At 44.9% G+C, this 497,073-nt stretch overlaps 6 protein-coding genes across 13 annotated transcripts; 1 reads left to right on the top strand and 5 right to left on the bottom strand.

Moving 5' to 3' along the window:
* Positions 1–4,922: 4,922 nt before the first annotated feature.
* DPM2 (dolichyl-phosphate mannosyltransferase subunit 2, regulatory) lies at positions 4,923–11,295 on the bottom strand. Of its 2 annotated transcripts, XM_073314143.2 has the most exons (5): positions 11,168–11,295; positions 10,074–10,194; positions 8,040–8,129; positions 6,514–6,616; positions 4,923–6,218 (listed from the first exon to the last, which is right to left on the bottom strand). In XM_073314143.2, the coding sequence occupies exons 3-5, from the start codon at positions 8,118–8,120 to the stop codon at positions 6,160–6,162; spliced, it is 243 nt and encodes an 80-aa protein (XP_073170244.1). In that variant the 5' UTR covers positions 8,121–8,129; positions 10,074–10,194; positions 11,168–11,295; the 3' UTR covers positions 4,923–6,159. The 2 variants fall into 2 exon arrangements, with proteins under 2 accessions (XP_073170244.1, XP_073170243.1); XM_073314142.2 differs by lacking the exon at positions 10,074–10,194 and having other exon boundaries at positions 11,168–11,293.
* Positions 11,296–22,443: 11,148 nt separating this feature from the next.
* On the bottom strand, positions 22,444–67,700 carry EEIG1 (estrogen-induced osteoclastogenesis regulator 1). 2 transcript variants are annotated; one of them, XM_073314712.2, is made up of 12 exons: positions 67,646–67,700; positions 66,028–66,718; positions 40,715–40,835; positions 40,324–40,353; positions 35,492–35,608; positions 34,877–34,923; positions 32,492–32,646; positions 30,847–30,951; positions 30,329–30,518; positions 30,006–30,127; positions 28,692–28,761; positions 22,444–27,548 (listed from the first exon to the last, which is right to left on the bottom strand). In XM_073314712.2, the coding sequence occupies exons 2-12, from the start codon at positions 66,171–66,173 to the stop codon at positions 27,503–27,505; spliced, it is 1,149 nt and encodes a 382-aa protein (XP_073170813.1). In that variant the 5' UTR covers positions 66,174–66,718; positions 67,646–67,700; the 3' UTR covers positions 22,444–27,502. The 2 variants fall into 2 exon arrangements, with proteins under 2 accessions (XP_073170813.1, XP_073170814.1); XM_073314713.2 differs by lacking the exons at positions 66,028–66,718; positions 67,646–67,700 and adding an exon at positions 46,331–46,350.
* Positions 67,701–75,790: 8,090 nt separating this feature from the next.
* On the bottom strand, positions 75,791–82,518 carry NAIF1 (nuclear apoptosis inducing factor 1). Of its 2 annotated transcripts, none has more exons than XM_073314716.2 (3): positions 81,660–82,518; positions 80,573–81,128; positions 75,791–78,273 (listed from the first exon to the last, which is right to left on the bottom strand). In XM_073314716.2, exons 2-3 carry the CDS (start codon positions 81,081–81,083, stop codon positions 77,801–77,803), a joined length of 984 nt encoding a protein of 327 aa, XP_073170817.1. In that variant the 5' UTR covers positions 81,084–81,128; positions 81,660–82,518; the 3' UTR covers positions 75,791–77,800. The 2 variants fall into 2 exon arrangements, 1 of the variants encoding a protein (XP_073170817.1); XR_013634762.1 differs by having other exon boundaries at positions 75,793–76,546; positions 77,564–78,273; positions 80,573–82,518.
* SLC25A25 (solute carrier family 25 member 25) lies at positions 82,224–117,390 on the top strand. Of its 3 annotated transcripts, none has more exons than XM_073314709.2 (10): positions 82,224–82,535; positions 108,838–108,964; positions 109,071–109,158; positions 110,285–110,396; positions 111,659–111,817; positions 112,611–112,763; positions 113,221–113,328; positions 113,607–113,774; positions 114,221–114,371; positions 114,843–117,390. In XM_073314709.2, the coding sequence occupies exons 1-10, from the start codon at positions 82,290–82,292 to the stop codon at positions 115,025–115,027; spliced, it is 1,497 nt and encodes a 498-aa protein (XP_073170810.1). In that variant the 5' UTR covers positions 82,224–82,289; the 3' UTR covers positions 115,028–117,390. The 3 variants fall into 3 exon arrangements, with proteins under 3 accessions (XP_073170810.1, XP_073170811.1, XP_073170812.1); XM_073314710.2 differs by lacking the exon at positions 82,224–82,535 and adding an exon at positions 96,872–97,566; XM_073314711.2 differs by lacking the exon at positions 82,224–82,535 and adding an exon at positions 104,767–105,098.
* Positions 117,391–134,181: 16,791 nt separating this feature from the next.
* Positions 134,182–140,805, bottom strand: LOC140899218 (alpha-1-acid glycoprotein 1). The gene is made up of 6 exons (XM_073314285.1): positions 140,692–140,805; positions 138,539–138,681; positions 137,810–137,883; positions 137,126–137,227; positions 136,237–136,337; positions 134,182–134,211 (listed from the first exon to the last, which is right to left on the bottom strand). Exons 1-6 carry the CDS (start codon positions 140,803–140,805, stop codon positions 134,182–134,184), a joined length of 564 nt encoding a protein of 187 aa, XP_073170386.1.
* A 5,954-nt stretch (positions 140,806–146,759) lies between these two features.
* On the bottom strand, positions 146,760–387,410 carry COL27A1 (collagen type XXVII alpha 1 chain). 3 transcript variants are annotated; one of them, XM_073314249.2, is made up of 62 exons: positions 387,328–387,410; positions 385,592–385,891; positions 371,924–371,994; positions 363,366–364,801; positions 349,803–349,856; positions 336,325–336,378; positions 328,083–328,136; positions 325,978–326,031; positions 316,532–316,576; positions 315,631–315,684; positions 310,840–310,884; positions 307,774–307,827; positions 306,458–306,502; positions 282,955–283,008; positions 276,128–276,172; positions 267,905–267,958; positions 267,418–267,462; positions 259,983–260,036; positions 258,186–258,239; positions 257,980–258,033; positions 255,771–255,824; positions 255,404–255,457; positions 253,480–253,524; positions 251,506–251,559; positions 250,203–250,247; positions 239,559–239,612; positions 236,398–236,451; positions 235,607–235,660; positions 232,474–232,527; positions 218,633–218,686; positions 216,674–216,718; positions 216,447–216,491; positions 216,163–216,216; positions 212,274–212,327; positions 209,112–209,165; positions 206,403–206,456; positions 204,942–204,995; positions 201,281–201,388; positions 183,617–183,670; positions 183,404–183,511; positions 179,770–179,823; positions 179,356–179,409; positions 170,326–170,382; positions 170,085–170,138; positions 168,421–168,474; positions 165,660–165,713; positions 164,069–164,122; positions 163,882–163,989; positions 163,337–163,444; positions 162,067–162,174; positions 159,029–159,082; positions 158,231–158,293; positions 157,219–157,272; positions 156,093–156,128; positions 155,397–155,414; positions 154,958–154,993; positions 154,620–154,646; positions 154,229–154,297; positions 153,058–153,226; positions 152,711–152,820; positions 149,628–149,846; positions 146,760–148,869 (listed from the first exon to the last, which is right to left on the bottom strand). In XM_073314249.2, the coding sequence occupies exons 2-62, from the start codon at positions 385,645–385,647 to the stop codon at positions 148,723–148,725; spliced, it is 5,241 nt and encodes a 1,746-aa protein (XP_073170350.2). In that variant the 5' UTR covers positions 385,648–385,891; positions 387,328–387,410; the 3' UTR covers positions 146,760–148,722. The 3 variants fall into 3 exon arrangements, with proteins under 3 accessions (XP_073170350.2, XP_073170354.2, XP_073170352.2); XM_073314253.2 differs by lacking the exon at positions 165,660–165,713; XM_073314251.2 differs by lacking the exon at positions 387,328–387,410 and having other exon boundaries at positions 385,592–386,115.
* Positions 387,411–497,073: the final 109,663 nt, after the last annotated feature.

The following is a 497,073-nucleotide window of genomic DNA, read 5'->3' as shown; positions in this document are numbered from 1 at the left end:
GGGGAGGGACCGTGCGATGCCCTGCAGGATCCTGCCAAGAATCCCAGGCAGCACACCTGGAGCAGAACACATACCATATTCACCCTAATAGCCCCTTTCTTCCAGGCTGCCAGATACCTTTGTACTGTATGAATAAGAATAGCATCTGCAGCAACATGGGCCAGGACAAAGCTCCATGGGCTCTGGCCCCTTATGCGTTTGGACGAAGCGGGTGTCAGGGGTGCATTCCCTGCAGTAAGATGCATTGTGGAGGGAATGATGCTATCCACCGACTCCCCTGCTCAGGGCAGATCTATGTGACATACAGCCAGGACACCACGACCTCCCTCAGCCGTTACCACAGGTCAGCTCCAAACAGTGGGAAATCGGGGGGAAAACAAGCAGAGAGGAGACAAGGCCCTGGTGGGCAGCACCACAAAAAGGGCACTGTGGGAGCCAGCCAGGCAGCTGCCTCAGCCCGGCTTTGTCAGCACATTTCAGTGACAGCCCGTGTCTTCCTGTGTGTGGCAAGGAGCCAGGAATCCAGGCAAAACCACAGCCCTTTCCAAGAAGCAGCTTAGCTGAGACATGGGCCCTAGGGCCTCTAGTGTGGGGTGGGGAAAGGACTTGAGGCCTCACTCCTGGATGGTACTCGCCCTTCCTGGGATTTACTCCTGGCCATCCCCTGACAGAGTGTCAGGGGAGCCCTGTCCCCTAACTCTCATGGGAGAAGCTCCCACCATCCTCCTGCCTTCGCCCTTGAAGCAAGTGCAGGTTCCGCAACCAACCTGTCCCCTTTGGGGTTTTCCTCCCGGCTTCTCCAGTTTAATGGTCCAGTTTCCTTCCTTTCCCTTTGGTCTTTAGGAGGAAGAGGCCGGGGTTGCTTCTTTTGTTGGCATCTTTCCAGGAGTGAGACAGGACTTTCCACCCCTTGCACGGGACTCCCTCCCTTGCTCTGGGGGGGCCACTGAAGGAGCTGTTGTAATAATTGGGGTGTAGCAAGCCTCCCTCAATTGTGAGCTCAGCTGGCAGGCAGTGGGTGAAAGGTCACACACATCTGACAATCATCTAGAACAATAAGTGCTGACAGAGAAAGGTACAAAAGGGCCACAAAGACTGGCTTAATCTGCTGACACCAACCGAGGTCTGTTAAGATTGTGACTGGTAAACTAGAGGAGAATGGAATCGGAGATTAATGGACCAAAACTGGCATGTCGGATATTATGTCTAACTGGTGGTCACCCATCGCCCCCCTTTGGGATCCTTTAAAGAGATTTTGGGGGGACTGAATAGGGGGATTCCCTCAAGCAAAAGTCAATAGAGCTCTGCTTTGCTCTAGAGACTCTGCCTTCGTTGGTGAGCCTTGAGCATTGGGACCTCCAGCCTAGCGCACTGTGAGGCTGCCTGGACCAATGAAGACCTCTGCCTGATAGAGCAGGATCTCGTGTGTAGCTTCCCTTTCTTCGAGTATTCCCTTCCATTGCCGCTATCTTCCTCCTGTCCTCATTCTCGGCTTTTCACCTGATCCTGGAATCTGCCAGCCCAAAGCATCTGTCCGTGACTGACTAACTACCATGTATCCTGAGAACATCAACAAAAAGCTGCATTTCCCCATGCTTGCTATCCTTTCTCCCCTCCATTTCTGTATCTTGGCTGTCAAAAGCAGAAAAAGTAACCATCATTAACAGGGGCCAACTCAACATTGAGCAACAGAACTAACCCTTTCTTCCCCGTTAAGAAAGATTGCTTGAAAAAATAAGAGACTAAGCAATCTTCTTATGTGGCCTCTCCATTACTGCAAGTGTGCAACCAACGTAGCCCAGTCAATATGATCTTCAGCTAATCTCTTGATGGATGAATAGTCCTTTTAATCCATCCAGGATACCACATTATCCATCCAATATCTTCTTTTTCTGTCTCATGTTCTTCTGCCATCAACTTTCCCTTCAAGTGCCTGTAAACATGCATCGCCCACGGAACCCCATAAAATGTGCCCTGCAAATCAAATCTTTCTTTTCGTAAAATCTCTAACTAGGGTTTGCTGAGTTCCAATCATCTCCAGTACCTTTTTGTTGGTTACATGGTCTAGCCATGAGATTTTCAGAATTCTTCTGACCCATTATTTGGAGGATTGTAGTTTATAATCAACTGTTTGAATGTCCGGATTTCACAGCTGTAATTTAACACAGACCAAATGTAAGCTTTTAAGAGTCGGAATTTAGTCTTCAGATTTATGTCCCTTCTCACCAGATGTTTATTGCTCCACAATGTCTCTTCCGCTCTTGCTAGTTTGGTGCTGACATCCCATCTTCCATCTTCAGTAATGATCCTTCCAAAGTAGCAATCATTTCTCATTTGCTGTAAAGTAATACCATTTCAGTGATACCCACTCTGAAAAAGAGACTTTGGTAAGTTTGGATTGTTTGTTTTGCAGAACCCCTCCTTTAGTCCCAGAAGATGATATTAAACTGAACAGCTGGGCCAGAGCCTAGCAGGAAGGGTGAGAAAGCTGAGGGTAAGCAAGAAAGCAACGGGCAACAAGGAATCCAGAATCTCATCTTCTGTTCAACACATGCTGCACACAGAGAGCATATAGCTGGGAGAGAGCGCAGTGGGCTTGCTCAATAGACATGGGAGTTCATTTTTTCTGCCACTCTTCTAAAGCAATAAGGGTGTTAACATTGTTATGACTAAAGCTCAACTGACTGGCCCTGGTGAGCTGTTTCAGGCTTTGCTCCAAAGGCATCTGCAACGCCCAGGGTAGCTGGTGGCCCCAAGCATGGCAGGGCTCCTTCCTGCTTGAGGAAAGAGCAGACACCTCATCCATGGTGAGCCTTCATCCCTGCAGCTTCTAGAACATCTCAGGAGGTAAAAACTGCCTTCCCTTTTGGCGAGAGACAGAGGTTTCTCTTTTAAACACATTGTGCCAGAGTAACCTGCGAAGACCCTGGCAGAAGCATTCGAGGGGGAGCAGAAGGCAGCAGGCTCCTGGGAGAAGAGCGGGGAATCAGCTACATTTCACACTAAACCGGACCACTCGCTGGCCATCTCTGGCTCTGGGCCCTGTGCTCCACCAGGACAGGCTGCCTCCCGCAGTCCCTCCCCCTCCTCACCAGACCCACTGGACAGCTGAACCATTCTCTTGACAGACAGGCCATCCTGCCACTGCCACCCACACTCACACTCTCATTTCAGACTCCACACTGGGTTCATACTTGCCCTTATCTGTGAGCCTCTCCCGTGAAAATGCTTGGGAGAGTGAGTCCCTGGGCTTGTTCCAGTGACGCAAGCAGAATCCTGGGGATTATTCCAGCGGCACCCTAGGGTAGCTGGGGTTAGAAGACACAGGGAGTAGAAGCTGGAAGCAGCAGATTCCTGAAGGTGGGCGGGAAGAAATGGAGCAGCAGCAGCTCCAGGGCGGGCAGGCTAGGAAAGATGCCTGGAGTTGCTAAGAGATGAGGCTTTTGCTTCCTTTTTTCCCGAAAGCATCCAGGGGTGGAGTAACCTCATACTCATGGGAGCTGCTGCCGTTTCTCCTCTTTCCAAGCACTGAAGAAAGCAGACTGAGAAGTGCACCGGGAGAGCTCTTGAGTGGGAAGCAAGAGAGCTGGAGCAATAGGTAGTATAGAAAGGAAACGGAGGGATTTAGGACTAGCCCAACCCCCACCACCTCTGACACAGGGCCCATTCTGCCCAGGGAAGATATCAGTCCCAGCAGACTGGCCCACTGCAGGGAAGGCATTGGCAGCAGAGCGGGTACACAGTGCAGCGAGGGTGCCTTTGCCTAAGGGCTCTAAATAGAAAAGTCTGGCTGGTATCTTGCCGTTCTCACCCTATAGCCCAACTCCTGTGGCAAAGCTCCAGAGCAGCAGCTGCAAGTGGGGCCGCAGGAGAGGTGAAAGAGCCACCCCTCGGCTTCCCAGAGCAGAAGGGCTGACGCACATGGGAAGCTAGGAGCGATCTTCTATCAAACCTGAATATTCTAGAGCCTCCAGCGCAGAGCACGTGGGCAGCCCCGGTCTTTGCTGATAGCAGCCTTCTGCACTGTCCCTGTCCACCGGGGAGAAGGTAAAGCGGAGCCACTAAAAATCATTGTTATACCACAGGGGACTTTCACAGTACCTCAGAGCCCCCTCCTTTTGCACAGTTCAATGGAGTCACAGCAGTATGTGCAAACCAGTCCTGTCTAAGGCAAGTTAGTGAGCTGGTTCACAACCCTTTGGGTTTGGCAACTGGCAGACGTTCTCCTTGGAGTTCTGTGCCCTGGGCCCCACTCTATTATTTAACTATTTGTCTCATAAGATGCTGTTACCAAGTTTGCTTCTTGGCTGGTTAATTCTTTGACAGGCTCTGGCAAGGTGCTGCAGAAAGGCTCCCTGGAGTTGTCCTAGCATCTGCGCCTGTCAACAGGCCCCTCAGAGGCAGAGGAAATGGCCCCAGGCAGTTCTTACCCCTGCTGCTGGAACAAGAACCCAGCTCTGAGAGCATTCCAGTGCTGACATCTCAAGAGTGTTAGCAGACTGGTCAGGAAAATCAGAGATGCCATGAAGCATCTGAACCCCTGAACCCGAGCCTTGGTTATTGTATCTCTGCACTTTAACTGACCAACCCATGATTTATTCTAGAGAAACTACAAATCTGCACCCTCATCCTCCACTCCCAACATGCCACCCCTTGGCATCATGCCTGATCACCCTGCTCCAGAGGGGTCTCCATGTCACGTTCCCAGCTCTCTAGCATGCAGCAGATCATGGTATAACACAGGACTCAACAGCAGAATGAGGACAGGAACAAGAACCGGTCGCATCCCAGCAAGGCTTTCATAGAAGCTGCACAGTGCTCCTAAGGTTACATGCAGGCTGCATTTTCTGATTCATTGATCCGGTGGCTCCACTTCCCCGACCCTGCACCCGTCTGGGGCAGTGGAAGATCACAGACAGAGATACCGCATAATATTTATTGAGACTCCAGTTCTTCACATTCAAACAGAGCTGCCAGAACTCTACCTGCAGGGTTTGAAGCAAGTCAGCGTGCTAAGGCTTGAAAACACCCTGCTGCTTCAGCCCTGCCTGGCTCAGAAAAAGCACGGCTTCCGGCAGCTTGCATGCTCTTCCCCCTCACAGGCCTATGCCAACCATGAACGTAGAAAGTTGTTCATAAGTATAAAGCAGAGCCAGTGGCTTCACTGGACAAGTATTAATACCACATTTATCAGGACAGTATCTGAGCCCCTCTCCCCTTCTTCTTCAGTTGCTGTTCAGCAGAGCAGAACTTTCTTCTCCATCCCCATTCAATGCACGCACCCTGCGGAGAATAGAACAGCATGGAGAACAGTGATGCACCTTGTGCACAACAACAGAGGACCTCACCTCTCCATTACCTCCTCTGCACAGTGGGCCGGGAAGGAGGCTATAAAGCTTGTGGCTTCCCTGTAACATGCCATGCATGGTGGAGAGGCCACCTTTCTCCTGACTAAGATAGGACAGACAGCCTGTGTGTGCATAAGAGCAGGTGGACTGGGGTGGAATGTGACCTCTCGGCAGTAACTCTATTTGTACAAGATGTTGATGGTTCACCACTCCTCCAGTAGGTAAGTGGGGAGGGGGATCTCTCCCCTACCTGCCCTTTGAGCTTTAGAGAGGAGCACTTTTTTATCCATGATCTTGTTTTTTCACATACTGGATCCACTATAAAAAACCTAAAGTAGCCAGTTAAAAAATGAAAGAAACAAACCAAGTAAAGGAGGTGTCTGCAGCAGAGAGGAGGAAAGTCTCTGAAGTCTGAGCCTTTCACTCACTAGCACTGCCTGGTGCCAGAACAGCATCACCTTAGTACAGGATTACGGTCCTTGCACTGTGTGAGTCCAAAGCCATCAGCATGCCAGGATTATCCCAACCTAGGTACAGATTCAGTAGGGCTGCTGTTCTGGTCCCTCACTAGAGGAGTCCTGTGGGTCAGACAGTTTCATTTCCCTTTGGGCAGTAAATTGTAAACTATAGCTAGATACAAGTCTCAGGGTAGGGGTCATGGAAAGAGGGCACAGCAAAGTCCAATGTCCATTCAAGCATGTGACAGAGTCTTAGAGTGGAGTGTCCTCTTGTTTCTGCACGTGGAAGTCTTGTCCCTGTTGACGCATTCCAGGCCAGGCACCTTCTGCCTGCCTCTCCCATCCTGCTGTCTTCAGTCTGATTTCTTTGCAGGTTTTCTGTTCTTCCACATCACAATCATTACAAAAACCCCTAACACAGGAAAGAGAGAGAGACTGAGTAAAACATAACCGCTGCCAGCTGCTGTGGCTTTTTAAACACGCTGCTACGAAAAATGGAACCTCATCACAGAAGGAGAGAGAGGCAATTCCACTGTGCAGAAGCTCACATTCAATTCCACTGTGCAGAGTCACAGACAGGGCACTGCTGTGTGGAAGCTCACACCACATGAGCCTTAGATACTGGCAGTTCACTGCTGTCAGCAATCAGATGAAACATTAGTGACCAACTTTTAAAGAGATCAGAATAAGACAGAAATGTGACTCACCTACAAACAGCACCAGAAGGAGCCCTGCGATCACAGGAATGGTAACCGAATACTCCCTGGGCAAGAAGAACTTATGAATCCCGTGATCACTGTCAATGAAGGGCTGCAGGAAACAAAAGTGAAGGGCACAACTAAGTTGGGCAATACAAAGACAACTCTCCAGCACCCGGAGCTTTATGGTTGCAACACTGGGACAGTTAACCTCAAGAGCCACAATTACCCCTCGGCTTGAAAATTAAACCCAAGTAACGAGATAACATGCCTGTTCAATAACCTAGACTAGCGTGCAGTAGGTACTTTAGCTACTGCTGTAGACAGAGAATGTAATAAGCGAAGGGCAGCTGAACAAGTGGAATATATCCATGGTACTGTAGTAAGCATGTGACACCAGGGATGTCAAAAGTGCTGCTGTCTAATGGCTTGAGCATAGGAGCAAAAAACTCAGGGGTTCTAATTCAGATTTCCTCACTGCCTGGGACTGAATAAATCACTTATCCCCAGGAGGGTCTCAGCTTCCCTCTCTTGGAAAGTCACAATACTATTTACTCCACTTCACAGAGGTGTTGCAGGTTTAGTTAAATGCTGCAGAACTTTGCACCTATACCCATTGCTACCAGATAACCCTTATACAGCATAGGGATGTAAAAGGTTAATCAGTAAGCACTAGACTTACCAGTTAACTAACCTTAACCGTTAACCTCAGTGGCCCTGCACCAGGCCGACCAGCGCCCAGCCACGGCTGGACCACGCCCACTGGAGCTACCTTGGATAACGGTTAACCGGTTAAACAATATAATTTTAATCGTTTAACCGGTTAACTTTCTTAACCAATATTTATACCCCTAATACAGCACTCTAACGTTCAGAGAGTGTACAAACAATACAGGGTTTGTAACAGCAAAACAATAAACTTTTGAATTCAGAGGGGGAACCCAAAAATGTTCAGATCTTGGACTGGAAGCTGCCAGGGATTTAGATGCCAATCCAAAGCTTTAACAAACCTCGAGTCTAAAAACTGGCCCGGAAAGCTCAAAAAAAAAAAAAAAAAGCTTCCTTATATGATTTCCCATACGTCCTGCTTCGTACTGGGCTGGAGATCCCACATGAATGGACTCTCGTATTTCAGTTCTGCCACTTCCCATGAGAACCAGGAAACAGATGGGGCGTGGAAGTGAAAAATAATGGGAGAACAACCCTTTTTTGAAAACCCCAGAACTATTTTGGGGTTGAGTTTTGGGTGAAGGTTCAAATGTGTGGAACTTTATCCAAACCAGTGCATCTACCCAACAAGGCACACTGCTACGGATAACCCTATAGTTATCCTTTGTGGTTGACCTTTGGGTGAAGGTTCAAATGATCAAGGTTTTAAATGGCAGACTGGGCAAGAAGGAGTTTTTAGTAATTGCTTTTCAGCTTGCACATACTTAGACAAACAGAGTAACACCTCTAAAGAAAGTCTAAACAAACAAACACAACAGTGAAGCCATTGAGACTGGAGTAACCAGAGTGTGTGTGGGGATCCATACCAGTATAATAATCCAGATGGTGTAGTAAACAAAAAGAAGGAGGCTAAAGGCTACCAAGCCAAATCCAACCAGTTGGTCCATTGCTGTGGCCTGGAATATAAGAGAGTCAAAAGTCAAAACAATTCAGATCCTCCAACTGAATTACAGTCAGTATAAATGGCACAATGACATTTAAAGTACAAGTGTATATTACAGCCCCTAGTATGGTGGGGACCTGGTCCGTAACGTTGACCTGAATTTCATGGGTTAGTTGTCATGGCTCGCCACTGATGGCATCTGACCAAAAGATTTATAGGTTCTTGTCCAATTCAGACTACGGGGTCCAAGAACTCAGAGAGTTCTATACTAGGAGAGGACTTTTGGGGTGCTTGGCAAAAACACTTACACTGAGGACAATACCAAATTGATAAAAACTTTATTGAGATTAACAAAAGAATAATAAATGCTATAAAATTTAAGACTGCAAAACAGTAAAAGAATTCCAAAACTCCTGGTGGTAACATTCCTATTATAAGTACCTTAACTTAACATACTCACACCCTTCCTCGAGGACCCGATAATAGGAGGTGAAGGACCAGCCTTACTCCTGGCATGTCCAATAACACGATGATGCTGGCTTCCCCAAAAGTTAGGAATGTTGAGTAGTTATACTACACTACACAAGCTGAACTGAAAGCGTGATAGAACATAGACTGATAGATTGATAAAAGGATAGTCTACAGAATATAGAAGGACAAAGAAAGGAAAGAGCTAAAAGCCCCCTATGATATCCTTACAAGGTATTTTATAGGATCCTGATGCTATGCAATTCAGGCCCAACCTACTATACCCAAATCTTATTTCTGTACCCTAAGAAATTTACGGGTACTCTTATCCTATAGGTTAGTGGATTATGACACTTACTCTCTACATATTATCTCACTCCAAAAACTGCCAATCTAGGCTCTCTTGGCAACTTCCAGGTTTGTGGTGTACCCTGTGGTTACCAACCGGTTGCAGACGCCGGATAAATCCATTCAGTGTTGTGAGTAGTTCCTCCCTTTGGTTCCCCAAAGGTCAGGGACCATTCCTATCTGTGCCAAAGGTTGCCAGTTTTTATGATGACTTACTCTTAACTGATTATACTTTTAGCTATTTAGTGGATCTTACCGGATACAGGCTGGTAGGCTTCTTGCATTTCAGCAAAACTTATTCTATGTATAATTATTAGGAAACACATTTCATAGGAATTAATACTGATAAAATATAAGAATGAAATGGATTAATTCAGAAAGAGAAACATATTATTTGATACGGCTGGCTGAATTAGGAGGATATAATAGCTAGCAAAATAATCCTATGGGCTACAATAACTAGCACTCCTACCTGCGATGGTAGTACAAATAAATAAAAATGCAGTTATATGTATCCCTTCTAGGTTGCAGCTCCTGGCCATGAAGATACACCACTGTAGTTTTGGAACAAAAGCCAAAAAAGGAAAAATACTTGGCAAAAATATTGCCATAAATGCCTCAGTAATAAAACCCATCCCCTCTTGCTCTGAAATAGTGACAGGTTTCTTATCATGCTTCTGTGAGATGCTCATCAACTTGTGGTTCACTCAGTCCCTTGTAACTGAAGCAGTTACTCTTACTCAGAGGCTGCAGCAATGTCCCCTGTGCTATGATCCTAGAAATCTCAAGCTGAGCAGATCAGTAAGTAGATGGGAGATCTTCTAGGAAAACCCAGGAAGCTGTCAGAAGTGGTGGTGGTGATTCACTGCAGTCAGCGCAGACTTTGATCCAGAAGGGTGTTAAGAGGCACTGTGCTACTGGGGTGTCTTTTTTTTTTTTAATGATATGGAAAACCAAGGTCGAGCACATGAGATTATTAATGAGCCCAAATCACTTTCTGAAAGACCAGGGATGTGAACTTCCCTATCCTGGTCAAATTCTAATTCACATAATTACAACCTGGCTACCCAATCAACTCCTGAGTTCAATTTATTTTGATAATCTTAACACCTTGCATTTCATGAATGCTCAAATTCCTCACCTCAACACAACATTAACACAGCTTCATTGTGAGGCCAATATAATCATATGAGTCAAGCTCCACCATGTTCACCTATGAAACTCCTAAGGTGCTGATCTTCATCGCTGAAAGGCAGCCACGTCTGGGGTGGAACAGGGACACCATTCTGCATGACTAAACTATGCTTTTAAAGACAAGTGAAGGGGGAATCCCTCAACCAGGAGCAACTGGGTGACTGGGGTGGGGTGGGGTGGGGATTGGATCCATGGTGGGGAAACAGAAGGTCATTAATGGGGTTGGAACCTGGCCTGGACACTTAGGCTAACCCTGCGTGGGGGGGCCTCTGGACCTCCAGCGCCAGGGTCCTGGGGTTTATATCATCCCATGAGTGCTGCAGCTCCAGCAGCACAGCACCGCCTAGCAATGGGGAAAGCCCCAAAGGATTAACCCCTTCGCTCCTCCTCCCCCCTCCCATCTGATGAGGGGGATTAACCCCTTCGCTCCTCCTCCCCCCTCCCATCTGACCAGGGGGATTAACCCCTTCGCTCCTCCTCCCCCCTCCCATCTGACGAGGGGGATTAACCCCTTCGCTCCTCCTCCCCCCCCATCTGACCAGGGGGATTAACCCCTTCGCTCCTCCTCCCCCCTCCCATCTGACGAGGGGGATTAACCCCTTCGCTCCTCCTCCCCCCTCCCATCTGACCAGGGGGATTAACCCCTTCGCTCCTCCTCCCCCCTCCCATCTGACGAGGGGGATTAACCCCTTCGCTCCTCCTCCCCCCTCCCATCTGACGAGGGGGATTAACCCCTTCGCTCCTCCTCCCCCCTCCCATCTGACGAGGGGGATTAACCCCTTCGCTCCTCCTCCCCCCTCCCATCTGACCAGGGGGATTAACCCCTTCGCTCCTCCTCCCCCCTCCCATCTGACGAGGGGGATTAACCCCTTCGCTCCTCCTCCCCCCTCCCATCTGACGAGGGGGATTAACCCCTTCGCTCCTCCTCCCCCCTCCCATCTGACGAGGGGGATTAACCCCTTCAAGTCCTTCCCCCCGTGCCCGCCCGAAGGGAAACCAGCCCACACCAATTTCCTCCCCCAAGGGGCTGCCGGGACCCACCATGGTCCCCGCCGAGCGCCGCCGCAGACTCCGCCGCAGCCCGCTCACCAGGCTCAGACACTTCCGGGGGCACCAGGCCAATCAGCAATCGGCATTTTGGGTCCGCAGCATCACCGGAGTTGTCCTGGCACAATTGCATCATGGGGGATGTAGGCTCTACGTGGCCCTTCCCGCGGGGCATCATGGGGGATGTAGGCTCTACGTGGCCCTTCCCCCGGGGCATCATGGGGGATGTAGGCTCTACGTGGCCCTTCCCCGGGGCATCATGGGGGATGCAGCCTCTAAGTGACTACTTCCCCCCAGGGCATCATGGGAGATGTAGGCTCTACGTGGCTCCGTCCCCCCCGGCCACGATGGGGGTTGTAGGCTGCGCTGCAGGCCTGTCTCCTGCCAAGCCTCTGGGGACTGTGGTGTGGGTGGGGTGTGTGACTGTAACAGACCTAGGCATCATTCACCATGTGACAGCAATCCGTGTAAACCCCTACTTCCTTTGAAATGGGGAACTGAAAGGGGGCATGGGCTGCTCAAAGTGGGCCCCAACTTTCCTTTTTGTAAAACCAAGATTTTATCAAACGTAAAGCCAACGCTGTGCTTCCAGCAGGGGTTTTCTTTTCAATGCCAAGAGCCCACCTTCTCCTTTCCACCAAACAAACCTTCCTCTGCAGCCTTCGTACGACCAAAGAGTAGAACTAACTGTAAATAAAAGCCAACGTTAGGCTGTCTCCAAGCAAGGAAGTGCACAAAGGAAAACAGACCAGGAAAACACACGTGCTGTTTAAAATTATTTCCAACAATCATGAGCTAGAAAATTCCTTCCCACCTCCCAGCAGGAGATTTTACAAAATCAACGTTCAGTTTAAAGAAAAGAAGTACTCGTTCCGTTTGTATCCCACAGGGAAAGGCTGCATCCAGCTCCACATCTCAGTCTAGCTGGGTTTTAATATGCCAGGAGGATCCGTCCTCTGGCCCCCTTCCGATCTCTTCCCTCAAATGGAAGGCTGGGTAGGTTTGCTCTGGCTGGTATTTCTCACCTAAGTTCCAGTGTGATCAGGTCCCGGACATGTTCTCCACATAGGATGGGACGATCAAACATTCTGCTTCTCAGCTGCTTTTGGTTCAATTTGGGGGACTCCTCCCAACAGACAGGATGCATAAAGGTGAGCCCCTGTAAGTGCCTGATGAAGGGTGGGACAAGCTTGATCAACCTAGCTGCAGTGATGCATCTGGGAAAGTTTCTTGAGCTCAGTGGTAAGCTGGCTCAGGAAGAACAGGGAAGAGGGCTGGAGGTCTCAGCCTTGTTCAGTCACAGTCACTCTTTCAGCGAGCCAGCAGACTTCACTGCCACAGGCTGCCTAGACGCAGAACATGTTTAATAGTCAGGTAAGGAAGAAGGCTGGTTGGTTGTGAACCAAACAGTAACATTCCTTTACCAAGCATGGCTGCAGCGCTTAGGCTAACATTAAAGGGCCAGCTAGAACAGGGACAGTAAGCAAGGCTAGACGGTTGTATAAAACACAGCAGGAGATTACATTTCCATTCGGGAGGTTCTTAAGTAAAGCCTGAATGATTTGTTGTACGGGGTAACATTTTCAAAAGCACCGTAGTGGCTTAGTAGCCAGCCAGTAGCCTAAGTCCCACTTTCAAAGGTGACAAGCACTTTTAGGAGAAAATCAGCGAGACTTTAGGCTAAGTCGCTTGGGTGCTTTTGAAATGTTTGCCCTAGATCTAGTCACAGACAACATGGGAAATATTCATGTGCGACTGGTGGGAAGCATGCAGAAAACTTCAGAAAGAATTTGTGCCCGTCAGAAATAGAATCGTTCTGGAAAAATTCAGGATCTGCCCAGCCCAGCCCTTTGTGTTCTCTCTCTTAGGGACCCCAGCTCCAGGGATAAAACCACCTGCTACATTGGCTACAGAGAACACAACAATAATGAATTTAATTACAGCAACACTACGGACATCCTCATTGTTACTTATCACAGTAATGAGACTAAGTGCAAGAAGTGGAGGACTTCAACTTAAGAGTTTGTCTACACAGGGAAATTTACTGACATCATTATACCGTATAGTTATACCTTAAATAATTGGCACAGACGCTAAAGGATCCCAGAACTCAGAGGGAGAGGGCAACAGCGCAAGATTAGCAGGCTCCAACAGGAAGATTGCAAGCCCTGGGAAATGATGGGCCCCCATTCCCTAGAAAGAGGACTGCAGCAAAACACGGTGTCACTTCTCCTGGGGGTAGAGCTGAGCTGTAGCTCTCCCCTAGTCACCCACCAAGCCTTTCCCCCAGCAGTGAATCAGACCTTTTAAATACTCCTACTACATGGGGAAACCTACCAGTGTCATTATACCAGTATAAGTAGTCTCACAGTAGAGCCATGGTCACTGCAGACACTGACTGATTCCTGTGTGGAATTCAGCTGTTGATTCAGGGTGCCCCAGAAAACCAGCTCTGGCCTTTGGGGCCCAAGGGATGGGGTGGGGATGGTTGAGACCAGTTCATAGATATGGGAGAGGCATTGGGCCTCCAGTGAGAGGGGGAGGGTTACTCTGGGCTCCTCCTAGATGCCACTCCAGGCTGTATCGGGGGGCAGGTTGTCCTGGGGGTCTGGGCACCAGCTGCCTTCACACAGTAGTGCTAATGCTTGCTCTGCCTGTCTCCAGCCCTATCCAACAGCCTCTTGAAGACTCTGGCTCATTCCAGATGCAGCTCCCTGCACTCTGCCTCTTATGCCTTGGGAGATTTTTTTTCCAGCAGAGCCCCTGCCCCAGTAGCTGCCAACCTGAGGATGCGGGGCCTGGCTGCATCAGACTCCTCCTGTTTGCAGTGGCTGTAGCTGAGGCCCTTTACTGCATGTTCGGTAAGTAGATCTCTCAGCCCTCAACTTCTCCCACGTCCTGCAAAAAGCAGCAGCAAGGTGGGGTGGGGATGGGGAAGCACCTTTGCTTTGCCTCAAAAGTTCTGCTTTCATCCAGCCTGGTTGGAGATTCAGCTGTGGTGTCTAGTTACTACTGGGCAAGGAGCAGGAAACCATATGAAAAGTGGCCTGTGACAGACAGGTGACTTTGGAGAAGGTTTTCTGTGTCACAGGAGGGCTGGATTCAGAGTAACAGCCGTGTTAGTCTGTATTCGCAAAAAGAAAAGGAATACTTGTGGCACCTTAGAGACTAACCAATTTATTTGAGCATAAGCTTTCGTGAGCTACAGCTCACTTCATCGGACTGACTCTGGAGATTTCCCCCTGGAGAACTGGGCCTTAACCAACCCAGATTAGTTGTGTGATTCCTACTCAGCCCCAAGACAGAGGGCTTGTCTATGGGTGCAGCTGCGCCACCGTAGCGCTTAGTGAAGACGCTAGCTACACTGCGGGGAGAGCTCCTCCCATCAGCATAGGTCCCCACCTCGGTCGAGGGGAGAAGCCCTGCTGTTGACACACATCGGGGGTTCAGTCTGTATAACTACATCCCTCAGGGGTGTGGATTTTTCAGTAGCAAGTGACGTTGTTGTACTGACATAGGTTTGTAGTGTAGACCGAGCCTCAGGCTAGGTCTATACTTAAAAGGTCCACATAGCTACATCGGTCAGGGGTGTGAAAAAGCCATCCCGGCCTGACAGAGCCCTGCCCACCTCCCTTCAGTGTAGACACCGCTACGTTGACAGAAGAATGCTTTTGTCGACACGGCTACACTCACACAGTCGCTGCAGCGTCGAGGCATACCCTCAGGCAAAGCCCCATTCTAGCTGTGTAATGTTATGGGTGGGGGGATGAGGCAGAAGGGTGGGGAATCAAAAATGGTTTGAGGGACTGAGCTGGATTTTTGTCCCGACTGTGGCTGGTTACACAGATCGCCCGGCACTAGGGGGAGCAGCTGCCCAGGGAAGCCAGGCGCATTCCTGTATTCAGGGCTGGCCCTGGTCAGTTTTACACACACAGCCACCTCTGATCAAATGAAAGTGACAATGGAACTGACAGCGGCCCCACTAATAGGCCAGGTCCCATATTCTTACTCCCCAAGAAACACCTGTCCACCCTACCCCCATACCTGCAGCAATCCTTGAGCTGCCTTTTACCCTCACCTAGATCCACCTGGAGCAGAGGCCAGTGGTGATAGAAGGAAGTTATAAAATAGGAATCAAGGGGGTTAGTTGGTATGACAGAACTGCTGGGAAAACAAAGGGCCTGAAGGAAATGTGGCCCAGTAGGCAGAGCACTGGTCTGGCCTCGGAAGAGCTGGGTTCTGTTCCTGGCTCTGCCTCTGGCCTGCTGCGTGACCTCGGGTAAGTCACTTCACTGCTCTGTAACTCAGTTTCCCCAGCTGTCCAATAGGGATGGTACTGACCTCTTTTGTACAGTGCTGTGAGATCTACTGCTGAAGAGGGAGGTACTGTTGTTATTCTCCACTGCTTGCATCCCAGGAATTGTTCAAATCTGTGTGAAAAGGGTGCAACCCACAAGCACCCAGGAGAATGCAGACAACTGGTGCGGTGACTACACAGAAGTGACTACACCAGGTGCCAGGCAGGGGAGAAAAGGCCCATGGTATTTGCCAAGATGGATGAGCCACTGCAGGCATTGAAAATCCAAGACAGTGCACAGTTACAGACAGGGCACCGTGCCACGAAAGCCCCAATCAAGGAGTTCAGCAAAAAAGGGGGGCCCCACCAGAGAACAGGTAGACGGGAGTAACCACCATCCTACATGGCCCCCAGAGGTTGATCTTCTAGCTGTGTAGGTGTGGTGGTCACTGGGGGGGGAAAGGCAGTGACAGAGGTCAATATGGTCATTTTCCCCTTGTACTCCCTTGTCTGTCTGCCTCTAGCTGTCTTATGCTCTGGAGCAGGGACTGTCTCTCTTCTGTGTTTGCATCTAGCACAATGGGGGCATGGTCCAGGGCTGGTACTCCTAGGTGCTACTGAAATACAAGTTACAGCAAACAAAGATGCAATACATCCCCACACGGTAATAGCCTTCAGATCACCCTGGTGTTGAAGAGAATCATTTCGGATTCCCATTATCGGTCTGTACTAGAACCATCTGCCTCTGCAAGTGACGATGCAGGATGGAGAGGTAGGAAGGGATGCCTACACCTTCCACTAGATTAGGTAGCACAGACCTCCTACCCTATCCCATGATTTGGGAGACGGGGATGAGTTTTCGTCCACTGAAGAGAGACACGCCCCAGGTCTGAACTCTCAGGGGACCTACGGGTTGTTTTGCTTAATCTCCCCCGGAAAGGCACATCGAAGTGGAAGAATCAGCCTCCCACTCTCCCGGATTAACTGTTGTTTCCCAACAAGCTGCAAACAGTAACAGGAGGAAGGCCCAAAGCTGGGTAACAGGTTGGAGAATGCAGAAGGCATTAATTACAGAAGAGCTAACAGACCCAAGGAATTATTCCAGGGATTTCCACAATTCTGAGAAGAACCAGAGAGGACTGAATCAGATGCGAAAAGCATCATCATTTCCAGATTGTTTGCTGACGTACAGCAATGTGCAAGAGGCAAGGAACCTTGAAGGTTAGGAATTACTCACTGCCACACAGGACTTCATTTCAATGCTACGCCAGGCCTTGCAAACTGGATATTAATTTAACGTGTTTGAAAAGCCTGAACAAAATATTTACTTCCAAAGGAAACCAAATTGTGCTGTTGGCTGGAACACAAGATCACTCTGTGCACTGTTACATACAAGCCGAATATTTCATCCTGGGCTGTCTCCCATTAGGGCCATGAGTTTCTTAAATATAGAATAGTCTTGAAATGAAAACCCAGCTGGAGATATAGTTAGAGAGTTCCAAAAAAGCCCATGTTGAAACAGCAGATCAGCAGCTAGATAACATTCACTGAACTCTCTGTGGCCATGAAGGATGCATTTATATTTAACCCACAATCTAATTCTTTAACGTTGTTTGTTAACTCATTAAGTGACCTATGCAGAATCTGAGTTTACAGCCAATGCTGATTTAAGAGTTTGCTCTATTTAGCACAGAGGTGTGTTGAGATTTAATTCATCTCCCTGACTAAGTTATCATGAGTGATCAGACAGTACGTCACAAGTCTGTCTAGATTCTAGGACCAGTAACTTATCATTGGTAAGGTGCCATCAGCTTAGTGGATATGAACTGACTGCTTTTCAAACATCCTGCCAACTTGAGAAAAGAACTTCATTCAAATCCAGAAACCTCTCTTATTAACAGTGAACTCTGCTTCATTTTCTTCCGAAGTCTGTTTTATGACTTCAGAACAGCTCGTGGCCAGGAGACCAAATCCAGCAAGGACACTGGTTGGGCTATAACCCTGCTTATTTTATTTAGCCAAGGTGAGACATCTGCACCTCACAAAAAAGGAGGTGAGGGTGGAGGCAATTGACAATGGTTAGTGGGGTTTAAAGTAATGTTTGTAAAGGGCTTTGAGGATAAATCTCTACCTGTTGTTGCAAGAAAACAGATTAAATGCTCTTATGTGTAGATAAGAATCAAGGGAGCCACCTCCCTCCCTAAAAATGTTAAATGCTGAAAGCCCTTCCTTCCTGAAACTGGAAAGTCACAAATGCCATGGAATTTGGCTGGATTGCAATTTGGCTCAGAAGCCTTGAGGAAGGAATCTGAGTGGAAGTTAAGTTTGCACATTCCAGTTTCTAATTGGACTCCATTCCTGATTCCTTCTTGCCGGCTCTTGCTGCGCCTTAGGGCTTGTCTTGATGGTGGAAACTTCCTGGTGCAGCTAGAACAGAATAACTGTTCCTCAGTAGCTATTCTGGTATAACTGCCCTGGTGGATACTATTGCAAAATAAGTTATTTTATTCCAGACTAATTACTTCATTTTCAAATGGCTCTGCTCTGGAACAGTGGCTCCAGCCCGGGCAGTTGTTCTGGAATAGCTAGAGCAGGTTATTCCACTATACCTGTGCCAGGTAGTTTCTCCCATGTAGGCAAGGAATATTCACAGCAGAACCAGGGCCTGGCTTCCTAAAAAGAAGCTAAAATGAAGGGAGCTAGAAAAGACTTGCTTCTTGTGGTTTTTACCTCCCTCCAGATTGTGCCTCTGATTGACCAGGGGAAGCGGGGAACCCTGTCCCAAGAGATGGGCATTTGTAAACACAGCAAAGAGAAGGAGAACAGGCTATTGGAGGCTGTGGAGCTGGAAGCCAGAAATGCCTCAGCTCGATAGTCAGCTCTGGCAGGCACAGTGAGCTACAAACAGCCTCTCAGTTAATCCCCCCGGCCCTGCGATGCAGAGCATACTCAGACTGAAAACACCTGCTGTACATCCATTTGCTTCATTCATAGATTTGAAAAGTCAACAAAGAGTAAGGGCTTGTCTACACTGGCACTTTACAGTGCTGCAACTTCCTCGCTCAGGAGTGTGAAAAAACCCCTCGTGGAGGTGGGTTTTTTAGAGCCGTGGCAGTGCTTTAACATTGCCGGTGTAGACGAGCCCTAAGATACAGCAATCCTTCCGCAATGTCCCAGCAGCAAGAGAGGGGCAGGCTGGGACAGCGACAATAACACAGACCCAAGTCTGTGGCCAGCCTCCTAGGAGGAAGGTCAGCCTTGTGGTTAAGGCAAGGCACTTAGATATACAATGCTGAGGGACGTGGCACCTAGAAAAAAAAATCACAGGAATGCCTCTGCAATCTATAAAGCCTGAGCTCGGTGCCTAGGTGCCCTATACAATGAATGCGGGGAGAGGCACCCTTCTAGTCTGACCTCCTGTGTAGCACAGGCCATAGAGCTTCCATAAAATAACTCCTGGAACAGATCTTTTAGAAACAAATGCCCAGTCTGCATTTAATTACGGTCAGTGATTAGGAATCCACCATGACCCTTGATACATTTTCCAGTGGTTAATTACTCTGTTAAAAATTTACATCGTATTTCCAGTCTGAATTTGTCTGGCTTCAACTTCGAGCCATTGGATCATGTTAGACCTTTCTCTACTAGATTGAAGAGCCTATTAAATAGTTGTTCCCCGTATAGGTTCTTCTAGACGGCAACTAAGTCATCCCATAACCTTCTCTTTGTTAAGCTAAATAGGTCGAGCTACTTGACTCTATCACTGTAAGGCAGGCTTTCTAATCCTTTCACCATTCTCCTGGCTCTTCTCTGAAATCTCTCGGATTTACCAACATCCTTGAATCATGGGCTCCAGAACTAGACATCGGATTCCAGCAGCAGTGCAGCAAATGGAGAAGTAAAAGAACCTCTACTCCTACCCGAGATTCCTCTTTATGGATCTCAGGATCCCATTAGCTCATTGGGCCAGAGTCAGAGAGAATGACAAAAGAGGGAAATAATCCTTCCTCTCCTCCACTCCTTAAATGTCTCGTCTATTTGGACTACCCTCCTTTGTGCAGACACTTAGGAAGCGTATGTGCATTGCTGCACTTTGCCCTACCCTGCTGTGCCTAGCACAATGGTATTCTTATCTTGAGGCCGCTATGTACTTCTGCACTACAAATAATCATGTGCTAAATTAAACAGGCACCTAAAACACAAATCTACAGATTACAGGATCCATCAAAGGGGTGGGGATACATTAGTGCATGTTTGCACAGTGCTCTAGGGACTAGATTAAGAACACTGGTGCTGCTGTTGAAATGTGGGCAAATGCCTGACCTAGAAAGCAAATGGAGCAGAATTTGCCTTGCTCCCACCAAGTGCCGGTGGTGAATTTCCTTTTGTTAAACAGTTCTCAAAATGCAGCACTCAGGGTCTAAAAAAGGGCCAAGGCTTCTTCCAGCACTGGCCTTTATTTGCTTAGGGTTAACAGGTTGATCTGGTTTCAATTCCCATGAACACCTGGTCTTTGTGAGCCTTTTGACATCTTGAAACGGATTGACTGTGTGGATTAAAATCAGCTCATTCGGCCAACACTAAGTATTCTATGTAGCCAGAAGAATGCATCCTAAATCACATTAATGCAGTTTTCGCATGCAATCCCCTACTCCACAGGGTGGATAAAAAATGATTTTTAAAAAATATTTTATTTAAATTGGATTTTTAAATATTATTTAAATTATAATACTTAAAAAAACTAATTTAAAATGAATTTGAATGTAATACAGAATATATTAAGGCCTAAATTTATTATAATCTCTTTAAACATTTAAATAAAAATTAAGTAGCCTGAATTCACGAGTCTATAAAAATTTTTTGAGTTCAAGGCCGCTTTTCTATGTAAAGAAAGAACCTAGGGAAAAACATTAACTTTGGAGGTCAAGTTTCATAGAGAATAGGTCATGTGCAGTATTAAGGGCTTGATCCTGGGTAGGTGAGGAGGGTGCTCAGGGGGTGCTCTACTGGTTGCAAGAGACTGGCAAAGTCATCACAGGCACTGGGACCCAGCCGCTGACACCATGGTGTATCCCATAAGTCTCCCTGGGTGGTCTCATACCCCTATTTTATAGCTCCTCCCTACCTGAGCTCTGATTGGCTTAGTTCTCAAATTATGAATTTTTATGACTCCACTCAGTCACCATTTTCTAACATACTAAAAATGCCTAATTAATAAAAATCTGAAAATATGAAGCGACATAATTGCTTAAGTAAATGGATGTCGTTACAGTGTACTCTCCTGGGAAGCAAAAAGATGTACCAAATCAAGTGTAAAGGTTCCATGTAGCTATAAATCAACATATTTTAATGAAAAAAGAAAAGGAGGACTTGTGGCACCTTAGAGACTAACCAATTTATTAGAGCATAAGCTTTCTTCAGAAGAAGTGAGCTGTAGCTCACGAAAGCTTATGCTCTAATAAATTGGTTAGTCTCTAAGGTGCCACAAGTCCTCCTTTTCTTTTTGCGAATACAGACTAACACGGCTGTTACTCTGAAACCTGTCATATTTTAATGGTTATATCATCCAATGAGAATGCACCATTTTCTAGGAAATAACAGAAGTACAAATGGAAAAGTTGTTTAGAATCAGTGATTTAAATCGAGGCTTTCCACTTGGTGGTTTAAATCACCTTGATTTAAAATCAGTCCACCCCTGCCAGGAAGAAAGAGAAAAGAATGAGCTGTCTTGCATTGCTCCCAACCAGCCAGTTGAAAGGTATTAATGGTGCTAGAAGGGAGCCCATGGGGCAAGTGAGGAAGTATATGGGGTGGGATTTAAAAGATTTGGGCATTTGATAACAGAGAGAAACTTTTTGGGGGAGGATGAAGCAAAACCCAGGATGCCAAGTTTAACCAGTGTGCAGCTCCAAGCAAGTATCTTGGAAAGGGTGCAGGTTGAGTCTGTCTACAGGAAGGGTTCTCATTTCTCCCTGGCTGGCACTTCCCCTTCCATGTGCAATCTCACAACCACCCTGTAGTGGCGACAGCCATAACCTTCATGGAAGGGGAATACTGGGGCCAGGTCTATGCTACAAAGTTTTGTCAGTATAGCTGTGTCTGTCACTCTCCCCTCCCGCCAGCTGACATATGTATGCTGGCAAATCCAGGCGAGCACTTCCGTGGGCCCAGCTATTGTCGTCAGGGAGGTGGTGTTACCACGCAGCAGAAAAACTCCTTTTCTAGGTATAGGCAGCTTTACATGAGGTGGCTCTGCCCGTATAGCTGTATCACCAAAACCTGGGTAGTGTGTAGACTAGCCTAGCCCTCTGAAGCTGTTTAATAGATTCCCGGCTTCTCCACAGTTCAAATGAGGGACCAGAACCATGTGTTCAGCCAGATCGCTGCAGATGGCCAACAGATGCTCCACGGACCAGTCTGGGAACCTCTGCCTTTTGTCTTTCCGGACAAAAGCAGTAGTCAATGCAGGCACACAGGGTGGATCTGGTCTGCCCAGGATCAAACACTATCTTTTCCTGTACTGGGCAAGATGGTGGTAATTGCATCAACGCAGACCAAACTCCCTTTCCATGTATTGCTCAGGCATTTCAGCTAGATCTACTTTGCATCTTTCTTGTATTCCTCTTTGAGACTGGAAACCCCCCACCCCCATTTCAGGGGATCCACTACACGTTGGGTGTGGGGCTTGTGCTATTTGCAACCCTCTTGATTTCCCTTCCGACCCACCTCCAGTAATTAAGTCAAGGGAGGGAGAGTCCTGCTAAATAAGCCCTTCATAGCTTAGCTGCTATCCCAGAATTCCTGGAGCGATTCCATGGGTCAATTATTTGTATTGCAGGGACATGTAGGAGCCCACTGTGCAAGGTACTGCATATACACAGCTTCACTTTCATCAGCAAGGAGATTAAGAAAACCCAAGATGCAACTGGGGGGGGGAGGGATGGGGGAGAGAAACAAACCAAGGATCAATAAGTGAAGTACCAAAAAACCTTTATTTTCCCCAAAACCATAACAACATTTGACATTATAGTGATTTCCTCTTATATTTGTTATTTCTCTACATTAGGAACCAGATACAGAAAATACAGACGCGATCTGCTGAATCAAAGATGGCACAGCATTCCATTAGAAAAGAAACAAAACTAGAGGAGCAAGATAACAATGGTGAAAAATACTCATTCCCTCCAGCCCATAAACTTTCCGAGAATCAACATCAAAATAGAGCCGTGGAAGTAGCTTCTTTCTCCACGCACTTCTGCTTTGTGAAAAAAGTTAGATTTTCTCTTCTTTAGATTTCAAAGTAAAAAAAAAAAAAAGTTAAATTCTCTTTCAAGCCATTTTGGAAATTTGCATAGACCCATTCCCTTTCCAAAAATATCTGTAATCTCTCTCGCTATAGCATCTGAATATAAATCGAGTGCGCTTCTCTTCTGAAGATCACTGAGTTCAATTCACGTTCAAGAGAATAAAACATGATCTCCCCTTTCCCCCCCCACATGAAAAAATATGGGCTTTAACAAACATTTTCTTATTCTCTCAAGGCAAGTAAGAGGATCAGCTGCACCTCCAGCTCAAACCTTCTTCCAAGTTCCTGTGATTTCCCAGGTTTTCTATGCTTACTCCTTCCCAGTGGGGTAGAAGCAACAGCTCCATGGAGCTGTGGAGGAGACTGGGTTAGGACTGCAAAGGAGGGCTGATGGAAAATGCAGCTTGGGGGGTGGGGACTGGACTTTGCAGGATCAGCCCATTAGGTAGAGGTGGCGGCTTGTAAGTACCACAAACACTCGCTACCGGGCGCAGTGTTTGTGGGAACAGTCCCAGAGAGACCAGCCCTGTCTACAGGACTGAGTCACTGGAGCAGCAACTCCCTCAGCTTGGGATTGGGGGAGAGGAGAGGAGCAATGAATTAGTTAGCAGCTCCTGAGGTAAGGCAGCAAGGGAACAGGGTGGGGAAGATTTGCTCAGCTCCCTCTCCCCAGGAGGGGAGCCTCTCTCACCTGGGCACTCTAGTCTCAAGCGTACCTGGAGCGAGATTTCCCAGAGGGTGGTGAGTGCAGAGTCCAGCTGCACAACCATGACTTTAAAACAACAACGCAATAAAATAAAATCAATCCCTCCTATTAAATTTTAATGCAACAACTTTCTTCAGATCTCAGCCCAGTTCGAAACACTCTAAAAACCAAAAACAAACACTTAAAAGGGCTAAACTTTCCTTCCAGAGGGTGATGGTGGGGGAGACACTAAGAAACTGACTGTCCTTAAATCATCAGGACAGCATGAAAGCTCCCATTTAAAGTGCCAGTCACAGAGAAACTGGAGGCATTAGGTCATCCTTTCCCCATTCCCATCCAGAGCAGAGCCGAACCAGTCTCCTTCCCTGACTCATTTGGGGGCTATGCCAAGTCATGACCTTTACATCTGCCCTTCCCAGATAATTCTTCAGTTTATAGTTTCTTTAAAAAAGTTAATAAAAAAAGATAGGCTGAAGACCCACGCTTTGCGGTGGGCTTCCAAATAGAAAGGTCTTGAAATGTTAATCTGTTGTAATGGGGAGTGTGGAATCCAGTCCATTCCATCTTGGCCCTGGGGGCTGAGGGCAAGGGGGCAGGGAATCCAGCTCTGCTCCCCGGGGTCAGCCCAGCTTAACCATCCTGCTCTCCTGCACTAGAGACCAGGGCCTACACCATTGATCAGGGATGCAAAATCTTGCCAGAGGGCCCTTCCCTTGCCTAGTTCACTTCTGGATCCCCTGAGAAGGGGACAATTGGGGGAGGAAAAGTTACCTCCCTTAGCCCCCCTGAAATAAAATACCAATGAAACAACGACAACACCACAATGCAGTCAAAGAACACCAGCCTGCTGGGTTTATAAAAATTCAATAAACTTCAAGGAAAAAAGACTTGGAAACTAACCAGTGGTTTAAGTTTGACAAACTCGCAAAATATTCTTCAGCATCCCAACTAGCAACAAATACCAGCAATGCCATAAGGAAAAAAGTGCTTGCAAGATACAAAGCTTCCAGCCAGGCAGCAGGGCTGCTGTCCAGATGATCCCAATGCCTGCTCAGCCTCCCTCTGTGCTCCAAAGTACACATGCAGCACCAGGCTGCGGGACTGTTGGGCATCACTTGTGAGGAAGGATGCAAAGCTGGAATTTGGTGTGGTATGTGGAAAGACAACTCCTCCTCCCTCCCTCCCTGGCCCTGTTCTGAACAATCCAAGATTAGCTGTACTCACTTGTTCCAGATGACTAGGGCTGCTCTTAGTCAAAACAGGAGGGGTCTGAGCTAAAAGCTGCTAACAGATCAACATCTACAAACTCATCAACAACTGCCAGGAAACAAAACCAAGAGGCACAAAAACTGCCAAGAATTTAAACAGCAGAGCACCGAACTGCTGCAAAGCCAGAGACAGCAATCTACAGAAAGGCCGCAGCTCTCCAACGTCTCGGGATCAGAGGTTAGGGTTGCTTGCCAGCCTGGTGACAGGGGAGGACATAGGTTTTGAAAGCTAGCCTGCTCCTCCTGTTGTCTCTCTGGAAGGAGCTATTTCTCCCTTTGTCTCAAAGGGTGTTTTGTGACATGTCTAACAGCAAACATCCCCTCCCAGACCAGTTACCTCTCTTGCCAGCTGGAGCCCAGAACAAAGGCTCTTGGTTCCTAGCCATTGCTGTAGTAACAAGCAAGATGGACACCGGAAGGAAGCAGCTAAGCTGACCTGGCTTTGGACTCATTCCTGGGTTACTCATCTCCTCCCAAGTCCTTGAACTGCTGCTGGAAGGCGGAGGACATTTAGGAGCCGGTTTCCAGGAGTGCTGCATACCCACAGTTCACCCACCGCTCCCACTGACTTCAGGGGGCTCCGCACCATAGAGCGCCTTTGCCCACAGGGAAAGCAGTGGGGAGCGCTGCTGGATGGGCGCTGTGCCAGCCAACCCAGCTTCTCTGGCAGCAGCTCTGGAGGGAGAGGCAAGTAACTAATTCTCCCCCTTCTCCAAACCTTTGGGATCCTCAACAGTGTAGAGCCAGCCCTACCTAAGCCAGCTGGGCATCTCACCAACCCGCTACCCGGTGCCAACCCGAGCGGAGAGGAGATGATGATTAAAATGTAGGCAAGAGTGAAAGGGCCTTGGCTTTGGACAGACTTGGTCTAACCAGGAGCTCTTTCCCATGTTCAAACAGAAGGTTTGACGGGCCTAGACCAAGATTCGTCAATTCCTTCTGAGGGGAAGGTAGGTGGCCGAGAGAAAAAGTGCCCACCCAAAATGCTGTCTGCACAGCTATAGTACAAATGGAGAGGGACTGGTGGGTCTGTCGCAGAAACAGCTAGAGCCAGCCTTGCTGTTCTGCTCACAGAATCCTCCCCATCCAAGCCACCGGTGCTAGTCAGACTAGAAATCCAGGCCCCTTCAGTCTTGCAATCATCTGTGGAATTGCCTTTCCCAGCAGCTCATCTGTGTGTGTTTTAGTTACCCAGGGACACAACCGTTAGTCCTGAAAAAAGCTTGGCCATAATTAAGAATTTGAAAAACCAAAAAGATCAAAAATGACTTCTTCCTGCTAAATGGGACAGCGTGTGTGAGAAAAACAGGATGTGTGTGCACGCACATGTGTTGCCAGTGACCTGGAGTGTGCTGTTAGTCAAAGCGCATGGCTGCCGAGTGCTACTACGGGACAACAGCAAAAAACGAACGAGCACCACACAGAAATAGCTTATAGGCTGAAAGCGCCTGTACAGAAAGGGCTGCGAACACAGCCTGCAGCCGACCCAAGGCAGAAGCCTGCCTAGATCCTCACCTGTAATTCAGCAGCCGGGAGAAATCTACAAGTGGGAGCTGAAAAAGGCTCACCTCTTCTCTGCCACATCGCACCAGGAAAAAAAGGGCAGTTAATGTTTCAGGCAACTGCAGAAACCAAATGAGAAAAAGCTCAACCGTGAAAAGATCAACCAAGACGACAGGTTTAAGCCTGTCCGATGCAGAGTTCGCACCTCCGGAGTGGAGGAGAATGGCTGCTGTGGCTAGTGCAGCAGGAAGGCTCCACTCCACCAAAGTAGCGGAGATTTAGCCATTTCTTTCTGCATTAGTCAAAGCTGCTCCCCAGCATAGGAGGGGACTGACTTGACAATGGCTCCCTTCTCGCACAGCACGAAGGGCCAACCAGAAACCAGTTCCCTCACTGGCTCTGGTTGGGAAAGACAACCGTTTAGCCACTCTTGCCATGATGGGAGAGATCATCACAACCAAATCACACCCCCTGTTCTGGGCACATATGGAATTTCTAAAGTGCTCCTGCTAATACCAACCGATGAAAACAGCCTCCCATGCCCAGCAGTGAAAGGCAGTACAGCAGTTAGCGAAGCTAACAAGCGATAGCATTTAACCTTTAACATTGACTTCCATCTCTGTCTGTTTCATTCGTTTTCTGAAATGCACTTTTGGGAAATGTTTCCTATGAGCAGATGATTGGGGGGTTTGGTTTTTTGGATTCGTTGCTCAGTAAAATGTTGCCATAGGAGGTGAAGTTTCCTTGCAATCCACAATGCAGAATCAGTGGAATCAAGTATCCTGCAAGTGGCCAGCTCATTGTTTCAACAAGGAACTGCTCTCATGGTTTGTCAGTTCTGGTTTTCCCCTTCAGTGGTTTGAAAAATTCACAGTGGTACAACCCAAAGGTTTGCAGATACAGGAGTGAAGAAATCCCTAGTAAGGAAGCAATGCATGGAATGAGGGACTGGGGAAGGGAGGAACATCCTCCAACAAAGAGAAGACTTCCAGACAGACCCCTTGGATCTGCAGGGAATTCAAGGGTGTTTGGAAGCACGGGGATGAGTGGGGAGTTAATGCCAAGTCAGGAAAAGTGCATGTTCTGGAGTGGTATGGTCTCAGAGGAGTTCTGCAGTGCAAACATAAGGGGAGGGGTCTGGAGAAATCCCTTCTGGAATGTTGCATGTAGAGAGGTAAAGATTGGCATCCGTGTGGCAGAGGACGGGGTAGGGGGTCTGTTGCCAGCAGGTCTACCCTGTTCTTCACATTTAACGGGTTTCAATCACCACTGGCTCATAAATTCCAGATGAGACCCTGCAGGAGGAGGGGGAGAACAAGTTCTTGTATTTACACCTTTAGATTAATACAGAAGCATCTATGCAGAGCTCAGAATTCAGGAATTTTTTCCAAACAAAAAATATACTGAAAATAGCTAAACCAGCCTGCATAACAAAAGCGAGGCAGCCAAATGGCAATCAACACCCCAAAGCTGGAAAGAGAACTGACTGTCACACACTTTTCCTTCCTGCGAGAGACAGATGAAAGAGGCTAGGCAGAGGACATTTGGAAAGGCTCCAGAGGAGAAGCTGTCTATTGGAGCAGTGAAAGCCTTAGCACTCCAGGGCTCTAGTCACAGCTTCGCCACTGACTTGGTGTGTGACTTTGTATTAGACACTTCACCCCAAACTCCACTTATCCTGGAGCTTGTGAGGTTTAGTGAACGTAAATGGCTTTGAGATCCTGTGATAAAAGGCGCTATGGCAGCGCAAAGCATTATGGGAACACTATTTAATAGCATCTCTCCTCACAGAGAAACGAGCTCTGAATGGTTTCAGAGTAACAGCCGTGTTAGTCTGTATTCGCAAAAAGAAAAGGAGTACTTGTGGCACCTTAGAGACTAACCAATTTATTTGAGCATAAGCTTTCGTGAGCTACAGCTCACTTCATCCGATGACATGAGCTGTAGCTCACGAAAGCTTATGCTCAAATAAATTGGTTAGTCTCTAAGGTGCCACAAGTACTCCTTTTCTTTTTGCGCTCTGAATGGACACAGGAAAGCATGCAGCTGAGAATGGAGAATGAATTAGGCTTTGCATTTTTGCTACAATCCAGTAGGGGACAACAAAGTTGCCTGCCTTGACCAGGCTTTGAAAGCAGAGAAAGATAGACTAACCCTGGACTGTTCTGTACTTTTGCACACCTTCCCTCTGTCCCCATTCTAGCAGCCAAGATCAAATACCCTAGTCAAGCTTCTGCTGAGCTCTGAATACACACAAGCACAGCTGCATCCTGTGACTAAAGGGATCCCAAGAGTATTAATGTGGGAACAAAGCCATCATGTATCACACAATCTTCAGAAATCTCTACTGAGGTGAGGTGAAAGTCTCCTAAACACAAAGAACAAGCTTACCTATCTTTACCGAGCCCCAGTGTCCACCAACCTTTCAGGAGTCATACCTGTTTCCCAGCTGAATCCCACTCAGTGTAGTTGTGCCATCTCTGCTCACAAACAACCTCAGGTTACTGTCTGCGGATAGGAGAAGAGGAAGACAAGACAGTAAAATCCACAGTCCTTCCTGACCATCCCCAGATGTTCCCTCTGGTCCATGTTACACAATGCTCAACAAGGGAAAAAAAATCCATTTTCTTTCCATTTCTGTGAGCGTGGGTGAGTTTACACTCTTGCTCTGATGGTTGTGAAGCTTCGTGGAACTCCCTCTCCTCGTTGCTTTATGAAAGACCCCTGGGGCAAATCAGACTTTGGAAGAGTAAACTTTTAAAAACAAATTTTAATGAATATGGTTTTGATGGCTAGGTTGGGTTTTTATAAACTTCTAAACCACGTCATGAATTAAGGAGTCCTTAATATGATTTTAAAAACTCAAACAAAGACAAAAACATTCCCCTGCAGCATTTGCAATATCATTACACCACTATGGAGGTACCCTGTTCTGTCTAGTTTTCCCACAGAGAGTGAAGTGCAAATTCATTAATGAAGCACGATAACTCCTTTTTAATCATCCAAGCTGACAAACGCACACCGTGAACTGTGTGAGTAATGAACACCAAATTAGATTAAAGTTTTGAGTTCTAGTAAATCTAAGCTGTGGTTTGTATAACAGGTAAGAAAATTAGTTTAAAAAAAGCATTTATTTTAAAAGAGGACTATTTGAAATTTTCCCTAAACTGACCAATTTTTAAAAACATTGGTTTCAATTCCTTTAAAAAGATTGATAAGGCTTTTTTCCTCCTCTGCAGTATTCTTAAGGGTCTTCTGGTCAGGCCCGAGTGCCAGTATGTTTAAACCCCTCCTTCCCCTCTCTGTGCACACACCTACCCTGCTTCCGCTGCTGCTACTGGCAAACACCCTCTTGCACAGCATGGGAAAAAGCATGCCCAGGAGCTGCCCCCAGACCTATGCAGGAGGGTGATCCAACTGAGCAGCAGAGCAGAGAAACTGACTACACATGAAGTGCTGTCAAAAGTAAACATGGAAAAGAGAAGGACTGTTTGCCTCCAGCCTCACCGCTGCAGTTACTTGTAACAGTAGCGGGTACATACTGTTTTCAGAAGGAAATGCAGTTTTCACATCAGTGGGGTCCCTTTAAGGTATCTGCCACTGAAACTTCAAGCAAGTACTAACAGCAAATTACAGGGGCGTGGGAGGCAATATCGGGTGATGCCAGAGCTGGGATTAGAGAGGTTGATGAATGTCGCTAAGGCTGGAAGAGGAGCAGCAAGTCTCCCCTCTGCGCCTCGTATTAATCTCACCTTCAGTATTGCTGACGTCTGAGAAATCCTGACTCTGCATAATTTTCTCCACTATGTCGTCAGCATCAATCCTAGTATCAACCACCCACGTTGGGTGACTCTCCACTGAATCCTTTTTCCTTCTGGGAGGGGAAAAAAACAAAACAGATTCAGCCCCTAGGGTCACAGGCTGCAGTGATGTCTGTGTCCTTTAGCTATAGCCTCTTCCTTTCAGATTATAGCAACAGCAAATCTGAGGCCATAAAGGTAAAGGAAGAGTGAAGGATCCTTTGTTTCTAGGCCTTCCCCCATCCACAGAGATATCATCTTTACACTGTACCTACCGGGATGATCTATCCAAAAGGATGTTTGGTCTTGGGGGGCGAGGTGGCTTGTCTAGTTTGTGGTCCCGTTCTCCTTCAGGACACTCCACTGTCATACTGAGCCCCCCAGAGGCGCTGCTGCTGCTGGACGTATTCCGGCGGTGGGTCAAATCAGACATACTGGAGGAGCGAGAGTGCTCCGTACTATAACCTGTGGATAGAGACTCATTACAAACCAAACCTACCATCCCACAGCAACACAGTGCAAATAGCCAAGTCTCCAGTCAGGGCAGGGACATTTCACTGAGGAGGAAAGGAACCTTAGTCCACAAAGGCAGAGGATTACACAGATCAGATCAGATCTGCAGTCATCACAAAACTGGGAGTTCAGAAGGCAGGCTCAGGAGCAGCTGGAGGTCAGAGGCGTGGCTGTGAATCACTCTCAAAGGAGGAGAGTGCCACAGAAAAACAGATTTGGAGATCTGAAGACCTGCGCCTTCCTGGGCACTGATGCCAAAGTTCAGCAGGTCAACAATTACCGGAGATTTTGGACTGCTGGCTGGCATAGCTGGAGTTCCGTGAATGCCCTGAGTGGAATACTTCCTCTGGACTAGACAGATTCTGGTCTGGTTCCTCTGGAACACCTGTCAAACAACGGAGCACTCATTATCTCTCAGCCAGCCAGCTCACCACTTCCCACAGAAAGACTGGATGGGGACGTTGTTGCACTAGGGCCAGGGAAGGCTGGAAGGGTGCACACTTGTTGCTCTGCACTGACTTGCACGGAGCTAGAAGCTGCCAGGGACCATTGATGACAGAAGCAGTGAGAGGCTGTGTCAGTAGTCACCCATTCCAGTGGCTGATGGGGTGCCCAACTCTGGAGTTACCAGGGATCTCCAATCCCTCAAGCCCACGGAGATGACAGGTCACGTCTGAAGCTATTTCATAAGTAAAAGACAGCTTTGAAAAATATTAAGCCAGCTTGGTGCACACCATGCAAGAGATCAGGTGCTATTTATAGGCTCTTCACTACTCAGACCAACAGCAGCGTGTGGAGTACGGTGAAGGCCATAATACAGGACTTTTCAAGTGAAGAGTGACAGAGGGTGGTACAAAAACCAAAAGGGGCAGGATTCTCAAAGCTCCAACACAGATGCGGGAGGATCCTCAACAGGTAGGGAAATGTACCGAGTTTGTGACAGGCTGACAAGAGCGAGGTGGATTGCCAGTTAAGGCTCTGAATCCATCCTTCCCTCATATACACAGGTACAAGTCGGATGTGGGGTCTGAGTCAGATGATGGTAAAGCTCAGACTGGAACTCAGCCCAAGGGGGAGGCTAATGGAGGACAGATGTAAGATATAAAACAAGGAAGGGGAAGGACTCCTTCCTGTTAGCTGCTTTTCTTACTACTATAACCCCCCGCTCTTCTACCCTCATAAGGGTGAGTTTCACCATCATTACATCACCTCTGAATGTGGCCTGAAGAGTCGGCGTCCCCTCTGAATTTCCCGATTTCCCCATCTCCGCCTGCGTGTGAAAGGGCTATAAGGAGCCTTTTTGGTCTCCTGGGTAAACACGTATGCCAGGTTTTATAAAGACCCTCATTTACCCTTTTCTCACCCACGGAGGTGAACTGGGTAGCTCCAGATTTTGGTGCACTATGTGATCGGCCATGGTATATTTGGAGCCCAATCACTTTAAAGAGGGGAGCCAGGGGAGGCTGCAATGTCCTTGAAAAATGGAAGTCTAGGAACTCTGCTTCAGCAGGCGGAATGAGGCCATTAGATCTCAGACCCTGAAGCACTAAAAGCTGCGCAGGAAATTTTCTAAACATCAGCCTAAGCAAACCTAAAAGCGGAGGGGTGAACAGTGTCACTGAATACAGGAGGAATCACAGTGATGGGCACCTTAGAGAGGACTGCAAGATAAAGCCATTGCAGGGACTGCCTGAATGTGTATCTCCTCTGTTAACAGAAATACACGTGCTGCACTTTCATGTTCCCGCTGCTCAGCTACATTTAAGAGAGAGTCTTACAGGTTTCTTAGTTAGCGAAGACACTAGGACGGGTGAGGGAGAGCGTGCAATGCACAGATCCGTTAACCTTCCAAGCGCTGCAGTAAGCTTAATGGAATCCTGGAACAACAAAGTGCTGTATCAGTCCTGAGCACAGAGGGCCTGTACCTGGATTGAGAATGGTGGGTCTCGACTTGGCCGGGCGCACTGCTCCAAAAGTGGCTGAGCTGCTGATGCTACTGGTCGTCCCCTCGCCCTTACAGGTCAACTGCAGGGAGGAGTCCTGTCCCGGGATGGTGATAGATTTGGCTGTGGAAGGAGGCCTGCAATAGCCAAAAGACAGGACGTGACACAAATTACCTAAGCAGAACTGGCAGCTTGAGGAGGTGACCGACAAAGGGGGCCACTCCCTTCTTGCTTCTTTGTGGGGAAGGATGCAAGCCTGTAAGGAGTTCTGCAAGTAGGGAACACAGCAAAACCTTTGCTTTTCTGCTATTTTTTTACATTAGAAATTCAGGTCTTTGTCTAGTTTAGAAGACTACAGTGGCCAGAGAACTAGCAAAATTACTACTTGACAAGTGATTAAAAAAAAAAAAAAGTCTTTTGTCCTCTCAACTGGTCACTTAAAAAAAAGCCAACTCAGGACTATTTTATAGATTTTAAGGCCAAAAGGAACCATAAAATTCATTCAGTCCGACCTCTGGCATAACGGAAGCCAGAGAATTTCACTCAGTTATTCCTGGATTAAGTCCAATAACTTGTGACTGACTCAGGCATATCTTCCAAAAGGCATCTTGATTTGAAGAGATCCAGACAGAGAATCCATCACTTCCCTTGATAAGTTTGTTCCAGTGGCTAATCACCCTCACTACTAAAAGTGTGAGCCTAATCTGAATTTGGCTTTAACTTCGAGCCACTGGTTCTTGTTATGCCTTTCTGAACTAGCCCTTCGGTAGTCAGCATTTTTTCCCTACAAGGTCACTTATACTCTATAATCAATTCAGCTCCACAATGTTTTAGATAAACTGAACAGATTGCACTTCTTTATTCTCTCACTGTAAGGGGTTTTTTTTGGTTCTCCCATGTCCTCTCCAATTTTTCAACATCCTTTTTAAAACACAGGACACGAGAACTGTCCACTAAAATCTTTGGAATCCCCTCCCCCCATCAAAAAAGCGCATTTGGGAAAGGGGGTGAATCCTCTTAGTCTAGATACAGCTTATATCAGTAGAAAAGCGCTTTTACAGGTACAGTTTATACCAGTTCCCCTAACAAAATAAGCTATACCAGCAAATGTTTGCAAGCATAAATCCAACTACACTAGGGCTTTTGCCCATATAAATATGTTGTTAAAGTCACATCTGTAACGGACATTACTATAGAGGCAAAAGTTATGTGTAAACTCCAAGAAACATTCAGCAGAAGTAAAAAAATAGTTATTTTGTTGAACAGTCGCCAAGAGATGCACATATAGCCCAGTCAGGAGTTTTCAACATTATAGTGTAATATATTTGTGGTGGTTTTGATTCACTGTCTTCAGGCATTATCATGACGTCACTATGCAAATACTGCAAAACAATGTCAGGATCTCATACCACAATTATTTTGCGGCTCTCAGAGACCTTGTTTTCTATAGTGAAATCTCTCTCCAATGCCTCAAGATTGGTTACTACTGCTCACAAAACGACAGAACGGTACAGCTCATATCGAGAGCTGGGGTTTGTTGCTAACAGTCTCCAATGCCTAGCACGGGCGGAAAGGGTATCTTCAGTTAAGGTGTACAAACAGATCACAGCACAGACCTGGGACCACTTCCCATCACCACCTGCCTTAAAAAAAAAAGTCCTTCAACAAAGCCGGTCGGGGAGGGGGGTGGACAGAAATCAAGACTACATTCTTGATATTTTTTAAGGTTAAAAACCAAATTTTTTAAAAAAAATTATGCTTCTTTTCTCCATCACAAAGCATCAAAGAAGCCAAAATGGGAGCACACTTCGGAAAGTCTCTCACAGGTCTCCTTTCATGGCTCATCTCACCTGTTCATTTATAGCTGTTACCATTAATCCCTTAATCCAATCAGAATTTTTTAAATGTAAGTAGTAGATACCACTAACTGGCAGTTCTAAGAAGTCAAAAAGTGACCTTGTACTTGTATAACACCTTCTATCTGTATATCTAAAAATGCTTTACAAACACCTCTGTAAGACAAATGTTTTCTCCACTTTACAGATGGGTAAACAAGCACAAAGAAAATACGTGAACTGCCTGTCACACAGAGTCTTTGGCAGAGCTGGGGATGGGAATCTGGACTTCTGCATTCTAATTATAAGCTTTTTCTCTACTGTACTTTTGGGGAAGTTTACTGGTTTATAAAATTGCCTAGGTGATCTATGGAGAAGATGCACATGATCATGTTTGTACGTCACTGGGCTCTACCAGGGATCTAGGCCAGCTCAGGGTAGATAGCCCCACCCTTCAGGGAACAGCTGTGTGTCCAAAACCCCATCAAATGTAACAGGTTCCGTAGTAGTGGAAGACGATGCAGCAACTCACGTCTTGAAGCAGGGGTCCCCAGAGAGCAGGGACATTCCAATTGTGACCTATGGGAGATAGAAATGATACAGGTCATTAGGAACTGCCAGTTCCACCCAACTAGTCAGTGATCAATGGGGATATCAGCATTGGGTCCTGTGATACTGGGGGAGGGGGATCTAGGAATCAGGAGCCTGCACAGTACTTTGGATCAGCTGGACTGCCTTTCCATCCAGCACAAAAGTAAGTTTGAGGGACACAGCGGAGTATTATTTTAAGCCACTCGTATCACTATATCCAAGATGTATCAGCACCTCCTGCTCAGAAAGATGTTGCTAATGGTGCACTCAAGACTTTCGGCCTGCTCATGTTTTATCCGCAGATACAGGATGTTATGGGAATGCTGTTGTTTAACTGTATCTCTGTACATATCAGTGACTGCTCTCTATGGAAGTGAGCAACTGCTTGTCTGTCTCCAGTCTAGCTTTGGTAAGGGGCTTGTCTGCTAAAGATCCCTGCCCATGAGGACGCAAGTGGGAGGGCTGGGAACAAAATCCTGTACTACAAATTCAGGCGGGATTTCTGAAGAATGCACCAAACTCTAGGATCCCTCCCACGCGGACACTGACTATGCACCTTTAGGATGGAGTTATCCTGCCGGGTGTTCTTGGTATCATATCCTTCCAGCAAGCAGCATCGGACAGTGAATCCAGAGCCAGCAAATTCTGCCAGATTCAGATCAGCAAAACCCAGCTGTGGCCAAGAGAAAACAGGGAAAAAAAAGCTCAATAAAGAGATTGTTCTGCATGTGATGCACTAAGGAAGAGAATGGGTTTGTGGTACACGGCAGATGCCTATGCAGACCACGGTGTAGCTGTGGTTACATGTCAGCATCTACTCTAGTCACGATCTTAGGTGAACATTTCTGAGCCGCAGGAAGCCCGTGTATGGAGCAAGGAAACACAACGGTATTTCTGGTGAGGACAGCGTTAACCAGCCTGTGGTTGCTGCATAACCAAGGACGTGGAAGGCTCTGGGTCAATGATGTGGAAAAAACAATCACGTACACAAACATAAGAAGGTACTCTTTGTACTAGGACATCCCAGAATGCACTGGAGCCTGCAAGCCAAGAGATGAAAGGGTATTGTTGTAGATGAAACTGACACATTGTTTCTGAGAAACAAGAATGAGACCATCAGAAAAGCAAGCCAGAAGTCACTTTAGTTGTAGATATCCAGTTATAATCCCTTTGGCAATGCAGTAAACCCCAGACACCCTCTGGTGTATGCCCTAGAGCTTAGCCATTTTGATGGGGTGCACCTGGAACAGCGTTTCCCTCACACCCCTAGTAGTTAGCCAGCCAACAGAAAGTTTGAGAGACAGGAAGGAAAGGGAATGTTTCAGGAGATTTTTAATTAGTGTCTCTCTAAATCTTAGTTCTTTTAATAAACTAGAGAAGAAAAGGACACAGGTGAGTGAGAATGCAAAACAAACTACAAGCAGAGCAGATAGGAAGCAAAATCAGATACATGTTACAACATACAAGAACCTGAATCAAAAAGCAGCAGTCATGTTACTCTGCACTCCTAGTCCTTTAAAGATTTATGATGAACACTGACTCCCCTACCTAGACGATCAATCAAAGAAGCCAACAGGACTGTTCATGTTCTCTGCACTTTCTGGTGATAAGTTTTCTCCTTGACCCATTCAGCCTAATCAATCAGAACCAGCTGCCGTTTCTACCCTTTCCCCGCGTTTGAGCAAGTTAACCAGCCCCACAGCGAGGAGAGAAAAGCTTGGCGCTCTTCAGTAGGTAGGCCCCACTCTCTCACAGGGAATGCAGGATAAGTTGTTACAACATACACTGCAATACAGGTCTGGTGTCATTGAGGTTCTCTTAGGAGGGAGCACAGACCTTAATTACAAAGAAAGCTATCTGGCAGCATTGAAGGTAACATTTTCTGATCTTGTGGGTTTTTTCTGAAACTGAAAACAGTTGAGTAGGGCTCAGTTTAGAATTCCCCTGTTTTTATCTGACTCTTACCTCTTGGCAAGCAAAAACTCCAACCTCCCATGCTGGCCAGCAGTTCAACACTCGAAAGGAACAATGCTATTCCTTCTGCTGTTTGAATCACAAGGATGACTCAAGTTCATCAGTATTTTTTCCCCTGACAATTTTTTAAACCAATGTTCCATTTGCAACCCAGGATAGGGCAGCAAAATTCAGGTCTGCCCTACTAGAACGTCTTGGATCAGTGAATTATGGGCCTGGGTCAGCACCATGCTAATGGCGTTTGGGATTTCATCCTGTCACTCTTGGAAGCCGACAGGGGATTAGAGAGTGCCACTGTAAATCAGTTAATGGCTACTGTATGAATTTTGTATTTGAAACAGAGGAAGCCAAGTTCTAAACAGCTGGGATGTGCCTGCATAAGAATGAGCAAGGGACCAGAAGGGAGATTGGGACTTAACTGATGGTCAAGAGACTAAGGAGAAGGCAAGAGGACCGTGACACTTCCTTTTTCCCCACCAACCCCTCCAAGGGGGCTGCAGGGGCAGAGAGAAAAGAGAAAGTGGGGTAAAGTGTATTCTCCCAGTGCTCTCACTACACGAGGCTACGAATCAACGCCCAGCTGAACAGGTAATAGTTTCAGGGCCGAGAGAACAACAAGGCTCCAATGCTAAGTAGCTCCAAGACCAAGGCCTTGTCTTTGCTAACACATGGCCAGCTCCTACCACCACTTCCTAGCGAATAACCTGGTAAAATCTTAGTGTGGACAAGGCAGGTGTAGTTTTGACACATGTCAGTAGGTTAGAGTAAACCCCAGGCTCCCTGCTGGTCAAAGTAAACACTAGTGGGGACCATAAGGTTGAGAGGAGCAGCTAGCAGTATTGTTTAAAATACTGATGTACCCCAGAATGGGGGATTTGGGCTCACAATCATGAATACACCAATAAGATACCATTACACACCACCCTCCTCCAGGGGCGGACCAACTGCAACCCCCCCTACCATCCGATGCACAAACCCCAGGCCCCCTCCCTCAGAAGACAGCTGACTGGTCCCCATGACTGCAGGGGTATAAACTGATGCAAAGCTTTACACAGCACACTGGGGCCAGGAATTTTTTTTTCCAGGAAGCAGACTCCCAGTGCAGGGAGGTGTCTGCTGGAAGGCAGAAGCTGCAGGAGGAAGGATCCCTTAATGAAAGGATGTTCTCAGCTATAACCTTTCAGAGCAGTTTCCCTCATTTTTCCAGCCAGCTGACGGCATTTCCATCCGGTTCAGGGACAACAGGAGGGGGAGGGAAAAAGAGTTTCCACTTCAACAGCACATCCTGCTGGCCCCGATCCGTAACAGCTCCGGTCCCCACACCCTCCCACAGAGACATTAATATGAAGCCCAAAGGTCTACGGACACCCAACTTCTGCCCTGTGCACAAAGCCACTCGGAAGCATCAGCAAGTGAGTCTCAGTATCTCATAGCCACTTTGGCAGCATAACTGGGGGGGGGGGGGAGGGAGGGGAATGGTGGCAAGGGTCTGGCGTCCTCGTTAGCAGCCGGAGATCCCTGCGATATCTTCGTTGTTTGGGGCCACTCCTATCTCCTCACAGCTCAAGGAGATTTTGTTCCACTGAGCAAAGTTACGAGTTTGTAAAGAGATGAAAAGCCCTGAAGTTTAGGAAGGATGTTCATCTGCATGCAACCTGCTCACGCATAGAACGTGTGCGCCCACAACCCCCTTCTAGTGCACCTCACAAGACCACTGCTTATCTTGGGGTAGGTTTTCACTGCAGAGTTAGCTTGGGTGATCGGCGTGTGGGTGAGCCTAGCCCCGCGGGAGTAGCCACATTGCAAAGCTCTAGCAGAGCTCCTGTGTTCAGTGGTGCTGCACTCACATCTGCACTGCTACGACTTCTGGGGCAGAGCCTATGGATCTTGTGTGTTGTAGTAAGGTGCTCTGATTTTCCCAGTAAATTGCGGGGGGACTTGTTTGTCCTTCTGGGAAGGCTTTGGAGGATTATCAACACTTGAGTGGTTTACCTTATGCCCTCACTGCTAAGTGGGCAGGTTCTCAGCCCAAATAAAAACAGCACTTGGACTTTAGCTTGTGTCCTAGGGTGGGCCAGATACCCCAGAACTAAAGCACCACTAAACTCAGATCAGAGGGGTTTCTGTGTGCATGGGGAAGTGTTAGGGCAACACCCAAGTAAAAGCATGGGATAACTCTGAAATGACATACCCTCTGAGGCTCTTCCAACCCAACACCTCCAAGTGGTAGGGAAAAATTCAGGACATAGATTAACAAGGGAACAGACATGTATGTATTCAGTTAACCAGGTGTTGCATGCACGTCCCTCCCTCCAGCTGCGTGGCTCTCTTGCTGGGTAAGCAGCTCTATAGAATGGAAGAACAGCTTTTTAAAAAATGTGAAGTTAGTGAGTGAGAAACAGATGGTCAGCCCTGGAGATTGAGGTCATAATTAGCCACAGAACAGGAACAGCGTGGGCAGCAACAGCTTCCTCCACCCACAGGCCTGAATCCACATGTAAGGGTGAGAGCCTTGTTGAGCCTCCAAAGCGGATTCCATCCTTGGTCTCAGACCCTGCCAATAAAGGTGCCAATTGATGCAAACTGTGATGGGGCTTTATGTAACCAGAACACCTGCCCACGGGGCACAGACACTATCAGCTCATTTCACATAGGCCAAAGACGAGCTTTCACATGCAAGCAGCTGGCTTTGGGCCCCGTGCAGATTCGCAACTCTTAAACCAACCCAATCTCTCCTTCCTGCAGTAGGACCCAGTCTGAAGAGGGAAGAGACTCATAGCCCTTTGCCTCTATTGCAGCGCATGGGGTTTCATGCATACCATGCCTGATAGAAGGAGAAAAGGAATGAGTCCCACAATAAAACCCCTCTGTTGATCAATCTGTTCATCCCTTCCAAGATGATAGTGCTCTCCATGAACATGCCTTGTTGCACTACGAGCTTCAGCTAAGCTCCAGACTGCAGTTCTAAGAGTCAGCTAACACAGCTAGCTGCTGTCCAAGCTGGTTATTGCATTCTGTGGAACGCAGGGTAACAGAGTCTACATTTTCTGAGTTCGTGTTCATTAGGGATGACCCCGAGCGGCAGAGTTCACATCTGTCTCAGAACTTCCCCAAAGTTTAAAGGATGTGCGGGTCAGTGGTTTTGGTCAGTCCCATCTCTAGAATTCGCACGTTCAATGGGATCTGGATTCTGTCCCAGCAAGTCACAGTCCTGCCCTTTTAGGGGAAATAAATTAGTTTCATCCCCAACTACAACCAACGGCTCTTTCCTCAGGCTGCTTTACACAAACATAGCCCTGCTTCCTGAGAAATTCCACCGCTGGCCGTTTGTCAGAGCGCTGAAAGGCCAGAGGCACTGAGTGAACACAGGACAGCTCAGCATTCTAGTCCTTTTGCATGCTCTTTTGCTCTTACCTTTGAGTAGGTTTTTCCGCCCTTCAGTTCCTATAATGTGAAACAAGAAGAAAAACAGGAAAAGGAGCCATCAGCTTTACTGTGGGAACAAAGGGAAACTCATCATACTGTCAATGCTGGAAGAGGCCTCCAGGATTTCACCCCTCCCTGGCACCCAGGGTGCCACCTCCCTAGTCTCCCCTACAAACAACATTGCAGGAGGGTGGGGGTAGACGTGTGAGGGAAGGGCTCTGACTATTTCCATTCAACTAGCCCAAGCATAAAGCTTCCGATTACCAGTCAATATCCATGCATCCTCTCACACCTCCAAGACAAGGCAGCCACGGAGCTATACCAATACATCCAGCTGCTGGGGATGCTTCCGCATCAGAGGTGGAGGCTGGGTACTCACCTTACGCACAGACACTCGGCAGATGCAGGGATCCAGGAGGCCAGTGGCAGGATTGGCACTCATTTTACACACAAAGGTGAATTTCTTCTTCCAGTGGACACAGTTCTCCTGCACCTCCTCTCTATGGAGGGAAAAACAAGAAGAAAAAAAAAAATCAAGAAAAAGCAGCCTGAAAGGAAGGTACAAAGCAGATCAAGCCAATCCCAACTGCAAAACCTCTATTGTGAAGAGATGCCTGGTCTGCAAAGCTACATCTGCATGACATTTCAATCAATGTCAGCCAGAAATCACACACAGTTCTGGTTATTTAGGTGCCAAAGACAATTCCCCTGACCAGCAGACAGGGTCCAATCCAAATTGCACACCATACTACACAGCTCCTCTACACTGAGCTTTAAACAGAATTTGGGAACAGTGTTTTAAGCATTTCCAGCTAAACCTGTTCAGTTGATTGGCTGTCCCTTGTGAATGGGGCTAAACTCTGTTAGAATCAAGTTTAAGAACTGGTTTCTAGACCATCCTGCTGGCTAGGCCAGTGCACGGCCCTGGACTCAAAATTTAACCACATATCTTACAAGGCAAGCACACGACCTACACAGGGTTCTCTGCGTGGCAACTCTGCTCTCACGCTGGGTTCCAGTGAACACAGCAGCCTTAGATCAGGGATTCTCAAACCAGGGGTATACACACCCCTGGGGGTATACACAGGTCTTCCAAGGGGTACATCAACTCATCTAGATACTTGCCTAGTTTTACAACAAGCTACATAAAAAGCACTAGTGAAGTCAGCACAAACTAAAATTTCATAACAATGGCTTGTTTATACTGCTTTATACTCTATACACTGAAAGGTAAGTACAATATTTATATTCCAATTGATTTTATAATTATATGGTAAAAATGAGAAAGTCAGTCATGTTTCAGTAGTAGTGTGGCTGTGACACTTTTGTATTTCTAGGTCTGATTTTGTAAGCAAGTAGTTTTTAAGGGAGCTGAAACTTGGGGGTACGCAAGACAAATCAGACTCCTGAAAGGGGTACAGGAGTCTGGAAAAGTTGAGAGCCATTTAGAGGACCGAAGCACTGCAAGCAGACCACCACCATACGCACAGAAAGCAGGGAAACAACAGACTGGGACCATGCCAGCTAAAGATCCTGTGCTCCTGGTTTGCACTGCAGCTGCAACAGAGGCTGGCCCCGTCCAAGAGAAAGATGGTGCTAGGGAGGGGAGAACCTGTACCCGGGAGAGTCTGGGAATGGGGGAAACCAGCCATCCAAGCCCTCTACCTAATCCAAGCACTGCAAGACACGGTAAAAGGTGTTTAAATCGAGTTACTGTAGCCTGAGCCACAGAAAGAAATGGAAGGGAGAGAAATGGAGGCAACAAGAGAATTGCCTCTATTTTAACTTACAGGGACTTCGGATTGAGATTCCTGCCTCTGCAAAGCCTGAAAGGAAGCAGGCGAGGGGAAGGGGAGGTTTGGAACAAATCCTCTTTTTGGGGGGTGGTGCGCGTGAGCACGGTGGTCGGGTTTGAATATCCGTGCAGAGAGGGCGCCTGGGGCTACGCGCGATGCTCACATTACCAACTGTCCCTCTGCACACCGGGAAGCCTGGCCTGATCTATTTCCAGCTCAGGCCTCCGCCTTGAGCCAATTAAATTCTCAGGGTATTTGGGGTGGGGGACAATGAATCTTTGACAAGGGATTTTGCCATTAGTAGGCACTCTTAATATAGGGATTATCTCCTCCCTCTCCTAGCACAGCGCAAGAGAGAAAGGAATGAGGGAACCAGATATACTCTGTACTTTAGTTATTAAAAGCAATCCCTGTCCCCAACCATAGCACCCAGGCATAATACAAGATAATGAGATCAGAGGTGTGAGGAAGAAATACCTTCAACATCAGCCTGAAAACCTCTCCAATACTGTTTTTATCTCCGGATTGCCTGGCCCACACTTCAAAGTGAAGTCAACAAGCCTCTCGTTCCTGTGGCTTGTATAAACGGGTTCAGGTGAATCCAGCAGCGAGCTAGAATAGGGTGGTTACTACTAGCTCAAAAATACTGAATCCTCCCTTATCATCCCCTTTTACAGATGGGAAAACAGACAGGCTGTGATTTTCTCAAAGTCACAGAGGGATCCTAGCGTCTTACGTAAGATTAGATCTCAGGAGTTCCTGGCTCCTACTCTGTGCTCAAACCACTGCTCCACGCCTTGGGACCAAAAGTGATACTGCTCTCGGAGGAGACTGCAAGGTTTTTTTCCCCCACAATAAAGCATTCCTTAGCACCAGCCAAGTTGAGAGAACTGCTGTTTTTTTAAAAAAGGGAGAGGAGGGAAGAATGAGTCAAAGAACTCAGATGTGATGCCATAAACCTGATCTAATGGCAGGTAGCACACATGCCGAGAGCTCAGGAGGAAAATTCTCTGGACATGGGATCAGAAAGGAGTCCAGGCAGGCCAAAAATACACCTAAAATGTCACACATGCTTCAGCGATCCAAGGCAGGCATTTGGGATTGGTAGAAGCCTTGGAAACATCAAGGCAAGGAGGCGCCCATGTTCAAAGCAGTGAATGAAAGGCCATGAGAATTTGGGGAATTAAGATATAGAACAAAAGAAGAGAATCCTGTCTGCCTCAGGAGAGTCACATACAGAACTGGCACAGATGAGACAATCTGAGAAAAATGTCATACAATGTACCCTCACACTTCATCCAAGGAAGTCAAAGTGCTTTAAACATTAATCCTCATGCCCCACTGTTAAGTAGGCGGGCATTATCCCATTTTACAGATGGGCAAATTAAGCATCCTTGCATTCAAATTAAGTGCTTTACGGACAGTATGCAGAGCAATCACTTCACCCACCTGGAATTGGGGCAGACGTTTTGCCGCAGCAACACTACAGGGTTTCCTCACTTCTTTTCAAAGGGCAGAATGTTAGGCAGCATGTAACTAACACAATTTGTGCAGAAGACAAAGCCTGAACTTGGGCCCTAAAAGCAGGTAAAAGGAGGAATGGATTTTCATACTATTTAGGCTTAATAATTTCTTGGTACCAATAAATCTGTATCGTGTAAGTAGTTGCACACGTAAAAGCTCACCAGCCCAAACATTTTGAATGACTACGCTTTCATGTGTCAACATTCACAGATTTGTAAGGCGCCTCAGACATTTTCCTTTGGCAAGATTTGCTGTTGGAATGTACAGATTAGTTTTCTTACCTGTAATTTGTATTTGTCACATAGCAGTGGAATGATCAAGTCGAACCAACCCCATCACTAACGTTCGACCAGGAGATGCTGACATACAAGAAACACGTCTTGAGGGGACTTACGTCAAAAAGTGATGCCCGTACTGACTGGGCCACAAGGAATGTTGTGCAATACTAAATAGTTGTTAGCAGTATTATCTGTGTTGGGGATTGATCCAGCCATTGGCTGAAGTCATTCTATTTATTATGAACCCTATGTATTCTGTAGTTTCAAATGTTTTACACCTTGTGCTCAGTTCCCATCATTGATTAGTGTAGAAGAGATTAGAAGGTTTTTGGTTTTGGAAAAAAGTGTTGTGTGTAATGGTGGAAAAGGCCAATGCTGGCAGATTAGAAAGTCCTTAAAAATCATTACACAGGAGACAGTAAGGGGCACAGTGAATGGTTAAAGCTGACTTCTTCTAGGAAAAAAGAATAATTTTAAACAGCTCAGATAGGCTGGTGTTTGCTGAAGTGGCAGACCTTGTCTGCCCGTTTGCTGGGATCAAGTTATCATTGGGCAGATAATTACAGGGGAGCATGTTTTAAAGGTGGCCTTGAATGAAGCCCAGAGTTTCGTATTTAGCTCTGGGACACTCCCAGGTGTACAATTAGAAAACATCACACACAAAAACCAGTGAGATGGCAGAAGTGTGGCTAGGAGATGAGGAGGGAGATGTCTCTCACAACCCTAATCACAGAGTCATGCAAAATTAAGAGCCTAAAACAGATGTGTCCAATTTTAAACCTTACTCTATACTTGAGGAGCCAGAAATAGATCAGACCAACGCCTGGACAAAGGTGTAGACTCACCACTGGGTCTTCAGAGGTTTTATATTAGTAACTGTCTATTGCAGTCTGCTCCGTTCTACATCCCCAGAAACCTGAGCCCTTGCCAGCTAAGCTCTGACCCTGAACAGAGTAAGTTTTATAAAAACTGTATATACTTAGCCTGGAAAGAGTAATTATACCATTCTCACAATGGAAACCCAACCAAGCCCATAGAATAAATGCCAGTTCTTTGCAGAAGGTGTGGAAGACCTGAGTCTAAAGAAAGGGCTTCTTTAGGGACTTCAAATTCCCAACTTGTCCATTTAACATATCCCTGACTCCCTGGATAGTCAATGGGATAGACCTCTGCATCCTTTCAGCCAGTGGTCTGCCCCACCAAGAGCCATAGTGCAATGTGACCAAGGGGTGCCATAATGCACTAGAGCACTACGTGGCTGGAAGGACTGACAGGGACATCCCATCAGCCTACCAGCAAGTCAGGATATACAAGAAGGCAAGGTGATCCTGAGACCTCAAAGGTTCTCTTCAGGCCAGGTCTTGTACAGATTTGCCTACCTAGGGGCTTAGAGTTGGAAGGTGGAAAGCGTTTCAGATTCAGCAGTAGAGATAGTTACCAAGCATGATTTACTTGCACATCTGCCAAGCACAGAACAGCACTATTATAGCAAGCCACAAAACCAGCCATGACTGCAAGATGGCTAAAAAGGACATTCAGAAAAGGCCGTGTGTGGAATAAATGCTGTCTTTGAATCAGTGAAGTTTCTTGTCCTGCATATGAGTAACAGCTAACCAGAAAAATACCTAAACTCCCAAACAGATCATAGACAGACTTTGGTCTCTCCAAAGCGTGCCCAGCCACACATCTCAACATGCGCACCAATGGAGAAGAATTTTCACCCTGTCAGACCTTTGATTATTAAAGAAAAATTGAGTTTCACATTGACTTGAATCCTGAAGTAGTAACTACATTGCTAGTGAAAACAGTTGTCTTTGATTTTCCCCAATTATTATTCTGTGGTCTTTTTGGGAAGTGTTATATTATTTTCCTTGCACAAACACTTAAGAAAAAGATAGCTTTCTTATGACAGACATTTCAATAGTACAACATGTTTTGCACTAAAGGGCGAGAAGCTTTACACTCAAAAGCAGAAATGGCAGATAGCCAACTATCACACTGTTATGTTACATACTGTGTGCCAGTATTTCCCCTATGAGTCGGGTTCCTTATTTAGCTCTCTCACCTTTCAAATTTAGGAGCAGAGCTTTATTATCCGTGATGCTCATAGTCATTAGCGTCCTCTTGCAACTGCTCCCAGTTTGAAACCCTTTCTAAGATGTGGATCTGTGTCAGCAACTCTGAGCAGCATTAATCCGCCTGCATGCCCACAGCAGATGGTACTCTGTGCCCTGTTTACTGGTTCACCACTTCATTCAGTTATTGCACTGCAAACATTACCCTTCCAGCCCCAAGTCAGATCAAGCTAGTGACACTGTTTTAAAGAGGTCAGCCAGCCAATTCCCGGCTTGGATTCCTATGATAAAAGTGACGGATTGGTTGGAGCAGCCATTGTACCATTTGCCATCTTCCAGGTTTCTCCTCCCATCTCTCTTCCTCTGGAGTGAAGATGGTTGGTACAACAAGACCAAGAGAGCTAGGGCAAAGGCATTCCCCAGAGCTGAAAGGAAAAATTTTATGAGTTTCAGGAGCTATTCCTGGAGGCTGATGCCTACATTTAAATCCTTCACAATCTCACGAAGGCTAAAAGCGGAACCAGAAGACCCTGCTACAGACACCGTCAAAAGCTGTACTGTAGATGGGATCCAACTGCATCCCAGTAACCAGGCTAAAGCATGAGACAGTCCAGGGTTTTAATCGGTTTCAGGAATACTGTTAGGTCTCATTTATGCTCTAACATAGGACTACATAACTTGGTCAGGTGATCACTTTTGTTCCCTGACTCAGTTATAGCTGTAGTGTAACCCATTAGCAGCTCTGGAAAAAAAAATTTTAGGTGCTAACGAGGTCTCATGATGCTATGGTGTCTGCAATGGCTTAATGCACAGGCAGGCTATTGACTAGACATCCAAATTTACACCTGTCCCACAGCTATCAAACCCTAGACCTCATTACAAACTTAGTGAAAGTTTTGTAAAATAGATGTGACCCCAGATGATTTCACACTTATCTTGACTATTGAATTCTTTAAAAAGTGTCTCTGAACATGTAAAAGAAGGCCAGTGTCCTACATCTGGCCCTAGGCAAGTTGAGTGTTATGGTCCAAAGGGTGTCCAGACAGTGACAACAGGGGATGTCTTTACTACAGTGCAGCCATTACGAGAGGAAACCCTGCAGCTCTGACACTTGCTATCGGGTTTCTGTGCAAGGAAATGGCAAGAAGTCAGCAGCAAACAAGCTACACCATCAGTAGCTGGTGCACTAAGAGGCAGCCTCTGAGCAGGAAGCTGAGGTTGGCACTCCTTTGCCCACTGCAGAGCAGCCTGCACGCACCTGAATCAGCTGCAATGTACTCAGATCACGGTTCAGAGTAGCAGCCATGTTAGTCTGTATCCACAAAAAGAAAAGGAGGACTTGTGGCACCTTAGAGACTAACAGATTTATTTGAGCATAAGCTTTCGTGAGCTACAGCTCACTTCATCGGCTGTAGCTCACGAAAGCTTATGCTCAAATAAATCTGTTAGTCTCTAAGGTGCCACAAGTACTCCTTTTCTTTTTTCAGTCCAGGGTGAGTTAGAACTATTTAAAAATGTACAAAAAAATCCCAACCACCTTGTTTGTCAGAAACTAAACTTGCTAGACCTGCTACTGTACCAAATGGAGAAAGTGGCCATTAACATTCCAGAGTAATCAGACTCTCTCTCCATCCCAGACTCTCTCATGTCCCAGCTTTTAACTCCTCAGGTGTGTCCCTAAACTCGCCAAAGGATTGAGAGGGAGGTAGGCACAGAGGTATTTCTTAGGGAACACCAATTAATACTGATTAGCCTGTCTTTCTCTTGCCCCATCCATTCTAAGATTTTAGGGAAAAGGTAGAAACAAGCCAATAAATGGTCTTTGCACGTGTTCCAAAACTGGGAATACCTGCGTAGGTGTTCAGCTCTCAGGAAGCAGGGATAGCAGCTGGATTACACACTTTTGAAGAGCAGCCATGTACTACAGGAAGAAGAAAAGGAGTACTTGTGGCACCTTAGAGACTAACCAATTTATTTGAGCTCACGAAAGCTTATGCTCAAATAAATTGGTTAGTCTCTAAGGTGCCACAAGTACTCCTTTTCTTTTTGCGAATATAGACTAACACGGCTGTTACTCTGAAACCTACAGGAAGAAGGGATGCTGATGACTCAGTATGCAACAGTATTTGAGCACAGTGTTAGGAGGAGATACAAAGAGGTCCTCACCACCTGTGGCCATTAATGAGGACACAGCACTTCTTGGATGCATTCTGGGAGTTAACCCCAGCGATCTGACAAAGACTGGGTGGTTACATTCTGCCTACTTACATTTCCTCATAGTTTCAGCTAAAGTTGTTACTCACACAGGTCACACCTTACACTACATAGTTTTTCGGTGTAAAATGGCTGCTGTGTTAAGCCCCAGATGCAGCTGCACAGCAGACCATGGCAGTGGTGAGTGAATAGATTCCTAGACACCGGTTGTACAGCACCAAGATTTTTCTTCTGATGTTGATTAAAAAGAAACAGTCCAAGCTGTACTGTATATCATTAGACCTAGGGTTCTCAAAACTTTTCAAAATCACTGGACTAGTGACTGCAGCCTCACATGGCCACCTCCCCAAACCTGATACCATCCTCTTCATACAGCAGCTATGGTAACACCAGGACAAGATTAATTTTAATTGAATAGCTGCACCCATCACATCGGTTTCTCATGACGGACCCCAATTCTGCTGTTCTGTCTGTGCAATTTGCTTCCTCTCCCTGCACGTAGGGCATTTATGCTTTTCAGTGCAGAACCTTCCAAGTGCATGTATTGAATTCTCACTGCTCTACCTCCAGATCACTTTGCCACATGCTTGTTTCCTGTGGATTTATTATGCCTCCAACTTCTGGATAAAATTCAATCAATCAAGTTTGTAGGGACAGACACTCATTAAACAGATTGATATCTGTGCAGCAAGCCATGGGACAGCCATATAAAGGACCTACGAGTGAAAACGAACATGTCCACCTGGAGCAGTACAAGATGGCAGGAATTCCCTCCTTTCACTTGCACGTGTTTCTCAATTGGGAAGGAAACTGTTCTGGGGATCGTGGTTTGAAGAGGACTACTTTGTGGGGCCGTCTTCTTCCACGAGAATAGATATGTCCGTGTTTGGGAAGAGGAGATGAGTGAAAGAAAGCAAGTTGTGGCCAACAAATTTTTAAGTGCTTTGTGATAAAGTTTTGTTGAACTTTCCAGGAGTCTGAGAGATGCCACTGACTAGAGAAAAACACTGGATACATGATGTGGTAAGAAATCTAAGGTGATGAAGCCCGGAATACAGCAACGTGTAAGTGTCTAAATGGTAAAAGCCATTTATATCCAGAGCTTGTCTTTCTTGAACAGAAAGGACACTAGCTACTCAATGACTCACACTGATATCATTCAGTTACGACCGAGCTTATGTCACTCATTAAAACAATAGCCAAACTAAATAGCTGAATGTCAGCTGTTCACATCTACATGCTTCTTTCCCTGAAAACCCCAGTATTCTCAGACTAACAAGAGCTGGCTGTTATGGGCTAGATGTTAACAGATATGGTAGAAAAAGAATGGTTCAGAGACAGATGATGTAAATAAACCCTTGTTACTCAGAGAAGACTCAGTAAGCAAATGTTTATTGTTTGAGAAAAACAGTATTTGGGTGTTCCATGAAAAAATGTTTCAAGTAAATAGTTCACTCATATGGGTCACCACATCCACCTACTCACAAAACTCACTCTCTCCTGAATTCCCAAACCCATTTACTCCTGCTGCATACATACATTAACTGCAGTCACATACGTACATTAACATGCCTACTCACATCCCCTAAAAACCCACCACTGTCCATTCAGTCATTCATATTAATGCCAGGCTACAAATGTCTTGTCTTTAAGGCAACTCACCCACAGACAACACAAATGCTAAACCTGATTGCTCAACAAGCTACAATAGCCCTTTCGGGATCAAGGCAAATTATACAGTATGACAAATACATTTTCAAAGTGCTTTACGAAAGTTACTTACTTAATTCTCCCCCATCCCTGGGATGGTTCTATTTCTTCTGCTGTTCAGTGGGATTTAAAAGGAAATTGAAGCAGAAAACGAGCTTTGATTTACCGCAGTTTAAATAAGCAGAACAGTCTGGGTGATATTCATTTAACTGGAGAAGGGATGAATGCAGGAATAAGGTTTAGTGGAAGCTGAATACGAAAGGAGTTACCCAAGAGAACTGAAGTGACAGCTGAGAAAGTGAGATGGACAACAGTTAGGATCAAACTTCTCTATGGAACCAGACGAAGTAAGTAGTGCCAGGGTTGGGAAAGGCAGGTGAAGGAAAAGAACTAGAGCAGAAACCAACAGAACCAGAGAGAAGGTGACAGAACATAGCACAATAAGAACAGACCGAGAAATCCCCTGGAAAGGTAATGAAGCACCTACTTCTGCCATTGCTCTGTGTAGGAAGGGGGTCCTTTGCTGCCTCAATTTTATTTAAATGAGGAAAGTCAATCTTAAGTATAGGAGTACTTGTGGCACCTTAGAGACTAACCAATTTATTTGAGCATGAGCTTGAGCTGTAGCTCACGAAAGCTCATGCTCAAATAAATTGGTTAGTCTCTAAGGTGCCACAAGTCCTCCTTTTCTTTTTGCGAATACAGACTAACACGGCTGTTACTCTGAAACCAATCTTAAGTATGGCATTTTACTGAAAAATTACTACTCTCTAAAACGGTCATTAGTATTGAGGAATGATAGATTGTTTCAAGTCAGGGGAGTGATATTTCTAATATGGGATTTGGGATTTCAGCTACACTTAATAGTAAAGCGAACTCCAGGGCATTCACCCCTAGTTACAAATGTATACATACGGAGTTTCTAACTGTAGGTTAGCACCTTATTTGGTGGAAAATAATTTAATTTTGCTTGTCCAAACTGAGAAAAAAATCCTACTGTCAGGAAGCCAAACTGAAAGGCATATTAACACAACCCTGCACCCCACACAAAACACCCCTTTCTTAAGTAAATGGCCTCCAGTACACTCCATAGGATATCGCACGGTCATTCTACAAGCTCCAAACACCCTTAACACACCCTGCAGTACATTCTCTGCCCCTGAAATCAGAGGTACAAACCGTAAGAAAATATCCTCAACTGCTCATAGCATCTAGGAACTACAACTGCTGAAAGAAAATCAGCTTAGAACAGCGGTTGGCAAACTGTGGGTCGGGACCCCAAAGTGGATGGTGACACTGTTTTAAAGGGGTCACCAAGGCTGGCTTGGACTTGCTGGGGTCTGGGGCCAAAGCCCGAGCCCCACTGCCCAGGGCCGAAGCCAAAGGATTTCAACCTTGGGCAACAGGGCTCAGGTTACAGGCCCCCTGCCTGGGACTGAATCCCTTAGGCTTTGGCTCCCCACCTGGGAAGACAGGTTTCAGTTGTGTCCCCACCCCCGGGGTCATGTAGTAATTTTTGTTGTCAGAAGGGGGTCGCAGTGCAATGCAGTTTGAGAACCCCTGGCTTAGAAGTGAAATATGCTAAGATGCCAGCACTTTCAATATGATGTTTGCTATAAGTCAAAAAACCTTACAGCCGATAGTTAAACCCTATAGAAAAAGGTGTTTATAGGCCTTCCTATAGGCACAAAACATCTATTAGGATTTAAGGGAAGAGACAGTAGAAAGAGATCTTAAGGATTCAGACAAATTCTCTAATTTGTCAAGGTCATTTGTAATGCTAATCCTGTTTTCCATAGTGCTTGCAACTCCTCTCAGGCTGGTGTCATGCACAAGTTTTATAAGCCTAGTCTCCACTCCAGTATCCAAGTCATTAATGAAAATATCAGATAACACAGGAAGGAAAGACAAAGGCTATGGGGGGAGGAGGGAGGGTAAAGACCGACATATAAAAGAACCACCAAAGACCAACATGAAGTAAAAATGCAAACCCAAGGTCTTATTGCCACATCTACAGAAACAACGAGAACTGCTTTTGGCCAGAGGCCAGGAATACGTGCCAGAAGCAGAAATATCACAAGAATAGAAGAGTCAGTCAAACTGAGCTTACGCTGCAGTCCCAGAGAAGATATGACTAATGAGAGCTGCTGGGCGGGTGACACTCAGTTACTGAGATACAAGTCTATGAAAGATGTGTATCTTAAACACAGGTAAATACACCTTTTTGAATTCTGATCACCGTCTACTGAAACACTACCCCCTTCTCCCACTCCCATTGTTCTGATAGCTACTGCAACAGCTCCAACCAGCCTAAGAAGAATTTGCCTACTGTGCTCCCAAACCAAGTTACTACTCTCCTATAAGCAAATTCAGATGGACTATGCTGGTGAGAGCAAGGAATTAGGGTCTTTGCTGCACCGTTAACTCCAGTGACTGGCACACAGGTCAGATCATTCAGATTAGTTTAGCCTCGGTGGGCACAGCCACACGGCTAAGCCACACTTGATTTACTGTGTCCTCACTGGTGCTGCACACACCTGTGTGTTGCTAGGACTTCTGGGGAGCATATTCCATGTTCTTGTGTGCTGCGGTAAGCTGAACTGCTCTACACTACCTTCCTAGTGAACTGTGGTTAAATTGGTCTGTCCTTCTGGGCACATGGGGGGGAATTGTGGGAAGGCGCTGGAGGACTATTTGCACTTGCGTGACTTAGCCTGTGTCCTCACTGAAAAGTTGGGGGCGGGGTTACCAGCCTCAGTGAAAGGGGCACACAAGATCTAGCCTATACACTCACCAGGCCAGCTAACCAGAGTTTAAAGCACCAAACTTGGGTGAAAGGGTTTGGGGCATGGACAGAAGGGTTTGGGGCAACACCCAAGTAAAAGCCCAAATTATTCTGCAGTGAAGACACACTCTAGGGGTCAGAACTCCTGGATTCTCATCTCCCCTCTGTCACCAACTTATCTTATCTTTCTTATCATGATCTAAGTAGGATAAGACCAGGGGAAAGGGTTTGAAGCTGTTCATCTGGGGCTCTATAACAGGGGTGACCAAACTGTGGCTTGCGAGCCACATGCAGCTCTTTTACCATTAAAGTGCAGCTCACGGAGCCTACCATGGGTCCCCTCCCCACATTCCCCACCCACTAGATGGCGGGAGTGGGGGAAGCTCAGGACCTGTTCCTTGCAGTGGGGTGGTGCGGTAGAGGCTTATGCCCAGTGGGGAGCGGGGGTCTCAGGGCTTAGGCCTTGTAGGGCACACCAGCCGGGGCTCCAGCAGGACCGAAGCCCCAACCCCTGGCTCCCAGCAGGTGTGACCCAGCTCTTGAACTTCTGAAGACTGTCGTATGTGGCTCAGACAGACAGTAAGTTTGGCTACCCCGGCTTTACAAGATGACCCTGTATATGTGCTTAATATGGACAAAGTGGATTAAATCTCCGTTTTCAGAGCAGATCTTCTATTAGCAATTTTTTGCTAGTAGCAAAGAGGGGATCCAAAAATAAAGATGTGCTGATTTCCCAGTTCCGCAAGCTGTACAGATTATTTAGTAAGCATTAGCTATGAACAGCCTGGACAAAGTTTGTGGGATGAATAAAAAGTTTCATAAATACAGCGATCACTTGGAGATGCTCTAGGGGTCAATTTCTTGCTGACTAAACTCAGTTCCTGCTGAAGAAACGCTGCAAGGGAGAGTCCCACAGGGAAAAATCTGATCGTATTCCTATTACGCAGCATACAAGATGTTGCTGTTACGTCACCAGATATACAAGAAAAAGCTCTCTGTGCATAAACAGAGCTCAGAAATTAAGAAAAACCAAGAAGCACACACAAAAAGGCCAAGCTCACCTCTGGTGTAATTCCACCAACACAATGGGTTTCAACAGCCACTGATTTGGCTCAAGTCTTTAATGCAGGACGTATCAGCATTATGAGCCTGAAATCAAACCCAGGGTTATTAAAAGCAGTCCGGAGGGAATGCCCTGATATTCCTGGGCATGTTCCATCCTGAGTCACTCTCAAGTGGTGCCCAAGTGCACGGCCAGAGTCCACACCACAGTTCAAATGAGAACAGTCTCCAATCAGCAGCACCTTTCTACCCCATCCGCAGGACGCTTGTTCACACTGCACGCCAACACCCATTTACAGCCCTGCAACAGTCACTGGTGTTCCTGGCTGGTATCAGATCTCAAGCTGCAGAAATCTATTTCTAGACTTAACACTTTTCTGAAGGTTTCCTAGTACCAGGTGATCTTCAGGCATCCTTATTAATGCTGCTAGCTGTGGGAGTTTACCCGCACAAAGGCTTCTCCTGTTCACTCATAGGGGAAGTCATTTGCAAGATGTAAAGGGTTCTAGGGCAGCAGGCTTGCACAGTGTCCTTGTCACTTCGGCATACTCAAACAGAAGCTACACACAGCAAGCATATTTAGCATCCCCTGCAGCTCACGCCAATAACAGTCTTATTCTACACAATCTAGGAGGCAGGACGCTGTCGTTTCACAGGTATGGTTCTCAGGCCATACCCGGAACAACGATCAGGGTAGCCTCACATGAGCCACAGCTTAGGCAGAAACAGAAGGCTGGATTCTCAAGTTTGCTAAGACCACTTAGCGATGCCTACTTTGTTACAGCGCTTATGCCAGTGGCAGATGTTAGAATAGCCTCCTACTGCTCTAACTTCCACTGGGACCAAGTGACTGAGGATCAGGGACCCACCACCCTGCTCTGTCTCTGAGCTATGCTCAGATGTAGTAGAGAATCAGGGCCAGAATGTTCCTTGTTTACAGTGGACTTGGGTATTATTTGTATTACTGTAGTGCCTAGGAAACTTTGTAATAGACCAAGATTTTTTCCCCCTGCTGTCCATGTAAACTTGACAACTCCACAAACACATAAGGCAGAACTGTCACTCCCAATGTTGCTGTCTTAGAGGCTGATCTGTGGAGAGAACAGCATAGACAAGGTGTATCGGGCACAGCTAGTCACTCACTCTTTGAATACAAGAGCAAGGGGACATTCAATGAAATTGGCTTTAGATTTGCAGCCTTCCAATAAGCAGAAATAGGTTTTCCACACAAATGTATAATTAGCCTGTGGAACCCACTACCACACAGGGTAGCACTGAGGTTGTGACTAAAGTAGTGATGGATTGGACATTTACACACATGAAGCCACCCAATGTTACTGGAGTACGAATGAAAACATAAAAGCCCACATGCTTCAGGGCATAAACCAATCTGACCGATGGGGATTAGGAATAATCTTTGCCTACGGACAGGTGATTCCATAACTGTCTACAGTAAAGTTCTATTTCTTGCAACCTTCCTTTGAAGCATTTGGTAGAGGCCACTGCTGGAATCAGGATACCTGATCAAACTGGCCCCGGTCTGATCCAGTACATGCAATTTCTACATTCCTAAGCCTAGCTATTGCCTGTTTCTAGTACTGAGGGACACTAGGAATGACCCTGGAAAGATCAATGCACTACGAGCACCTTAAATTCTGCCCTTGAATTTAGCAGGACACAAAGATGGATCAGGAGAAGTACAAAGAAAACACAGAGGAGGAGGAGAGCAAGAAGACAGCCAGAATAAGGAGAAGAATGTCTGCAGGGATGAAGAAAAGACACCAAAGGGAAGCAGTGTGGATAAAAATAAAAATGTCTTGATTTCAGTCAGATTTTAAAAATTTAATTTAAACACTATTTTTTAAAAATAAACCTAGTTAAAATTATATTTGAAATTATGACAATTTATATTAAAAATTAATCTATTAAAATTCTTAAATTACTACATTAACATTTTAATGTATTAAAATAATTTTAAGTTAAATAAAAAATATTCAAACAAATGAAACTTGAACAGCAAACTTGTAAAGAATCAAACCACTGAACTGGTGGAAGTCACTGGTTAAGCATCAGCTACCACAGTTTGCTGAAGTGCTAAACCAGGTTTTGACAGCAGTAGACTTTTCTGCAGCTGCAGAAGAGGCTATTTTTCTTCATTTCAGTTTTTCAGCTAGTTTAGTTCAATGACTAGTTCATTCGAAGTTCAGAAATGGACTGGGAGCTGAAAGAGCAGGAAGTCTCATTTTCCCTCTTCCAATTTTTTGAAGAAAAATGAAGTCTGAGAAAATGAGATCTACTAGTTCTAAAATCTCAAAGAACACGGTCACCAGAACCAATCAGTTCAATTCACTAACTACAGATACTTCCTTTGTTTAATAAATCAGTTTTAAACACAAGACGTATTTTGATACATACTTTTTTCCCTTATGTACCCAGCACATTTTAGGTAGATTTATTTAACTAATAAAAACCATTTTGTGTGTGAATTTAATTGAATTCCAGTTTCCATCCAAATGCAGCTTGACACAAGTCACAAGTAAATTAAAAAAAAAAAAGATTATCCAGTAAATAAGAAACCCATCATTCACCATAAGTCTGCCCTCAGTTAGTCTACCATAATACAAAGGATTAAAGTTAAGAATTGGAATACATGTATGTTAAGCTATAGAAACACTCAAATAAGTGTGTAAATAGTGAATTCTGATTAGCAAAAACTAACACCAAATTTAGTGCAAAGGCTCTATTTAGTTGCAAATCAACATTTTAATGGTTACCAAGCAATGAGAAGCAACAGCTCTAAGAAAATAACTGAAAAGTACAAATGCAAAACAAGACTAAAGTTGATTTAAATCCATCCATTCTGAAGTGAACCCACTGAAAATCCTGGACACCCAGCTCTTCCATTCTTCTGCCCACCCTCCAAGCCCAAAGACACAAACACCCTTTTTTGTTGTAATGTGGCTGTAGCCATTACCCAAGTCCTGGAAAGTTCAGCCCAAGTGCTAAAAAGCTAAGGGAAAAACAAGCTAGTTGAAAAGCAATTCTAGAAGGCTTGTCAAGCTTCATTTTAGCCTCTGAACCCTGTAGCAGTCTTACCCATAAAGTACACTCCAGCTACAGAACTGAAATGAGGGGGTGTGTCACACATCAAGCCTCTTCCTACTACAGAGTAAGTACACACCTAAGCATACACTAGAGAGAATCTTTCATCCCAGCATGTGGGCTAGGGGGGGGTCTCTACTGATTAAAGCAGAAATAGTCACTTATCAGATTCCCATTAGAGAAATGCTACTGAAATATTTGTTTCAGAGTAACAGCCGTGTTAGTCTGTATTCGCAAAAAGAAAAGGAGTACTTGTGGCACCTTAGAGACTAACCAATTTATTTGAGCATGAGCTTTCATGAGCTACAGCTCACTTCATCCGATGTAGCTCACAAAAGCTCATGCTCAAATAAATTGGTTAGTCTCTAAGGTGCCACAAGTACTCCTTTTCTTTTTGAAATATTTGTGTTTTGTTTCTTCTGTAGTTTTATTCTTAAAGTGAAAGTGATATGTTTAATCTTCCCACAACACAAACCCACTTCCACTCTATTTTGAGAGAGGACTTCCTGTTGATTAACAGCTACAGACAAGCTACCAACAATCCTAGCCTCTCTCTTAGGCTGCAGACTAGAGCCAGATTATTTTAGAGCAGGTCCAGTGTGCACCTACCCTCAGCACAGCCAACATCCTTTCAATTAGCTTCAGGGCCAGGAGACAAGGCCCAAGGCAGTCTCTGCTTCCTGGCACATGGAGGATCTGACTTCAGCCCCTTGCCTCTCAGCCCACTAGGGCAGTGGGAGTGTGATACAGAGGGAGGTGCTATGGTGGCAGGACCCTAACGCAGCTTTCCCTTCATCACCACCTCTCCCCATATGGACTGGTAGCTGGCAAGACAGACACAGGGCTGAGGTAGTCAGTCCCAGAGCTGCAATGGTCCCACAGACACTGAGGGCAAGGAATCACTCACTAATAAGACACTATCTCCGAGAAGCACAAAATGCAGGCAGCTGAGTTTCTAAAGGAGGGAAGGGCAAGAGAGGCAAAATGTTTCTTAATGTGGATCTTTACCAAAAGGTACCTCAAGTCTCCTTGTGCTTCCTTTTCATTCCCTCTCCTCACTTCCATATCCCATCTCATTTCCCTCATTTTTTCCTCAGCTCAGCCACATCAACACATCTAGAAGGGGTGACCCCACAAGAAGCATAGGAAAACAAAGACTTTCACGGAAATCAGCAAATTTAGCTCCAGCAGAACAATTCCTTGCTCATCAACAGGCTACAGATAAAGAACAACAACGTTGTTCCTCCTCTGAACACAAGTGCAACTGTTTGTCTAGTGGGAAGTGCCTTTCAAACCAAACCACTAAAATGAGATTCAAAGCCCAGCTGTATAGTACCGAAGACATTAACTCCTGACTCAGTGATAACAGTGATATACACTGTGCCTTCCAGCAGGTGCACAGAGTAAGACATGGGCAAAGAGCAAAAGTCAGCAGGAAAAGAAAGGGAGTTTCTCTAAATCAGATGTGCTAGGGTGGGACAAGGCACTGACACCTCTCACAGTAACAGTTAAATTACTGGTCTGAGGTCCTAGGCCCATACCAAATAAAAACAGCATTACCAGATTAAGGGTCCAGGATAGACCCAATAAGATCATGGGCCAGTATGCGATGAGCCATCAAAGCTACAATTTTTATCCACCTCAAAGGAGCTTAAAAACCCAATTTTCTAATGCCATACAGCAATGCAGCCACAAGGAAGCACGCTGAATGAATCCTGTTAGATACAGGAGATTGTATATCCAGACATAGCCATCTTCATCCTCCCACAAACATGATCCTCTCCAGTCAAGCAGGCAGGGAGCCTGGATGCCTGAGGTGCTCCAAACACACATGCCAATGTTTAGACTTGCCGGGAAGGGAGAGTGGTTTCTGATTTCGAAGAGCAGAAGTGGGTGTTCTTCCCCAGAATACTCTGAAAGAGCAGATGCAATTTCCTGCAATAAAATATAAGCCTCCCTGGTATACATCTAGAAACCGGTACTAGAACAGTTTGATGGGCAACTATTAGCCTCTTAAAAATACCAACAGATGCGCCCCAAAACCACAGGGTCCCAAATTGCTCAAACAGATTACAACTCACAAAGAGGGATGAGCCAAAAGCTGGTTATTCCTTCCCCTCTATTTAGGAGGGTAGTTACAAACCTTCAGAGGATTTATCTCCCAGGCTCTGTGCCCCCCTCTCACCTCCTGCATTGGGCCTAAATCCACAATGGAGTGGACAGAGGATACCGCAACTTTTTAAACAGGGCCACAGGTTCCCTCCCCCCTAGTGTAGAGCATTTATTCCTAGTGGGCAATTTTTGAAATATGGGCTGCTCAAAGTCATATGGGAAAGGCTGTGAGTATTAGCTGGCAGAGCAACGGTTGGTGCAGGATCAGTGATCAGAAAAGGGGGGGGGTAATGTGATCCCTGTCCCGGCACGTCAGTTACAGAGAATAAAGTCACACTCCATCTTCTGCCACAGAACCCTATTTCCGAGGCACTAGGCAGGACAGGAAGTCAGAGCTATGGCGTCTACAGGACTATCGTTAGATAACAGGATACAGCCCCCAGAGCAGGAAAGTTTTAACATCGTTCTGCAAAAGGTTAACAGAATTCTGCAACTGTGACCTACAACAGGAACAGACTGGACAGACTGGCTCAGCATTAGGCAACAGCTCCGAATGAAGTTTCTCTAGGTCAGATGTCGCAGGTGTACGAGCCACAGGCATACAAACCACAGGCTAAGGAAGTATGAAGAAAATGTAATGTAAACACACAGCAGCTCCAAGGTAGCTTGGAGAACGGCACCACACCTGACTGTTTGTTGTTAGCTCACAACAGTTTGCCATTGTGTCTTACTCTATTTCTCCCTCCTGGTTTCTCCAGCACTGGTTTCCTCTGTCACTCCCATCTCACCTCTGTCAGTGAGAAAGACTTCTCTATAGGTCTTGCTATCTGGATTTTCCCTACCTCATTGACTCCACTGGGTTTCAAACCTCAGATGAAGACAGTTGTTCTCTATTGTCTATACAACCTAGTTTCTCTCTATATTGTTCTCTAACTCTTAGAGCAGAGGCTCCCAAACTGTGGGGCCTTTGGGGTGTGTGTGGCAGAACCGGGGCCAGCCCCTACAGGGAGTGGGGAAGGCGCGCCACCCAGCCCCTCCCTGCCCCCATCTCTGCTCCAGTCCCACCCACAGCCACATCCCCAGCTCTCTGCCCCATGGCTGGCCCTGTCCCCAACCCCACCAGCAGCCTTGCCCCCTGGCCTCGGCTCTGTTCCCAGCCAGAGCCGAGGCTGGGAGCAGGTCCTCATCTGGCCGTGGGCTCAGCAGCCCCCACTGCAGTCTGGCTGCGGCTCTGCTCCCGTCCCCAGCCTTGACCCCTGGCCACAGCTCCACCCACAGCTGTCCTAAACTCCTGTATCTGGTGATGTTGTTCGGTGGTATAAAGAGCTTTTTGTCTCTACACAGGGAAGGCCTTTACTTCCAGCTATGCCTGCAGCAAGAGCCCTTCAGAAATGACCCTGCTGTATGCTCCTGCAGATGCTGGGATGAAGCAAGCTCTACTACACAAGCAGCTACTCCTACAACTAGAACCAAATTCTGCCCTCAGTTAGACCCCTGCACCTCAGAAATCAGTGGGATCTCAAGAGAATAACCTACGGCAGAATTTAGCCCCCATCCTTTCCCATCATTATAGACAATTATTTTGCTCATGCTGGCAGGGACTAACTATGGAAGGTGATTGTGTAATTCTCTAAACTTAATGTCTGACATACCTAGACTATGTGGAAACAGGTTTAAATCCCAGCAGGATTGAGACAGCCCTTCATCCACTGAAGAACTGTAAGCAATGTACCACATTTTGCTCTTTCAGACAAGACCTTGATAAAAAAAGTGTCTTGGCTACTCTGCGTGGACATGGAAGATCTCATGGCACATTTTATACAAGCAGAGGTTTCCCTGACGTTCTTGCCCAAACTTCAGCATCTCCCTCTGCTGTGTACTGTATTCCCTTTGACCCCAGAGACAGCTGCATTTCAGTGGTGCCATATAAGGATATCTGTAAAGTGCTTCAAGTATACTTTGGGAGAAGGAGTTCTGATGTGGGGGACCTGCAATTTTTTCCCCCCAATGTGCATGCAGACCAGCAGCCGATGGCTCACGGACCGGCACCGGTATACTTTGAGTAGCACTGATCTAAAGCAAAACACATTCTTCATCCAAAAGAGCAAAGAAAGTCACAGCAACACTGAGAGCCAGATCCTAACTCACATGGGACCATCAGCTGCACCAAGTGCATCTCCAAAGGCCAGCTACTTTGCCTTCATTTTCTCTGGGGTAAAGTTTGTGAACACTGCAGTCAGCAAAGGAAGTGGCCTCACATTCTTATAGCACTTAGCTGAAAGTCATAAGACTCCACATCAGCAACTTCCTTAGCCCAACCTACAGCACTGAAAAGCCTCCTAATGAGCCAGACCACCCTAACGGGGTCAGCTCTTCCCGGATCACAACTCCACCACTTCAGCTTGCCAATAAGCAGCTGTTAAGTTGTGGAAGAAAGAAAGAGGAAAAAAAACTAGTTCCCTGGCCTAAGCTAGAGTTCAAGCGCTAGAGCAGTGGTCCCCAAACTTTTTAGGTCACATCCTACCTTACCCGTAATGGACTCTGATCATGCCCCACCCCTCAGAGCCATGGGCAGGTGCTGTGGCCAGGAGCCGGGCCATGGCTGGAGCCCAGAGCAGAAGCTGGAGCCATGTCCAAAGCCGGGGCTGTGTCCAGCAGCAGAGCTGCAGATGGGCCAGAGCTGTGGCTGGAGCTGTGTCCAGAGCCAGGGGCTGAGGCTGGAGCAAAGCTGGGGCAGAGTAGGGCTAGGGGCACTCCCTCCCCACCCCCCCATAGGGGTTGGCCTGGGCCCCACTACGCCCCCGAATGTTCCTTCATTCCCTGCTAGGGGGGCGTGCCCCACAGTTTGGGGACCACTTTGCTGGAGGCACAGAGGAAACCAAACTAATATGCTACACCAGCCAAAACTATGATCATCATCAACTGAACTTAACAGAACAGATAAATGGTTAAGTGCATGAGATTTTCCACCTCCAGGGACGAATGGAAACGCCCTGAAATGGCTCAGTTCTTGCAGAACCCAGATAATTATGGACAAGCATTCCACCTCAAGAGTTATCAGCGGCAGATTCCCTAAAAGCTCAATCCTCTCCCTTATAATATTCAACACCAGTATGACGCTACTGGAGAGCCAGTGAAACCACATGGGCTAAAGTGTCAGCCATAGGTGGGTGACACCTGGTACTGCAGCTCCTTTACATCAGAGGCAGACAGCACTGTCCCCCAGCCTTCTGAACGGATAGCCAACATCAGCACCTGGATAAGGGGCATTTGGCTATCACACAACTCAGACAACGCTGTGGTGATGTTGTCTGTATTTTGACTAACTCATTAGCCCTCAACTTCTCAGGTCATTGTGCAGCCTTCCTGTCCCTTTTGGGTTTCTTGGTGCTACTGGCTGATCATGTAGCCTCGGGGAGGTCCACTTCCACCTGCAAGTGGCTAGAAGATTGAGCTGATCCTATCGAAGAGAGAGTGGGCTGTGGTGATCTATGCATTTGAGATCTCTAGATTAGGCCATTGCAACACTGAAGATGGAAGGTACACACCCTGGAAAAGCTGGCGGGGGGAGAATGCAGCAGCTGACCTGCTTAGAAAGACCAGTGGCCATGAATACATCATGTTGGTGCCCTGCTCCTCATTTCTATTTTGAATACTTGGGAGGCAGTCTGATACAATGGTGATAGGCGATTTTTAAATACCTTGATTAGAAGTATATACCTGAGCGGTATATTGGTAGAGCTGTGTGGGAAAACTTGCAGACCACCTGTTTGCCCTACGCCTGGCTCTAAAAAACAGCGCTTTCATGAACACCAGGTTCTGTACTCCAACTAAACAGCACTCAACCAACACAGAACAATAGCCGGTCATTCTGCCAGAGCACTGTAAATGGACATTGATAAGATAAGTCTTATCCTCACAGGACTCTTCCAGGCTGTATTAGGAGAGGACTTGATTACGGGGGAAATGTGAAAAGGAATTTACAGCTTGCAAGTTCATACTGTAAGATCACCAAGGCCTAATGTGGACCGCCAAGCCAGCTCGTGTGCGTAAGAGGGCACACTTCTGAAAATGAGAACTCCAAACCAGCTGGAAGCGCTCACGGGACTTGGAGCTTTTCCAGGATATTCTGAATTCCTAAACGCGTTAAGTCACAATGCATTTTGGACTGTTTCCCCTCTTAGATAGGCTGGTTTGTTTCTGCCTCAGCCAGTGGAGCTACTGGCTACAGTTTCAGTTAAAGGAGGGGGTTCCGGCCTCAGGGCGTTAACATTCTCTGGCTGGAATCTGCATGCCCCACAACCCGGAGAGGCCTCCATCCAACTCTACTGTATGGAACAGTAACATGTATATGCAGTTCAGGTTGGAACAAAGATATCCTGCTAGGATATGGGAATAAAGCTTCCTAACTTCTCCTTTACTCAGTTTGGGTAATTAAACTGCTTGGTCATATCAATCTGACCCAGTTAATGCTACTGAGTGACTGATCATATATGCTTCCTCCCTGAACTCTCACCAAAACTTTCACCCTTGTGTCCATGGGTTTCTTAACTAAAAGTCCATGGCAAATACCAGGAGAGAGTCTCTGTTGCAGATCATGTTCCAAAAGAAGGAATTCTTCCACTGAAACCCCAAGAGGGCTCCTTCTACATCAAAGATTGGCCTAATCTGGGAAATTTCCTTACAGGTTTTAAAATTGGTTCAGCTAAACCAATTTTAAAATCCATTATAAGTCTTCCCTATGGTACACACGCTTCCTTACCCAGATGATGTTTCCACCTCTCTCCTTTTGGAAAAGTCATGGTTGGAGAGCAGTGGCAGCTGTTCTACTTGTCCAATCATGAAAAATTTCTGTAGAAGGGAGTACCTGACATTCTATTGCCAATGACAGTCAGCATTTAGAAATTGTACGTGGGCGTGTACCACACCATAATCAACACAGCAAGAATCTCCGTTACACCAGATGGTTTGCCCCAGCAAGCACCTTGCATTCCAGTCTCTTTTGGAAATGTTCTGGCGCCAAAAAACCAATCACAGACTCTAGCTAAATTCTTAGTCACATACAAAACTTCCAATTCAACATGGATACAATCTCTCTTAATTCCCCCAGTCTTTCTCCAAATCTTTAGAATTTTAAAAGGGTCACAGTAACTGGAAAAGGCAGTAAACTAAGTAAAGGCAAGTCTGGGGATCCTCAGTACATGGTAACCCTGTTTCTGGAAATTCCTAGATCACCATTTCTTACCATTAGAGAGACTGTAAGAGACTAAGTCTTGGAAGAGGTCAAATGAATTAATACCACTGAGCCTAGAAACTTTTCTAATAGGAACAGGTTTCCCACATGCTTTCAGTTAGACCAAAGACAGCCTAGCGGAAAGAAGGCAAACCCAACATCCAGCTTCCCCTTTTGCTCGTTTATTAGCAATCAAGCAGAGTCACAGTAACGTATGCATTTGGTTTAAATTACAGAGGATTTCTCTGCAGGCACCTGAACGTGCTGAGAAAACTCCTGAACCTCAAACAGCTTAAAAAACCACCCAAAATGCCAACCCACAAGGCTGACAGTAGCACCAAACCTGCACTCCTGAAACCTGCTTTCTAGGACAACAGGAAGAAGCTTGAAACCCAGTCTGGGAGACCAAGTTCACCTGGAATAGTTTCCTAATGAATGAGCTGATCTAGGAAGTAAAGGGGTTAATTCCTTCCTGAGCTCACATACAGCTAAAATTCCTGCGATAAGCTACTTCTACCAAACCCAGGGATCTAACAGGGGAGAAAATTGCAAGGAAGAGTTATTTTGATAGACTTTTTCCTGGGAGGAACTCACTTAGGGTGTGCTTTTCCAGAGGTGCAGCAGCTCGCATGACCTGGAGTTAGGGTGCTCAGCACTTCTGCAAAATCAGGCCTTGGTGCTCTGCTGCAGGGTTGCTCAAACACACATATACATATTTGCAAGGCAGAAAAGGATTACAGTTGGCCAGTAAAAACCCTCTCTCCTAGAATGGAACAGCTCCCACCGTTCAGTATACAGTGCCATAAGAGCCTTTGTAGACCAAGCGGCACTAACAGTTACCTTTAAATAAGATTAATTACTCTTGGGTTAATATAAAAACAGATTCTGAAAACAACTGAAAGCTGTCCTAACCATACTGAGGCAGTAAGACAGCAAGTCCAGGGCTGCTTTGGAATTTGTGTTTGCATAGCAGGAGGTGATAATCAATGTGCATAGTTGGCAACAAAACAGATTTTGATTAGCAGTTTGTAGTGAGAGTGGGGACAAAGAGCCCCCAAGCAGGCAGAGAGAATCCAAGCCAACCCACAATGGGAAAGGGGGAAATCCTTATAAAAGAATTCTACAGAAGTGGTCCAAATGTTACAGATTACATTATTGCTGGAGTGTTTCGCTCCATTAAAAAGGTTACAGCAAACAGGAGGTTCAACAGCACTCATTCGAGAAGATAAACCATGGTTTTAAAACTAACAACATTAACTTCCAGGCAGCCGTTTTCCTTTGCATGGCAATTTGCAATGCAAAGCAAGCTATTTCAACCCTTACCAAGGACAGTAATTCAGAAGCAAACGGGGAGGGAAAAGTTGAGCAGGGTTCACGCAATCAGTTTAGATGCAATTTTCTACTGAGTTAAGTTTCTCATTAGGCAAAAGTACTGTTTGGCTATTTCTTTCATATGTAGTGTGTGTAAGCTTTTTCTCTTTTTTGGGAGGGTGGGGGGAGACTTGTAATCCAAAGTTATCATCAGACCCCAATATCTTTCAGAAATGTCACCTCCAAATAGCTGAAGAATTCAATTCAGTTCTGGTCAGAGGCCACACACATAGAGCTGGCCAACGAAGACCAGACTCATGGCTATGTCCCGATGGGAGAAGAGAAATTGCACGCACCAGGATTATTAAAATCACGTGGAAGAGGCAGGCAAGTGTTAGCAACATACTAAACAACTCAGTCCAACACAGTTTAACCAGGAAAGGAGAAGTCTGAGGGTGGTGAGAAGAGAGAATTACACAGAGCCTCTTACCTGGAAGACAAACTAGCAAAGTCCCCTCCATCCAGCAGCCTGATTTTGCAGAACAGAACACCATTCACAAAGGGAACAGCAGTCAGCTCCTCCAGGGTGAAACTGGTCTGAAATTTAAACTTCTTTTTCTTCATCAGGAAAGCCATGGGCAGGCTCAGTGAGAAAAGTCCAGGAATGCAGAACAACAAAATCAGAGTCAGAAAGGAGCTTCTCAAAATGCACACAGATAAACAGAGGAACAGGCAGCTATTTCAGGAGTGGAAGAAGGAGAGCGTAAATTTCAGTTCAATTGCAATGACGGCCCAGCTTTAAATGCACAATCCTCTTCTCTCTTTGGTGGTCGGATCTGGCTGTGGGATCATTGCCCTGGCAGGCTTCAGGTGAGGAGGAAGAGGACAGAGTAAACCTCTGGAACATCTCCAAGGAGGAAAAGGAGGGAGAAAAATTCAAGCTCCGGACCAGCAGGAGCTCCCCTGCCTGCAGTTCTCCTGTTTAGAGGCTGTGGTGCTCTGTGTCCATCAGGCCCCCTTCAGAAACCATCTCTGATAGGAAGTCATCCTGAACTAGTCTGTCTGAAGAAATCCTAGGTCTGCAGACTGCACATTCAAGGCTTCTCGGTTTCAGTCTCCTCCCCTTGTGCGACTACTTTACACAGGTCTCTGCTGTCTGTTGCTACTGCTCCAACAGGTCTCTAATGTCAAGTAGGGAGGGAAACGAGTAAATTAGTCCCAGCCAGTCCTGGGCTCCTCCTCTGAAACCTGTTTAGGTGGATAAGATTCTGTTCAACCTCACTGCAATCTAAGGAGGAGGAATCCAGTTAGCCCGCTTCAGAGATCCCTTTCCCCCTTTTCTGCCTACTGCCCCTGGGTTGCTCTCTATTTTGGAAGAAGTGTTTAATACTCATCTGTTCTAGAACCATTTTTATCCATAAATCTCAAAGCACTGTACAAAGGAAGGCAAGTCTAACAGCTGATCTGATGAAAAACCGGGAAGAAATATTGGTGAAATGCGGAGGGGGGGGGGTAAGTCAGAGCTCTTCGGGAAGTTTCAGTATTTTGACCCTCTCCACACACACACACGAAACTTGCAATTTTTCTTCTCCGTTTTTTCCCAACTAGCGCGAATAATAAAGCGTGTCCCCCCCCCCGGGTCAGGGGCACCAGAGCGAGTCCTCACGACAGCCAAGTTCATGCGGCCGGACCCATTTTCACCACGGTGCCCACTTCAACCCGCCGAAAGCCCAGGGACTAAACACGGCGGCAAGGGGAGCCGGCTGCAAGCGCCTTGTCCACACGAGGGGGTCGGGCCACGCTGGGGCTGGGCTTCTCTGATACATGCGATGAGCCGAGTCCGGTCTCTGCCCGCCTCCGCCTCCCCGCGCAACCAGCCCAGCCCAGCCCGCTGCCGGCCGCCCACGGCGGCCTCGCCAGGGGCCACCGCGGCAGGAGCAGCCCGAACCCTGCCGCGGCCCCCGCCCGCCACGGCCCGGTTCGAGCTCCCGGCCCGGTTCCGCTCGGCCGGCCGCGCCTCTGCACCGTGAGCGGAGCGGAGCGCCCTCCCCCGCCCCGCGGCATGTGGACGGCGCGGCCACGGGACCCGCCACCGGCCCCGCTCTCACCTTCTGCCCGCGCCCCGCAGAGCCGCCGCCGCCGCCCGCCCGCCCCGCAACCCCGGCTAGCGCGCCTACGCCAAGTGCGCCCGCCACGCCAATGGCGTAGAGAGTGGCAGGCCCCCGCGGGCCCGCCAAGCTTTGAGAATACGAAAGCCCAGACAACACCCCCCCCCCCGCCCTTCCTTCTCACGGGGGCTGGGGGGGGGGGGAGAGTGGCGCCATCGGATTGGGCAGAGGCAAAGGCACAAACTCCTAGCCCTGGGTTCGGATTGGCTGCTACAGCACGGTTAGGGGGAGGAAGGAAAGAGCTTAGGGGCTTAGTGATTGGAGGAGGTAACTGTCAATCTTCTTAAAAACCATCCCCTTTCGTCTTGATTCAGGTGAAAGAGAAAGGGGAGGGGGAAAAAGGAGACAGACAAGAGAGGGAGAGGGAGAGGGGGAGGGGGAGGGGGAGGGGGAAAGGGAAAGGTGGGTGGGGAGAGAAAAAGAGGAAGAGGGGAAGAAAGGTAGAGGGAAATCTGACTGGCAGATAAAGGGTAGAAGAGAGGGGGCTGGAATCAGGAGAAGAGGGGGAGAAAAGTTAGATGGGGAATAAAAAGATCTAAAATGGAGAGCAAGTCAGGGAAACTGAGGGGGACAGGACCATGCAGGAAACGGACACGGCAGCACCACCACACCTTCAGTAATCATTAGGCAGGCTGCCCCCAAAATCGCGTGATGGGATTAGGAAGCACAAGATTTTTAAAGCAATTAGACACTTGTGGGGCTTTATTTGCGTTTTGGGGTTGGAGACTCGGGGGGTGCATTCATGTCATGTTTTCTAGCTTTTCTCTGCAGCCACGAAGGCTAGAAAGTTACTTTTATTTCTAAATGAAAGCTGGGAGTCTTGCCTTGTCACATGACTTCAGGAGATGGTGCCTAACTCCCACTGATTTCACCTAAATACTTGAGAGGACGTGGGCCTAGGTCTTTAAAGAAAACCATCAAATATCACGAGGCTTGTGATAACTTATTGGTGATGACAATAACACTTATATTTAGCCCTTCCATAGCACTCTACGTCTGCCCCGAGCCCTTAATTCACACAGCTCTCTGATCCCATTGACTACTATTGGCCTGGATTCAGGAAGGTCCTTCAGCACATTCCTAACTTCAAGCATGTAAATCATTTATATTACTATTTATTTATCTGTTTGTATTATGGTAATGCCTAGGCGGTCCAGTCATGGCCCAAGTCCCAATTTTGCTAGGACCAGTACAAACAGAACAAAAAGATGGTCCCGGTCCCAAAGGGCTTACAATCATCATTGGGACTTATGGACTTGATGTTAGGGATGTGCTTAAGGGCCTTCTAGAATCAGGACCATTACCCACATAGCGATAGAGAAACTGAGGCCTAGAGAAGGGAGGTGACTTGCCCAGTGTCATACAGCAAGTCTGGCAGAGACAGGATGAAAACCCAGGAGTCCTGGCTCCCATTGCCAGTCTCCCATTGCTCCTATTAAACATCTAGAATCACTGCCTTTAATCACTAATGCTGACAATACCAAGAACTATTAAATTATTTCCCCTCCAGTATGAAATATTTTTTCAGTGACAGAAAAAGCACATGGAAACGTACTTGGACCCAGTGATATCTTCAGGTCTGATTAGGGTGAACACTTTGCCATGCTGATTCTTGCTCACACACACAGGGTTAAACTGATTGTCAAATTCAGGGTCAGGAATTAATTGTTTTCCTCCCGGCCTCTTGGCAGGCGCCTATGAGGTGAGCGTGATGGAGGGGGTTAACTTTTCAGCACAGCCTTGAGCAGGGGGGAACCCTTTTTAAGATTAAGGGGTTGTATCCCATACCCTGTAAATTGATGTCTTGTGCTTACAAGGGCAACCAGGCGTTGGTGGATATTAACTCTTTCCACCTCCTATTCCTTGATTTAATAGAAATGCCATGGTGAAGAGTCAAATCTGCTGGACATTTTAAATCTGCCAAGCTGTGAAAGGTGTGGAGGTCCTTGTAGAATTTTGGAAGTGTTTCAAGGTCACCTCTCCTTTTGCATGCTTTCTGTAAGATCCACTGTCAGAAGTATGGTGTATCCACTTTCATCACTAGAGAAAGGATTAATTGTCCCTTTAGTAGGCCACTAGGGATATCTATTGTGATTCACTCATCAATAACTCCCCTAAGGACTTATCTCCTTTGTTTATAGCAATCAGGACTGGATGTTAAAATTTACAGAGATTTTAAGCCCTGCTGTTCTCACGCATATTTACTCTACAGCTTTGTCAGAAACATCTCTTGAAAACCTCAATGTTTGCTTTATAATTAATTGAATAATGTGCCTGACGTTGAAAATAAATTAACTTGGAAAAATGCCCAGAGAATTGCTGAACAGTCTGCAATATAACAACTGTAGTTCGATTCTCAGAGATATATGTCTCTCTAACAAAGGAAGTGTCATGAAACTGGGATTAAACTCTTGGGACACAGATTCTTCATTATTCTGAAACTCTCCATGTTGGTATTTCTGTATTTTTACTGCACATTTGTGTCTTGATAAATTAGAATCTTCAAAGGGCCAGTAATTAGGGAAGCATGATTTAGGGTGTACTGATGAGTAAAGATGTAATTAACTAGTGAGTTCCATGAAGATATCATAGGGATTATAATGAAAGCGTATAGCATCTCCAAGTCCTTAGCTCTTTAGACTCAAGCAGGTGCAAAATCCTGCTCCCCACGTTCCCGGAAGTCAGGAGCAGCATGGCTAGACCACCCCATGCTCAGCTCCACAGACAGCACATTACTTTCAGGGTGCAGGTCAAAATCGCTCACTTTGGATCAAATTTATATGTAGGGTAAACCCATATAAATTAAGGGAGTGATCTCAGAGATTAAGATGAACCAGATCTTCAGGTCTGTCTATGCATTGTTCAGCTAAGGACCCAAGAAAGGGTAGGCCAGGGGTAAAGGTGACCTTTCCCTCCTCCCAGGCCTGAGGAAAGCCAGGGTTTGATTTGGTCCAACACACAAGATAGAGCAGCCTCCAGGCTGCCCAAAATTGAGTTTGTTTTTAACCACCCTATAGGGCATACTACGTTTTGGACACGATCCTCTTCCTGAGATACCCCTTATTCAGAGGGGAGGGGTTTGTATAGCTGGCTTTGGTATTTCTACACACCACTCCTTGATTTCATCACACTGAAGGAATCCCTAGCTGTTCAGGCTCTGGCCCATAGTTTTTACGTCCCTGATTGCCTGGCTCCATCCTTTTTAAAAACCTGAGCTCCTCTTTCTTCCTCAAAAACGATTATATATCAGAGGAATTAGATTGGTTTTGTACAGAACCCTGGTTACACCTAATCCAGTGAACAGTATCTAGCTCTGATCCCTTTTGGAAAATATGATTGCTCTGAAGAATATGCTACATCAGCTTGTTCTGGTCAGACAGGAAGTTTGGAGGTGACTTAATGGACGTGTTCATAATTATGGAGGTGTATAATAGAGTGCACTGGGTAGCAGGATATAAAAATGAGGAAATGGAGAGTGAATTCAAGCAGAACAAGTAGCTGTGAAGTTGCCAAGTAACGGCTACCAATGATTACAGGTACAGGTAGGAAATAATTTTAAGAGACAGAAATATATTTTGGGGGAGGGGGAGAAGAGGGAAAAGAATTGAGGGAGATAGTGAAAAAGCAAGGATAAAGTGAGGTGAGATAAATTTTAACGGGGGCTGGGCTGGGTGAAATGAGATTAGATAGATAGATATGGTCAGTAAAGCGTGCAAAGCCTTTGGGGATCCATTTAGTCCTATTACTTAGACTGGGAGTCTCCAATCAGTATATCACCAAGCCTTGTAAAATAGATAGTTTCCTCCTCTGGAAAACACTTTCAGCCAAACACTGAAGACTTGGAAACCAAATTATATACAGTCATTGTTACAATATAAGCATAGTAATGGACCTGTTCCAGTACAGCTTATAACTACAGTTATAATAGTTTTAATGAGTTTTCCATGTTATCGTACAAAGAATATAACTGTTACCACTAAATTAATTATGCTGTATAAATGTATTCTTCATACTGCTGCCAAATATTGATTATGCCTACAATGCACCTGCTTTAGGTAGCCATACCAGATACTGTGGGATAGGTACCTGCACTGCTTCTCCAATGCTTGCAGAGAGCTCCGTGTGGGACAGTAGTGACCCCACACTAGGATGGCTAGTGGGAATACACTGCATTGTTGCACCTTGCATCACCAGTGCAAGCTGCAACAGCATAGTGCAGAGGACGCCTCAGTGTCAAGTTACTGCAGAGAGATGCACCCCATTTATAGAGCTCAGGAGTTGGAGAGCTACTGGGAGTGGTGCAAAGGAAAATGTATGCCAAGCCTCATTAGGTAGGATTATCCTGTGTTACTGAGTTACTTTAAGCTTGTATCTTCTCAGCTTAACTTAATAGCAGACTGTGAGCTCCTCTTTGATCTGCTTGTATTTTTGATTAGCTCTGTATGTTAATAGTATTTATGATAATAAAGGGCCATGAATTGATTTCACGCTTACCTTACCAGCCAAGTTCATAAAAGCTACACACTGGGAATGCAGCTAAGCCTGAGTGGTATGCTCCTGGTTCGAAGGGACTTGGGACACTAGTTATGGGTAAAAGGGATCATAACAATCTGGAATCAGTGTATTCCTTTCTCTGAGCCCATGGACAATCCCAAATCTCCAGCTGCCTGACCTTTCTTATTTACTGGTCTCAATATCTTCCCTTAGTGTCTTTGGTATGTTAAGTAGCTCATAGGAATCGCCCTTTGTTTCTGGGATGCACATCAACAGAAAAGAATGGCCTTAGTTTTCTCCTTCTGACATATTCCAACTTGTATCTGCCGTGCCTGAAGCCTCTGTCTTGTTTATAAAATACAGTCTTATGTTTATAGCACACTGCAATTGTGTGGGGCATTCACACTAGCTGTGGAGTTTTGCATCCATCCTACAGTTCCTGGCACTGCTCCTGGGAGTCTCACAAGCAGGTGCATGACAACCATGGCACAAAACATCTATTTACACCTATTCACATTTTTATTTGTTCCAGGGGTGCTGCAAATGGTTCTGTCTTGCACAAGGAGCTGTGCATGTGCTGCAAGGGGTAGGAGCTATACCCATCACACTCACCTGCTGATGCTATCATAGCAGTCACCAGATCCCCTCTTCCTCTTCTTCTCTACCTTTCCTCCAGCCACTATCAGATCAACTCTGGGTCTGTCTGTCCACTGTCTGTTACGGAGAGCACTGCCACCTTTGGATGGTGCCTGAGAGGGCAAGGAGCTTGTGTTTTTAATTACTGTTATTCTTTTGATGATTTAATATGCGGTTGTATAGTTTTTCTCTCTTCTTTTGTTGATTGTGTACTTGTTTTGCTTCTCTAGTGGTTGTCTTCTCTTTTTTGTGTCCCTTTAGGATGCTGAGAAGGGGTGCCTCATGGCTGAGATGTGTGCTTTACAGCATCAGTTACAAGTACTCTGAAAAGAGCAAGAAATGTATATAAAAATATTCCAGGTGGAGATAGACAATGCTTAACTCCTAACTACTTAAGCCTTGGTCCTGTCTTTACCTTCTTTCTCATTTGCCGCCTTTCTTTAACTGACCTGCCTCAGACCTGGTCTGCAGTCCCCTGGTATCCCAGCTAATGTTAAGCCTTGCCATCTCGCTTATAATACATGGAGTTTAAGAAAATAACACTTTAGAAGCTAATCACCAGACATTGCTGTGAGGAAGAAGGCAACAGCCTTGTCTATTAAAAGGGAGCTCAGGGAAGAAAGAGATTTACCTGAGAGGGGAAAGCAACCCAGACCTTCCTGTCCTAACCCACATCCTGATCCTGATCCATATGGGCAGATCCTTATGCCCATATGGAGTCTCACTGTTGTTAATGAAGTTCTGCACAGGCACGGGGTCTGCCTGTGTGGATCACCTTTCAGGACTGGGACTCAAGTGGCCATGTGTCTCAGAGGTTATAGGCGAGGGAAACCTTTACTGAACTTGTTTTATTGGCAGCCATAAAGTGCAATTGATCATTTATTTACCAGTCTCCTGCCAGTTATTTTCAAGAGTGTCATGCAAAAATGGAAGGGCCTGAAATACTTAGACTTTCATACCTAGCTCAACACAACAGGCCAAATTCAGCCTTGATCTCACTTCTTGTGCAGTTACATCACAGATTAATTTGGCCAAAATAGGCTTGACAGTAAAGCTTTAAAAAATATACTGCAGGGAAAAAAATTAGACAAAGATTCAAATCATGATCATTTTGAACCTTTCTTATCACTTTGCCAGTTACTAGCTACCAAACCTATAAAGTAACTTACATGCACACCGGATATACAGGAGATACAGACATATCATGTGCTATGCTTATCAAAAACTTTGATTTCCATCCCTTTGCTTGTAAATGCATAACTGATCTGTCTTTATATCTTGTCTGTCCCTTTTATTCTGTAGTAAACTTGTTTACTAGAAATACTGTTCATTAGCAAGCACATCAAAAAAGGGAGTTCCAAATGTTCAAGTTCTTTGTCTGTTTTTGGTGGAAGGGTATGTTGTTTTGCATTCTCAGCCAACCTGTCTTTTGTTTGGACACAGGGCTTTTTTCCCCCCTCTGCTATGCTGCATTTCTTTTCAGCTTGTCAGTCAGCCTCAAAAAGGAGAGAGAGAATTGTGAGAGGAGCAAATAGAATCATAGGAGATAGAGATTGGGGAGACTTTTTAGATCAGTCTGGTATGTCTCCCTGCCAGTGCAACTGTAGGGCTTTCCAGCTGTAGGATTTAAAACATATATGTTAATAATTGATTGCTCATGGCTGAACTAAGATCTCAGTGGAATGCCTGGCCATGTTATCAGCTGCAGCAATTTCTCCATTCTGTTATATGGTGCCATCTGCAGGAGAGAATTGAAATGAATTCTGAATGTACATCACCAGCCAGCTGAACACCTTTAAAACTATATATTTGCTCCAGGGGTAGACTGGCACACGTAAAGCAACCTGGCCAATCTGGAATGGCCTCTGATGGACCAGAGACCACTTCAAGGTTTATCTCCCAAACCTCCAACACTTGAAATGTGTGCTATATACCACTGACAAACCAGAATTCCCAGTAGTGTTTACTCTATAGCATTGTTTCCTAGCTTTGGTGATTTACGCTACAGATCCTCAAATCACATTTGTAGGATACTCTTTCACATCTGCTGTGTCCTGTTGGAGAAGAACATCCTTGCTTGGTACATTCCTGAATGGCTGTCCTCAGTCCAGGCAGCTTGCTACTGAACTCTCCAGTTCCAACGAAGAGCAGCAGGCTTGGGGCATAGATCAGCATCCTGGATACTTTGCTTCTTCTTTTCTGTCCCTATTGGGCACTATTTTTGTGTTCAATCAGTATAACACCCTCTTCTCCCCTAAACCACAGTTGGGATACCTTCTTGTGATGTTTCCCTTTACTATCTAGTTTTCAGCCTGAGTGCACTATTTTTTTCTTTATTCCTCATAGGGCTCCACTAAACCAATCAATGATCAATGGTTGCGCTCTAGACAGGCAGCTTGTACTATATTTAAAATATTGCTGCAGTTTTTTCATGAGTGAGAATTTATGTACACAATTTACATTTGAATGCTATTGATTTGTGTTAGCACAATATTTCTCCCTGACATACAAATTGGTGTTTCCAAGTGCCAGGCATTCAACTACCTGTAGTAACTATTTGCAGTAAGATGCATTACAGAAACCACTTCTTGGGCTGCAGTCATTGAAAAAGTTAATGTAAGTCAATTCTAAAGCCTTATAAATGCCAGCACTTTGTCCTTTATTATTCTAGGATGTTACACTGCATCCAGCTCATGGCAGATGAATACAATGTGATTTTCATGAGTCATCGTTGTCTGTCATAAACAGAAAGAAAAGGAGTACTTGTGGCACCTTAGAGACTAACCAATTTATTTGAGCATGAGCTTTCGTGAGCTACAGCTCACTTCATCGGATGCAATGTAGCATCCGTGAGCTGTAGCTCACGAAAGCTCATGCTCAAATAAATTGGTTAGTCTCTAAGGTGCCACAAGTACTCCTTTTCTTTTTGCTTAACTTTGGTATTTCCCGACTTTTGAGTCCTTTTCTGCCTTGTGTCATATTTTTTTCCCTATGGAAAATACGGATATACTGAGAGCGATTTACCAAAAAAAATCATTTTTATTAAAAATTCATATTGGTATTCATATTCACAAGTGATGTAAAACCAAACAGATATGATGCAGTGTCTGTTTTAAAAATAAACTGCAACTGAGTCATTGATTTGATTCCACAGGGTTTGAGAGAAACAAGCCAAGAAAATTGTACTGATGTGGTTAGATGGTGAACAAGGTGGGAAAGCCAGTGATGGTGCTTTTCTGACTCAGGAGTGGAAGACTGAATGAATGGGTGAAGGATCTTCCATGGGCCAAAGCTTTCAAACAACACTGTTCATTATCCCTTCCTCCTCCTTCCAAGAGACAGTTGAACTACCAATAAAATAAAGGTTATTAAATATAGCAATATCCCATGTACTGGTCGGTTAAGGGCCCCATCAATATTTCCATCATAGAAAGATATATTCAGGGGTTTATAATTTAATTGTGCACATTCATTCCATCATGAATTTCAGCTCACTGCTTCTCAGCCCTACAGAGAGTTCAACAGCAAACTTAACTCAGCTTTATAAAGTTCAATTTTAACAGTAATATTTGGCAAGTATTAATCCGTAATTTTGACTCATTGGTTCTGCAAGTGGGGGGGGGGGGGCAGAAGGAAGACATTAACAATAAAATTATTATTTTTTTAAACAAATCAATAATCTTCTACACATGTTGAGGTGAAGCTTTTCATCTGAAATAAAAAAAATTCATTTATGAAGTTGGTGCATATCTATAACAACCACATTCACACTATCAAGTCAACTGCCTAACTGCTCTTACTTAGTTCCGGGCCCCAAAAGCCAGAACAGCTCAAAAAGGAGGAAGGGTAGTAGGTGTGAAGGATCATTTTTTTCCCAATATAATCTTAAGAAAAAGGTTTGGGGCAAAATCCCATAGTCCTTAGGCAGTCAAAATGCCTACTGAAGTCAACTGTATATTGACTAAAGACAACAGAATTTGTTTCTAATGCCTTAAAAATACAAAATAAATGACAAACTGTAAACAAAAACCAACCTCCCTCCCACACTGTTGAAATAGCAAATAGTTGACAAACTCACACAAGCAAAGACTTTTAGATTTATGGCTCTGCTGAAAACTCCATATTTTCCCCACCTTGTTGTGGTAACATACTGCACAGATTTCAAACTATACTGCAGTACCTAGTCCACTGGTTTCATCTGTATGTAAACCTACCCGAATGAAATTCATATTTATTCATTCTCTTAAGTACTAAGAGACATTTAATACACATGTAAAAACACCTCTGCTAGGTTTGGATGAAATTCACCACGGTGCAGAAGGCCAGCAGAGGCCTTTGAGAGCTAAAGTGGGACTTCCGTGGGATTTAGGTTGTCGACAGGCCTTGTGCAGGTCCTCTGTACAGGGCTGACTTTCACCCTTAGAGAGCAGCATCCACAAACCTCCAGCACAGAGATGTGGCTGCACCACCTCAGGTACCATATTATTACTCTACAAATGTCCAGCAAGAGACTGGACTGCATTAGCTCCTCTGTACTATCTGGGCACCTTCAAAGATGAGCCATGCCTGCAAGACACTCCGTGTGTTAGAAGCCAGTTAAAGGCTGTATGCCTTGGGAAGAGGTGTCGTTTTTTAAGATAGAAATAAAAATAATTGTCTTTTTAGAAATCTATATGGAAAAAATATTTTTCTTTAAAAACAAAACAAAACAAATCCAACAACACTAACTTCCAAGTTTAATCACATATCCTGGCTCCCATCCTGGATGTTGAGTCCACAGAAGCAGATAGTGCAGGATCATCACAGAAAAAGATGCTGTCCAGGAACAGCTTTTGACCCCAGAGGACGGGAACTCAACCAATCCACAATGACAAGAGAAGATCTTGTCCCTCCTACCTCTGACCCAGTGTGTCCAACAGCAGCAAATGTAGCTCTTTTGAGAGAAGAGTCCAGTCGGTCCCTATTTCATTGGATGATGCCATCTTGTTGCCCATTCTGGGCCACATGGCTGGGGTCAGCAGTTACCGAAGGATTGGGTGTATTACTTTGCAGGAATCGACGGAAGTCCTTGATCATGGGGCGTAAGATCTGGATGAGGGCACTCAGAGCAGCCTGGGTCCCTTCCATAGCCTGCGCCTGACGCTCTTGTGCGCATGCCTGCACCTCCTGAGAGCGACGGATCATCTGCAGCAGGTCATTTTGCTGTTCCAAGTGCTGGGCGATCTCCTTCACATGTAGGTTGGTCACTCGCTGCTCCTGCAGGAGCTTGGCTGAATTTAGGGCAATTCGGCTCTTCAGCTCCTGGGGTTTCATGGATGCCTCAGCTTGATGTGCCATCATCTCCAAGGGTGCTTCAGCAGTAACAGTTGTGGGAGCCTCTGTCGTGCAGTACTCCACCACTCCATCCTCCAGACTATGGTAAGTTGTCTCTGCAGGAACTAGGCACAAATGAAAAGAAAAGTCAGAGGCTGCAGCTCTTTGGGTGAATGTCTACAGCAGGGGTTCTCAACCTTTTTCTTTGTGAGGCCCCCGCAATATGCTATAAAAACTCCATGGCCCCACATGTGTCACAATAACAGGGTAGCAACAGGGCAACTGCCTGGGGCCCCAAGCCACAGGAGCCTCCACAAAACTACATTGCTCAGGCTTTGGCTTTCTGCCCAGGGCCCTGGTGAGTCTAATGCTGGCCCCACTTGGCAGCCCCCCGAAACCTGCTTGTGGCCTCCCAGGGGGCCTTGGACCCCTGGTTGAGAACCACTGGTCTATAGAACACCACTAACAAATGTAAGTGCCAGGGGTTTAGTGCAGGGGTGGGCAAACTACGGCTCGCAGGCCATGTCAGATTAAAACTGATTAAAACGTCTGTCCCTTTAGCTCCTGCTGGGGAGCAGGGTCTGGGGCTTGCCCTGATCCATGCTGCTCCCAGAAGCAAAGGCATGTCCCCACTCCACCTCCTACACGTAGGAGCAGCCAAACGGCTCCGTGTGCTGCCCCCGACCCAAGCGCCGCCCCCACAGCTCCCATTGGCTGGGAACCATGGCCAATGGGAGCTGCAGGGGCGGCGCCTGCGGACGGGGCAGCACGCAAAGCTGCCTGGCTGCGCTTCTGCGTAGGAGCTGAAGGAGGGACATACTGCTGCTTCCAGGAGCTGCTTGAGGTAAGCACCGCCCAGAGCCTGCACCCCTGACCTCCTTCCGCACCCCAACCCTCTGCTCCAGCCGTGATCCCCCCTCGCGCCCTCTGAGCCCCTCGGTCCCAGCCTGGAGCACCCTCCTGCACCCCAAACCCTTCATTCCCAGCCCCACCCCAGAGCCGGAGCCCTCACTCTCCCCCGCACCCTAAACCCCTGCCCCAGCCCAGAGCCTCCTCCCACGCCCTGAACTCCTCATTTCTGGCCCCACCCCAGAGCCTGCACCCCCAGCCAGAGCCCTCACCCCCTCCCACACCCCAACCTCAATTTCGTGAGCATTCATGGCCTGCCATACAATTTCCATACCCAGATGTGGCTCTCAGGCCAAAAAGTTTGCCCACCCCTGCTTTAGTGCCTGCCTAAGGAGAAAACAGAGAAGTATGTGCATGCAGAACACTAAAGAAGAAAGCTAGTCCTACAGAAGACTGATCTTTCCTGATCTGGATCTGTCCCCAGGCCTGGACAGTGCAGGGTCAAAAAGCGTAGGGAATACTCCAGTATATACCTAGATACACCACTTCTCAACCCCCAGTTCAAGAGGAGCTGTCCAAGCAACATTAATAAATAGACACAAAGGACAAGTAAGAGATGAAATGGCATTGGTCAGAATGCCTTCGACTGCTCAAGTATCCATTAGAACATCTCCACAGACCCAGAAATAGGTTTCTAAAGACAGAAGGAATAGAAATGTACTTCCATCTTCCGTAACTCACAAGGGGGTGGGGGATGGAGGAAGCGCTGGGAGTAGCCACAGAAGACAAATCTATTAATCTCAGCCGTTGCACGACAAAATAGGTTTCACTTATTCATCACAGTGTCAAAACAGCTAGGTGCTGCTGTTTCAACCTGCAGATCTCTGAACATCTAAACATCAAAAAAGCTCTGTATAAACTAGCTTAACAAATATATATAGCCAGAGGTCTCTGTAGTTTCCTATTTTGCTCCATCCTGACTGAACAGCATGAGGATCCATTCAATGGGAAGGAAAGCATAAGAAAGATATCTGTGCAGATAACCATGTTCTGTGAGCTTTTATTCTGGTCTAGAAAGCTCAGTTTTCAAGTTTTTCCTTTCTCTACTAAGCCCCCTTAATCCATCTTTGCTCCCTTTTATAATTTGTTACCCCACTCATAAGCCTGAATCAGCTTTAATCACATACAACTATGCATAGCTACTAACCATCCTATGATACAGCCTTATAGTTATCCTCCAGAGGGAGGCTGGGGCAGCCTGTTTGTTGCAAAGGTGCATTGGGATGCCAAGTCCCCAAAAGGCTGTTTGGTTTCCTTGCTCTTAAGACTGACCTTGCTGTCAAACAGGGGTGGCTTTCAGTACCTGCATATCCTGTGCCTCTATAGCACCAGGGCTTATAGGGGTGCCATTTTCACTATATTGTAAAAGATGCCACGGTTTCATTTTGCTGCCCTTTTGAGGAATGGGGGCTGCTCCGCATGGGTAGCAGGGCCCCTTCTCACTATTCATGGGATAATTGCAGGGACCCCTGTATGGCCTTCTGATCCAGCACCTTCATCAGGGGCAGCACTCACTCTGGGTCAGGGTGACAGTGGTGGTGGAGGCTGCGATGGGTATCTCAGCACCATCCCCGGCAGTGCAGTCCCCAGTAGGCAGACTGATGATGGTGGCTTCTCCCAGCAGGTTGCAGATGCGCTGTTGCATGGGGGTGAGTATGACAGGGGTGGCTGTGGCACCAGTAGGGTCCTCGCCGTCCTGTCCCTCGCTGGCTCCATCCTGCCCTATACCGCCTCCTTCCATAGCGGCCCGGACCTGCGCCACCTTGCGCCGCACCTCAGTCTTGAGGTCTGACCACTTCTTCTTGACCTCCGGCAGCTCGCGGCGGCAGGTGGCCACGGCGTTGACGCGGCGCAAGATGTCGTGCCAGGCGGCGGCCTTGGTGGCCAGCGGGACCCCCGCGTTGAAGTGGTTGATGAGCAGGTGCTTGCCCCGCTCCAGCTCCTCCACGATGATCTCCACCTCCCGCTCCGAGAAGTTCATCTTACGCTTCTTCGCTGGGGGGGGCAGGGGCGATGCCATTGCCATGGGGTCACGGGGCTGAGGGTGAGATGGGGCTGGGGGGAGCCACTCCTGCGGGGGAGATGGGAGCTCAGAAGGTCTGACAGGGGGTGGGGGGAGGGGGGCAAAGTGCCCTAGAGGGGGTTGGAAGGGCAGGAGGCCTGAGAGGAATGGGGGCTGGGGGCCTGACAGGGAGCTGGGGGCCCAAAAGGGCCCTAGAGGAGCCTGGAAGGGCAGGAGACCTTAGAGGACCGGGGGGGGGGGGGACCAGAGAGGGGTGGAGGAGGGCTACTAGGGGCCCTGAGAGGGACGTGGGGCCTAACGGAGGCAGAGGAGGGGTGGGACCCAGGGGCCCCGAAGACCTAACAGAGTCTGGTGATCTATAGGGCCAGGAAAAATAGGGGGGCCCCAAGGGGCCTCACGGGCCCTGGGGCGCTACCCCCTTCAATAGCGAAGGATACGCAAATTGCGTACCGCGGCCACCCAGCAGGCCCCGCTAAACGGCCTCCACCCTGCGGCAGTGGCGTAATGGCTTCCAGAATCAGCCCCTTTCCTGCCTCGGCCCATTGGGCCCCCTGCTTGCCTGTCAGACATGGGTCTCACCTCCCGCCGCCAGTGCCATAATCCTATTGGTCAAAGGTGCTGCTTGTCAGGAGTAGGCACCGCCTTCCCTCAGCACCATTCCAAGCTGCAGGCCGGCATGCTGCCTGTCAAAAGGTGTTCCCGCCTCCAGGGGCCGCCGCCATAGTGTATTGGGTGCCGTTCCTGCCAGTCATAGTTAAGTACCCTCTGTTCTACCAGACTATTGGATACATCCTCTGTCTGTCAAGATATAATACGGGCTCAGGCAGTCAGCGTCTCAGCCCATTGGGCCTGTTGTCACCTTACTCCACCTTCCGCCGCGGCTTTACCAATGGGAATCCTCCATCAATTTGAATACCGTCCCAAATCCCAGTTCCGGCGTGGGTGCCTCTGTATTCTGATTGGCTGAGGCGAAGGCGTGCGTGTGACGAAATGCAAACGCCCGTGATTTGATTGGCTCAGACGGTGGGGGTGCGTGGTGCGTCCGCAGTGCCGTCCTCGCGCCCCCTGCGACTATGCCTTTCCGAATGGCTACAAAAGGGTCACGTGGGCCATTAGCCTGGCGGCGCGAACCGGAAGCACGTTGTCACTTCCTTTCTGTGGGGGCGGGGGAGTCCCGCCATTTGCCGGCGTTTCGCGAGCCGCGGGAGGATGCCGGGTCCGCGGCGCTCTCTGGCGGTGAGCGGCGTGTTGTGCCCGTGCGGCTCCCCTCGGGCAGGAGCCGCGACCCCCGCCTCCGAGGCGGGCGGCCGGTCCCTGTGCGGGGGGCCCGAGCACCGGCGTCTTCACACCCTCTTCCAGAAGCTCGACGTGAACCGGGACGGCGCGCTCTGTGTGCACGACCTGGCGGTGGGGCTGGGGCAGCTGGGGCTGCACCGCACCGAGCGGGATCTGTGGGTGAGTGTGGGGGGCGGGCTGGGCTCGGGAGCTGCGGGGCCCCGGAGGGGAACGCACCAATGTTGGGCGGGGGGAGGGGCCGCCCCGGGGGAATGAAGGGCGGGGGGGAGGGGTGGCGGTGGGCGGGGGGGGGCGGAGGATGACGTCGTCGTACCCCATGGTGACGGAGTGGGGAAGTGTGGGGGAGGGAGCCTGCCCCATGGTGAGTGGCTAGGGAAGGGCAGGGGCATTGCCTCACGCTGAGGGGGGCGGTCTAGGGAGTGACGGGGAAGGAGGGAGTGATGATTGCCTCACGCTGAGGGGGGCGGTCTAGGGAGTGACGGGGAAGGAGGGAGTGATGATTGCCTCACGCTGAGGGGGGCGGTCTGTTGAGGGTATGCGCTCAGGTGAGTGACCGAGGAATAGGGATGATTGCATCATGCCGGCGGGTGGGGGAGGGGGGAGCGTGCCCCTGAGTGACTGGGGAAGGGGGGGATTGCATCATGTGGAGGCGGTGCATGCCTTGGGTTGAGTGATGGGCGGGGGGGATTGCATCATGGTAAAGGGGGAGGTTTGGGGGGACGTGCCCCCAAGTGCGTGACTGGGGAAGGGGGTGTGTGCATTGCATCACACTGCGGGGGGGGGAAAGCTCTGGGTGTGTAAGTGGAGGAAGTAGACGGCAAAGGGGTTGGCACCACACTGAAGGGGAGCTCTGGGTGGGTGGCCTGCACCGAGAGGGCAGTACCACACCTAAAGAACGCAAGGTCTTTGCGGAGAAGTTGCATTCTGAGGCAGAGCCTAGGCTAGTTTGGGGACTGCAGAGGGAGACAGTTGGGGTCTAATTGAAAACAGTCCATATGTGTATTTGGGGGGGACTATAGGGACTGATGGATGCAGGGCCTAGAGATGAGTAGGGTTTGGGGTTGTGTGGGAGGCCCTCTGGCACATAAGATGGTGTGGGGTGCATACAGACGGTGGTGGTAATGCTCTTTTCACGCTCAAACCCTTTTGTTTCTAAGGGGACCCTTTCTCCATGGAGAGTACATCCTGGTCTGACTCTTGAGATTTTACATCCTTAGACAAATGGGAAAGTGTCTGGCTGTAATCCTGACAGAAAGTATTTTTCTAAAATAACTGGCTTACCTGTGTATCTACCCTGCAGCTGCCATTCAATGTCTGCCTACCCCATGCTGATGTGGGGGCACAGCTGTGGCATCTGGTGGATGTTCTAGATACACTGTTACTTGGGAGCAGTGCATGCTGATCCTGTTGTGGAAGTTGCTCCTCCATAAATGTGCCTCTCCAAGCAGCTTTGGTTTTGGGGAGTGGAACCTCCCTGCAAGGTTAGTCTTGGGACAGAAGCCCCACAGTTGTATGGCAACACTTAAGCAATATTATCCAATTGTGCTCCTGCCTCTTAGGGATGGCTTCTAGGGAATGCAGGATTGTGTATATGTGAGGAGACACACCTGCACTGCTTTGCTAAGGAGGTTTTCTTGTTTCCTAAAGGCAGCCCCATTCACTCTTGACACTGAAACTACAGGAATCTATTTGTCTTACTGTCTGTGAATCTGAATATTTGTAAACTGAACAGAAATTAAGGTTGAAAACATCACTTCAGAAAAAATATTTTTTTTCTCAACATAAGTATTCAGAAATTCAATCAAGGAGGATCCACTTAGGAAACAATAATAAAGGCATTGTAAAGTATGGCTAGACTCAGATCAGGTCATCTGAACAGCCTTAATTCTGTTCCCTTGTTGATGTTAGCCTTCCTGATGTAAACTCTATACTTAGTTTGTAAGATTTTTACATTAAATAGTTTCCAAAGCACTAAATCAGTTTTTGTAATAACTTTAAGGAGTTTGCAGCTTATGACGGAGGGTATATTACATTCAGCAGAGCTGGTGTATTTGTATAGCTAACATGTGGCATATATCAGATACATATTGCAGCACGTTGACTTTTACATGAGTCTCTGATATTGTGATATTTCACTCTCATGCCTCCATCTGTTGTTCATGTAAAACCCATAACTGAGGATACTAGGCTTACAAGATCTGGTCCTGTAGGTACTGTAGCTGTATCTGATTGTCGCTGGAAGCATTTACCTTTGTGGATCAGTGTAGAGCCCTTGTACTTATTAGTGCTTTTTAGTTTTAAGTGTCCTGCACTGTGTGTGTGTGTCCATGTCCCTAAAGAACCCAGACTTCCTGAATTAGTAGTCTATAAATATGATCGGGCAGTGTAAAATTTCTGAAAGAGTGAAAGAAATAGTCTAGTAAAATGTATTTAACTTTTGGAGTCTCTTATAAAATGAACACTTGTGTTCTTAAAGTCCTCATGATCCTCAAACTCTTGCTGTGCTCAGGGTAGCGTTATGGAGATTGTTTGGGTGACTTTCATCCTTTCGTTCCTCTAGAATTAGACTTTCTAATGTTTGTGTATGAAAACAATATTCTCACAGGTGTTTTTTTTTTCCTAAGTGATATTTTCTTCAACATAACTTTTTGCCTGAGAATTACACTTTTTTGAAGTAAAGGGAAAGAATTCTTCAGTTACATGAAGATCTTGCCAGCTGCACAGATCCTGTGATGAAACTAACAAGCTGTGCAGGTATTTTGTTTTTGACTGTATCTGTGGGATTCTGTGTCTAATCCGTGATTCTCCGCACTGAGAAGCGTTTAGGTTGTGAAATCTAAGCTTAACATCAAACTATAAACCATCTGCATTTGCCCTCATAAAATGCCTGTCTAGCTGTTCTTCATGGGCACTGAGCTTCTTACTCTCGGGGAGAATTGTGTTGGTTCGAGCAACAGAACATTCTGTGCTCACATCTACATGCCTGGGCAGTTCAGCATGCAGGCCCTTTTCTTCCCTGGCAGCGTCGTTCTATCTGGCATCACATTTTCTAAGGTAGGGGTGTGTGTGTATGCATCTCATGTGAGATGAAAACCACCATATTGCAGGAAGCCCAGTGAGGAAATGCTCACAGGGGCAGGAATATATGCTTCTAATTGGGAAACAGGCTGTATGAACTCACTTTATCCAGCCTGTTCTTCAGTGAAGGCTCTTTCCTCTGTCAACACTATCCCTTCACTGGGCTCACTTTCTCTCTCTCCCTATTCTCCTGTCATTGCCATGGTTATCCCTATTCACTTTTTCCCCCACTAAAGAGAGTAGCCAAGTCTCTTCTCTCTAAAGCTGGGGCTTTTGGACATTCAGAGTTTATAAAGCGTATGCTAGGGTGTTGCACATTTCATAATTTATCCATTGGGGCAATATGTGCTTAATAAATGCATTAGCTAGGATGCAGAGTTTAAAATGTTGCAAAGCTTTGAGTATGTGAAAACAACCCTTTGGTAGGTCTGGTTGGAATATTTCCATCAAAATATAATTTTAATGAAAAATTGGATAAACTTCTGAGAGAAATGTTTCCTGTTTCCCAGATAGTTTATTAACTAGTCCCCCTCCTTTTCTCATTCTTAAAACTAGCCAGAAGCACCAGTATTAGTCAGGGTCAACTAATTTGGAGTCATGTTAAGGGACTATGTTAAGTGAAAATATTGTAATCCCCATGTCTCCAGACCCATTACCTGATGTCTCAAACTGCTCAAGAAAATTCTACTTGAGCACAAATTCACATTTGTGAAACTTCAGGTGGGTTAGCTGTGGTTCAGGCCTTGTCTGCACTATGGGGGGAGATCGATCTAAGTTAAGCAACTTCAGCTACTTGAATAATGTAGCTGAAGTCGATGTACTTGGATGGGGTCCACGCTACACTATGTCTCTGATGCTTGCGCTTCTCGTTCAGGTGGGGTACAGGAGTTGACGGGAGAGCAATCCGCAGTCGATTTAGCGGGTCTTCATTATCCCCTGTAAGTGTAGACAAGCACTCGGGCACCTAGCGTTCTTCTTTCCTACCATTTGTAATGAGTTGCAGGATTGGAGTACCACTTCAGTTTTTGTGGAGTGGGGGAGAGAATTACTCTTATGAAGAAAGGCTAGCTTCAACCTTAAATGTGGATTGGACTGATGTGTGTCTAATGTTAGTGAGTTTACAAACCCACTTGCCTTAATAAATGAGCTGGATTCTTGTAGTAACAACACTGATCTTTCAGAGTAGCAGCCATGTATCTGCAAAAAGAAAAGGAGGACTTGTGGCACCTTAGAGACTAACAAATTTATTTGAGCACAAGCTTTCGTGAAGTGAGCTGTAGCTCATGAAAGTTTATGCTCAAATTTTAGTCTCTAAGGTGCCACAAGTCCTCCTTTTCTTAACACTGATCTTGTGCTGAGTGTGTGCTGCAAACATTAAATCAGTGTAGGTTCCTGGGCAATACTCCAATTACCTCAGTTTTCTTTTGATGAAAACTTTCAGGTGTAGAAATTATTGTTGCTGCATAGTATTTTTGGTACAGAATAACTACTGCTTTCTATTTCAGAGGTGGCTGCATTTCAGTATATGGGGGGGATGGAGTTGCATTACTATGGCATCTTTCTAGATCAAAGTTGCTATGTAAATAATGTGGCCTTATCCCTATGATTACTTTAAAACTATTCAGCCTATATTTCACCAAACCACTATCAATGACAGTATCACTAACCGTGTAGGATGATCAAAATACTGGTTTCAGTTATGTTCTGCTTTTCTAAATAATAGTTCATTCTCATTGGTTGGTATAAGACAAACCATATACTGTACTTACTTCAAAAACTAAGGTGTGAATTTAGCAACTAGATGTATATCTACACACACCTATATTTTCACTCACTCATGAAGGATCTCTGAGCTATTAACTGTATAGGGACCACTCCTCTATCACTTGATGGCAGCTACCTCTGGCATAAAGAGCCAGTCATTGTCTGAGCAACACTACAAAAGCTTTATAGGAGGGTAGGTGAAAAGTAACTTCTCCAATTGAACTACAGAGTGCTCAGATGGGAAACTAGTTTGACTTGCCTGGGTATTATTTTGGCTATTGCACTGGGGTTAAGCTCCCCATATTTAAAAAACAAAACAAAAAACTCTCTATTTAAAAAGGCATGTTTTTATTGCTCATTCATTCATACTGCTAACAGTCATTTCTCCTACCAATCATAATCAATTGCAGGGCTGGAGTCTCCTTCCAAAAGTGCGCCTTTGCTGCTGAAATTAAAGCCAATTGAACTAGTGAACTGATGGGATTTGTTGGCCAGCCACTTACATGCAGAGTTTGAAGTAATAAATCAGCTTGGTCTGCAGTAGTCTCTTCTGCGATGGTGGAAAACCTCTTCACTTGGACTAAAGGATATTTAAGAAACTGAGTCAAGCACGGCTCCTTCTCTTCTCAGCCATGACCATCTGTTTGCCTCTGCTCTCTGTAACTATGATGTCCTCCTTGAGCCTGAGCTTTTTTTCTCTTCCCACATCTATATCAGCAAATCTGCCTGTCTTCACCGCAGTGGCATGTTCCCTTTGTGATACTGCTTTAGTTCCACCTGTGTTGAAATCTTCATCTATTTTCATCTCCACTTTCCTTGACTATGGCAGCTCTCTTCTCTGATCTCGTCAAGTACCAGCTCTCCCGATTCAAGCATGTGAGTTCTGCTCACCTTCTCATGTGCACAAAGAAATGTGACTGAATTGCTCCAGCCACAAACTCCACTGGTTGCAGCTTGCTTCATGCTCCAGTTTAAAATTGTCTTTGTTTTATAACCCACCATGGACTTTTCCCCAAATGTTCTCAAATAACTTGTCTGTCTCTACTATTGTCTGTGTTAGTCTTTATCATTTGCCTTCTTGACTGTAGCTGCTACCATCCGGAGTAGTCACCTTTAATTTTCTGCCTAATCAGTCCTCCCTCTCCTTTCAGATCTTGTTACTAACTTTTAAATTTCTCTGTAATTGTTTAACCTTGCAAAATGTTTTGGGCTACAGTTTGTATTGATACCATAGAAAGCATGAGTATATTGTAAGTAATTTAGAGGTAGAGAAAGCAGGAAAAATTGTATTCTGTTCCAAGTAATAAAACAAAAAAACCCCACACAAATAAACAAAATCTGCCATCAGATGAAGATACCTGTAATAATAAATTTGGTGGGTCCAGTGAATGACAAAGGTCTGTTCAGTCATTCCACTGTTCAAACTGAAAGTATTAAGCACGGGATGATACCAGTAGGTGTTCTTTAACAGGCTACACTGTCTCTAAAATCCTGTGTATGTTTGATAAAATATATTTTACTATACATGTTATGAATCTTTCTGTGGCACTTATTACTCATGGGAGAATGCTGTGCCAAAAAGTTCTGTACACAATATTTTAAAATTTTGCATATTTTGTCAAAATAATACAATATAATCACACCTGTTTCAATTATTTTGGCAATTTATTTCAAAACACGTGTCTCTACTCCGGAGGGAAACTTTTTTGTTGTCTCTAACAATAGAGACAATAAAAAAGTTACCCCCAGGAGTAGAGTGTTCAAGAACCCAGATTGTGTTTTGCTGTTACGCTTTTGTTGGGCACCTCAGTCTTGGTGTGTCACACATGCTAGCCAGGCACATCTTGAGGGGGGAAAATTTTGCCCCTCCAGTCTCTCACCCACACCCCCTCTCTCCCTGAGCCCAACCCAGTTTCTAATTTAATTAATTCTGTGCAAATTCTGCCTTCCATAGTGGGGCAGAATTTCCACAGGAGTAACTGAGTGAGTTTTGAGGCATGTGTAACCTATTCATTCAACATTAACTTGACTAAGGGTTTTGCAATATGCATGAATTCAAACAAATTACAAATTGTTTCCTTTTAAAATGGCGGACTATAGTCTTTTGCTTGTTTTGAGATATTTACCAACAGTTTACTAACCATCCTGGGGGAGTATTGTGGATGTTCTGTATCAGTTCTGAGAGCAGTTCTTCATGTCCATGAAATTGTTCTCAAGCCAAGCTTAGCTTAGTACCTTTGACAGAGGTGGGCAAATTACGGCCCGGGAGGCTAGTCCCTGGCCCCTCCCCTGCTGTTCTCCCTCCCATGCTGTCGCACGGGCAGTGGGGCTGCGAGCTCCTGCCGCTCTGAGCGGCAGGGTAAGGGGGTGGCGCATGTGTGCAACGGTGGCGGGGTTAGGTAGGGGGCAGGGGCTAGGCTGTTTGGGGGGCACAGCCTTCCCTATCTGGCCTTCCATAGAGTTTCGCACCCTGATGTGGCCCTCGGGCCAAAAAGTTTGCCCACCCCTGACTTTTGAGTATAACCTTCCTTGACCTGATAAGCAAATAGGAATACATTAGACGATCACTAGGGAGTGGAGTATCTCTTCTTGTGTTGGTGGGTGGCTTGATGAAATCTCTGCTCTTTTCTCATGTACCAGGACATCATGGCACCAGTTCTGTAGGCAGGTGGGCAGGAGTTGTTCTAGCTGTAAAAGGTATTCAGAAGCTTTGTTGGGAGTAGATGAAATACAAAACTCATACCGTGTTCCTCAGTTTAGGACCAAAATGAACACTTGATAATCAGTCCAGAGTTCCTCACTGCCACAGCAAAACCTCCGTGCAGATGAGAAATGTGCTGATTGGCCTTGGGACAGGCAAATCTTCCAGTTTTGGGGTCATTCTATTTAAAAGATTTGGCCAGTAGCCATGCAAGACAGGAACTGTGCTAGAGGGTTGGATTGTGAGAGTGCCTGTATCTGGGGAACTGCTTGGCATGTTCACTGTCTGCCTAGGTCACTCTGCCCTGACCCACAGAGCGAATGAGAAATTCAGTTGGGATGTAATGGGGATCGTCAATACTTAGGGTTCACTTAATATTGGTGAAAAACTTGAGCTGCACTTCTTGAGCTCAGTGCTGGCCACCCACAGGTTCATCTTTGTTGCTAGAGGTATAAAATACTACAACATATGGCAAGCTATGCATTGTTGCTGAGAGTAGCCGGGGGAGAACTTTTAAATGCATAGATAGGAATTCCCCACCCCTCCTTGCCTAGTTAAATAAGCAGAGCACTTGGCACTCCAAGCAACATATGCAATACCTGGTGTCTTATGCTGGGATATCAAGGGGGGTCAGATGTCCTGTCTTATTTGGACATGTGATCCTGGAACATTCTTTCAGTTAAATAGATTGCTTGGTAGTCTGCACTTCCAGCAAACTGGAGAAGGCAGATGATGCTTATCAGGTGTCTTAAGCTGGAAGAAGCCTCTGCATTAGGTCCGGCCTGACCTTTGTGGGATGCAGAAGTAGCAATGACTCTTACATATGTGTGTGGTTTTTTTTTTAAATGTAAATAGCATGAAGTGAGGGAATGTAATTTGTAGAGATGTATTCTGCGTGTTACTGAGATGTTTTATTCCTGGTGGATAAAGCACGTTCTGGCTTCTCTACCAAATGGGACAACTACAGAGACTTGCTGCAAGTACAACCTACAAAAGGAAGTGATAGATCACAAGCAGCTACAGAATCAAAAACACGTGGCCTTATTCTATAGCCAATGGCAATGACCATGCCATGTGGGCATTGTTGGGTTTTTAGGACCTACTCCATGGAATAATGAATAATGGGTGAGGAGAACTGGGCAAACTAGCCCCAATGTCTGCTTTTGGGAAACTGCCTCTCCTAGTCCTGGCTGCAAGTGAGGACTGATACAGGGAGTGGTGGTAGGAAACAAAATACTTATCAGAAATAAAGGTAGGCAAGAGCCCAAGATACAGGGCCACCCATTGGTACTCTTTCAATTAGGAAAAATAAATGAAAATAAAAAGTCAAGAACCTGCTTAAAAGTAAAACAGACTCCTAAATGGTTGAAATAGCTCTAAAACCATTTCAGTAAGGATTCAGAGTAAGTTTCACAAAATGGTGAGAGTTGGAGATCCATGCTGCCTATTTAGTATATTATAGCATCCAGGGTCAGCCTCACATGTTGCAGGTTAATATTTTACTGATGTCACCATTCACTGATTGTGCAGTCTCACTACAGTTGATGTCCACTGGCATGAACACAGCTGGAAGTTTGGGAAGTGTAACATCTTTTTCCCCACATTGAAGCTCAGAAGTAGATAAGGTAACTGCAGTCTACCCCCAGATCAGCAGGAATGTAAATGATGATGAAGTTTTTTCAAAGTTATCCATGAGCTAAAGCAAGTCATATGACCGCTTCTGACCACTATAGTGGGTTTCAGAAAAGGGTTCTGCAGTAGGAGCTCTAATCTGTTAGATTATGAGACACATGGGATGGCAGGATCCTTTGGTATCTGCATTGGACTAAATACATTTCCCTAAATGCATTATTGCACCTCAGGAGCTGTGCGGGAATAAGCTTGTGGCTCAGGACTAGAGGGAGAAAATAACTTGATAGCTATGTTCCTGGGATTTAACCCACTACAGTTTGTAACTGGGAGTAGTCTGGGGTTTTAAGTTATTTGTTACTGGAGCAGGGGAGAGAACACAATTTTAATCTTGCATTGTTTAGTCTGCCCAGTCTCCTATCCACACTCATACTCCTCACGTGATTTGTATGACCTTATTGAGTACTCACTGTTCAGTGACCCTGACGGGCTCTATGTACCAACCCCCCTCATCTGCATTCTTCATACCCTTGTGTTTGGCACAGGCTCCCAGTTGATGATTTGCAATTATTTATCACCTGGAATGATTCATTTGAAATTGTAAAAAGAATTTATACCACAGAGTACCTTTCTGTACCTTTCTTTACAGGTATGTAGCAAGGGGACCAGTGTAGCATTTACGACACTGTGCCTTATATCAGCTTAATGCATTACTACAGCTGACTGTTAGAAGGTGTTTTTTGTACCACCCAGTTTAATTGCCCAAGAAGTAATGGCCAGAATGTCTGGTTTTAACTGCCTGATACAAGAAGCACTGCAGGCTGCATTTCAGCTCTGTCTCTGAAAAGTTCACATATTCAATCCTGTTAATTTTGCCAACAATTTCAATTCTAAAAGGTTGAGGATGACAAACACTGTAACTTCTCCTACGCTGAGACCCACAGGGCTAATGCAGTATCACGGGGTTGCTTATTTGCAGCCAGTGCTTGTCCTCAGCTGAGTGTTTCGAATGGAGCTTTGAAATAAGATGGGTCACTGTTCATTCCTGCAGGGTCACTTGGGGAACTGGAGATGGGGGCTACTGTGGCTTCTAGCTCCTTGTGACTGCAGGAGGATGAAAGATGCCATAACAAGCAATCCAGTCTGCAGCTCCCTTTTTTCCACCCCTCACATTCTTGCAATATTAGCTAGCTGGGTCAATGAGTTCTCACTGAAACATCCTGCAAACTTCCTCAGTGAGGAAGTTGTTTTAAAAAACAGCGTGAAAAGGCAAATTCTCTGAGACTGAAGTTAACTCTCTATGGTTATGTGGGTGGAAAGGGAAGGTGATTCATCTGGCACCCATCTGTGCGGGAAACAATAGGTCAAAGGGTTTCAAACTTTCATAGTGTGGGCCCAGTCTTAATAAATGGCTTACAAGTCACCTCTTTTTCTCCACCCTCATCACTTTCTTGTTGCAGAACATTCCTGTGGCAACTACAGTGATCACTCCCATGGCAAAGTAATATTGAGGAAACTATTGTATTTTTAACTTTTGTGTCCTAATTTAAAAATAACCTAACCCTGCTCTTCCTTTCATCTTCCCCCTCCTGTCTGTACTGCTTTCTGTCCCCTGGGCAGAGTGCCTGGCTGCCTTGTTACCTTCTGCCCTGGACATTCCAGTCCCACTGGTGGCTCTGGTTCCTGAGGCTGCTCCTGTAGCAGTGACCCCCTAATAGAGGCAGCTAGGTTGGCTGCTTTTCATTTCCAGTTGCTTAAAGAGGCCCCTCCAGCTGCTTCTCTCCATGAGGAGCCTGGACTGCGGACCTGTAGAAGCAGCTGGAAACAAGGAGCGCCAACATATGTCCAGGCCACTTTCAGGGGACCATCAGCCTGGACTTCAGTTTGGGCATAGGTATAGCTAATGGATAAACATGGACCTCTGGCCAGTCTTGTCTTCAATATGTACTGCCATGGTCAATTTCAGTATGTGGCTCTTGGTTCTCTTCTGAGATGCACACATCAGGTTGGTGTCAATATTTGTTGCATATCTGAGTGGATTATAGAGAGTGTCTGTCACTTTTTGGCGCCTTGGGTAGAGCGGTGTTTTTGCTGAAGTCCCCAGTGCTATATGCAAATATCTTGGTGCTAGCTGAACCCCCCTGTAAACATCCTGCCCTTAACTGGCTTTATTTTTGTAACCCTAATATGAGGTTTTCTTCACTTGATATGAACAAAACTTTCTTCTGTTAAATATAGATTAGAAAAATCTACCTATGCATACAGCAGTCGATAGATTAGTACAGTGAAAGAATTCCAACAAGGCCTGATTTACTAAAAGGATGAAACCCAAAGGGGTTTGGCTAGATTTCTACCCCAGAGCAATAATGTCATCCCTTGCACAAGACCAGCAGTGTGCCTAGTTCTGCACTAACATAGGAAGATACAGTCCCTGCCAAGACTTTTACAGCCTATCTTCAGCAGGAAACAATGGAAATACTGGTGTTTAACTTTGTTGTCTGTATGAATGGGCCTTGCTGAACAGCAAATCAGAACTAGAAGCCCACTGTCCTCGCATCTTCTCTTGCAGGCTTAGACATTAACAGGAAGGTTGGTTTGCAAGAACTGTTACTCAGTTACTCCAGCCAGGTTTGTCCACCTTAAACACCCCCCCCTTCCCCCCCCCCCCCCCCCGAATAGTTCATTGCTTGGGCTGAGAGAGCGTGAAGAACTTTGACCTAAAAGGAAAATTTAAGGAATTTAAAACTGGTCTGATATAGAATGATTCTTTCAATTTATGTTTATAAATTGTCATTGCTGTATTACTCTGTCAAGGAAACCTGCAGCTCGGATTTTTACAACGTCTGAGGCCTAAAGAGTGGTCTAACTTTTGTGGCAGTACGATGCTAATATTTTAAATGGCTGTATATAATCTCCCTGCTTTCTTTTAACTTGTGGAACAGTTATTGGGTACCTTTCCCAGCTGTGAGGAAGAGGTCTGTGTAAGCCTGAAGGCTCATCTCGTGCTCTCTCCTTCCCTCCCCCGCCCCCAAACAGAAGTTGGTTCACTAAAAGACGTTACATTATCCACCTTGTCTCTCTAAAGTCCTGGGACCATCATGGCTACAACCAGACTGCTTAGTCAAGGCATTACCAAAAAAAGTATTCTTCCTGCTCCCACTTTTTTCCTGTAGACTGTTCTGAGTAGATTAAATCCAAACCACAATTTTCTTGTGCCATTCTTTGACTGTGGTAGGTGTGTAGTTTGCCCAGCAAATTCATACTCTGTATCACTTCCTCTTTACTTCCTAACCTCTCTCTCCTGGTCTCCTTTAATGCAGAGCCAGTAAAAAAAAAAAAAAAAAAAAAAAATCACTTAGCAAGGGGATGCTGTGGAGTCACAAGGCCTGTACATTGCACTTGAGACTCGGCAGATATGCTTGTAATGTGAAGTCTCCTGTACACTTGGAGAAGACCAGCTTCAGACTTGAGCTTTTTTTCCACTTTGCTGCATGATCGTACATGACTTGAATTATTACATAAGTGATTAAGTCGACTTGTAATGTTCATAAATACATAGATGCATGCACATCCTTACAAGCTCATCTGCAAAATAGCTTGCCATTTCTTACAGCTTATAACTGCTTTGCAAACTTTTGCTGCTAGTTTCACACAGAGCATCTGCAGAATTGTATAACTTCCTGGGCTGTAAATGACTCTAGTCCTAATAAGGTAAAACACTGAAGATAGATCACCACAAAGGAAAATCAACTATATACAATAAGCAACTTTCCCTCCTCCCTAGGAGGTTTCCAGGATTATTATTCCCAAATCCATTCTTCCTTTGTCCGGCATTATCTTTGGCTATGCTAACAATTTTCCAGGATCCAGAGGATAACACTTTAATTTGCATTAAATAAAGAGCTGCAACAACTCATCTTTAATACAGCCAGGCCACTTAAATCAAGATGAAGCATAGCATGCTGGGACCTATAATCTGAGTCACATTCCCATATTAATACTTTTGTAGTGGCTTTCATCTGAAGATATCAGACCATTTTACAGTTCAGAATAGAAACCAGAAATCTCTTCCCAATCCCCTGCTGTATCCACTAGACCAGGGATAGTAAATAGGCGGACTGTGGGCCAAATCCAGACCACCACATGCTTTTGAACAGACCTCGAAACCTTTTTATTTTACTTTATTATAATCATTCTTGGTGTTTTGTTGTTTTTCTCTGGAATCTGGACCTTGACCAAAAAAAAATAGACTATCCTCACACTAGACCATGCATCCTCTCATAGGACCATTTAAAGGCCACATCGTAGAACTCTGGCTGAATTTGACTAGCAGGCTGCACTTTAACCCACATGTTAAAGCCTGTGGAAAGAGAAGTAGCCATGAAGGCTTAGTAAATATGTCATGGTATCCTAGTTAAAGCCACATGCCTGAAAAGTAATGCAGCACCAAGTAGCTAGTGTACTACGGATGAGACTATTATAGTCTAGCTGCATGCCCCCCTTCCTTTAGAACAGTGGCTCTCAACCTCAGACACAAGAGTCTGATTTGTCTTGTGTACCCCAAGTTTTACTTCACTTCAAAACGTACAAAATTAGTCATAAAAATAAGTGTCACAGCACACTATTACTGAAATACTGCTTTCTTTCTCATTTTTACCATATTTGGAATATAAATATTTTACTTACCTTTCAGAGTATAGAATTACAGAGCAATAAAAACAAATCATTGTCTATGAAATCTTAGTTTGTGCTGACTTTGCTTTTTATGTAGCCTGTTGTAAAACTAGGCAAATCTAGATGACTTTATGTCCCCGTCCCCCCGGAAGACCTCTGACTACTTCCAGGGGTACACGTACCCCTGGTTGAGAACCGCTGCTTCACAGGTCAATTCAGTTGTGGCTAAGGACCACAGGTCTCTAAGCTTATAAAGAGCCGTCTGCTCTACTAACAAAGGATATAGATTCAGCCACAGCTGCTGAGTCATCATCAGGTATGTGTGATTCCTGTCCTCCTTTTCCGGTTTCTGTATGATAAAGTAACCACGTCAAGGTTGTGGTTTAGATGCCCAGAACTGGCGTGTGGTTTTTGTTTGTTTGTTTGTTTTGTTTTTGTTTTTTGAATATAGTCCTCTCCAACCCTGTTGGTACCTGGCTAATCCAGCCTCATTCTGCGGGCCGCAGTTAGCACTTCTTTGCAGGACTATCTGGCTGCATGCAAAGAAATCGTCTGGTTGCGCACACGTCTATTGGGCTAAGATTGCTGGTTTGAATAATGCACACGTTAGTGTCGGGAGAGGTGATTGGCTGGGCACTGCTGCAGTGAGAATGCAGGCTGGATACTCAGGGTTTCGGCTCACTTGATGCGCGTTAGATGAGCCAGGGAGAGCCTAGGTTAATTGGTAGCTTTGAGCAGCTTCCCAGAGTGAAAGGGTCCATTTTAGCTTTTATATTAAGCTCAGCATCTTGGCTTTTCTGTCCAGGCTTCCTCTAAAGCTCAATATCTTGGGTTCTCCGTGCCAGCGCTCTTGAGCTTTGTCTGTTGCCACCAGCTCTGAAGCTCTTGTGCAGTGAACTGCTTATCAGGCCAGGCACGACAGCAGTAACAGCAATTTCAAAAGGCAGGAATCGGCGGCAGGAATAGTCTGTAAAGCAACCGAACCTCTGGAGTTGCCGGCTTGAATCTCTTTCTGGCTGCTGTGTGGAACGGATTCCCAGTTTGGAGGGCTTGGTATTGCAGTCACATCCTTGGCAGCAGGCATTCACTGATTGCAGGGTTTCTTTGACTGGGACTTTGACTGGAGTAGCAATGCTGCAGACCCTCTGGCGTTTTCTGTCCAACCTGTTTACCAGGGCCATGTGCCAAGGTCCTGCAGAAGGAAAAGAGAATGAGGCCAGAGAGACGACCCCAGGGGACCAGGGGCCAAACCTGTTGGGGAAGCCACAGGACAGAGGGGCTGATCCCACTGAAAGGAGACCAAGTATCTTACTGGTGGTTGGACCCGCAGAGCATTTTCCAAAGGTAACGGCACTTCTGAGGTTCCTGAATGGGGGCTGGCTTGCACTGGGTTGCACGTGCCTGGCCTACTGGAACAAAGGGTGTTGGGGGAGATGAGGGAGTGTGAAAATGGGGTTCCCTGAAGGGAGGGATGATGTGGGAGGGGGGCTGGCAAGGAGGGAGAGTGATTCTGGGTGTGGGCTTGCTAAAAGTGTAAGTGTATGGCAGGAGAAAGGAGACGGGGAAGTGTCTATCAGGGAAGAGGTGTAATGAACTGCCAGTAGTTCCTGCTCGCTCGCTCGCCCGCCCGCTTCCCCCCCCCCCCCCCCAAATCACAAAATATTTTGAGGGCTGACCTCTCCAGGGAAACTGTTTTGGGAGCAAGATGAAATATTGGAGCCCAAAGGTTCCTTGGCAACTGAAAGAGGAGGCTTAGTTCGAGAAGGCAAGGAAAAGTAATATGGGCTAATAGTGGTGTTTATGTACCTCCACACCTGCACTGGGGACTGGTTAAGGGTTAAGAAATAGTCTAGTAATTTGGCGAGGTGGGGCGATGCCTCGGGAGATGCAAGAGAAACCAGGGTATTTTGAGCAAGCAAGAGCCTGACAGCATTAGCTAAATGGCGCACAGAGCTGGAGTCTGTCAGAGGCAGGAGGATTTACACCTTGGAAACGAAGAATAGTTTCCCAGGAGAGGAGAGAGAAGGGACACTGGAACTGGAATGAAGACTGAAACTTCTGAGGAGGGGGAGAGTGGGCATGGGGGGCAAGTACAAATACAATAGATACAAGGAATCTCCTTTTGTTCTCCATCTGGGGCAGCTAGACAAAGGCGGTTGAGCAGTATGTTAATGTACAGTAGCCTGGGATCATGTGACAGAATGGGCTGGGTCCGATTTTACTTGTAGAAGTTAATGTGGCGGTGGGGAGAGAAGAGCAATGATTACATATGGTTTGTTACAAAGGGAGTGGCTGGGGAAAAAGGGGGCAGCCAGGTACAATCTCTCCAAGTGATGGGAGCAGGGGAAGGGAAGAATGTTGAGACAGATGGGGGGGGGGGGGCAGCAGGGATAATGATAGGTGGCTTTCATGGTCCAGTTTACCAGGCAGGGAACTAGGTATAGATGCTGTTGTAAAAGCTCTCCAGTTACAAGAACACGGGGTGAACAGGCTGGGATTATGTAGTGGAGGCGATTGTAATCTTTTCTGCCTTGGATTGAAGCAAGCAGGGCTGAATTTGTGGCTCTGGTTCCACTGGATGGGGACCGTCCCTGCTTGGGCCTGACTGAGAGAGCTGCAGGGACTTATTCCTCTTTGCTGGTTGTCCGGTGATGGGACCTGGGTACCCTTCTGAAAGGATGAATGGAGAGAAGATAGGAAGGGGATGGACAGAGAAGCCAATGATGAGTTAAAGCAGGCTGTGAGGGGAAGCCTGGAATGAGTGGGGTTAAAGATCTCTAGTGTATCTTCTAAGGGAATAATGGGTCCTCTGCCTATGAGAGGATCAGTCTGCCTCTCCAGATCAATGTACCCTTTTTGAGAGTGGGGGTGAAGCTGAGGTCTGTTTAATTCCTTCCCTGTCTGACACATTCCCATGACCTTGGGAGGCTGCTTCCTGACAGTGGGGAGAGAATTAACTCAATCTTGAAATCTGTGGGAGGGTGGGGATGGGGAGAGCCTAGCTCAGCACTAAGGGGCTTCTCATTTTCCTTTGCTGTCATGTAGGGGGAACTTTTGTCTGGTGGTTAGAGGCTGAGATATGGGAGGCAGAGGCGGGTTCTATTCCTAACTCTGCCACTGAATGTCTGTGACCTTGGGTGAGTCATCTAATTCCTCTGTGTTCCCTTTGTAAAAGTGCCTTGAGCTCCTCAGCTGCTATATAAGTATGAAATATTTAGTATGCCTGAGAGCTAGATGCTGTGATGGCTTCATTTGTACGACCAAACCTGATGTTAAGAAGCAGATTCCATAGTCCAGTGTGAACTGCTTCTGTTTATCCCCGTGGTCCTTGCCTTACAGCTGGACAGGCTTTGCTGATTTGTTGGCTACATGGAGGTGCTTATTGAAGCATCAGGCTGTTTTTCACCCACATGTATGTAAAATGTTGATGGGCATGTGATGTGCTGGCATGCTTACCGGGTGTGCACAGCAAATTTCTGCCAATCACACCAGGATCTGTCACTCTTGACCTGGTTGTCATGAGTGGAAGAGGTCAGCTCTCCTGGAGTTTAGTTACCTTCATGTGAAATATTTATCTTTTACTTCCCCCCCACCCTGTAGCCTTGGCTCGCTGCTATTGTTCTTTAGTTTGCTGTGGACTGTATTGAATTAACAAATGATTAACTGCCCTCTTCCCCCATTTTGTATCCCTGTCCATTCCTTGACGTTTGTGTCCTGTTAGGACTTTCTGTCCTGTACAATTAATTATATTCCACCTTCCAGGAGTGAAAATACAAAATCAAAAGAAATTACCAATCAGGACCTATTTATTCCTTTGCTGAGCGATAGTCAGACACAGTGGATCTCAGACTGGTCCGGGGACCAGCAGTGGTCCACCAAGCTGCTTGTGCCACAATGGGAAAACACATTAGCCTTCAAGCTGATATTTCCAGTGAGTTGTGGCCCAGTCCAGCACTTAGGGCTAGTCTACACTAGAAGCGCTACATAGGCGCAACTGTGCCAGAGCAGCTGCGCTGCTGTAGCGCGTCTAGTGAAGACGCCCTATGCCGCTGGGAGAGAACTCTCCTGTCAGCAGAATTATTCTACCTCCAGAAGAGGCGGTAGTTATGTGTGGACGCCGCATACGTCAGTGAAACTTGTATAGCTCGGGGGTGGCTTTTTCACACTCCTGAGCAACGTAAGTGATATCGACATAAGTGGTAGTGTAGACCTACCCGTAGTATTTCCAGAGGCTTTTTTAACCTGTTAAATTAAAAACAAAACCCTCTGTCCTAGTGTAGCTGTCTCATGTCTCTGGGCAGATGTGTTTTTGTGTAAATTCAACCATGGTCTGATTAGTGGAGGGCGCTAAACTTGGAAGTGACACAAATGCACGGGAGATGGACATACCCTCAGGTTCTGTACTGCAATAAAAGACCTGCAGCAGGACTGCGGTTGGCCAGGTCAGCTGTCTTGGGCTGTGGGGCTAAAAATAGCAGTGTAGACATTTGGGTTGGAGCCTAGGCTCTGAAACCTGGCAAGTGGGGAGGGTCTCAGGGACCAGGCTCCAGGCCATGCCCGAACATCTACACTGCTATTTTTAACTCTGCAGCCTGAGCCCCGTGAGTCTGAGTTAATTGACCTGGCCTCAGAGACTCCCTGCCGCAGGGTTTTTATTGCTGTGTAGACATATTCTAAGTAACCAGGAAAGATTTACACTAAGGGGACTTCAGATAGTTCAAGGGCTTGCTCCCTAATGCCAAGCTTCTGCCCAGGGAGAGGAAATAAATAGCATGGATATCAAATAGGGCTATGCCCACATGCTCAGGGTTTAGCTGATCGCCATATTTGGGGTCGGAAAGGAGTTTTCTCTCAGGGCAGACTGGCAGAGGCCCTGGGAGTTTTTCGCCTTCCTCTGCAGCGTGGGGCACAGGTCACTTACTGGAGGATTCTCTGCACCTTGAACTCTTTAGACCACAATTTGAGGACTTCAGTAGCTCAGACATAAGTTAGGGGTTTGTTACAGGAGTTGGTGGGTGAGATTCCGTGGCCTGCGTTGTGCAGGAGGTCAAACTAGACTATAATAATGGTCCCTTCTGACCTTAAAGTCTATGATTCTGATACGTTCATCTTGTCACCTTAATACTGTCCTATATCCTTTTCAGGTAATCAAGATCTTGTGTTTCACCTGGGAATGCTTGGGATGAGGCATTCACAAGCGGCTCTCTATCTTAAGAGGCGCACAAGAGGGGGAAGTCATGAGAATTGCTGGGATGAGGATACTCCTGCAAGTCACAACATTAATGAATGCAAACTTGGTCGTGCGTTCTTTTGTGGTGGTCTTCCAAAAAATATGTCCCCTGTACACAGGAATGCACAGACCAACAGTTAACATTCAAATAAGATGTTGCAACTGGTAACTGACTGGAGGATTTGTTTTATTATGCCAAGTGCTGTTTATGAATGATTTGAAAGTAAGCAAATTAAGGTCAGTCCTTTGTAGCCAAAGAAAGCTGATCTAGGCAGTGCTTTTTCCAGGGCAGGGCTGGTCTCGGTGGGAGACAGCTGCGGGGAGTTCACTGCAAGAAAGGAGTAGGTATGGATCTGTCACATGACTGTTACCTCCCCGTCTCCTCCATCCTGCTATCTGGAAGGGAAATTGGTGGAAGGGATAGTTTACGTAGGAGTAAGACAAGGATACTTCAGAGTTTCACAGTGAAGCAGTAGTAGAGCCCGTTGGCCTGAGGTAGGTGTCTTGTGTAGCTTTCACTGTATTTCTAGAGTCCAAGTAGTTGAGTCATTGCAGCTCAGCCTCACATATTGCAGATGTATGGAGAGTGGGCTGGACAGTGGCACTGCCGAAGTTTCCAAAAGGCACTCGCTATCCTTGGCTTCATTGTTCAAAGGATGTAGAAATCAGTTCTCAGTACCACAGTAACCCAGGTCTCTGATGCTTTACAGAACAATTTGTTTTGATACTTCTAACCTTCCAGCTTCTTGAAATGGAATCTAGACACTTGATATCTGCACACACTCCTGCTTTGCATTCATCTCTGTAAATGCAGTTGCTGGTGTAAACTCAAGGTGCACTCCATCTCCTCCTCTTAGTTCATTGTGCGGTAACTAATATCTTGCTTAAAAATGGCTTTCTTGCCTGCCCTCCTCTTCTCTTGTCTACTTTGACGTAGGATGGTGGGCGTTTCTTCCCTGGAACGCACGGTTTTGTCCATTTGTCTCCCACTGCCAAGTGTAGGTGGATTTCATTGGGAAAAGCTGCATTGTGCTGTCATAGCAACTGTGGTGTCAAGCGGCTGTAACAAAGAATGACGTCTGGGAACCCAGGAAAGCGTGCGTGTATGGTGATGGTGGGGGCTTCTCAATCACTGTGTAGTGGAGTAGGTCTCAGATGGGAAAAGCCAGTTCAGTGGGCCTTGTAGGAGGCATTTGCCTTTGACTCTGTTGGGCTGACGATTGTAGCAAAGATTGGTCTTTGGGAAAGAGGGGTGCGCTATTGGCTTGTAAATCACACAAGCTTCTGCAGCTGATCTCTAAGAGGATCTGGATTTGGTGAGAGGATCCTGTTCTGTGTGCAGACAGACGTCAGAGGGGAGTAGGTTAAGCCTGATTAGGTAATAGGGAAATAAAGGGGCACAGTGGGGTGAGATGCTGGGGGAGGGGTTAAGAAAGCTGTAGTATGGCCAAGCTTTTGGGAGCTGAAGTTGGGGAGAATACTAAACGTTGCTTAATAGATCATGACTTGCTTTTGTAAATTCCTCACATTAAAGCCCCAGATTAAATAATCCCAGTCCATGTAACTGGTTTGCTACTCTATGATCAGCTTGTAAAGACACATTTTAAAATTTCACCCTAATGAACAAAATTCTGTTGAAAGGTCTTAATTGATTTTTGGACACTAGGATGTGGGGGAGAGAATGTTTGAACTAGTTTTTAAACTGGTTCTGGCATATAGTTTGTGTGGCCAGAGCATAATCATTTGCAAACTATTGCTCTAGCAAGGTAAACTGTTTGCTAAACTGGTTTAAACTAGTCCAGCAAATGAGCTTCCTTTCCCGTAGAACAGACAGATCATAGTGCTTTGGAAAGCTGGAAATTGAATATTCTTGCTCTCATCTCTCATCTGGTAGCCTTTCTATGGCAGATTTTAGGGACAGGGACTCTAGTTTAACAGGGAGGTAAAGTCAACTATGTTCTAATAATGCAGAGGATTATGGGAAGCAATTAATAGCCCTGTAACTGATTACAGAACGCTCAGCCTGGTGTGTGGGTTTTTTTGTTGCTTTTTTGTTGTATACAGCAATGCCAGGGAATATTTAGTGCCCACACACCAAAGTGCTAAGTGTTTAGAAGCCTGTAGTCATATCTGTGCTCAGTAAGGGGTCCTCACCGCACACCCCATTTGTCAGCCTGACCAACCCTATACTGTTCCATGCACCAGTGATGAAAGCATTAAGTGGCTTAATAATAGCTGGGAGAACCAGGAGAAAACACTGTGTCCACCCAGACCATTTTGTAGTGTAAGCTGTACCTGGACAAAATGTTTTTTTCATGTTTTCCCATCTATAATTAACCACTTACTATGTAAGTATGTGAGCGTACATTTACTGCTCCATAGATGGCTAGTTAGATTTTAATTTGTCTCAAAATTAGACACGGAAGTTTTCCAAGACTGAGTCTGAAGTGTATATTCCACCTTAGCCTGCTTTTGACTGGCTTCCTGCAAGTCTGTCACAGTGGCATACGTCTCTCACCCACTTTTTCTCTGTCCCTCAGAACAGAGCTGCAGCATTGATCTGTTTGGGCATACTGGCAATACTCCCTCATGGCTGACATCACCCAAGCTCTAATTATTTCTCAAGATTGTTTATAACTAGAGAGCTAATTATCCTCTGTTATGCCACAGCCTTCTTTAAACATGGGACTTTTGGGGTCTTGTAGCTGGAGATCTTGAATGAGGGGTGAAGGCAGTGGGTGTATGGAGTATACTGTGTCCCACGCATCTTTTAGAGGAAGTAAGAAAATCATAGGAATATTGTTTGTGGAGTGAGGGGAAATCCAGTCCCTTCAATCCTAGCATTAGTGTCTGTGGCCTTTGGTCAATACCATAATCGGGATTGGATGACATTGTGCTGTGTGCTGGGAAGAGATGATTCCTGCCCCAAAGAGTCCAGTCTAATCTAAGCTTCTCCCTTCTCCAGTGAGCATTACAAATGGGGAAGGGAGAAGCTTCTCCTGGATTTCTTGCAGCTCTCCCTCTACACACTTAAGCATTTATTGCAGCCTCTCCCAGCCCCCGTGCTTTGAGTGCTGCATGTGACTGTGCTGTCTGCATCTCGGTTTGGTTGAGGAGGGAGAAGGGATTAAGTGAGGGGGACAGAGAAGAGTTAACTCTGCTAAGAGTGTGACGTGGGCCTCTTGGGCTTTACAGAGAGCCTGGAGTTGAGTAATTGGAGGCAGCTCACATGCCTTGTCACAAAGCCAATGTCTGGCTGGCTAGCTGGGAGGTATTGCACAAAAAAGGCTTCCCCTTTAAGCAGAAGGGCAGGGCTTGCTCAGCCAATGGCAGCTGAGCACGGACAGCTCATAGCCATGTGTCATGAGACTTGCCGGCATTTCCTTTCCCCCACGCACTGAAACTAGCTCCAGCAGGGGATCGCTCAGGTCACTTCCCATCCTTGTTTGGCTGTGTAGGTCAGCACCTAAGTTGCTGGTACAGAAACATGCTCTGCTTGTGTCTGTATGTGCCAGTGTTTGGGGAGTCCCAGACGGAGTTCCAATACTTTGAGTCAAAGGGGCTCCCTGCCCAGCTCAAATCTATCTTCCGCCTGAGCCTCTTCATTCCTTCCCAGGAATTCTCTACCTACCGTCAGTGGAAACAGGTATGGCTTTGGGAGTAGGGTGGCAGAAAGGAGGGTGGGGATGCGGTGGGGAAAATGGTGTATCAAGATCTTCTGGACTAAATGGCTTGGCTAGTGGATGGGAAACAAGGTTGCTTGTGGCCTCTGCTGCTCATCCCTATAGCCAGAGGCATGGGCTGCCATCATCTTTTCCACTTCCCCTTTGCAGGGGCTGCTGGCAGCAAGCCATAGGGCAGTCGTCTTTCCTCCTAGGCTCCCTCCCTCCCTCCCCTTAAAGGGGAGTCAACTGTGTGTGTGTGTGTGTGTGTGTGTGTGTGTGTGTGTGGACAGGTGGGACATGGGAGCCAAATATCCTTTCCCCTTAAATGCTGTTTTAGGTATCTGCCCCTATATTTCATTCTTCCTGAATTTAGTAGTAAACCAGCCGATTAACTGCATGATATCCTACGGAGTTCTGGGGGGGAAGAGTTTCCTTTCTTAACATTGCCTTATCGGCTCTTAGACAATTGTAGTGCTAGCTCCTTCCTCATTATTACTTGTCCTCCACCCTTTTTTGTGTACTAGCATCCAGCAGCATGTGCACCTACGTCTTGTGTCTACTCTGCAGTTTGAACCATGGGGGAGCTGAACCCATGTTGAGCACTGTTTAGCAGCAAGTGTAGACAAACACAAACCGTGTTCACCATGGCTTCAGTAACCATGTCTAAACCCTACATGGACGACTTCATCATTTAGGCAAGGCTAGAGCATCACCCACAAATGTTTCATGTAAAGCCCTCTGCTACAGAAGGGCAACTTACTAGATTCTACAGGGGTGGCCAACCTGTGGTTCCGGAGCCACATGCGGCTCTTCAGAAGTTAATATGTGGCTCCTTGTAGAGGCACTGACTCTGGGGCCAGAGCTACAGGTGCCAATTTTCCAATGTGCCGGGGGGTGCTCGCTGCTCAACCCCTGGCTCTTCCACAGGCCTTGCCCCCACTCCATCCTTTGCCGCCGCCTGCCATGCCCTCGCTCCCCCTCCATACACAGCCTCCTGCACCCCACGAAACAGCTGATCGGGAGGTGTGGGGAGGGAGGGAGAGGTGCTGATCAGCTGGGCTGCCGGTGGGTGGGAGGTGCTGGGAGTGAGGGTGGGGGAGCTGAAGGGGGGGCTGCTGACGTATTACTGGGGCTCTTTGGCAATGTACATTGGTAAATTCTGGCTCCTCGGGCTCAGGTTGGCCACCCCTGTACTAGAATTATACACTCACCCTCTCGCCACTCCACTGCAGTCCCTTCTGTTCCAGCACACACTGCTGCAGGTGCTAGCTGCTTGTCAGATGACTATGCTGTTAAGGGCACTGGTGGCTTCTTATGCTTCTCAGGAGGCTGCGTGCATGGCAGATTTGTGCATAAGAACTGAGGCGGGGCAGGGGAACAGCTGGAGAGGCACTTTATGCAGGTGATCATGGAAAAACATGAGCAGCTTAACAAATACCCAAAGTTGCAAAAGCACAGCTGTGCTAGTGTTGAATTCTGCTTACAGAATACAAAATAGATATCGCTGCAGTGATTCCTGTTCGCCTCTGAAGGCAAGGAGGCGGGTGTGGGTGCTCACCCATATCCCTGAAGAGGATGCTGAAGGTATAACGTGTACTCCCCTTGCTAGGTTGACCAGACAGCAAGTGTGAAAAATCGAGACACTTTTTTTTGGAGGGGGGGTGGGGGGGAGAGAGGATAGTTGTGTATGTGTATAAGACAAAAGCCCTCAATATCGGGACGGTCCCGATAATACTGGGACATCTGGTCACCCTACTTCCTGCACAAGTAGGAAAGAATCCCAGCAATGCCCTTGATGCAAGCCCAGTGCTGTGACTTTGGAAACAGTTTGCATCCTTCATTGCTTAGTGAAGCTTGGAGTGATTAATTTAGCAAGCCTGATCAGGTAGAAGCTGCCTAACTATGATTGTTCCTGTTATCCCCATCTCCTCTGTGATAACTGTCAGGAAGTATCATAGGAAAGAGAGCCTTTCAGCTCTCCTAATTGTTTTATGGAGTCTGTGAATCTCACTGGCCATGAACTGGTCAGGGATTATCTGCTAGAGGGAAGCCTGGTCAGCTATTTGACACTGATCTGCTGACATGCCAGAGGTGTTTGTCTATCTTTAGCCTACAAATTGAATATGGGGCCCCATCTGTGTCTTTTACAGCTGTCATATGACTGTCTGCAGACTAGGAACATGGTGGGCATATCTCTAAGGTCACTGCGGTTCAGGTTTGCATTTTATTTTATTTCGGAGTAGCAGCCGTGTTAGTCTGTATCCGCACAAAGAAAAGGAATACTTGTTTTTTAGTCTCTAAGGTGCCACAAGTACTCCTTTTTATTTTTTTAACACTCTCAGAAATGATAGCAATAATCCTGGGTTGCCCTGGGGCCAAAATTGACCAGTTAGGTGTTTGTCTGACTTTAACTTTAAATGTAGTGGCCAAGTGTGTATAGCTACATATGGGATTTAAAACTAAATGGGTGTATCTTGATTTAAAAGCATCTGAGCGGGGCTAGCTTCCATAGGTTTAAGAAATATTGGAATAAACTTGGCTTAACATGTTCCCTTTGAAATACTTTCATTGTGAACCTGCCTTACAAATTAATGAGTTAGGTTGGTAAGTACAAGACTCATTAAAGGGTCTGACATCTGGGAGTCCAGAACTGAGGTCTTTTACAATAATAGCCATCCACTGTTTGCAGAGTGAATAACTAGCATCATAATCCAAAAGGGAGCTGAACGTGACTGGACTGAGTTACTTGGTGCTGGTCGCTGTTGGCTCTTGTAATCTGTGCAAGGCAACTAGCAAATGTGGTGTGGAGCAGGAACCGATTGTCCTAAATTATTGCTCTGTGCAGGTTGGCTTTCCCCTGCCTGGTTAACAAGTAGCTATGTGCCCTTGTGCAGGCCAGGCCATGTGCTATTTCCTCATGCTGGAATTAGTCGAGGCGTGAGAGCTCTGTATGCCAAAGTTCCCTATCTTTTCCCAGTTGCTTGGGCTAGGTTCCCATCTTTAATGTAAGTGCTCTGTCCTGTCTGTGTCTCTGGCGACCTTGTGCAATTCAGGTCTACATAAGTGTATAGCTGCAGGGTGGCTAAACCAGTTCATGCTGGCATCCTAGGAGCTTTTATCACTAACACTGTCCATGAGAGATGGACTTCAGTTTGGCCACAGGCTCTTGCTGGCTGGGATTGGTTATTCCCAGTGTTGGTTTTCCTTTTCATGCACCGTGGGGAGGAAGAAAACTCTTCTTTAACTAAAAGCTTGGATTGGGAGGGGGAAAATCTGCCTGAGGTTCTATGATCCAAGCCTCCTGCAGTCCTAGTGCTTCTATTTGAATCTCAGACAGAGGCCTGAACAATTCTAATCTACGGCATAGGGGGCTGTATATTACTACAGGTCTGACACTTACCTATGCAACAGATATTTAGCTAGTTATGAGTAATCCAGTCTGTATGCTGACTTGTGAAGATATGTGCCTGGAATCAATTTGTCCTTGCCTTCCTGCCCTCAATTTGCTGCACACATGATTGGCACAGTTCCATGCTGATCACTTCCTGGGTAAAGCGGAGCCCAGTTTGGAGGGGAACTTTTCTCGATGCTGCATGTGCGTCCTACTGTCTGTCTAGTTAACTGATTAGTGTTACGTGGGGGAGGGGTCTTAAAGAAGAAGGATGGGGTAAACCTATCTGAATGAGCAAGGAACTGATTGTTTTGATGTCCCCAAAACAGAAAATTGTGAAAGCTGGAGACAAGGACCTGGATGGGCAGCTGGACTTCGAGGAGTTTGTTCACTATCTCCAAGATCATGAGAAGAAACTGAGGCTGGTCTTCAAGAGCTTGGATAAAAAGAATGATGGTGAGGCTCTTCCTAATAGTCCTAGACGATCACTGGCCTCCACAGGCCAACCTGACAGCCTCTTCGGGTGAATGGTCTCTGGGCTCACTGGCTTCTATCTTTGCAGGCCGTATTGATGCCCAGGAGATCGTGCAGTCCCTCCGGGACCTGGGAGTCAAGATCTCCGAACAGCAGGCCGAGAAGATCCTCAAGAGGTGAGTGTTCAGCTGGCTCCTACTCCTCAGTTTGCACATACGAGAAGGAAATGTAAAGAATGACCTTATCTCCACTTTCCTCCCGGTATACTCTCCCTAATGACGGCAGCTCTCCCTCCTCGGACCTGTCCCTTCTCACTGCATTTTTTCAATCTTCTGTGTATTGAAAACTGTAGCGCACTATGGAGGCTGAAGAACAACCACCCATTTGGTCAGTAGGCTTGAATAAAAGGTGGGGGGAATAAAGAGCAAGAACATTGGTCAAATAGAATGAATAAGAATAGTGACTTGTGATGCTAGATCAGACCCCTGGGCTATAAAGATGGTATTCTGTCTCCAGCATGGCTACCATCTGATACTTCTGGGGAGGTGGGAATTACATCTATGCACAGTCCTCTTCTAGGTTCTGAGGCGTTCATAGAATGAATGGAGAAGAATGCTTGTAGTCCCTCACCCCCAGATCTTAGAGCCTTGCAGTTAAAGATCCTTCGCTAGCCTGTTGTGGAGAAGGGCATGTACTTGATCATACCAGCATCCCGTGTGCCTCTACCCTGTCATCCACAGCTTGCTGCTCTGGAGAGGGACTGTTTACTTGCTATACTGAAATGCTTAGCACTATGCTGCTAACACTGTAACAATCACTTATTTGTCCTGTTTTTCCTCTTTCCTTTGCCATCCTTCCCTCTGTCTGTTTGCCTGTCTGTCAGAATAAGGACAGGCCATTTCTGGGGTCCTGTCACCTAGTAAGTACCTGTGTAACTTTAGTCTCTGCCAGTTCCTTATCTTCTCTGCAGTGCCGGAGGGATTTTTTGTTTTGTGTTTTTTTTGTTTTGTTTTCTAACCATGGTGGGAGGGGGCACAACAAATCCTTTGGTGTGGCTAGTGGGGAGGGAGAAAATGAGCCATATTCCCCGACTCTGTGTGGCTTGGGAGGAGAGGATTCCCTAGCAGCGTCTTGTACCTTTCAACCCTTGTAACACTTTCCAGTAGTTGCCCTGTGAAGGTTTTACTTTGGGGCGAGGGGAGGGGCCCTGAATAACCCAGGGGGAGGTGAGGAGGAGTTTCTCCCTCAGTGAGGCCATGCACCCATCTCCTGTTCATTTGCTTGTAATACACTTTTTTGCAGCATGGATAAAAATGGAACTATGACAATTGACTGGAACGAGTGGCGAGACTATCACCTGCTGCACCCAGTGGAGAACATTCCTGAGATCATCCTATACTGGAAGCACTCCACGGTAAAAGAAATAAAAATTCCTCCACCAAAGCAGGCCTGATCCTTCTCCAATTTCTTGATAAGAGTGACACTTCCCAGCAGCACTTACCAAGTCCCCATCATTCTCTTCTTGGTTCAGTAGCTGCCTTCTAGCTCTAGAAGCCTGGTCGCTTTCTGCTTCTCCGTTATCTTTTTTATATATCTCCTTGGCATGGCTTCTGCAGTCCCTGGCACAGGTGACAACTGGACCTTCTGAGGGAGGGAAAAGTGAGCAGGTTGACTTGGATCACAGCTCTGAGAGCTCAGACCAGTTCCTGCTAGTTCAGGACCTGCCAATACCAGAAATTAATACGACAGGCACCAGCCCTTCCTTGATATATTTATTCAGTGCTTTTTATAATGTGTAATGAGAGCAGACTGGCTGAGTGCCAGAAGGTTCAAAAAGCTTCAGATCTTTTTCCACGCCCCACTGCCCTTGGTTGGTCACTTCGATCATTAAAGTTAGGCATTCTGTACTGGGGCAGCCCAAAGGGTTGGCAAGTCCCTAGCCTCCTGAACTGGAGTCATTAAAATGTGAAGGGTCCCCATGTCCTATTAGATCATGAATGGTATGGAGGAAGTGTCCTTTACCTCTCCCATAACCCCCAGTTCTTGTGTTAGCTGATGAAATTAGTAGGCAGCAGATTTAAAACAAACAAAAGGAAATGCTACTGCATGCAACACACAGTCAACCTGTGAAATTCGTTGCCATGGGATGCTGTGAAGGCCAAAAGTATAAGTGAGTTAAAAAAAGAATTAGATAAGTTCATGAAGGATAGGTCTGTCAATGGCTGTTAGCCAGGATGGTCAAGGACTCAATCCTGTACTCTGGGTGTCCTTAAACCTCCAAATGCCAGAAGCTGGGGGTGGATGACAGGGGTGGATCTTTTGAAATTGGCCAATTCGTTCATTCCCTTTGCAGCATCTGGCACCAACCCCTGTCAGATATGATCAGACTGGACTGACCCAGTATGGCTATTCTTATGTGGTGGTGATTTGCATATTCTCTGTCACTGGCAGTTCCTTTATTGTTTGTGGTCAAACACATCAGCTACGCTTTGCAAACAGACTGGGAATTTGAATATTAAGCTCATGTTCAGTGCTTTACAGCTATTTATTTAAGTATTCAAGCTATGGGAAGTTGTAAGTGACTGACTGCGGGACCTCTGAGGATGTGACAAGAAGCTACCTACCTAACTCTATCCTTCCAAGCACTTCTCAACACCTCTGTTCTTTCCTTTGCAGATCTTTGATGTGGGAGAGAATCTGACAGTCCCAGATGAGTTCACAGTGGAAGAGAGGCAGACGGGTATGTGGTGGAGACATCTGGTCGCGGGTGGAGGTGCAGGTGCAGTGTCCAGAACCTGCACGGCTCCATTGGACCGGCTAAAAGTACTCATGCAGGTAGGGCAAAAACCAAGGACAACTTTGTTTTATCAAGGTGCACATGCTGCTTCCCTTAGGGCACTGGTCCAATTAAATGGATCCTAGCAGCAGACCTGAAACTGTCTGTCCAGACAAGTGACTGATTCTGGTTGGACTCAGTCTCATTACTTCCACATTGGAGTGTGGCAGCCTTTTGGTCTGTACCAAATATCATTTCTAGCTGTGTAAAAGCCATTCTTGACCTGTTAGTTGTCACAATGTTATGAAAACTTTAGGAGCTGAGCAGATGAGAGCGCCATCGCTGGTCCTAGCTAAACCATCTTGTACCTTACAGCCTTGGGAACTCTTAGTTCCATGGAACTGGTTCAAGAGGAGTCGCTGATTTGAGAACCGGCCCCTGGAAATGACTGAGTTGACTTGTAGGGCAGAGATAAATGTAATCAACCTTACGCAGCAGGGATTTGGACTTTGCTTAGGCATGCAGTCATTAGTGACTGTCCTTGTCTCTTAACTGAGAAGCCTCTTCTCCCTGTACCAGAGCTCATGGCTGTGAGGGTGTCTGTGCAAGAATGTTTCCCTCCCCTTCCTGCTGTGATGGGCTGGGGGCTCAGGTGGATTAATCAATTAACTGATCACAAACTTAAAACCCAAAAATCCCCCCCCCCTTTTTTTAAAATAAATGTTGTCTGGGAAGGGTTAAAGCTTGCTAAATCTCTGGGTAGATAAGAAATGCCCTTTGTCCTTGGATTACAGGCAGCTGTGGCAATCAGGACTAGCACTAATCAGAATTCTCCCTCTTCCTCCCTGCCAGGTCCATGCCTCCCGCAGTAACAACATGTGCATCGTTGGTGGCTTTACCCATATGATCCGAGAGGGCGGGCCCAAGTCGCTGTGGCGGGGAAATGGCATCAATGTCCTGAAGATTGCGCCAGAGTCTGCCATCAAATTCATGGCTTATGAGCAGGTAAGGGAAAGGTCATATTGAAGCTTAGACCCAAGGCCACGTGGGAGCTGGAGGAGCCTTTTCATCCGAGTGATTGCCCAAAGTAGAGCCATGTAACGGATGGTAACCCACCAGTCAGGATATAAATGTATGGTGCCTCTAGGAAGACTGAGGGCAGGCAGAGGGCATGAGCTCTATGCCCAGGCCTGGCTATCTCCTCTCTCCAGTGGTGGGAACAGTGCCTTTCACACCTCACCCCCTGGCAGAGCTGGAGAAATGGGCAGCATTAAGTCACAGAGAAGTGATGGAGTGCATGGCTGGAACAGAGTTGGTGTTCACACTTCCCTCTCCAGCTTGTGACAGACCCAGCAAGTGAAAAGGGAGGTAGCTTGTGGCCCATGCTGAGGAGGGAAGGTGTTATGTGGTCCAGCCAGTCAGAGAAGCCCCCCTCTATTATAATCTTTCTTCGCTTCTACAGATCAAGCGGTTCATTGGCACTGACCAGGAAATGCTGGGAATTCACGAGCGGCTAGTGGCTGGTTCTCTGGCAGGGGTCATTGCCCAGAGCAGCATCTACCCAATGGAGGTGAGGCTGGCGGCTGGCATCCTGCTCCATGACATGGGGGACGGGATGGGGAGTCATTAAATGGAGAAATTGATGTGTGGTAATGTGAGCTGAATGCCACATTGTGAGGCTAATTGTGTTGGGTGTTAAAGGCAGTAACAGGGCTCTAGCAATGCATGAAATGGAGTTGCTGGCACTCCCTGTGGTGGTGTGCTCCCTTCATGACATTACTGTGACCTGTTCCTGCTCCCAGTGTGGTTGTAGGCATTCACAGTGTGCGTGTTCTTGTGCTGTGTTAGGTTCTGAAGACCCGAATGGCCTTGCGGAAGACAGGACAGTATTCAGGCATGCTGGACTGCGCCAAGAACATCCTCTCCAAGGAGGGAATGGCTGCCTTCTACAAAGGCTACATCCCCAACATGCTAGGAATCATTCCATATGCTGGTATTGACCTGGCAGTCTATGAGGTATGGCGCCTGCCTGGCTTCTCTGGGGCTGGGACATCTCACTTTTGGGACAAGCAGGGAGATGTAGTGCCTGTCGCTAACGTAGGAGTATAAAACCCTCCTGGTTAAATTCTGCACATGCCCCTCGAGATTAACACACATGGCCTAGGGGAAAAAAAGGTAATGCCAGCACAAGCCTTGTGGCAATCTATGGCCCTGCCCTTTGGATGAGGGAGTCGCTGCAGCAAAGCTGCTAACTAGTGTCTTTCACAGATGGTGGTGCAGTGGCAGCAGCAGCTGCTCAAGAAAATCTGACAAGCTAGGATCTTCTCTTCTGCAGTTATTTCTAGTTGACGTTGCATAGATCTCCACAAGCCTCCAATCCCAGCTTCTCTCCTCATGTGGGCCAGTCTCTTGATGCTCTACGCCCTGTCCTTCTCAGCTAACACCTGACTTACTTCTTCCAGACATTAAAAAATACCTGGTTACAACGCTATGCTGTGAACAGTGCTGACCCTGGAGTGTTTGTTCTCCTGGCTTGTGGCACCATCTCCAGCACCTGTGGGCAGCTAGCCAGTTATCCCCTGGCTCTCGTGAGAACACGCATGCAGGCTCAAGGTAAGAACTGTTCTGGAATTCCAGAGAGTCTGGACTGCCACTATGTTCGCATCAGTGGAGTTCTGGAAGGACTTGTAAAATTAAGGCATATTTTAATGTTTCTGTGCAGCTGAACTCTGGGATATCTGTTGGCCAAGGATCAAGAAGGATGTGAACTTTGTGCCATTCTTGGCACTGGGACCCAGAGCCCCTATAACAAAGCCATTTTTTCATTCTTTTTACCTGTGTGCTCTAGTCAGCCCATGAGAGTATGTGGGGGTGGGTGTGTAAGTAAATGGCAGGCATATGTGGCATGGCCTCATTCTGCTGCCTAATCACACACGGTCATGTAACTATATGGCCAGTGTACCTCAAGAATCTGTCCTCATGTGAGTGCAATAAACAAATCTAACACATCCCTTTTGAGATGGGCATTTTCTTACAACATGCCTTAATCCATGCTCTATTTATTTCTTGTGGTTTCTGTTGTAGCTTCAGTGGAGGGAGCTCCAGAGGTGACAATGAGGGGACTCTTCAAACACATTCTAAAGACAGAGGGAGCATTTGGCCTCTATCGGGGTCTGGCCCCGAACTTCATGAAGGTGATCCCAGCCGTAAGCATCAGCTACGTGGTTTATGAGAACTTGAAGATGACTCTGGGGGTGCAGTCACGGTGACCAGGAGACGACAAGGATTCTGAACTCTGAAATCTTGGGCTGTAATCCTGGGGTGTATAGCCATCTCTCATTCTGTGAATGTGTCGACACTAAGCTGACTAAGCAAAGCTGTGAAAACCCAGTTGTGTGTGAGTTGGGATGGAGAGGATTTGGTGTCCTCTGCCATCTTGCTACTCAAGAGCTCTGCTTAAACCATCAAGTGGTCCTTCAAACATACAAGGGACCAATTGGGAGACCAGGGGATCGACTCCTTGTTGTGTCTAAAGCTGCGAGTTTGAGGTCAGTTTCCAGCAGCCTAGTAGAGTGGGGATCTTGCATGTAGGAACAGAGCTGCTGGCTTAGAGATTTGTAGCAGCTTTTGACATGCTGAAGGAGTTTCTTTTTCCATTGTTTAGCCTCCTACCTGTTTAAAATTGTACAAACTTTGTGTTGGTGCTGCCACCACACAGACTTATTTATTAAGTTTACATGTATTTCTTTGGGTAGGAGACATTCGTGTTCTGCTTCCAAGACACTGACATGGAAATGTAACTTTTAAACTGTACCAGTTTTGAGGGCTGGTGAGCAGTAATTCCTCCGCTCAGGCTGAAGGTTACTTAGGCCAGCCTGGTGGCAAATTAGGATTATTTATTTTTATAGGGCAGATCAAGTCTCTCTCATAAACCTGCTAACAAGATGCACTTACTAACAGAAGCAGCAGACTAGCGCCTGCACGCCTGCATTGCTGCATGCTAGATGGGTTTGTCATTCATGCCCAGCAGAGTTTTGGAAAGGGAAGGACTGTTGCCTTGATGCATGGCTTCACTGAATAACTGACTGCACTCTGCTGCTCTTGTCCATCTCTGTAGCTGGGCTCCTGGTACAGCATGGGAGAAGGCTCTTCAGCCTGCGTGGCACTCTGAACAAGGTTCTGCCTGGTCCCAAGGGGGGGTCGACTGACCCTTTCCAAACCCTGCAGCTAAGCTGCTATTTATCCCTCTTTAGATCTCTTTGTAGACTGGAGTTAGGGTTTGCATTTGAGGGACAGGGATTTCCCAGGCTAGGAGTAATTCTGTTGTGGGAAGGGATGTTAGCTGACATTGGGAGGAGGTTGGGTTCGTCAGGGGTTTGAAGACGACGGCTTGCGTTTTCTCCCAGAGGGTGCTTTTTGTAGGCGGAAGGGAAAGGAATGGCTTTAAAATTTTCTCTGACTGTATTATGGACTACTTCAGTCTATAGGATCAGGCTTCTGGGGCCCAGGAGATCCTCATCCAACTTTTGATTTTGGGGCAAAATGGACCAGCGTCACATTCCACTGATGTCATACTGCTTAAATCATATTTATTTTGTATTTATTTAAACAGAGTTATGTCAAACTATTTTTATAGACTTGTTTAAACATTGTTACTATCCTTGTATTTCTCCTATTTAAAGTTGTGTAGTATTTTTCTTACCCATTTGCACCTTTACCATCACACAGCTCAGCAGCAGGGGAAGACACTGAGGTCACTAGTGTTCTCTTCCCCTAAAGCCTGAGCTGTTCTTTTTATATCTGGGGTGGTTATTGAAGGGCCTCAGTCAGTCAAGAGAAATTCCCTGTAGCAGTAAGCCATAGAAGAGAGGGGAACTGATTAGCTAGAAAACAGTGCACTGTGACAAGGGACACGGATTTTGAGGCTTGCCTTACTCTGGAATTGCCTCGCATGTGTGTGAGTGAGAGGATTTCCTGTGGATGGCTGTGGATCCTGTGGATGGCTCAAGCTGGGGAAATGGAAGGTCTGTGTATGTTGATGTCTCAACGGCTAATTGAGAGAGGGTTGATTGGAATTTTTGTGGGGGAGGTAAAAAATCTCAGGGATTTAAAATAAAAAGACAAAAGTTGCCAGTTTTCAGAAACATGGAAGGAAACTTGCACTTGGATACAAGCTGCTGCAGTTCTGTTTGAGGGCGAGTGGGCAGGCCTGCTGCTGAGTCCCAGTGGTCCTCACACACACAGGCACTAATGGAGAAGTTTGGGTGTGGGAGCGGGAAGGGCTTCATTAGGCACTCCTGACAGCTGCTCCTGGTGTGACAGGCTTTGGCGGTATGGAGAACCTTCAGTCCTTAGGTACTCTCCTTGCTGTCTGTTCTTGCCGGATGGAAATCTAACTTCGTACCTGGATTAGTGACATGATTTTTTTTCCACCTCCCTCTTCGAGACCAACTGTTAATTCTGCAGTGGCTCCTTCCTACCAGTGTGGCCTAATGGGAATATTCTGAATACAAAAATCAATGCAAAATGTGACTGTCTTTGTAGTTGTAACTGGAAGTTGTCAGAACACAAATCTAACCAATGAGATTCCTCACGGAGGGAACAGTCTGCTAATAAAGGTCTATCAAAGCTACCATGTGCCTGCCTTTCTCTGAGTGTGCACCACAGGTGCTGTGCGAGTGTCTGTGGGGCCAGTTTTTTCCTAAAAACCCCTTTCCTTCACTGAGGGTAATTGACAGCAAGGCTGTCAGAGCAGAATCCCCTTTGAATCCTAAGTCAAGGGAACACCTGGGTATAACCAGAACTAAATGTTTACTGTGGCAATGAGAATGAGTCAGGCATATCCTATTACCAACCTATTGTCTGTGCAGTGGGCGCTGGTGAATCCCGGTTCTCATTATGTTCAAGAGCTGGATCTTTTTTCTGCATAGAGGATCTGTAGTTCATTTTATTTAGTCTGACTGCACCGTCAAGGTATCAGCACTCGGGTTTTAAAGGGCATTGTCCTGATGTGCTTTTTACAGTGTCCATTAACAATGAAGTGCTCTATGTGGAGCACTGGAAGACCATTCAAGTACAGTAGCTGGTGAAGAACATGGCCACCCACCTGCTTAGCAAAATTAACCACGGGGACCATTTTACACTAGCCTTCCAAGGACTGTGCTGGCTCCCTATGTACTTCCAGATGTTTGAGGAGTTTTATTCATTTGTAAAACCTTAGCAAGGTTGTATCCTAAGTATCTGAGAAACTGCCTTTTGGAGTTGAAATCAGCTGAGGCATTTGAGTTAGCATTCCTTAGATTGGATCCTCTAGTCTAAAGGCTAGTGGCAATTATCAGTGGAGAGTGTTACTGAGTTAATGGCCTCCTGTTGAGCACTCAGCTAGACTCTGTCCTTTGGGGCATAGTGCTAAGCCAGCCTGTCAGTCTGGTAGAGGTGTTTTTAATTGTGGGGCTGGCCCTGTACCTGGTCCCTGAGATCATGAGGGGCACATCTGAGAGATTAAAAACCTCTACAATTCCATTTTCATTAAAGGAACCACTAGTGACACCTATTCTCCCTCTCCCCTATTTAGAGAAATGAAGGAACAAAACTGATTAGTGAGCACTGCAATTTCAAATACCTACCACCCTAGAACTAGGAGGGATTAGCTCTGTGGAGAAAGGATTTACTTTCTACTCCACCTTTTCCTTGCATTTCTTATGATCTGTTTCATCCCAAAGGAGGAGGAAAGTTAGTTTAGGGGCTTAAGCACTGGACTGGAACTAAGGCAAACTGAGTTCCATTCCTGGTTTTGTCACAGGTGAGCCAAGCCATGGTGAGTCACTTAATCTGTACATTTTAGTTGGCTCAAGAACAATAAAACTTCCCCACCTCACAGGGCTGTGACATTACATTAATGAACTGATGTGAGGTGCTCATGTAAGGCCACCCAGGCTTTCTCTGGGAAAGCCTGTAATAAAATGCTCTGCTATTTGATTGTCTCTGGTTTTGATATGCTGGAGTTAGTGGGAATTAGGCTGTTCATGACATCCCTCTTATTGAAACAATTCCATTTTTGAATGATGGAACCCCCACTGGTGTAGGCTCCTAGAGATCTGACATGGTCATCGTTTTTGCTAACCTAGTGGTCAGCCAGTTTCCCTTGCCCATTCTACTAGGACCTTGAAATGGGCAAACATCCTTTGGACCTGGGATTCTAATTCACGTCTACAAGTTTTAGAAAGGAATTTCCTCATAGGAACAGATAACTAATTCTGGTGGCCAAGTTTGTGACCAAGTAAGCTTCAATTTTACGCTTTGGCCTGCTGTACACTATCCAGCTGTTTGAAAGGAAAATAGAAATGAGGCTTTCCCCTGTGTATGACATTCACTGTGCCTTCAAGCTCCCCACAGACAAGGTACCGTAACTTTTAGAGCAGTAGCAGTACAGGAGTGCCCTCTTCTGGTGATCACAACACTGCGTGGCATCAATGCCTTTCCACAGTGGAAATATTTTCCCATTTGGTGCTGTTGAACCATCAGTGTAAACTCAGCGCTCTGAGCCAGCAGTGAAGAAATGTCCAAGTTTCACGCTGGTTTGCAACCATGGTTACAGCCATTTGTCCAGCATGTGGAAAGTTGGCCTATTAACTGTCTATTTGCAAATAACTAGGAAAATCAAAACTAGCTGTGATCTCTCTTCACTAACCCTGATCTATCTATCTAGTAGAACAACTCCCCTGATGTTGCATCAACAATACACAGCAGAAATAATTAGGAAAACTTTTATTTGCTGCAGAGGTTAAGTGGTCAGTTGCTGATGTCCAGCTCCGCTAGCTTCAGAGTTATCCTTGGACTGCATCTGGGGTCTCCTTGCCTGGGGAATCGTTTGTCTGGTTTCTTTCATTTGGCACAGCTCCTTCTGAGAAAAATATGCAGCGAATACAATTGATGTCAGTATGGCACCAACAAGAGAGAGTTCTCCAGAGCAACAGGATCACTTTTTTTTCTTTGAGTTTTTGCTCAGCAATAAATTAGCCCCCAAAGGAACTGGGTCACCCTGTTGGGAGAAACTGGGCCTGTGTTAATTGTGTGCTTTACCCATGGTTAACATTGTTACAGTAGCTGTAACCTCTCCTACGCCATTCCCTGGATTCTGCTGATCTGTGATCACAGAACTTTTTTCTTTTTCTGGGTGGGATTAGAACTGCAGCTAACAGTTCTTCTAAGTCTGTAATATAAAGTAGGAACTATACGTAACAACAGTAATGCTACTTTGTGACCTCTACATTAAGCATGCCCTAAAGTGAATATGGGAAAACAACTATATGAATTAAAAAGGGTGAAATCCTTTTTTTAGAAGCTCGAGGAATTAGGTAAAAAATTGTACTCTTAAAAGACGTACTGAAGTTAAATCCCCCGTCAACATATTTCTTTAACTATATTAATATTGATGTCCTAGATTGAAAATGTAACATTTTAAAACCTGTTATGCTTGTTACTACTTCTGCTCTGTTCACTTGCATTTCTTTCAGCCTGGCTAAGGAAAATCAAAGTCAGTCCTAGTTTTGGTATAGTCACTTTCACTTTTAAATTTTTAGGGCTGCAGAGGTTTTGGGTCTCAGACTCTGCAGGGGAATCTTTCTTTATTTGAAAGCACCTGTGTTCATCAGAACTTTGAAAAAACAAGACTGATCTGCACTATTCCTATTGGTTTTTCTGAAACTTATGATTTTTACCAGAACTTAAATTTGGTCCAAATGTAGGGTTGTCCCTTTAAGTTTACAACAACCCATAATTAGCTTGTTGGGAACAAGTCGCTACCTCCACAGGTGATTACAAATTGGCTTACCAGGAGAGCTGGCTGCTCAAAGGGGAAAGAAGGAGCAAATCGAGACACAGGCTTCAGGTTGTCTGACTATTCTTTCTAGAATTCTGTTCAATTTAGTAGTGGCAACTGTTTCAAAGCTTTCCTTTCAGTAATTTGTTTCCCCTTGACCTTAATTGTCATATGAAAGTGTGGGAGATTCCCCATGAGAAATTCCTCTATTACTCTGGTGTGGAAGTACTCAAATTCTCTCTGGGACTAGGCTTTCTCTACTAACCTTTAAGTGGTGGGCTGCCTAATGAGACCACCTGAAGCTGGATTCAGGTACAAATTAGGAACAGACATTCCTGAAGAAGCAGAGGAGATGGCACTGGATCACATATGGTAAGAGTTATCCCTGCACCACCATTTTGTCTGGAAAAGAATGTATGCCTGCCAGGACTATAAAGTTACCTAGAGATCTTAGTAGTTTGTTTGGACATAAGCCTCTGAACCAGGTGTGTATATTAACTGGAACAGGGAAAGGGTCTGGCTCTACTGTCTTGAGCTATGTTCTTATTAAATCTTTCAAATTCCAGCACCCTTGGGCTATTTCTTGGGTGGGAGACCTCCTAGAAAACCCCAAACTTCTATAGGAAGTGGGGCTGGTTGTTCAGTGGGGACAGGGAGTGCTCCTCCTTTGGAATCAGTACTGAAGGAATGCTTTGGAATGGAAATGGGGGCAGGAGGGTGGATGATGTGCTGTTGAAGAGTTTTGTCTTTCAGCTGACACTTTCTGCCAGATCCAGACTGAGATCTGTAGCTTTAAATTCCGGTCTGAGTAACTTTTTCTGGCTAAATTAGCTCCTGCAGGGTCAGCTAGTTTTAGCATTCTTCATTTCCTGCTATGTCCTAAACCAGGGTTCTCAAATTTTTGGGGGCTCAGCACCCATTTGTAAATGTTTATGGCCTGTTGCGACCCAATAAATAACCTGGGGGTGGAGGCCCTGGGACCAAGCTATAACTAGGCATTATAGGACCCAGGGTGAGCAAGCACCCTGATTTTTTTTTTTTTTTTCCTTTTTGGTTGTGTTCCCCCCGAACCCAGACAAGCTGGGTGGCCAGCTGAGGAGTTGGGCGGAGGTGGCGCTCCCTCCGAGCCCAGCCACGCGGGGCTGGCCTGACCAAGCCTCACTGACCCAAGCTGCCCCCGTAGCTTTGTACCTTGGGTGGCTGCCCCACTTGCCCCACCCTGGTTACGGCCCTGCCCTGGGGTGGTTTTGGTTAGATCCTGCCCTGGGGGGTGTCCTGCCTGGGCACTCACCCCACAGTGGCAGCTCCTGTGCTGTGGGGCTGGCTGGGCTCGGCTCTCCACTTCAGGTATTGCGACCCCTGGGCTTACAGTGCCACTTAAATTGGATCCCTCCCGCCCCCCTGACTGGATCATATTTGTGTGAGTGGACTTGTGACCTGCCTCTTGGGGTTGCAGTGCCACTCACTGAAATTTGGCCTACCCAAATTCCTGGGCCAAACCTGAGTGGTGCTGGGACCCCAGAGATGGCAGTGCCTGGAGCAGGGAGGCGAGCCCAGCCAGCCCCATAGGACAGGAGCTGCCACATGAGACTCTAACACATTCTGGTGATCCAATTTTAGGTTTTGACCCATGGGTTGAGAAACCCTGTTCTAAATTGTTGTGCAGTGTGGTGTTAGCAGTTGCCATGTTCCTTCCCACAGATGGCTCCATTTTAGTGATAAGTGAGTTGTTCCTTGAATGTGTGGCTTATAAATTACTCTGATATGAATGATACTATAGAAATGTAAGATATTATAGATAGTGGAAGGTTGTGTCTGTGGGTATATTCTTTTTGTATTTAAATTCTGTACTTAATTCCTGTTCTGAGGGGGGGAGGTGGTGGTTGGGTTTATGATCTTTACAAACTACACATTTTTAGTGCATTGTTCTGTGAATATGTGTGTCCATCACATGAAGATTTGCTTTCTGGGAGTAAAACTTTCAGAAGCACCCAAGTCCCATTTTCAAAAGTGATTTAGACACTTAAGTGTCTAAATCCAATTGATTTTACAAGGACATTTAGGGTCTTAAGTGCCTAGGTCACTTTTGAAAATGGGACTTGAGTGCTTTTGAAATTTTCCCCTGGACTATACATTGCGGTGATCTAAGGCTATTTATTCATTTTTTATGAAACTCCTTGTAGCTGAGGCTGGCCCCTTTTCCCTCCTGGCTCCTGAGGGTTACAATATTGTTGCATCTGAAGAAGTGGGTTATGCATCTGATGAAGTGAGCTGTAGCTCACGAAAGCTCATGCTCAAATAAATTGGTTAGTCTCTAAGGTGCCACAAGTACTCCTTTTCTTTTTGCGAATACAGACTAACACGGCTGTTACTCTGAAAACTGGACTCCTTGTTGTTTTTGTGGATACAGACTAACATGGCTACCCCTCTGAATATTGCTGTGTGGCACTGAAGATGGGGAGAGGATGTTTACTGATCCATAATGAGAACTTTACCTTCTGCCATGGTGCATAAATTATTTCCTCTTCACGAAGGCCCAGACATTTAGCGTGGTCTCTGAATTCCTCCAACTGGGTTTTACTCATGTTTTGGTTCCGGGCTGTTTTAAAAAGGGAGGAATTGCAGCATTAAATATTAGAGAGCAGTTTAGTAGGCGCTCGATGAATATAATTAGTTTAGGCATATAATTTCCATGTTCCTTACCTATCCTCCCTGTTTCTTCATTTCCTCTGTTTGTCACACTTAACCAGGTTGTCCTAGTAAGAGATTCTCTCTCTTCTCCATTCATGTCACTTTATCTGTACTGTGAGTGTTAACCCCCACAGGGTATGTATTTATAACACACTTGTAAAGTTGCACCTCTCTAGCGGCTGGTTCATATAGAGCAGCGGTGTCCAATATGTTCACTACTATCCACATGTGGCAAATAGGCTATTGAATTGTGGCTAATGCATGTGGCTTTTTTATAATGTGGCGAATAAGAAAAATTCAAAACTACAAATGTGGCTAGCATTGAATTTCTATTGGACACCGCTGATATAGAGGATAACAGTATACTATTGCTACTAGCTAATGGTGCTCCTTTAGCTTGTGTAGTAGAGGTCAGTGCTGTGGTGCAGAACATCTGAAGTCCAAATCATGCTGATGATGACTCTTGGTGTGTATGGAAGGCTGTCATATGTTAATCAGTACATGCTCACCTTCCTGATTAACAGGGCATACTGCTTAATACATAATTGCTTCAATGCACCAGAGCTGAGTGGTATATATTTACTGAAAAATTAGTCCTCTGATGTTTTGTGCTAATAAAATGCATTTTCAATTAAGATGGTTTTATAGAAATCAATTTTTCAAGGCACCTAATAATCCCTTTGCTAAAATGTGTGCTTCCCACATTTAGCCTAGAACTCTCTATCTGCAGCTCTTCTGTCACCGGTGCTCTACTTGCTGAGAAGTGAACTTCCAAAGCTACTTAAACCCACCATCAGAGCCTCATTTGGGCTAATATGGCTGGAGAGCCTGAATGCAGCTCAGAGAGGCATGAATCTTACTGGCTTGGTGGGTGTAATCCCATTCTTGAAGACTCAAGTGAGGGAGAGCGGGAAGGAGAACAATTCCCACTTCTCTCCTCAGCTTGGGCATCTGGCTCTCCCGCTCCAGCGTGGCTGGTGTAGTGGGGGATTTGTCTGTTGTGAAATACTTTAACTGCTGCCCATTCTTCATGGTGCTGAGGGACACAGAACCATAACAATGGGCACTTCAGCCTGCTTGCCATGTGACCTGACCCAGACCTACCAGCTGGGGAAGCCCTATCCTCTGTGGTCCCTGGTGATTCCATTCCCCCGCCATGGAGGCAGGCAGGCAGCTCATCTGCCCCTTCCTACTACAGAGCTTTTATGAGGGGAAAGGCCAACACACACTCTCCCAGATTTCTGATAGCTTGGCTTAGTAAATGGCTGGACTGAATCCCAGCCATGTCCCGGGGCTGCATAGGCTCTGGGTGAGTTTTTCCCCTCAGCACTGCTTCTCCTTCTGAGGTACCTCGCTCCCCTGCCGGCTACAGAGAGAAGGCGAGGGGAGAAGGGCCTGTCCCTCCTGTTCCGTCCCTCCTGTTCCATCCCTCCCCCCCCCCAGTCAGGGTGCTTGGAGATCTCTGCGGGCACTAGATTGCGGTTTCCCTCTCCCAGCTCAGTCAGCCCCACTTCCTCAAGCAGGATTGAGAACACAGGCACCATCTCAGCAGCTGACTGTAGGCAGTGGTTCTTCAGCCTGTCCCTCCATCCCCCCGAACCACCTCAGCAGAAAAGGAGCCAGGCAGGACTGGAGAGGCTGGCTTCAGTGGCTAGTGATGCCCCCTCTGTTAGGGGAGCACAGAGTTTCCAACTCTCACGATATTTGGTATTTGTGTTTCTTGTGAATATTGCCCTTGTGGTGATTTGGCTGCCATCTTCCATTACTCTCAATGGGATGGAGGCCATAGGCTTCTCTCAGTCAAGATGGCTGCCATTCCCCTTTAGTTTCTGTATGTGGAATTGAGGCTACCCTGAGTCATGATTGTTACCATATCTTATTATTTTCACTGAGATTGAAGCCAGGCTGCACTCTAGGAAGATGGCCACTCTAAGGGCTCTAGGGTTGGGCAAGTGGGCAGGAGTTTGAAGGGGTTGGAGAGGGCCAAGAGGCAGCAAGAGACTGGGGGGTGTGGGAGGGACACAGGTGGGGGAGCCAGAAAGAGGGAAACAGAGAGAGGGGAGGTCAATATAAGGATGAGCATGGGACAGACGATGGAGACAGCATGAAGGGAGAATGTGGGTGGGACAGGAAGGGAAGTGGGAGGGGACGGAGAGGGATAGCATGGCATCACTTGCGATGACAGGAGATAGGATTTGGGGTAAGTGGAGTCCACTTCTAAACAGCTTTGGGTGTACACAATGTGGTGGGAGAAAATGGCATCTTAGCTGCACATTTTTGCTCTAGGATCGGTACCCCAAATCAGTATTTGTAGCCCAAGAAAACCCACTGTACACTAAAAAGCCCCAGGCTGTGGGTTCCATCTGTTCACCCCGTGGGCTGACAGGACGTCTCCTAACGTAAACATTCTAGGTCGCTGGCACCCAGCAGAGGCCATCTTGTGCCAGCACTGCTGAGGAGCCCAGAACGTTCCGCAGTGCTCGGCTGATCCCTTCCCTTCCTGAACCCAGTCACAGTCAGCTAAGGAGCTAAGGACAGCCCCCGTGCTGGTCCAAGCACCACACTATGCTTGGGCATTGCTCTCTAATGCCCCGTATCCTTCACTTGTTCTCCAGTGTCACTTCTGTTCGTCATAAAGGCACCCGCTATAAGCGGCGGGTGGGACTGCCATTATTGTCTGTGCTCGTGCGTTCCCTGTGACCTGCTGAGGGATAGATGTTACAGAAAGTGCTGGGGGTCCTTAGGCAGGTCTCTGACTGCTCTGGAGGGGTGAGGCACTCTGTGGAAAGTGCTGGGACTTTCTTCCTTATGTAGTGGTTTCTGAGCTGGAAGGAGTAAAGAGAAGTTGTACCTTGTGGAGTAGCAGAGTGATCTGGTTGGTGAGGGGGCTTTATAAGTTCCAGTATTGCCAAGCCCAAGTGTGGAAAAAATAATGAATTAGGCCACTTAAAATCATGAGATTGGCTTACAATCATGTGCTTTTACAAAACCAATACATTTTGAGTTTTTTATTGGCATTCTGGTTTTTGAACCTACAGGGTGCACTTGGGTCATATTTTCAAGCTTTTGTTTGTGACTACAATGGCTACAAACTTTTTAAAATGGAGGCTCCAATTTTTATGTATTTCTGTAACTCCAGCAGCTGGGGCTCCAAGAAAACCACCAAATATCATGAGAGCTGGCAACACTGAAAATTCTGACGTAGTTTTATTATATGAGGGTGAAGCTTCTTCATATCCTCAGATCACAGCTTCAAGTTATATTATAATGGGTTTGCATACCATAAAGATACAATCCTGTGTAGTTCTTCTCCTTATGCATCTGGTATTGAATGAGGAAAATCTCTTTGGAACTGCTGTTCATAAGCTTCCCCATGATGCGCTGGTTCTTGGCTTCGCGAAAACACAGTCAGGGGTTGGGAAGGGGAGCAGTAAGAATATATAATTTGACACAATTCTGTATAACAAGACCTGGTATAAACCTACAAGAATTGCTAACACTGGACAGAGTTTATTGGTCTGATTGCAGATGAATACATGTTTTGCTACCATCTGCTCAGGGATCTGATCATGTGCAGAAAAGTCCTTTCCTGGTGTAGCTTCTTCTATAGGGCCCAGTCCAACTCCCAGCAGTCAGTGGGAGAAAATCTCCCATTGATTTCAATGCAAGGCCTTTAGTTTTTTGGTCTTCTTTTAGATAATGACCTGGGATTTTAAGGAGCCAAAGATGCCTGGCCCTCATCCTAACATGGATGTATGCAGCTGGCTCATGATTCCTTGGTGTGTTCAGCCATAAATGGTTGTGCATGGCTCTCTGACTGCTATCTTATCTCTCTCAGAATGGTGCAAAGAACTGCCCCAATGAGGAGGGGATCATTCCAAGGGTGAATCTGTCCCTCAAGTTCTCAGTGGATTCGGTTACCTGATTCCTCCCTGTACTGAGGCTTCAAATGTGCAATGGAAAATGAGATGCACCCAAGAAACTAATTTATAAACTCCTGACCCCCTCCCCTGTCCACTTGCCCTCCTCTATGTTTAGATAATGATGCCTCTGTGTGCTCCGCTTCCCTCTTGTCATCAGATTCTTACCATACTTGATCAGTGTGGCATTATTGATAGAGACTTCAAGGTAAGTTGAGTTGCTTGAGAAACATTTGTCCCTGCTAAAAAGAGAGGGGGGGTGGGGTGAACATGCTATAACTACAGAGGTGAGGGTAAAGATTCTACTGTCTTGAGACACTTGGAGGCAAATTCTACCATTAGAGTTGAGAGAGAGAGAGAGAGAGTGATTTTTAAGGTCAGAAGGCACCATTATTAGATCATCTAGCTTCTAGCCTTACCTCCTGTATAAGACAAGTCATAGAATTTCACCCAGTTTACCCCTGCATTGAGCCCAATAACTTGTTTGACAAAAGTATATATTTTAGATAGGTGTCCAGTCTTGACATGAAGACATCAAGATATGAGGAGTCCACCACTTCCCTTAGTGTTTGTTCCAGTGGTTAATCACCCCCACTTTGTTTAAAAAGAAAAAGGGGGGGGGGAGCTTATCACTAATTTGAATTTCCTGGCTTTGATGGCCAGCCACTGATGCTTGTTATGCCCTTCTCTGGTAGATTAAAGATTCCTTTAGTGCCCAGTATTTTCTCCACAGGAAAATGCATCCGATGAAGTGAGCTGTAGCCCACGAAAGCTTATGCTCAAATAAATTGGTTAGTCTCTAAGGTGCCACAAGTCCTCCTGTTCTTTTTCCCCAGGAAGGTATTTATATAAACTGATGGGAGCTACATGCCTTCATATAGTGCCTAGTGTCTGTGTGTATTACACACACACTGGTGTATTGTGTGGTACATTGGTACACTTATACAAAGTATTTATACTGCAGGGCACTCAGGATATGCCCAGCTTCTTCCACCTGTTTCACATATGCAAGACTGAGGGGAAGAGAGTTTAGTGCCAGACTGATGGCCTCTATCTATCCACAGGTCAGAGTGAGCACAAGCAACTGAGGAGGGCTGGGCAAACATGAAGAGGTCCTGCCAGGACCATGATAGAACCTGTTGCTTGGATAGGAGGGATTCAATCTACGGAGGCCAGGGACAGAGCGAGGCAGAGATGGGGCTGCAATGCCTGGCTCATGGTACAGCCCAATGCTGTTTTTACCGTGCATGAACATCCATGGTCTGGCAGATACAGCATAAGCAGGCAGTCTTTGTGTTGCAGGGGACAGTCTAGTACATTAATATGGATGCAGGGTACCTAGCCAGAGATTGATTAGGAGAACAAGAAAGAATCTAACCTGACTGCAAGGACCATGAAAGAGGTCAGAAAAACCAACGGAAAGAAAAAAAAAACAAATACGAAACCAATAGATTCCAAGGCTATAAGGGACCATTGTGATCATCTAGTTTGACTTGCTGTGTAACACAGGCCATAGAACTTCCCCAAAATAATAATAAGATGGCAGGATAAATTAAACTTTTGTAGTGCTGTTAGTAGGAGGCTTAGTCAGACGTGAACTAGTGAGGGAGGAGAGAGAGACATACAGATCACTAGGAAAAAATTACATAGAGAAACTTTTAACAAACGTTCCCTTGTTCCCTCTTTGTTCAGGTGATGCTAATTTATGGTATAAACAAATAAGATAGGTGAGCAGATGGACAAAGGGAAGAAAAGGAGGCATTGAAGAATGAACAGTCTTACACTGTGACATGCTGGTTGATGAGTAACTCCTGCTCCTGCTCAGTAGGGTTCACATCAAGATAACCGTTATCTATCAGCACCATTTCCAGCAGGTGAAAGGGGAACTGAGAGGCACCAGCTATGTAGAACCATTTCCCCAGCAGCTGTGAAGATAAAGGGGGAGGTGGGGGAAGGAGAATAGAATAAGGGACTCTTATGGAGTTCCAAGAGGGAAAATGAATGACTTGTCTTTACATAAGCTTTCCTGAGCAACAGTTCACAAGTACTCCTTTTCTTTTTGCGAATACAGACTAACACTGCTCCTACTCTGAAACTTGTCTTTACAGTGACAAGTCTTGCTCTCATATTCTGCTGTAGTACTGCGTTTTGCCCCGGCAAGTTCTCTCATTAAAACTAGCAAGAGTAGCCAAAAGAGAGAAACAGCATTCTTTAAGGTGGATAAAAATATTGAGTGTGTTGGTTTTTCTAAGGTAGCTTTTCGGGTTTTTTTTTTTCCCCCTTTCATCCTTGTGTCACTTTTAAATGGTCAGTGAAGTCACATTGTGGGATTTGTTTTGCATTAAAACTTTAATTTATTTTGGAAACTTTTCGAGTTTGAAATTCTGATTTTGAAATATAATCCCAGGGGAATTTGGTGGGGGGGAAAAGAGAACGGGGCTATTACAAAATCCAATGGGACTGAAAATATTTATGAATATGTCAAAACATATATGGATTCTTTCCCATTTTCCATCAGTTCTACTACCGGCTAATGACAGGTTTCAGAGTAGCAGCTGCGTTAGTCTGTATTTGCAAAAAGAAAAGGAGGACGTGTGGCACCTTAGAGACTAACCAATTTATTTGAGCATAAGCTTTCGTGAGCTACAGCTTAGGGTTATGGTCATGAAAACTTATGCTCAAATAAATTTACCAGCTAATATTCACTGTTTATATTGTGACATAATATAGTACTTAAGTGCTTACAGTCGTGGGATATTTTGGTGACAAATGTACTTGAAATCAGTGTTTGCTACATAGGGAAGTATTGTCCACGTTTTACGAATGGGGAAACCGAGGCATAGAAGATGCATAGATAGTTTGCTGCAGAGACAAAAAGAGAATCCAGGTTTCCTGATTCCTAATCCTGTACTTTAACCTTTTTATCTTGGGTTTTATATTTGAGAGAGGAGTATATTGTGATGTAAACTTTGGGTGCTTCACCCTGTAACATAAGACCCAAATATCTTAGTGGATGGTCCCCACTGCCCAGTTCCTGCCTGGTCATTGCATGGAATTGGAGTGTAATCACCAGAAGAAGCAAGACCCTCTGCAAGGCTTTTCTTACCTTGGATGCTGTAGTGTTGTCTGGGATTTGTGGAAGCAGGAGTTCACAGTGCAGGCGCATAGCACTGAGGATATGTGCCAAGCTGAGAAACGTAACAATGCAGGCTAGTGCCATGGCGTCTCTTCAAGGGAGATGAGAGAGTGTGGGAGTAATCCCTCTGACTGAAACGTCTCAGTTTAGGAATCTGTGTATAGAGATTTCTATGCAACTGTTCAACTGTCCAGTTGTGTCAGGGCGAATCTGCTAGGTGCATGTCTCCGAGACAGCCTGTGTAGCATTTGTGTGGAGATGAAGCAATGATGTGCCTTTCCAGGAAATCTCCCAGATAAAAGCTGCATCATTTGCACTGCAGTCTGAGCTTTAATTTGGCCTAAACACTGGCTTTGAGCTAATGCATGTGACATGCTACTTTAAGGTGGTTCTCTGAAAGATATCTGTGAGGGTCTTTGGTTCCACTGCAAAAAGGACTTTGATATCATACGTTGCAAAAGTGAGTGGGCCCAATTACGTGCACACAGGCTGAGATAGGTTGAACCCTGGCAGGGCTGGAACTGCAGTTCTGTGTCATTGTCCTCACATGTGGCTGATTGGGATTTCCTCCAAAGGGCAGTGACTCAGCACCTGGTTTGCATTTTCTACCCCTTGCATATTCCATTCCTGCAGGGTTCTTTTAATCTGTAACCTTCCGGATCCTGCAGTCCTTCCTCACACTGCTCATGGATTTCAGTGGGAGTGAAACACACACACACTGCAGGATGAGGCCATTGGATTTTACCAGCCCAACCAGTTCAAAGATACAGTATGTAGAAATTAAAAACCTTATTAATGGAGAGATTCTATAATGGCTCATCCTCCATTTTATCCCTTCTGTGAAATCCAGGGGGTCAGTCTGTAGTGGCTCTGGTGATGAGTGGGGCAGCGATGCAATATAAACACAGGATGCATCTCTGGCTGTGCGTATTGGAAGGAATGTGTAATGAAATCAAAGCTCTGCAACAACCATTTTTGCAACTGGAAGTCTATTGGCTATTTGACACTGATTTCCCATCCTGCTGCTCCCCTTTCTTCCCATTGCTGAGTCGCTACCTGGATGTAGGGCAAGGTGAAACCTTCAAAGCAAAAGAGAACTCTGCTATCCGTAATGAAGTCCTGGTTAGAAGTTGTGGGGTTTGTGAAATTTCTGGTGACAAAGTATTGAATTCTCAGTTCTCTGTGTGGTAGGGAAATATTCACTGGGAAACTGAGGCACACAGGGACTGACATTTACCGAAAGTCACACAGCAAGTCTGTAGAAGAGGCAGGAATAGTCATAGGCACCAGTCTCCTGATGTCTTGCCTGGTGCCTTAGTATTTTATCTAGGGTTTTATATTTGAGAGATTTTTGTGATGTAAATTCTGGGTGCTGTGCACTCTGTACAACAGATATGAAGACATTAGTGAACTGTCTTCTCCGTACAGTTGTTGTCCAGCCTTTGCTTGGAACTGGGGTGTAACTGCCAGAAGAAGCATGACCCTACCTAGGGCTTTTCCTACCTTTAATGCTGTGGTGTTATCGGGTATTTGTGGAAGTAGTTTAAAATCCAAAGGTTGAGCAGTGAGGAGATGTGCTAAGCTGAGAACAACAGCAATGTAGACCAACATAGTGCCAGGGCTTCACATGAAGGGAGGTGGAATAAAATGCACTGGCTGAAGTTGCTCATCTGGGCACAGGAATCTATTTTATTCACCCTCATCTCTATAAAAATCAGCCTGCCACTTTCGGGGGAGTAAATCTACTGTACAAATATACATGTAATAAACTCGTGCCACATTGTATTTGATTAAGTAATGAGGCGTTTTTCTGCGAAATTTCCATGATTTTAAAAAAGTATCTTTTGCATTGAATTCTGCACTTTAATGTGGCGTGAAATAGGCAGCTCTGAGCTTTTTCATGTTTGCAGATGAAACAAAACTCCATGTCATACTGCATTTTTCTGTTGAAAGTTCCTATCACTGACTCCAGGCTTTCAAACCTTATAATGATCCCCAAACATTAAAAAGAGATGAAATAATAAGGTTATAATACTGCAAAAATTTAAAAGAAAGGAAAATTCACAGTTAAAGTCACACAAGCAATCTTGACTGTGCCTTGGTAATGATTCCCTAAGGAACTGTGCGGGGTGTTGGTTACATTGTGGTTAGACAGTGTGACTCCCCCAGCAAGGGTAGCTCATGTGTGTGCAGGCTGTGATGGGCATAGTCCAAATGGAACTCCAGTACTGTGTCATTGTCTTCAAAAGGGTGAGGTGTGAATTCTCATCAGAGCCCTGGAGCATGTGTCCTACGGAATATTTTCATTTTCTCCTCACTGTGTGTTCCCCACCCTGCAGGGTGCCTTTCATCTTTAATGTACTCTGATCCTCCTGGCCTTTTGCGTGAGAAGGTTCCACTGAAGTTAATGAAACCTCTATGCATGGGAGACTGCGAGATCAGGCCCTAAAACAATATCAACATTTAGTTTTGAAGCTATAGTTTGTAAAATTTCAGAACAAGTTGAAAGGTTTCCTCTGCATCCATCGCTCAGTTCATCAATCAGTCAGTCACACACAGTCTACTGAGGACTGTTGCACCAGCCAGAGTGATCACAGTTGATGGCGTTGCACCAGATATCGTGTAGTGACATTCTCAGATCTGGCTCATTCCTGTGAATTCATGAATCTCTGGGGCAGTCCTGTGATGGTGCTAGATAAGGTCAGGGGGTGCACCCCTTTGTGCATTGATGGCAGATTTAAGAGCACAGTGTGCTGGATTGTTTTTGGCTTTCCTGGCAACATGGCCAGAGACCATGAACGCTGCTTTTGGATATAGTGAGTGAGTGGGTAGGAGTATTGTGACACCTCGTACTGAAGCAGGGCGGGAATCTTTTAAGTCAGCTGTGCCCTTCCCCAGCTTACCTCTTAGCTGATACCTGAGAGACAGGGATTTTAGGGCCTGTTCCAACTCTCACTGAAGTAAAATGGAATCTTTCCCTTGACTTCTAATGGGAGCTGGATCAGTTCCTTACTGCCAACTAACACTGCTGCTGTTCCTAGTTCCCATGTAGGGGAGCTAAGCTGTACAGCAGGGAAACCAAACAGGGGACAGGAGAGAAAAGACAAAAGGAAATCTTTCTTTTTATCTGGTCTGCAATTTTGATTCATACCCAAGTCTCTTCCATCTCCTTTGCCTCTATCACAGAAGAAAATGACAGCTTTCTCATGGCCCATTACTATGGCACTGCTGGCTTGGTAGTGAACAGCCAATAACTCAGGATTTGTCCCTAAGTGTTATGATGCCACTCGGGGGGGAAAAAAAGGGTGATGTTATCATTCAGCCATGTTACAGTTGTTTTATAGAAAATTTAAAGGTGTGTGCATTTGTATATTATTTTGGGGCATAGTAAGTGCTGCTTGAAGGGGCAGATGTCAGTACAAGACCTTTACTGTAGGGAAAAAAAAGCTGGTATTTGTTTTTGCCATACTCAGATAGCAAACATTTACTGTCAGTCAGATTTATCTTTATTTTTAAATCAACAAGAAAGAATGAAAGTAAAGTCTTCAGGAGAGAGCATAGTGTGTGGGTCTCCTTTGTGAAAGTCTGCACTAAGAGCTGAGAACAAATGGTTGCTGAGCTCTGCATGCGTGAAGAGTGCTTAGAAATGTAAAGGTGCAGAACACAGAAAATGAAAATGTCAGTAGTTTGTGCCAAAGAAACCACATGGTCAGATGCAACAAGGGGAGATCCTTCAGTGGCTAAACAGGTGGAAGAGAATTAACAACTGCTGATATCCAGTGTGGAGAGCAACGTTGCTGTGGAAATGTGTGTTACCCCAGTGATGGTTCTACCAGTTCAACTGAGTGCTTTTTGTCATCTTTCTTCTTCCATAGGACACAGATCCTACAGAGATGAACAAGAGTGAGAGTCAGTATCGCGTGTGTAAAATGTGCTCTTAGTAGTACAGGATTTTCTTACAGCAAAACTAGCAGTATTTCTTGTGCATTTTCAAATTCCTCCTGCCTAACACACTAGAATCCCCAAAAGGCTAAAATAGTGTCAACTTCAGCAGCCTCTAGGGCAAGAAGTTGTGTCGCAGGAACGTTTCTCTCTATTTAAAGATTTACATTGCTTCAGCTAGGCTGTGGACTTGCTCATTGCTGCTTCGGGAATATGAACAATATGCTTGCTCAGCAGCGAAGATTTTTGTCAAGCAAGCAAATTGAGGTGAATATTAAAGGCGAAACCCCTTCGCTGGGAGAAGAGAGAGAAGCTGTTAAAATGCAGTATTCCTTGTGTGGGTTTGCATTGCCTATTGTTAGCTCATTAAGGGCTAGCAGCTGCCCCAGCCAGCTACTGGGGAGAGCTGGCTGCTCAGAGGGAAGGAAGAAGCATTTATTAAATGGGCCTGAGTATGTCTGGCCTTGATCATGGCGTGCTGGCTCAATGTTTTTGGAGGCCCTGGGTTTGGCAATCTCAGTTTTCACTATGGTGGTGTTTAAACCTGACAGGATTCCAAAAGACTTGAGAGGTTTAAGGAATGGACTGGTGAATGTGGAGTCTGGTGGCACTTCCCCAAGGAAGCCAAGGATTAGGCAGTTTGGAAGGGAAGGACTCTGATCTAACACCAGCCCAGTACATGGTCAGTACCTATTGGTTTTACAATAACTGTGAGGTTTATGTCTCTTTTGGGGAAGGGGTCTGTGCAGCTAAAGTTCTCTCTGTTTAATTCCTATCAAGGCATGGGGGTAGACGGTTTGCTCCTGTATTCTTTCTGGTTTATATTATACTTGCTGTGAATACGTTTGTGGCCATTAGGGAACGTCATGGTTGTCCCTATGGTGCACACTTGACATTTCATGAGGACAGCTAGCTTAGACCCTCCTTCTAACTCGGAGCTACAGGAGAGTCTCCACTGGGGTTACCAGTATAAGTTCTACAGTACAGAGGTGGGCAAACTACGGCCCGTGGGCCCGTTCTGCCCAGCCCCTGAGCTCCTGGCCCGGGAGGCTTGCCCCTGGTCCCTCCTCCCCCGCACCTTCTGCTCCTGAAGCTGCTGGAGCAATGCTCTGGGAGGCGGGGCTGCAAGCTCCTGGGGCAGTGCAGCTGCAGAGCCCGGCCTGACCCGGTGCTCTGCGCTGCGTGGTGCGTGGCTTCCTGTCCTGGAGCAGCTGCGCCGCCAGCCAGCGGTGCTCCAGGCAGCGTGGTAAGGGGGCAGGGAGGGGGGTTGGATAGAGGGCAGGGGCTGGGGTTGTGGATGGGGTCAGGCCGGTCAGAGGGCGGGAAATGGGGGCAGGAATTCCGGGGGCAGTCAGGGAGAAGGGGTGGTTGGATGGGGTGGGGGTCCCGGGGGGGCAGTCAGGCAGGAGAGGGGGTGTTGGATGGGGGGGCGTGGGGGGTCTGGGGGCGGTTGGGGGACAGAGAGCGGGGGGTGGGGGTTGATGGGGCAGGGGTCCTGGGGGGATTGGATGGGGCAGGGGTCCTGGGGGAGCCGTCAGGGGGGCGAGAAGCAGGGGGGTTGTATAGGGGGTGGGGGGCCAGGCCACACCTGGCTGTTTGGGAAGACAGCACCTCCCCTAATCGGCCCTCCATACAATTTCTGAAACCTGATGTGGCCCTCAGGCCAAAAAGTTTGCCTGCCCACCCCTGCTATAGCAGATGGTTGAGCAGTTTTGATTCCATTAATTAAAGGGCAGTGGATGGCTCACTAGCCCATTCATTATATCATATCATCGTGGTGCAGTGCATACTCTTGAATATGTTACGTGTTGGGGTTTGCTTTGGGTTACTAAACTTCTTCTTTCTTTTTTTTAAGCCTCTTTTCAGGGAGGAGGCTGGAGCATTTAATTTTGATTCCAATTTCAGTGTGATTCTGAAGCTCTAAAGATGGCTTGATAACTCTCATAGGAACCCCATGTTGATCTTTACCTTATCTAGAGAATAGAATGTTTCCTCTTCCTTCAATCCAAGGCATGCCACTTGAGTTTTGAATTCTTCCAGCTGCTCTGTGCTCATGTTTTGGGCCCGGGCTGTTTTGAAAGATGCAATACTAAATTGCAGAAAATCATTTGGCAGAGTTGGTTTTAGGAGGTATAGTAGCTGCATTGTACCTACGGTTTGTTTGAAGCTTTCACAGCAACAAAGAGTAGTACTCAGATCTCCTACTCAAAAGCATGTACCTCTCCCCCTTGAGCTAAGGGAGCTGCATCCCCTCTTTATTCTTCTTTGTTGGGACCCTCTATTTCCCCTATTATTATTATTATTGGGTGGGGGAGGGGATAGAAGAGATTTGTCTGGTCAGCCCATCTCCAGTGGGAGATGGAAAGAGTTATGGGGTGTCCCTAAAATCAAAACTGATTCCGAGGTTTTAATATTTACCCTCCTGGCCATAATCTTTTTATCCTAGGACCTAGATAATTGTTGTTAAGCATATACACAGTGCTTTAAAAGATCTAGAATCAGCCACAGTTCCTGCCCAGGCCAGACTAGTCAGCTACTTAATTTTCATGCTCTGTCCCTGCCTTTCTCTTTCTTGGGTCCTGCAGCCACTTTTCTAGGAGCAGAACAGAAGGAAGGATGCTCTTTCAGTTTAGGGCACTGGTCCTTGAGAGACCTGCATTCAGTTCCAGGATCTTCTTGTGTGCCTTTGGGCAAGGTACTTAATTTACTCTGTCCCTCAGTTCCTTCCCTGTAAAATGGGGATAACTGAACAGCTCTACTTTGCAGGGGGTTTGTGAGATGCTGTCGTAACAGGGGCTACATAGAGCATCTCTGGCTATCTAGGTCCTTTTCTGGTGCGGGGATGTGCTTTACTTACCCGAGATCGATAACCCTTTGTGGGTCCCATCAATGTGGTATAGTGTCATAGTGTCTTCGGAGCGGCTCTTGATAAGTTGTGCTATGCCAGTTTCGTTTGGCCCTTCAGGAGAACAGGCACAAGGGGTGGTTAGAGTATTCGGTCCAAAATCTCAGGAGAAGTGTAATATAAACCTACAAGGACATTTGACTGTATTCTGTGATTTGGTGGTACTGTGTATAGGTATAAAAAACTCATCTCATACGGACCTAGATGTGGCTTGGCAGACCTATGTCTCTGTGCTGACCCCTTCACGCCTGCAGGCTAAACCCTTTTGGAAACTAGTGTTAGCTGTAGCAGAATGATCAGCTTTGGCAGTTCTGTGTGTTTGTTGCATATGGAGGCCACTACTGGCTACAGAAATGACCTGATACAGACAAATCCTTCTATCACTGTAATGAGAATGTTGCAAAGAATTGCCCACGAGGAGAGGAAATTATTCCTTGCCAAGTGGGGGAAGCTGACCTCTGGATTCAGATTAGTTATGCAACTCTGCTGTGGGACCAGATAAATGTGTGGTAGAAATGAGAAAGTGAAATGTAGGACAAAAACCTTCCTACCTCTCCAACCACAACTCAATCCACCCTTCCCAATAGGATGCACTGGACATTTGTGCTTTTCTCCTTAGCATCTCTGGATTCTTACCGTGCAGGATCATTGTAAAATTGTCCCAGATGACTGAAATGTAACTGGAGTTGTCCACCACACACTTGTCCTTCCTAAAGGGGAAGAGATTAATCAGTGGACTAACCACAGGGGGTGATGCTCTATGGCTCTCTGGGTTAAATTCTGTTAGCCAATGTGAATTACATGCCTCTATCAAACACAGAACTGCACACAAACTTTCTGTATGTATATTACATTAGCACCCCCAGTCAACTGAGGGAAATCTGAAGGGATTGTCAGGGTAGCTAAATCCACCCTTCTGTTCCAGAGTAGCACTTTGTGTGTATGAGAATAGGATTTGATGCAGGATTGACAGCCCTGGATTTTAATGGCCCTTGCCCAGATATAGAACACGTTCAATGCAGGCCAAAGGTGCTCCGTGAGACAATAGTGGAGCCTGCTGTCCAGGAGATCAGGGATGACTATGAATGAGAAGGCCTAAGAGGAAGAGATGGAGTTAGGGAAGGCTGCACGGTGGCTCCTGGTAGTGGTCTGGATAAGCATGGAATAGCCATATGCAACCTCAGCGTGAGTCAGGGATCTTCAAGCATAGGTAAGAGTCACACTGCAAGAAAGACTTTGCACATTGTTTCATTAATGGTAGTTCCTGGTAGCCTGGTCCTACTGAGGAAAATGTTTGTGTAAATGTTTTCCCTGAGTAAGGGAGCATGTCACTGTCAGTAAGGTCTGTGTTGTAAATGCTCTTACAGTTTCATGACTTGTGTGACGGGGAAGTTGTCTTGATGGCTGCTAGGGTATATGAAGTAATAAGCATTCTTTATCAATTCCATCTCCTTTAGGGTGCGTGGGTGCTGAGAGGCCCCAACAATGTAGAACCATTTGCCCAGCAGCTGTGAAGATGAGGAGGGAAGAAAAAGAAACAAATTGTTAGGAGACCCTATAAGCCTCAGCATGTGTGTATGTGTAATTATTTATTTGGATTGTGTATTGGTCCCAGTCAGGATCAGGGCCCCTCTTGTACAAGTCACTGTACGGACACAGAGGAGAATGGTCTCTCTCCTGAACTTACAACTTAAATAGACCTATTTTTTTGTGGCAGTAAGTTTTATGGCAGATTGCCAGTTACCCAAGCTTTTCTCACAGCTGGTGGTGATAGCCTCTTCTTACCTGGTGGAACTAAAGCTTCCCTTGAAAGAGGATCAAGGTGCTGAAAAACCACAACAACCTTCTTACGCCATCAAAGCACTCTGTGCAATGCTCTAGCCTACGTATGTGACCCTAGGCCAGTACCATGCTACCCATTTGTCCCAAAGTCGTGGTGAGTATTCTAGGTGGGGTAACAGTAATACACTGTTTTCAAACTTGGGGGGAGAGGTTGTGCTAGACCACATGCCCAGGAGAAGGGAAAGATGCCAGATACCACCCCCCATGGAATAAACATGCTGCCTCGTCCACCAGCAAAGAGGATGGTAGCTCCTTGAAAGTCCTCCACCTTCCCTCCCTACTGCCTTGTGTAATGCAGCTGGCTGTGGGAACAGCTCATGTGTACAGGGGTTCAGGCTCAGCTGGCAGCTCACTCTGCTAAACTCCTCTCCTTTGCTCCCATGGCACTTAGCTCTGGATTGGATGGCAACTATGCCCCACTCCCATTAGCAAGGTGTGTTGTCTGCTGGCTGATGAAGTAGGGAGGGGGAATCAGAGCTATGGGTTGGGGGGTAGGGAGAAGAGTTGGCAAAAACAGGCAAACGAACAAAAAAGAATAAGAAATCAAAAGGAAGAGGGGACACAAAAAAGACCAAATGGCAGAGAAGAGATGGGAAAGGAGACATGTAATGTAGGAGGTTGCTGGGGATCAAGCAATTTTTTTACTTTCATAACTGACATGGGATGCCCAGTGGTGCCGGGGCTCAGCCCTGGGACAAATTAAGCAGTGGAGAAATGTAAAGAAAGTGGACAGTAAAAAGAAGACATAGTGACAGCTGTGGCAGCACATGGTACAAGAGGAGAGGGGGGCATTCATGTTCCCTGGTAAGGAGCTGATGCCAACAAAATATGGCTGGAACTGCTGGCATCATTTTAGAAAACTGGAAGCATCTGTAAGCTCCTCTTGTGGAGCCCCTTCATGAACTCTGTAAAGACAGGAGCCAGCTGCCCTGCAGGCATCCTTCATCTGCAAGAGCTAACCTGTTAGGGCTGTGAGTGGCTCACAGAATGGGGAAGGAGGTCGATTGGTTTTATGCTGGCTTTTTTTCCCTATATCTGCAGAGGGCAGCGTTCCACCTGAGTTTCCAGACTGTAAGCGTTGACTTTAGCTGCCATTGTCGCACTCTCTTCACATTGATTCCACAGTCACTGGCATCACTTCAGAGAGAGATTTATTAAGAATCCCCAGTAAAATAAGTGGCATGAACATTAGGATGCTGAGGGCTCTAAGGTTTCAAGGATACTTTTTTGGGAAGAGGCCCAGGCTCCTGGAATCCCCATCGCTTGGTATGTTTAAAAGTAGGTGGGGAAGGCACTTAGTAAATGTTCCTCAGGGACCAATCCAATGGATTGAGGTGCTCTGTCAAATGGTCTTCCTCTAATTTCTAAGGGTTCCCTCCTGGGTCTATCACTTGGAATCCAGACATCTCCAGGTCTTGGATTAAAACCTGCGGTGCACACCATGCTGTTGCCCAGTTTCCATTCAGTAATTTATATTTCAGCGGGTACTGATGAGGTATAAATACTACTCAGCTTGTAAGATTAAAGCCTGACTATATGGTTAATTTTACTAAATGGTTCCCTTGCCTGCATGCCTGGCCTGTGCCTTAGTCTAGGACAGGTCCTTAATGAACCTCTGAGTGCCCCATCTAGAATATAAGCATCAAAGTTGAGGCCCTTCTAAGGGCACTTCTTACCTTGGTCATTGTTGCATTGTCAAGGGTTTCTGGAACTAGAGGCTCACAATCCAGGGGTTTAGCAGTAAGGAGATGTGCTAAACCAAGAATAATTGCAATGCAGGTCAGTGCCATGATTTCTTTTTGAAGGGAAGTGAGAAGCAGTGGAATCAAACTCACCAGCTGAAGCTTCTCATCTCAACACAGGTATCTGTATTTATAGACATTCATGACTCCAAATCTCAGATTTCCCAAATGTACCTCAGAATCCAGGAATTTGCTGGCGACGTGTACCTGACTTGGCCAATGTTCTGTTTGCTTAGTGATGAAGCAATGAGAGGTGCTGTTCTGTTAAACTTCTAACATAAGGCTAAATTCATTTTTGGTTTATGGGGTGTGTTGACAGAATGTAAAAAGCCCTTTAAACAGATCTATAGACAAAATCATTTTCTAATAATTGGTTTCTGTTTGCATCAACTGAAATTAATTTCCCTTGAACATTCATACGGACAGAATGCTGGTTGCACAAATATTCACAAAAAGTATTTTATAAAAGGGGGAGCAAATGGGGTGAATTGGAGTTCAGCAACTTGCTACATCATTAATGGAAAACTTTCCCTGCTGCTCCCCTTCCCCACCCCAATTGTACTCATCAGTGGATGGGATGTGCCTGCTTGCTAATGCGGTGTAATGGCTTCAACTTCCTTTATACTGTTGCTTCCTTATTCCTTGCTGATGAGACTATTGTTACTGCTTAAGGCCTTATCTATTTTGCACCATTAACTGTCCATAGTTCTTTAATTAATTAACCCCTCAATATTAAATAAATCAATTTGTAATAATGTCAAAGCTTTTAACTACTCATCCTTCTTTCCTTATGCTTCCTTTCAGCTTCTTACTTTTACTGTCTGCTTTTCTACCTAGATTGATGGGTATTTTTGCATTTCCTTTCTGAGATGCTGCCTTGAATGTATCTGCCAGATGTGGCCTCCATCACTGCCTAAGTGGGATCTTCAGGAGTTTGAGGTGAGCCAAGCTAGGCTTTGTTGGCCTCCTCCTATACTAGCTTCTGCTAAGTCAGATAAGAAATGGTCATTTATTTTTATTACACAACGGTCAGGGGCCCTGAATGAAATTGGGGCTCTGTTGTGCTAGACACTACATAAATGGAGTAGGCTGGTTTCTACTCTGAAGCACTTAGTCTAGTAGACAAGACAGATCAGGGAGGTAGAAAGGGAGAATTAAGCAGAGGCAAGTAACTTAATTTCTCTAAGGCCACAAATGGAACCTGTGACAGAACTGGGAATGGAACTCAGTTTTTCCAAGTCCCAATCTAGTGCCTTTACCACAGAACCGTCCTTCCTCTCTAAATCATCCCAGAACCCTCTGAGGACACCTGTTGGATGTAGAAACCCTGTGTAACTATTTCACCTGCTTTGTGCTGGACTTAAAAGCTATGTATGTTTGACTAAAGAAGCCTCAAAGTGGCACTTTGACAGCCTTGTGGTCTGAGATAATGGGACGTGTTGAGGCTATAGCTAGAGCAGACTAAAATCCTTAGGGAACTTTCATATTTTTCTACATTGGCTTAGTCACAGCATGGCTTATAAATTGGCTGATAGTGCTGTTAAGTCCTGTGTAGGGTGACAAGGGATACCATTCCCAGGAAGGTGCTAAGCCTTGCCCACAGTGAGACATAGAGGGTGCTGCCACTCTTAAAAGTGAACCCCTTTGTTTTCAGCTCTGTCTCATAGTCTGCAATGCCAAACTAAATCTTCTATCATGCCAGTATAATTCCATTGACTTGAAGAGAGTTGCACTAGTGTAAAGGAGAGAAGATTTTGGCCCTTTATTCAACCTTTGTGTTTTTATATAGGTTCTTAGGTTGACACCTATCACTCTAGTATCTGAGCCCTTTGACAGGGCTTGTCTTATGCCACTTCTATGCATTAATTTTATTCATTACAGCATTAATCCCTGTAGATTTTAAGATTGCCTTGCTGGATTCACTGTTCAACTATTGCACTAGCGCTCTCACCAGACTAATAGATCTAGCTTTGTATTGATAAAATGGCCTTTATAACCTGCCTTTCCTCCTCTGCTGTTTCTCTAGATCCTGATAGACCAGCTTCCTTTACTTAGCTATTTCTTAATCCTTTTAAGATGATGTGTTAGGAACAGTCCTTGGAAGACAGAGACCCACTTGTCAAACACCAACTGTGCACGTAAGGCAAAGGAACTGCCACTGCAATGTGAATGGACTCTTTTTTTACTGTTATGACTTCTCTAGCTTCAGAGTGAGTTAATTGCTTTTAATCCCTATGTTTTGTATCCTTTTGTTTGGTGGATATATAATATGATGGGCTGGTGGCCACATAGCTGTATGTGTAGCTAATTGTGTGCACTTGTATTTGTCTGTCTCTTTCCTAAACACTAGCATTTTGTGATTGAATAACGGTGGACTTCTGTCAGATATAATCAGCCCTTCAGTGTCTGTGCTTCTTTTGACACACTGTCAAAGCTTATCTGGAACTGTTTCCCATCAGTTCCATTAAGCAATTATAGCAAAATTTCCACTGCTGCCTGCCTCTGATTATGATTTCCCCTTCAAACCTAGCCTAGGGTTGGAGGGAGGGATTGGGATAGGGTAGATCTTGCAAAAAGTCACCCATGTTGATGGGAATTCATGCAAAGCAGCGCTGAATGACGGTTTAAAGCTGCAATGTTTAACTTTCTTCCAGGAAGCAGGATGGTAGCTGTTCCTGGAAGAGAAAATGACCTAGTTGCTTCTGTGGGAAATCCAAACTGATCTATGCATACATTAAGCTCTAGTTGTAATATGACAGGTTTCAGAGGAACAGCCGTGTTAGTCTGTATTCGCAAAAAGAAAAGGAGTACTTGTGGCACCTTAGAGACTAACCAATTTATTTGAGCATGAGCTTTCGTGAGCTACAGCTCACTTCATCAGATGTTTACCGTGGAAACTGCAGCAGACTTTATATACACACAGAAATCATGAAACAATACCTCCTCCCACCCCACTGTCCTGCTGGTAATAGCTTATCTAAAGTGATCAACAGGTGGGCCATTTCCAGCACAAATCCAGGTTTTCTCACCCTCCACCCCCCCCCACAAATTCACTCTCCTGCTGGTGCTAGCCCATCCAAAGTGACAACTCTTTACATAATCAAGTCGGGCTATTTCCTGCATAGATCAAGGTTTTCTCACATCCCCCCCACCCCCATACACACACAAACTCACTCTCCTGCTGGTAATAGCTCATCTAAACTGACCATTCTCCAGGTTTAAATCCAAGTTAAACCAGAACATCGGGGGGGGGGGGGGTAGGAAAAAACAAGAGGAAACAGGCTACCTTGCATAATGACTTAGCCACTCCCAGTCTCTATTTAAGCCTAAATTAATAGTATCCAATTTGCAAATGAATTCCAATTCAGCAGTTTCTCGCTGGAGTCTGGATTTGAAGTTTTTTTGTTTTAAGATAGCGACCTTCATGTCTGTGATTGCGTGACCAGAGAGATTGAAGTGTTCTCCGACTGGTTTATGAATGTTATAATTCTTGACATCTGATTTGTGTCCATTTATTCTTTTACGTAGAGACTGTCCAGTTTGACCAATGTACATGGCAGAGGGGCATTGCTGGCACATGATGGCATAGATCACATTGGTGGATGTGCAGGTGAACGAGCCTCTGATAGTGTGGCTGATGTTATTAGGCCCTGTGATGGTGTCCCCTGAATAGATATGTGGGCACAATTGGCAACGGGCTTTGTTGCAAGGATAAGTTCCTGGGTTAGTGGTTCTGTTGTGTGGTATGTGGTTGTTGGTGAGTATTTGCTTCAGGTTGCGGGGCTGTCTGTAGGCAAGGACTGGCCTGTCTCCCAAGACTTGTGAGAGTGTTGGGTCATCCTTTAGGATAGGTTGTAGATCCTTAATAATGCGTTGGAGGGGTTTTAGTTGGGGGCTGAAGGTGACGGCTAGTGGCGTTCTGTTATTTTCTTTGTTAGGCCTGTCCTGTAGTAGGTAACTTCTGGGAACTCTTCTGGCTCTATCAATCTGTTTCTTTACTTCTGCAGGTGGGTATTGTAGTTGTAAGAAAGCTTGACAGAGATCTTGTAGGTGTTTGTCTCTGTCTGAGGGGTTGGAGCAAATGCGGTTGTATCGCAGAGCTTGGCTGTAGACGATGGATCGTGTGGTGTGGTCAGGGTGAAAGCTGGAGGCATGCAGGTAGGAATAGCGGTCAGTAGGTTTACGGTATAGGGTGGTGTTTATGTGGCCATTGTTTATTAGCACTGTAGTGTCCAGGAAGTGGATCTCTTGTGTGGACTGGACCAGGCTGAGGTTGGTGGTGGGATGGAAATTGTTGAAATCATGGTGGAATTCCTCAAGGGCTTCTTTTCCATGGGTCCAGATGATGAAGATGTCATCAATATAGCGCAAGTAGAGTAGGGGCTTTAGGGGACGAGAGCTGAGGAAGCGTTGTTCTAAATCAGCCATAAAAATGTTGGCATACTGTGGGGCCATGCGGGTACCCATAGCAGTGCCGCTGATCTGAAGGTATACATTGTCCCCAAATGTGAAATAGTTATGGGTAAGGACAAAGTCACAAAGTTCAGCCACCAGGTTAGCCGTGACATTATCGGGGATAGTGTTCTTAAAACAAAAAAACTTCAAATCCAGACTCCAGCGAGAAACTGCTGAATTGGAATTCATTTGCAAATTGGATACTATTAATTTAGGCTTAAATAGAGACTGGGAGTGGCTAAGTCATTATGCAAGGTAGCCTGTTTCCTCTTGTTTTTTCCTACCCCCCCCCCCCAGATGTTCTGGTTTAACTTGGATTTAAACCTGGAGAATGGTCAGTTTAGATGAGCTATTACCAGCAGGAGAGTGAGTTTGTGTGTGTATGGGGGTGGGGGGGATGTGAGAAAACCTTGATCTATGCAGGAAATAGCCCGACTTGATTATGTAAAGAGTTGTCACTTTGGATGGGCTAGCACCAGCAGGAGAGTGAATTTGTGTGGGGGGGTGGAGGGTGAGAAAACCTGGATTTGTGCTGGAAATGGCCCACCTGTTGATCACTTTAGATAAGCTATTACCAGCAGGACAGTGGGGTGGGAGGAGGTATTGTTTCATGATTTCTGTGTGTATATAAAGTCTGCTGCAGTTTCCACGGTAAACATCTGATGAAGTGAGCTGTAGCTCACGAAAGCTCATGCTCAAATAAATTGGTTAGTCTCTAAGGTGCCACAAGTACTCCTTTTCTTAGTTGTAATATGGGTAGCTATTACCAGTTGAATGGAAGCTCATGCACCAGGCCATGCATCTTCCCAAACTTAACTGAATGGTTGAAGGAAGTCTTGGCAAAGTCAGCAGGTGCAGGAGGTACCTGGACTAAAACTTACTCTAATGTACACATTTTGTCCTGCTCACACCCAATCAAGAATTAACACAGTTTTGAAACGTGATTTAAAAAGCTATGTGGGCTTACTGGAGCCTAGTGGAAAAGACTAGTTTGCTAGCTGCTTTCTTTTCTTTCCAGTGGAGAGAGTAACCTGAAGGGAAAGCAGAGGAGAAATCAGATTGGTGGGCAGCTTTGTCATACATATGCTTGAACAACTCGTCTTGACTGGGACAAGTGATTTTGATGGATCAGTATTTTGTGTTTTCTATTATGGCTAAATGGAGGATTTAGTGCCTGGGCTGGTGAATCTTCTATGAAGATTTTTTAGGATTTGTTTGTTTTTCAGAGAAAGGGTCTATTAATTGGTCTGCTTGCAGCGATGGGCTTCATCCTGCAATGAGTGCCATATAGGCAGAACTGTGTCCCCATTCAGAGTCCTGCCTAAGCCACTAGGGCTCTCTATGCAGGTGATGTGCTCTGTCCCCATGATGCTGATTGCAGGATCGTAGGGGGCTAAGTTTAGATTTAAGCTCCACCTGTGTTAGAGCTTTGAACCTGAGGATATTTCTGCTCCTCTCACCTATCTTAATTTCCTGTGAAGAAGCAAAAAACCATGAAAGTCCCATTTCAATGCTTCAGTTTTAAATATTTATTTAACGTTCCAAAAAAAAAAAAATTTAAGGCGAACAAATGGAAATTCCAACCTCATGAAACATAAAAAACCATTAACAAGAGGATGAGAAATGGAACAGAGAATGTGTGTGGGAGCGCTAGGAAAGCAAGCAAGCAAGAGATGAGATTATGGTAACTTCAACACAAAGGCACTGAAGAATGATCTGGGATGAGAGGCACTCAATGGCGGAGCCCTGCGCTGGCAGCTTGAGGTATTTTGAGGAGAAGCACCAGAATCAGAAAGGGAGTTGAGGTATTTGAAAAATTGTGTTAACTTTTAGCTCACTGGAAAAACAAACTGAAGACCATTGCAAAAAAGAATACATAAAATGAGACTGTTTTTCTCCAAACAAATAATCCGTAGTCCATACGAGACATGAAAAACTCCAAAACAGGTACTGAAGCATTTGATACAGTACAGCTCAGATTACATAATATTATTCCTTATGTAGAATAAAGAGATTACCATAGTTATCCTCTTTTTTTTTTTTTTTTTTTTTAAAAACTCCAAATTTACACACAGAGTCTAGATTTCTACAAAACAAAAACCCCTCCAAGCTTGGTGGGGTTCTGAAGCAACAAGGTACCGTAATTTCAGCTTTGACAGACAGGTCCTGACAAAGGACTTTTTTTTTTTTTTTTTAAATAAGATCAGCTGTTGGATCCCAGTGTAGGGAATCACTGCATACAGAAGAGCTGGCAAGGAAACTATACACATTGTCAACACGGAAAAACTATTTATATAACAGAAACAACCCAAACTAGCTCTCTTCAAGGCTCCCCTACAATTGAATTCTTACAGCTTTGGGGGGTACAACTTGCCCACTGAAAAATAAAACAGTGAAATGCCATTAAAAAACCCAAGGGCACACTTATTTTAGACCCATTTTGTGCTATTTACTGACACCCAAGGCAATTATCTTTACAAACCTAGATTTAAAAAAATCATTTGCCTTTGTTAGTGTGTTTAAAATATTTCAATTTTTTCTTCTGATTTAGCTAAAGACTGCAAACTGCCCTCCCGCCACCTTCTCTTGTTCTAGAGAAGTCCCCATGGCTGTTGGTTTTTTTTGGGTCTGTGGCAAAATATTGTAGCACCTTCAGAACCTTAAATAGTTTAAAATCATATATAAAATAACACACTTTTTTTTAAGAGCACCAGAGATTTCACAGTGAGAGGTAGAAACAAACCAGACAAGCCCATCCTCTCTCTCTCTATTTTAGCACCAGTCTCTTCCTCCCTGCCCCTCCCCCCAAACATCTATTTTCCCCTTTCAGCTTTGGGACTCTCCCCCACCCTATCATCACACATGAGAAGGGATGTTAATTAGACTGACTCACGGAAGGAAGAACTTAACTTTTTTTTTGCTTAAATAAAATATATATCTATATATTTGTTTCTCTTCTAATATTGCACATCAAATGCTTCCTGTACACAGAGCAGCCAGATTTAACTTGCAAATCCACTTATGAGAACTTCATCTCTCTCTTTTATTCAGCGGTGAGCTGTCCAGAAGATGAGCTCTTAAAGGGAGGCTCTAATTTTATGGAAAGAACATTTGGTAACTCAGGAACGGGGTAGGACAAAGATATGCACTGTAGGTTTCTTCTTAAGATCTCTCTCTATTTCTTTGGTTGTGGAAAAAGCTCTGTGTGTGGAATTGCTTGTGTTATCTGGCCTTCAAGTTCCTGATCCCCCTTCACTGTTCATGTCTTGGCTGATGCCAGGATCCCCCCAGTGTTCTGCTTTTTAAAATTTCTTTCAAGACTATGCTGGAGAATCAACTGAGTTTGGGAGATCAAGGTTCTTTAAGACTTTGAGCTCTATGGACAGAGCAACAGTTGACCCAAATGACAAGGCCCAGCCATCTGTGCTGAAGAGGGACAGGGGATCCTACTTAAACACGTAGGCCCCCCCAAAAGGGGCCAAAACCTTGGAGCACTGTAGAGATCACAGTTCAAAGGAAGCACACGGGTCCGACCTCGAGGTGATACTGTTTCTCTGGCTGTGATGGTGGAAGGTTGTAGATGTTGACAATTGGCAGCTGATTAGGGTCCTGTGTCCGAAACATAAGGATAGTCTTATGCCAGTGTCCATCCTGAATCTGAACCAAGAGGGAGAGAAAATGGGGGTCAATTAGCTGAGTGAGTAGATCCCTGTGGGGAAGAATAATTTCCATCAAGATATGGCTGAAAAGCACTGAGACAGGTAAGTTATCACCAGTTCATAGTTATGGCAAAGTGAGACAATGTGGGTTGGGGAAATGGAGGCAATGTGATCTAGTGAATAGAAGCAGTGAGTACTCTGCATCACTGAAAATGAAACCTCTATGCTGGGCACCTAAAATTAGAGGTCACCCTTCAAAGTGTGGATTTGAAAGATGGCCACTGACTCAGTGTAACCCTGGGCAAGAGGTGGGAATAGAAGACCGATCTCTCAACTCTATACACTAGATCACACTGTCTCCAAGCAGAAAACTCTTCTAAATAAAAAGGGTACTCAAATGTGTTCTCTATTTTAAGCATTTCTATAGTACCTCTTACTGCAGAATGTAAGCGCTGCCCAGATTAACTAGATTTGTATGCAAATTGCTCAGAGTGGGGTTCATAGAGGCTAATGCTCTTCCAGCACTGTTCCCTTGTCTTTGGTCTTGGTGGGGAAGCACTGACAATAGCTGGATCTTGCAGCATGCTCTAAGGGTACTTAGACTTTGGCTAAATTTAATGTCTTCTGGTTTCTTATGTCCCCGTGAAGTCCCCTTGACTGGGCATGCTGCATCTCCAGTTCTCCCACTTTCTCTTAGGTCAGTTTGGTTTTTTTTTTTTTAGCTGCTTTGTTGGCCACGTTGTAGGGGCTCTGTACCTTGCAATCATCTGTTGCCACCTCTGGCTTGAACGGCCCTTCTGCTTCAAATATCTGTCCATTCCAGGCCTTGAAACGCACCGCTTTTTCTGAAGGCTTCTGAGCTGACTCTTCCCTCCACACTGACATGTTCAAACAGTGGATGGTGATGTGCTGAACCACCTCTGAGCTCAGTAGGTGAAGGAAGTTCATCTGGACTCTACCAATGTTGAATTCCAGCTGTTAACGCAACAAAGAGATAATATGAAAATTAAGACACTCCATCCCGAAGACCGTGAGTCAGATACACCCAGTAGTCTTAGAGTGGTGCAGTTAGTGCAAGCAGCAGCAAAGATATTTAGTGTATTAATGTACATTACAGCTGTCCCCATGGGCAGAAGGTGAACCCCCCCTTAGGGGAGGCTAGCCTATCAGGAGCAACCCCTGTGCCCGACAGAGGAGCCCTGAGCTGCTGGTCACCCAGACACCCGAGCTCCGGCCCCATCACCAAATTGCTGGCAAGCCCGAGCCCCAGGCCACCAGGTGGAACTGAGCTCCCACCGGCTTCAGAGAGGAGCATGGGCGGGGCCACAGCCTGGGTTTGCAGCAGCTTAGCCTCCCCTGGCCTATGATACTTGCTGTCCCCAACTTTTTCACTTTGCTAAATAGGCAATTTAGACAGCTGTTATGGGGTGAACCAGTTCAAAATCACAGGGCAGTCCTTGTAATGTACCACACACAAGATTTTTGTTACTGTGTAGGTCTGGGTGCTGGCACTTGACTCCAGATGTGAATGTCACAGGGTTCTGGAATTAAAGTTTTAACTTGGAGCCCTTTTTGTATTCAATCTATATGCCCAATGTGATCCTGGCTAGATGCTGAACCAGCCTGGAGAGTTTTCTTGTATTTGATTTTGCTTCCCTTTGCAGGGGACACAGAGAGTGCTGACTTTTCTTATACCTAGGAACCTGTCAATCTAGTATTACAAAGTAATGTGAGCCCCTGGTTCAAACATTGCTTCGCAATGGTGAGAGGAGGCCTCTCTGTCATACCTGCACGGTTCTATTAGACTAGTCTGGCATAGCTGTAAACAACAAAGGGTTTGAAAATTTTTTTCTAACCAGAGTGTAGACAGGGCAGTTTCAAACCAGCCTAGGCCCTCAGTAAGGAAGCCTACAAGGCAAGAAGCAGGATGGGCTTTGTTTAAAGAAGAATTCCAGTCCTACTGCTATTGAATCTTCAGCTTAGTTGCAACACTGTGTGAGTTCAGGGCTGGGTAAACAATCCTGGAGACCGAAGTCCTCCAGTGAGCCATGCAGCAGGGGCAGTGGAAGGACAAACTTTCACCACACTACCCAGCCAATACACCTTTGAACTAGTAGCATCCCATCTAAGGATTGGAGGGAAATTCAGTCTCACTGACTTCTCTGTTGAGGGGCCAATTAATGTCAATTGTGGTGTTTTCTTTTCATGTGCAAAGTGGGCTCTCGATTTTACGTCAGGTTTTCTTGAAGCCTACAGTGAGTTCTGAACAGCTTATTAATGCCTTGCAGACTCCTGACTTTGCATGGAATCCACCATTGATGCTGATGCAGCAAGCATCACTGTTCTGTTTCTGATTAATTTGACGTTTCATACTATGTAGGTGGCTTGTTTTGGCTGAATTATCTCTTGTAGGTGATGGCTAAATGAATATGGGTGCATAGTTAGGCCTAGTAGTTTTGAAAAATCACACCCCAAAGAAATCGTCACCACGGCTGTGTGTTTTTGAAAATCCCATCCCTACTGGGTATAGTTCCTTGAAACTCATACCTCCTTCAGTCTTGGGTGGAGTTATTGAGTAAATGAGCATTTTATTCTTTAACTGCTTATCTGGAGCATACACCTATGCTGTGCAAGTAACTGTTGCTGACAGTGATGAGCCAGGCAATAGTGGAACTAGAGAGTCTGCTTATTCCCCTGTGCCAATAGCTCTATGTTGGAAAAGCTTCCACCATCCCTCCTGTTGCTGTAGACAGCAATATGTTGGGGGAGAAGGAATAAATGTAGGGAGAATCTAGTGCTGTAATAATTTAATACAGGAAGTACATTATGGTACTATCACAGGGTCTTCATCATAACTTCAGAAAGCTTCCTGCTTTCCAGTCTTACCTAGGGTTGGGGCTTTTTCTAGTTTCTCTGCTCTTGTCTCATGCTAGCTTCTCTCTGTCTCTCCCTGTGCCACTCATTCATCCTGATTAAAAGTGAATCAATAAGCCTGTTCCTGTTTGTGGAAAATCTGGAAGCAGACTGCTATTTCCTCCCACTTCTTGGGGATAAGAATGTATTGGATCATTCCACAAAATTAAAGAAATTTACCCCCAAAATCATTGAATAGTTCTCTTCAAGTACTTTGATAATAGAACTGTGGTGATTAATTCTGATAAGTCTCAATATAGTTTCTGGTCCCTAGTTAGATGAGTGTGCATTTGCAAGCACCTCTTTCTAAATACACGTATGGGGGAATTTAAAATTCTGTGGTGAAATCCTGCTCCCACTGAAGTAAAAAAAGACAGGATTTCACCCTAAAGTGCTTGTGCATGTGAGTTGAACTGTTTCTCACAACCATTTATGGAAAGCAAATACAAAGAGACATGAACGTGACTGAAGGGACTTAATTTAAAAATTCAACAAAATATTTTTAGAAGCATGTTTGGAATATTCACCCACTCCTTCTAATGATACTGGTAAATTATCCATGTGTTGGTAGAACCTTAGCATTCACTCCCTGATCTATGGAGACAACAGACTAGCTGGAGAGGAGGTGGGGCAGTCTAATCAGTGTTGTCATGGTTTCAGCCATAATATAGACAAAGAACAGTGTTAGAATGTAATTGAAGAATAATAAGCAATTTTTTTTTCAAAACTGTTAAAACAGCAATATAAGAACTAATACATACCCAATAATGTGAGGAAACTGATACAGCAGTAGTAAATTCTACCCCCTTTGGCACAAATCAATATACATTGTTACGCACTACCCTAAATCTCACTTTAACAACATAGCATTTGCTTTCTAGTGGGAGGGGAAGCCCGCTGAGAGACAGTGGTAGAACTGTGTGTACCTTAGAGGCAGTGATGGGGCTGAGACATGTCTGTCCACCTTTGGTGAAGTTACAGGTGACTTGAATGGTGTCTGAAGAACAGCCAAGATTTGGGTCAATCCAGTAAGTACCTGAAGAAAGGGAGCAATCTGGGATGAGGAAGAATAGGTGAGTGAACCAGTCCGCATTTCCTATGCATAAGATCCAGAAAGGCGTCAGCAGATGAAGAGATTTTTAATTTCTCTGCATAATGTGTCTATGCTAGTCCCGTGAAAGTGGGCCTGTTTGTTTGAACTGCTTTAACTGGCCCTATACGTGTATCCCTCTTGCGGCTGGGAGAATTCCCAGGACATGGTTGTGCTGCTTACCATCACCCATCTTCTGTTCACAGTTCATGAGGTCTCGACAGATGCGTGCAGGGTTCTCCTTTGTTCCCAGGGGTCTTTTGATGCTCTGGATGAGGTTGCTGAGGTAGTGTAGAGTCTTAAAGATCTCTCCTTCCTGGTTTAGCATCAAAAAGTCTGAATGTTGATAGCTCTGTTGTGGAATAGAGAAGACGGCAGTCAGGCACTGACTGTTGAGCTTGACAGAACTGCTGCGGTTTGAGAAGCCCCCACAAACAAATGCTGCATTGGCTAGACACGTCATCAGAATGCGTAACAATGGCAACTGACCCCTTTGTATTCTTGGGAAAAACACCCCAGGCAAAAGGTACAGTCAGTAATGGAAGTGACCAATGCCATTCAGTCCAAACAGTCATAGCTAGCTGTTTTCAATTGGGAACTTTCCCACATGCATGCTATAAAGAACGAAGCATGACTGACACTAGATGGTCCCAGCTATTCATCACTGTTCCCCAAAAGAGAGAAGCAAAACATTAAGAAGGCAGAAACCCCCCAGGATTCTATTCGGAGAGCACAAGCATTCTCTGATGGCAGCCCAGTCCAGTCTTGGCAATAACGTGCATTAGCTAAATTTTTGCAATACTTTACAATGGGGATAATGCCTCCCCACCTTTTTCCAACAGCAGAACGCAAGCATTCTAGGTTCTGGAACTGATGGGGGCCTTAAACATATTCATCTGTTCTTAGTGTCAACAGTGGGATTCTTTAGAAAAGAAGCAATGCATCTGTAATCTAGAGCACACCTCTACCTGAATAGAAACATTTTGAACGCAGCTCAGGTTGAGAGCCCTTTAAATTATCAAGCGACTGAACAGACTGGACATCTCATTGAAAAGAGGTGAGAGAAAGGAAATGTTAAGATTTGCACAAGCTTAACAAACCAAAGTCTAATCCTGCAGTCCTTACACAGGCAAAATTCCTACTGAAGTCAGGTGAGTAAGAACGATGCATTCAGGCTTTGTGTTGTATACTGGTAGAGGGATAGGATCATGGAAGGAAATTGGGAAGATGGAATTGCTTTACATAAAAAGAGCAGGCAAGGTGGCATGAAAGGCTGTTTCTCCTCTTTAAGATTACACAGTGCAGCACTCTGCATCTGTATCAAAGCTTGGTAGGTTGAAAAGCATGCTGGTACCTCTGTAGATCTGAGTGCGGTGTTTGAGTCCATCATTGCCTGGAAAGCTGCACCAAAGCCATCCTGCTGCTGGTGGGGGAAAATATAACAACGGCATTTTAGGAGATTGTGAGACCTATTTGTAATAGGAGATGAGTGCCCTTTGCACAAGCAAACTGAACAGTAGATGTTTCTCTATATTTAGGTGCCAAATACCATTCTAGCAGGATATTGCTTGTATCTTCTGCTCAGTCCATGTAGGGGGGATGTTCTAGGCTAGGGGACATCAGCTTGGGAAAGCAGGACACTTGTGAGTTTCTGAGCTCTACATATGTTCACATGTGCATATCACAACTTCACTCACTATCAACAATAACAAATCTATCGTATAGAATAAAACCTAGCAACTTACAAATGAAGCTGGAATTCTTGTTGGACCCTAGAAACCAAAAGAAAAAACTGTTAACTATGACTGATTTTTATGTTCAATGGATAATAATGTCAAAGAATTTCTGATCCCCTTTTGAGATTATCCCTCTTTCCTGTGGGGTCCTCGCTACAGAGGGGAAATATTATTTCCTTTAGATCTCCAAGCACTTTACAAGCATTAGTTCATTCAGACATGCAAACTCCCTGTGAAGTAATTTATTATCCTTATTTTACAGGTGGAATCGGTGTAATTTCCAAATGAGTGAGTAGTCTCTTTGGATAGGGCTTGTCATCCTCTGAACCCTTTCCTGATGTACGTACCGGAGGCCCAGGGAGTCCTCGTGGGCCTGGTGGACCCTAAAGAGAAAAGCATCAGTGAGTAAAATGTCAGCAGTGAAATGATTCATCCTTGTATCCCAGAAAAAGGTGAGCCCCCTCCCATATCTTTTCTCTCCCAAAAATCTTCCAGCTCTTCAACATATTATTGTCCCTCAGCTCAACCCGTTGTGGAGACAGGAGGTGGCCATATCTTCCCACAGTGCAGCTTTTTACTATTCTATATTGTCTCCTCATGTAGCTCTCATGCTTTTGTCATCCTTAGTGGCATGTGCCTGCACCTCTTTGGTCCCAGGCCACACCCCCATTTTTTAACTTTCCCTACTGTCCATAGTTCCTCTCCCTCCCTCCTAAACTTTGTGGCACATCCGTTTATTCAAGCAAGGATGGTGACAGCCAGAAACCAGTTCTCTGAAATACTCACCCTTGGACCTTGCAAACCCTGCAGAAGAAAATCAGGAGGAGTGTGTCAAACGATTGTATGCCTCTAACATAAGGTCTTTCATCCCAAGGGTTTCCAGTATGTTTTAAGAAAAAGGAAAAGGAGGACTTGTGGCACCTTAGAGACTAACCAATTTATTTGAGCATAAGCTTTCGTGAGCTACAGCTCACTTCATCGGATGCATCTGATGAAGTGAGCTGTAGCTCACGAAAGCTTATGCTCAAACAAATTGGTTAGTCTCTAAGGTGCCACACGTACTCCTTTTCTTTTTGCGAATACAGACTAACACGGCTGCTACTCTGAAACCTGTCAGTATGTTTTAGAAGCTGTATCAAAATGCAGCCACATTGGAGGGCAGCAAGAAACCTGGGCCCAGCATATTGCCAAGGGAAATCATGGCAAAGGATATTGAGTTATCCCCAGTTATTTGAAAAGTGCCTTGGGATGTTTAATGGCTATGCAGTGCAGAAAGGGACATCTTTTTATAAAAGACTCTTCTGAAAAATGCGCACACAGTAAAACTGCATGAAGCTCACTGTATCCATCTTGGAAGGATGAAAGGCTGATTTAGTTTTTTGCTCCCTCCTATTCCACCTGTCTGGTATCCTCTGTCTACCCAATCTGAGAACAGTCTCCTATGCAGCTGAGGTACCTGAAGGATTCTGGAAGAGTGCTTACCGTTTCACCGCGGCTGCCTTTGTCTCCTTTGGGACCCTATTTAAAGAACCACATAGAACATGATTAGAATCAGGCAGGCTCCTAATAAGAGTAATCATCATGTTGAGGGTTTGACATGTTTTGGTGAAAAACTCTCTGCATGTGGCCCAACTATATCTCTAAACAAAACATGGCTGGTTGTCTGTCTTGTCTCCCTTCTTTGGGGAAAAAGTAGCTAGTGTTGTTGAAAGTTTCACAGATTACAAAAAGGAATGTTTATAAACTTCCAGGCTGAAGTCTGGCTAAAGGTATGCATGTCAAGGGAACAGCCAAGGCTTTGTAACTGTTACAGCACTTCTGGTGCATATATGCTGTTTGGTGTCAGAGAGTTGCAAGGTGTGTACTTGTTCTGTCCCACACCTGCCAATTAGGGTGTTACATATTTCTTCCCTGGCACATTTAATTCAGCTCATCCCGCCTCACTTTTAAAACTGATGGACTAATCCTTGTATTTTCCCATAGATTTTTTTCATCTTTATCAACATCAGTTTCCTGTGTGTGTGTTTATTTGACTTTGAAAGTGGCATCATAAAATAAGAGGAAGGAAGCAGAGAAATATTTTATTCTTTATTTTTAGGAAGTTTTGACTGAGTGCCCCCTTTTGGATTTTAGGAGTTAGGGTGGGAATAGGAGTCCTGGGCCAGATCTTCAGAAGTGCTCAAACTAGTATTTCCCATTGTGATACTTAGTGAAATTTTCAAGAGAGTTCGCACCAAATGTGCTGAGCTCCTCTGAAAATTTGGCCACTTGCTGAGGAGTTCTTTTCCAAATCTGGCTCCACAGCTTATAAATATCACTCTTAACAGTCTAATCCTTCCCACCCCAAACCCATACTTAAATAGGGCTGCTGCTAATTTATAAACTAAGAATTCCCACTACTCCTGTGACTGCAGCTGCACTTTTGTTGGCTTATTCTATAAAAATAAACTTTTTCGCCCCTGTTAATTCAGATGAGGTTTAGGCTGTACTTGTACATAGCTAGGAAGTGAAATTCAGAGACTTTCGAGGAAGCAGCAAACACTGGTCTAAATACCCTCAATCATTATTAGCTGTAATAAGTAAGGGCAGAGACAATAGACACACGTACAGAGTTTCCTGTAGGACCCAGAATTCCAAGCGGACCAATAATACCTTCCTTTCCCTAAAACAGAAAGCGAGAAAAAGACATTTATGAACTGGGGTCTAGGGAATGGAAGTCATTTCTTACCAAACTAGACCTGTGGAATATCACAGGGCTCTATACCCAGTACAAAGATATCGTGATTTCCCCCTTCTTGTCCCCTTTAAGGATGCTGGAGTTGCCTTTTCATTCCTAACAGCTGAATCAGAGACATTTTAAAGGACAAATTGCTACGCTAAAACTTCTGCTGTGTTGAGAGCCCAAGGGTTTACGGAGCATCTCTGGGATCTCATACATTTTCAAAAAGTGTCTTCGTGGTTTCCTTTTCCTCAGAAATCAATCCCAACAGTGGAGTTGCTCTCTCCATCCTGGGAACTAACTTACTGTATCCATGGGAAAGGCATTCACAGCCCAGAACTCCTGTCCTCCTTGAACTGCAGGTTGCTAGTTCCGTGGACTGTTAATGAGTTCACTACAAGGAGTATGTAAAATAAGACCTGACTGGACAATGAGACCATATCTTTGGGAAGCGGTTTATTGGACAGTTGAGAGTCCTCATGCTGGGGAATCTCTACTGGAGACTAGCAGCATTGTAAAAAATTACTTCCCGGGTAAAATAGCATGCTGTACACAGCTAATTTATTTACATTGAAATTCATCTTAGTGACTTAAGGGGACAACAAGAATTAGTTGCTTAACTGCAGTTTTCTAGTAAAGGAGGAGTAGAATTGTACTCAGTATATGTGGGGTAGTTAGAATGTGGTGTTGAAATCAAAGGTTGCTATAGTATCTTGTACATGTGTTCCTGTATGACCCAGCTGAACTGCAGCTTCTGATTAGAGTGTATGTCAAATGTGCTGGGTTAAAGTCCACTTTAGCCCCCCTTTTTGTGCAGCTCAGGGTTTGGCCCACAGACTGTCCTGAGAAAAAGCAGACGACGGGAACAAGGAAGTTCTACAATAAAGTTCAAAGAACTCACCATGAGACCTGGTGGTCCCCGTGGGCCCTGAATTCCTTTGAACCCCAGGTTCCCTGGTGGTCCCTGTAGATAAAAATCAGACATGAATCTTGAAAGACTCAACGGATGCACACACAAAGTTTGTTTCTTTGCTTGCTGCTCTGGAATAAAGACAGAAATGCAACCAGTTGTATGCAAGTCCTGATTTTTTTTAACCTGTGGGCCCACTCCCATGTTCTGCAAATCATCCCCCCCCCCCATTCTCTAGAAAGCAGAATAGTCCTTTTCCTTTGGTAACTTAAATTTAAGGTCATATGAGATGTTCAGATAAAACGGGTGTAAAACCTATATAAGGGCACACAACACCAGTGTCACTCAGCAGGGTCTTTTGATAGGATAACTGTAGATGAAGATGGGAATCTCTTCTGACAGAGCAAGGGCAATAAAGACATTCAACAAGTCAAAAGGACATTAGGGATGGAACATTAATCCCCTCACCATCCATCCTGGGGGCAATCTGAGCTCCACCAAGATGACTGTAACTTCAGTGTTTTAGGGATTTTAGAAGTTGAGTGTAGCTCAAACAGCTAAAAAGAAGTAAACTCAAGTAGTTAGGAATCATCATTTGGGTACAGTAGTTTCTAGAGCGGCACCTGTAAAGAAATTTGCTGCCAGTCTGCATTGGATCTCCCAAGAGCTTAGAACTGCAAGAAGCATGTGGCTGTTCCCAGTAATCCATCTGCCACAGTAAAGTGAGGAAGAGAATGTCTACCTTATACAGACACTATAGAGCCCATGACATACAAGGAAGTGTCTTACCTTTGGCCCAAACATGCCGGCAATCCCTGGAAATCCTGACTCGCCAAAGTCCCCCTGGAAATAACAGCCAAGCAAAGAAATGCAAGAGCAATACATTTGATCATAAATGGCTTATCACTAAAAGGTTCATGACACTTAGAGAAATAGAAACATCCATAAGTATTTTTCATTCTCTCTAAGCCTGGAATTATGAATGAAGACTTGGAAAGGAAATCAGCTGTTCTGAGAGAGAACTGGAGATCTTCCCATCTGGTTGAATTAAGATATTTGCATAGTCTCTCCTCCCCACTCCCAAGTTGCTAGGAGGTGTAACAGGGCACAGCTTGGGAGTTTGGGCCATGGTCAGGGGAGAGGAGTGTCTGCTCCATGAGCAGTCCTTAAAGGTCTCTACAGCCCCTACCTTTGCACAGCTTCAGACACTGATAACTGTCAAATGAAAACCCTGTTTTGCTTTTTAATACAAACTAAGCCAAGCTGACTCCTCTTGAAGGCCCATTTCAAGCTGCAGGCGTTTTGTCTGTCAAAGTATGTGCTTAGAACTTTAAAAACCATGAAAAATATATTTTTTTCAACTCTTGCCCATTTCAAATATGCCTCCAAGGATTATTGCTCATATTTTCAAGGGAAAAACATCACCTTTTAACAGTTAGGGTGTGTGATCCAAACTTGGATTAACACATAGTGGACACTGTCATAATACATGTAACCACTAATAAAAATGGAACAAACAAATCTGCATGTGAACACCCTCATTTCTATATTTTGAGATACAAGCTTTTTGGTAGCTATAGACTTACTGAATAGCGACATGCCAAGTGACTCAGGATGGTTAGGAAAAGATTAGGACAAAAATATAAGCACAATGACTCTAGAATCCTAGTAATAAAAGAGATGGAAATGTGTCTTGTTCAGCCCAGTTCTAAATGATTTAGGTGATGAGGATTCCACCAGTTCTCTTACAAGGTAATTCCAAAGTCTAATAGACTTGCTGGTAGGAAGCTTTTCCTGCCATCGTAGTGATAAATTGCTTGGCAAGCCAGGACCTATGTGAAATCCGTAGAGTACAAGAAGCTTTCCAAGGATACTAAAAACCTTAACTACCCATTTATGGATCCTGGAAGGGAAACATACTGCTGCTGCTCCCACAGTAGGAGAATCTCTCTCCATGGAGTGGCTGGCAGCACAAATAAATGCAAAGCAAGAAGAGTTCTAGAGGAAAAGGGGACGTGTACTAAGTTACAGGAACATCTTATCCAAGAGGCCTGGATCAATATTTACGTAGCAACCTCCAGAAATGAATATTGGGTACATGAATCTGCCACTCATACACACAAAAAACAACATAATGGGACTCAAATGGACTCTGCTTCTTGAGCCAGGAGCCTATGACCTGCGTGGCCACTTAAACGCTTCTTCTGGATGGTGGCGCATGCAGCATTCTAGTCTCACTCTCTTAAAGAGTGGCACTGCCCTTGGAGTGAAGGAAGAGAACTCACCCATTCCAGAGGAGAATGGGGTCCAACACTGGCATAGACAGCAATAAACCTAATCTTAACACATTGCTAGGTATTTATCCATGGCTTAAATGTACTGATGATCTCATTGTTTGTGATGCTTAGTCTAGGAAGGGGAACGAACCGGCCAGCATGCATACATATTTCAAACAGTTGAAGATCCCACTGGATGCAAAGGCAAACAGATGTTGAGCAGACAGAGTGTACAATAAGAGATTTAGATTGGTTTCTTTTTAGGGGCTCTCTAAATATTAGGGATAGTAAGGGATGCAAAAGTATTTATTAAGTGCTGACAGTTTGCTCTCCACTGTAGAAGGCAGAAAAGGGATATTATTTCTGCCCCAAGTTGTTTACAGTCTAAGCTATTAAAACTCCCAATATGGCATCAGCCTTCTCTCTGATATAGCCAGATACACAGCCCTAGACAAGGCAATCTTACAAGTGCAATATATAAAAACAATAAGCAGCAGCAGCCTGGTTTAGTAATGGGGTGTGTGCACATTTCCTTTCCTTTGCTGAGGCTGATCAGTGGTTGGTGTCCCTGAGAGCCATAAAACTGGATTCCCTTGGGGCGTGTCAGCACAGCAGCTGGGATGCGTAAGTACCAGTGCTATACATGGACTAGCTGTGGTCAAACTAATGCCTTACAAAGCAGTGTAGCTGCAGTGGAATGGGCAGTGGCTTCCGTTGCTCAAGTACAATCCCACTCAGCCCCATAGGTATGTACTTGGGTGGCCAGCCTCAACTGCCACCAGGGGCGATGCGACTTTGAGGTACTAGCTCAAACAGAGCTAGTGCATGTGTGTCTATCTGCACGGGGAATTACACCGCCCAGCTGCTTTGTAGACAATGCTCTTGGCTCTGGACTTACAACTACACTGCCATTGATACCATACCAGGAGATGGCCTTATTGCTAAGTACTGCTCCTAAACCTCTTGCTCTACCAAATGCAGGCTGCAACATTCCTTTCCTATCCTGGGTCAGCTTACTCATCGCTAATTTCTAGAGGTAGGGATGCTGTGTAGTAGGATAGACACCAAGGAGTGTAATATAAAGTAATGGCTGCAGGGTGTGTGTAACATTCAAATTGTGATTGACAAGGATTTATTTGAGTGGGTGCAAATGAAAGTGTGATTGGGTGGAATGAGCTTGGTGGTCTCACCTCAGTGGCCAGTCCAACATTAAAGAGCGCCAATACTGAAGAAGCAGGTCTGTACTGACGTAATTGCACTTGTTCAGTGCAGCTGCTCAGTACATGATGCCATTCCACTGTCTCATGTTTATGAACTCCAAACTCGCACAAACTTCACTATTTAAAAGCGAAACATGAAATGATGTGCACAGAGTTCCACAACCGCCCAGCCTTGGGAAGCGTGTGCTGAGATTGTGTCCGTGTGCTACAAAAATGCATGCAGTAGAGCATCCCAGGACTCTACCCCCTATGCACTGCTGGGACTCTGAGCCACCTCTTGTAGCTAGGAGAACTACAGTGAGACACGATCATTTAAATGAACACAACTAACCGGCTGTCCTTTGGGTCCTGGCTCTCCTGGGCCTCCTGGGAGCCCCATCCCTCCTTGTGTACCCCGTTTCCCTGTTGGGCCAGTCTGCCCAGGCAATCCTCTTTCACCCTACAAAGAACACAGAATTAAAATCATTCCAGGGGATTAAATATAAAAACATGCAACAGAAATGGCCAGTGTTAGGGTATATATGACAAGGTGGAAAAATAATGGCCACTGGGGTAGGAGATGTGACTTCATCTATATGTATCACACAGGGCTGGGTGCAATGATAGATGTTCTTACAGGATGTATAGCATGAAGCCAGTAATGGACACCCGTTTTCCTAGAGGTAGTTCACCAAGACCTGCAGTTACAAGCACAGCTGTACAAGGTGTGTCACAATGTAGCATTTGAAGGGATAAGGTTCATGTTCCCCCTCATTTACACCCTTGCATGCCTACTTGCCCTGCCCCACACAATTTCTCAGTCTCTTCTCTGAACAAGGCTGACAACAGATGATTAATCCACCTGAAATGCTAAAGGAATTCCAAGGTTTCAGTTCAGTAACTTTAATCCAAAAGTTACAAAGCTAACATTTGCCCTGGCACCGACTTCCCAAGTCAAAGACAACAAAGGGGCGTCCAAGACCCAGCATCTCAACTCCTTCCCCCTCCCCCTGTCCTTGCAGTGCTCCAGTGATAAAGGCTCAAGTATCAATCAGTGGCGACAGCCTGTTATTTCTACCCAAGGCAGCTGGGGGGCAGTAAGTGACAACTTAATGGTAATGTGTTAAATGAGTATAATTTGATTCAAATTCTTCTGGCCTCTCCAACCCCAGCTGGAATCTCTCTATTTACAGTCCCTTTTTACAAATGGCTAAATCTTTACTGGGTCTGCTTTGTGTCCTATGATCCACATGGGACAGGGCAAGAACCAGTGAGAAATCCAGGGGTCACTAAACAAGCCTTTCACTGCTTCCTCTGGCTCATAACAGTGCCCCAAACCATACCAGTTCCAGCAGTTCAAGCCCTGTTGGTGCTAGCTGAAAACCTGGCAGTGTGAGCTTCTTTCCAGTAGTGCCTTCTAAGACACTAACAGTACAGACTTCCAAGGATCCAAGACCTTCCAAAGGAGGTGCCTGGTCATGCTTGCTAGGAGTCTAGCAGCCTGAGCTTCCTAAAAGCAGTGTGGGCCAGGACAGGCTGTGTGAGCTTCCTTGCCACCTTCCCAAGTTCACACTTGTTTTAACAAACAAAAAACCCAGTACCACGGCGAGGTGGAAACTGACCTTAAATCCTAGTGGCCCCTGTGCTCCGGGGAGACCAGGTATGCCGGGGTTCCCTCGTTTTCCCAAAATCCCTGTTGTGCCTTCTTCCCCATCATCTCCCTGTTCTCCCTATAAAACAAGTCCAGGAGAGAATACAGAGAAAGTCACCCTATCCTTCTGGGCATGCTCACCCCTTTGAAAAGGCAGCCAGAGCAGCGTGACTACAGCTACACTGGGTGGGCGTGGCTGGCATGGCGTGCATTTATGAATGGCTGTGTGAGCATGCGCATATGCACAAGATTTTACAGCACATGGATCTGCGCATACAAGAGCCTGTTTGTCTGGCTGTGAGAGTCACTTTACTTACACACTTGTCCACATGGAGACATCTGCCTGGGTTTGTATGTGTGAAGTCTGTGCAGTGGTGTACAGGACCCACTCTGTGTATATAAGACAGCATGGCTATAGCAGTGGGTGTGTCAATTTCTACTGCTTTATCCTTTGCCCTTCCCTCCTCTGGGGTAGTGTTTGCTTAAGGTGTCCCAATATAAGTGTTTCAAACTTACCTGCAGCCCAGTTGTGCCATCCTTCCCAGGCACTCCGTCCACTCCAGGAGAACCCTCCTGACCCTGCCTTCCCACTACTCCCCTAGGACCAGGTAACCCAAGAGGACCCTACAAACACAAAAGAATTAGTGACTGAAGTGTTGGGATGCCAGGGACTTGTAAAAGAAAAGGCTGAATTTTCACCTACCGGCGAGCCTCTGCTGCCCCCTTCACCCCGTACTCCTTGCTTTCCTTTTTGACCCTTAAGGCAAAAAAAGAAATAATGGGAAGCCCATTTTGGCCTGTGCAATGGAGAGCAGTTTAATAAGGAGACATATGAGGTCAGTTGCTACAGCCAAAGGAGATGAATTATTATTTGGTTTTATTACAAGTGGTTCTCTAAGAGTTTCTGGGTTATCTTCTTTAGAGGGCAGGAATGAATAGCCAGAAGGAAAGGCCCTGCATTTTCCTAATATAGAACAGATGAGGACAAATAAAGCAGGACGATGAATTTGAGAGAGAACTCCACAGCACTGGCATGCATTACTGCGAGATGCTCAAAAATCATCCCATTCATCATTCCTTGGCGGCATCATGGAAAACCAACAACCAAGCCTTCTTCAGGGGACTCAGATAGGGAAGGTCTTATTCTGGTCTCTGATAGATTAGATAGTTTCCCCCCGTCCTGGAGAGTTGGGGGATAAAAGCTTCTTATGGCTAAAATCTGTAATGCTGATTTGCCGATAAGGGGAGGGGAAGTGTCAAAGCAGCAAGTATGTGGTTCTGATTATTAGCTAGGAACAAGGATTAACTCCTGCAGTATGAACGGAACACTTGGCCTTATCACCTTTGCTAGGATTCAGAAGCTTTGAAGCTCTGTCATCTGCTAACACATTTTTAAAAAATAAACCAAGTGTTTCGTGTATCACTTCTCCATCTGCAGACAAGTCTCTGAAAACTGGCCAACTGTGTGGAACAAGAGCTACTGTTACTCATTAGACCCACGGGCAGTTCCAGATCTACTATGGGTAATAGGGTGTGTCTTTCTTTGAATCCAGTGGCCAGTGAACTCTGTTAAAATCACCTATTGTAGATTAGTCTACTTGGCATTATGCCAGTTCCCATATCTTGCAGGATGGAATGTGAATTAGCCGAGGATTGAGGTCATCCACTTAAATTTAGGCAAAAGAAGTCTCTGGTGGTTAACGGATTGGGAAGCTGTAGAGACAGGGAAGTAGAAGTAGATATTGGTATAAATTCAGTTCAGATAAAACCACATGCGGTGGATTCTCTTCGTTGCGGGGGGAGCAGTTAGAGGGAATGACCCTTCTGAGAAGTAGGAAAAGGAGAATTGTGTGGATAATGGACTCTGGATTTGGAAGGTTTTAAGCCAGAAAAGTTTTATGGTTGAAACCCAGCTACAGAGAGACAATTGCCTGGTTCAGATTTCCCCCAGGGGCAGAGATGCCAATTGTGGTCAAGAGAGGCAGAAACTTGACGAGGTGTGGGCAAGAGGGACCACACCAAGGTCCCAAGGCATGTAACTAAGGACCTGCCGGGGATTCATTCACAGTCCTAGTACTGTAATTCTCTTGATCTTCTCCAGCCCCAGGAAGCCAACAAACTAATGGGTTTGGACACACAAATCAATATTTACAGCCCTCCTACTGGGTTCTCCATGGTCATTTCCAGCCACAGACCAATGAACAAGCCACATACTCTTGGAAAAACCGTGACAGTTCTGATTTCACTTCAGCTTTAAGCTTTGGATGCCATAAATTCACCCCCATGAAGCCTACCTCTTCACCTTTGGATCCCTTTGGCCCTGGCTGGCCTGGTGGGCCAGGATCCCCCTAGAAAAGAGGACAAAGAAAATCTGTTTGAAATACTTTTCTGGCAGCATCTTGCATAAAGTATGAAGAGCAGCATTTGCTGTGTCCCTTACAGCACTGACCATACGGAATCAATTACTGGGAGCAGCCTTTGCTCTCACAGCCCTCCTGGGGAAGGAGGAATAAGAAACGGTCTCCAGAGACTATTTAACAGGGTGTCATTTTGGAGAAGCAGCATAGTCTCTCCCTTGCTTGGTTTGGGACTGTTTGACTTTGAGATCCACAACAAAGAGCAGGTAATAGGATCAGGTAATAGGATCAGGTAATAGAGCAGGTAATAGGATCAGGCTCCTCAATGAAGAGTTACAGCTCTGGTTTTTAAAGCAGATCCAGTAGTTTTTGCAGCAAATACCACGATGATGCTTATGGTATTTGCCTCCTTCTCTCTCCTGAGCCCCAATCCCAATCTTGAATCAAGATTTCAGATGTCTCAAGGCCAGCTACGAAGTGGAGAGGGAGAGAGATAAGGAAACAGATCACCGTTTCAGAAATCTGAAACATTCCCCTCCCCATCACATATATGCGCCCTCCCCTCTTCCTATTCCGCTTTTTTAGTGGATTTTGCTGATAGCAAAGCAGCAGGATGTGTATTCTCTAACCATGAGACACCCTGGACTTATTCCAAAGAAGATGTAGCAGGTTATTGCCTGTCTGCAGATCTCTCTCATTGTAGTTTCTAATCGTCTGCTGTTTCTGAGCCTCCTGTTTCTATACCTTCTTCTCCAGAGCTGCCTGCTTCTGTTGATTATCTTGGGGCAATTCAGAGGCTAGAGTCAAAGAGCTATGAAGGATCACCTAACCCCTTCTAATCATGTCACAGATCACTGAGATTGGGACTTAAGTAATAGAACCTACAACACTCTTTCTATAGCCCCACAAAGAATGAAAGTCATTTCAAATTTAACTGACACTGTCTAATATGTTTTAGTATGTTTTTGCATGCCAGGGTTTACAGCTCTGATTGGAGAGAAACCAGATGATAAGCTGATTTTCAGGAATGGTATTCATTGAAGCTTTGAGCAGATGCAGCTCAGGAACTAGAATAAGCCTAGATAGCACAAACAGTATGAATGTCTTTGGGGATCAGTTACATATGTGTACTTTGAAGGTATGCACAGCATCTCAAATTTCTATTAAACAGTCTTATATTACTATGCTAGACTGTGTAACAATAGGAGCAATATGGAGGGGATATCAAAACAGCACTGACATGAAAGAAACTTGACAATACCCCATCTATGTTCATCCCACTGACATTCTGGCCACTTCTCTCAAGCTGAAAAACTTCTGCATTATTTGTTTACAACTGAGTAACACATTCATGTTTGAAATTGCACTTAGAAATGAGGAAAAATGGGAGCACCAATGCTCTACGCTGCGTAGAATGTGAAGTGATTGTTTTATTTCATAACCCCCTTTTGAAGAACATCCTAATGAATGCATTTTAAGTCACATCTAAGAGCTGTGTAAACATAACAGAGCAGAACCTTGGCAGATGTAAACTGATAAAGCTCCACAGACTTCAGTGAAGTGATGCTGCTTTAAATCAGCTAAGGATCTGGCCAGAGGAATCTGATGCATGGCTTGTTACTACAGTCCCCACTGTTTATGGAATGATTAATGGCGAGACAGCCAAGCCAATGTTTAGGGCTTATTTTTAAAAACTTGAGAACATCAGGGCTGAGTACAAAAACACTTGTGCACTTGCATGTCTAATTTACAGGCCACAATTACCATCACTGTGTGCAAAAAAATCTAGTACTTGAGCATGAAAATACCTGGTCAGTGGTTTGACCGATCATTTGTGTGTGCACACAATCACAGTATTTGCATGTACAAAGTAGATGCATTTACACACAGCCCCCAGAAGTTCAGGTTTTAAAAATCAGGCCTTCATTTTTTAACTGATTTTAGTCTTCATTAAACATGCTGGACTGAGAGAAGGTACAACACGGGCAGCAGCAGAACAAACGTATCTCCCGCTGCCCCTCCAGCGGTCCTCAGCTTACTTGGATGGGCCTCTGTAGGAGTGAGAGGGGACCCAATCAATCTATGGCCTCTGCTGAGACTGCCAATGAGGAGTGGGGGCCTATTGTGATTTATGCAATGTGGACACTCGTCCAGTGGGAACTGGATGAAGATCCAACTCATTCTTATCTAGTCCAGGTATGTGTAAAGCATTTCACACAGGTCACTAAACAGCCGTCCCATCTGAATCACTACTGACAAGTTCTGGATTCAGACCCGTGACTTCCAGGTGAATGCCCCCATATTGATATAATCATTACGTTATGAATCTCCCAAGCTTTCCCGTCCTCTTTTAATCATTAAAAATGTCTGGTAAGACAGGTCTAGGGACACAATATTAGAACATGGGAAGCTGCTCCTGTCTCTTTCCCTACTTGTTTTATAGGAAAAACAAAATATATCATGTGACATACTTTGATTACACCTTCAGGAAGCATAAAGTTTATGGATATAGATATTCTTAAAAACCCCACTGAGCCCTGGCATATGGAAATGCACGTATTGTAGTTTGTAGCTCACCATGCCTTTCCTCTAACCCCCTTTCCCATGCTGCTCACCCATTCTATCTCCATTTGTCACATACACAGTAGAGTAAGATCAGATTAAAATCAATCAATTATAAAATAAAATAGCGTCTTACAGGTAGACCTTGCTGTCCAGCTTTTCCTCTGTCCCCATCAAGTCCTTCTTGACCCTTAAATAAATGAGAGTGCGCATGTTAGTTTATTCTCTGGATTCTCTTTCTATAGGTAAGCAGCAGTGGATGCTGCAGTCACAGCATACAGTGTGGTACTGGGGGATAATGGGTGGTGGGAGAGGTGCAATGCACGCAGCTGTATTCTGCCAATGCCGGGAAGGCAAAGTATGTGGGTGGTGCTATTCAGATGAATACATCACAGGGAAGCAAATGTTTTTCTTGGGCAAGAGGACCTTCCCCCAGCTGAACTCCTAACTCCTCCAATTCCTTCCCAACTCAGATTTCCCCTCTCTATAACTGTGGGCTCATTTCTGACTCTGAACACTCCCTCTCCTCTCTCTTTCCTCTGATCTGGAACAGCCTCCCTGTATCTCTCTGCCTCAATGAGTTTCTCATCTGAAAACATCTCCTCTCCCTTGTCTAGATCACTTTCTCTCAGTATTATTATATAGCTCTGCTATTCTGTATTTAGTTTTATGTAGTATTATATAGCACTGTAACTCTGCATGCATACATAGATACTGTACAAACAAAGGTCTGAACCCTTTAGGGCTAGTTGATACCCTGGTATTTACAGTAAGTATAGAATATAAGTGGCAAGTAGACATGGCCTCTTGAACATTCTTAGGGAAACAGACATCTTGGATTAACTGAGCTAGTTAACTTTTCCAAGAATAATGTACACTCTTTCATGGATATTCATAGGCATCAGGCAGCTAAGAGTTACAACTAGCTACTATGTCACAATTTAAGCAGGAAACAGAGCGTACCTAATGCATCAATAAATACACAATGCATTAGTTTAACTAAACACTTGATTACTGATGCCCCATAGAAAGACTACAGTGAGTAGCATTTCTCTGGCAACTTGTGGACAGTCATTTGGAGATGACAAATAAGAGAGTTTGGTACATTTTTGTAATTAATCACTCTCACTGACTGCTTTGTAGTGAGGCAAAACCTAATCCTAAGAGATTCTTTTCAGACCAGCTCCAAGCAATCATGTTGAGAAGCTACTGACACAGGGACTGGAGGACTATACAAAAACAACACAGGAGTAAGGGGGACTCGTTCATAAATCTGGTCTTGGCTAAGAGAGCCCACAGCTAACTGAAAAGATTTTGGAAACTCAATCCAGCAAGTTAATAGGGATCCCCTTGAAAGCATCTAGTCTTGTGCCGGCAACTACAACCCAACTGTCTCAACTCTCACCCAACATCATCATGACCTAGCTGTCTTGTGAGCTATTTCATCAAAGCCTTCTGAGCATGTTCCCCAGACCCCATGATATTTCCTCTGGATTTAAGTCACTGATAAAAAGGTCCTGCTCATTTTCTCAGCCTTGCAAGCTCAGCTCAGATGTGTGATATTGTGGGATGCTGGACCTGATGCTATCTGGTCTTTTCTTTGCCTTCAGCAACTGCTCTTTCACTTTAAAGGAAAGAGATCTGAATCATTCCTCTGGGTCCTGAGTAAAGCTCAAAGAGCAACCATGGTGAGATGTCACATAATAAACAGGGCCAAGGATGTAAGCTTTGTGGGCTGTTATACAGGTGAAAAACTTCTCCAAAGTTAGTTCCTAGGCAAATATTCAGAATAGGACTTACAGGGTAGCCAGGGTCTCCAGGCTCCCCTCGATCTCCTCTGTTGCCAACTGGACCCTACAACAACACAATAAAGGTTCAAGGTAGATGTGAAATGCCAGTGGTCCACTCCATGTGTCATGATCTCTAAATACAGCATCTTCAGTGATCAGGGAAAAAATCCAGGCAGTTGGCTTGTCTGCATGTGCATCACACGCAAAAATCAGGCCACAGGATTAGAGAAGGGACATGAATAATATCTTACTCTGTCACCAGGTGGTCCTGGGGGGCCTTCTATTTTCCCATCATCACCTTGTTCTCCCTGTAGACATAAATATTAATGTTAAAACAGCCAGATCCAAAGCCCTTTAAAGTCAGTGGGAACCTTCCCAATGATTTCAGTGGGGTCTGAATGAGGCTTTAGAGACTGGATAAAAAGATGGCTTTAAAAGGGCACCAACTACTTAAAATTAAAATAATCATCACATTTCTGTTCAAAAGTTTTTTTGTTTTTACCTGTTTTTCTTACAGATAGCATCTGTGATTCCCAAAGGTGAATGACAAAAGAAAAATATAAAGACATTCCTCTGGATTCTTTTCAGCTGGTTAACTTTGTGCTGAGTCAGTTTCACATCATTTCCCCCATTTGTGTGCGCATCTCTTTTGCACAGCAACACAGGAGAGAAAAAACATTCTTTAACAATAGTCAAATGTGACGGCAAACCCACCAGATCTGAATAAGAGGCCTCAGGCAGGACTAGCTCCCGAAATTACTGAACTCTCTTTAAAAATCAATTGACAACATTTCAAATTGAGAGGAGGCCCCTTTAAGTCTAAGGATAACATTTACAGAAGTGCCTAAGTGACTTCAGAGATCAAGTCCCATTTCCAAAACGACTTAGAGCAAGACTGACAAAGGCATTTAGGTGCCTACTGATGCAGCTAAGCCACGAGTGGGATTTGCAAAAGCACTAAGTAGCCTAGATGCCCAACACCCATCAACTTTCAATAGAAATTAGGCACCTAACTTGTTCAGGTACTTTTGAAAATATCACTAGGTATCTGGGTAAATTCTTAGCTGTTCACAGTCTGGCTTGTAGGAGCCTAAGGCTAGGTCTATGCTGCAAGAAAAGACCCACAACAGTCTCAGAGCCCAGGTCAACTGACTCAGGCTCATGGGGCTAAAAATAGCAGTGCAGATGTTCAGGCTCAGGCGGGAGCCTGGGCTCTGAAACCTGGTGAAGGCAGGGGTCTCGAAGCCCAGGCTGCAGTCCAAGCCCGAATATCTACACTGCTATTTTTAGCCCTGCAGCCTGAGCTTGTAGACCTGGGCTCTGAGACTCACTGCTGTGGGTGGTTTGTTTTTTTTTTAATTGTATACACATACCCTTAGGCTCTTTGCAAGTCCGTGGGACCTGGGCTCCTAATTGCCTACATCCCTTTTGAAAATGGGATGTAGGCACCTAAATCACATAGTTGCTTTTGAAAACGTTACCCTAGATCTCTTTCCGTTCAATATTTTTCCATATAAAGGAAGTCTAGCTAAAACGATTTGTTTGAAATACACATGGGTACCTCCAAGGGTGAGGCTTAGTGAAGGGCGAATCACACCTACATGCCTGTTTGGATAAGGATTATGAAGGATGAAATACTGCTAAGTTTGCCTCAGGCTAAGGATTAAGTGAACACTGATGGGTAAAACTCTGCAGGGCTCTCTTTAAAATGAGGAAAGATGCTTTAGTGATTGGCACATGATAGATAGATTGGATTTATGATGAGAGATTAGCCTTTGAAGTTCAGATCCTTCTTTTGGGTTTGGCAAACAGGGATGGAATTTTAGGGAAGGTCTGAGAGTGTCTGTCTCTCTCTCTCTCGTTCATATTATTCCCTGTACTTCCTGCTTCTGGTCATGCTGGGGATGCTGCAACAAGTCCCACTTGGGGCATTTCTGCCCTTCCCAGTTCCATCTGGGTCAGGAAGCAGAAACACAGAAATGGGTAGAGTTGGAAAACAAGGGGAAATTGGTGGTGGGTGGGGAAGGGAGAGGAGGACAAAGTTATTTCAAATCTTTTGAACTTCCAAAAAATTGGGTCTAAATTTTGGGTTGGTTCGTATTGATTGGAACCAATTTGCCCATCCCTAACAACCCGGCACCAGCAAAATTGTGCAAAACTGTCCATGCTGTGACATGAGTTTGCTCACATACTATCTCGTGCCAGGAGGAGTGGGGTAGACAGCAATCCTTATTGTACCAAGAAGAAGGATTATTCTAAGCCAAGGGCTGCAGTACAATGCTGGCTTTGGCAAGAGCGTTAGTTTTCTAGTGATGTCTGAATGGTTTCTTTGCGGACTGCTTCTGCCTGGTCTAGCTACCCTTTTCTGAGGAACGCAACTACACAGAGTTATTTGCAGCTGCCTATAAAGTTAAGCAATGGGAGGGAGCAGGATGCTTCTTTGACCTTCTGAATTGTATCGCCCTGACAGTCAACCTAGTTCGGAATTGAGCCACATTTTTCCTCACCCGATTGCACATTCCCTGATCTATAAAGGGAGCAGAACTGCTCCAAATACATACCCTGGCTACATGCGGCTATCACAAACTGTTCTTGTAGTCACTTCAGACCAGATGGTGAGCCCCTTACACAACTGCTTATGTGAGTAATTTCACGGAATTCAGTGGGATGACTTGTGCGAGTAACTACTCAGCAGCCTGAGCGAGGGGCTCACAATGAGGCACTCAGTTACCCTTCCTGTGCATTTCACCCTCTAAAACATAGATGCTGTTTTGCTGTCGTTGTTTTAAATTCCCTTGCATAAATCACTTGGGGTTACAGTGTCCTATTTCTTCTCGAGCCCAGTTCAGAGACATCTGTCTCTTAGCTCCCTGCGTGATAGCTACATTCCAGCTCCTCTGGTTTTTGGCGACTTGATGTTGCTGAATCTTTGACATACTGGCTCCTCAGGATTAATGCACTTCACAGCTCCTTTGGGGTTCCAGGTCCTTAGGATTGTTGTACTGCAGTTTTTAGGTGATCCTTTCTCCTGGCACATGGGGGCTGCTGGGTTCTGACTCTTTGGGGCTGCTGCACCAAAAGTTCTCTCATGTATGGGAACTCACAAAGTTAATTCATGTGGAGCCAAGTAGTTGAGTCTTCGTAATTCTCTGGTAATTGGTTTCTACAAACCATCCCAGTGTGGTTATTAAGGTCCCCTCTATCTTTCTTCCATAAGTCCTCTATGGTGCTGTGGGTACCCATGATGCCCCGAACATTTGGCAATTGCTCAATGATGCTGCCACCTGGGAGAAGACATGCAGAACTGTTTGTCTGTCCTTGACTTTTGGTAACGGCAGGTATGCAATTGACAATGCTCAACTTCAGACAGTCCCAACTGCGTTCAGCAGCAGAGCGCGGCTGTTGCCAACAGCTCGTTTTCTGAGGGTGGGTGTAGGCACAGGGGAAGTTTATCAAGTGTGACTGTGGCACCGGGGAAGGGGATGTGCCAAGCTATATTGCAGGCTTTCAGTTCAAGGATGAAGAGGGCCTTGCACCAAGCTTAACTTTTGCAGACTGGCAGAGTTAGATTCCTAAAGGTTTTGCAACACTGCATCTGGTGGTATTCAGATCGGTGTTCATGTCGCACTCCCCATCAGGACCCAGCTCAAGCTGGGGAAGCTAATGATCCAACCAGCGGATCAAATTCGGTGATGAATCCTAGTCACGTGCCACTTGAGGGACATTGCACATACGCTAAGATGATGACAACTAAGCAATACATATCCCCTCCATTATATTCTTAGAGATAATGGCATTCTTTCCTTTCTCTGTGTACTGCCATTCCAAAATTCACTATCTTACGCCAAGGATTTGGAGTGGTACTGGTGGGGTTAGGTTTACATTTCCATTTTTAAGGGATAACATGTTTGGGAGATTCAGTAGGATTCTTGAGGAATGGAATATAGAGAGAAGCTGTGCAAGGACTGCTCATGGGTATAGAGTTGGGCAATAGATGGAGAGATTTTGGTGGCTGATTAAAAATAAGAAACAAAATATGTCTAACAGTCCTTCCCATGCTGCCCCCAGAGACTCCACTGTGAAAGGGCTTCCTATGTGAAGCCACCAGCTAATACCTTACAACTGATCTACTTTCTAGCCACTGTTAGAGTAGTAGGGACCCTCAGGAAATAGGGATACAAAGCCACAGCTCCTCAGTCTCAGATAAGAATCTGAATGTATGTATCAGGATGCAGAAGGCTTGACATTGGATACTTCTCTCCAAAGAGGTTGTGGATGCCTTTTCATTTCACATCCTAATCCGACATGATCAGGGTTCAGATCAGAGAAAGTTCTAAACTTGGGACTTCTTCAAAGAGTGTCAAGATCTCTGTAGCTGGTCCCTAGAACAGAGTGATGATGCTCTAGATCCCATATATACTAGACACCTTCCCTACAGGTCTTCAACAGCTCCTGGATGCTACAGGGGTCTTAAGCCTGACTGATAAATTCCAGTACCACAGGGCTGAGCTTCTCTAGGACTTCTTGACGTTTGGATTATTTTCAGAGAGAGGGAGACTAAAGGTCTTTGCTAATTCTTTGGAAAGTTGCAGTTAAAAAAAAAGTTACAGTAAAGGGCAGAAAAGTAAACAAGTTGGGATACAAATGGAAAATGCATGGAGGAAAAGGAAAGGCTTGTTGTTATTGGCTCCCCTCCCAAAGTGAGATACACCAGTTTGTAATTTTTAAAAGGATCTCATCTGGACAATCCTAAGCGGCTGCCAAATGATCCGAGCAAGGCCTCTGTGAGGAGCTGTGAGTGTACTAAAATCCAGCAGAATAATTAACTGGGATGGTGCTGTGGAACTCAATTCCAAAATAATGGATATCTTCAGGCTAATTAGTGCTTTGGAAAAGGGCAGACTTTCTCCACCATTAAATACCCTTCTTCTGCACTGCTCATTTCCTACAGAGTTTAAAAAGTCACAGCACAATCACGGCCCCATTTCTTCCCTCTGCAGCTTTCGCTTCACTCTTTCATCTCCAAGGTCTGAATTCTTCCTCATTTGGTGTTAAGTTTACACGTGAACTTGGGGAAGGATCCTGACACGTGTATTCGTGTGCTGTGATCCAGGCAGTTCTTATAAGATAAGGAGGGATGGGTGAGGCTAGGACTTAGATGAGAGGCCCCCATGGAACACCGACATGCTTCAGGAAGTGGTGCTGGGGATTCAGCAAGTAATGCTGCGTTCCCCGTGTCACTATAGAACCAATGCCCCAGGATGGGATTAAAGCATCACTGTACTGGTGGAGGTGCCACCTTTCAGGTACGATGAAAAACAGGGGGCTTGACCGTTTGCGGTCATTACAAGTTCCCATGGTACTTAACAGCAGAGATATTGTAATGCTCTGATTCAGAGAGTCCAAGGCAGGAAGGGACCGCTGTGATCATCCAATTCTAGTCTGACCTCCTGTATAACATAGCTCATAGGACTTCCCTGAATTAATTCCTGTTTGAACAAGAGCAGAGATTCCCAAACTGTGGTACATACACCCCTGGGGCACATGAGCCTGTCAGAAGTGTCATTCTGTCCCAGGGTGGTCTGTCTCTCCCACGAGGCAGCAGGGTCCACCTAACTACTGCGTCATGACATAGCTCATTCAAAGAAACAGGTATCAAAGAGAGCAGCTGACCAACGAAGTGCCAGTCAGGCAGCTGCCTCCCTAATATGACATCCTGGCCAAATTCCAGTTTGGGTAATTACATTCCCCTGCATTTCCCAGCGGACTATGGGATTCACTTTCACTTCCCAGATTTAACCCAGAGTTGGCTGCATTTCACTGGAGGATGAAATGACCCCTGTATATAATTTAATTTTGAAAAGTGCCTGGTAAATGCTGTGTAAATATATTGCCTCTGGTATGGTGACTTCCAACAGCAGCTGTTTGGTTTGGGATACATTTTCTCTCCATCTTCTTAATGCCTCTGCTGTTTATTCTTGTAGTCTTTCTGCAGTTGCTCCTTTTGTGTACCACTGCTATTTCTGATCCTCCGGAAATTGATTACTGGTCCTGCAACCTGTGCCATCTAATTAACGTGTGCTAGCCCAGTCCACTTGGGATGGCAGGAGCATGTTTGTCAGTGGCTGGCATCCAAAGCAGTTCCCAATCCCAGCAGCAGAAGCACTGCCTGATAATTGTGAGGCTTTAAAGCACAGCTAGCAGTTGTCTGGTGTTGGACAGGTTTCCAAGCACAGTGATTGCAAGCACAGTTTGCCAAGCAAGTCTCTTGAGGCTGGGTAGGCCAATTGCCAAGGGTGGTTCTGGCAAATTGGTAGCTATAGAGAAGGAGGGATTGGCAAGCAAATCTGTTCAGATTAAGGATTTTTGGGAGCATTAAATACCAAGGTGGGCACCTTGGATAAGCTTAAAATTTGCAGTATGTAGGGATAAACCAGCAATAATGACTATACAATACAAAGTCTAATATCTGCACACATCTCATTCTCCTCTGTATTTCACTGCTTAGAGACAATGGCTCTTTTTGCTTTTGGTGTGTTACACTCACTGTTTTGCGCCAGGACACTGAAGCCTCCTGTATCTAATGTGTCTGGAAACCTGGGCCAGTCTCTCAAAGGACAATGTGTAACAAACTGTAAGACCAGTAGGACAACGGAACAGTCTGCCTAGGGAGGTCATGGAAGCTCCTTTGCTGGAGGTTTTCAAAAGGAGGCTGGAGCCATCTGCCTTGGGTGGTTTAGACACAACAAATCCTGCACCTTGGCCTGTGCTTGGTGGAAAGTTTTAGCTCTTCTACTTTGAGCCAGATGATGGCAGGAGACTTCTTGGAGAATGGATGCCACTTAATGGAGGACACAGAAGCTGGGGGCCATTCACCTTGGTACAACTGGAGAACACTATGGGAAGGTTTGGGAAGCTAACAGGTAGCACAAAAAGAGGATGGGGTGGCCATAAAAACAAAGATGGAGAAGCTACTCAGCAAGCTGGTGATGGAGATAAGGGAGTATCAGAGAAATGGTCAGATGCCCCAGTGCCAGAGACACATCTTAAGGTTGGAAGGGAGCAGAGAGAGAAGTTCAGGAATTCTCAGTGGCATCAATAATAATCATGCCTGGGGCAGCATCTCTGGGTTGAGAGTGTATCTAAATTCAACAACTGGATGCTCTCCTAACTCCTTCTAATATTTTGTCACAACTTCTGCAGTGGAGTCAGTCACAGCGTAAAAGGAGACCAACTCACATGTCTCAGAGACTCATGTCAATGTAAAGAATCTCTAGACACACCAAGGTAGAAGGGCCTAGCTATGGGTGCCTTTCCACTTGGAATCCTCACTTGGTATAATGGGTTCAAAGTCCTGGCAAAGATGTACCCATGAGATCTCTTCTTAGAATCTCAGGAGTCCCTGTAAGGAAGGAAACTCTTGCCTGCAGATGCACGTCTGTGATTGTGACCATGTGCAATAACACAAGTGCTGAGGGATGCCAATAATTCAAACCCTGCACTGAGTGCTTCCTGCAATAGGAACACTAGGTACAGTAGGGTAGAAAACGAGGATCAATAAAAATTCAAACAACTTTTCTCATGGTAGGGTCCAATTTGCAACCACTTCCAATTACTACTCTTTTCCTTCCTGCGCAGGGGGGAAGAAAGCTGCTGCTGTAGCTACTGACAGACATGTGATTGGCTCCGGCAACAATGCAAGTACAGCCAAAGCCAGCTGGGATCATCTTCAGAGCATTGAGCAGCAAGCTGTGCCGAGAGGAAGCCACTAAAATATGAGTCACTTCTCCAGCCTGAATTGGGTACGATCAAGCTGACTCAGCAAAAGCCTTGAAAGAATGCAGCAGTGGAACAAGGGGTTTGACTCATTCCAGCTGCAGTCAAGGGGTGTAGGTGGACAAAAGTCACAGGCGTGAGAGGCTATGAGTAAAATGGGATGGGGGAAGGGAGACCATTTGTGCTTCACTTACGAAATGTAATAGGCTGGAACAAACAGAAATAGCAGCAAGATTTTCCAAGAGCAGACAGTTTTAGGGGCATGTGTGCACAGTTTTAGTTTGACTTTACAACAAAACCTACTGATCTAATTTCTTTTATCTTGGGGATTCAGTAGAATTTCTGTGGAACTAGGAAACGGCCCCAATATTCATGCCTATGGGCCCTTCCAGAGATACAAGAGAGTATGGGTGCCTGGAAATGGTGTCCTGGTGGATTGTGTGCCCTGATCCTGACTTGCACTGATAATGCACTGGCTTGTGTGTTTGGGTACGTCTACGCAACAAAAAAAAAGAATTCCCCTCCCCCCCACCCCCGCCAACCCTGTGGCAGAGAGCCTCAGAGCTACGCCCAGTCAACTGACTTGGGCTTGCACGGCAGGGCTAAAGACAGCAGTGATTCAGACCCTCCCCACTTGCCAGGTTCCAGAGCCTGGGCTCCAGCCTGAATGTCTACGCTGCTATTTTTAGCCCTGCAGCACAAGCCCCACAAGCCTGAGTCAGCTGACTGGGCTCGGAGACTCATGGCCATATTTTGTTTTGTTTTTTGCTGTATAGACATATCCTAACTGGCACCACTGCCCTCTGCTGAATGGGATGCCAGACTTGTCCAAATGTTTATCAGTTTCTAATGCTCATCCTCTAACACAAGGGTTCTCAAACTTCACTGCACCACGACCCTCTTCTGAAAACAAAAATTACCACCCAACCCCAGGAGCGGGGACTGAAGCCTGAGCCCAGCCGCCCTGGTGGAAGGGAGGGGGCAAAGTCGAAGCCCAAGGGCTTCAGCCCCAGGAAGGGAGCCTGTAACCTGAGCCCTGCAACCCAGGGCTGAAGCCCTCAGGCTTCGGCCCCGAGCCGCAGCAAGTCTAAGCCAGTCCTGGAGACCCCATTAAAACGACCCACAGTTTGAGAACAGCTGCCTCTAGCAGGTCAGTGGGAGAAAGAGAGGATACAATGTAGCTAGTGCTGCTATTATTGATGATGGTTAAATCAAGAGCCTCTTTCAGCTCAAGCAGTAGAAGCTTGTGTTTTTGGCACAGGATGTCACAGTTTCTATTTCCTAGGCCACATGTTTGCAGCTAGCGGGTGGCTAAGGGTTGTCTGCACATCTATGGTTCACATCTTTGTGTTTGTGTTGGATTACAGGTGCTAGTGTTTATTTGAATGGGTCTGTGGGAGCTGTGCCCTGGTGCTTCGCTTGGAATGGGTGCTGCTCTCCGAGCAGGGGCACTTTTGGCTCATGCAGAACAGGAGATGGCAAATTTCATGCAGTTTAGCTCTTACCTTTTCACCTTTTGGCCCTGGTGGTCCGATTGGCCCTGGCGGTCCTGCATGCCCCTGTGGGAGAACAGAAAACATATGATGGGATTGTAAAAATGGAGTCACTTCTGTGATAGGATCCTGTATTGCTGACTACAGAGACACCTGAATTGCACATGCAGGCTTCAGAGAAATATAGAAGCATCAGCAGTGACATTATCCATGCCTGGAAGATGGAGGAAAACCAGATCTGAAGAATTCTCCACAGCCCAGACTGAGAATAATAAAGAACTGAGCTGTCTATCATCCCAACAAATATAGTTATTATAGTTTGGAAATATAAATATAGTTAAATTAGTTTTGCATCCTGGGCTAATTATGATGTTAGATTTGGAAATGGGTAAAGCAGGGGAATGAGCATCAAAAAAGCAGTCTTACTTCATAACCCATTAAGCCAGGTTCCCCTTGAGCTCCCATCCTTCCTGGAGCACCCTGTGGAAGCAATCACACAGAAAAATGCCATTAGAACAGCCTGCTGTCATTGTCTTCAGAAACCACATGCTGAATTGGCCTGCAGAAAGTGGACTTTCAAGACAGGCAAACCTTAGGCTTGGGAGATTAAACTGAAATGCTCCCATCTATTCTTTGGGCAAACCAGGTAGTCTTATGGCAGCAGCATCCTGAAGTATTCTCTGCACTCAGCTATCAGATCGATAGGAGGGTAGCTACTCTAACCCAAGTCTCTGCCAAGAGTTTATCAGTGAGGTTCCCAGCTCATTTACAGAAATATTGACATCCCAGTAATCAGTTCTTTTCCAGTTGGGAACTGGCTCATATTTTTGGACTCCTATAACTCCTAAAAATGTAGAGTCCTGGTCTTTCCTCTTACGCCAACGTATCCTGGAAATTAAACTCTTGCCTTTGCTCTCCAAATCATGTGGGCATATAGAGGAAAATCTCAAGACAATGCAATGTGGATAATGCCTTGCTAACTGCTAGATGTATACATAGGTACTGGAACTAGGGGTGCTGCCGCACCCGCTGTCTTGAAGTGGACTCCATTATACACAGGGTTTACAGTCTGGTTCAATGGCTCTCAGCACCCTCACTATACAAATTGTTCCAGCATCCTTGGATACATACATAATAAAACTAGCAAAGGGTGATGTGTGAACATTGTGCTAATGTTCTGCTCTTCGCCTTTCCCCTCCGGACTCTATTGCTAACTTCTAATACAAGGTCTTTTTTGCTGAATATTCCTTCAGTGAAGTTTTCAGTGAGACAGTTCTGATGAAGGCCTGAACCCTTAAACATACAAAGACCGCTTTTGTTTTTTGTGGTTCTCAGGCCTGGCAATAAAGATGGCATTGAGGAGTCAGCTCCTGAGCTGCAATTGACTAGGGAGTTGCAAGAGCTGATGTTTTAGGAATCTGAACAAAAGGTTAAAAAAAGAGTTTCCAAATCCTGATCTTCAGATTAAAGCTGGATGCAAGCCTTTTGCTACTAAACTGCAGATACTGGCAAACTCATACTACCTTTCTAGCCAGTGGTGAGCGGAGTAAGTTTTAACTGTTGACGCTAAGGGACATATCTCCTTCTGGTGCTTTATATTTTATACCCTGATAATTTCTATGCTTCATTTACTCAATGGGTAGAATATAGAATTCTCGGTCACAGGAGGAGTTGCATGCATTAGTCACTCCAGATGATAGAAACCATCGCACAAATCATACGATAATTAACCATTTCCCCTTTACTGCTGGAAGTTCAAGTGCTGGCATGCATGGATATGGGCCGAGAAAGCAGATAATCAATCTATAGAGTGCAAAGGATGGCTTCCTGAATTTGAGGATTTTTCTGGTGATCTATCAGAATGGGAGTGTACTTTGTTTTAGAGGGAAACAAGACTTTTTCTTGTTTGAGGTCATTTGGGATCTTCCAGTATCCTGCTTCAGAGACCTGGTGTTGGGTTTCCCACAAAAGGTGTGGGTAACTCCTCCTGGAGTCCATCAACGTGAGTCCTGTACAAGTCCAAGGAGTTGCTTGAGTGTGCCATGAGGAGGGTTCTGCCCACAGGATCCACTCACACGACCTGCCCTGTACCCCACCTTGCTGGTCAGAAACTGTAAGGTCTCATTAGACTGTCCAAATCTTCCATTTTTTCCATCATATTTTTTACCCTTTCCTCAAGGACAGACTGAAAAGATACACTCAGTCCAACAGACTGCTGCTCAGAAATTTCTCTGCTTCCCTGAGAAATAATCCATGGAGACTCTGCCAAAGTAGTCTGCAGGGACGATCTATTGGAAAGACCATAACTTTTAATGGAGGCCTTAAAAATCACAGCAGAATCGCTGTTGCTCAGTCACTCAGTGCTACTGTTCTGAAACATCTTAGCAATTCCTGGTTCCTTCCTGTCTTTTCAGTATGTTCTACAGATTAAATCAGAGGAGGCAAGTGATACTTAAGCAATTACTATAAGAACCTGCAGGGCTAGAACCCGGAACCACAGTGGTTCTGGGCCACTGATACCTCCACTGGAGGCTTAGGGGTCTTCCTGTGGGAGGACCCTGTGAGGCTGGGCCAAGGAGGATGTACCACCCAGCAGGACCTGAGTGGCAGCTCCTCAGAGCCCACAGATTAGCTGGCACTGGTACTTAAAACAGGAAGCCATGACAGTGAGTTGTCCAAACCACATACAGATTGCCCGCCTGTCCTGCTTTAGACCCTGTGCACGAGAGATCCCAGACTCCAGCTTCTGTATGTGCCTGCCTCCTGATGCCTGACTCTTGGTTTATCCTCCAACCTATCTTGGACTCTGACCTCCTGGTAATGGACAATGCTGCCTACTGACGCCTGACTCCTGGTTTGCCCTGTGGCCTCTCTCGGACTCTGACCCTCTGGTACCCAACTCATCCTGACTCCTACTCTGACCACTACGTCTGATGGCCCATGACTCAGTCATGATAGTTACCCTGCTGGTTGGATACATATGAAGAAATATTTGTTGCCTGTTGCGACTGTTTGGATCCCACTGTCTGACAATCTTGAGGTAACTGAACTGCTGCTGTTCTGTCTCCCAGCCTCACTCCAGCACCACACCCAAAACCTTTATCATGTTCTATCTGTGCTCATTGCAAGTGTTCCAGATAGTGGATCAAGAGTGGGTGTATGGCTGGGGCAGAAGTCCAAGGCAGAATTCCACGTAATAAAACAGTTTGACTTGGAAGCTGCTCTCACCATGAGTATGCAGTCTCAAAGGGAATGCTCTGAGCAAATACAGCTTCTCAGCTCATTCCCTCTTCCAGAAATATATTCTCAAGAGTTAGACTTGAGAGGAGAGAGTCCATATAAAACTGCAATGTATCCTTAACTGGCTACATCTGCTATCAACAAATGAAAACTTGAGAGATTCCTTCTCATGTGGCAAAGTAGCAAATTATTAAAATCACTGATCAGCTAAAACTAGAGCTGGTTGGAAAAATATTTACATGGGAAATTTTGAAAAAAAAATTCTTGTGAAAATGTTTGAGTTTTTTGATGTAAAACCAAAACCATTTTTTCCAGATTTTATGATGTTAAAATGGAAAATTCTGTAGTTTTTTCTTTTACCTCCACCCTTCCTCTTTTTCTCTCTCCTTTTTGCCCCTAAAATAATTTGCCATTGGAAAGGGGGGAGGAGAAAAAAATGGGAGAAAAAAGCAATTCCCCCCCAAAAAACCCCTAACCTTCCCCAAATATTTTTTTCTGTTTTTTCACAGAAAAATCTGATTTTTGTTTTAGCATAAACAAGCCAACAAAAACTTTCCTTGTAAAAAATTTCATTTAGGAAAAAAAATCGATTTTCCGTTTTCAAAGGAAAGTTTTGCTAGAAAATTTTCGATCAGCTCTAATTTAAACCACGAAAAAGAAGTAAAATAATGTAAATTTGAATCCCTCTCTCTGCCTCACCCCCTTCCTGTGCCTCTGTTCTGTCTCCCCAAGGCACACAGATGCCTCCCCACCCCCTCCAGGCTCACCCTACCACTTGTCACTTTGGGTTGCACTCAATCAATTGCAGGTCTATTCTCACCATAGGTCCCAGGGTACCTCTGGATCCTTTAAGGCCTTGCATCCCTTTTGGTCCCATCTTCCCTGGAGGGCCTGTCTCGCCCAGCTGCCCCTGATAGCCCTTGCTGCCCTGTAAAAGAGGCATATACAGATTATTGACGCAAAATGAAACAAAACCTTAAAGAAGCAAAGAGATGAGAATGAAAAGGAGGTAACACTGGCAACAGGCTCTTACCTTCTGGCCGGTTTTGCCCTTTTCTCCCTGTTTGCCTGGTTTCCCTTCTGGTCCCTAGGAGAGTGGAGAAACCCAAAGAGCCATGAGAGACTAAAGTAAAAGTTCTACCCAGCAACCATGGTGCGCCCCCTGAGCATGATAATCGGAGCCCATCTCTGGCGATGGTGCCAGGTAACAAGTCCTTTTACCCCTCCAGTCCTATTCCCATGGGAGCAGAGAAACAGGAAGGATGTTTAGGCAATAATCCAATGGACCATGAGATGTGACAAAATAAATTCCCTTTATCAGCACTATGGCAGAGCAGGAGCAAGGTTAAGATTGTTCCTGAGCTCCTCTGACATGAAACTGAGGCTTACCAACCACTTCACGATGGAGAGATTTCTGTGCCAGGAAGGCTGCCTAGTTCTGGGGGGAGCAGTAAGAAGATGCAGGGTTTTTAACCTTCAGATCACACGGCATATACAGACTAGGACTCTAAAGACTAACCATCACCATCTGATGACTGTTTGTCAGCATATGTGAAGTGTTTGGCAGGTCTCAGTGGAGTTCTGCGTGCAAAGTTGCCTGTGGCATCAAATATGGCATCCTAACTGGCCTCTTTGTTGGCAGTTTCAGAAGAGACAGCAAGGATTGATTGAACTGTACAGTCCTCTCGCTCTTGGCAGTGCTCCCTGTCAGTTCATTGGCAGAGAAAGTTGCCCTGCTGTTTCCTGCTGTACTTTGTTCTATCTACGCATAAAGAGAGAACTTTTACTCTCTCAATCAAGCACCTTTCACCAGCAGTGAATATGGGTTTGGATAACTCTGTAAGTGCTGTTTAGAATAATGGCTCTGGAAAGTGGCTGTGTATTGGAGTCACTGCATAGTTAACTAGCATTCCTACTAGACTGGAAGTGTATTGACAATGACTGGTTTTATTTTCTACTTGCCTGTTAAGTATCTTTCTGCTCATTACACACACATTTTATCTATTTGTATTATTATTACAATTCACACGCATGGACATATATAAAAACAGACCCCATTACACACAGACCTATGTACAGTATATAGGAATAGACTCAAATGCACAAATACAGAGGGACTCTTGGACAGCAAGACACACACATATAGGACTGCTGTTTACACCTATTCTCAATCACACACACAAGACCTGCAACCCGTCCATGCACACAAAGCATATGTAAACCAGGCTGTGGGGAGTCAGACACGGGAGCGTGAAAGGTAGTTAAATATAGCAGACTTCTAGGTCCCTACACTGGACCCAGGATAGAACTGGAAGTGCATGAAATGTGTGAAAGACAAGAATGAGACAGCAGTAGTTTCACAGGGCCATGTCTCAGCTCCTTTTCATCAGCTGGAAAACAGGAGCCCAGGGATTCAGTGTTTTATTAGGAGTGCCGGTGGCTGTGGGCCTGGTGATAGACTGGATTTGACAGGAATTAACAGCAGCTGGACAATCACTGAAAAAGAGTTTGTACATTTGGGCAATTGGAACTTGAAGTTTTCCTCAGTATGTATGTACCAGTCCATCTTCCTGTATCAGTCTAGCAGTTGTGTCTGCCCAGATCTCTCTCCGGCATTTCACCACTAATGACACTGTGGAAGCAGATTGGTTTAATCGGATGTCTTTTGGCTAAACAAAAGTATCAACACATAACAAGCCTGGTCACATGCAGTGTTTCTCAGCTTTGATCTGACACAAGCGCCTTAGAGGTCTCTGCTCCAAGAGCAGTTCAAACCTATTGCACTCCATGGAAGAGTTGAGCTAGCCCTTCAATTCCCTGAGTACAGCGAGTCTGTTCTGCATGAGCCATACATTTCAAAAGAGCATTCTGAAAAGAGTGGCTAATAATCCTCCATAAAGTTATTGTCTCTGCTCCAGAGTACTTGATTCCTTCTATCAGTTGTCTCCAGCCCATGGAGCTCCCCTCTTTGTTCCCCAGTTGTTGTTGTTAGGGGTTTGTTTTTTTTTTTTTTTTTGCCAGAACCTTTCCAAGCCTATGCACAGATCAATGAGCTAGAACGACAGTTGTCCCAGAAGTATGACAGCAGGTTGTACCACTGCTGCACTTTATCAGTGCTGAATACCAAGGGTCCAGTCTTGCAGCACACCCACAATTCATATTTCTACTGGGAACCTAAAGGAATCCTTTCACTGTGCTCCTGAGTTTGGAGGCAATGAACTCTAGTAGTGAGAGTAACAGAAGGGGAGTTGGGCCTCTTGAGTACCCATTCCCAGTTCTGCTACCAACTTGATATGTGACATCAGGCCACATGTCTTAATCTCTCTTTGTCTCAGGCCTGGTCTCCACTTAAAATTTATACCAGCATAATTAAGTTGATCAGGAGTGGGAAAACTCCTCCTCTCCCCCGACAACACAGCTATGCTGGCAAAATCCCCAGTGTAGACATAGTTACGCTGACATAACCACACTTCTGTTGGCATAGCTAATGTCACTCAAGGAGGTAGTATTCTCACATCAGCAAAACTCCTCATTCTGTTGGTGTACACTGCATCCACCCTAAGAGTCTGTGCTGACATAGCTATGGGCAGGTGTAGCTCAGATGTTCATGGGATCTGCTAAACTCCTTGGGCTTGACTCTTTCTTAATTCGGAGAGGGAAAAAGTGGCAGTATCTCCCAAGCCCCCACACTGGTGGTGCCAAAATGAGCTAGCTGTCACACACAGGAGACTGTGCTGATCTTCATACATTACTCCCTCTTTCTTTCTTCTGTGAGCTGTGAAACTGTCCACAAGGTTGACATGTAAAATTACTGTCATTGGGTATCTGAGCTGGCCCCTGCTGAAATGAAAGGAGCAGTTCGCACCTCTGTTATTGTTTTAGGTTCTGCAGATGTCTCTTGGTTGTTTTTACACTTAGTTCACTTTTTAGAGGCTCTCTCTGTAACCATAAGAGCCAGAAACTTTCATTTTAAAACAAAAAGTAAGTTTAGAATCTGGAGTACAAGATGGCAGCAAGAAAGAGCAAATGGTGTGCCATACTGCCACGTACAGGCTTAATCACAACCTTGCCTGATGCAACCCTGTGAGCTCAGCAAAACCAAAGCTCTCAGTTATCTGAAGGTTTCCAATACACTTCCTTTGGGGGAAAAAAAATCAGGGTTTGTCTGTCTGTCCATGTGAGAAAACAGAGGGTGAAATCCTGGTTCTGCTGAAGTCATAGGTGCCAGAATCCCACCCAGAGTCTGCAGCATGGTGGATTCTAGTGTCTTTTGCCAGTTCCTGTGTTTTTAGCTACTGATCTCTAGCGCAAACACTACAGTGATGGGCACCATAGAGAAGCCATAAATAAAAACAATTCACTCCAAGGTCTTTTTATTGGATTCAAATCAGCTGAATCTGAGGGCTAAGGCACTACACACTTGGTGATTTTTATTCTTTGAGAAAGTTTGTAAGCTTTTTGATGGGAACTTTTAGTCATCATCTTGCTGAAAAAACAAATCCTCTTTCCAATTGTTCTTCCTTAAGTGGGATTATTTCTAAATAGCAATATCCCTTTATACACTGCTCTGTTTATCAGATCTGTAAAAAAAATTGCAGCATGCCAGTGCCTCTAGGAGATTATGGTATTTGTGATGCGACATTGTGAAGGGAGCATTTTTAAACTAAAGCCATACAGTGTTAGGTGCGCAAAAATATTTGCTTAAGAAAAACAGAAATTACAATCTGTTGGTTTGCTCATTTGAAAATTTCATTACAAATTTGAGAAAGAGCCCATTTTTGCAGGTTTTTCCCCAGAGGTCTGGGATATTTTTCAAAGGGTGAGGGGACGGCTAGTTTCCCAACAAACGGGGGTGTTTTTAGCGGCTGATGGCTTTGGCAATCAAGAGTTATGTTTCTTGCATGGAATGCAAATAAAGCAATATTTGAGAGGGGTGCAAAAAAAACCAAGTCATGTGAAATATCTACACAACCAGGATGGTGGCGCTCACACAATTCTATAGATGAGGGTTGGAATTCACCCAGAATAGGCCCACAAACCACTTAAGTCCCACTGCAGCTTCTAGTCTGAGGGCTTAAGTGGCACACTGGTTTTGTGCCGGCCCTCTGCACAGGGCTGACTTTCACCCTGGGACAATAACTCCACCTTGCTTAACAGGAGGAAGCAGGTATTCTTGTTTTAGGGCTCCTCCTTCCCGCCTTTATACCAAAGTCCTTCATCTCATCAGAAACATTTTGTCCTTTTCCAAAATGCCTTGAGCTATTCAATCCCACTGCCTTGTGCTTCAGAGCCCAAGGGTTTCTTACACTCTTAAGCAAGTCCTCTCTCCACATCACTCTTCACAGCAACTGAGCTGTCACTAGCCGCATTAGAGTTAGTTTTCTAAACACTGAAGTAATTTCTCAAGATGTATACAAGTCCAGTCATTTCTTCATCTGGTCTCAGTTCATCACTTTTCTCAGTAGGTTTCCCACCTCTTTGTTTCAAGAGCACATGGGGTGTTTTATTGCATAATTTCCATGCTCCACACGGATACTTGAAGCAGTTGCTTATCTTATGTATTGGGAAACTTTTGTTGATAATTAACGCCCACCCAGTTCCATGAATCTCTACACTGTACAAAGACAGACCACCACACTGCGTGCACCAGCTGTTCCTACAATTTTCAGCCCGACTCAGCTCTTCTTGCGCCTGTGGGCGTCTTTCATTGTTACCCCCATTTAAATATATAACACAGCTTAATGTATGAATTAACACATTGAGTGGCTGAAGGAAAAACTGGGATTTAACTTTTTAATTTTCAGGCTGTATCTGGAAATGTGTGGGGACGACTGAAGTCCATTCGGGTACAAGAATCCTTAGACAAGGAGAGAGAACACAGCCTATGCAACAGCTCTTTTCAGTCCACTATCTGTCAGCTTTTGGGGGAAGAGGAAAATGCACTCCCATTGTATAACTCACAGAGCATGACCAATGGAGATCTACATTACAGCCCTAAAACCCTGCAGACTAAAATGTTATAAGAAGTGAGTGGAGATTTGCTATAAAATATTATAAGAAGTGAATGGAAGACTCCAAAACTGATTAAAGGCCAAATAGACCTGAACAGCGAAGTTCCAGTCTGGATCCAAACTTCCCAAAGGTGTGCTGGAGTTCAGATATTGGGGTTAGATTTGCCCCCACTTCTAGAATAATCATAGGTGGGCCAGCTTCTCAGATGATGTTAATCAGCATTGCTCTACTGAAGTTGATGAAGATATGACCCAATTGACCCGATTTTAAATGGCATCTGCAAGTACTCAGCACTTCTGGAAAACTTAGGAAATATGCATCTGGAGATGTAACACAGCGATGGAAGAAAGCATTGTCAGGACATTCAGGACAGTCATGAAAAGCAGTCTTATAAGGGTGATGTACCCTACCAAAGCCCATGGACACAATTTTGATCCAATACTGCTCATTAACCTGCTCAGGAAAATGACTATCAATGTAATGCCAATGCCTTTTGGGCTTCATTGAATGGAAGCCATTAAATCACTCCCTCTGATTAGAAACGTGTCAGTTAAAGAGAAGGCATGTGATTGCTGTAATCAAAATGTGTATTGGTGGAGATGGAAAGAGTGAGGGGAAAAGGGGGGAGTATGGGCCAGGGGAACTGGGGATGGATTCAGAGGAAGTAACAGGGGTAGGAAAGAAACCAAAGGTGCAATAAGACTAGCAAAGAAAAATATGAAAAAGGAGGAACATAAAGGAAAATGAAAAAACACCCTATCATTTCCTACTGCTCTGCAAGGTCTCCATATGAGAAGCTCCACTTAATAAACTGATTGAGAGAATCCTTCCCCCCACAGAGGACAGTCCACAAGTTTTCAGGAAATTAGGAGATAATTGGGGCTGGGCACTTGAAGACATAAATGTTTCAGATTTACAAGAAACACATTTTGTAATCTCTCTGTCTAGCAGTGGTTTGGAGGAGGAGCAACTCATGACTGGATATAAGGAACGAAAACAAGAAGCAACTGGTTTTCAAGGTTCAGAGGTCTGAATTTGTGATTATTGGGAAGCAGCAAGAGACTCTTCACCCATGGTGAAGAGTGCTGGTACAGCCAGATAGATGAGATTAAATGAAAAATACAATCGGGGAATCCTATAAAAAGAGCTAAAGCTCAAACTGGGAGACTGTAGCTAAAAGCTGTCATTCTGGCATCCTCTTGAGTCGACTTCCACAGCTTGACATCCAGAGTCTGGGTCACAGAGAACATAATGCAGGAGATGGTCTTCTATACTGAGAGCGCTGTCATGTAACTCCTGAAGTTTACCGTGGAAGCATCTACATGGTCAACAGCATGCATCGTACAAAGAAAGTGTGGCCTGTTGGTCAGTGCTAGAGACTTGTAGCAAAACTCCTGGGTTCTAGTCTGAGTTCTGTCACCGACTGGCTGTGTGGCTTGGGCAAGTCACTTCTCTTCTCTGTACCTCTGTCTGCCCGGTTGTGAAATGGGGATAGGGATACTTGACTACTCCACAGTGCAATAGCTAGTGAGACATGATTAATACTGTATTTGTCAACAGCTGGGTGGAAAGAGCTGGAGAAGTGCAAAGCATCACTAAGTGCTCAGCTGTGAAGCTTTTATACAGGGTCTCTCCAGAACCACCACATGAACTAACTCTTTTAGTTCAAACATGGGGGAGGGCAAGACACAGCATTTTAGCAGCATGACTCCCGTTTTCTGCAGTGAGAAATGTGTAGGTCCAATTCCTTTAAGCAGCAGGGGTTACAGTCTTCCTTTTGAAGAACACGAAGGCCCTGAGGTTGTGGCAGAGGTGGGGAATGAAATCTCTCTCACAATAAGGAGGGGGAATCTTGGAGTAACTGGAGGGAGAGGGAGAGAGAGAAAGAGTGAGTCTCCTTAGTCTGAGTCAGGAAAGAGCCTGTGCCAAGGAAACAGGATTGATTTCAAAGTCTGGCTCATTTCAGTTCCTATTAACTCTAAATGAAAACCAGCTGGGACCAGCCCTCCTCCCGCAGAGCAAGATTCTCAGAATGGAAAAGCCCAAGCAGAGCTGGCCAATTCATCGAAAGAGGTAACCAGCTCCTCTTTGCGGCAGAAGGCTGATCAATCTCCCCTTGTGAGCAACGTCCACATGTGTCTGATGGAATGCTCCAGATTTTTGAGGGGGAAAACTCTGTGAATCATCACAGAACTCTTGCTGCTTGCAGGACATTAGATTCCACTAGGCAGATCTGATGGGCTGAGTCACACATACCAAAATAGCAAGACAGCCCCCCCAAACAAACCCACCCAAACAAAACAAACACCCACATGTTCATTAAAAATGACTGTTTACTGTTCCAGATCAGAGATCAAACTGGTGCTTCAAGAGATGCCTTGGCTGTTAGAGCAATACTGAAAGAGGACCCATAGCAGCAGAGTTTGGAGTTCCATGGGGGTTGCAGCCGTGCTTGCAGAATGGGAGGGAGAGAGATGCCTATGAGTTGCAACCACACCTAAAGATGCAGCTCCATAGGCCCAGTTCAGCAAACCATCCCTGCTGAAAGCAAAGCATTTAAGTACATATACTTAATTCCCACAGTCTTTACGTGCTTTGCTGAATTGGGACAGTATTTGGTGCTTTGCGTCCATCCAGCAATGACATTTACAGGCTTCAAGGCATATCATGTAAGAGGCAGTGTGACCTAATGAATAGAGTACTTGACTGGGACTCAGGAGACCTGGGCTCTATTTCTGACTCTGCCACTAGTCTGCTTGGTGACCTTGGACCAGTCACTTCACCTCTTTGCCTCAGTTTTCCCATATTTAAAATGGGTTTATGATACTGAAAGTAGTTTGAAATCTATGGATGAAAAGTGCTAGATATTAGTGAGTTGCTCCATAGTCCGTCTAAAGGAGGTGGTGTTTTCAGCAGTACTCCTTTACACTATGGTGCTCCATGTTTTCTATTTTGTGGATCAGTTGGTAAGAGAAAGTCCCCTCCCAATTCTTTGATCCCTCAGTGTATGGTTCTCAAAATGTTTCCTGCGGTAAGGGCTCCATGGATGGTCCATAGACGACAGTTTGACAGCTACTTAGTTTAAGAGAGACAGTCCTTAACACCTTACCAGAAATGCATAAGTTCTCCTTGCATTGACACAAGTTAAAGCAGAAATGACTGTAGGATTGCTCTTAAGCAGCTTTGATATTTGCAGTGAGTTAAATGCCATTCCTCGATGTGGCATTGCCGGCTCTCGCTGACCTCTCATGCTCAGAATGAACAGACATATTCAGTGACCGCAAAGGGAGGCACTTAGTTGCACAAAATTCTTCAGTCATGTTTCCAGTGGCAGGAAATGGAAAAGAACAATGTAAAACCACTAGGGGGGAAATTCAGCTCTCAGTGACTCCGAACGACTCCGCTGGCTTCAGTGGAGCATTGGCTTTGATAGGAGTTACCCCAGATTCACACCAGTGTAATGAGATTAGAAACCAGCCACACGTCTATTCTATAAAGGTGTTGGAGTGGATCTGTGGCTTAGAAGTGGAAAATCAGTCTCAGCCAACAAGGTCTGTTCCTTGGGGTTTTGTTCTGAAGGGTGTGAAGTTGATGGATATAAGATATGAAAATGGCTTAACACACCCAGTAAATAAGCAGAAAAATAGCCTCATCTTGGGACAAACCCCCTTAGCATGAGCTCTTGCTGCTCAAAGATTTGTTCCTTTCTGATGATCAAACGGCTATCCTTATAGAGTGAAATTCAGCCCCATGCAGAAGGCTGGGAACAAAACCAATGCACCATTTAAGTCCTACTTAAAGCGACAAAAGAAGACTTAAGCGGGGCATAGGTTTTGCATTGTCCCTCTGCAATGGGTTGAGTTTGCTGTATTCCGATCAAGAAACTGATCATACCTTCAGTCCCCAGCCCTGGTTTGTTCCTCTGTCCTACACACTTGTGGTCTAGCCAGGGAGAGGTAGATGCCTGGTTTCTGGAATGCATGGATGGCTCTTGGGCCTTGTCATGCTATTATATTAACTAAAAAGAGTTATTTGCCAGTCCTTAGAGCGGCTCTGGTCTGCTCGGCTGTGCAGATGCCCTGTGCCATGCTGACAAGCAGCAGCAACAACATACAGAGCCAGATCTTCAGCTGGTGTAATGGAGCTATGCTGATTTACACCAACTGAGGGTCTGGCTCAAGGACGTTCTGACCCCAGATGTGAGCTGCAAATGACACCGCAGATGTGATTTCAGGTTCAAAGTGAAGATATAAAAAAAAAAGGGAGGCTTTAGCTCCCGGTCTTGCCATAAAATGAGGGATTTTCTTGTTTCAGATCATGTTATACTTCATTACCTGTGGGCTCTCCAATTACTTTCCTGGAACTGTAAAACCCCTGCTATCAGATATCCAACTTGTACGAAGACCAGCACATTACGAAAACCACAGTGCTCAACTCTGGAGAGCAGCTGGAAATCCACTACCATGCTCCTGCCAGTTGGCTTGGCACTTCCACACAGCCACAAGCTGATTAGCTGTTCTCAGAGGGAGGAGGCTGAAATGCTGGACTCTTTGTAGAATGAAAAGAGAGGAGGTTTAAATAGGAACATATTAGAGGAGATGGGTTGCTCTCAGCTGCTGGCTGCTCATGTCCAACACCTGGCAAGCTGCTGCTGTTTCTGCTTATATAATGGTGACTTCAACCTTTGTTTCAGACCATCCTCAGTTACAAGGAAGAGGATTGAACAAGCAGCAGGGATTTGGATGAAGTGCACATTACCCTCTAGGCAGTGTCATTCCCTGCTCCAGGAATTGAGATGTACAGATGGCAGGTGAACTTGCCCTAAACACCAGCAAACCACATCCCTCCTCTTGCAGTGACAACCAAAGTGCAGCATCCCTGAATTCAAACTAGCCAGTGTGATGCCATCCTCCTACCCCTGTGTTAGCTGCTGAGATACTGTCTCCCTACCTCACTCGCACATGGAACACAAAGAGACTCTGGACCCTATTCCTGCAGCATCTGCTGTGCTCAGAGAGCCTGATCACTCTACTTGGACCAGTCACCAAGGACCCTCATCTCTAGCCACCCTTTGAACTGCAGAGGCTCAAAGTCTAAAGAACTCCTGTGTGAGAACAGAGATACAGTGTCAGTTTCTTGCAGCTCAAACAAGCCAGGGATCTCACTAAGCAGAATGAGTGATGAGCCAAGAGTTAAATCACTGAATCCAGAAAGGAGTCAGAGTCTCATTACAGTGAGGTCAGCAAGAACCAGTAGGACCCCAGTAGAGGAAATAAGAAACCAGCCCGGGACCCCACTATGGAGAAACTGTCATGAGCGAGAGAGCAAGGGCAAGGGGAAACGTGCAAGCCTGCCTGAATTTCTAAATCTAAGTTAAGAGGAGTACATTGGATGCTGCTTTTGACTGTGTTTTAATGTGCTAGGTACTAACCTTCTCCAGTTAATATTGCAAAGAAACAAGTGACCTATCTGCAGGGGGATGCCAGGTGGGATTTCTTGCTGGGTGCAGTGGTACAATCCTTCACAGTCCTGGTGCTACGCAAAGCTGCAGAATTGCTGGGGTGGGAGCTGGGGCCTTTGGAAGAGGGAAGCTGGAAGGTTGCTGGGAGGAAGCCTAGAGTGGGGAAAGCAGCTGGGACTGTCAGGGAGGAAAGGATCATACTTGGAGACTGCCAGGGAAGCGGGGGTGGAGCTGGCTGGCCTAGCCCTATCGATGGGAGGAGTGGAGCAAACTGGCTGACTGTACCAGGGAGGGACTGGAGCTGACGGGGATTTTGGTAGCAGCCTGACTAAGTTCATTGGACAAAATGGCCAAATGACAGATGTTGCATGAACATTACCCCTCCAACTGACTGAAGCCCTTCTACCAGCCACAGCTGTCTGGGGCTCAACACAACGCATGGCTTGTCTCAGCAGCCAGGATTGTTTGCTGATATCCCCTGGTTTGGAGATGTGGACAAACTTCCCCTAGTCACCAGATTGAGACTCCACCTACTCCTTTCACCTGCGATTTCAGCCTAGGTTTTCAGAGACAAAAGGCTACTACACTGCCCCAGCTGGGCCACCTGGAGCCCAGACAGCAACTGTGCAACACAACAGCTGTGATACTATTACCTTTATAGGTTCCAGAGAAGCCGCCGTGTTAGTCTGTATCTGCAAAAAGAAAAGAGGACTTGTGGCACCCTAGAGACTAACAAATTTATTTGAGCATAAACTTTCGTTAGCTACAGCTCACTTCATCGGATGCATTCAATGGAAAATACAGTGGGGAGATTTATATACACAGAGAACATGAAACAATGGGTGTTACGATACACATTGTAACGAGAGTGATCAGGTAAGGTAATAGCTCACCTTACCTGATCACTCTCGTTACAATGTGTATGGTAACGCCCATTGTTTCATGTTCTCTGTGTATATAAATCTCCCCACTGTATTTTCCATTGAATGCATCCGATGAAGTGAGCTGTGGCTCATGAAAGCTTATGCTTAAATAAATTTGTTAGTCTCTAAGGTGCCACATGTCGTCCTTTTCTTCTTGTTACCTTTATAGTGATGCTGATTGGGCTTCTTTCCCTGTCTACAGCCTGAGAATTATTATAAAGGTATCTACGATGTTACACCAAGGACATTAACACAAGTGCTGACCATCCTTAATTATCCAGACCTCAGTTATCTGAAAATCCTCCTCCTCCTATCCAAAATAGACATAATGCAATACAGGCTCATACAAGCAAACTGCTAAAACAAGCCCCTGACAAATCCACAAAAACAAAGCAAGGCAGAGTTAAAGAAAGAAAATGGACTCATGTGGAAGGTGGCTGGAGTCCCCAGGGTCATGTTATCACCCATCTCTCATTTTTTTCTTGACTTGTTAATTATTTATACAGTCTCAGGGAAGGGCTAAAATTGGATGGAATGGCTGAAAGGGTAGGTGGTGGCATTACAATAGAGCAGGGTACCTGATAACTCTAAAATCAGAAGTTAGTGCCACGGAAGGTGGAATACATCTCACCAATAATCCCTTGGGGAAGGGAGGGAGGGAACACAGATAATGAAAAAGTATGAACTGACCAAAAGCTATTAGCTAGAAGGTGTGACTTGACTTACCTGAGATGAATTTGGGGAGGTCTCAGTCCAGCTCCCAGTGGATAAATGTCCACCACACAGTAACTTTAAATCAAAATTGGATGTCTTTATAAAAAAAAAATACACTCTAGATCAGTGATTCTCAACTGGGTGTCCATGGACCACTGGGGGTCTGCCAAGCAGAGCCACTTGGAGCCCCGAGCCTGGCAGTTGAAGCTTGGAGTCCCAAGCCCTGGCGCCCCCATAGGGCTGAAACCCCTAACCTAGAGCCCCCAAGTCCCGGCAGAAGCCACCTCATGGGGCAGAAGCCTCAAGCCCCCCTCAGTTCTGTGGGGCAGAAGTCTTGAGCCCCCCCCCGCCCCAAGCCCTCAGGGCTCCTAAGTCCCCCCTGCAGCTGAAGCCCAGAGTCCCCCCTCCATGGAGTTTTTATAGTATATTGGGGGCAGACTCTGAAAGTAAATGGTTGAGAACCCCTAGATCAATCACAAGATATGAGCTTGATGCAGGAACTACTGGATGAAAGCCTATGACCTGTGTTATGCAGCAGATCACACTAGGTGCTCTAATGGTTCCTTCTGTCCTTAAAAATCTATGAACTCACCATCATGGTTAACCTTCAAGGACCCCCTTTGTTTGCAATCTTAGCTGGGAGGCTGAGGACTGCACGGCCCATAGAGACCAACACCCCTTTTTCATTCCTGTATGCGGTCCCTGCAGAATCAGGGTTGAGGTCATGTGCAAAACAGCTCATGTGGGAAGGAACTTTCCCTGCCACTGCTCCCTGTGTCTATCTGTTCTGTGGCTAAACAGAGAACTTCATTCTCTAGGGCTGTCAGCCCACCACCTTTCCCCAGGGCTGAATTCATGCACAAAAGTTTTAATTTGGGTTAAAAATAAACAAATCAATAACAGATCACTGATAACAGCAAGTAATCTTATTTTCTAAATTTGCTTGAGAATGCTTGTTAAATAGAAATGTTGAGTTCTTTTACAAATCAAGCTAAAAATCAAAATATATGTACTGATGGTCTTAAAGAAAGTTATCTGGGAACAGGAGCTACTGATGGGTTTTGTCACTTAGTTATATTAGACACTAAATCTGAACCAACCACCACTAATATCAGATAAAGTTTAAAGAGTGCCCAGTCCCAGCTGTGTCTCAAGTTTCTGGCACAGGTAACACGACGGATTGTTTCTTGGATCTCTTTAGTTAAGAGAAAGGGGAGTGAAAAACTCACCAACAATCCTGGATTTCGTTTAGACAAGTGGGATTTTTTGTAACCCTTGGTGCTTAAATTACTGTTCTCAATCTGGCCAAATGGGAGACTGTGGATGAAAGGTATTAACTGCAATGAGGCTGAAACATTGTTGGGACTGCTGCTGGACAACCCACTAGAATCCTGCTGAAGATGCAGCAGCTATGGATGAAGATCTGCTTAACATTATTTATCTAGAATATGAATTGGGATACCCGCTATGCATATACAATACATACTATTATATTATATGCACATATTGGTGTTTGTGCATGTGTGTTATGTACACACACTCTTCATACATGCAACATACCTGCCCCCTGCGATATGTTTATATAATACATCACACATATTATGTATAGATGTGTGTGTGTTATACACACTTTCTCCCCCTTCCCACCCAGGAAGCTTATTTGATAAATATGGATGAAATCACAGATGCTGCAGTATGGGCCAAATCTTGAGGCTCTCACTCAATTTTTATCCAATCTTTGTGCAGGCAAAATTCTCAAGGAATTCTCAGGGAGCGTTTGCCTGAGCCAGGACTTGGGATTTGCCCCATGTTAGCTTTTCCTGATGGAATTTTCATTGTCTTTATATATGAACCTTCAAATGTCCTTTCGATTCCAGTATTCTTTAGCTGGCTGTGTCTGAGATAGCTTTTGCCACATCTCCCCACTAGTGGAAGGGCTAACTATTTGTTTATATTTCCCCCTTTAAAGTAGAGGATTTGAAGTTGGATCACAGTTATCTCTGGTGACTTACATTTCTGGCTCTGTAAACTGTATTTTGGCAGAGAGCTGAGGAGGCTCCTAATAGTATCTATATAGTATAGGACCTAGGGGTTACAGTGGGCGTGAAACTGGATACGAGTCAACAGTGTGCCCTTGTTGCCAAGAAGACAAACAGCATTTTGGGCTGTATAAGTAGGGGCATTGCCAGCAGATCGAGGGACGTGATCGTTCCCCTCTATTTGACATTGGTGAGGCCTCATCTGGAGTACTGTGTCCGGTTTTGGGCCCCACACTACAAGAAGGTTGTGGAAAAATTGGAAAGCATCCAGCGGAGGACAACAAAAATGATTAGGGGACTGGAACACATGACTTATGAGGAGAGGCTAAGGGAACTGGGATTGTTTAGTCTGCGGAAGAGAAGAATGAGGGGGGATTTGATAGCTGCTTTCAACTACCTGAAAGGGGGTTCCAAAGAGTATGCATCTAGACTGTTCTCAGTGGTAGCAGATGACAGAACAAGGGGTAATGGTCTCAAGTTGCAGTGGGGGAGGTCTAGGTTGGATATTAGGAAAAACTTTTTCACTAGGAGGGTGGTGAAATACTGGAATACGTAACCTAGAGAGATGGTGGAATCTCCTTCCTTTGAGGTTTTTAAGGTCAGGCTTGACAAAGCCCTGGTTGAGATGATTTAGTTGAGGATTGGTCCTGCTTTGAGCAGGGGGTTGGATTAGATGACCTCCTGAGGTCCCTTCCAACCCTGATATTCTATAATTTGATTCTACAGATTTTCTGTGTGGGAGGTTAATACAAAAGGCTTGCACATAAAGTTGCAAAAGAAAAACTGGTCTCCCTTCCATCAGAGAACCTCCATTTTTAACCTTACCCCACTGGGTGCAGGAATATCAGCCTATACAATGAGAAGGGGCCAAGAGTCTGGCAAAGAGAGATTTCATATCTGGGGCTTAGTTTGGGCTGGTTATAAAGCCATGTGGTTTTAAAAGTTCAGGCTATCCAAAATGTGTATTAAATATATTAGAAGGCAATACAGTGTTCTGTAGTAAGAAAAAAACCAAACAAAGTGATTCTGAGCAGGCGTTCTGGCTGTATCAGACTTAAACCCCCCCCCAAAAAAACCAACCAAACAAACCCCTCTCCCCAAACAAACAGAAAAAGGCACCACGTTCCCGGGAACAACTTGGCAAAAAACAAGCTCTGGAATCTGCTATATTCTATATGTTATACTACAGAACTTAATACAGCTGTGTGATTTTTACTGGTTCTTAAGCATGCACAATATAAACGAAGGAAACCTGCCAAAAATACAGCACACAACAGGCAATAAGCAAAGCTGAACAAGAAGCGGTGCCTGCCCACAGCTGCAAAGGGTGCTGCAATATATTTTACCCTCCCTTGTCAGATTGTGTCTTAACTTAGTCGCCAGTGGGTTTACGTTACCTTGGTCCTGAGACTATTCAGATGAGTCAGGGGTCACAGGATGGAGCCCACAGGACTCACTCCTGCAGTGAGCTCAGCGTGGATGCAGGGATCTGTTGTAGATCAGGGGTTTAGACTGCAAGCTCTTTGGGGCAGGGCTGTGGCCTTATTTTTCCGTAAAGCATCCAGCATATTTATGGTGCTGTATAATAACATGGTATTAAGCCAATATTTCTAGTTTCCAGTCAACACAGTGCCCAACTCCCAACCTCAATGCAAAATATTAACATAAATCCAGGCTAATCCTGCTTCCCCCACCCCAACAATTAGCTTCTTGCTGTTCTCTTAGCCTGCCTCAAGCACAGAAGGAGAAAGGAGAACGCATTTCAACTATTAAGGTAGCAGCCATCCAGAATCATAGATACCTGACTCCACAGTTTCCTCCTATTTTCTTATGGAGGGATTACAGGAACAGTCTTCAGATACTCAGCCCTCAATTCTTTCCACAGCAAAGAACATGATCACATACCTATAGGAGTCCCAGCTCAGTAGAGAGGCACGGTGAGTGATGGATCCAACACTATGAAATATACTTTCTGGCCGCATAAAGAGCCAGACTTATATTATGTTTAAGCAAGAAAGACCAACTGGGAACTTCAGGATTACTGAGAGGGGCTGAGCTCTCTTTCTAAGGAAAGATAATTCAGAAGTTGCCTGCTCCCTAAAAGGGCTTTGATCTCTGAAAAGTTCACTCTAACTATGAGTTTGGTTGATAAACCTTCTTTGCCTTTTAAACAAGAGGGTCTGATTTCAGTTACAAATCAGTTGAGACCAACATGCAGCCTCTGAGCGGTTTTATGCAGTGTTTCTGAAATCTAGCAAGGCAGGGATCTCAAAGCCCCGCTCCAACCCAAACAGGAACATCAAACCTGCTGCTATTAGCCCCATAGTGCAAGCCTCACAAGCCTGGGTCAGTTGACCTGTCTCCGACTTGCTGCTGCAGGATTTTTTTTTTTTTGAGTGTAGACGAATAACTTGCTCACAGTCAAACAGAAAGTCTATGACAGAACAGAGAAATGACCCTGGGTTGCAAGTCCCAGGCTAGCACCTTAGCCATTGACCAAACTCCTCCCCTGTGTGCTGGAGTTGCAATATTACACACTTTAAGAGTTTTGGGTCACCTTATATTTAAAGGAACTTCCTTTCCTAAACAGTGACAATGGAACGTTCCATAGAAAATTCCATTACACTCCATGGCAACTTTCTTCTCAAATGGTGCTTGAGCTTTTCTAGGTACTAATTAAGCATATTATGATGAAATTCCAGTCATAGCCCCTTTGCTGTTGATGGACTTTGGTGCAATGTGTGTGCTGTGTCTAACTGCAATTGTACAGCGTCTACAGCAATTGACTATCACCTTCAGGCTAAGACGACGGGACCCTCCTCGTAGTTGTCTTTCTAAAAGAAAGCGAGTGTTTATTTCCTGCTGGGCTTAAATGAAGCAGAGGCCCAAAAACACACAATGTGGGTTTTCTCTTGCCCTTTTCATACATGAGTCCCCCCTGAAGCCTGTCTTTTCAGATTGCCTGCAATGCAAGCGCAGTAGCTGATTCTAATAAATCAGCAGTGATCTGCTCCTGGTTATCAGAAGAGAGGATTGTTAACTTGTACATTTGTAACCTACTGCTCAGTGCACACTATACATCCCACGCAGAATCTGATCCACAAAGGACACGTGGTCAGATACAGCGGCTTAGCACCTGATCCAAATCCCATTGGATAGCCTCCCACTGATTTCAGTTCTTTAGTTCAAGTTATAAAGGGTCATATTTGTAGCACTGGCAGGTCCTGGGTTCAGTCCCTACTGATAACCAAGATGATAATCATTTCATGCGCAAATGTTTAGAGTGATTGCCTGCACAAATGCTTTTCTTCACTCGGTTTGGAAAGGGACATTACTGCGGATTCAAAACCCAATGCATGAGAAAACATATCACCAGCGTGCAGAAATTACTGCTGGCCTAATACTTATTCCAAGGACAATTCATTACTTGAGACGTACCAACTGAACCAAGTTCAATTTGTTGGGGAGGAACATTAACCACCTCTGTGGAAAGAAACACAAGGACAAGCAGACAGACAAAGACAGGCAGACTGGTTTCTCAAACTCACTCGGACACCTGTGATTCCGGGATATCCAGGAGGCCCTTCCTTTCCCTTCAGTCCTTCGGTGCCTTTTTCTCCTCTCTCTCCTTCTGGGCCTTGCTCTCCTTTGTCTCCCTGCAGAAGAATGGAGTATGTTTGCTTTTCAAAACAAACAAAGCATAGATCTTTGTGTATGACTCTTGAAGAAAGAAAAAGGGAGGATCAGACAAGACAGGATGGTTTGAACTTTTTGCTTCTCCCCACAATGAACTGAGCAGGAATCTCCCGCATGGAAATTCCTGGGTCTGGGCTAAGGGCATGAGGCAGGCAGCTGAGATCTGACAGAGAGTCTCTTTGGACTCATCTAGAAGCCCCAGAAGGGGTATTTTGACAAGGCTGTCAGGGGAGGCTGTGGGAAGTACCCCAGGTCCCGAATGAACACACGGCAGAGCAGCAGCATCTGACCCACATGAAAGATCAGCCGTTATAGCGCTAGATGCAAAAACTTGCATCAAGTTGCCACTCTCACAATTGGTGCATAGCAATTTATAGGCACAAATAAGGGCCCAATTCTGTTCTCACAGCAGTTTTACACTCATGTAACCCAATTGACCTTGGTGGAGTTGCTCCTGATTTAAACTTGCATTACTATAAGCAGAATCATGCCTATTACATTTTGTGGTTAAACAAATATTTGTGCAATGAATAGCAACAGTTCCACTGTCCAGAGAAACATTTGGGTTGGGAGAAACTGGACGTGTTCAAGACCACTTGGAGATGAAGCAGCAAGTGATGGCCCGAGAAAATCATATAAGGAAGGACTGTTTGATCTGACAAATGATAAACAAAAATAAAGAAGCACAGCAAATATTTTAACTAGAATGAAGCAATAAACCGCAAGACTTTGTTGTGGGATTGGCCAGTTTTACTTTCCGTGGCATGAAACTGTTGGCCTGTGCAGACGGATAGGCTACACAAGGATAGAAATTGGGATTGTAATCCAAAGGTAAGGTTGCAGATTTGGAACAGAAAAGAAATGATGCAATGCAAGAACGGAAAAGGATTTGGGGGTCCCACCAGGAAATGGGGGGCGGATCTTGTTACTGGACTCGCAAATAGTGGTATGGGCTGTGAGGCTGTTGAGGGCTTTGGGACAATTGTTGATCTGCCTGTGGAATTTCAGACTGGTGAAAATTCTGTAAGGAAGGAAGAATTGAATCTGTAGAAACTGAAACAAACAAAATAAGTTGTTGACCACCCGTTTTTGAAGAAGAACGGGACCTTCATAGAGATCCGAAAGAAGTTCCTGAGATGCACCAAGAATGCAGCTCGAGATTTGAAACCTGAAGGATCTCTTGTAAACAAGGCTTCATACAGGTTTGGTTTGACAGAATATGGACTTGAAAAATCAGTCTGTCTGGCTTGCTCTTTTAATTAGGTAAACTGTACAACTAATTGTTGTGCAACTGAAGAATTGAAAGGGAATGCCCCCCCTCCCCCCCCCAAAAAAAGAGAGAGAGAACTTTATGCTATTAGGCTTTTCCTATAGTAGACTTTATTCCAATCCCAAGTTTCCCAAGTATTGCTACTGCAAGTTCAGCTCTACCAACAGTTGCAGTAGTTAGAGCCCTCGTTCACGTAAGGCACCTATGACAGGTTGTTTAAATGCCATGCCAGGTAGATCTGATAAAATCTGGCCATGTAATAGTGCTTAAAATGCTGTTGGCTGCCTGTAGCTCCATTTCTAGAGAAAGAGCTGGAATAGGAAAGAATATTTAAAGTAGGAAGGAGCTTTCATTGTCACTTAGGGCTCATGGAAGTGGAAGGCACATATTTTTGGACAGAAGAGAGCATTGGCAAACTGACTAATTATGGGCTTTGCCCCAGCAACAAGAGATGTGAAGAAACCCACTAGTGGGAAAAAGCAAGCATTGAACTTGTTCCCCATGGAGATGCTATTTTTGAGAGGGTGTGAACAAGAGGAAGCAAAGAAACTTTCAGGATTGAAAGGAAAATTATGGAAAAGGAATCAAGAAGGGAACGATTTGGTGTGAGACAGATGGAAGATGTGTGATCAGATACAATGCATAATACAGCAAGAAAGATTACATGGAAAAATGTCACCCACACCCACCATCCATCTGTAACTGCTTTGTGCTGAGTATATTGTTCAGGCTCTAGAGACAACAGCTTTAGCAGGGAGGTGTTTAAGATTAAAAGCACTGAACATAGCACAGATTTAACTTATTCTGTGGGGGATTCTCAGGTTCTCACCTGCGGTCAGGATAAGCTTTGTAAATAGTTCTGCACGGCAGTTCTTTTAATGCATGTTTGTAACAGCACCAAGCCCACAATGGGACCTCAATCCTATTGTCATACAAATGTAATGATGTTCCAGGTTAGTACATTTCTGGGGATTGAACCTGGAATCTCTGTAGCTAAGAGAAGAGCAGAGCCTCTACTGCTTAAGCTAAAGGATCAATAGTTCGGCAGACTCAAATCTCTTTGTGTGTCCTACCCACTGGAAGGGGACAAAGAGCCATTGTATTAGTGTGTACTACACAAATGCTTCCATAGTTCAGGAAGGGTTAAATGAAAACTTTATCAACAGGGGAGGAAAAGCTAGAGGCCAGAGAAACACTATGATGGTCTGATGAAGCATCCACTTGAAAGGGGCAGTGAAGGATGCAGGTTTAAGGATTGCTTACGCAACAGTATGTGGGGGTTAAAAGGAGGCAAAGGAGATACCCTGGTGGATTCCTAAGACTGCTGTGAAGCTATTGGAATCTTTGACCAAACAAGAAGCATAAAAGGTTTTTCAAGACCCAGTTGACTTCTGGCTCAAGATGGCATATCTAATGGAAGAAATAAAAAACTTCTTTACATTTCTTCCCACCTTAGGTTGGATGGCAAGGGAAGGTGATGTGGTTTACTTCCCATGGTCTGGATCGCAGGTAAGTCTGTGCAGAAAGGGAGAGGGAGGGATGGAAGGAGCTGGTGGGAGCCAGAAATGTTGTGGAGACTGTTTACCACCCCACCTGGGGTGGATGAAAAGAGGGCACAATACAGAAAAGCCTAACTAGACAGCAGAGCATTATGCTACCATGTAATTGATGTGCTGCAAGAAGCCATGGTTAGTCTCAAGCCTGGCTAAAAGTATCTACAGAGGAGATCCCTGCACCTTCCAGGATAAGCCTAGCCTGGAGTGCACATGGCATTGGGAACTAGTTCCCACTACTGGCTGCTGATAGAACAGATATGCAGTGTGGGAGAAAGGCATCTGATCGGGGAGATACAATGACAAGCTCTGAGAGTCCTTGAACCAAGGAGGTCACAGCTCATTGATACAAACCCTAAGCTGGAGGTGGGGATGTGTCACATGGGGCCACTAAGATGCAAAATCAACCTGGAACATGACACAAAGAGATGTGACATACTGCCTGGCATCCCCCAGGATTACATTGGGATTGTTCCTCCTACTGTAGCCACTGTATGGGGTAGGGGAGACGATTGTTGAACATGTCTTTGGGGGGCAGGAAAAGGGTCTGGGGTCAGATGAACAGGGTAGCTTGTGTGACAATACTTGCTTCCCTTGCCTGTCTGCAGAGGGGGAAGGATCATGGTCTGAAAGTGGCTAAATTTGTGAGAAGAAAACCTACCCAACAAAAAAACCACACAGAATCTTTACCTTAACTCCGTCTGGCCCAGATGGGCCGTTGTCCCCTTCCAGGCCTGGCTCTCCCTGCAAGAGAGATAGACAAACAGACTTAGGACAGTCTCTTCCACCATCCCTTTTTCTCATGCTTTTTGCAGCCAACACCCTTCAGAGGAGGAGTGACTTCCCCTTGCAACAATGTGAGCTGAATGTTGTGGGTTTCCAGTGCTGATATTCTTGGTGTAGGGTGGAGATCTATATTGCCATGCATGGGCCAGTATGCTTTGTTTATATCACCATCTTTTAGGACTATGCTATGAAGTTGCCCCATCTTGCTCAGTATCTCAAAATTGATCAAGAGGAACAAGCCCCCACTGGAGTGAGAGAACAACTCCTTTCTTCATTCTGTTCCAGGCTTTCCTTCAACAGTCCCCAGCTCTGACCCGTGGAAGTCCTCTCTCCCCTGGATGGAGCAGGGAATTCAGTCTCTGTGTTCATGCAACCTTGGGCGTCTCCATATTGCTCCAACAACTGACCTCAGTCTGGAGATCAAGGGACAAGAAACACACTTCTGGTTCAATCTCTGCATTCATCCCAGCTCCGGCTCCCTCCCCACTTACGCATACTGTACCCAGTGTTTTCCTTGTTAATGCTGGCCTTCAGCGAGAGTCCTTTCCTGCCACTTCTAGGTTACACATACCCAAGTTGTGAAGAACTTGTGAACAGAACAGGCTTGTTTTTACACATATTCATATTGAAAGGAACTTTAAAGCGTTTTGCAAAGTAGCATGTCCAGTTGTGCCATCACCCTGTGGGCAAGAGGAGCTCATTGGTAGCTCACATGCAGCTATCTAGTTTTATTGTGAGAATAAATGGCCAGGATATTGGGCTAATCCTCTACCCTGTGAAAAAAAAGTCCCTGTGATCTTTTGGTTTCATCTGGACATCTCTCAAACAGGCCATTGATCTCGGTTCTTATCCAGCCCTTGTCACTGCAGTATCAGAGTAACTCATGCATACTGATGAACTTATGCTCACAACCCCCTGGAAGGGAGGTTAGTATTTCCCCCATTTTGCAGACCAGGATCTGAGACACAGAAGGATTAAATGACTTGCCCAATGAAGTCCACAGCCAAACTGGGAATTGAACCCAGAGCTCCTGAGTCCCAGTATAGTATCTTAACCCCAAGGCTATGGTTTATCTTTATAGTATCACATTCAGCCTCCTGCCACGCCATGATCACATGTCCATGGGCTCACAAGTCCAAGGGTAAGACCTGAATCCATGATCGGCTAGCCCAGGCTGCTACCAGCTCGGTCACTGCAGATACACAGTGGACATTCCAAAGGCTGGAAGTATACCCTCCCCACGCTGAGGGAGCAGTGCATTGTCCATTTATACACACAGTTTGGTCGAGAAACCACAGTTCATCTGCTTAGCCATTCACATACACGTAATGAAGAGGACTCCAATATGAAGCTAACTCTACTTACTCTTTGACCAATAAGGCCTTGTTCTCCTGGGACCCCCAGCTGTCCAAGATCACCCTAAAAACACAGAGGCACAGACTCAAGCTGGTGACAGTATTAAATCCACAGGATGAAGTCGATTTCTCCCGTCCCTCACCCCCCTCCCCACTCTCATTTCTTCCTGCATTTTGACTCTTCCTTTATCTGGTCCTGTTCAAATGTCTAATCTCTGGGTGCGAACATGGCTCTGAGACAATCACGTACCCAGCATCACCCCAACAGGAAGCTCTAAGATGGCATGCACCTTACAGGGTGAATCTGACTGATATGCAATAGGCCAAAGAATCAGCAGTGGATGCTTGCAAAGACTGAGCCAAAGGGAATTACCCGTGCACCTTACAGCAGGAAACAATTTCATGCTATCTTATCGGGAAAGCAACAACACCAGGACCCAGGGCATAGTAGTGCTCATAACAGATGTGCAACTGGAGTGATGAGAAGGAGAGCGGACACGTCCCAGCAAACAGCAGTATGATCTTTGGCATGACTGATGGGTGCTGAGCAGAATCTAGATTATGGACAGCACAGAAAGGAGCAAACTGGACATAGTATTGGAACTGGCAGTTATGTCGATATATTTTGGTGAAGTGCTAAGTATGAGGAGGATGCAGTTTGCAGCTGTGGGACATTGGATCCAGATCAATTTGTCTGTTTTGCAATGAGCAATGTGCAGAAAATGTTCATTTCCTTCCCCACCCCATTCACCTCACTCTGAAACTCCAAGCATTGTTCTAAAAGTTAAAAATTGATACTGCTGCCAGTGACATAGTACTATGTTTATATAATGCCTTTCGCCACAGAGTCATTTTTGAGCTATATATGCACATGGCCCCACTGAGATGCAACTGCTTCTGGGGAGGCCAGCATTCAACCACAACAGTAAAGGATGTGGAAGGTGCAAGAAATTTTGGCCAAGGACGCAACTGTATCCTAGTGGTGTGCTCCTCCTTCGCCACCCTACAGCTTTAGATTATACAAATGTACGCAACTACTGCTCAGAGAGTCCTTGAATGTTTACCAAGGGAGCAACTACTGCTTGGAGATTCCTAGAACATCTAAATACCTCCAAGGTTGGAGAGAGCGCAACCAGAATCTCATGCTCTGAACCAATGCAAGACTCATTGCAGTGAAAGTGGTTAAGTGGGAGCTGTCAGCATCTCTCCATTATCAGCATACTACTCTCCTTCCTTCCCATCTCTCAATCTGGGTCAGGTGCTAGGACATTCTCCAGGCCTTCAGGAGCCTGCTCTCAGGAACCACCATTTCAAACAATCCATTCAAGCTCAGCCAATGCTCCTCATCAGCTTGGCTCAGCTGAGGCAGCCTGTCCAGAGGATACATGCACCGCCCGCCTTCCTGCTTGCGATGGGAGCCGGAGAAGAGCTGCTACTGTAAATCCTATAGAGGGGGATGCCGGCAACCTGAGCAGATCAATGGCATTCTGTTCCTGGGCAAGGTAAGTAGGGAGCCGAGTGGCAGGCAGAAGTGGCATAGCTGAAATGTTAAAGGAGTATCAGGACTCCAAAGACACAGTCGCTTGAGTGATGTGTCAGAAGGTTTGCCAAAGAAAACGTGGTGAGGAAAGGTGGTGGTGGTGGGGAAGAGAATGGCAAAGAGGAAATTGCATTTAATCCCAAAATACAGGCTGTTCTAAACTCCCTGGCACAGTGGCAACCCTTTGAAATTTAAATGGAGAATGGAAAACTTGTGAGCTCTGCAGCACAGAGATCTTATTCAAATAAAGAGAGAAAAATTACACTCCTCCTCATCCAGGAGAGAAGGTGCATTCACAGCTCCGTGACATTGCACCTGGCACTGTGCCTTGTGCTGTATTGATTAAAAACAACAGCTAGTTAATTGATGTGTGGGCATGGAGGTGCTATATTTAAATTCTTGCAGAGCAGTAATTTTTTTTTTTTTTAAAGAGAACTCCATATCAGCATTAGCAGAATCCAGCCCCCATTTTGGGTGCTCATCCTCTTAAACCCAGCGCTGGGAATCCCGGGGGGCCCTTGTTTTAAGGCATTTATATTCCTGGGCTCTCCCATACAGAGACAGTTCTTGTTTCCAGACTAGGTTAAACCCTGACTCTGGGTCCCTAGGGATCCTCTTGCAGGTTTTGTATCAATGCGTTACCCCAGCCCCTGCCTGTGATTCAGCTGACTGGATTATGTAGCTCTAGCTGGGTTTTTACTGAGACCCTTTCTTGGGCTCTTGAGTCAGGGTCTCCCTTCCTTTGTTTCTCTGCATGCCCAAAACAGAGGCTGAAGCTTCCTGCATTTGAGCCTCTTTACCTGAGATCGCTAGCGGCCCACACAGGAGACGTGAGGCCCTGGAACTGTATAACCAAAGGGTTAAAGTGTTCTCCCCGCCCCCTGGAACTGTGTCACTAGAGAGCTCTGTGGCTGAGAAACATGTAAAGAGCAGTTGCTGTGGGGTCACCCAGCCGCTCCCCTCCCTGAATACACCTATCTATAGTATCTATCTTTAGCAGTCTGACCTTGCCCACTGTAACTAGGCAGACTGCTCCCAGGCCTCTTCACAGGATACCTTATTCAAGGGCACTGCCGGGGTCCTCTGGGACTCCGGTGTAACAGCAGACTCTTGGTAGGAACAAAAGTTTCTATTATCTCTCCGCTCTGACAGAGAACTTGCATTAAGTGTTTTTCTTACCTTCATGCCAGGTTCACCTGGAAGGCCAGGTTGTCCCATTGAGCCAGGAGGTCCCTGGGGGGCGGGGGAAAAAAGGCCATTGTTACTCCGTACAGAGCAAGATCAAAGAGCGAATTACTTTAGCAGAACACTTTGGGGATAGAGGAGTCCTGGTCGCAGAGTAATTACCTTCCTGGAGCTAGCTCAGGGTACACAAAGCAAAAGAAAAGGCCAAGTACACCTCTGTGTCCCACTCCCACAAGGACGTTTGTTTTCTTTCACACCTTTCTTTCCCTTCCCCTTCCTGCAACGAACTCTCTGAGCCTGTTTGCCAGACAGCCTCGCTCTAACTCCCTCGCTCTAACTCCTCCAGGCTTTGGGTCCCCAGTGCAGATCTCTACCCCACACTAGTTAAAAGAAAAAAAAAGGAAAGAAAGAAAGAGCACAAAATACTTAAAATCAGCATAAAAGGATTAAATAAAAGACATTAACACAATGGATCACAAATAACTTCAACCACATAATACCTTCCCTTCTCTGACCCCTTATCTATCACTTGGTTTTGTCTTTAACTCAGATTCTAAGGCCTGGTCTGTGCCCAGTTTTTGTACTAGTGTAACTATTTCAGTTACGGTAAACTCCTAATGTGGATGCAATTATATGAGTATTGAGGTACCTTATACAGGTGGAGCTTATTCCCCTACAGGAATAGCTATACCAGTATGAGCACATGGGGCAACTGCATCCACACTGGGGAGGGGAGGTGTTGTACCAGTTTAACAATACAAATGGCATAACTTGTACATGTGGAAAAGGCCTAAAGTCTGTGGGGCAGGGATCGGATCTCCTATTTGTCCATAAAGTGCCATGCACATCTGTATAATGAGGACATCCATGGGCAGCTAGCTCGTGGAGGAAAGGGAATTAAAAACATCAGCTGTGTACTAGAGGTGGGCTGAGCTGGAATCCTAGGTCCAAACTCCCTTGAATAACTTCGCATAAATTCAGATCGGACCTTTGCATCCACCCCCTTTTCTCTGGCTCTGTGATGGGCTGAACACCCCAGACCTTGCATAAAGGTTGGATCTGGATCGGAACTTCACTGCGATCATTAAACTGTACATTTTAAAAACATATTAGATGAAACAAAGGAGCTGGGGGCCAGGATAATAGGCCCCTTGTCGGAGCGTGAGGGTACAATTGAACCAGCTTCTCCCAATGAGCCTTGAAAGATTAAACTGTTTCACTGGAAAGCGATGAAGAGTAATGTAGAGTGGGGTCTGTGAGAGACCTCTCCTCCTTGTGCTCTCTCCCCATGACCCTTTCAGGATGTGTCTAGCCCCTTACTCTAGGTGTTAGGCTGGTCAACTGCACAAAGCACCCACTGGTACCTGGGATTAGGGGAAAGAGTAACTTTAATTGTTGTATTTTTTGCATCGATTTCCTGCTAGGGCAGGCAGTGGGACTCCGTTAAATAAGACCAAAGGTGACACAGCAAAGCTGGTCTTGCCAGTTTTGAAGGGGTTTTTATTTATTTATTGTATTAACTTTCCAGACCACAATCCCTCTCTTCTCTGCAGCTAGGAATAAAGGAAACAAGATCTTGTAATTGCAGGAGCTCTCGGAGGTTTCCAGTTTCCAGCTTTCCGAACTGGAGGTAGCGGTGAGTGGGTGCATGTTAGGTTTCGGAACAATTGGGCAAGTCATGCAATGAGAAAAAGCAAGTTCCAGTGAAAGCAGAAATACTGCCTGGGTTTTTCCAGTGGTTCCGGTGCAAGAGAAAGGCTCTATCTCCTCCAAGATCCTATCATATGGAGCTCTGTGCTTTCAGAACAAGCAAGGCCTAGGGCAGCTCAGTAGCGGCCTAGCAACTTTCCAGATCCCTAGTGTGGTTTACCACACTGAGAGCTCACTCTATCCAGTCTAGCAGGCAGGAGACTGGAAAATCTCATGACTCATACATTTTGCAGTGGGTTGTATTAAAAGGTACCTCAGCTGCTACTTTTGAGACCAAGTGAACATCTTGAGTATATTACAATCACAGACACACAGCGAGGAGCTAGAAGTGGGTGACCTAGTCTGCGGTGATCGGCTGTGATGGTAAGAATTGAAGGAGAGTCTCCAGGTGCTCGGAGGGTTAGAGGAAACTCTACTGAGTAAGCTTCTGCCCTCCTGTGCTCCTAAACATGGGCACAAAATATCAGTAACCATTCCTTTCATTTTGTTGCAAAGTGTCACTTTTGTCTAATGGTAACAATGATGCAAAAAGTGTGTCGTTCTAAAGCAAAGGCATTTCTTCCACCCACTCACTTGGACAGTGGTGAGACTGCATCTGACAATCAGAACATATCAAGACTGGGCTGAATAATATGATTGCCAGGCAGAGACAGCAGCAACTGGGGGTGGGAAGGGAAAGAGACTTGGGGGCTTCTTCACTACAGATTTTTATTGAGTTTGTAACACGGATGATTCTATACACAACAGAGTTAACATATGGGCCCAGATGCTCAAAGGGAGTTAGGTTCCTAACTTCTACTAATTTCAGGGGGAGTTAGATGCATAAATGCCTTTGAGGATCTGGGCCTGGTTCCTAAAGCATGAATGGGGTTGTGACAATTCTCAAACTGCAGCCAGATTTAAAAATGCTCCTTCTGCTGTGTAGGTGGGACTGCACATCTGTGTAACAGGGTTAGCCAACCTCCTGCCTCCCAGGTCTCTGGGTGGGAGGGCAGGCCAAAACGCATTGCATCCTGGGGAAAAATACCTAAGTACTGGTGCCAAGGTGACGCTCTGTGGGTTAGCTGCCCTGATTTTTCCAGAATGCTCTGGGATCTGTTGGGTGGACGATATGGGAAGGTTGACAAACCCTAAATGGTGGTGTGTGGATGTGTTGAATTGCATCACCTGTAACCAGGTCAGAGTCTGGTTCAGCCCAATATGGTTCTGTCTGGACTGACGATGGGGCCTGTATTTGTAACTTTTCTCTTGCACTCTTAATGCTGACATTAAAACTCTCAAGACACAGAAACCTTCATTGTCCTTTTCCCTCAAGAGTTACTGAAGGCAGACCAAGCCAGACTGCCCCTCGCTCAGCTGTGCAGTTCTAGGTGAGCGAGGGGGGGGGGGGGGAAATGGGGCAGAAGAGAGGTGTATTGTAGAGAAAAAGCAAAGATCATACTCTACCTTATGTCCCATTTCTCCTAAAGGTCCAGCTGGCCCCTGTGATCCCTGGGGTCCCTGCAAGACAGACACACAGGGCTCTTTCGTGCAACATTGTCAATTCTGAAGAACAATCCGCTCCCTAGTGCCCTCCCACATCACATGGACACTACACAGGCATGGGAGAGGAGGTCAAAAGACCAGAAATGGGCAGCTCAAAGTGCTTGAACAGCAGCAAGCAAAGGATCAGAAACTTTCCCTGTGTCTGGGTGGGAGCTGCTATGTTGAAGCTGAACTGATAATAGTTGGTTTCAGAGTAGCAGCTGTGTTAGTCTGTATTCGCAAAAAGAAAAGGAGTACTTGTGGCACCTTAGAGACTAACCAATTTACAACAGACTGGACTTCTATATAGAGTGCTTCCGACGACGTGCACGGGCTGAAATTGTGGAAAAGCAGCATCACTTGCCCCATAACCTCAGCTGTGCAGAACACAATGCCATCCACAGCCTCAGAAACAACTCTGACGTCATAATCAAAAAGGCTGACAAAGGAGGTGCTGTCATTATCATGAATAGGTCGAAATATGAACAAGAGGCTGCTAGGCAGCTCTCCAACACCACTTTCTACAAGCCATTACCCTCTGATCCCACTGAGGGTTACCAAAAGAAACTACAGCATTTACTCAAGAAACTCCCTGAAAAAGCACAAGAACAAATCCGCACAGACACACCCCTGGAACCCCAACCTGGGATATGCTATCTACTACCCAAGATCCATAAACCTGGAAATCCTGGACGTCCCATTATCTCAGACATTGGCACCCTGACAACAGGATTGTCTGGCTATGTAGACTCCCTCCTCAAGCCCTACGTTACCAGCACTCCCAGCTATCTTCGAGACACCACTGACTTCCTGAGGAAACTACAATCCATCAGTGATCTTCCTGAAAACACCATCCTGGCCACTATGGATGTAGAAGCCCTCTACACCAACATTTCACACAAAGATGGACTACAAGCCATCAGGAACACTATCCCCGATAATGTCACGGCGAACCTGGTGGCTGAACTTTGTGACTTTGTCCTCACCCATAACTATTTCACATTTGGGGACAATGTATACCTTCAAAGCAGCGGCACTGCTATGGATACCTGCATGGCCCCACAGTATGCCAACATTTTTATGGCTGACTTAGAACAACGCTTCCTCAGCTCTCGTCCCCTAATGCCCCTACTCTACTTGTGCTATATTGATGACATCTTCATCATCTGGACCCATGGAAAAGAAACCCTTGAGGAATTCCACCATGGTTTCAACAATTTCCATCCCACCATCAACCTCAGCCTGGACCAGTCCACACAAGAGATCCACTTCCTGGACATTACAGTGCTAATAAGTGATGGTCACATAAACACCACCCTATACTGGAAACCTACTGACCGCTATTCCTACCTACATGCTTCCAGCTTTCATCCAGACCACACCACACGATCCATTGTCTACAGCCAAGCTCTACGATACAACCGCATTTGCTCCAACCCCTCAGACAGAGACAAACACCTACAAGATCTCTATCAAGCATTCTTACAACTACAATACCCACCTGCTGAAGTGAAGAAACAGATTGACAGAGCCAGAAGAGTACCCAGAAGTCACCTACTACAGGACAGGCCCAACAAAGAAAATAACAGAACGCCACTAGCCATCACCTTCAGCCCCCAACTAAAACCTCTCCAACACATCATCAAGGATCGACAACCTATCCTGAAGGACGACCCACACTCTCACAGATCTTGGGAGACAGGCCAGTCCTTGCTTACAGACAGACCCCCAACCTGAAGCAAATACTCACCAGCAACCACACAACAGAACCTCTAACCCAGGAACCTATCCTTGCAACAAAGCCGGTTGCCAACTGTGTTCACATATCTATTCAGGGGACACCATCATAGGGCCTAATCACATCAGCCACATTATCAGAGGCTTGTTCACCTGCACATCTACCAATGTGATATATGCCATCATGTGCCAGCAATGCCCCTCAGTCACGTACATTGGTCAAACTGGACAGTCTCTACGTAAAAGAATAAATGGACACAAATCAGAGGTCAAGAATTATAACATTCAAAAACACGTCGGAGAACACTTCAATCTCTCTGGTCACTCGATTACAGACCTAAAAGTTGCAATTCTTCAACAAAAAAACTTCAAAAATAGACTCCAACGAGAGACTGCTGAATTGGAATTAATTTGCAAACTGGATACAATTAACTTAGGTTTGAATAGTGACTGGGAGTGGATGGGTCATTACACAAAGTAAAACTATTTCCCCATGTTTATTCCCACCATCCTCCACCCCCCACTGTTCCTCAGACATTCTTGTCAACTGTTGGAAATGGCCCACCTTGATTATCCCTACAAAAGATTTCCCCCCCGCCCCTGCTCTCCTGCTGGTAGTAGCTCACCTTACCTGATCACTCTCGTTACAGTGTGTATGGTAACACCCGTTGTTTCATGTTCTCTACGTATATAAATCTCCCCACTGTATTTTCCATTGAATGCATCTGATGAAGTGAGCTGTAGCTCACGCAAGCTTATGCTCAAATAAATTTGTTAGTCTCTAAGGTGCCACAAGTCCTCCTTTTCTTTTTGATAATAGTTGGCAACCTTAGCATGTCTGAATAATTCCCTTCTCTAGTCTGCCTTGACACAGCCCGAGCCCACCCCCATTCCTACACTCTCAGAGCCTGCAGCACATCCCTCCTTCAGTCACCACAGTCTAACCCTCGCCAATCACAGCCCCCTTCTATTCCATCCATCTGACCTGACCCCTACTTCAACCCTTCCATCCTAGATGGAGTCAGAACTGGATTCTCTTTCTGCCATTTTCTCATGGTTCTCAATTGACTCCCTCCACCCCTCCCAGTAACATAACCAGATCCAGTCCACCCTCCCAGACACAGACCAGTCTGGGATCATCCTCTAACAGGCTCAGGAGTGTCTAACCATGGCCTTCCTGAGCAGCCTAACGTGGAACCTCTTACAGTCCTAAGACAGTTAGCTCCTCCACCCGTCCTTGCAAGCATCTAGCCTAATTACTATCATTACAGTAGCATCTACTGCCCCCAAGGTGAGGGCCCTATTGTGTTACGTGCTATACCTAGTCACTCCGACCTTGAAGAGCTTACAGTCTAAATAGCAGAAAGAAAAGGAGTACTTGTGGCACCTTAGAGACTAACCAATTTATTTGAGCATGAGCTTTCGTGAGCTACAGCTCACTTCATTGGATGCAAATAGCCTAGACAGAGAAAGGGTGGCAAAAAGGAAGTTTTACCAACACAGGAGCTGAGGTGCTGCCCAAGTTCACCCAGGGAGTCTGTGATGGAGTGAAGAATTGAACCCAGGTCTCCTGAGTCCCAGTGCAATGCCTTGACCGCAAAAAACATTTTTCCTTTCCAGTGCCTCTTCCAAACTTCCATTCTGACCTCTTTCTTCCACCTTCCCTGCCAGACTCTCCCTTGGTTTCTCCTTCAATTCTCTGTCAGAATCAGGTCCAGTCTCTTTTCTAACTTTCCCATCTTTAATCTGATCCAGGCCCTCTTGCTCTCCCAAAATCCAGACTTGCCCCTCTGTCCACCCTCCCTGCCAGAGTCAACTCCAGTCTCTGTTCTACCTTCTTGCTACTGAATCTCATTAAGTGCCTCCCTTCTGCCTCTGTAGGATCTGATCTTGCCCTTCTTCCAACCTTCCTGGGCCCTCCTTTAACGCTGCCTCCCTGATCAAGCTGGATTCAGCAGGAGAGGCAGGGATGGAAATGAAGGAGTGTATGTGCAGGGGGGAAGCAAGACTGAGGAGGAAATGAGGGGAAAGAGAAAGGGACAGATGGTTGAAGAGGGAATGAGAAGACACTTGCCGGGTCGCCTGGAGTGCCTTTGCCTCCTCGGGGTCCAGAAGGTCCTTGGATACCCTAGGATAAGAAAAAGCACCAAGGTCAGCTCTGTCCCATCATCACCTTTCACACCTCCCAGCATGTCAGATTCACCTCGTAAACACTTTATAAAAGGAACACAGAGGTGGCCCTGAGGCTGAACTGTGAGACATTGTCCAGGTTTCTCCTTCTGGAGCAGGAATCAAAAAACGTAAAACCTTAATTAAAATGTAGGCTATAAAAGGGAATAGAAGGTAGTTGGCACTTACTGGGAAGCCACGTGGTCCTGTCTCCCCAGTCTCTCCCATCTTCCCCTGTAAACAGAAGGTTACAGTAATTAGGTTGGGAACGTGCTGAAATGCCCTGGTTGCTTTGGCCAGGGAAGTCGATCAAAGCTGTATTTTACTGGGAGCCACGCACGCGTGAGTATACATACATGTAGCGTTTGGCACAGTGCCAGCTTGGCATCCAGCACCAGCTCTCACAGTGGACGTACCTGCTGCCCATCGGGCCCTGGTTTGCCTGGCTCCCCCTGAAGGCCCTGTTAATGAAAAAGACAAAGACATGTTGGCATTGGCATGAGCTGTGCAGTGGAGACTCTTGACTGGCTAGCTCCTCCTGATGCCCCAGCCTTCTTGCTCTTGGAATCCCCCAGGGAAGGGTCAATCATTTGCTTCTGGTTCCCCACCAGCATTTAAAGGGGCTAGCTAGTGTCCTAAAGTCCCCCTCCCATGGGGGAATAGTCCCATCTGCTGAGGAGCTTGGAGCATAATCCAATTTTTCTCTTTCTTGCTCTTAGAAATCCCAGTGACTCAGGACTCCCCACTTATCAGGTTCAAAAGGGGGAAGTTTCTCCATCCAACTCTAGGTCATTGTGGGTGGAGAAGGGGCAGGGCATTAGCCACACATTGATCAGTAGGCCGGGTGGCACTTGGACTCCAAAGGTGCTTCATGCTGTGTGCTCAGCATTCAGGGGTGGAAGAGCCTCAATAGTACAACACACACCCGCTCAGGTAAGAGCCAGCAGCATAAGCATTATTTCCTTTTCTAACTGCTGCTCTGCCTGAGAAGGGAGCCTCTGAGGAGCTAGGGGCTGAGAGGACATGGATGCAGGAGAAGTCTTATAAGGCAGAAGAACAATTGGGAGAAAAGAAGGCATGACAGAGAACTGAAAAGTCTGCCACTATTTCAATGCTCATCGGTTGGACTAGCCTTCTTGCTAGGCTGCCATCCATATTCCAAAAGGAAACACCCATATTGGGAGCTGCTCTACCACCTTATCCCTCTCTTTCTCAGCAGCCTTGCCTCAAAAGAAGGTTCTTTGTCAGCATCTGGCTTGGATACTCTCTTAATCAGACTTAATGAGGGGCAGGTCTATTCCAGGAGGCCATTTGCCAGACCCCCTTCGCACCAGGAGGCAGGGGGGATTTCTGTTCCATGAATGTCTCTGCTCTGATCATACCACACTGCAGGGAGACACACTTTGTAAAGACAGCAAACACCACATATCTTTGACTTACTCTGTGTGTGTGTGTGGGCAGTAGAAATGTGCAGTCAGAATCCTTAAGGGTGTGGTGATGGTAAGGCCAGATCTACCTACAAGTTTTGCATTGGTGTAACTATTTCAGTTAGAGGGTGTGATTTTTTTTTTTTTACCAATATAGTTAAATTAGCATAACCCCTATAGCGTAGGCTCAGTTATACTGGTTTAAATGTGTTTTATGCTGATATAGCTTATTTCCTTTCCCATATGGGAATAAGCTATCCTGGTATAAGCACCTATATACTGCAACAGCTGTGCCCGTGCGGGGGTGCAACTGGTGTAAAGTGGCACAACTTTGTGTGTAAACAAGCCCTGAGCTACCTTACAGCCCCCCTTCACTTTAACCGAACAGCTGGAACCTTTATTATCTCTGAGACTGTATTTCTACCAAATGAATAACTTCTGGATGAATTTAGACAGCATTCTTCCCTCGGATCCCCACCCTTCCTCCCCAAATGGAAAGGCTTTTGGGAGACCAGGGAATAGACATTTCCACTGGTCTCCCACTGAGCAGAGCCATGTGCTAGGAACCTGATGCAGGGAAGAAGCTAGGTGGTTGTGTGCTGGGGGACAGCTGGTGCCATACAAAATCATGCTGGTTGCTTTTAAGGTGCCTTGATGTGAGCGAGTGTTGGCTCTTGGCAGCTGGGCTCTGCCACCAGTGTGGGGCGCTCCTCTCTGCTCTGCACAGAGGAATGCTGGCTGGGCTAACTGGCACTGGCTGGACTTAGTGCTTGGTGCTGATGGAGCTAGAGCTATTTAAATTGACTTGAGGATACACCATGAAGGGCGAGAGGCAGTGAGGAGGTGGTGGTGGTGGGAGACATCCTGATTTTCCCAGGGCCTAAAGGGGAGCCTCATAGCATGCTCAAGAGCAGACCCGTCAGAACTAGCACTCCTGTTAGAACTTACCTTAACACCTCTTGACCCTGGCTCCCCCACTGGTCCATCAGGACCTCTGGCACCCTGGGGGACCGAGAGAGAGAGTTACACAGCAAAAGTGAACAGCAGGTGTCCCCCTTGTGCTGCTAACAGGGAGTTGTCTACTGGGGGTTGGGTGTGATCCCAGCTTCCACTGTGCAGCCTGACCTCTCCCACCTCCCCAGTGCACATTTTGCATGCTCAGGGGGCTGAGTTCTTGGACTTTCTCCAAAAAACGAAGCAGCTACACTTCTCCTACCCTTCACCTGTCTGATCCATTGGATCCATCCTCCCTGCCTTTCACCCTGAGTAGCTTCAGTAACACAGAAGAGGAGAAAGAAAAGGAGTACTTGTGGCACCTGAGAGACGAACCTATTTATTTATTTATTTATTTTTAGTCTCTCAGGTGCCACAAGTACTCCTTTTCTTTTTGCGAATACAGACTAACACGGCTGCTACTCTGAAACAGAAGAGGAGATGGGTGGAGGGAGCCCTGCTTGTGTGTGTGTGGGGTGTGTGTGTTGATTTCTCTGTCCATAGCCATATTTAATTCTCCTCTTGCTCTTAACCCTTGGGATGCTGGCACTCAACAACCAGATGAATGCTTAGGAAGGTGGGTATGCACAGCATGGCTGTGGTTCCCAAGGGTTTAAAGCTTGGGCTTGTTAGACTGTTTCTAACATTCGTCTTGGAGTCAAGGTTCATCTCCTGTTATAGGGCTCCTTGCTGCAGGATTCATCCTACTGCATGTAGGGTAGAAGGCTCACCCAAAAGTAAAGCAACAGCAACCCTAGCTTCAGAACTCTTGAAGCCCATTAGAAGAGTTCTTCCTTTAGCCACAGGTCTTGCTTAGATGGGTGTTTCAGCTGATTCCCAGGCTCAATGGAGCCACTTTTTAGTTTTGTTCTCCCCCCTCCCGCCAATTTATTTAATTTCTCATCATGTATTGGGCAGTGCATTTATGTTATTTTTATTTCTATCTAGCCAACATTAAGCCCAAAATGAGAGCCAGAGGAGAAAGACAGGCCAGAGGTCAGGAACGGCTTCATTTTCAGACCTTAATGACTATGGTAATCTTGCTGGGACAGACCCTGAAATCTGAATTTATTCACATCATGGCTCTTCCTTCTGAAGAGTCAAGCTCTCCCATCATCCCCTACATGATACAATTTGAACTCTTTGCATACCACTCCCTGTTATTCACATCCATGGTCATGTCGCTGTTGAAGTCAAGTCATCAAAGCTATAAGATGCACAATGTGAGCCCAAACAGATGCATAAAGGCAACTTGGAATTGGACGTATTTAATAAAGTGCCATGGGTTAGCTTCTCATTAATGATAGGTGTTTTAGGCATTTTATTATAGTTACCTGCTGCTTAGAGAACTGCTATGAACATGACCAGGAATTCATGTATATATGAAATGGGTAGGGGCATGTAGCATGACCAGTTGTACATGTGTGGTCAGATGGCCAGTCATTTGTGCTTAAGTATGTTTTGATGAAACCTCTCAGGTCCAAGTGTACACGGGAACCTTTCAAGGCATGTATATGCATGAGAAAGCCAGGTGTCGGGGGATGAATCCAGCTCCATGCATCTACAGATGTTCAAACATATGAGGAGGCTGAACACGGTTAGCGGAGAACCTACACAAAAGCATGCACGTGACAGTTATCGTCCTGGAAATCATGCTCAAGACTAAAAAGAGATGTGCTTATTCTTCAGGGGTATAACAGAAAAGCATCATTTGTGCACAGTGGAAAATCCCTAGATAGCACTGAAGCTGATCTCAGTGGAACTCTTCCCCCACCCCCATCCCTATCCTAGTCCAAGAGTAAGTTCTGTGACACTGACATACAACAGGCAGAGGGGTGGCAGGTAGGAATAAAAAGATAGATCGAGAGACCACACCAACGTGTGCCATGTCCACAATGGAGCCCTGATCTTGACTGGGCCTCTAGGCACTACTGCAGCATACATAATTCTAACATTGCTTTGTGGTGTATATGTTATGGTGAAAGGAATTCAGACACCAGGCCAAAGTGGAAATAGAGAAAATAGGAGCCAATTTGCTTAATCGAGATGCAAACTGAGAGCCAAATGTAATAACAGGGGCCAATATGTTAGCAAAGCAACTACAGTGTGACAGCAGGGGAGAGAGAGAGACTCACAAAGAGAGGCAGTGTAATAGCAGAAGATGTATAGGAAAGACAGCCAAATTATTACAGCAAACACTGACAATATAAAATAATGCAAAAACTTCTACTGTGTTTGGCAAACTCAGTTATGCTGAACAGACCCGAGACCAAATAACCATAGTGCATGCCCATAAGACACAGTTTAAAGTATACCGAATCTGCTCTCTAGAACAGTCACTGTGCATCAAATGGGAACAGCAAAACCACTGCCCACGCTGCTACATTCAGCGAGCTGTATGGCTCCTAGCTTGGATCGAGACATTTCCCTAACCTGGAAAGGACGCCTCAAGCTCAAAGTGTAGACACACCCTTTGACTGACAGCATACAAATCCACATGTAGAAAAGTTCACCAAAGCCTCCCTGGGTGTAATGGCAAACCTGCTACTGGATTCCCATTTTCCTCCCTTTTGCTTAGCCCGCCTCTGCTCTTTGAACTGTTCTGGATCATGAAACAGTGCAGTATTTGTACTTCACTTGGGGAAATGGGTGACAAAGGGACAAGCAGCCAGGCAGCTTGTGCTTTAAGTCAAACTGTCCAGCTCTGTGAACTGAGTTTTCACCTTCTCTGGGCTACCTGGAAACAATAACCACCCTGTTAGGCTGAGAATTCCCCTCCCCAAACTCATGACTTCACACATCCATCCATCACTTTCCTGTCCGAACTCCCTAGAGAAACAAGCACAAACAAAGAAAAAACAGCATCCGGAGGGAAATTGACCCCTTGGAACCATGAAGGTGGCTGGATCTCAGACAGAGCCACACTGCTCTGCTGGATGTTGGAAAGAAAAGAAGCTGCTACAGGGAACGCAAGTAACATTACTCTGCTTGGATGGTCGTGAGGGGAGGGAGATCCGAGACGTTCAGACCTACAGAGGGGCAGGCATCTTCTCTGCTCTGAGGGGTCATGATGATAACGGAAAGAGACAGACGGGCAGATGGAGACACGTTTCACCCTTGGGGAGTTATTTGAAATTTATCACCATGATCAACACCCTAGAATTGCCCCCAACCTGATAGGGACATAGAAATTGCCAGAATGGATGAGACCCGAGGTCCATCTAATGCAGTCTCCTCTCTCCCACAATGGCCAGTCCCAGCTGCTTCAGAGAAAGGTGCAAGAAGAGATGGCGCAGCAGCAGATGTGGGATAATCTGACCCTCCCCCCACATTAGGTCTCATCCCGATGTCCAACAGTTATGACAACTCTGGCCATTCCTGTTATCCATATAAATGTCCAATCCCTCTTTGAGTCTTGTTAAATTCTTGGCCCCAATGACTTTCTGTGACAGTCAGGCTCAGTACTATGCTCACAAAGTCAGAATGAGCTCCTTGTCTTCCTTGGACCATGATCTCATTTCTCCACAAGTCCCTTCCCCCTTATAATCTGCACAGAAACCAGTTACAGTAGATGGACAAAGGAGCTAATCTACAGATGGCTGAAATGCCAGAGCTTTCTCCAGCATCCTTGCTGTGCTGCAGAAAGACAATCTTGTTTTCCTTACAAATTAATCATAGAATATCAGGGTTGGAAGGGACCTCAGGAGGTCATCTAGTCCAACCCCCTGCTCAAAGCAGGACCAATCCCCAATTAAATCATCCCAGCCAGGGCTTTGTCAAGCCTGACCTTAAAAACTTCTAAGAAAGGAGATTCTACCACCTCCCTAGGTAACGCATTCCAGTGTTTCACCACCCTCCTAGTGAAAAAGTTTTTCCTAATATCCAACCTAAACCTCCCCCACTGCAATCAATCAATATGGAGACACAAAAACTGTCCCCAGGCAGAGTGTCTGAGTTGAGGGTTGGCCTTGTCCTCATTGGGACCATTATTCTCTTTTCCTGGGGAAGCTGAAAACAGGGGGATCAGCAGGCCAGGGGTGAATCAAACCCCAGCAATGGTGGAGAGTGTCTATTTTTGCACCTCTGGAAACTACAAGTTCACACTGAAAATGGAGCAGTGGGAATTCTGCATCTCTCGGCAGCACAGAGCGATGCCCTGTCAGAACACCTATCTGTTGAGAAGGAAACCAGATGACAAACCAGAAATTCTCAAGGAAACGGAAGGAGCATCTTGGTGATGCTGTCTTCAGAGAGATTCTAAGGGTTCGAGGCCCACCACTCAGCGACTCTGCTTGAAACATGACACAGGCTCAGAAGAGTGGGGCCCACTGCCCTTTGGCACTCATCACAGCAGCCTTTAAGTGGCCCAAAGAATAGTCATTGAGTGAAATGAGGCGCTCTCGCTATGAACCGGATATGCTAAGTGTGCGGTACTCTTCTGCTACCCTAACTAGTGTGACCATATTTTCCAAAGAGAAAAGGGGACACTCCCAGCCGCTCGTCCGAGGCCCTCCTTTCTCCCGCACGAGGTGGTTGCCCAGTCGCTGGAACCCTGCCTTCCCCCCTTGTACAGGGCTGTCATCTCCACTTGCCCCACATCTCTGCAAGTCCCTCCGCACCGCACCCCACTTTTTGGACAAAGGCTCAGTTTTGCCAAAAAAAAAAAAAAAAAGTTGGGACAGTGGGGACAGGGCTTAAAAAAGGAACGGTCCTGGCCAAAGCGGGATGTGTGATCACTCTAACCCGAAGCCCCATCTCCCTAGGCCCCGCAAGTCTAGCATCAAAGACAGACTAGAACCAGAACTGAGCTGGGCCGAGCACTTAGGCCACTCCCAAGGAGTTAGTCAATAGCGGACACATTTGCTCATCCAGCTGTTGCATACAGTTATAAGGCCAGTCTCTCCTCAGAGACAAGCAGGTCTCTCAAATCTCTTGTTGTATTCCATCCCTCTCCGCCCCCCCCCCATCCTTTTCCAGTCACCTGGCACTGTACTTGTGGGAGTGGTCATTGAAATGGATGGAGTCCCCTGCTAGCTCCAGCCTGCCTTCTCACAGCTCTGCAGCTCAGGCAGGGAAACCTGGACCCCCAGCAATGCAGCCTGCCAGTACTCGCATGGCCACAGCACTGTTTGGAGTATCGTAGTTTCTTCCCAGCAGTTCTCTGTCACCAGCAACCCAGGAGTCCAGCAGGGCAATCTCCCTCACAGCAAGCACCTGGTTAATCCATCACTAAACATTTCATCAACATCTGACTTGAAAAGGTGAAACTGCCCCTGCATTCAGGAACAGACCAGGAAAGCTCCATCTTGCCCAGACTAAGAGGTTTCCCTAATTCACCCTGACAGGAAAAGCTACATTTAGCCAATTAGTTAAATCTTTGAAACTCCCTTTTACTGACAATGCCAGTTACAGACAAGTGAGGAAAACCCTGGAGCATCTACAGGAAACTGGAATGCCAGCAGGCAGCAGTAAGCAGGGTCTACATTACAATGTGCTAGGCAGGCTGCATAGTTGTCTTCTGGGGGCTGTGAAGTTTCCTAGAGCAGCTAAGTTTTCATTTAGTATTCAATATCAATCAGCACCTAGACTCCCCAGCAGATAAAACCCATCGCGCTAGATGCTGTACGAACAGTACAACCTCTGAAGAGCTTATCATTTAAATAGACAAAAGAGGAAAATAGGAAGGTAAAAGCAGATTTATCTCCATTTTGCAGATGGGAAATCCTATTGGGATCCAGGAAGTGGGAGGGCAAAAGCAGATGGGAAATAGGAGGCAGAGAGAATTATAGGCCCTGATACAACAAAGCACTTAAGAACATACTTAACTTTAAGTATGTGACCAAGGTCACACAGGAAGTCTGTGGCAGAGCCAGGAATTCCAACCAGATCTCCCTGAGTCCCACTCTGGCGCAATAGCCACAAGACCAATCTTTCTCTCTATTTAAATCAACAAATTATACTTCTGGCCCTTTCGGTTACATAGGCCCAGTGGTGGAAGGTGTGTTGCTATGAATTGGAATAATACAATGCATTTTAGGGTCAAATGTTTATGTGCAGAAGCAGGTGAAACTTAGCCATTTTAACTGATGTTTGCTTTGGGGTCATGGATCACAGAGTGATACCCAATGTGAGGGGAGAAGGAGGTGGGGAACCCACCCAGACCTGGACTGACTAAATGTTTAGTAAAGCCTGCAAAATACAATTGCTCAGCTTTGTTTGACTCTAAATAGATAGTTCTACTTAGGTACATTTCTTGCTTTAGTATCTCCAGGAGGCACCATGCAGACCTACAGGGTAGAAAGTCAATGGGATTTATGCCCCGTAGCGCCGAAATCATTTTGAAAAACATCACATCACTTAGGCCCTTTTGAAAATGTTATCCCTAATCCCATTCCGCACACATAATCGTTAGCCCATTTGTAAACATAGGCTTCACTGCTTACCGTCCTTTGTGTTGGTTTGCTACTGCTAATGTTGGCAAGCTCATAGAATCATCATAGAATCATAGAATCATAGAATATCAGGGTTGGAAGGGACCCCAGAAGGTCATCTAGTCCAACCCCCTGCTTGAAGCAGGACCAATTCCCAGTTAAATCATCCCAGCCAGGGCTTTGTCAAGCCTGACCTTAAAAACCTCTAAGGAAGGAGATTCTACCACCTCCCTAGGTAACGCATTCCAGTGTTTCACCACCCTCTTAGTGAAAAAGTTTTTCCTAATATCCAATCTAAACCTCTCCCACTGCAACTTGAGACCATTACTCCTCGTTCTGTCATCTGCTACCATTGAGAACAGTCTAGAGCCATCCTCTTTGGAACCCCCTTTCAGGTAGCTGAAAGCAGCTATCAAATCCCCCCTCATTCTTCTCTTCTGCAGGCTAAACAATCCCAGCTCCCTCAGCCTCTCCTCATAAGTCATGTGTTCCAGACCCCTAATCATTTTTGTTGCCCTTCGCTGGACTCTCTCCAATCTATCCACATCCTTCCTGTAGTGTGGGGCCCAAAACTGGACACAGTACTCCAGATGAGGCCTCACCAATGTCGAATAGAGGGGAACGATCATAGCCTCAGGCAATACTACCTTCCGAGAGCTTCAGACCGAGACTGAACAAAACTATGACACTGCTAATAAGGACTCAAAGCCCAGATGTGAACAGCCCTAGCATCTGAATATTGAGGAAGTTTGGATCCAAATTTTGCATCTCTAGTGTATATCAGTCAACAGAGCTACAGAGTAATGCCTCCAGCAGACAACACTCCATCTGAATAGAACTTAATGCCTAGAAAGGTGTTTCAACAAGCGAGAGCTACATTTTTCTTTTTCAATGGAGGCAAGGTGCAGACAACTTACATACAGAGGGAGAGGCCATCAAACTTTGATATAACAATGGAGAGAGAGAGTCACACAAACCTCAGGGGGATTCCTGCCTCTTATTCCATATCCTTAAATTTGTCTTGAAGTGGGAGATATTTCACAATGCATACATCTTCTACATTGCTGCCTGACGGACGCTTTATATGGTAGAGTTCCAGGGGTGATGAATTGTGCCTCAGTGCATTGGGTTCAAGCAGCTCTCAGGAATCTTGAATTTTAGTTTATCTGCTCTCCAGCTCTTGTACTTTCCAGATAGTAGAGGATAGCAAGGGCCTTCTTTCCAAACTAGCCAGTCAATAGAAGTGTTGGGGAGATGAAGGAGGGAGCAGAGGTACCTTTCACCATCACACTCAGGAAGGACAGCTAGGTATGCAAGGAGAGGTCAGAAACAGCAGGTGCCTTCTCAAAATGCAAAGCCTCTTTTCTCTTCTTCCAAGTATTTCTAATTCAGCCACATGAGAAAGAGCTGGAGTGAGGTGATGGATGTGGCATTAAGAACCTGAACAGAACAGGCCCTGAGAACACTCTGTGCCACCGGATGAGCCAATGACCTCTGTCATTCACCTGGACATGGACACACTCACCCCACTGTCAAATGATTTATAAACTCTGAGTCTTTAGCTATTAATCTAGTGTGTAATGCCAGTGTTAGAGACTCCCAAGATAAGCAGGGGCTCACCAATGGAACATGGAAGCAGAACATTTCCAAAGAGAATTACCAAACTTTCAGACATTAACAAGGAATAACCCAAAAAGAAAAGGAGTACTTGTGGCACCTTAGAGACTAACCAATTTATTTGAGCATGAGCTTTCGTGAGCTACAGCTCACTTCATCACTTGCATCCGATGAAGTGAGCTGTAGCTCACGAAAGCTCATGCTCAAATAAATTGGTTAGTCTCTAAGGTGCCACAAGTCCTCCTTTTCTTTTTGAGAATACAGACTAACACAGCTGTTACTCTGAAAGGAATAACCCAGTGCAGCTAAGAGGTGGTACACAGGAGTTCAGATACTTCTCATTTTTGCAGAGAAATTTAGGAGATTTTCCCCATCCTCCTTCAATCCTTGCTGCTGCCACTTCAGAGGCCTTAAAATGGTGTGACTGTCCTTTTCCCAAGGAAGGTTGAACATACCGTATTCCAGCATCTTTTAATGCTGGTCTTTCAGTCAGCTGAAAGGTCACTGGAGAGCAAAGTAAGATGCTCTTCTGCCTTCTACTAGCCAGGTACTCATCCCTGCAAGCCCAAGAGCAAAGGAATGATTTTAGGACCTAAGTTTAAATACCACCATGTTGCAAATGACCAGGGTTTGATAAATTCCTGCAGTCACTAAGGCTACAAGCTGCAGGGTTCATGTGGTTAGACAGAGATTGGTCTAGTTATCCAAGTATCAGTAAGGAGTTCTGAAGCATGCAGCATATCTAGATCTTTGCTGGTTTTAGCTATTTATTGTTTAATGCAGGGGACTTGTTGACATTAGCTGGCATAGCTGGGAGACACAGATACACCCTGTAAATTCTACCTCTGGACTTTTAAAGACTGCAGCTTTTTTGAGTTACCTCTAGGCAGCCACACTATGGCTCTGAGTTAAAGGAGTAACATTCCTGAATTGATGACTGGCACCTTGGCTGGGAGAACAGGCCAGGATGAGGGGCTTGTCAGATGGATTTCAGCTGGAGGTTTACAGACCATTCCATAAAGTCACAGCTTCAGTTAATATTAAGCTTCACAGCTTCAACTGATATTAAGTTTCCTGTGCAGATTCTCAATCCAGGTCTGAGCTGAGTTCATGGATAGGGCGATGAAACCAGGCACATTCCTGCTGTGAGGAGCTGATTAGCCGGAGCTTGCTCTTGAATTTGTTGCATGGTGTCTGCTCTGATGATTTGTTAGCCTGGGCATTGCCCGTAGGGTTCCTGGGATGTGGCATAGATGGCATGAAGAGCAATGAAAAATAAATAACCATTGCAGGCCCCTCCTGATTTAATGTTTGCTTTGACATTTCCAGCATGGCTGACTTCACTTTTTAAGCTTGGCAAGTGTCAGTCTGTAAGCGCTAGTCCTTGCAGGTCACAGAGTAAAGGCCTCAATTCAGAAGATGAAGTTTTGAGCAACATGGATCTGGAGAAAGAGAAGCTATTAAAAGGTGACAGATTTAGCTCAGCACTAAAGTTTTCTAAGTGAGTCACCTGCAGGTCCCCCGACTGTAGCCAGGGTCATAGGTGCTAACGCATCTTGGCATATCAAGTACTTTTATTTAGGTGCCTGACTTTGGAAATGTTGGCCGAGAGAGTTAGTTGAATCCCATTAGCCAACTGGAAACAATCCCAATCTCAACCATCAGATCTTCAGCTAGGTTATCCACTAGCCATCCTGCCATTCACCACTTAGTACCTGCCTGCCTCCAGTCAAGGAAATCCATCTATGTAACCCTTCTGAATATTTAAATGGAAAACCAGTCTTGTCTTGCTTTCTGATCTAGAGTGGGGGGTTAAGGGAGGAGAAGCCAGCTATCCCAGTCTTCCTAAAATTTAAATCCTAATTCCTCTAAACACTTAACTGTAAACGTGCTTAATCCCCATTGATTTAACTTTAAGCGTGTGTGTAAGTGCTATCCTTTATAGGGATGGTCTTAAGCACATTCTAAAGGTCAGCATGTATTTGTGTGTTTTTCTGAATTGGGGCCATAAGGAAGAGAAGAGAGAAAAATTGCATTTGTGGAGGCTTGTACAACATCGATTTGATGGCTAAAAGTAAACTGGAGGGAACAATAGTCCGCTCTCATACTAAGAAGAGGAAAGTTATGATTTTTAAAGGTTCTCTTTTTGACAATCAGTATTTTTATGTCAACAGCACAATAGCTATAACAACTTAAATACAGATCCCAAAAGTCTCCATTGTTCTTTACAATCCAAACCATATTTGCTACTTATGTTGTCTTCAAAAGTGCAATTACTTTAACGAGGTATCCAAACACGGATCAGTGCAATCCACAAACATCTGGCAGAGTTTTGCATTAATGTTTCCATTCTGAATTGAATTACATCTCTGCTGTGAATTGTAATATGGAGCATGCTGCGAAGGGCAGTGTTTGAAATTCCATTCAGGGGATCATTTCCCAGTCCTCAAAAACTAAAAGAAACAAAGAGCATGAATGGCAAGGAAACTACGCAAATAAGGAATATGAGGCAATAGAGAGACAGAGGCAGACATGTGCAAAGCAGAAAATTTCAAAGACAAGAGAGCTGTGAGAACAAGCAGCCCTTGTGGTAAAGTCCTATAGAATGACAACTTTTTAGAATCCCATTGATTTAATCTCTATCAGATTATTTAGGTATTGTCCATAAAAGAAATATAACAACCTATATACTATTAAAGAACTGGTTTGAAAGGAAAGATCAGTGAAGAGTGAGAGTAGTTAAATTAGCTGCAGAGCACCAGCAGACACTGGCTTCAAATGCAGCACACTAATAATCTCGCTGATACAGAAGTACTACTACAAGGAGCTGTACTAGAGATCAAGACATTAACACAGCTTCTTCACTTGACACTACCTCCCCATCTCCCTCCACCACCACTCCCTGGTCTAGAGTGACTTTTGTCATTGTTAGTCCTTGGTACTTTGATGTGGTCTGAAGTCTGGATTTCCTCAGGCATGAGTGGAATTACCGAATGCAGGAACGTAAAGGAGAAAACAACTGGTCTGGGGGCTGCTGGGTTGGAAATCTGGAGAGGAAATCTGGCCCAGTGATGCCGAACGAAATTTCTATAACATACGGTACGTCATTCTGGGATGGGAGTGCACTAGTGCTAAGGATTTACAGAAGTTAACTGGCTTCCTGTTGTATCGCACCGGAGAGACTGAGACTCTCTTGCTTTCTCCTTGTCTAGCTCCAGCAATGTGGCCTCTAGCACCACTAGGGTTAGTTTCACCTCTAGAAAGGGGTCGTCCCCACTCTAATAGAGCAATGGTTTCCTGCCCTTGGTCTTTCTTCCGAGACAATCATTCTTAGACATCAGTAGCCATTCTTATGTTCTTATTTAATATATTAACGCAGTCACCTGGGCCTGAAGACAAGGCCTCATTGACTCCATAGCTTATCCCCAAAGCAAGTCCAGCCCTTTTAAAAGCTGAATCCATTCTAGAATCCATCTCTTCCTCCACAGCAGGAAAAACCTCTCACTGGACATTTTATACAGTAAATGAACCATTAGCCACTCTAGTTCCACTTGCTTAAAAATGGTGTTTCACCCTGCAAGATGATAAATATTCTATTAATCAGCTCTGACAGCATCAGGGCAGCAGAGGAGCTAAAAGCTGGTGGTTTGCTCTCCCAGTAGCCTGATTCATCTAGTCTAGCTAGAATGTAAGAACTATAACAAGATCCTGTGCAAGTCTGAGCCTCATGCAAACAAGGAGCCAAGTAGCACAGTCGCACACAGCTGGCTGTTGAAAGAACTGACTTGGCTCCACGGAATGGGGTTGGCGTTCCAGAATTGGAAGCTGAGAGAGAGAGGCAGTCACTTGGATCCCTTTTCTGCCCTTATATGAATCAGGGCACTGAAGGCTTACACCCCAACGAGACTGTTTGATATTCTCCAAGGAATATCTGCGGAGCCTGTGCAAGCGGCAGGGTGGGGGGTCATTCACATGTCATTGTTCATTCAGATCTACTCTGTAGTCTTTCGTTGAGGCAACTCCCAGATTCATTCACAACCTTCCTTGGAATCCATGTCTTCAGTTCCTCATTAGTCATGCTCACGGATTCACTGACCAATTCCGTTAATTCACACCACGTAACACAGAGACTCCTCAGCTCCCGAGACAACTCTTCAGAGAGGAGGAGTGCAGGAATTACAACACTAGGGCTTCCCTTAATACAAGGGTGGGGGACAAGGAAGCTAGTTTTCCCAGCCAAAGACAAAAAATTAAACACCATGACATATCTTCTGAGTGGGACATTATTTTATGTCCTCCTAGCAGTGCTTTTAAAACTTAAAACAATTCAAGGTGACTATAGCCCTGTGGTTATAAAACTTTCTAATCAGGTGATCCCATTTCATTCTACCCCATCCCAGCTGCCTGCAGAACAGATTAGCTATGGCATAGGGAAATGCACACGAGTGCTTGCTGTCCTACATTCTCCAGGCAGGCGTTGCTATAGGCTGTGGGCTGTGGCGAGGGAGAGAGAGTGGAATTTAGGGTTACTCCAGACCTAGATTGAAATATATGAAAACAAACCTTTTACAATCCTTGGAAGGAAGACCTTACAGTGACGTGATGTATTGTGCTCTTTGGGTCCTCAACAAAAACCACTCACCGCTAATGCTTTGGACACATCAACTGGACGAGGAAAATCAATCTAAGTCTGAACTGGCTTTCATTCAACATGAGCAGGAAGAACAAGTTCTAATTTCCTAACTGGCATATGGAGCTTGCAGAAATATTTATGCTATGTAATATGTATTTCTGCTATAACAAGTGATGCTATTTAATATCACTAGTCAGTTTCAACTCCCAGGTAACGGCTATCCAAAGTGAGAATAGGAATTCATGTCTCCCTTTGTATTGTGGTAACATGTAAAGGCCCTGATATGAATTGGGACCCAGTTGTGCTAGGCTGTGTCCAAGAACATGGTAAGTCACAGATCCTGCCCCAAAGAACTTTTACTCTAATTAGAGCATGACTCCAAATGCATCTTCCTCACCACCACTGCAGAACCTAGCTAACAAGTGAGACTAAACCAAGTGAGACTAAAATGGAAGGAACCTGGAAAGCATGAGATGCACTTGCCTTATTGTTACTCTGCCCGAGTCTCTATTTTTCAGCCTTGCTGGTGCTCTGTACTTTGGTAATATTTTGTGGCAACTAATTTCATAGCTGGAGTTAAGTGCCTGCAGTCATGATAGCAAACTGAAACAATCTTTATCATCCTTCAGTTAAATCACTACACACGGCCCCTCTCAGCTCATCCTCCCGCAGCCCCCAGGAAAATGAAGGCAGTGTCTCTGGTCTTTTAGCTACAGCTTTTATCCCTTGCTGAAATCCTGCATCACTGGACTGTACCCATCATCTTCACCAGCTGTGCCCATCATCCCTATGTATCTAGCAGGAAAACATGATGAGCACATTTTAGGTTCTTGGCTTCCTTGGAAATGCCATGCCAAGACACTGACCTCTAGGCAAACAGAGCCCTTTATATATTTTATCTGCATTCACTTCTTTAAGAAACCTATCTCACTGACACAACAGCAGCTTTCCTCTTCGACACTCAGTAACTCACCAACAAGAGCAACATCCCACCATCCTGATCCCATCTCCAGCCCTTAGTTATCTTTATTCCAAGGAACTAGCCACCTAAATCTCTATGTCAAAAGGTCAGAGAGGAGATTGTAAGAATCGTTACTAAGTTAGTAACTGCTTACCCGACGGCCTTTTGCTCCCCTTATACCTGGGGGTCCCCGGACTCCAGCAGAGCCCTACAACAAGAAAAGAATTTGAGAGGAAACAAATTGAAGACAAAATAAAAACACACAGGAACCAACCAAACAACAACAACAAAAGAGTAACTGCTGGATGAGAAGATGACTGTGACACACAAGGAGCAGGTATGTCAGCTGCATATTTTATGGGGTCCCTTTTCTGATTATTGCCAACCATTAAAATGATGTACTCTGTTGGGATTTGTAAAGTCCTACCCCATCCCAAACAACGTAGAAAAACAAAACCATTAAAAATCATTTGCAGGGAGTAAAATTCTATGGAATAACGAGTTTCCCACTTAAAATTCCAAAGAACTAAATCTTTTCAGGGAAATGGGGGACATTGAACTAACCTAACTTTGTAAATTATTACTGAGCCTCTGTATTAATGCATGAGAAGAACCAGAAGTGGGGGATGGTGGGAGTAGTGGGGAATTTACAAGCCTGGATGGGTTGCAATTGAGGACAGTTTCCTATCTGTTAGTTACACCTCTGTAACTGACCCCTTGTAGGGTTAGCCTATCACCAGTTCTGCTGAGGCTCAGTGAGCTGCTTTGGCCTTTGGAGATTTTTGCTGCTGAGAACAAACAATGAAATAAATAAATAAATAAATGCCATGGGTTTTGCTTAAAGAGTAAATAATAAAGGACTGTTTGGAGGTGAAATGAGCTACAGCAGTGGCCTTAATAAATATGGATTTAATATGAGGAGATAATTTGATTTTATTTCCTGGCCTTGCTGGGAAATTGGCTTACCTAAATAGGACTTCAATTTAAAAAAACAAAAACGCCCGTTTGGAGAAAACATTTCATCTGGAGGAATCTGCTGGTTATTTTCCAGCAGGAAAACAAGTTATTGGAGGAGGTTATAGAGCTACACCAACGCAGCAAATGCAGCCTCAGGATGCGCCAATGCAGCAAATCTCACGCCAAGGACTCCGGAGATGCATGCTGCTTCCAGCGGGCAAGACTGTGCTGCCTTTACACTGAGTAGCACCTTACTCTGCAAGCTGCCCCATTGGCTTCCTCCATGGTGCTACTTGTGATGTCAGGTGCTAGCTACCCTGTGTCACTAAGGGCAGCACCATTGGATCCTTCCGCAATTGGCAGCTCTTTGACAAACCCTGGATTTGTGCTGGAAATGGCCCACCTTGATTATCATACGCATTGTAAGGAGAGTGATCACTTTAGATAAGCTATTACCAGCAGGAGAGTGGGGTGGGGGGAGAAAACCTTTTGAAGTGATAAACACCCATTTTTTCATGGTCTGTGTGTATAAAAACATCCTCACTGCATTTTCCACTTTTATGCATCAGATGAAGTGAGCTGTAGCTCACGAAAGCTTATGCTCAAATAAATTGGTTAGTCTTTAAGTTGCCACAAGTACTCCTTTTCTTTTTGCGAATACAGACTAACACGGCTGCTATTCTGAAACTTTCCAGTTTACCAGGATTTCCCAGGCCCTACCCTCAATGCAGCAGGTCGACCTTTCTGATAACCTGGGGGCAGCTCTTTAATTTCAGTCCTAGGCACACACTACTTCCATATCATGCTACCTCAGAGAGTCTTAAATGGCTGGAGACCAGGCAGCAGCTGTCTGCAGCTGGCAGGTAGAGTGACCAGCAGGATCTGTGAACTCTCTTGGATGGGGCAGGGCTGTCGTAAACCTCCAGAAGATAAACCCTTGGCATTGATTTGGCATTTCACCTCAGAAATCTAACTCCCAGCACAAATCAGTTAACCAGCTAGTGAAAATTCACATACATAGTGGGAAATCTGTTTCTGTGCTCCTCTCCTTCCCCTACAACTTCCTCCTTGCTCCTTCCAGCCAGCTATAGCCTTCCTTCCAGCCGTGGCAGTTCTGCCTTTGGCCCAGCACTGGCACTGGCCAACCGCATGAGACTTACCCCAGAATAAAATCCATCCTTGTGCCAATCCCTTGCTCCTCTTTTAGCTGTTGGTTTACCAGAGTTGCTCTTCCAGATAAAGGGCCCAACTGGGGCCAGCTGCTCTGTATATTGCACAAGTCCCTATTCCAGCACAGGGCTCCCAAGCAGCAGCAGGAGAGCTCCCTGCCTTGCCTGGAACCCACAGCTGAGAGGGCACAGAGGGATCCCTCGAATAATGCCTTTAACAAATGAGCACAGTCCTATTTAAATGCTCAGGGGTTGGATGCAGGATTTTGGCCCATTGCATTAGACAACAACGAGTGGCAAAAGTTAGGACCCACGGGGATCCAGAGCCTCTGTTGCCTTCCAAGGATGTTTAAATCCTCCTCCAAACCTCAGGGGACTTATGAGCCAGAGCCTCTAGTGGAGGTGACTCTGCAGCAAACTCTGATGGTCGCTATGTGAACACTTGCAACATGGTCACTGACAGCCAGGTTAATGCAACAATCACAGCTGCTAAACGCACACTGCTTTGCTGCCTTATTGGGCGAGCTGGTTTTCGGATACCTGTGAGCCTTGGAGACATGCTAAAAGAATGCCAGATGAGTTCACCATGATAAGAAAACAAGCAAACACTGGGCACTTCGCCAAGCCTTGCATTTTTCCTGACCACATTCCCCATTAAGAGCTGAAGGCAGATGCTTGCCAGCAAGAGTCCAAATAAGCCATTTGGCACCATCTCTCTCAGAGAGACTGTGGGATGCTTCTGAGAGCTTCAGAAAACCTCCTTCCACAAGTTTGCTGAATCAGGGCCCAACAGAGCAAGGGGGAATGGCTCCTGCAATGCACTACTCAGCACCAGCCCCTCAGACTATATGTACACTTACAAAGGCCCTGGTCCTGAAAGCTGCTCTGTGGGGGTGTGGGACTCTTGCACCAGCTCAGAGCTCTCCTTTGTCTCATCTCCTCGCCATCTCATAAGTATTGGCCCATTTTAGAATTGCTTTCCATGCCAACCCTCTGTATCCCCCATGTACCATGTCTTCATCAGGTTCTCTCATTCACAAATTACCATTCAAACCCAGTGCCAACTGGAAGAGGACTGCCTTGGGTCTGGCCCATGGCACCAGGTATATAAGACACGGACTCTCTTTCCCAGTTGTTACAAGATGATTAGGCTTTACTTACTGGTGGTCCAGGAGCTCCTGAGAAACCAATTCCTCCAGGCGTTCCAGGATGCCCCTAAAAGACAAAGAAAGATGAAGACACATGGCGTGCATTCCCTAGAAATCTTTACCTACTTCCTTTTTCAGTGGGAAAAGCAGGGGGTGATAGAAGCTAGGGCAGCATCAGTCACTTGCCAGCTCAAGCAAGTTCTGCTAGGGTAAAAGACCCGAGGTCCAGGTTTTCAAGGGCTCAGCACCTGCAATTGGAGCCAGATTTTCAAAAGAGCTCAGACTATTGGGGACCGAGCAGGTATGAACTTCTGGCTCTTAAAGTCTTGGCCTAGGGCACCAACGGAGCTAGCGTCAGAGGCGAGACAAGAATCCAGGAGTTCCTGGCGCTCAGACCACTAGACTACACCTTTCCATCAGACAGGATGCGGCAAACAAGCAACACTTCAGATATTGCAGCATACTAGTAGTTAAGAGTTATCTTTGCCTCATGAAACAGACCCCACATTTGCTGACCTACAGGACATGCTGCAAAGCACCACTGGTCTCTCACGCTTTCAAAGAGGGAGTGGACCGAGGTGTAAACAGAGTGGCCAGTGTGGATAATCCTGCTAAGGTGGATAGGTAGGAATGTTTATAGTTTGATATCAAGTTAGTCAAATGCCCATCCCACCTCCACGCAGGCAGGAAAAAAGTGGAGTTATCCGCGTTTACCCGACAGACTGGCAGGAGCTGTAATTTCCCATGGAGATGAGGAGGCCGTTAGTCAGAGAGTGAGCGAAAGAATGCAGACTTACTCCTTACCATCGACCCCTTGACTCCTGGTGGGCCCGGTGCTCCGATTGTGCCTCGGTCACCCTAAGAAAGACAATGGCGCACAAAGCACAGCAAGTAATTTTGTTAATGAGCATTATGAGCTAATGGGTGGGACAATACTGTGGTTGAAAAATCATGAAGCATCCAGATAGTCTCAACTGCTCCTGCTGCCTTGAAGTTGCAATAGCCGGTGAATAGTGCTGAGCTTGACAGCTACTCCCTTCTGACACTGTAGCAGTGAGTGGACTGACAGTGGCCCCTGGTTTGTCAGCTGAAAATGACTGTTTAGTGCGAAGAGGCCACCAGGTTACAGCCGCTGATATCCCACAAAAAAAATTACAGTAAGAAATTCACAATTGGCCACGTGTCTGTAGCATCTCAAAGCATAATACAGCAGTTTCATCAATTCTCAGCACCCCCGAGAGGTGGGTTTTCATTATCTCCATTGAAAATATGGGGAAGTTGAGGCACAGGAAATGCAAATGACTCACTCAAGGTCCCATAATAGTCCATACCAGAGCTGGGAACAGAACCCAGAAAGGTATATCCATACTCCCCATCTGAACTGCTAACCCTTCAGGAGTCTCACCCGCGCTGCATATTGCTGCATTTGGAGCAGCGTGGGCCTGAAGGCTGTGGAGCTTTGGTGGGGATTCTGAATAGGTGTCACTATTAATGTTGAGAACATGTTTGGAAATTAAGTCCAAGATTTTCAAAAATAGATTGCAAGCGTTTTGGGGCAGGGCCCATCTTTTTGTTCATTGTTTGTACAGCACCTAGCACCAGGGGTTTCTGGTTCATGAACCACCAAAGGACAAATAATAAATAATAATGTTGGGTGCCTATGCTTTGCAGAGTCCAACTTGAGACACCTTAAAGGGGTCTTACGGTCAGAAGGGGCTGAGCCTCTGCCCTCTAAAACCAGGCTTTTTGTTTTTGTTTAAAAAAGGAGTCTCAAGACAGCACCAAAAATTGAGGACTCCAAAAATCACTAGTCATTTATGAAAATCTTGGCCTTAGAGGTTTATGCTATCACATAGAGACGTGTCACCTCTGTTCAATATATCCTTGGCTTCTCCATATCATGATAGCTGGAGATACAGAAGGCCAGGAGTCTTATAGGTGAGTTATAACTCTTTATCAATATTGCATCACTGTACTTCTGCCTGAATCTATGGTGAATCTATCGATATATATATGGTGAATCTATCGATCCACAGTTCTAACAATAGGTTTATGATTACTCCTGCCTGGATGGATTGGCAACACATGCAGTGACTATGATCCTCAATTGGTAACACACACCTAAATTCACAGTGTATGTGTGCACACTACTGGGGTCAGGGGGATGAGAAGGAGTTACAAACATACTGCCATGTAGTAGATTACACCCAAAATCTGACCTTCCTTCCAGTAGTTAGACTGTATTGGGAAAATGTCTCCTGGATTCTAAATATCTATTAAACACAAATCCAAAGAGGCTCTTGTCATTAGCTGGACCTTGTGAATCAATTGATAATGGCAAGCTTTCTTTCTCAGTGTATGGAGTTTATTAAAGACCTGTTAGCTACATTGTTCTCTGACAGTAGTTTGATTCCATTTGCTTCAGCATTACATTTTGCAACTTTCTGGATGGAGATCGCCGACACAGCTGTGTCAAATGAAAGCATACTTCCCACTTCATTTAGTGCACAGTAACACAGTAAGCGCTAAAATGGAATGCCAGCTGGAATTATGGCCAAGGCTTTGATGTGATGATAGTCACTTTTTGTTATCAGTAAATTTGCCTTGGGGGAGAAGAAAAGATCTGGTACAAATTTCAGCTGCACCGAGGATTTCCTAATGCAGATTTTCATAAGACAGCCTGAGTTTGTCCTGACACTGATGTAGCATCTTATTACAAATGCTAAATTCCAGCGTGAAGGCTGGTTTTGAAATTAAGACACTCCACTCGAACTCAGCAGACCTGGGTTCAATTTCTGGCTCTTCCACAGACTTTCTGTGTAACCTTGGGCAAGTCACTTAATCTGTGCATCCGTTCCCTTTGTATAAAATTAAGTTAGCAACACGTAATTTTCTTCCACCCTTTGTCTGCCATGTCCATTTCAACTGTAAGCTATTTTTAGGCTAGGATTGTCTCATACACTATGTGAATGTACATCATCTACCACAGTGGAGTCTCTAGGTTTTAGTGTAATATAAGCAATAAAGTTTGTCCCAAGACAACACAACAAACAGAATGATGTCCTGCCACCACGACTTTGTCCCAGAGGACAAAAGTCTAAGGAGCAATCATGAAAGGGGTGAGGGTGCAGTATAATGTACCATTTTATATTTGCATTAACCTTACGGCTGGACCTCTAGCATGCTAGAGGTGTTAGCATTTTTAGAGTGTGCTGTGCAATAAGACGGTCTTGCTGACAACAAAGAGAACCTGAACTCTGTCTACTGTTTATACATCATCCATGTTCTATAGCTAATTAATGTAAATGGTATTAAGACTGGCGTCTGCTTAGTTCCATATCTACAGTACTGTGCTCCCTTTGCATCGGAGATTTACTAACAAATCCTGAAGGCCTTGCTCAGGCCCAGATCCTATGGCATTCATGGGGAACTCTGCATGGGCACAGGGATATGCAATGCAGGGATCAGGTTGCAAGCTGCACTCCCATTTGCTTCTGCTTTGTCAGAGGTACAGAATGAAGGACCGGGCCTCACATTCTCAGAGATGCGGTGACATGATCAGTGATGCTGATGCACTAATGAGGTGAGCTCAACCTCTCTTTGAGTCACAGTCTTGGGAGGGGAGGCAACGTTTGCCAGAGGAAAGAGAGTTGGGAATGTTATTTATGGGCTTCTCACAAGGCTATGAATGAATGCGCGAAACTCCTCTCCTGCCCGGCAATAATTCCTATGTTCAAAAAATTTGTGACTGTTCCTTTAAAGGAGGAACGAGTGGCAGTCCCTAAAGTGAAGTAGAACATAAGTTTCTGACTGGCACAAGGCTAACTCATCACATCTTAGAATTGCAACATTCTTAATGGCATTCTGAGTTAAGAAAACTACACTGTTAATGTTAAATAATTTCACATACTCCCTTCATTCTCCTCCCAAATATAACAGCCAATTTGTTTGCAAACCATTCCTACCTTCTCTCCCACTATTCCAGGTTCCCCAACTGGACCGATGAAACCCATCAGACCCTGAGGAGAACAGAAGAGTGCAATTAATTTTCTGCTTTATTTCCACAGAGAGTAAACAATGTATTTGATTTTCTTTGCTAGTGGAATTAGCCCAGTGTCCTTTGTACGCTGTTCAGTAGTTCTTATTGGCTACTACAGAGGGTAGCGGTGCTCCCAGACATAGGAGTCCCTAATTCAACCAGCTGTTTCTGCTTTATGAGACAGTTGGAACTTTAATGCTAGCACCTACGAGAGCCACAAAACACAATACCAGGAACAAATTACTGACTCAGCCAACAGCATTCGACAGCAAGGCCTAGTTTATGGAGGGTTTTATGTTGCTAACGTTTCCCGACTTTGCTTCTGTCAGCACAATTCTGCCAGGGATATCAGTGGGGGAAGAGCCAGCATAGACAAGACTCTGGTGGCCACCAGCATTTTAACCATCATATTGTGTAGACATGGCTCTGGGTTAGTTAGGATTAAAAAGTCAGCAGCTGCTTGGAGCCCTGTCTGACTAATGTTGCCATTCTAGGAGCAGCATGGTTGGGATATTTATAGAGAATAAAAGCTGGAGCAGATGCAATTGGACGGGTTAACAGAACCGTAGATTTGTCACACTAATAAGAAACCTTCTTGAAAAACGAACCCAGACACAAGATCTTTGGGAATGAACATCATTTGGGATGATAAAGAAACAAACAGAACTGCTTTTAATTATGAAGAAGAAAATGGCTACAGCATAAAGGTATAAACTAAAAATTATTGAGATGCTGTTCACGTTTTTTGAGTAAAATAGACCCTCCCAACTCAGTAAAAGCTTTAGAAACACAAGGAACATTTTCTAGTGGGTTTGCTTTAAATGGAACACTCTATTTTCTCTCTTATTGCAGGGCTGTTGGAGCAGCAAACCACCTTGTCTCTCATCCTGGCAAGCTTCGATACTGTGTCTTTTTTCAGAACGCATAACTGAAGGGATTCATCTCATGTTGAACCGCTTCACAACCTGCCAATAGCTGGCATCTGTGGTGTGAATGAAAGCTACTTTCCAGCTTGTATGGTTATAGACAGAGCCTTGGCTGCTATTGAGAGGCAGTTGCTGAGCAAGTCTTGCCAGTCGGTGTCAGACCATTCTAACTGAGTTCCTTGGACAGATCCCTAATGTGGTGTTAGATGCCTCTATGGAGCTTAAAACTGTTTTGTGAATTTGAGACTCTCTGATCTCTCACACACATGCCTGGTGGTCCACAGAGCTGAAACATATGGAAAAGGAAGCCGTAGGGTGCTGGGAGAGAATTTAAAAAAATGGGGATTTCCTAAGCCAGTAAAGAGAGGAGGAACAAAAAATGAACTGGCCCATCCCGGAAATTCTGCACTTCGAGATGGGGTTCACAAAGAGAGCAGTGGACAGTCCCAATGCAGCTCGACAAGAGCTTTCTTTAGTCCTTTGTCCTCATCCCACCCGACGTGAATGAATGTCTCCATAGCACCATGTTTAGATAGGACTTTTTAGACGTACTGATGTTCAGAGATGAGCACAAACTGCAAAGTTTGGATAAAAATTTAAAGTTCAAGATCTGGGGTTTTGGTTTGATCCATTATGAGAACAGAGGCAAGACACGCAGTTCAGATCCAGATATGAACTTCAGAAGCTCCAGGACCATCTTGACAGTATTCAGGAACATGTTAAGGAGGCAGCATGCACCAGTGAACTGAGAGCCAGGAGACCTGAGTTCTGTTCCTAGCTCTGCCGCTGCCTTGTTATGCAAACCTGGGCAATAGTCACTTAACTACTCTGCTTCAGTTTCCCCAGCTAGCCCCCATATTTCCCATCTTTGTGAAGCACAGTCACATCTGCAGATGCCAAACACTATGAACTTTGGAAGTATTATTAACTCAAAGGCAGTCTCCCCAAATGTTTAGGCTGGTATTGTCAGGTGATTTTGAAGAGGGTTATTTGGGCAACACTGCCTTCTCAGGATCCATGTCAGGGTTAACTCACAGCAACACCCAGAATAAATTTCAAAGTGTGTGGGGGAGGGAAGAGTCACTATTTTATTCACAAGACTTACATTTATTAGCCCGCCCTCCCCCCGCCGCCGCCCCCCCCCCCACACTTTTCTTTTCTTTTTTAAAACATTCTACTGAAATGTCAGGGAAAAAATCACTAGGTTTTTCCACCCCTGTAAATTCCACTTTGATGGCATGGGGCATTTTCAAATCACCTATCAGTGTTTCAAACCCTTCATTCCCAGCAGAGGAAAGGCAGGTGGGCTCTGCTCCTGCAGTATACCTTCTCTCAGTCCACTTCGGTGTCTGTCTCCAGCAAGTGATGGCAGATATCTACAATCTCTCACTCTTTACAGTTCAGTTTACCTTTGCTCACTGAGAGAGCATCAAGTGATACCACCCGGTTACAAATCACAGTCAGTGCAGTCGGCTTACAGGTTATGCAACTTCCACAGGAGCCAAAAGTAATCATCCTCCATGGAGTCACATCCAGTGGGAAGAAAGGGGAAAAAAGAGCCGTGCCATGTAGTAAGGAAGAAGAGCCCTTGTTATGCCTGTGTTTGAGACTCAGTACTGTGACTATTCAGAGATGTCTAACACTACAGAGGTCTCTCCACTGACTTCTGCTGATTATCCTGAATGCCCCCATGGGCTATATTCTTTTAAATGCAAGGAGAGTAGCTGCCACAGGAGCTCCTTCCTGAGCTGCAGGATGGGCCTGTATGCGAACATCTGACCTTGGATTACACTCAGTTAGGCCAATCTCTAGGCAGGGCCAGAGGTCAAACACACATGCTCTTCCCGACGTTCTCACTCACTTGGCAGGTTGGTGCAATTGTTCATCATGGTCTGAAACTGGGAGTGATGTCTCATTGAAAGTGGGTTATTAAGAAGCCAGCTGGGGAAAGGTGGAGAGCATATTGGAAGCGATTAAGCCTGGAGTGAGATGCTATCTTTAGCAATTTGTCCAGCAACGACTTGCCAGGAGACTGAGACGTGATCACGTCATGACGCAAACCCAGGCCAAGCCAAAACGATGCCTACCATCCAGGACGCACAGCTACCCCCTCGGAATCAGGATGTTGCCAGCCATTCCTGCAGCTCCATGGAAGAGAGGAGGAAACACAAACTGATTGTAAAAGTATCATTTTACTAGGGATGCGGGGGGTCAAGCTCAGTCACATGACTTTAGGAACTTGCATTCTCAATGATCATGATAAAGCAGGCTATGGAATGAATGCTTGTATTGTAAGCTCTTTGGATCATCTTTTTGTTCTGGGTTTGTACGGAGCTTCACACAGTGGGGCCCTGGTTTTGACCAGGTTTCTAATGAAGGACTGCAATACAAATAAACAGATAAATAATAATACAACAACAAGCCACAGCTGGACTCAGAAGAAATCCTGGAACTCAAGTTTGATGTTGTTTCCAGGCTGTTGAACTAGCATCTCTCACAAGAGCCAGCATTCTCCTCAGCAAGTATTTTAAAATGCTCCCAGCCATAACCTAGATCAAGGAACGTAATTGAAGGAATTCTACTGCACTAGGACGCATATCAGAAAGAAAAACCCAACACCCATACTATGAGACATAGAAAGGTGAAGCCGTGTTTATTCTAATGGCCAATTAAGAAAAAGCCTGAACTGTTCAACACAGGAACACAGTGGTGGTGAAGGTAAAGGCGTGAAAATATCTGACCACTAGGTGGCACAGTCAATGGATCAATTCTCTTTTCAATCAGACCCAGGTACAAATACATAGTTGATAACTATTAGTTATTTTCTGACCCTGGACACAAGGCCATAAACACAAAGGCTGGTCTTCTAGCACAGGGTAGAATGACCAAGCAACTTAAATGAAAAGGCATGTAGGCTGAAAGCTACTGTAAAAGGTAAAAAGTCAAATGTTTCTCCGTTTTCTTGAAAACCTAGTGATTTCAGAGCCTCTCCCGCAGGTGAAAAGGCATATGAAATTCAGAGGCTAATTAAAGTGTGTCCCACACAACATTATAGGCACCTGCAATAAACAAAGCTATTGACACTGTTGAAAGCAAGGCCATTTTAGAATATTTCCTAAGGGCTGGGTACACAGCCTTCCATGTCAAAATGGATGCCCACCATGGAGCGCCAATTTACATTATGGGAAGTCTTTATGAAAAGAACTTAACAGGCTGGCAAGACTGAGAAAACTGAGGAAGCCACTCGCTGGGTCAGCTGGATGTTAAATGTGAAAAATGTGACATTTTCTGTTTCCTGGCCTCCCGATGTGAGCCATTTCAGTGCTATAGTGATGGGCTATTGGAACAGAAACTCAGCATTAACCTTGAAGAAAGAGTTCAAAGCAGAGTACGAACAATATGTCCCCATGGGATCCTATTTCTGTCACAAGTTCATCATCTCAGCCACCGGGCAGTGGCAGATGCATCATCACGTACATTGCAAATGCAAGCAGGCAGGAGACAAACACTTCACACTTCATTTTCTGTGGCAGAATGGGTGAAGTAATGTGGGTTGATTCTTAGTATAGCATCTAGCTCCAGTAAGAGTTGTAGAGAGATCTCTATGGTGGTGGCATATGTTCTCATTTACAACTCAAGGGAAGACATCATTGCTTCATGTGAACCTAGTAAGAAGAGGACTGTGTGTAGCAACATAGCTAAATAGAAGAAGCAGAAGACCCAGTGGTGTAAGATGTCCCTCTGGCTTTTGCAGCCAGTTTACTATGATGAGCTAACTTTAGCTTGAGAGATACTTTTGAAAGCATACACGAACAACATAGTTGTGTCTAGGCAAAATAAAGTCCCATTGAGTTCATCGGGGTATCTGAAATCAGTATGAGGGCTTGGCTCACAAAGCTCTTTGCTGGCCAAAATGTGACTGAGACACTGAACAGAACACAGGAAACAACAATACGTGCCTTAAAATATTACCAAAAGAGCCAATGATGGCAGATACTGACCAGCAGAGCCATGGGAGAAATGTAGACCTAGATTGCTGTCACTGCTACAAAATGGACCCAGTGTAAAATATTTTTCCAACCTCCCAGCAATTGCCATGAAATCAAACATAGCAGCAAACACAACTTCAAGGACCATGCGTAATAAAGCACATGAAATCCCAGCAGCAGTGGCTGCATGGTTAAAGTCCCACAGTAACCAGTAAAGAATGTAAAACATTTACACTGGATGAGTTGTTCAGTATGTCCTGGCTTATCATGCAGCCCCGTTACAATTAAGCTTGTCCCCTTTGCTGCAGCTTGGCAATGAATCATACACCATTTGAAAAACCCAACCAACAGCAGAGCTCAGCATGAGCACGTGCTCACAGGCTCAGAGTGCCCGCCAGTTGCTCCCAGCAGGAGCCAATCACTGGCCCCTCGTGTTTCACTGGTTCGTTAGAACTGAAAACAAAACAAACGGAAGCAGAAAGGAATGGAGGGTAATGTACAATAATCCCATTTAGATGAAAGAAAGGGAAAGTAAAACAGTAAATATCACTGATTTGGGAGGCCACTCTAACCCGCACTGCATGACTTGCATTGAATTTTCTGTGGTTTTAACTCTCTGCACACCAAAGCACCCCACCCTCTGCCTTTAGAATTTTTGTGCTTCACTTTGAGCACTGAACAAAAGATGTGTTTTGACATGTTGACCAAACACCTGGTCTCACAAGGAAGATTCTTGCACTGCAGTGTTTGTAGACCTGGAAGCAAAGGGCCACACAGCTCAGAAGCACTAGTTCCCCAGAGGAATGATGGTGCAGTGGTTAGGGTGCTACTCTGGGTCTCAGGAGACTTGGGATCAATTCCCTGTTCCGCTATTGACTTCCTGCTTGACCTCAGACAAGTCACAATCTCTCCATGCCTCAGTTCCCCCTCTGTAAAATGGGGATAGTAGCACTGCCCTGCTTCCGAAGGGGTGCTGTGAGGGTAAATACATTTTTACCCTAGCTCAGATACTCTGGTAGTGGGAGCCACGTAAATACCTTACAAGGAATTTATACCTGGATGTGGGTAGCCACTGACTCTCAGAGACAATTAGATACAAGTCAGAGGCACGGGACTGATGGAGATGGGACTAAGCCAGACAGTAAAGAGCTAGGTTAGCTGTCTTGACCTCAAAGTACTCAGAAATCTTAACAATACTCAGGGAAAGCTGATAATTAGAGAGGGGTCTGCAACAGGCACAGAATCTTCACTGTTGGGTCTTCAAAGGTCAAGTGCACAGCGTCACTGTACTCTCCCCATGTGACTGGTAAGTAGCTGAACATAACGTTCAACAGGATGCACTGTAACCGGATAGCAATTAGTTATTCTTTTGTTAAAGATGAGGGGAGGCACTGAAACCTTGCTGCTGGAACAGAATCTGCTCCTTGTTAAGAGCGTAGGTCGTTCGCAGGCTCTCCCTGCTGCTTCTGCTGACATGGCTGATCATTAGTCTTTATGGTCCCCAGCACAAGGCAGGCAGGGGGGTCTTTGCCCCTGAGGCACCTTTTCCCAGTTTGTTATTCTGTCTCCTTCAGGGGGAAGGCAGGGGTCTCCTCGCCTCTGGTGTCGTCTTGGCTTGGTTTCTGCCTCTGGCATGGACACGCAGGCAGTTCCCATCCTTGGGGCCTGTTTTCACACAGTTCAGTAACGAGGAAGGCTGGTGTCTTTGCCCTTGTGGTGTCTTTGCTCACCCAGTTTCTGTCTCCACCTGCTGGCAAGGAAGGGTTAAACCGTACAGATCCAGGTTGGAGGGAGTGGATCTTCCAGCATCCAGAGCGCAACCTCTAGTGACTGTCCTGAGTCAGTTTCTTTGCAATAGAGATGTAAGGAGTCAGGGGCCACCCTACAGGTTTTAAAAATTCCCAGCAAGTAACACTGGAAAGCTTCCCAAAACTCGCATGTTTGCTTAAACATACGGACCCGAAAGCAGAGTGCTTGAGCCTAGCGAGGAGATGTATATGTGATCTTATTTCACACCACCACGCTGGCTGCTTCCAGCCAGAGGCAGTTGCTACCGAGTGCCTAGCAGCAACTCTGAAAAGCTGCATCGCTGTCACAGAAGCTATGGGGGCCTCTCAGACAGCACCTTTGCCTGGGAGAGGCAGGAAATGGGGAAGATCAGATCTTTCATGGGCTGGAAATCTGGGGTATAGTTTTTTTCCCCCATACCACTTCCACCACAGATCTATGAAAAATCCCCAGTATTGGCTTGCCCTGACCCAAAGCTCCAAATGATGCTATTTGGAGGGGGAAGGAAAGAAATACTCTAAGCATTGTCTAGCAAAGCTGTGCTAGGAAAGGAGGTAATTTATCACAAACCTGGTGTGACGTTTTTGTTATAATGACATAACTGGTAAGGAAATGGAATTTTTTCTAGACAGAGACTAATTGAGTAAAAATAGTACAGCCAGCTTTCAGATTCTTGTACTGGCTTCAGTATCAGCAGAGGCCAGCTGTGTTTTCTTTTCACTGAATGGGGCCTATAGTTTTTATTCAGAGTCATCCTTGAGGGACTTAAGGAATAATAATCATGATCCTCTGTCCTTCTGCACTACCTTCCAGCTGAGGATCTCAAAGCACTTTCTAAATATTCATTATTATTTGCAATACAATAGCACCTAGAGTTCTCAATAGATATCAGAGCCCAGAACATGTAGAACTAGAGCTCTGCAAATCCATGGATATCTGTTTTGTATCCGCGACTCATTTTTGCAGATCGGATGTGGATACAAATTTTGGGTCCACGCAAAGCTCTAGGTAACTGGGTTCAAAAAAAGAATGAGAAGTTCATGGAGGGTATGTTCGCCAATGGCTATTAGCCAAGGTGATCAGGGGCACAATCCCGTGCTCTGGGTGTCCCTGAGCCAGAACAGGATGACAGGGGATAGATCACTCAATAATTGCCCTTTTTGGTTCATTTCCTCTGTAGCATCTGGCACTGGCCATTGTCTGAAGATAAGATATTGGGCTGGATGGGCCATTGGCCTGACCCAGTATGGCTGCTCTTATGTGCTAGAAGCTGTACAGAGTAAGAACTGAGAGCAAGAGATTGTCCCTGCCCCAAAGAACTTACACTCTAAATTGATTACATGTCTTACTGCCACCTGCAGTGGGGGTTACCCTTCTCATCCTGCAGGGGTGAAACTGAGACACAGAGAGTTAAAGGGAGTTGCCCAAGTTCACATAGCTGGTTGGCAGCAGAGCAAGAATGAACCCAGGTCACTTGACTTCCAGCCCAGTGTTTTATTTGATAAGATCAACCTTTCCTATTTAAATTGCCTGCTAATACAATTCAGCATTTTGTGTTCCTGTAGGTTCTTCCTTTAGTTTAGTGAAACTTACAGAGAATGGAGAAGTTTGTGCACTGAGAGGATTTTGTTTTATTGTTTATTATTTCCACCTCCCCATAAGCCCCATTTAATTGTTTAAAAACAAACAAATGAGTGATCTTGTTGAAAGAAACCGAAATGACACTATCCTAAGCACCTCTGCTTCTTCTTTGTGGACCAAATATTTATTATTTCAAACATTAATAAATAAACAGATCATGCTTCCAGGAAGTGGTGAGCATTCTCTACTTTCATTGAAGCCAATGTGGGTTGTGGAGTGATCAAATTACTCTGTATTGATCCCTGAGTCTGAAGAAAATTCTGTAAAAATAAGGAATAAGGAGAGGCCCCTGAGGACGAAAAGAATACAGGGACAAGGAGGGCAACCATTTTCTGCAACACACACACACATTTGGTGTGAGCTGCAAGAGGTGGTAATATTAACGATACATCAGTGGAGCTCAAAGCATTTTACAAAGGAAGTCAGTATCATCATCCCCGTTTTTACAGATGGGAAAACTGAGGCACAGAGAGGGGAAGTGTCTTGCCCAGGGCCAGTGGCAGAACTGGAAATAGAACCCAGGTCTCATGAGTCTCAGTCCAGTGCTCTGTCCAATACACCTCCATGTCTCCCAGCATTGTTTGTTTCCACTGTTTTTATAATCTGCTTGAAAATGTCTTTGAAAAGAAGCCATTGAAATGTATTTGGACTCAGTTTGTGCTATGCAAAGTTTGCTGAGATATATAAATCCCTTAATCTGCCATAAAAAATTAAGACACTAACAGGGAACTTTAGCCTCTGGATATAGGGCTGGTATCTGTGTGCCCTAAACGTGTCCCAGATGCCCCGAAAACGAAGGGTATACAGTAGTTGCAAGCTTTGCGGCCAGAGGCCAGCTCAGAGTTTAAGGTAAACAGTCTTGAGACATTATATCCCTGAAGTAGCAACAAGAACAGCAGGAGGCTGACTGATGTCCCCAGTTTTGCAAGGGCCTGGTGGTTATACTGTGTTAGTTCGATAGCGTTGTAGGCGTGCATGGTGCTTTACGGAGAACTAACTAACCTTTTCAGTGGAGCTTGCAATCTAGCCAAATCCCTGAGAAAGTCTTGCTAGCACTGACAATTGCCCCTCGTGACACTAGCTTTTGAACATGCTTGGTCAGAGAGCTATGAGACAAATGACCTCCAGCTGTTGGATACATGAGAACAAAGATCCAGGGAGGCTGGAAAACAAAAAACAAACAAACCAAAGACCTTGACTGACAAGCAACGAAAAGCCGGCTGCCAGGAGAAGCTGCACGTCCCTCTGCCAATGGCTGGTCAGCCTCTCAGTTGCTCTGGCCAAATCAGCCGCGTCCAGCTCGATGTGGTCATGTGGGAATGAGAAGAATGTGTCGGAGGCTCTGTGGCTGCAATTTCAGGGCTGGTCATGGATAGGTAGGTTGGTTTCGATCACACAAAGACGGGGAACATTTGTTTCATTTCCCCTGAACCCTGTGGTTTCCCTGAAGCCTATGGAGATGATGCATCTTCCTATGTTTCCTAGTCAGCACATTCTCTTTTATGGTGCAATGAAGCAGGGCTCATCATTGTTCTATTGTTGCCAAAAGCATGAACCTGCAAGATGCTGAGTGACCCCTGCTTCCACTGAATCCAGAGGGATTCGAGGAAGCGCAGCACCTCACGGGTGGGGTCAGTACAATACTGGACCAGGCAGGCAGTGAGGGGGTGTTGACTGTGTAAAGACTCAAGAAACTGATGATTATTTCTACCAAGTTTGCATCGGGGAATAGCCTTAGTATCTGATTTGTATCTCCTATTGGGTCTCGGGTGCCTCAGGGCAGGAACCCATTATTTTGTACAAACTGTCCGCAGGGTGCCATGTGCACCTATAAATACCACTGACAACTTCTGGACATCTGAGAGCCACCCACTGGGTCACCGATGCTCTGAGGCTGAGCTAACTGGATCTGGGCTTAGTGATGAAAGAATCCACTTTGTTGGGAACCAATGATTTTGCAAGAAAAGTAGGAATAAGGAGAGGCCCTTGAGGACGAAAAGAATACAGGGGCAAGGAGGGTAACCATTTTCTGCGACACACACACACACACACACACACACACACACACACACCCCCCAATACTATTTCGTATATTATAAAATCCCAGTGTTTACAAAACACCTGATCTTCAGTGAACAGGTCAAGATTCTGCCCCAGTACCAGGGATGCATGGGGAAATGGGTACATGCGAGACACTCAAATAGACAAAGAAAATAAGGAGTTTACCTGATCACCAACTTTTCCTGTCCGCCCTGGATGTCCTGGCTCACCCTGCATTGAGATGGAGAGAGGTATCACAGAAGGCTAACTCAGTGCTGCTTTGTCAAAGGTCTTTCTCCAAAAGGGTTAAACTCCTGGTGCCTCAACTGCAGCACAACAGGGTTAGTGACAGGCGTCACTAAATGTTTTGGGTGAGCAGTGCTGGGTCTCAAATACTGAGAGTTCCAGCACTAACAAGCCTTGTGCTATGACACTGCACCAAACTGGTGCATCAGCCCACTTTTTAATGAGATCAAGCCTTCAAAATAGGTACTGCCAAGCTGTCTACGTTTTCCAAGAGTCTGTTAATTTGGAACGAAGAGTCAGAGTTTGTGCTAACATGACAGATGCACTTCTGTGGCCAGATTTTCAAGAGAGCTCAGCTCCCATTTGAGCACCAAAATAAGGAACCAGATTTCTAAAAGCTCAGTATGTTGGGTGCAGAATTCTTTGGAAAACTTCAGGATCAATCGTGGGTGCAGTGCACTTGAAAATCCAGCCTCTGGTGGTGACTTTGATTACTTACTGTGATCACCATTAAAAAGTCAACTTCTTACAATCGTTCAGAGAGCATGGCCGGAGGATGGAGAGAAAAGCACAGGGATGTACATAAGCCCAGACTGACCAGGGAGAAGGATGGACTGTGGAAGAGTTGGTCCAGGGAAGTGTCTGAGTAACTCAGGACAGGCTGTCTAAAAGACAGTCACTGCTAACCTGGTGTTGTCTCTGGGTCACAGCAGCTGCATTTTCTCAGTCAGCAGATAATGTGACTCCAGATGTGCTGCCAGAACAGATTTTTGTTATTTACTTGTTTAAAGAGCTGCCTTTTTTTTTTTTGCTGGGGGTGGATATTGTGAAGCGCAGGCTGCTCTTGGAATAGCTCCTCCTGCTGCCAGTGAAACAGCAGAGATAGGAATGGTTAGCATGGTTTCAGAACAAAAAATGGAGAGGCAATGGAAAAACAATTAAACAATTTAATATCAAAAGAGAAACAAACTTGTTTATAATAAAGCGTGTGGTTTAAAAATGCACAGTCATTCTTCCACAGAAACCAAGCTGAGGCCGAGTTTCCAGAAGCCGAAGACAAAGAAATGCAGAGAGAAGAGCAAATCCTCACTGCCCAGTTTCATTTCTATGATGGAAACTGGAAGCTTGACACATGTTAAATGTGAGGGGGTCTTGAAGTTTCACTCCAGTCTTGAATTCCTCTTCCCCCTGGCTCCCACCCCAACCCATCAGCTCTCTGGTATGAACACCCCTCCCGCCTTACCTTTGGACCATCAGGGCCATGTTTTCCAGGAAATCCCTTCCTGCCAGGTCGACCCTGAAACGTACAAAGGATGATGAATATAAAAGGCTCAATATTGTCTTTGCTCCCAGCTGTTGCAGCTGCCCTTGATCACAGCAGCCACAGCCTGTGTGACCTGATGCAACTTACAAATAGAGCTGGGTGACATTTTTTTGGCAAATAATAAATTTACTGAAAAATGCATTTTAGGGAGCACTGAAACGGTCTATGAATTTGGGTCAGAGTCAGTGAATAGTTTCCACTGACAAAAAAGCCCCTAAAACCAAAATTTCAAACATGGCGTTTCGAATAGTCATTCAAAATGTTTGACCCGAATGAAGGAGTTGGTTTTTTTGCTTTTTCATTTCACAGAGCGAAAACAAACAAACAAAAAATCAGTTTTGGTCAGAGGCCGAACTGAAAAATCAATGATTTGCTCAGCTCTGCTTACTAAGTAGAGTCTCCAAAAGAATCCAGCTTACAACACCCCAAGGCAGCCCTTCTAGGCACCAGGGCACAATGCTTTGGCCCTGGGTCTGATCTCTGGATGACCTGGATCCCAGCTCTAGATAGAAACTGCATGTGTAAGGAAGTCTCTGCTCCACCATTAGGTAAATTTCATCTCTTCAGCATCACACCAGAAGTGCAGCATGGGTGTTGTAAGAAATGAATGGAAGGACTTTATTGCTGCCCTTTTAATGCTGGGTAATTATGCATTGCTTTCATCTGGCATCCTAACACTCCCAGCAGCCATCTGTGCCTAGTGCCAGCTCAGGCCCCAGCATCCTGAGCCCCTAAAGGGAGCATCTCCTAGTGCCAGTATGAGCTTTGTCACAGCAGCATCCCACAGAAACTAGCTGGGATTTGGGAGCATGAACTTCCTGGCAACAATATCTCACTGGTACCAGCTAGAATTCAGCCAATAGGAGCTTTCTTGCAGCAGTGTTGCATCACTGCTGGCCAGCACAGAGCAGTAAGAACTGTTGACTGTGTGCGTGAGTATATGCTCCCCATGCTTATCACTCATCAAAGCAGGAATACACCCTCAAACCAAAGGTCCAGTGAAAACTTACTCCCTGCCTGGGAAAGCTGCTTTAGTTTCTGCCCTAGCTGCTGGGGCTGGAATGGATTTATAGCATCAGATCCAAGGAATCACTCTGCTCTTTGGTAGCAGCCAATACCTGGTTTATAGAGAGCAGTGAAAATCCCTGTATCAACGCATGTGCTCAATAGCAGTAAGTTGTATGTGGGATAAGACATTCCTTTCCTTATCTGTATAGCAATTAGATTACACCCAGAGGGTAAGATCTGGTTACCATTATATCACGATCCTGCAAATATTCTCAGAAGTCATAAAATCCTGCAGTGGTGAGTTCCAAAGATATGACTATATTCCTTTTGTTTATCCCAAATATACTGCCCTGTTGTTTTGATTGAGGGTCCCCTACTTTCACATTATGGGGCAGACAAAAGGACTTTTTAAGTCTACTGTCCATATCCTTGTATTTCTCAATCCATCCTTTTTCTTGCTCTTCTCCTTTAAAAACAAATACAGCATTCAAATGAGACCAGGGACATATTTTTGAATCGTGGAAGCCAACACGGGGATGAATTATGGAGCTAGGTCCAAGTCACACAGTTTGCACTTGGATCTGAACTATCCCAAAGTTAAAGGTTGTTTATATGGGGCTTTAACGTAGCCCTATCTTTAGTTGAATATTAAGACATTATATAGCCCCCATCCAGTGCCCAGTGGGAGTCTTTCCACTGATTTTACATGGATGTTGGATCCAGCCCTTGTTGCACATAGACAATACAATGCTTGCCAGCGGGACTGTTCTTTGACTGAAACAGAGGGTTCAAATCTTTCATTTTTATTTCCAACCTCAAATGCCTGGTGAGGTGTATAGAGCTACTTAGTAACTGAGCAGGCCACTTAAGAGCAGTGAAACCTACCTCTGGACCAGGGGACCCTGGTGGCCCTATGGGTCCTTCATCTCCCTGAAGGGGAAAAAAATGAAACTAGTAAGAAAATCTTATAGGTCTCTTGGGTTCCAGAAATGCTATGAAAGTAAACAGCTTGTAATGCCATCAGCATTTAAATACACAATCCTCATGCTTACACAATAGCTGTCTTGTCATAACACTTTAACAGTTCCATCCCATCAGACTAGAAAGGAAGATTATCAGAGCACTTCTTTCTGGGAGACCTCATCACCATTGTGATACCCCATCCCATTTCAATGCAGCCAGATATGTCTGTGGAGCCATCCCAGTGCCAGAGGAATAAACCTAAAGGCAAATCCTGCCTGTGGACGCCCACCAGAAATTCCCAGAGAAGTTATGGCAATTGCATGTGCTTACCAAAGGAAAGAATTTGGCCCACAAGATACTGTACTTGATCATGGGCATCTGATTAACTTGGTTTGGCCAAGGATGCAAACCCTGGAGAGCTTGCTCTTTTTCTCCCAAATGCAAGGTTTCTCACAGACTTTCACACATATCAAACTGGCTAATATACTGAGGTTTTTCCTTCACTTTCACACAAGACACTAGATTGGCTCCACTATTGAAATTTCCCAAAAGCTTAGATGACAATTGGACTAGGCCCTGCATCTGGGTTCCTCGTCAGTTTGTGTTTAGTCTGGATCAGATTTAAAGTTTCTAGAAGACCTTCAATTAAGCCACATGATGGTGAACTCAAGTGTCTAGACTAAACCCACAATAGAAAGAGAAATTGAAAGTGCTCTTAGACCACCCATTGCTCTAGTGGTTTTGAGTTAGACCATTAGGATGACTAATAGAAGCCACGTGGTCAATGGGACTGAACATGGGATTGGAAGTCAAGGATATCTGATTTTGACACTGATTCACTGTGTGACCTGGGTTGAGCAACTTAATCTATGTCCTGGATTCCCCATCTGCAAATTGGATAGAATACTCTCCTATCTCACAGGTGGGATGGGGGTCATGGAGATGAATAAGTTAATGCTTGTAAAAGCTCTTTTAAAATGACAAGCGCTAAATAAGGCTAAGAATTATTATTGCTATTATACAATGCTTTCAGTTCATGCACTGAATTTGGATTATTTGCAGAGGGCTACAAATGTAGATGGCTCTTGAAAGACAAAAGACAATGAGCTTGATTTTCCACTCAGGCTGATGTAAATCAAGAGAGACTACAGTGAAGTCACTGGAGTGCCACTGGTGTAGAGCTGTTGTGAGCAGGAGGAGAACGAGGCTCACTGTCTCTGCTCTAAAGTGTTTCCAATTCAAGGGTCACCCCCGTAGTGAGGGGCAGAATTAAGCCCTGAATGAAGGCACAACTGTATGGGTGGAGGCGGCAGACCTGGGCTTATGCAGCAATAAGGTCATGTGCCCACACTGGAGAATAGTGGGTACATCCTGTTCATTATTTATTTTAGAAGACAATGTTACTCTGTGGGGAAGACCAGGGTTTGTAGGCCTCACATTAGAAAATGCACTTTAAGGCAGTGCATGCAGGAACACAGAACAGAGGCACCTTGGGCTGTGGGCCAGGAAAGGAGGATTTTCAGGCATACGGGCCTGAGTGGAAAACGGCACCAAGATGAGGGGTAGAAAAAGGAAGCTAATGGAGTGGCTAGGCCTCTGCTGACGCCAGCAGCAGTTGGATGCAGGGACTGAGAGGAGCACGTAGCCCCGAGCGCTAATTCCAGTGGGTCTGTGATGTTGCAGGTTTCTGACTGGTGACTGAGACGAAGTATTTGTGCCCAGGTGCAAATGGAGCACACGGTTGGAACCCTGGGCCCCATTTAGGCGAAAGATTAACATGATTGGAAAGGGAAAGTTTTCTTGGACAAGAACTGCATTTGGCCTTGAAAGCCACATGGACAGTTACCTCTTGGCCAGGCTGTCCCCTCGGCCCAGGTAAACCTCGTGCTCCGGGCTTCCCCTGCAATGGATCCAAAAGGAAAGATTCTCAGAAAATAGAAGCATAAGCTCTGAGGGTCCATTAAAGTGAGACGGGTCTCTTTCCGACACACATTGCCATGGGACAGGATCCAATGTCAATTTTGTTTCAGAAAAAAAAAAAAGAAAAATCCCACTCTTGGAGGGACCTCAATCCAAACAGACCAAACCGAAGTCTCAGCCAGAACAATCTCCAGGAATCTCCAGGGCTTTTTCCCCCCACCCCCCTTCCCACATCTGTGTTTTCATTGGCTGTTTCCAACTCAGCACAAGGCTTCTATCTGAGAGCCGCTCACCTTCAGGCCTTCGGGGCCATTTTGTCCTGGTGGACCAATATCCCCTGGAAAGCCCTAGAGAGAATCAGAAATGGTTGGTGTTACATTAGAGAGCTTTCTGGAAAGGTTTCCTGTGCTCTTCTAAAGATTTAACTTGATACTTTGTGTTGTGACATTTATTATTTGCCGGCACTGTGCACATACAGGCCACTGTGGGGCATCCGCAGGGACTGAAGCAGCTTTCAAATAACCGGATGAAATCCAGTATGTGGTAGACAGTAACAGTAGAAAAGAGATCTAGGTTATTGGTTTAAGTAAGAACAAGGGACCCCTTCCGTCAACAGCCCCTTTTTGGTCCATCTCCTTCCAAAATTCATTGTTGTAAGGGCCTCCCTGTCATCACATATTTAAAAATGGCATTTTGGTTTTTAATTCATCTTTATCAGGCAGTATATAATCTCATTTCTCAGAGAAATAAATCACCGGCCTGAATGACAAAGGGAAGCAGCCTAGGGATTAGAAAAGGTGCTGACATTCTCATTAGCTGCTGTCTTTAACCAAACAGTGACCCCCTTTCCACCCACAGCCCATTCACTGAAGAAACAAAGGAATCCACAGTCATTTCCAATAGAAACAAAGAACAAGAATTACTAAGCGATACCACTTGACAGAGAGCCATTCCAGGCCCAGCAAAATACCAGAACACTGATGAAAGGAAAACAGTCTATCAGCCAGCACTGCAAGTGGCTCTCAGGCTCACGACGAACATTTTCTGATTATTAATAAGGGTGTGAATCACAACATGCTGCAGAGAAATTGATCTTGTACTTGAAGGCATCACAATGTGGTTTTGGGTGAGGACAATGGAGTTGTCTTCTAACATGAAGAGTATTTGGTTAAAAAGATTCCCAGGTTACCCACGACAGAGGCTAGAAGGATAAACAGGGAAGAACTGAGACTCACTATAGGTCAACGATGAACCTGCTGAGCTGAAAACCCACTGCTGTTCTCCTCACCATGACTGATGTATGATCTTCCAGAGTGGAAGAGTGGGTCCCCAGTCCTCTCCCCTGACCAAAAAGGAACCTTTCTGACAGGGTTTGGCTCAGGAAAGGAGCTCTTTCCCCAGGAAGGGGGCAGCAGCAGAAGACAGGCTGGAGAGCTGCCTGGTGAGCAGGAGGCCAAGTGACCAAGACAGCTATGGGACATTGCTTGGACAGGCGAGGGATGCCATGATGGTTATATCTATTGCTCCACGGGAAAGGAGAGAAGGCTGGGCGAGCTGGGTTCTGCCATTGACTTTTCATGTGTCCTTGGGCAACTCGCTTCACCTTTCTAGGCTTCAGATCCCCTATTTGAAAAATGGGGATGATACCACCTTTCTTAGTGTGCTTCAAACCCTATGGAGGAAAAGGCGCTAAGCATTATTAGCAATTTAAGTGATTGTAGGAAACTTCTCTTTTAAGTGAACGTGATGCTGCAGAAGGGGTCAAAACAAAAATGAGGGAGATAATTGTCTAAAACAGTCTTTCAGCCAGACCGAACATCCTATTACCAGAGTCTTTGAGGGCACAACCTCAGAACGAGGAGAGAACAGACTACAACAAGTGGGGCCTTGGTATCACACTGAGGTAGAGAGTGGGTTGGGACTGGTGGCCCAAAAGGACTCCATCCTCTTGGTCTCACTGTACATCACTGCAGCTGGGTTGGAATGTGGGAGAGGCTTACTGCATAGCATGGAGTTATGACTTTGGAAGCCCCCAGAGATTGCATGGAGTGGGGAGGGAGGGTACCGTCTGAAGGTAACCACAGAGGAGGGGTCCTTATGCAAACTGACCACCTGTCAGTGCAGCACAACAGCAATGAGTTCAACAGGAATTTGCCTGTCCTTTGCTAGCAAAGACTTCAACCCTGCATCCACATGGAGCATTACTGGTTGAGTCAGGAGCAAATAATTCCACCGAATCTATAGATGGGTCCACCTGAAGAGTGGTTTCCAAGACTGGCAGGGAAGTGAGTATCTAAATGATTCCTAAATTAAAACCCAAGCTGGTGTTCAAAGGAGGCGGAATCTCAGCAGCGAAGTAGCCTGCAGCTGTCAAATGGCTGTTTCTCATTTCCCTTTGCAGTGAGGATTGCTTGGGAGGTGGGGGAATTATGAAGGTTTGCCAATGAAGACAGGCAGCAGAAATTAACAAATAAAGGAATGATCAGAGCTGAAGGCACATACCTCAGGGCCGGGTGATCCTGGAAACCCAACTGGACCTTTGTCACCAGCTTTTCCCTGCAAAATCAGAAAACAAGGGTGAATGTGAGACAGCTGCTGAGGTTCCTGTTTAGAATAACATCCACCCTGCTGAGCTCTCTTTCCAGCTGGGCACTGAACTCTTTAGAGGCAAGATTAGGAAACAGAAGATGATTAAAGGCATTACTTACAGGGGGACCTGGCTTCCCTCGGGCTCCTGGTACCCCAGGAAAGCCCTGACTGCCCTGGGAAACACAGAAACAATTTTTCAGGAAATAGAATTAAACAGATGCAAAATAACCACTGTAAAGCCCCCACCCCATGCTTCTGCAACAGCGAGAGAATCTTTTCTTCCTGACAACTCCAGTCATATCCAGTGCTTTGGGGGGTGGGTGACCACACCATGGAAGGACACAGTAGAACAGATTAAACCTGCCAAGCATAAGCCTTTCTCTTTTCACTTTGTGCATTCATACACCCGGATGTTGGGAGGGACCTCAGCATGTGTAAGGGGAGGAGAAAGGAGTCCTCTGTGCTGCCTCATGGGGCTGCATGGTATTGTCACCAACACAAGGCTGGGGAAGACTTTCCTGAAGGTTCAAAAAGGAGAGGACTTTAGGAGTCACTCATTTAAAGAAGACTGAGTTCTAGAAGGACACCTATACTTAACGTTGCTGTACATTTACATTTCTCCAATGTCCTCTTCTTTCTCGCTCTCATAGGGTCTTAAGGCCAGCTGTTGAAAGTCCTTTGATTGGTGGTTTCCCCAACGAAAATCCCAGCACAGTGGATCCCAGGGTGTAGGGATTTCTTGGTTTCCCACCTCTGATCTGTAGAGTTTTACATGCTAATACTCCAACTCCACTCCCTACAGGCCCTTACACAGCTGTTTACACACACCAACCCCTGGCTGGCAGGTGCTCACACACTCTCCTCCCTAGCTGGCAGACATATACATGCCTGGCCCCTTATACCTGTTACATAGGCAACCCACACATCTGCTCTCTGGGATCTGGCTCACTGACACTTCCCCTCTCTGCTACGTGATCTTCCTGGCTAATGCAGGCACTCTTCTTCTCTGTACCCAGACATCCAGCACACACCTCCTGACAGCATCTTTTCATCGGGACATACGCACATTGCTCCCCAACACGTGGAAAACACACACTTTCCGCACCCTGATCCTAAGAGCTACACAGACCTTTGCATACTGTACTGTGTTCACCGATACGTAGCACAAAGACATTCAAGCTATCATAGGGCAGGGACCTGGCATGCATGCTTTCTTTGCCTGAAATTCCCTGCTCTCTGGTTGTATTCAGAGGGACACATGCTAAAAACCTATTGATTCTTGGGGCCAAATTCAACCCTGGCGTAAGCAGGGTCACCCACACTGATGCCAATGAGCTGTACCCTCTAAATATGGCAGTAGAAGAACATATAAGCTATTGTAGGGAGGCGTGGCTGACCACTACAGAGGCCCCAGTCCAGCAAAGCACATAAGCACGTGGGTAGCATTAATCATACCAGTAGTTCCACTTAAGTAAACAGGACTCTGACTGCTCGTGCTTAAAGTTATGCATATGCTTAAGTGCTTTGCTGCTTCGGGGCCTAAGTCCCTGTAGCAGACAAATTCACTGACTCTGCAGCCAGCGGACCACGCATATTGCTCCTAATCTGAAGAACTTGTTCCATCACTTTCAGTTTCTGCGGGAGGTTATGACCTTTTCCATAGGAAGCACTTTATTTTCCCGTATAGAACTGCATATTTTTTTTTAAAAAAAAATCCCATTCTGTTGACTTCGGTTCGAGAAGGTCTCAGAGCTATGCAGAGCAGGGGGTGAATCTGAGGGTGTAATGCAAATAACTATAGTGTCTTTATGTCAGGAGGAATCAGAGCTTTCAAAAGAACATGGTTTGAATATTAGCAGAGAAAGCAGGCAGCTATGCATGTTATCTATGTAAGAAGAAAAATTGTAAGCAATTACCTTGTCTCCTTGGAATCCAATATCTCCTGGAACACCTGGCAGTCCCTGATCACCCTGAATACACATCACCAAAGAAAGTTACAATATACACCGTCAATGGCAAAACCATCCAGGTCTATAGGAAATTATTTCAGGCCCCTTTCAAACAGAACTGGTGACAAATCAAAAGTCATAATCCATCACAATAATCTTGAGCAAAATATGCCTTTTCCAACAACAAATCTGAACTGAGAAACAAAACCACAGGAGATAGAAAATATAAAATACCTGTGCCTGCTGCAAAAAATGTTAGACGAGAGGACTACAGGCTGCTTTTCCCTTGCAAGTAGCAAACACATAGGTGATGAATGTCAAAATACAGCTGAGCAAAACAGCCAGCTTGCTTATTGGTAAATGGAACTTTCCTCTTAGGTTGTTCTCCTCTACAGAGCCTGGCTCCCAGGGGTTTCTGAAGGCATAGCCTGGAACTGGGAGCACTGATCAACCCCTTCCCCTATAAAAGTATTGAACATCTACTGAAATCCCTCAGTACCAACCTACTGCAGAAATCTAGGCTGGCATTTCCAAAGAGGTTTAAGCACTCAATGCTGGCTTACTTTCAATGAGACTTAGGTCCTTTTGAGAATCACAGCCACGAAGCCTGACTAAGAAATGGGTAGGCTAGCACTGAGCTGTTAGGGAGATGACCCAATATGGGACCTTTGTTTTCTCCAAATTGGAAGAGGATCCCTACTCTCTGGGCACTTAGAAACAACTGTCCCATCAGAGGAACTGATTAGGAAATCAGATTTGGGAAATCTGCTCTAAAGAATAGAGAGGGAAGGGAGGGGGGAGGCAGTTTCTCTCCCCAACACAAATGCGAGAAGTAATCTTTATAAAAGTTTTGCATGACGACAAGGCCAAATAGCAGCAAATGCTATGGAGGCTGTGTCCCATATAGATTGTCCCTCCAGTCCATCCCGACCTGGCTTTCTTATAAGAGAGTAGCACAGAGCAATGCATACAACTATACTTCTAAACGGAATCTGTATGGAAGACCACGAACTTTAGATGTAGAGTCACAGACTTCCAACACTTGAGAAAAAAGCCCCACGAGGAGAGATTCCACTCAGGTTAACAACTGAGCACTCAGTGATTACAGAGATTAATGAACATAAGTGCATCTCCAAATGCACAGAAGAAGATCAGTGGAAGTGCCACCACTTCGTTAAGATGAACCCTGAGTACGGGAGTCATTAGTTGCACTGTCCAGCCCATCTCCTTGTTAATGCTGGATGGTTCCAATTTTTGAATGTTCTAATTTTTCTAGTCTTTTGTCCACCCTAGCCTTGAAAATCCCAACTCACTAGGCCACTCTCCCTTGCCCTGAGAGATGGGAGAGCAGCCTGGGGTGAAGAAGCTGGGTTTGTTCTGAGAACCAGCCTGCCTTTGTCAAACCTGGTAACTGAGAGCCGTAAGAAAAGGTTTATTTGTTTCATAACCAAGCTATGATATAATATGCATTAAAAAAGCTGCTTAAAAAGGAAAATACATGGAGGTCCCAGACTTGCGCAGGCTAAAAAGACTCCAGCTAAAGACTGAAGTGCTCATGGATGGAAGTGATACTTTATTTTACATACAGCCATTGATACAGATCATCTGAAAGAGAAATCAGTCTTCAATCATCTTGATGAGGTAGGGGTGAGGAAAGAAATGGCAGTTCATGGGAAATCCGTAAAGACGATGTTAAGGAACAGAGTTCCAAGTTTGGATGTGCAGAGGGGCTTCTACCTTACCAAAAGCAGATTAGTTATGGACAGTCCCATATTATTTTTCTGGAACTAACCAGGCTCTTTGGAACTGGGGCTTCCCCATAAGAGGTTATAATGAAGACAAGAGATCCTCCAGTAGAAGAGAGGCCTGGCTTATGTGAGACTAGAGCCTGTACCCATTGTCATTAACCTTCAAGGCACTGAGGGTATAGAACCACTCATGGGATGGATTCAGGAAGCACTACCCAAGTGTGGCATACCCCATGTATATCCGTCCAGCTGCTATCCATGGCGCCAAACAGTCTATAGCCTTTCAGCAGTGTGGCTGGAATGTGTGTGTGTTTGACATGGATTAGGCACATTTTGTTGCAAAGCATGCAGAAACTTTTAATTCCTCTGTTGTGCTGCCTCATACAATCGGTGCTGGGAAGGGGGATAACTACCTCAAAGAGCTTGGAGCAGACCTCCCTGGCAAAGGGGTGAAGGGAGCGCTTTCCTTCACTGTGGGAAAAACAACCCAGTAGCTGGAGTAGGCCAGAAGACCATGTGCTTCTCCTGTAACCATCTGGGCTAGGAAACTGTAATAGCAGGGTTTAACATGACACTGCAGCTGTAAAACTGAAGTAACTCTAGCTATCCTTAGGAAGATCCTGTAAACCGCAGCTCTGAGGAGAACTGCTGGGCCTACCGTTAATTCCCATCTTCCCTCTGGAGTGGCATGGCTCTCACATTAGGAATTCCAGCCTGCTGGCTTGTCACCGCCTAAGGATGCCCCCACCAGCCATGCTCTGCGATTCCAGTGCAACAAAGTGGGGAAATCTCCACCGAGACAGAGACGCACACACTGGGCCAAATCCTGCAAGCCCTGATGGAAGGTGACAGAGCCCCACCTTGCCAAGCAGGGTGCGGAACACCCTCAAAGCCCTCAGTCCCTTTCAGACCTTTGCTCGGCAGCAAGAAGTGGCAGATGGAATGAATTAGGCCAATCAAGGCTGCTCTCATCTGAACTGAGTTAATAATTACAAAAGATTACTGATTGTCGTCAGCCTGGCGGGGGTGAATGTTGCACCACCTCCTGCTGATTCAGCATTTCTGTCTCCAGATGCTGTCTAATGTCTGGGCTATATATATAAAATGTAAACTCCAGCCCCATGCGGAGCTATAACTCCACATTCACCAGAGGAGAGCAGAGCTGGTGCTTTCATTCCCCCCTCTCTTCTGGTTCTGTAATGGGCTGCCCCTTCTACACATCTCCTGCAACAAATTCTTGGGCCACTTTCTAGGGAAGCCGTCTCTGCATTCCTGAACAGGACATCAGCAACTGCCTTCCAAGAATCTACCCCAGGTTTTTTACACAAGACCCAACCCATGCTGGGACAAGACCCTGGAATCTGAGTTAGGAGTCAGTATGGATGCCCAGCCAGAGTAGACATGCTCCATAAAGCTGGCAGTTTCTTTCTCCTAAGCCTTCAAGCCATCTACGCTAGTAACCACGCTGTAAGAAGGTATGGCTGACATGCAAACTCAACCTGGTTAGCATATGAAGACTTTCAAAGGTGACTAGTCATTTTGGCTGCCCAACCTGACACACCTAAAAGAGCCTGGGCATTCAAAGGATGGGTACTCAGCACTTCCTGAACGTGAGCCCCCATTAAGATGTCTGAGGTTGGGCACCCAAAGTCACTAGACACTTGAAATTCTTGGCTGTGGTCCCTTACTGTTTTGACCCTGGTTCGTGAGCAGGATTGTTAACAAGACTGTCAGTCTTGAACATATGACATGCAGATGGGACCTCCCACCCATGTACTGCCGTGTACATGAGTCAGGCAGTCCTACTTCCCAGATGTGTCTGTGCAAGGGCATTCTAAAGTGCAAGGTACCATGCAAAAACATACCCCACTTAGTACCTCCAGCAGGGCCTGCTTGAAACAGTGCATTCTCCAGAGGGAGCCTGGGCAGCAGACACAAACACAGATGTGCAGTGTGAAGGGTGTGCACAAGCCAACACACTTGACACGTGGTTGTGTACCGGAAATGCTGCCGTGTGGAGGCCGAACTGTGTTAGCTGTAACTAGGTCAAGCTGAGTTTGTCAGAACCCAGTTATGCTTCAGAAGGTTTTATCTGTGATGTGGATGGGGACTTCAGTGCATTCAGCCAAGAAGTTCTCCACAACCTTAGCCACCACACCCAACAGAAAGGGATTTGTATTAGTCAGGAAGTGATAGAGGTACTAATCACTGTCTGTTTGCAGAGGCAACATGCAGGAAAGGACAAATGCTGGCAACATCCCACAGATGGTGGTAGACAAACTCTCAGACAAGATAGATACAAAAGGGAAACATGGGTGCCAAGGAAGTGTCATAGGTTTCTGGCCTTCAGAGCAAAGTAGAGGTTTGGATAAAGGAGACAGTGGAAGGTAGTGATGAAGTCAAGATCTGACAGACAGAAAAGGGATATTAAGGGATCAGAGAAAGGCCACGGGCCACAGAAAACCCATGTAAAACGCACATCAGAGGTGGAAACTAGTAATGAGATATCCAGGAGGTGAATGCAGAATGGACCCTTACTTTCAAGTCACGTCTCCCACTCCACTCTATGCATAGGGGCACCATGACCAAAATGGAGGGCAATCTGGGGACTGCACCCTCACTACGAAAGGAGTTTCATTACATCTAAGACTTCTATTAACAGATTCAATTGTACAGCATATATGGAGGAAGAAAGATGCTGAGGCACCTAGCAGTGGTTGGGACGGAACGTAGTTTCACAGAAATGAAAGAGGAAGGAAGCAAAAGGGAAAAAGATGTCTTGCTGCTAAGGAAATAGGCTGGAACTCGGGAACTGGGTTCAATTCCTGCCTTTGCCAGAGACTTCCTGGGTGACCTTGGGCACATCATTTCATCTCTCTGTGCCTCAGTTCCCCACGTGTAAAATGATGATGATAATCCGTCCTTTGTCAGTCTTGTTTATTTAGACTCTTTGTAAGCACTCTGAGGGCAGGGACTGTCTCTTGCTGTGTGTTTATATACAGCGCTAGCACAACCAGGCCCAGTACCAGACAAGGTCTGTATGTTTGACTAGAATACCAATAATAAAAAACATAATACAGCAAGATAGGAGAGGAGAGGAGACACCTGTTCCTTGCTCCTGGTGCACAATATAAAAATAGACAGAGTGATCAATATGACCAAAAGATGCACTAAGATAAAGAAGCATGAGACCAAATGAATACAGCAGGTTACTGATCACTTAGAAAAGCTAAGTCTAGGTATTAGAAACAAGCCAACTGGCTGCATACCGATGCAAAAAAAAAAAAAAATCACAAAACCAAAAAGCTGAAAAACACAGGCCGAAAGAAAGACAAACTTTCCCAATCTCACTACTGAGCTGATATGTCTCGTTTTTATCTGTGCAAGTGAGTGCAGCATATTTTGAGATTTTGGCCTCTCGAGTAAAAGACTTTATAGTTAAAATATCAAAACTGACTGCGGTCACCTGTGTGAAAGAGAACTAGGCTGTCAAATTCAACATGGGTTTTATTTACTTGGCCCTGTGTTTCCCAGGGCTTTGGCTATGTGACTGCTGGAAAGGATGCCCCCAAGGCGTCTGGAAGCGTTCTCCCATTTGTGATATCATCGTTGATCTGATTTTCTGACAGTGCCCCAGGATATTGAAATGAAAAGTCAACTCATTAAGGATAGAGAAGGCTTGAGCTAGGTCATTTGTCATTCTTGGAGTGGGAAAGGGCCTTAATGAAATCCAGGCAGGAAGCGTGCCCAGTCAGAGGAGGATGCAACAGGAGAGGTGGTCAGAGAAAGGAGAGAAAACGCTGGGTTCTTCCAACCTTGCTGAGAAAGGAAGAGAGAGAGAGACCAAAAGCAGGATGCCTGGTAGCAATGAAGGAACAATAGGTAGGGGCCAGGGCACTAGACTGGGACACAGGAGATCCAGATCCAATCCCCTAGAACTTTCTGACTTCACAGGGGTGTTGTAAAGATAAATACATTAAGGACCGTGACGCACGTAGTGCGTTAAATAGACAGATCTGATAATCTTTGTAAAAAGGGGAGAATGATATTGCCTGTAAGGCCTAAAACACTGGCCAATCCGTAAGAGATTCAGCATCTTAAGGACAAGCCAATTCTTCAGGGAGAGCAGGCTGCATTGCTGGGAGAGTTCGTGGGCCCTTGGAGTTAGTGCTGGGTCAGGATTCCTGCTTATGGCGACCATGACTTACCCTTATAGGGAAGTCTCCCTACTGCCCAAACATGCCTTGCTGCCAGTTGTGCCCCCCACTCTCCTAGAAGGGTGAGGTGGTATAGAGCAGAAGCTGACCCTGGGTACATGGGAGGGCGACAGTGACCTGCTAGCACAACGCAGGGCACGAGGGCATCTGGCTCCTTGACCTGGCTTCGTGCCGATCGACCACAGTTTAAAACCAGCAGCAAGTGAATGAATGCAACAGTGCCATTAAAGCACCCCCCGAAAATGGGAGGGGGACAATACAATTACTACCCCTTTGCTCTATCCTCCCAAGCAGTCAACGTCATAAGGCTAATTACCCTATTGCATTTCCCTCTTCTGAAGGAAGAAACAAACCCTACAACCAAGCATCTGCAGGAGGGTGTCATTTATGGGAGTCAGACCTGTCTACACTCACACTTGCTCTGGTTTAACTCACGCTGCATTTTAAACGAATTTAGTTAAACCATTGCAACTTCCACCCCTTATTTCTACTTTAAAGTGGCTTGTATCAATTTAGTTTAAGTTGATTCTTCCTTATCAGCAAACTAACTTGATATAAACCAATCTTAACCTGAAATAAGAGCGGCTACATGAGGTTTTGCATCTCTTAACGTTGTTTTTAATCGAGGTTCCAGTAGGTACGTCTCATCCAGCTTCTGTGCTGATCTCTCAATCACCTTCCTCACGAGAAGAAAGAACATGGTCTGCATGTTTGTGTCATATTGTGAGACACCCTGAAACATGCCCTAATAAATGAAAGTGGCAACAATGCTGATAAAGCCCTACTTCTACCCCATCCAGTGATAAGATCTAAATGCATAACAACAAAACCACATTGTCATACAATGCATTATATATAACTCAAACACAATAGCATCATTGTAAAGACAGAGGAGCTGACCGGGATTAGCCTAGAAAACTCATCTGAAAGGGAAATATTACCCAATGGGGTTTTCTGCCCCACCCCCCCCCTTTTTTTTTTTTTAAAGGAAGTGGTGCTGAAATGAGGTGAAGGCTCTCAGGGACGTAATTTTTCACTCCAGGGGCTTTCCATAGCATAGATTCTGGTCACCAGTAAGATTCATGCTGATCTCAAATCTACACCTTAACAGCTGTGTCTACACTTGTTACCAGAAAAACTAAAAGGGTAAGCCATATACACTGTAGCAATGTTCCCACCCCATGTGATGCCATGGGAAGAGTTCTGTAGGCCAGGGGCAGGATGGACATTTTATTTAAAAAGAAAGGAAAATATAAATGGGAGTGTCAAGAAAGGAGAACAGATGATAAATGATGAAGAGGATGGGATTTCTGGTAGATAGCCAGAAAAGGAAGGAGAATGGGGCACATAATGTGGTGCAGAATACGAAACAGAAGCTACAAGTGGGATTTCACATGCAGAATAAAACACAGTGCAATAAGGGAGTATTCAGATCACCTTATCACCTTTCAGTCCATGTTCTCCAGGGTTTCCCATCAGCCCCTGAAAAAAGAGGAAGCCCAAGTTGAGTTTGAGCACGGCTCCGGTATCTTGAAGACCTGAATCAGGTCTAAGTCACCGACAGGGCTAATGGGACCATAGACCAAAATGCATGGCATCCAGGGTTATCTGGTCTGGGCCACAGGTCTCTCTCCTCATACAGCCTCTGAGGTGGATCATCGGATTTACTGCCAATTACCCTCCGCGGTCTGAAGTTGCACAGAAAAAATGCTCCTTGCATTCCCCAGTAATCCACACCTGGTGCAGACTGCCAGAGTGATGTTCTGTCTACCATCCTTCACTGGTCAGTGGACAAACATTACTGCCCAACCTTCTCCTCATAAAGACAACCACTTTCACCCAAACAATGAACTGAACAATCTTCAGACAGAGTCAGTCCTGGTTTGGACAGATAAGAGAACACAAGGCTTAGTTACTCCCTTACCTTTAGTCCCTTTGGTCCTGGATAGCCTATTGGTCCGAAAGCACCCATATCTCCCTGGTAAGAGAAACACAATAAATCAAATTTATTAGGTGTGTAGCTGATGAATCCTGATATATGGCATGAAAACCCTCCTGCCAGGGCCTCTAACCCTATTCACCAGTTCATTGGGTTGAGTAACATATAGAGAGGATTTTCTTGCTGTTTGAAAACTTAAGAGCCACATTCTGTTCTCAAAGTTAATGGAAGTTTTGCCATTGACTTCAATGGAAGCAGGATCCTGTTAGTCAAGAGATTTATAATCAGTGTATAGGTAGCTTCTAACTATAGAAATACCAAGTATATGTCTTGCAGAATAATTAAGTAAGAAGAGCAACTTCTACTCGCATCACATTTTTAATTCAGAACGAAGGACACCAAACACACTTTGTAAACGTAACTAACTGATACGGAAGTTCTCCTCAGGGATCACTTCATCCGCTACTGAAATGCGGCCAACTGTGTAGAGAATTGTTGCAGTTCAGCAATGCACAACACCAGAAGAACAAAGGAATGTTCCGGTCCTGCTCCCATAGAAGTTCATGTGCTTCAATGGGAATAAGGACAGGCCCTAAAATAAGAAATATAGACTATCTATAGAAATATATCCAGCTGAAATCTACTCAGTGAAATTAAGTAGGTGGAATACCACCTACCTTCCCAAACTCAATATGGGATTAACATCTAAGGAATATACACCAAGAAAGTTCTACACATATAGAATCTAAAATGTGTGCTGCTGAAGGTGTGGAGGAGGTAGGAGACTAACAAAGAAAGGAGAATAATATGAAGTTAGGAAAGCTATGGATTAAATTCAGCAGATTCTTGGATCTACATTCAAGTCTAAGGCTCAAATCTAGACCTGGTTGAAGCAGGTGCAACTCCAACGAAGCAGGTCTGAAATTTGACCCAATTACTTTTGTACCATCTCCTGCAAAGCTTGCCACATAATCTGTTTCACAGTTTAAAAAGTACTTCCGTAGCAGAGCAGCACTGCTATGCTGAAGCAGTCAAAGGTAACAGGCCAATACCCTGCTGCATTTTTATTTCTCTTGTTTCTTTATTCTTAAATTGTTAGCCCCTGAGCTCTCTTAGCAGACTCCTATGCTGGGATTGTAAGAAGAGCCTAAGGAAGTTTGAAACTGAATGGGAGTTGGGTGCCTAACTTCATTAGATTCCTTTGAAAATCCTAGCCCCAGTTTATTGGATACCTAGTGAGATCTTGGCAAGGGTGGCCTGGCTCATTAGCTGCCTTTGTACAGCTCCCTTGCTACATTTTCAACCATTCACTGTGGTCGGTGCTTTAAACACCACTGAGGTTGTACCATGAGCCCTGGCGAATTGATAGATTTCCTTCCATCTCTCTGTCCATGGGGATTAAAGAAGCGTTATAGATGGATCGACATCTGCAGTGAAAAGTCCTTTCCAGAAGAAATCCCAGAAGTTCTAAATGAGCTCCTGCTCCAAAAGTTCCTCAAATCCAGCAGTGGAGAGGAGAAAGGTGCAATTCATTCAAGAAGATTTCCACATCCAGGGCCATCTCCCACAGTGCATGAAGCATCATATTCCAATATGCGATACACATGGAGCTGACGTTCATGGGTATGAGCTACCCAGAGCAGAGGACACAATGGCTGGCTCCTGTTAAGTTAGAAAGTGGTCCTCCGATTCCTGTCGCATCCAACATTTCAAACCTGAGCCCTCCTTGGGGATAGCAATCTATCTGAATCCCTAATGCTCCCTCAGAGGTTGAAACAATCTGTTCATCTTTTAATTCAATAACATCTTTGTATTTGAATCCTGGATTGAGGTTTATTTACAAGTCTGTCTTTGGCATTGTTTTAAAAAGGAGTTTTCAAACTATTTGCATTTTGCAAACCATTTAAACTCCAGAGGAGAAATGGCTGGGTTAATTGAGAACTTTAATTTACACTAACATTCTGCTGAGGAGGCATTTTTTCAGTGCTAGTATAAAGGCACATTCCCAGGGCTGCTATTTTCTACCATATTATTACAAGCATTTATTTGGGACTTATTGGTATCATAATTGGGAAAGTTACAGGGTTTAAATTGAGACATAGCACCATGCGCCCATGGCTGCTGCCGCTTGCAGCTTCACAAGTCTGCTAAGAAACCAAAGTTTAATCACTGGGAACGGTTGGGCCTAGAGGTACATCTTACAGCTCATCTGAGATGCACCAGATTAATATTTAGTCAGATTTCTGGGTTAGAATTTCTCCCATTCTCTTTAGTTTTTGAACAGCGATGGATTTTCCTCTTTCATTATCTGTGGCACTAAACAATTACATGAGCCACATGAATGAGGTCGAAAGAACACACACTTTAATTATACTTTGTCTGCTCTGTTGTCTAGTAAACATACCAGTTCATGTACTATTAACTGAATTTCACAGGTGCTCTCTGCAGAGGGCTGACTTAGAGCTAGAGCCATATGGCTAGCACTGCAATACTAACTCCAAAGGGATATTTTCCACCTCCAGTTCGGTCACTACAGACAAGTATTTGTGCATACAAAAGGAAGAGGTGAAAGCCCACTCAGACTCCATTTCTCTTTTTTCCTATGGAACCTCAGAGTTACAAACAACCTCCATACTCGAGGTGCTCGTAACTTTGAACAAAACGTTAGGGTTGTTCTTTCAAAAGTTTACAACTGAACAATGACTTCATCCAGGTTTGAAACTTTACTATGTAGAAGAAAAAATGCTGCTTTCCCTTTTTTTCGTAGCTTATGTTTAACACAGTCCAGTACTGTATTTGCTTTTCTTTTTTTCTTTTTTGTCGTCTCTGCTGCCGCCTGATTGTGTACTTCCAGTAGCAAATGAGGTGTGTGGTTGACTGGTCAGTTTGTAACTCTGAGGTTCTGCTGTACTCTTCCCTTTCTCAGGAGGAAACAGCTACAACTTTGCTGGTTCCTTGGAAGATGCTGATGGCAACTTTTTCAGCACCGGTCAAAGCTGGTTTATTTTTGCTGGAGCTGCTCATCACCACAGAGATTTAGGAACAGTATTTTAGTCCTCAAGAGCTTGATGTTGTTTCTCTGGCTCAAGCGGAGCTTTATGGGGCTTTTAAAAAAGGATATTGAAACAATCACGGATCCAGCAAGGAAAGCAACATGCAAGGATGCTGGAGTTCTATCGACTCTGATTTCTGTCATCTGTGGAAGGGACAGAGAAGGACTAGGAGATGGGGAAGGATAAAAAAAAGGTCAGGGAAAGGCATACTCCAACCACCTGGAAATTCTGCTGTGGTGAGGACTCTTTACCCTTGTAGCACTAATGCGTCAGGCTAGAAAAGACGCTAGAGTTCATGTTATTAAAATAAAAAGCTTTCACAGGTCTGTATTCAAACAGGCTTCTGATTGCTCTCTCCCCCATGAAGGGAGCCAGTGATACAGTGCACCAAGCTCTCCTGTAATGTGTAAATAAACAGGGAAGCCTTTGCTGGAGGAATATTTCTATAACAGGAGGTCATGTGGCTGCAGACTCACTGTGAGTGCTGAGCTGAGGCTGTATTAAAACAGATCCCCTTTTCATACCTTCCAGCATAAAGGCTTCTTGTAGGAACGCATTTACTTAGCGCTCACCCACACGGTTAATTACGAAAGTAGGAGGCTCCAGTTACAACTAATTCTGCTCTTCAGCCTTCGAACAGCAAAGCAAAAAACCCCTGCAGGGAGCTCGGTAGCCACTGTAAAATGGGGCTGTGGCCCTCTGAGCATTCAGAACTGGGACAGGAGGAAACTACTGCATGGAGTTTGGCAGGGTGAAGTTATGTGGGCTTCAAGACACGCAGTGCATGAACCCAACAATTGATGTCATCTTAAGGAAGCTGTCCTAGCCATGCCTAGTCAGATTGCTGATCCTGGTCTAGGAAAAGAGCCTCTTGCCACCAGCTGAGAAGAGAGAGGAGATGGGGGTAGAGAAGATCCACCATCTCCCCCTTTCTTACTCTGTGTGGCAGGGAGGATGGAGGGATGATAAGGAGACGGGGATGAGGTGGAGTGGAAAGAGGTTGGGGGGCCCCCTCCTAGGTCAGCCTTACTAAGGGTTTCCTATAACCCACCCACTCTCTGAACCAGCTGCTCCTGGAGGATTATTACAGACCGCTTGGAATCATGTCTAGCTCAAGCTCCCTTGTACAAAGTGGGTGAAGAAAGAACTCACTTCTCTCCTCATATTTTATATACAGAGCTGAAGCAACTCATCCTCTGCAAGTACTGTGACATCAAGAGAGCTCTCCTCTGCCTGCAGATGCATGCAAGAGAGAACTTCTCCCCCAGAAAAACTCCCACCCTTTGGAGCCCCTGTTTCCCAGAACTGCCCCAAGCCTGAATGGTAGCAGCCTCCTTGGATGCCAGGAGAACAATATTGTCTAGTGTGAACGTGTTGATTTTTCCAATGGAAACTGCCTAGATTTGCCTTTGTGGAGTGGGTCGCTCTTTCTGGGGTTTTAGAAACCTAAAGTAGGAACTATGTGCTTTCAAAGCAAAGAAGTGACATGCACGGTTCAAATTCAGCTAAGTCACAGACCCTGTTGTATTAATTTAGATGGAACAAAGAGGCCCCAAAAATCAAACATAACCCATAATCATAATGCCCCCACACATAATCAGACATATGTGTTAACATAACCCAGTCACTGTCCAATGCTAAATAGTGTTAAACAAGGTTCAGGGTTTAGAATACAGAGACCTCAGGCTGCGTGTACCATGCCAAACTCACCATTAAAAATCTTTATAACCTTTTATTAAAGATACAGAAAGAGAAGGAAAAGGAGCTAAAGCATTTGAAATGTATGTGATTAAATAAGGTTTTCTTTGTAACAGCATCCCTTGTTCTCTTCCCTTTTAGCTGGAGAGTTTTTAGACAGAAAAGCCCCCTTGTTTGACAATCTTTTAGATGGTATCAAAGATGGTAATAACTGTCCTTTTCGGGGAAAAAGTTTATTGAAATGGGCTGGAGCTGTTGTTGATGTTGAAGTCCAATCCTCTTTCCTCAGAAGACAAAACCAGACAGACAGACGCACAAGGGGAGAGAAGAGAACAGCAAAGATTGAAAATTCACCTTCTGTCTCTGGTGTTGACTTTCACCTGCAACCTCACTGCTGGAAAAAACCCAGGACGAGCGTACAGTCTTATCAGCTACTCCGAGACCAGGCAAACTTGTCAGGCTGTTTAGGGCATTGCATTTAGCTGCCTTTCGGGTCGCAGGCTCACAGCAGCGCAGAAAAATATGCAGTCTTGGCCAGCTGAGCCAGACCCTTATTAAACAGAAGAAAAAAAAGGAGCCAGGAAAGAGAAGAAATAAGGTGAGGAAGGAAAAAGGACTCATGGGGTGTTGGTAGGGGAACAGGGACAAAGTCTCACATCCAAAGTGTTGGCTGGGATTTAGCAGGAGCTGGAGGAGGTGGCCGTGTCATTTGGCTGCCTCTCTATGGCCTGGTCTGGTCAAGACATCTTTCAGGATTAGGGTGAAGAAAGCCTGGGATCCCAGGAGATGGTAGCCATGAGGGTGAAGCTTGCTCCTTCCTGATCTCTCATCTTTCAGTCAGACAGCATCATGATAGCCAGCTTTTCCCTCTAAAGTCTCTTTTTGGGGACCCCAAAAGGGGAGGGATGGGTGGAATAGCCCATCCTGTCATTATTTTGTCCACCAACAAGCCTAATTTCTGACACACCAAATTTGTTTAATTGATTCTTGGTCTGACACTTTCTTATTTACCAGGCATTATCTTAACACAGTCCTTGAATTATATCAGTAGGCCTTTTTGTTTGGACTAATTCAGTCATTCCATCTCGCTTTTGCACCTTTTCCCATCAACATTTGTTGTCCTAGTTTATTGTGACATTCCATGAACTTTCACTTACTCCTCCCAACTGAGTTCACAATTAGGGCAAATTGGCAGGCCCAATTATTTCAACAACCCCTGCCAGAGGGAGCGCACGCTTTAAGGAGACCAGGTGCTAGTGAAGGGACAGTAACATGGCCAAGCCTAAACACAGCTCCTACTTACATAGGGATCGCAGCTTTGACCTGCTCCACTGCCAAGTTATCTTCATGTAAGTTTCCTGCACTCTCCAGGGCACAATGCAGGGCTATTTTGGCAGATGCACATGGTGAAGTGTGAGTGCTAGGAACCATCTGTGTTTGAAATCCAGATTGGAAAGAAAGCCTCCTAGGGGGATTTTAGTTAGATCTAGATATCAGCCACATTGCTGAACTCAAATCATCTCACATGTGGTTCCATTCCTATGCTGGGCCCTTCTTTAGACAATCTCCTGGTGGACTTGGACAGCCACAAGGTACTCCAGGACTGGCTGATTCAGGTCATTTCACATGGGCCTACGCTGTGGGATAGGTCTCCTTTTTTACCTGGAGTAGCTCCATGCAATCTGAAGAGAGCGCTTGGAGCATTTATGAGTGACGATCAAGGATATAGCTTTTGTGATTGCCTGAGAGCATCCATATGGAGTCCATCAACCGAAGCTCTCGCTAAAGACGTTCAAAGAGCCAGGAGTGGTGAACAATTGGAGAAAACAGTTGTGAAGTCATCTTTGCTGTCCAGGCATTGCAGATATTTGTCATGGGAGGAGAAAATTCTTATGAAGAAACTGGTGCCCTTTAAAAACCATGAGCATAAAATGAGTCTCTGGAAAGGAGAAATGTCATCATTCAAGGTACTGGTCTTGAAGCAAATAACTCTTAGGAAGTGATGCCCCTCTCTTTGATTCACAACTGGACAGGCTCTCCCCTCAGTTGCTTTGATGAAGCGCCAGTTTGTGGGAATACAGAGGAGGTGTGTGGTTCTAAAGGTCCTTCATACACCAGAAATTGTATCTTTTCAAAGAACAATTGGGAAGGGAGAGGAAGGAGTAGGGAAGAGAGAAGCAAACTGAAGGCTGCACCCTTAGCAACCCAAAGCCAGCATTTGAAAGAAATGCCTTTCTGCACTGGAAGCAAGGCCAATCAAGATGGCTCACAATAGGACAAGGATGAAGTCCATCATTTGTGCTGGCATGGACAGTAATGTCCTTTGGTTTCCCATAACTTCCAAAAAAACTTCCTCTCTTGTGGTTAACGGTACTGGCTGGACCTCAGGAGACCTGGGTTCAGTTCTTCTGTAACCCTATGCGAATCCTTGTACTGCAGTTCCCTATCTATAAAATGGGGATAATTACACTGTCTTTCTCCCATGCTCTGTCTGTCTGGTCTATTTAGATTGTAAGCTTTTTAGGACAAGGACTGTCCCTTACTGTGTGTTGTGCAGCGCCTAGCATAATGCAGCCCCAATCTCAGTTGAGCCATCTGCGTGCTACTGTCATACAATAAACGATTACCCCAAGGCATGAGGAGATATTTGTAACTGCTCATAATCTGCATGGCAGATTTCACAGCTAGCCATCAGCGAAGAGGAGACTGTTTCGAACAAATGTCATCTTAACAATAATAAAAAAGCTTGTCACTTCTTGTGTATTGAGGGAAATGGCTCCAAACAAAATCACAGCCCTAAAAAAGTAAAAGTAAGAGTGCCAATCCAAGAGCAGAGAGAGCACGTAGGGCATATGCTCACTTCAGCGCACAGAGGTTTGTGGGTAAAATACCACCCTCTGTTAAACCAGCTCATGCCCTGCTGAAGTCAATGAGGGTGTAACAGAGGGCAGATTTGAGCTGTGTGTTTGTGAGAGGAGGGTAGTTACATTCCCAAATGTCAGGGTACTCCTTCATGCAATAATTTCACTGTCCAGGAACCAGGCATCCTTCCTTGATCAAACAATTTAGTTTCCTGGCATTACTGGTTAGAGGGTCTGTTTTTAAGGAAGAAAACAGACTCCTACCAGGAATAAATGCATGATCCTATCTTTAAAGAAATAGACTGGTAAATGTCACCAAAAGGGGAAGTCACAGAGGACACGTAGGGCTAAATTCTCAAGGACTACCTTGTGCCTAAAAATGTTATATACCTGAAATTATCACCTCCACTTCCTCATCCCAGTTTGGCACCTCCCCCCAGAGTTTTAATCTTCCTCTCCCCCATAAAAAGAAGAGTCACATGCCCCTGAGTCTCCCTCACAAGAGGAGGAGGAAGAAGAAAAATGGTGTGTGACTGCAGTGCCCTGAAAGGGTTAAAGCCCTCAGAAGCCAAAGCTCCATTTGTTTTCGTACTTACAATGAGTCCATGAACTCCAGGAGGACCCAGGGCTCCCAATTCTCCCTAAAAGGAAAGAGACCAACACCGTTACAGACTCTTTTTAGACAAACAGAGGCTGAAAAGTGGCTCAGTGTTTCAAGGTCTTGAAGGAAAAGACCAGCCTCCCCCTTGCACCCGCCCCCCCATTCCAACAGCCTGAGCAATCTAGAGCTTCCATCTTCAGAAAGCATGTTAATGAAGGAGGGCAGGCCCTCAGACAGAAGGCTACTTGTTGTTCTCCTACAGTCCCTGCAGTTATGCGCTGAGACTGGCTTCCCCTCCTAGGAGCAGGCAGGATAAAGGGAGCGTTTCACTGGGTGTTTGAGGGGGAGGGGCAGGAGAAGGGAGGACAGGGAAAGGGTGGCAGATGAGAAGGGAAAGGAAAACCGGGGAGGAAGGGAACTGGACAGAGAGGATGGGATGGAAGGGGGGGCAGCCAGGGAAAAGGAAGGAGGGAAGGGGAGTTAAAAGGGATGAGCAGAGCTTGGTGGGAAGGATATGGGAGCAGTTCCTTTAGCCCTAGGGCGTGCAGGCAGGGAGGTGAGTGGTTACAGGCCATGACGTCTAATAGGGTGTGAAGACACGACTCGGGCTGGGAGATCTGGGTTCCATCCCCGGCTCTGCCACCAGCTTCCTGAGTGACGTCAGGCAAGTCATGGCACCTCTGTGACTCAGTTTGCCCCTCTGTAAAATGGGAACAATCGTGCAACGAAATCGGTCACAAGAGACCATCTGGAAGAAAACAGGGTTGCAATCTGGGCACATTTTGGGGCTGTATCCAGTGAGGAGGTTGCTACTAAGAAGCATGATCTCTTGTGCATGCAGGGCTAAGTAGTTGCTGCATGGGGGCCCGCAGACGAGAAGAGGAGTGGGACTGGGCAGAGCATGTAGCACCTCCCATTGCACGTGGGGGTCAACACTGCTGACTACTGGAAAGGGCAGGACAGGGCTGCTCTAGAGACAGTCCAGTACTGGCAGCCTCTGCATGGAGGTGTCAGGGAAAGAGGGTGACTCCTTTCAACTCCTCTTCCCTCGCTTCATGCAGCTGCTGACCCCAATCTAGTCCACAGTGTTTTGTAACTCTTCATTTCCAGAAAGGAAATGGGCTTTACTTGCAGCAGCTTCTCCAAAGGGAGGCTGGCCTTGCACCCAGAGCATTTTAGCAGGAATCCCTTCAGGATTCTGCTATCGCTTTCGAGACACTCGTTTGTAATAACACAGTGGAAAGCAGCACCCATTACTGGCTGGGTGCTAGGGATGGTATTCTCTAGTAGATCCAGCCTATTCAGAGGGAGCAAGTAATCAACAATAAAGTCAGATGCAAACATTGTTGTAAGAGATGCCGCCCTCCCTAGCACACCTCAGAGGCAGACGCAGGCACACACAGAGGTGGTATTGTTATAGAAGATATGGTTGATAGTTTCAAATAGGCAATTGGCAGTATACTATGCATTTTGGTGTGACTGTGCCAAAACAACAGGATTCCCTATTCACCCTGTGCCCTCTACTGTTTATCATCCACTATGGATGCCCTGTGTGCAGGTAACCTTGGAAAGAGCCAGCTACTCTTACTGGACTCTCAGTAACAGAGCCAACCATTTAGCAAAACAGAGATGCTGACTAGGTTTGTGGTTAAGGCACTGGGCTGGCGCTCAGGAGATATGGGCTCAATTCCCAGCTCCACCATGCAGTTGCCAGGGGACAGATTTTTAAAGGCATTTAGGCACCTAAAGCAGCAGACAGGCACTTCTGAAAAATCTCACTCAGCACTTAGGCAGATTAGGTGCCTAACTCCCATTGGAATCATGTAGCGCTCAAAAGCTTGTCTCTTTCACCAACAGAAGTCAGTCCAATGAAAGATATGACCTTCCCTGCCTTGGACCTTTAGGTGCATAAATACCTTTGAAAATCTGGCCCTTTGTAACTTTGGGCAAGATACTTAAACCTCCTGTGCCTCAGTTCTCCATCTGAAAATGGGGATAACACTTCAATTCCACCACAAATATTTAGACTGTAAATCTTTAGGTCTTACTATGCACATGTACAGACTTTAGCACAATCCCTTTAGCCTCTAGCAGCCACTCATACAAAAATAGTAATATACTCCTTCCACATTGCAATTTTTTATATAATCTGTGTTGGATCAGATACACCAACTCTAGATAGGTTATCAAAGAAAGTAGACAGAATTACCCAGGCTATGATGTGCATGCAGTGGAAGCCGTTTTTACATAGTTCCATATAATAAAACTCCCTTTTACTGTAAAATTAAGAGAAAATCCTAAATGGTTTCCAATACAGTGCAAGGCGCCAATTACTTTTCTGCGTACTGTGAGCTTGTTTGGTGGAGAAAGTGAACTTTGTTGAAAGAAGGACCTACCTGCCTGCTTAAGTGTACTGATCTATTCTGAGGAAGGAAATGTGTTTATTTTATGGAAAATGGAGAAAAGGACTTTTTCTCACACACACACACACACACACACTAATCCCAACCAACCTAAAATTGGTTTTCATGGTAAATTCCTTTCCTGCATATTTTGGACATCTGTTAAAGCTTTGTTCTCTTGGGTGGGATTTCAGGATCATTGCTTCTGGGATAAGGTCTCCTTTAAAAGTTCAGTAGTCGTAGCCCTTTTTTGCCTGGTTCAGTTACAAGATGAAAGATACTCGATTTATCCAGCCAGGGAATAGAAGTACGACCTCATTTTCTGGATTCCTGATGGGTTCTATGTCCCCTGCTGTAAGGGATGGGGGGTTTAATTTTTATTCTATGCTCCTTGTTACTGGTGTGACCGGTTGGATACCCGAGCTATATCACAGTGAGTATACCTCAGGAGAAGGGGCACTTTAGTGTCCAGGGACTGAGTGAGGCTGGAGCCAATTGTCAAAACATACCACAAGGTTTTCCTGCTTGGGAAGGAGAGGGGGTGGTGGGTTAGTCACGCATGCCAGCCTTTCCCTGCCCTACGAAAGGAAAGCAGAGGTTTCACTGGTGCCTTGGCTGCATCAACCTTTATCTTCTCTGGCTAGGTTATCCACAACAATAGCGTGACCACTAACAGTTCCCCAGATTTATTATCATCTCCTGCTTATGAGAGAGAGAGGTGCATAGCTTGGAAATCCGACTCCATGCTCTCCTGTAGTGCTTGACTCTAGCTCTGGGTCAGGAGATAGATGAGGCGAGCTAATCATTGTTTCCCACGTCCAGTTCCTATGATTTTACAACTCATTTAAATGGCCAGAGATCAGGGGAGTGGGGGATATGGAATGTGATGGCTTAACAGTTCTCAGGAAGCTGGCAGGAGGAGACTTGCGGTAGACTAGCTCCTTTCACTGTATGAGATGAATGGAAAGAGGATGAGACGCAGACCGCACCAGTCATTCCCGTGCAGCAGCAGAAAAAGGAACAGTACAGTATGGTACAGATGCTGAGGCAGCTCAGTGGATCAGACACAGGAAGGGGCAGCTCAGGACCCATAGCTGCCTGCCTGTGATTTAGCCACGTTTCACCTAGCGAACATGGCGTATTTGTGAGTTCCACACGCAGACTTTCTGGAATTTTTCTGTGTCTGTGACTCTGCTCGTGACCTCATGAACCTCCCTTCAAATAAGCCAAAACATTCTGTTTTCATTCCGTAATCTCTGAGGCACATTAATATTTAAAGGCCATTGATAAGATGAAAGCAGAGTGATCCTTCTGGATGAATTAAATGGAGAGGACATTTACTTTCCTAGGATCTCTCTAATACTTTGGGAGTTGGCATTCAGCTGCTTTTAAACACATCTTCAGAATGGGCCTTCGATGTCTTGGAAACTTAAAAGTGTGTTCTTGGAAAAGAGAACATCTCTCTGAACATACATCAGGAGCTCAGACCTTCCTAAAGGACTGGTTGTCTTAAAGGATTGGTAATATCTATAGCCTTTCATTGCTAGGTCATTGATTCAAAACTAACCCATGTAGGAGTTGCCAGAGCTCACTGAACAGTGGGGGAAAAAATTCCAAGAATACTTTTTAGGAATCAAAAACATTGAATCAACTGCGTTCAGGACTCTTATGTTTTCACTTTGCACTAAAGCTGGACCAATCAAGCCTGACTAGCAGAAAATGCTTGCAGAAACTGAATTTTACGCTGAATGGAAATTTCAAAATGTGCGCTTTAAGGGTGACTTATACAAATCATCCAATCAGGGTACAGAAACAATACCAGTGACTTGTGTAAATAACCAGTGCAGTGTGTATTTGAAAGATTGACCAAGAACTGTTCATAAACAAATCGGGAGGAGAATTGGCAAAGACATCCATGAATAACTAATACTTTTGAGAAAGTCTGCAATCTGCTAGGAAATATGTTGTGAGCAGGAAAAAAAAGCGGTGAACACCTTATTTCTTATTAATTATTTTGCTCTGCTCGAACAGTGATTAAATAGTACCAACATCCAGTTGTTCAGTGGCCTATGTGAAATGAATTGGTGATTTCAGTCCAATTCCAGCAGGACAAGACCACTTCTTAAAAACCCAGTAAGGGTAATTTGAAAATATAGGAGAGACCAAGAACTGAATGGTCTGGAGACACTTGTTCCAGGTCAGAGCTGGGACACAAGAGTAGGGAGGTGTGAAGTCATTTCCTGTGCAGTATCTGGTCCATAGATAGAAGCTCCAGAGCTAGCGATTTGGCACCTTTGAACAGGTATTTAAAATTCACTTTAAAAGAGAGAGGATCTTAGAGCTTCCTCCAAATACTCTAGACACACATTTATTAATGATCCGATGGCCGGAGACATGTGGCAGCGTGTTAGCTCATTTACCAGCATCAGGCAAATGAGATGCAATAGAAAGGAGGTTGTTAGGAGAACAACCCCTTGCACTTGTAGTACAAGCTTAGGAGAATTAGTGCTGCTGAATGCCTGCCCTGATACTCCAAGGACAGAACAGATAACAATGGGCATGTACCATTCTCTGAAACAATTGCCTGCTTCATATCTCTGCTGTTAAACATACAGCCTTCCAGAACCCCCAAGCTGTTCCCACAAGCAGCAGTGGCCAAGTGAAACCAGATCAAATCAGGATCCTGGAATTTTAAAATGAGAGAAACCAGGAGTGGCTGTAAAAGCCAAAATGTCACTTGCCAGTTTGGGGGCAATTTTCCTAGGAGGCCTATATAGGCCCTGATCTCAAGATCAAAGGGAGTCTCTCTCTTGACTCAGTGACCTTAGTGAGCTCCAGATCAGGCCCAGAGAGCACAAACTGTTACGGAGGATAATATTGACAGTTGCATGTCAAGTCGGTTAAGAGCAGTGATGAGCTGCCAAAATCTTAACAACAAGTTCCCTCCTCACCCCTCGGGGCGGTCGTTGCCCACCCCCGCCCCCTGGGACTCCTGCCCCATCCAACCCCCCCGCGTTCCTTGATGTCCCCCCCCCCGGACTCCTGCCCCATCCACCCCCGTCCCCTGTTCCCTGACTGCCCCCAGAACCGGGCAGGAGGGTCTTGTGGGCCACCGTAGTGGGTGCTCACCCCACCCCTAAGAGCCAGAGGCACCTGCCGGGGGGCGAGGTGGGGAGTCCCGGCGCTGCTTACCTGGGGCAGCTCCCAGGAAGCATCCGGCAGGTCCCTCTGGCTCCTAGGGGCGTGGGAGAGGCTGCTTCCCCACTGACCACATCAAAAGTGGCGCCTTAGGCACCGACTCCTTGGGTGCTCTGGGGCTGGAGCACCCACAGGGAGAATTTGGTGGGTGCAGAGCACCCACCGGCAGCTCCCCGCCCCGCGCCTGGCCCCAGCTCATCTCCACCTCCTCCCCTGAACGCACCGCCCTGCTCTGCTTCTCCACGGTACCCCACCCCACCCTCACCCTGGCCTCCCACAAATCAGCTGTTCAGCAGGAAGCAGGGGAGGACGGAGAAGCAGGCCACGGCTTCACACTCAGGCCGAGGGTGGCAGAGGTGAGCTGGGGCGGGGAGCAGTTCCCCCCCCCCCCGGGTTACCTGCTGCAGCGTAGGCGGCCCTCCTCGCCCCCCCCCCCGAGCTCACCTCCACTCTGCCTCCCTGGGCCTGAGCGGGAAGCCGCCGCTTGCTTCTCAGCCCGCCCCGGCTTCCCACGCGAACAGCTGATTCGCGGGAAGCTGCGGGGGGGAGGGGGTGGAGAAGCAGAGCAGGGCAGCTCGTTCAGGGGAGGAGGCGGAGTGGAGGTGAGGTGAGGTGAGCTGGGGGTGGGGCGGGGAGCTGCCGGTGGGTGCTCTGCACCCACCAAATTTTCCCCGTGGGTGCTCCAGGGCTGGAGCACCTGTGGAGTCGGCGCCTAAGGCACCACTTTTGGCCGGTTAAATTTAAAAGCCTTTTTAGAACCGGTTGTCCCTCGCGAACAACCAGGTCTAAAAGGGCTTCTAAATTTAACAACCGGTTCTAGTGAACCGGTGCAAACCGGCTACAGTTCAGCACTGGTTAAGAGCAACATCATTCCTCACACCCACGCTAAATTCCCTACAATTATATCCCTATGGGAAGAAAGTGCTCCACAGGACTGGGGTGCAGGAGAAGCAATGGAGGGGGCAGAGAGGGAAATGGGATGCAGATGGCACTACAATGACCTCTTAACTGAAACACTGGAACTAGCAGTTTATGTAAGAGATGGAAGGGCTTTTCAGAGGGATCTAAAACAACAGACTGACAGCTGCCTGTGAACTTCCAAGACAGCTTCAGCAGAGAGCTTCCTTCAGATTCTAGGCACCCAGCACAACATAGTACAACAGGGTGTAAAATGGAGCAGCAAGAGAGAAGCAAAAAGTCTACTGAAGACTTTGCAACTTACTGGGTTCCCATCTATGCCTGGAGGTCCTCGTTCACCAAAATCGCCAGGAAAACCCTGAGATTGGGAGGCAAATACAAACAAATGTTGGTTATTGGCACATACTGAGAAAAGAAAACAGACAACTTAATGCTACTCCTGTTTTGCTCAGAGCGGTGTTTTGAAAGCCAGCAGGTTACAAAGCAGGTCTGAGCACAGACAGACTGCCACTTGTGGTGCCTGAAGTTAAAGATTATGATTAAAAAGACTCCCAACACCTCCAACATACTGGAGGAGCACTATACGGCCATGTGGACGAGAACAAGGTTTGAGTCTGTCCAGAGGCCAGCAGGAGGTGCTAAAGAGACAGACCACATCTGCAGCATGCTTTGCATCACTCAGCCATGAGCCGTAATACATTCAAGCAGTAAGAGTCCCAAGAGGTAGAAATCAGAGGAGAAAACAAAGAAGTCTGTAGCCTTGACCATAATGTGAAAAACACCTAGGTGTCAGCAGTGGGAATGCAATAGGGGTCAGCAATGAGATAGCCAAGGACAAACCAATTCGTAAGCCGTGGTTAAAACCTGCACAGTTGTTGACCGTGGTTTGCCCTTATCTATTCTTGCAGCTAAAACCATATCTATCACTGGATCAGCGGCATCCATTGGTAACCCCCTTTATCAGCAACAGACAAATATCACAGCTTAGACAAGGCATTGGAGGCTCCAATGAGGACAAAAGGTATGTGTTGATTTCCCCCCCCACACACACACTTTTGCCTCTTGCATAAGTTGCTGACAGCTTGTGGAGAACCACCAGCAGTGCTACAGAAAGTCTGAGTCAGGCACCGAATGCCAGCTTTCATTCTGTTTTAAAATTGGGTCACAGCAACCTAAAGAGAAGCTTTGCTGCTTATAGCTGAAGTCTTTACTGGAATATAGGCAGAGAGAGGAAAGAGAGGGTATTAAACCAGAAAGCCAGAAGCTGCCTGTCACATTAACATTTCTAGAGCCCCGCAAAGTGCACTGTGTATGTCAAAGAAGAAACACCCTGAAGATCTGTAATTTTGTGTAGATGTGAAGTGATAATGAGGGTAACGAACAGAAGTTGAGGGATCCGATGCTGCCCGTGACACTGAGGGAATGTTCACACTGCAGCTGGGAGCATGCTGCCCCACGTGGGTAGACAGGCTACCTCTGTTCAAGCTGGTGCTCTAACCATGGCAGGGTAGCACAAGTGCCAGCTTAGTTAGCGACATGAGTACACACCCATCCAGACCCTCTGGGTGTGTATTTTGGCAGTTTAGCCAAGCTGCCGCTCATGCTACCCCCCACGACACAGCTATGTTTAGCTCAAGCAGCTACACTGCTTGCTCAACCAGAGCTAGGTCGCCTGTCTGTCTGCGTTGGGAAGTGCGCTCTGAGCTGCAGTGTAGACGTACCCGGAGAGAGCTCACCTACCGGCCAGTTGGTAGATCAGGGAATACAAAGTTAGATCAAAGACATATCCCCCCAGCAATACTGACTGCATACAGCATGGGAGAAAGGCTTGAGCTTTCAGAAGGCTGGACAGAGCAGAAGAAGTCCAATCTTACCCCCCAAGACAGGGGTGGTTCCCCTTTAAAATACAGTGGGATTTGAATTTTTCTGATCATTGCTTGTACAAGCTCTTTAGATCAGCTGAGAGTCCCAAAAGCAGCTTCCCTTTAGGGCTGATGTAGGGGCTCCCTGACTTATACCAATCAGCGTGGCTTTCAGTGGAAAGGGTCGGTCTGGAAAGAGTTTTCATTGGTATTTACAGAAGGCAGGAAAGAATTCTGCACCTTTCGAGTGATGTTTGATTGCAGGAAAAGAAAGTGACAGCTTGTGGCAATGCCAATTAGAGCTTGACTGACCCTCCTTGGCTTGAGCTATTTAGAGCAGAGGTGGGCCACATCAGGCCCACGGGATCATCCTGCCTGGCCCTTGAGCTCCCGGCTGGGGAGGCTAGCCCCAGGCCCCTCCCCCGCAGCCTCAGTGCGCCATGCCACCAGCGCGGGAGGGGGCTGCACTGCGGGGGCAGGGGAGAGCAGGGAGGGAGGCTCACCTGCAGCCTCCAGGGAGCAGGCGGGCAGTGCAGGTGGCGGGAGCATGGCGAACGTGGATGGAGGACTCAGGAGGAGCACCGGGCGGCCACGCAACCGGCTGGAGAGAAGCGGCACTTTGAAGCAGAAACCGCTGCCTCTCTCCGGCTACCCCTGCTCCTTGCGTCCTCCGCCCATGTTCACAGGGCCGCATTCTGAAAGGGGCTTTAGCGGGGGGTTGGACAGGGGGTGGGGTCCTGTGGGGCCTGTTGGGGGGCGGGGGTGTGGATAGGGGTCGGGGCAGTCAGGGAGCAGGGGGGGTTGGATAGGGGGTGGTGTCCCGGGGGGGCAGTTAGGGGCAGTGGGTCCCAGGAGGGGGTAGTCAGGGGACAGGGAGCAGGGGGGTTAGATGGGTGGGGAGTTCTTAGGGGGGCAGTCAGGAGCTGGGAAGTGAGAGGGGATGGGGGCCAGGCTGTTTGGGGAGGCACAGCCTTCCCTACCCAGCCCTCCATACAGTTTTGGAACCCCAATGTGGCCCTCAGGCCAAAAAGTTTGCCCACCCCTGATTTAGAAGAACTTGGGTCCTGTTTGAGATGGCAATTGAGCTTCTCTTCACATCTGGCCCAGGAAGCTCACTGTGCATAGCAATCACTCAGGTTCAGCGATCAAATCCAGAGTCGTGCAAATCTCGCCAAATGCAGCTCAGTGGCAATAATGCAGAGGAGAAGGAAGCTGGACACTGTAAAGACTGGGACTGGTCTTCCGCTGCTCATGTTAGCAATCGCTGCCGAGACATGGGGTATCGCGTGCCCCTGCTGGCCATTCTCTAGAGATGCAATCCCTCTTTATATTGCTGGAAGAAGCCAATTACTTTAGCTACCCTTGTTTGGGGACCTGCCCCTTCTCTCCCTAGGCCAGAAACTGAAGAGATGCGGTGGGAAAGGAACAATAGCCAGAGTTGAAAATACAGGTGGGTCTCCCCTTTCATGACTCAGCTTTCAGGGCTCTGTTCACCACTGAGCAGAGCATAAGCACAAGGCCTAAACACTCAAATCTTCAAAACAGGCCGTAAGTGGTGCATAGGCCTTTGTATTTCACCCTCTGAATTCCCTCCCTCTAAGGTAAGAAGTTGCCTGGAAGATAATTTACTTAGGGTTTGATCCTGTCAAGTGCTGAGTGCCCTTGACTCTCACTGACCTAATGGCAGCTGAGGAAATCAGCTCCTACAGGATCAGACCTGAAATTCTTTCCCTGTAGTTTCTTTAAAAGCCAATATGGTACATTCATTTCAACAGGGATAATTCTGCCTGCTAGAGGAAAAACCAGAATGGCTGTATCCTGGGGGATCAAACGTTGTATTTAAGAGTACAGCAATTCTCATGTTCCTTTAGTAGGAAATATTTTATGGAGAGAGATGTGACATCCCCAGTACCCTGTCTCCAATATCATATGTTCCTAAGGAAGTCACAAACCTATCCTTAATGAATCTATTGCAACATTATCCTACAGAAGGAAAATTTCTTCCTCATCCCAGATTTTGCTTGAAAGCATGAAGAATGATGGATCTTACCATGTGTAGCCTATCTAGCACAAATCCATGTGTTGTTTGTATCTGTATCAAAAGGACAATTCCTGGTTATGAATCTTACTAAATAAATTGCTTCTACAGAAATAACATGAGGCAGTGAGTTCCAAAGGTTAGTTACAGATGCCTAAAAGAAAAAAAAACGGACTTATTTTTTATTGTTTTTTTACATTTGTCTTTTAAGATTCACTGAGCGCTTCCTCATTCTTGTCATATGGTGAGGGTAACTTGAAGCTCTCAATTGGCTCTCTTTACCAGTATTTTATTATTTGTATTACAATGGAGCCTAAAGGCCTGAATGAGATCAGGACCCCATTGTATGAGGTATTGTACATACATAAAGTAGCAGAGTCCACATCCCAAATAATTTATAATCTAAATGGACAACACAGAGGGTAGGAGAAAGAAAGGATTATTGGTTCAATTTTACAGATGGGGAACTCTTTCTGCGGAAAAGGACCTAGGGGTGACAGTGGACGAGAAGCTGGATATGAGTCAGCAGTGTGCCCTTGTTGCCAAGAAGGCCAATGGCATTTTGGTATGTATAAGTAGGGGCATAGCGAGCAGATCGAGGGACGTGATCGTTCCCCTTTATTCGACATTGGTGAGGCCTCATCTGGAGTACTGTGTCCAGTTTTGGGCCCCACACTACAAGAAGGATGTGGATAAATTGGAGAGAGTCCAGCAAAGGGCAACAAAAATGATTAGGGGTCTAGAACACATGAGTTATGAGGAGAGGCTGAGGGAGCTGGGATTGTTTAGTCTGCAGAAGAGAAGAATGAGGGGGGATTTGATAGCTGCTTTCAACTACCTGAAAGGGGGTTCCAAAGAGGATGGCTCTAGACTGTTCTCAATGGTAGCAGATGACAGAACAAGGAGTAATGGTCTCAAGTTGCAGGGGGGAGGTTTATATTGGATATTAGGAAAAACTTTTTCACTATGAGGGTGGTGAAACACTGGAATGCGTTACCTAGGGAGGTGGTAGAATCTCCTTCCTTAGAGGTTTTTAAGGTCAGGCTTGACAAAGCCCTGGCTGGGATGATTTAACTGGGAATTGGTCCTGCTTCGAGCAGGGGGTTGGACTAGATGACCTTCTGGGGTCCCTTCCAACCCTGATATTCTGTGATTCTATGAACTCAGGCACAGAGGGATAAGTAATTTGCCCATGGTCACATGGTTAGTCTGTGGCTGAGCCAGGAATTGAACCCAGCCCTTCCGAATCCTAGTCCAGTGCCTTACCCTTAACACGGACATCTTCACTCTGACATTCTGCATATCTCCTAATATTCACCTCTCTTTTTCAAACTTTTAAATCTCTCCATTCACAGAATCCCTCCTGTCCCCACCCATGGTACACTTCAACTCCAGTCAGCTGCCCATCCCTGCCAGGTTCTTTCTGAAATGCAGGGACCAAGATGAACAGAACTTTCATAGCGAAGACCCCCTGCATCAGTTTACACAATAATATTTTCAGTATTACTTGCTTTCTCCATCTTAAGACAGCCTTAATGTCTTGTCCACACAGCCCATTCTGCAAATACCTAACTCAAGGATACTCAGACCTCAATGGAGCCACAGTAGTGTGAATTCAGTTTCATTTACTACAGTACTATTCCTATTTAAACAGTATGACGGGAAATATTTTGTTTATATTATAGAATTCTCACAGCAAGGAAGTTAATAACTTAATGCAAGTTGTTAACTTAATTGAACAACAACAACAACAGTAAAAGCATCCTGATTGGTTAATAACTTAGACTGGTTAATAATTAAATCCCACAGTGTTTTAATATCAGGAGCTGCAGAGAGCCACAGGAGACATGTTAAAGAACCACTTGTGGCTTGCAAGCCACTGTCTGTCTGCCTTCACTGAACTGAACTGCCGATAGTATGTCTTGCCCTCAGAGGCTAGAATTTATTCATAACCCTTTCTCCAGCAAGAGCAGTAAATGGCTCTAAGTTACACTGGCGTTACAAACCAATGAGCTGCCCAGAGTTGTGTGTGTCACACAGCACAGACTATGGTTATGTCTATGTAATGGGGAATATAGTGCCATAGCTATGGCACCATAGCTATGCTGCCCTAACCCCATAGTGTAGAAGTAGCCTACTGTGACAGAAGGGGTTTTCCTGTCGCTGTAGGAACACCTCCTGTCTGAGTGACGGTAGCTGGAAAGAATTCTTCCATCGACCAAGCTGCATATACACCGGGGGTTAGGGCAGCACAGCTACGGCACACAGCACTCTGGATTTTTCACACCCGTAAGCACTGTAGCTATGTCGACTTAAATTTTAAGCACAAACCAGACCTATGCACAGATTGACTCTTTACTTCCATAAACACCAAATGCTTTTGGTATAAGATCAGTTTCACAATAGAAGAGCCAAAGTCCATCATCAGAGCAATAAGAACTAACTTTTCTTTTCCTTTTTTGGTCTGCCTCTCCCTGCCAATGAGGGCTCAAGTATAGGGGTACGCAGTAGTCACTACATCAAGCACAAGTGTGTCTTCAAGGAGAAAGAAGTTGTGTTTAAGATGATTTTTGGCTGGACTCTTCTCTAGTTTTGAGCTCCACTCAGCACAGGGGTATGTGAGGTGTGTCAGGGAGCCAACTGCAGCTCACTGATTTGGTGCTGGATCAAGTTAGAGTAGCCTATGGGCTGCTCTAAATTACACCAATGGTGTAAAACTCCTACAAGACAATTGGAGGATTAATACAGCAGAGTTTTGCCATGCCTCCTACCTGCCCCACTCCTTTCCTCCTCTGGTACACCTTTTGCAATGGGGCAGGGCAGAGGCAGCTGGTGCAGGAGCCAGGTCCACCAGCTTTATGCCAACAGAGAGATCCCCTCTGCTAAGGGAGTTCTCCACAGTGAGACTCTTAGTGCCACTCAGGCAAGAGCCTAATGGAGCATCTGGCCCCTTGATTTTGTGATTATATCTAGGGCTTAAGCAGAAAGGATCAAGTTATTCAAAACAACCGTCCCCTGCCGCATGCACAGATACTATGGTAATGGACGCCAATATGGAGAACCTAGACAGACAGACACACACGCTGTGAGGAGGCTTTCAAATAAGAAGTCACCATAGAGCTCCCTTAATCCACCTATCTGGCTCCAACAGATGAAGTCTGACTGGGAGTCTGCTATGCAGTGGGTGATATTATTGTGTTCTGTGGACTGCTAGATGACAGCATGGGGCGGGAGAGGGAGGGAGAGAGAGCGAGATTCCCTCCAGTTCAGCAGAGAGGAACCTCTTTGTGTATACATTCCACTGCTGGTTTGTCTCAGAGAGAAACAGATCGGGGACGGGAAGAGCTTTGAAGAAAGTGAAAGTCAGGCTCAGAATGCTGGTTCAGCTCATTTTATCTGACACAAGACTGGCAGACACTAAGAGAATAAAAAATGGGCTTTGGTAAGATCCTTGGAAGCCAGAACATGATGGCATAGCAGTCCTTTCCAAGCAGTGTCTCGCTTTCTCTCTCTCACACCCTCTCTCTCGCCCCAAAGATTTTTGGTAGTTTAATTGCTGGCACTCTGCACAGCTGCACCCGACCAGCTCCATTGAATGCTACGGACAGAGGCTTCTTTGGAAAGATGAATCTGAAGAAAGCAAAATATGATGGCCAATAGCAGCATGCCATTTGGAAACTTCATCAGTGAAACTGACATGAGTGAGACTCGAATAGTAGCACACCAATAGCAAAAAATGCAGAGAAGCCTGAAAATAAGACATCACCAGAGATTCACTTATCTTCCAAGGGTTTGCACCAGAGACTGGAGCAGTTAACACCCAGGGATCAAATTCTGCCCCCAATTAAGTCAATGGGAGTTTTGTCATTGACTTCAGTGGAGCCAAGATTTCCCCCTCTGCTGTACCAATCATCTGCAGCGTTCAGCTCATGCTAGTGAGGGTGTAAAAACTTGGTTGGGGTCAGGTTTCAGATTTTACGGGAATCATTGCAAAAGGGAAAGTTGTGCGCCTTTCCAACTAGGCACTGTGTCTCCTAAGCCTGCACACAGGCCTGGCCAAGAAGCTGTGGTGAATGCCTGCTGGAAGCAGCTTTCTGATGTCTGCAGACACAATAAATAAATAAAGGGCATTCTTAAAAAAAGCAAAAAACAGGAAAAACCAAAACTCTGCTACGTGCTGAACCAATAAGGCTAAAACAGGGAAAACTCGTTGCTTGATCAATAAAATGATATTGCCTTTGAATATTCTTTTGTTTACAATTTTACAACTAGTGAAGGATGATAAGAATGCTTATAGAAATGACACTGTAGCTACACTGCTGCATATTCCATATGATAACTCTCCACACTCTAGTAACAGCACTCTGACTTCTGATGGTATGTCTACACTGCAACCGGGAGGTGTGATTGCAGCATGTGTAGATGTACCAGAGTTAGCTAGATCAGTTAGCTAGCTAGATCAGAGCTAGCTTGAGTAACAATAGTAGTGAAGCCATGGCAGCATCGGCATCAGCTGCTCAAGCATGTACCCAGGATCCTGCATGAGCAGGGCTAGCCCATGCTGCCCCATGGCTTTGCTGCTACTGTTACTCGAGCTATCTTTGATCTACATGAGCTGCAATCACACCTCCCAACTGCAATGTAGACATGCCCCAAGAGAAAAGCACTACAGCAGTAGTTCTCAAAATGACCCATGGGCAACAAGAGGAAGGATGGCTCAGTGGTTAGGGTGCTCGTCTGGGACTTGGTCAACTCTAGGTTCAAGTCCTTGCCAACCACAGACATCCTGTGTGACCTTGAGCAACTCACTAAAGGCTTGTCTACACAGGGAATTATTAACAATTATACTGGTATCATTAAACTGATTTGATATATACAGCTGTATTGGTCTGAGTATTTTGTGGACAATTTTTTTTTTTTTGGGTTTAGTTTATGCCCCTTCCAGAACAAGATAAAATAAACCAGAAAAAGGCACAAGAGAGTGTCCACATGGGGAGTTATACCCATATAATTTCAATTTACATCTTAATTTATAGCAGTGTAACTTTGACAAGCACTTAGTCTCTTTGGACCTCAGTACCCCAACTGTACAATGGGATAACAGTACAACCCTCCCTTGCTGTGAGGATCAATGTGTTAAAGAGTGTGAGGTGCTCAAATACTGTGGTGATGGGGACCATATACGGTAAAAAGACAGAACGGGGCTGTTGGGTAGTAAGTATCACATTGGTGTCCAGAGAGTTCGGTAAAGATTAAAGCGCCTTTGTTATTCTGCCCTTCCCCAGCCTGGGGGAAAATAGGGCCAAAATGCCAATAAACTAAGAACTGAAACACAGAACAGGGATGTCAACATTAACAGCTAGAATAGTAGGTTCAAGACAACACTCACTACCCTTGGCCTGGTCTCCCCTTTGCCTAAATTATGCAGCCTATGCCAATAGTGCTCAACCTTTCCAGACTACCGTACCCCTTTCAGGAGTCAGATTTGTCTTGCATTTCACCTCTCTTAAGAGCTACTTGCTTACAAAAATCAGACAAAAAATACAAAAAAGTGTCACAGCACACTATTACTGAAAAATTGCTGCTGTCTCATTTTTGCCATATAATTATAAATCAATTGGAAAATAAATATTGTACTTACATCAGCATATAGCATATAGAGCAGTATAAACAAGTCATTGTCTGTAGGAAATTTTAATTTGTACTGACTTTGTTCGTGCTTTTTATGTAGTCTGTTGTAAAATTAGACAAATATCTAGATGAGTTGATGTACCCACTGGAAGACCTCTGTGTACCCTTGGGGGTACACATACCCCTGGTTGAGAACAACTGGCCTAAGCCCTCCCAAATCCCAGGTGTTAATGGCAGCATGTGGTTCCCAGGTGCATGTCTTTGGACCTAAACATGTAAAATGAATCCTGCGGGAACAGGGGCAACCCAGCCTCAGAAGGAACTTAAGCACAGTGTCATAGGTACTAATTTTCCATACATGCAACAGATGTAGGAATTGCATGCAACCATGAAAAAGACAGGGGAGATGGTCCCAAAGCCCGTCTCTCTACAAAGATAAGATCCAAACTATGAAATATTCTAACAGCAATGGTCCAGTGCATGAGAGCTTTCAATAGTAATGCTACAGTGTTTCAGATGCTTACCAAATACTGCAGTATTTTTAAAGGGGTGAGCAGCACTGCTTTGGACCCCTGTTGTGGATTACTGCAGTACTCTGCTTTTTAACTCAGGGAATTGCATTAGCTCCCACACATATCTATGGCTATTTCCCAACTTGGCCGTCCCCAACGCGCAGCCAATCGCCTCTTGTTTGATCCTGCAAGGCAGTCATGTTCCACAACATTGGTAATGCCACAAATTGGCCAGAATGCTGCAAGCAAGCAGCCACTGGGATTAGAGGAAGATTTTGTTACTCTATCTGCTCCTTGTTCTTCCCTAATGAAGGTTTCAGAGTAACAGCCGTGTTAGTCTGTATTCGCAAAAAGAAAAGGAGGACTTGTGGCACTAACCTTTTGAGACTAACCAATTTATTAGAGCATAAGCTTTCGTGAGCTACAGCTCACTTCCTCAGATGCATATCGTGGAAACTGCAGCAGGCTTTATATATACACAGAGAATATGAAACAATACCTCCTCCCACCCCACTGTCCTGCTGGTAATAGCTTATCTAAAGTGATCATCAGGTGGGCCATTTCCAGCACAAATCCAGGTTTTCTCACCCTCCACCCCCCCACACAAATTCACTCTCCTGCTGGTGATAGCCCATCCAAAGTGACAACTCTTTACACAATGTGCATGACAATCAAGTTGGGCTATTTCCTGCACAAATCCAGGTTTTCTCACATCCCTCCCACCCCCATACACACACAAACTCACTCTCCTGCTGGTAATAGCTCATCCAAACTGACCACTCTTCAAGTTTAAATCCAAGTTAAACCAGAACATCTCGGGGGGGGGGGTAGGAAAAAACAAGAGGAAACAGGCTACCTTGCATAATGACTTAGCCACTCCCAGTCTCTATTTAAGCCTAAATTAATAGTATCCAATTTGCAAATGAATTCCAATTCAGCAGTTTCTCGCTGGAGTCTGGATTTGAAGTTTTTTTGTTTTAAGATAGCGATCTTCATGTCTGTGATTGCGTGACCAGAGAGATTGAAGTGTTCTCCGACTGGTTTATGAATGTTATAATTCTTGACATCTGATTTGTGTCCATTTATTCTTTTACGTAGAGACTGTCCAGTTTGACCAATGTATATGGCAGAGGGGCATTGCTGGCACATGATGGCATATATCACAAATATCTCACAAATCTTGGGAGACAGGCCAGTCCTTGCCTACAGACAGCCCCGCAACCTGAAGCAAATACTCACCAACAACCACATACCACACAACAGAACCACTAACCCAGGAACTTATCCTTGCAACAAAGCCCGTTGCCAATTGTGCCCACATATCTATTCAGGGGACACCATCACAGGGCCTAATAACATCAGCCACACTATCAGAGGCTCGTTCACCTGCACATCCACCAATGTGATATATGCCATCATGTGCCAGCAATGCCCCTCTGCCATATACATTGGTCAAACTGGACAGTCTCTACGTAAAAGAATAAATGGACACAAATCAGATGTCAAGAATTATAACATTCATAAACCAGTCGGAGAACACTTCAATCTCTCTGGTCACGCAATCACAGACATGAAGATCGCTATCTTAAAACAAAAAAACTTCAAATCCAGACTCCAGCGAGAAACTGCTGAATTGGAATTCATTTGCAAATTGGATACTATTATTTTAGGCTTAAATAGAGACTGGGAGTGGCTAAGTCATTATGCAAGGTAGCCTGTTTCCTCTTGTTTTTTCCTACCCCCCCCCCCGATGTTCTGGTTTAACTTGGATTTAAACTTGAAGAGTGGTCAGTTTGGATGAGCTATTACCAGCAGGAGAGTGAGTTTGTGTGTGTATGGGGGTGGGGGGGATGTGAGAAAACCTGGATTTGTGCAGGAAATAGCCCAACTTGATTGTCATGCACATTGTGTAAAGAGTTGTCACTTTGGATGGGCTATCACCAGCAGGAGAGTGAATTTGTGTGGGGGGGTGGAGGGTGAGAAAACCTGGATTTGTGCTGGAAATGGCCCACCTGATGATCACTTTAGATAAGCTATTACCAGCAGGACAGTGGGATGGGAGGAGGTATTGTTTCATATTCTCTGTGTATATATAAAGCCTGCTGCAGTTTCCACGATATGCATCTGAGGAAGTGAGCTGTAGCTCACGAAAGCTTATGCTCTAATAAATTGGTTAGTCTCTAAGGTGCCACAAGTACTCCTTTTCTTGTTCTTCCCCAGATTCTTCCTACTACCTCCCTCTAGAGTCCTCAAGGAGTTCTGCATTGACTCACTTCTGCTCTATTCCACTAGCGTGATATACCACATTAGAGACGTGGGAGAGGCAGAAAGCGCTTCTTTCACAGCCTTGCTGATAAGCAAATACAGGGTGGGGCCAACGACAAGAGATTTGTGAAAATGACTAACCAGTCTAATATAATTAAAAATCCTGCCCCACAGGATAGTAAAGAAATGTATAACTTTCGTTGATGAAAATCCTACCATTTAGGATTGTGAGCGTGTTGCAAGCACGCTGCAGTTTGCTTCCTGAGCAGCATAGCCTGTGGAAAGTATGCTCAAGGACTGGGATTGAACAGAGAAACACCACACTGAAAAATATATAGATATTCATCCTGCCAGCTATAGGATCCAAAGTGGGGAACTGGATGGAGGCAACAAAGGCAACAGAGCTAAGAGGAAAACACGTGAGTAACAAGTTTTGCTGGAGAAGAGCCAATGGGGCTCCTCTATGGACTGCTGAAGTCAGGTATGACCAAACTTTTGGCTCTAGTTAGCAGCTGGGAAATATTAAAAAAAGCTGAATGGATTTCACATTGTCAGAGAGAAACTCCCTGAAAGAAGCAAGCCGAAGTTGCGTTCAAAAACAGCATATACAAGCAGGAGAGGGTATTGCCCTAAGGAAATGGTCTTCAGTATATATATGGCCCCCATTACATGGTGCTCATATGTGAGCACCTCATAATACCCTGGTGAGGCAGGGCCCTGCTATTCTCTCCATTTTACAGAGAAGTAACTGAGCCCCAAGAGGGTAAATGATTTGCACCAGGCCACCCAGGAAGGCTGTGGCACGATTGGGAATGGAGCCCAGGTCTTCAACATCCTAGGATAACCACTGGATCAGATCAGCCTTCCCCTCTGCAAAAGGCATATCATCCTGTGCCCAGCTTAATGAGAGTTCTGCTGAGGATGGTCAGGCTCAGACAGATAGATGAACACAAACACTATTTTCCCCTTTCCCTGTTTATATCATGGTGCCTGTTAAAATGGTGCTCAAGACCAGGTCCTCTCCTTTCACTGCTTAAAGGGACACAAGGAGAAACCAGGCCTTTTTGCTATGGTTGTCAGAGAGGCTCTAGAAAGACAGACAGACAGAAAGAAAAACAGAGCTCTCAACCTCATCACGGAGATCAATGATCCTCAAGAAATAGAGGAGAATGGTAAGATGCTTTGAATCTTATACCTCCCCTAGACTTTTTCAGAGGTGAAAAAGAGAAAGAGAACATCTGATTTTATTTAAAACTCCTTCTCTGCTGGAGTAAGGGAAGCAATCTGGTGGCTGCTGCTTCAAAGAATCCTGGCAGGTCTTCAGGCCGATAGAATCCTTCTCCAAAAATAGGATTTTATTTTCCTGTTGGCTGAAGGTAAAGCTGCCCAAAGCACCCAGCCCTCCAGCCTTGGTCTGCAAAAAGCTATGTTTGCCAGTTGGCTTCAGCCAGGTGAGCTGCTGCCCAGAAAGTCTCCCTGAAGGATGGAGTTTGTAAGTCAAACAGTTTAAACAAAAAGAAGGGGAAGGCATGCATAGAAAAAGTGGGATAATAAAATAAACGAATGGAACTTACGCTGGCAGCGTTGATCTCTGACAACATCCTTTGTGAATAGAACAGGCATGAGCCTCTCTACCGGTGAGCAAAGGGGCTGACAGGTATGTCCAAGTGCATGTTTTAGAGGCAGAAGAGCTAAGAGAAGTCCCCGCACGCAGACCCTTAACACTGTACAATCTCCAGGCTCCCCGGCTGTGTTCATTCATGCTTTTGACTCTTCAGGAAGGACAAGAGCCTTCACCTGTCCTGCTTCCAGATCTAGAACCATAGCAACTTCCTCTCACCCAAACCACCATCTCCTTCCTGGAGCCCTGTAACAGATGGGCGGTACTGCTACAATTCTGCCCCTTTGCTCCTCAGAGACGGCCATTGTGAGATGGACACATAACCTTACTCTTCCACGTTTCATGCTCTCTCACAAAGATTTCACATCATCCTCTTATGTACCTAGACAGATCTCCACCTGTGAGACACATGGGAGCCATTGGAAAGACTCCCATTGACTTAAATAGGGTTTGGATCAAGCCCCTCAACTGGAGGACTGAAATTCCATTGACGTTCACTTGGGCTTCTTTGCAGTTCTGGCCTCTTTGATTCTTCACTCCTTTTGCTCCATGTTTTGCTGCATAGGACTTTTTTCACTTTGTTGGTGCCCTAATTGACAGCTTAGACCCTAGGGTGATGAGCACTATAGAGACCTTACTTACCTTTTTTTCCTCTGCAACTTTTCTTTCAAGCATCCTAATCCATTATCAACCAAGGTATCCAAATCATGCTGTTTTCTCCTTAAGGAACATTTCTAGACCCAAATTTTACATTTTTGAAAAAAAAACTTTTAAATTTGCAAGAATGTTTTTACTTTTTTTTTTTTAAATTTAAATTTAAATCAATTCAGGTTTTCGTTTGATCAATGAGTAAACATTTACCTGCAGGAAGGATGGACAGTTTTATGCTAAAGGCATCAGACTGGTACCCAAGAGATTTGGGTTCTGAGTTCCCAGTTCTGCCAGGAACTCCCCAGATGACCTTGGTTAAATCACTTAATCTCTTAGTGCCTCAGTTCCCCCTGAATTAAAAGAGATTCTAGGCATAATAATTCTTTCCTACCTCACAGGAGTGTTCAGGGAACACATAATACATGCTTGCGAGGCATCAGAAATCAGAGTGATAGAAGCCATGTAAGTACCTAGCTAGATGGATATAGGAAACCCAAACACATTATTTTAAAAAGTGGAAAGTGAAACTAACTAGAAAGAGACCAGTGTGTCACTTCAGACTGATACCAGTGTGTCATGATGGTGAAACAGGCCCAGAGAGAAGTGACAATTAACAGCCCAATTTTACTGTCCAAGTTGAGGCAGAAGGAGAAAGTAAAGAAACCAGAGAAGCAGTGAAAAGTAAATTCTGTTTTTGAAATATGTCCCATCTGAACCATCTAAAGTGCTACCACCAGTAACAAAAGCAATTACTTTTAAAAGAGAGACTTATCTGGCCAACAAGCAAAATGACATTAAAGAGGTAACACCCCCTGCTCCTCCCCAAACTGCAGTAGGAGTTTGATTGATTACAAAGTGTTCAGGACCTCGTTTGATTTACCTCCAATAGACAACAGCTCCTGAAAGGCCAGTAGCACAAATCATGACCACCAATTCCTGAAACCCCTTTGTGTTCCCCAAAAGCTTTCTATTGTATCCAGTTCCTGAAGCAGCCTGACCCTGCTGGGCTTGGGAGACCCAGGGTGAGGGACTGGTGCCCCACTGTGTTAGGTGTTGTACCACACTTATTCAAAACAAAATATTTGAAAATCATGTCATCCTTCAGAGCTTGCTACCTAGGCCCGGGGGCTCAGATCTGAGACTGTCCTCCCAGTCAGGAAAATGCTCTGCTCTAGGTCTCATTAAAACAGGGCAAGCAATCTTGTTTAACCACAGAGGCAGCTAAAGCACAAAAAGGAGGCCAAGCTAGGTTGTAGCATAACTTTGCACTGGCATCAAACCACTTTACATAGGGGTTAGAAACCATGTCCTAGCGAATACGTTTCTGGAACTGTCTACATACTAAAGCCTCTTGGGGAAGCCTTCCAGCATTGCACCAACGGCAGCTAGCCCCAGTCCTGCAAGAAGTTCCACATGGGCAGACCCCCCACCACCCAAAAGGAGCCCCACTGAAGTCAGCAGGGGGTCTGCCAAAGCCAAAGGCCCTGCAGCATCAGGCTCTTAGTGACACTGCTGTTTATTAGGCTGCTTAAAGCAGAGACAACCTGAGCTGCAGAGATTAGATCCAAACCTTCCCAAAGTCTGGGCTTGCACAGATTAGGCAGTTTTAGGTTGGCCCACTCTGAAGACAGGGTGGAGCCATGATACTGGATCCTGAATGCACCCAAGTTCAGGGTAGTACAGGACACCACTGGTTTTACCACTGCTCAGAGACGGTCTAGATGACACGGTGTTAAAATTGCTGGTGGACACCAACAGCCGGTCTACATTACAGTTGCCATCACTGTTAGTACCACTGGAATGGTGCAAGACTGCTCCAAAAAGGGCTAGTGTAGACAAGGTCTCAGTGCGTGAAGGCACAAAGTTTTAGGGTCAGTTGTAGAACACTTTTTCTCCTCCCACTAGCCACATCATCTGGACAAACCATAGCGGTAATCCTGCAAAGTTACCTGTATGCATAGGCTAGGTCTACATTACAAGAGCAACAATAGGACAGCTGCAGCTACCCTACTGTAGCGTAGACACTTGCTACAGCAATGGAAGGTTTCTTTTTCCCTGTGGCTGTAATAAATCCGCCCCCTCAACAGGTGGTAGCTAGGTCAATGGGAGAACTCGTCCGTTGACCTAGCTGCGTCTGCAGAGTGGGGTAGGTCGATCTAACTACATCACACATAGCATGAAGTTTTTCACAGCCTAAGTGATGCAGCTAGGTCAACCCAAGTTTTAAGTGTACACCAGAGCATTGACCTTCACTCTGTGCAGAATCCCATTGACTTCAACTGGTCGCTATCTGAGAGAAAGGATCCATGGATGCAAGACTGAGTGCTACAGACTGTGTTTAAATGACTTCCTAGGTTATGCAACGATGGTTCAAAGGTTGAGCTATTTAACCAACTCTTTAAGGTGAATACCCAGTTCCAGACTTGAGGCTTGGCAGGAGAATGGGGGAGGAAGAGCTGATGAGCAAAGATTTGGGGGTTTAGAATATACCTTATTCTATCATTTGGGATCTCAAACTGCTTTTGCATTTCTTAAAAAAGTATGTTTCCATTCCTCTCACTTTTTATTTTGAAAGCAATAGCTGCTGGATCAACATAATAAAACACTCTACAGCCAGCTGGAAATCTGCAGAGCTTAAGCCTGTAAGTATTTAAAACAGTTCTTTATTATTTTTTAACAAAATATTTTTTAAAGTAGAGTTTGAGTTTTTTGTTTTTTTTAAATTTTATTTCTTTTCTCCCCACTCCCTCCCTGGGTCTCTGTTGCTAACCAGATTGCAGCGATGGGATAATGGAACAGACACATGGGCTGAAACCCTCGTTGGTCAATGGGAACCATTATGTTCACACACTTTATATGTGAGTGCTTTGGGCCTGATACTGATGCCAGTAAGGTCAATGGCAAAAATCCCCATTCATTTCAATGTGGGCAGCAGCAGGTTCTTAGGATCCTGCAAGAAGTTCCACATGGCCAGACTCCCACGGGCACCCAAATGGAGCTCCACTGAATGGAGTCTGCCGGTGCAATGTCAGAGCCGTTATGACCTCACGATTTATTAGGGTGCTAAAACACAGATGGCCTAGCTACAGAGTCTAGATCCAAACCTTCCCAAAGTTAGGGCTTGCACGGATCTCATTCTGAAGACAGGGAAGAGCCATGGTGTTTGGACCCGGCTGCAGAGGAGTACAGACCCAAGTGGGGAAGAGAGGTTGGTTCAGGCCCTAGTCTTCACTGGGATGAATTATATTTATTTTCATAGTCATTCTCCGCCTTTCCAGACACATGGTGAGAAGTGTCCCACCACTCTTTGTTTGGGCAACAGGAGAGACTGTGTAACTTGGCATGACTGTGTCCACTTATGTTCACCACTCAGTACTCAGACCTGCCAACTTTCCTCCTCCTTGTGCTGTAAAACTAACCCTTCCTAACAAAAAAGAGCCTGAGATGTCCTGCTTCTCATTATCTGGTGTGTCAAACACAGCAACATCTTTCCATTTAGGAAGGGATGCAGATGACACCGGTTATTAGGTGGTCAGTAGGAAGTGGTGAATGCTTGGGCCCACAGTTGACGCATTGCTTCCTCCTGACCTAAGGGGGCGGGAGAAAAAAAAATCCACCGTGCCATGATGCTTACTGTAGACAATTAAAATATTAACTTTCTTTGTACTGAATTATAAACACAGCAGACATGAAAAACACCCAGGCAAGAAGGGCACCATCAGGTTACAAGCGGAGAGTTGGCCAGCCGGCAGACCTAAACTGTGGTCAGCTCATGCAAAACGGATGCCAAATTCTGCAGCTTGCCAAAATGTGGCACTCGGAGGCCACTTCTATGGGATTGCTGGAGAACTGGCAGCTTGTACGTATGCACTATATCTTAATAGAATAATACTTAGCACCTACATACCATTTTCCACCCACTGATCTCAAAAGTACTTTACAAAGGAAAGGAGATATAATTATCCCCATTTCACACACAGGGAAACTCAGCCACACAGGGGAAAAGTGACTTTCCCAAGGTCACACAACACATCAGAGACTGGATTAGAACCCACATCTCCTGACTTCCAGTCCAGTATCCCAGCCACTGGACTGTGCTGTTTCCCCATAGCTTGTGCTGACAGACTCCCACCAATGCTCATCCTTAGGGTACATGGCACCATTCTAACAGACCATGAACATTTGGTTTGATTCCTTTTTTTTTTGTACATGGTAGTTGTATAATCCAAGCCACCTGTCCAATTATCCACTGGGAGCAGCACTTTGGCCAACACGCTGGAACTTGCCAAAGGTTTTGTAAGTGGGATGACAGGGCTGCACTGTTGATAAGTCTCCCTCTTTGAAGGTTAGTTGGCATATTGGATTACAAGTACTCTCCCAACATGCAATCTGTTAACAGCTGGCAGAACACAGCTGCTTATCACTTGCCAAATACACAAGCTACAGAAGAGCAAAGAAAATAATAGGGATGAGGAAAAACTTCTACAAAACATTACCAGATGAGCATGTCTAGGCAGGCGGGGAGCTGAGACCTCTGTGTATCGTACAGATAATGTTCTCTCTTTACTCTTACCTTGGCCTCCCAATCACAATAATTTGTCTCATCCAGTGACTGAGTCTTCTCATATGAGAGCTCCTTGGAGCAGGGATTGTTCTTTCATTACATTTGTACAGCACCTAGCACATCTGCCATGCCAACAAGGAACAGCAACTGCAACGGGGTCGCAGAGTGGGAGAGCAATTCAAATGTTTGGCTACATCAAAATAAACTTCAGACAAATCCATTAACTGTTCACCAATTCTCCGAACCGAACTTGGAACCTTTTGGAACGGATTTGTCAGTAGAAAAATCTCTCCTATAACATTCACTTGCACACTTGTTTAACCCATCACTTCATGGGGATTTGTTTCCTGCCCTCCATTATCTGTGTCAAAATAAATAAAGTAAGTAAGTCAAAAAATTCAGCTTGTGCCCTTCATGAGTGAAAGGCCAGCCCCTGCAGAATCCAAGATCCTGTTAGACTGTGGTCTCTCAAGAAAGGTGACAAAGACTCCACCATTTGAGATAGTTACAAGGTGTCTAACAGACCACTGGATACACCAAAAGGAAATATGCAGCTATGATACAGCTAGGGAATAAGGTAGACAGAAGAAGGCAACAGGTCTTTTCCATCTCAATGTTGCTAGATTCCTTATCTCCTACTGGACCTGACTACCTGAACATGCACAGTTAATCAAAGCTCACATTCATGTAAACTGTTTGTTTATAAAGGACACCCAAGTCCAAGCCCACCACAGGAACAGGAAGGCCACAAACCGGGGACAAACATTGTGAGAGGCGATGAGTAAATCAGGAAGGCATTCTTAATAAGAGTTAAAGATTGTGAATTGGCCTAGCCACATACTAAAACAAAAGAGAACTCCAAGAGGTCATTACTTGACCTAGTCAACTATCATTGTGCAAACCGGCAAACGTATATCTAACAAATAGCCATGGACCTGGGATAATGAGTGCTAGAATTATTGCAGAGTTTTGAGTTGGGGAGTGACATCCATGCCATTTGAACCAAGGCTACAATTATTTAAAATTGTCCTGATGTAAATCATACCAAACCCATACAAACCTGGTACCGTTAAATGGGCTTCAATTTATGCCTTAGAAGTTGCCCATTATTCTTCAGAAGATCTTTTCATTTTCCTCTCATCTTACCCTGCTCTTCATTCTTATCACTGCTATTAATAGTGCACATCCTTTGTCTACAGTTTTGAATCACAAACACTAGATCCTATTTCTTTCTGTCACTTTTAGCTCCTTCTTTACATGCTCATCCCTTTCTGATTAATAATCTGCCTCAAACAGTTTGTAATTCACTTCTCATCTCTATGAAACAGGTAACTCATTTTCTATCTCTCAGAACCTCTCATCAACCTCACTTAAAGCTATGGGTTTCTGCATAGGCTTCCTGCATGACATCCAAAGAGGCTCAGGGGTTTAAGTACCAAAGCTGCTTTTGAAAATGGAACTCATTTTCCCCTTGAATAGCAATTCAGTGTTCTCTGCCATGCACAGGTTTTGAGATACATTTTAGTGAACTCCTACAGTGTCCACATGTCACAATCACTCTGATTATTGTAGTAATCTAAAAGCCAACTCTCTCATGAGCCACTACATCTCCCTGATAGAAGGTAGAGCCTCATGCATTTCTTTCGTTTTCTTGGTAGAGAACCTCAGACTGTTCTCACTCTCCTTGAAAACCCACAGACTTCCTTCCAAAGATGAGACATCTCTATCCCACACAGTGAGAGAGATTCCTACCAGCTCTGCTCCCTGGGAAAGGTGGAGAGCAATAGACTCCTCTACGCAAAGATATTACACAGGCTGCCTGCCCCACCCTGACCTATTACATCTCCCTTGTGAAGATGAATTATGGCCAGCTTGCCCCTCGCTCATACAAAGATAAAGCCAAAGCCTTTTAGCTCGGACTCTCTCCCCTCCTTTGTGCATCTGAAACTGTGCGCATTCCACTCTCGTGCCAATCAAGTTACAATTTCATCCCCTTCTCTCTCTTGCCAGGACCTCATGGCCAGTTGCCCATCTGAGCACCATAAAACCCCCTCACTCTTAGTCAGTGCATTGGAAAGGATGAAGGTTTAGTAACAGCCACTTGGGTTCCCAGGCTCCAGCCTGCTCCTACAAAAGGCAGCTGTCCTCGAGACATCACAGAGTCATGTTATTAAAGTCTTCCTAGTACATCGCATTTTAATAGTAACTCTCCCAGCACAAAGCCCCAGACCTCCTCTCCTGTGCTAGGGAACTCCTTGCTGCCCACACATTTTATAAGTACACTCATCTAGTGTGTTTCTGATGCATGGTAGGAGGAGTGCGGTAGGAGGAGGAAGAGTCAGCTGAATTGCTGTTTTCAGGACAGATTCACCATGTTCCTTACAGCCCTGCACAGCTCAACTCCCCTGGAACGGTTTCAAAACCTGACTCATATCCAGTTTGTCTTTTTTAATCTTTACACACTTACATCATCCTGGGAGGCTCACAGTGTAACATACAAAACTTTCAGTGCTTAATCTATAGAGGTCCTGTACTGCAATGACAAGCAACTCAAACAGACAGAGACAGAAGTACAAGCACAGCTACAGAGAACCTACCAGACCAGGGAAGCAATGAACAAAATTGAAGTGGGCCCACTGACAATGCAGATATGCTGAAGGGCAGATGGCCTAGTAGATAAGGCACTGGAGCGGCAGTCAGATAGGCTGAGTACTTGTCTCAGCTCTACCAGCAATTTGTTTGTAACCTTGGGCAAGTCATTTAACCTCCCTGTGTCTCACAATGTTATGGAAGTAGATAATCATTATCAATCCTTAATGCAACCCTGGAAAGTACTCAGGCTCAGAGCCTGAGAGGTTATTTAGGTGCCTAACTCCCACTGAAATCAATGAATTTAAGCACCTAACTCCCACTGATTTCAATAGGAGTCAGGGGCCTAACTGCTTTTGAGGATCTGGGCCTGAGGATCCTGCAGCGAAGGGTGCAGCACTAGAACCGAAACAGAACAGGATGTTCAAGATTTCTGATAAATCCCTGATATCCCATCATGGGAATGGGGCTGGACGTTTCACAAGGAGTCTAAGAATTGGGCACTCAGTTCAGTGGGGCTTGAATACCTAACTTCCCTATGGCCTTTGAAAATCACAGCCTAAGTACATACGCATTTGTGAGAGAGAATCCCGCTGACCTCCAGGGAACATTGGGTTTGTAACAGTGACCGTTAGGCAAAGACTTCCATGTGGAAGATCACCAAAAACAAAAAACAAAAAACCCAAAAAAACCTCCCAAACAGCTGGAATGTGTTGAGCATACAGCACACTGTATGTGGAAACACATCAGAGCCCAGAAACCCTGACCAGATCCCTGTACCTAACGACGGTTGCCTTGTTTATTTTATTCTGGTTAGTGAGTCAGAGTTTCAATGGACTCTTTGCAGTTATTCATCATAGTGGTTTTTGATGTAACTAACATTCTACGAAACTATAGGAAGATTTGGCCATTTTTTTTCTACCCCTTGCTCCCCTGCCCCCTCCAAGAGATGAATAGTCAACAGGGATGAATGAAGAATTGTCAGGATGTTTGCATAGCTTTTACTGTGAGAACAGCAGCAAGTGGTAGGCGTGGGACTCCTAGAAAACACATGTTCGCATGCAAGGATGAGGGAGGGGAGCAGTGGATTTTTCTGCATGTGGGTAAAGGGACAATTTACAAGGAAGCATGACAGCGACAGGGGCACAGAGCAGAAACGTACACTAGGTGAAAGACAAGGCACTGAATACAAGAATGTAAGAACAAGCCTTCTCAGGGATTGTCAGAGGGCTATGACACCACGTGTACATCTGCCAACTGCGTAACAGATCTGGCAAGGCAAACACAGGCAGGGGAGAGAGCATAAAAGGGAATAAGCCAAGTGATGGCATAACAGTGCTGGAGAGCAGATATGGGAAAGTGGGAACATATCCACTACAAAGGGATGCACAACAGATCACAGCCAAAAGCAAGCAGGAGCAAATGGGCTAATGGAACTCCCTGAGTGTCAGCTCTCCAGACTGGGCAGAACACAGCTGCCAGCTTTCTCACACATACAGGGAAGAGTCATTACACCAATGCATCCAGTCCCTGAGCTTCCAAACAATATCATCTGGCTCCACATTCATTGCAGGATACAGTCACATGAGTCTTACCTTTCCTCCCTTCCCTGCTTCCCCTGGTCATCTCACACTCTTCTCCACTGTCCCTGCTACACAATTTGGCCAATGGTAGTGCAAGAGCCTTGTCTTGGGCCGTGCCTGCCATCTGCCTGCCTTCTTGCAACTCTAGGCTTCATCTACTCTCCGGAAAATATTTCTTCTCTCTCTCACCTAGATCTCACACTTCCCCTCCATCCACAGCTATTATACCTTCATAACAATAAAATGATGGCGCTGATTAATTCCATAAAGCATTTCATGGACACAATTTGTTGCTATACAAAATGCACTTGTGTATATGGCATTGTCTGGACAGGGGGGGTACAAGCCAGAGAGCTAGAAAGCTATCAGGAGATCTTTGATCTCCCCATTCAGCTATCACCAGAAGTTACAGAAAAGAACCAGGCAGCAGAAGGATTATGTTTCCAGTTTCATTCAACAAAGTCTGCATAATAGACGAGGAAAAACTTTACCGGCCTACCCATCTTGCCCCTCTTCCCAGGAACTCCAGGGATACCCTGTAAGGAAAAACACACAGAAAAAAAAATAGGTCTGAATGGGAAAACAAACAAAACAAAGGGAAACAAAAAACAGGCTAATAACTGCGGCACTGGTGAGAAATCAAGATGTTGGCTATTTGCAGTCAGCTGTGAGAGCAAGAGAGAGTGGGAAGAGAAATAACCTTAACCCATTAACTATAACCTCCCCATAGTTCGGACAAGCATCATCCACACCCAGGGGCAGCAGGCTATGCTTAGCAGTAGCAGTAATTAAGCCACTGGCCTGGAATCAAATGAAAGCTACAGCCAAGGCACTCACTAGAGAGCTTCTGTTTATGTTTCTTATTTAGTTCTATGAGCATTAAATCAGCCACTCCGGAGCATTAGAGTCCCTCCCATGCAAGCACACACATGTTCAACGGCTTTTCTTGTTTCTGGAGTCTGTATTTGCTAATCAGGTTGAGCAAAAATAAAAATCAATTTTCATCCTTAGAAGATCTGGTTTGGGGGGGTGGGGAGGGGGTGGAAGAGTGGGCCCTTTACTGTGTGGCTGGCAAGGGGGTGAAATGGCACTGTTTTTAAAAGGGCTTGGGTAAGAAGAGAAGAGAGGAAAGGAAGGTCCCCTGTTACTCTTCCAGATCAGAATCAATGGTTTGGAAAGCATGGAAGCTGTAAGTGAAAAGATGGGGTGAGGGGATGGGGATTTTCAAAAGTGACCAGTCACACTGGATGCCTCAACTTTAGGTTGCCCATCTGGAGATACCTGAAAGGAGCCCAACAGTAGAAAGGGACAAGCAGCTGCCTTCAGAGAACCGGGCTCCTTGAAGGCATTTCCAGTTCAGCACTCAAAATCACTAGTCAATTTGGAAAAACATTTGTCCCAGGCTGAAGGAATGATTTTTTCCTTAAGTATTTGCTTTTCTTACACTGAGATGGACCAAAAGAAAAAAAAATCACAGCAACAATGGAAAAATATAATCCACCTGAACACTCCCCTCTACTTTATGAATAGCAATGTGTCACCTTGCTTGGAACCCTGAGTTTCCTGAGCTGCCCATTAATGTACTGCACAAAGGTCCATCTCCTACATGAGGAAAGGAGCATACTGAAGAGAGTAACCATCTCTCTGTCTCAGTATTAGGCATTCTTTCCTGTTCTTTTAAGAGCAGGCAAAGCGAGGGAGCAGACCACAGAGTCACGTCCAGAAGAGGCTGCAATAGGTATCGAAGAAATTGGGTGATGGATATTCTAGAGACAGAAAGCCAGGGCTTTCCTCACAAAATACTCACTCGTTCTCCATCAGGCCCTGGCAGCCCAAATAATCCTGGGAGACCAATATACCCCTAAGGGAAAGAGGAAACAAGAAGTCAAATACATTTCCCTTCAGCAGTTATTCCATCCTGCCTGAACAGAAGAACGTCCTCCAGCGCTGGTCTATGGCAGCCGTGATGAAATAAACCTTGAGGCAAGTGTATATGCCCATGGACTGCATGGTGCTGGCTTCCACGATGTAGTCCAAGGGCACATACCCTCACACCAGGGATCATGAGGACTCCGTGCAGGAAGAGGCCAGCTGGACGGAACCTTACCTGGGCTGGCTCTGATCGTACCTGAGAGAAATGGAGCTGGGTTGCAGGTTAGCAAGAGAGTTACAACCATGGTCAACTGCATGCCTACGCCAAACAGAGATCTCTGTGGGAGGGCCTGGTCCCCCTGGAGTTTCTCATTCTGTTTCTCCTCCTGTCAGCCGCATACCTGGTCTTCCTTTCCTCCTCTCTCCGCAGTGTCCCTGAAGCTCATCCTTCCCTTCATCGATTCCAAGATCAGAAGACCATTGTGATCATCTAGTCTGGCTGCCTGTATAACATAGGCTGCAGAACTGCCCCTAGATCATTCCTAGAGCAGATCTTTTAGAAAAACATCCAGTCCTGATTTAAAAATTGTCAGTGATGGAGACTCCACCGCAACCCTTGGTAAATTGTTCCAACGGTTAATTACTCTCATGATTAAAAATTTACACCTTTTTTCCCTATCTGAATTTGTCTAGTTTCCATTTCCAGCCATGAGATCACATTTTACCTTTCTCGGCTAGACTGTAGAGCCCATTATTAACTGTTTGTCCTCCGTGTAGGTGCTTTATAGACTGTAATTAAATCATCCCATAATCTGCTCCTTGTTAAGGTAAACAGATTGAGCTCCTTGCATTTATCACTGTAAGGCAAGTTTTCTAATCCTTTAATCATTCTCATGGTTCTTCTCTGCACCCTCTTCGATTTATCAACATCTGTTCCCTCATCTTCCTGCTGAATCCTGTCTCTTGCTCTCCATAGGGCACCCTGTGGTGCAGATTCTAGCCAGACCACTTACAAATACCAGGCCCACCATACCAAATACCTCCACGAGCCTTTCACCAGACTCCTTGTCCTCTCCTCGAGCACCAAGGCCCCACTCTGAAATTGTACAGGCCTTGCATGCTGATCTGGGTCTGCATTAAGCTTCCTAATAGCTATGTACAATGGCTCAGCCTTCTACATGCCTACATTTCCTCCACGATCTAACTTTGATCAGAAGAGTCTCCTCTTCCTCATTAAAATCCAGTTTACTGTAAAGGCATCTCAGTTCAGTAGTGAGTGTCATATATTCAGTTCTGCAATATTTCTCCTGGGCTCTGGGCCCCTGCCTGGGCAAAAGCAGCTGCATAAATGCTATATGTCCTTTCACTTGCAGTAACTGGAGACTTGTGCTTAATTCGCTGCACGCAGTGATTAAAACAAAATGTTACCTTGTGCATTGCTCCTTTGCACAGGACTCTTTCTGTCAACTGCATAGCATCAAGCAGAAGTGAATTTTAGCAGGTAGCCACCTCAACGATTTCCCAAAACTTGGGTCGCCATAGAAAAAAATTCAAACACTGACACTGAACTTCTTCCATCCCTCCTCCTTCCCACTCCCCAAATCTCCTGACCCATCCCAATAAGCCTCTGAGACTCTCTGGGAGCCCATCAGACCACTATCCCACACCACGTCAGTATTTCAACTAGTTAGAATTTCACTATGGGATGATACAACCACACAGACAGAGCCCAGCCATCTAACCCACTGTTTGTCCTCTCATCCTGAGTCACAACGCAGCCACCTTCACATCTCCCCACATTTCCTATGAAAAAGCAGTGGGGGAAGAGGGCCCGAAGTGGTGAACAATTCAGACTCTTTCAGCCATAAAATGGTCGATATCTGGGCTAAGAAATATCAAGACTAAGTTCCCATTAATTGTAATGGAAATTAGAGGTTCAGTTCTCCTAGGTGGCTTTCAAAATCTGAGTCCCAGACATTTAGGGGTAGCAAATGAATGATAATTTTCAAGGGGCTTATCCTGGATTGAACACCCATACCCCGTATGAACGCTGAATTCCTACTGTACCATAAGTCACACAATTCTCTAGTGCAAGATCCTGGTTACTCTAGTGAAATGGGGGATTCAGAAATAGGGTTACTACTTAGTGAAGTGAGAGAAGCAAGCTGTGCTATCACAGACCTGTGTCTACCGGAGTACATTAAGCAGCTGATGCTTCCCCCCACCCCTTTCCCTACCACAGGAATAAAGTTAGCTATGGAGTCAGCTTTTGTTTATTGCTTGCAATTTTTCAAGTGATGGAAACCAGCTGGTAGCATTTACTGTTCATGGAGAAAGGACCACATGGTCAGGAGAGGAGCATTTTTATTGGCTCAGAGGATCACTATGGATTTCTAATTGTAGGTGAAGAGCAAAAGGTGATTAAATGCAGTTTTAATTCTTAATTCATCCCTCAACAGTCAGCAGGAATCCCCAGAGCTTGAGCTGATGAGCAAACCCAAGCTGAGATGCAGGGATATTAATGTTCTCATTTGCATATGGCTTCAAGATGTTGGCTTGTTGTGATGCATAAAGATGTAAAATCAATTCCAAATTTCTCTGCTTATAAAGCTCAGGACCAGCCTACATCTAGAAGAACCCCTCTTCAAAGTATTTGGAGTGGCTGAACCAGTGTGTTTGATGAAGCTAGAGAGGCCTCACTGAGACCAAAGTTGTAGGGAGACCAATCCTTTGGGATTTGGATTTGTTTCCTCTCCAATTCTTTGGACTTTGAAAGGGTTGACTTTGCAGCACAGCAATACTGGGAAGTTGCTCCGTTGGTTTTGGTACAGTTTTAAACCAATTGGGGATTTAATGATGCATCAATTAATTAATGAGCTCTATGTAATAAAAATAAGAAACTTATATTAGGGTTGCAAAGTTGATCACAAGGAGCGACAGATACTAGGGGATAGAACAGGGGGAGAGGAAAGAAAAACAAGGTAAAAAATGGCTCACTTACTCGACTGCCTTTTGGACCAGCTTCACCTATTGGTCCTGGTAAACCCTGAAACACAAGAGAAAAAACAAAGACAAATGTGGAGAGGCTTTAATATAAACCCTAATGAGCAGTGCCATATTTACAGCACTATCCTAGGATGGTTCTGATGATTTCACAACTATCCCAAGGGGTATCAATATGGGAGAATGAGGGGTGGGGGGAGAAGAGGAACAAATCCCTAATTGTTGTGAATTGATGACTCTGCAAAACAGGAATCTTATAAAACACAGGAGCTCACTCTCTGAGACCCAGAACACTGGAACTAGAATGGAGATTTCTGGTCATAAAGACTGGAGAGGTTAACATAGTGGGATGCAAGTAAATTGCAATCAAATGCTAGTTGCAATGTAAAGTGACACCATGTAGACAGTGGCACTCACCAAAAGGTGGGATTGAGCATGCTGCCAATGAACCATACAGACAAGGCGGCAGCTAACTGCAATGTCAAAAATACCTTAACTCCTGGGAGGGGACTGTAGATGGGGCCCAATCCAAAACCCATTGAAAACAAGGGAAAGACTCCCACGGACTTCAGCAGGCTGTGGATCAGGCCCACAGTTCCACATGCAGGGAATGGTTAAAAAGGTATTTTAAATTTTTGAGCTCCAAGACATGAATGACCCTCTTTACCTTCAATAGTGGAAAGACTTGTAATCAATGCACCCACTTTTCTAGCAATGATGAGGGGCCCATTCATGCTCCTTTTGAAGTCACTACTAAAATTACCATTGGGCTTCAAGTGAAGGAGGATCAGCCTTATGACATCTGTAAAAATTAGGTACACTGGGCAGGTTCTATCCAGAACATTGGAAGCTGGGAAAGAATTCAAAATAAATCTCATTGTATTTCTGTACCCACTGCCCTTCCCTTAAGCAGGGCTGTACTCTAAAAAGAGGCCCTATAAAAATTGCATAATGAGCTTCCATGTTTATTGCCTTTCACCAGCTTCCAGACCAAATTTATCTAGTTTACAAGTAAAAAGGACAGGTTTATTTTTTCTTCAGCTGTCAGCTCTGCATATTCAACCTGGGATCTGAAAGTCAAGTTGTGCTCTTTCTGGCTCACACATCATCACCAGTAGAAGATTTCTGCCGTCGGAACATCGTTAACAATTCTGCCTATGATGCACGAAGCAAAATAGAGCCAAGCTCCCTCTCCCATAGCACTGCAGAGCCAACACAGCTGACAGAAGTTACAAATAGTAAAATCTTAGTCAGTAGGGAGAACTGACTGAAAACACACAGGGTTCAGATCTCTTGAATAAGAAGGTGCCATTTTTTCAGAGCCACTTTCTTGACCATAACTGCATTTTAAAAGTACTTTTGTTTTCTATGTACCTGGGGACAAATACTTTGTCCAGAATATCTGACTGGGAGTAAGACTCTGTGAATCCATTAAACAGCATCCACTAATCTTGTCAGTTCACCATAACGCAAATGGTTAGGATGTTGGTTGAACTCATGAACACATGCTCTCACATGATGTTCTGGTGTACAAATCTCTCATGAGCCTTGCAGAGGGTGTGAATGTAACATTCACGTTTAGGTTCATAAAAATATCTCAATCTCTCCTACTGATTGTACTCTCCAGTGAATTAGTCTGTACATTATGCTGTAGATTCACAGACTTGGGTATCTCTAGAATGCTATCAGCACTGTATTTCTGGAATATGCTAAATGAACCCTCGGTTGTTCATATTCACTCCTAAGATGTATGAATGCAGAAAGTTTCATCTAATATCTGCACTACCTTATTATTAATAGACTAACAAATCAGCATCTGTATGGAGTCATATGAAAGTGATCACACAGTACAAGCCTACCTGTGTACATCTACAGGAGAGCTGGAAAGTGTAAGTTCCATCTAGGATAGACATACCCACTAAAAGTAGAAGTGTAGCCATGGCAGTACGAGCGGCAGCTGTCCATGGTCATAGCTAGGGTCTTGGATTGGGACTGCACTTGGGGCAGCTAACCTTTCCCACTGCTCCCACCACCATGGCTACACTTCTCTGTTTAGTACACTAGTTCAATCAGAGCTAGTGTGGGAAAGTCTACCTGAGCTGGAAATTACACCTTGCAGTTCCAGAGTAGACATACCCCCAGTAGGGCTAGGTACAATGTTTAACATTAAGCTCAACCACGAGACAACACTAATAATTACATTTTCTAGTGTTTACCTGGGATTTTTTTTTCCTTGAGATACATGGCTGTGTTCATACCTGTATGACAAGAGTGTGACTCATTCTGGACCCAATCCTGTAAACCCTAACTCACGGGACTAATTCTACAAATCAGCAGGAGGCGCTGCTAGCTGCTCCACGTTTTTGAAAAATCAGACTCTTCTTTAGGTTTCTAAATACAGACTGGGAGCCTGGCTTTAAGGTACTCATTTTTCAAAATCTTGGTGATTGACCTTGCGTGAATAAAATTTTGCAGGACCAGGGCCACGGTGATGGAGGATCAGGGGACAGTTCCAGCTGGAGCCTCATGCCTCTGCGCATGTTCTCCGCATTCATTCCAGGCAGTCTAGAGCATGCATCATTCCAGAGCAGTTATTAAAGAAAGTGCCTGAGCCTGGTCTATTTTCCTCTGCAACATTTTGCACACATAAAGGGCTTCTGGCACATTTTTTAGAGGGTAAAGGCCAGAGAGTCAGTTTTCTTCTGTCTCTTTAGTCTATTCCCCTTTGCAGTCAGCTCCACCTACACCTTACTACTGTGCTGCAGGGCTATTTGTTTACTGCAGCTCACAGCAGGACAAGATTGGTGTGCAAAAGTAAACTGATGTGGAGTGCTGGACCACCTGGTCCAAGAGAGACATTTGGCACTCCTGCTCTTGGATTATCCCCACCGTAGCCCGTGCATCTATAGCGTTCATGCCTGTAAAGGAACTGCTAGGATAAGCCAAACAGGTTCACAGTGTGTCTCTCTATGGAATTTTTATCAGGCTAGGGAAATGGATGTCTCCATTAGATGCATTTGGATAAAAGACGTAGGAGAGACTGGAAGAATTTTCCTCCATTGTTCACATCCATGGCCAGTCTGTATGATATAATGTCCAGTGAGCATGTCTGTAGGGGAGCTGGAAGATTTACCAATATGTGGATACAGCCAGCTACTGGGAGAGAGTAGGTTCTGCAGGGGTTAAATTACTGACCCATCTCTCAGATCTCACATGCCATAGAGACTGGATCTTGAGGACACACAGAGCAGATTTTCTACTTTAAGAACGGGCAAGATGTGTGTCCTGGATGCCATCTTACAGTTTTTAAATGATTGGTGACATTGGTGATCACAGCATCGTGGCGGGAACTTGTTCTTCACCAGGGATTGTGTGGACATGTTGCTAAAAACAATATCCAGCTGCACCCACTGTGTTTAGCGATTATATTGTGGCTCTGCTTTGACAGGCTGTAAATATGCTGGAGGTGGAGGGCTATGGATCAGGCAGCATGGGTGAGTTTCCTATGGCTAACCATTGTCCTCTAGTGCTGTACAGTAGCACATGAGGGACTAGCTAGTAGTCACTTCCTCAAGGGATCTCCAAAAGCAGACTGACCCTATTTCCATAGTCCCTCTAGCAAAAGGCTGAGCAGACAAAGCTTCATAGGTAGAGTTTGCTGCTGGCTTTAATCACGATCTTTTATTGTCACTAGACTTCTTCTGTCTTAGGTTTTTCTCCTATTTGATATTAGGTATTAAAAGTGATCTGCAAACTGCAGGTAGTTAGGATACTAGGCATACGCCCCCTTCTCATCTCTTTATGATTAATAAAGTAGGTCTGAAAAAATGTGGCCAGATTTCCCTTGTTTTTATCTTGCAAGTTCAGATCCTGCCCACCACAGAAGACACTGTGATGACTGGAGAACGGGTTAAAATGACGGCATCCCATGAGCTAAGAGAGTGAAAATTGAGCAACTGAGGGAAGGGATGTTCAGCTAGCCAGGTTCTTTGCTCATTTTTCTTCCACACGTGTAACTCCAGTGCCTGACTGACACTTGAAAGAACGAATATTGTTAAAGATGCTGCACTCCTTCCCTTTGCATTAAGGGATGAAAACCTCCTCCCACCTGGGCCATTCCTGGGATGCAAGGCATTGCAAAGTGGGCAGGGAGATGCCTTGACTCCAGGGGCCACAGAGAATACTTGTTCCTGCACCCGCCATTGCACCTGGCTCTTGTGTAGGGTCAGAAGGAAGGGGCATGGTGGCTCCTTGTTGTGTCCACAGAGCATAACCTGGCCCATAGTGAGCATAGTTCCAGAGATAAGGTCTATAAGGAGAAACTGAAGCTATATGGAACAGATTCTACAGAGTTCCCATCTGCAGGGAATTTTTAGTACAAAAACCACAGGTGCTGCCATACAGAATTTATATCTGTGAAGGAACAAAACATGCTTAGTAGTTTTTCCTTTGTTTACGTCTCCAACAAGTGCAGATCCTGCCATGATCGTGTCTGCACAGGACCTCCATGATACTCCGAGCAGATTCTCCAGGGATCACGTCAATTTGTCGAATGAGTATGCTTTAGTTTTTCAAAGACAATGATCACAAGGAACAGAACGATTTCTAAGAACCTGAATGTTCACTAACAAATCAGAAAGGACCAAATTATTTATGCTAAGGGGGAAAAACAAACAAAAAGAAACCAACACATTCCAAGGTGTGAGCACCGTATTTAGTGGAGTATGCTTATATCTACCTGCATACCCAAATCCCTACTCTGTGCACAGCACGGTAAGATTTACTGCACCTGCCTGCCAGGATAACCTTTGGCACCTGGGCTCCCGTCTGGTCCTCGTTCACCCTTAAAAGAAAAGCACACAAAGGTGAGGTTAATGCTACAGCCTATTAGATTTTGGGAGTGGGGGGCTGTGAATGAACTTGTTTCCGATTTATAAAGAGAAAGAAAATTTTGATAAAAAAAGGCAGAGGAATAAATTTAAGAAGAAGAAAAAGCTACAGAAGCCAACTCAACAGGATCTAGGCATAAAGCAAGCGTTGCTGTCTTCCCACCTCCACTGAAACTTGCAGATAGTTTGGAACAAGGAGGCTAAGAGAAGGTGTAAGGCTGTGTCTATATCTCTGGCATATGGAACTGCTTTACCAGGGGGAAAGCTCTGCCAAACTTTTTAAAAACTAAATGGATTCATGTATAATATCCTTTAACATCATCTATAACAGGCCTTGCTATTCATTGCTATTTGACTGCAAACATCAGATTTATCCAAATAAAAAAAGGGGGTGGAACGTGAGTTACAGTCAAGTACTTAGTATGATGTGGTTAGTTAGTAAACTCCAGCTGAAAACTTAATGTAAAGAAAAAAGAATGAGTATAAATCTGCCCCTATTTCCATTGTATAAACTTGCACAAGTTTGGGCAATAAATGTTGCAAATAAATTAGAAGCTTAAATAAGTCCCTCCTTTCTCCCTGCCCCCACTGATGTTTGGTTAACATATGTGCATAACTCCCAATTAGCACGGGAGTTAGCTGCATAAATCGTCTCTCTATTAGGCTGGCTCCGAAAAAGCACTTTGATTCCACTGAAAAGCTTGGTAAATGACTCAGCCTGATTTCAGATTATTAGCAGACGAGAGATAAACTACAAAGAGGGATGGATTTAAAGTCTTGGAACCTGGAAGGGGCACTCACCTGGTCTCCAGGATGACCTGGTGGTCCAGGGTAGCCTTTGTATCCCTGTTTAAAAATATAAGAGTAACAGAACAAAATAATCAGAACTTTGTTTGAATTTCTCATCCCAGCTCAGTACTATTTAAGCTCAGTACCAATGTGGACACAAGAACAAATGGATATAAACTGGTCAATGGGAAGTTTAGACTTGAAATTAGACGAAGGTTTCTAACCATCAGAGTAGTGAAGTTTTGGAATAGCCTTCCAAGGGAAGCAGTGGGGGCAAAAGACCTATCTGGCTTTAAGATTAGACTTGATAAGTTTATGGAGGAGATGGTATGATGGAATAACATGATTTTGGCAATTAATTGCTCTTTAAATACTCATGGTAAATAGGCCCAATGGCCTGTGATGGGATGTTAGATGGGATGGGATCTGAGTTACTAAAGAAAATTCTTTCCTGGGTATCTGGCTGGTGAATCTTGCCCATATGCTCAGGTTTAGCTGATTGCCATATTTGGGGTCGGGAAGGAATTTTCCTCCAGGGCAGATTGGAAGAGGCCCTGGAGGTTTTTCGCCTTTTTCTGTAGCATGGGGCATGGGTCACTTGCTGGAGGATTCTCTGCTCCTTGAAGTCCTTAAACCACAATTTGAAGACTTCAATAGCTCAGACATAGGTGAGAGGTTTTTCGCAGGAGTGGGTGGGTGAGATTCTGTGGCCTGCATTGTGCAGGAGGTCGGACTAGATGATCATAATGGTCCCTTCTGACCTTAATATCTATGAATCTATGAAAGCTCTATAGAGAAGTTTCCTCCAAATCTATAATCCGTTTTATGATTCATGCTAACTTTTCACCTCCCACCTTTTGTCTGTTTAGACTAAGCTCTTTAGGGCAGTCAGCTACCATGTGTGTGTACAGCGCCTAACACAGTGGATCCTTGTTCTTGGTTGGGGCCTCTAGATGCTACTGCAATGCAAATAACCACCACTCGCAGCTGGATTTTCAGTATCACAGATGAAGCTGCTTTGTTTGTACCTGAACATTATCCATTAGGAAGGGCTCAATCTTAGAATGGAGCTGGAAAAACATATCTACAAAATGATCTACCTGACTAGTCACATTCTCTGTGTCCTGCAGTGACCTCCCACAATTCCCGTTAAATCAGATTCATGGGATGAAATCTTGACTGTATTGAAATCAATGGAAATTTTGCAACAGACTTCAATACAGCCAGGATTGCATCCATAGATTTTAAAGCAGAAGAGACCATTTGGGTCATCTAGTCTAGCCTCCTGCATAATACAAGCCACAGAATTTCACCCAGCAATTCCTGAATCAAGGCCAGTAACATAGGGTTCAGTTATCACATATATCTTTCCAAAAGATATCCAAGAGATGGAGAATCCATCACATCCTTTGGTAAATTGTTCCAATGGCCAACTACCCTCATTTATTTATTTTGCCTTATTTCCAATTCAAATTTATCTAGCATCAACTTTCAGTCTTTGGATCTTGTTATGCCTTTGTCTGCTAGATTAAAGAGCCCGCTGTTATCAGGCATCTTCTCCCCTGTAGGTACTTAAAGATGATCAAGTCATCTCATACTTCTCTGATAAGCTAAACAGGATGAGTTTCTTAAACCTCACATTACAAGGCAGGTTTTCCAGACCTCAGATTATTCTTGTAGCTCTTGTTTGAGCCCATTCCACTTTTTCAGCCTCTTTTTTGAAGTGTGGACACCAGAAGTGGACACTATTCTGGTAATCAGCTGGCCAGATTATGTGGTACATCTTTTTATTAGAGGATAAAAGAGTTTATAATTTTCACTGCCAACAAACAGACCCTTCATTTTAAGGTGTGGTTTACATTCTCCAGATTTACTTAGATCTCCCTTTGTATATCAAGTAACATGCTTGGATTTTATACTCTTTGTCTCCCTTTATTATGTTACTGTAGCTATTTAAAATAAACTAGTCTCCATAAAGTAGAGGCAAAGCACATCAGAAGATTACATTTAGTTAGGGACTAACGTGATAATTGGGCTACTACGGAGGACACAAAAAATAGAAAAATGTAACTTAAAACAAGCTGGGGTGGGGAGTGGAGGGGAGGGGGAAGTATCAACATTTAAATAAAAATATAGAAACAACAAAAATACCTTCAGGCTGAGTTATAATGGTTAATTATTTCCTGATCTATAACTTTATACCCAGTCTTGGACTGGAGATCCAAAGATGTCACTGTAGCGTAGTCAAACATGTTAGGTGGCCTATTTTTCCCCCTCTGTGAGACACAATGGTACCCTTTTCGGCTAAGTGCTCAGCCCTTCAGTTCACTCACCAGACAAGTGACTGGACTTTGCTTCTGCTCAATTGTTTTTTTATTTTTCCCATGTGGTTTTGGTAATTAAATATTCATGGTAAATAGGCCCAATGGCCTGTGATGGGTTTTTAGATGGGGTAAGATCCAAGTTACCCGGGAAAGAATTTTCTGTAGTATCTGGCTGATGAATCTTGCCCATATGCTCAGGGTTTAGCTGATCGCCATATTTGGGGTCGGGAAGGAATTTTCCTCCAGGGCAGATTGGAAGGCCCTGGAGGTTTTTCGCCTTCCTCTGTAGCATGGGGCACGGGTCACTTGCTGGAGGATTCTCTGCTCCTTGAGGTCTTCAAACTACAATTTGAGGACTTCAATAGCACAGATATAGGTGTGAGGTCTTTTTTAGGAGTGGTGGGTGAAATTCTGTGGCCTGCATTGTGCAGGAGGTCAGACTAGATGATCATAATGGTCCCTTCTGACCTAAATATCTATGAATCTATGAATCTTCTAGGACCTGCAGCCTAACTCCTCCCTCGCAAAGGAACGCAGCCCTCACAATGTTCCATGTCTACTTCCCATTCACGTGCCTCTTCACTCATTATTTCAGATATTTGGGCTTAAAGAAACACTCACTCTCTCTCATGACCCCATTTCTTGTGCTTGATCCTGCTGTTACATCACAATCCTGTGTTTCATCTCTCTCTCTCTAGCCACTGAAAGTCACACACTGGGACTTCAATGAAAGATCAAATGGCTGGGGGTAAAGTAAGCCTTAGCTGAACCTTCTATAATTAGTTAACATAGGGTCTGGGCCTGATCCAACGTCTAATCATGACAATGGGAGTCTTTCTACTGACTTCAGTGGGCTTTGGATCAGGATCATAATACTGAGAGTTACAAAGAGGCCTGATGGCTCAGGTAATGGGATAAAGTGCTTTTCACCTGCGGATCTCCAAGCAGGCAGTGACCAAAAGTTCTTGCATTCCAAAGGCTGTTGGCAACCTGACATTGTCTCCATTCATTTCCTAGTGAAGGAGAGTCTAGATCACAAAAGCCAACATTGCAAATGGTAACCTCAACTCACCAAGAGCTCAAGGACTAAACGAGCAGGGAGAGTCTCATGCCCTTGCCAAGCCCAGGGAGAAGTTAACCCTGCTGTCTCTGTATCAGGCCCTGAAGCTCAACCGAGAGGGGTCAAGGGTACCAGCAGTAAATTTGAGATATGTGTTTTGGTAGCTTCTTGATTTGGGAATGGGAGGTTAGACACTAGATTGCAGTTCGCAAAGCTATCAGCGATGTGTGATTTTTTTTCCCCCATACCGTAGCATTAATAACCTGTGCTAGTTTTAGATCTTTGTCCCAGATCATGTACCCATACTGGGATTTTGGCAAGTTGAGAGGTAAGGGGGGGGGGTGGGTTTACTGATCAGACAAATGCGATGAAAAGACTCTAGGGCTTACTGGTTTCCACTGAGCACACCAGGCTATTCCTCTCTTTTGGCTCTGCCCTCCATCTTTATTTCCGGCTCCTTGGGGACCTGGAGGATGTGGGACTTTCACCTCAGTCAGGCATAGAGGGTCTATGGTTGATTCCTGGACTCACATCTGATATCAGTCACTTTGCAAAGGGCACTCGGCGGGAACACTTTGCAAAGGGCACACTTTGTCACTGTGACTAGCAGTGTCAGAAAAACAGCAGGAGCCAAAACTGATTCCAGAGGCCTCCAGGTAGCCCCATGTCAAAATGTAACGTCTTTGCTTCTACACGTAATCAGCCTCTCCAGCCACTTCTCCTGACAGGGCTGGCATGAATGGGGACATCACACCTTAAAGTGAATGAGTAACTTCATCCAGAGGTAAGAGCAAGGCAGTGCCATAGGAGGCAAATGAAAAGAGCTGGCTGTTTAAGTATTGTACAACAACCTCCGTGCCCAGCATCTTCATATACATACCCTGAAGCTAGTGTCTTGGAATCCCAGATTGGGTACCTGAAATGTGCTTTCAACTTGCCATCAGCCTAGAACCATTCTGAGATTTGAACAGCTAGCCAAAAATTATACTAGAAGGCTGTCTCCTCTTCCCTATCCCAGAGAAATAAAAGGGCCCTTTTTCAGTCCTTTCCATGAGATAGGCTCTGTCAGGAGACATAGCTGCAAAGGTCAAGATTTAAAGTTTCTGGATTCCTGATGTTCAAACAAATCTGAGTGCAGACTCTTGCTCCTCTTTTAAAAGTTTCTTGATGCACAAAACTCTGGGATCTAAGCAGCTAAACTGGGACTTGGAAGTCCATCTGTCCGAGAGATAGCAAATCACTTCATGTCAATACAAAGAGTTTCCCTTTTTCTGTCTTGTTTAGACTGTCAGCTTATTTGGGGGAGAGACTGTGTCATTATTTATATCTCATGTGTTGCCAAGCCCAGATTTGGTGGTCTACAGATAATAAACAGCAACAAAGTTGGTACTAAATGAGGGAGACGTCCCTTTCAAAAGAAATCTATGCCTAAGGCATAAAAACAAATGATCTCCCACCTAAAGATCACATCAAGGACCTGATTTAGATTTTAGAATCAGAATCTATGGAGGCACAGGAGAGTTAGTGACTTCTGTATCTCAAATCCAAATCAAAGCCTATCACTGGGGTCAGAAAAATCAAAGAGCATTGTTCATGCTATGAGGAGAGATCCCCTACAGACAGAAAGATGTCCTCAAAAAGTCACAGATCTTCTGAGCTACATTCATATCAAGATCCCTTTCCAAGAATCCCCCCAGAGAGATTACATTAGAAAAATAAGGAACATTTTAGCTCCTCCTCTTCCCCTCAAAAAAAATTATCAAGAAGCATGAAAGCTTCTTTTAGATAAGGCAGATCCAGGAATTTGATTGCTTCATAAGATTTCCTACCAGCCCCAATTACAGCATGAGTAGAAGAAGATCTGGAGACTAGAAGATCTTGAGCTAAAGTCTGCACCGTGCATCATGATGTTTTTATATATAAAGCCAAGTGAATAGCTCTCAAGTTAAATATACAGACCGTATATTATTGTTGCATCCTATTAAATATACTCTTCACTATTTATGGCTAACTCGGGGGTGTTTAAAATGTGTTTCTTCACATAAACTGATGATTACCACTGTCTGAGGTTAATCATAGCTAGGGACTGAAAAAGCTCATGCATTTTAAGGCTGGCTGGTATGTGAAAGTGTTTACCTGCTGCAATACTCTTTAAATAGCACTGAAATAACAGAGAAGAGTGTATGAAAACAATTACATTTGCTCTCCTATCCAAACACTTCCTGATGATTACAGGGCGATTAAACACAAGGGGGCTGTCACTACAAGGGGAAATTACACTTCACTGAAGGATTTGCTCAGCTGTGACAATGTTTATAATCCACACTGTCATAGCTACAGATGACAATTCGCATTTCTGTGGGAAACAGACAGGCTTCAGCAAGCAGACCTTGGGCAGTGGCTGAGCTGGAAGAGGCCACTGAATGCAGCCTATTTGGAAAGATGGTCTTGAGGCTGGAACCCTGAACTGGCAACCCAGGAAAACTGGGTTCAGGTTCCCAGCTCTGCCTTATATTCACTGCATGACCTTGGGTGAGTCACTCACTCTTTCAATACCTCTCAATCAGGCACAGCCTTACATTCAACTACAATAGCAGCTGTTCTGTCCTCAGCAACATTCTGTCTCAGGACATGTTGCACAGTACTTCAGTAGAATCAATTTGCAAGATGGTCATATTCTGCATCCGACAGCCAAATGCCAAGAGGCATTTATGAGCTATTAGTTTTCTTTAATGCACTTCCCTTCTGGTGCCTCAGGTCCTGCCACCATTCTCTAGAACTGCTGTTCAGCAAAAACAAAATTCACTCCTTGTGAAGTGGATGAGCAATGTCTCTCTCTCAGACCACACCAATGTTTTTGGTATCCCTTGTTTGAACAGCTGTTTCACATACCCTGTAGCTGGGCAAAGGCAAAAAATATTTGTGGGCACTCAGAGACCAGAGTATCCAAACCTACAAAGGAATAGACGGCGTGTGAATTTACATGGTACATGTTTGCTTATGGTACAAACCATGCCATACAGAACTACAGGCCTTTGGTAGCGGCTCCATCTCAAAAAGTGCAGAGCCAACTGCTTCTTTCAGAAAGAAAAATGTTTGTGGGAGAAAGAAACCCATGAGGGAAACTTCTGTCTCTTTGGAAGTTCTTACACAGAGAGTTTACAAACAGATATGAATGGGTTCCATCCAAACCCCCTGCATGATGCTCTTTTCTGACTTGTCCCATAGAAGGACAGTACCTTTTTGCGTTTGCTTATGCCAATTTTCAAGACTTTGCCATTTTCTTGTAGGCTAAATGGGCTGCCTGCCTGCAGCCAAACACCATGGTATTTTCACTGGGGAGATGCCAGCAAGGAATACAGATTAAAAATTGTTTTTCCAAATATTTCTTCAACAGCTTTAAAAAGTTTTCTTAATTTAGAAGGCTAATAAAATCCAGGCAGCACCAAAGCATCTGCCAAGCCAGTTCCTCTTTTTTGCTGCACTGAAGGAAAATCCCACAATCCAACTTACTCGTGTCCTTGAAGAAACAGAAACACCTCCTCCCCCGCCCCCTCCGCAACAACCCCTGAATGTGCTTCAGGTTTTCCAAAGTCTGGTGTGGGACCTGTGCATTGGCTTTGGGTCTATTTGTTTAGTCTCCTACTCCTGCTCCATTCTTTCCACCATAAGCCCATTGCATTTTGCTGATCACAACCGCGAGGCTTCGTTTTATGAGCTGCTATGCTAAGAAAACTGTGTTCTTTGCACCTAATTCATTAGAACCAGTTTGAGAAAGCTGAGTGTGGGGGTTAGCTAAGCCCCAGTCAGTCCACTGCCTGGCTCTACTCAACAACTCAAGTGGAACAAGCACCACTGCCCCTTGCAGGTGATTTCTACTTCCATTCCCTCTCCTACTTTCCCCAGTATTTAGGAATAGGATAAATAAGCACAGCTCCCCCTACTGTGAATCTACTGCAGATGAAAGGGGACCAAGTGACAGCCCTGGAGTCTGAACCCCTCTAGCCACAGAACAGGAACAGGTGGGCAGCCACAGTGAAAGTTCTCCAAATTAGAGCAGTGCAAAAAAAAATTTTTTAAAAAAATGGACTTTTTATTTTTGAATTGCTGGTGAACCAAACAACCCTCCATAAAAATGAATTTTGGGTTGAACAAAATGTTTTAGTTCAATTTCAAGCATCTGTTTTGGACTGAAAAAGTTAAAGAAAATTTAGAAATGAAAAGTCATTTGAAAGCAAAACATTTCGTTTAGAAGAGTTAAAATGGAAACCTTTCCATTTTTTAAATTAAAAAAAAAACAAAAACAAAAAAAACCACCTTCCCCCTCCCCATGCCCAGCAGAAACAACCGGGTGAAATTAACACTACTTTGCTAAATATTTCTGGGTTGCTGAATTTGCATTTTTTCTAGAAAAAAAAGTTTCAATCAAAAAATTCCACCTCACTCTACTCCAAACGCCACAGCCCCTAAACTGAGGTAGGGGTGTGTGTTTGTGTGCACGGCCCATGCGGGGAACAGGGCCAGGGAATTGCTGAGAGGGACAATTCATTCTCAATGACCCATTCACATCTTGACCTCTCTGCTGAGATGATCAAAAGGGTGGCAATTAGGATGGTTAGTTTTGCAATGTCAATATTTGCCATCTGGGAATGGCAATGAAGACCCTGAGACCCATTTCACATAAGCCACTGAAGAGCTTCCAGCCACTATCAGCAGAGCTTGCTCCACATCAGCAACCTGGAAGGAAATCCCTACTACTTTGAAACTTTCACCAAAGTCATTAGTGTATCAAATAGTAAGGAAGAAGCAATCAGGCATCCCATGTTGGGGGATAATTCATCTCCAGGCTGGGAGAGGTCTCATTCATGCTCCCTGAACGCCATTTATTTCAGTCTTTCCACTCACCACACTAGATTGATTCTTCTTTGCAGCAGGGTAAAACAAAAAACAGAATTGTGTTGGGGGCGAAAAATGCTTCCACAAACACTCATGCAAAGCTGTGGAATTTGCCACCACTAGAAGCATGGACACAATTAATAGTGCTAGCATGGTTGGGGCACTAATGTGGGAAAGCAAACACCAATGGTGGGACATGGCAGTGAGGAATCTCACACTCCAGCACTTGAAGGCATTCTCAGACCCATGCACATTCCTGGTGACATTTGTGCTGCTGATGGCACATATATGGAAGCAAACAAAGCAGATCCATGTTAATTTCAAGCTCCATTCAAAATACAGAGAGAAAGAAACTCCTTCTCCAAATGCATATGGGTTGGTCTTGACCAGAAAATGTGGTCAAGCTTTAGTGGGCTCAGATAACATGCACTAACTAAGCCATACCTAAACCGGTACCTTAATATAGCTCCTGCCCACACTAGAATATGATCAGCTTTAACTGAAATAAAGATGGTAGCCTGCATTCACCCTAGGAGAGGGTTGCATTTAGAGGAAGCATGTTCCAATTGGTAGGGTGCTAGTCTTGGAAGACCCAGGTTCTTTTCCCTGCTCTGCCACAGCCTTCTGGTGTGACCTGGGGCAAGCCACTTACCCTCTCTGTGCCTCAGTTTCCCAATGGTGAAATGGGGATAACAGCACTGTCCTGCCTCACAGCATGCTGAGAGGATAAATACATTAAAATTTGTGAGATGGTCAGATTCTATAGTTTTGTGGGCTATATAAGGACCTAAGACAGACCAAGTTTAGAATGACTTGGGCTAGCATGTGTTAGCTAAACCTGACCTAAGCCTGGACACTTTTCCTGGTCAATACACAGAGTCAAAGGGCAGAAAAGCGGTCTAGCCCAGTGCCTAGAAAAGCAGAATGCGAGTCAGCACTCCAGTGTTCTAGTCCCTGCTTCTGATAGGATCTCGTCGGTGTCATTTAATCTCGGTGCCTCAATTTACCCATTTGTAAGACAAAAACAACAACTTGCTTCCCCGACACTGAGTGTTGAGGCTTAATTAAAATATTTGAAAGCACTTTGAAATTTTAAGGTAAAAGATGCTTGAGAAGGGTACTTACAGTTATTTATTGACAATATTGGTTTAATTAACTAGAAATGGAAATGTGCTTACCTTCCGACCAGGTGGTCCAGGAAGCCCACTCAAACCAGGTAAACCCATGTCTCCCTGTAAAACACAAGCATGCCTCATTAGTTTTCAGCTGTTTTTATTCCCACTTGCTGTATAGTCTTATTGAAATTATTTGTCATAGAATAGATTCCACGATAGAGGGGCTGAATTGCTGGTATCTGTGACTCGTATTCTTAATTCCTCAGAAATCCACTAAAAAGAATTTATAGAAGTAAAAAAGTGCCATTAAAAGATAACTGTAAATTCACAATCTCTTTATTAATTGTCTCACCTAAACAGTAAACTGGGGAATTAGCTGCAGCTACTGTGGGGACTCCAGGTTTTCACCAACAGAATGTGAGCCCTCTTTTCAATTCTCTCCTTCAGCTGCACACTGCAATTGCATTTTGGAGGATTTTAAATAGCAGAATCCTGTCTTTTAAATGCAGCATGAACAACAGGCATCGGCTGCTTCCACTTGTCAAATCCAGGAGCCAGGTTCATAAACTACCCTACTACTACCAAAGTGGCTCAACCCATTGCTCCAACTCAGTCTCAGATAGCTCTAAGAATAAAATTATTTTCCTTGTATACACAATGTCGGTTGATCTTTTCCTGGCTGCTTAGAAGGAGAGATTTGTTGGTTGCCTGTGCTCCTGGGAAAGGACTGAATTCAACCCCGATTGGTGTATTAGAAATATCTTAAGAATGGACCAGGCCCTTTGGTGCAAATTATTTACATACCACATCCGGTTCCTTACTTACAGTACAGTTTGGCTTTCTCTGACTAGACTCAACGAACTCTTAGGACTTTAGCATCGACTGTCACTGATTATTTCAGTCTTTATTTAACATGAGTTTGGCATAAGTAGCTGAAGAATTAGGCATTACTCCAAACTCTTGCTGAAAGCTCTGAATTTCTATAAATACCAGCAGGCCTTGTTAACATGGGCTAAGCATACTCTGGGCCTTACTCATGCTTACACTAGGCATACTTTGTGAGAAAACTGTTACATGTCTTTCTGGTAGATGCTTTCCATGTCATACCCATTCTGAAGCAACTCGAAAAATGTCAAGGGCACCTCATGCTGTTGAGTTGAAAGAATAATTTCAGTGTTCTCTAACTTCTTCATCTTTACTGGTTTTGGGTGTCTTAATTTATGGCCCAAAGGCACCTGGCTTCAAATTAATAGTCCCTTCATGGCCAATGCTTTCCATTAACCGTATATGAATAGGAAAAGTCTCATGTGTGAGGGAGAGAAAAAAAGTTCATATGCATTGGACATGAGTTATGAACTAGGAAGTGTGCAGGCACTAATAAAAGAACAAATCAATACACACATTAGGCTATTCTGATTGTTCCTCTGTTAATTTCAGTATTTATGTGAGCCCCTATTACCAGACATCAGTAAAAACCAATTCACATGTGAAACAGCAAAAACTCAGATCTTAATTTATTGAAAAGGTCTAGCAATAGAACCCCTTGATCCTTAACAAAGGCTAAAACCAAAAATTAGACTGTACATTTTGGTCTTGCATGGTTTGCACTGATGATTAGACTTCAGTGGGGGAAACAAAAATCCATTCTCACACACCAGGGTCAGAGTATATGCAACCTACTTTGAGTACGATGATCAAGATAAATCTCTCCCCCTCACCCAGACAGCTAGGTGGGTTTGGCAGTTAAGCCACTGGATCAAAAGATCCAAGCTGAGTTTCCAGCTCTGCTGCAGAATCCCTCTGTGATCTTGAGCAAATCACAGACCCCAGCATGGGCTGGGAATATGGGTACATACCCAGGGTTCCAGGTTCATTTATACAACCTGTGCTGACACCAGCGCTGCTGTGTCTTCCCTGCTATTTTTAGCCATGATAGCCAGATTAAAGCTAATATGGGTATGCCTACACAAGTGCAATCACACCTCTAGCTGAAGTGCAGACACAATCTTTTAATTCTTCAGTCCCCTCCATCTGTAAAGTGGGAACCTCTGAGGCTTTTTCTGCTTAGATTGTAAACTCTTTGGAACAGGGACTGTGTCTTGTTAGGTACATAGACAGCCACGAGAACAACAGGACCCCAATCTCTGTCTAATAAAAATGATGCTTACCTTCTCTCCATTATGAGCTTTTCCAGGTGACAGCCCAGGATCCCCTTTTTGGCCCTGAAACAAGGAATTAAACTCATGACAATATTTGAAGAGATATAATTTTATACATTTGGTCTTGTTTGAACGGAGCCTTTAAATTCTAAAACTATTTTATTGTGCCTCCTCTCATCCCCTCCTCCCACACCTGTGAAAGTTTTCTTATATGGTTCCACTTTACTGGTGCATCGGCTGGGGTTGGTTTTTTAAATCGTTTGTTGCTGCTAAAGCACTAAATGTTTTAAACTATTTTTGGTTGCATTAAAATAACTAGAGAAATATCTGGAAGAAAGCAATGCCATGCCTTCCCATATTTACTGGATAGTTGTGATTTCCCTCCCTCCCACCCACCCCACCCCCAGTTTTCCCCTATAAATTACCATCACAAAACAACACTCCAAGCCCATTGCTACTGCTAAGTAGTACGGGTCAGCAACTTACTGTAGATGCTGTTTCCAGATTTAACTGTAGGGGACAGATGAAACCAGAGGGAACAGTATACTAATTAGGAGCTAGCAGCGGCAAGACTCAAGAGCAGTAGTAGGGCTTCTCGGCTGGCAGATGAAAGAGGCCCATTGTATCTTAAATGGTGGTATTCTTAATTTTCCCTTCTCACAGCTGTGACTCAAGTTGCAGGTTTTCTGCTCCTGCAGAGAAATCAGGGATTTAGGATCGGGATTTTCAGAGGAGCCAAAGGGAGTTGTGTGCCCAGGTCCCAACTGGAATTTCAGTAGGATTTGGACACCTCATTCCAATAGGTTCCTTTGGAAAACCCAGCCTGAAATCTTAGCAGGTGGGGCCTGGCCAAATGGGACACAGAGAATTAGTTGGGAGCATGTGAGGGCAAAAGGTTGGAACGTACTAGATTCTTCTGGCATGTCACAGTTAGGCTTTAGCACATGCAGAACCTTAGATCTGTCTAGTATCTCTACTACAATCTGGTACCTAACACTCAGAAGTCTCAATGCTATGCCTCTATAGTTTCTTCCCTTTTGTGATCTTAAGTAAGTCACAACCTCTGTATGCACATCTGTAAAATGGGCATCAGTTACCTACTTGCATGGGACAGTTGTGAGGGTCAATTAATGTTTGTCAAGTGCTTTGAGGTCCTTTCATGAAAGTTGCAAAGAAGTATTTTTAACCAGTGTTTCTCATTAACAGCATCATGGTCCGGTTCCAGCTAGACGAGCAGCTATTCCTCCAGCCTCACTGTGACGGGCTTATGTTGACACTTACTTCCAAACAGTGTAAATCTCCCTTTCCCTCTGTCCCCCACAAGCCGACAGGTTTGGTCAGAGACTTCTTGGACGTAGACTGTAGAGAGCACTGCTGACTTGATGCAGATGTATCTGTACAAATTCTGAATGAAGAGTTCTGGGTTTGCCAAACAGTAAATTAAGTCATGCAGATAATCTCACTTTGCATGCAGCTGTTATCGTCCCTGCAGTTTCTTTCTGTCTGTGGAATCCTCCTTTGCAGGCCTCTGAGCTGCTTATGGGACCTGCTATTGCTGGGAGCATATTAATATGGTTGCTGTAAGTGTTCTCATGGAATGTGGAGCATTTTTTATTCTGCAAAAGCAGCATTTTTTCCTGCAGGCAGATGTCTTTACTTTATGTTTCCTTCCCAGTCACATCTTCTTAGCTTGATCACTTAGAGTAGTGTAAACTAAGTAGTAATTGCACTTCTACAGCACCTTTCACTGGAGGATCTCAAAGCACTTTTCCAAGACCCTGCCTCACAACATGCTTGTGAGGTAGGCGCTATTAGATCCATTATATAGGTGGGTAAACTAAGCCACAGGGAGCTTGACTTACCCCAAAATCACACTGCAAGACAGTGGTAGAGCCAAGAATAGAACCCAGGAGTCCTGATGCTCAGTTCCCTGCTCTAACAGGCCATATTGTTTTCCCTTTTCATGGGAAAAAAGTTTTTTTTCCTATCTGTAAAAAATCAGGAGCTGTGAAATTAAAATACTCCAGCCCAGAAATCCGACTACCAGCAGTGTTTTAAACATCAAGGTTTCTAGAGCCAAACCACACTCCCAAAGGAAATTTATCCTCTCTGTATCATTATAGAAATGAAGATTTATTCAGAAGAGCCACTACAATTTCAGCCCAAAAGGCCTCCAGATGATAGAGAGAATCCCCATTCCAGGAACAGCTTTTACACAGCTTTACAAAACATTGTTTGGCTGATGGAGAAACCCTTCCCCCCCAACACTGAATGCTGTTAGGACATGGGCAGATTTACATCAAGTCATGTTCTCTGTGTATATAAAATCTCCCGACTGTATTTTCCACTGCATGCATTCGATGAAGTGAGCTATAGCTCACGAAAGCTTATGCTCAGATAAATTTGTTAGTCTCTAAGGTGCCACAAGTACTCCTTTTCTTTTTATCAAGTCATTAGCAAGACAACAAGCATGGTCTTTAGTACAACAGAAGTCCATGTCAAATTGAGAGATTATCATCATCCTCACTAATTAGACATGAAGTCACCTGCTGTTGCAAAGTGGCAAGAGGTTCATGTAAACAGTTGTAGTATTACAAATATTTGAGAAAAAAACAACAGTTTAAATTCTCTGGGAGTACAAATCGAAGCCCCATCATCTCAGGCATTGGCACCCTGACAGCAGGATTGTCTGGCTATGTAGACTCCCTCCTCAGGTCCTACGCTACCAGCACTCCCAGCTATCTTCAAGACACCACTGACTTCCTGAGGAAACTACAATCCATCGGTGATCTTCCTGAAAACACCATCCTGGCCACTATGGATGTAGAAGCCCTCTACACCAACATTCCACACAAAGATGAACTACAAGCCATCAGGAACAGTATCCCCGATAATGTCACGGCAAACCTGGTGGCTGAACTTTGTGACTTTGTCCTCACCCATAACTATTTCACATTTGGGGATAATGTATACCTTCAAAGCAGCGGCACTGCTATGGGTTCCCGCATGGCCCCACAGTATGCCAACATTTTTATGGCTGACTTAGAACAACGCTTCCTCAGCTCTCGTCCCCTAATGCCCCTACTCTACCTGTGCTATATTGATGACATCTTCATCATCTGGACCCATGGAAAAGAAGCCCTTGTGGAATTCCACCATGATTTCAACAATTTCCATCCCACCATCAACCTCAGCCTGGACCAGTCCACACAAGAGATCCACTTCCTGGACACTACGGTGCTAATAAGCGATGGTCACATAAACACCACCCTATACCGGAAACCTACTGACCGCTATTCCTACCTACATGCCTCCAGCTTTCACCCAGATCACACCACACGATCCATCGTCTACAGCCAAGCTCTACGATACAACCGCAATTGCTCCAACCCCTCAGACAGAGACAGACACCTACAAGATCTCTATCAAGCATTCTTACAACTACAATACCCACCTGCTGAAGTGAAGAAACAGATTGACAGAGCCAGAAGAATACCCAGGAGTCACCTACTACAGGACAGGCCCAACAAAGAAAATAACAGAACGCCACTAGCCATCACCTTCAGCCCCCAACTAAAACCTCTCCAACGCATCATCAAGGATCTACAACCTATCCTGAAGGACGACCCATCATTCTCACAGATCTTGGGAGACAGGCCAGTCCTTGCTTACAGACAGACCCCCAACCTGAAGCAAATACTCACCAGCAACCACACACCACACAACAGAACCTCTAACCCAGGAACCTATCCTTGCAACAAAGCCCGTTGCCAACTGTGTCCACATATCTATTCAGGGAACACCATCATAGGGCCTAATCACACCAGCCACACTATCAGAGGCTCGTTCATTTGCACATCTACCAATGTGATATATGCCATCATGTGCCAGCAATGCCCCTCCGCCATGTACATTGGTCAAACTGGACAGTCTCTACGTAAAAGAATAAATGGACACGAATCAGATGTCAAGAATTATAACATTCATAAACCAGTCGGAGAACACTTCAATCTTTTAGGTCTGTAATCGAGTGACCAGAAAGTCTCAATATTACAACAAAAAGACTTCAAAAACAGACTCCAACGAGAGACTGATGAATTGGAATTAATTTGCAAACTGGATACAATTAACTTAGGCTTAAATAGAGACTGGGAGCAGATGGGTCATTACACAAAGTAAAACTATTTCCCCATGTTTATTCCCCCCGTTCCTCAGACGTTCTTGTCAACTCCTGGAAATGGCCCACCTTGATTATCACTACAAAAGGTTTTCTCCCGCCCCCCCAACTCTCCTGCTGGAATTAGCTCATCTTAAGTGATCACTCCCCTTACAGTGTGTATGGTAACACCCATTGTTTCATGTTCTCTGTGTATATAAATCTCCTCACTGTATTTGCCACTGAATGCATCCATTGAAGTGAGCTGTAGCTCACGAAAGCTTATGCTCAAATAAATTTGTTAGTCTCTAAGGTGCCAGAAGTACTCCTTTCCTTTTTGCGAATACAGACTAACATGGCTGCTACTCTGAATCCAGTGAAACTGTGCCCCTTTACAACAGCAGGGAATTTGGCTCAAAAAAAATATAGTACTATTTAAAAGAACTTTTTACTTACAGATGCCTATTAAGATTCCCCATAATGACAGGAACAAGGTGGAATTCTTAACATGGGGTACATTTAAAAAAATGCATTTGTTTGACAATGTAACAGGACAGCTCTAAAATGTAGTATAAACTTACAAGTGATTTTATACCATGGTATAAACACACAGACACACCCACCCCTTGGTCAAATAAAATTAACCACGAAATCCCTAACGTGCAATTGACCGCCTGGCCTTATCAGTGCCCTGTTAATTCAGCTGATAACAAGTACGCTCCTGGTTCTCTTCCTCAGTGACAGTGATTTGTTCTAGTCATATTTTCCAAGCTGTATCTGTCTGGGAAAGTTTGGTCTCCATTGCTGGATTGCTTGTTTTTTCCAAGCTACTATTATTACAAAGTGCTATCTAGGGAAGACCTCAGCTAGCTGCCTGAGTGCCTCTTAACAGGAAAAACTGAGGCCAGCACTACTTAGCCTGCCTCTCAGGGGATGGATTTTCAGAGATACTGAGCACCTGCAGGTCCCACTAAGTTCAGTTGTAGCTGTAGACACTCAGCACCTCTAGATAAAAAGTCAGATCCCAGATGTGGAAGCCCACCTGTCAAGATTAATGCAATGTGGATTCATTGCAAAAGTCAGAGAGATGCGTGCAAAGTCTATTCTGCCCTTCTTCTTCCCCCCGAGTCTGAGAAGTTGGGCTTTAAATACCAGCCAAATGAAGTAAGGCAGGAAGGAAAGAGAAAACCACAGCACTCTGTACATGCCTGCCAAGAGGTGGCACCTGAAGAGATAGAGCTACCCAGTCTGTATAGTGTGTTGTAAAAACTTGCAAAAAAGTCACTGCTCAGGGGTGCTGCAACAATTTGTACAGTGGGGATGCTGAGAGCCATTGAACCAAACTGTAAACCTTTTATATGATGGAAACCACTTCAAGCCAGGGGGAGTGGAAGCACCCCCAGTTCCAGCATAACTATGTCACTGCTCAGCTGATTCTCTGGCCAGATGTAGATTCATTCTCAGCCCAAGACTTAGCTATGGTTTTCATATTACTATGGGACACTGAGCTCTCCCTCTGCCTTGGAAAGCATCGTGATGAACCACCTACCACAGCTGATGGTTGTCAGCCTAGAGGCTCTCTCTTTTCCTTTACTGGGACCTTTTCAAGCCACTGACAAGAAGTTAGACAGACTTGATTAACCAGGCTGCTCAGAAACTCTACATTCTGCACTAGCTGGAGGCCCATGTAGCTACCAGAGTCAGACTCATGAAACATTTATCACCTCTGCTCCATAGACAGTATTGGACCCCCAACTTATTTCTGGATGCAGTTCATGATGTTAACTTTGAACTACAGTTTGGGTCCTGGCTTCCTTTGAAACCACCTCTTTCCTAGTGCACCTACAAGCAAGGAGGGCAGCTGGGACTCTTCAGCTATCAGAACGGTGATCAAGAGGACTCATCAAGGTCCAAAGATTTGAATTTGACAGAGCTGAATGTAGGGTGTTCTCAGTGCTCGATTCCAGGACTCCTTCCCCACAGTAGTCCAATAAACCCCAACATGTGCTGATCATCAAAGCATACTGTGAAATGTAGCTTGCCTTGGCGATGATGAGTTTTTCTTATGGATTGGGTGGGGAAGGGAGCATTGTTTTCTCCAAGTTGTCAACTGTGTTCCACTATTCTGTATAACTTCACTGCACCTTAGTAGGGAAAAGCATTGTAACTAGAATGCATCTATGATCTGCATTGGTCCATTTGTCTTCCCATCAAACATTTAATGTCTCAAGCCCACCTGTCCAGAATGGTGTAAAGGAAAGAAGAAAAATATTTTTAAAAAATATATAAAATCACATGGCAGGGTCAAGACAGCTGAAGAGAAGAAAGCTTGGACTAAATAATTGTTAGTACCAGTGATGATTTTTCGCTATGTACAAGGCAAGGGGAATTGACTTCCCCCACAAAAAAGCTTGAATTTGCAAATTGCAGATCCCAAGTAGAGTTTGCAGGGCTGACAGCTAGGATAAAAAGATCTTGATTTGACCTGTAAAATTCAACAAGTGAGATCCGGAAGTCATTGACAGGGAATAAATACAGAACACCAAGATGTAGACTTTTTATAACCTCACTTTTCAGACCATATAACTACACTTTTAAATAAAGAACAGCTGCTGTTCACCAGCACATCTCTGGTGCCTACTTTTTAATTATGTAGAGGCAGAATGGCAGGTTGCTAGACTCTTTGCTCCAGAACATCAATAGCAATTGAAACATCTCTTCCTACTGATGTGCTAATGAAAATAATCTACTCTTATTTGCACCTTCTGTTCAATTTGATGTGAAATCCTAAAGCTTTCACTTTGTTAGTGCTTAACAGAGAGATTTTCACTGATTCCCTCCTCCTGCATTCCTTTATAGGACACTAAATTCTGGTCTCACTTGGGCCACCAGTAGCTCTAAAGCTATTTCTGATTAGGTCAGGCCCCAAATAGAATCCAAATTTAGGACTTTTACATTTTCTAGAGAACGTGTTTATATAATGAATGAAGCTGGATATTAGAATGGAAGTTTCTGGAAGAGGGAATGTTGGCCAACACACTGGAATTAGTCCCTATTCTTTTCATCTGCATCTTTAACAATGTATTCTAGCCAGCCAGGCGAGGCCTTGCTTCTGACTGGCCAACTTTTTGATAGCACCTCTGACAGTACAGCACTTGGGCTATTACTGAACTGAAGTGGAACTTCTGTATGGGAGTGGGGGAAAGAAAAAGGAGAGGGGCAGAAGTAAAGGCTTTTGGGGGCAATCAGTAGAGGAAGGAGCATAGAACTTGGTGGGGGTGGGGGAAGGCAGAGGACATCCAAAAGGAAGCAACTAGGGAAACTTGAAATACAACAGAAGAGGTGATGTACTGTGGGACTTTAGGGTCCAGGTAGGATATTATGTCCCAGGTTACTAGGATGTCCTTAAGATTTGACACTTTCAGCTGTGTTGGACGTAACTGCAGTCATTGACAGCATAGTGACTAACCCCGCTGAGTTCTGTCCTACCATACGTTGTGCCCAGGCTCAAATCTGGGATAGATTCTTTGCCTCTTTGCTGGCTGATCCCAAAATCTTGGCCAGGACTCTGAAGTGAATCTTTGCATGGTATTAAAGGGGGTATCAGGCAGAGGAAGAAGAATTGGGTGGAATTTTGGAGGGGAAGAGGAGAGATGGAAGTGATTTCAGGGGAGGGAGGAGACAGACAAAGAAATACTTTGCCAATTCTGCTGTCTGGGTGGTCTGGACTGGAGTAGCAGTCACACAGCTGACTAAGAGTGCTGAAGAACCCACAAGAATTCACTAAGCACCCAAAGAAGGCTGAACAACAACAGGGGCCTTACAGGACGGAAGTCTGATCTTGTGGAGGATGAAGAAATCTGTGATACTATTGGGAGCCTCGTGTGAATTTTGAGGGTGCAGACGGCATGCCTTGCAATGCTGCAGGGAGTTTCACAGGGTGTAGGGAGAGGACCTTGCTGTGTTGTGTGTGAAAAGAGGTGATGAAAGAGCCCTTACAATTATTTCCCTAGGGAGCCTTATGTGCTCTCTCTCCTTACTGGGGTCTCCTCTGGAGCTAGAAGGCAAAAGCTTTTCACATTGGTAAACACTTACTTTAGGGCCAGGTAGACCAGGGCGGCCAGGGTTTCCATGGGGACCAGGAGAACCCTAAAAAAAAAGAAAAAAAAGGCATAATAAATCTATACAAATCAACGTTATTCAATCTGGATGGAGCCAAAACCCCAGCTCCAAGCACCCCCGAACTTTGAGGAAGCTCAGATCCAGGCTCAGTCCAATCCCCAGGAATGACACAGGCCTTGTTTATACTAGAAAGGTTTTGCTATACCTGCAAACCCTCCTAGAGGTGATCCAGGTCCCCAAACAAAATAAGCTACACTGAAAAAAGGACTTTTTTGGGGGAAAGGGGGCAATAACACTACATCTACACAGGGGCTTTTGCCAGAAAGCAATGTTGGTTGGAGTTTTGCACACTCCGAACCAACATAACTATGCAGGCAATACTTTTAAGTGTAGACCAGGTCACCATCCCGAAACATCTGTAATTAACAAAAGCCATTCCTGGCAGCAGGAGGGATAGAGCTGGTGTGAGCATTTCAGTCACTCTTCCCCTCCATGGAATCAACACAGCTTCAGTTTGCTCCTCCCAGGAGGGAGGTGGCTTAAGCAGAACACTGATTAGGCAGCCCTCTTAATTAGCCAGCAGTAACAAGGAGATAATGGCACTGTGGCTGGACAGGGCTGACCCCGTTTTAGCAGATTGTTCTTGTATGGCAAATACAACTGTAACCAGACTGAGAACATGAGCAGTTTGCAATGCAGAGACACAGGGGATGCAAGATGGTTTAAAAAACCTACCTTCACATCAATGCACAACTGCAGGAGTCTCCCACCAGAGTGCAGATACGCAAAGTGTCAGCAACCACTTTAGAGAGCAACCCACTAACTACTTGCAACTGCATTAGCAATGGCAGTAAAGTGGTGATCTCTCTCAAGTGTGCTGGGCTTCCACATAGCTCCACTGACTTCAATTAATACCAGGCCTCAAGTCTAAGAGTTTCTCTGCAATCGCATTTCCTATAAAAAGGAAAGGAGTACTTGTGGCACCTTAGAGACTAAAAAAATTTATTTTAGCATAAGCTTTCGTCTACAAAAGCTTATGCTCAAATAAATGTGTTAGTCTCTAAGGTGCCACAAATACTCCTTTTCTTTTTGCGGATACAGACTAACACGGCTGCTGCTCTGAAACCTCCCTACAAAAGCTTATGCTCAAATAAATGTGTTAGTCTCTAAGGTGCCACAAATACTCCTTTTCTTTTTGCGGATACAGACTAACATGGCTGCTGCTCTGAAACCTCACATTTCCTATGTGACCTGACTTCCTCCCTAGGGACACTAGTCAGTGGAGTTATGCTAGCAGACAATAGGACCTTTAAACTCCTGGCAGCCTTGGAGGTTTTGTGCTTAGCCCCAGTGCGGTACCAGGGTGCATAAAACTTAGCTATGCTGGCAGAAGTCTGTAATAGAGACATAATCCATGTCAGTCAGGGGTGTGATTGTGACCGACAGAGCTGTGCTGGCAGAAGTCCCTAGCATAGACACAGCTGTTCCAGCAAAGCTGTGCTTTTATCAGAATAGCTTGTTTCATTCATGGGAGGTAGCTTTACTACAGCAGTATAAAGTGTGCTTTGTGGGCATCGCTGCATCCTCATCAGGAATCAAAATAGTTGCAAAAGCCCCAGAAGGAGCAGCGATTTGGGGGATCGAGAAGACTGTATATATTTAGAGCGATTTACTTGGCATTTTAGAATAAGCAGCAGGCACGTTTCTGAGAGCTCAAATAAGGGGAAATAGAGGTACTTGCTACAATGAAATTTTAACGGTTTAACTACTTGTTTAATCTTCAGGGCACATCCCCTGAAAAGTGCTTGAAATTTTGCCTTTTTAGAGGCTCTGATGAGACTAGAATGCAAATCCATACTGTGATTGGCATATGGTAAAGTCCCTGTTTAAAATGAGCTTCAGTTTTCCCCAGTGGCACTTAAATGATTCTTTCATTTCAAAAATAGATACATCAGTGATGAAAAATATAGTCTGTGACCCTCACTCAAAAAGCTATAGCAATTTTCTCTGCCTAGATACTGTGAAAGTAGAATGAATTATATTGAAATTATAATTCTTTAAAGAAATGCTGCTTGAAGGGTTTGTTGAAATATAGTTGTCAGGAAGAGAAACATTAAGGAGTGTGAGACAATAGGTCCTCAAACTAATTAACCAGGAGCTCCTACTGAGGTAGGAGATTGACAAATATACATACATATCCTATTTGCATACTAACGTTTACCAGTTTCTGCTTCGTTTTGTCTCTTATGTTAAATTGGCTTTGGCTTATTTGTATAAATAAGTTAGCTTGAGCCTCAGAGAGGGGCTCACATATCTGGGTGCATTGGCAAAGCGCTTTCCTAATAAACAGAGTGGTCTGACAAATTATGTGAGTCCTGAATCTGACTTTGACAATACTAAGGGCAACTGGCACTGTAAAATACCTACAATAGATGATATATAGCAATATCTCCTTTTAAATCATTTATTAAAAGAACTCAACATGTTTTCCAAAGACTATTTAAGGAGCTATCTGGAATAAGAAGCTAAAAATAAATTATCCCAGGCTTTGTACAGAGCAGAAGCAATCTGCTAACTTTTCAGGCAGAGGTAATAATGCTGCTAAATCCCAGAACACGTTCCTGGGAGGCATAGCAATTTGAAGAGTCAATTCTGAAGATTCGCATTCTGCCAACATGCACAATCTCTACACCACCAGCAGAAGTACTTTCATTTACTCTTGATTTAAAGGAGGAGCATAGATTGGTGGATAAAGAGAAAGTTATTTGGCTGCTTTCTCAGCTCTGAGACAGTAATATTTGCTGTCATCATTCTGCATGTTTGGGTCCAGATCTCCCAGACTGTGATTTCCAAAGGAGACAAATGGAATTAGTGTCCAACTAACAACGGAATTCAGTGCCTTTAATCGCCTTTAAAAGACACAGTCCCAATTTTGCCCCAAATCCCTAAATGGCCCCCTCAAGGATTGAATTCACAACCCTAGGTTTAGCAGGCCAATGCTCAAACCACTGAGCTATCCCACTAGTTTTATTTCATTTCATTAAAATTGTGAGTTTTTTATTACATCTGGTAGCATGAGCATTTGTTGAGCCAACAGATCTGTTGGGGAAGAGTTAAAACAGCTTTTGTAAAGGGAAGTCATGCCTCACCAATCTGTTAGAACTTTTTGAGGGGGTCAGCAAAGACTTGGACAAGAGTAATCCAGTGGATATAGTGTACTTGGATTTTCAGAAAGCCTTTGACAAGGTCCCTCACCAAAGGCTCTTCAGCAAAGTAAGGATTGATGGGATAACAGGGAAGGTCCCCTCATGGATCAGTAACTGGTTAAAAGACAGGAAACAATGGATAGGAATAAATGGTCAGTTATCAGAATGGAGAGAGGTAAGTAGCAGGGTCCCCCAAGGATCTGTACTGGGACCAGTGCTCATCAATAATTTCATAAATGATCTGGAAAAAGGGGTAAACAGTGAGGTGGCAAAGTTTGCAGATGATACAAAATTACTCAAGATAGGTAAGTGCAAAGGAGACTGCAAAGAGATCTCACAAAACTGGGTGACTGGGCAACAAAATGGCAGGTGAAATTCAATGTTGATAAATGCAGAGTAATGCACATTGAAAAACATAATCCCAACAATACATAAAAACTGATGGGGTTTTAATTAGCTGTACCTCTCAAGGCAGAGATCTTGGAGTCACTGTGGATAGTTCTCTGAAAACATCCCCTCAATATGCAGTGGCAGTTTAAAAAGTTAACAGAATGTTGGGAACAGGATAGATAATAAGACATAAAATATCATAATGCCGCTATATAAATCCATGGTATGCTCACTCCTGGAATACTGCATGCAGTTCTGGCCCCCCATCTCAAAAAAGATCTATTAGAATTGGTAAAGGTACAGAGAAAAGCATTTTTGTTGCTCAGGGGTATGAAACAGCTTCCATATGGAGAAAGATTAAAAAGACTGGCACTGTTCAGCTTGGAAAAGAGACGACTAAGGGGGGATATGACAGAAATCTGTAAAATCATGAATGGTGTGGAGAGGGTTAATAGAGAAGTGTTAGTTACCTCTTCATATAACACAAGAACCAGAGGTCACCTGATGAAATTATTAGGCAGCAGGTTGAAAACAAGCATAAGGAAGTACTTCTTGACATAATGCACAGTCAATCTGCAGAACTCGTTACCAGGGGACGTTATGAAAGCCAAAAGTATAACTGGGTTCAAAAAAGAATTAGATACGTTCGTGGAGGATAGGGCCATAAATGGCTATTAGCCAAGATGGTCAGGGTTGCAACCTCATGCTCTGGGTGTCTTTAAGCCTCTGACTGCCAGATGCTGGGACTGGATGACAGGGGATGGACCACTTAACTGCCCTGTTCTGTTAGTTCCCTCTATAGCATCTGGCACTGGGAAACGTTGGAAGACAGGATACTGGACTAGATGGACTATTGGTCTGATCCAGTATGGATGTTCTTATGTACATTATCATGTTTCACAGAATGAGAAGTCTGGCAGAGCAGGGATTGAACACAGGTTTTCTCAAGTCCCAGGCTAGTACCCTAATCATTGGACCAGTTTTCCTCGCTGTCCCTGATTAAAGCATTTTCCTAGGGTCTTTGGGATCAAGGAAATATTCAGAGCCATATAGCTGTGCAAAGAAAAAATGTCCTAATTATAGAGGGATTAGTTTTAATGACAGAGCTTAGAGCAGCAACATCTCTATAAAGTCAAGATCCTAAAATGTCTTCACACACTAGCAGTTAATGCAAGCAGTCCAGAGCAAGGTCTAAAGCACCAAGCCAGATTTATAAAGCGAGGGTAGTTCAGCTGTTATGCAAGTTCAGAGTCAAACATCCCAGCTCAAATCCCATGTTACAGCTTGGTCTCCTTTTGGTGCACATTCATGCGACTTGTTATCCATCATAATACAAGACAGAATTCTCAATAAGAAAGCGATAGGCAGCAGCACAACCTCCAACCGGGAACAGCCAATGCTGATTGACGCTGACCCAGCTTCCAGCTGGAAATGCAGAATCTACAGCTACAGCTCTGTCATGGTGGGAAGAGAGTTACAGATAGCGCGATTTTCCTGCTTGTCCGCAACTTTTTTGGTGTCTGTGACTCACCCTGCAGCAGCGGCTGCTGTCTCATGGGTCTGGGCTCAGCTCCTCTTCCTACTCAGACCAAGATTAGGGTTGTGGTGCTGGGGCGGAGGGTGCTGCTATGGATGGTCGGTGCCTACATGTCTGTCAGGGCATTTTTAAACAAAAATCATGGAGCAGTCATTAAATCCGTGACTTTTACTAAATTCACCATGACTGCTCTGTGATTTTTTATTTAAAAAATGCTATAACAAATCTGTAGCCCTATCTATGGCAAAACTTCCAGTCAGAAACTCATGGGCTAACAAATAATGTACCTAACACTGTTCATAGGCAGACTTTTGCAGCACAACCGTAGGAAGCATTAACCAAAAGCCAGCCTGAAAAGGGACCAGTCTTCAGTCCAAGCAAAGGTCTGCAAGATCAGAATTCTCAACACCAAGTGATAAGATATGCAATAAGATAAACACCCAGATCCCTAGTTTAAGGGGTTGTTCCTATACTATTGAATTCAATAAGAGTTTTAGCATTAACTTCAGTGGAATCAGAGACATAGGGAGGTGAACAGAACATGGGGTTAGCAAGATCAAAATAGCAGACATCCATCTCACTTGAAATCTCCAAAGCATCCCGGTCTGACTAAGTGGAAGGCAATGTGCTGCTGGTGTAGTGGGAAGTCCAACCCAGTAACCAGGGCATGGCAGTGATCAAGCCCAAAGGTTATGAGAGTCTCATTTAAAATGTATAGTGCAGCTATGGAGAGACAAGGGCGTAGTCTGGCAAGAGTCCTAAAATGGTAAAAAATAACTGATTTTGATATGTTTCAACACGGTTAGCCCTTTAATCTAAGTTTACACCCACATTCTTGGCAGAGGAGAAAGAGTCAGCATGGTACAGCTAACCATGAGCAGAGTAACAAAACGTACAGGACAGCATCTGCCTCCGGAGCTTTGAGCAGCGAAAATCTGAACAGGCAGGCCCTAGGATTTAAGCTACGCACCTGTCTATAATGGCAATGGAAGTAATTGGTGGAACTTTAAACTGCACCCTCCAAGCCCACATACACATGCCCAGATCAGTGTTAAGATGCTATATGGAGATGGTCTCTGTGTTCTGCCAGCCCGTGGGTGCATTTATTCCTCACCTACCTTATTGTTCCTCTCCAATCCCACAGGCAACTTTCACTCCTCTTTCATACCGTCTCACCATCAACCACCTCTTGCCTTTCATCAAATCTGCCCATAGGCAACTACAAACAACCTACCCCAGCACGCAGCAAAAATGAAAAGAGAAACCACCACACCTAATTTCAATTCATCCATCTCAGAAACAAGTGCCCTTATGCATAGCACATGTCCCAGTGACACGTACCCCAATCAAACCACTAATGGAGCTAACAGCCCCTCTGCAACCCAATCAATCCTAAATATAACAATGTGTGTCTCAGATGTTCATGGAGCCATTCTATTATCTCCTGTAGCCAATGGCAGATGCAACTACCCCTTCATTTACACTGATCCCAACAGCGACTATTCAGCTCATTACACTTCTCTTTCAGCTATAATAAGTGATCACGAAAGATGGTGACGCTCCAACTCTGTAGAATCAGCCGGTCCAAGTATAAACTCCTGCCTAGCAAACATTCCAAATCAGAGGGAGTTTGCTAATAAACCAGGACATCTTTCACCTTTAGGTCATAGCTATGAATATAAGGATAGTAATAAACAAGTCATTGTCATCTAATAGCCGTGGGGCTGCCTATGCAACCTCCTTGTCTCAGTTGAGTCTTTGCTGCTCAGGTGCCCATCTCTCCACCATCACAAGCTGCATGCTTATAGGCAATTTCAACAGAGTGCCCTATGATTAAATGGATATGGGGAATGACGTACCCTTTCACCTCTAAAACTTATTCCTTGACCAGAACTCCGGAACATAGACACTTAGGTCATAATCTCTTTGGAGCAAGGACTGTCCTTTTGTTCTGTATTTGTACAGCACCTAGCACAGTGGGGTGTTGGTCTATGACAGGGGCTCCTAGGTGCTACCACTATACAAATAAATAATAATGGATGGTAGGAAAACCAGCAGCCTCCCAAGTCTATAGTACTCTCAATCTTGTCCCTCTCTCTCACACTGAAGGCACAAAGAATGTATAAAAAGCCAAAGCAAATCAAAGCCCCTTCTTAACTGCACAATCTCATCCTCACCAACCCTTAGCCACTCCAGTAAGATCAGTTTTAACTACTCCCACCTGAACTAACCACTCACAGAGGGAACTTCACCAAAGGCATATATAGGACAGCTCCTCGGCAAAGGGACCACATCAGACTACTAGCACAAAACAACTACAGCTGCAACATTTGATGCTCCAATCCCAGTTAACCGCCTGTTATATGACATGTTGAAAGGCAGATTCTTCTCATCAAACCAACAGTCTCAGAGACATCCATCCCTCTATCAACACGCACCTCACAAAGACAGTGTCTGTCCAATCTTCCTTTCAGCTAATTACTCCTGTGTTACCCAGCCTAATCCAGTTTTCATTACCCTCCCCTTCCAGACCATCAGGATTACCTATCCCTAATCCGTATCTCCCAGACGTAGCCATCTTTCCATAGATGAGCTATGCTAGAGCTAGCTGCTACCCTCTATTCATGCTCTTCTAGATTAAACCCTACTTCTTTCCCCTTCAACTAAAAGGGTCGGTATATACTCATAAGTATTATGACTATATGTAATCATCATCATCATCATCTCATTTCTCTCTTTTCTTTGCATCGGATGGGACAACATTGAGTCCACCAAGTTAGGAGCTGAAATTCTACCAGCCTCTATGTTATTCACACACACAATCTTGGCTCACTCTCGGCACTGCTTAAACAATAAAACCCAGCAACAAGTCGATTTATATCTGAAGTCTTCCAGCCTCGGCACCAGAAATTCCATGGAAAGTTTTATCATGGGACACTGTTTTAATCATCAGCAGTCACCAGAGAATCAGCAGCATGGAAACCAGGCGTTGAACACAATCCCTCAATGTGTTCTGAAAATGGGGTGGGGTAAGGGGGTTCCCAAATGTGGCTGGGCTTGTAATCTGGATGGAATGCCACCTCATGTGAAAGCTATCTACTTGTGAACTCCACAGCGCCAGCCAGTTCATCTCTGCTACATGGGCAGAGATGGGACCCATCTCACAGAAACTCTTTTATTTGTACTGGTTCACAGCCTGCACAAATTAACAAAAGTGCAACTGTGTGCAATCCCCCCCATTAAAAAACTCACGCAAAATGCTACAGCGCTTCATCCAAAAGGGACAGCTACTCATTGAAAACTCATTATACTTGGGGGCTTCACAATGTAAAGCAGCTTTTCTGCTCCTGACCTCCAGATTCCACTCTGACCTTTGGCTTGCTGAAAAATGAGCTAAATATTTGAAATGAGGCCAAACAAACTGTTTCTTTAAACACTTCTTAGAAACTGGAAAACCTTCCTAGTGGAATGAGGAGATTGGGACAATCTTTACAGAAGACTGAAATTTTATCATCTTGGGGGGAAAAGCCCCATTTTTGAAAAAGATTAGGATTATTTTTTTGCAACCAAAGACAAGATGTAGCAATGAAATGCTACAGCAGGAGCTTGGAATCTTCCAATGCTCTGAGGCTCATGGCGTGATGGAGGTAAGAATCAGTGAGTGCAAAAGCAACATTTTACCTACTTGCACAATGGAATTTCTCCTATTTATTGAGAGCTTAAAATTAGTGCAGAGAGTTGGCATTAAAGTCTTTTGGGTCCTATTCCCAGCTCTGCCTCTGGCTGGCTATGAGACCTTAGGCAAATCAGTTTGCCCACCTGCAAAACTGACTTTTAATGGGACTTAAGCTCCTAAGTCACTTAAGCACTTTTGAAAATTTTACCCTAAGTCTGTTTCTGTGGAAGTGAATCCAATGGCAAACTTCCCATTGGTTTCCACATGTGCAGGCTTCCTGTGCTACTCCAGAGTGCGGTTGTAAGGTTTAATTAACATTTGGAAACTGCCGCGTAAGCATTATTGCTGTGGTTTACAGCACCTTTTAACTCTCTTTCTGCAGACCTCACTAAGCCACGCATATTCTTCAGTGCAATCGAGCTGTCTGCACACAAATATGGTACCACTTTCTAGCAGCATAGTTAAAGTGGTAGAACTTCCCTAGCATGGATGCAGTTATGTCAGTACAAAGGGGCTTTATGCTGGTACAGCTATTCCCATATCAGGTATCCTTATACCAACAGAACTGCATCCAGGCCAGGGATTGTACCACTAAAAGTATTTCAATATAAATATAAAAAATCCCACATGCCCCTAACCGAAATACCAGTAAAAAACCCACTATGTAGTGCCAGCACGGACTACAGCTAGTGAGTTCTATGCCTATCACAATTAAGTCACCGTCCAGATCTATTCTACAAATTTTCATTGGCATAGCTATATCGGTCGGGGTGAGATTGGAGACCGACAGAGCTATGCTGGCAAGAGCCCCTAGCGTGAATACAGGTATGCACTGGCAATACTATGCTTCGACTGTTATAGCTTATTTTGCTCAGGAAGATTGGAAATAAGGAGCCAGCATCATGTGACCAGCCAGCTCTCCATAAACCAACAGTGGGCCACCAACCCTAGAAAAGAGAAAGCCACTCAGAGTTATTTTTACGCTGTCCAATAATCAGAGACCATGGGGGTCACCCCGCAGACTTGTATAAAGAAGTGGAAATACTGTGCTGTATCAATAGGACATTGTCGCCCTGTGGAATTCACTGTTGCAGGTGATCAGAGTCAAAGGCCATGGCAGGTTTCTGAGGAGATGGCTAATTTTATAAGCATTAACAACACTGAAGTTATCCAAGGTACGATGAGAGCACCATGCCTCATCAGGCCATAAACTGCAGAGGAGAGGAAGAAATCCTTCCTGCTCTCAAAATGTACAACATTGCAAAGCTAGTTACATGCATCGTTCCTCCTCCCCCTAAAATTTCAGGGGCTAGCCTCTCTGCTAGAGGCAGGATACCTCACTTGATAGACCAATGGGCCGATCCAGTATGGGTCTTGTTGTAGCAGGGACAAGGTCTGTGTAGCTGCAGAGGAATTTCATAGGACATCCAGGTTAAGCAAAAAGGAAAAAAAAAAAAACTCTCTGGGGTTGATTATTTTTTCAGGGTTCTTTTGCAACCAAAAAAGAAGAACCCCTCTAAGCCCATCCTACTGTCTGGCCACATTCCCTTCCCGCAGTGCAAATCCTTAAATCCCAGAACCGTTAATGAAGACAAAACAACAATACACGCAGGGCAGTTCTTCTGTCTCTAGTGCTCCAAGTGCAGGCATTTATACCGCCACCCCTTTCTCTCTCCTGAAATTAGGCTCAGTTTCAAAGAGCTGAGCCAGCCAAACTAGGCTCAGCTGCATCTGATTACTTCCCAGCTGGGATTTCCATCCTGAGTTGATGAGAACCCCCTGGCTGGGATTTAACTCAAGAAGTTACACGTGACTGTCAGGGGCTTCCCTGCTGAAGCAGGCTGTGCCATGGATGGGAGGAGGACACTGAAAGACCTGCTCAGAGTCTTAACAACACTTTCCCCCCCCCTTTTAATGCCACTGAAATTTCAAAGCTCAGTTTTGTTAAGCTGGAGGAATTTGGATATATGTGCACAGGAAAGCTGGGGCCTCCAGACCCTGGATTAAGTTTACATACCATAAGGGTATGTCTACACTTCAAGCTGGGTTTGTGCTTCCCAGCTCCAGGAAAGTTACTTTCACTAGCTCTCAGCAAGCTAGCACACTAAAAATAGAACACAGGCCATGGCCAGTGCACGCAGTGGGAGAGGCTAGCCACCCAAATACGTCCCTCGCTGCTCGTGCCCCTGCAGCGGTCTTCTGTTTTTATTATGCTAGCTTCATGAGAGCTTGCAGGATGAGGTCTCCTTGAGCGGGAAATCACACTCCCAGCTCCAAGTGTAGACATCCCATTGTGCTCACTAAGCTCTGCTGGAGACCTGCAGTAAGGATAACGAGCCGGGGAGAGCAGAGACTTTCTTTAACTGGTAATTTTCCACAACTGCAGGCTTATAGGAGAACCCCATGTTGGTATTTAAGTGTGGTCTGTGCTAATGTGTATGTCAATAAAGGATTATGTAAAATATGTACTGGAGTCTTGTAAAACCACTGCTGGGTCACTCTGTTTGCCAGAGGGGGGAATAAAAGGTAGCTATGCCTGCCTATGACATGGATTGCAACGCGCAGATCTCTGCACAAAACATCAGCTGTATCTGTGCAAAATGTTACCCAGTACTGTGAAGGCAACAGTACAAAACAATAGCTAAATGCTGTGCCCATGCTGCAAAAGTTCCAGTGCAGAACAGTGATGTAAATAAATAACCTGTATTGAAAACATCAGGCCTGGTCCTCCTTTACGAAGGTCCCTTTACATCATCCTGGCTGCATAAGGGGGCCTTAAAATGGGCAAAAATTACACTTTAAGGTCCCTTTACACTGAAAGAGTGGAGGAAAGGAGCCTTAGTGTAAATAAGAATCAGGGCCCATTATAGAAGTGCTTAAGAGCTCCTGGAATGAAAAATTTGCAACGGAAGAGCAGACGTTAGTTAGCTAATCCTCACCCCTCCTGTTAGTTAAGCGAATGCGGTATTACATCCCTGTGTGACTCCTCTGTTACAAATGGGGTTAAATGACTTCCCTTAGGTCATATGAGTCAGTGGCAGAATCACAGTTAGAATGGAGGCATCTGCTCTAAGCACTAGATACGCTGCCTTCCTCTGAACTGCATGTCTTTGCATGTACCAGCACAGAATACTTTTTGTTGTTGTATGAATCACTGTGAATGACATTCACATGCTTGTAAGGCACTACCTGTGCCCATAACTAGCAAACAAACTACTTGGGCCCTAGGGCTCCACCCATGTGTGTTTAACGCTATCTGTGCCACAGAGGAGAAGTGGTTCAGGGGCAGCTATGGGCACTCAGCTTCTTTAGGGGGAAAAAATCAGGCCATTCCCTTTTACTAGTACAGAAATGGGGTACACTTATCCACGCCCATTTACCATGAATTCCACTGGAACGTAACACAAGCGCCCTCTGGCACTGCCCTGTTTTCAGCCCTCAGAGCCAGCTTTGAAAGGCCTCATGTGGGGCTGACTTATCTTTCCAGCCAAAGTTCCCTCTGGCACCAGTGGGAACTCTGGCACCTCAAGTAGGGTGACCAGACAGCAAGTGTGAAAAATCAGGACAGGGGTGGGGGGGTCATAGGAGTCAATATAAGAAAAAGACCCAAAAATCAGGGCTGTCCCTATAAAATCGGGACATCTGGTCACCCTTAGGGTCAACTGAAAGAGGTGACCTGATCATGATATTAAATGATCCTTCCTTCCCCTCCTGCCCTAGAGGCCAAGGGCTCCATTTCCCCCAGCTCAGCATGCAAGAGAGTGAGTTCAGGATCCACACTCAGCTCTGCGCTTTGGGACAACATTGTGCTACCACAAGAATCGCCACCTATTATTAAAAACACAGCCAGGTATACAATTGCCCAGTACTGCAGTAGCTGCTGCAGCCGTTGAGCTAATGCTAAAAGTTGTGTGTAACTTAGTTGACTACAGGGCTCAAAAAACCCAGGTGTTTCAGGGGATGAGGCATTTCCCAAGGATGGCTCTTGTGACTCTTAGTCATGTTTGTATCTGAATTTAGCAGATATGGGGTAGGAAGGAAAATACATGGAAGATATTGAAGACTAGGTTAGAGATTTTGTCCTAGATTCTGAAACAGACAAGAAGCAGATCAGAGAGGACCTTTCTCTGGGTCCGCCACAGCTAAGCTGAGTGGAAAACTATTATAATGAATTTTATTATAGGTGCCGCTCAGATAGCATTGTGTGCAACGGCAAAATTCAGAGGTGACAGGAAGTAGGTCTGGAGACCTGGCACATAAAGGTCAGAGAAGAAGCATGGTCAAACCTAATGTCTGTGTGTGTTTTGTAACAATAAAAGGTTGGACACCAAAGAGGAAGTGGGAAGATAAGGACAGAGAGCAACAGTCCAACCGATAGGCTAATGCCAAACCTCAGGTCAGGCTGCTCCTTCCCCAGACCCTGGCAGGAGAAGTTCAGCCTGCTGAAAATCTTGGATAGGGGAGGGGGAAAGGAGGGAAGCCAATCTTTGCTCTAAACTGTGCCAGACCTCAACAGCTGTGCTCAAAGTGGTCACTAGCTCAGTCACTACAGTGATCACCATGTGTTGGCATGGAGAATAGAAGCACAGAAAAACAAGATGCCAGCAATGAGGTGCAGGGGTAGACACAAAAAGCCACTTACCCGTGGGCCTCTCTTGCCAGGTGGGCCTGGTAAGCCTGGTAGACCTGGGGGGCCCTAGAAAAGAGGTAAAGAAATATTATTTACAGTTATACAGAAGACCGTGCTTCTTGTAACACAGTTCTGAAAGAGCCAGAATCTAACTGTTTGGAGCAGGAGTGGGGAAGAAAGACCAGTTATGGCACAAAGCCCAGAGTTTCCATGCAACTTATGCTACTGCTGTAAAGGAATAAAAACTATGCACACCAGTCTCAGAACTATGTATTTCAATAGAGCAGAGACAAAGCATTCTCATCTTGCGGCTGTAGTCTTTATTTCTCTAATCACAGCTGTGTTTCAGTTTCCTGGGTTCTGCGCTGTAACATAATAGAGGTAACACAAACTGCATCTCAATGTTGAAAGAAGCAGGCACGTTGTGTGTTTTATCATACAAAAGCTAAGGAAACAGTAATCTCTCTAGTATAGGTTCCTAGAGGAACTGTGATATTAAAGAGATAATCACACCCCAGCTCTGTACTCTCCTGGATATTATATAATATGGCAAAAGTAATAAAATTAGTGTCAATGGTGGAAGTTCCTGAACATGGTGCTGCAATATCGCAGAGGTAAGTTTAGTCATGTCAAAGCAGTGGGGATTCTTGGATGCTGGGTTACAACAGAACAGAGTTAAAGGCTCCCTGCTGCACACTGGTCTGTAACAGTTTAGGGGAACGTAACGAGGTTTAAGATGGTGAAGTAAAACTATAAAATCCTTTAAAAAGTCTATTCTCAATGGACTGGAGAATCCAAATTTCCAGAGAGAGCTGCAACTCCTGATCACTCTTGCAACCCTTTTTACAGCACTGACATTAATAATTGTTAGCTAAAGTGTCTCACTGGGGATTTATATTAAAGTAGCTTGTTATGAATGATGGGTTTTGTTTCTCGGGGGGGGGGGGTGAGAGGGAGAGAAAGAGCAGGAGGCTAAAGAATCTTTGGACCCCAGCCTGAACTTTCCAACCGCTCTGGAGTCCAAAGAGCTTTTACCAAAAGGAGAACTGTGAGTAGGAGGTGATCAGATCCGCTGCCAAGCAGGTGCATGCTGTACTCCACAGTTCGGTTCCTGCTCCCTACATCCTCCCTTTCCCAAACAATTTTTTGGCAGATTAAAGTGGTGCTCTGTTCTCACAAGTTAAGAACACTACAAAACCGACTCTGCCACTTGTGAAACAACAGAGGTAACTCAGAGTCTGTGCATACTGCGGTACCAAAGGAAGAGTTAAATGTTCAAGATCCCTAACACAGATCTCAGGAATATAAACGCAAATGCACCAGATAATCCTTGGAGACCCCTACTCCAAAGTCCATCCTAGGCTATGGTTTCAAACAGTGACGGCCTGAATGCAGGCATGCTCACAAAGTCTCTCCTCAAAAGAACCCTGGTGAATATTACCAATCCTCACATACAGTAGGTAAGTGATGAGTGAATGAGTTCAGAAGAGATAAGGATAAAACTGAACCTTGGTCCAAACAAATGCAAAAATTTGCAGAGGTTAAAAAATGTACAGGTAATCGCCTTCCTCCCTCCATGCTACTAATTTGGACTGGCACGGAATGCATTAGCATTTCTCTTTCTGCAGTGTGGCTGGTTCAGGTGGAACCAGACAGTAGTGAAGATATCAAAAGAATGCATGTTCTAAAGGCGTAAGATAGGATAATGGCTTAATAGGGATAATGTCTCATCACAGTGGAAGTTCTAATGCACAGTCACCTACTGGTTCTATCAAATGTCAACTGCTTGATATTCCCTTGTTCTTGAGATTTCCAGCCTCATTCCTAGTCTGAACTCTTGGGCGATTATCTGATCTGAGAGATGCCCATCACTAGTTAATGCAGTATTGCTGTTCCTTATATAAGCAGCCCCCATTGATACAACCAATCCTTATGTTAAGTTATACGCACATTAGTTTAACCAGCCATTGTGTTAACTCCGAACACCACATATAATGCGATTATGCAGCTGTACAAACACATAATTGTAGGCTTTTTGTTTGTTTCAGTCTGCAGAATAACTGCTCCGGAATCCAAGCTTTTGTTAAAAAATTCCCCAACCCTTGTAGCTAGGAAAATAATTATCAAAAGATGAATGAAATATAACTGATGCAGTGATATCTGAGTCTGCAGACATCCTGAAACTATTATTTCTGTGAACTGCTCCCATCCAGCTCAGAGTGTTGACTCTGAAGTATAATGATGATAATTTAAAATGTCAGTATCCACTCCTGATCATTTCAGCAGAAACATCTCATCCATTGTTGCTTGTAATAACAGTGGCACATATGAGGGGAGATAATTTCCCCCATCCCACCAACCTCCATAGCAACATCCAGTTGAAACAAAGAATTCAAACCACTCCTCCCATCACTTAAAGTCGTCTCCACCTCTGCCCAAAAAGAGGGAGGAAGAAAGGAAATGCATCCCTTCTCCAAAAATTCTAACTGCATCCTGAGTACCAAAAACCAAACCCATCTCCCCCAGATAGTCTTTGGTACCAAAAGCCCTGATTCTCTGCAGGGTGCCAGAGATGCCTGCCTTCCCTCTGATAATTACTGCAACCCAGTTACACCTTTTCAATACCACAGTCTCCAAAATTTGGGGGTAATTTAAAATAAACTGAACTTAAAAAACCCACAAGATACTGTACTAATTTCACTGTCAGGGAATGGGGTCAGAACAGGGTAAACAGTGCTCCATATTCTGGGATCCCTGCTGCATAATTTACGTCCTGGTTTCAACTAGGTTAGGGAATAAAAACCCAAAAATTCCACCCACAAAAATGTTCTTGTAATACATCTATATATTGAAAATACATATTCATTCTGCCGGGACTCCCAGGCACTACTGCAACACAGAGAATACAGATGATTGAAGCAAGGACCTCATACAAACCTTTCAGAGAAGAGCATCTTCTTGAGAGACTTCCAGTCCAATTTTGCTGCTTAAGGTAGTTTGGAGGAGCATTTTCCAAGTTTGCTTATTACATGCTTGCGCCCATGGCAGGATGCTGAAGGACCGTGAAACGGAAGGGTCTTATGTTCCATCATTTCTTCTCCTGTCTTCTCTTTATATATTTCCCATTACCTCCTTTCCAGCACTTTGATCCCAATTGCTCTTTTAACTTGTTCTTTGGCACCAACTTCATTTTAAACAAGCAGGACTGTTGTTTCATACTCAGTTACTGCCCTAAAACCAGATTCCCTTTGGATGCATTTCTGCTTAAATTCATAATGATTTATGGGCCAATTATGTGAATGATTCTAAAACCATCTTAATCTTTATTCTGTATATTATACTGACGATGTGGCTTTTCTGTACTTGACTCATAAATTAAGGGCATTGAAACACATCGCGTGTTCTATACTATATCACAGGTTGTCAACATGGGTAGCCGTCTATGTCACAAGTAGGACTGGAAAAAGACATTTAATATTCTATTGATTTTGAGGACTATCCATATTACCAAGATTTTTTTTTTCTGATTCAGTTGGCAAATTTTTGCAACAAAACGGAGGGAGGTCAGAGATATTCCAAAGATGGTAGTTGCAGAAAACTGGACCGATCTCACAGATTCAGAAACATATTTGATTTTGCAACAATATTGCCTGCCAGCATAACTTCGTACCTCTGGGTGGGTGAGCGGCAAAAGGGATCAAATCTAAAACCATGAGCCTCTACTGCTTGAGGTAAAAAAAAAAAGCAACTATGTTAGCCAAGGCTGTAACAGATTCAACCCCTCTATCTGTAGCCCAGCCATCACGGAAATGACAATTGAGGAGAATAGCGGTCTATAATGCAAAATAAAACCCACCCTTTCCATGAGTCTCATTCTCCACCTTTGGAAATTTCTCCATCATCAATTAAGGGTGAAAGAAGAAATCTCTCTCTTGCCATTGTTTTTGGACTACAGTGGGATCCTGCCAAGCCTAGTCCTGTGTATTCTCTCATGAACGACAGACAAGAAAGCTGCCAGAGGGATCACCCCTGAAAGATGCTGAAATCCCAGTGGAGTCAGAGTGGAGAAAACGCTGAACCTTTCCGGTAGCACTCAGTAACCCCATAAAATTGCTCAGTTTGGGCCCACATCTCCGACACCCAGGCTGTAAAGGAGACCACATTTTTACAGCATAAATATGCGTGATATTTGTTTAATGAAGTATCATTTTTTCTGGTGTGCGCAGAGGATGAAATTCATGTCTGGGCAGGGGGCCTGCACAAAGTCTATGCATCATTTATGTCCCATTTAAGCCCTCAAAAAGCAAAGCTTAAGTGGGACTTCAGTGGTAGCAGAGAGTTTGCACTGGCCCTCTGCACAAGGATGAATTTCATCAGAGTCCCTATTCTCGGTATTAAGGGCCTGACCCAAAGCCTACTGAAGTTAATGGAAAGACTCCCAGTGACTTCAAAGAGCTTTGGAGGAGTCCTGGAAAGAACTTTCCATTTCCCCACCATCCTGTTGAGGAAGCTCAAGGATCCCTCAGCTCCTTGAGAAAGTCATAGCAAAAGCAAAAGGCTTCAGAACCAAGTTTATTTTACATCCAGGATTCACCAAACTGGTGAAAAGCAACATATGTACAATATCTTTACAAATGGTATCTTGCAAACAGTGACTGTGCCCTCTTATGTTGGGATTTTTCTGATGAGGACATTTTAAAACTCAGTCAAAACACCCCAGCTCCTCCCCTCTCTCTCCCTCTCCCCCCCACCCCCGCGTAAAGATTGTGGCTTGATTATTAAACACACTCCAATTGTAGCACTAGTGTTATTCAGTGGCACCACATCCTCTTAGTGGCTTCAGACAGTTGCAGGCAGCTCCACCATACATTTCAGCATGAGTAAAGTATTAAAATCCCCAATGATGCATATAAATTCAGGACACCGTTCAGGTCTCTTGGGCTTTGCTCTTGTGGCTGGCAAGAACCTATGGAATTCCTGCTTTATTGCATATGGGGAAAGGCCCCTTATATCTTGCCATATATTGTACACCCAAAAGCCCAGCAAGTGATCAGTATGTGATCAGCAGGAGAACTCAAGTTTATTTGCACTGAGGATGCATTAATAGAATGTCATTTTCTTTTGTGGTTTTGCATACCACTTGTAGCCACGGGCTGCATGCTCATCAATTCTTGCAAGCCAAAGTCAGCCGGGGTCAGCACATGGAAGGGAGACCTGGACTTTATAGGTGCTGTGGGAAGTAGTGTTGATGAGTCAGAGGAAAGACTGCCAGCCACTGAGTCATTATTGAGCTAGTGACCTAGTATGGTGTTTGGGGGCCTTTTTGCTCCTTTTTTTCCTGCCCAGAAAAGATTTAAGACACAAATTCTATCTCTTTGTGGTCATTAATGATCCCATGGCACTTTTGAAAAACAAAACAAGCCTGATAATCTTGGCGTTCTGGCCAAATTCCATTGTGTACAAAACAGTCCGTTACCCTAAATTCCTAAGGCGTCAATGCTGCAGTTCTAATTGTGTATGGGATGTGTCTTCATATCCTGTTGCATTAGCCCTGCTGTGGCCTGCTAAACAGCTTGTTATGCTCTACCCCAGAGGTATCTGAAGTTTACTGATTTAGCAAAGGGATTCTTTCAGCACACACTTTGTATACAGCAGTTAAGTTTGTAAACAGCTTTGGGGCCAATTGGGAGGAGAGGCCCTATGTAAATCTAGGATTACGTTGATATTATTTTGTGCTATATGCAAAGACTGAAGGGCCTGATTCACCACTGCCTTGCTCCTGTGTCGTCTTTTACACCTGGATAAAATGGGTGTAAAACGGTACCAAAGCAGAATGAAATAGTTATTCCTCCTGCCTAGCAGCAAAAGAGCTAGAGAGAGAGAGAGAGAGAGAGAGCACAAAGGGCCCTGTGCTCATGACAGGAGAGTAGAGACAATACAGCATCCTCACCCCTTTTCAGCCAGACCACTCTTGAGAGCACCACATCATTACAGTTCCTAGGTTTTAAAGCAGGATGTGGGCAGCTGGGAACTATCAGTCTTCTGGAATGGAGCCAGACCCAGAGGGAGCTGCTGTACTCAAGATGCTCCCTTCCAACATGGTAAGTTTCCAGCAGAAGTCTGCATGGGAGTCAGTGTGGCTCTCTGCAACATTAACTCATCCGCCGTGGCTTGGAGGGGGAGCATGTAAGTGCAGGGGAAGGAGCCTATGCCAGCACAGCTCTTAAGCGAGCTTATACAATGGCAGCTGAGCAGCACGCAGGGGCTCCCTTTCCAGGGATGGGCCCCATTTCTCATCTCTTGAGGTCTGTACACCATGACTCCTCCATGCCTGCCAACAAATCCCTCCCTAGAGATTGGCAATGGACTGTTTTCAGAGCACCTTCCCAGAGTCTTCCCCTAGAGAAGAGGAGAATATCCCCAATAGTTGTCATGAAGGAACCTTCTATCAGGTAAGAATTGCACGAGTTAACACCATCTCCTTCCTTCCATCCTTATGCCAGACGCAGTGCACAGTCTCAGCCTGCAATCTGCTTAATCAAGGCAAGATTGACTGGCTGAGATATCACATACCGGACCAGGAAGTACTGTTTTGAGAGTCTGACCTCATCAAAAATGTCTGCCCAATAACATGGAGATGGTGCCAGAGTAATTACTCAACTGTGAAGCATCTATCAGCGCTTATATGGCTACATAAATGCTAAATTAATTTCTCAACGTGTCATCTTGATTCAGTGCTTTCTGCCCCCAGGCCAATGTCGGGGTGAAACTTTCAACAAAGTGTCATACAGAGATCCCCAAATGAGTCACAGAAGATATTGTACACAGCAGCCAGCTTCGATGCAGCTATAACCTTTCCCTCTCAATGCGCTCACTTTGTTTCCAGAAGTCAAAGGGGATGAAGCCAGGCAGCGGCTTAGTTGTTCTCCTTTCCCCAGATCCAGGACCCTAACTGTTCTCTGAGCAGATGGAAACTTCTGCCATCGATTCCCTAAGCCATCCGTGGCCTGCATCAGTCTGTTTGCTGTGATTCACAGGCTGAGTGGGATTTTCCATTCTACTTGAACAACAAGTTCTTCATGTTGGGTGGGAGAGAAAAGTAGGAAGAACAAGACTAGTATGTTCACCCTCAGACTATTTTTGGAGCAAGGAGTTGGAGAGGGGAGGCCAAGAGTTCACTGGAGCCCTGAGCATCAGCTATAGATCCATCAGTTACAGGTACGTCATATTTTTGGAGAAGGGGTGCACAATCATTGATTGGATTCCTGCTACTGAAAAACAAATAAGCTTAAGGGGAAATCTCCACAAATACATCAGCTCTTCACTTATGGAGAAACAAAAGAAATTGTAGGAGACAGTTTTGTGTACACAGGGAAGTTGTGGAGACTTCCTGACTCACTGTCAACAATTGGAGGGTGTGTGTTATTTCATATATATAAATGTATATAAAAATCAAAGAGGAGTCTACAATTTCCTGACAGCATACAACCGTGACAAAGTAGCAACCTTGAGATCTCAGTCACACAAAGGAACATTGGAACAAACGGAGATCTGTCCGTGACGCCGCATCCAAAATATCAGGTGACAATCAGCACCTTAGATCCAAACCTGAAATTATAACTATAGATTGGCGCCAAACCTTAAAGTTAAGCATGTGGTATTTTCAGGATCAGGGCCATTGTTATTGGAGCTGTTACTTGTAACAATAGTCAGTACATTTGCAGACAGAAGTATTGCTAATGGTGTCCCTTAAGTTTGTCTCCATTTTTCCATTGTAAACCCTTCTTTCAGTGTTTTAAGAAGTCAGCTGTAAAAATTAGCTCTGGGCTGGAACTTGGCAATCAAGGAATCTCTCTGGGACCATCTTACTTTATATGGATGTACACACTCCTGCCCCACATTTACAATACAACAAAAATCTGAGGATCAAATATAAAGATTTTCTCAGAAGTTAGTCAGTTTAAAGATCTTGTTTGTATTCTTGTATTTTTTTAAAAAACCCAAAAAGTTAGCAGATAGTCTTTATGGTGGCCTAATTGCTTTTGGCATTACAAAACGTATGTATACTTTTTCATCGCCTACATATATATTCTTTTAAGAATGGTTAGTGTGTGTGAATGCAGTAGTTACATTTATAAGTAGGCTTGGAAGGATTAGATTTTTGTCAATAAATGTCAATTTCACTGTATACACACAAAGGCAAAAAATATTTCCATTGATACAAACTGAAATGTACAGATAGGCAAAGTAAGAAAAAAGCTGCTTGAGACCTTATTAGAGTTTGATTTAAGGATATTTACTTTGTATATTTTGACATGTGATATTGACAATTTGTGTCTTAATGGTGTGACAGGGTCGGGCCAGATGGCTATAGGAGAGTAATAGAAGGCAGATATATTAGCCCCAGGCTAAATAGGTCCCTTTTCCCTGGATAAGGTAACAGGGAAGGTTCCAGAACAATCAGGAACCTTAGAATCATAGAATATCAGGGTTGGAAGGGACCTCAGGAGGTCATCTAGTCCAACCCCCTGCTCAAAGCAGGACCAATCCCCAACTAAATCATCCCAACCAGGGCTTTGCAAGCCTGACCTTAAAAATATCTAAGGAAGGAGATTCCACCACTTCCCTAGGTAACGCATTCCAGTGTTTCACCACCCTCCTAGTGAAAAAGGTTTTCCTAATATCCAACCTAAACCTCCCCCACTGCAACTTGAGACCATTACTCCTTTGTCTGTCATCAGCTACCACTGAGAACAGTCTAGATCCATCCTCTTTGGAACCCCCTTTCAGATAGTTGAAAGCAGCTATCAAATCCCCCCTCATTCTTCTCTTCCACAGACTAAACATCCCTAGTTCCCTCAGCCTCTCCTCATAAGTCATGTGTTCCAGTCCCCTAATCATTTTTGTTGCCCTCCGCTGGACTCTTTCCAATTTTTCCACATCCTTCTTGTCGCGTGGGGCACAAAACTGGACACAGTACTCCAGATGAGGCCTCACCAATGTTGAATAGAGGGGAACGATCACGTCCCTCAATCTGCTGGTAATGCCTCTATGTATACATCCCAAAATGCCATTGGCCTTCTTGGCAACACCGGCACACTGTTGACTCATATCCAGCTTCTCGTCCACTGTAACCCCTAGGTCCTTTTCTGCAGAACTGCTGCCGAGCCATTCGGTCCCATTCAGTCTGTAGCGGTGCATGGGATTGTTCTGTCCTAAGTGCAGGACTCTGCACTTGTCCTTGTTGAACCTCATCAGATTTATTTTGGCCCAATCTTCTAATTTGTCTAGGTCCCTCTGTATCCTATCCCTACCCTCCAGCGTATCTACCTCTCCTCCCAGTTTAGTGTCATCTGCAAACCTGCTGAGGGTGCAATCCACACCGTTCTCCAGATCATTTATGAAGATATTGAACAAAATCGGCCCCAGGACCGACCTTTGGGGCACTCCACTTGATACCGGCTGCCAACTAGACATGGAGCCATTGATCACTACCCGCTGAGCCCGACAATCTAGCCAACTTTCTATCCACCTTATAGTCAATTCATCCAGACCATACTTCTCTAACTTGCTGGCAAGAATACTGTGGGAGACCATGTCAACAGCTTTGCTAAAGTCAAGGAACAACATGTCCACCGCTTTCCCCTCATCCACAGAGCCAGTTATCTCGTCATAGAAGGCAATTAGATTAGTCAGGCATGACTTGCCCTTGGTGAATCCATGCTGACTGTTCCTGATCACTTTCCTCTCTTCTAAGTGCTTCAGAATTGATTCCTTGAGAATCTGCTCCATGATTTTTCCAGGGACTGAGATGAGGCTGACTGGCCTGTAGTTCCCAGGATCCTCCTTCTTCCCTTTTTTAAAGATGGGCACTACATTAGGCTTTTTCCAGTCGTCCGGGACTTCCCCGGATCGCCATGAGTTTTCAAAGATAATGGAGACAATTAAGACAGGCTGATTAGAACACCTGCAGCCAATCAAGAAGCTGCTAGAATCAATTAAGGAAGGCTAATCAGGGCACCTGGGTTTTAAAAAGGAGCTCACTTCCGTCTGTAGTGTGCGTGTGAGGAGCTGGGAGCAAGAGGCACTAGGAGCTGAGAGTGAGAACGCGGACTGTTGGAGGACTGAGGAGTACAAGCGTTATCAGACACCAGGAGGAAGGTCCTATGGTGAGGATAAAGAAGGTGTTGGGAGGAGGCCATGGGGAAGTAGCCCAGGCAGTTGTAGCTGTCGCACAGCTGTTCCAGGAGGCACTTTAGACAGCTGCATTCCACAGGGCCCTGGGCTGGAACCTGGAGTAGAAGGCGGGCCTGGGTTCCCCCCAAATCCTCCCAACTCCTGATCAGACACAGGAGGAGTTGACCTGGACTGTGGGTTCAGAAAAACTGCCAAGCTGAGGGCTGCCATGAAGTTCCAAGGCGAGCAAATGCGCCAATAAGCGCAAAGACCCACCAAGGTAGAGCAGGAACTTAGTCACAATGGTTATAAAGCTTTAACTTTCTGAATCTCAACATCTACTGTCATTAAATAAAAAGAAAAGGAGTACTTGTGGCACCTTAGAGACTAACCAATTTATTTTAGCATGAGCTTTCGTGAGCTACAGCTCACTTCATCGGATGCATACCGTGGAAACTGCAGCAGACTTTATATACACACAGAGATCATAAAACAATACCTCCTCCCACCCCACTGTCCTGCTGGTAATAGCTTATCTAAAGTGATCATCAAGTTGAGCCATTTCCAGCACAAATCCAGGTTTTCTCACCCTCCACCCCCCCACACACAAACTCACTCTCCTGCTGGTAATAGCCCATCCAAAGTGACAACTCTCTACACAATGTGCATGATAATCAAGGTGGGCCATTTCCTGCACAAATCCAGGTTCTCTCACCCCCCTCCAAAAAACACACACACAAACTCACTATCCTGCTGGTAATAGCTCATCCAAAGTGACCACTCTCCCTACAATGTGCATGATAATCAAGGTGGGCCATGTCCAGCACAAATCCAGGCTCTCACTCCCCCCCCCTTTTTTTCCCCCCTGGGGACACACACACATACACAAACTCACTCTCCTGCTGGCAATAGTTCATCCAAACTGACCACTCTCCAAGTTTAAATCCAAGTTTAACCAGAACGTCTGGGGGCGGGGGAGGGGGGTAGGAAAAAACAAGGGGAAATAGGCTACCTTGCATAATGACTTAGCCACTCCCAGTCTCTATTTAAGCCTAAATTAATAGTATCCAATTTGCAAATGAATTCCAATTCAGCAGTTTCTCGCTGGAGTCTGGATTTGAAGTTTTTTTGTTTTAAGATAGTGACCTTCATGTCTGTGATTGTGTGACCAGAGAGATTGAAGTGTTCTCCGACTGGTTTATGAATGTTATAATTCTTGACATCTGATTTGTGTCCATTTATTCTTTTACGTAGAGACTGTCGAGTTTGACCAATGTAAATGGCAGAGGGGCATTGCTGGCACATATCACATTGGTGGATGTGCAGGTGAACGAGCCTCTGATAGTGTGGCTGATGTTATTAGGCCCTGTGATGGCGTCCCCTGAATAGATATGTGGGCACAGTTGGCAACGGGCTTTGTTGCAAGGATAAGTTCCTGGGTTAGTGGTTCTGTTGTGTGGTATGTGGTTGTTGGTGAGTATTTGCTTCAGGTTGCGGGGATTTGCTCCAACCCCTCAGACAGAGACAAACACCTACAAGATCTCTGTCAAACTTTCTTACAACTACAATACCCACCTGCGGAAGTGAAGAAACAGATTGATAGAGCCAGAAGAGTTCCCAGAAGTTACCTACTACAGGACAGGCCTAACAAAGAAAATAACAGAACGCCACTAGCCATCTCCTTCAGCCCCCGACTAAAACCCCTCCAACGCATTATTAAGGATCTACAACCTATCCTAAAGGATGACCCAACACTCTCACAAATCTTGGGAGACAGGCCAGTCCTTGCCTACAGACAGCCCCGCAACCTGAAGCAAATACTCACCAACAATGAAATGGCCCAACACAGCTGTTACTCTGAAACCTGTCATTAAATAATTATTGTCAGACTTTGCCATAAATTTCCCACAACTAAAAATTTAAATAGATAAAAATAGAAAAAATGCTTAAAACAAACATCAATATTATCCATCAAAATTATTTTAAAAATGGAATGTTGCAAAGCCTATTTAGAAAGAAATTCTGTGTACATTTTAAATGTGTATTATTTTAAAAAGAAATGATTACCCCATAAAAATATTGATGCTCTCTAAAGTGGTTTCTCCATTATTCCATTTGTTTTACCGGTCCCTTGTTTGAAAATATGCATTGTGTATACAATGGCCAAGTTTTTCAAAAAAGGCTAGTTTTTTCTGAAAAGACAACTTGAGACACCTGCTTTTCTGAAAGCACTCAGTGGACCAGTCCCAAGGGATTGGGATGTGGGGGAGAGAGCAGAGAAATCAAGCCACTTTAAAGGTGTCATGATGGGCACCCAAAAATCAGTAGTCACTTTTGAAAATATTAACCAATGGCATTATTTCGTTATCATCAGATTTTGTAGGGTGCCCATTAGGGTGGTGTCTGGGTGCCTTTACAAGGTTTAAATTGCGACAACACACTAAGGCTGTGATTTTTGTAGGAGTCAAGGCACCCAGCTACCATTGTTAGGTGTCTAACTCCCTTAAGTGCTGTTGAAAATCCCAGCCTATGGGGGTTTCCAACCAATCAGCTAGGATTTTAGGGTTTGATTTCAACGGGAACTCAGCACCACATAGGATCAGGCCATTAACCACTTAGGAAGATGCAAGGCTCCCTGGAGTAGGGACTCTCTTCTTGCTATTGGCTCATACAATGCCTAGCACAATGGAGCCTTGACAGGTGTCCCTAGGTGCTTGTGTAATAAAAAACATTATTAGGGAAGGTCTGGAAATAGAAATGCATCTTGCAGCTCATCCTAAAATCTTCCAGGGTCACATTTTAAAAGCACTTTAAATACAAAAATATTGAAGTTGGGCCATTTCTGTGATATTCAAAACAAGGTGTATTTCTAAACTACATTTGAAATATATTGCACCCCACATTTTAACTGGCTGGTTTTGTAATATTACAAATAGACTTCATAAATTGCCATACACTGAAAGGGATGCACAATGCATTGGTTAAGCCCAGAACAGAAGATATCGAAAACGCATGTCTGTAGAGTGGCACAAAGGAAACACACTGGAGATTCTAAGTCAATGCTGACACCCTTATCAACTTCTGCTGTTCACATCACATCAACCCTGTTTGGGGCAGAGATAAGTCCAAACCACTTTGGAGAAGTTCAGATACAAACCTGGTAGCTCAGGCATCTCTCTAGTTTAACAACAATATTTAGGACTTACGTAAACCACCTCATAGTACTTTACAGAGCTAGGTAAACATTATCCCCTTTTTATAAGTGGAGAAATGGAAGACCAGAGACGTGAAGTGACTTGCCCAAGGCAGGCCTAGCAAGTTGATAGCAGATATGACCCTTGGTCTGGGAGTCCTATTCACTGGACCACACCATGAATATATTTAAAAACTTGAACTTACCGGGGGACCTTGGTCTCCTTTAGATCCAGGAAGTCCCAGTAAAAATGGAAATAGGGTGGGTCCAATGGGGTCAAAGACCTGAAACCCATCAACAGCAGCAGGGGTTGTGAGGTTGAAGGCTTGCACACTGGTTCTGAAGGTACGATGAAAAGATCCAGGGGTTGATTTGGTGTACAGTAGAGGAATTAGGCTAGGAACGGATTTCCTGGTTGGTAGTGGCAATAGCATTTTTGGAATGGGTCCACTGGTCAGGTTCTCCGGGTTTTGTTTCATGGTCATGGGATGGATGTCTCTAGATGTGTTTTCAATCTTCTTCCTCATTGGCTTTACAGTGCTGAGGGTTTCAGAGGGCTTGGTGGAAGTTTTTTGGTTGATCATCTTTTTGGTCTCTTGCTCCAATTCTTTCCTGCTGATGGCAATGGAGTTTTGGCCAGCAGGCAGGATGTTTCTGACAGCGGGAACGGAGTGCTTCTGTGAACTTGCATTGGAAGAGGGTTGGGAAATCCTGAGGGCTGCTGTAGTAGTCCGAGAGTGCGAATGGACCGGCAGCTGCATATCAGTACTTGATGGAACGGTAGACCGCACAATTGTAACCTTGGCTGCTTTGGTTGTCAGCCTGGGAGACAGCAGCTTATGTGGGACCAAGGTGGTGGACGCTGTAGCTGGAGTCTTGAGGGGTGTTGTGACCTTGATGAGCTCTGATGTTGATATCACAGTGGTCAGGTTCTTCAAACCCTGTAGCAAGAACTTAGTCTGCAGAGAGGCCATTGGGGAGGCGCTGGGATCCCTGGGCAAGAGTGGGACAAGCGGGGGCAGATTCGGCCGGAAGGTGTCCGCTTGCCTGCACTGTTTTTTCAGGTATTTACAGTAATTATGAGCTGCCTTAGCAGAAGGATAAATATCAAACTGGCAAATGGCGCCTTCAAACTGTATCGAGTGCTGGTTCATTTTCCCTAAGAGAAAAGACCCTTGTGGATCCAATGCCTCGTTTTTTTTAAAATGCAAATCCGCATGTACTCTTTGCTTCCCACAAGAAGTAACTAAAGTGACCATCTGGCCTCGGATGTCAATGGCCATGTTATGCCAGTGGCCATCATGAACACTGTAATCAAAATATACAGAGTGCTTGTGGCCTATGTACACAATGACCTTCCCGGGGATAAACTGGACTCCCAGCTCCAGTTTTTTCTTCTTGCTCTTGACAGAGAATAGAAAAGCATTGTTGATGCGGTGGGAGCACAAGCTCAGGACTAGGGTCAAGTCTGTGCCAAAGGCAGCGGGGATGATGGTACTAATGGGTGCTTCGATGCGTGCTCGCTGAGTGAAGATGACCCCCGATTTGAAAGGGATAACCCCCTGAGGAACCGAGCGTGATGAAGACAATCCGCTCAATGGCTTCTTCCCTGCCAGGCCCAGTCTTTGAAGAATGTCCACATCTGAAAAAGAGGAGCAAAGAGCATGAGTACCCAGGCAAACCCAGGGCCTGATCCAACACCATCGGAGTCAACAGGAATCTTTCCAAGGGCACCATGGGCAGTTGATTGGACCCCCAAATGCAGTGGATTATAGATCGTGCCTACCTTCCTCTCCACTCAAAACTGGTTTAAGACAGTCAGGTCATGGATGCATCTATTTTGTCTTGATTTCCAGGCTAGGAGCCCATACAGTGGCAGTTCAGTATCTCATAGGAATTGCCATAATGGACCAAAATCATGGTCCATCTAGCCCAGTATCCAGTCTTCAACAGTGGCCCAGTAACAGATGTTTTGAAGGAAAGTGGAAGAAAAGCCAGTCACAGCAGACAGTTTGGAAGATAACCTTCCCCCATGGAATGTTTCCTCCTAAGCCCCAATATCACACATTTGGGATTAAATGTTGGATATGACCATTTGGCAGAAGTTGAGTTATGACTTGACGTAGTTGGACGTTTAATAATAAAAAAAATGATTTGAGACTAAGATTTCTTTTCCACTTAGAGTAGAGAGCAGAATTTTATGGAGTGGAGACCCATAATTCCATCTTTCCAGACACACCAGCTCCATCACTTGAGACAGACCCATAGCCTTTGATAATACTGTATGGTGTTAATAGTTTTGTTTTTGTTTTTTTTAAAAGAGAAAGCAACCCCGAGCATGGGAAGGCTGCATCTAGGCTTAACCGAGCCACTGAAGGTATCACCTTGTAGCATTAGTTAAAATGGATGAGCACACAGCTTTAAATTTTGTACAAAAGTTGGACGGACCATACATGTATATGAAGTGTTATGAACATGAACTTGGATGTTAGCTGAATAGGCTCATATCCACTAGCCTGGGTGAGAGGCATGCAATGGGAAGATTGAGGCAGAATCCTTTGGCTCCTGGCCCCATGGTCAGAGGGGCTGCTTATAAAGAGCAGAGAGTCTAAAACAGATTAGCAGGCAACAGCAGCACAAATTACAGCCAATTGGCTGCCAGCTGGGCCACAATGCTGGACTTGGGAGAATGCTCGAGAGCTCAAGAGAGGGAGGAAGAGAATAGTCCATGGGGGCCGGGGAGGGAGGGGGAAAGGAGGAGCCATTAAGGCAAGTATGTCCTGGGGTTGGGCAGGGAAATGGCAAAACTGGAGGAGGGGGAAGAAATGGGGGCATTTAGAATCCAATTCTGTTCCCATTTGAATCAACAGCAAAGCTCCCATTGACTTCAACTCCGAATAGAAATAAGGCCTATAGAACATAATAAATCTTTCCACAGAATGTTTAAGCCAACCTATAGAATACTATAGCAAGGACGAAGTTCTCTATTAAATTCTATAAGCTCTAACATCTACATAGAACCCTATTGGCTTCCTCCCTATTAAACTCTATAGGACTTTTCCTTAAGGGATCAGACCTTTATCCCTATTCTACTCTTCATTCCACACATAGGGTTGCTATCTTTGTTCCATTAGCTCGCTGGGAAAAGTAGCTATTCAGAAAGGAGATAAAGAGGGTTATAGTCTTCCCGGCATAAACACAACTGACAAATTGCAATCTCGATTCCTAGATTGCCACCTAATCTTCCTATGGGAATTATCAACGGTACAATCTAGCCTGGAGAGGGCTGCACGCCTCAATCCAAATGCCTACATCCAAAGGGAAGAGTTTAAACAATCAGGAGCGTAACAGTGCCAGCCACAGCTACACTTCAATTAACTTCACAGGCCTCTCAGATGAAAAAAAATGAGCAGAAGAAAAATAATCCAAGAAAAAAACTCCCCCAAAATGGCCCTCAGAATTTGGCCTCCTTCACCCTTAACTGTGACATATTCAATGCTGTTCTCAGTATTTGTGGAGCTGGAACAGAAAGAGTTCATGAGTGTTTGTTAGAAAGCCTGTAAACTTAAGCCCGTCTGAGGCCTAGCATGGGCTCTGGCCAGGAAGAGAGAACACTAGAAAGAGAACAGCTCTGTTCTTAGACTTTGGCAAACCATAACCATTTTTGTACATTAGAACAAGTAAATCAATATTTAGATTGTCTGGGACCTGCTTTATTTCCCACCCCACTTTCTATTTTTAAGGCATTTCAATTCCCTTTATAGGGGACAGAGCCACAGAGAAGCTTAGGGGTCAAATGTGAAGGGGATGGAAATTCTCTCTCAATTACCTCTATGCTGAGGAGATTATTTATTGTATGAGCATGTATGGATTTATTAATACTGGTGTTTATCTCTGGCTAAACAAGCCCCTGGTTCCCCTCCCATATAACCCAATAGGGATTTCCGTCCTCACAGCATGGATAGAATCCCCCAATCCGCTGGGAGGTATAGAGCTATCCTTGAAGTCACTTCTGTCTTCTGGATCATTTCCCAACTCCTTTCCAATGCTAAGGGCCAAATCCTGGCTCTAGTGAAGTCAAGTGGGAGGCTTGCCATGGACTTCAAAAGGGACCAGGATCTGGCCCTAAGGAAATAGATTTGCCGCTTAAAACTAGGAGCTAAACGCTGGCTTCCAATTGCTAGGTGTATTTTTAGGTTCTCTTCAAGAGATGTACTGTAGTGATAGGGCAGAAATATTTTGTACTCCAGGGAACTGCTCTGCAAAGACATAACTATGTTTCCCCTGTTCAGAGCATGCTGCTGCTGTTTGAAGTACAAATCCAACTGTCTCGTTAGCTACTGTATCAAATTGTGTTGAAAAACATATAAGATTGGACCAAAAGCCCAATGTCTGTATGGAGCCTGATTACAGCAGACCTTGTGCGGGGGTTGTGTGCTCTGTGCTCAGCCACCCAGCCCAGCACATCTGCCTGCCCAGCCCACCTCTGCTACTATATCCCATACTGAGTCCACTGAACTGATGGGCATGTCCCCAGATGAGTTCCATGAAGGGATGCCATCAACTAGTGTACAATTAAAGGTGCACAAGTGCCACTTTTGGCTTCTTTAAACTGATATGAATTTATTGAAACCTTACCTTTTCCCTTCAACTTTCTCCTCCTAGAGTTACCATCAGGACATGTTTTTTAAAAAACGGATGGAGTAAAGCTTTCTGTCTCTTACCCCTGTGTAACTAAGGCTATGTCCAAACTGGCACTTTTGTTGGTATAACTTATGTCGCTCAGGGATGCGAAAAACAGACCCCCTTGAGCGACATAAGTTACACGAACAGAAACGCCAATGTGGACAGTGCTATGTTGGTGGGAAACGTTCTCCTGCCGACATAGCTACCGCCACATATTGAGGGTGATTTAATTATGTCGACAGGAGAGTGCTCTTCCATTGGCACAGAGTGGCTGTCCAGGAGACTGACAGCGATGCAGCTGCATTGGTACAGCTTTGCCGCTGTAAGGTCTCTCGTGCAGACATGGCCTAATTGTAGTACCCAAGTAGCAGTATTTCGGGGCTGAGGGCAAATTTCTCTCCAAAATGGGAAGCTATATGCAGAAGGGATTCCTGAACTATCATATCTTTGAAAGAGATGCTCACCAAAGGCTGAAATGTCTAATTTATTTCCCTTCCACCCCCACAAAACCAGAAAGTAGGAAAAAAAATAACTCTTAGTTTACTAGCCTCTGCTGGCTTAGATCTAGGACCTACATCCAAAGTTTGGTTGAATGAAGTCTAAATTTCAGAACTATTGGCCTGGAACCTCAGCTAGTGCAAATCCGTGCAGATCCACTGACATAAATGTAAGGACACAGACTACACCAGATGAGGACCTGGACCATTAAGCTTTTGAATTTGTAGCATTTGTATGGATGCTGCCTTTCCAATGTACGCAGCCCTCCCCTTCCCCTTTTAGTTCTAGATTTTCAAAAACACACAGCATTGGCCTAACTCCACTTCCATTCGAGTCAATGGTAAAACTCCCACTGCTCACTTGCATGAAACTAGAGTTACATTATCCCAGCCTTACATTCTTGAGTGATAAACCAGTGCTAGGCATAAGCAGACTAAGAAATTACTTAGGGCCCCAACCAGCTCCAGGGGGCCCTATTCACTTTTTATCGTAAGTGTTTTAGTATTGAGGGAAAGAGGGCAACAAAATTCCTTCTTATGGTCCACAGCGGGTTAGCACCAGCTTTGGATAATATGGACTAAAACCTCTGATGTTCGCTTGCACCATTCACCTGACCTTTATTTGGATGCCCACATCAAACATTTTAAAGGAAAGAGCTATCCCTTTACTTGTAAGGAAACCATCCTTCTCTCCTCCAAAAGTGCAGGATGTTTTAGGGAAGGTAATTAATTCCATCAGAGGCAGGGCTTTCATTGCACCATGCTATAAAATGGAAGGCTTTTTGTGTGCGCATACACACAATGAAAATTTGTTTTATATGGATGCCAACAGCCAAAAAACATTTAAACATCCCATAATTATCCTGGGAGTAAAAAGAGCAATAAACGTGACTCCAAAAATGGAGCGTTAAAAGTCTATTAAAAAATAAAAATAAAAAAAATAGCTAAAACACAGTATTTGTTTGCTCTCTTTTATGTTAACATAAAACTCGCTCTGAAAACTGCTTGAATAAGTGATTCAACCAGATGTTCACTTCCTTTGCAGGAAAGTAGAATTTGGAAAATATTACTTTTTTCAAAATTGCTGGTGGTGGTGACTGTTCCATGGGCTGCGTTTCAGCTGAGCTGCAACCAACTTTCTATTTTTCCTTCATGTTTTGGAGCCTAAGAGGCCTGGAGCTTGCTAGTCCACTTATTATTGCCTGCTGATTATATAGGAAGTTGTTCAGTTCCAGCCTGCACCCTGAGTAAATCATGTGGAGGAGATGTTGCTATTTTTAGAGGAGGTGGCTCTCTGACAAACAGATTCTCTCCACAGCTGGATGATGGAAACTGAGCGAGAATTCTTTTTATCATCATCAACCGGGAAACTTCCTGGATCCCCATGCGGGTCACTAGTTATCCTAAAGGAGTCTTACCCTTTAGAAAAGTGGGAAAGAAACTTAGAAATCTCTCAAGAATAGCAAGTGTGAAAATTTAGCTTGTGAAATGTGGAGGTTTCTCTAAGGATATGCTCCCACTGAAATCAAATGACAGTCTCTCACTGATTTTAATGGGAGCTTGATCAGGTCATAAGCCATTTGATTCTTCCTCCTCCCACACAAAGAAACTTTGTCAGTTCGAGAGGCAGGAGTAGTGGGGTGGTGGTGTAAAAAGATCAACAGAAATTAGATTGCATTATGGCTCAGGTGGCATTATGGTTCTGGGGAATAGATAATTGGGCATTTTTACACTGGGCACGTGTATCTGCGTCTAACTTGCCTTATCTCCAGTTCAAAACTGTTAAAGTCACCAGGGAGGAATCTGGTCCAATATCTTATCGCTAGGCTTTTGGTGGGTGGAAAGCACAATGAACTCACATTAAGGGTAGCTGGATCAATTGCATCCCAACACTGGCTTGCATAGGAGCTAGGAAACGCACAATATATACCATGTTCTCATGCCCCATACTGTACATACTGGCTTACTGAAGGACAATACCATTTTGAAGGAAGCCACCTGTTTTCCCAGGTGAAGAGCGAGTGCAGCTACGAGGGAGCAGAAATTGGCTAGAACGGGGGGAAAGAAGGGGGGCATAACCCAGCATGAATGAGTAGATGAAAACCACATGACGCTTCTGTGCTCAGCATGAGCTGACTCATACTGTGCGAGATTAGGGTACATTTGGCATGCATCTTGGATAGGGAGAGGCCATGCCTGGATATACAAGGATTCTCCAACAATAAACCACCTATCATTTCTCTGGATAACGTTGGGGTTACATTGCATCAGCAGCATTGCATTGTGCCAAGTGATGTAATTCAAGGAAAACAGCAGCATGTGTTTTCCCATACCTGAGCAGCAGGTGGTTTCATAGCCTTTTCTGAAACAGGCTACACCCTCTTTATGCCTCAGATTCTACTTCTGTAAAAGGGGGATTATAATTAGGGCCCTACCAAATTCATGGCCATGAAAAAATGTGTCACAGAGCGTGAAATCTGGTCTTGTGTGTGTTTTAACCTTTACTATACACATTTCACAGTGGAGACCAGCATTTCTCAAGTTGGGGTCCTGACCCTAAAGGGAGTTATAGGGGGGTTGCAAAGTTATTTTAGAGGGGTCATGCTATTGCCACCCTTACTTCTGTGCTGCCTTCATTGCTGGGAGGTCGGAGAGCGGAGGCTATTGGCCAGGTGCCCAGCTCTGAAGGCAGTGCCCTGCCAGCAGCAGTGCAGAAGTAAGGATGGCAATACCATACCATGCCACCCTTACTTCTGAGCTGTTGCCTTCAGAGCTGGGTGGCTGGAGAGTGGCAGCTGCTGACTGAGGGCCCAGATCTGCGAGCAGCAGCACAGAAGGAAGGGTGACAATACCATACCATGTCATCCTTACTTCTGCACTGATGCTGGCAGCAGCTCTGCCTTCAGAGCTGGGCTCCTGGCCAGCAGCTGCCGCTCTCCAGCTGCCCAGCTTTGAAGGCAGTACCGCCGCCAGCAGCAACACAGAAATAACAGTAGCAGTACTGCAATGCCCCTTACAATAACCTTGTAACCCCACAACTCCTTTTTGGGTCAGGACCCCTGTAATTACAACACTCTGAAATTTCAGGTTAAAATAGCTGAAATCATGAAATTCATGATTTAAAAAAATCCTATGACTGTGAAATTGACCAAAATGAACCGTGAATATGGTAGGACCCTAATTATAATACTTACCAGCCTCCCAGGGATGCTTAACTCATTAGTGACCAACTTCATTAGATAAAAGGCTTTAAGGGCCAGATTTTTTAAAGGAATTTAGGTGCCAAACGATGAAGATATGTAGATAGAGCTGAAAATCCCATGAGGTGCCCATCTGCATCTTTAGGTACCCCAATACCTTTAAAAATCTGGCCTTAACTGCTGGTCTCCAAGTCTGGATGGTCTACTCAGGTCAACACCTGAACCATCAGCAGCAAAACAGCAGAAGTGAGTAAATTAAGTCTGTGCATTAGGCTCTTGATTAGATACAGTTATCTAAACTGAAGCCAAGCCCCTTGGCTAAAATTCACTTACACATTTTTCTTTGTAGGGCAGAAAAACAAACACACAAGTGTAATTTACCTTCAGGACTTCCCTGTGCGAATCCAAGGAAACAGGTAAAATATAGAACAGTCCAGAGAAAGAGGGATCCCCTAAAAATCAGAGAAGGGGAAAAAAATCAGGTTTTTGTTACAATTTTAAAATATAAAACATTACTCAAGTCTGGCTGTTAAAGGCCAAAAAAATAAGCTTCATCCTGAACAAGGCTTCAATCGTGCATTTATTGAAGTCGGGGGGGGGGGGGGAGGAGGGTGTTGTCATGAACGACAATAGCTGGAGGATCAGACCCTCACAGCTCAGAACTGACTGCTTGCTTCGTATTGGGACTCCATAACCAGAATCCTACTTGAGGGCCTGATCAATAGCCCACCGAAATCAATGGGAATTTGTCCATCGACTGCAACAGACCTTGGATCAGGCCCTGAATTGGGATGAGAGCTATATGCAGTGATGCCAAGGGTGTCAGATTGTCAGTCCTACAGAAAGACCAAAGTTCTGTGTTAGCTGCAGCACTGTCCAGTGTGGAATGCCAGGATGCAAAAGGGACACAGAAGCAATTCAAAATAAGGAAAAAGATGGACTTGACCAAAGTGTACGTATTAGGGGATGGGAGGACACACAGTAAGTGTTATGTAAGTTACCTTTGCAGCTGAAAAAAGAAAAGGAGGACTTGTGGCACCTTAGAGACTAACCAATTTATTAGAGCATAAGCTTTCGTGAGCTATAGCTCACTTCGTCGGATGCTCCGACGAAGTGAGCTGTAGCTCACGAAAGCTTATGCTCTAATAAATTGGCTAGTCTCTAAGGTGCCACAAGTCCTCCTTTTCTTTTTATGGATACAGACTAACACAGCTGCTACTCTGAAACTTTGCATCTGAGTAAACAAAGTTGGAACCCTGCTGCTCTCACATTCATTAAGAACAAATTTGGGGAAAAGCCCTATGCGGTTTAATTTATTTTCTTCTAAAGAAAGGATACAAAGAGAAGGGATAGGCGGTTAACCCTTTGGTACCCAGCACAGTTAAAGCACTACCATTAATGCATTTCTCATTAGTTCAATGTGTAGAGAAATTCTGCCTGCCGGTGGTAGGGGTTAAGAAAACGCCCACAGGAGTTGCAGCATTCCAAGCTATGTGGAGGCACCCCTCTGGAAGGTTGTGTTTCACACCTGTGAAGCTGCATTTGGAAAAGCTTTCTGCTAGCTACACTATAAGCTTCTGGGTACCAGTGAAAGCAGTAGCAGGGAGGAAAAGCTATACCAGAAAGGTTGCAGAAACCACCCCTCAACCCACAAATTGCTTGATTGGTATCAAAATAATGCAAAAGCATAAGAAACTCCTTGGTTAAATTCACTCAGAACTATCTGTGGAAAGTTATAAGATTAAATCTCTTGTCTTCTACAGGAGATTTAATAGCTAGGTTGAAGTTTCAAGGCCATTAGGCAGCTGAAGGAACAGAGACAAAAATGTAAACTATATAAAATCCTCCACCAGAGAAAGAAAAAACATGGATCATTCATAAGTTGTTAGTACTACTTCATTTCAGTTAGACCAATAGTATATCTGGGGTGGGAGTGGGACAAAGGCATGAAATAGACCCTGAATGAAAATAATTGTATATTTATTTCAATATTTTAGTGTACTGTTTCCCAGCCTTTCTGGTTTCAGCTCTTGCACATGAAAAACTTTGTAGAGGTTTTTTATTAGTTTGGGTCTTTCCATCAGCTGCTGTAGAACACTGCAGCTCCATTGACTTCAGTGAAGCTACACTATTAACTTTAGTAGAGAAATCCATGTATGAACCCCACTGCTTGCTATGTTCTGACACTTGACTAGAAAAAGCACTAGAACAATCCCACATCCGGGAAGTTAATTAGATGGACCAAATTGTTATTTTGCAGTCTCCTTGCTCCTGATTCCAGGGTTCACCTTTCAGGTGCAGGAGGGACCTGAAGGCTACTCTAACTTATTCCCACATTATAAAGGTCCCCAGCGCACCACCCAGCAACTCAGAATAGCTAAATAATGCATCCTAGCCATACCTTCTTGCTCCACCATTACACTGGCCACATACGACCCACGGAACCCTCCCAGCCCCGGCGGAATTCCTGGCTGCTTCCTGGATCCCTTTATGCCACAGGCATGATGTAAAAGGACCAGAACCCAGCTCGGATCCCCGACCCTCATTTCTGTGACCCATCAAACCAACCAAAAACTACCATCAATTAGAACTCAGATGTGGCTTAGTTTTTGTGTCTTGAGCGTGAGCTGCAGAGTCACAGCTATTGCTATATGCAATAACAGAGCTTAAAAAGGGGGGTTTCCTCAATAGGAAAAAACCACATTGTTCTTAACTTGCGTTAGCTAACTCATGGTAATTAAAATGAGGTAAAATCCTAGGGAAGACAAGGCAGTTTGTAGCTTTCACACACTAGAAGGTTGAGTTAAAGAGCCCAGGGTTTACTACAACCTGCTAATTAGCATTAAGACTGCAAAATGCCTTGGTCTTCACGCAGATTTTACCTTTTCTTTGATTCCATGTGCTAGCTCACATGAATAAAGAGCACCTTTTTTCCGAGTGAGAACAAGGGCTCTGTATCTATATACAGCATGGATGTTTTTATAGTATCAAACAACCCTGTGAATCAGTCACCAATTCAGTCCCCCCCACAATGTACCAAGGTAAAGCCCATTATTTTTAATAAAAATGGCAATGAGGAAGGGAAAATCCCCACAATTTGCCTCTAGATTTCCTGTTGACCAACAAGCAAGGGGAACAAGCTTCAGGGAAAATCTAGCACACGATTCTGTTGCACAGACACTGACTGGGCAGTAAAAGAGATGGATTCACAGCATAGCCTCCAGCTGGCACTGGACACACTGCTGCTCTCCTCAAACAGCCAATACAGTACAAGATTGGAATGAGGACAAGTGCCAGAATGCTGAAGAAAAACACTTTGGCAAAATATACCAGCTTAATGGAAAAAGTGAATGCTGCTTCCAAATGGCAGACCTGTGTCTGATGGGGCTGTTAATTATTGCAGGTTTTTTATAACATGAGGTCTTTTTCCGTTACAACTCTATGGTAACAGGGTTGCATAAGCGATTTGAGTAGCAGTAAGCAAGGGAGAGTTTTCTCCTTATATAGAGCTAGCAGATCTATCTATTCCTTTATCTCTGCTCCACCCCATCACTAGGGATTTTTAGAGTCACCCACAATAATACCCCTCTATGGGTGTGTGCATGCATGCATCCCAGCAAGAACAAATATCCCCAGCAAGCTCAATTAGTTCCTGCAAACCCTCAGAGACACCAGGTGAAACCTGCCATAAGACCTATCCTCCACATAAACCCTGGTTCAAGACCGAGAAGGTGCCCTTCCAGTCTCTCCATAGGATAGGGGTGACTTTCATTCAACGCTAGCCCCACTGAATTCAGTGGAGCTACTGATTTGCAAAATGGACTTAGGATCAAACCCACGGACTTCAGCCTTCAGAGTCAGGCATCACTCTTCTAGTGAAGGTTAGAGATCAAATTTCTGAAAGCAACGAGTTGATGGGCCCCTGGGGCCAAGAGAGTCATCAGTCCTCTCTCTCTGTGGTCTGTATAGAATCTTCCTCGCTGATAATCCCGATATGTGTCATGTACAATGCACTTGCCTCAAGGGCAAAAATAAAAACATCCTGAGAATGTTTGATGGCTATCAGTTCTTACCTTGCATTCACTATATTTTGTAACATATAGTAATGCACTGATTCAGTGATGACAAAGCCACTGCTAAAAAGTATCATCTTATCTTGGAATAAATCACTCAAGAGTGCCTTTCCCTGCACGAAGGACAAAAATGGAATCTGGCTGCTGAGAACTGCTCTTCGAAAAGACTAAATGAACATTTCCTGCTATGAGATCTGACGGTGTTTCTGAGAGATGAACACATACAGGTCCTGCCGTAGAGCCTAAATCCTAAACACAGCACCATAGCTGAGATTTTCAGAGACTCCTAACCCATTTGGATACTCAGTTCCTAACAGGAATTGAAAAATCTCAGCCTACGAGTAGAGACTTTAAACTGCCTCATAAAACAAAATAAAAACATGAACAAAAATCAGCTTCCCCACTATACTCAGGGATGGTCTTTTTATTTCGTGTCTCTCCAGCACCTAGCATAGCAGGGCCCCAGTCCACACCTGGGGTTCATAGGTGCTGTCTCAACACTGCTGCTGCTAATACTTACCTACTTAGACCCAAGCTCTAGTTGCCCGCTCAGATTTGATGATCCACAACTGAAACAACAGTTCAATGATCAGAGGTGTGAGTAATGCAATGACACCTAGAACACTGAACTCTGGTCCTTGACAAATCAAAAGACCCTTCTTCTCACCTTTATTTATACATCTATCAGAAAGAAACCATGTTCCTTTCTTGGGATCCTAAAGCATATATATGCTGCTTTATGAATGACACCTCACATTGTTCTTTGACAGAATCCTGTCTGGCAGCACTGACCCCTTATTTATTTACACAATGCCTATCATTAGAACAGCCAGGTGCTATAGCAAAATTCTGCTTGGCCAAGGCAAGTAACTTTTTTGAGAGGGGAGTCAAACATCATCAATTTTTGACCCTGGTCATCATCAATTGTCATAACAAGGGCCAAGAAGGCAGATTTTGTGCCCCGATTTTTTTCATGATAACCTCAAAAGACTGGAAACTGTGGAGTTGACCTAGAAGAAGTCAATCAGCTGTGAGTGAGCGAAAAAGGAAAGATGTCTCCAGTAACAGCCCTTAGTAGCTTTTAAGCAAAGAACAGTTAAGAATGTGTTCTTCTGGAATGCTAAGTACTTATCACACCAGATTTTAAAATGAGAACGGAGAACTCATTCCAAGTATAGCCTGAAAGAGGGGGAAAAAACCCACATGCCCTAAGACATCAGCTAAAATGTACGTGAATTTTGGCAGCACATTGCAGGGAATACCAAGTGAAATGGTTTGAAACACTGTCTTTACAACATTTCTGGGTAAGAATAGTGTGAGATTGAAATATAGCCAGACAACTTCATCCCAGGGATGATTATGAGACATTGTTTTCCCATGATTGTGTGTCGGGGGTGTGACAGTTTAGAATGTACGTACACACAGCATTGTCATCAAGTTTCCCAGGATAACTCTAATCTTAATTCAGGATGAAAATGCAATTAGCACTGTGTCAATAGAGCACTCGCACACAGCTTTGGCAACATCTGTCTAACTATGATGGACCAAAAAACTGCTGTTTCCTTGAGGAGGTGGCTCCTAGCAACATCAGAGTGCCTCAACAGAGCAAGATGAAAGAGAGGAGTCATTCACATGGGGTGGGACCTCAGACACTGGCAACAGCAATTCAGTAGCACCCAGCATTACAAAGATGCTTTTCTTTCATAAAAGCCTAGAATAGGACATGCAGAAAGACAGTATGGCGCTGGTTCTTTAGACAACTCTAATTTAAAGCCCAATTTAAATACCTTACACTTATACAGTAGCTTTCACTGGGCTGGAAAGTGGCAGTTACACAGTAGACAGACAATGGAGAGGAAATTTCAACCAAGACTCCCTCTCTTACAGTGTCCATGTGGTGTTACAAAAGCCCTGTGTGGATACAAAATTTGTATCTGCATCCAACTCATGATATCCGCAGATTTGCAGGGCTCTACATGTAGAGCATACACAGAACCTCATTTTCTAAGGTCATATCCAGAAGACTACAGCTGAAGGTCTGAGTTGACTCTGATGGGATTTGAACCACTTTTTCCAATATACTATATTTCAAACCTAATACTTTAAACCACTGAGCCATCCTTCCCGACAAATAGCTGGGGTTTGCACATCCCTAAAAATAGGACAAACACCAGCTTCTCTGACATTTTTGAGCCATGGATGCATCCTATGAATCAAAGTGGAATAGAGTTGATTTTCTTTAGTAAACAGCAGTTCACAGATTCCAAGACCAGAATGGGACCATTGCGAACATCTAGTCTGACAGGCCATAGAACTTTCCCCAAATACTTCCTAGAGCAGATCTTTTAAAACAGTGGGTCTCAACCAGGGGTACGCAGAGATCTTCCAGAGGTACATCAACTGATCTAGATAGTTGCCTAGTTTTACAACAGGCTACATAAAAAGCACTAGCAAAGTTATTACAAACTAAAATTTTGTGCAGATAATGACTTGTTTATACTGCTCTATACACTATGCATTGTAATGTAAGTACAATATTTATATTACAATTTATTTACTTTATACTTATATGGTAAAAATGAGAAAAGAAGCAATTTTTCAGTATTAGCATGCTGTGACACTTATGTCTGATTTTGTAAGCAAGTAGTTGTTAAGTGAGGTGAAAGTTGGGGGTACGCAAGACAAATCAGACTCCTGAAACGGGTACAGTAATCTGGAAAGGTTGAGAGCCACTGTTTTAGAAAAACATCCAATCTTGATTTATGTATTGCCAGTGAGGGAGAATCCACCACAAACTTTGGTAAATTGCTCTAATTGTTAATAACCCTCATGGTCAAAAATTTACACCTTATTTTCAGTCTGAATTTGTCTAGCTTCAACTTCCAACCATTGGATCATGCTATACCTTTCTCTGCTAGACTGAAGATCCTATTATTAAATATTTGTTCCCCATGTCAATTATAGGTACTTATAGACTGTAACTGAGTCACCCATTCACCTTCTCTTTGTTAAGCTAAATACATTAAGCTCCTGGAGTCTCTCACTATAAGGCACATTTTCTAATCCTTTAGTCATTCATGAGACTCTTCTCTGAATTCTCTCAAATTTTTCAACACGTTTCTTGAATTGTGGGCACCAGAACTGGACACAGGATTCCAGCAGCAGTTGCCCCACTGCCAAATACAGATATAAAACCTCTCTACTCCTACTTGAGATTCCCCTGTTTATGCATCCCAAGATGACATTAGCTCATTTGGCCACAGTGTCACACTTGGAGCTCATGTTCAGCTGATTATCCACTGTAGCCCCCAAATCTTTTTCACATCACTGCTTCCCAGGATAGAGTCCCCCATGCTATAAGTATGGCCGCTGTTCTTTGTTCCTGGATGCATACATTTACATTTAGCTGTATTAAAACCACATATGGTTTGTCTGCATCTCATTTACCAAGTGATCCAGATTGCTCTGAATCAGCACCCTGGCCTCTTCATTATTTACTTCTCCAATTTTTGTGTCATCTGGAAGTTCTATCAGGTGATGATTTTATGTTTTCTTGCAGGTCATTAATAAGAATCTTACATAGCATCGGGCCAGTGGGACCCCCTTGGAAACACACCCACTTGACAACGATTCCCTATTTACAATTACATTTGGAGACATCGGTTAGTCAGTTGTTAATTTTATATCACACACAATTCTCAATGGCACACACAATGGCAATTCACAATGGCACACTCTCAATTCACAATGGCACACTCAATTCTCCTTTTTTTAATCAAAGTGTCATGCAGTACCAAGTCAACCGCCTTAGAGAAGTCTAAGTATGTTACATCAGCACTATTACTTTTATCAAACTTTTAATCTCATTAAAAGTATCAAATTAGTTTAACAGGATCTATTTCAGAGGTGACAGTAAGCCGGTACGCCCCAGTACGGCATACTAGCAAGAGCCAGTGCACCGTACCGGGGTGAATCGGCTTCGCCAGGCGCAATTTAAAGGGCCTGTGGCTCCCAGCAGCGGCTGGAGCCCCCGGCCCTTTAAATTGCTGCCGGAGCCCTGGGGCAGCGGTGGCAGGGCTGGGCGGCGATTTAAAGGGCCCTGGCGGATGAGCCCTGGGCCCTTTAAATCGTCCCCGGAGCCCCGCCACCACTTCCCCAGGGCTCTGGCAGGCTCCGGGAACGATTTAAAGGGCTTGGGGCGGTAGTGGCGGCCGGAACCCCGTCCCCGGAGCCCTGCTGCCAGAGTCCTGAGGAAGCGGCGGTGTGGCTCCAGGGACGATTTAAAGGGCCCAGGGCTCCGGCCGCCGCTACTGCCCAGGGCCCTTTAAACCGCTGCCAGAGCCTCCAGCTGCCGCTGTTACCCCGGGCAGGGAGAAGGAAGCACTTGCCGGGACAGGATGGGCCGGGGCTGGCTCTGACCTCCCCCAGCCCCGCTCCTTCTGCCCGAGGCCCCACCCCTTCCGCCCGAGGCCCCGCCCCTTCCAGAGGCCAGAGCCGGCCCCAGCCCAGCCCCGTACCAGTAAGTCACTAGACTTACTTTCACCCCGATCTATTTCCATGTTGATTTCCATGAACTACACTGTCCTCTTTTAATTCTTTATTAATCAAGCCCTATATCAGCCACTCCATTATCTTGCCCAGCATCAATGTCAGGCTGACAAGCCTATAATTACCTAGGTCATCCCATTTGCCCTTTTTAAAAACTGGCACAATATTAGTTTTCTTTCAGTCCTCTGGAACTCCATGTGCCATTACTGAAAACCAACATTAATGGTCCAGCAAGCACTCTAGCCAAATCTTTTAAAACTCTTGGATGCAAGTTATCTGGATCTGCTGAGTTAGGGGGATTGTCTCTTTTTGTTGCTACAATTTATTTTGAAGCAGGAAGTAGGGCAGATATAGATACAATTCAATTCTTTCTGTGAAGCAGGCCTAAAGGTGAACCCGTGGATGATGGTGGAGAGAGTATTCTTATAAAATGTGCAGATGACACCAAGCTGGGTGGGCTTGCGAGCGCTCTGAGAATTCTAATCCAGTTCTTCAGTGACCTTGACAAATTAGAGAATTGGTCAGAATTCAATAAAATGAAATTAAATAAAGACAAGTGCAAAGTACTATGCTTAAGGAAAAAAATGAAACACAAATACAAAATGGGGAATAACTGGCTAGAGAGTAGAACTTCAAAAACAGATCTGTGGGTTATAGTGGATCACGAACTGAAGATGAGTCAACAACATTATGCTATTGAGAAAAAGGCAAATGTCATTCTGGGGTCATTACAAGAGTCTTGTTTGTAAGCCACAGGAGGTAATTGTTCTACTCTACCTGACATTGGTGAGGCCTCTGCTGGAGCACGGCACCTGGTTTTGAGCACCACACTTTCAGAAAGATGTGGACAAATTGGAGAGTCAAGTAGAGAGAAACAAAAATGATAAAAGGTTTAGAAAACATGATGTATAAAGAAAGGTTGAAATAACTGGGTCTGTACAGTCCAGAAAAGATTAAGAGGGAGACATAACAGTTTTCAAATATGTAAAATATTGTTATAAAGAGGATGGTGATCAATTGTTCTTCATGTCCACTGAGGGCAGGACAAGAAGTAATCAGCTAAGATTGAAGCAAGGGATATTTAGGTTAAATATCAGGGGAAACTTTCTAACTTAAGGACAGGTTTCAGAGTGGCAGCCATGTTAGTCCGTATTCCCAAAAAGAAAAGGAGTACTTGTGGCACCTTAGAGACTAACAAATTTATTTGAGCATAAGCTTTCGTGAGCTACAGAAATGCATCCGATGAAGTGAGCTGTAGCTCACGAAAGCTTATGCTCAAATAAATTTTTTAGTCTCTAAGGTTCCACAAGTACTCCTTAACTTAAGGACAGTTAAACACTGGAACTGGTTACCTAGGGAGGTTGTGGAATCCCTAGCATTGCTCAGTTTTAAGAACAGGTTAGACAAACATGTCAGTATACTTAATACACTAATACTTAATTCAGGTTTCAGAGTAACAGCCGTGTTAGTCTGTATTCGCAAAAAGAAAAGGAGTACTTGTGACAAATAAATTGGTTAGTCTCTAAGGTGCCACAAGTACTCCTTTTCTTAATACTTAATTCAGTTCTCTTCCTTTAGAGTTCCTGTTGCTGAAGATCTGGCTCCTCAATCACTAAATGGAGGACAGGACATTAGTTTGTTATGACTCAAATGCTGTTTAGAGGACCAGCAACAGCATTTTACCCTTGGGCTCCTCTTTGATCAGTATCATTATCTGCCTGGTTGTTGACCTTGCTTTTGTGTGAAGTGACAACACTCAATAAGCTCATTTCTTTTGTGTTCTCAGTTATGTAACTGGAACCCTTAAAAAAAAAAAAAGTGCTAAGCATAGTCTGTCACCAAACATCTATTTTGTTCTTCCTACAAGCCTCTTTGCATTCTTTGATTTTGTCAGTGGGGTTTGGCAAAGGCTCATAGAATTCCCATTTGTTTTCACTGTCATCTAAATAAAAGTCTGTCATTTATTTTTGTGACCCCAATACACTTAGCCTGGTTGGGAGAGGGGGGCGGGAGCAAGGGTGTACAGTGTCTTTTTTTGCCTTTGGACTGGGCATCTCCAGTTAGATACTGTACTTCTGCAGCATTTGTTACAGTGTTTGAGCACCTCTCAACCATTATGGATTTAGGGGGAGGGATTGCTCAGTGGTTTGTGCATTGGCCTCCTACACCCAGGGTTGTGAGTTCAATCCTTAAGGGGGCCATTTAAGGATCTGGGGCAAAAATTGGGAATTGGTCCTGCTTTGAGCAGGGGGTTGGACTAGATGACCTCCTGAGGTCCCCTCCAACCCTGATATTCTATGATAACCTCAGTATGAGGTACGGAAGTCTCCTTCCCAACCACTTTTTACATGTAGGGAACAAAGGCAAGAGAGGGTAGATTAAGGGATTTGCCCAAGCTGACACAGCAAATGGTTGGCAGCTGGAAACAACCCAGATCTTTGTAACCCTAGTCCTGTACCCTATCCATTAGGCAATGCTTCTTACCCCTAGGATATCACACCACTTGGTATGGTATAAGAATCTACAGAGCTAGATCTTATGCTTTCCTGATTGTCCCCAACTGTCCAGTGCATATGTACAACACAGGGTCAGCTGGTTGTCTCCATGTTGTTCAGTTTGTCCTGTGGTGCCATGATCTATCATGAAATTGTCTACACAGAGTGACGGGGGCAGTAATTTCTTGTTACATACAAGCTGGCACCCAAAATGATCTTTCTAGGTTTTCTAAAAAAAATTGGTGCATTACAGTCTGCCTTGGTGGTAGCCAGCATTGCAGGTGAATGCTGAGCGTCAGTCTTGAGGTATTCTTGTTTTGGCACATGAAGGGCCAACACATGCGAACAAGTACAAGGAAGCATGTTTCCAGGATGCCAAAGCAGAAGTGCTGGGTCACAGAACAGGCACACTGAAGAGGCTTGCAGAAACATTAGGCTAGCCTCCTACGTCGTCATTAGTTGGCACCTGTGCTGCCTGGATCCAATTGAACAGATGTAGCTGTGGCTGAAGAAGACCATGAAGTTTCTGTGGCTCTGATGTATTCAATCAATCAGCAGCAGAGTGCAGAAACCTGCTCTCTAGCCTCCAAGACCCTGCGTACATTGAAAAGACACTGCAATAAACCATTGATGAGAGGTCGCTAAGCTCGCAACGTCTGTCAGATTTCCTTGTGTCCCCCTGGTTGTATAGACTGGGATGAGGCTATTAGCTCTCCCAGTGCGTTCAACACTTATTTCACCCTACCACAGGCAATAACTGCTGGCTCAGTCAATCCAGTCTAACTCCATCCTGCATTGTACGTTTCACCTTTGGAAATTAACCACTGCGGGCAGCAATGGTTCTGGCCACACTGGAATGGGTGAATCAGGAGTATGACAATGCACTCGTACAATCACACCATGTGTGAATGTGCCAGAATGGCTCCATTATAAAACAGCGTTGCTGTGTGAATGCACTAGACCAATGGCTGATGTACCATCTTCTTTAAAAAATTGCTGTGAAGTGGATGGAGGGAACATCAAGCTCACATACCGCCCAGGGTTCAGGTACCATCGTTCGGGAATCCCTGCACTAAACCATTTCCAAGATGAGCAACTCTTGAATGCAAAATGTCCTGCCATGTGTGGATACAGGCATGCTCAAGGGGAATGGGATGCTTACTAAGACTAGAGGCCTTAACATGTACATCCAGCTACTGAAATGGTATATTTTACAGTCACAGCCTTCTCGGAGCAAATATCAACATAAAACAGAACAAAATAAAAAGCTCGGGGATAACGTGAAAGGTTGCAAGCGACCTCTGCGAGGAGGGAAAGAATGAGCAACATGCTTATCAGCAACACCCTTGTAAGGTATTTAACTAAAGGAGACCATTATTCTGGGAGAATCAGACATCTGAAGAACTAGCATAAGTAGTATACTCAGCGAGCTACAATGCTGTACTCTCCTCCCTCAGTTGCAGCTTCTTGCTGTGCTAACTGCTTCCTCAGCAGGATTTGGATGCTCCTTGGGATTTGTAGCCTTTGTGTCCTCATTACAGGAACAGTAATGGTGTGATAAGTTATCATGCCTAAAAGCTGGTGCCCAGTAAGGTGACCTTGCCCTGCCAAACATCTCTCTCTGGGCCTTCTCCCTTTGCTCTAGTCCCTCCAGTCAGTCTCCACTGCCCCTCTCTCCCCTCCTACATTTCCACCTTTGACAGATGGATCAGAGTCACACCCTCCCATCCACAGGCTGTTAGACCTAAGCAGGCGTTTCTCTAAAGAGTACGCCCAGCATTCACAAGGTGTGATTGGGATGAAGACCGAAAAGCCTGGGCGAAAAGGGAACATGCCCATTCAGTCTTCATATATATCAACACACAAGGGCTCACAAGGGACAGTTAGCCCGAGCCTTCCCTGTGGAGAAACCACCCACCTCTCCACACAGTTATACACACAGCCTACAAGGAAGCAGGCAGCTCTCTCTTTAGAAGTCACATCCAAGTTGCAAGCTGCATGTAGCCAAGCAAGCTGGGCATGACACCAAGGGGGAGTAGGGGTGCACAAGACGCCTCCCCACCGCCCTCTCCCATCTCAGACACGCCATATAAATCTGGCTGGCAACACAAGGAGATGTACACAAGGCTTCCAAACTGCTAGGGGAAAAGAACCCCAGCACTTCAAGGGAGTATCTGTAAATCATCATCACATCCGACAGCGCAAGCCTCCGGTTAACCCTTCACTGGGCCAGAAGGTGTGGAAAGGAGACACCGGGGGTCTCTTAGTGAGCCTCAGTGGGAAAGTAACCCTCCCCACCCCCAAGTTTCTAAGCAAAGCTCTGATCCATTTTCTGCAGCCCCTTACTGAGGGTTTGGGGGAGGGGGTTCAGAGAAGAGAGAGGAAGCCTTAGGTATAAGGCCCCGCACACTTAAATGGGGGAAGGGACTGAGGGTCCCATTCCCAGCAAGAGCTGGAAGCTGTTCCCACTCAGGAACAGGAGATTAATACTTTCTGCATTTGTTGCGGATACATTTCCTCCCCCCCCCCTCCGGTTCCAAGCCGGGAGCTCCCTCCCTTCCCCCACCTACCCCCCCCCCAATCAAAGAACGGGGTAGGAGGAAGCCACCCCTCATCCTCGTCCTTTGCTGCCCAGCTCCGGTCCCTCCTGGCCGCTTTCCTCCCCGTCTGGGGTAGCGTGGCCTCCGCTTTCCCAGCCCCTTCTCCTCTGCAGCCTGGCAGTTTTCACATCGTCCCCTGCTTAGAGCAGGAATGTCTCCCCCACCCCATCCCAAGCCACCCGGGAGCAGAGCGCTGCTCTTTCCCGTGCGGAGTCCTCTCTCTTCCTCGGCTCGCTCCCCCCAGGCCCCACACTGTATGAGGGGCCCCCCTCGTCCCCCCCCCCCCGGTTGTTGCTTTCCCCATCTCAGGCAGAGTTAGGAGTTTTTACTCACCCCCTGGCTGCTGCTGTTGCTCTGAGTCTGGAGACCGGCTCTGATTCCGGCTCCATCACGTTTAGTGCATTGTCTCTTTCGGGCAAGTTTTGCAGCGATCCATCAGAAAAAGGGGAAAAGGCTGGTTTGTGGGTGCATCCTTCCCAGGAGTTCAGCTCTCTGTCTCTCTAAGGGGCTCAGCTGTGCCAAAGACACCCCCTGGCCCGCACGGCCAACTCCTTCCCTCCTTCTCTTCTGGGTCCTTTTGCTTACACAGAGCTTTTAATCCCATTTAACTCCCTCTCGGCAGACTGCAGTTACCTTGGGAAAAAGGAGAGAGAGGAACAGAAAGTACAAGCTAGGAAAAAAATGTGGCCCATGGTCGCTGTATTTCTTGCCTCTTATTTTCCTCCTTACTATTAATATAACTTCTGTGATCTCTTATTTCCAAAGTCCTTGGTGGAAAGTGTTTTTTTTTTCTCTCTCTCTCTGAGCTGTTACTTGTTTGTTTGCGTGGTGGTGATCAGAATTATTTTTATTTGCAATGCAGATGTGCTTCCCAGCCCCCACGAACTCTTCTCTGGACTTAGAGAAAAGAGGGGAAAAGGCAGATTTTGAGAAATGAAAATTATTTAAGGATGTTTCTGCTGCCTCTCTCTGCTGCCCTCCTCTGTAACACTGAAGTGAAGCACTTAAAAAAAAAAAAAAAAGAAAGAAAGAAACCAACCCCTTCCAGTCTATCCCAGGAGAAAATAAATAGAGAAACTCCATTCAAACCCCTCTCTGGCCTATAGAGGGAAATTAACAAAGGTTACATTCAAACCGACCCCTTCATCTTTCACCAGGAATGGAAAACCTGAAAAGAAAACCTCTGGTAGGACTGACCCACAAATTGCCTCAACTGTTCTCCCCATCTGATAGCAAAGTCAAAGGTACTTTAAAGATTTTTCTTTTGTGGAGTGCTTTGAAGAGGCAGTTTAGATTCTTGCTTAGGGCCTTCAGTCATCCACACAAAGGCACCGCTATCCCTCTCTCCTCTTTCTGTATTTTCTGCTTTTGGAGCAGGCAAGCTGATGTAACAGGTGATTGAAATGCAAGGAGCTCTCTCCTCTCCACGCTCTCTGTCTCCCACACCCCTCTTTACCCATACTCAAGCGCACAAAATACAGAGCATAGGAATTGATGTCATTCTTACCTAGGGTCTCTTTAGAAATTAAAGAGTCACAAGTCATCATTCCAAAGCTTTGTATAATTAGAAAGGAAACTTTGGATGATTCTGTGCATATAAAGCAGAAAACTGAGTGATCTCAAAGGTGCTACCTTCTCCAGCTGTATGAGGTCCCCCTTCTAATTACTGTTAGTGAAGTATGAATCACTCTCCCAAATTCCCATGTATAGACCTATGTTAGTGTTCCAGACATGCATTTTGTCGAGCACGTGTAACAGTTAAAAAAAAAAAAAAAAGGTCAGGGCAGGCAAATAATCACTTGAGTACATGGGGGAGGGGGAAGAAGGGAGGGAGAGATTGGCTGTTAGATTCACTGTAACCCAGGTGGCTTGCATAGAAATTAGAACCCTTACTAGTTAAAACTACAATGTGTCAGAGTCGGACACTTTAAGAAGCTGTTTTCTGCTCTGTTTTCTGCCCTAAGCCTCAGTTTACCAGCTCATTGGATTATTGTCCCCTTTCCCTGATCCCCTCCCCTCTTCAAATGTTTTCTCCCTTCCACCCTTTGCTTTCTGTCTTTGACACTTACTTTGTGGTGAGGTGAAAGGTTGTGCAATCTCTCCTTCCAGACCCTAAATTCATTTGTATTCATTTGTCCCAGCAACTTAAAAAAAAAATTCTGATTCTGATTTTTTCTTTAAATCACACCATGACTTCTGAGCTGAGGGCCAGACAGCACCAAGCGCCTCCTTGGGTCGTTGGCCCTGACAGGTCCAAACCTTCCTGGCAAGTTTCTGTTCCCCCAAGTTCAACAGATAATCCTGTCCCAGGATTTTTGCAGAGAGATTTTCCCAGGGCTGCTGCTCTGTTGGCGGCTCATGGATGGTGCTGTGGGTCAGTGGGGAAGATGGTTTGGGACCAGGCACTGGCCTTGAAGGAACATGGAGCTTAGAAGCCTTCTGATGTGAAGAGAGGTGGAAATTATAAAAGACTGCTCTTGTCCTTTTTAAATAGCTGCAGCCAGGGACTCTGCCTTGGCTCAAGTGCACCAGGTGTCCGGTTTCAGCAAACATTCAGCTAATGAGCCAGGATCCAGCCTCCAGGGGGCAGGGTCCACACTGCACTGAAACATACAAAGGAATCTACTGAGGAAGGCTGGGCATAGAGTATCACTTAGGGACACAGTGACATCCCAAAAGGGAATGGGGTTGGGGTGGCACTCACACAGAGTGGAGAGAGACAGAGGAGGACTGGGGAGGGAAGGATAAAGGCATGCAGCAGGGAAGCTAGAGAGAACTGGACACAAAATACTAAATATAAAACACCTATTTATTATCAAGGGCTGACAGTGTTTAGAACTGCACAAGGCAGACAGGAAGACATGACCCACTGCAGCATAAGGTCCTGCAAGATGCTCTTCACTGAATGGGAATCAAGGGCACGCTACACCTCACCAGATCAGACACTAAACGGTTTTGGGTTTCCAACATGAGACACCTGAGCCTGATTTATAAGAGCAGCCCAAACTGCAATGGAAATCAGTGGCAGCTGTGGATGCTCGATCCCTCTGAATGTCAGACCCAAGGTAACTCAAGTTGGGCATGGGCACCCAAATTGAAGGCACACACATTAGAGGCCGCTCTTGAAAATCTGGCTGCAAATGATATTGACATTAAACCACCTTAAATACTTGGATACAATGCCATAAACAATAAGATAGATGCACAAGTCAAAGTTCTGTGAACCTTTCTTGAGCAATGGGAGTTTTGTTTGAATAAAGATCTCAAAATCTGGCCCAAAATTATGGTTTCTACCATAACTCAGCCCCCTCGTACATAAAATATATGGTCTATTATTGTATATGCTGAGCATTGTTCTTCTGTAATATATGTATGCAATTTGGCCAAGTTACAGTTGCTTCTAGGAACTATGGTTTGTATCACCTCACTTCTATGGGGTGTGAAGTCTCATCTATAACTTTGCTCTGAAGTGTTTGCATTTAATTTCTTTGTTTGTTTTAAGAGAAGGCTCGAAGCAACCAAAAGTGGAAACAAGCTCATTATATTCAGTTATTTCAGTGACAGATTCAGATGATCTCACATTTCATTGTTCTCTCACACAGAAGGCAGATTTCAGAGTAGCAGCTGCGTTATAGTCTGTATCCGCAAAAAGAAAAGGAGTACTTGTGGCACCTTAGAGACTAACAAATTTTTTTGAGCATAAGCTTTCATGAGGCATATGAGTAAGAGCAATGTACAGACATCTAAATGTGTACAAACACATCCAGATAATTGCTACCATATGAGCAATTCAGGACCTGACCCTTTGCAAGCTGCTTTGCCCAGAAAACCCGAAAGCTCATGCAGCAACCCACTGAAGTCATGGGAGCAAGGGTCTAACTGTGAAGATCAGCTTGCAGGATTGGACCTTAATCACTAAGAGAAATTACACATTTGGTCATTCTTAAAATGCAAAACACACCTTTCTTCCTCCTGCCCCTATAAATGCACATCCCCTCCAAGACCAGTCAACATTAACTCTACCAAACTTTCCTTCCCCAAAAATCCATCAGTGGGAAGAGAACAAGGTGATGCTTTTCAGGACAGTGCTATAATATAAAACAAAACAAAAAACAAAACAAAACAAAAGACAGCAAAGGTTAAAGAAAGGTGGAGGTAGAAACATATGCATAGATCGCACTGGCACATTATTAACACAGCAGTTCCCAGTTCTTGGGATACACAGCAGTTTCTCTAGGACTTCAAATGAAATAGACTTGGGACACAATCTTGCAAATGCTTCCTCACAAGCTTCTCTTTAATCACATGAGTAGTCATATAAAAGCAAGCTAAGCACAAAGATAAACATTTGTAGGATGTGGACATGGATGCAATCACAGTATTGTGATCTTAAAAGTAGAGAGAGGTAAATTAGTTTAGATAAAATAAGTCCCAGTACCATATCAGCAATACGTACTGCCAATGAAAGAGAGATTCAGAATTTAGACTTTGTTCTTAAAGGGAGAAGCTACAAAAACAGTCTGAATAGAAATAACTTCACAGATTTTTTTAAACCAAATTTCAATGGAAGTCATTACAATAAAAGTTAAAATAATGTAGGTATTGCGAATTCAGATCCCTCAGCATAGTGGCATTGCATGAGAAACTGAAACTCAGCAAAAACAAAACTGAAGTTTACCATTCTAGGTTCGTTACTTAGCCAAACTGAGAAACGAAGAAGAAACAACTGCCACCAAAACCACATACACACCACAAATAGTGAAAAGTGCACTGGATTTTTCCATCTTTTTAAAAGTCTATTTAAATAATTTAAGGACATATCCATAAGGTTTTTTTTATACAAGAGATTTTAACCTTGCAAAAAGTATGCCTTAAAAAAAATGCAGTATGTAATCATTACTGGTTGAATACATAGAGTATTTAAAATATTTGTCCATATTTAGATAACTTCCAAGAGAATCACTACCCATCTGTTCTTTGGATCCATAACTTGGAATCTGGTTAAGCAATAAGGCTTTTATTAAAATCGTTTCATTCCCTTGCTTCTTGTGTAGACCAAGTGAGAAAATGCCCAGGAGTGACAGGAAAGAGTGCATTACAGCTGTGCTATACAACTGACAGTATCTGACTTCAAGCAGAAGTTGAATTCCAGAAGCTAACCTGGACTTGCCCTCCTCCAGTTTGGCTTGGTCCTAATGACGTTCTCATTGAATCACAGTGCATTTTTACCTGAGCCAGTCATCTTAGTACAAGTTCTGAAAGGCATCTTGAATCACTTATTGACCCTGAAATTCACAGATATGTTTAGATCTATTTTAGCTAAGTGCCCTATTCAGATTTAAAGTTGCAACAAGACCAGGCAAAGGGCATAGGCAGCCTGAAATCTGAGGCACAGGAAAGGCCTGTGGCATGTATCAGACCACAAAAGAAGGTGAGCTGGAATAGAGTGGCTTTCACCCCCTCTTGGTTGATGGTTCAAATCCAGCCCGGGTTAGCAAACATCTAAATTTGTTTCTCTGTTGACTTTAAGTTGTTTGGTGACTTATATTACATTGAACATACTCTAGTCTACATCATAAAAAGCTACCACCATGGAGGTTAAGCAGTCTCTGCAAGACCAAAGGAGATGAAGACTGAAATGAGCCATGGAGACTGAACTCTCCTCTCTGTGCTATAGATCGTCCCTCTAGATCACTAGTACAGTACACTGGTATGGGATGAAGCTTGCCATGTCCACGCAATACCTGTTTGGTAATTATATAAACCTTAGTCTCCAGGGTGGCTCATTTAAGCCCTGATCCTGCACCTGCTCAGTGGGCTTTGATACCCATGAGGCTCAATTTCACATAAACCACCAAACTTATCAGCAGGGAAAATAGTTTAGATCTCTGGCATCCTGGGCTGGATGTGAATCACTGACCTAGAGGCAAAAGGCTTTTTATCCCATCTCACCTCCTTTTGTTGGTCTGATACATGCCACAGGACATCGAAGTCAACTGAATTTGCACGGGGCAGGGCTTGGCCCAGGGCGTCCTGTATCCATCGTTTAACATAGTCTGTAAAGGTGAGATAATCACCCCAGGGAGTGATATATAAGCACCAACCTTTGTTTCATCCTTTATTCATAACAGGAACCAGAATATTCTGCGTTGCTCTTTGCAGCAGTAGTTTCTGGTGCTTTTTGTAACAGATTGTTCCAGTTCTAAAGGAACAGTAAGTCTAATCTTTACAATTACATGCCTCACTTTCAGACTCCCACCCTTTCTCTCCAAATATTGGTTTATTACATATTAAGGCCCAATTACCCAGTCAGTTGCACATTAACTTCATCATGAGTTGTTTTCCCACAACTGATGGGACAATCAGGCCCAAGCTGTTTATAACTCAAAACTTTTAGGTGGTGGATGAGGGAATGATTCATTTGCTCCTTTACTTTCTGGTGACATAGGAGGATGTAGGGCCCTGTTTGCTGCTGGAGTAAATAGGTGCATCTCCATTGAAGTCAATGCAGCTTATGTCAGCAGTGAATCTGGCCCATTGTTCCTACATTGCACTTAAGTGTGTTACTAGTTCCTTTTGTAGTATCACTCAGTTTCTTTGTGGCTTTCCCATTCAGCCTCTGTAGTCTCAACTTCCTGTACTGACTGTGTCTTCCATTGGTCACTAGTTCCAGTCAGCTCTTTGCACAGAACCAGGACCAAATCCTTCCCCAATTTATCCACCATGCCCAGTACCCTGCAATGAGGCATGCACGAGCAGACCCCCGCACATGTGCAGAGCATTGCTGAAGTTACTACGGGCTCTACCTGTGCTCAGCTCATTAGAGGATCAAGGTTTGAGTGAGGGCAGAATTTGGGTCCTGGTGTCAAATTTTAGCTGATACTTAAATGCTCTAAGGAATCTCTCTTTTGTTCCTTCCTTCCTTCTTTTACAGTTTCAGTCATGACATCATATTATTCAGGGCCTTGTATTTGCTGCAGGATTAAGACCAAAACATTTCTTTTGTTGTATTTGTGAAATTCTATTTTTATGCCAGGCTCCTCTTTAGTGATTTTTATCCTTTTATGTTGGGCTCCTCTTTAGTGATTCAAGGAACTGTTATGCACTACTAGTATGTCTCTCATTAATAGTTCCCCAGGAACAATCTTTATGGTACAGGAGCTGCACAGTAAGCTAGGAAGCCATGTATGGATCACAGCTACTGTTTGGTGGAGTTTTTTCCTTCTGCAGTGGCCATTTTAATAACTTCTACCCCATTTTGTGCCTTACGGTTTGCTTGGCGATACAGTGGACTAGTGGTGACATGTTTGAACTCATGCAGCTGTTTGATGTGAAATGTGTGAAATTCTTTGCACTTTGCTAGAACAATAAGAGCCATTGTTCTTTGACCACTGCTGCTGAGATGCCATGCCTGGCAAGGATGAATTTTGTGTGCATTCCTGTTACTGCATCACATTGGGCTGGACAGCATGGCAATCTCAAGGAGGCTGGAATAATGGTTAATTATTAACCTAGGCCTTGTCCATGGAATGAAATAAATCACAGTGCAGAGAAACAAAGCCAAACCTACCTTTCTTATGGAAGTGCAGGTGGCTGCTCAGGCCTCTATTGTATTCTTTTATTGTTAAGCAGAAGAATTGTTATGCAATTTCATGGGCCATGAGTTAGCTGTAACATGTGTTGTCCCACCCATACTACAAACAAGATACACATTATTAGATAGACACCCCAAAAAACATGCCAGACCACAGCACACTAGTATGCTTAGATATGTCAGGTAGGCGGGCCCTAGATATCTCATTCCTAGCTGTTCCTAAGTGTCTTTGTTCAGGGTGTCACCTCACAGAAACAATGTCTGCTTGCAGCAGTATTCCTTTCCGTTAGACTCATTTGGTTGGATACCTGTTTCTAAGATGGGTTCAAATCATACACTAGGTCTTGGGCTTCTTCCAATGGCTTACACTATTGGGAAATACTGGGGAGTGGCACTGTTAACAGCAATATCCTCCAAATATGATGTTACATTAGGCTTTCCTGCCCACCTTTGGCAGCTGGCAGGCTGTGACGATCCTGCATTGCTTTTAGAAATGAACAGAAGATCGCCATGGCCAACTTTTCCCTCCCTTAATAAAATAAACTTTAATATGCCACACTGCTGCTCATGCAAAGCAATAATTCTTCTTTCCTAGTCCTGCAGTTGTGCTTGATCAATGCACTAATATATGAGCAAATACCAGCTGGGACATTTGACTCGGTATGTCAAATGACTGGAGTTTGCTCACGACACTCTGCATTGGTGGAGACATAACCAAGCGCTGTCCCGATTTTATTGTTCAAGTAAAATGCTCTTTTGCTACAGAAACCAAGGATCTGTTCTCCTGCTAGCAGTACTGCCCCAAGAGCAACCTCACCTTTGGAGACCTCCAAAGTTACTCTGGATCTTCTCTTTGGAAAAGACAATATGAGCCCAGGCTCACTGATCAAAATATGTTCCTGTACTGTAAAGGGAGACTAGTGGGGTTACACCTCCTACTGTGTTATGTGCTGAATGCTTTAAAAGCACCACTGTAGAAGATGGATAAGATGTAGATCCTATTAATCACATAAAAGTACAATATAATTGTATGTATTGTCTGCCTGTTTGCAGCATTGTCTGTTCTTTGTTTTACAAAAGCAATGCAAGAATTAATGGATTTGTGAACCCCCTCTCTGGAATACTGCAGCAGAAGTAGAAGAACAAAAACTACTCAGTAGCTATGAAAGAGTATTTGCTAGCTTTGTCTTTATTAACATTAGCCCTGTGCTCTATTCTGTAATTTAAGTTTTGATCATCTTACATTTTGTTTGATGATGGTTTTTTGTTCTAAGAGTATGAGAATAATAATAATGGTTATTAAACATTTATACTGAGTTAGTGCCTAAATGTCACAACCAGGTAGGGTCCCATTTTGCTCAGTACTGTACAATCACATAATACATGAGAGTCCCTGTCTTGAAGAATTTATCATCTAATCAAAACGAAATATGAAGATTATGAAAAGACAGTTTGCTGCTAGTGTAAACCCCTGGTGAGTGTGTGCTACGGGTGCCCCTTTGTTCCTGGTCCACAGAGGATATGAAGTGCTACAGCGCAAACTAGAGTGCTTTAGTTCAAGATCTAGCGACTCATGCTTTTAGTTCTGGAGATCCCTAGTTCAGTCCCTGGCGTGTTGGCCAAAACAGTGGCCCTCATTCTAGCTGTAAAAAAGTATGGTGTTGAGACCAGACCAGCTGTGCCCTTTCAGAGATACTGGAATTGGAAACTGCAAGATTCTCTCTGAAGAATCAGGCTGTAAAATCCGAGAACTATGTAATTATACCCACTGCCAGCCAACCACTGCACATGCAACAGAGTCAATGGGGTTGCACCCGCACAGAGATTAGGGCAAGATCTTGGTCATAGTGAGATTCTATGGCTTGATCTAATGTCCACTGAAGTCAATGGAAGGACACCTGCCACCTTCAATGGGTGTTGGACTGGAACCTTACTGAATTGCTTAAAAGCATCAAAGGTAGCCATGTCTGAATTTCAAGAAGACTATAACAAGAGTAAAAACGGCGGTCACGTCACGATTTCTGAGATGACACAGCAAACCATAGTTAAGAAGGAATTAAGGTGAAAAAAATATGTCTGAGCAGAAATGAAGCAAGGCTGAGACCAGATGGAGAAGAGCTGAGCACCTGGTGGAATCCACCTGGTGTGGTAACAAAACAACAAATCTTAAATAACACTAGGAATAGACTTTTCTTTTTGCGTGCATGTGCGCGCACACGCACTTAGCTGAGGCTTTCACTCAGCTAAGCCCTAAGGTATTAACAGTGAAACTGTTGCAATTTGATTCATGTTGCCTGTGAGAGTAGCATTAAGATCCCAAGCAGCCATAAAAGGCAATTTCTTAACTTAATCTAAACTAAGATTTTCAGATATGGCATTGTTTCCTTGAGTAATTGTATGTAAGAATATTTACAACAGATTGCTTATCAAAGTGTTTTACTGCTCCTGATGCAATTCAGAGAAAGTGATATGGTTATTAGATATCAGTCAGTAGTTAGTTAGGTATCAAACTGGCTTCTAAAATGTTGTGTCTTCAGACAAACTACAGGGTTTCTCTGTCTTGAAGTAGTGTGGTCCAATGCCTAGGACATTACCCTTGGACCTAGGAGATTCTAGCTCTCGTACTGACCTACTATGTGACCGTGGGCAAGTTATAGCACCCCTTTGTGCCTCAGTTTCCCCATCTATGAAATGGGGAAAATGATAGCAACCCTCTTGTGTGGAGAAGATCTTTGTGTTCTACAAATAAAGAGCACTGTAGAAGTCTTATTTTCCTATGCAGTTGCTAATAGATCCTAAAACCTACACCCCATTTACAGGAAGAAGTGTGACTTTATTTCCCAACCAGTCCCAACTTCATATGTGAAGTTCATTAGGAATCTTTCAGTTATATCTGGCTATAAAGTGTCATACCAAAAAATTTAATATTAATCCTCAAATTCAACAATATTTCCTGGAATTTGGTAGCCAGATACATATGCATATGGTTGAATTTGGGGGTTAATATTACATTTTTTGGTATGGCACTTTACATTAATATATTATGGCTTATTGGGATTCTGTGCTGAAATGCCCACTGTTATATGGGAATTTTATATACATCTACACCATGTCTAATAGGCCTTCTTTTTTGAATCAAACAAACTCCTCACTTCTGTGCTCTCTCTCGCTCTCTCCACCCCTCCACAATGGCAATAGTATTTTGTAAAGCTCTACAAACTGGATCCATTGCAGAAGGTGAATATTTACTGATGTGGATTAGAACTAATGAGAGACCTGGTTGTGTCTCTGTTCCTCCAATTCCAAAAAATCAAGCCAATATTTATATACCCAACAGTGAACTGAATCCCTTCTTCCCCAGAGGAGAGTGAAATAAAATGAAGTGATTGAAACTGATGTTACGGAAGATTTTTTATTTTTAATTTAAACATAATTGGATAGCGTGCTATTCGTCAGGCAGTGACCACACAGCAGGAGATTCCATCAGTGAACAAAAGTTCATTGGACAGTGTACAGTGATCGATCTTTTACTGTATTTGTTTAGAAAGGTCCAGTCATGTAAGATGCTGAATACCCTCCAATCCCACTAAAAGTTCAAGGTGTACTCGGCACCTCTCAGATTTGGACAGAACACTTAGGAATTAGAAGTGGCTCGCATTCTAGCAGTAGTCTAAACCAATTTATCAGTGTTGTTGTTGCTCTCCCAATGTAGATATCTAATCCAAAGCCCACCAGAATCATGGAAAGGCTACCATTAACTTCAATGGTCTTTGGATCAGGCTCTGAATTTGTGTAGACTGTCGGTCCTTCATCAGTTGAGACTGAGCCGATCACAACACGTCTTCCAATCTTCTCTCGCTCTGGCCATCCTTCGCCATGTTTGTCCATATTTCCTTGTTAGGAAATCATCCCACCTCTTTGGAGGCCAACCACGTGGCCATTTCTGTTCTCGCAGATACCACTTGGATATAGCTGCAGTCCATCTGTTGTCGCTGAGTCGGACCACATGTCCCGCCCACCGCATTTTGCTGACCCTGCTTTCAACAACATCTCGCACTTCAGACTGCTGCCTAATTATTTCACTGGGGATGTGTCGTGGAGTGAAATGCCCAAAAATGTTCGTTCCATCGCCCTCTGTGTGACAGACAGTTGACGTTCTTCGGTCTTTGTCAGCGACCATATTTCACTGCCATATAACATCGCTGGAAGCACGGTTGAATTCAAAAGATTTGCACAAGTTGTTTTGCTGATCTTTCCTTGGAGGATGTCCTTGAGGTCATTGAATGCGCACCATCCAGCTTTTTTTCTGTGTGACCGTTCGCCTTTCTGATCATGGCACATGTTGACTTCCTGGCCCAAATGAACTTATTTATCAACCTCTTGGATCTGCTCTCCTCCAAGAGTTATTTGCGTTCTTGGCAGAACATCTGATCTCATGTATTTCGTTTTCGACCGGTTCATTTATAATCTGACTTGACTACTTTTCGCATTCAGTTCTTTAAGCATTCTCTCAAGCTGGGCTGTATTTTTGGCTATCAGCACTATATTATCTGCGAACCTGAGATGGTTTAGCCGCTCACCATTGATATTAATCCCGCCTTTCAAGTCTGTTAGTCGAAAAACCAATTCAAGACAGGCTGTGAATAATTTTGGTGAAACTGTATCTCCTTGTTTCACACCTTTCTCGATGGGGATTCGGAGGGGAGTATCGAACAGCAGTATGTCCATGCGGCAGCAAGAGTTCGCTTCCTTCAGTAATGTGATATATTTTGCACTGATGCCCTGTTCTAAAAGAGCTTCAAGAACAGCGTTAGTCTCTATGCTGTCGAATGCCTTCTCGTAGTCCACAAAGACAATGCACAAAGGGAACTTGTATTCCCTTGAACACTCTAATAGTTGGTTTAGAGTGAAGAAGTGGTCTATCGTGCTGTAATTCCTTTGAAAGCCGGCCTGCTCTCTAGGTTGCTGTTCATCCAGGTTTTGCGACAGTCGATTTATTATTTTAGTGAACAACTTATAGATATGCAAAAGCAAGCAGATTGGGCTATAGTTCTTTAGATTTTCTCCATCGCCTTTCTTATGCGGCAAGATGGTATTGGACTCTTTCCAACTGGACAGTATCTTCTGGATTTCCAGGTAGTGGCTGAACCTTTGGGCAAGAGCTTTCCAAAGTTCCTGACCTCCTGCCTTAAGCATTTCTGCTGTCAGACCATCCTTGCCCAGAGCCTTCCCCTCTTTCATTTGATGGACTACGTGATGGACTTCGCTGATGAGAACCGGGAGTATGTGTTCATCGGTTTGTTGAAGTGATGGCATTGGCGCGTCTATACAGGATGCAAACAGCTGGGTATAGAAATACCTGCAGGGGTATAGAAATACCTGCAGATTGCCTCCATCTCCATTCGATCAGTTACTAATTCTCTGTCCCTGTCCTTCAAAGCCGATAATGATGACCTGTACAACGCCAGTTCCCGTTTGCATTTTTTGAGACTTTTACGAACTTCAGCAGCCTTTAGGAGCTTTTTGGTTCGAAATTTCTCAAAGTTTTCCTTCAACTTTATTCGTATGAGCTTGCAGAGAAGGGAATACTCAAGCCTGTTGCTGCCATTTCTTTTCATTTTCCTCCTCTTTTCCAATAAAGTCTTTGTATTCTTCGAGATTCTTCCGTTAGCTCTTCTTGGTCTTTCACCAAGCTGATTTCAGCTGATTTCACACACCGTTTCAGTCTTACTGAAGTTCTCATAATCATCGTCGCAGTCGTTCAGGAGGTTCCAATCTTCCCTAGAAATGTTTTCCTTCAGGATTGCCTCATCGAAGGCTACCGGTTGGTGCCTTCTGTTTGCCATACTCAGCACCTTTTTCTCCACCTTCACAGTGAATGTGAGTCTGGCTCTCAGTAGGTGATGATTGCTACCGATATTGAATGATGGCACTACTGAAATATCCTGCATGATGCATCATCTATTGATCAGAAAGTAATCAATTTAATTTTTTGTCTTTGTGTTTCATGCGATCCAGGTCCATTTTCTGTTGGCCTTCTTTCGGAACCAGGTGTTCCCAATGAACATTCTCCTCGTCTCTGTCAATATAGCTAGTTCTCCTCGCGCGTTTCGTTCTCCAATACCGTACCTTGCTATGAACTTTTTGCCCTCTCTCCCTCTTCCAACCTTGGCATTAAAATCTCCCATCACAATCGTATATGTGGAACTCTGAGCGAGGGTCTCCTCCAGTTCCTGATAGAATCCTTCCACATCATCATCTTCGCATGCACTTGTGCGAGCATAGATCTGGATGATTTTGAGGGTACTATTTTGGTTCAATCGGTGGTAAAGCACCCCGATACACGATGACTTCAAATAGCATGAGACAATTTTTGAAGACCATTCCTTTTTTATGATGAATCCAACTCCTCCAACTGTCCTCTTGCCTTCTCCTTTTCCTATAATGACCGTGCTTCCATCCTTCCAGCTGACCACCATCTACCTTTTTAGTCATGTTTCGCAAACGCCCAGCACATTGCAGGCTGTATTTGCCTTTTCCTCTATGAGATGGTTTATTGATTCCTCCCTCGTCAGTGTTCTGCAGTTATAAGTGCACACTGAGAGAGTTGTCCGGTTTCCTTTTGGCAACCTGGCACCTGAGATGCTTTGCAGCCTCTTGTCATTTCAATGCCTCACTGCCTCTGGAGTGGGGATCGAGGAATGTGCAGAGAATGGAGACTTGGTTTTCCATGTTGTTTTAGCCATTGTTTTCAGCCACCCACTGACTGGGCTGTCAGTGGCGCGTTTACCTCCTCAATTTAGCTATTTTACAGCCTCAGAAAGAGGGATTATATGCCCCTCCACAGACAAAGCAACCCCCTCTCTGGGCTGACAGTCCAGCACCTTGATAGCTTGGCTAGACCTGCTGGAGAATGCACTCTGCTACCATCGCTGTCAAACAGCCAGGGTCACCGCTGCACCATGTTGAGGCATCAAGGTAGGATTTGCAGCAGGCTCTGAATTTAATAAGTTTTGTTTTTGTTTTTAAAACCAGTATATGCCCACTGCAAAATGCAACTTCTCCTAGCAGGCAGTTACATTAAAGAGAAGATCTTTCAGTAAGGGATTTGCTTTCTACTTGCCTATGACAAATTGCTGTGTAGGTCTTTATTTCCCCATATCTAGTCTCCAGGGCATGCCTGTTCTGTATGAATCATAAACCATCTAATTTAAGCAACTAATCATAACATTAGCTTCTCTGATCCCGTCTCCTATGTCCACCGAGGTAATTTAGCTCAGCCAAATCCCATGCAACTCGCTAATGCTTGGAAGTAGCTTACCCAGAAAAGTCAAACATGGTAGCCAACTGGAGTAATTTGATGTCTGCTGTCATGATTAGGATCCCTCCAATTTGATTAAGGATGGAACAAGAAGCCATTCTTTTATGTATTAATTTTCTTTCAAAAGTACCTCAATTTTAACCTTAGATAATAGGGTCACTATTACTCTTATATTAAATCCCTTCTAAAAGGAACTTTCAGTCCCTTTTCTTCAAGATATCTAGAGTCTTGAACCAGAAGGGGGCTGTAAGAAAGGGGCTGCTGAACTAGCTGCTGAGTTTAGTTGATATTGTTTGTTAACGTATGTCAGGGGGCTTAGAGGTTCCACTTCCCTCTTGGTATAAATTGACATAACCCATTTCAAGAGTTTCACCCATTTACGCTGGCAGAAAAGTCAGCCCAGCATTTTTAAATAGGTGCCTAGTTTTGTAGATATCAAAGAGTGATTGTTCCATAATGTCTTTTTTTTTAAAGGAGTTTAAGTGCTTGTACAGCATGGTCACTTTGGCTCACATTATTAAAATAAAATGTTCACTACTTGTGAGCAGACGTTCCCATGCACAGTTTCATAATAGGATGAAAAAATCCAACACTCCATATGAAGAATAAGTATTAGGGTCCCAGCTCCACTCACAGTTAGAGGGATGTTACCTTCAATGGAGTTACCTTCAATGGAGTTTGCCTCATATTTACACTGGTGTAGCTGGGTTCAGAATTTGGCCCTTAGACCCTTAGCTGGGCAGATGTCATTTTAAGTGGCATCATTACAGGGTGGCAATTATAGGGACCAAATCAACAGCTTTTAAGTCTATTTTCTCCACTGCTGTTCTTCCAAAGCCCATTGAAGTCAATGGGAGTCTTGTAATTGACTTAAATATGTTGTGGATGAGGCTTGAGATTTGTACCCCAAAATAACCAGAGACAGTGATACCAAATGTTCTTCCATTACTCTGAAAACAAAATAGCCGAACTGATTTAACTCTGAGATCATCTCTCATCAGATAGAACATCTCACTAGCACATCAGCAGACAAACTTTTCCACTGGCAAACTGACTTCACCATCCTCAAGATTTTGTCTCTAAGTCAAATCTATCCTTTGTCAGCTTCAGCTCCCATTTTATATCCACCCTAAATAGTTATTTTTTCTCTTATATTGTTTCACTGGAGTTATTTATAGGGATCTGTTATGTTAACTGCTTAAGGTTTTTTTCTTTGTTTTTTAAGATGAAAGGAATAGTTCCACTAGTCTCTTCTCGTTGCATCACTATAGTTACCCTTCTTTGAACTATTTCAACTGCACTTTTTAAATGAGTGTGTAGCTCAGGTCTGCAATCTTTGTAAAAGTCCTGCATTAAGTAACTTGAACTAATAAATAAGTGATAATACTTAACACTTTCCATCTCCAAAACCTTGCATAAAACATTCATATTTTCTTAATATTCATACCAGTGTAGCTGCCCTGTGCAGTAAGGCAGATATGGGGAGACACTGTTCTGTCCGCTATATTATCCACAGTGCACCCCATGGTCAGACTATGTTAAGGAGCTAACTCACAATGTGGGGGAAAGTGGTTCCCAGCTCACTCTCCCACTGCTCCCTCCCAAACAACTCGCCAGTCACCACCAACCCCATGATGAATAGATTGTTATTACAAACAACACTTGGCAGGTATTTCTAATACATCTTTCCTCATAGGATCTCAAAATAGTTTACAATTATGAATGCGATCTCAAATTTAACACCTGTATGAGCTAGGTAAGTTATGTTCCCTGTTTAACAGATGGATTTACTGAAAACCCAAGAAGTTTAAATGGCCTGCTTTTCAAAGGTATTGTTCACTCCTAGATCCAAAGGAGGTCAACGGGAGCTGTGTACGCTCAGCATGACTCTAAAAACCAGGCCATGAATGACTTGTCCAAGGTCATGCAGCAAATGAGCGGCAGAGCAGGGAAAAGAAACCAGGAATCCTGCTTCCCAATCCCTCAGCCCACATTTCTTCCCTTTAAACACCCATTCCATTCTGTAAGTTTCCAAGAATTTGTATTTCAAATGATGGGAGGCAAAAAACAAACAAACCCAACAACAACAAAAAATGCCTGTCCCAGATATAGTGTCACTGAGACAGCTTGTGAAGAAAATAATAAACAGCTTGTCTGTGCTGTTTTTCCCTTCACCCTGACTTGTTTAATAATGGAAGGTCAGGAAAAACCAAGGGACATAAGCAAGTTTCTGTACAGGACTCCCCCCCACCCCGAAGTTAGTTGGTAAAATAGCAAGAAATGCAAGCTTTAAAAAAAAGGAAAACATTGAATTAAAATATTTGCAAGTGTCACTGATGGCTTTGATTTTATTTTTATTTTTTTCTGCAAACCACCAAAGACCACCCTCTCCCTCTAGGAATACTGGGATGATAGCTTACTGAAAATTATAGATTTCAGAGTTTGCAAGGGAACCACAAAAACTCAGTCATAGTTATTAACACATCAAACACCCACTGAAGGATTAATCTTCCCTTCGCCAGAAATAACCACGCAGAGTAAAGGTAGCAATCTGACATCAAACACCCACAACTGGGAGGTGCTTATTAAAAGTACCAGAGCAGGAAGGCATGCCTTGCCTGCCTACACAGATCACAGTGCTTAAGGGAGACAAAGCTGGGGAGAGGAGCTCTCCTTACAGAACTAGTTTAAAGCTTGCTTTTACAAAGTGGGTTTGTGCACAGTTACCCCTTCCAAGCACCTAGCACCAGGACTACTGGCTACAATGATCTCTAAGGAGAAAAGAGCCACTTTCTTCCCTATGTAATTCAGTGGGCTAGATGGACCTTTGGTGTGACCCAGTACAGCAATTCTCATGTTCTAACACCTTTTTTGGATGGGTATTGTACCTCTCACAGGTAATGAAGCGGAAGTACAGAGATTAAAGGCTGGATTCTGCCGAATTTACTCATGTAGTGTATTACCCTTGCTTCTCAAGTAATCCCACAGATTTCAGTGGGGCTGTTCACAGAGTAAGGTGCATACGTGTCAGAACCTTGCTTTAAGTGAATCACCTAAAGTCACTCAGCAAGTCAGCGACAGATCTGGGAATAGGACCCAGGAGTCCCGACTCCCAGTTTCCTACTGTAGCCAATAGCCTGTATTGATACTTAAACATTTCCAGAAAGGGTGTGTGTAGAGGGATTACGAGATTAATTACAATAGAATTGATTCAGATAATCTTTGCCCCTAAAGACACTTTAATATAAGACACAGGGTCAGAAGCAGATATTGCATGATTAAGTCCTCGCTCCTTCATTTTTAATTGAAAGAAAGTGTTTCCCTTGCTTTGTGTGCCGTCAGTGGATCCTGTGCTAGATGTTTTCTTTACGATGCAGCAGTTATTCCTCACTGAGGGTTCATCCAGTTTAATGGAGTGATCTCAGTGGGTGGACATCTTGGGTCTCTTTCCAGTGTGCTGTCGTTTTTGAAACCATTACCTGTATTGTTCATGTGACATGTTTTGGTGAGAGCTATTCCCCAGCTGACACACTGGATGGACAAAAGGCTTTTGTAAAGACAAAAGACAGAGTGAATTAACCCTTTTCTCACTGAACTTCATGGCAAGTACACCCAGGAAACGTCTCTTAACAACATGGCACATCCGAGTTGATTCTCCATTTGCTTTACAGATCATCGAAAACCATCATGTGAGAGATGCCCAGAAGCCAGCAGCAGTAAAAGCTCCAAGGAAGTTAGCAGACAAATGTACTCCACAGTGATACAACTAGTGCAATGTGGAGCTGTGATCGACCTGGGGCAGAGTGCTTAAACAGATGTGGATCTGTGACTGCAACACAGCATTTATAGGCAGAGGCTCACTATTCTGTGCTCTTATGAACAGCAGGGGCCGAGGTAATGCGATGAAATGTCCCTAGCTGTGAATGGCAAAGTAAAACAGTACACAAGCTAAACCTTAATGGGCTGGTTATTGGAAACAGCAGCCCATACTGCTCTGTTTCTCATCTCACTTACATCAAGTTTACCCCTGTATAACTCCACACTCCATACTGGAGCTATTCCTGATTTACAGTGGTGAAGAGAAAAATCAGTCCTGCCTCTCCAATGCTTTGTCTAGCTAAAAAAAGCAGATCTGCAGATCCTGACTGACAGAAGAACATACACAAAGCTTTTAGTCAGCTGAATTGTTTTAAAACAGGCTACAGTATTGGCACATGGCCTTTTAGGCAACAAACATTTGCATCTAATTTGTTATCTATTTCATCTCCCCACTATAGGAATTTAGGATACTTCTAGTTTGCTTGCTACAGAATAATTAGCCTTGCTTAACCTCTCCAAAAGCAGGAAATAAAGTGCTCCACAGACAATTTCCCTGGTCACAAAAAGAACAAAGCCAGGAATAGATTAATCACTGGATGTTGTTTCCAAGATAAAAGTCAAAGCTGAGAACACGCACCTTGGTTATTAAAATGGTGACTTTCTCTGCCATTAAAACCCAGATGCCTTTTGTTCCTCCTGCTGATTCAAATTTTTGAATACTTGAGAGGCTTGCAATGTTGGTGGTCTAACACACAGCAACTTAAATGCTGAGGGTGATTACTGTTGAATCCTGTGTATATATGCAGTATATGTGTGTGTGTGTGTGTGTGGACAACTTGGGTATGAGATTAAAAACCTGCTTTATGTTTCAGCTCAATTCTTAGTATTTTAAGGTAGTAGCTTTCCATCACTCCCAGCCTGGCCCACAGTTCCTCCCCTGCAGCCGACCAGTTAGCCTTCTACAAGGTGCAAAATGAAGACAGTCCCTGTCATGAAGAGCTCGCAATCTAAAAGACAAACAGAAAAGGTGATCCACTCGGAAACCAAGAGTGAGGTGTAACTTGGAGGGCTTCTAAATGGTTATTGGCTCACTTCTCTTTGGCCATCACAGAAGGAGTGAGCCTACAATATGATAGTAAGTGTTTAACTTACACATCCCAGGTGACAGGGTTAATAGTGCTGGTATTTACCTACTTCAAAAAATCCTCTCAGAGTCATTGGTCCATCACTGGGGAAAGAAGAGCCCATATTAATTAAGCGATTGGCCCAACGATCATTGGTTTATGGGAATACAATGGGCTGGGTGATGTTCATTTGCCCCACTGCACACTCAAGGAGGGAATGGGAGATGTTCTGGACACTGGCTTGTTGATCAATGATCACAACTGTTGCAGTGTAGACATGGTGGAAATTTACCAATATAAATCCCACCTGCTCAGCTGTAGTAATGAGAAAGGACAGTTTTACAAACTCACTTTTCAGATTTGAGCCACACAGTGCAAACAGCATTAGGTGATGTGGAGAAGCTCGTGAGATTGTTGAGGAGAGAGGCTACTGTTTACTGAAGATGGGGCAGGTTTCAGATATTCTGATGGAGGAGGCCCTTCTCCCCCAACTCCTTCATGCTACGCAGGTCTGAGACTGGTGGGGAAAAAGTGCATACACAAACATACAGGGCACAGAATCCAAGGAACATTCAAACAACAGCTCAGCTCAAAACCATGGGTTAGTGTGTCACAGTCTCATTCCAAGTGAGAGATTTTCTGCTGTTCTTTGATTTAAGCCGAGGCAAGAGCAGTCGACTGTTTTAGATAAACCAAGAGAGGAGGGTGTGAGTTATGCCCTACAACAACACTTTTACAGCAGCTGTGAAACTGAGAAAGGAAAAAAAAGAGTGGAATTTCATGCCCGAAATGTCACTTTGCAAGATGGTGAAAGAGCAGCCTGGGATGGAGAAAGATGCAAACCTGCCATTTTAAATCATGCCATAGACTTGGATACAACCCCACATTCTGACAAAGGACTTGGTGGAACCTTGAGAGCTCATGTCTAAGGGCCTCTTTCAAACAACATTAGTCTGTCAAAATAATAGAAACTACAGCTCTCTAGTTCAGTTCCTAAATAGAGATGGAAATTTCACTTTCGAGTCAAGATTTTTCAAAAGCAACTATGATTTTGAGTTCCTCCATGTTTGGGTACCCCACTTGAGACACTGTAAAAGGGCCTAATTTTCAGGAATTGCTGAGTGCCTGGCCTTCTGAAAACGAGGTCCCTTTAAAAGTATCTCAGGTTGGACACCCGAAAAATGGAGGCACCCCAAACCACTGTTTGAAAATCTTGGGCTAGGCCCCCTGCGTAGCAAGTCACTTCAGACAGAGTTTCTAAGTTCTATATTATATATTTACATACACACACACACACACACACACACACACACACTTTCTTTTATACATTCTATAGACTGGTGTTTTCCCTATCTTTTGCTGTTACTGTCCAGAATACTATTTCCATTTGTTGTGAAACATCCAGAAAGCCTTGGCATAGTTGGAGGATTTGTCAGTTATCTTATAGCCTTCCTTTCCCAAAATGGAAATGAAGTTTTTCCACATGTGAAGAGTGACGATTTCGTGATGATCCTGTATACTGTTATGTTATCTTATAGCCTGCCATCTAACTAACACACGGAGGCCCCGTCTGTTCCAGAGCCAGAAGAAATGACAAGTTAAAGAGACTAGCATCTCAACTGACAGCTTTCAGGATGAACACTTTTTTCCCCTCCTCCTGTAAGAAAAATCCAGATGCAACAGCCTCTCAGTTGACTTAGGTGGCACAAGAAGGACAAGTGTCTTGTGTAAGTGACTCAGGCTGGATTAGAAGAACCCCAGTTCTCCTCTGGCTTCTTGCCTTTGGTTCTAACCACTAGACCACATGGACTCTGGAATGAAAGATACTTTCACAGAACAGCTCTCCACATACTGTGACTCGGACTATGTTAACCAATGGTGTTACCACAGGACTTCACATACTGTAACTAGTATTTCTCCTGTGCCGTGCTGGTTCATACCACTTACCAAACAGAGCATGAAGGTAAAAAGCTAACAATGCTGCATTCTGTGTAATTCTGGCACAATCCTGGAATGTTCTGAATTAAGCATCTATGAGAGCCAACAAGATCTAAAATTCTGATGTGCATCAGTACTTGGATCCAGCTGTTTTGCCTTTGAATACTGGAGAATCTACATTTCTCTCAGATTTTGCACTGTAGTCTGACAGAATCCAGGTGTTTCCTCACTAAACTTAGATACAGTAGAGTCTCTCTGGCTTCTCACCGATTGGTTTAGCTCAGAACAGGTCCAAGTCTTTTTTCATTGGACACCTGTGGAATTATTAGAGTCCATGGGCTAAATTCAGAGATCACAATGTGGTGAAAGCTGATGTATGGTGGGTGTAAAGAACTCTGAATGTAAGGAATCTAAGGAGGTATAACTTACATCCCTTTCCTAGCCCTAAAATAACGGGGTTTATTTTAACCCACACATTCTTTCTTACTACTACACATTCCTGTTAGTTGTTTTCCCATTATACTCTTCTCTGCTTATCTCTCATCCTGTAAGTTACTTAGACACCCACTTCCATGTAATTTACATGACAAAATTCAATCTGTTTCTACCATTATTTGCATAGTGCCTAGAGAACTCAGCCAAGATTGGGAGCTCCTTTGTGCTAGGTGCTGTCTCTGAAGAGCTTACAATCTAAGTAGATCAGACAGAAGGGGGAAACAGAGGCAGAGAGGTGAAGAGACTGGCCTAAAGTCACACAGCAGGTCTGTGGCAGAGATGGGAATGGAACTCAACTCCTGAGTCCCAGTACAGTGCCCGAGCCCAAGGACTTTGATACCTCAAGGTCAAAATTAGCTGCGGGGCTACAGAACAGACAAGATAACCATTTCCATTAGATTTGTTTTTTAGCAGGTTGAACTGAAATAGCTGGAGAAATTATTCAGGCTACTCAAACCTTATCTATACTGTGGCTCTAGCCTGTTTTAACATCAGGGCAATGGAATCTGTGTTAAAACCAGGTCTGAATAATTTTGGCAAATTTCTCCAACTTAGACACAGCCTAAATTTGTCTGATGAAAGAAGGATCTAGTTCTGACCCAGACTCTTGGAGAAATTCTCTTTAAGATTTTTGGGAGGCCAGTACATCTGAATCAAAGCAAAACAAAAATGAAATAAAAATCAGGACATGCCTTTCATGTTCATCCAACCATCACTGAAATAAAGTTAAGATGAGTAGCAAGGAGGTGAAGACACCATGATGAGCTACGGTGGCCCAGAGGATGCAGTGGGACATAGACCTCCCATTATTACTTGGGTTTCCATGCATAATTTTTCTGAAGACACCTTGGCTACAAACAGATTTTTTATCCTAGGTTGGTTTACATTTGAGAAGGAGCTTATCCATTTTTTATGCCCATTACACTCTTTCCCGCCTCTCCTCATCCCAGTAACAAACTCTCTTGGCTTGCTCAGAAAGAATCTGAATGCCTCCTGGCCTGTCCTTAGAAGCTACCAAGAATGTCTGGTGCTGCTTTCACTGAACTTTCCAAGTGCCAGTCTGGAATAATCATAGGCTAATAATACAGTATGAAAAAGTACCACTGAAAAGTTACTGAAATCTCCATGAGTTATTGGATCTAACTAATAGCAAACAAATTCCTATTATAACAACTGGATCACAGGACAGGAGTTCTTTCCAACATCATCGTTTCTCCAGATTCGTTTACTTATCAATTCACTTTGCTTGACAGTTACACATCACCAGAAGTGAATGAGCAGACATTCCCTATATTTGTACATCTGGGGAAAAGTCTTCTCAGCAGAGGGCCCTCCATTCTGGGACTTGCTTCCCTTACCCTTGTTCTGGTGCTCTATGCTCAATGACCTGCAGGGTATGGTGCAAAGCCTATCTGTTTACTCAGGCTTTTCCTGAGGGGACTAATGAAGCGAAGAGGACTCTCTTCTTTTTCTGAGGTGGGGAAAAGAGTTAGTAGTGATGTTGACCTTGTTTGTCAAGGCCACTGATCCTTTATGCATGGTGTTTTTAAAGCTGTTCATGCACATGCACGTAGAGCGGCATGCTAGATGCACAATAGAATTGGAAACAACATCCTGCCAAACTTATGCAACAGATGCCACCCCGATCAATTTAATGAGACAGCACAGTCCAGTGGTTATATCACAGAGCCAGGATGTTTGGGTTCTGTTGTAATAATTTAGATTAAATAAATGGGCCAAAGGTGTCAATTTAACCCAGTTTACTGTCCAACATTAAACAATGGTTAGGGTTTGGTGTACAGAGAGCTCAGCCTGCTTAGCACCATGACAAACACACCAATAAAAATTCCTTTAACCTTTTATTAAAGATAAGGAAAAGACGGAAAATCAGTTAATACATTTGAAATGTAAAGTATTAAATATGGCTTTCATTTTAACACTTTTTGTTCCCTTCCTCTTTAGCTGGAGAGAGCTTTTAGAAGGAAAAAGCCCCAAGTGATTACAGCCCTCTCATGAGAGGATTTGAGCATGGGTCTCCCATCTTTCTACCACTCAAGGGGCAGGGGGAAATTGAAGTCAGGTCTCCCACATCCCAGATGAATGCTCTCACCTCTGGGCTAAAAGTTATAAAGTTGGTGGTACTACCATCACCACCTCCTCCAGCCATTGTGTGTGAAGCAAGACAGGCACCTCATTCATTCTCGCAAGAAATTACTTGGGTGCCTAAACCACCTGACTCTAGACAGCAGGTTCCCATTTGTGGATCACTAAGCAGAGTGCTTCCATGCAGCCTGGATTTAGGTGCGTATCTTCATGACATCGGCAGGGTTCAGTACACATTCCTCTGGTGGGGATCTCACATGGGATAGCTTAGGCAGCTGCCCTCCTCACATCCCCAGTTGGGTTGCAATGAGAAAGTGTGACGGGTTCAGTCACAGAGACTCCCTTGGGACCATCATCTCATGTGCTGAGATTACCTTTGAGTCCGTTTTCCCTGCCAGCTTCGGACTCCAGAACCCTGTCTTGTTGAGCCAGACATGCTAGCATGCTGCAACCCAGACTCAGGGTCTGACCCATGCCCCCAGAGCTGCAGACTTAACAGACTACTCAGCAAGTACCTATCTCCGGCACCCAGACACCCAGTTCCCAATGGGATCCAAACTCCAAATACATCCATTTTACTCTGTATAAAGCTTATAAAGGGTAAACTCATAAACTGTCCACCCTCTATAACATGGAGAGATATGCACAGCTGTTTGCTCCCCCAGGTATTAATACTTACTCTGGGTTTACTAATAAACAAAAGTGATTTTATTAAGTATTAAAAGTAGGATTTAAGTGGTTTCAAGGAATAACAGACAGAACAAAGTAAGTTACCAAGCAAAATAAACCGAAAACACAGTGGTCTAAGCCTAATACATTAAGAAACTGATTACAGCTAATATCTCACCTTCAGAGATGGTCCAATAAGCTTCTTTCACAGACTAGACTCCTTCCTAGTCTGGGCCCAATCCTTTCCCTGGTACAGTCCTTGTTAGTTCCAGCAGACATCTTAGGTGAAAACTAGGGGTTTTCTCATGACTGGAAGCCTCTTTGTCCTGCTCCCCCCCGCCCCTTTTATAGCTTTGGCACAAGGTGGGAATCTTTTGTGTCTCTGGGTCCCCACCCCTCCTCCTAAATGGAAAAGTACCAGATTTAAGATGGATTTCAGTATCATGTGGACCTAGTCACATATCCTGTGAGATCTCATTCCTCATTATCTATGGGCTGGTACACAGGAAGGTTTGCAAGTAAACAGAGCCATTTACAACCAGTTGTCCTTTGATAACTTTAGATAAGCTATTACCAGCAGGAGAGTGGGGTGGGAGGAGGTATTGTTTCATGGTCTCTGTGTACATGTAATGTCTTCTGCAGTTTCCACAGTATGCATCCGATGAAGTGAGCTGTAGCTCACGAAAGCTCATGCTCAAATAAATTGGTTAGTCTCTAAGGTGCCACAAGTACTCCTTTTCTTTTTGCGAATACAGACTAACACGGCTGTTACTCTGAAACCTTCATTAGGTTATAACCTTTGTAATGATACCTTACAAGAGACCTTTTGCATAAAGCATATTCCAGTTACATCATATTCACACTTATAAACATATTTTCTTAAAACATCTGGAGTGCAAGGTCACAGAGTTAAGTGATGCAGAAGGGCTTCCATAGTTAGGTGTATTTCACACTTCAGGCCTGATCCAATTCCCACTGAAGTCAATGTGAATCTTATCATTAAATCCCATTAAAAGCTAAACAGGACTTTTGTGGTCAGGGATCTTAAACAGTTTTTGTTCTATTCTTAAAGGCAGTGGCCTTTAAAGCATAACTTACGGTTCCAATAAATGCTGGACTGTTTGCTCATGTCACATGGGACTGCAAAGAACGGGCCTTTCTCTGCCCTGCTACCAGTGGAGAGCTAAGTGGATATTGCAGCAGGCCTCCCACCCCCTGATAAGATTTTGCATCCTAGAATTTGTCAGTTCCTAGGATTTCACTATGCTATTTCTCTATAGCACACTTACTTCCTTAACTTTGGCCAAGACAACAACACACACTGTTGGGAATCCACCACAGTTCCCATGATTGTTAGGTGGTCAGTTGATCCTACTTTAATTAAACTTCCCAGAGACAATTACATCTGCTAGAACAGTGGTTCTCAAACTTTTGTACTGGTGACCCCTTTCACATAGAAAGCCTCTGAGTGCGACCCCCCCCCATAAATTAAAAACATTTTTTGTATATTTAACACCATTATAAATGCTGGAGGAAAAGCGGGGTTGGGGTGGAGGTTGATGGCTCATGACCCCCCCTGTAATAACCTTGCGACCCCCTGAGGGGTCCTGACCCCCAGTTTGAGAGCCCCTGTGCTAGAGGAAACACAGCTCCTATATTCCTTGAAACAAACTCTTAGTCCTATAAGGCAATGAGATAGGCAACTAATGCTGTCAGTTCTCAGTCTAGCACAAAAGCACATCAATTGACCCCTTGTGGTACATTTTCTTCTAAATCTTGACACACCCCCTTTTCTCACCTCCACCCCTCCTTTCTTCTTATATCACTTCATTTCCCATATCAATTCTCTTTTAGGATGGAGAGTTTTTATATGCATGCAGCTTTTATATATGATTTATGCTGCATGTCAGGATTAAAATGATCCATGTCCATTGGTAGTCTCCGTGGAACTGTGAAAAATCATGCAGAATACTCATCTTTTTCACAACAAACAAACATTTAAGGTCTCAATTTTGGCACCACTAAAACATATATTTTGTCTTTCACCACTTGGCAGACTTTAGCTTGGGGCTAGTTGAGCATCTGATTATATTTGTATAGAAAGGGGCCAATATCAGAATCTTTGATCTGGACACTTTTGAATTTCATGGGGGATGGGGGAGAAAGGGTATTCAGATTCAAATTTTGGATCTAAAGCAACCCACTCTTGCTTTGATTTTGGGTCAGATGCACCACTTGAATGGGACTAGTTTTCTAGCATTTGTTGAAATCTTGTGAGAACTCAGCTTTTTTGTGGGGGTGAGGGGAAAAGTGGTAAAGAAATCTTAAACAAAATAACCTTTGTGAGATTCTGGTCCATGCATTTTACACCCAAACCAGGTTCTGATTCAGACTTGAACCAGTATGCAACCTAAACCTAATCTGATTTTAGCATCACCTCCTTGACCCATCTATAAATAGACCAGAGCTGAGCAAATAATTCATAGAAAATAGTTTCATAATAAATTCAACCTTTTTCTGCTCTCAGAAAGTTTGCTGGTAGATGGTGATTTTTCTACTCTTTGATGATTCAAACAGGCCTTTTGACTCCATGAATCAATTGTGAACGAGTCATCATCAGAATTCCATGCTCAAGATTTAAAATACTTGGCGTTAACTGGTTACATAAGTCATATGGCTTTGATTCTGGGAATTAAGCGTTGGTGGTGTGCTGAAATGCCTTAAAGAAGGGATGACCCTGCATCTCAGTTCTAGGACAGGAGTGTTTATGTAAATCAAGCAAGTTACCACTTAGTGTATCACTGGTTTCTCCTATACTGGGAAACTGACTTTCCAGGCTCCGACAACTGCTACCGCTCAGGAAAGGGGCAACACTGGCATCAAGAGGGTGACAGTGGTGTGAGAAGAAGGGCCAGACTTTTCACACTCAATGGTTGAGGTTTTCAAAACAGTCTAGCAAATTTAGACCCACTTCTTCCGTTAGTCATTAAAATTAATGGAAGATTTGGATCTAAATCCCTGAGACGGCTTTGAAATCGTCAACCAATGCAGTTCAGAAATTGTATCTGTCGTGCAAAGCTTCCCAAGATATTTTACAGAGTTGAATGTGATTTGTTTTTAGTATAAGGTTAAATTGCTCATTTGGGAAAACATTATGCAAATGAGTGAATAAAATTAAGCAATGCATTTAGAGGCTGAAGTATCAGCAGGTAAACAGGAATAAGAGCACAAAGAAGAGCTAATGCAGCTGGAATGAAAGTGTAAGTAGACAGAGGCAGCTTCCTCAGATCTGAATGTTTATGTTTTGTTTCAACATTTGTGAAGCCAAGAGATAAATGACAGGGCTGCAGCAGCAGCAGCAATAGCCAAGCAGCTAGCCTCTCCTACGCTTGGGATCAGAAAGCCTATTTGAAAAGATAGCATTGATGACAATCTGTTAACTGATACAAACCCAGGAACACACACACACACACACACACACCCCTCAAGTGTTTTGTATTTTTCTGTTTTCAGAGTAATCCATTTGCTGGCATAATCATCGAACTTCTCCTCGGCCCAGAGGCTCCAGTTACAGAAAGTCTGACTACTGTGCAGTAGAGAGCAAGCCAGGTTAGCATTAAGCAAAAAGTCAGATTCCAAAGATTGTCAGGACTTAATCCCGTGTCATTAAACAAATGTATTTGTTAGGAATATTCCACAGCTTTGAAAATATATTATAAATAAATAAAACACAACTCATTCTGTTCCATGGAAAAAAAAAGTCTTTATCCTTCATTAAACTAAATTTGTATTCCTGCATGGAAAAAGACTGAAAATTGCACTGAATGGCAGAACTGTCAAAGAAGGGCTCTTTCAGCCTCTGAACAGAATGGCTTGTTTTGTTATTACGATTCCCTGGAAATTGGTATGTAGTCATCAGCTGAATATAAACTTTCATCAGAAGCATCTGAAAGATTCTTGCATTTACATTCCAGAAGAGAAGAGTTTAAAAAGCCCCAGACAGTTGAAAGTCTATTTATCTATCTACAGTGATGAAGTATGGCTTAGTCAACAAGGAGCCTTTTTTACTTTAATACAACCATGAACCAAATGGGTTTTTGATTGAGTAGTGTTGTTTAGAACCACGATAAACTTTTGTAATAAACCCTGCAGCCACTTTGCCTGTCAATGCCAAAACTTTGCCAAGGTTCACAAAATCTTTCCAGAACATCTGGGCTAAGGTTTCAGTCAACCTCTCATTTTGGAGATGCAGTTGGTGTTGCCAACTATTATCATTTTAGCACAACTCTCATGATATTTGGCATATTTCTTAAAGCCAGAGCTCCTGGAATCAGACAATTACATTTAAAAAAAAAAAAGTTTCTCTCTCTCTCTCTCACGGGTGTGGAGAAGAGCTTGAAAACAGGAATCCAAAGACTTGGAAACCAGAATGCAAATAAAATTAACCCAAAATGTATCATTGTTTTTTTTTTAAATCTCATGATTTGGGGATTTTTTTCAACATGTGGGGTTAGCAATACCGTGTGTGTATTTTTGCATTGTAACGATATGAAACGTGACAGTTCTGTCTTAGAACCCGGATTTTGACTCTTGCGCTTTGAGATTTTGGATCTGAAGAAAAACGAAAGCGGTAAAATGAAATGGGGGTGGGTGGGCTTTTCAAAATCTCTTACAAACCAGAAGGATTGATGACTTCCTTTCAGAAACAGACCAGTGTTACTAAATTTTGATCCACATCTGGATTTTGAAACCATCCCAACTGCCACCCAAAATAAAACTTGGAGGGAACGTTTGGATCCATGATTTTTGTTTGTCCCAGAATAGATGTAGGGCATTAGACATGAAATACAGATCGTGGTTTCATCTAAACTACCCCAAAATATGGAGAAACAATGAAGGATAAGGAACTGGGTTTCGAGTGGGCCCATCCCCATGCGGCCTTGGGAAAAATTCTGTTGAGAGAAACCAGTCAGAGATTCCAGCTGGTAGGAGCAGTTGCAGAAGCTGCCAGAGCAGGGATCTCTGGGCATTCAGAGAACTTTCTAGTTTTGAGGGGACTTTCCCCGCCCTGTGCTGATTGGTTCAACCTTCTCCTTTCCCAACCCACACGGTCTCTTCACCTTGGCTTCACTCCACACCTACCCCTGCCCATTCCCGGTCCTCTATCTCTTCAATTTCCATTTAGCTTATTCTCTCCTAACTAAAGCCCCCCCCCACACAAAATAATCCACAGAACTAACATGCCCTTTGCTGCAATCACATAGCTCTGCTTGTGGGTTCTACCATTCACTCACCCTCTACCTCTCTAGGCTATTTAGATAGAACGCTCTTCAGGGCAGGGATGGTTATCTGTGGTTGTACAGCATCTGGCACAATGGGGACCTATGCATGGTTGGTCCTTAAGCACTACTGTAATAAATCTGAAGATTAACATATAGGTATTTTCCATGATCTGCTTTAAAACACACCCCCTGCCACACACACACCCCCAAAAAATCACACCAAATATCCTACATAACAGCAGCGGCAACTTCACCTACAGCCAATTTATAAAACAGCAGCTACAATTTAAGCTTTAAACAGATCCACACCTGTGATCGCTCTCTAGCTTCGTTAACACCATTTGTTTTCCAGCACTCATTATCTTTCCCCTTTCATCCTTTAGGTTTTTTCTTCTTCCTCCCACACAGTAGCTTTTTCATCTGTTTTCAGTAGATGCAGCTTTACCTAATTAATTGAGGACTCAACAAGTGCATTTTCTAATTAAAGTAAACATGCCTAAGGTTGGAACAGTGGGCTGCAGTGTTCCCCAATGTTTCTTCCTCAGGAACAGGATATCATGGGCTCCACCTCTTATGTGCCAAATTAGTGCATTAAATTAGTAGAGCACAGCAAAAGAAAGTCTCGGAGGATCAGTTAAAAAGGATTCTGTGCAGTGGGAATTGATTGGTCACTACAAAAAAGTCTATAGGGGCCTGACCCTTAGCCATTGAAATAAATGGGAGCTTTGCTATATTAGAAGTATAATTTCACTAGAACAGGCTTCACACACACGCGCGCGCCTTTTCAATTCGAATGCAGTGGCCCAGTTTTCTTGATCTAGGATGTGGGTGGTTCCTGTTCTCCGGTCATGCTGCAGGAGAACAGGGCTCTGTGCATTTTGCTTAGCTCATGGTAGAGGCAACATTTAGTAAAGAACTAAGGAGATAAGTACTGTGGTTTCTCTCCATTCTACCTTGGTCTGCACAAGAACCCAGCTTGGGTACAACCTGCTCCAGCTTCTGGAAATGTCTAGTTCATACTCGGAATGCTCAGAGGCATCTGGTCAGATTTCCAAAGGTACTTAGGCACCTAAAGATGCAGATAAATGTCTAGTGGGATTTTCAAAAGTGCCTAAGCAGGTTAGGTGCCCAACTCCCATTGAAATCAATGGGATTTAAGTGCCTAAACTTTGAAAATCCCACTAGGCGTCCATCTGCATCTTTAGGCAACTAAAAACCTTTGAAAATCTGGCCCATAGGAAACCTCCCATACCAAGATTATATCTTCCTGTTTGCTTGTGCGAGTAATTGGATCTCTGTTTACACAGGCCGGTTGTGAAATTCAGATCTGGATAACAATTCACTTCCCAGCACTCCAAAAAATGTGCGGATGTTTGGATGTGGAGACTCCAACTGGCCCTACAGCAATGATTAAGCTTTCAGATGATATTCCCACAAATACACATTCACAGAAATAGTGCTCTTTAGTTATAATGGACACATTGAAACAGAGAATTGAGTACTGAATACATTACTTTCCTCAACTGGGTTAGACGTAGGAAGTCACTGGATAAAATTCTACGGCCTGTGCTATGCAGGAGGTCAGAGTAGATAATTGTGATTGTGTCTTCTGGACTTAAAAGCAAAGAAGAGGTACAAAAGCAGATTTCCCAAAGCAAACCAAGTATAGTACATTCTTCTTTGGTTATAATTACCAGAATGTGGATAAAAGGCATATTTTATTGCATTTCTAGGGGGAAAATAATCACATCTTTTAGATACTACATGGAGAGCACATTATAGAAACCTAGATAGATAGAAAATACAGGTACAAAATGAGTAAGAAAAAAGTCACTGTTTAAGAATCAGTCCTTCCTGAGCACATACCACCTGAGAATCTCAAAGCACTCTACAGAGTGAATTAAGCTTCAAAATAGTGTGCGAACATAGGGTCTGATCCAAAACCCATTCAAGTTAATGGAAAGAATCCTATACACTTCAACCTGTTTTGGATCAGACCCCACGTAAGGCACCCATTGAAGGGTGTTAAATCAGGTTCTAACTCCACCCCAGTGGTCACATTTGGGACCTTTATGGGTGTCAACAGTACTCTGAAAGAAGGGAAGGAGTTGGGCTAGAGAGAGGCAAGGGAAAAACATGAGATGGCAGAGTTAGGGAGATTTAAATTTTCTATCAAATAATTCTCAGCAAGCTGTAAACCCCCAGCTTTGAACAATTAGTCCAGAAAACAAAGTTTTCACATTCTTACAGTTGTTTACTCTTCAGGAGGCTGGACAAATAGCCAGAGATTTGGGTGTTCCCCCACCCATTTCCTTCAGCAATAAGGTTTGTTTGTTTTTTAATCTCGTATTTCCTGCTTGCAAAATGAATTTAGATAAATAGAAATGTAGGAAAACAAACGGAACCCTCAGGAAAGATTTGGGGTTAGTCTCTTGTTTTTAAACATAAAATTCACATTCAGTCCAGATCCCAGCTCATATGTACTCACTGCTGTCTACAGAACTGCAATCAGGAATCCAAAACACCCTCAAAGCTTGGTTTAAATTTGTATCTGGATTTGAATTTAGCAGCTTGAACTCATCCGTATGCCTGTCATATGCTCTTTGATGCAACTACCTCTTCCACCTACAAAAGTCTCTGGACATTGCTCAATGAGAAAAAAAAAGTTGGAACCAGAGATGTTCCTGTTATAATAAATGAGCACTTTAGATTATTTCTGAAAGCCGCCACAATCATAATCAGTTTTACAGGGGAAGAACGGAAATGCTCTTGCTCTAGCCGTGCTCCCGAGCCCCCTGAATTCCACTATAAATCTTAAAAAGTGTCCATTTGTCTTTCCACGGTATGGAATTAAAGCCCATAAATGATAACTCCCTTGAAGTCACAGACAATACTGTCTGATTCATCCTAGCTGAAAAGTAAGGCATCAGGACAGCAGGAGAGTGAGTTTGTGTGTGTGTGTGTGTGTGTGTGTGTCCCCGGGAAAAGGAGGGGGGGTGAGAAAGCCTGGATTTGTGCTGGACATGGCCCACCTTGATTACCATGCACATTGTAGGGAGAGTCGTCACTTTGGATGAGCTATTACCAGCAAAAGAGTGAGTTTGTATGTGGATGGGGGTGGGGGGGTGAGAAAACCTGGATTTGTGCTGGAAATGGCCCACCTTGATTATCATGCACATTGTAGGGAGAGTGGTCACTTTGGATGAGCTATTACCAGCAGGAGAGTGAGTTTGTGTGTGTGGTTTTTGGAGGGGGGTGAGGGGGTGAGAGAACCTGGATTTGTGCAGGAAATGGCCCACCTTGATTATCATGCACATTGTGAAGAGAGTTGTCACTTTGGATGGGCTATTACCAGCAGGAGAGTGAGTTTGTGTGTGGGGGGGTGGAGGGTGAGAAAACCTGGATTTGTGCTGGAAATGGCCCAACTTGATGATCACTTTAGATAAGCTATTACCAGCAGGACAGTGGGGTGGGAGGAGGTATTGTTTCATGATCTCTGTGTGTATATAATGTCTGCTGCAGTTTCCACGGTATGCATCCGATGAAGTGAGCTGTAGCTCACGAAAGCTCATGCTCAAATAAATTGGTTAGTCTCTAAGGTGCCACAAGTCCTCCTTTTCTTTTTGCGAATACAGACTAACACGGCTGTTACTCTGACACTCTGCATAGGCACTAATGGACTCCACAGAATGAGTCGCTGCTGCTATTTGTTATTTCGATAGCACTGCAAGCGTTACACGAAGAGAGAGACTTTTTTTAGTCACATTATGTTATTAATTTGGCTAAGAGCCATCATTTTTGCTAGGTTACTTTTTAAATGACACTTTCCTGTCCAAACAGCTTCTGTGTTATTTATCTAACTTATAAAATAGGGTGCTTTAAAAAACAACGTATGGAAACTTTTAATAGAACAGATAGGAAAACATTGTACCACCACAATGGGTCAAAGTTCTCTTTTGCCAAACCATCAGCAATTTCAAGCACCTTTCCTTTCTGCCGGGCAATCTGACTGCTTACAAGACAAGTTACCAGTCTCTGTGCCCACCACGGAGTGTTGGCATCTGGTCAGTGCTTTGCTGTACTGAGTTGATCTTTTTATTCCACAAAACTAGCCCCAAATACATTTCAGCCAACTTGGTGGCCTTTCTATTGAAAACTGGATGAATCACCATCAGTTTATATAGCAAGGGAGGGAATCAGATGTTGCTCCTCATGTTAGGTTCTGTTTATCCAATGGGCCAAAATATGCACCCTGTCTTGGGTGTTTCAGCAACTAGAGTCACACCAAAAAAATCTTCAGACAGAGAGGCCATTTTCATATGATTTCCTTAGTCTACAAAATAAGATACCCTGAATAACTCTTGACTTCTCTCTTTATGGCTTACTCCGGAACACAGCCTCCTTACTGATTTTATTATCTATTTCTAGCCCATGTTTCTTGGGAATTCTTTTGGTCTATTTGAAGCCCAAGTGCTGAGGGAGTATTCCCCCCCCCCCTTTATTTTTAAATTCTGCACATAGCGATATTTTGATCTTTCACCAACCTGAAGAACAGAGATCTAGTGAAGATAAAGCCATGGCCGGAGAGGATTATGACTCAAACATCCCTTGTTAAGCTGGGCTAGGCTATGATTCAAGGTAGTTCTATACACAATGTGCCATTGAAATGATTTGTATCCATAAAACGTAATTGAGTCAATGCTAACCATAACCTAATGATCATAAGAAGAGATATAGTAAAAAGAAGTTCTATCAGTTTTAGGGCTTATGATAAGTTGTTTGAGCATGCCTGACATTCCTATCACTTTAGTAGTTATTTATACCAAACTAATCACTATTTTATCTGTGCACCCATAGATAGGTCAGAGGTGATGCAGTCATTAGCATCAAGGAATGGGTGATGGGAATGGAACTTGTGTCCTTCATCACTGGAAATAGAGAACTCTTGCCCCTGGAGTCTATGGGAGTTTTGTCATGGATTCCAAGGGAGCCAGGATTTCACTATATGTAACAGAAGTAAAGGAGCAGCTAGCCGTGCTCTGCTAGTAGCGAGAATTTGTGGTGGCAGAAGGTGAGATTGAGGGCCCTATGCCAGCAAGTCCATTGTATTCTAGCAACAGCCCCAGCATACACCCACATCATGAGAAAATGCGTTAGAACACATAGGTCAGAAATATCATGAGAAAAGAACATGACCTGTGTGACAGAACACAGTGGGACTACACAGAGTTCATAGGATGCACTCCTAAGCTATTATTTACCTAAGCTGTCACCATATATCAAGTTTACAGATAAGGAGCCTACTTGTGAACTCATTTACAGTGGTGTTAATCAGGAATAACTCCAGAAAAGTCAATGGGGTTACAGTAAGGTAAGTGAGATCAGAATCAGTCCCACAGTAACAGCAAAGCTGGTCTGCCTCTTTGACCCAAGGGTAGATATCACCCTGCTCATAGACAGTCTTCACTGCAAAAAAGGTGTCTCTGTGTGTGTGGGTTTCTTTTAAATTGCAAAATAACTAACACACCATCGTTATCTCACTGTCAAATCTTAGTGGAGAAAGGTGCTGTAGTTTTTCCATGAAGGTGAGGTCAGTACTATGCCTCTGCCCGTGGTTGAGCCTGCCTGGTTTATTGAGCAGTAAAAGCTACAGCTCTTTGTCTCTACTAGGGATTTCCAGCAGGCTAGTTAACATGTGTTAGGCCGTGGTGAACACATATCTTTTTGGGCAGTCAGGACAAAGCCAGAGAGACTATTTGCATGTTCCTTATTTTATTTGTGGCTGCACCCACTATATGCTTGGCACTTTCCAAACATGCAAGGAAAGCAGTCCTTACTCTAAGGAACTCACAGCCTAAGGTGAGAAACAAATAGGAGAGCAGTCCCGGAGTGTCTTTTGCCCAGAGTGAAATTTAAGTACAATCACACAACCCTGCCACATCTTGGAAGCAGATCATATTTCCAGCTACTGTCAGCACCACTCATGTACACACCTCGCCCAGATCCTTGCTTCATATCCTAGCAGTCTAAGTTAATGAGGTCTGACTAGATAGAGAAGTATGTTCCCAAACAGGCTTTATTTAAGGGTTGTTGCACATTTGATAAAGTCAGGAAATAGCTATGTCTGCTGTCAGCAACAACTTCCTGTCCCACTTTGCTTTTTATTCTAGAGTCCAACCTTCAACAAAATCAGTCACCATTTGTTGGTAGCCTGCAGTATTGCACGGCAACTAACTAGAACCCAAATACTGTTAATTTATTATTTGTATTAAACTAGTGCCTTAGGGTCCTCAGTCATGGATCTGGACCCAGTTGTGTTAGATGCTGTACAAAACAAAAACATGGGCCCTGTCCCAAAGAGCTTACAATCTAAGTACTTTATTTTTATATGTTATACAGAAGTCAGATTAGACAATTTAACGTTTCCTTTTGGAATTAAAAAAAAAAGTATGAATATCAAAGTGAATATGAACTGTGACAGGGTCGGGCCAGATGGCTATAGGAGAGTAACAGAAGGCAGATATATTAGCCCCAGGCTAAGTAGGTCCCTTTTCCCTGGGTAAGGTAACAGGGAAGGTTCCAGAACAATCAGAAACCTTCTGGAGACAATTAAGACAGACAGGCTGATTAGAACACCTGCAGCTAATCAAAAAGCTGCTAGAATCAATTAAGGAAGGCTAATCGGGGCACCTGGGTTTTAAAAAGGAGCTCACTTCAGTTTGTGGTGCGTGTGTAAAGAGCTGGGAGCAAGAGGAGCTAGGAGCTGAGAGTGAGAACGTGGACTGTTGGAGGACTGAGGAATACAAGCATTATCAGACACCAGGAGGAAGGTCCTATGGTGAGGATAAAGAAGGTGTTGGGAGGAGGCCATGGGGAAGTAGCCCAGGGAGTTGTAGTTGTCGCACAGCTGTTCCAGGCGGCACTCTAGACAGCTGCATTCCACAGGGCCCTGGGCTGGAACCTGGAGTAGAGGGCAGGCCTGGGTTCCCCCCAAACCTCCCAACTCCTGGTCAGACACAGGAGGATTGGACCTGGACTGTGTGTTCGTGAAAATGGCCAAACTAAGGGCTGCCGTGAAGCTCCAAGGTGAGTAAATCTGCCAATAAGCGTAAGACCCACCAAGGTAGAGGAGGAACTTTGTCACATAACTTATTTCAAATTTCTGCCAGGTCTTATCAATTACTATCCATGTTTAGAAAGACTATTTCATAACCCCATATGAAGAAGAAAAAAAAATAAAGGGTAAAAGATTACTGTGTGTTTTGTTCGTTTTTTCTTAGAGTGGAACAGAGCACCAAAGAAGCTCCTGAATTCATAATAAAACATGTTGGATTCAGAACAGTAGAAACAACATTCTCTACCTGTTAAAAAAATTCTATGCAAATATCATAGAGGTATTCATAGGATGATGCGAGATTTTTAAAGCTTACCGCATAAAATGTCTCATTTTCCTTTGATTTACAAAAAATGCATCCGTTCATTGCTCTAAACAGAAAAAAAAAAACCCACTAGATGGTGTTTGTTCTTTCTCTAATATTCTGTTGCTTGTCTTAAAAACAAGGGCAGACCTAGGGGGAAATTCTGCCCCCGCTGAAATCAATTGACTTCAGTAGGTTCAGGATTTCATCCTGAAATTTTGCAGATGTACATTACTTAGGCCACAGTCTTGCAAAACATTTAAGCATGCAAACAGACTCATTGCGGAGTTAATCACATACTTAAGGTTTTGCAGTATTAAGGTTTTAGACAAAGGAAGAATGATCTTGTGGTCAATATTTTGGACTGAGATCCAGGAGATTTGGATTTAAGATCTGGGTCTCTGCAACAGACTCTCTGTGAGAATCCTTGGGCAAGTCACTTAATCTCTCTACACCTCAGTTACCCAACTCTAAAGTGGAGGTGAAAATACTTAGACAAATTGTAATCATCTCACTGTTACTTATGTTTGCCCCATGTGTTGCTGTATCCATTTGCAGTCACTTGTAAGCTCTTTTGGGCAGGGACCATTTTTTTCTACACAACACTTCACATGACGGGGCCACGATCCAGATTGTGGCCTCCAGGTGCTACTGCAGTAGAAATAATTTAAGGTTATCTTTCCTGTACATACATTTATAAAGGGTACCCATCACATTCACATTACTACATGGACACACCTTAGAAAACTTGGACAGAAAGCAAACAACATTGCCCCAAAATAGAGAGTAAACACAATGCCACCCATGCATTCCATTTAAGGAGAGGGCTTCTAAAAGGAGTACTTTGAAAGTCACTGGTATGCCAGGTTGTGGGGAGGAAGAGATGTTTGGAAGAAAAAAGTCAAGTTTTTATGCTGGCAACCTATGCTTTGGTAACCAGGGTGTGAGGGAGGTCTGAAGCCATGCACAGTACAACACTCATCCTTGCTCTAGAAAGGGAGAGAAAAGAAAGGTCTGGTGTGTATTTTCAAGCAGTGCACTCTGGGAAATGATCAGTAATATTAATAGTTCTGGCAGAGGTAATCTATAGGGTACAAGTCAAAAAATATGCAAGCATATCAGAGACTGCGAATGGATGCTTCAGGAAAGGTAGCAAAGAAAAAGGTTGTGTTTTATATAGTTGAGATTTTGCTTTTTCCTTCCCAATGAAATGCTGGTTAAGGCACATTAGAGGACAGGACCATTAATTCCATGGTCAAGAATCTTATAGCAGAGTCCAGTTGTAGGAAGTTTTTCTCCTTAATCACAATCCATAACTACTCTCTTCTCCTTAGTAGTGTACAATTTCCATTGGCATCAGTGATATGGCCAGATAGCATGGCCCTACAGAGGCAAAAGGCAAAGCACATACAAGGAAAGGACCAGTAACAGATTACTATCCCCAAAAGCATGAGATTATGGAAATAATTGAACCTCTGAGTCAGTTCCTTATGCAGGCTCTTCCTGGCCAACCCTGCTACAAACCTCAGGGTGAGATGATAAAACATCATCAAACCTTAATTCAAGGAGAAGAGATGACTCTTCCATCCTGCTGCGAAGGAAACCATTTCACTAAACAACTGGCCTAGACATTTCTGATCTTAAGTAATTATTTGGGAAATCAATTAAGTTAGAAATGGAACAGGCCTATTAGAGATTGATGACCTTCCCTATTAGGTCACCCTATACCAGCTCATATCCATTCCTTCAGTGTATTCTCTAATATTCTGTCCAGTTCACTTGATAAAACTTTTATCTTGGCTCCCACAACTGGCAGCTCTAGGACCTCTATTTAACCTTGTTCCTAACACCACTTACAGTTTTTACTGCTTCTTTTAAGCAACAAGCACTGCGTGCATGCAACAATTTCATGTTTGGGTCATCAAAACCATGAGCCTTTACCACTTGAGCTAAAGAAGTAACTCCATTAGTAATGTAGTAGTAGGTTCTTATCCTCTTATATAGGCCTGCCACTTGGAAGGGTATGTAATCCATTTAGTGTAATCCACACTAACTCAATCAGGCCTGCCCTCTACACACACCAATGTAAAACAACATGAAGGACCTATAATTTAATCTCACCAGTACACCCCAATACACATGGACTTGAACACCCCCAACCTTATTCTGCAGACCTTGCTCTCCTCTTATAGCTGCAATCTCTTTAAATTTCATGTGTGACTTTGTGAGGTAGGTCTGCCATTTAATCCTCACTTCTTGTGCAGACCTTTAAATATTTTTTTAAAATTCCAGCCAGATTCTTGGACTTGGCAGATAAACTGTGGGTCCCATAAGAGTTATATTTTCTCTGAAAGCCTTGAATGAAGCCTTTATCAAAAACTTCATTAATATTTCTACCTATATGCCTGCTCCCCACTTCCTGTTCAAGTCCAAACAGATTCTCCACACAGAACGACCTTTTGAAATTCACATATTTACTTCCCCCAAACAGTGAGAGTGTTACTGAGGAGCTTGTGGTGGAATCCATTCATGTGTGTTGTCCTGATGTCGTTTACAAAGATGAAGCCTTCTATTCATTGGAGATGAAAAAAATAGCAGAAGCAAGAGAGGCAGAATATAAAGCTGAAAATATCAGATTTATGGAGTTCTCTGTTCTGGTCCTTGGCCACTTAAAGATTTCAGTCCACTTGCAATTATATTATATTAAAGAGTCATTATGGCTAATGCATTAAAGTATAGAAGAGGAAATCAAAGCGGTTCTCAAGAATAAAGGTCAGAAATATTAAGATAGTTGTTCACAAAGCACTAAAAAGTGTGGTGCTTTCTAAATATGTCTCCCATTCAGCAAGTTACACATGCATGTGCCTGACTTGTAGCACATGGGTAATTCCATTGAGGTCCAGTTAGAAATGTGCTTAAATACCTTAGTGAATCAGGGTCTATAGGCCAGATCCGACTCTCGTTTAAGGCACTGGGAGCTTTTCCATTGACTTGACCTGAAGTTGGATCTGGCTCTCTATGCAGAGCTACAAGCAGAATTGTAAACTGGAAGTGTGTATACACACACACACACACTTCTTTAATTTGTAGAAAGGTCAAGTTAGGAGCCTTGGAAGATACTATCAAAGCTTGAGTAGCATTGGCAATAAAATATGGATAGCAGGATACAATGTGTATGACACCAGACTGAGAGAGACCTAATTTCTACTCCCAGCTCTGCGATTTATCAAAGCCATTGGTGTTTGACTTCAGGCAAGTCATTGCAACTTGTGGGAATTGTAGTTTGATTGCCTTATGTCCCAGTTCTCCTCTAGAGGCTGGGCTCTCCATGCCTTTGTTTCCACATCTGCAAAATGAGAACAAAGACACTTAACCCTCTTTGTAACGTGTTTGAGATCTACAGACTGCAAGTGCCATTACATAGTGTAATCCCATTGAAGTAAAGAGATGGCTCAGGTGCTTAAAATTATTCACATGCTTATGTACATTACAGGGCCCTATCAATTATTAAAATAGGAAATCCAAGTAAGGCATTTTGACACTGACATCCACCCTTGATCAGGGAAAATGGACTGTGTGTACTAGCAAGGAACAATTTGAGTATTCAGTTGTGTGATTTGGACATCACTGTATGGCCTCCATTTGAACACTGGGCCAAGAGGTTGCATTTTCCCCAATATGAGACACATGCCTATGAACAAAGCACAGTTCACCTTTGTTACTTGGCTTTTATTGGTCTCTATCAGTATTAATGAGGTAATTTGGTGAAGCAACGAAGTATTTCTGATTTCCATTTACTGAGAGCACTAGCTGATGTCTGAGTGTGTTTAAAATAGCCCTTGGTCCAGTATAGCCCAAATTTGTTGATCTTTTTGGCGTACTGCAAAGCCCAGTGATTTGGGCAAGGGTCTGGGGAAGGTGGAGGTCTATCTCTTTATTTGCAGAGGATAGAGTTTTGCAGAAGCAAAGACAGGGACATTTTAAAGGTGTGGACTGCATGGTCATTTTAATTAGGACTGATCGAAAATTCTCTCTAAACTGTTTTGAAGGAAAATTGGGTTAACCATTAAACATTTGTTTAGACAACTGTTTGCTTTTCATGGAAAATTTTGATTTTTCCTAAAAAACAAACAAACAAAAAATCCCCAAAGAAATCCAAACAATTTTTTTTGTTTAATTAGGCTATGCTGTTGCAGTGCCTCATGGGAGTTACAGTTCAATTGCCTTATATCCCTTTTCTCCTCTATAGGCTATACTTCCTGCACAGACTACATCTCCCATGATTTTCCATGATGCACTGCCTCTTGCCCAATGGGGAGTTTGTGGTGTCTTATGAAAGATGTAGTCCACTTAGGGAGTCTAGTCTATGTGGAAAAATGGGAACATAAGGCAGCATTGCGCCATTTATGAATCAAAATTTTTTTCAGCCACGTTTTTCAATTTTCATCCCCAAAATTGAAATTCTGTGGGGGAAAACCCCCATTTTCCAACCAACTTTAGTATTAATTACCTATGAAGGTTAACTAGAGCCTGTGACAGGAGGGTTTGTTTTAAATATATGTCTCTGTGTTAAAAATCAAAATAAATAGATTTCAGAGTAGCAGCCGTTTTAGTCTGTATTCGCAAAAAGAAAATGAGTACTAGGGGCACCTTAGAGACTAACCAATTTATTTGAGCATAAGCTTTCGTGAGCTATAGCTCACTTCATTGGATGCATTCAGTGGAAAATATAGTGAGGATATTTATATACACACAGAACATGAAAAAAATGGGTGTTATCATACACACTGTAAGGAGAGAGATCACTTAAGATAAGCTACTAGGGAGACAGAATGGACTAGTGATTCAATGCCATGCTGGAAACTAATATCTCCAATATAATGCATCCGATGAAGTGAGCTGTAACTCACGAAAGCTTATGCTCAAATAAATTGGTTAGTCTCTAAGGTGCCACAAGTACTCCTTTTCTATCTCCAGAGTACTAATCTCATTGCTAACACCAACTTGCTGTGTGGCCTGGGGCAGTTCCTTTAACTTCTGCACCTTGATTCCTCTATCTCACAGGCCTGTTGAAGCTTTGTTCATTAGTATCTATAAAGTGCTCTGAAGGTCTCTAGCGTGGAAGGCGCTTTAAAAGTACAAAGGACAGACAAACAGTCTGGCAGTTCTCTCAAGACCTGCCTCTTTCACAAAGCCTTCGTATGTTAGAGCCTAATCCTGCAAGATGCTGAGCGCCTCAGATATGCAAAGCACTATTATTCTGAGTTAGACCCCAAGGCCCTTTGAGGTAGGGACCGCATACACTTTTTGCCCCTTAACCTTTACACATGCAGCACCATTAAAAATCCAAATATTTACATCAACACAGTATTTACCTTGACTGTGGTATTTGCCATGTCCCCCATACCTGGAACGGAAACACCACAGTAAATTTAATTATTGCTGCTGGGAGGGGGTACATGTTTAGTTTTTAATGACATCCCACTGTGATTATATAGACAGAAATGCAGTGCTAGATAATCCTTTGAAAGCGGCAAAGGCTAGTAATTTATCGATAGACAGTAGAGAACAAGGATCTTTGTTTAAAAAGTAGTTGGCAGGATAAATAGAAGGCTGAATCTTAAGAACTTCTTTAAAGAAGGAAGGAACTGCTGAGGGAAGCATAAATGAAAAGTAGAACGCATTTCACATAGCACCCTCAAAGCTGTCTTTAGAGTGGAAATATGGCTCCCATATTAGATGTTTGTTAACATTGTGACAGGGATCAGATCGGTACACAAAACCCTAGTTGTGGTGCATTGACATGCTGAGATGAGGCTGTCCCTTATCAGCAATACTGTTTTCTTTCAGCAAGGAAGGGGTTCTGTTTATACAAGCAGAGGATGGAAGTCAATGAAAACAGAGGGCTGGAGAGGCCTGAATAGGTATTTTGTGCTGTAAATCTAGCTTGGAGCTGGTTTTTTGGGTGTGGAAATATCAAATACTGACCTCCCACTGATGCTCCTTGGCAGTGGGATAAGTCACTCATTTATTTAAGCTCGTCCACAAAGCTGCTGTGTAACATGGCAGAGGTCTTTTCAAAAAGTTACACCAGCCTGACACATCTAACAGGCAAACAGCGAGTGCCTCGCCACCACCCCACCCAGTCCTCGTGTCCCTGCTCAAAATATCACCAAGCACACGCCTGTTAGTAGGCAATTCCCACAGCATTCGTCAGGCGGCTCTTTGAACTAGGCAAGAAAAGAAGATTTGTGCAGAGGAAAGGGGGGTGGAAAAAATCATCATCTTTCTGTCTGTGCCAATAAAAGTCCTCTCTCGAAAGAACCGTGCCTCTAATGGCCCTTTCACTCCTTACCTGGAAACCCGAGTCACGCTGTCAATGTGGATCTGCCAGCGGCTGTGCTCCATGCACATGGGGGAGGTGAAGCCTCCAGGAAGTTTTCACTCTCTCCAAAGAGAGAACAGAGAGAATGGTTTTGAACAAGGAAATGGGCCTTGAAACGAGCCAGAGTGGGCTATGTTGCAGAGCATCAGTACTGCCTCTGATTTCAAGCTTGCTAAAGTGGAAGAAAGCCATAGACTCCCCCTGATCCAAGTTCACAAGTACAACTGGCACTCACTGGAATCCTTCCATGGATCAGGGACAATACCTGGCCCTTCCCCAATGAGCACTCTGCTACGGACTGAAGGCAGGTCATGGGGTAGCCGAATCTAAGACCTTGTTTAGAAAAGCAGGGCTCTTCTGCAGAGTCACACTAGGCTCAGGTGTTAAATCACTGCACTAAGACTGAGAGCAATTATTGCTGAGTCATGCTGGCAGGTGAGTCCAGTTAGCTCCAACCAGTATATAAAAGGAAATGGGGCAAGAGCCTTTCACGGAAACCCTAGAAACAGCCTAGTTAGAGGAGAAAGTGAGGCTGAGGTTTATATTGGGTATGCATCAGCAGTTACAAGGTTATCCCTCTGCCAGAAATATTAGTAACGTTAAACAAAGAAGTGAGATCAAGGCACGATGCAAGACACTTACTTGGTCACTTTCCCTGAACTTCCATGGAGCAGAGTTAGGCCCATTCCAAAAGCTTTTGAAAATCCCATCCAATATTATGACATGTTTTCCCTCATCCATTGCTAGATCAGCCACTGTATGCATCCGATGAAGTGAGCTGTAGCTCACGAAAGCTTATGTTCAAATTGGTTAGTCTCTAAGGTGCCACTAGTACTCCTTTTCTTTTCGCGAATACAGACTAACATGGCTGCTGCTCTGAAACCTGGTACCAAAACAGTTTCTAGGTCAGAAAGTAGGCCGAGATGGATCAAGAGAAACTGCGTAGCTTGGAATTGTGTAGCTTGGAATTGTTCCAACTCCCCTCAATCTCCCTCCCCCTCAAAATAAAAAGGTAGGTTCAAGAAAGAACAGCAATTGAGGAAGTTGTAAACATCCAGAAAGGCAGTTTTGAATAAGGTATAGTTGCTGTTTGCTCCAGTGCGGCTGGCACCTTGTACTCCTCGAGGGAGAAGATAACATGCCTTAATAAAGGGTTTAGCATTTCTCCACTGGCTTTAATCAGCCACAGAAGTGCATGGTACCTTATCACAGGTAGCAAGTCAAGCTCACTCAGAACCTTGATAAGTGAAAGGCAAAGTGCATCCTCCCAACCTGTAAACATCAGCACATTCTTCTTTCCTGCTCTGTCACTCTTCCCACAGAAAGGGTCAGAGCAGATCAAATCCAAGTCAATCTCTGCAACACATTTTACAGTTCCCTGCAGACTCAAGTTATACAAAGACTGGGGAGAACTTTCAGAAAATGCAAATAACATTTTTAGGATTATTTTTTAAAACCACATAGAACTACCCTCCAACAAACATTCATTATCACATAATAAAACAAATCATTAGAAGAGCCATTTAGTTCTGGGCATCTGATATAATGACTTTTTATGGGCATCTTTATGGAAGTCACCAAATAAACTGTTCCTGTAAAAAGTGAGTGGTTCTGAAAGGAGGTTTTCTGTCAACTGGCTGGCACACAGTACGGCACCTTATGCAGGTTTTCTGGACACCAACCAGGACCAACAAGGAGTCTAAGCTTCGCCTGGCGCAAAATTCCCTCACTTCTGAGAAAATTTCATGGTGAAAAAGTGCTCCAAAATTATGAAGTGATGGGGGTTAGTGCATGTGGAAGAAAACCGAAGTATAACCACCAAGTAGATAACTAGACTTGAAACAGCTAAGAGCATCTATTTGCTATGTCATAAGTCCCCCTGGAGTTTTCAGAGATACAGAATTCAGAAGGGTGAGTAAGCATTTATATTTCCGAATGGCTGGCGTCTGTCTGGAACGCCACCTAAGGTTCAAATATTTCAGCAGTATTAAAAAGTAAATTTCAACATTTACCTAGGTCACCCTGGTTTTTAAAGCACACACACACACACCACACAGGCTTTGAGAGTCTTGCTTAACCTCTACCAAATGCTTTGAGATCTTTGGATCCCAGCATTAATTTTTGTGGATTGTACATTACTATATTAAGGAACAGAATGCACATGTTGTGCTTGGTTGGATGGCAGCCCTTTCATACACCCAAGGTGCTATTTTATTTTGTGTCCTGAAGGGAAAGTGTGCCGATATTAGATACTTACCACCTCTCTGTTGCTTAATGAATCAGACATGCTGGCCAGAACAAGCTTCGAGTGCTACGGGATGTCCTACGTACATCATGATGGTCCACCGCAATTTTAGCATAATCCTGTTGCAGTCTGCTTCAGCGTACACGCTCAAACATGAGGCCAGCCGTGGAGCGGTAAAGGCACGGAGTACGTTTTACCTAGAGGCATTGTAACAACGCCACTTACCCTATGGAGCTAGCTGCTGCCTCCATTTCCCCTTGTTCAGGTTAGACTCGCTGCCATACCCGTTTCTCTTTCAGGGCCTAGTCATATTCTTCAACATAAAACTTCAGCAAGTCATCAAAACAAAAGTAGTTCCTCTGCTACAGCTCCCAGAGCTTTTCCCCTCTGCCTCTCTCAGCCCCTTCAGAACCTCTTCTCCCTCCTATAATCACTCTCATAACTGAGCTCTGAAAGGGGCAGTACATCCAGTTACATGCAACTATGTAACTTTATCTCCATTTAAATCTTCATCCTTCTTTAACCCCCTTCCTCCATCCGTTGTAATAAATGTCCTATGTTTATCCAATTTAGGTTCCAATCCTGCAATGAACTCTGTGCAGAATCCCACTGAAATCTAGGAGGCTTCCCACAGGGGTAGTGGTATAGCTGTCTGGAAACAGTATTGCCAATCCCACATTAAAAAAAAAAAAAAATAAAAAAAATATCATGAGTCTGCTCAGCCCCCAAAATCATGAGATAGAATTCTCTCTTTTTAAAACCAGTCTTCTTTTCAATTTTACTTCTGGTGTATGAACTTTTCAGTTTCACCTTTTTAAGCTTCTATACACAACTAAATAGGCTCATTCATTTTTTAAAAATCCCGAAATTCTTACCTATTAACATGACTCCAGGAGTTGGGGCTTAAAGAAAAAAGCCCACCAACTATCACAAGACTTGAACGAAAATGGTGAGAGTTGGCAACACTGTCAGAAGCTCAATGCAAGATCAGGGCCTCCAATTGCAATTTCTATAAAGTAGGGTCTGTATCTTCATTTCTGTAATGTACCAGGCAATTATATGCTGTTACACAAACATGTAAGTTAATAACACCACCTCCTCCTGAATAAAGATATTTTCCCCACCACCATAAGTCTTTGCTGTTGTAGCCTGACAGTGGCAAGACTTCAATTTGTCTTCATACAGGGACATTCCCAGTGGCCTAAACACATTGGTAGAGATTATATGATGTCTTTTCTTTTTTTAAGTAGGGGAGGATTGCTTCTTGCCATCAGAACTGAAATGCAGCTCCATGGGCTTTCTAGGGAAATGCTATAAGGTTATCGCAGAGAATAAACTCTTTGAAATCAATTTTTCTCCCCCTGCTTTAAGAGGCTCAGAACAGATCTAATGAATTGGGAAAAAAAAAAAAAACTTTCTAAACTGTGGATAATCAAATGAACCTCAAATATGCTTTTTGTACCACACCATTTGCTGAAGTCCCCAAGAAAATAATGGAGAACTACATTAACAAACAATGAAGTTTTGATGGGACAGTAAATTACCTACTGATGCAAGAATGACTCATAGGTCAAGCAGAGAGGGAGGCTTAGCTATACGGCAAATCCTTCACACATTATAGCCCAACTCGTGGCATGGTATCATGGCGATCAGGGCATCATTTGCTGTAGGGCAAGGCACAGGTCTATACGCTCCACTTCCTGCCCCACATTCGGACTTTGCAGGATATCATATAATGTGATGGTCTATATGCTGACAACTTCACCCCTCTCCCACCACTAGAATTTTTCTGAAATGACACCGCAGTCCAGATAAACATTGAATAGCCAGTGAACAAAACAATTTTCCAAGTGTGCTCCACCTGTATTGAAGAGTTGAATAAAATCAGAGTATACACACACACTATTGTTGCTATACAGCTTTGCCAGGGAACCATTATTGTTATCTTCCCAAGATCAGAATGATAGATACATACGACACATGGGATTTTGACTTTACCAGATTTGAGCAGGGACAAGTCTAAACTGCTAAATTTAGCTTGGCATCTAAACTTTCCCGAAGTTGGAATCAGGGATTTTGGTACGGGGCCATCTCTAGGTTTGAAGCAACCTAATATTTTATGGGACCAGTTGTTTGGCTTGACTAAGTTACACATGGCTCTGGAATATTTTTCTACAGTCATTACCACTCCAAGACAACCAATAAAAGCAATTACATGAATTGACTGCTCTTTGAGTGGATGGCTCTATCTCAAGTTATTTCCCTTTCCAGTAATGGGAAGAAAAATGATCGGAGAAAAGAAGCCATCTAATTTTATCCTTAATTATCCATCAGATGTTCATATGTCATCGTCAAACATAATGAGAGTGAGACCATGGTAACTTTTTTTTAAAATATATGCCAAGCAAGGGGAAAGTGTCTCATGTATTCTCCCTTAATGCAGTACCAACAGTTATTACAAACACTACAGTGTAAGAACACAGTCTGGAAATGTTTCAGAGTATCAGCCATGTTAGTCTGTATTCGCAAAAAGAAAAGGAGTACTTGTGGCACCTTAGAGACTAACCAATTTATTTGAGCATAAGCTTTCGTGAGCTACAGCTCACTTCATCAGATGCAAGTCTGGAAATGGATCTGGAACACATTTGTCTGTCTGTTCCCTGACCAACTATCTTTCCACATGATTGAAAAATCAAAGCCTGTGAAATAGCATGTAAAATTCTCCTAAAATCCCCCCCGAAGAGTTATTCTCTTTTTGCTATGCAAGTTTCAGTGATAGGAATGGAAATGGCAACTTAAGTGAACATTTGGGTGCATGGATTGTATAGGTTAAAGGTGCAGCTTATTACATCTTTACAATATAGTTCTTCAGCACATTTGAAATCAAAACAACTTATCCTGGGCTAATGCAGAGAACAAGAATTAATGTTTTCTGGGAGTACAATTATTCTGTTTTCTGGGATACTCAGGGCTATAAGTTCCCATGCCACAGCAGGGGAAACGGAAGTAGCAACTTGATATGGAAAGCACTACAGAAGCCTCTTAGCTGAAGGAAAGATGCCCACTAGCTTGAGTCGGTCTACTTCTGATCAGAAGAAGATGATCAGTGTCCTGAACTCAGTAGGAAAAGAGAGTGTGGTCAGTGGTCCAGTGGGAGGAGCTAGAACAGACCACATGTTCTATCCACACTGCTCCTGCAAACTGCAGCCATTCCTGCAGGAGACCAGGAGCAGATTTACCATGAAACAAACTGTGCATTGGCATGGGGCCACCAACGACAGAGTACCCCCCAAAATGCAGGACAAATATCTGACAACCTGCCTGAGTCCCGTCCGGTGGCACAGCAGGGCTCAGGCAGGCAGGCTGCCTGCATGACGTGGCCCCATGCTGCTCTCTGCGTGCCCCAAGTGGGGGTGCGGGGAGGCAGCGCCACATGTTGTCCCCACCCCAGGCAGCGCACAGAGACCCGCTGCCCCCCTCCTCCCAAGGGGTGCGCAGAGACATGCCAGCAGCAGGGCTAAGGCAGCTCCCTGCCCGCGCTGCCTCCCTCCCTCCGCACCGCTTCGCTCCCAGAAGCGGCCGGCATGTCCCTGTGATCCCTGGGGGGTGTGCGTGTGTCTCTGCGCACTGCCCCCACCCTGAAGGCTGACTCCGCAGCTCCCATTGGCCGGGAACTGTGGTCAATGGGATCTGTGAGAGCAGTGCCTACAGGCAGCTGTGCGCATAGACCCCTTGCCCCCGCCCCGCCCAGGAGCCACTGCCAGAGGGGTGCGTGTGCTGGTTGCTTTGGAGTTGGCGCTGCCCAAGGTAAGCGCCACCTCCCCTGCCTCCCTCCCACATCCCAACCCAGGACAGTCCTTACCCATATGCAAAAGTACGCAGCTGCGTAGGGCACCAGGAAATTTGGGGCACCAAATTTCCTGGTGCCCTGTGCAACTATGTGCTGCTCCAGCCCCTGCTCTGGCTCTTCCCCCTGGCCCCTGCCCCGCCCCGCCTCTTCCCCGCCCCCACCTCCCTGAGGAGTGTAGCAGGGCTGGGCCTGCACTCACCGGCAGTGGGAAGTGCGGTGACCGGGCCCCAGCCGCACCACCAGTGAGTGCTGGGGGATGGTTCCCCTCTGTCCCCCAAGCCAGCTCCCCCCCCCCGCCCCGCGGAGGCCTGGGGCCTGCCCCCACACTCCCCTCCCGCAGAGGCCTGGGGCCCCCCACCCCACAGGGGGACTGCGTAGGGCCCCAGAATTGCTAGGGACAGCGCTGCACCAACCCTCTGCCCCAGCCCAGAGCCTGCACCCAAACTTCCTCCCAGAGCCTACACCCCCTCTTGCACCCAACTCCCTGCCCCAATCAAGGTACCTCACTTTATTTTCATTTACTTCCCCATTACTTATAATATAGGAGGAGGATGAAGAAAAAGAAAAGAATGAACAACAAGAGAGAGATAAGAGAGAATGTTCTTTTTCTTGGCTGGGTCCCAAGGGGGACGGCAAAAAAGGAAGCTACGCACAGTGCCCCACAAACTCTAAATCTGCCACTGCAGGAGACATCATTGCAAGTTACAACTATCCTCTGTCCTAGGGTCCTCAAATACCAACAGGGTTAGAGCACAAAGTAGGCCATTATGCTGTGAGTGAGCCAATGAAAATATCAACAGGGAAGCCTCTAGTGTTGGAGGTAGACAGTTTGTGGAGACATGCCACAATGGACATATTGTGACATTGACTGGGCTGATCTTTCCGTTCATTTCCCTCAATATCTGCCGATGACACTTTATTTTCTGGCCAACATTTGTAGAAGCTAGTGTACAAATTCAATAATACTCTGTAGCATAAATTTCTCGATTGTCCTTCAAATATAGCCTCCTTCCATGTGAGGAGATGCCTTTCCCAATCTGAACTAGACTCTCAGCCCCACATGCTTGTGTAGAACCCAAAGACTCTCCCCCTACTCCCCCCACCTTCATGAAGTTTGGCTTTCATATCAACAGCAAGATAGTAAAGTTCAGCTCAAGCCTTCTTGGCAGATTTGGCTGCTCCTAGGGTTCCTCCCTTAGGACTGCTCAGCCCATACTCTAGATCTTCTCTACCCAGTAAGTCCCTTCCACCTCTCTTCTATCCAACAAGTAACAAGCCACCTACACCTCATTGAATAAGCAGAACATTTAACGCTTCACCTCTGTTAGCAATGTGGGATGTTGCAGGCAAATGCTGACAGACTTATCACCCTCCTAGCACTGCATGTTTGAGGCTACTGAATTGAGTATTGCCACCATTGTTTTCTTACTTTTGGCACAATTCTTGAACATATCATTGGTTCAAAAAGAAGAAGTTTCCCCATCTTACTTATGGGGGTGGAGAGGGGAAAAAGACAAGGAGGGGGAAAAGTCTCAAATAATGTCCCTAACTTTCAAAAACCTCGACTTGTGGAAACTAAATTGATACTCCTGGCTAGGGCTGTATGTTTTTGTTGCATTTCATATGTACAAGTGAAAGTCTCTATTATGTGCTGCCTACAAAGAGGTTGCCAACAAAGTTTGCTGATGTTCATGGAACTATGGATTAATTGTCCAAACTGCTGGCATCTGCCACTTGTAGGCAGCGTGATGAATTATGCTTCTACGGATAAGTTAGTATTACATCATAAATTGTTCATGTGAAGTTTTGTTATTTAATTGTAAATGCATGACTCTGACTTTAACATGTCTACAAGATGATCTATCACCCTGGAGATTTGGATCTTTAAAAATAGCAGCAATTCAAAAGTCGTGGGGTAGAATTTACATAATAGTTGATAAATAATAGTCCTCCTTAGGAAATTAGGTCACAAGATTATTCTATTTGCAAACAGAAAGTCCAATCAAATGGAGCTGGTAATGTCTAGTATATATAGACTAGGAAAGATGAAATTTTCAAAGTACTTAGGTTAGCATTGATAGTAGACAGCAGAAACTCCAGAGTGTTTGTTGAGATTATTTTAAAAGAACCTAGGCCAAGATTTTCAAAGGCCTAGTGATTTTGTGGCCAGCCTGGCTCATATTTCAGGGCCCTGTCTCCTCATTTTGAGACACATTGAAGGGGTCTGATTTTTTGATGCTTAGTACTTTTGGAAATTCAAGTATTTGGAGGGTTGCAAGTGGGGGGACCAAAAAATCCTTAGTTACTCTTGCAAGTCTTGGGCTGGTCTGTCTCCATATTCAGGATTCCTTGAATTTTATCCAGCATTTCAATCCCAGATGCCACAATTAAAAAATATTGGCCAAACCAATGAGTAATCAATTAGATGCATCTGATCAATAGTCTCCAGAATATGGCTTTAGTCATATAAAATTGATCCTAGTCCGTAGTTTCCTTTGGCACTGATGCATGTGCACTGATAGCCAGTGTAATTTAAAACTAGGGAGCATAACTACACAAATTTCTCTTTTCCATACACAGTATCTCTACTGTAAATAGGCTCTAGTCTCAGCTAATCGGAGCACCGAATGCCCCCCCACACTTTCTGTTGCTTTTCCATTTACCATCACATATTTCATATGCTACATCCAGGAGCACCACCATCACAAGGCCGTGTTATAACTTTCATTTGCCATGATTGCTACAGAAAATTTGACAACAATTAGGCTGCTGCTGGGCTCATACCATTGTTCATCATGCTGACCAATATTGTCTCATGGTTTCCTTGTAGTCCCCCATTTGTCTCACACTTAGACTGTGCACTTTTGGGGGCAGGCCTTTTTCTTCTGTGCTTGTACAGCACCTAGCACGGCAGGTCTAGGGCTGGGGCTCCTATGTGATATACAAGTAATAATAATTCCAAGAACTCACCACAGACTACCTCTGGAGTCAGGTTAACCCCAGTCGGTTTCAGTCTTCAGAAAGATTTTAGCTTCTGGAAACTCAACTAGTTGGAGGTGCCAAATCCTTCTCCCACAGTTTAGAAAGCCATTTTCCAGAATAGTACAGTATGGCATAATTCATACAACCAGCATGCACACATTAGATTACTCAAGATTTTCTCTTGTCGACTAATGGGTTCAGAATCTATTACTGATGGGGAGCCTCAAGGAGGTTTAGTTTAGCACCCTGGAGTTTTGATTAACACCCAGGAGATACCCATAATGTGTCTACTGGGTTACTGAAGATTGCTCAGAGAACAGACCAACCTTTCAGATCTAAGATGAAGATAATTGTGTAAGATAACATCACCGAATGGTCACAACCAGTCCAATGGTCACTACTAGTTGAGCTGGCTAGAGCCCATACTTTGGCTTTCTTTTTTTGGCTCCCAACCACTCTTCATCATGAGCTTTACCTGGCACAAATAGCTCATCTGTGCAGAAGACTCAGGGAGTTAGCAAAGGATTCTCTTCTCTGTTTCATACAAGGAACACTTTAGGAGCCTTACAACTTGTACATACCTTTAAGGACCTGCCCAGCTTTGCTCCTTCCTACTTGTCTCTTATGCAGTCTCCATCTCACCAGCCTCATCTCCTTGCTCATCAGCTTCTCACACAGATATCTTCACATACCTCTTATGCATTGAGCATCCTTCTTAACTGATCCATTAGGTCACGAGTCTCTCCTCATTAAGACCTATGGGCAGGCTGCAAGTCCTGCAAGAAATCAACCAATTAGTAATGCTGGCTAGACTGAAAGGCCGATGGAGATAGCTAACTCTTCATGTATCTATTTAGAAATATAAGAATAATTGCAACTGTTTATATAAAGACAGGTTTCAGAGTAACAGCCGTGTTAGTCTGTATTCGCAAAAAGAAAAGGAGTACTTGTGGCACCTTAGAGACTAACCAATTTATTTGAGCATGAGCTTTCGTGAGCTACAGCTCACTTCATCGGATGCATACTGTGGAAACTGCAGAAGACATTACATATACACAGAGACCATGAAACAATACCTCCTCCCACCCCACTCTCCTGCTGGTAATAGCTTATCTAAAGTGATCATCAAGTTGGGCCATTTCCAGCACAAATCCAGGTTCTCTCACCCTCGGCCCCCCCCCCACACACACAAACTCACTCTCCTGCTGGTAATAGCCCATCCAAAGTGACCACTCTCTTTAAAATCTGTATGATAATCAAGGTGGAGAGAGTGGTCACTTTGGATGGGCTATTACCAGCAGGAGAGTGAGTTTGGCGGGGGGGGGCGGAGGGTGAGAAAACCTGGATTTGTGCTGGAAATGGCCCAACTTGATGATCACTTTAGATAAGCTATTACCAGCAGGACAGTGGGGTGGGAGGAGGTATTGTTTCATGGTCTCTGTGTATATATAATGTCTTCTGCAGTTTCCACAGTATGCATCCGATGAAGTGAGCTGTAGCTCACGAAAGCTCATGCTCAAATAAATTGGTTAGTCTCTAAGGTGCCACAAGTACTCCTTTTCTTTTTGTTTATATAAATTAACATATTTGACTGAATCCCTCTCCACCCAACCTTCATACACCACAAGTCTTCTCTGATGCTGAGTTTTTCAGTGATGGGTCTTTGAAGGATTTGCACGGCACCCATCACAACAGAGCCCTGAACTCAACTAGAGCCTCTTGGTGTTGCTAGCATACATAAAAACATAAGAACGACCATACTTGGTCACACCAAAGGTCCATCTAGCCCAGTATCCTGTCTTCCAACAATGACCAATGCCAGGTGCCCCAGAGGGAATGAACAGAACAGGTAATCAAGTGATCCATCCCCTGTCACTCATTCCCAGCTTCTGGCAAACAGAGGCTAAGGACATCATCCCTGCCCATCCTGGCTAATAGCCATTGATGAACCTATCCTCCATGAACTTTTCCAGTTCTTTTTTGAACCCTGTTATGGTCTTAGCCTTCATAACATCCTCTGGCAAGGAGTTCCCTAGGTGGACTGTGCACTGTGTGAAAAAATACTTCCTTTTGTTTGTTTTAAACCTGCTGCCTATTAATTTAATTTGGTGACCCCTAGTTCTTGTGTTATGAAAAGGAGTAAATAATACTCCCTTATTTACTTTCTCCACACCTGTCATGATTTTATAGACCTCTAATATATCCCCTCTTAAGATGAGAAGTCCCAGTTTTATTAATCTTTCCTCATATGGAAGCTGTTCCATACCCCTAATCATTTTTGTTGCCTTTTTCTGAACTTTTTCCAATATATCTTTTTTTGAGATGGGGTGACCACATCTGCACACAGTGGAGGTGGGAATACCGTGGATTTATACAGCGGCAATATGATATTTTCTGTCTTATTATCTATCCCTTTCTTAATTATTCCCAACATTCTGTTCGCTTTTTTGACTGCCGCTTCACATTGAGTGGATATTTTCAGAGAACTATCCACAATGACCTCAAGATCTCTTTCTTGAGTGGTAACAACTAATTTAGACCCTATCATTTTATATGAATAGTTGGGATTATGTTTTCCAATAGGCATTATTTTGCATTTATCAACATTGAATTTCATCTGCCATTTTGTTGCCCAGTCTCCTAGTTTTGTGATATCCTTTTGTAGCTCTTCCCTATCTGCTTGGGAATTAACTATTTTGAGTAGTTTTGAATCATCAGCAAATTTTGCCACCTCAGTGTTTACTCCTTTTTCCAGATCATTTATTAATATGTTGAATAGAACTGGTCCCAGTACAGACCCCTGGAGGTCACAAGTATTTACCTGTCTCCATTCTGAAAACTGAACATTATTCCTGCCCTTTGTTTCCTATCTTTTAACCAATTACCAATCCATGAGAGGACCTTCCCTCTTATCCCATGACAGCTTACTTTCCATAGAGCCTTTGATGAGGGACTCTGTCAAAGACTTTCTGAAAATCTAAGTACACTATATCCACTGGATTCCCCTTGTCTACATGCTTGTTGACCCCCTCAAAGAATTCTAGTAGATTAGTGAGGCATGATTTCCCTTTACAAAAACCATGTTGACTCTTCCCCAACAAATTACGTTCATCTATGTGACTGACAATTTTGTTTTTTACTATAGTCAACTAGTTTGCCCAGTACTGAAGTCAAGCTTACTGGCCTGTAATTGCCAGGGTCACCTCTGGAGCCCTTTTTAAAAATTGGCATCACATTAGCTATCCTCCAGTCATTTGGTACAGAAGCTGATTTAAATGATAGGTTACACATTACAGTTAGTAGTTCTGTAATTTCAAATTTGAGTTCCCTCTGAACTCTTGGGTGAATACCATCTGGTCCTAATGATTTATTACTGTTTAGTTTATCAATTTGTTCCAAAACCTCCTCTAATGACACCTCAATCTGGGACAGTTCCTCAGATCTGTCACCTAAAAAGAATGGCTCAGGTTTGGGAATCTCCCTCACATCCTCAGCCATGAAGACCGACGCAAAGAATTAATTTAGTTTCTCCACAATGGCTTTATCATACCTGAGTGCTCCTTTACCATCTCGATCGTCCCGTGGCCCCACTCCTGTTCACTACAAATAAATGGGAGGTAGTTACCAATAGGTCACAGGACTCAGAGCATGAAAAGCATTCACCTTGGGACATTTAAGTTTAACAGAATGCTAAGAACATTATCAACAAACAGCAAGTTGGGTGTCTTGGCCTGAGGACTCAATCAGAAGAGGAGATCTAGTGATTTCCATTTTGCTGCTTGCACAAACCTAGAGAGGAGAGCCTCTTCCTCACTTTGGAGATGCCAGAAGTGTATTGGCAATAGATGGTAGAAGACTTGAATAATATATACATAGACAGAGACCGCAAGCATGAGCTAGCTGGCTTGAAATTCTGATAGCACCCTCACTAGTGTGCATGTAGCAAAATACCATTTTTAAAGGTTTAGTATTTCAGAGACCTTGGTAAAGTTTAGCAGACTCACTACTCAAGAGCTCAAACATTGATAAACTATCTGTATCCTATACCTCTGACTGAACCTACAAAAGAACAGACTTGAAATCACTGATGATATACATGCTTGTGTCACTCATCCCTTTGATAAAAGGAGAAATAGTACCTCAGAACCTTACATTTGAGAAAGGAGGAGAAGATGCAAAAGCAAATCCTGGCCTCAAATAAGAAAGACATTTGCTAGCAACCATCACCAAGTCCTGATGCTAGAAAATCCTACCCTACTTTAAATGAGACAAGGAAGATTGCAGTGAAAAGTCACCATCTTACACCAAGGTCAGAGGCCTGTCTGTCAAGGAAAAGGCACTATAGCCTGAAGCAACTGCAGCCAAGGTCAGTTATCACCAAAGGGCTCAGTCAAGTCCCTCTACATGAAAGCCCTGAAATGAAGGCTAGCAATTCACTGGTATCAGAAGATGTTTGGCCTCTGGGGGAGGGGCTTATGCTACTGCAGAATCAGCAGCCTCTCTCAACATCCATGTGAGGACACAGGTGGCAAAACTGAGGGCAAGTCTACACTACAGAGCTATATCGAGGCAGCTGCATCAGCGCAGCTGCACCACTGTAGCGCATCTGGTGAAGATGGGCTATGCTGACGGGAAAGTGCTCTCCCATGGGCATAATTATTCCACCTCAATGAGAAGTGGAAGCTATGTCAGGGGGAAAGAGTCTCCCACTGACATAGTGCTGGTGTAAAACTTGCATCTCTCGTGTGAGGGAGTGCACGGGGTGTTCCACATGTAAGTTATATTGACTTAGGCTGTAGTGTAACCTGCCCTGATTGACTGAATGGCTTTGTAAGAAAATGGGCAAAGACTTGGGCAGGGGTGGGGAGAAGAATCCCCATCCTCTCCATAGGGAATCATAATCTGCACATGACTTCACTTAATACTGAATTCCACAGACAATGAGCATGCTTAGGAAGGGGGTGAGGTACAGGCTAGGTATCTATCGATGTTGCTGCTACTGGTGAAGCTCTATGCTGTGAATAATAGTCAAAGTTGATCTGTCAACTGTAACCTAATCCTGGATGTTAGACAGTATCGTGAAGCTGTATCCTGCATATGGCATGTGCACGTTTGAACGCACTTGTGATGTGCACCCTTGGTGTCTGAACTGCCAGAGAATGAGACACATTAGCTGTTTGGACTCGGCACCAAGGACTCTTTCCTTATCTCTCTTTAAAGCTCCTCTCGCTTCTCTGTAGAAGGGGTTACAACGGCTGGTGAATAAATCTTGCACTACTATTGAAACATAAACCTGGCCTGTATTTATTTATTTTTTTTAAACCACACACACACACACACACTCACTCTCTCTCTCTCTCTCTCCACTTAGCCTTTTCTCTTCCCCTCCAACTTCTTGGCTGGGACCCCAAGCTTTGGCGAAGCTTCTGCTCCTAACACTTCTTTTTGTTTTCTTTGATAGACTGAGAAGTTCTTTCATAAGGTTCACCGGGGGAAAACATATGGACCCAAGCAGATGTTCACGTCTCCTCTCACTCAGTGGATTGTCAGCAAGTCTATCTATTTCATAACAATAGTCAGACACCAATAAATCCCACATTTTTTTTTACCTTTACAAAGAATCCCTCCTGATAAATTTTTCAAATGTGAAAAAAAACCAAACACCCTATGAATAAATCAAGCGTCTCTGTCCAGGGCATATCTAGTAGTAGATGGAACGTGTAAGAGACTCCCTCTGCTGGGCAACAGAGATCTACACTACTTTACTGTTCTGGGAATAGAGAGTAGAATTCAAGAAGTTTGCCCAACATTTTCAAACCTAAATATGAACATAGGTGCCTCTGGCTTTAAGTGTCCTGCAGTTGCTCAGTATCTCTGGAGACAAGGAAACATATTTAGATGCTTATGTAAACACAGATTTAAGTGCTTAATATTAAATATACAAGTTTGGAAATGTTGGCTTCTTCACAGGAGGCTTTGCTGTTAATTTTAAAAGCAAACCTTCTACCATAAGGATTCGTTCATCCCTTCTCTTGAACAATACCAGGCATTTCTATAGGGATCTCAAAGGTCTTTGTAATGTTTAGCAAATTAATCCTCATAGCCCCACCCATCAGATAGGTATCATCATCCCCATTTTACAGATGGGAGCACAGAGAGACAAAGGAAACACAGCAAATTGGTAGAACAATAGGAGGTGGGATTAGAATCCAGAATCTCCAACTTCTAGCCTCATGCTTTAACCACTAGCCAATGATTCCTGTGCTTAGGCATGTCCCTTCTTTACTGCAGTCTTTATCACTGGTTGAGAGAACTGGTTCAGCTAAAATAACCAACCCAACCTTTTGCCTGAAGTTCAACCCAAACTTTCTTTGGAGGCTAAAAATGTTTAAACCACTCTGCTCCTCCTTTTACCTTTCCCCTTTTAAATTCCATGTGCACTGCCTGTTTCCAGCTGAAACCAGAAATATCACCAGAAAGCTTTTCCTGCAGCATTTTTGGCTCAACTACCAGAAAGTGGCTCAGAATTGCCATGCCAGAGCAGCCAGTGGTGTGTCTTGCTCAACATCCTGCCTTAGCCAGTGTTGTCAACTTAGCGATTTTGCTGCTAGATTCCGTGACTTTTTGGTTTCCCTAGCAAGGAAATTAGTATCAAAGTGACCGGCGACAAATCTAGCGTCGTTCACTGACAATTGCTGTGATATTCAGAGAAAGAAGTCACCAATATGTATAGTCACAAAACCATAATAAAATCCATTCCATGCTCTTCTTACTATATGATCCGGCCGGTGGGCCTCAGCCCTAAGCCAGAGGGGGGCGGGAAACCAGTGTCTGGACTGGAGATAGCAAACCTGCCGAGCTGGGGATGGACTGAGCAACGACAGCTCGAGACTTCAAGCCACAGGCATGGCCTGGCCCAGAATCACCGCAATCTCCATAAGATGAACAGCTTGGCACTCCCCCATCAAGCCAGGCAAGGCCATGATCAGGTGCAGAGGGAGGAGGCTGGGCCGGGGTGACTTGGCCTAGCGTGCACAACAGAGCCAGAGCAGATGGTGTCTCAGCCACCACCTCCCAAGACCTGGGAGAACCAGTGCCTCATTGTCACAGCCTTCCAGTGAGTGCGGTCTCCCCCGCTTCCCAGCAATACTTCCTCAGAGACCCTGCCCTGCCCCACAGACCCTGCCCCGTCTCCCCCGCATCCCTCACAGGGGAGAGACACCCTCACTCGGACGTTGACCGGGGCACCCCTCATCACTGAGCAGAGAGAGATATTCCCTCTCATGTGAGATGGACACTTTTTATTGCATCTGTTTGAAATGGTCCCTCATGTAGGTTACATAGCGACATCTAGCGAGTTTTCAGGGTTTCTCTGACGACTTCCTGCTATGTGGAGTTGGCAACACCGCTCCTACAGCGGCTAGTACTAGATTTTTTCAAGGGAAGGTGCAAGATGTGCCATAGTTTATTCCATAATTGCTGACTATTTTAGGGATTAGACAATTTATATATGTCTCCCACCTCCCCTTACTGTAGTATCTAAGCACCTCACTAACTTTTAAAGATTTATATTCACAACACCTCTGCAAAGAAGGGAAGTGCTATTATCCCCAATTTACAGATGGAACTGAAGCAGAAAAACTGAATGATTTTACCAGGGAACTGAATCTTGATCTCCCACAGCCCAGATTAGCACCCTAACTGTTGCACCATCCTCCCTCTACCCATAGGAGCTGTTTCTTCTCAAAACCTCCCCCGCCTCCCATCAGTTACCTAATGCACAATGGTTTATACCCTTGATACAATTTTTATCCTATCTAATCATCCCCAGTTGCAGAATATACATAAAAATTTAGAATCTGCCTAAAGATTAGGTCTGAATGATATCTTGTGGCAACGAGTTCCACAGGTTAATTATGCTTTCCCTCCCACAAAGTGTCTGCTATTTATCAGTGTTACGTGTGTTGCCCTTCAGTTTCATTGGGTCTCCTTGAAGGAAAAGTCTATTCTTCTGATAACTGCAGCCTGATACGTTATCTGGACCGCTTTTGTCTGCAGTATCAATAAACTCACCCATCTCCATTTTACAGGGCACCATAAGGTGATTCAAGAAATGAGGGTTCTATTTCCAGCTCTTCTACAATGGCACTACATTCCTTGGACAACAAACATCTCTCCCCATCTTTATTCTCCCCAGCTGCAAAAAGGGATAGTGATATCCACCTTTTAGAAGTACTTTGGCATCTTGAGATAAAAGGGCCCAATTCACTACTGTTACTCCCGCTTAATTTAAATGGAATTATTCCAACTTTAAATTGGAATAGGGCAATGGCAAAACAGGCTCCAAAATGCTACATGCGTCTTTTTACTGATGACTCCAAGTACAGTCCTGTATTTCTGAGCTGGCTCGTACTGACTCTGCTTCTTATATTGGGGACAATTTTGCAAGACTATATGCTGCCTATTCTCCAGCAGAGAGAACCCAGTTAGCCAATGCTTCCTGCTATAGCAAGGCCTCATTTCTAGCAGCTTAGTATCATGCAAGAGTCAATGAGTTTGCATAGACTAATTTATTTTCAACCAAGGCAGTGCCATTTCCCATCCTTTATTAAAATACAGGAGTGGGGCAGCATAAAAGAGAGAGCTGAATTTGGAAAGACATTGTCTAGATCCCAACTATTTTCAAGCATCTGAGAGCTACGTGGAATGGTTAAGAGCATGAAGCAATTCATGCACCAGCTGACTGGGAGAGACCAACTAATGGGTTACTATAGGACTTAAATAATAAATAATTGTATGCTTTTTAAAACCAGCCAGTCCAATCCCAGAAGAGGAAAGGCTACAGACACAGGTTGATAAATGTACAGTAAGATAAATGACTGTTCAGTCTTGTACCATGAATGCAACAAAGTGTGAACTACTTAGTTGTGTGCATTGTGTTATATTCAAAGAAATAAACAAACTCCTTTGGTTAACATTAGTTAAGGTTGCTCTCATCAAGAAGCTAAATCATTTAAAAAAAAAAAAGAAAGAATACAAAGTTAAGGGTTAAAAGGTTGCAAAGTCAAGCTCTCAAGTTCGGAAATGCCAGAATGAATGTTGCCTATGCAGCCTTAATTGCACAAATGCAGTCAATTACATGATCCCATATTATTTTTCACACAGGGTCCCTGGTTCATTCAGTGCACAGGTTGGATCTGGTTTAAGGATAAGTCAGGGTTGGGCAGTTAAGGAGTCTGTGGAAACTGGGTACTTCAGCAAGAGAAAGGGTGGTCTCGTGGTTAGGACAATTGAATCCAAAGTCTCCAGGGCAGCATTCTATCCCTGCCTCTGTCACTGAGTTGTGATGTGATGCTGGACAAGTGGCTTGCACCAGACTTTTCATGGGTGGTCACTCCTGCATGTAATTAAAGGCTCTATCATAATGCATGTGCAGAATGGGGCCTAACTTGAAAGTGCTTGACTTTGAAACCTTTCAGTCCTGAACTTTGTATTTCCTAATTTTGTATGGTTTTAGTTTATTGAGGAGAGCCATGTTATCGAATGTTAAATGAAGTTTTGTTGTGAATTTCCTGTTTGTTAAATCAAAAGAAAATATTTTCTAAAGCATTACACATTTGTTGTCTTCAGTGTACATTTTACTGCTATTTTTATCTTTGTGTGATATTTCAGTGCCACAATGACCTATGTCAGTAATGAAATTAAAGTGTATTCACACCAACTTTTTAATGCAACTTCAGTTTTACTACAACTTTTAAATGACTTTTTTTTTTAAATTGTGTGAGAAAAAAATGGAGTCGGGACTCATATCTATAGTTTCCTGCTTCCAAAAAAAAAAAAAATACCACAAAAACCAGAAAGCTGTAGCTCCCCCCACCCCCCATAATTGATGAGAACCAATAAACATTCAGCTCCTCTGCGTATGTATCTTATTTTCATGTAATTTCAGCAAGGTAACCAACAATTACCCTTTGAAAAAGAAACAGTGCAACTTACCACAGCACAAACTCAAAGGAGACGCACTCACACAAAGCCAATATACTTTTCTTCTCCCTTGCTAACAGGTTATGGTAGCCTGAGGTAACTCAGTTACCAGAGGCAGCTGTTGCCGTAACAACCAGGGCTATAGTGACTCCCCCCTAGCTATGCAAATGAACTGGAGGGAGGCAGGGAAGGCTGAGTGGCTAATGATCTCTGTGGCCATTATTTTACAGCAAGGGTACCCGGTGTTGGGGAGAACAAACGGGCACCATTTCGTACACGGCATGTCACAGCTTCTGGCAGAGCTCTTAATGGCCGTGCAGCCTGAGTGTGAATGCCAGGTCATCAGAGGAGAGGTGCTGGTCTCAAGCCTCTGCCCCTGGGGCAGGGAGTCAGTATTTGGTTTACAAACCGAGGCGGGGTGATTAAGATAAGAAAGGGCTGGTAATTAAATTAAGGATCTGGAAGTGAAGACAGAACCACAGGACACTCGGAAGAAATACAGCCAAGCCCTCTGAGTCAAGGTTACAGTCAGAAAAGAGGGAGATGTGAGGGGTGTAGGTGAAAGGTGTAGGGGCCAAAACCAGGGGAAGAGATACTAGTGTTATAGACAGGTTTCAGAGTAGCAGCCGTATTAGTCTGTATCCACAAAAAGAAAAGGAGTCCTTGTGGCACTTTAGAGACTAACAAATTTATTTGAGCATAAGCTTTCATGAGCTACAGCTCACTTCATCGGATGCATACTGTAGTTCACAAAAGCTTATGCTCAAAAAAATGTGTTAGTCTCTAAGGTGCCACAAGTCCTCCTTTTCTTTTTGCAGCGTTATAGAGAAGTTCCCACTCTACCTGTGGTACTTATGTGACCCCATTACCGTAGTAGTTGAGCGCCTCACAATGTCTAACTTATTTCTCCTCACAGCCCCTTGGTGAGGTAGAGCAGAGCTATTATCCCCATGGTACAGATGGGGCACTGAGGCTCACACAGACTAAAGACCAGATTTTCAAAGGTATTTAGACACCTAGTGGGATTTGCAAAAGTACCTAGAAGGTTCGGTTCTTTGTAAACCCCACTAGATGCCGAGCTGCATCTTCAGGTGCCTAAAAACCTTTGAAACTCTGTCCCTAAGGCACTGGCCTGAGGCCATACAGGAAGTCCCAAGGCGACAGCGGGCAGGAGAAGGAGTAGAACCCAGGTTCCTGAGGACTAGCTCCCTAGCCACAGAATCAGCCTCTCTCTCTCTCTGATGCACGCTGCAAGAAAAGGACTTTGCTAGGTGGATCATTGGTCTGATCTAGTATGGCTGTTCTTATTCATTGACACCGTCCGTGTGCTCAGCACTGTTCAGAATATGCCAGAAAATACAGTCCCTGAGCCAATGTTTATAAAATGTGTAGTCCTGGATAAGATGGCTCAAGATAGTTAAATATGAAGTGTATAATTATTGAACGTGGTAATATCCATGAGTGGAGAAGTTTTACCTGATTTACCCTTCAACTTTCTCCCCCTCCCCCCCCAAGAGGAAGAGCTGCGCAGAGCTCCTGTGCCTGTTTATTTTCCTTTCCTGCCTGCAAATTTAACACTATTAATTTGGGCTTGAATAGGGACTGGGAGTGGCTGGCTCACTACAAAAGCAATTTTCCCTCTCTTAATATCGACACCTCCTCATCAATTATTGGAAGTGGAATCCACCCTGATTGAATTGGCCTTGTCAAAACTGGTTCTCCACTTGTAAGGTAACTCCCTTCTCTTCATTGTCATTATATTTATGCCTGCATCTGTAATTTTCACTCTCTGCATCCGAAGAAGTGGGTTTTTTTACCCATGAAAGCTTATGCTCAAATAAATCTGTTAGTCTTTAAGGTGCCACCGGACTCCTCATTGTTTTTGTGGCTACAGACTAACACGGCTACCCCTCTGATACTTTATAAAGTGTCAGCTAATTTCTAAGTTATTGTCTACAAAACAACTAGAGTTTTCAATTGCATAAGTAGCCCCTAGAATCAGAGTTAAAGTTGCCCTTCCCCGCTCCCCAAATCTGAAATGGTGCTCCATGGAATAAACGGCTCCACTGATTTTCTTCACTTTTCTACGAAAAAACAACATACATACACAAAATTAACATGGGAGATCATTCCGCACATTAATTCGTGACTGAATTTAAGTTCAAATTCCCCATGACATGTTTGCAAAAAGAAAAAAAGGGCTCAGAAAAAGGGTGAGAGGCTAAGGAAAAGAGAGAATTCTTATGCAACCGCAACTGTGGTCTCACTGTGAGACCATAATGGGATTGCATGGCCATTTAGGAATATCACCAGTGAACGCCTTGTGTCAGGGTGCGGTGGTGCAGCGGTTCTAACAGCTGTTCCATGATTAAAGCTGTCTGGAAACTGGAATTCCTGTTTCCAGGGGGGAAAAAAATCCCAAATTAAAAAAAAATTCATTCCTAAACATCACAAAAATTGAAATTTCAAAGTTCCCCATAGAATAAGAATTCCAAAATGTTTCCAAGGTTCCCACAGCTCAGCAGAGCCCTGGCAGCTCAGCATGCAGGGAGCCAGATCTCTAGAAACCCCCCCCACACACACACTCAGGCAGCCTGCGGTGCTGCCATGATTTGGGGACCCTCAAAACCTTGGGATCCCTGGCTCCAGGGTAGTCTGTTAGGAACTAGGTGGGCGAGCTGGCAGGAAGCCAGGCCGATGTCCATTGGAATTTAATCAAAAGCGACACTTTTAGAATGTTTCAGTTTTGACAAATCTGCATTTCCTGATGGAAAGGAATACTTGTGGCACCTTAGAGACTAACCAATTTATTTGAGCATAAGCTTTCGTGAGCTACAGCTCACTTCATCGGATGCATACTGTGGAAAGTGTAGAAGATATTATATACACACAAAGCATGAAAAAAATACCTCCTCCCACCCCACTCTCCTGCTGGTAATAGCTTATCTAAAGTGATCACTCTCCTTACAATGTGTATGATAATCAAGGTGGGCCATTTCCAGCACAAATCCAGGTTCTCTCACCACCACCACCCCCCCACACACACAAACTCACTCTCCTGCTGGTAATAGGAGGGGTGGGGGGGGTGAGAAAACCTGGATTTGTGTTGAAAATGGCCCACCTTCATTATCATACACATTGTAAGGAGAGTGATCACTTTAGATAAGCTATTACCAGCAGGAGAGTGGGGTGGGAGGAGGTATTTTTTCATGCTTTGTGTGTATATAATAAGATCTTCTACACTTTCCACAGTATGCATCCAATGAAGTGAGCTGTAGCTCACGAAAGCTTATGCTCAAATAAATGGGTTAGTCTCTAAGGTGCCACAAGTCCTCCTTTTCTTTTTGCGAATACAGACTAACACGGCTGCTACTCTGAAACCATTTCCTGATGGACATGGCCAAAGGAGACATCTCTCCTACCCCATGCTGCCCTAAAGAAGCCACATTAAGAGCATGAATCAAGCAAGATGGCCTCTCAGCAGGCCAAGGCATTCTGTTAGCTTCCCTCTCCGCACATAAGGATGCGGCCATTAGTGGTGCTGCTGGGGGTCACTATTCTTTGAGGAACACCACATAGGGCATGCTTGCAGAACGGATCAATTTCATAGCAATAGTTGCATCTGCTGTGGGACAGGTGCTGTTTATGTTGCTTTTTGAGATAAGGTCATGTCCATAAGTAACTTCTTGAGGGGAATGAATCTGATGTCTTTGATTTCTCTTACTTTGCTATTATTTGCTGTGACAGATACTAAACAATAATTTTGCTGGTTGTATGGTACGCAGTGCAAGTTTTCCATTAATAGTCCAGATTTAGGATGCTCCAATGTCCTCACTCAAGACAATACAGCAACATCTGGCGTAAATTTGAGTGTCAGCAAGCAATTTCTATTGACAAAACCACACACAATTAGCATTGCCACAGTGTGCAGCCGTGACAGACACTCACAAAACATCTCCCCACAGCACATCTGATTCACACGCCACCACTGCACACTACCCTGGTGAGCCATGATTGTCAAAGGGAATTCTGCACATGATTTCCATACATCATCCTTCTCCAACACTCTTACTATCAGCTGACGCATGCACAAAGTTAGTATCGGCTGTCTCACGCTGCCCCCTTGTGAACCATTTTTCATGCTGGAGCATTATACATTCTGCAACGTTTTGAGTAAAGCTAGTTGAAAAAATATTCTGCTGCCATCTAGGGTGTGAAGTGAGGGGAAAAAAACATTTTAAAACTTCAGATGTATGGGAAATAAGAATATGTTGCTACTATCTACCGTGCAAAGCGGTGGAAGCATGCTTGAAATAAATAGCTTTACAATAGATGCGTGACAGGTTTCAGAGTAGCAGCCGTGTTAGTCTGTATTCGCAAAAAGAAAAGGAGGACTTGTGGCACCTTAGAGACTAACACATTTATTTGAGCATAAGCTTTCATGAGCTACAGCTCATTTCATCGGATGCATTCAGTGAAGTGAGCTGTAGCTCAAGAAAGCTCATGCTCAGATAAATTTGTTAGTCTCTAACGTGCCACAAGTCCTCCTTTTCTTTTTTGAAATGTGTGACTGGACAATGCCAGACAAGTTTAGACGGTCAAAGGAGAACCACGGCATCTCATTAAAAAGAGAAGATTAGCTAACGTGGGATTCTACTTTATTAATAAAGGTGTTTTCCCTTCCCCAAGTGTTATTCAAATATCCAGTGCTGGCTGCTTTGTATCACAGGGGCTAGGTGATGCCATCACTTGACTGATGCATGTAACATAAAAAAAGGATTCTGCTAGTGGTGCCTCTGTAATATACCTGTTGTATGTGTGGTATCAAGACAGGTCAGCGGCTGAACTGGGGGAGGAGTTAGTAGGACTCTTCCACGCTTTGCCCATGTGAGTCACCAAAATCAGCTACTGCTCACCGTAGGTTGTGCAGATGTTCCCACTCCGGTAGTGCTCTCTAAATTCCCCGGGGCGGGGCTCTGCTAGGCTCCTTGACTGTGGCTCTTTCTTGATTGCGGAGGAAGAGGGGAAGTGGCAGTAACTATCTGAGATGTCAATGATTGTTCCTCTTCTTTCTTACTTGAGAAATGACATAGTTAACAGTGTTGACACTTAAAGTCACCATTGCTGGGTGTGAGTAAACACCTCACTTACATGAATGAGGCAGTTCATCCTTCTCATTTATTGCTGCAGGTTCTCCTGCACAGACATCTTTGCATTGACAACACTACAAGCCGAGTGTAGCATTTTCCTTCTTCCCATACTAACTGAAGACTTTCATTAAAAAAGCCAGAATGCTGGAGAACAAGATAGCCTTGAGAGAGAGGTGCCAGTACACAGAACTACTGTGAACCAGCCCAGTCTGAGCCCTCGGAGAGTTAAGGGCCATAGCTACTTAACACTAAGGTTTATCTACACATGGATTGTTGCTGCTTAACTCCATTAAGTTATTGGAGTTAAGCTATTGCGCTTTAAATTCACACAGTACCTCCATCCACCTTGGATTTTGAGTGTGGACAGGATTACAAGGAGCTTATCTTCAGTAGCATGCTCCAAGTAGGACTACCCAGATAATAATCAGACTGGACAGCCAAACCACTTTGTGTTGGGGGAAGGAGGGCTTGGGCGAGCAGTTTCGGACAAGCCAGCCCCACACAGGCAGGGGAGGGGGGGTCAGTGGCGCCAGCAGACCTGGAGGAATCAGTGGTGTGGGCTGAGGGGGTAAGCAGCGTGAGCTGGCCCCAAGTGGGTGGGCGGCTCAAGCCAGCCCTCCATGGGCCGGGGGGGTGGGGGGCGAGCAGTTCAGGGAGGGAGTCAGCGGTGTGGGCCAACGTTGGGGGGAAAAGAGGTGAGCGGTGCAGGCAAGTGGCTCAGGCCAGCCCCATGCAGGCCAGGGTGGTGAGTGATGCTGGCTGACCCACCGTGGGCAAGGAGGCTAGCAGCTTGGGCCAACCTTGCATTGGGGGCGGGGGGAAGACGGTTTGGCCCAGCAGCCAATGCCAGCCCTCCACAGGGAAGGTAGGGGGGTTTGGGGCTAGCCCCAGTTGGTGTCCCGTTTTTCCTTTTGGGAAATATGGTCACCCTACTTATCCTCCAACCTACAGGAGGAATGCTACCATATACTACCACCCCCTCACTCCAATCCTTAGGTAGATCTGTTTAGAGCCCAGGCTTCAAATTCTGTCAAGTTATATGGCATTTTACAAGGTGGACCCACATCCCCAAGGAACTGGGAACATGTGACCACCAGCATCACAAGGGATCAGAGCCAGCATTCAGACTCCTGTTTCCACAACAGAAACACTAAAACAGCATAATCCCAAACAACATTTTCCTCAGGAGCAGGTGTGTCACTCTTCCAGACCATTTGTACTCCATTATTTGACATAAGTTGGTATTACACTTTCACATACAACCTGAAGAGAAGTGGAAAAATAACCCACCTCATCCAAAGGGCTCAGGAATTTTACAGCTAACCTAGCAAACACAGCTTTGGAGCAGCACGCATTGTATTCTTCCTTCTTTCACCTAGGCGTTGGGCTGTGGGGGGAGGGATTTAAACATCATGTCATTCTTGATTATTAAGCACAGGGGCTAGATGTGCCTCCCTTTCAACACAGCTATGGTAATTTACCCCTAATCATTGCACCCCACACCCATAGCTTTACGTATTCCCCTTGAGAGACTGGGTAGCAGAGCTACTGCCCCCATCTACGTTGCTGCTAGCAGGCCTGCCCGCTTTAATTTCCACCATGTTCCCTGATGTGTTCCCCCCATCTCTTTCCCAGCCTCTTCTGGGCAAATTTAATTCTCACATGCAGGTTCCTTTGATGCAGGCTGTGGTGGCTTTGATCCTGTCCTGGCTTGCTTTGGTCTCTCAGCACACGCCTCCTAAAAGGTCACCTTGTCATTCCATTGATCACAGACACCACCTGTTCACAGTTCTGCCCATTCGCTCAGCTCCTTTATTCTCTCAGGTGTTTCCTGTTACATGAACTGCAAAGTGCCCCGGGCATTCTGACTTCTTGCAGCACATATTGTACACATATTAAACATTGCTAAAGCATCAGGTTTTCTAGGCTCAGGCTATGTTCTGTGAGCGGTCTAACAACAAGTTATAGGTAATTAATAATAATTTTCACTTTCATGATGCTTCCCTTCCAGACCATTTTACAAGCACTAAAGAACTAAACCTCACAGTCCCCGGAAGGAGGTAATATAAGTACTTCAGCAAATCTGTAGTCACCTAGGGCAGTGGTTCTCAGACTTTCGTACTAGTGTCCCATTTCACATCCCAAGGCTCTGGGTGCAACTCCCCCTTATAAATGAAAAACACTTTTAAATATTTATTTGAGCATAAATTTTTGTGAGCTACAGCTCACTTCATCGGATGCATACGAAAGCTTATGCTCAAATAAATTGGTTAGTCTCTAAGGTGCCACAAGTACTCCTTTTCTTTTTGCAAACACAGACTAACACGGCTGCTACTCTGAAACTTTTAAATATATTTAACATCATTATAAATGCTGGAGGCAAAGCGCGGTTTGGTATGGAGGCTGACAGCTCGCGACACCCCATGTAATAACCTTGTGACCCCCTAAGGGGTTTAAGAACCCCTGACCTAGGGCTTCACAGTTGTCTCTCTGCTGTGACATCACTGACTGAACTCAGGTCCTTTGGCTCCAAAAGCCACATCTACAGGGGACTCTCCATTAGGCTGTTTGCAGAGGGCCTATACATGTGGACAGTTCTGATCCCCTCCAGTAGACGGCCTTGGTGCAAAAATACACACCCACTAACCAGTATTTTACAGGGGCATACCTTTTTTTTTTTTTTTACAGATTGGTAAATTGAGACTCAAAAAGGGTAAGTGACTTTCCCATGGATACACATCAAGTCAGTAGCAAAGTCAGTGCCAGGTCCTCACAAGTCCTGAGTTCACACTCCCCACTTTAGCCACCAGACAAACCTGCCTTTCACAAACTATTAAAGGATTAGCCTCAAAAACTTATTTTCTTGCCGGGGAGGGGAGGGGGGGAAATAGACTCCTCTGTCTCTGGTTGTGCTCTCCAGCAGTGAGTATGGCATCTTCCATACAAATTACAGTGCCTCTTCACTGCTGAACTCCATGCTCCTCAGAAAAAGTAATTACTTTGTCAGAAGAGACTGCACCTTGAAAGAGCTATTGGAAAAATAAACCTGTCATTACTCTTCCCCAGGGGTTAAAACGTATCCATATTTCCACTTTGATAACATCAGAAACACTCACAAGTAGAAAACGATAATAAACTTTACAACAGTTACAGAACCAGAGGCTCAGATTCCTGTGTGGACTGTGATTGCTGTCAGGCATGCTTCATTACCCCCACATCTTTTTTTTTTTTTTTTTTTGGCAACAAAGCTTTCTTGGCAAGGTTGATCACAATATACACCAGGCAAGTGGAGTTCGTAGACACCGTGTGGGCCTCTCAGTAGGTGACATTTTTCCCTCTAAGTCTGTACTGAGCCAATGTCCCCAGTGTGGTGCTAGAAAGCCCTGCACTGCTGGAGACAGCCGGAGTGTCACTTACACTGGTGTAAATCAGGAGTGACTCCGCTGAAGTTATGCCAGTCTTGTAAACCAGTGCAGGTGAGAGAATCTAGCCCAACCATTTTTTCAGATGAAGTCCTGACCATTCGTGGTTATTAAAAACTCCTTTGTGCTTTTCTGGATGGCAGGAAGCAACCTGTAATAACCCCCAGGACACGTACGCTCATTGTTTTTCTAGCCAAATAGAAGCATGAAGCACCAGGGATTATCACTCCATTAGCCCATCGGGGAGTTAGATGCCTGTGGTTTTGGAGCCAAGGGCCCAGGAGTCATTAAGCATATGCCGTTGGCTTGCAGAATGTGTATATGTACAGAGCCATGGAAAGTTTCACATTTCTGCAGTCCCCATGGCTGAAAGCAAAGTAGCCAGCCTTCTCAAAAAGGAATAATCACCTGCCTTTTTATGCATGTGAATCCATGTGTATGACTTGTAGGAATTTCACCCTATTTATTTATGGGGCTTGTGGCTTCTGCTGAACAGGACAGTCATGTTAACCTATGGAGTGCCTAGCCCCGTCCTACTCCACCTGCTGCTATCTTCCTGTACCTCCTTCTGAATAGCCAGGAGAAGCAGGGAAACTCCATTCAGCAGCCAAAAGGAAGGGACTTTTAAATGGGAAGCGTGCAGGTGGTGGCTTAAAGGGACTTTTCCTCTTCCCTCCACCCCACTGCTTCAGCTCCTGGGTGGTGTCTCTGAAGTACGCCACACAGAATCTAGTGCATAGAATCAAAACTGAATTACCAGCCAGTGTGATATTTGTCATCTGCATTTCTAAACAGGTGACTGGCTTGAAAGGTAATCGCTGGGACAGGCTACAGAGCAGCAGCATCCAGCTGGAGGGCTGAACTGGCTGATATCCAATGAAAGCACAGGAAGAGAGGCCTGAGTATGAAGCCCCACTTAAAATCAAAGAGACACAGCAGTCTGAGGTCATTGTCTACAGGAGGTGCCTGACTGAGGCAGATGAATGGTAAGTTTCCCAGTGCACAATACATGGACTGCAGTATTTTTTGTAAACATCAACAGAAAATATTGATTTGCAAATACTGATGTTGGCGTGGAGAGAACTGCTATCCTTGCCTAATGCCCCTCCTACGTCACAGAGAAGGGAGAGGCAGTGTTGCAAGTAGGATGGCATGGCACGCCGCACCAGTAAGCTATTTGTAGCCAGTACGGCGTACCGGAAAGACACAGGAGGAGCAGAACCTGAGGGCGCCGGGTAGCCCCACGCCGGCAGCTCCTCTGGCGCAGCTGTACCGCCCCAGCCCTTCCTCACAGCTGAATGCCTGCGTCTCCTGTCCGGGGTCTGTACAGCAGCCACAGCGGAGGACAGGGCTGGGGGCTGTACGCTCTCCCCACGTTCTGCTCCTCCTTCAGTTGGTGTGGCATACCAGTAAGAAATGAATTCTACTTGCACCACTGTGGAGAGGAGATGTGGGACATTTAGAAACAGCAGATTGCATAGAAGATGCATTCAGATTTCTTCCTTTGCTTGAATTTTTATGCACACATTTAGGCTCTTTGGACCCCAGTAGATTTAGCAAGATGGTCAGAGGTTCTTGGTGGAAACTGACTGATTGGTAAGAAGCTGTGCTGACATCTTTTTACAGGTCTTTTCCCCTAAATACATCACAACCAAACTCCTGCCTTTCAGTAAATGATGCAGGTGGCAAACTGCCAGTGTCCACCATCCAGACTGGATGCATTTTTAATCAGCACCTTAGGGCAGTCAATTTCAACTCTCCAGATCCCTTGGGTCTTCTGAGTACGTGCATTCTCCATCATTTGCAGTCTTTAAGCCAAGACTTGTTATCTTTCTGAAAGATATGCTCCAGCTCAAACATAAGTCATGGACTGGAGGTGGGAATTATTGGGCGAGAGTCTTTGGCCTGTGTTATGCATGAGGTCAGATTAGATGATCTAACAGTCCCTTCTGACCATAACATTTATGAATCTCTAAGATGGAGCAGACTCTCAGGACTTTGCAGGTAATCCCTTTCTCCAATCCACCCGGAGATCAAGGAAACAGCTTCCATTGAGTCACTATGTCGCTTCTCATCATCACCTCTATTTTTTAGAAGAACCAGGATGTACCATTAAAGAACCCTTCCCAAGTGGGCGTTGTTTCTGCAGTCAGACACAGTGGAGACCCAAGAGTCTGCAGCAATGTCTTATCGACATCCTTCCCCTTCTCTTCTGGCTGCTGAGCTCATCCCTCCTCCAGCGTCGGGTGTCCTGTACATCAAGCTGAGGGAATGCTGTTGGCACAAGTGAAGCACAACTCAACACATTGTGCCAAACAATAGGGTGTTTTGTTTTTCCACGAGGGTTACTGTAACCCCTGTTCATTTTGGAATGTGACCAAAGACTGCATTAGTTAGATCTTATCCCCAGATATTTCCCCTCAAAGCCAAATGAGTCTAGGTGTGTTAGGAATGTAGCACAGACGCAAAGGAAAATTACTCAGAACTTTCAAGTTCTGTTCATATATACGCTTTGCCTCAGAGATGGGCTCAGATAGGCACCCTGGCTCCAAACTGTTCCAAACCTTGGAAAAACTCAGAGCTGGAGCTGAACATCACCACTCATGCCCATCCTTACTTTGTACGTGGTGAGGCAATTACCCACTGTGGTGTTGTGGACAGGGATTCAGACAGGGGTAAAAGTAACTTAAAGGACTTACCTTTACGCAGGTCAGCCGGGGTCCTGGCCAAGGTTGGGCGGGGAGCTCTGGGCCCCCAGAAAGGGCGGGGCCTTGAGCAGAAGGGGTGGGGCCTCAGGTGGAAGGGGCAGGGCCAGACTCCCCCAGCCAGCCCTTCAGAACTGTCTGGCCTGAGCTGCCTGGTATGGCAGCAGCAGTGGCAGCTGGGAGCCCCGGTCCCTTTAAATCACCAGGCCCCAGAGCAGCTGCCTCTTTTGTGCCCTCCCATCAGCAGCCCTGACGGTATGGTCGGCTGTGTACCACCGGCTACTTTCCTACCGGTACGCCGGACCGGACTGGCTTACTTTCACCTCTGGATTCAGAGGACTTGGGTTCTTTTCCCAGCTCCACCACTGGCCTGCTGGGTGACCTTGAGAAAGTCACATCCCCTCTGTGCCTCAGTTTCACCATCTGTTCAATGAGAATAATGATAGTGACCTTGACAAGGGGTATATGTACCCCACGCTGACCCAAAAGATTAACACAGGCACTGCCAGTCAGCAGTGGTCAGCAGTGTATGAGATAACCCGTTGGGTACTGAGTCAGCATGGGGAATGTATATCCCATGACAGACTTCCTTTGTAAAGTGCATTGAGTTCCACTGATGAAAAGTAAGAGCTAGATATGATGATGCTGATGCTGTTAGGAACACACCTGTTACGCCTCCTCTCTGCCCTCAGCTGAAAAATACACACACCAATATTCAATGCAGTGAATTGGTTACTGAAATAGATTGCCAAGTTTGTTTGCTATGTTTGCTGAATTTATTCAGCATTCCCTATGGATTTCAATGGCATCTCCACGCACTGACTGAGGTTAGGATATGGTCTTAATTTCTTTTGGTAGCCTTTAAAAAGCAACAACAGCAGAGTTTTGGACCATGACAACTATGCACCCTCAGACCGTGAAAAGTTCACAAATGATACAAACTTCGAACCATTCCAGCTTTAAAAAGTCCTGGGCACTTGAACTCCAGCTCCCTTGACATGGAATTAATGCAATCACCGCTATGATTTCCACCCTCTAACTCCTCTTTTCTCTTTCTGTTTGTTTGCCAAGCTTGCTGTGTGTCCTTTCTGAATTATAAACATCAAAACAGGCTGCTGCTACCCATCTGCCGTCTCTGCCACGCCACATGCTAGGATGTAATTAATAAACAATATTACTAAAAAATAACTTCTCTTTCCTGCTTTCTTTTTGACCCCTGCTGTCTCATCCCTCTCTTCTCTTGCCCTTGCACCCCGTGGTGTTCAGGCTGATTGCTGAGGAGACATTGCTTGGGGTAGCCTTAACTGCTTGTTCACAGGGTTGTTAATTTAGGCTCTAAACTCCTGCTCTGCATTCTCCCCCTTTGCAGCTCTCGTTCCTCAAGCATCTTTGCTCCTCAATACATTTGATTCTTGTAACCGAGGCCTTGTTTACACTTAAGAGTTTGTCTTCATAGCTATATCAGCAGCTGCTAGCCACAGCGCAACCCCCTCTCAGTGTAGACGTAACCTGTATGCCAGTATTATAACTGCATCTTCTATTGGCTTTTGCTGGAATAGCTGTGTCAGTCACACCCCTAACCAACAGAGCTAGGCCAGCAGACCAAGCCTAAGAATTCACTTCTATTAAGTGTCTTTGATCATTATTATTATTGAGGCAGTGTGGCCTAGCGGCTGAGGCACTTGTTGGCCTGGGACTCATAGGAGACCCAGGATCTACTGCCACTGACTTGGGTAAATCACTTTCTTTCTCTGTTTTCCTTCCCATCCTCTGTATGTCTTGTCTCTTTAGACTGAAAGCCCTTTGGGGCAGGGGCTGGCTCTTTCTGTGTATACGGACAGTCCCTTGTGCAATAGGACAGGGGTTCTCTACCTTTTTCTTTCTGAGCCCCCCCATCCCCCGCAACACGCTATAAAAACTCCACGGCCCACCTGTGCCACAACAACTAGTTTTCTGCATATAAAAGCCAGGGCCGGCATTCGGGGGTAGCAAGCGGTGCAATTGCCTGGGGTCCCATGCCACAGGGACCCCCAGGAAGCTAAGTTGCTCAGGCCTCGGCTGCAGTCCCAGGTGGAAGGGCTCAGGGCCCTGGGCTTCAGCCCCATGAGGTTGGACTTCAGCTTTCTGCCCTGGGCCCCAGTAAGCCTAACACTGGCCCTGCTTGGCAGATCCCCTGAAACCTGCTTGCAGCCTCGCAAGGGTCCCCGGACCCCTGGTTGAGAACCACTGCAATAGGACACCGATCACAACTCAGGCCCCTGGGTGCTGCTGTAATACAGATAATTATTATTCTTTTTAGATTGGGAAGATGATACAGGAAGATCCTAAGCATCAGGGACCAACCATCCTTTCCATCAAACACTGTCCATGGAAGGGTTCCTCTACATCTGGATAGCTAGCCCCCTTTCAACACAGAATGGGGGCTCAGCTGTCTTTGCTGCAGCATCATCTCCCATCCCTGGATCTTTGGAGAACCCTCGGCAGGTTTAGGGATCTGCGTGCAGTGACAGGATTGGCCAGTGAGATCGGTATGCTGCATGCATTGTCTTGCTCCCAGCCCTTCAGGGAATCAATCCCTTCTGTCGTGTTGTGTGGACAAGGAGTAGGGAGAGATGAAGGGGGATGGGTGGCACAGATTTTTCCATGTGGTTACCTGTATCCAATTCCTATACACTACAGTAAATCTCACTGCCAGTAGATGCCCCAGAATAAGGACCCTGGGATTTGACCCAATAACGCTACTGTTCAAACTAATGGGAAAGCATGTACAAAAATGGTAGGAAAGAGGTAGTAAAACAAGGCCTGGTATTTGCCTCATCAGAAGTCTCTTTATCGTTTGTACACACATAACTACACTGCATGCACACAGAGGATCCTTAACCTATTCTGGGGAACTACAGAAAGAGTGCAGTAGCCATGTACAGACTCAGTGTGAGGTCAAAACCAAAGCACCATTGATTGCAAGAGGGGGGAATAACAACCTTCCTGTACAAATTCTACCACTGTTACTTCAAACACCTCGCTGATGCAGTCTGGCATACCGGGACCCTAGTTTACTACTGTGCATTCACACTAAGATACAACTCCTTAGAGTAATATTCCCCTCCCAGATCCCACAGAGTGTCTGGATACTGCTATATTCCGCTCTGCCTCCATGCTTGGAACTCCCACTGAGACAGATGTGATAACAAGGGGCGCTCCATGCACGGAGGGAGAGCAGGAGAGCAGAGAGGAATTTGCACAGAGTTTCTTTTCAAAAATGTTTCTTGGGAGCTCTGGTGTTTGCGGAATGTGCCCTTTCCACATACGGGGGTTGGGAGCTGCACTTGGAAGACCCCGGAGGTCTCTGGTTTGGCCCAGTGAGACAGGCTGAATTAATTTCATGGCTCTGTTCAGTTCACTCAGTGTATGCAGCTCAGTTTTGTTCCATCTGCAAAATTTTACACCCTATTGCACATTCCTCCCTCTAGGTCATTTATTTCCAGTGTGACCCTGACTGGAGCCGATGCCAATCCCTGTTGCTCTCTGCTTGTCTTCCAACCTGATCTCTGTCAGTTTATAGCTGTATTCCGACAATGGTTGCTAAGTCCCTGTCTTCACTGTCTGCACAGCTAGGATTTTATTTAGAAGCCATATCTTCTATTACAATTTAAGGTGCACAGTAGGGGACTCATCGCTAACACACACACACACAAATCCCTCTGGCCTTTGTTATGTTAAATAAGTGGGAAGAAAAACTGAATGGGGGTATGGGGTGGGAGACAAAGACAAGATGAGCAATGTGGGGAGGAGGGTGAAAAGTGGTGGCTGATGGGATGGGAAGAGAAGAAGGGAACGAAGGAGGAAAAAGTAAATGCTTTCCATATTTGGGAGGCAGCGTGGCCCTGTGGAGAGGACACTGGACCAGGAGACGTGTTCTGTTCCCAGCTCTGCTGCTGACCTGCTGGTTGACCTCAGGTGCCGCTAGCTGTGCCTCAGTTTCTTCGTCTGTAAAATGGGAACAATGATACTCAACTCCTTAATAAAATTCTTTAACATCGAGAAGTGAAAAGCAGAGATATAAGAGTTAAATATTATTTAAATAAATTAATAAATAAAATTATTTATTATTTAAGATAAATTAATTCATCTCGCTTCAGAAAATGCCAAGCTGTCATTTCAGCTGCAGTTCAAAGGCCACTCTGTAGTGGCAAAACTACCCCAAGACCACTTCAGATAGAACGTAAATGGGAAGTGGCTCTTGGGGCACAAACTGTTATAGACTCAGGGTGCTACTGAAGCCAATTTGCAACAAGTGAGGATCTGGCCCTTATTTCTAAGACATCTGTCACCATCGCTTCTAAGAGCTGAAGGAGAGCAGGAAGAGGGAGAAGGAGTCTAAAGAGTCCAGGCTACATTAAAAAGGAAAAGTCAAGGCTGAGAAAAAGTAAAACACAACAAATATACTGTAGAAGTTTATACTGTCCCCCCTATTATATTTCTCTTGTACTTTTTCTTGGAACTATTTTTCATGGCATCAGGATGTGGGACCTCCTCCAATGCCCACTGAAGTTGATGAAAAGACTCCCACGGATTTTGATGGGCATTGGATTGAACCCCCACAGCATTAAATCATGTGCACTTCAGCTTCTTGGAGAAGACACATTTTAATGAGATATTTTTCAGCTGAGTCAGAGCCTAACTCTGAGTGCATCCTATAAAGTTCTGAGTCCCCTCATTTCCTAGTGAGGTCAGTGGGTGCATATGTGTTGGAACTGGGGGGGGATGGGAGGTGCTACCACACCCCCTGGCACCCCCTGGCTTAAAGTGCTTTCCATCATCTACAGGGTTTACAGTTTGGTTCAATGGCTCTCAGCATCCCCACTATAAAAACTGTTCCAGCACCCGTGAGTGGGTGATTGGAAGCCGCATGTTAAAAGCTGCAGAATGGAAGCCATTTGCAGTGTATGACAACTCTGTTGACTATAAACAATGTTACGTTTTCTTATAGGCCAGTGGCTGGTGCTCTGTTAGCTATCTACATATATAAGGACACATCTCTTTCACAGAGCACTCTGATAACACCAGCACCTGGCAGGTTAAGCCTTCAGAATATATAGTCTGTGCAAAGGAGAACAGAAATAAGTGTATAAGATTTATGATTGAGATTCAGTTTAGATCCCCACCAATCAGTGTTGTTTCCTTGCTGTATATATCTACATTTGTGAACTGGTGACTGCCCTGAAAGGTAATTTACAAGAAACCAAGTTTAAATATAGCCGTGATCTTGGATGAGTTGCAGGTCAGCATCATCCAACTGGAAGCTGAGCTGGCTGTTATCCAAAAGAAAGTGCAGAGACAGAGGCCTGAATATGAAGCCCTGCTTAAAATCAAAGAGACACAGCAGGCTGAAATGATTGCCTAGAGATGAACTGAAGTGGATGAATTATTAAGAAGCAGATTAATAGCAATAATAAATAACAAACAGTAAATTTCATTGCCACATCTTAAATGGATTTCAGTCCATTCTTAATATGCCTAATAAGTATTTGTTTCCAGATGTAAAGTGGTGTTTTCCCAACCATTGTGGCTACCTCACAATGCTTTCACCAGGTTTCTATCTTAGGTACTTACTGGTGCATCTGAATATCTCGCAGCCCTTAATGTACTATCCCCACAAAACCCCTGTGAGGTAAAGCAGTGCTATTCTCTCCATTCCTGAGGGGGAACTGAGATACAGGCTAAGGGCCAGATCCTCAAAGGTATCTAATGCCCATTGTTTTCATGGGGAGTTAGGGACCTAACTATCTTTGAGGATCAGAACATAAGAACGGCCAGACTGGGTCAGACCAAAGGTCCATCTAGTCCAGTATCCTGTCTTCTGACGGTGGCCAATTCCAGATCCCTCGGAGGGAATGAACAGAACAGGTAACCATCAAATGATCCATCCCGTCACCCATTCCCAGCAAACAGAGGCTAGGAACACCATCCCTGCCCATCAGCCAAAGTAACTTGGCCAACATCACACAGGAAGTCTGTGGCAGAACAGGGAATCAAACCCCAGTCTCTCAAATACCAAGATAGTATCCTAACCACTGGACCATCTTTCCTTTGATATCGCACTCTGTTCCCATCTGATAACTGTTTGGTGGCCTAGGTGAAAGATCTTGGTGGCCTCAGTATCATTCCTATCATAGGTTTCAGAGTAGCACCTGTATTAGTCTGTATTCGCAAAAAGAAAAGGAGTACTTGTGGCACCTTAGAGACTAACCAATTTATTTGAGCATAAGCTTTCGTGAGCTACAGCTCACTTCATCGGATCGGTTTTCCACTGAATGCATCTGATGAAGTGAGCTGTAGCTCACAAAAGCTTATGCTCAAATAAATTGGTTAGTCTCTAAGGTGCCACAAGTACTCCAATTCCCACCATAGTGTCCACATCATAAAACCTCACTGGAGTTATACCGGCAGCCTTGCCACATACACCAATGATTTCACCAGCTTGAAGATTAAGGATGGGGTACGGCAAGCTTTTGACTTAGGTTGTGCTAGGTCAAACACTCTGCATATATTTTTATCATCATCATTATGTATATCAGAGTAATGCCTGGAAGCCCTGAGATCAGGACCCCGTTGTACTGCCCCATATGGCCTAGGCACTTGTACAAACACAAAGTAAGAAAGTTCCTGCCTTGAAGACAATCTACCCAGAAAAGACAGACACAAGAGGATATATGTACACTGCAATGTAAGCCTGGGGTTGAAATCAGGCTCAAGACTAACCCTCTTTCCCTCTACACACAAATCGTGCTAAACCAGGGCTCAGACCCAGGAACCCATGGGTATGGCGGGTCCGAGCCTGGGACCCTAGGTTCAAGCCCTATTGCTTTGCAGTGTAGATACAGCCCCATCGGACAAGTGTTCAACGAGTCTGCCAAAAGCAACCCACAATCCCATGAGCTGACTTTCTTTGTCCTTTAGACTAATGGTTTTCAACCTTTTCTTCATTTGCAGACTCCTACAAGATTTCTAATGAAGGTGCAGACCCCTTTGGAAATCTCAGACATAGTCCATGGATCACAGCTTGGAAACCAGTGCTTTAGACAGTCAAGTTTGGTGAACAGTCAAATTTTCCCACACTGCACCATGAACAAAGGGCTAGAGTGGCCACATTTTGGGAGGGCGCGAGGAAGTCTGGGAGATGGGTGGCTGGACTCAGGCCCACAGAATGCAATGTAGACACTGGAGTCTCAGCCTGGGACCCAGGGTTCAACAAGTCCCAGGCTGGGGTTACAAATGAGTGTGGAGGCTCAAGCCTTAGGAAACAAACCCAGGCCCTGATAACTCATGTCCTACTAACCCTGGGCTTGCATTGCAGTGTAGACATACACCAAGGCACTTGGAGGTGAAGTGCTGAGGTCACAGAGCAGATCAGTGGCAGAGTCAGAAATAGAATCTAGCTTTTCTGACTCCCAGGCTAGTAACCTATCCACTAGACTACCACACTGTCTCTTAGTACATCTTTATGATGTATCCGATCAATCAATGATGGTTTGAAAATCCCTGGGGAGGGGAGAAGACTCCCAGCAGCTGCCTCTAGCCCCAGAAGGAGAGCAACAAGAAGAGGAGATGGACAGTAAATGCATTGCATACTTGTGAATGGTAGAGGGCACTTAGAGTACATCCACCCATGGCAGCGAGTCACAGACTCTGGGTCTTCAGACTCAAGCTTGTGGGGTTTGCACTATGGCACTAAAAATGACAGTGTAGACATTCCCGCACGGGCTGTGAAACCCCGCGAGGGACGTGGGTCTCGGAGCCTAAGTACCAGCCAGAGCAGGAATGTCTGCATTGCTATTTAGAAAGCCTGAGTCTGTAGACCTGAGCTCTGAGACTTGCTGCTGTGGGTTGTTGTTGGGGTTTTTGCAGTATAGGCATAGCCTTAGGGACAAGTCAGGAGAAGGAGGTGGAAGCTCCTGCATTTATGTGAGCTATCTTGAGTGAAGAATCCAGATGAAGCCTCCTGACTACTTGCTAGCATCAGTCACACACACGTGCAACAGGGGAACCCACACACGGACACAATTAACAGACAAGTCACTACGAACTCCAACAAGGCTGAGGAGGAGTTGGAGGACAGCAAGACCTACCTTCTTGGCACTAATGTTTGACTGAGATGGAAGCTGGAAGCAGAAATGTTGCCACTCTGTCTCCGAAATAAATACATGCTACCGTTTCTCTCTTGCCTCATCTCAAAGCTCGAGAGGAGATACAGATGGTGCTTTCAGATATTTACAAGGACTGCAGCGCTTCCAAGATTTTTTTCTTTTAAACTGCTTGGCTCAGTCTAGTAATTAATATTATCTAATGGGGAAAAACACAGCCTTCGTAGCTGACATTATTCACATGGACAAAAATGTAAATGGGTGTCTGGGACCTAAGAAATAAATAGGCTCTGTAGCTGGGAGTCCACTGTTAACAATCAGCCTTGCACTGTAATGAAGGTAGATGCTCAGAGACTATGGTAATGAGCATACTGTAAACGATTAGGTCCAGATCCTGCAATGAGCGGCATGTGGGTGGACTCCAGCTGGCTTCAATGGGCTCTCCATGAGTACAAGAATCTGCCATTTTGCAGCGCGCTGCAGGATCGGAGTCTTCGATATTATTATTACTATGTATACTAGTAGCACCCAAAAATCCCAGTTATGATCATGGTCCTATTCTGATAGCTGTTGAAAACTCACAGGAAAACAGAGCCCTTATCCCAAAGAGCTTAACCCAAAACAAGATGCAACATGTGAGCATTACAAAGAGTAGGAGAGACATGGGGTTGGTGAGGGAGATCAAAGGTAATAGCAATAAGATCACATGGTTATATAGGTTATATGGGTTAGCGGTGTGCACGACTTGATGGTTTCAAATCATGTGGAGGTGTTTTTTATGATCCATAAAGAATGTGAGCTACCCCAGATTATTGCACAACATAGCCATTGTCAGCTGGCTGGTTTCTTGACAGCATTATAATAGAACTGGGTCTTGAGGAGGCATCCGGAGGAGGAGATGGTAGTGGTTTTACAGATCAACTGAGGGAGGGAATTCTCAGGCCCAGATGTTTTGGGCAAGGGAGAAGGAGGAGTAGAAGATGATTGATAGACAGATGATACTTGAGAGTATGTCTGGGAATGCTACTTGTCTGGTTCAGTATATGAAAGGGACAGGCTTCTTAAGAAAAAGTTTTTCAGGACATTTCAAGAACGGATTTGCATTAAGGCTACAAAAATAAGAGATCTTGATCGCAATCAGGTCTATGCAGCCGCATAACAGAGTAAAGCCCTATTCTCTGTTCAGCTGCCTAGGACTTCTCTGGATCACGGCTCTAAATGAGTGTCAGGGGCTGCATGCCTGATAGTTCCCTTCCCACAAGTGGGTGCAGAGCTAGCGGGATCATGACTGTGTTCCCTCACCTGTGCACAAGTCCCCAGTGCTGGCTGGACACATGATGGAGAGTATGGTTTATCCCCAAAAAGGGGTGTTGTAAGCAACTGCTTCTCCCACTTTCAGTGCAAGGCTGGAGCCCAACGTATGATGATCGGGGCATGGGCAGTCATGCCTAGTGGTAGGAGCAAGAGCCAGTCACTAGGAACTGGAGTCAAAGGTAAGAGCCAGATCAGGATCCAGGTAGAGGTCAGACTGGAGTCAAGCTGAGGGTCACAGCCAGAGTCAGGAGTCAAACCAAGAGTCAGATCTAGAGTCAGGAGCAAGCGGGGCTGGAGCAGGACAGGAATAAGGCTGGAGCAAGATTGGGAATAAGGCAGGCACAGGAGTAATTGTAGCCATAGGCATAAGCATTGAGCAGCCAGCAAACTGCTGCTGCTGCTGCTGAGCTTGAAAGCAGGCCACTGGCTACCTTCAGCCAACCCGGCTAACCAGACTGTCCTACAATAAGCCAGCTGAGCTCATTGACCTGCCTGGAGGCTGGGCTGGCTGGTCCTCAGGCTTAGCTGAAGGAGTTCACTCCTGACACAAGGCGTGATTGTGCCCCTTTAAAGAGCAGTTTTAAAGCTGCTTGGGAATTTTCTGTCATAATATTTTTCCATTGGTAAAAGCCAATTCATTGAAAGTGAAATGTTTAGCCGAAGTTGCGTCAATTTGAACAGATTTTCATTTTGAAAAAAAAAAGCCACAAAAAGGGATTGACTTTTTAACAATGTGATTTTGCTTCAAAACGACTTTTCATTGAAGAAATTTCTTTTATTTTATATTATAAAAAAAGTTTACTTTTTAAACATACATTCCAACTGGAGCAAAAGGTTTTGATTTTCATCAACCCAGAAGGAGACTGCATTCAGAATTTCGTTCGGCAAGAAATGTTGAAATTTGCAGTTCAACAATGGAAAAAAATGTCAAAGTCATGGAATTTTCCACTTAATGAAAAATCTGTTTTCCTGCCCAGGTTTGTGCAATTCCTTCCTGGTGTGGTGGAGCTAAATTCCATACCCACTGGGAGCTCAGCCTAAAGGCTCAGTTTAGCCCATAGTTTTCACGGACTCAGGAGAGCACAGGTAATTTTTCCCCCCTCACTGCAACTGGAAGAGATGTTATGAAAGTGTGTCCATACAAACTGCTGTCATATCACTCCTGATCTATTCCCAGATAATGGGAAACAGGATGGTAAAGCTGACCAATTTCAGAAGAGATTAAAAAAATAATGCAGCACGGGTCATTAGTCTGGCTTCACTTTACCAAGTGGGTGTGATTGAAGAAATTTGTAATAAAAGCTGTAGTACCAGTGTGCCCTATTGTGTGAAGTGGTTAGGAAATGAACTGGGCTGCAAGCTGATGTTCCGTACAATTTCAAAGGGGTCATTAGCCTTTAAGCAGAGCTAACAACCTTAGGAGATGTTAAGAGGGCATTTCCCTTTGTGCAACCATTTCTTTCCTCCTCCGTTTGCCTTTCCAGTGCCCTGGCCACCATCTCATTAGTTGATACTTAATAGTGGTGCTGCTGACTCACAGGCTCAGGCTTAAGAAGCCGATTTTCCTCCTACAGTATTAACACAATTATAAAAACAGGGTGTATCTTTTAAAAAAGCAACACAACAAAAATGAATGCATCAGAGCATGAGCCAACCTCTAAGTATGGGGGTTAAGAAAAAAACTGTCTGTGGGCAGTGGGATGTCATTCCGTATTCTTTATGAAAATTTGCTTATGATATGAATATGACATCACTGAGATGTACTTTACGCAAGATGGCACATGTGAGGTATCATTGGACAGGTTCTGATTTACTGAATGCGATTATCCAGTGTATGCCTGTATCATTTCTGTATCTGAAGTTAGGAATATCGATTATCTGTATTTCAACTATGCTACTTTGGGTGATGCCCACTGCTAACACTTCAGCAGCATCTGACTATAATGGAAAAGCCAGACAGGGCGGATGGCCCATCAGCGAGGACAATGCGCTGTGAAAAGCTTGGCCTTCCTGTGGACGCTCCATACTGCCACTGACTCATGGATGTTGTGATCCTACAGGGCCAGGTGGTCTCGTCACCTGATACTAAAACATTACCTGGGAATTCTGGACTAGATGATCTCCTGAGGTCCCTTCCAACCCTGATATTCTATGATTCTATGATTCTAATTCTTGTAACGTTCCATTGTAAGAGAAGCAGGGTCAAGTTTGGGAAACAAAGGATTCCCACCTTATGTAAATCCTATTTAAGGGTGGGAGGAAGGCAAACAGGACTCCCTTCTCCATGGCCAAATCACCTAAGCTGAGTCTTCCCAGAACTGATGTGCAGTTGGGTGTGGCTCTGCCTGTGTGTGTGTTCAAGGAGGTTTTAAGAGCCTGGCTCAGCAAGACAGGTTAAAGGGGGCCCACACTGGCAGAACAGGTAGACTCAGTGGTATCTCAGCATATCAAGTAGATTCCCAAAGGGTCCAACCCATCACAGGCGGTTATCCCACAGTTGCCCACCACAGGGTTTGTTGCACCTTCCTCCAAAGCAGCTGGTACTAGCCCCTGTCAGAGACAGTGCACTGGGACTATGGATCTGATCTAGTTTAGGGATTCCAGTGGTAAGACCCAGCTAATTTTACTTGCTCTCGTGGTCAGCGGAGACTTGTCTAATGAGAGAACTTCTTTCTAGAAAACTGGTAGATCCCCTTCTTCTTGCTATGCAAGCCAACTGTCAGGGACCATGGGCCTCCAACCCTGGTCCCTAGGAGCTAGTAGATTCCATCCCACCACCTAAGGCCCTACTAACTGTTGTCGGAATGCGAGCTGAACTCAGAGGCCCCCCTCCCCTCAGTCCTGGGAGCTGATTTGCAGTATGCTGGAGCCCTTATTGGTCCACAGCCCCTATTTAAACCCAGCACAGGCCCAGGCAATTGTCTGTGCAATTGGGATCCACCTTGTTCTAGGCTGTGTGCTACTGTGACAGGAGGCCTGCAGAGTCTTTTACAGCTGTAATGCCATGACGCAGATGGGAATTTTCCTTTAGCTCAAGTGGTAGCTGTTTCTGAAACAGATTCTTGCATTCTGTTCCTGCTGTGGGCAGTGAAGTGTGTGCACAATGCTGTGTGCTCTAATTGAAAGCCATGAAGTCCTGTGTTCCTACAGGAGTAATACACTGTGTAAACGAGGAGAGAAAACCACAGCTAGGGCATCTCACCAAAGAAAGCACAACTTCCTGTCTTTTCCTATGGGATGGCTGGCATCCCTACCATCTCAGTTTTGCTTGATTAAAAAAAATTAGTCATAATGAATTATACACTCAGATCTAGTCACTAATGCCCCATTAGCAGAACTAGGGGATGTTATTTTTGTACTGGCTATAGCTGTATGGGTGGCAGGAGGACTCAGGTAGACAAGGTCCTAGGTTATGTTTGGTTTTTACCACCAGTAGCAAAAAATGGGTGCCATACTAATCTCCAATAACAGTAGAGCATAGAGGCAACAAATTACCATATATTATCCCATCTCTCATGGAACAACATCCATTGTTTCCAACCAAAGCGTGCTACTGAACACTTCAGAGTGAATAGAGAAGGATATTAGGATGATGTTAAATGGAAGCATATGTACCGTCCTATGACGCTGACAGTATTCTAGTTTTAAAGCAAAATATGTCTGTATATATTCCAAGGATGTCTGGGCCTCACTAAAATTAGTTTGATGCATCAGTTCTCAAGCTGGGTCTTATGTTTCCACAGTTTTATTTGCTTGCCCTAGATGGACACTAGGTGGGTGTGTAGCGTAAATAATGCTGTTGCAAAATATTAGTCTTCGGTACCTTAATGTTTTCTGTGTAGCTTGTTTTACTATCTGCAAGATCCATTCAGCAAAGATCTTATAAGGTTTTGATGCTATCTTCATATTAGCTGCCTTTACAAGCACTTCAATAGGAAAATGAGCCTAATTCTGTCTCGCTGGCCTTCCTCACCTTGGTATCTGAGCACTTCATAATCATTAATGGATTTATCTTCACCACAACCCTGTGAGGCAGGGAAACATTATCCCCACTTTACAGATGGGAAACCAAAGCACATGGTAGATTAATTGACTTCCAGAGGCCACCTAAAAAATCTGTGGCAGCCAGGAATCTAATCTAGATTTAATGAGTCCTAGTCTAGTGCCCTAACCACTGGTCCTCCTTTCCAGTGATAAATATGGAGAGTCATCTCCATGTCAAAACATCCCTAAAGAGTTGAGTGAAATACACCCCTCTGCTGAAGGCCACTGGAAGTTCCACATAAGCCTAAAAATTGGAATGGTTCATAAGTCTTGTGCTGCTCCTTGACACAAGTGTAAATGTCACTGGATCTGAGCATAAAACAATGTAAAGTGCCAAAAACAGAATAATGCAAAAATGACCTTCCCCCACCCCCCAAAACAAATGCCACAAATATTCATTGGCATTTTTAAATAAATCCACTTTGGTCATTTTCATGTGCCTCTCCTATGTTTACTATCCACAAAAGTTTGTGCAATTGATTTTCATTAGCATGAATGTTCATAGGTCTGACTGGGCAACTGAAATCAATGGTAGTTGAGCATGCACAGCAGGTGAAGGGCTGATCTTGTCCGTGAAGTGAAAAGAAACATGCAAACATTTCAGAATCTCAGGTTAAATGAGTTTGTTCTAAACATAGGCAAAGATGCTACGGACTCTCTTGCACCCAAACTGGTTTGCCTGTGTTTCAAGGTGTAAGCCAACTCCCAGCTGATGGGAGTTTAGAAGAAACTTCCCCTGTGGGCAGATCATTCTATAGTTATCCATGAGGGTTTCTTGCACTTTCCTTTGAAGAAGCTGATGGTAGCTGTGGTGGGGTACATAGGCCTCACGTTGATGAGGTTAATGAGAGCCTCTGGGCCCCATCAGACCCATCCCATCACACTGGTGGGAGGTGTCAAGCCCAGAGAAAGGATTTAAAAGAGGAAAAGCTCGGCTCTGTAGTGGTTGACTGGGAGAGAGAGCGGATTTCTCAAGCTAGCCCTGTGAAGAAAGGTCCAGCCAGGGCCTAACCAGAGATTGCCTTGAAAGATGGCCCAGTCAGAACATAACTAGAGATTCCTAAATGTCAATCTTGTTGGAGCAGGTAGGCCTGATGTTGGACCATTTGTTTCCCATAACTAGTTTGGTTCCCCTTTTTTGAGATCTGCAGAAGAGTCAGCGGGGGATAGACTATAAGAAAGGCATATCTGCTTCATTCAGGGACCCTGGGCTGGAACCCAAAGTTCAGCACCGGCTGGGGTTCCCCTACAGGCCCACATAAGGCAGTGTCATGAAGACCTTAAGCTAAAGGCTGGAAAGTTCCACAAAGCCCAAAGTTGGGCTGAAGCTCTGGTGTGATGCTGCCAGATATTGGTGGGTTGGACTGGGTTTACCCTGGAAGAAGTAAGACTAAAAGTGACCTGGACGGGGGTAGGGGGTGGGAGAGGGTGAGTCACAGGAAGATGCAGACCACCCCAGGAAGAAGCTGTCAGCAAGGGGGGCCAAAGGAGAAGAGGCCACTATGCCATGCCCAGTCACAAGAGGGAGCACCTGCAGTGAGTAGACTTCCACACAGCCAATGTCAGAGACAGGATGCTGAACTGGGTGGACCCTGGATGTGATCCACTCTGGAAATTTCAATATTCCTTATCTGCTCCCTCTAAAACACATGTTAAAGAAATTTTAAGAATGTTCAGGGTTAAAACAAACCCCCTCCCCTTAATTTATCTCCTTGTGTCTGGATTTGGAGCAATATAAAAGCACTCCATGTTACTCATTTCTGGATTACCACCCTCAGATTCTCTGCACTTCATTTTCCTAGGGTGGCATGAAAAGATGAAGGAAAACCAAAGTGAAGAAAACTCTACCGGCAAGCAATGACACAATGAAGCTGGCTGATATTTACACATAGGATCTGAGTAGCTGATTAGAAAGGGAACAAGGACAGTGAGTCAACTTTGTCCTCTTAGGGTATGTCTACACTGCAATAAAAAATCCACAGCACTGAGTCTCAGGGTCTGAGTCAGCTGCCTTGGGCACACAGTGCTATAAAACTGCAGTGTAGATGTTCAGGCTCAGGCTGGAGCCTGGGCTGTGAGACCCTCCCCCATCACAGGGTTTCAGAGCTGTTCAATGTAGACATACCCACAGTCACAGCACTTATGTCTGTCCATGTATTTGCTGTGAGGATCCTGATCACATGCTATCCATTGCCACTGATTCCCTGCAACACTTGCTGCGTGTTCATTTGAGCAGCCTGCTTTGCAAGTTGTACTGGAACAAAACCTATCCCCTTTCTGGGGTTTATATGTAGTCACATAAGAAAGAACACAAAATCCAACCCAAACCTTGTCCCCAGGGTTTGCAGCTCCTTGCACTGCTCAGCCCACACCCCACATCCTCTCTCACCACAGATCCACTCACACCTCCCTTCTATCCAAGTGGCTATGACAGCCTTCACTCAGGGTTCATTGGTAGGGGAGCCTCACCTAGTGGTTAGAGCTTAGGCCAGTGATGTGCTGGGGGCTGGGGTTGTTGGTAGGGGAGCCAAGGCCCTCTCACTCCACTGAGCTCCAAACTAGGGCCTTTTGGGAGCTACCAGTGCTCTGACAGCCAGGGGTGCTGAAGGCATGGGCCACTTACTACCACCTCCCTGTGAATATCCCAAGGTCATCTTCTGGGCTTAAGGTGGCATGAGGGCTGTCTGCTCATCCATGTATAGTATTCGAGCTGCTTTCCCTGACGCAAGGCCAATCCCTGAAGAATTTTCAATCCAAACTCCTACTGATGCCAGTGGGAGTCTGGACAGAGTAAGGACTGCAGGGTTAGGCACATGTGGCTTGTAGTGATTTAACCAGTGCAAAGTGGCTGTAAGATGCTTTGATAGCATTTACTCCTCATCATGCACTCACTGTGTGAGCTTTTGCAAATGGTTTATATAGTCCCCAGCACAATGGGACCCCAGTTCAGGCCTCGGGGTGCTATCATTTTTTGTGCTACTAATGCACAAGGACAACAGCGAATCAGGCCCATAGGTTCCGTGACATTTTAGACATTGCCTGGCAAACGCTTGTGCTTCTTTTGCAAGATAAAGGGATGATAAATTCCTAGGATCACAGGGCCAAGGACTGGAAGGGCGCTCAGTGCACTTAACTGCAGAGCGATGTTGCAACAGAACAGTCTGTACGTTTGAACCTCTCTCTCCCCTTGGTCTGCACATGGCCCCTCCACACCCCGCTCCCTCGCACAGATTACTTACTTCAGAAGCACAAGAAATCAGTGTGGGTGTTTCTGCTGGGGGTGAGTGTGGAATTTCTTGGGTTGACCAGAAGAGGGACACAAATTATTGCTGCCTTCACAGCCATAACTTAATTACTATACTCCCCTTTGGGTTTAAACCTGACAGAAGCCAGGATTCAGCCTGTAATGTTCCTGGAAAGGAACAAGAGGTTTTTTTGCTGATAGTGCACCAGCAAATTCTTTTTTTTTTTTTTTTTTTTTTAAAGAAGGGCTTATGATTGCTAACGATATTGGACTCCGCTCTGGATGGCTTGGGGGCTTGATAACGGGATCAAGGGCATCTAACCTTTAGGCTGCCCTTCTGAATCCAGTTCAGGTTAGTATGAGTGGAAGTTGTCATTTGATGGAAATGAGTTTGGCGATGACTTGCTAGGCTGGAGGAGAACAGCCCCTCTGGGGGCTGAGATGCATTGGCAAGGCAGTTTCGGGGAAGTCTGAACTGCTGCTTTGCTTACCCCCATGTTTACCTATAGAGAATGTCTACACTGCAGCTGGGAGGGCATTTCCCATGTGCTAGCTCTGCTCAAGCTACCATGGTAAAAACAGCAGGGTGGCCATGGCAGGAGGAGTGACAGCTTTGGCTAGCTGCCCAAGTACAATGATGCCCAGCCCCCTGGGTACATACTTATTCGACTAGCCCAAGCTGCTGCCCATGGCCAACCTGCTATTCTTAGTGTTCTAGCTCAAGCAGAGCTAGTGTGTGTCTGTCTCCCTGCACAGGGAAGCATGCTATCACCTGCAGTGTAGACACACCCCAGATGTCATTCTCTGAGGCTCTCAAACTAACATCTTGTCCTCAGCACTAGGCTTGCAAGTCAAACATCCCGAGGCGTTTTTGCTAGCACTCCCCATTCTGCTGCAACAACTGCCCAATCCACCTCAGCTTATTTAAGAGTAAAATTCCATAACACTTCCCTCAGGCATACTGAAACTGGCATTTCCCATCAGAGAAATCTGACCAGCTACGGCCATCCACTACACACGAGGGGGCTGGTTGTTCAGCAAAGCTAGATTTCTGGCACGTATGAGCTTTGTACAGTGCTTGGGATCCTTTGGGTGACAACTGATATGTAAGTGTAAAATGTTACCGTTAGAAGGGGAGAGGCAGCTAATTCAGATGGATGGTGTTGATAGTTCTGAGCATTTCTATAGTGCTTTCCATGAAAATATCTCAGATTTACATCGGCTGACACATTAATATCAACAGCCCTGCAAGGCAGGGAAGTACTTTTTCCATTTACAGATGAGGAAACTGAGGCAGAAGTGAAGTAGCTTGCCCACTGAGTTCTGAGCCTAGAACCCCAATCGCTTAACTCCCCATTCCTCATTTTAAGGGCCTGATCCTGAGCCCACTGAAATAAGTGGAAAGACCTCTGTTGGCTGTTGGGGCTTGGGTCAGGTCCTAGGGAAACACATTGACAAATCCTTATAACACAACAGGGCTTCTCCCCAGGTCCCCAAAACATACTGCCACACCAACAATCTCTTTTAGACAGGTTCCTTGTCCAAACTTAAACAAACAAACCACATAGTTCCTCAGCCCACTTTACATTTTAGGCTGTCACCGCCTTCCTCCCAGGGGACTTTTGCAGTCCTGTTTTCTGCAGCTTTCTAGCCCTCACTCAGCCAGTTCTATCTCACTGAGTCTCTCTCTGACCTTTCTAGCTCCAGGCACAGCCTTGCCCCCTTAATTGGCCCAAATGGCAGCACCTGCTCCTTCAGTTACAGTGACAATCCTCCTTCTGGTCATTCGTACCACAGAAGAATGCAGCCACAAGGAGCAAAATTTCAGCCTTTGATTTATCCGAACTCCCAGTGAAGTCAATAGGAGCTTAGTTCAATAAAGAAGAGCAGAACTTCTGCAATGTAGTAAACACCCCTGCATGCGGTACCTTCATTCTCACTGCACTGTTCCACTAAGCCAATGCAAAATGTGTTCACAGTTGCCAACTTTCACGTGGCAAATAAGCACCCCGACTTTCACAATAAGTCAAAAATCAAGCTAATCCCATTTCAAAACAAGGCCAAAACAAGCCAATCCCTAAGAACCCAAACACTCTATGTGACTAGATCCCCCCGGCGTGCAGTCTGGGAGTGTGGTGGGCCCATTGTGCACCTCTGACTCTCTCCTCACCTTGCCCCTGCTTGCCGGGAGCCAATCCAAAAAAAAAAAAAGCAACAAGCTACAAGCCAACCAAGCTACAAGCCAAAAACTAGCCAACAAGCAACTCACAAGCCAATTAAGCCAAACACAAGCTCAATTTCTGCATTTGTTTAGTGGGTTTGGCATGTCTGAATGTGTTCCCCAGCTGACTATTTTCTCTTTTCATGAGCCAGGTACTGTCTGTACCTCACTGTCAACCTGCAATTTAGGCATAATGCTGGGTTTGCAGCAGCCGCTGTGAAAGCTTATGGAATTCTCATGGTGATTCACTTCTCATGCTTTTCCATGGGTCTTTTGCTCTTTTTCTTTATTTGCAATTTCTTTTACTGAAAGTGGTGGATACAAGAAGAGAAGATGCTACAGAGGTGCTAGGAAGAAAACACTACCACCAAATCACAGGCTTGCCCAACAGGAGAAATTAGAATGAATGCTCACCTAAGGTGGGATTTTCAAAAGCACTTACCGTTTACTTTTATGGGAGCAGAAATAGGCCAGCGCTGAGCTCTTTTGAATATGCCAGCTTTAAAACCACAGGGCAATCCCCAATGTAAAACTCACCTATATATTACTGTAATGTTTTCATAGAGAGGAGTGATATGAGTGTAAGTCTAGGGTTGCCAACATTGCATTCCAAAAATAAGGGACTGTTTTCTTAGCACCCCTGCCCCAATCATCCTCCCGATATTATTATTATTATTTTATTATCATTGTTATTAATACTAATAACAATAATAAGCAGTACTCACCTACATTCACCAGGGGTGTTTCTTGCTGCTTTTTGCAACACTCAGCAACTCCTGATCTTGTAGCACAGAGATGAAAAAATAAGGGATGTCCCTCATAATAAGGGACTGTTGGCAACCCTAAGTGTAACCTACGCCCACTTAGTGTGGGGCTTGTTGTAATAATTGGACCTACAAATTTACCCTGTGAGCTCAACTGTAAAGAGTGAGTGGAAGTTCATAAGATGTCACAGTAACCTAAAACAACAAATCTTGACACAAAAAAGACTGAATTCATCCAAACAAAAAGTCCCACTCATAACTCAAGGGCTATGTTAAAATCATGCCTGGTAAATACAAACAGCATGATACTGAAAATCAATGGACCAAAATGGGTATGTTGGAAATGAGGTCTAATTGGTGGACAAAATAATGAGAAGACGGGCTATTCCACCCATCATTCCCTTTTGGGGTCCTTCAAGAAAGAGTCTGGGGAGAAAACTTGGCTACTGGAGTGAGTTTCATATCATGGCTGCCACTCCCACTGTCTCCTGGGATCCCAGGCCTTCATCACCCCACTCTTGAAAGATGTTCTGCCCTGACCAGGCCAGAGAGAGGGAGCCAGATGACATCGCCACCTCTATCACTTTTGGCTAAATCCCAACACCGCCTCAGATGTGAGACTGTATTTTCTGTACCACTGAGCCTCCTCCCCACCCCCAATACTTTTCCTCCCCTACTTCTTTTCTTTCCTATTTCTCTCCACTTTTTCCTTCTGTCTAACATGAGTCTGGCTCAGCTGGTGAAGACTGCATATTTTGCAACATTGCTGTGAACCTGTGAAGAGAAAGAGGCAGCTAAAAGCAATGCCCAAACCAGCCCAATGCTGGTACAAGTTTGCCATGTCTCGGAGTGACTGACAAGATCATGTGGTGGGCTTCTGTTTTTTTTCCCCCAGCTGTGAGGTTGCAAATGAAAGTCAACACCAGAGATAGAAGCTGTATTTTGTATATTTTCTATTCTTTTCTTTCCCCCTTTGTGTGTTTGTCTTGTTTTGTCTTTTTCGGAAACAGGATTGGACTGTAACATCAACAGCAATAACTGCTCCATCTCAACTGAATTCTTCTCTTTTCTTCAAAAAGGACAGTTGTTATCATCTTTGATACCATCTAAAATTCCATCAAACAAGGGGGATTTTTCCTCTAAAAACTCTCTCCAGCTAAAGGGAAAGGGAACAAGGGATGTTGTTGTTAAAGTGAAAGTCTTACTGAATACGTTGCAAATGCTTTAACTGTTTTTCCTTCTTTTGTGTATCTTTAATAAAAAAGTTAAAAAGATATTTAATTGTGTGTTTGCCATGGTACTAAGCAGGCTAAGGTCTGTGTATACCAAACCTTGTTTAAACTGTTTAATGCTGGACAGTGACTGGGTTATATTAACATGTTTGGTCCATATGTTCTATCTAAATGAATATATAATGCTCTGTCCCTCTCTAGTGGTGACTGGATCACATACCGAGGCTGATGAGCCTGCTACAGCCTTGGCTAGCAGAAACAGGTCTTTCAGCTCAGGCGGTAGCAAAAGTTCATGCTTTAAAAAGCCCAAAGTTCAATCCCAGCTGTTGACAACTCACCCAGTTCCATAAGCAAAGGATTGGAGCCAGGATGAGTTCTAGGAGATGCTTGGTTCTGTCACCGATGCTCATTATGGCCTTGGTTAAGTCACTTAGGCCTAATGCTGCCCTGACTGGCAGTGTGAGGGAGAACAGGAATGCTGGGCAATCTGTCCTTTGCTCCAAGAATCCTGCTGACCAAGGCAGGCTCCCATGTGCTGGGTGCATCCATGAATGCATTGCCAGGCACTGATGCTCTAAAAAGAAGCAGCCCCTGGCAATAGGGTTGCCAACCCTTCAGAATTGTCCTGGAGTCTCCAGGGACTAAAGATTAGTCTTTAATTAAAGATTATGTCATGTGATGAAACCATCCAACTAAAACTGGCAACCCTACCTGGCAAACATGTGCCCTGCAGGCCTGAGGACGTGCACTCTCTGGCTGAACATGCTGTCTTGGGACTGCAGTGCATGGACTGGCAGGGCATCAGGTCTCCGTTCCTCACGATCTCACAAGCACAACAGAGACAGTGACCTCGGTGCTCTGTATTGGGGAGAGGATCCCTCTGGCAATCAATCTCTCTGATTCACTTTCTTTCCCCAGCTGTAAAGTTGCAATGAGCTAAATCAAAATAATGACAACAACCCTTTTATAACTGCTTCCCAGTGAACAATTCACTGAATAGGAATGGATTTGTGTGCCAGCTGCATTGCCCCACGCCCTGCTCTTCCACCACTCCAACCCCCAAATCCCTTAGGCACAGAGTCCTCCAACTCTTCTTAGTATAGCCCCTGTACAACAAGACACGGCCAAGGCCCCCTCAGTCTGGGGTGACTGCTGAGACCCTGATGCTACCCAGCCTATGTGAATTTTCATGGTGCAACACTGACATTCAGTGGCCAAACACTGTAATCTCAGATAACTGTCTCCTTGCACAATGTCCTGCTCTTTGTCTACCTGAAAAACTGTCTCCTTGCACAATCTCCTGCTCTTTGTCTACCTGAAAAACTTCTCGGGGAGAGACACTCAACATGGCCCTTGAGTCTGCCCTAGGGAGCACAGCCATTTGTTTTCTAAGGGACAAGGAGTGTGCCTGGTAACAGTTTGTCACAGAGGAATGACCTGCTCATCTCCTCAGGGACAAAGAGCTCGTTCTCTTCTCCTTGTCCCATAACAGGGTGTAAGAAGGGCCAGGTTGCTTGCAGGGATGGGAACATCAGCTCCAAGATAAAGAGCAGGGGCCTGATTCCCTACCCTGTTACACCAGCTTGATGCAAGTGAGTGTAACTCAGCTAAAGTCAACCCATTGGTCCAGTGAATAGCATCCCGCAGTTTTTCCCTTAGTTGGGAAATATACTGCTGATATGTCTCATAGCTTACTCCATCCTCTGATACCCTGAAGCACAGGTCTATGGGTAATCTTGGCTCTTGCCCAAACATCAAGAGATATGGGGTGACTTCTGTAGCATCGGTCTTTTTGGCATTGTAGGCATGCACAAAAAATGCAAGATGCTGGCTCCAGGTTGCTTTCTGCTCTGGACGTAAAGTCCCCAGCATATCCAACAGAGTTTGATTAAATCGCTCTGGCTGAGGGTCACCTTGTGGGTGGTAAGGTGTTGTTCTGGACTTAATTCCTGCCATCCTTAGCACCCCCTCCAGGAGGTGACTCTCAAAGTCCCGTCCCTGGTCAGAGTGTATCCAAGCCGGGAATCCATACTCGAGCAACGGTGGTGTGTGGGATATGCCTGTGCATACCGTGTAAAATGGTCAGTCACTACTAAAATGTTCCCAACATTCCTCCTGTCCACTTATAAAGACAAGACAGGGTCAGTCAGCCCCTGCTTACATACGTTTTCCTCCAGCAGTTTATTATTTCCCCCAGCACTCACCAGTACACTGCAGCTGATCAACACCTGGTAGCAGAGGAGCATTCCAAACATTTTCCTGAGAAAAGGTGGGTGAGGGAATATCTTTTATTGGATGAACTTCGGTTGGTGTGAGAGAGGCCAGCTTTTGAGCCACACAGAGCTCTCCTTGACCCGAGGAAGAGCTGTGTGTAAGCTCAAAAGCTTGTCTCTCTCACCAACAGAAGTTAGCCCAATAAAAGAGATTACCTCACCCACCTTTGTCTCTCTGATATCCTGGGACCAACATGGCTACACCACTTCATAAAAGATTCTTCTGCCATTTCCAAATGTCCCTGTTGGTCTGGGGTCCTGTGATGTGGGGCCTACCTGCAGCTCTGGTTTTTGGTGCATTGTGTGAATCAGCCCTGCACATAAGTAATTCTTACTACATGGGAAGTTAATGGGATTTCTTGCGGGCTCCTAGAAGAAGGACTATTCACACAAGGGTTTATAGGATTGTGGCTTGTATCTCTCCATGCCATGCCCCTTCTGTTAAAGGACAGTGAGACACATAGGGCCAAATCCCCCCAAAAGCAATGGGCCAGTGTTTTCTGACCTGGAGGATGCCAGACCGTCCAGAGTGGGGTGGAGGGTGAGTGGAGCAAATAGGAGTTAAAATAGGGACACAGATTTTCTAAAGAGCCCAGCCCACCAGCCCCCATAGTGACACTTGTGGCCAGATTCTTGAAAAGAGCTCAGCAATCCACCATGCTGAGCCCCGTTGTGTGTTGGGCTCTTTTGAAATCTGGAACAGAAAGCTGCAGGACCCTGGAGCCACCGTGGCTGCTAAAGTACTCCCACTGCTCTGGGGAAAGGGGGAGGTGGCTCCTTGCCCCCGTTCCCTCTCTGCTCCAGGGCAGCCCCTAGTGCAGCTGGCTGCAGAAGAAGCTCTGGCCTAGACGGCTAAAGGCTCAGGCAGCAACCAGATGGCTCAAGTGTCTGTCTCTGTTCCTGCAGACCTCCAATCAATTGCAGGCACATTGGCTGCCCGGCTGCAAGGAGCCAACAGTGGCAGGATGCCTGCCGTCTTCAAGCAATAAAAGCAACATGAAGGCTTCTGGAAGGGAAAGACTAAGGGGTTAAGGGAGAGGGAGAGAAGAGGGGAAAGAGCAAAAAAAAAAAAAAAGAAAAAAGATACAAAGCAAAAGATGAGAAAAATAAATATCAAAGGAAGAAAGACCAGACCAGTGAGGAGGGGAAATGGGAGAGAGTCTGAGTGACAACTGGATCAGAACAATGCCTGCAAGAGGAGACAGGGATGAGGAGAGTGCACCAAGTGCCGGTCCTGCACACCCTGCAACAGGCTCTGAACCCCTCAACGTGACAGCAGAATTTGATGCATGAGCCTCTGAACCAGGGACCAGATTGTGCTGCATAGAGCTGAGTGCAGAGGGCATGGGCTGCGTATAGATCTGCCGCCGGATGCATAGAAGTGGGGGTTCATCCACCTCTCTGATTCCATCCTATAGAGTTAGCCTGGGGACCAGAATGCTGGAGAGGGGCAGGCCAGGGGCGGAAACTGTAGGAAAGTTAATGGAGCCTGATGCTTATTAGACTCTCCTCCTGATTACACTGTGTGCTGGGACAAAAGACCCTGGTGGCACTGCTCCAGTTAAACTCCCCTGCCATGGACATTCTAGAGCTGATATAAAGGCTTCACAGGGACTGCACCCATGAGAAAGGGTTATTATGTTAGGCCCATAATCACGGGCTCCAGCTCAAACCTCCCAGCCTTTGGTCTGGGCACCAGTTTAAAAACTAGTTTAGCTCAACCAGGGCAAATTCTATGTGTAGACAATCTTAAACCCAGCTGAGATGTAGAATGCTAGGGAGAGTCAGAGCTTTTCCTCCCTGCTTTCCGTTCTCACCAGGTCCTTTGTCCTGGACTGAACAAAGGACTCAATCCCCTTCCACGCTAGCTCTCACTGTCACTCTGTTGGCCCTGTTCCCATTTTACACAGATGAGAACACTTCCCGCTTTCAAGCTGTTTAAATTAATCTGACTGCCTGTTTCCTTTGCTTCTGACAACTAAAGACCACTAGATCACCAGAGCTGCCATTTGGTTTGAGAACAAAACAACACATGGCTGTTGCATGTAGGGCTGAAACTCAGTCCAAAGCAATGGACAGAGCTGCAAAAATAACAACGTCATCAGGCTACGCCAGGTCACTAACTAAAGGACCCTTTGGAAGAGCTGAAACAGCCCCAAAACCCACATAGATGTTAGATATGGGCCAGAACCACAAATCTGCACGCCTGTGAATTTCAGGGTCTGTGTGTTTTGGACTGCCATCAGACCCTTCCAGGTTTGATTCTGGATCAGATTCCAAACCAGGAAGGGGCTATTTTCTGATCCTAGTTCAGATGCAACCAAAATCTTTCAAGAAAAGCAACATTTGGGACTGAAATGGTATTAGAACAACTCACACGATGTCGATACCACTGCATCTAAACCCAAATTCTATCTGTCATTTGGCTTCAAACCAGCCTAAGCCAAATCTGGATCAGGAGCTAGTAGTTTTCACCTTGGCCTATCTCTCTATACAGAGCCATAGCAGCTAAATGTTGAAAAACTCAATCGAATCCATCCCCACTACCAGCATCACTCCGTAGTCACTGCATGATTGGGCCCGCTCTACTGTACATTCTCCAGGGCTTTATTCAGGCTAGTTTTAAATGTCCCAAGCAATGTGGCTCCCACCATTGGAAAGGCTATTCCATAGTTTAATAGCTCTTGCCAATAGCCTTTTTTTCCCCCAATATTTGATCTTAATGCACACTTGCTTAGATTCTTCCGACATCTCCTAGCTACATATCCTTATACCACCCTAAATATTCCTCTGGTTAGCTAGCGCATACAAGCATGTCTGTATTTTTTCTGCTTGTAAAGATAGTTTAATTTTAGATGCAATATAAAGTCTTCACATGAAACAATTCCAGGCTGCAAATACCCATTGTTACTCCTGATCAGAATCAACCCAACCACTTACATTAGTTTTTCACAAAATCTCTTCTATTGCCGTGTTGGAGGAATGTTAAGAGAAGCTGTACTTAGACAAAGTAATCTCCTTTCATGACTAGAAACCCTATTTCCTCCATCTTCCATCTGGAGTAATCAGATAATATGGATTTTGCATAGTTTCGAAAAAATAAAGAAGAAAATGTTAATATACATATCAGGAAGAGCATCAAAGCAATGAACAGCAGCAAGGAGAGAGATGGCAGAAACAGGATCATGACACGGAACTATCTGCCACTGAGTCAGGATTGGACACTGCTAACAAATGGGAGTTTTACTGTTGACTTCCTTGGGAGCAGGATGGCTCCCTTGAGACAGGCTCAAGCCATAACACCAACATTTAGGGGTGTTAGAAATTTGAACCTGGAAGGAGATCCAAATTTTGCAGCTAGCTCTGTACCTTTATGATGGGTTGAACCAAAATCCTGGTCTGAACTTCTGGGTGTTCTACATCTGCCTCTGGATCTGCAAATCTCCTTCTACCTTAATTTAGCAATGATTTCACATTAGACAGTGTAACAAAAGAATGGGCTGCAAACAGCAGAATTAATCTCCCTCTCTCTTACACACACGCAGAGCGGGAACCATGCTGCCTCAGCGTGTGTGTTATGTGGGCCATATCCACGCCATACATATACTACCTGTATGGCCCTGAGGATGTCACATGGGCCGCAGCTGTGTGCTGATTGGGCCACAAGCGGCCTGAGGGTTGAGAACCACTGCTCCAGTGGAACACAGTCACCCAGGGTCAAATGCATCCACCCGGAGGCGTGAGGGAGACCAGAGGGGGGGGATGCTGCTGCAGGTTGCCATACGCCGTAGAAATGCTTCATGCTGGAAAACAACTTTCTGAATTCTGAGACTGCTGTAAGCGGATGCTGTCAGCCTATGAAATCCTTCAAATTAAATGCTATCGGAGCCCTTTCTGGGTCATTCGGGGGTCTGTTTGGAAGAAGTTAAATTAAGGGGGAGTGTTTCCAAAGTACAGAGGGCTGGCAGGTGTCCAAATCTTACCTCGCTCCTCTTACTGCTTTTCAGAATCTCCCCCTAAATTTCCAATGATACTTCCTGGACTATACCATTTAACAAGGGGTAGTGGTTGAAGTTAGAGAAAGGAGGGCTGCTCTGAAGGTCCAAGATGTCCCATTCCAAAGCACCCATAGCCCAATGCGAGGACCGTGTAGTAGCCTGGGTGTACTGTTCACAGAAGAGTTGGATTTGGAACATCCTAATATCCCATCATCATCTTAGGGACTTGTACGTTGGCATTTGCTGCTGCCAATACTCCCAGGGCACTGCAAATGCCTGGGTGAAATTCAGGTCTTGCAACAATTTGGCATTAAAGTACCCGTGGGAAGCACAGGGAAGGACACACTGAAAGAGACATAGCGATGGCCAGAAAAGTAAGAGAGACATGGAGGACCGAACAAACACATGCACACTGGGTTTCACAGCATAAAAACAATCCAGTCTAGCCCCTGAGATGTGGGTAGGGGTAGCCTTCACTAGGACTGCTGCCTAACAGAGGCGTGAGAGCACCTCCAGACATCTACTAACCCAAAGGTCTGCAGAGACTATGCAGCTCCATGGTTGAATGAGGGGATGGCTCCTCCTACTTCCTGTCTAAAACATCCTTAATGGCACAGTAGAAGTCTCCGTCAGGACAATAACACTGTTGGGGTCACAGCCAAGCAGAGCTTGGGCAAGGCCCTGCAAAATGACAACGTGGTTCTGTCCCAACCTAGGGGCATAGGCAATAAAAAAACACAACAGCACCAACACATGCTTCTACACTGAGAAGCCAGCCCTGCATAGTCTCCTTCACAGAGTGGAGCTGCGCCCCCCCCCCCCACTTCCCAGGGGGAAAAGAACAGCTGCCCCAGTATTGACATTAAAGTTGTGGCTCAAGAAAGCTTCCCTATCTCTTTCCTTCAACCAGTCCCCCTGTTTATCAGGAGCCAAATGTGTCTCTCACAAAAAACAACCCTGGCCTGTTTTTGTCTCAGGAGTTCAAAGAGTTGTGCCCTTTTATGACCATCCTGGCACCCAAAGACGTTCAAAGAGCCAAAGCTGGGCAGCACCATGGAAGCTAGAAGAAGAAAGCCAAAGAGTGGAGAGAAACCACGGAAAGGCGGGAAGGTGTTACGCAGGCAGATGTGAGCTATGGAGGAGTCTATATGCCCAGAACAGTCCCCGGTCTTTTCCTGATCTTGCATAGCAGCTGCTTCAGACAGAAATGTTTCCTGCGATTGAACAAGATACCCCTCAAACCAAGGGTAGTCAAGAGGACAAAGCATGGCAAATCGGGGAAATAGGTCTCGATCTCGACTCCCTTTTTCCCCTTAGTGCTATCTAAAAAATCTAAAAAAGTTTCCCCTTAGTGCTAGCTAAAAAAGTCTAAAAAAGTCCAGCTGACTGGCCAGGACATCGGGTACAAGCAAGGAATCAGAGAGGTCAGAGTTGTCCTCTTCATCAACCTTGGACTCATGGGTGAAAGTAACATTCCACACAGCCTATCCACACTGCCTGGCCTGCACCGCCCGGGGCTCCAGTAGCGATTTAAAGGGCCCAGGGTAGCTGCTCCTTTCCCCCCCCACCAAGTCTGCGGCCCCGGGGGGGGGGGGGGGGAAAGAGGGGCAAGGATGAGGTCCTTTGGCTTGGCAACACTTTAACGTCAGCTGAGTACAGGCCGGTACCGGTGGCCACTTTTTACCTGCTTACTTTCACTCCTGCTTGGACTACACTGACTCAGAAGGACATTGGGCTCCTGCTGCATTGTCCCCACTCCTCACAAAGGAGATGTGGGTGTGCCTGGCACATCATTTACATCCGACTTCTCAGAAACACGGCACAGGGCAGCGATTCACTGTGGTCACGGCGGCACGCAGGATTTGAAGACAGAAGCTTCACCACACCTGGGGAAACTGGGCACCATTGCGAACCCAAGGAACAGAGCTGCTACCCGACGCTGCACAATCTGTTCCCCAGGGGCCTGTACTCTCAGCTGCAACCAGCAGCTCAGGGGCCTCAAAAGTTACCCTTTACAGAAGGGAAGCCACAGAGAGATGGTAGATCAGGAAAGCATGGAAAATAATATTATAACAAAGGCAAGGCCACCAAGGAATACTATGCTGTTCATCACAGCCACTCTGAACTCCATGGGGACAGTGAGACTAGCTCAGCGAAAAAGCATCTCTGTTAGCAGGACAACTGGCTGGAAAATTGTCAATGGAACAGTTGATGGAAAGTGAAGTTTAACTGAAATCTGTTTTGCAGGAATGTGTCAATTTCAATGAAAGTTAAGGCAGGAAAAAGTTTACATGAATCTTTCTAGTTTTGTTTTGATAATGCTGAAATGTTTTATTTGGATAAAGTAAAAATGTTTAGTTTTGACTTTATTGTTTCTGTTCCTATTGGTTTTACTTTCAATTTATATTATGGAATATTGTATTTGTTTTGGCATTATTGAAACCTAGCAATTCAACATTATCAAAAGCAAACTTTTAAATAGTTGCGAATCAGACATTTTCAGAGTTTTCCTTTTGCAGGAAATTTCAAAAGTTTGGCTTTTAATTTCTATTCAGAACAAAAACAAATTTCAAATTGTCAATATTTCCTGCAGGTAAGAAACTGGAATTTCCGTTCAGTTCTAGTTAGGAGTATAGCATCTACAGCCCACAGTTAACCAGTTCTGATCCTATCCAGTAGAGAGCTGTAATAGACACATTCAGGAGGCACTTTATTACAGTATTTTATATTTATAATAGCTCTTTTATGCAAAAAGTAGTTTACAAACTATAGCTCTGATCCTGCAAGCTTGTATGCACACACTTAACGTTGCTCTTGTATAAATTTAACATGCTTAAAGTTAAGCACCTGATTAAGAGTTTGCAGGATCAGGGCCTACATGCAGAGCATATAATATGACTGAAATGCATCTACCTCTTTGTTAGAGAGCAGTTCCAGGTGCAAAGTCAGCAAAGAAGGAGAAATTCTGGGTAATACGCTACTCTTGTGGAAAGGGTCAAGAGATGTTTTAAATTAATATGGACACTTAGCAGCAAAGGTTTCATCCATTTCTCCCAAAGCAAACTGCATAGCATTCAATTCTTCTACCTCAGAAAGATGAATTTGTACTAGTGAAAACAACTGCAATGGTAACAGGGACCGCTAAGCCATCCCCTACAACTCCAGCAGCAGAGGCTGCAGGAAAAGTGCTCCTGGGAGAATCTTGCTGGACAGCAAACTGATCATTGTGTTTATTTGGAAATTACAAGGGGATTGCAGCTCTCCCTGGCCTTCCTCCTGTATTTGTTTACATTCACATTCGGAGGGTAGCTGGCTGCTGCTTTGGTCTCTATATTTAGGTCTGGCTAGCTGGCCAGCACTTGTGCTGCTGTCTGACAAGCTGCAAGAAGGGGAGTGGCAAGACCATGCAGGCTACTGCAAATCTGAGGCTGCCAAGCGTCTCTGCAGTCACAGAAAAGGGAGATTCCTTCCCCAGCTACCGCCATGGTGATCCCCAGAACACAGAGCTCAGGTTGTGCACAACTCCACTATCTCAAGGCTTTGCAGTGATCTGAAGAAAAAGCATCTAAATTAGTGGCTGCTCTATGGTGAGGCAGGATTTTTCATGTCTCCCATGACATGGGAAGTCGTGAGTCAAGTGACTTGTAAAGCAACATCACTGCTGTTCTGGAGTAATTGTTTCATTTCTGCCAGAAATATGCTGCATGATATTCCCTGTGTGCCTGGGGCGAGTGAATATGGTAATCACTAAAGGAGCACAAAGCCTCAGCTCAGCTCCCTGCGGTGGTACCCTCACCGCAGAGGTGTGCTGCATGGTCTCTGCTTTCGTAAGCCTGCTCCTACAAACACTTAGACACATGAGTAACTCTACTCATGTGAGTCGCTCCTTTGACCATCCATGTGAGTAAACCATCCATGTGAGTTTCAAATGAGAAACAGAAATGCCTGCAAGATCAGGCCTTAGTGAAACTGGGAGGGATCCATTTTGTGTACAGTTTTCCTCCGCGGTGGTTTGCAACAGGAGAGCATCCTTTGCACTGGACGGAGGGCTTGTTTACCTTGGGGTTTTTCAGTGTAGCCACACCAAAGTAGCGCAGCTGGGGTAAACTCCTGGGTCAGATATGCTGCACTAATGTAAAAAGTGACTTGCAATAATGAGACTTGTTGCCCTCATTTCAAACCCACTGGACTGCACTGGTGCAAATATTTTTGACCCTGTTGCAGTGTAGACGCTAGCAGTTTACACTGGTGTATAGCTACCTGATGGCTGAAACCATAGTGTAGACAAGGGTGGCTAGGTGTCCGGTTTTCGATCGGACTTTCCAGTTGAAAAGGGGACCTGGCAGTGTCCAGTCAGATCGACTGACTGGACACCTGACGTCCAGTTACTGCAAGTAAGGGAGGCACTGGGTCATCACCCGCTCCAGCCCCTACTCAGCTGGGGCCACCATCTACCTTTGTTGGGTGACTGCAGCTCCCAGCCCCGGCTCCGCAGGCAAGTCCCTCCTGACCTGGGTGGGGAGATGGGGGGTGGGAGGGGAAAAGCAGCGAGCGATGTGGGGAGGGCAGAAGAGGAGTGGATAGGAGCGGGGCCTCAGGGGAAGAGGCAGGGCAGGGGTGGAGGCTCAAGGGAATAGGCGGGGCAAGGGCAGGGCTTTGTCAGTATAGGCAGGGTAGGGGTGCGGCCTCCAGGGGAAGAGGTGCAGCAGGGGAGGTTGCAGCACTTCTGCTGGAGTGTTCGGTTTTTAAATATTACCAGGTTGGCAACCCTAATGGAGACAAGCCCCAGGAAACCCTCTGAGCTGGAATTTTAATTCACTGGGTTCCACTTTTTTCGAGCATAGATAGGGCCTTAGCTGAGATAAGGGATATAGTTTCAGAGTGAACCTATAGAATAGTGATACTCAGACCTCAGGGGTTCAGGAGCCAAATTAGCGAGCCAACATTACCCAAAAGAGCCACAGTAGTGTGAGTTCATTGTTTAATTTATTGTAGTACTATATATTCATATTTAAACAGTATAACAGAAAATATTTAGTAAATAGATAGATATTGTCACAGCAAAATGACTGCTCATGTATTATTATTTTATCAACTACAGTAGGTTAATAACATAGTAAAAGCATCCTGATTGGTTAATAACTTAGATTGGTTAATAATGAAATCACACCTTGTTTTAATATCATGTGCTGCAAAGAGCTGCAGGAAACACGTTAAAGAGCCACTTGTGGCTTGCGAGCCTCAGTCTGAGTATCAACGCTAGAGAAGGTGTTTTATTTAAGGGATGCCCATGGCAAGTTAAAAACATATCTGTCTGTGTGTCTGTCTGTCTGTTTTTATAATATATTACTAGCACTACCTCGGATCATTAAAACATTTCAGCACTAATGCTGTTTACTTTTTGCATTTCATTAGTCTCCAAGAGCAAAAACAGCGTCAAGCCTTTTGCTTATGTTTCAGATCTACCCCTAGTTAGTTTCCCATTCTGATTTATACGCACTAGCACAAAGCTGTGATGATTGGGTTGCAAATGCTGCAGGGGAACATCTAAATGTGAACAAAAAATCTTTTGTAAATTATATTTTAAAAATTATTAACAATTATTATTGTTAACAATACTCATCAAAAAGTGGGGCCTAAACAACTTAATCTCCTTTTAAACCCACAGACTGTTAACACAGAGACTAAAGGTAACAATAGAGGGCATCTCAGTGTGGCCAGGGAGCGATTTCTGAACAACTCTGGTTACTCCCACAGGTACAGTCTCTCCAATTAAGGACAAAGGGATCATTACAACAGCAGCAGCCAGAATGTTGCTCTTCATATTCATGCAGTAGGAGAGGCTGTCTGTATGGAGAAAACATGGAAGGGAGAGAATACTAATGCTTTGCATCTGTACAGCAACTTTCTCCAGAGGATGATTTTGAAGTGCTTAAAATGAATGTGTGTTTATGGAGTGTGCTTTTTAAGGAGCAAAACCACACACTGATACCTACATTCACAAGGCTGGCTGTGAGCCTTGCTCTTTAGTCACATTTGTAGATGTCTGCATTACAGTCATTTCTGGGATCTAAGAGGGCACTGTAATGTCACACACTGCTTAATACTCATAGACATAATGAGAGTTGTGCTGCAAAATGCTGCTTGGTGCTTTGAAAACTAACTCCACAGAGAGGATTCATTTTTCTTGCTTTGCAATTAACATTGATTTACAAAAATGTTTTCGTATCATGTTGTGATGTTGCACTCTACATGATTTTATGAAAATATGCTCATGAGCGTGAATATAATGTAACTGGAATATGCTTCATGCAAAAGGTATCTTGTAAGGTATCATTACAAAGCTTATAATCTACTGAATGTGGTCATCCAGTTTGTATAAATGTATCATTCTTGTATCTGAAACTAGAAATATGAAATATAACTCTGCGGTCCTATTGTAATTATGCAAAGTGTGGGCCATTAATGGTGGCTTGGAATCTTGATGGCTCCCATTAACCAGGACAATTGACTGTAGATGGCTCTGTTTACTAGTAAGTCTTCCTGTATACCTGTGTGCTGGCAAGTGGGAAATGAAGTCTTACAGTGACATATGATCATGTCACTTGAACTGGAATCCATCTTTAACCTGGTGCTTTTCCATTCAGAAGGAGGGTGGGAACCCAGAGAGGGACAAAGGATTCCCGCCTTGTGCCAACGGTATATAAGGGGGTGGAACAGAGCAAAGGGGGCTCCAGTCATGAGAAATCCCCTAGCTACCACCTGAGCTGGAACAAGGACTGTACAGGGGAAAGGATTGGGCCCAGACTAGAAAGGAGTCTAATCTTTGAAAGAAGCTTATTGGAACATCTCTGAGAGTGAGGTTTCATCTGTAATCAGTTTCTTACTGTATTAGGCTTAGACTTGCGTGTTTTTGTTTTATTTTGCTTGGTAATTTACTTTGTTTTGTCTGTTATTACTTGGAACCACGTAAATCCTACTTTTTATATTTAATAAAATCACTTTTGCTTATAAATTAACCCAGAGTAAGTAATTAATTCCTGGGAGAACAAACAGCTGTGCATATCTCTCTATCAGTGTTGTAGAGGGCGGACAATTTATGAGTTTACCCTGTATAAGCTTTATACAGAGTAAAATGGATTTATTTGGGGTTTGGATCCCATTGAGAGCTGGGTGTCTGGGTGCTAGAGACAGGAACACTTTCTAAGCCATTTTCAGTTAAGTCTGCAGCTTTTGGGGGATGTGGTTCAGACCCAGGTCTGTGTTTGCAGCAGGCTAGCGTGTCTGGCTCAACAAGACAGGGTACTGAAGTCTCAAGCTGGCAGGGAAATCAGTAGTCTCAACACATCAGGTGGCAGTCCCAAAGGGGTTTCTGTGACCCAACCCATCACACACGTATTTTGTTGGGTGTCAAAATTAACTTTTGTACTTGTCATCGAGGCATGGGAGGTGGGCTTGGGTGGTTTGGGGCTTGGGAGTGGGTTAGAGCTACAGCTGGTAGAAATGTTTCCAATGGAATGGTTTTCTATCGGAAAGTGCTGATTTGATGGATTCCAAACGTTCTGTGGGAACATGCAAAACTTTCAATGAAGACCAGCTTGTTTACCTGGAGGCAATTGGCCAGCATAACCATTCTGGAATAACTATTCTGGAATCGCTAATCTGATATAATTTAGTTGTTCTGGAATACCTCCCCATGTAGACACTGATCCAGAATAAAAGTGATTTTATTCTGGAATAATTACTCTGCTTTGTGAGTGTCCACACAGAGAGCTATTCCAGAATAGCTATTAACATAATAGCTAGAGATCAATCCATATGGTGCTTGATCTGCAGGGAGTCTATGTCCCTTGGGATTTGCTTTGATGATGATGATGTTTTCTGGAATAGCTATGCCAGTCAATTTCCTTGTGTAGACAAGTGTTGAATTAGAAAGGGAGTTATTATCTAGGCTTTGTTCTGAGTAAGGGAGGGGAAGGAATGTCTAACGCTGCAGAGGCACCTGTCAAAATCTGCTGCCTTCAATAAAATGAACAGCACAATACAAATTTCCTTTCAGATCGATAGTCATTTTTGACAGGGATACAGAGCTAACAGCCACCTTCATTTCCTCCTCTTGCTCTGGTCTCTGACTTTTTTCCATGCAGTCTTGTATGCCTGTAACCACCTCCCAATCTCTCCACCCAGTCCTCTCCTCTTTCATTGCCTGATCCAAACCCCATTGAAGTCAATACTAGGAGTCTTATTGACTTCAGAGGGCTTTGGACCAGGCCCTCAAATCCTTACTCAAAACTCACTTTGTCCAGGCGTCCTATTAATCCCACAAAGCCACGGTGAGCACATTTTGGGGGGAGAGTGTGTACAGACAACTAAATGTGAAACCACATAACATCCCTATGGCACATTAGGAGGGTTCAAATCCAGACGGATGAGGGGCTGTGTCGCTGCTCGCCCTGCATCCCTGGGTGCCTTACGATGCTTTCCTGCTTGAGAGAGAGCACAGACAACCAAATCTGGAACCACAGCATATATGTCTAACATCCCTACTCACCCTGTCATATTTTTCACATCCAGTTCCCCAATCTCTCTTTTCTGTCTGTTGTCTCTTTAAGATCCTCAGGGTGGGGATGTTGTCTCCTTACTTATTTGTAAAGTGCCTGGTGCACCTTGGTGCTATGTAAATAATCATGAGGACGCATGACACAGACAGACAGGATCATCAATAGGAAAGGGTGACAAGGATGCATTTTCCAGCATCGCACTTTTTTTTTTTTGAATGCAGCCTAGTGTTTATAAACAATACCTAAACACATGGCAAACATCTGCATTGCTTCTAGCCCTGGAGAGTCCCCAGTGGTACATGATGTCCTGTCCTACCTTGTTAGCAGAGCTTTTCCCTGGTAGGCTGCAGAAAGGGTGGGCTACTCCTGCATTCCCCCTTAAGGTTACTCGTGCAGTATTTATGGGCATGCCTCTCCCACTGTAATCAGCATGTGTCTGGCATGTAAACACACAGCAGCCCACAGTCACTTGGGCACACGTGCCTTTGTGTTTATCACAGTGATATTTTTCTTCATTAATGTCAAAACAGAGCAAGGCTGCCTGTAGCTCTTAGGAGCAGGGCCCTGTCTCCCTTTTATGTTTGCAAAGCAGTGACCTCGCTCTGGGTGCTCAATAAATAACTAATAACCATGTCATTGTTGTTGTTTTTTGCTCACTGTGGTGTCAATAGTTCTCCATGATAGTACACTCTCACCAAGGTCACTTCCGACTATCTCTTTCCAATACCCTGAATCACAATCCGTGGCCAGTGTTTTGTCAACCTTGATGCTCATTTCAAGGCATCCTCAGCCTCAAGGGCTGGTTTCTAAGTGGCTATTATTGGTTAACACTGTAAATAGTCCCAGACCCTGAAGAGCTTGCGGTTTTATAAGCAGCACAAAGAAAGAGCGGGAGAAAGAGAGCATTATTATCCCAGTTTCACCGTGGGGGGGGGAGGGAGAGAATGAAGCACAAAGATTAAGAGCTTTGTGCAAGACGACAGCAACTCTGCGTTAGCGCGGAGAACTGCACCCCAATCCCCAGAACAGCCATCGAGGGCCGTAACCACAAGCCCCTTCTGACGCTCAGGAACCACAAGCCCCCTTCGCAACGCCAGAGCCTGTTGTGTGACCCCGCCGCCGGAGCGGAACAGCTGGCACGCTCCACCCCAGAGGCGGCTGCATTTCAGCTGTCAGCAGAAGGCGGCTGGGAGACCACGCGGGAGGCTGTTGTTCAAGCCCAGACCAGCGCTTGGCGCAGGACACGCTGCAAGGGCTTTTGGTCTCCCCGTGCAAGCCCGGCACCTTCCCCGGTTTTGCCAAAACACCAGCGGGAATTTTATTTAAAAAAAAACAAAAACCAAAAAAACCCCCAAGAACAACGAAGGGGAAACTCCCGCTCCAGGTTCACGGCCGGGCCCGCAGCCCACGGCCCCAAAGAAGCCCCCCCCGCCGGGGGCACGCGGAGGCGGCTCCTTTGTTAGCCGCAGCCTGCGGGGCCGGGCGCGCCCCGCGGCCGCCCGTGTCACTCCGGCAACGCACAATGCCGCCCGGC

This window comes from Lepidochelys kempii, chromosome 16 (assembly GCF_965140285.1).
Source record: "Lepidochelys kempii isolate rLepKem1 chromosome 16, rLepKem1.hap1, whole genome shotgun sequence".
NCBI lineage: Eukaryota > Metazoa > Chordata > Testudines > Cheloniidae > Lepidochelys > Lepidochelys kempii.
This window is presented reverse-complemented; position numbering and strand designations above follow the sequence as displayed.

Coding starts and splice junctions, on each gene's coding strand:
- COL27A1 (XM_073314249.2), bottom strand. CDS start 385,647: ATGGAGCCGGAATCAGAGCCGGTCTCCAGACTCAGAGCAACAGCAGCA. Junction 154,298..154,619: donor CAAGAATTCCAGCTTCATTT/GTAAGTTGCTAG, acceptor TTCCCCCACCAG/CAGCAGGATGGCTTTGGTGC. Junction 153,227..154,228: donor CCGCACTCAGATCTACAGAG/GTACCAGCATGC, acceptor ATTCCACAACAG/AGCTATCAACATTCAGACTT.
- NAIF1 (XM_073314716.2), bottom strand. CDS start 81,083: ATGGCAATGGCATCGCCCCTGCCCCCCCCAGCGAAGAAGCGTAAGATG. Junction 78,274..80,572: donor CACTGTCACCCTGACCCAGA/GTGAGTGCTGCC, acceptor ATTTGTGCCTAG/TTCCTGCAGAGACAACTTAC.
- DPM2 (XM_073314142.2), bottom strand. Junction 6,617..8,039: donor CCATCTGGATTATTATACTG/GTATGGATCCCC, acceptor TGTTTCCTGCAG/CCCTTCATTGACAGTGATCA. Junction 6,219..6,513: donor CCTTCTGGTGCTGTTTGTAG/GTGAGTCACATT, acceptor TTCCTGTGTTAG/GGGTTTTTGTAATGATTGTG.
- SLC25A25 (XM_073314709.2), top strand. CDS start 82,290: ATGCCGGGTCCGCGGCGCTCTCTGGCGGTGAGCGGCGTGTTGTGCCCG. Junction 113,329..113,606: donor GCAGCATCTACCCAATGGAG/GTGAGGCTGGCG, acceptor GTGCTGTGTTAG/GTTCTGAAGACCCGAATGGC. Junction 113,775..114,220: donor TTGACCTGGCAGTCTATGAG/GTATGGCGCCTG, acceptor TACTTCTTCCAG/ACATTAAAAAATACCTGGTT.
- LOC140899218 (XM_073314285.1), bottom strand. CDS start 140,805: ATGGCACTGACCTGCATTGCAATTATTCTTGGTTTAGCACATCTCCTT. Junction 138,682..140,691: donor ACAATGCAACAATGACCAAG/GTAAGAAGTGCC, acceptor TCATCTTCACAG/CTGCTGGGCAAATGGTTCTA. Junction 137,884..138,538: donor GTCACACAAGTCATGAAACT/GTAAGAGCATTT, acceptor CTTCCCCTTTAG/GAAGGACAAGTGTGTGGTGG.
- EEIG1 (XM_073314712.2), bottom strand. CDS start 66,173: ATGGCTTTCCTGATGAAGAAAAAGAAGTTTAAATTTCAGACCAGTTTC. Junction 40,354..40,714: donor GCCGAGTGTCTGTGCGTAAG/GTGAGTACCCAG, acceptor TTCACATTATAG/GAACTGAAGGGCGGAAAAAC. Junction 27,549..28,691: donor GGGATTCAGCTGGGAAACAG/GTATGACTCCTG, acceptor CTCCTCCTGCAG/GGTCTCATCTGGAATTTATG.